At 37.6% G+C, this 576,716-nt stretch overlaps 4 protein-coding genes across 17 annotated transcripts in view; 2 read left to right on the forward strand and 2 right to left on the reverse strand.

The window, feature by feature from the left end:
* Window positions 1–14,095: 14,095 nt before the first annotated feature.
* ZNF277 (zinc finger protein 277) lies at window positions 14,096–66,928 on the reverse strand. Of its 3 annotated transcripts, none has more exons than XM_061467705.1 (12): window positions 66,871–66,928; window positions 45,009–45,207; window positions 41,159–41,247; window positions 39,103–39,185; window positions 29,662–29,753; window positions 28,209–28,319; window positions 25,085–25,217; window positions 18,182–18,249; window positions 16,924–17,020; window positions 16,353–16,395; window positions 15,469–15,643; window positions 14,096–14,439 (listed from the first exon to the last, which is right to left on the reverse strand). In XM_061467705.1, the coding sequence occupies exons 1-12, from the start codon at window positions 66,911–66,913 to the stop codon at window positions 14,247–14,249; spliced, it is 1,326 nt and encodes a 441-aa protein (XP_061323689.1). In that variant the 5' UTR covers window positions 66,914–66,928; the 3' UTR covers window positions 14,096–14,246. The 3 variants fall into 3 exon arrangements, with proteins under 3 accessions (XP_061323689.1, XP_061323688.1, XP_061323690.1); XM_061467704.1 differs by lacking the exon at window positions 66,871–66,928 and adding an exon at window positions 66,361–66,486; XM_061467706.1 differs by lacking the exon at window positions 66,871–66,928 and adding an exon at window positions 47,464–47,650.
* Window positions 66,929–67,203: 275 nt separating this feature from the next.
* Window positions 67,204–309,259, forward strand: DOCK4 (dedicator of cytokinesis 4). 2 transcript variants are annotated; one of them, XM_061467701.1, is made up of 53 exons: window positions 67,204–67,330; window positions 155,801–155,884; window positions 156,434–156,474; window positions 158,826–158,881; window positions 160,788–160,884; window positions 163,367–163,515; window positions 164,850–164,934; window positions 166,972–167,123; window positions 189,731–189,812; window positions 190,436–190,496; window positions 192,392–192,524; window positions 194,064–194,152; window positions 205,362–205,487; window positions 220,527–220,651; window positions 222,348–222,510; window positions 224,020–224,126; window positions 224,810–224,966; window positions 230,748–230,845; window positions 230,951–231,034; window positions 231,132–231,232; window positions 231,940–232,021; window positions 233,039–233,209; window positions 234,591–234,783; window positions 240,686–240,813; window positions 242,977–243,111; window positions 245,727–245,825; window positions 252,723–252,817; window positions 262,173–262,248; window positions 263,826–263,926; window positions 264,558–264,616; window positions 266,612–266,760; window positions 268,311–268,396; window positions 273,062–273,088; window positions 273,256–273,351; window positions 274,906–274,966; window positions 278,434–278,527; window positions 282,266–282,414; window positions 283,599–283,685; window positions 285,348–285,452; window positions 287,276–287,417; window positions 288,009–288,175; window positions 289,438–289,524; window positions 291,130–291,306; window positions 294,012–294,095; window positions 295,861–295,980; window positions 296,319–296,440; window positions 296,708–296,828; window positions 297,342–297,423; window positions 297,642–297,751; window positions 300,835–300,907; window positions 303,388–303,501; window positions 304,447–304,508; window positions 307,395–309,259. In XM_061467701.1, exons 1-53 carry the CDS (start codon window positions 67,294–67,296, stop codon window positions 307,818–307,820), a joined length of 5,907 nt encoding a protein of 1,968 aa, XP_061323685.1. In that variant the 5' UTR covers window positions 67,204–67,293; the 3' UTR covers window positions 307,821–309,259. The 2 variants fall into 2 exon arrangements, with proteins under 2 accessions (XP_061323685.1, XP_061323684.1); XM_061467700.1 differs by lacking the exons at window positions 67,204–67,330; window positions 155,801–155,884; window positions 156,434–156,474; ... (1 more) ...; window positions 160,788–160,884; window positions 273,062–273,088 and adding an exon at window positions 298,861–299,028 and having other exon boundaries at window positions 163,372–163,515.
* Window positions 309,260–339,972: 30,713 nt separating this feature from the next.
* IMMP2L (inner mitochondrial membrane peptidase subunit 2) overlaps window positions 339,973–576,716 on the forward strand; it is a 628,424-nt gene continuing 391,680 nt past the window's right edge. For 2 of the 9 annotated variants that reach the window (XM_061467720.1, XM_061467716.1), the window contains exons 1-3: window positions 346,500–346,647; window positions 348,656–348,793; window positions 353,905–354,008. In XM_061467720.1, the coding sequence (XP_061323704.1) occupies window positions 348,659–348,793; window positions 353,905–354,008 (239 nt within the window). In that variant the 5' untranslated portion in view covers window positions 346,500–346,647; window positions 348,656–348,658. Of the gene's footprint in view, window positions 339,995–340,323; window positions 340,398–346,496; window positions 346,648–348,655; window positions 348,794–353,904; window positions 354,009–395,090; window positions 395,116–440,776; window positions 440,919–470,747; window positions 470,805–513,670; window positions 513,735–576,716 lie in introns of those variants that run through there. The other 7 variants (XM_061467722.1, XM_061467723.1, XM_061467724.1 and 4 more) reach the window with 7 other exon arrangements.
* LRRN3 (leucine rich repeat neuronal 3) lies at window positions 524,728–558,493 on the reverse strand. 3 transcript variants are annotated; one of them, XM_061467696.1, is made up of 3 exons: window positions 557,906–558,493; window positions 530,411–530,594; window positions 524,728–528,447 (listed from the first exon to the last, which is right to left on the reverse strand). In XM_061467696.1, the coding sequence occupies exon 3, from the start codon at window positions 528,096–528,098 to the stop codon at window positions 525,972–525,974; it is 2,127 nt and encodes a 708-aa protein (XP_061323680.1). In that variant the 5' UTR covers window positions 528,099–528,447; window positions 530,411–530,594; window positions 557,906–558,493; the 3' UTR covers window positions 524,728–525,971. The 3 variants fall into 3 exon arrangements, with proteins under 3 accessions (XP_061323680.1, XP_061323683.1, XP_061323682.1); XM_061467699.1 differs by lacking the exon at window positions 530,411–530,594; XM_061467698.1 differs by lacking the exons at window positions 530,411–530,594; window positions 557,906–558,493 and adding an exon at window positions 529,070–529,670.

The raw sequence follows: 576,716 nt of genomic DNA on the forward strand, positions 1-576,716 counted from the left end.
AAGCTTCTGAGGCTTCAATACACTGCCTTTCTAATGAAAAGGCACAAATATCATGAGAAATTTTCAATCCCCTTATTTTAAGAGGCCTTGTCAGTGTTAGGCAGAACAGCAAATGCAGCTGCTTGGCCTTGTATGCTCTTCTTAGATTGCATGACCTGCATTAAATTGCATTATGCTTAAGTTAAGTTGGAGAGAGACTGTCTGATGTGTGTCCTCACAAAATGAGATGAGTGGTTCATGAGGCTGTTGCAGGAAAAAGAGCTACCAGCAGATAATAATCCATGTGCTTTACTGATCTAAGTAAAACCACAAATATTTGTTAAAAGCATTTTCAACCCCCCAGATAAACTGCTTTCTTTTAAGAAAATATTTTGGATTAGGTCAGAAAGGCAAGAATTTATTTCCAGGAAATTAGTTGTAAAATAGAAAAATACTTGCCACTATAAGGACCTTGCCGGATGGCACAAGCTTTATATGCCTCCCCTCAGTAAGCCTGTACTTGTGATGAACACCTACATGCTTTCTTTCTCTGCACTCCATGCCTGAAGAAACCACTGGGGTAAGGGTAGCTCAAATTCCATGCCTTACCTTTCAGATGTTGGCCAATTACTGAAAACCAGTGAATGTGCACAGTGATTAAGGCTCTGAAGTTAATCTCCTGCAGGCTTGGTGATGCCTGCAGACCAACTGTCAGATGGTGCAAACTTTCAGCTTCTGAATGCAATTGAATTCCCTTTGAGCAAACAAGCAAAAGATACAATCAATAATGCAAAGAAAATAATGAATAAAAGACCATCAGGTGTATCAATGATTCAAAATCACTTGAGATCTTCTTTAATATTACTGGACTGACCTGCTTGAGGAATCATATGAGTTCAGTGACCCGGACTGGCATCTCTATGAGAAGATGAAGCACTGCACAGCTAGGTAGAGTCCTATAGCCCTTTCTGTCCTTTCAGGTCAGCCATCTATGTATTGTAGTCTATACATAACTTTTATATAACAGAACATATCTTTTCATAAAGCCTGCTAACTCCTACTAACCAGAAAGTGGGACATTTAGTTCCTTCCTTTCTTCTGGAAGTCCTGAATCTGTGGTTTCCAGCAAGGCGCTCCAGGTTTGCTTCCAAAGTGACCAAGAAAAGCAGATTTTCATCCTGCGTGACCCTGCATGTACCACAGGTTTCTGAAGGGTCCATGCCTCATGAAAAACTAGGGTTGAATATTTCTGCTCTGTAAAATTCCAGGAAGTTGCCAAACTTCAGTCTACTTCAGTGATGGTGGCTTTGCCTATTTCAGGTAGAACATTGTTTTTGCTTCCCCAGAGGACACAAACTGATTTTATTCTCTCTGAAGATCAGTGAAAGGGAATTTGTGAGCTTAAATTATTCAACATTTTGAGAAAGCAGGCAGCTATTTGTAGTTTATCCACCGACTCCAGCATATTAAGTGGAAAATTTTAGAAGCCTTCCACATCTGTTTTTTTCATAGGAGGTTCGTAGGATGCTGTGTGGAAGCAGCAGCTACATTTCTTACAGTGTGTTAAATGACAGTAATGGATGCAGAGCCTAATGCAGTCAGCTTTCTAAAGGTAAGACAGTTTGCAACCTGTCACCAGTGACAAAGCCAATTTGAAATAGGAACAGAAACTGTACTGTAGAAAAGGACAGGAGAGACCTCTGCAGTTTGTTAATCAAATACTGTGGCACTTGCAAGATTTGAGGAAGTTAAACAGTGCTGACACAAAAGATCTACCTTGAGACCCAGATTGTGGCTTCTTATCATACTGTAGTAATGTAGTGCTGTAACTGAGCTAATGCTAAAGCAAGTCAGCTCTGGTCACTGCTTGGTGCTGCAGCTTCTCCATGCAAATATACCCTTCTTCCACTCAGGACCAATGTGTAGTGGCTGCTGGTGTCTTTACGAGTCACTCAGACACTGTGTAGCAGCTGTTAGGTTTCTGCCTTTGCCATATAATACAGAGCCCCGAGTTGCTACCTGTGTTCCCTGTCTAGTCCATAGAGACAAGCATCCTAAAATAAAGCCCAAACCAGTCAGCATAGAAATCAGAGAGCCACAGAAAAGGATGAAGAAGTTTGCATTCAAATGCCCTCTGCTTGCTAGCACGTAGTTGCCTGAATGAAGGCTTCAGAAGTTTCATCTAGGTAATATATGGATCCAACAGTCTCCCCTGGAGGTTGTTTTCATCTGGTTTAAATTATTGAAAAGAGTTCACTGCTTTCTTTTATGCTGTGAGTGGAATTGCCATGCAAGACCCTAGCTAGCACAGGCACGCAGGGAGTGGGGATCTGGTCCACCTAAAACAGTTTCAAGCATCTTCTACATGGGCAGCCTCATCTTAAACATTTTTAAGCCTCATGGAAGTCTTAACACAGAAGAGAACGGCCAGTGCAAGGATGTGGCACCAAAATGGGCACAGGTCTGCAGCCCCATGCTGAGGGCAGTCAGCCCGGAGGGGCAATCCCTGCTCCAGAGAATAGCGAAAATCCCCAGACAAGCAGTCACTGAGGGGAAAGACATTCCTGTTAACTGGGACCATTCTGCTTACCTCAGTTTTAAAGCACCCAAATCCTTACTTGGATTTAGGCATGAAATTCAGAAATTTCACTGACCATTAAACTGTGCACAAGTATGAAATTCCGTATCAGCAGGCTATGGGCAAAGGAAATTCCTGTGGTTTTAGCTGGTGTATTAGCTACTGCCCTCAAGGGGAAAGAGGGATTAAAGAAATCAGGGTTTGACAGTGAACCATCTGCCTTCAACCCCTTATGTGACCTGCCACAAAGTGAAAAGGGTGAATATAAGGAATGTACTCTTAGAAGAAGAAATCTGGAGGGTTTCTCACTCTTCTGTCTCTCTTTGGACAACGGGGAGGACTAACCTTCCACTGCTACAGGGATAGGAGAACTTCGGACAGGGCAAGTTGCCATGAGATGAAAGGGCAGTCGGCTGCAGACTAGCTGGAGACAGGAGAAGTGGTGTCACCCAGTGCTGGAGAAGGGAGGGGAGAAAATGAAGAGGTGTCTTTCCCTTCCTTGCCGTCTTTGCAAGCACTCACATGGCTCTTGGTCACAAAAACAAGTGCTGCTCACTAGAAAAATACATTATTGCGTGACTTGACTTACTGCAGTTCCTGGTCGCAGCAGTCAGCAACAGGAGTGAGTACATTTGGTGACTGAATCCATGTTACTCCTGGCAACTCCCATTGAAATCAGGGGAAAACAAGGTCCCTCAAAACCATACAGGAGGTTTGAGATGTCAGGACTCATGGGAGGATTGGAACAGAAGGTGTCATTGTTTAAACCCGGTCAAGTAACTTGTTCACTCCCAGTGAGTGGTGCCAAGCTGACAACAATCGAGATCCGTGTCCCTCCCCCCCGCACCGGGGCTCTCCCCTTCCCCGCTCCTGGAGGAACGGGGAGGAGGATCGAGAGAGTGCAACTCCTACGGGTTGAGACAAGAACAGTCCAGCAACAAATCACCACCGCTACTATCAGCTAAAACAATGATAAGGGAAAATAACAAGGGAAGAGAATACGATACCACCGGCCAAGAAAGCGAGTTCCACCTGGAAGCCCCTGTCCTTCCGGGTAACTCCCATTTACCCCCCACCCCGGGCATGACGTGCTGTGGTATGGAATACCTCCCCGGCTAGCCCGGGTCAGGCGCCCCGTCTCTGCTTCCTCACAGCTTCCCCTCCTCTCTGGCAGAGCATGAGCCTCACAGAGTCCTTGGTCAGGGTAAACATCACTTAGCAACAACTGAAAACATCGGCTTCACCAACACTGTTCTCAGGCTGGAAGTCAAAACACAGCACTGCACCAGCTAGCACAAAGGAAAAAACATGACTGCTACTGCTGAACCCAGGACAGAAGGAAAATCCCTAGGAAGGATTTATTAGGGCGGTGTAGTTTACCTCTGCTCTTCTGTCTATTCCCCAGTATTCAAGTGCAAGCAAGTTACCCCTAATTTATGAATATGCCATTGAATAAGTTCTGTGTGCTAACTATTCTTAATGTCTCCCATTCCTGGAAAATGATGCTTAATTTCAGAAAATAAATTTAAAAATGGGTGTTTTTTTCCAGGTTTTTGCAAGATTTCTGATTATTCTGGGGAAAAAAGTATGCATTTTTTGGCATGCCTTTGACATTTCTGGAAATCCTGCATCCTGAGCTGTACTACCATTACATGGCTTCTCCCTTTTTTAAATTTCAGCTTACAGACTCTTAGCCTCCTATTTTTCACATAAGACAAAAATAAATAATAATTAAATAAGTAATAGAACGAAAGGAGCTAAAGCTAAAGGGTATTTTAATTCAGTCACTGAAAATGAGATTTATTGGCCCCCTTTTTAAGCAGATGGCTGCCTTATCACCATGTGTCTCAGCTAAGACCATTTCAGTTGCTATCTAAATTCAGAGGTGCAAGGAGTTAAACATGCTACAAAACAGAACAGCAAGCAGTGAACGCTCTAAACACGTGGACAAAAAGATCAAATCCTATGGATACGCCCTTCTCACAGGCAGACATTAAACCCCTCTAAATAAAAGGATGAAATACTAATTGGTTCTTTGAAATAAGAAAAAATCCAGATTTCCTTTACTATCTTGCAGCCACCCGATCATTAATTCACAGCCTGCAAAACAGATGACACCAGTCATCTGTTCATGGTTTGCTCAAGTATTGTTGTGTCCAATAGATTAGTAGATACTTTATCACTGATTTATCAAATCCCCCTTGCAAGATCCCATAAGTACTGATTTTTGCATGAATCATCTCGTGTACATACAGAAAACATGATCTTGCCTTTTACTTCATGACTAGAGCACACCAAGAGCATTTAACAGGTTTTGCTAGCTTCCCCTGCCCCTGCAAAGCCCTTAGTCTGCATAGGAGCATCCTGCACATGTACTAAGCTCTCAGAAATCATTAGCTCCTTGGAGCAATGTTTAGTCTAGCTTCCAGATGATATACTGATACCTCATTCAGTTATGTGGCTTCATCTGCAACTGCCACTTCCACTTAGATGACAGTTTGATGCTCTGGTTTTCTCAGCCCTACTTTTGTCTTTTGTGGTTTAACCCCAGCCAAAAACTAAGAAGTACCACGCAGCTGCTCACGCACTCACCCTGCCTCAGTGGGATGGGGACGAGAACTGGGAAAAGATAAAACTCACGGGTTGAGATAAGAACAGTTCAATAATTGACATAAAATTAACAATAATAACAATAATAATAATAGAAAAGGAGAAAGAGAGGAATAAGCCCCAAGAAAGACAAGGGATGCACCTATGGTATAGAATGCCCCTCTGGTTAGTTCAGGTCATCTGCCCTGGCTATGCTCCCTTCCCAGCTTCTTGTGTCCCTCCTCACTGACAGAGCATCTTTGATTAGGGTAAGCACTAGTCAGCAACAACTAAAACATCGGTGTATTATTAACATTTTTCTCATACCAAATCCAAAACACAGCACTGCACCAGCTACTAGGAAGAAAAGTAATTATATCCCAGCCAAAGCCAGGACATTGGCCCCTGCTGCCCTGGTGTTTTGAGCTTAATATTTTTATTCTGATAGAAAATGTCTTGTCATCTTTCTTGATTTTTTTCCTTCCAGCCATTGCTGTCACTCTGGAAGTCAGTGCAAGTTCCTACTTCATGTTCCAGGAAAGTCTCCCATCCCTCCTGTGATTTCTCCACAACTTATTATCCAATTTTCTCATTTTAGTCTTATTTTTAAGGTAATACTTGAGGCATAATTTTTAAAGATTCTTTTCTTTCGGCCCCAAAGCCCTTTATTTCTTTTCAGGTCAGGTTTCAGCTGCTGCTACAGTCTTATTGGACTTTGTCATCCTGTGGGAAAACCAGAGTCTGAGCTTACTCTGCAGATGACTCCTCTGAGCCCACAAGGTGGCCAGGGGTAACAGGAGGGATGGTGGCAGAGGAAATGAGGAATAAAGAAGTAGGAACAAGAGAGGGCAGAGTCTACAACTGTCCTATTTTTAATCAGCACAAAGCCCAAAAGAATCTAGTGGATAAACACTGTTGAACATAGAATCATAGAAAATAGTTAGGGTTGGAAAGGACCTTAAGATCATCTAGTTCCAACCCTCCTGCCATGGGCAGGGATGCCTCACATGTTACGGAATTCTTTTTTTCAGATGGAAACAAAACTAAACATCAGAAAATCCTTGCTTGGCAGGATGCTGACATTCATTTTATATGTGAGGGTGGTGTCCCTGGCCATAGCAGGGGGGTTGGAAGCAGATGATCTTTAAAGTCCCTTCCAACACAAACCATTCTATGATTCTACGACTGGAATCCTATCTAACTGATTTCAAACCAGTTTCACAACTTTCCCAGTGGCATCAACGTGTGCCAGGAAGCAGCAGAAACTCCATCTCCTTGATCTTTAAAGGTCACTGGGGACAGTCCAGCATCAATGGCAAAGTAGTCCATGCCGTTACATTGCAGCATAGATCCCAGCATCCTGCAGCAGGCTGGAGGTGCTGCTCTCACGTCCCTCTCTGTGACACTCAGAGTGTGAATGGTCATTGAGAGCACTCTGGGACTGCTGCAGATGTAAGCAGGAATTGGGTAAAAATCTCCAAAAGATTATTTTTCCAGCCCAAATATAACAGGAGTCATACAGAGAATGTCCAGGGTTCTTTAATGAAAGATTCTCTCATGGATCCCCATTGCTTTTGTGTGCAAAAAGGAGAAAAGAATTAAGACACTAAGATTTTTCTTTTTAATCCTTTATGTCTACAGAAACAGTATCGGCACTACTGAGTGATCAGTTCCTTTACAGACTGCTTCCTCACTGTAGCCTGTTTGCCTGAGTGGCTCGATGCAAGTTAGAAAACTCAGACCTCTGCTTAAGATGAGAACATGAACAAAGGTAGTATTGCAGTAACTTTTGAGAAGAGAGTCTCATCCAAGTGTCAGCTGTAATAGACAAAAAAAGTCCTGTACTACTCAGAAACTTTCCTGTGCTGAAGCAAAGGCAAAGTACATGCAGTAGCACAAGCTTGAAGAGCATACTGAGAAATCTCATCTACCTCACATATATATACTCTCTGAGGAAAATATTAAACCTGCACTTGAAAAGTTCATAGAGAGTTAGGATTTTAAATAGAGATCATTTACAAAGCAAAGAACAGTTAAATGAATTAAAGGATTCATAATACTTTGCCTTTTTTTTAATTTTATTTTTTTTAATCTCAGCAAACTCATGGGTTTATAGCTTTTAAAGCTAGAGGAGACCAGCATGAACATCTTCTCCAATCTGTGTGGACCATGGCTACTCAACATTATGCAGCAATTTTTTGTCTTACAGAAAGCTGGTCTTCCTTAGTATGAAACTGAACGCTTGGAAGTTCTATAATATGACAGCAGAGAATCTTTTACATTATATTCATTCTCTACTTAAAAACCCTCAAGTGATGGCAAATCAGATCTCTTCGGAAAATCTTAACCCTTATTTTTAGAAGATGTCATTTTCAAAATATTCAACTTTTGGTTTCTTATGGGAATGTGCCCCCAAAATTAAGTTTCTTCTTGAACGAGGAACTATTTTAACCATGATCTAGTCACCTTTTAAACTAAATATTCCAAATATGAAAACCTGACTAATGCAGATAAGCTGCACGCATACATTGGAACCCTATATTATATGTGCCTTTTTTTTTCCCTGCCCCTGCTAGTTGTGATCACAAAATCACAGTCTTGCTGTTTAGGAAACTGAGGCACTGGGAAATAATAGTATTTGTCAAAGGATGCATGGTAAGTCACTATCTGTAAAAATACAGTCAGCCAGCATTGTCGCACATTCGTGACTGTACTTCCCAAATGCTAAGCTCCATCCTTGCTTATTTGCTCTTCATTTCAGCTAGATTCAAACAAAAAATATCAGGCAGCTTATTAAAATAGGTCAAATATTTGTGAAGATTCACAGCAGTATTTCTGTAAATGGTGTGAAGACAGATATGCATCAGAAAGTAAAAAATCGAGCACAATACAATTGGAAGTTTAAAGATAAAACCACCTGAAGGTTAAAGCAGTGCTCAGCTCTGCAAAGCTGTGGCAGGCAGTTTACAAAGGCAGACTCCCTAATGAGCAATCAGCAATTCCTGCATTATTTATTTCTGTATTGTTCTGGTATTTCCAGTCTCCTAACACTGAGTGAAGCTGTGGCTAGAGGTAATGCAAACAGTCTGCCTGTAATTATTCTAAGGGATTTCACTACATTCACGTGTGATGTGATGTGGCAAAAAAATTCATTGCGTGCCCCCGTCAGAGTTTGAAATTCTGAAGCATTTGTTTATACTGAAGAATCACATTTGCAGCTTACCAATGCTCAGGTGCTCAGCAATAATACTGGAGAGCTGCCACTGGCACTTCCCAGACACACTCTTCCTGGTGCTTAAAAGGAAGAGCAGGGGTTTCTGGAATGTATCAGATTTATCTGAGTAATGACACCAGTGGAGATACTCATGAAAGAAGCACTGCAGAAGTGGTGAGAGTCTGACTGCATGTGGGCATGCTGGAACACTAACTGCAGATAAAGAACAGTATGTTTTCCTTCCTGTGATGCAATAAGGCTCCTCATACTCCTTGTGCTTTCTTTGCAGTATAGTCAGATATGCAATATAAATACCAACCACGAGCCTGTAGATTTGGAAATAATAATTAGCAATGGCTAATATCTGGCTTAGGTTTTACACCTAGCAGCAGCCTTTCTAGTCTGAATTCACACCTAAGTCCCTGTGGTGTTCTGGTTTACTGGTTTATGCCAGTACTGAAAGGTATGAGCTGTCAGAGGAAGGGACACATATCGTTGGGGTCTTCTCAGTCCTAGTTTCAAGAAGAGCCACAGACTCTTTCCTTTGTAAAGGCGCGCCAAGGTGATATGTGCTATGTGAAGTGATATCTAATGTTTTCTTCTGTGGTGAGTTGGTACAAAGACTAACAATTTATGTCAACAGCAAGGTTAAATTAGTCACCATAGCTCTTTATTTTTTTGATGTCGTTGGCATTGTAATAGCGCCTGCTGGTCTCAACCTGGTTAAGCCATGCATGCTAAATGCTGCAAATAAAATTTGAAAAGATAGTTCTTGATGCAAAATCCTTGTAAGCAAAAAAAAATTTGCATTAAAGATACACATGAAAAACCTGAGATGTGGTTAAAAGGCAGGAGCAGGATAGCCAAGGTTTAGGCACATTTCTCAGTGAGATCTACAGACTTCTACTACCATCTTTTTCATACATATTCAGTTTCAGGAGGGACTTCCAAGACAAAAATAGGTACACAACAACAGCTGACAGGCAGGAAGAACAAAATCAACACAACCTATCTGCAGAACTTGTCCAGATTCTTGACTACTGTTTAATGTGTATCTACTCAACAGCAGATCATAATTGAGATTCCTTGAGTCATGGAAGTACCTTTATAAATAATGTTTTGTGGATAGTTTTGCTATTTTTTAGTGGTTTCTATGCTTAGATCCAGGATTCTAATTAAACCTGTGACCCTATGTGCAAAAAGGTAACCAACTGTCGTCCTTCCCCAAAGCTGTTGAGAGAACAGAGCTGCAGAGACTAAATGACTAGTTTTAGACATTTCCAATATAGCTACCAAAGCTAGTTCTCCTTTCCAGAAAGCAAATCATTTGATACTTGTTGATATCTACCTTCAGATTAAATGAATTCCATAATAGTAGGGTAGAATTCGGCTCTAAATTAATACAACTAAATTTAGGAGTCCAGATGTAGGGGAACACACATGACCTAGGTACCACAGTTTCCATTATAGTTAATGCAGCCTAAAAGAAGTATTAATCTACCAGCCAGTGGTGCTGGATTTAGCTGCTTTGACTTAAATACGCCTCAGTGCCATCTGAGATGCTCAGCATTATCTGAAATGCTCATATGCAGTTAACAGAACTGACAAAAGACCTCTGACAGACCAGCATCCTTCAGAAGCAGCTAGAGACCATGGTGTTTTCAAGCATCTCAGATAACATTAGTTGTCTATGGGCAAGAAACTGAATAAAGTTTTAAGTGTTTACTTTAGGGTAAGCTGAGTGACTCTGAGTTCCATAGACTACATTCATTGATTATAACGGAAGCTTAGACATTAGGTTCATATGTAACTTACACATAGGCAGCTTCTCAGTCTCAGGATGGTAAACCAGATGGAGAGAACTGTGTTCCAAGGAACATTTGCAGAAGGAAAATACTTCTATCTAAATTTATGCAAAGACAAGTGATGTATTTTTAGTTGTAAAAATCCTAAATTCCTATGGAAAGAGTGAATTTATCAGGGATGTAAAATACCACATGTGAGTTCAACTAAGGGGTTACGTGGTAATTTCTAAAATAGTTATTTTATCTGTACTTCATGAGCAAGAGTCTGGAAAAACCTGTAAAATCAGATTCAAGAACCAACTAAAAAATTCACTGGTGGAAGAAGTCAAATTAAGCAAGGCTTAATTTGTAAGAGAAAAATTCCAACAGGAAAAAAAACCCCAAACACCGGCAAGAACAGCACATTCGGGGCTCATGGAGACCAGGAATGAATTTTACATAACTAGGTTCTTCACACAACCACTGCTGCCTGTAGTGTTTCTTCAGCAGCTGACTTACATGGAAGTAGTAATTCATTCTAGGCTTACAAATTACCTGTGCCATGGGACAGTTGTTATCTAACCAAATTTGATGAGGGCATGATTTGACCATGGATGCTTCAGTTGCTCTATTGTAACTAAGGCCCCGAAAGCATCATGACTTAACAAAAAAATGCTGGAGACAACAAAGTAGTTTTCTTGTTGCCTCTATAAAATACAGTTTTTCTCCAGGGATATTTGATTCTTTTTTGCCTCTGTGTAAGTAAAATGCTAATAATATAAGATCATTTAATACAGCACCAAGTCACAGAGCTGTGAAATTTGCTGCTGTTCAATGGCCATGGATGGTAGATGTTACCAAGGCCTCTTGTCCAATGCTTGCTCTGATAATCTTGGAAGAAAGGAGCTGTACTTCTGTTCACAGTTCAGTTGCTTGTGTCAAATTTAGGTCAACCACTCTGTAAGATGGGAGAAATAGAGACATACTGTTTCAAACACCTCACTCACTAGTGGACATCTAACCGGAATTCAGATGCAGTGATGGGACTGAGAGATGACAATAGCAGAGAGAATTTTCAGAGACTTACTTGGGTGTTTTGCACATCAGTTACTATTTAGCCAGAGAGAGCAGCCACTTCTCCCACAGCATGCCAGACAGATCTAACACAGAAACTGAAAAGAGTGTCTTAAATGGAAGTCAAGGGCCATTAAGTCGTTAAATCAGATTAAGTCTGCACAGAAGTGTCAGAATAAATTGTGTGTGGAGGCATATCAAAGATATAATTAAGGTATTTGTTAAAAAGGGCAGGAGGAATTATGGTCACCAGGACACAAGCCTCTTTCCTTCTTTTACCCAGGTCCTTCTAAACAAGGGGACACTTCTAAGTGACCTTATACACACTCATTTTAGATAAACCAAAGTGAGTGTGCATAAGGAGTCAAGATCTAGGCTAAGAGGAAATATTATGGCAAGAAATGCGCATTAGACTGAAACTGGTGTAGCTTTTTTTTATACCAATTAGCATCACTCATTCTCCTGATCTGGCTCTCTTAAGAGCATTTGCAAACACCAGCTCTGCCCATTCTGTGACTTACAGCAAAAGTATTTGTGTTGTAATGCTTCAAAAAATGCTCTTAGAAGAACATATTTGCTTATGTAATAGCTGAGCCTATACAGAATGCAGTCAAAACTGTGCCCCCTACTTGTGACCAAAAGGTAGCTTCAGTTTTAAAACAGGCATTGATGTTGGCTTTGCTTTAGATAGAGGACAAGAATGCCTAGGAAAAGTTGTGGCCACTATACAAGCACATAAGTATGCTTCAGCAAAATGCTGAATAAAAGCATCATTGTGCTAAATAAAGATGCTCAATTTTTACTCTAGAAATTGTACTCAACTCCCTCTGCAAACCTTTGCTGCCTGCTGTTCATATTTGAAGTAACAAGGTCACCCTAATCCGACTCCACATGTTTTTGGTATTTTCAGAGAACAGTTATACACTGCTGAGAAACTTTTTCTAAGTAGCTTTTTCTCTTTACTCAATAAAGGCAACCAATCCATGTCATTTATACAGTTTCTCTTAAGGTATCTCTTAATGGTACACTGATAAATTGCTATTTCAAATTTCTGTTAGAACCAGGCACAGCAGTCATGCCGTGTTGGTGGGTTCTTTCAGGTATTTTTCTTGTTTTCATTTTGTAGGGATTTAAGTGACTCAGCATCACATTCCTCATGATTAGGAAATGTTTCATAATTTCACTTTACTGTATATCAATAACATTTTATCTTTCCCTTAATATGCCCTTCTGAGATGGGCTTGCAGTAAAACACATTCATGTGCTGCTGATGTAGCCATAGTTCTCTTACTGATTTTTTCCATTGCTCAACACACTTATTAACTTAAACCCCATCAACTTTTACTCCCATCTCAGCTAAAAATCTGACCGAAAAGCAGAGACTGGAATCAATTTCTAATTTAGGAAGAAAATAAGTGCTTGAAAAGAAAATCGCTTCAGAGGGAAGAAAAATTCAACAGCAACGGTTGTTGAAATTGAGGAATTTACAAATGCAACCACAGTGTATTTAAGATGGTCAGACATCCTAGTTCAAAAATATTGGGGTTGTTCCTCCTCCATTTTTGTACCAGTTTAACCCAAGGAAATGCAGACATATGACTACACCCGCCCCATTCTTTTGTCTATTCTCAGCACCTGGTGAACCACTCCTACCCCATTTCCTCTTGACAAGTCAGATATTGCTGCTGTCTCTGTTTCACTGTGCAGTTAAGTAGCTGATGTGTCTTCCTCAGCACATTCCCAGCATCCTGTTCTCACTTCTCTCTAGAGCACCTTGGCCCAGGAGAAAATAAGACAGGAGTTTTGATAGTGGTGATGGGTAATGCCAAGAGAAAGAAACTGATACAAATATACTGCAGGGTGAATTAGGCTGGATATGGAGGCTTGGCAGAACACCAGTAAAGATTTGAACTTTAGCCCTTGCTCCCAGAGACTGCTATATAATTCTCAATCTCCATATAATGACAAATAACAACTCTTATTGACAGCAGTCTATTTCAGGTAAAGAGGGGTGTGCAAAGGCAAAGCTATGGCTTTGAATCTTCTCAGGCAGGGAAGGACACTGAGCCGAGAGTCCCATACTTTGAGCAAGTGCTCTGACACCAACCTAAAGAAGACAGACTTGCTTGCCAGTTTTGAAATGGATTATATGTATTATGGAAAGCCAAACCTGAACTCTGGAACTACTTCTTCAGACATCAAAGAAGAAAGAGGAAGGAATACCTGATTTGGATCATCCTAGCGAGACCTATGCTCTGAGCTGCTTTGCCCTATGAAAACTGAAGTGCTTTTTGGACATGCTGAAGATCCCCTTTTACCTTGGAAAACGTAAAGCTCAACATTACAGGAAATAACTTTACTGGACAGTTGAACTGAGATTTTGAGAATTTAACTTGGATGCATGTATCTGCAATCTTCTAAGTCATTATTTTGCATCTCAGTTCATGCCCATACAAGCAGTCTAGTTTAAATTCTTTCGATCTTTGATGAAACCAACTTTGAAATTGTTCTTACGCTTTTTTAGGCTTTGGACTGGCAGCTTTCCATGCATTCAGATCCCCATGGGCCAAGCAGAGCTCTACTGATGTTTCTGTGCCAGTTTTCAGAACAGGCACCATTTATATTAGATATTGATGATGAATAATATACATCTACAGATCAATTTTCACTTTGAAGAAGGTCTAAGATTAAAATAGCAAAATTTGCTTTATGTAACAGCTCAAGACTCCAATTCTCATTTATTCAGGAGAAAAAAAAAATGAAAAAAGAAAATCCTGTTTAAAAGTAATACTAAAAGTATTTGGAGAGCTAGGCAGAAAATCCAGCATTTTACTTTAAAATAAAGCTATATTGTTAAGGAATATAAACCAAAACCACTTACACTTAAATTTTATTTAGCATTCACTTTCGTATAATATTTGCCCAGCAATAACATCTATGAGTTAAACCATTTCAATATTAGTGAAAGAATGTGTTTTTTTTTATCTTGCAGAAGAAACACTCAAAAGTCAGCTGCTGTAATTCTAGGTCAGAATTTCTTCTGACTCTTGTTCTCTTTATACAGGAGCTGGTTTAAAACACTGCTCTGTTTGAGAGCTTTTAGACTGGATATATCTTCGCTTACAACAGGGATATCTTCACTTTGACCCTCAGTTATCAGATCTTCACTGTCAGAGAGCGTACACAGGAGTGTATCATTTTCATAGGTAGGAAAATAATACCTAAAAGAAACAAGGCATAATTACTAGACAGCCACATATTTTGTTCCAAAGAGGCTGAGCATATCTTATGAGATTACATTTTAATAATGGAAAAATGAGAAAGTCTGCCTGGAATGACAGTAAATAGTGCATCCAAAAAATCCAACTGGCATGTACACCTTAGAAGAGCTGTACAGAAGAGCTGGCAACAAACAAGTCTTTCCCCCTGTTTCTTCACCTGTACATTGTCACAACTGAGGCTGCAGGTCCAGATTTGTCCCACAACAAATGCTGTAGTGAGCTATTTGAGTTAGAACACTCCCTACCTAACTCCCTTGAGTTAGAACACTTCTACCACCTATGGTATCATCCCCCAGACCTATTCAGCCTATTTACAATCTGAACCAGTGTTGTTACACTCTATTTGCTATGGAGGAAACTAAGGGCAAACTTGTTTTGATGCCTAAAATGAGGTAGACATAATGCATATATCTACATTAGACAAGCAAAAGAAGTGGTTCTAGAACCATATGCCTACAGCGTATCTTTACTAACAATGGGATATGTGTCAGATGCCCATCCAGGCATGAGCTGCACGTGTTTAGAGAGCCAATGGCTGAAAGAACTAAAACATGCCTACAAGAGAGACAGTTGAAATGTCGCTATGGTGCACAGGCTCAGCCTTTGCTCCACCAGGAGAGAACATGTTCTGTGTGTACCATGTATGCTTTTCACCATGTACTGCACAACTGCAAATACAGGCAAAACATAATTCTGCCTTCTCTAGCACACTGACCTGACAGTGCAGACACAGCTTACGGTGACAGTGCATCCTAGGTGCAACTACAAGAGCAGTATCTCATGTTCATTTTAGCTTCAGACTGTACAGAGATTTCTAATTCTGAGTATTCTGAGATCACTTATTATTTTAGCTAGGCCGGTAGAGCTCAGAGCACTACTGCACTGGCAAAACCCAGAACTTTCAACTTATTGTTTTACAGGTATTATCAAGTAACAGCATAAATGCTGGAAGAAAATGCTTGCTCTTACTGTGGTTGATCCCATGTAGACCTGGCTGGCAGGAATGTAATGTGTTTGGTTTCCTCCATATGACTTATCAATCCTCCTTTAGACTGGAATTTCTCCTGGCAGTTGTAGCAACGACAATGATGGATTTCTCTCCTGATGAAGTTCAGTAGCTTTACTTGCTGATAAAAGTTCAGACCTGGAAAAGACAGCAAAGAAGCACTTGGGAAACACAAGATTTAATTTACGAATGCTTTCCTGGATTCAGCATAGAGATTGATAAGAGATTATCACCCTTACAGCACTGGCAGAATGCTGTAACTTAGCAAATCAACTGAACAACTGCTTTTTCCCAGCTATAGAGGAAATAGCCCTTCTTTTAATGTAAAAATTGTAAATACTTTGCTTCCTCTCGGTCCAAGTAAGTCTCTCTGCTTAGTCATCAGCAGAAAGCAAACACTGGCTGAACAAAGCCTAGAGCACAGCCTTCCCACTTGCAATCAAGTACCAACAGGCATAACAAGAATATCAATAACAATAATAATAACAGCAATAATAATAACAACATCAATAATAATGATAATGATTGTAATAATAGTAATAATAATAATTCCAGTACTCCAGCAGCCAGATTAGGGACTCACAGAGCGGGTATTTGTAAAAGATACTCTGCAAAAGAATGCAATGGTTCTAAAGAAAATAGCAGACATCCTTGGTACTAACAACAGTTCCAGAAAAATAAAGTGTTCTTGGCTTCCTTTCGTAAGCTGGGAGAAACAGCTTCCATAACGGAAAAGTTAAATGTCCGAACAAAAATCAAGTTGATATAGTTGTTTTCCACTGCTCTTATGATGTGGTTTTCTTCACACTAGTGGCAAATGCTGACAACTACAGCACCTCTTACTCACCATGCTCTGACTTTATTTTAGGAAAGTCAAATCCATGTGATTTCTGAAACGAAAAAAAAGGAAATAAAAAAAATCTTATTTCCACTACTTCTACTATTTCAAGTTAAAAACAGCACAACATTTCATAGACTGACACAGACATATGCATATAGATGTGCAAACCCTACTACATGAAACAAACACCCTCCCTCCCAGTTTTGCGTCATCAGGAGCTTTTATATTCTGTTAGACCACAACACTCTCATTAAATAGTTAATTAAAACTGAAATGCAGATGCTAACCATTAAGTGCATTAAATCATCAAACCACTACAGTACTAAAGATGCTCTTTACTCTTTATTGCCTGTACCAGTCTGTACACTCACAAGTAACGGCTAGTCATAGTCTCAGTGTAAAACTTGACTCATCTGTCTATTTTACAGAACTGATGCTGGAGATGCATGCAGTACTTTAGCTCTGCACTAAAGAAGGCATTCCAATGCAGCAGCTGATTGGATCTTAACAAAGATGCTACAATCCTACTCTTTATTTCCAAAGTGATGAAAGAACTGTTACTTAAAACAAGTCTTACCTGCATGTGAAGATACAGTTTTTCCGTGGTGTCCGCTTGTTGTTCACAGAACAGGCAAACAGCACACACAGGATGCTCTTCCCAGTCAGACCAGTCCCTTATGATTCAGAGCCAAAAAGATTCATTTAATTGTGGAAAAGAGACGTTTTGTGAAAGGGCACTTCAGATTCTGCTCTCACAGCAATATTTATTTCTCTAGAAATAAATCCAGAGAAACTGAATACTTTAAAGAGGTGGAAGAGACAGTGTGGATTTATACCTGAATACAAGAGTAACCGAGCAGTTACTGTTGGCTAATTCCTCTGCGGACAGGCAGTAAGTCTTACTTGAATTTGCCTGCACGCAAACAGGATCTTAACTTCAGTTTCTCTCCAGTTTGGCAAGTCATCAAATATTGCATTCTGTGTTTATAAGGTCTTTTAAATTCTTTTATACCTTTCTAATCTTTCAATACACCAGCCAAAGACATAATCATCAGACAGACTTCATTTGAAGTGTTACTTACTTATCAAATATTATTATTCCTGAGGCACTCATTTATGCTACACTTAGACATGCAAACAGAGAATATTTTGCCAACACATTCGTTTAAAACCCCAGCGCTACTGAGGGATAGAAATATTCTGAGGGATAGAAATATTACTGTAAACAAGTATAATCAAGTAAAATTAAGCTCAAGTAACAGGCAGAACCAGGAAGGTAATGGACCCCAATACCCACAAATTACTTCCTGCCTATTCAATTCTCTATGGCCAAGGAAGCCACCTTTGCAGTGATCTGAGGGCCTGGACCACAGAAGAATGCAGAGGAGAGGTAGATGTCACCTGCAGTCAGTTTTGCTGGGAAGTTTCCTTTGAAATCCTGCTTTAATTTCTAGTTGTTACCTTTTTATCAGACTTTTTAATGTAACTTCTTTCTCATGCTGATATTTTTGATGTTTACTCTTGATTTTTAAATTTGAGCAAAACTCGGGTTTTTTGGTACGAGAGTAAAAAATAACTCATTTTACCTACATCATTGCAAACACAAACAGCTCCTGTTTGAGCTCTGTGCAAATGAAAAATAAGCTTCTGGTTGAAGTACAAATTTACAGCCCTCACTGTGGAGAACTGTCTTTAATGAGAACATTTTGGAGTTGATTTGGTTGGTTTAAATGAATTTTAACTGTGTACTAACTGTGCACAGCATTTCCCCTGTAACTACTTTTAACGATAATGGCCTTGCAAGTCTTTATAATTGGCATACAAGTAACTCTTACTCTTCTAGGTTATCTAGTAGCTCCCGGTCATCCTCCGACTGCACTTCCTCCCAGGACTTTCCAAATTCCTGGGGAGAAAACAGAAAAGAAAGAGAAAAAACATTTCCTGTTTCACATCATCCTTTTATATATCAATGGAAAAATCTTAGAAATCACAGTCAACATCTTATTTTGGATCACTTTGGTACTTCTGTGAGTTAAAGGTAGTCGTATGACATTGCTTTAGCAATGATTTTTAAAGTAATGATTTGCTTTGTCTTTTAATGAAGCATTTCCCACCCTATATCTCAGAAGATGATGATTTGGCACAGAGTTCTCAAGAAAACCATCCACGCTCTGTGTAAAACTGAAGTGTTGCAACACTACCAAGATGTTCACAAGGTGGGTACATTATCACCGTCTCGAGTTTGCCATCACAATTCTTCTATCCAGTCTGCCTACCCTGCACTTTATGCAGCATATGCTGCTTAAATAATGCAGCTGTAACACCTGAGACTTCAGTTGGCATAGCTACACCAGTCAGAGCTCGTACCTTGTACGAGGTTATGTTAGTGAAAACACATGGTGTAAACTTAGCTAGAGTACCCCAGAAAGGCAGCATAGGGCATAGATCCAGTGCATAGCTCTCTGAGCTAGGCTCCAGTTTCTCTTCCATCCTCTTCTCAGACGTGAATGTAAGCACACCTATTCATGGTGTTCTGTTTTTCCTTTTACTTTTTGTGTTGTTTATTTATATCTGAAAGACCTTCAGCACAAAGTACATCCCAATACATTTGTGCAGCATTCAGCACAATGACAAGCACTCTCAGCATGGCTGCAATATAAATAACAGGCAATAAAACGCTGAAGTGCCCTACTGAAATACCAGCAGTGATCTTTATCTACTGTTTTCCTTTTGCTCTGATTCTTCCTCCCTTTAAAGTAAACCTGAGCAAACTAACCTGTAATCAAAATAGTGTTTTTGAAATCATGCTTTTGACTGCTGTGAAGGATTCACAAAGATCACAGTTGACAATCTCATACTCAAAAAAAGGCAGCTAATAAGCTCATACATTCATTTATCTCATTCAAATATTCTCTCTAATAAATATATTTAATAACATCCTTAGGAACAAGTATTATTATTGCCTTCATGGTTGGTTCGCAAAAGAATGAAAAGATATCCATCATTTAACAGTTAATGAGAATTTGCAATGCTGTTAGTGTCTATCAGGTAAGCGATAAACAAATGTCTCTAGACAGCTCTAAACATGTCATCATATATTACAGAATGAAAACTCAATAATTAATTCAGTGATGCTACATGGCTGTGTGCAAACTTGCTGAGTTACAGGGGAGACTCATTAATGTCACCATCACTGTGAGATAACATGAAGCCATTAACACCTCTCACCAAGTTCTCAGGGCCCCACTCTAGTTTCTTATGGCTGCTAATGTTAACAACTTAATGAGTGGATACTCTCTTACAACCACGCAAAATGAAGACGAATGCTCACAATTTTTCCTTGTACTAGCTTGAAGTATATATGCATAAAAGAGTATGTTCAAAACAGCAGCCGATGTTAAACTTCACCTTTCAATTACAGGTGAAAGGGAAAAATCACACAAAAGCTTGATTGTTGTTGCGGTTTCTTTATGAAGTTTCTGTGAAGAAGGCAGAGAAGGTCTCTGTTTCCCTCACCTATTTATATTCAGAGGAGGAAAAAAAAGGAGGAAAAGGGAAAAAGCTAACCAGGTCTTGTATCACTGGAAAATTGCACAGTGCATGGGTAACTGGGGACATTGTGATGAAAGTGCCAAGAGACTGAAGCTGAAGCAATTGGGTGAGCAAGAGTTCTTCAGAACATTCTTAAAGCTCTTCCAGTTGTTTTGATTTTTTTTGGTAACATACACCTTTTCAGCTCCACAGCTTGATGGGCATCTGGGACCAAGGGTGCCTTTGTTATGTATTCAACTTGCCTTGCTCTTTCATCTGAGATGCAAGAGCTCCCAGCAACCATCTCTAGAGATTCTCAAGAAATTCTTAACAAAACAAGAGAAAAAATAGACTTGACATAGTTTATAGTTCAAACAGTAGAAAAAACATAATTAAAAAAGCTACAGGCCTTGCTATATATCCAAGTGAACCCAAATGTGTACGGTTTGATTATTTTCTCTTCCAAAATGAAGTCAAAATGCATAGAGATGAATTGCCTCACTGACAATTTACCTTCTCGAGTGCAATTCTAAAGGCTCTACATGAAGACAGTCCGCGTGCTTTACTGAGGAAAGATACCCCAACTTGAGAAGAAGTGCTGAGACAGGAGAAACTAGAAAAGCAGCTGGTATCTCAAGCAGTTTTCCCAAAAGAACAGTTATAGAACTACCTGAAAACAGAGCTCCAGGCCCGTGGAGCTCAGAAACTCCAAACAGATGCTGCTTTCCCCTGCAAATTTCCTTCTGCCCTTCTTCTCACCTGCCTTACTGCGATCATCTGGGTTGTTTTATATTGCTGCAGAACTCAAGATGCTTAAGCACATAGAAGAGGTTATACCAACATTAGTTAATAAGCATTGGATGAATTTCAATATGAAGCATTCCCCCACTTGTGGGATTGTAAGTTTTGAACTATCACCAACTGATGAAGGGTTTCCCTTTACTGTTTTGCAAAATATACACTGTGTAATTCAAATAGACTAAATATACCTAGTAACCCTCATAACAAAACATTCTTCCACTGGCCCCCTCAGGTAATGATGAATTTGGGTTTGGAAATAAGGAAAAACATTTTTTACCTTTGAGGAAAACAGAAGGCTTTATGAAACAAGTTTTCTAGTAGGTAATAGGTACCATTTTTCAGCTGTCTAGCTTAGTCATAAGCACATTCATTATCGTGATGTTACATTACTACAGATACATGCCATTTGTCAATTTGAAAATAAACATCTGTGCTTCTTACAGAGCATACGTTATCCTTAAATTGCTGCTGCTAACAATCAGGTGAACACAGAAGGGAAGGCCCTCTCAGTCTTGGTCCATCTCAGTTCCTGGGGCTGGGAATAAGAGAGTTTTAATACTGCCTTCTGTTCTTTCACGGCCTCCAGCAGGCACCGCAGAGTACAGAGTTCTTCCCTCTCTTTTTTTTACTTGGCCCTTTGGGCAACTCCTGGGGCCACAGCCTAGCACAGGCACAGAAACAAGAAAATTAGGCTGGAGGAGTTTTTTGAGAAAAGAAAAATAAGGTAACCTACATGTATATCTTGGAAGCATCGTTGCTCAGTTCTTCACCCTCTACTATCAGTTGGTCTTTTTCAATTTATACTTCAAACCTTCCTGAATAGGATTGGCATCATCTTCCATACTTACACAATACTGACAAAAGACCTCCAAATCCACTGGGAAGTCTGCACTGCCTTTCAACTCATTTGCATAATCACAAACCTCCCAGTCTAATTCAATGTAACTACCCAATAATAAACTTTTGATACTTGCTTATGAAAGAAATCTCATGCACGACTAAGAAGCTGCCACTGCTACTGAAGATAGGTGTAATTTACCTTAACGCTAACATGTAAATATGTCAATTAAATGGGGGTAGACAAATCAAAGCAGCTTGTACACCATGACAGAAGTCATAGAAAGCCTCAGAATACCAGAATATCTGCAAAGGAATTTGCACTGTATTACTCATTGCTATGCCAAGTTGGAAATTTAGGGGAAGGAATCACCAACAAATAGACATAAAATGTAATTTATATGAAAACAGATTCTCACAACCGCATTAAAATGACATGTGAAGGCAAAAGCATAATGGAGAGCAAGGAAGAAGGCAGGCAAACCTACTGTTCTAAATGAAATCAATGGGAGCTCTGCCATCAGTTTAAAAACACAAGTAAGAACTGGCCAGAAGATCATGAGGCAATTCAGCAGACGTTCTCAGGACATCTGAACAAAAAGCCCCTAAAATGTCTCAGTACAAAAGCCACAAATTAAAGGAAACTGCTAGTTCCAGCTTAATAAGATTATTTGATGCAGTGTTTGGTAAAGACAATATGTAATGGAAAATCATAAGAAAAGGACAATTATGTCTTTAAGATAGCTGTAATAAACAACTGTCCATTTAAGCAGCTTAATAGCTTAAAATTCAGTTGCTGACAGAAAAGTTTTATGGTGCACATCCTAAAAATAAAGTGGGTAAGACTGTGATAATACTGATGTTTATCACTAGAGGCCTACTTAGTGTTATAGTCTCTTTATGAAACCAAACTTGATCAAACTGGCATATAGTAAGATCTTTGTTACATTCTCAAACTTCAGGTTTTTTTTTTTTTTTTGTGAAAATATATAAAAATAGATAAATTGTATGCCTACATCTTTAGGTCAAGGTGAATTCAGTAGTAAAACGTGAAACAGTCCATCTATTATGTCTGATAAGATATGTAATCCGTGGCTGTGAAATTGAGCCTGGACATTTAGAGCAATGTGAAGCACAGATCTTAAAGACTCATTGAGAAGTCAGTAAAGCTTGACAGTACACGTTAGAAAAAATGATCCTTTAGTAAGTTGTAAGTTGCTGGGGGAGAGGAATTAAAATCACTACACCCTTAATATAGACGCAGCTTGGAAAAGCCCCATCCTATTACATCAATATACCCTACTGTAGACTACATATGTGTAGTAGAGAATAATGTTATTTCTCCTTACACATAAAGGCCAATCTACTGAACCCCCAGTGGACAAATTAAAGTTCTTCCTTTTAATCTTTTTCTGCTTTGTGCAAAAATAAAGGGTTTACCAAAGGCTATTTGGAAAGCAACACTTTCTACTACACAGGGACTGTCCTAAAAAGGTTTCATGTTAGTGAAAAATTTAATCTCATACAAAAAGTGTGCAAATACACATTGAACAGCAAACTATTTTGTGTTTAAGATAAAGTTTTTAGTCTGTTTTTAATCCTTTAATAATAAAGGATCCTTTTTTTTTTTTTAAAGAAGAAATGTCAGCATTCTGAAATGGATACAGTTTGAAAGATCAGAAAGACTGAGTATAAACAGTTCACTGAGCAGAACGTACTGAGAGACAACTGAAAATGTGTAGAAAGAAAACAAGTCTGTAGCAGAGCATATAGAGCCAGAAAAAGAACTGTGATCATTCAAAGCATGTCCCAGAAGAGGCACTGGCATCACACTACAAACCTTGCACATGAAGGCCCCCAACCACTTCTGAACATCTTGGTTGTTTGATATATTTTAGTTGAATTATATTTATCATCCTCTGTCTGCAATAGCATGGACCTGAAAAATACATCTCTAAGTGATGCCACTAAGTTATCAATATGCGAATTGATTTAGGCTGGCATAAGGAGTTAGTCTGAAGTCCTGTCTGGAATACCAGCAATAACTAAAGAGGAACAAGTGACTTGAACACTGTCCTGTGATTGCCCATACTGTTTAATAGTTTGCACGTTCCGTAGCCATGCCAGCAGCACTATCCAGACAATGCTTGGATGTGGTTCAGGAAGCATATAGGCTGTATATCATTCTCAACAGATATGGACAAGGCCACCAGTTTTGGAGCAACTGGAAAGAGTGGGAAAAGAGGTAAAGTATATGAATATTAGTCTTGCTGTTATATTTAGTTTGGCATATTCTGCTTATTAACATGACACAGGCACTGTGTCTGCACTGATGTTATGACCTCCCTGTATCATAATGGTTGTCTGTGCTTCCAGGCAGTCATTTAGCTCAATTTCCTCATCACAGCTGGGACAAATTAAAATCCCAACAATGAATGCAAGTCAGAGACAGAGGGTAATTTAAAAAGGATGTCAAGTTCTGAAAACTGCAGGATTACCTGCAGGACTAGCAGAGAAGAATAAAACTAATAAAATCACTTAAAACAATTACAACATTAAACTCAAGTCTGTTAACTTGCAAGGGAGAAGTGAATGCCCAGTTCTGTCAAGGAGCTGAGAACATGTACCCTCCAGAACTTCACAACCTTTTCCACACCATGCAGCAAGTATAGGTCAGTTTTTAAAGCAGCAATATTTAAATATCTAGAAAAGAAAATACAGGCCTTAGATCATTGATATTTTGAAGGAAAGCATAAAGGATCACAGAGAAAATTCACTCCATCTTGGGTAAAAAGGACTTGGTAGAGCATTAAACATACAACATTTTGTTGTTAGTATTGAGTAAAACCCAGGTAGAGAAATTAAAGGAAAAGAGTAGGTAGAACAGTCAAGGATATCTACTTATAACTTGGATATTAACACACATAGAAGGCACAAAGACTATTTCAGGTGAAATACAGTTACTTCTGGGACAAAATGTAGCAGCTTTTGAAGCAGTTCCTATATTCATAAGTCAAAGACAGCATGTGAAAATCTTTTACGCACACACACACACACTCTCAAAGGTCTGAGATAGAGAAATATTAATACCTAGCAACACACACCTACCTGGAGGCTAAAAATGAACACTTACTTTTCCTTTCATCTATGTATCTTTCATTTTCCTCCTCTTTCCATTTAATTTATACTCTGAAGAGCACTTTCAGCTTAAGCCTTGTAGAAAACAAGCTCAAAGCCAACAGCATTCAAGGCAGACCTCCATTTACTGCATTATCTCATTTTCCCTTCTGGTTTTTAAAGCAGAAGCTGAGCACTAATGACATGATGATTAGCGTCTCTTCAAGCTACATTCTTGTATCTCTCAAAATCAATTCTCAACAACAAATGTTTACTATTCCTTAGATTAACAATTATCCAGAATATCATACCATAAAAAAGCACATTTCTTAAGAGTCCTTCACTTGATTTTTGACCTTTGTACTAATTGCAGGTTTGGAATTACTTACTTCTAATAAGATATTGTCTGTATCTCTGTAGTCAATTTACTAATCATTCATAGAACCACTTACCAAGTAATTAATAATGTAAAATTTGTCATATTCTTTGTTTTTGGCATTGATTCTGCGATGCTGCTTCTTTCTCATGTGATCTTTAAGTGTGTTTTTGTCTCTGAAGACTTTTTCACAGTATAAACACTGCAAACTGAGATAAAAGGGTTGAGGTCCACACCGTAAAATAAAACCAGAACAAGATAATAATCTTAGATCACAGGAGAGTCAAACAAACACATGGATGACAAAAATAACATAAAATAAATAAATAGGTAATATAAAAGTTTACTGTTTGCCCCACATGCAAAGTGAGAGAAAAGTCTGATCACCCAAAATTGTCCTACCAGCACACAGGAGGGACACTGACTGGTCAACATGTAAAACTCTTAACTCAGCATGCACTTATACTGGCATCCAACCCATCAGTAGCTGTGTATTTATAATTCAGAGTGAAAAAAACCAAACTCTGAACGTGCTACGTAGCTTTAAAACCAATTTAAATCAGCTGAATAGGAAGTTTGATATTTCTAAGTCAATGGAGAGACTAAATGAAAGTTTGCCAGGGTGAGCAATGGGTTTTGAAAGCCTGAGAAATTGAATTTAGTAAATAAATTCTTTCATACGCGCACACATGTGTATATTTTAAAAATAATATCTATGTAGATACATGAATTATTAAATATATATACACAGTACTTGAGAATTTGAAAACCTTCATTAATGAATGACAATTTTACCACATTCAGGTCTTCCAGAGCAATTCAAACAAAACACAAGTGTATGCGCTGTTTTAAATTCTCGGTTACAGTACTGTAAAATAATTGTTCTCTCCACTGCAGTATCAACTAACACCTGCACGCTGAGCCTGTAAAGGATTAAGTCAAATCTCCAGGCTCAGAGAGTGGTCTATAAGGACAGAAATCTGCACTTCAGCCTAAGTGGGTGAATCTCCCTGAAATAGATGATGGTCATTTTTTTTTCCTGGCAGAGACATAGCAGAGCCCTGAGCTTACAGGAACATCATTGTTTAACGGATGCAGGTCTTGATTCTCCAGCTAGCCAAGATGGTAAAACATTTTTCTTATAAGCAATGGCTTACATGTCCTACCATGATGGAGACAGGTTCTTGGGCCATTTGAAAAATTATCTCCATGGAGGGATTGGGAAAACCCCTAGAAAATCATTTCTCATGAAATAAAAACTACGTAACTGTGGCATTTTATCCTTGTATTGGAGATACTGGCAGCAGGAAAAACAATGGGATGGGAGGGTAAACAACAGCACTCTAAGACACAAAACCCATGGATTTTTTTAAAAGAGCAGTGTCTCTGAATTAAAATTATTATTTTTTTCTTCCCTTTACTGACAGATGAAAGCTTTATTGTACAGTCAGAAGGAATTTTAACAGTGCCCGGGTCAGGTCTTTCTGTGATTTCCCCAGGGTTTAAGATACAGGTGGTGAAGAACACAATTATTTTCTTACTCAAGCATTTACCCCCACAAAACCCATTAATATTGTGCCTAGAAGGTCTGTACCTACACCCTCATACTCCTTCAGTAAAGGTGTATTCAGATTCCTCTCAGCTCTTGTGTGTGGAGCAGCAATTCAGGATTCTCAGTATGTTTTTGTCTTTCAAGAACTTCTGTAACATTTACACGCTTAAGGAAGTTTTGAGTTCTCCCTGTGCTTTGTTGGTAACCGTAGGTCCTATGGCAGAATGCGTTTTATATATAAAATTTATATATAGTTTAGATTTATATATATATATTAGATTTTATATGTTATATATCTAAAATCTATACATTTTAGTATCTGCTTTGCTCCACCTGATAACAGTAAAATGTTTGCTCTATTTGTGAAAGGCATCCCTGGAAGAATACTTAATGCTTTTCCTCAGCATATACAATGTAGTCATGCTATTTGCCTGAAACAAGATTTTTTCTCCTCTTAATAATTATTTTCAGGCACTGTTTTACTAGCACGGCTATGAAGTCCATTCTTAACAGTAGGAGAAGTGGCCTTTCAGTGCTTTGGAAGTAATTATTTAAGCATGTGTATTAATTACAGAGAGGATCTGCTTTGAGAAACCTCCTAAACAAAAGCCTAGGTCCTACTGATACATAGTAAAGCTGCATGCTAACTCACTGCATTGGGCAACACCAATGGTGAAACACATTCTTAATAAATCTTCATTTCTGGATAAAGCTAACATGTATCTATTGCAACTGCACATCATTCTTTGTCAAGCCAAAGACTAAAATTGAGAGTCCTGTTGCCTTTTCCTTCCTTTGAATCTTTTATTTTATTTTCTTCCTCCGTACCCTGAGATGTACAAATGAATGGATCCTAAACTGACTTGGAAGGCTGTTTAATCTGATTTCCACATCCTAATTTTCACAGATCCAAGTTTTCTGTGGCTTTCATAACTAAGCCTAAGATTTAGGCAAATTTCTTGTACAGTCTTTGGTTACAGACTGTATTAAAATCTACTAAACTTGTTAAAGCCAGTTTGACTTTTAAAGAAGTAAATTTTCAGCTAGGGCTCAGTTTGTATTTGTGGCATACTTCTTATTGTCCCATTTACGAAATCTATAAAGAGTACTTAGATACTTGCAAAGGAAACTCGAAGTAAAGAGTTTCTTGTTCTTTGCTACCTAAGCTTTTCTCCCAAATGCCCTTTCTAACTTCTTCGGTCATCTCAGGTTTATGTGTTTCTAAGGAAGCATGTACACTGGCTTTCTCCTGCTCTGGGATGTACTCTGCGAGCAGTAAAGAAGGGAAGGAGAAAACATCCCATGTTATTGATATATAGAGTTGAACAAATATAACAACTTTGTATTCAGTGATTAAAGAAATGTTTAGCAAAAAGATTGTGATAAGAAGAACATTAACAACTATGAGTAAAAGGGATGTGCTATTACTGATGTCAATGCAATGCATAACAACTGAAGCTTTGTGCTTTCAAAGAATTAAAAGAAAGCCTTCTAAAGAGCACTCACAACAAACTTATGTTCTCTGTTTCTTCTTAACTAATTATGAATGTTACATTAAATTTAACCCAACTTATTTCCAAGGTAAAAAAAAATATGACCTAAGTCCATTAACACCCCCTCAAAAAAACCTAAATAAAACACTACTTACTTGTCGAGCTTCCCCTGTAATACAGCCAAAAACTCATAACAATTCACAATGTTATCTGGCAGCCCAATGTTAAAAGCATGCTCTCTTGCCATATGATTGAGAAGGACAGATCTACAAAAGACATAACAAAAAGTCGTATTATTCAATTAGTGACTCAAAATACACAAATTGCTCTAAAAATGCATAAAAGCCAACATTAACTAAACAATAATAATGTTGCTGCCACTGCTAAAAAAAAAGAAATCAACTTCATTAAAATAAGTTTTCAATCTCAGCTTTGCTCAACATTCAGTAACATTTCACCGCTTAATCTATGCGCATAAATAGTACCTTTTAAATGAAAATTACAATATAGTTTATTTTGACCCTCACTGTTAACAAAGGTCATTTATTAACTTGAATAAGCAAATCACATGATTCAACCAACTATCTTAAGAAACATTCTAAAAAGCCATTTTGTTTTCTCTGTGCTAGTTAGCAGAGTGGAAATTCTTGTATGTGATATGCTTTTACATCAGCATTGCTTCACACAGCACTAGCAATGCAAACAGCACTCACAAGTACACGCGAACAAACATCATGGATGTTCAAATAAGGTATCTTCCTAATAGAGATATACTGGTTAATTCTTTATGTGTCCAACATCTCTTTATGCCTCAGCTTCTGCTTTTGAGGACTCAATAAATACCCAACTGTTGACACTGCTAAGCCTTGCTTTTACCACAGTCCAGGTGTGATTTTCAAATGACCTGTCAGACACAATAAGCAGAGGATGAAGTTCCAGGTCTGAATAATGTGAACTTCACTACAACAGTCAGTGAAAAGGATTGGATGCTCACACCACATTGGGATAACCTGTGAGGACATGACCCTGGGTCCTTCTACCTTTCCAGAGTACCACAGCTAGCCAGGCAAACACACATTCAAAGAAAAGACTCAGCCTTTCCAGCTGAAACTGATTTACTTGTACAAAGAAAGTTTCTTTGGAATAAGCACTTGAATGGAATTCAGGCTTGCATTTGACTGATGCTGCAAAGCACTCCATTCTCTAGTTTTCCACTCTAATTTTCTAATTTGATACTTGAATTCACACTGGTTTGGTGAGGTTTAAATATGAAAATATGTAACTAGATAGAAACATTTTGTAATAGCCATACTGGCTTAGGTAGCTCTCCTTGCCACTATAACAACTGCTGAAAAACCGTCTATCTTTAAAATGGTGCAGTTCCCAACGCCATCTTGCTGGGTAGTATAAAGAGTTGTACTGGAATAAATAAAAAATTAAGAAGTAGGTTGGGGTCTATTTAAAATGGCATTGCAGTTGAAAGAAACACTTACACTATACCCTTAATTCTAACATTAGGCACTAACTGGTCCAATGCCATCTAAACCACAAACAAAGATGCTGAGCACATACGAAAAAAATCAAAAGCAAACAGGTAAACAAACCAACCTGTTTCCTGTGAATTCTTGATCGCAGAACATACACATACTATGAAAGCTTGTGTCATCTCTCTCACGCTGTTGCTGTTCTAGAATTTCTTTCTATGAAAAGAATTAGATACAGTCATTCAGAAAAAATAAGAATCATTCCATAACATAAACTTATTTTACCTCTTTATCTGTACTGGTAACAATGAACTGATAAAATTAGAATGGGCTGCTGACAGAAACCAGATATTAGTATTTTATAAGGGTGGGTTCTCACAAAAATGGCAGTTTTTGAAAGGCAGTACGTGCTCCACTCAAGTGCTAGAAAAGTTCTCCTAATATCTTACAAGATGCATGGAAAAAAACACAATCCTCATTGAGATTTTATGCATTAAATAATTCTGTATGCAACATGTCAGTTTATTGTTTCTACTTACGGTTCAGATTTATCTTCAGTATCAGTGAGCAAATTATTGGGCAACCACACAGCACCTAATACAATGACAAACTAATTGCAGGCGATCTAGATAATACAGGACCGAGGATGAGCCCTGGCAGTTTCTGCAAGAAGCTGTGCAACATCCTGAACTCAGAATAAGCTGATTGCCTTTACCACTGGTCCTGCTAAATGTGGAGCAACAGGCCAGGCAGCTTTACAACACTTGACACAATTTTCCTACCAACAAAAACATGCAGCAGATGATTTTCTCTGGTGCTGTAACAGCAGCAGTGTAGTTATACTGTGGAATTACTATATACTTCAGATGGAAAGGCCATAATCATCTGGGACATGGGACAATCGCTGTTTGGATTAAACCAGCATATTTTCAGCCCAGTAGTACGCTACCCTGTACTTGTGTTTTAAGTACTAATAATTAGTAAAGGATTTATTTCCTATGCAATGTAGAGATGCTACCACCAGCTCTCTGACATTTGGAATCCTGACTGAATATCTTAGGAGATTTTCTGAATCTCTTTATCTCCTTAGAGCCTGCAACAGTGGAGCTTTGTTTCTCACCTACCTCTTTAGTAACTCTTTTGTGTGGATTAAGACCCAAATTTGCCCATAGTCTACAGCTAAATTCAGCTATGCCTGTTGGATAAGCTCCATAGAAGGCAGAAAAGAAAGCAAAGAAAAAAGAAAGCAAATAACCCCCTTTCTCAAAAGAACAAGGCTTGAGCAATTGTCATTACAGGTCCTGCAGCATGGATGGGCTGGTGTGGGTCAACCACACCACATCCTGCTGCCCCCGGCTCAGAGATGGCAGGAGGCTGATATCGGGCAAATAAGTGTTCTGTGTGTTTCTCCTAAACCAGAGCAGCGCACTATATAGAGAGGGGCAGTGTGATGAACAGGATGCCTGCTGGAGAGTGCGGGAGCATGCCCACCTGAGCTACATTTGGCCTAGGGCCAGTGGCTGCTGTGGGGGATGAGCATACTGTGCCATAGCCTGTTTTAGGGCCTCATATTCACCCCCACAATTTGCAAACTGTAGCTGTTGCACATCAGATAAGAGTCTGTTACCCTGAAAATGCAGATCCCTGGGCTTTTTTGGATGTTTTTGTACTACAATGTATATATTTGAGGTTAGAGTCATGCTCAGCAGTGCCTACCTACTCAAATTTTAGGTCATATCCACTCATGTCCTGCTGCATTATGCAAAATGTCAACTAACAGAAATATAAATTCCTATTTTTCAGGGCTGATTCTCGAGGGAGATAAATGGAGCATAACACATTTTGTGAGAGCCCTTCAGCAGAGGCACAATTAAGCAAGGGTATATGTCTGCTCCACATGGGCAGTGAACGTCCCACAGCACGCCAGTATGAGCTGGTACTCATAGCTGTAACCTCTCTCCACTCAGCATGTCTGACCTTGTTTGGTTAACCTTGAATGTGAAAGCATCTGTGTGTAGTTTATACACTTTGTAAAACACACTAGAGACTGCCTGAAAGAAAATCAAAATATTTCAATTCCAACATTAAGATAGCAAGGGTTTAACACCCATCCTCCCATTAGAGATATTCCGATGAAGCTTCCTAATTGTACTCTACTAGGAGGGAAAAATCCCCCATGTTCTGCACTATCTGGCTTCCTAACCCCAGATTCTCGCCTCATACAAATTGCTTACTGGAGCCCTGGTGAGCTGCTGCTCCCAGTTATGCCTGAAGGGGAAGCGCACTGTATCCTCCACACTGAAGGTGCTCCTGCTACCCTCCTCTTTCACCCTTCCCATTTCCCTCCCACCAGCAAGCTCAACAGCTGGTAAACTCTGACTAACCCAGCATCGTTGTTCTACCAATTTACTCATCAGAGATTAAAAAATATTTTCCAAGGTGGACACTCCCTTTATTGAATGTTGGCATCATTCATTGCTGGAGGGAACTTCTGAAGCCAGAAAGCAAATCTGGTACTCACATAGGTGAGAAGTTAGAAGCACTGGTTCAAGTAAAGTACAACAAAAGCCAGAGAGCTGCTCTTGTCCCTACAGACATTCCAACCCTTCACTTCACTGCCGAGACTCTGATGGGAGAAGAGCAATTACAATAATTTGCATAAAACTTGAGGTTTTTCTGAGTGAAGACTTTCAGGTGGTAATAAAAGCTTAAACTGAAGCTATGAGGCAGGAGATGAGTAATTTACTTTAATACCTGCACCAGTTACCAACTCCTTTTAACTTTTAGGGATGTTAGCAATAATTTGTGGCTATAATAAGACAAAAATACCCAAAATATTTCAGCCATGACGATTTTCCAAACCTTTTTAGGACACTGTGTTGTATCAAAGTATCAGAGAAGGACAGGACAAAGTCATTTGAGGAAAAAAGCACATATGTTATTTTTCTTTTGAAATGAATAAAAGAATTAAGCATAGACAGGAAAGCTAATCCAAAACACTAAAAAAAGTGTTTATATATACCAGGATGATCATCTTTAAATATACCAGCACACTAAATTACTAATACAGAAGAAATCTGATCATTGGTACGACAGTTTGTAACCCGGAGTGTAGAAAAATGCCCTGCACATTCACAGGGCACAGTTTGAGGCTGTGAGGAATTCAGATTTTCTCCTAGAACGTGGTAATTTAAAACGTGTCTGTAAAAAAAATGTGCCTGTTCCTCTCCTGGGAAGCAGTATTTTGGAAGAAATTACCCAGAAGTGCTCACACAGTATGCATCAGCAAGAATTCACACCAAAAATTAGTAAAGATGAAAAATGCATACTTGCAGCTAGTAAGCACTTTTCCCTAAACAATTACTTTGTCTCCGGTTTGCAGCTCAAAAGACATTCAAGAAATACAAAAGATCCTCAAAAGGCAAGACTAAAACTCCACTGAGTGACAAAAGCTATGGACTCAGAACAATAGGCTTTATGGCACATGAGACTTTTCTGATACTGTAATTCCTGTCACCCTTCCCTCCAACAGACACTGTATCCCAGGTGCTAAATTAGCTTTCTTTATTGCTGTCACTGTTGGTTTTTTTTTTGTCATACACTCCTTCCTTTACTAACAGGGACCTCATAAATAATTTACGTAGCCATTTAAATGCATGGCTTGGACCACTGACACAGAGCAACCATTCACAACCTGTACTCAGCACAAGTTTTGCTGAGTACAAGTTTGATTATACTCAGCAACTGGAAGAAAGAATTAGTGGTCACTGTTTTGCCTGCTTTTTTCCATCTACATCAGTTGGCCTGACAAAAAAAAACCAACAATTCTTTCTCCTCTCTCTTTTATAATCACAGCACTTCTGAGAGATAAGAAATTTAGGCAGAGAGTACTTCTCTAGCTTTAAGATAGAGGCAGATTGCACTCTGCACTTTGGGACAAGATCAGGCAGTGACTGCAGTGAGACCCGAACTTCTCATTTCTCAGTCCACAGACCTGATTGTGCAGTGGAGGATGAATTCTGCAGTTCAGTCTGTAAAACAGAGCTAACAACAGTATGTGTCTTCTTTGTATGATGTTCAGGACTAAAAAATAAAAATAAAAATAAACTACTGCCATAAGGCAAAGTCTGAAGTTCCTATTCCAAAACCACGTAATCTCAAATTATTGTGTTTCAGTAGTGGCTTGAGCGGGACAAGAGCATTTTGTAGTTTGGGGTTCTTGCTGGCATCTGTCTTGCCAGTTCTGGTCCTTTGCTCTCATCTTCTCTAGGCAAGAGACTAGAAAGACAGTAGTTATACAAATGATCACTTAAGGTAAGTTCCAATGAAAGCTTTTATAAATGGTGCTATATGCTCTGGGGAGGTGGTTTGTCTAAAGATGTTCCTTTGAAGAGGAGACTTCACAAGTGTTACAGTGTGAAGGACTCAAACATCTGAGCATTCAGTCACACTGCTATGAAGAGTGCAGGATCACAGGCCATATTCCTTCTGTAATGATAATGGACTAATTCATACTACTGAAATCAGAGTGTCTGCCTGGGAAACGAGGTACTACCAGAAATAGCAATGTTATGTTGGTGTGAATTTTGATCTAAATATCATAAGATAGAGACTTTACAATAGGAATATGTGTTTTATCAAGGTCTCCTACGTGATCTCTTAAGCACAGTGTGTATCTTTAGCTGTAGTTTCTTCCAATTTAAATAAGAGCCCCATTTCCCTGCTGAGTGCTCACAGAAACCAGCTATTGCTGTAGGCAAAGGAAGCAGGTGAAACATTCTGGTTTAAAAACAAAACAAAAAGATCATGCTGACAGATCACAACAAGAAGCTGTTTATACCCTTTACTGGCAATAAAACAAACCAGCACACTACACTGAGACAAACAGTAGGATTGGTAACACCTGAGATCCACTACAGTCTCTAAAAGCTTGCCAAGCACATTATTTGACAATTATATACACTGTTAGGATAAACCAGCTTTGGAGTAAGTTACATTTGGTTTTGTGTGTACAGTTGCCTCAAAGATTGATTGATGAGCTTGAGACTGTGCTTGTAGCTGCTAAATAGGAAAAATATTTATAAAGAGCCAGGATATCAGAAACTTCAAGTCTTTGTAAAGGCCTGCAATCATATCAGTAACTTGTCTCCTAACTTCTATATTCAGCTTCTCACCTTACTGATCATTACATACAGCTCTCCCACTTCAAACAGTACTCTCTCGCCTCTTGAGTACAGAAAAAAAACCCACAACTTCCAATTCTGTAACCATTATAATTTCCTCTCTGATGTTATCTCAAGAAGAATGCCTTTTCCTTAACATCATCAGAGATGCCTGTTGCAAAAGCACTTCATGAAAGAAACTTAGCTGTAAGGTGTATGGAAATACAAGGAATTTCTGGGGATAGGACATTTGGTCTGGAGAACACTCAACCCTTTTTAATCCAGCTGTCACACCATCCAATGTACTTGCATTTGCTGACTATTTTGTGCACTTTCTCTCTCACCCAGTGATTATGAAAATTCATACATAGTTCAGGAATGTCATAAAAAGCCCCACTGGCTAGGCAAGCAAGACCAGCATGTCAAAGGCTAGTCTCTACGGAATGAAGGATGATGCCATTAGAGACCTACTTTTGGAACAAAGAAGAGAGGAAAGCAATGGGGCAGTGACCTACTGTCATTCAAGAGATGGTTTTGAGCCTATCTGGTGATGAAGCTAAAAGTACCCCACTTCACCTGGTACATGCCGATTGCCAAAGTGGGCATTCCTGACTTCTATGAGAACAAGAATGAAGCAGAAAAAGGAACAGGTAGTCTTCCTGAATCTTTTTGGTTGAGTTCAAATCACAGACGTAGATCAACATGTTCTGGAGAGGAATACATAGCTATGGAAACAAAATAGGGAGCATTTAAGAATATCGTCATATGGCTAGGGAAAAAAAGGCTACCCCTGACAAAGATGAGAAAGCGTAGCTCAGGACATCAGCTTGTCAGTTAAGTGAGGACACTTTAAACTAGGTTTGAAGAGAAAGTAACAGAAACCCCAGAGAAAAATAAGATTTGTAGCGTAGTGGGAAAACAAGAAGTTGGGAAGAAAATGGTGGCGGTGGTGGGGAAACTGTGTAAGAACCTTGTCTCAGATTAAGCTTGTGACAAACTGGGGATCACACAAACAGCTCATCCTGGAAAGCTTGTATAGCTGTGTCCGTCTGAGTTTTGGTGAAGACTTCTCTTCAGGGTCTATTTACTGGGAAGAAGAACAGCCTCATCACTCAGAACTACCAGTCACATCACAAGAGAACAGCTGTAAACATAACAGCAAGACAAGGTCAGTGCTGTGGCAGGGAGTGCGTATTTAAATCTTAAAGATAAGACCAAGTGACACTGCCCCCCTGGTATCTTGAGTTTTGCCACAAGGACTTCCTTTCCTGGTACTGCTTCACATCTGCGAGTACTTTGTCCAGACTGTGTTTTTCCAAAAGACCGTATCTTTTTTTGTGTTACATGGCCTTGTCAGCTATTTCAGCAAGCTGTGCTCTCTAACCTAGTTCAGGCTCATTCCTTGGCCTCCCTCAATACATCACAGTCACCGTAATGTCTCTGCACGACATCCACCTTGGCTAGCTCCCCTGCTGCAATACAGCCTGAAATATTCCTGAACCGGAGTTTCAAAATGGCAAATGAGATGTTCCAGCTAGCACATTTTAAAAACATTTGTCCTTGTTTGGACTTGCTGTTGGAGACAGCAGTTAGGATCCAAAGGCTGCAGAAAAATCACCAAGAATTGTACAGTTCTGGTCTTTGTTCTGTGCAACTCACATGAGCCCATTTGCCAGCTCAGTCTTAATTGCTGGACTTGTCCAGAGGCAAAAGACTTTGCAAAGCAAAATAACTATTTAACTTGCAAGTCAACACTCAATTTGCAGCAAAAGGAAATGAAAAAATAAACAGACATCACTGCTGTAACTAAAGCAGTGACTCCATTAGCCCAAACTACAGCTGCAGCTCGATTTCACAAAATCCTGCTGTAAAAACTGGACACAATTCTGATATTTAAACCGGTGTTGATACCAAAGGCTATTTCACACCATCATAAGAATGCTAACTTGATTTACTCTGTAAATTAACTTTTCTAATTTAATTACTCTGTAAAAGACGCAGAACTTGCTTTGGGGTAAACCCTGTACTCTTTCCTGAATTTGAGAAAACGTCTATGTGCAGAGATGAGACAGCTTACCTGCCAACAGACTCCACACTCCCCTGACACTGGCAGTGGATTGAAGGCCCAGTTGGAACAGGGCTACACAGCACAAACCACCACAAAACCAGAAACAAATGCCCTTTAAATAAAGAAAAAGTACAGTCCAATATGCAGCAGCCAGGAGTTACTGTTACAACAGATAGTTCTATGAAAACATTAGCTACAGGCTCAAGCAGGACCCTCTTTCCCTCCTTAAAGCCAAAACCAACATGATATATGCTTGGGAAACAAACACCATTCTGACACTGCCTGCCCACATGCAATATTCAAGATGTCTTTCAGAACCTCAAAGGGATGATGGGAAACTGGAAAAGGTACAGAGAAGTGCCATAATGATGCACAGTGAGGAACCATCAAATAGACAGCACCCACAACCTCAAATCACTGAATCATTGAGGCTACAAAGGATCTCTTGGGAGCAACTAGTCCAATCCCAAGCACGGTCACCTTCAGCTGTTTACCGTGTCCAGCTGTGTTTTGAGTATCGCCACAGATGAAGAGTCTACAACATCTCTGGAGAACTTGTTCTATTGTTAATCTAGGTTACCCTGCTCTTGCAGGAGGGTTGGACTAGATGATCTTTTGAGGTCCTTTCCAACCCTTAGGATTCTGTGATTCTGTAATCACCCTCATAGTAAATAAGTTTTCTTGCTTTCAAGGGAATTTCCTGATTTTTAATTCCTGTCCATTGCTTCTTGTCCTGTTGGTGGGCACTGTAAGAAGAATCTGATTCCCTCTTCTTCATTCCCATCAAGCATTTATACACACTGATAGGATTCCCCTTGAGCCTTGTCTTTCGGGATAAGAAAGTGAACTAGACAAACCTTTTTTTTACTAATCCAAGATGACTTCTCCTACAATGGAAGAGAAGCACGTTAGGCATGAGTGCATCAGCTGTTTTTTCTGAGTCCATGTCAATCCAATGGACCTATGCAGGAAAGATTTCAGCAGAGGCAACTCCATGGGAAATCCTCAGCAGCAGGAACTACCACAGTTCTCCTTTGCTGGAGCTAGGATACCATGGAGGGCTGTGTAAAACCTGGGCATATTCCACTGGTTCTGGGAATTCGGCAGTCATGTACTGCAAGCTGTAGAACATGGATAGTTGAACTACAGGATAGTTGAACTACAACAGGATAGTTGAACTAAATGGATTTTATCTGCCAATTTCAATTTACCTGGGGACTAGAATTTGTTTGTTGTAAGCACCTCCTTCATTGTGAACGCTTATGATCTAAGGTGTCTTTAGTTGCATACTGTAGTACATACAGACTTGTAATAGAAATATACTAGAAGAAACAGCATAACAAAGGGTTAGAAGGCCTGTGTTGACAATTCCCAGGACAGAGCTGCCAGCAGTAAACTGAGGAAGATATTTATGCAAAGACCATAACGCCTGCACTCTAATACCTCACAGTGCAGATGACTTGCCAGCAGAAGACCTCGCCTGAGGAGCCTGGTAACAAGGCTGCCATGTATCACATAACACTCATTTTTAAATTAGCCCAACAGCAAAACCACACTACGGATGCATATATCAAATGAGAGAACAACAAAAAATCCTCAGTGGTCAGCAACCTGGACTAAGACTCATGGCAGCTGAAGTCAGCAAGAGTTTAACATGAAGGACCACACAGTTAGAGCTGACAGCTACTAAAAGATACGAGAGGTCTGTCCAAAGTACAAGGTTGCCACCACCAAGCAGGAAGAACAAGAGCAGTTCATGAGGTCTCAACAGCTGGCATTTCTCGTCCTTTGCATCTCATAGAAACAATCCTGGTCAGACTTCCTCCAGTCATACAATGTGGTGCTTTTGAGCACGCGAGTGTGAATTAAGGACATCTGGGTAACATAGTGTGAATGCACAAACACAACTTGCTTGAAGATTCTGTAAGTAAGTAGCACCTTCTCTTTCCACAGTATCACACACTGAGTTTTATTTTGCTAATTTCCCTGCATTTATATTATTACACAAAAGACAGTGTGCCAGTGCATTGCAGATGCTTGCAAGAAGAAAAATGTTCAGCACACTCAGCCTTTTTCAGTGCTCTGGGCTTATTCTCCACTTGTGCGGAACATTGACTTACAATCTTTAAATTTATTCCAAGGAAAAATCTATAAACAAGGAGTTTGTGTATGTTTGTGCAGCAGCTAGGGAAATGAGCTTTAAAAAAATATATAAAACTCAGGATTTTGCAGTTTAGCAAAAAAGATGTTTTCACTTTAAAATGCCCACTAAGTTACCATATATTCCACTATGCAACTGGTCACCTCAGAAAATGAAACAATAGTAATTTCTTACCAGTCTCTTCTGCTGAAGCTGTTCTCTAAGTAATCTGTCTTCTGGTAAAACATCACACAGGAGAAAATAATTATCCTGTTCTTCTGTTAAGAGATTAGGAAGTGTGGGTAAGGGATGAGAATTTGAGCTGCTTTGAATATTTCAGGCACACAATTTGCCAAACCTTTGGAATGTGTTAAGAATGTGAGACTGTGGTTTTTAATCTCTAAAAGTCATAATTTAATGAAACATGTTCAAATATTTGTATATACATAGTTATAAGACCTTTACATCATTTATATTGCAGTACAAAGACAGAAGTCTTGCATAGATCTTTTCTAGTACCAGCTTTATTCTTATGATGGTTCTTCTGGAGACATTAAGCAATTTTAATTATTTACATTGGTTACAGTATAAAGTCAGCATGAAAGAAACGTGAAATCACCTTTAGTTTTACCTTGTACGTGGGATTTTTAGTTATATTCCCAAAGTTATTGTCAGTTTTCAGTAGTTACCATTTGGTATACCCTCTCTCCTTACCCTAACTGATCATGTTACCATGATCACTTTTGCTATCTTGTTTTACCATCTGCATCACAACTGCTTAGTAATACACATTGAGACGTGCCTAACTTACATTTCTACTTCGGTTTTACCCACATTTCATGTTAAGTAACTTTTTACTATTTACGTTCATATACAATTTAATAATAAATCTTATTCAAATAAATTACTTTAAAATTACTCAGTATGTAGGAATATGTAAATGCACTTAATATTTTGCATTTCAAAGTTACTCTTTGTTAATCAAAGGGTTATGTGGTTGGTGAACCGAAGTGTCCATTAGTACATCTTTTACAATTTAAACTTGCCAGATTTCAGCCTTTCCCATCTTTTCTTCCCGTCTTTTGCCTGTGTGATGACAAAACCCCTGATTTCTGAGCTATCAAATTTGAAGGAGCTAGACATTAAAATTAATAAATTTATTATAAATAATAATTTAATAATTTAATTTTTTAATAAGAAATTAATAAATTAATAAACAGATAACAAAGTATTGTAATTTTCCTCTGACAGGGCTATCAATAGTTTATAATTCTGGCAAACTTGGGCATTCAGGCACTTGGTCTGCAATTTTCAAACTGAGTGGTAAGGCAAAACCATAAATACGTAAGAGAAAAACAACTATGGTCTTTGGAGTAACTTTCATGCTTTCTAGGGCTTTTTTTCTAAACCTTAGTTTGTATAATAATAACAACAACAACAACATTTTGTACCCAGTTTTCACCTTCCACCCATCTCTGACACTGGCTGCATGCACTTATACCTCTCTTTCAGCTCTCCATGGAGAAGCAGCAAAGCCCTAATGTTCTCTTATCTGCTTTTAAGCAAATTATATTTTTCTGTTAGAAAAGGGGGACCAAAGAAATGTTATCAGCTACTTCTGAGAAATAGTCACTTCACACAGTCCTTAGGATGGAATGTCCCACTGTGCCAATGCACCAGAATGGTGAAGTATGGTCTTTGGTCTTGTGCTGGAACCCCAAAAATGGCAGTCTTTGTATCCCTGCTGTGGAGGTATTGTCTTCTAATACTCTTGGAACAGTAAGCTCTATGGCAGGGGAGAGGAAAGGTGACTTGTGGCCCTGATGTCCAGGAAGAGTTAGCAGAATCAGTGGGCGTGGTGGACAGGGTGAAGTCAGAAAGTCCCAGAAAACCAGGAATATTTCTCCACATTTCTGGAAGGATTGTCACCAATTACTGATGCAGCAGGTACCAAAGCTTCCCCAGCCATGATATAAGCCATACTGATTATAGGTCTTGATTTGCAACTGGCCTAGTTTGGCAGCTCATTTAAGCATGTACCGAGTTCATCCTCACTCAACACAGTGCTGAAACACGTGTTGCAATCCTTGGAAAAGACAAGTTTAAATATGTGGTTAAGAGTTAAATATTAGTCCTGTGGTCTTCTGACCTAGTGTCAGATTTCCTCACACTTGGCTGATCAAAGCAGCAGTATATGCCAAAAATTATCACATGATCTGGCGAACAGAGAGTAAGTGAGCAGCAGACTTACCTAACGGAGCTTCCGAATTTGTTCTTACTATGCTACAAAAATCTGTGATGGGCTGTTCTGCAAACCTCTTCTTCCAGTACAAGATGTATCTTTGACAACAAGGGAGAGATGATTAGTGAAAAAGGAAACATCAAAAAAAGTTTAATAAAGAGCTGATCACCTCTTGTTTTTTCCATCCTCTAAATTCTTCAGTTTAATGTTTTTAATGCCTGTCTCTGTTTTTAATTTCTTTATTTTTCACAAGCATTAAATTCATTCAGCTTCATTAAAACTGGGTTTAACTATCCTGCCACAGTGAAGAACTCAATAAGCCGGATTTGCATTAAGCTTCACATAAATACTGCGGCCTATTCCCATCTTCAGACAGAAGCTGGCACTCGGATGCATGCTTACTGAAAAGTTATAAAATAGAGTACTCTCAAATTCAAAAAATATTATGCTTTGTGTTCTGCAACATGCAAGCAGGAACCTGAAGCTCAGTAAAAATATCAGCTTGTCAGAAGTGAGGTTCTGGCAGGTCCCCTGTGGAGTTACAATGAAAGTTGTAGCTTAGCAGACAACTACATAGACAGAAAAATAAAGTCTCCAAACACCTGGGAATGGGATAGCAGACAGATAAGGAAAGCCCTAAACACACCTTGACGGTTTAATCCATCAACTATAGTTGTTTAAAAACATTATTAGAATCATAGACTCATAGAATACTTAGGCTTGGAAAGGACCTTAAGATCATCTAGTTCCAACCCCCCTGCCATGGGCAGGGACACCTCACACTAAACCGTATCACCCGAGGCTTTGTCCAACCTGGCCTTGAACACTGCCAGGGATGGAGCATTCACAACATCCCTGGGCAACCCATTCGAGTGCCTCACCACGCTAACAGGAAAGAATTTCCTCCTTAGATCCAATCTAAACTTCCCCTGTTTAAGTTTGAACCCGTTACCCCTTGTCCTATCACTACAGTCCCTAATGCAGAGTCCCTCCCCAGCATCCCTATAGGCCCCCTTCAGATACTGGAAGGCTGCTACGAGGTCTCCACACAGCCTTCTCTTCTCCAGGCTGAACAGCCCCAACTTTCTCAGCCTATCTTCATACAGGAGGTGCTCCAGTCCCCTGACCATCCTCATGGCCCTCCTCTGGACTTGTTCCAACAGTTCCATGTCCTTCTTATGTTGAGGACACCAGAACTGCACACAATACTCCAGGTGAGGTCTCACAAGAGCAGAGTAGAGGGGCAGGATCACCTCCTTCGACCTCCTGGTCACCCTCCTTTTAATGCAGCTCAGGCTATGGCTGCTTTCTGGGCTGCAAGCGCACACTGCTGGCTCATGTTCATTTTCTCATCAATGATATTGTGCTATCATTGTCTGTATTACAGAAGCAGCAACAGACCAGACCCCAACTGAGCTACGAAGCTACTGTCTAACCCAGAAGAAATCATCACCTTAAATTATATGATGAAGGGGACCAAGCAATCCTTATGCTAAATACTCAGAATCTTACCATTAAGGAAAAAAAATCTGAAAATGCTTAAGTGCATGCTTATATTTATACCTATGACTCATGTGCATGATATAAATCATGGGAGAGTCATTAAGGTAAAGGCTAACTACTCAGCAACAACTTGCTATTGACATGCCATCAAATTAGTCAAAGAATCAGAAAAAAATCAGATATTGTTATTATGAAGTGTAAATAGTGTAGCTTTTAATACTTGTGCAATCTAAAAGTTGACTGGCCACAGCCATCACAACCCATGGTGGTTCACGTTACCTCTGTTTACCGCCTAAATGTATAAGGACTTCAATTGCAGCACCTAAGGAAGCAGAATGTGTTTCTTTCTACTAACTCTGACGTGGAGAGGATTAACCTCTGTGCAGCAGACTGCTAAGGAGAGTGAAGCCAGCATGCATCGCTGAAGCTCATTCAGAGGCATCATTAGATGTCAGTGAGAGGTGAGTGTTTTGTTGTCCCTCTGACTACTCCACTGCTCATAATGCACAATGTCTTGCTGCTACTCAGAACAGAAACTCTCAGAGTAAGTCATCCTTGAGCTTTTAGGACATAAATGTGCAAATGAAGTGATTTCAAGGTGTCATTAGTCTGTTCTCTGCACTGAAAAAAAATGTTCAGACAGATCCACTTAACCATAACCATCTGTGCCATGAAGCTGACTGTTAAGGGATTTCATATCTTAACCTGAATAATCAACGATCAAATAAAGGCAATGCCTTGTTGCACTTTCAGGAACAGAGAATGAGTGATCAGTGTCCATGAGTGACACTGATTATGTCCATGTCCAGTCATGCAGCTGAAGCTTATTACCCTTATCTCTTCTTCTTGACTTCATTCCAACCAATCTTTATTCTTGTTTTCCATTAGCACTGCTCTTGTCTGCATTCTCCACTTCTTGTAGTTCTGTCACAAAAGGTATTCCTAAGACTGACTGCAATTCATTGCTAAATTTAAAAAAAATTACATTTTTATAGTTGCTTCCCTGTATTTTCCACACTTCTGTTTAACGCCTCAGATTAAGGTTTTGGTGTTTTTTTTTTTTTGTGCATATTATTAGACTATTTTACTGATATTCAGTGTTGCAAATAAGAGAAGGCACACTGAAGAGTAACAACGCCATCATTTCACATCCTGGGGCCACTTTCTAAAAGATTTGGCTACTTTCCCATTGCATCAGCAGCAAAGAGAATCCAAATGGGCATTTTTTTGAAAAGGTGATTTTAAAATACATTTCTATTAACGCAGAATAATCCCCCAAGCACACTTAAACTGGTGGTCCATGACTGAACAGCTCCAATCCCTTTATTTCTCTGAATAAACTAGCGTTAAAGCACCCTGCATTCTTGTTCTGCCTGCTTTCAGCATAAAACCGAACAAGTATCAGTTTTCAATTTTAAACAATGTTAAGCTCACACATCTGAATAGGGATTTATATGGCTTATGTTTCCCTTCCTAAATTTCATCCTAGTATTTATTTTTTTTTGCATCTTGATAGACACAAATTACTGTCTTTGGCTGAGTAACTAATAGCAGAACACCTACCATAAAACTCCCTTTAGCTGAGAAATTATCCAGCTAACATTTAAACACTGTGACAGACCTATCTATAAACTGGCAGCTACCATCTAGCCTACTGCTGGGCCTATACATTGCTGTGTGTGAAAGCAAAATGTCAAGCAAGTGCCTCGTCTCTGAAATTACAAGCCAGCTGGGGCCATGCCAGCTCCTGGAGGAAGCAAGCCAAACGTGACCCTGCTGAGATGATCAATGACACAGCTGTAGAAGGAGTCGCAGTTGTATGTAGATTGCAGTACTGCAAAGTGTAGTTAAGGATTAAATGTGATTTCTATGGGGAAATGTTGGCATCCTTAAAATATGGTAAATGAATTTCATTCCAGAATGTAACAGATCCTGTATTGAGCAACTTCTGCGTACAATACACTTTAGGACACTGTAAGTGGAGAAACCGAGTCTTATCCTGTGCGAATAAATCCCCAAATTAGGAGTTGATTCTCTTGAATGTGCTTTGTGAAATAAACAGCTTCCTAGTTTGTATGCAACTTGTTGATTATTGATGAGACCTGAGAAGTCCCTAGGATATGTCCTACAAGCATTGTCCTGTATTTGAATATCAAGTCCTAGCAACATGCAGGGGCTGGGGAATATGAGGGGATGAGAAAACAACCTTTTAATCCAGCAACAAAAAGATCATAAAAAGAGTAATAAAAATCCTCCCATGAGACCCCTCTGTTATTTTAAAAAGACGATCTCCAGTTTTCTGAAGCTTTCTACAGTATCCGCAGCACACGCTCCTTTCAAACAATATAACCCTTACCTTCTAAAATCCGCTACCAGTTTCACATCTGCTATGACGAGCTTGTGTTCAATAATCATGTGCTTCAGGAGCTGATTTTGCTCTGCTAAGAGATAGCATTCTTTGCAGAAAATACAAGGCACGTAGGGAGAACTTTCTACAGCATCAAAGCCACCTGGACTTTCTGGCAGAGACAAAGGCTCCAAAATACACTCTGTATCTAAAACAAATAAAAAGAATAATTAAGTGTGACTAAGCGAATAAATCTACATCACTTGCAGTACTTTTAGGCAGTGCACATAAAACTGGTTTTGTTGGCTCCCCATTTTATTGCATGGATCACTCCAGCAACGAGGTGCTTGGAAGTGAGTTAACTCCATTATCTCCAAGAAGGATGGTGTGAGGTTAGCACAGGGTAGTTCTCGAGTATTTGCTCCAGCTGAAACTCCCCGCTGACACCAAGCCAAACAGACACAAGTGCTCTCTGGTTATTACTAATGAAAGTTTTATGATAAGAAACCTATTTTTCTTCCTTTCGTTACCTAGAGTACCTGATGATATGAATGAAGCTACTCTCTTTGACACATTCCTCACGCTATCAGGAAGGCTTTAGGCTCTATAGCACAAACTGAAACACTTCCTAACTGTACAGATGTTGAACAGGCGCCTGCCATGCCCCATGTGGAAAGGTCATTGGCCTGTGTTTGTGTTATACTGTGCCAGACACAGGTTGCTCAAATGACAGCACACAGAAGTGAGTCATCAGCTTCTGTTCGTCAGGTTCACTGCTGTTTGTGGTTCAACAAGTGGGTGGATTGCACAGTACTGCAGTAGTACTGCAAACAAACACACTGACCCAGGGTATACTTGTGTCCCTATAAACAACATAAACAATAGCAGTGTAAATTCTTAAGTTCTTCCACTGGTATAAATTAGTGTAACTCATTAAGAAATATTGTGACACCAACAGATTTCAAGAGCTGTCCCCATTAGCCTAACCAAATTCCAGTTGTCCAGAAATAAACCATGGTGTTCGCTTTCCAAACAAATCCTATCTCAGTCTTTGTTATGGGTTTATTTTGGAAGCAAATACCAATTTCATTATGAACCCTTGATTTCAGCTACATCAATTTTGGATAGCAAAAGGAGAGTAAAAGCAAACGGAAAAAAACTCCCCAACAGTTCTTGCATTCTGAGGATGAAAACTGAAAAGAAAACACCATGGCTCTCCCTGATTCTTGTGTTATGAAGTTAATTTCTGCAGCAGGACAACAAACCCTATGTCTCTGGACTCCTGCAGCAACATGAACACCCCTGTAGAAAAATGAAATTTCACATTTGTTTGGGGCTCAAGGGACCTTTTAAGGTCATCTGGTCCAATCCACTTGCTGAAGCAGGGCCATGTAGAGCTGGTGGCCCAGGACCGTGTCCAGATGGCTTCTGAGTATTTCCAAGGATGGAGGCTCCACAACCTTCCTGGGCAGCCTCTGCCAGTGCTCAGTCACCCTCACAATAAAAGAGCAATGCCTGATGTGCAGAGGGAACCTCCTCAGTTTCAGCTTCTGAAGACATCCAAAGAATTAAGAAAAAGGCCTTCTCCCAAATCATATTTTGTCATGCAGGAATGTACGGCTAAAGGAAGTTTAATTAACAATATTTACCAGATAGAAGAATCAATATATGACAACTTTTACCCTACAAAATACACATATATGCATTATGCAGTGGCAAGCACATGAAATCTGGTAATCTGGTAACTTGTCCACATGAAAAATTTGAAAACTAATCTTTAAATTTACATCTATTTAGCTTTCTTTCCCAGGAAAATAAGCTAATGCAGGAGTTCTCCCCCCCACCCTCCCAAGACACTGAAATAACAAAAGAAGGGCCAGAGCTTCACAGATGGACCTGGGAAGCTCCTAAAAGTTCTGTGACAAATTTCCATTCAGATAAAGGAAGAGAGGTATGGAAAGGAGCACGAGGCTCTGCCACCCACCATAGAGGCTGTTCACCAGTGGCTGGCCAGCCAGTGTGGACATGCAGCGCTCCACAGCAGCCACAGCTGCCTGATGAAGGTGCTCCAGCGACCAAGGGTAAGCTAGAGCTACTGTCCCACAGGTGGGAAAAAGTACAAAGCCATAGGAAATACAACTTCGTTGGTTCCACACTGCTCCTGGAACAACGTATATGCCCTGCACAACCTTTGAGGGTTGTATTTATGACATTTGAAAACATTACACTTCCTGGAAAGGCAATGATTTGGCTGAAGTCAGGTTACACAGCCTTCAGTCTCTCCCATAAAATTATCTGAGAAGAGATGGCAGCACACAGAAATGGCATTACCTGGAGCTATACAACTGCTGTTGACAGCCTAACATTTTTCTCTCATAATTTTACCCTCATTTCAGCCCATTCCTTTCCCCAAGACATTTCTTTATTAAACTGGCATTGTAAAAAGGGTTCAATTTTTTCCTACCTTAAGAACAGCAGCTGCTACACTAAGTGCTAGAACAATCCTCCTGATAGGGTCTGCTCTCCCAAACAAAACTGATGTTACCTGCAAGAGCCTAGGTCTGTGCATTTACAGTCAGTATTAGTTTGTAGCCTGAAGAACCATTAAAACATGGTTTCTGAGAAAAGTAGAGCAACTTGATTCCCTTTGCAATTGCTGACTCTCTCTGGTGCTAAGAGAACTAAGACATGCTGTCAGCCAGTTCAGCTGTGCCCAGTAAGCAGCTACACTGCTTTTTGTTCATTTTTGGTTCAGGTATCTTGCAATGACCTATTTAAACATTTAGAAGTCCAAATAAACAATGTCGATCTGTCTCAACAAACCAACTTTCAAAAGACAGGTGCGTACGGCAGGAACTGCTACTCAATATAGACAAATAGCTGATAAGAGTTATTTACCATGAGTATTGGGAATAGTAACTGTTTGGGCTGGAAAACCAGAGCTGTTAATCTTCAGCTGTAGTGATGACTTGCTGAAAGGAATAAACTGGGGTGAAGATTCTTTTTGCTGCCCAGAGTATCTAATACTAAAAGACAATAACTTAGACTACTAGACTTGTGTGGCAACTGCAGAAGCTTATGCAATTTATTTCAAAGGCACTTAAAGGAGGAGGTGAGGGGAAAATAAAAATCCATGAAAATATCTGTGCACTCATCTGCCACAAAAAATACTCACTGAAAAGGGAATAAATGCACAGAGCTGAACAAAGACACACAGCCTTTAAGCATAGCACTTAATGGACTAACACATAACAGAAACATCAAAAATAGTACAAATAAAGCAAAGCATACTACTGAAATCTCTGCAAAACCAAGTAATTTTGATTCTATTTTTTTTTTTTAAAGCAGAGTGGCCATGGGTACTGAAGAAAAGCTGTTAACTAAGGCACAGCTAAGGGCTACTAGGGAAATAAAACACTCAAATCGAGTTCTTGTGCTCCACCAGGACTCCCGCATGCAGAGACACATGAAAATGAGGGAGAAGTAGCAAGTGTTTCTCTTAGAATTTACTGCCACAAGAATGACTTCATAGGGTCAGATTAAACATCTCTGTAGTGCAAATGCCTTGGCTGAGGATAGCAAGAAGCAATTATCTAGAGAAGTGCATATAAATAGAGAAAACAATAGGGAATAATAGCATAGGGAATAGGGAAAAATAGAATAGTCTTCCAGAAATACAAATGTGGAGAGTTTAATTCACAGGCTCTATGAGTACCTCAGTTTAACAACATTTTATGGCTTTTATCTTTTTTCTTTCCCCTCCATGGATTTGCTTCTGTACTGTTTGAATTTGTTGGTCTTTCAACACCTACAAAACCTGCAGCAACATTTTATGTTCTCCTAATGGTTCTTCATTCCTTGGCCTGGTGGAACTCTTGGCTAGTTCTACTCTACCCTTCTTCATGTGCTGGTGTGAGGAGTGGTTTGAAAATGCTTGAAAGTTGAAGAAAATGGATTTTAAATCAGCACAGTTTTTCCTCAGTCTCTTCTCTTATACTCCTAGCATTTTGCTTGCTTTTATGATTATTGAATTAACCACTGAAGTATCTTCAGTGATTTCAAAGTCTCAGAGAAGTTGTGAATCAGGTGTTAATGTACAAGACACTGGACATACTCTTCATGTTCACTCCCATGTGTGTTACTTTGCATTTGTTAACATTAAATAGCACTTTTTTTTTGTCCAGTTCACTCAAGAGCTTGGAGGAGAAATTACATTCACAGAAAAATTTATCACCTAACACCCTTCCTATTTGTGTCTGTGAACAGCACGGGACCTAGCTCCCTATGAGAACAGAGCTCTACAAAATCTATGCATTAAGTTTCTGCCAAATCATCCTGTTACCACTGTCATCACTGAGTTTTCCTTCTCTGCCTAATGGAAAAACAGCAGGACTGTTACACAAACAGATATCCCAAAGTCTTCACAGAAAGTCCACCGAACCCAGGAACTAAGAAAATCCCTATCATCTCATTCACAGTGTTGACAGTCACCATGTTGTTCAGCCTTTAACAGGAGAGATAAATTTGTGGTCTTCTGCAGCTAATTCAGAGCTAAAGAATGTAGATTAGTAGAAAGAGAAGACTAAAGGAATATATTATTTGAAAACAAAGGCTAAGAAGTATGCCCACTTCTTTAGGGGAAAAGAAAATGAATGCTTTGAAGACATTTAAGATTATATAGAAAACTATCTGGGTTAGACAAATTACTTTCAAAACTAGAATAAGCACTACTTCTTGTTATACGCACCCACAGGATACCTACTGCAATGGAATCCTGATCTGAGCACAGAAACTCTAAACACCTTTACAACAGTGATAAAAGAAAATTAAAATAATGCCTGTTACAGAGATTATAAGGCTTTATTTTAAGTGATGCTATAATATAGACCGGTTAATCTTCACAACTAACAAAGCAACAGGCCCAAAATGGATTCCTTTTCCTTACTGAAACATTTTTCATTTCAAATACAATTGCTTTCAACTCAAAACTAATGTTAGTTTGCACATTAAGTAAATGTTACACCCACAAAGTCATAATGCAGACTACCGTAGTAGAGGCAATGTACTCTACCTGCACAATGACACATGCAATTATCACAAAGCAATATGCCATGTAATTTTATGGCCAATATAATAGACGCAAGTATCAGAAATAAAAGGAAAGAAAAATTCAGCATTTGAAGGTGAGTTGTGAAAGGCAAAGTCCTTAGAGATGGTCTAGCCTGAGTTACAGCTTGCTGCCACCAAGTAAAGGGGTGTTTTGTCAGCCTGTCTTTCTCCACCTTATCCTACCACTCCTAACCATCTGCTATTGCCCTTCTGCTTGTGCTGGCTCCTCTGCTTGCCAAATCCTTTGCTGAGTCAATTCAACTCTTTAACTAGACAGAACTACTCCTTTCTTTTTGCTCCACAATGTTGAAAACTCCCACAGAAGAGTCCAAGAGCCCAAGTGCAAGAGCAAACTAAGGAGTGCATGGCAAGAAGCAGCAAGATGAAACAGGACCTTCTTCTCATCTCAGCTTCCTCCTCTCTTCTCAGCTTAACAGCCTTAGTTGTTTCATGGGTTTTTTTACCGTAAGTATGCTTTATAAAGCGTGCAAGGTTCCTTAAAAAGCACTGCACACAAAGGAAAACACTGAGATTTCATCACTGTCCTTCCTAAACAAGGACAACCAGCACTGGCTTCAGGTTGCAAAAACTACTGTTGTACATACAGACGTGCAATGCACTAAATGCATAAGAGCTGTGTGCTCAATTTGTCTTGGTTGCACATCTGAACTATGTGCTCTGAGTAGATCTGGGGACAAGCTGAACACTGCTGCAGAAATTACATTCTCTAGCCAGAAAGTAGACATACTGGGGTTCAGATCAATGAAACAACTTCACTGTTACAACACCTCATTCACATGGCTTGGCCCTGGGGTGCAACCTGCAGCTGTGACTTGAGTGCATGAGCTCAGGGAGAGGAAAACCCCTCCAGTAGGCAATCAGCAAGCTAAGGGAGGAACTCCCTAAATCCATCCACAGGGTATGCTGAGGGGAGGGCACTTGTATCCTTTTTGAAGCTTTGCCACCAGACAAAAAAGAATGAAAGTCATGAGACCAGGAGGAAAGGAGGTAAGCTCAAAGACAATGGCGTTTAACTAGGGAAGAAACTTAACTAATTTTAAAGAGATCAAGCATTTTGTTATCAGATGAAGAATACTCTGAAAATTCAAGACTGCACATAATCTGAGAAATTAAACGATGGAAGAGCAATTAGTAGGAATTGGCTTAAGACACATATTTACAGGTTTCATGTAAGTTTTTGCAGTTTACTGCAAAATAACAAGACTTTAGGTTGAGGAGTGTGTTATGTAAATATAGACATGCAGAGTACATATTTATAAGCCTGCTGTTGTAACACAAGGATAATGAAACAAAATAAGAACATCTGTTGGAATGTTAAGTGCCTTTCTAATTAAATACAATAGCTGAATGAATCAATTCATTACCAACAAGTCTGGTTTATTATCTCATTAATACAGCTGGTTAATATTACGAGGAAATTAGCACAGGAACTTGAAATGATCCTAAACCAAAAATGAATGCAACAAAGATATACAGGCAAATAAAGGAGCCCAAACAATGAGTAAAAGACTGAGGTTTTCAGACATGTAAAGAACAAAGGGGAGAAACAAGAACAGGAAAACAAAAGACACCTAGCAAACCTGGCACTCCACACTAGCAGCACAACAGATGTAGGAAACAGAAAGCCTGAGCACCCTCCCCCCAAGCTCACACTGATTACATGGCAAAACCATTTAGTTACGAAAATGACCAAACCCCCAGATATGATACATGAGGGAACCAAGCTGGATTCCTATAGCTAATTCTGCACAAAGCAGTGCTGTGTTTAAAACTCATAGGAAAATGAGTGGTTTGAAAGCTTTGTCTAGCACTGAAGCTGTTTTAAGATATAATGAAAAAGAACATTGAGAAGCACTGGCTTGACACTTGAAATACACATGACAGCTTCCCTGTTTTGCAGCCTTGGCACTGCAGCATCTATTTGTTGGCACAGCAGCATCCCCTAATTTGTGGTCATATTCTTGGAAGAGATTTTATACTCATTGCAGGATTTTTCCTTTGTTTTCTAGAGTATAAAAGATAGATGACTAATGACTTGCCAAATAAACAGTATTCAAAACTAAAACTCAGAATAATGGAAATGAACCACCCTGTCATCATCCTCACTAATGCTACATGAAAACATGTTCCTTAGCTAAAGAAGAACCAATGTACATAACCATTTCCCACCTCTGTATATGAAAGCGCTCAAGTACTTCTATTAAGCTGAATTGAGTCTGAGCTCATAAGGAATTATTTAGATATTACTTCTGCTTGTTAACACACTACGAATGATACTTAGTTAAAATGTCCACTTGCTCTAGGAGACAGCACATCCTGTAGCTTTCCCCAAGATCAGTCTGTCTCAACCCTGCCTGGGTTTTCATTGAATGCAAATGAGCACTTCAAAAGAGTACTTAATCCTACAGCTAAACCTTGTCAGTTTTACAGAAACTGCACATATTCTGCAGCATCCGCTGTCTGGGAGTATGAGAATTTTACTCCAGCCAAATGACAGCTTTAAGAAAAGCTGTGAGTTACCAAATCCTAGTATCTCAGCAGAGTTTCTTTAGAGCAGGTGTCTGCTGGGAGCTGGAACTAACAGAAATACAACTGTGCTTAATAGCCATATTTAACAGGGCTGCTCTGTCGGGGAGCTTAGGATGTTGCAGTTTCATCAGCATGAACAAGTGTTGCTATGGGTACCAGAGCACAGGCATCAGAATACAAGTGAATAGAGGGAGTGTGAAAGTGATTAATAAAAATGTGAAGTGTTGGAATTTTAATAAAACAAAACCAATTTGCTTGCCAATAAGATCATGTTTAAATAATAGACTACATTACTTCCCAGTTCACGTGCCACTGCTCGTTATCTTCCTGCGTGAGCCCAGACAAACCCCTACATCAATAAAAATAAAGACCAGAGCAAACCCACTGTTCTCCCACTGAGAAGGATGCACATGTACACACACACTAATTAAAGTGACCCTAATAAACATTCATAACAACATTTAAGTGTTGATGTTAATATGCAATTTATAAATATTTAACACACTACAGACAAGTCCTGTGCAAGCTCAAAGCCACGTAATACCTCATTCCTGGGTAAATGGTATGGACTTACATTAGTGTAACTAAATACAGGGTTTGATATCTTGGTCGCAAACATGAAATGATACTTATCTACTACAGAATGAATTTTTGAATAATTTTACTGCACTACTTAGAGCTACTCTGATTTCTTATAACTGTTGTGACAGAAAATTAGTACTATTTCTTGTCTACAGAACATCTAAAAAATGAAAAGGTAGTATTGCAGGAGCATCTGTGTCATACTCAAAATACAAAGTCAATTCCTACTTTTAGCCGAACTAGGGAAACATATCTTACCCTAAGTACTAAATGAATCTATGTTGATTCATTTTTCCCCACCTTCCCTGTTCAAAAGTTGGAATTAAAAATGCACAGCAACATTAATTCCTATGAGTGACAACCCATGTGATCATTAGGAGCAGAACTTCCACTTTACTGTTTCATTAAACAATGAAGGCTGTAGTCTGGACTCCACTTAACAGCGGTATTTTCTTTCCTTTAGCAATGTCTTGAAAATACCTCCCAAGTCCTAACACATCCACTCACACCTACTTTTGCCAGTTAATAAATTCTTACCAATTCCTTTGGGGTGCCTTAAGATTTGCTCATGTTGCTTCCCTCAGCTATGGGTGCTGCTCTGGGCTCGCAGGACAGCTCATGTCTATTCCATAGAAGTGGCACTGTGACTGGTAAGCAGTTTTTCATTGCTACCATGGTCAAAACATGTTCTTGAGTTTCAGCACACCAGTCTTCCACACCTGTGGCTATACCTTTCTAACCCCACTCTGCCCACTCCTCCACAATGCCCTTAGCAGAGCCTTCCTCTTCTGAATACCTTCAGCACTCAGCTCTCCTCATGAGTGTGACAGGGGAATCAGACACCAAGCTCAGTTTAATTCCTTAAGCAATTTTCCATAAAACTTAATTCTTAATTACTTCCACCCCTCCCTCTGCTCCCTGCCCACTACCCAACCCCCCTGCAGTAGACACATTGCACACAGGAGTTACATCACCAGCCATCTCCCTCTCAACTTTCTCCCCATAAGAACACTTGTTTACCTTTGTCACACAGCCTCCCCAAAGCTTTTCCTTTCCTGAATTTTAGCTTTGGATGCAGTTTTTCCTGCAACTGCTGTGGTTAGTTCTACAAACATTTACTTGTACAAACACTTCATACTTACATGAAAAATCTTATTCAGTTCAGAGAGCTATTCGACTTCTTATTCACCCCAATGTATTTTCAAGATGAGAACTGTAGATCATGAATACAAGGAGGCTGTCTTAAAGAACATCTATAAAGAACTGCACTGGTCTACACTTTCCTTTTTTAATAGAAAAGCAATAAAGCAAATCAAGATGACTCTGAAGGGGTACTCACTGTTTTTCCCTGACGTTTTGTCTGTACTTAACGTTTAATTTTAAAAACTGAAATTTATGAGTCACTTAGGCTTGTATGAATTATTATACTGATCTCCAGATAATAGGGCACTTCAATAAAAAAGATATTTTTAAAGTAAACAATACTGACCTTTTCTTGTTTAGTGGGGTAAGATGACATGATAGACATGGAGAGCTGAGATCCACATTATGTACTAAAAACAGGGACTAAAGGAGCAGTGGCTAAAACTTACACTGTTATCTGGAAAGATCAACAAGGTAATTATGTCGCCTGAAAGAAGAGGTAGAAAATACCCAACACAATAAGTTGAAATGGAAGGACAAAAGTGATTACCTTGGTTCTTTCTTTGTACTTATCACCCAAATCTAGTAAAAAAATAGTACCTTTTTCCTGTTTGCCTTACTATTTAATACAAAGGCATATCAAAGGCATCATAATAATGCATAAACAACCAACTGAGGTATAAAGACTGAGTTTCTGCTATTTTCAGATGAAAACGAAATTCCTCCCCCTCCCCCCCCCAAAAAAAAAAAAGTAGTATAAATTCGTGCCAAGCTGGTAAGACTGACATGCAAAAACTTTTACACATACGCACTGGAAGATGCCACAAGTAAAGACGTGTACGTCAATTCAGTACCTGCCTATGTTGTTACCACTGCCACTGTTCTGCTGGCTCCTCTGCAAACATTAGTAAGCTAGAAATAGGCACATCTTAGCTCCATTTACTGTGACCTTAGCTCTTCCACAAAGAATGGATCTTAACGACGTGTTTAATAAGGATAGAATACTTTTAGTTACAATATATCTTTGCGGTGCCTTTAACAACTACTGTACTAAGCCTAGCAACTTTTATGCCGGCATTACAGTTAATTAGTTTACTTCTTGTTAGCATTATTTAGCAGAGATCAATAATTCTTTATTACAAGGATTTTTCTTATCTTTTCTCTCCTCACCTGTCCTTTTCCTCTAATAGGATTCAATTTCCAAGCACGTTTATCCTCTTGATGTTAAAAGGATTGCCTAGTCGTTTTTTTTTAAATGATTGCTTTACATTCTGTAGCTAAAGGAAAGGCTGTGTGATTTGCCTTTAAAACCTTAAAGGCCTGCTTTAGCCATTCTTAAGAGACACCTCCATGTCATTATGATAGGAATTTTTACCATGTTCCTGACTAAAACGTTGTGTCCCAGGGTTTATAACTCTTTTCCACTGGTAAACTCTCCTTGAAAAAGGCAACCATTTGAGAAAAACAACTAAAAATAGCGGACATTGTAATTTTAAATGTCACCTTTTTTTTTTTTCCAGACTTGTATAAATTAGAACTAACCTCAGAGTGCATCCTGATGTATTTTGGTTTTATACTGAAAGAACAGGTATTCTGACCAAGCTTCCTGATACTCAGAAAGCCTCCAAGACTGAATTGTTTAACTGAATTTTATACTTAATGAAGAATCGGCAGAAGGAAGAGGCCCTGTGGTGTCAGCAGCTCTGTGGTCTGTTGCTGCTTTCTCAGTGAACTGGTGCTTTTCCAGATGGAGAGTAGCAAAATAAGTTGTTTCTACTTTCAGAATCAAACCTCCATAAACTGGTATTCAAACTAGAAAAACAATGGCTGAAAAGGAAAGTTCATTTTAGCGTGCAGTGATGTGGATCAACTTAGTTCAGCCTAATTGATATCTTAGTTCAGGAAAACAAAGCATTGACTGTATTTCAAATAATCCACTATTTATAGTATTTATAAATAGATTTTTGAAAATTAGTTTCAGAGGAAAGCATTTTCAAGTCAGAGCTTAAACACTAACGTCTTAAGAGATCAAAGGCACATCTCACAGCAGGCTTTTTCTATGAGCATATTCTGACTTTGTACCAGAGCTTAAAATAAATATTTTTGTGATACTGGACTTAATTTCTCTTGTCCTTCAAACTTCATTAAACATATAACACAAATCTTGACTTTCTAAGTATAATATTCACTTACTAACTCATACTGCTAACGTAGCTCATGAACATGGATGGTAAAATAATTGAAGTTAACTTCCTCAAGAAACAGAATTAGAATGTTAGAATTAGTGGTACAGGTTGTTTATGTTTTTCAAGCAACATTTTGCTAACTGTATAAATACATGCAGACTCCTGAACATTAAATTAGTACAGTAACAACACAGGCTGCATGTTTTCATCCCATACAAGACAAAATCAAATTAAAACCTCAAGCAGGATGTTTTCGGTTACATACCAGTCTTCAGAGAAAAAGCTCTGTCTCATTTATTCATGCATTACTGAGTCATAATAAAATTCAGTGCTGGCATACTGGTCAAGACAAATGATAGAAAAATGCTGCGATGACAGCACTATCACTTATTACTGCATGCATTTGTTTCACTGCCATTCCGGTTTTCATATTCTGAGTCTTGTGTACTCCCACTGTAGAACTGCCAGGGCCGACCTGGGGCACACGCTACATATGGACTTGGGCAGTGGTCCTGCATCTCAGGATGCTGTGTCATGCTTCCCTGTGCTACCCACCAGCCCTGTCCCTCTTCTTGCATCTCAGCACATCTCTGACCCACACAGGAGTCCTGCCACCACCAATCATCCTCCAGCTGCTTTGCACATTGGCTGGGTTCAGAGAGCAGTTTTGGTGCACGAGAACCAGATTCTTCCAGAGTTCAGATACTTACAAAACACATCCAAACCCTTAGGAGAGACATCTGAGTCTAAAACAAGGGGCACTGCTTCAGACAGCTTTGAAACACCTGCACATTCAAGCTGTTTGGTGTGGGAAGACTGACTACATGTAATCCAAAGCAAAAATGTCAAACCACATACTATACAGTTGCAGGGACTGTGGCACCAATTGTCTTTACCTACTGTGCCTTACTACATATTCATATGGACAGAGCCATGCCATACCATACCAGCCTGTGAAGTTGAAACAGATGGCATATCCAGTTATAAAGCTTCTATACCAGAGGGATAAAAAGGATGGTTTTAATCTGCTGCCACTACACAGTGCAAGAAGCAGAAGTAGCTACTCCTTGGGGGTGGAGCTACAGATGACAAATGGGAGGATGACATCTCAATGAGCAGGAATCACGTAGAAGCAGCTGGGTCATTTCACACTGGTCACTGTCTGTCAGTCATAAAAATCAGAGAAAAATATACAGAATTGGAAAAAAAAAACATCGGAAATAGTGAAAACACAAGTTAAAAAAAAAAAATAAAGAGGAAAGTTGAAGAAACCCAGTTGAAATAAATCACTAAGAACAGACAGGTCTGTCTGGGAGTTTTGGACCACTGAAGCCACTGCCGAAAGAAATATCTACAACAATTTCTCATTTATAGGTGTACTATAGCAAGAATTAGGAGAGAGTAGCAAACAAGCAGTGAATATGGAATTACCAGCTGGGAAACCAGGCCTTGATATCAATGATCAGACATCAGACTTACAACTGTATTATTCCCTATAGTGCCAACATATTAAAAGTTGACACTTAGTATTGTACACTGATGATCTAAAATCCTTTATAATCAGAGAACAAACTCAAGCGAAACACAACAGCCTTTTCATTTACTTCATAATTACAACTTGACTGCTGTAAAATGTAGCATCTTTTGAAAAATCAATAAAGACTCCAGCTGAGCACTCCTGGTTCCATACCATAACCAAAGTTTCAAACACGGTACTATTTCTGTACGAAATAATTTGAGCACTTCACATTTGTACATCAAAAAATGTTATTTCTTGTACTACAGGGCACAAATCTACTGCTCTTTGAAGTGGGGCTGGAACAGAGCAGCTCCCTAACATAAACCTGTACTGCATAAACATCCACACACATTACATTTGTACCCTTCTATCTGGCATATTCTTACTGAGGAAAACTGCTCGTGCACCCCCAACTTACCTAAGCCTACTGCTTAGCAGTTTGGCTTCATTTAAAAATTTGCACATAATATCACAAGCTAAGCAGTAGTTTCAGTTTTGATATATGGCTTTAATGGTACTGACCAATTCATCATTTAATTCAACAATTATCAGGTCACTGGACCTTATTTTTTCTGGGTGACTGAAGACAACTACTGTGCAAAGAACCTGCATGCACACATATGCATGCCCCTGACTCCAGTGGGACACCAGTCAGGATGATGTGCCCAGCGTTTCACAAGCACAAGTTTTGTGGTTTAAAGTTGCACAAACCTTACCCCATTTCTTCTCTCCCAGGTCTTCAATGCCATGGTCTTTCCTACATTGTGCGGGGCTTTTATTGATGCAATATTTAAAGCCATTCTGAAAGCTGCATAGAAAGACATTCAAACGCTTTCAGGCTTTTCTCCTGGCTTCAGCCCACTGGGAGCTCATGGATAAGGATGTGAAGCAGAAGCCTCAGGGAGAGTCTGGGAGCAGTTGTAGTTTTAGGATGCAGATGCTCACACAAGGATGAAGAGTTCTAGCAGAATTTGCAAGATAGGACCTGATGGAAAGAAGCCCACAGGGCTGGGAAGGGTTATGAAAGCTGTTTGGACAGACAAGAATTTCACCTATACTGAAGTTAAAATACTTAACACTTTTAATTTCATTGTATTTCAGCCCTTTTTCCCCTTTCCCTGTTCACTTTTATTATAACAAGACCCTGTCTTAAACCCTGCATCCCTTCGAGTCTCAAAGGGAGAAGCCTGTCATCTATTTATAGGACACGCACACCTTGCGGCAGGCATCACTGGCAACAAGGATTTACAACTTCCACAAAACCAGTACTCCCCTGTAAAAAGAAAATAAAACAGTGAACAAGGTGTTTCAATAGGTGTAACAAACTATCCTGGCGTCTGTGTTACACTTTGAACATTTAAAACACTAGTAATACCTCCCTAGTCCACACCTCTACCTCTAAACAAAGCAGGTCTACATCTATTATTTATTCAGGTAATTCTTACCCGCTTCGAATAAGATTCAGGCATTTCTTAATACTGAGACAGTTTAAAGGTCTTCATCAATCTGTGGACTGATGAGCCACCAACCACTGTTGCTCTACTACAGGTAACAGAAGGCCTGAGCAGAGATTTCAAACAACTTAAAGGCTTTAACATGCAAACAAGTTATCATGTTTAAGCTGTGTACATGCTCACCAGGGCATGTGAAGCAGCTTACTTCTCAAAGAGCTCGAGATAGTATATAGAACAGCTGACGCTTGATGGTTTGTTCATGTATCAAAGCCTTTACCTGCTACTGAGTGGGAGAGAATTGGCTTAGATTACTGGAATTAAGATTACTGGAATTAAATACAGCTGTATGTCCACTAGTAGGCAGTTAAAGACATTAGATCTAACAAGGATAAAGGCCATCCATCTTTGCTTTTATAAGCTACCAAAGTTTTCTAAATTCAGAGAAAACTAAATAACAAGCCTTTATTATTAAAAAAAAAACCAAAAGTAATAATAATAATAAAGTAAGAGCCTTTACTTTTATTATTTTGGAGAATATAATATATCCTACACGTTGTGCTAACGGGAATTACATACTCATGCCAAGGTGTGGGGATGCCCCTTTGTCTTCAGATCAAATACACTGCACATATGTAACACAATTATTTGTCAGACTATGGAAGGATCGCAGGCAGATCAGATCTATATTACCAAGCAATACAATATATTACATATTAATCCATAACTACCATGCAGTTACTCAATTTCACTTGCATATTGTATATTCACTTGTATATTCCCCCATTATAATTTTTTAAAGAAATGTGCTATGAAGGCTAAAAGCACTAAAATCTTGGTGTAACAGTTTGTCATGGTTTAAGCCCAGCCAGCAACCCAGAACCACAGAGCTGCTTGCTCACTTCCCCTTCTTTTTCCCCCCAACTCCCGGAGGGATGGAGAGGAGAATAGAAAGAATATAACTCCCACGCATTGAGATAAGAACAGTCCAGCAACTAAGGTATAACGCAAACCACTGCTGCTACCACCAATAATAATAATGATAAGGGAAGTAACAAGGGAAGAGAATACAACCGCTCACCACCCACTGATTGATACCCACCCCGACCCAAGCAGTGATCTAGCCCTTCTTGGTTACTGCCCCCAGTTTAAATATTGGGTATGACATGCTGTGGTATGGAATACCTCTTTGGCTAGTTTGGGTCAGGTATCCTGTCTTTGCTTCCTCCAGGCTTCCCCATCTCCCTGGCAGAGCATGAGACTCACAAAGTCCTTGGTCAGCGTAAATGTTACTGAGCAGCAACTAAAACCATGGGTGTTATCAGCACTGTTCCCAGGCTGAAAATAAAAAAAACAGGACTGCACCAGCTACTAAGGACAAAAATGACTGCTACTGCTAAACCCAGGACACAGTTACATTAAAAGATTTTGTCTTTTCAAACACAGAAACACATAAAAGGTGATTTTACCAATAACTTAGTAATTCCCAGTCCTCCACAAGATCCATATGCTTAATTAGATAACTGCTTAAAGTGACTATGAGATTGTATTTTTAATTAAAAATCGCAACAAATGCTCTTAAAACATTTTAAAATAATACTGTTTTAGGAGACTCATTCTTGTAATCATACTAAAATAATTGTGTCACACTTACAGAATTAATTAGTGAACCTGCCCTCCAGGTGCAATTGCTAGTTGTTTAGTTCACAATGATTAACCTGTGGCAAACCAAGATCCTTTTTAGAGCTTATAATGCCTGCTGGTAGAGGGAATCCACTCTCCAAAAATCTCTGGTATGGTAGAAGCTCAGATCTTGAAATCCTCCACTGAACACCTACATTTAACCCAACACACAGAACACCAGTTGTACGCTGGATGCACTGTGGGGAGAGAACTACGGATACAACCATGCGTATGAACATTTGGAACTGGCCAGGGTTTTAAAGAAAGGGTACTGAGTAGGATACCAGCCTCAAACCATCTAACAGAAACTAGCAGATAGAGGTAGGCTGACAGAGGCCGATGTCTGAAGAACTCTGATGAATGAACAAAGAAGTTGCAGCTGTATGCTTGGGGCAATGGCTGCTCTATCACCTTGCTGGGGTTTTCACCTATGGCATCATCAGACAGCCACTCCCTGTTCATAGCCACACACGCTGTATGAAGATGCAGGAGATAGCCCACAGCAACCTGCTCACTCAGGGCTCATCTGAATAGGAGGTGTAGTGTAAGGGTGCATGGGGTGGGAGGGCATCTGGTTCATTGTTTGGTTAAGGACTATTCAGTATATATATATATATTAAAAAAGTAACAAGGGAAGTGGTAGATAACACATAAGCAAACATTAATGAGCAGGTGATAACAGAGACAGTAACTCATCTTTGGTCAGTACAGGAACTAATGCCATTAAAGGAACTACTGAGGCACAGCCTTACACAGGTTCAACCTCAACACTGGCACTGATAAGAAAGGGGAAATGTGATTATCACATGTATTATCATATATTTGGGGCTGTTTGTGGAACTGCGTGAAACTTGCTATGGTATATCAGAAGGGGCTTGCGGAATTATATTTATCTTTTGGGAAATTTAGAGGAGGGGCCTCCTGACGATATTATTGCAGTGACAGCTTCCTTCATGTTTGCTGCTACAAGCTATGTTAGAGGGTGTGGTGGTACAGAACACCTGAGATAAAGCTCATGCTGCACCATTGTAGCCCTGCTGAAGAAGCAGTTCAAGGGTTGTCCTGTCAGTGATATGGTGAAAGGGAATGATACACAGGTATTAAGAGGTGGAAAAGCATTAAAGAAAGAAAATAATAAAAAAAAACCACAAACCACCTCCAACAGAATAAGTATGGAGAAGAGGCGAAAACAGGATCCAGAAGCAGCCTGTGGATAGCAGCTCTTGAGAAACATGGCAACAGAACAGGAGAGGTGGGACCAAAGGAAGAGCTGTAGAGAGCAGAGGCTGGTGGTTCTTGAGGGAAAGGGACAGGACAAAGGGAATACCTGAGCTGGGTGAGAGGGAGAGCAGGAGCAGGAGGGGCTGAAGTAATGTTGGGAGTAACTAGCTGAGGAATTATCAGAGCATCAGAGGGAACTTCTAAGAGGCAGATGACAGGTAAGGAACAGAGACAAGAAATGAAAAGCAGGCTCCAAGCACATGAGAGGACAGTGTGAAAAGCTGGAAGAGCCATGAAGAACAGAAGAGAAAAGCCAGATCAAGCCCTTTTTTTTGCTGATTCACAAGCAAATGGGGCAAATCACAAAGAAGTCTATGAAGACAGTTAACTGGAAGCTAAAATGCCCACCAAATCCTCAGGCTGGCAGAGGCTGGAGCTGCAGAGGGGATACCCTGAGGGCACAGTGATGAGACAGCAAGCCCACCTTCTGGCAGCCAAAACCAAACAGGGCAGAAAGGGTGCTAAGATACACAGGAAAATGACTGGGCCCCAGTCTCAGGTTTAGCTAAAATGAGGAACTACTGGGCATGACATGAGAAACAGCTGAACTTAACAGAGTGAGAAGCATAAAAACCTTGCCAAGGGCACAATGAGGAAGGGCTGGGTTTCAGGTATTTGGGAGGGGCAGTATGTAAGAGGCAGCTGGGCTTCAAAAAGGCCGGGGGGGGGGGTGGTGGTATGGTGTTGGGTCCTCTGGGGGAGTGAAATCTTGCAAGACACACAGGACTGAGGTATCACTGATACTGTGTGAGGCTGAGATGGCTCAGGTGAGAGCACTGGAAATACCAGGTTTGGTTATGCATCAGGTAGCAAACATCAAGCTGGAACAGTCAGTGAGTAGGAGATCCTCACCTGGAAAGACTCAGTATCTGACCCAGTGGCTGGACAGGGGGCCCAAGGTTCAGGCATGGATGTTAAACAGACTTGGAACCCATGCTGGTATTCAAGCGGCCTGAGAACATGCTTGTGAATCTGAAGAGGATTACATCCTTTGACTTGGACAGAGAAACCTCTCAGGTCTGAGAGGACATGGGAATGACTTTCAACAACAAGGAAAGAGGAACCCCTGGATCCCAGAGTCCACTGAGTTGAGTGGCTCTCACAACACCCTCAGCAGAGAGAACTTAAGAGCTGGGCTAAAGATGCAATGCTTATAGTATCAGGAACAAAACAACTTTCACTAAAATGTCTTCTAGGTAGCAATGAAAAAAGGTAGACTTATGCAAGACCAGTCAAACTTTAGTTTTCCACAGTAAACTGAATTCCCTTAAAAATGGGACACGAGGGAGATGTGGAAGGAATAAGAACAACATGCTGTGCTCTGGCATGGTACACTCCAGCAGCATGGTATTAAAAAGCATTTGAGCACATAAAGACCCGGAGTAGGAAATCGTAACTGCCAGACTGCAGATGAAACTATGAAAGACACACTTCCAGAAGAAACCTCATTTTAAAACACACTGGCAGATGCTGTAAGAAATGTTGATAAGTAGCATAATTAAACTGAACAAATTGTACTGTGGGCAGTGATATGTTTATTAAAAGCCACTTGGTGAAGGGTGCTGGAGGGAACTAACTAGAAAGTAACACAGTCCTGGACTAGAATACAAAAGCACAGGCTTTCCTGCTTTTTCCTTTCTAATAAATAGAAAACAGCAAGACAGGAAAAAACGCTATGCTATTTTCTGATATCCAGTCTCCAAAGAAGTGACATACCTTCTCAGCGGCACATGCAAGTACAAGATGCTGCCAGAGTGACTACTTTTGTAGAATTGAAACCTCTGAAAGAGTAAAGATTTTGCTCAGAGACAGGGAAATGGTAAATATCAGGGTGAGGTATTTCTTTGCCCACAGACAATGCGATTTATGGTATAAGATCTGTGTACTCTAAGCAACTGGGTGCTAAATTAATAATTTTGAAAAGGCTATTTCAGAGATTGGGTATTCTTTGTTCAAGGGAAGAAGAAGGACAGGCTCCGTGCCTAATACAAACATGCTGAAGTCAGTCACCGTTAACATGACAGACAGCAGCTAAAAGGTGGTGGCACAGTTTCAAGACTCCCAGCCAGCGCGTTGGCAGTCTTGTCTTATGGAGACAGGGATAGCCTGGTACATGGATGTCTACAGGCTGAGGTGGAAGTGAGTTTAGCCTGGCACCTATTATTTTGATTTTCAGTAGTGACTTTTACACATTTTGTCACCCTAGAGACTCTAAAGGATCTGTCAGAGGATGCTGTCCTGGGTTCAGCAGTAGTAGTCATTTTTCGCCTTCTTAGTAGCTGGTGCAGTGCTGTGTTTTTGACTTTCAGCCTGGGAACAGCGCTGATGACACTGATGTTTTTAGTTGCTGCTCAGTAGTGTTTACTCTGACCAAGGACTTTGTGAGTCTCATGCTCTGCCAGGGAGGAGGGGAAGCCTGGAGGAAGCAGAGACAGAACACCTGACCCGAACTAGCCAAAGAGGTATTCCATACCACAGCACGTCATACCCAGTATATAAACTGGGGCAGTAACCCAGAAGGGCTAGATCATTGCTTGGGTCGGGCTGGGTGGTGAGCGGTTGTATTCTCTTCCCTTGTCACTTCCCTTACCATTATTATTATTGGTGGCAGCAGCAGTGATTTGTGTTATACCTTAGTTACTGGACTGTTCTTATCTCAATGGCTGGGAGTTATATTCTTTCTATTCTCCTCCCCATCCCTCTGGAGCGGGGTGAGGGAAGGGGGGGAGTGAAAGAGAGACTGCATGGTTCTGATTTATGGCCGTGTTTAAACCAGAACAGATGAAAAGTGAGTTTGGGAGCAAAGTTCACCAGTCCTTTCAATGAGTGCTTGAGCTCATTGATAGGAAAACTGCCCAAGCCTCTGAATTCCAATGAAAAAAACTTTTTTTAGTACTTGTGCTAGTGTCTGTAATAGAGTGACCTGGAAAACCCTCAGGGTAACCTCAGCATCTCTCATACTCCACAGACCTATATACTGTTTCACACAGACTTGCACAGACTGAAGTGCACGTCCTTTACAACAGCTGAGCGGCACAGCTTTGCTGCTGGGTGTAGTTACACCAGTGTGGAAGCACTCTAGACAGGTCTGCCTTTTTCAGGTAGGAGATGCTCATGTCAAAACACTGCAACACATAACTAAAGTAAATGTATTGCTTTAACTACTAGAATAAAGTGATATTATTTTTATGAACAGAAGCAAGGTAGTACTATAGAAACAACAAAAAGGTCACTTAAAGGATCACTTACTACCAAAGTTTGACAGCTAGAAGGATAAACACAGAGTAAGTGCACTCTAACTCTAGGTTTGAAACTGCTTCTTTGCATATGACTTCTTTCCATTGTGCCCTTCGCACTATCAGTGACTTAAAAAGTCAACATACTTTGACAGTAGAGGCTAAAAGCCAACTGAACTGAAAAAACCCAAACCCTCCTTTCTTAAATGTAAAAACATTAAAGTATTTTTATGTTCAGCTGAAACTGAGTCATCCCACAAAATTTCTGGTTACCAGTTCAGAGTAATGACTTGATTGTAGAACACTTTCTTAAAACCAGACTTGCTCATCTTAGAGACAACCTATGCCTGGTGAGGCCTGCATAGCATCATCCTATCACTGTGTTTTCCCACTTCTTTCCATCTCTGTCTTCCCACAGTTGTAACCAGAGCTCTTGCTCTTGCCTCTTGTTTCTCTCATGTGCCCGTGTTTCTCTCATGAGGATCAGTTCAGCCTGAGGATTTCTTGCAGTCCACCTATGGTGAGCTCGCCCTAAGCTGCTTCTAGAAGGGCACAGACACACAGACCTCTCAACGAGGATGGAAACCTTGCTGCGCTTGCTGCTTACGATGCCTGACTTACTCCCGGCTGTCACCCCCATAGTCCATTTGTGCTCCTCACTGTACACCACTTGCTTTTCTCCATCTTTGTGCATGTGTGTGCCGAGGCATGGATTTCTGTACAAGTCAAAAAGTCACCCAAACTACCATCCAGTGTCCCACTTCCCTCGCACACTGCCGCACTGCCGACACCTGCTCCCTCTTCAGCACGACTTGCCGTTGAAACCTGTCCCCACAGCTTCATGCGCCCAGGCTTTGCTAAGAGAAGGAATAGCTCCCGCAGGACCATGAGAACAACTTGTAACGGCCACGTAGGTGGGGACGGGGATGTCCCTGGCTCCCCCCACTCCGACGGGTCATCGGCGGGGCCCGCACCTCATCACGCGGGGCCTGGACGGCTCCCGGCTGTATCACAAGTGTCCGCCGCACCCCACTCCCGGTTCCCCGCCGCGTCGACCCCGTCCCACCGCCCGAGCCGGGGCCGCAGAGCCACCGGGAGGAGGGGAGCGGGGAGTCCCGGCCGCGCACTCACCTCCCCGCCCCAGGGTCCGTCCGGCCCCGCAGGACGCAGCCATGCTGCTGCCGCTCCCCCCGCCCCGGCGTGGGACGGCCTCCGGGAGCAGAGCTCCGCCCTGCCCCGCCCGGCAGAAAGCGCGGGGCCAGCCGGGGCTCGTAGTCTCTCCCCGGCCGCGGGGGACGAGGGGCGCGGCCGCGCCGAGGCGCTACGTTCTCCGGCGTGCAGCGGGACCGGGCTTATAAGTGGCTGGCGGCGAGCGTGCCTCAGCTAGTTAGTCCGCCAGCCAGCCGGGGCGAGCAATGCTTTCGCCGCCGGGGCCGGGCAGCTGCGGCTAAAGCGGCAGCGGAGGCAGCGGGCGCGCTCCCGGCACCGCCGCTCCCAGCGTAGGGGCTTCTGCCGCCGCCGCCGCCGCCGGGCGGGCGGGAGGCTGCCGCAAGCATGTGGATACCCACGGAGCACGAGAAGTACGGCGTGGGTGAGTGCGGGCAGCGAGCGGGGCAGCGCGGGGGACGGCGGTGCCGGCAGGGAGCGCATCCCGTGGAGGAGCGGGCTCCCGCACCTCCCGCCCGAGCGGAGGCAGCGTCCCGCCCGTGCCAGCGGTGTCGGAAGTCCCGGCGGGACGGCAGGGGAGCGGCCCTTTGCACAGCAGAGCCACAAAGAGCGGCCGCTGCCCGCGGATGGGGCTGGTCCCAGTGCCCCAGCTCTGAGGCGGGCGCTGCGTGGAAAGGCTGGTGTTCCAAGGGGAACAAAGCAGCCTTGGCAGATACCGCTGCCGGCGGGGAACCGGTCACCGTCGGTGGCAGCGGCAGCCGGGGGTGAAGCGGGAGCGGGGCCACGGGCATTGTTCGCGTGTAGAGGGTTTGTCGCTGCTTCAGTGGAAACGGGACAAAGTGTCGCTTGTGGGAGCCGCGCTTCCTTGCCTATTTGTTGAACTCTGCGGAGCTGAGAAGCTCCAAGCTTTGACTTACGGAGTGGTAGGAGAGAGTCACTGTGATTTTGATTTATTAACTGTTTTGACACCGCCGATGAAAATCGTCAGCGCTCGGTGAGCGGCGGTGGCTCGTCCCGGACAATAGCCCTCTCTTAACACAAACGCAGCTGAACTGTTACACAGACCTGCTAGCGTAGTAAGCGGCTTTCTCTGCGTTGACGTCGCATTTGAACGCGGCGTGGTGTCTGTCGCGGAAAAAGCCGGAGGAGCCGGAGCCCTCCTTTGTGTTGGGTGTGTGTGTTGGGGTGTGCGTGTGTCAGCGCTGGAGCAGTGCCGCCCCGTCCCATTTGGAGTTGAGCCCAGGTGTTGCTGTCCCCCGAACGTTAAATTACACAGATCATCAGTGGGATTTATTTTCCTGATTTATTTGCCAGGCCACAGCTGGGTTACGAGATATTGATTAGTCCTGCCACCCGCCTTCCTTTGCTAGGGTGGGCAGAGGCTCAAAAAATCACTCTGAGACTCCCTGGAATGGCATGCTTGGATAGTTACAGCCAAATATTTCACGCTGCAGCCCACCTATCAGTCTATTTGTTGTTTCTTTTTTATGTTTGTTACTATAATTTATTATTATTATTGAGCGTAGTATGCTGTTTGACAATTGAAGCATTTTTCTGCCTAATTTATGAGCTAAAAATCACTATGAAGCGTTTTTTTCTAACACTGAAAACGAGCAGCCAAACGCTGTTCCCCTTATGTGACTAACTCCCCCCGGTCACTAAACAATTAAGTGATATTCCTTAAATAAGATTTTCTATGTTCAGTAAATCCTCTCGGGTACTTGCACATGGCTCACTGTCCAGCTCTTACTCACTTACCAAGGCTGTTGTCACTGAAACATCATGCCTGCTAAAGAGATACAGTTACAATTTCTCAATAGTGAGCTTTGACTCAATCAGAAAATGCAGCTCACTACAAAGATCCTCTTTATTTGTGTAAATATAATATAGTCACAAGAAGATGCTTATTCTTACTTAAATTCATTCCGTGGTTTTCTGTGATTTGGCTTCTAAAAGGCTATTCAAGTTAGTAACAAAAAAACCCCACTGTTTAATTTGGGTCCTCTGTACCCCTTTCGGTGGGGGTGACTGCTTTGTTTTATGACCATTGCAAAAGGTTGAAATACTGACCTAATGTAATCTAATTTTTCACTAGGACTGTACTTTATGCTGTATGCTCCCTAACCTGTATGAGACCTGTCTGCAAAATCTTCACACCCAATTATTGTATAAGCTATTGTGCTCTAGAGCAGTGATAGGGGAGGCAAGGAGAAAGAGTTGTATATTGCTGTATAGCTCTTTAAAATTCATGTAGAATGAATTTCACAGATCAAACTTGCATTTAGCACCACAGACCTGCTTATATATGTATTTTTTTTTTAATGATGGGATTATTGTGTTTCCAAATAGTTTTATTTTTTAATACTAATGTATTTATCTACCCTGGTAAAATGGATACGTTATAAAACCCCTTTGAGACTCCTGATTAGTTGTACCAAGCATATGTATCCTTTGTATAAAGAGCGCAGGGCTTGCATCAACATCAGACCTCATCTGCATTTTCAATCTGAATTTTGCAGCACATGCTGTGTGCTGCACATTTCTACTGTGACATGCCAAAATGGATGAATAACCAGGCAACAGCCACCTGGTTGCACTGAAGGGTTGCTGGTAACCGGGTGGCTGTTGCTCACTTGCACAGCCTGACTGATACCCTCTTTGAGGAGTAGTTATTATGAATAACAAGCTTCTCTTCAAATTTTTAAACTTCTTCCTGCTAGCCAGTGATGATATTTGATTGCTTTTTTGCTGAGCAGGTTGCTTTACCCTGAGTTCATTTACTACTAGACAGACATACTGCCAGTTCATTTCCTAGTAGGTATGCATCCTACTTGTGATGAAGAACATTATTATGCTTTATATGGGACACCCTTTGTACTGCAGTTATGTGTTCTTATTTCTAAGGCTATAGGTTTTGTCAGTTGTATGTTATCCCTCAGGATGCTAAAGGTGAAATACCCATCAGAGTATTTCTGGTTCTGATAAAGTTCGCTTAGTCTGGGTTTTGATACATCTATTTCCAGAACAGAAGGTTAAGCTTCTGTATTTCACTTTGAAATACCGTATGTTTTGAATCGCACCTTTAGCTGTTGTGTCAAACTAGTGATGGAATTGCACAAAGTGGTCAGTTATATGGAGTGTTTAGCACAAAGTATGCTGATGTAGGGGTAAGGAAGGTAAGATATTTCTTTTTGCTGTTAATAGTATCTTAATATGGTAGACTTCAAATGGAATAGGCTTACATAAATGCTGTGTGCTTTGCTGTGTGAATTCAGAACCTAACAGAACAACATTGTTTAGAACAATAACCAAACCCTTTGTTCAGATGAGTCATTTAAGACTGCATATCTGTGGACACTCTGCAGGTGGCAAATAGGTAAGTGTAGATTTCAAAGGTTGGTGCAAACTGCAAGCTTGTAGCTGTAATAAATAAATAAATCACAGGACTACATAAATATCTCCTAGCTATTGTTTGGAGTTAAGATACAAGTTCTGTTTGATAGTCTGTATACACAGGATCAGTTTTTCTTATTGTCCCACCAGATCTGCATGCTGCTGTATCATTTGATTTCTTTGATTTACCTGAATCTGTAAGAATGAGGTTAACACTTTTTGGAATGTAGGTGGCTCTTCTACTGAGCACAAAGCTTCTCAGTGTTTCTTGGGAAGGCTTTTTTTTTTTTTTTTTTTGTTTTACTAGGATGGAAAGATTAAGAAGAATAATTAAAAACAGTTGCTGAATGCATCATCTAATTTATAAGCAGAACGGTATTGCAGATCCTGAAGTTGTTCTGTACAGTGAAACATACCAGTTTAACTCGGACAAGTTTAAATACTGCTTGGTATTTTCAGTGTGGTGAAGCCATAAATATGCCTTCCCAAGGGGGTGTGTGAAGTGTAGCCATCTCGTACAGCACATGACTTTGTGTGGTAAGCTGAAGTTTACAGGAGGAAAAAGATGGGGGTGAATTTGCTGATCACAGGAGCAGAATTGATTTGCACATAGACAAAAGCCAAATCAATTGCTTTGTGCCCTGCTCTGAGTTGCAGCCAGACTAGTCTTGCTAGCAGTCCTGTTGAAAAATAGCTGAGACATCTTTACCTTCATTTTGCAATCACTATTTTGACTGCAAGTTAACTTTGCTGTGAATGTGCTTAGTTGGTTTAGCTCAACAGCATCTCTGTTGATAACATGCTAGTCTTCTAATACCATGTCTTTTGTTTAGCACAAATGCTTTACCAGCCTCTCTTGCGTTCGTCTCCAAATGAAGAGTTCAATCTTAATTACTCTGTTCTCCTGTGTTCATCTTCCCCTACACTTCTATGTGGAATACAGTTTGTATTTCTGTCTTGGACTAATGTAGCCTCTAATAATGAGCTATATTGAAAACTTCTGTCAAGCTGCCTAAATATCTGTTTAGGGGTGAGGCAAGGCCAAACATAGTGAACTTGTGGGCTCTTATGGGTAAAGAACAGTTGGAAGATGATCTTAGTTTTACTGTTACAGCTCATAACTCTGTGGGGCTGTGAGGTACCATGGGGCACTGAGGGTGAGGTTGGCAGGGAACCAGTGTTCCCTTCACTGGAGCCGTGGGAGCCCATTCTTATTTTATGGAAATACTCCCTGATTCTTTGTTATCTCAGATAGCAAAGACCCACACATTTTCTGTAGGAAGATGTTTGACACGTGATGCATTGTCATGAAGGCTTTTACGTAAGTTTAGGATGTCAGATAAGGATTGTATTTTCCATTGTCTTTGATATAAGCAGTGACTCTCAGTATCTTTCAAAAATGGAATGATCTCAACTTGCAGGTTTTGGACAGCGCCCCCCCCCCCCAGCCATCCCCAAACATTGACTATATTCTATTGGAGTGCAGAATAAGAAGGCTGAGGTGGTGGAATTGCCTTAAAATCAGACTAAAAGAAGGCTTTTGTGGTTTTTTTTTGTTTTTTTTTCCATTTTATTCTAACAGGTGCCTCCCAAAACCAGTCTTTAGTATGGATGTGGTGTTTTGAATGCCTGTCCTCTTCTAGAGGACAGCCCAGAGCTGGTTGGCTCATTAACACCTTTTTACATAGGGCCCTTCAGAGATCTCAACTTTCCTATTCACTACATATCTGGAGATACTGGGGAATATTTGTTAAGGCTGATGTTATTTCAGTTAGCTGTACACTGATGACACTGGTGTTGTTCCTCTGTCACTGATTGAGGGCTTTTGCTACCATTCTCAGTATTGGACTTGTGTGGCTACTAGCTGGGTCAGGTTTAGTCAAAAGATGATGGAAAAATGGTGAGTTAAGTAACAAAAGAAAAAGCATTCTCCCTTTCAGCAGTGAGACCACATCCTCACCTTCACTCCTTATGTTATCTAGAATGGGCTAATATAATCCTTGATTGCTTCTGGGAGTTCAGAGAGCATGTGATGGAGTCACTGACTTCTCTGTCAAGGAAGCTATAATTGGTTCTTTTACTCCTACCACAGAGAGATCAGCAGCTTTTTGCACTGCTGCAAGAGTGTCTGTCTTTGACTCATCTCTTTGCTTCCCTAACTGGCACCACAGAAAGGAAACTTCAGAATAAAATAGGGTTTCACATTTTCAGCCTGGTCCAAGGTGAACGTGTTCCAGAGTTTCCACTTCATTTCTGAGTGTAATTCACCATGTAGGTTTTGGTCTATAAAGCTCTCCATAATTTGAGTCTTGGGATTAGAGAAAATCCTGAGGAGAGCACTTTGACTGCTTGGATCGTTTGTGACACTTGAATGTATTCAGCAGCTGAGACAAGACACTTTCAGCAGAGTTTGCACCCCTGGGAGATGTGCTGCTTCATTTCTTTAGTTTTGAGAGACTGATGGCTGCGTGTGGGTGGTTTTTTGGTGTTCTGTTTGCTTTCCTACTGGATTTGTATTTGATTCTGTGGAGGTACGGGGAACAAACTAGGTAATCCTTCAAAGTCCTTTCAAGCCTGTCTTTGTGGTTCTGCACACAAGGGTTGAAATATGGAGGTTTTGCTTCACTTTCAATCTGAAATTTCTTTTGTTACTGTGGTGGTTTTTTATTTTTATTTTTTCCCATATAGCAATACATTGTCAAGGAATCTTTTTTTGTTTTGCTTTTCCTCATTTTCTTGCTATGTGTCCTTTTGTGAGAAGCTGACACAATGCCTTTGAGGTGACCACTGTCTCCTTCCCAATGATTCGAGAGCCAGGAGACTAACCTGGAAGATGTCCCTTTTTATTTAATAGTTACATGAGTTTAATTTGTTGAAAAGGTCTCAAACATTATGTAATAAAAAGGATTGATTTTGTTTTGGGAGATGATCAATAGAAACATAGTTAAAATATGTTTAGAAAGAGTTTTGAGAAATTTAATCTGTATTACTTTTTCAAAGCCAAGTCAGCCCTCTCTGTCAGTTCTGAAGGATGTTTGCAAGCATGTTCTTTAAAATGCTGTTAATAAAGCATCTGCAACTTTTGTAGTCAGTGCTGAGCAACCTTACTACTAGAAGTGTTTAGCACGAGTAGTTTTCCTCTTGACTATATCATTATGTGCTTATGAAGACTTGCCATGGCTGTCTCCTTTTCCTTGTATGAAATAGCTGCAGTTATTTCGTCCTTGTAGATGATGCTGTTATCTTTGACCAATTAATCTATGTTCAAAACTGCACAGGAAAGCTTTATTAGGTAAAGCAGGGGAATCTTTTAGTGTGTGCTTTAGGCAATGTCTGCTTGTCATTCCTTGTGTGATGTTCCTTTTGCAGTAGCGGCACATTGACTCATTTTCGGTTGGGAACTGCTAATCAATCCTTCAGATCCTTTTCCGGAATACTGTTGTCTAGACAGTCATTCTCCCATCCTGTATTTGTCAGCTGATTATTTCTGCTTGTGTCCTTAGTGAATGGCACTTCTCTTCCATACTATTTCTACTGTTTGTCAGCTGTGCTGTTTCCCAGATTTCCTTTCTCTCATCATTGTCTTGGAAGTGCCTTGTCTCACAGCTTTGTGTGAGATGCAATTTAGGAACTGTACTTGCAAAAGGAAGCGGTGCTTGTTTGGAGAGGCAATGTATGATGAACAACTAAAGACACGTGAATGACACAATGATTTGTCATTAGTTTTCCTCTGCATTTCAAGGAATGCATGTTTTTGTTCTTTATGATGACAAGAGACTGAAGTGATATCAGATTCCTGTTTCTCTTCATAATGCATGTTTGTAGTTATTCAGAATGCATGCTTCCAGTTAAATAATCTGTAAATGATGTAACTTGTCCACTTTGCTTTCCTGGGCACCTGAAATAGTTTGAAAATAATGCTGATCTAACTTCCAGATGCTCAAGGCTGCATAGGAGAGCTGCAAGCAATGCAGCTCTGAAAGTCCCCTGTGCTGTAGGGACAAAGAAAGAAGCTTGGATTTCACAATCTTTCGCATTGTGCTTGCTGGTTTTTGTTGTATTGAGTAGGAATATAGGACAAAATCAAATCAGTTTTGCAGGATAAAAAAACCAAACAAAACCCAGAGTCTTATGGGATGAGGCACAAAAGTGCTTATGTTCTCTTGAAGGAGAGATACTGTAAGGGGGGAAAAAGTATACTGATGCTGACTGCAGCTTTTTTTTTTCCAGTTAAGGAATCAAGTCTTTTTTTTCCAGATTCACATGTGCTTATTTATCTACTTTGTTAGTAGCAACAGCTGAAATTATTACAACTGAAAGTGGGTAAAGTCTGTTTACTCAAGTCTCTAGTACATAGTTTTATTTTGATAGTTTGTGTAGAAAAGTGCAAATAGTAGATGAGGTAATAAACCCCCAAATGGGGTTGTTGGCATAAGTCACAGTGAGGTGTTTGAGGAATAACTTCAATTGATTTCAGTTTTGCTTTCTGTGTTACTGGATTTCAAGTGTGTGGATGTCCTTTCAGGGCTCGGGAAGCAGGTAGTGGCTGGTCTTAAGCAATTCGGAGCTGAATGATGAGCTGCTTCAGTTTTTTTTTCTGCAGCAGAGAATAAATGGTGTGCCCTCTCAAATCCATTGCTTGGGATTTCTTGATTTGATTTTTATTGTTTGCACTGAAGTTATGATTTCTGAGTTTTAGAAATGCAAAATGAGTTCTGGACTATAAAGGTGTCTACTGACAATTTTTCATGAGTAATTTGCATTGAGTGTATGGGAGTCTGAGTATGCTGTGAATAAGAGGTGAGCACCAGCTGCACAGTAGGGACTCTTCAGTAACAGAAGTTACTGATTTCTGTTTAGTTATTTTTAAAACAAAGCATTTGCTTTTACTGTCATAAGTCATTGACCACATAGGATAATGTTTAGTCTTTGGAAACTCTTTGTAATTGCAGGTTGCAGTGCAAAAGGCAAATGATTAGTCAATGAAGCCTTAACTTTCTCCAGAGTAGTGTAGTGAGTGAAGCATGTATAAGATGCTGGAGGGGTCGGAACCAGCACTTCTGATGCTTTGTTTTGTGATATAAGTTAAAAGCAAGTTAGCTGCAGAAGTTATTTTTTCATTACTTATTGTCCTGTACAAACAGTAGTGGGTAACAGCTTGATTCTTTATCAAGCTGTTGATGTCGTAGGCATCTGATATGAGATTTATTTAAAGTAACATTCATGCTTTTACAGATAATGACACTTATAAAATGCAGAATACTATTTTTCTGAGGAAAAGCTCTGTATAAAGGTGGCTATTTGATTTTTAAGTGAACTCTCTTATTTTTGGTGGAGGGAAAAAGTAACGTTGGTAAACTTAAATGAACAACTATGAGGCATACTCTGAAACGAAGTGGTATGGAAATGGGCTGTAAATATTTCTTTTATGGTTGTGATAGTTTTTATATAGAATAAAGTTGGCTAGTATTTTGTACCTTGAAGTCAGATACCCCTTTCCTAGGCCGCATAGTTCCCTTCTTAACATCTGTACTGAATTTGTTAATATAGTGAGGATGGAGAGCTTGACTTGCACTTTCTACCTTTGCATGAGATTCAGAATTGCTCCTTCTGGTGTTCACACTGTCTCCCATCTTGCTATGATAAAGAATAAATCTGAGCATGTATTTTTGAGACTATTTAGTGGACAACAGCTGGCAGAGTTGCTGTGTTATTCATGGTTAATAGTGGAAACTTCTTAAACATTCTTTACTTATCTGTCTCTTCCCTATTCCTCTACCTCCCCCCCCTTCCTGCCCCCAGCTTCCTTCCTTTTTTTTGGTCTCTAAAACTTCAGACAAAAAAGAGGAAATCCTAAGGTGGAAAACAGAAGATCCCTGTACTTCTGTTTCAGTGTAAGAGAGCACGTGTCTGTTTTGCGCAGAGCTCATTACTGGAGCTGCACTTCTTCCTCTACCCGCCCATATCAGAAAGAGCAGCTAACTATAACTCAACCCAAAATCATTATTTCACAATATCCTTTCTTCCACTTGGAATAACAAGACCTGAAAGCTAAAATTCTCACTGGTTCAGATGTAGTTCTGAGTACTCAGCTGTGTTGAACAAATGGGCTTATTCCTGTTGCTTGCCAGGTTAAACAGGTAAAGTAAAGGTAGGGATATCTGCCTGCATGTATTTTGCCATTATCTTTGTCTTAGGAAAATATATCAGTGGTAATAGTAAGCATCTAAAGCAACAGATTCTCCAGTTGCTTACCTAACTAGAAAGGTTCAATAGCTTCAACTATTTGCTGCCTTTTTTTTGCCAATCAGATTAGAAGACAAAACTTGTCTGTCTTTTCTGCATGCAAGTTAGTTTTTTTGTAATTTAATACCTAGACTTTGACCAATATCTTTCCACCGATTCATTGAAAAGGGTGTAGTACAAGATGCTGAAATAAGTAAAATATCAGTATAATATATATTTTTCCAGGAAAATGTGTGCTCTTGCATTTGAGGCAACTGTTGGTTTTGGAGTTTAATCCCCTTTGAATAAGGGGAAACAGGTTCTGGCTTAAACAGGGGAAGCTGAGATTAGATGTGAGGAAGAAGTTGTTAACTGTGAGGGTGATGAGCCACTAGAACAGATTGCCCAGGGAGGTTGTGAATGCTCCATCCCTAGCAGTGTCCAAGGCCAGGTTGGACAGAGCCTTGGGCAACATGTGAGGTGTCCACCCCCCATGGCAGGGGGGTTGGAACTGGATGATCTTAAGGTCCTTTCCAGCCAAAACCATTCTATGGTTTTATGAATATGGTATTTGGAGATGTAGCATGGTAAACAACATTCAGAGAAATCTGAAGTAATGGACTCCAACTTCAGAGACAAGGTTATATGGAAATCACTTATTCTATAGTAGTCATCTGCATAGTTTTTTTTTTTTTGAGCTGTCAGTGGTTGCTTCTGGAAAACATTATTGGCTTAGGTTTTATTTTATTTTTTTAGTATAAACAGTAGCTTTATCTCAACCTGAGTACATTTGTAATATACTTCAAGAAGAAGTATTTAGACCTTGTTCTATTGATGAAAAGCCTGCCTTCCTGGCAGCATGAGAGATGAGGGGTGTCAGCCTTGCTGCTGCTACCTGTCTTTTGTTCAGCATTTGAGCACAGCCACTGCTTTTGTATCTTCAAGCTTGAGTATGGTCATGCTCATTTACATCCATGTAATTGCCTGGGAAGCCTTTAAGACTGAAAATTGTTGGGTTTTAATGTATTTACATGCAAAGCAAAGTGTTTCTTTGACTTCTGCAAGGACTCGGTTCTACTGAATAGACTGGGTTTTGAATCGCAGTGCCTGTAAAAAAGTGTATTTCATAGGTACATTAAATAACACCAGTTTAAAGATGGCAGAGATAAATCACAGAGGTTAGTTGTTGTATTAAACACTCATGAATTATGTGGTTCTCTTTTTTTAATCATAAAAATGTAGCCCAATGAACAGAAAAAGTGCAACTGGAACAGCAGAGAAATCAAGTAAGTTTCTGTTATGATCTTACAAGGATCTGCTTGAAGTTATATTTATAAATACTGCCTTGAGCTCTCTTTGAGAGTTAACAGCATCATAATTGAGGAGTAGATGTGGTTGTGCAGCTGACAGATCTGTGGTCTTTACCAGTGTGTTTTGCCTCTTTTTGTGAGTTCCTCAGCAAAATAATGGCCAAGTAGAAAGGGACTGGACTGAGGGGGGATGTTCCCTTTTAGAAGAAATGGAGGTCTAGAATAAACTTAATTAGCTGATAAGTGCTGAATGCACTCTTTTAAGCTATCGAGTTAGAATCCTTTGGTTAATCTATAAAGTGGATTTTTTGTCTGCAGAACTGTCATAACTTTGTTTTTTTAGTGACATCTAAAAATGCCATTTATGTTTTTACATACCTTATGCAAAACCTCAAAAGCCCTCTGCAGACTACAAATAGCAGGTTTTATGTAAAAATATGGGGTTTGTGTAGGATAGAAATATGCACAGCAACAGTACCATATGCTAAAGTAATTCAGGAAACTCAAAATAGCATATTGTCTCTTCAGTGTGTGTGTGTGTGTGTAAACTTTGGCAGGGAGACTGTAATTGTCTGGGGACCAACATGACTGTGGCCAGGCCAGCTCTGATGCTCACCCAGCCCTGGCCATGTGCTTCCCCCTGCTTGCTTGTAACAGCTTCTGTGATGCGCAGTTGAGCTGATCTGGCTGGAAACTAATCGCTTCTTTTTGGCAGGGAGGGATTTCTACTGGATCAGCACCTCTAGCTGGGCTTTGCTTGTCTGCCAAAGCCTGTGTGCCAGCATGGGGGAGGCGAGGGAAAGCGCAGCTGGGAGCACAAAAGACAGCAGGACCCCAGCACTCTCCATGTGCCTTGCTCAAAGTGCACTGTAGCATACTGGTGCTTCCTTGTGCTTTTCTGGCGCTGTCAAGCAGTGGGGTTTCTCCACTTTGAGCAGCACCTGGCTGCAGGGTGAGCTCACTGAGTATGTTTCTGAAGGCACTGGCTACCCTGGCTAGTGAGGAGTGACTGGCTTGGTGTTGTGCAGTTGCTGGCCCTGGTGCGGATTAAGCTGCCTTCTTCAAATACCGCATCAGATAAGGTGTAACAGACAGCTATAGCCTGATGAGAAATGTAGTTGGCCTGTCAAGAGTATATGACTGCCCTTATGGGGCAGCAATAAATAATGATCTGAACTATGTGGTTTAATTGTGTATCTTCTCGTCTAGCTCTCTTTGATCTGGATTCACAAGTGTGCCCTTTTTAGCTCTAGGAAGTGTTTTACAAACTTTAGGTTACTCCCTACTTGCTAGTGCTGTTCTGACACAGTCTTAATTTGCTTAGAATAGCATGGCAAGTATGGTCTTTCCCATTCTAGAGGCTGCTCAGTAAGCAATTGCTTGTCCTTGCTATCTCAAACTTTATTTTCATATGCAACAAGTGGAACTGTCCAAGCTTGTATTTTGGACCTTAAGTTGGAATTGATTCTTGCCTGCTCTCAGGAGGCTGCTGAAGTAGTTTTAAGTGTCACAAGATTAGAAACTAAAAATAAAGGTGCAGTTTGAGTTTCATGGAAGCAAAACTTGTCTAATTTTGCCATGAAGCAAAACTTGGAAAAAGACAGAACAATGACAAAACTGAGAACTGGTAAATGTACAGCAGGAGTTCAGTGGGATGTAAGTAACAGCTAAAGTAAAATGAGCATAGATGTAATGCTTCTAACATCCTTTTGAAGCTTGCATTTCACTGCTGCATCCAGAACTTAAACAGGTCAATGTGAGTCCTTTCAATGTAGTAATATGGGAAAGAAAAAGCGAAGTTCTGCCTGATATAATAAAAATACATGTTTTATAATGGTTATGTTTAATAATGAAGTTGATCTGAGGCTATTGAAGTTCCCATAATAATGGGAACTCCTGCTTATCATAAAATGATGGCTCTTGAGCATTTCCATTGTATTTTCAGCTGGGATAGTTCTGGGGACAGTTTTGAAGAAAAAGCCTTGGCATTTGTTCCTTCCAACTATCTGTTGGTCTTATCCCATTTTCTCTTTTGCTGTGGATACCTCTGTGATGGCCTTCCTGGAAATTCTGTGGAGTGCCGGGGCATCCTGCACTGTCACGAATGCGTTCACTGCTTCTGGCTGTTGTCCCTGTCCCCAGGTCCTCTGTCTGACTTCTGTTTGTCATTTTATTAGGCCCAGAAACTGGGATTCAAGCTTTGAAAAAGCAGTCTTATGTTAATTATGCAATATTTATCTTGTTCTAAAACACATAACAAGCATTTTCAGCACAGGAGGATTTGTTTGATTTGCCTGTGATCTATGGAGATACCAGACTTTTCAATGTCTGTTAAATGTGAAACAGCATCCTTACAACTTCTCTGGTATGGTAGCTGTAAAGCTAGGGGATCACATACATAATGCCTCCCATATGATGAGTATTTTCTTCCATGTTTTCACCCTTTTTAATTAGAGTAGTTGTGAACTGACTTCTACTGTGTTCAAAGCATTTCTTGATCTTTTTAAAACACACACCCCCTGAGAGTGTGTGGTGGGTGTAGAGAATGATGTACAGAAATGTATGAGAATAGGAACTGGAATGCGATGTGTAACCTGTGTATGTTTTTTTTTCAAAGTTTCTTCAAGTTGGCTCGTGACACACTTCAATTAGAGTGTGTTTTCAACCAGTTTTCACACAAGTTTTTTATTCTGTGTGTCCCTGCTGTTCAGCCCTACCACAATTAACTGAGAGGTGAAGGAGAGAAAAAAGAGCTGTCGTATGTCTGGTAATCATTAGGCTGGCTCAGATCCAGGTTTCTGTTTATGAAGAGTTCCATAGCATGATCTTACAATATGGATCTTGTCAGAAAATGTCAATATTTACTTTTTTCCCCCTTTAAGTCTTGAATCTTTGAAGTACCTTTACAACTGAAGGGGCAGATACTTGTTATCAGATATTAGCATTAGCGTTGCTTTTTGCAAAGCTAGATAACCGTTAGCCTTCACATCTGTGTACATGCTACATGGTCTTGTGTGGTGTGGTGGGTTTTTTTGTTTTTTTATTTTTACATATCTACAATATTGATTTGCAAAGGGAAGTGTTTTTTGGGTGTTGTGTAGTGGATGTCTAAACAATTTAATGATAAAATGTATAAGTGGTTTGGAAGAGAATAGCTTGGTGTCTTCAGATCTATATTTAATAGGAAAGCTGATTGGGCAGGTCTGGCTTTTGTTCTTTCTTAGTTTTAAAGGTTGGATACTGGGTAATTGCATCTTGTGCTTGCTTTTCTGCCTCTGCAGAGGACTTGAGCTCCAGAAATGCATCAATATGTAGTTCAGCCATAAAGTTCTTTGACTTTTTCCCAGTATTAGTTATTACATACTAGCTAAAAAGCAATTTATGTTCTGTATGGATGTTGACTTAACGAATGTGTGAAGGCATTCCTGCAGCCTGTGGTATGTCATGCAGGCTGCAGGGAGGTGAGAGGAATGCTGCGGCTTCAGATGTCGCACTGAAACACTGACACTAGTAGTGTAAAATGTTGCCGTACATAAGCACTATGGCATACCTGATTTAAATACCTCAGATTCTCCAAGCTTAGAGGTGGAGCAGTATTTCATATAATTTGCTTTGTAATCTCATACCAAGCTCTCTTCAAGTCAGCATTATACACTTGTGCATGTGTGGGTGAATAGCACTTGGCAGGCTCTCCTGGCACTTGGCTCTTCCAATATCTCCTACAATAATGACTTAGAACCAGAACTTCTACCCTTCCCCCTACTTAAATTGCCCATGTGCTTCTCCCAGATAACACCATCCTTTTGGTACTTTCTGTACAACATTAGTTTCAGGCTAAATTAGTTTAATTTTCTGATAATATGAAAAAGAAATTGATCTGTACAGTTGTGTAGAGAGGTACACAAATATTTCCCAGTTGTTTTGTGGTTTCTTATAAGCTGCTTTTACCTATAAACTTCTTTCTTTGTTACTCTTGCAAAGGTGAATTGGTATAACTCAAGTAAGTGAACCAAAACCACTTGTTAAGTATGTATTTTTACTTGTGAATTTTGGAGGGGCTTATTTGTATGTGAAAATATGGGAGCTTTCACATTGCAGCATCTTCAGTTGAAAATGAAGAGATCTGGACATGTGCTTGGAAATCAGACTTAGAGGGTGGTCAGTACAGAATTTGGGATGATACTGGATGAGGGATTATAGAGTTTAAGATAAGGGACAGGCAGGGCAGAGGTCATGTGGTTTTATCAGGTCATGAAGTGGGACTTGCAGAAGGGTTTGCTAGTGAGCTGACAGAAGGAAAAGCTGGTAATGCATGGAGAGTGGAGAGCAAGGAGGAGTAGTGACTAGTGAAAGGCACAGAAATAAATCAAGGCATGAGAAGCTTGCTTTATGCTGCACTGATGGCCTCTTTGTGGCATCTGCTGCCTGTCTAGTCAGGAAGTTGTAATTGAGGTTTGCCTCAAAACTTGTGAAGACTTGGGAGAGCATCTCTTCTGGGCAGCTGTTTCTGGACAATGTGCTGTCAGGGTTTACAGTTTAGCAAGGATATCTAATCATAGAATCATAGAATAGTTAGGGCTGTAAAGGACCTTAAGATCATCAAGTTCCACCCCCCCTGCCATGGGCAGGGACACCTCCCACTAAACCATGTCACCCAAGGCTCTGTCCAACCTGGCCTTGAACACCACCAGGGATGGAGCATTCACAACCTCCTTGGGTAACCCATTGCAGTGCCTCACCAACCTGACAGGAAAGAATTTCTTCCTTATAATGCTGCTTGTGCTACAGACTGGATCTTGCTAAAGCACGCTTCAGAAACAAGACCATGTCAAAAATTTTGAATGCTTGATTTAGCTTGAATTCTCATAGCTTTACTGTGTGGTTTGGGCTTAGGACCTCAGATTTGAGGTTTCTGTAATCAGTTGTATTTATCTTAGTTTGTAGGTCATGGGGGTTTAGTTTGCTAGGTAACAACTGAGAGTTTCTTGAATGCTGCTAATGAGCTTTGGGCTAATCTAAAGTCCTTGTCTTGTGGTGCTAAGTAAGGGCATGCTGCTTTCTGAATGAGCTGTTCCTGAACATATAGTTTCTCACTTCCAGAAGGCTGCGTGAAAAGTTCTGGCTCAATATTTAATTGTGACCAAAGAAGAGTGCTTGACTTGAAAGCTGATGGGGTAATGATTTTCCTTTATTATGGGCTCTAGATACGGAGGTTCTTGTGCATTATCTAGGAATGGACAGTATTTAGCTGCATCTTGGACTCAGTCACTTGTGACCTACAGAGGCAGCGGCTGATGTTGAAAGATATGGATGCTACAGGTCTTATCTGTAAGATGTTGTCATTAATGCTGCTTCACCAGGGTAGTGGATTCTGTCAGTGTCCTGTTGCCTAAGAGAAGCACGTTTGAATTTCATATGTAAGTGAACTTTCAAATAACAGATCCAATCTTGATTAAATGACATGTTTGCTTGGCTTTAAAAGAAATGCTTTGTTCGCTGTATAATACATTAGCATTCCATGTATTGTCTGTGCCACCTCATTTCACCTCAGCGAGACTAGTACAACTTTGGTACAACTTATGTACCAAGAAGCATCATTTGTTAAAAAAAAAGAACATGTATTTGTTCAGAAGCGTAGAAAGTGATGAATGAGTGTGGTTTTGTTGAACTAAGGTTGATTGTGCACTGCAGGACTTTCTTTGAGGCATAGAGAGCCTTCTGGGACTGTTGTCAGGCACTTTTATTTAGAAAACAGGATGAGTGTGTGAATACATATGTACTAGTACTGCTAAAAATACTGCCAGAAAGAGAGTGGAGAATGATAGGAGTTGAACCTGGATTACCATGAACTGTGTGCAGCAGAAGTATGACAAATGCATATAATACCTGTGCTATGGCCTTTTCATTGATGAATAACAATGGATAGCATTAAAATGTTTTAAATGCTCTTCTACTGTTCACTTCTGTATTCTTACATATGCATTTGTTTTTGTATCGCAAATGATTTAAGTTTTCAAGTAATATAGCTGTGTGTGTTGTGGGAGACACTGGTGACCTTACAAAAGACCAAATTCAGGCCATTTGGCTACTGTCCAAGTGCTCTGCCAGCTTAGCTACTTGACCACCTGCTTCTGTTTTTCCATTCCCTTTGCAAATGTAGGTTTTATTCATTTTCTGGCATCTCAATACTGTGTTTCATAAAAGAAATTAAATCTTGAGGGTTAGGTCTATGCTGTAGACTTCTCAGTGTCCTTTGTGATTCTTGTAGTCATTTGAATTTTCATTAACTATTTAAACACAGGCTTGTTGGAAAAGATAATGGCTTCTGCACTTCCACACTTGCTTTCCTCGGCCAGCCTCATACACTTCAGATGGTGAGGCACAATGGCAGCTGTGTAGTTCTGCTCAGCCACTGTAGTTTTCCTGCTCTGCATAAGCTTGGTGATTATCCCCAGTGGGAAATGTACAGGTAGCACTGGCATGCTATTGGGGTATGATGGTATTCCTTAAACTGTCAAAATATGCAGCTTAAGTTCTTTCTCTTCTCATATGTTTTCAACGTGAAAACTGAGGAAAAAGAAAATGTGGATCGTAAATCTGACTTGGAGATGTAACAGCAAATGCTTTTGAGTATAAATCCCTTAACAGCCTAATGTGGTTAGAGTGCTGAATGGGGAAGCCTGCAGTAATGAGTTACATTCTCACATCAACTACTGATCGGCTCACTGACTGGGTCAAAACTGCATGATCTCAGTGCCTGGTTTGTAAAGCAGCATGCTGAAAAGCAGCCTGTCGCTGCTGACTGAGAGCCTGTGAACTTGTATCCTCTGACATAGCTGAGATAGTTCAGGAGTTACGTCTGCAGTAGTTGATGAGAGCTAAAGGAAAAAGGATTGGCTGTTCTGTGACTTCTAGCTGTGTTAAATGATGCTATTGGTTTCTAAAGGTTCTGTCCCATTTTTGTCAACAGATACAACCATGATGCTGTGATTTGGGTGCACATGGATATTAAAGCACTAAATTAAAACTGGAAAAATTTTGAATTATTTCTGCTATCAATACAAATGCCAATGGATTGTTTTTATCTTGTACATTTAAAATGTGTTAATCATGTGGACAAAAGAAGTTGCGTCTCTCCTGCTTGTTTCTGCTGCATCTGAAGACTGCCTTAGAATAATCCATACCTAGCTGAAGCACACTGAATGCAGGAGGTCATGGCACACTTGCAGCTCATCCTAGAAGTATCCATGTTGCAGTGGGTGCTCCTAGCATCAGTTCTGTGGAGCCATGTTGCATCTCTGCAAACGCACAGTGGTACCATGCTGCTCAGCATGTATCTGTACCTGTCACTGCCATCCAGATACACAAGTGTTGCTTAGTGTAACTGCCCATTATCTCATGGTGAAAGAGGGTCTTGGCTTTTAGCACCTGTTTTTGGACCACCTGTGTGTGCATTTGGTGTTCTCACAGGCTTGGTCTCACCTGGCTAAGTAAGACAGAATAGGGAGGTACTGCAGAAGCTGTGCAGATGGTTGAAGAATGTGCACTTTTATTTTGGTGATTGTTTCTATTGTATTCTGAAACATGTGTAAGAAATAGCATCTTTCAAAAGGTGTCTTGATGACTTGGACTGTCTTCTGCTGGTTGTTTGGCCAGGAGTAGAAAGTAGGCTGAGCAGGCACTGGCTATGGTGTTGATCTAAATATAGTCAGCAATGCACATACTTGCAACATTGGCTGGGTGAGTGTGATGTTGTTAGCTGGCCATTGCTTGTTAGACAGATTAGTGACTTGGCAGTGCTGAAGCGGGAACTTTGGCCTGTGAAGCACAGTCTGTTCAGAGGGTTGAACGTTTACATGTTCCAGTGTTTGTAAAAGTATCTGTTGTGTTAGGATGATGGGATCTGGCATCAGGACGTGGTTGTGCAGACTGCACTGAGATGTGCATGAGGTCCATGTAGGTATGGGGTTCAGAATTTTGCTGGATTGCCGCTATACTGTCTGGAGGTCCCAAGGTTTCTTTCTGACATCCTAGAGGGTTGTTATGAGGCTCCCAGTGAAAGGTGAGATGGTGTAAGTTGTTAAGAAACTTAGCTTCCTCTATGCTATCATGCTATAGAGGCTTCAGTAGAAACATTAAGAATTCTTTAAGAATAGCTTACTGGTTTGATAATTTATTTAACAGAAGTGGAATACTTGAGCTCCCACTCTTAAGGTTTCTACAGTAAATATTTATGTTCTTTTCTGATTTTCATCTGTTGGGTACCAAAGATGTGCTTTAGAGGCAGCATTCCTTCACTCATCTTTCTTTTCCTCCTCTGCTTTGTAGAAGAATCTACCATGGGAAAAGCCCCCAACACAAGAGGATAAATCTCTCTTAAAGAACTCATACAAAAAAGCACCACCAAAGAAATCTCCCCAAAACCACCCACAAAAGGTCCCTGACACAAAAATGCAGCATTCCAACTTCTACCAATTTGTGCCTAGTATCCTGCTTTCAGGATATGAAATAATGAAATGAAACGGTGCACATGGAAACAATTTTCATTGTAAAGCTGGTACTTGTGAGCATTCAGAGTTAGGTGGGTGGAAAAGAAAGTTTGGCTTGGTGTCATCAGGGGAAGATTTCTGGTGGTGTCCTGTTTATAAAGTTTCTACTTCCCAAGTAGCAAAATACTGTATATTATGAAGATCAGTTATGAAAACATTACCTCTTTGGACCATTTTCTGTTAGTCTTCTGTGTAAATCACATGCTGTCAGCTGCTTTTTAGTGTCAAATGGAGATTATTTTTTGTTCACAATGGTGTACAGACTGTCACCAAGTAGTAGATTGCTATGTGCCAGCAATGTGCCACTTCAAGGTTTTGTCATAGTAATATCTGGCTTATGATATCAAATAACAGCTTTTCTTGATACAATCTAAAGAGAGACTTGTTAGAGCACCCAGGCTGTCCAGAGATTTACTTGCCTTTTTGACTGGCTGTGTACTCGGCATATCTGGGCTTGGACAGATTTTGACATGTGTCTGCTAGGAAGAGTTTAAAAAGGCATCAAGAAGAAAATTAGTATTTTGTTTCCAATTTGTAATTAGTCAACATAAAGTCCAGTTGTGTCATTTGTTATTTTTGTGGCTAAAACTTAAGCCTTTATTTCTCAAAATATATGCAGAAAAACTGGAAATCCTATGACGTAATACATAGTTTTGTCTCATTTTCTCTTAACCTTTTCAGTCTTAGGCATTTGGAGAAGAGATGCTGTCAATGTCAAAAGCAGTTAGGCGTAATAACAGCTAGGTTGAGAACCGACCATTTGTTTGCCCTACCTTGTTAGGATATTGAAAGAAGAAACAGCATCAATATTTTGCTATTCTCCAGAGACTGGCACTGGAGAAAGACTTGTTGTGGCTTAAAGGTTTGACAGTTGACTTTGTTATGCCACATTAAACATGATGTGAATGTGCCATATGTGAACTATTGATAATTTTTTGTGTAGTCTGGGGAGAGTGGTCTTGGCTCTTGAGCTGATGTGCCCAGTAGTCTTAAGTGCATGAATAAATCATCGCTGCATTAGTTTCAATCGCATTGACAAATTGTATGTGGTGTGCAAGGCTTACAGTTTCTTTTGGGGGTTATATTGGATTTGCCTTTTAAGGTTTTGCTAGTGGGGGAATTACGGGGTGGCTCCTGTGAGAAGCTGCTGGAAGCTTCACTTGTGTTCAGTGGAGCCAAGGCAGCCAGCTCTGAGACCCATCTCCGGCTGAGGCTGAGCCTATTTGTGATGGTGGTAACTCCTCTGGGATAACATAGTTAAATGCAGCTGGAAGGGGGAGTAAGAATCTGTGAGAGAACCAGCCCTGCAGACACACAAGTCAGTGCAGAAGAAGGGGAGGATGTGCTCTGGGCACCAGAGCAGAGATTCCCCTGCAGCCCATGGTGCAGCCCATGGTGAGGCAGCTGTGCCCCTGCAGCCCATGGAGGTCCATGGTGGAGCAGATCTCCACCTGCAGCACATGGAGGACCACACACTGGAGCAGGGGGATGCCCGAAGGAGGCCTTGACCCCGAGGGAAGCCTGTGCTGGAGCAGGGTCCTGGCATGGGCTGTGGCCCCATGGAGAGGGGAGCCTGTGCTGGAGCAGGTCTGCTGCAGGACTGGGAACTCCATGGGGACCCCCACTGGATCAGTCTGTTCCTGAAGGGCTGCACCAATGGAAGGGACCCATGCTGGAGAGTTCATGAAAAACTGCAGACTGTGGGAAGGACTCACACTTGGAGAAGTTCATGGGGGACTGTCTGCTATGGGAGGCACCCCATGCTGGAGCAGGGGAAGAGTGTGAGGAGTCCTCCCCTGGGGTGAAAGGAGCAGAGACAACCTGTGATGAACTGACCACAGCCCCCATTCCCCATCCTCCTGTGCTGCATGTGGGGAGGAGGCAGAGAAACTTGGGAGTGAAGTGAAGCCTGGGAAGAAGTGTGTGTGTGGGAAGGTTTCTTTTAAGATTTGTTTTCATTTCTTGTTACCCTTCTCTGATTTGATTGGTAATAATTAAACAAATTTCTCAAAGCCAAGTCTGTTTTGCCCATAATGGTAGCTGGTGAGTGACTCTCCATGTCCTTATCTTGAACCATAAGACTTTCATTACATGTTCTCTGTCCTGTCTGGCTGAAGAGGGCAGTGATAGAGCAGTTTTTGTGGTCATCTTGTGTCCAGCCAGGGTTAGGCCATCACAGTAGGGAATGGAGGCTGAAGGGAGGTATCTGAAAGCACTAGCTACGAGAAAAGGGAAATAGCGCTGTCAAATTTCTTTTTGGTTATTAATTAAGCAGTTTTTTAATGGCTGGAACCAGAAAGGCCTTGTTATCAGAAGCAGACTTAATGACAGACAGGTCTGATGTACATAAACAAAACCAAACTCTGATTATCCGTTCCTGTTAACTAGATTAGAAGCTTGACAGGCGTTGGGAGAGGAGGAAGCAGAAGGGAAGGGGAAATGGACAAGGTACAACTGGTGTTTCTTCAAAGAGATCCAGTTCTGCTGAGGTATTTCTGAAATGCTTTTATTTTTGATTGTTTTCTGCTTGATATGAGGATTTTGGTAGTATCTGTAATGCAGGATTGGGATTAACATTTCAGCAAGACCAGAGTATTTTTTTCTGAGAACAATACTTTGATTTATTTCTACATTTGCAAGAGTAAGTCTAGGAAGCTTTACTTTTTTGGCTGTAGCACATATTTTCTGTAGAAACAGCTGCTTTTATAAGATTGATATAAAATTAATCTTAGATTTGCCTTATTTGCTTTAGGCATTATTTTTTATATTGATCGTCTTTCCTCATGTTTATTAGTATCACCACTATCCTGTGTTCCCAATAGTACAGTGATTCTGTGTTCTTCAGTGTTCTTCTTTGTATGGGCAACCTGTTAACTCTCCCAATTTACTTGAAAACTAGATGTTTTCTTGTGATGATAGGGAACATAAAAGCCCTGCTGGTTTTTGGCAACACTCGACAATTACTTCTTATACTTGACAGTTCTGATGGTGATGTATCAAATAAAAGGAGACCTTGAAGTCCACCATGATTGAAGTTCAGGTGTTTGCCCTCCATTGAAACTTCCCCATAGGCTACATCCATGGCTTGTTTAATGCCGCACAAAGTTTGGAGATACAATGTGTTAGCAGACTAGAAGAAAAAAGTGGTGGAATAACCTCAACTTGGTAAGATGAAGCCAGAGAGCAGGTGCTTAGGAGTGGGAGCTTGGAACTGTCAAAGGAAGTATTTGGGAGAGGAGACCTTGGGGGTGATAGAAGAAGGATTTGTGAAGAAGGGGTACAGGAGAACTCTGCTTTTGGCTGTTGTCAATGTCTGTTTAAGCCTGTGAATGTGGGATGATAAATGAATTGGGACCACCAGTTGCTGTCTATGGCTTAGCCACAGCCTCTCTATTAGCTGTCTCAAAGTACTGGGCAGTGGAGAGGGGATGTTACTTCTTCTTTTCACAGGGAGAAGTAGCATCCATTCTCTCCAGCTGCCACTACCAGGTTGAGAATGCAGGTGCTTTGCTTTGTTCTCTGGGCAGGCACTTTCTGTATTGCTGATGTCCTAGGCTGCTATTGCCCTTTGCAGCCTAAGGTGAGCAGGTGTGCTCAGCCCTTCTATAACCTCTTCCTCAGTTAATCCCCACCTAATGTCCTTGTTTCCAGCTCTCCAAGTTTTTGTGTGCCTTGCAGCAGGTTACTGCAGAGACAGTGAAGAGAAGTCAGCAGGGTTGGTTTGGGGAAGTCAAAGCTTGGAGCTGTGAAAGTGGAAGCATCTTGGGCAGGAGCTGCAGGAGGGGAAGTGAAAACAGACTGGTGATTAAGAGGCAGATGTCTGTCCAGGACTCCTTGTGCTAACTTGTTTGGGCTGGTTTTTTGTTCACTTGCCCTCAGCACTGGTGTGTGTACAAGAGCTCACGTGTGCCTGTCTTCCCTCAGGTCCATCTCAGTACCAGCTTGGAAGGGGATGGAAAGCAGTTGCAAAGTCAGCTCTTCCTAATACTTGCTTGTATCAAGAAAAGCATTTGAAACAGGTTTTGATTCAATGAGTGTGGGGACGGCTTCAGATTCTTAACTCAAATATAGCATGTTCATGTAATAGAGCCTAGATTTCATGGAAGACATCACTAGCACTGTCTTAAAAACTGTCATCAGATATATTTCATGTCTAGCATACTTGAGTCCTGAGGACTTTAGGTTCTACCCTAGCAGAAACAATGGTCTCTATTGTGGTCTAGAGATGTCCACCCTCATCCATACCCAACGTGTATACCTTTAGCTGACAACATGTTTTTATAGAATCACAGAATGGCTTGGGTTGGAATCATCTAATTCCAACCTCCTTGCCATGGGCAGGGACACCTCACACTAAATCATGTTGCCCAAGGTTCTGTCCAACCTGGCCTTGAACACTGCCTGGGGTGGAGCATTCACACCTTCCTTGGGCAACCCATTCCAGTGCCCCACCACCCTTACAGTAAAGAACTTCCTCCTTATATCCAATCTAAACTTCCCCTGTTTAAGTTTTAACCTGTTACCCCTTGTCCTATCGCTACCGTCCCTAACAAAGAGTCCCTCCCCAGCATCCCTATAGGCCCCCTTCAGATACTGGAAGGCTGCTATGAGGTCTCCATGCAGCCTTCTCTTCTCCAGGCTGAACAGCCCCAACTTGCTTAACCTTCATATGGGAGGTGCTTCAGCCCCCTGATCATTCCTGTGGCCCTGTGGTCTCACAAGAACAAAGTAGAGGGGCAGGATCACCTGCCTGGACCTGCTGGTCACGCTCCTTCTGATGCAGCCCTGGATATGGTTTGTGTCATGCCGTGTAGGTGTTGGAAGATTGTTCTACTGGTGTAGGTGGAAATTTAGTAGGTTAGTGCAGTGGCCAAGCCTCATAGGAGTCTGGCACTTAAGGGATCAAGGCTTACCATGGGCCATCTCACTCTGGTAAGAAGTGGTTGCCTTTCCATGTTTCGTATAATGCAAAACACTGTTACAATATTCAGCTAGTCGAAATGAGTTTGGTAGTGGACATACTGGAGTGAAGTTTGTTCTTAATTGACGATTTTTGAATCTGAAGTAATATGAGTGAAGGTACTTGACCTAAAACTTGGAAAAAGAATTTGGGCTTATTGTAAACCCCATCAGATGCTACTTTATTTAAAAAAAAACAAAGCGAAACAGCACAACAAAAAAAACCCCTTCACATTTATTTCTAATAATGCATAGAAATAAGTGTATGCTAAAAACTGGATCTTTTGTAAAAAGTTTACTCGTGTTACTTCAAGTAGATGTAGTATTTTAATAAGTCATTTTGATAGGGTTATAATTTATGATTGGCAGCTTCTCTGGTAATTAGCAAACCATTTCTTTCTGCATAAATTGCTTTTCTGATATTAATGAATGTAACATTAATTGAAACCACTTTAACTTATAAAAGTAGGCTTGTGAAAAGAAATAATTACAGAGAGTGGCCAAGGCTCAGGAAAATACTGTGGCTTCTCAGTTAATTTTAATGACTGCTTCTGAAACTCCTGGAAAAGAGCTTTGAGATTTGTTTTTAAAATGAAACTGTGCCTGCATTTCTCTACACACAGAATAAACTGCTATGTGCAAGTTCTCAAAACCAGTTGTAGTGATTTTTTTTTTTTTGTTCCAATGGGTCTAGCATTTCTTGCTGTGTCAGTGTACAGATAGTACTGTCATTTCTCTTGTACTGGACTCGTTTGTGCCTATAATGATTCAAGTGATTGACAAAATAAAGTGGAGTCTTTGTATTTTAGAAAGAGGAACTCTGGTAGAGATTGGCTCTGTTAGGGAATTTCCTTGTTTGGGTTTATTAATCTGTGCCACTATTTCTGTAAGATATGAGGGAGCCTTTATCTTATGGAGGAATAAATGTCAGTCTCTGTGTTTCTGGTTTTGGCATTTTGTTTTTATACGTTCTTTGCAGAGAACAACTGTTCTCTTAGAGCAGACAGTGCTTAATGTAATGATCCACAACTCCTCATGATGCATGTAAGCTGTCCTGAATTTTTGGGCTACTCTAAAGAAAAGTGGTATACTTTCTTTTCTAGAACTTGTGTTTAACATAACCACTTATCCCAACAAATATATAGGATAACCTTTAAAGAAATATTACTACTTGTACTGTCTATTTTTTCCCCCCCATCACTTTCCGCTAAGAAGCGCGTGCATAAGTTAGACTTCAGTGGACTCTTAGTTTTCTTTCCTTTACTACAGGCCATATAAAGTTTTATGTTTAGTGACTGTTGATAAGCATTACATTATGTAAGGCTGTTAAAACATGCACTTACAGCGCCTTGCCTGCCAGCATCTTCTTTTTTCTGCAAGTTTTCATTTGAGTCCCTTCATCATCTTTGTGACCTTTTTCTGGACTGGACTCTTTCCAGTATGCCCATGTGTCTTTCACTGGGGAGCCCATAAATGGACATAGTTCTGTGTTCCAGCTGGGACACAGACCTTCCCAGTGCTGAGTAGGGAAGGATCAACACCCTCAACCTGCTGGCAATTATTTGTCTAGTGCAGCCCAGGATAACAGTCTTACAGGGAGACAGCATCAAAGGCCTTACTGAAGTTCAGATAGACACTACCTACCGCTCTGCCTTTGTTTGCCAGGCCAGTTATTTCACTGTACAAGTGTATTGTGTAGGTATGTGTTTGTACAGATGTATGGTTGTTACTTGTACTTCTTGAAATGCTGCTCTGACCAGGTTTGCTTCAGAGTCTGTGCTATTTAGACCATATGTATCTTCCTAGGCTGCCACACTTGAAGGCTCTGAACTCTTCTGTTTAAGAAAAATGACTAATGATATGCTAATTGAAAATAAATATATCTTATTAATTGTGGAATGCCTTAATGATATATTTCAAGCTGAACTTTTAAGCTTTGGAACTTCTCTGGAGAGACTTTATAGAAGCCTTCAAGTACCTGAAGGAGGCCTACAAGAAATAGGAGAGAACAAATAATATGCTGTTAATACAGTAAAGAAGCTCTGCTTTGTAGTATCAAATGCAGAAGGGAACAATGATTTTTCCATAACAATGATTTCTTTAGTTTTTTTCATGTTGCAGGGGAGGGATTATCTCTCTTTGTCCTTACCATAACATCTTCAGTAGATGCTGCAGCCCAGGCATCATGGTGCAGAAGATTCAATGGGACAGTTGCTTTCTTCAGTTCTATTTTAGCTGATTATTTGCTCTCAGGAATGCCCTGACCAAGTTGCTCCTTCTGGTGTCCTTGTATCTGTGCTGGCTGATGGGTGAAGAGGAGCATGATTTCTAAATATTCACTCCCAGGGCTCCTAAAGGACAGGTTGGAGGAAAAGACATGGGCAGTGTCCTGTTGGACATCATCGTAGCTGAAACAGAGGCCCAGGAAGGAAGAGGATTGGTGTGCATGTATCCAAGTGTTTGTTCAATATTTAACAGTCAGGTTTTGGAATAGTTTAAAACACTTCCCCTTTACAAAAAGAAAATGCTTGTACGGGACTGATTTTGGGGAGATACAGTTCTGGTGCTCCTGATAACAGTAGACCAAGTACAGAATCAGATAATGATTAATATTTAAACCTCAAAGTTTTAATCACAGGCTTGTTTGAATATTTGGGGCAAAAACTCTAGTTACCAAATAAATTTCTTTAGGGGTTAAATATATTGTAAGGGCTTCAGCTGTGGGATTTGCATTGTTAATTTATGTCCTGTAATTACTTCTGATTGTGGTCAGCTGCACATTTCTTACAATATACTTTTAGCCATAGTAATTATGTAATAATATACAGCATCTGGGGTGGTAATAAAGAAACTGTGTTCTATTTCTTTCTGTTCTTCACTTTTATTTTGCCATGCAGCAAATCGCCAAACCTGATTGTAGGCTCATTTGTTAATACTAGGAAGAAAATTATTTTCTTCCATTTGTGAAATATTTGAAGGCACTTCAGACAAGCAGTATGTAGTGTATGTATATTTTCCTACTTCAAAATAATTAAATATCTATTTCTATTAAAGTTCAGAGAAGAATAATAAACTCTTGTATATTTTTTGTGCAAGAGGGAGTTTGAGTTGTGTGATATCATTGTTGATAAAGTGTAAATAACATGTAGAACAAAGCCTTGAAATGTAATTTTGTATTGAAGTAGCTGTGCTTGCTAAGCAATCAAAATAATAAACAGTGTTTGGTACCTGTTAATTCTGTTTTTTTTTTCCATTTTTACAATATAGAAGTAAAAAATTTATCCTGGTATTAGGTTTAACTGTATGTGCTAATATCCATGGTATGCTCTTGTTGCTTTTGTAATAGCAGGAAACAACAAGCTTCCAAGAAAAAAAATGTGATAGCGTATTAGCTGATTATCATAATTAATCAAAAAGTAAAGTAGATTTGGTAAAATACATTGTGTTCTTAAGATCAGTTGTAATTCTTTGCAGATGGACTGCTAAGGTGAAGGCTGTCTCTGTTTTATTAGAGTATAAGATACTTGGGCATAATGGAAGGAGTGAAAAAGAGTGAATAACTTTCAGTACAGACCTGCTTTAAATAAACTTCAGTTGCTCCTGTGTAAGGTTTTAACTTCACTTTTGCTCAGAAGAACTTGAATCATTTTGCTCAGAACAGGAGATTTCTTGTGATGCCATAGAGCCTGGCTCACAGGGAGGAGCTGTCATCTGTCAGAAGTACTTACAGAGAGTGCAGATCACTGCATAAAATAATCCATATTAATGTTTACCTAGGGAGTCTATAATATGAAATGATTGCCATGAGTAGACCCCAGCTGTATGTTAATAACAAGAAGTCATTGTATTTACATGGTAATTGTTTGGGTTTTCTTCCTAAAGACATATTTTGAAGTAGCAGAGTTAATTGGGGTCAACCTCTTGGCTGCTCTATACAGGCACTCTTGCATTAACTCGGGCTTCTCCTATAGTAAACCTATCCTTGATGATAAAAATTTATGGCCCTAATGCTTTCCATTTTTTAAAAGGATTAAGCACAGACACTGATGCTTCTCTGCATAGAGCTGGGGATTTTCTTTCTTATTCAAAGCTGTTTGATCAGTGTTTGATGGGATTCTTAATGTGACTGCTTACATCACAGGTAAAACCCATTTAAATTTTTTAGCTAAACATACTCTGCCTGACCTAGTCACAGTCTTCACTGCCAATGTCTAATCTTGTTTTTTTTGTGTGGTACTCTTAAATGTGAGGAAGATGTAGATAATTTTCTCACAGTACAGTAGATTTTTCTTCTGTTTTTTTTTCCTGAGTCCTCCACAAGAAGTGGAGTTGGGCCTCTAAACTTGATCTAACAGTGTCTGTGATTTGACTGAAAGACAGATCTATATCTCTGCTCATGGTGGATGAAGGCTGAGCAATACTTGCTTTCCTTGGTTCCCCTAAGGCAAAATGCCTCTTCCAGCAGAAGGCTTGTTGAGGGCTGTTGATGAAGTCCAGTTAGCAGTGACCAAATATTTATTCACATTGAAACAAACACTTTTTATGCTGATTATGAAATCAGGCACTTGTCTGAAGAAACCAGGGAGGGAGAGGAGAATAGTTCATGGCTATTGTGTAATGTGCTATTAAATGTTCAAAAATTTCACTAGATAAAAGTATCGGCATGTGCAGGTCAAAGATGTACCTCCGCTGTCTAAGCTGGTGTCTGCTAGGAAAAGCAGAATGAAATAAAGGATGGAATAAGATACTGTTTTAAATGCTATGTAATGTCAGGTGATGATACATAAACTGTCTAGCAAGCTTCCCCTGGTTTTTATTATACCTGGCTTTATTCTTTGAACAGAGGGATTCTTGAGTCATGGTTGTGTAGTACCTTGGAAAAAAAGTCAAAGGTTTTGACTGAACTTAAATAGACTGATACTTGGATTATGTATGTCTGAAAAAAAGCAGCAATAATGAAGTGATAAGAATGGTAAAGGAACCCTTACAATTATATTTACCTTTAGTTGATTGCATTGGATCTCTTGTCTTCTTTGTAACATCAGACAGTGCCCAGTGGTGATAGTGAGTTGAGCATGGATATGAAGGGAAATATTACCCCTTGGTGATTTTGAAGAATTGCTGTGGCAGATGTTGTTCTTGGGAGGAAGATATTTTTAGGTTTCAGTGGTTTCTAGGACATTAAGTAAGAATGAAGAAAACACTGACTCTTTTGCCATGTCATAATCCAGAGAAAAACACTATCAAGAACAGAAGAAAATACTAGAAGGAAAGACTTAAAATACCTGATATTATTCCCGCTATATGAATTGGGATACATATTTTCAAAAGCTGCAAAACCTAAAGAAAATGAAAGTGACTTAGCAGACAAGAGCTCTTAAAAAATAACACATCTCATCCACTGCTTATTTTTTTTACTTTGTTTCTATACTACTTTCCTGGATGAAACTTCACTCTATTTCCTTTTCATTAAGCTTAAGTTGAAGCTCAATATTTTTCAAATGTATACATCATTAAGCAGCCACTTAGCATACAACGATGTTAAATTAGGTTTACTTTTGCAATTGCACACTCTGCATGCAAAGAAAAGCAAAAATCAAAGGCTATAAACAGAAGCAGAAAGTTTAGGTGGAGTATGTAAAGCTTGTTGTCATCTCAAATACACAGGTATTTTACTTTTTCCTAGGTCAGGGAAAGGAAAAAACCAAGAAAGACACACAAAGAAAAAAAACTACAACAAAATAACTGCGTTTTAAAGTTGGAACTATTATTCCAGGAAGGGAATTGCTAAATGCTTTTAATTGTTGATAACAATTCACAGAAGTTGGGCAGTTAAATATCCCAAATCTATGCAATTACTATGGATGCTCCTTTACATTTCCTGGAGGAATTGAGCTTGTTTCTGCCTTTTCTGAGCTGGGACCAAGCTTGGTAGGAAGTGTGTTGGCCACTCAAGTCTTGATTTAATGTACAGCGTAAGAAAGTAATCATAAAAAGGCTTTGATGTAGGAACAAATCACCTGGAGAAACATACTACTAAGGACAAGTGTATGTAGGACTTCAGGGTATTGGAGATGAAGCAGACCATTTCATAGAAGGGCCTGTTTTTATTGATTAGAAAGGAAGTCTGACTTAGTGGTGGTGAGACAGACTTCATTCCATATGTCTTAGGAAAAGTATAAAATGCCAAAATGCAGCCTACAGTCATACAAGTGACATCCTGCTGTGCCTTTCTTGGCATGTTTTAGCAGTAACATGTCCACGCTGCTCCTGTGTTTTACGGGGCAAGGTGGAATAGGCCAGATGTGGAGCTGGTGGGATAGTAGTGTGTGAACTGCTTTCAGTTGTGCTTCCTCCTGTGATTTAAGGTTTAGGAGCCCTACTGTCCTCCTGAGTGAGCCTTAATTCCAGTACCTGTATGCAGAGTTAGCAAAATGTTCTAAATAAAAGTACACTTAAAGAACTTTCTCTCTCCTGCAAACAAACTAGAGAATTTCGGGTCCCCCAAACAACGGTAGCCAGCTGTTTTGGAGACCTTATTGTTCTAATTCCCTACCAGCTGCATGGAGTCCCTGTGGCAAGCTGAGCAAATTCAAACTCTGAATTCTGCAATAATAAGAGACATTCTCCATGACATTTCTGAAGATGCCATATTCTCTGAATGATTAGGTGACCTGGGAGCTATAGGGCTCTTTATACTGTAGAAATGAGAGAACTAGTATCCATGAGGATGAAACTTCTTGAGTGAAAAGAGACTTTTCTCTTTACTTTCTCTGCAGTTTTTCCTGAGTGTCTGTTTTTGAATCCAGCTCTTCTAGTGTGCCTTATTTTTCATGACATTGAGCCATGTTCAGTGTTTTAAAAACAAACATGAAAAACCTCATTGCAAGGTGACAAAGACCAAGCCAGGCAATAAAAATGTAGGGTATGAACTCTCTGGAATAGATAGCTGGTATTATTCATGGTGTGTGGGAGATAGGAAATGAGAAACTGGCTTATGAATTCTGATAGGATGGATAACTGTGACAACAGTGGCTAATACACACTGGACTGCAGTATAATGTGTGGTAAAATGTTTTCTGGGGATTTACTTCAAATTTTGCCAGTGAACACTGACTTATGCCACTTCAAATATGTAATGCTGGATTTTATGAAAGTAACTGCTTAATACTTAGTGTAATGTGTACTGAATTAATCTTGGCACATAACTTTCCCAAAGTAGTTTTTTAGCAGTGTTTTTGCTCAGTTGAGTTGTTTTCAATTGTTGTTCAGTTTACTGTTGATACAAGGAGCTTATCTTGACCATTTGCAACAATCCCTTCCTATTAACACCCTGCAGGTAAGTAAAGCAGGAAAGCAGAAAGTTAATAGGATCTCTGATCAGTTTTAAATTTTTGGTAAGAACTCCTTTGTGTGCTGTTCCTGGCCTAAGGGTTTTGCTATTGGAATAGCATTAAGTTGCTTTAAATCGACCAAAAAGGGGAAAGATGAACCAGTGTTTTATGTTAGAGTGCTTCACTTCTATATGTAAACAAGTAGGAAACACTAAATTGTGTCTATAACATTAAGAGTACAAGGCTGAACGCTTAGGAGTGACTTGTACAACTCTGTTCATTCTGTGGTTCTTAGCTTTCCTGAAGGTTTGAAAGATTTTATTAAACTACATTGCAAGTTGGGTTGCATACCTACATATTGGATTTAATGTATGTTTTCTGAATGAAGATAAATGTAATGCCAGTTACTGGTTTTGGTTGTGGTACCTAGCCACCCTAGCCATAATCTCAGTATAATAGTCTGTAATAAGATGTTTATTATAACTTTCTTTCACAATAGCCACAATTCTCTACCTTGTGAGCTGACAAGAAACAGAAATTGAAAACTTGAGGTAGGATACATATGTGACAAAGATCTGCATTACTGATGATACTATTAATGACTGTAAATGGGGCTGGGGAAAAAAGGACATGGGACTCTTGGAACAAGTTCAGAGGAGGGCCATGATGATGATCAGCGGACTGCAGCACCCCCTGTATGAAGACAGGCTGAGGAAGTTGGGGCTGTTCAGCCTGGAGAAGAGAAGGCTGCGTGGAGACCTCATAGCAGCCCCCCAGTATCTGAAGGGGGCCTAGGGATGCTGGGGAGGGACTCTTCATTAGGGACTGTAGTGATAGGACAAGGGGCAACGGGTTCAAACTTAAACAGGGGAAGTTTAGATTGAATATAAGGAGGAAATTCTTTCCTGTTAGGGTGGTGAGGCACTGGAATGGGTTGCCCAGGGAAGTTGTGAATGCTCCATCCCTGGCAGTGTTCAAGGCCAGGTTGGACGAAGCCTTGGGTGATATGGTTTAGTGTGAGGTGTCCCTGCCTATGGCAGGGGGTTTGGAACTTGATGATCTTAAGGTCCTTTCCAACCCTAACTATTCTATGATTCTGTTTCAGCCACCCTTAAAAGCAAATGAGCTTTCTCGTTTTTTTTGTACACAACAAAATTGTTAAATGGCCAATTACCTCTTACTGATGGATCATGTGGCTTTTCTGGTAAGAATACGGAAACAACATTTTTAATTGGAGGAGTGATTAATTTCCAAGAGGCCAGGATCTGTTTCAGTGGGAGGTGTGAAAACAGCTCCTTGGGAACCACAGAACCTGCCAATGGAGAAGGGCTTTTCTCCATGACAGGGTAGTGGAGATCACGTAAAGCCAATGGGTTTCTGCCCTTTCAAAATAGCTCATATTTAAAATATTGGCTTCTAATAGTGTTGTGTAACCTTGCAAATACCCATTTTTTTTTTCTGGTAGTTTTACTAAGCATTAGCCTTCTCTTTCTTGTGATTAGACACAGTAATTGCTGTATAAACAGGAATTTGTTACCAGTTTTAATTTAGCCTTTCGGTTGCATTGTCTACTTAACAATTTCAAGAAAAATGTTGAATAGCTGTTCCTGACCCACTTCCTCTGTGTTGCTCATTATATTGCATATTTCTGCCACGTTGCCTCTTCAGGGACTTTATTATTCAGGGGTAGCAACTCCTTCTGTTATCTCTTCATTAAGATGTACTTCTACTGCGCTAATCTAAAATTTGCTTTGGTAAAATTAAGAAGCTGTGGTCCTCATATAGCATGTCCTCAAAGAGAACTTTTGGGGTTTTTCCAACCTTTTCTGTTATTTGTAAGAAAGCTTTTGGAAGGAGCTATTTTCCCCAGGGAAATTTTCTCTTCTGCCTTTTTCATAGTTCACTGACAAAACACGCTGCTGAGATGGAGTACCTTGCTGTAGGTGGATTTTCTTACTTCCAGATACTTTAACACTGTTTTTTTTTGCCCTCTGGCAAGATAAAGATTTTTCCAGGACAGAGGAATGAGCTTTCCTGTATTTAGATACTAAATTACATGTGTGCAATTGTCCTGCTGCCCTCAAGGGAAGATCAGTCATACATAAAAAATGTCAGCATGCTCACAGTTTTCCTTATTTCATGAGTTTACTGCAGTAGATGGGTTAAGAAAGCATAAAGGTTTTCTTCTGCTCCTTCAAGCAGCTGTTCACAATTAGGAAAAGGGGCATTTAGAAATTGCCTGGGGCCAGTCCAGTGTTGAATTTAGTGGTTCATCCAGAGCAACTATTTGCTATGGTATTTCAACTGCTATTCAGTTCTCCAGACCAACTATTTTTTGACAGTGGCTGCCTGACTGGCTGTGTGACTATCGGGTTGGTTGCAAACCTGCTTTTTCTTTTCCTGCAGATGGGTTGGCATGTATCAATCTTAGTCAGTCCCTGACTCACTCTAACTTAAGGCACCATTTCAGTGGATGTTTGTTTGGCATCTCAAATTTGCATGACTTAGTTGCCTTCTGTTACTTCTTTGTGGTAGAGAATAGTTACTTTTTGCCACACGTAACTTACTGGGGGCTTGTTCCAGCTTTACTGGAAGAGAGAAGCTTTGAGAAGCATGGCATTTCTGTTGGCTCTTGTGTAAATTCATTGTTCAGGATGAGTATTACTTATGTTTGTAGGATTAGGCGTGGATAGAGATAGGAAAAAAGGACTTCCCCGTATGTTTTACACAGATACTGAGCTGATCATGTGGGTAACCTTTGCCTGATCATAGATTGGACCTGCTATTCTCTCACCTTAAATTTTTGAGAAGGTATGTATGAGATAGTGTAATTTTTAACTTAATTGGGTTAAGTTTAAACAATGGAATTTATATATACAAGCAAGCTTCTTGCTTTCCAAAAAGCAAATGGGTATTATTTCCATATTCAGAAAATTCTCAGAAGAGAAGGAAGAAGGTACCTAGTGTATCTTAGTTTAACTTCTTACTTATATTCTGGCTGGCTAAAAAAGAAATGCCCAAGAAAATAGACAAAGTATTACAGTATTTCTAGAGTGCCTTACAGGAAACCATGGGGAAGCTATTCATGGGGAAACAACTCCTAGAAAACCATCAGGTAATTTTATATTCCCAAAGTCTGGGGTCAAGAAGAACATTAAGTTATTCAAAACGCCTACCTGGAAGGGGGTTTCTGAGATGGCAATATGTATGTAAGTAAAGGAACTATAGACACTGCACTACTTAGAAGTCAGCAGAATGTGAGACAGTTCAGTAGAACAAAGGCAGGGGGTCCACAAGATCTGTGTACCACAGAGGCGCAGCAGTGACTGCTGCATGTCTGCCTGTGCTAACCATTAGCTACCTGTTTTGGGCTCCTCTAGCCTACAGTTACAGCCATAGCTATAGAGAAAGGCAGGCATACCATAGGTTCCTTGTGACCTTCCTTTCTGCTGATGCTACACTTGTGTGAATGTACGGAAAACACATCTGGAAGCAGGTATTTGGGGCTGCTTTTGCAACACAGTAGTTGCAAGCTCTAGAAGAAGAGTATCTTGAACACAGAAATTGTTAGTGGCCTCTGAATAGCAGTCATGGTCTTTGTACCATAGAGGGGCCTGTATGTTAATATGTTTAGTAAGTAGTCTTGCTCTCCTGTGCTTGTGGTGATTGATAAAGGTGAGCAGCTTGCTTTGGTAGGAGAGAGGTGGGCCTAATGGAAACCTATCACAGTGAGATGGCAAAGCGATATAAGTTACTTGCCCTGTAATCATGATGGGGTGCTAAGAAATGGGATGTTGTGCAAAGATCTACTTTGAATTTGGGTGAAATATGAATTTCATGCTGTAGAGAATGTAGTACGTGGCTGTCATTTCAATATAGTTCCATAAGAGAATAGAGGAGAAGTTGGGGATACAGCTCAATCCCCATCTGTAACGAGCTTCTCTAATGGTTGTGAAATATTTCTTCTCTCTTCCTACTCCCTCACAGGGAGGGATACTGACAGTGCTGGCTTCTCTTTTTCTGTCATGCCATGTTTTGATACTAGAAAAATATTTTTAGAAACCAATTTTCTCTTGCATTCTTTGTGAATGTAGCCTGTCCCTTTTGGAACCTGTAACTGTATTTATATGCACTGGAGTCCTTTGTATTTTAAGGAGCTGTGGAAAATAACCTTAGAAGGGCGGAGCATGTGGGGAGGAGTAGGAAACAAATGGGTAGTATTGGTTTGTTGTTTTTATGGTCTTATTTTTAATTTTATTACTGTCTTAACTTTGTTTCTCTGTAGAAAGCAGCCTCTGAAATCTGAAAAAGCTAAAGCTGTTGGGACAGAACTCATTCTATCACTGCCAGGGTTGCTTTTCGCAATAAGGCTTCCATGAATATACAAATTCAGAATTGCTGTGCATATGAGAAAGAAACAAGGCACGATATAAAGAGAATGTACATGAGCACAAAGGCACTCAGCTTACTTAGAGCCAGTCTGCAGCTTGAGACAGTGGTTGGAGACTGAAGAAAATCTCTGTAAAATTGCAGGTACTCCTTCCTTCCATGCGGAGTCAGCCTGGAAGCTCAGGAAATAAAGTTGTTCATGTTCATTATGCCTGTGATACATCTCTCCATTTCCCTTAATGTTAATTTTCTCACTCAATACGGAGTTTCTGTTAACAGAATGGTCCTAGTATATATCAAACAAATGGTAGTGAGACATAAGATAGAGAATGTCTGTGCCCTTGCTGTCTGTGTAGAATGTACCAATCTCATTTGTCAAACAGGTTTGTTTTATTCTGTGTTTTCTGAGGTAGCTGGTGATGATCTGTGTGTTTGAGTGTCAGTGGCCTTTGGTGATGTGCCAGTTGCTGAACAGTCAGAAATGCGTGCAGTTCAAAGCAGCTCTGGACACTGTGCAAGCACAAACACTGACACAATCTGAGAAATCTGGTTGGATGTTCTCTGACATACTTGGTTTCAGTCACTGAAACAGAATTTTATTCTTGGGTACTGATTGCATCTCAAATATTTTAGAAGTTACGGTCCTTCTGCACCAAACCATTTCTGCAAATTCAGCAATGGGGGAAAGGCTGAACTAATTATTGGCAAATGCAAATTGAGTTATCTCTAATGTGGCTAACTGGAGACATGAGAGTTGGAGATTGACTGCTACTGGTAAACCCAGGACACCATGCTAATAAAAATTGCTCTTGAGCAGAATTAAGAAGTTTGATTTGAATAATTGATGAGGTAAAGACAGAACTTTGGCTTGAATCCAAGTATTTCTTGCAACACTCCAACTAAATCAAAATGCGAAGGAAATCAAATGCAAAATGTACTTCATCCAGTGTGGGAAGAGAACTGAATAAAGGCTTTGGAAAGGATAAAAGAAATCACAGGCTGCTGGTGTTCTTAGTTATTTACAACCACCAAAGTACTGAATAACAGCTATGAGGAGATTCTACATTCTTTTTTTTCCAAAGAAATGTCAGTAATTATCAGGTGTGCTCTAGAAATCAAGAGAAGACTTATTAAGGCTGACCAACACCAGAAAGGCTTTCCTTGCCTTAAGGTGTCATTTGCAAAAGAAAATAAGATACAGGTCCCACACTACTGCACACTTGATGTAACTATAATTAAGTGGAAGATATTCTAAACAGAACCTGTTGTGGCTGAAAAGAGGGAAGAAAAGAGCAACCATGCAACAATGTTTCCTATGCTGAATGCTTATTGCAATTGACTGTTGTTCGAAGGTTTTCACTGTGCTCATAGAATCTTGATTAGAAATAGACTGTGGGATCTCATGCTGATGTGCTTTGTTCTTTGGCAGCTTGGGGGGATTGTGTGTGTCAGGAACATGCATCTGCAAAGCTACTTCTAAAAGGTTAAGGAACTGCTTTAATACATTGTTTTGAATCCATTTCTGGATTTGTATAGTCACTCAAGCTGTTATTACACCTAAATAGTTGTTTTGGAAATGCAAACAGCCATTGGCAGAAAACCCCTACTTTGTTGTAAATGTGAACTAAATGTTGTTACAAGCTTGATACATGATGTCCAAAAGTGCTTCCTCCATTTTCTGTCACATTATTGACATTATGAAAAAATTACATACCTCTTAAAAAATTTGTTTGCTATTAAATAAATCTGTTAAATTGAAGGTTGAGAGATCTTCCTATTCCTGCTGTCCTGATAGATTAAGGAATAAAATATTAGGAATGCATTGGAAGGAAACTTGGCTTGAAAGCAGAAATTTAATAAATGAAGGTAACACTGTGGGCACACACTTCTGCAAATTCCACACATTATGTAGGCATCAGTTGGTTTCCCTTCTGCAGTTTGGCTTTTCTAACTACAGCAGCATTCTGCACAAGCATTTTCTGTGGCTTGATGTGTGTATGTACACATACCTGTAAGTTTTCTAGTATGTCCTCCCTGTTTCTTTTGTCTTTGGGAATATGGTTGTCTCATGCATCCACAAGCGCAAGGGGTGCTCGCAGGAAAATGCTGGCCAGATTACAGCAGGGCAAAAGCCAGAAAGCAGTTGGTGTAAAGGATTACTTAGACATTAAAAATGGTAATTAGAGAGTGAAATGGGTCTCTGACTAGACTTGGGTTTGTGTGAGATAAAAGATTTGGTTCTTATCATGAAGTTTTGTACCAGTCTGAGCTAAAACGAGCCAGGTGAATATTTAGCCATGGCTAGCTTGCCTAATATAATTTGCTCAACATAATTTATGTAATTGAGAAGGAATTAAAGAAAAGCTACATTTGAAGTAAGTGGCTCCTCCAAGTATATTAGGCATACATATAAGATCTATAAAAAGTTAAATGGTAAGTTCTTGCAGCCATTTACATGAAGTAAAAATGTAGCCTCTGACTGATGAATGTTTTCTATCATATTACTTAAAAAGTAGATGTCTGTTACAATTCACAGTTGCTGTTCTTTATTCTCTGCCCTGGGAAGTTATTAACAAAATCTTAGTTTTCTGTGTACATAGCACATGGAATATGTATATGCACATGTACATCGCACAACCACATGGCTGAGGTAGGGCATACAAAGGGATTATGATTTCAGGAAAGCTGGTACTAAGGACAGTTGTATATTGGTGTGGTGGGTTGACCTAGGCTGGCTGCCAGATGCTCCCGTAACTGCTCTCTCGTTCCCCTTCCCTCAGCCGGATAGGGGGAGAAAGATGTAAAAACTAGTGGATGAAGTTAGAAACAGAGATCACTCAGGAATTACTGTCACAAGCCAAACAGGCTTGATTTGGAGTGGGATGGTGAGAAACAAAGACAACCTGAACCACCTCCTGCCAGCCATCCCTCTTTTGCTCAGGTTCAATGTCATTCCTTCATTCCCAACTCCTCTACCTGCCCAAGCAGCACAGGGGAACAGGGGGGCTGGGGGGTTATGGTCAGTCGGTAACAGCTGCTCTATGCTCCTCCCATCTTATTATACTTTTTCTCTGCTCGAGTGTGGGGCCCCCAAGGTAGAGTCATAGAATCATAGAATAGTTAGGGTTGGAAAGGACCTTAACATCACCTAGTTACAACCCCTTACCATGGGCAGGGACACCTCACGCTAAACTGTTTCACCCAAGGTTTTGTCCAACCTGGCCTTGAACACTGCCAGGGATGGAGCATTCACAACTTCCCTGGGCAACCCATTCCAGTGCCTCACCACCCGAACAGGAAAGAATTTCCTCCTTGTATCCAATCTAAACTTCCCCTGTTTAAGTTTGAACCCGTTACCCCTTGTCCTATCACTACAGTCCCTAATGAAGGGTCCCTCCCCAGCATCCCTATAGGCCCCCTTCAGATACTGGAGGGCTGCTATGAGGTCTCCACACAGCCTTCTCTTCTCCAGGCTGAACAGCCCCAACTTTCTCAGCCTGTCTTCATACAGGAGGTGCTCCAGTCTCCTGATCATCCTTGTGGCCCTTCTCTGGACTTGTTCTAACAGTTCCATGTCCTTTTTATGCTGAGGACACCAGAACTGCACACAATACTCCAGGTGAGGTCTCACGACAGCAGAGTAGAGGGGCAGGATCACCTGCCTTCGACCTGCTGGTCACGCTCCTTTTGGTGCAGCCCAGGATACGGTTGGCTTTCTGGGCTGTGAGTGCACACTGAAGTCAGATCATGTTCATTTATTCATCGACCAATAGCCTCCCAGGTCTTTCTTAGCAAGGCTGCTCTGAATCTCTTCTTTGCCCAACCTGTAGCTGTGCCTGGGATTGCTCTGACGCAGGTGTAGGACCTTGCACTTGGCATGGTTAAACTGCATGAGGTTGGCATCAGCCCACCTCACAAGCGTGTCGAGGTCCCTTTTGCAAGAACTATTTCTCCAGGTTCCTACAGTTCATAGCTGAGTTTTCCCCCAGCTGCTGAAATCTCTGCACATTTCTAGACAGAAATCTGACAGGCATTCCAAGTACTAGGGAAGGTCTCCCCTCCCAAGGGCTTAGCCCAGTAAGCACACTCTAACAAGTTATAATTCTACTAACGAGACTGAAAGTGTACACGAAGCATGTACAGCTTCCTGGCTCTGCCAAAGAAAGGATATTCCAGTTTTATTCTTAAATATGACTAACAAGAAGCATAAAAATCTTGGTATTCAGATCAAGATCTAGGACTTTTTTCAGCTGCTTCTGCAAAAGACATGCTCAGCAGAGCTGCTCAAGGTGAAACATTCACTCACAAATAGGGGCTCACAGGCCTTTTTCCACAGAAAATCTGGCCCTCAATTAGTACCATTTGTGATCAGCCAAATTTAATGACTCCTAGACAAGCTACAAAATCCAAATTATTTTGGGTGAAGAGCACAGAATTTAACAGGTTTTTAAACTGGGGGCAGAGGACAGGTGAATTCCTTCTCTTGGCATTTGAAATCTTACTTTTCACTAGAGAGAGAGATACTCATATAACTGCAGCTAATGTGGGAAGGGCTGGGTAAGGGTTTAGAGATGCTTACATCTCTATGAGATCAAGTGTATAGTCATAAACATGTCACACTTGCTAAAGGTCTTTCTAAAACTATTAAATCAAGTTAAGCTAGTTTTTTCATAAAGTTAAAAAAACTAGATGAAGAACACTAAGCACATAGTTTTAAATCCACATACATACTGACAGGCTCAATACTTGGATTTCGCTATCCCTTAATCCAGAGTTGACTGGTCTGCCCAAAGAGGTCTCCTGTAAAGCCTCAACAGGAAATCTATGATGTAGGATTTGTCAAATAGCATTTAAACGGACTAATGATAGTCTCTTCGTCTGGACTTTTCCAAGTAATTTGACAGCAGCATTCAGAGCAGCTCACACACATACTTGCACTGGGTGTCCATGACAAGGCATTGGCAATGGGGGCTGCCAACCAGCCCACTGCAGGGCACAGCTGAACCCCTCCGCCAAGGTGATGCCTCAGGGAAACAGATCAAAGAAGGGGCAAAATGCCTGACAGAAGAGGAGGGAGCAAAAGGAAGTGAGAAACAGCCCTGTGGCCAGGCAGGTCGGAAAGGAAAGAGCCCCTGCAGTCTGTGGTGCAGCCCGCGGTGAAGCAGCTGCGCCCCTGCAGCACATGGAGGGCACCACACCATGCAACAGGACACGGCCTGAAGCAAGCTGCTACCATGGAAAGCCTATGCAGAAGCAGGTTTTCTGCAGTCTGTGGGAAGGACCCACACTGGAACAGTTCTCAAAGGACTGCTGGCTTCACTAAGGGGAAATCCTGCCTGACCAATTTGGTGGCCTATAATGGGGCAGCAAGAACTGATGGACAGGGGTAGAGCAGTTGACGTCATTTACTTGGACTTGTGCAAAGCGTTCAGCACCGTCCCGCACAAGATCCTTGTCTCTAACTTGGAGAGACATCAATTTGATGGATGGACCACTCAGTGGATAAAGAACTGGCTGGATGGCCGCACACAAAGAGTTGTGGTCAATGGCTCAATGTCCGGCTGGAGACCAGTAACGAGTGGTGTCCCTCAGGGATCTGTGTTAGGACCTGTCTTGTTCAACATCTGTCGGTGACATGGACAGTGGGATTGAGTGTGCCCTCAGCAAGTTTGTCATTGACACCAAGCTGTGTGGTTCGGTTGATATGCTGGAGGGAAGGAATGCCATCCAGAGGGACCTTGACACACTTGTGAGGTGAGCTGATGCCAACCTCATGAAGTTTAACCATGCCAAGTGCAAGGTCCTACACCTGCGTCAGAGCAATCCCAGGCACAGCTACAGGTTGGGCAAAGAAGAGATTCAGAGCAGCCCTGAGGAGAAGGATTTGGGGGGCTATTGGTCGATGAATAAATGAACATGAGCCGGCCTCAGTGTGCGCTCACAGCCCAGAAAGCCAACCGTATCCTGGGCTGCATCAAAAGGAGCGTGACCAGCAGGTCGAAGGAGGTGATCCTGCCCCTCTACTCTGCTCTTGTGAGACCTCACCTGGAGTATTGTGTGCAGTTCTGGTGTCCTCAGCATAAAAAGGACATGGAACTGTTGGAACAAGCCCAGAGAAGGGCCCCAAGGATGATCAGGGGACTGGAGCACCTCCCGTATGAAGACAGGCTGAGAAAGTTGGGGCTGTTCAGCCTGGAGAAGAGAAGGCTGTGTGGAGACCTCCTAGCAGCCTTCCAGTATCTGAAGGGGGCCTATAGGGATGCTGGGGAGGGACTCTTCATTAGGGACTGTAGTGATAGGACAAGGGGTAACGGGTTCAAACTTAAACAGGGGAAGTTTAGATTGGATCTAAGGAGGAAATTCTTTCCTTTTAGGGTGGTGAGGCACTGGAATGGGTTGCCCAGGGATGTTGTGAATGCTCCATCCCTGGCAGTCTTCAAGGCCAGGTTGCATGAAGCCTTGGGTGATATGGTTTAGTGTGAGGTGTCCCTGCCCATGGTAAGGGGTTGGAACTAGATGATCTTAAGGTCCTTTCCAAGCCTAAGTATTCTATGATTCTGTGATTCTATAAAAACCATGAAGGGGTCTTGTAGACTTCATCTCTGTATTTAGAAACCTGATCAAATGCATGGCTTATAGATACAATGAAAGCTGAGTGAGAAACATTAAAATATGTTCTATAACACTAAATGCCTGGTCAAAAATAGAAGAATTTTGAAACAGCTTGTGTGGGACAAACCTGATGCGTTTCCTTTAAAACCTGATTTCCTTAGCAGAAGCTTATGGTGAGACAGTGAGTGTATGAGCCAGTTTACTTGATGGACCGTAAAGAGCAATTTGTTTTTATTCTATTTAATCGGGTAGATGCCTGTATACAGGAGGGGAATTCTGTGCCCCATGTTTCTTGAAAGCATTCAGTGTTCAAACTCTTATGCAGAGCTCTTTCTGGTTTGACAAAACTATGCTATGAAGCATGAATATTTTGTTGTTGCTGTTGTTCTTTTTGAACTAGAACATAGATTTGTGGTAGGTATATTAAAATGGGGGGTCCTACAAAGAAGATTGCGTAACTGCACCTGTTTAAATTTGTCTGATTTAGCTGTCCAGCAGTCTGGGTACATGGTGTCCTTTCCCCTTCTTTAAAATACTGTGAGACTTGGTGGATGTGATAGTTTTAAATGCTCTAGAGTGCTTTGTATACTCTGGAAAATATCTCAAAAAAATGGTTACTATTTATTGTTCCTCCATAAATAATTGGAGTTGTGGAAGAAACAGAAATTTATGGTGAAAAACTCACTTTATTTTCCTTAAAGATGATTCTCTCTGTGCTTTCAGGAATCCAGACAGTTGGTTCTTTGTGGTTAACTGTTGAGCTGCTTATGTATGTGCTATGTTATCATCAATAACTGCTTATGCTTGTGGTTTTATTGTTACATGGTAGTACATTCCTGAAGTAGTCTGTTGTAATGGAAGAGGGAAAGTTTTATTGGAGAAATAATTCCCGCTAGTTGCCTGAATGTGTATCTATTACTTATATTCTCATTATTTGCATAATCGTCTTCTTGCTTTGCTGATATATAAATCCGGAGCAGATGTTGAGGTGTGCTTAAACTGATACAGAGTAATGGAATACAATTCTGCCTGGGCTCTTTGGACTCCCCTTCCTTTATATATTCATGTCTACAGCTGATAGGAAAAGCTTGAAAAAGGAAGTTCTTACAGTTTTAACATATTGGATATGAAAAATTGAACTGTATTACGTTTCTCTTTCTAGCTGAATCTTCCAGTATAAACCTTGGATATGTTTTAATGCAGACATGCATTTTCTCAATGCCAGATGAAGTTATTGACAGCATTTGTAAATAATGGTAAAAAAATCCACCCCAAACCCAATTTGTTAATACGTTAGTCTGCTCTTTAAGCTTGATTTCTCAGGCAGATAGTGTGTTGTAGCCTGTGGCTACGTGAAGATTTCTGCTCTGCAGCTCATAAGAGCAAGGAGGGTGCTGAGCAGCAGTAATTGTCAGACATTGAGGACAGGCTGTGAAATGGCTTGGGCTAATTAGTTGTGACTTCTGCTGAAAGATGACACCTTCAGCAGGCTAACCCTGTGTCTTGCATTGAAATAGTATTGTTCCCCCTTAAGTAAAGGCTCAGCTGGGATTAGACCGTCGTGAGACAGGTTAGTTTTACCCTACTGATGATGCGTTGTTGCAGTAGTGATCCTGCTCAGTACGAGAGGACCTGCAGGTTCAGACCTCTGGTGCGTGCGCTTGGCTGAGGAGCCACTGGCGCGAGGCTACCATCCGCGGGCTTATGACTGAACACCTCTAAGAACCCGCCTAGATGCTTGTTGTGCTGTTGTGTCATCGGTCGCTTGTGATTGACCCAGGAGTTGACATTCTTGTTCAGAATGCGTGGGTAAAGGTCTTCCCGAATCTTTGTTAACGAAGACAGGCCTTCCTCAGCCTGGGCTGATGGAGCTCGCCTAGCCTTGTATGGTTTTCCATAGAAGAGAAGGACACTCTTACAGAACCTACGACCTGTGGACTTAGCTGTCACTGTCCTAGCTAACTAGGCCGTGGCAGTTAAACCTCAGGTGTAAAGGGTGGGGCCAGTTCTGCGCAAGCTGTGCCTCACCTAAAAATCCACTGTGCAGGCTGGAAGGGCTCACTCCCACTTGTCTGTAATGGACAGGCGAGGGTCTAAACGGTAGGTGACAAGGTGCATGGGAAGCTGCAGATCCAGCGTTGCATGTGGGTGGGCCAGCGCATGGGTAGCTCGAGTTAGTTCAGGAGATGACAGTCCTGGTCGGACACTTCCCGATTGCCTAAGCACCCTTTTTTCCAACTGGATTTGCATATCTCACATGCCCTTGGTCATCGTGCTTGTAGTAAGCGTGGTTAAAGCCCTTCCCAAATCTTCGCTCGCGAAGCTAAGCCATCAATCAAAGTCTCCGGACTGGAAAATATTTGTGTAGCTATTTGTTTTAACTGGAGTAAAATATGTATAGCCCAAAGAAGGGGAGAACCTAGGGAATGCTAGGAACATAGTACAGGAGCACTTCAGTGACAGCAATAGTTGCCTTCTTTTTAGCAAGATTTATTGATCCCTGCTAAATATAAGTCATGCAGTACCTGAAATGACTCTAGAACCAAACAAGCATTGTTGCAGGGCTCAGGTTCTACATGGGTGTAGCAAGTGTACAGGGCCAGTAGGGATCTGGCGCAGTGCTCTGGTGAATAAACCTTACCAGAGGTAAGCTTGTGCTAGGGGGATGCAGCACAAAGCAGTCTTGAAACATGTGTGCCTTTGAGTTTACAAGCCTTGGCTATGCTTGGGTAGAACATGAGAGCTAGGGGATTCTGCAGCATGTAATCCGCAGTGGTTATAATTCAAGGATTATGGTTTTAATACACCTGAGGTGGTTCTTCATAAAACTAGCTCAGCTCTATAGCCAAAGTGGGTAGTAAATTTTCCCAGATCCATGCAGGTACTGGAAATCATACAGCTGTACAACCAGGCCTGCAATCATTCTTGGCTGTGCATCTCTTGCCATTATTGCTTTGTAATTGAACAACTTATCATGGGCGCATGGAAGCTGACTGTGTTTGTGAAGAAGCTCTCAAGCCTTTTTATCAGCTTTCTCCCAAAATTTAAGAAGAAAAAGTTGAAATCATAAATGTATCAGCTTGCTGTTCACTTCTACACAACGGATCCTAAATCGCTCAGCCTCATTTTTTTCTGATTTGCTTACTAATGTTTTTCTTTTAAAAGAACTGCTCAAGCTTGTGTTTAAATTCAAAGATCATTAGAATTCTGTTCTGTAATTTCTGGAAATGGCTGGTCTGCCACAGAAACCTGTTAGAGCTTCCCATTATGCCCATGGAACTTAAGCTACAATTTAGAACAGGAAATTTGTGTGCTAAATTCAGAGCAAAAGAAAAAAACAAAACTTTAAATCTTGTGTGCTGCCATTCTCTGTGATTTGTATTATGGTGGGTTTAACTGCTACCAGTAGTGTGTCTTGTGCCTCATTAGTTCTTATAAAACGTTGTCACATGCAGTTTTCGAGGTACATCTAGTAGGACTATTTGTGTACTGAAATGCATGTAGATGTTCAATTGTAATTAAAATGCTTCCATTTCAGGCAAAATTTGAAACCAGCTCAATATAAAAAATAACTTTTGGTGTCTCATGAGAGCAGAGTAGAGGGGGAGAATAGCCTCACTTGATCTGCTGGTCCTACTTCTCTTGATGCAGCCCAGCATATGGTTAGCTTTCTGTGCTGCCAGCGCACACTGCTAGATCGTGTTGAGCTTTTTATCAGTCAACACCCCCAAGTCCTTTTTTAATTGTTTTTTTTTTATTATTAAGGGGGGATGTATAATGGAAGAATGCAGCTGAAACATCAGTGATTAGACACCCATCCCAGTAAAGAGCTAAGGCAGTAAGTTTAAATTGGATCATTTTTTGTTGTTTTTTTTTTTTCTTTTCCATGCCTCTTGTCTCTGCATTGTCCCATCTCACTCACAAAAAGTTGTTTGCTTCCCAAAGTATTTTGTTCTGTAGGCTATGAAAAGCACTGATGTTTTGAAAATCAATTCTGCTTCCCTATAGGCTTGATTGTATTCCATCAGATCTCAACATCTAAGGATGTCTGCTTTTTATTGTTAGTTATGCAAGTTGTGGATTGTACCCCTGTCCTTTCATCCCTAATTGCAGCTTTTAGAGACATTGATTCAGCACAATGCTAAAATACTACTTGTCCGCTCAAGGGTTCTGCTGAATTTTGACATGGAATGGGAACCACAGATGTGAGTGAATGGGGAGAAAAGCAGCAGTTCCTACCTTTGAAACATAGGTAGATGACAGGCAAAACTACTGGTCTGTGGTTCTGTTTTATCTTTCTTGCAAAAAAGCCTTTTTGGTGAGGGGTGGTTGTAGCGTGGATTCAAGCGCACGTGACAGAGCTGTAGTAGATGTGGTCAGGTTTTTTTCACTTAGCAGCTCCTCCTTGTTTTGACGGTACACTTCTGACACTAAAAAAGTCTGAAAAGAGACTTGTAAGAAGCTTCTTGATTGCAATCTGCCTCTGTAAAGCCACATCTTCCATAATAGTCAATTTTTGGAAAACTAGTCTTCAGTTACTGTTCTAAGTCTAAGTAAACAGGCTTTTCCATTTCTTTCTAAGACAAATTACAGTTTCATCAATATGTATTTGCATATTTTCCCTTTCCCAATTATGTGAGAACTAGAGGACTAGCTTCTGTCATTGTCAGTTCTTTGTTAAAAATGAATAAGCAGTTGATGTAGTATCTTGGATGTAATTCCAACATTTTTATGGTAACACTTGTGCTACTGTCTTGTTGGCAGTAAAATATGTGGCTGTATTGCCATTATTTATATATTGGGGAAAGAAGTACAAAAATACCATGTAAAGTATGTAATTCTTATATGAATTAGCCTTATTTTCCATGATTGCAGCTGTAGCTGGGGTTTTTGTCCTGTGTGTGAGGATGCGGATAAAAACAAATCTTGCAGCATATTATAAACCACTATGGAATGTTTTGAGAAAGTCGTCTAGATCTCATTTGCTTGTGGAATGGTTCTAGTCTGTGGTCTCTACTGCAAACTTCACTACTGTGAAGATGAATCAGAAAATAGTAAAGTGTGCATCATCTACAAGGAGCACTAAAAACATCACTTGTGTGCTATAACTATATTTCACATGCTGCTGATGCAAAAATCCTGTTGAATTTGGTGTTAGTTACAGTTAGTATACTTGCTGTAGTAATTTGTTTTCTTTCTGAGAAAAGCAAAGGCAATATCACCTTCATTAGCTGAGTATGTAGCATGTGCTTCATGTTCATATAACTGATGTTAAATTAGTTCAGTATTTCCCTAGGTAAATGGGAACTGAAGATTTGATTTTTTTCTTTTTTATGACATTTTTTAATATTCAAATTTTACTTGACATAGCTTGGAAAATTTTGAAGATTCAAAGGTTTCTGTAAAAAAAAACTAGATATTAAAATCTCTGAATATTTGGCATACAGCACATTCAGGTTATGTTTTTTAGTCCATAGGAAATTCTAGCAAGTCTGGCAGCACAAACCATATTGAAGGATCTAGGTTAAACTGGTTGTGGGAGGAAGAAATGCATTGTTCTGTTTACATCCCTGACTAGATGGCTTGATTGATGTCTTACCCTTTCCTAGAATTGTATAGGGCTTATGAAATAGTTTTACTGCTTTAATTCACTTTTGGGGAGCTTTAGTAACTAACAAAAAAATTGAAATAGCTTCAAAACCCACTGCTATAGGTTAGTGTTTTTTCTGATTATGCTTCTTATGTGCAGAAGACTTCTGAGCCACCATTGCAATCACTTATTTTGAGATCTGGCCATGAAAGTTTAAATTGCCAAGTTGTAAATTTGTGATAAAATTGCCTTTAGTTATCTCTTTGAAAGCATATGATAGCTTAATTTTACAAATCTGTACTCTTGTGAGAGGTTATAGGAAAAAGGTTTTTGGTGTACTGGTCCCTCATTCCTGTTAATGCTGATGTATAAATGTCTCAATGTTGCATGCGTTTATCAGGTGAATGGTGATTAAATGGGGCTAGTATTTGTTGTACAAAAGATGTTGATTGTTATATGTTGTCACAACTTATTTGAAATTAAAACAATTATTAAACAGTGGAGGTTCAGGTTAGATATAAGGATGAAGTCCTTCACTGTGAGGGTGGTGAGGCACAGGAACAGGTTGCCAAATGAAGTGGTAAATGCTCCATCCCTGCCAGTGTTCAAGGCCAAGTTGGATAGAGCCTTGGGCAACATGGTCTGGTATGAGGTGTCCCTGCCTGTGGCAAGGGCATTGCAACCAGATGATCTTAATGTTCTTTCCAACCCTAACTATTCTATGATTCTATCATCATTGTTTATAGGGTGTTGATCTGCCAGGAGAGGACAGGTTTCTGAGTTATCACAAGAAAGATTCCAGAGAAATTCCGTTTTTTCACTTCAGCAGTTTTGAAGTTTATTATTGAATGCTTTTAATACCTACCCACACCTTTGCTTGAAATTCTTTTGAATTGTATCAGCAATTTTCAGTGTTGCTCTCTGTAGCTCTTCAGCTATTCAACGCCTGCAGATGTTAATAAAAATGAGAATTGAGACTATTGTTTCCTCTCCAGTATTTTCAACTTCAGTTATATCAGTTTAAGAAAAAATGATCAGTTCTTAAATAACATCAGAGTGTATTTTGTGATAACACTTTGTTCAAAGCACTCTTTAAAAATGTGCTTGTTTTTTATGCCTACCAGTCTGTATTAATGTCTTAAGTTCTCTGTGTTCCCCTTCATAGTTTTGGTCTGCCCTGGCCCTTTAATGTATTCATCTTCTGAGTTGTCCCTTTCTGTTGCACCCCTAGAAATCCTTCAGGTTCAGTTCTCATGAAGTATGCAGAATTTGCTCTTTCTTCTTCATCTCCCTGCCCATCCCAGCCTTATGAATTCCATCAATACTTGATACACCACTTCCAGATTTGTAAACTGAATAAGGTGCTTCCAATTTTAGTACAAATTGAACTTGGTAAAATTACAATTGAGTGGTGGAACTTCAAAATTGCTAGTGGCTACATTTGTGTTGTAGAGATTTTGCATGGATGGGTAGCTTCAAGTCAGCTTCACTGGATATGATGAACAACCCGAGTAAAGGCTCATTTAAGTTTTCCTGGTGGTCAGCAACAAGTAAACTGTGTTTAGCTGGGATTAGAAGGATTGAACTGTCCTGAGGATCTATCAAAACATCTTTAAATACTAGACAAAACCTTTGTTTGAAACTGAATTTCATAACTCTGATCAGGCTGCCTTAAGCACAGCAAGCACACATGCAATTTAAGCAGCTCATGGGAGAGAATGGAATCTATTCATGCTCAAACATCATCAAAATTTTGAAGATCTAATTGCATCTAAGGATGCTGGGGAGGGACTCTTCATTAGGGACTGTAGTGACAGGACAAGGGGTAACGGGTTCAAACTTAAACAGGGGAAGTTTAGATTGGATATAAAGAGGAAGTTCTTTACTGTAAGGGTGGTGAGGCACTGGAATGGGCTGCCCAAGGAAGGTGTGAATGCTCCATCCCTGGCAGTGTTGAAGACCAGGTTGGACAGAGCCTTGGGCGACATGGTTTAGTGTGAGGTGTCCCTGCCCACGGCAGGGGGGTTGGAACTAGATGATCTTAAGGTCCTTTCCAACCCTAACTATTCTGTGATTCTATGACCTGCCTGTAACTCTTTTCCCCTGCTTTGAAGACCATTCTGACTGATTCAACATGCTAATTTTTATTTTTTTTGGTGTGTAGATGTAAAGGAAAAAAAAATGCAGATATGGGAGAAGGGTATTTCCTGCTAATCAAAATACAGTAGTAAAAATAATTCTATTGCATTGCTTGAATTAGTCTTTAAAAAAACTACTTTAATTAAGCTGGTACCCCCAGACTTCTTTAAAGGCTTTCATGTGAATTTTGCTTGCTTCTGTACTTATGAGTTTAATTTCAAAGCCCAGTATTACTCTGATTTTTTTTTTTTTCTTTAATTATCTGTTGCAAAGGCAGATACATCCCTGAGCTATGCAGGTGCAGTAGGTTAGCTAGCATGTGATGCTGTACTTGCTTCTTAGCTGTCAGAGCAGCACAATGTTTTTCAGTCTTTGCCAGTTCCTCTCAGTCTTACCAAGAAAATGTTTTGCTTCTTGCTTACTTCTGTTCTTTCTCATCTCATTCCTAGAGGAGAAATGTTGCTCTGTTCTATGTCTCTGAGCTAGACCGGATGTAGCAGAACTGATGAGCTTGGATCCCTGTGTCCAACCAGCAAGACCTCTCTTAGTGGTTAGTAGTCACTAATCTCAAAGACAGTATAGCTAGGTATAATAGTCTGCTGATTTGGTCAGAGACTAAGACTGGGATGATGTTATATAAAGATCGTGCTTGCAGCCTTGGAAGATCTGTTGCACAAGAGAGTGTTACAGATTATTACAGTTCAGGTTTGTAGCATAGCATATGCACACTTCTCAAGACTATGGTACAGTCTGGGGAGGAGGCTGCTTCTGGTGTTATGTTTCAGTGTACCAATGTTTGTCATGGATATGCTTGTATGCTATCCTAAATTTTATTTCAAATTCTTGTGGATATCTGAGCATGTTCTAACATAAGTCATCAATTGAACAGGTATGGGAATGCACGCCCATCTCTCCCAGACTGAAACATGACGTGAAAGTACTTCTGCCTCTGGTCTGCTGTGATGAGAAGCAAGTCAGTTCTGGTTTACTCTTCAGCACATGGCTACAGCCATATTCAGACACTTGGTGCTTGTATTTGGCTGGCTAATGAGGCAATAATGAGACATACTGTTATGTGTTTACTACGGATGGATCCTTTTTCAGGAGAACCTTAAGGTTTGGGGGATTTCTTTGATTCACTTTCTGTATTTTTTTTTTTTAACATCAATAAATACTTGTGTAAATCCAATTTCATATCATTGAATTAATTGCAAATATTTGCAAAATAAATGGTTTTATTTTTACATTAGGCTTGTAAAATGGGGCCTGTGTTCTGTTTCTTCTGCAGAAAAGAAAAACTAGCTTCAAAAGAGAGAACTCCACAGTTACAGCTTTCAATCTCCATCTTTCATATTTACTGTGACATTTGAACAGACATTGCTGCTGCTGTGTTTTAGAAGTCTCTGGTGTTTTAAAGTTTAGAATTAGAAGTTACTCTTATGTTAAATAAATTTCTTTTGTGCATCCCAGACTAATTAAGAATCCATTAACATGATGTGCTTTGCCACTTTTTATTGGTCATGGGCCTAGAGGTGTAGAATAAAATCCTTGAAATTTATTTCACCTTCTAACTAGAGTGCTTAGGGACTAATCACTTCTGAAGTAATATTCCAATAATAGTAGTTCAGAATTGAGAGATTGGGTGTGCACACGTCAATATATTGCAATGTATGTAAGCTGCAAGTTCTGCATTGATGTGTTTACTTCTACTTTGATCCTCCTTTGTTCACTGTGTGTATGTATACTCATACAAAATCTTTCTCATACTGGTGTGACTTTCACTTGTTTTGCTTGGAGTTAAATATCTGGAAGCAAAACTTTCCTGATGTTTTTAGTCCTCCCTCAATTTTTTAAGAGGGGAATATAATGTGGTATAGCCCTTCACATGTCCAGTGGAAAATATCCATAACTATCACCTAATTACCATACTCTGCAATATAATTTAAAATATGCCTGTAACATAACCAATAAGAGTAAATGGAAATATGGTAGAAGGTGTGTTTGCTGCCCTTCCTACTGTGTTATTAAAATAACGCTCAGCATTCCTGTCCTTAGTATAGCTGGTAGAGAGCCCTGAGCCTTATGAGGCTTTTCAGTCAGTATGGATGGTATCCTATTTTTAGATTACTTTCCATAAAGTGATCTACAACTTTTCTTTGCCTGAGGTATAAATGTTTAATAATTTGGTATTTCTCACTTGAGTTATTAAATTAATAGTATCATTTGTGGGCAGAAGATGGATAATGGACTGAAAGGTTCCTGGACTTTTAGGGTAAATGCAGGAGGTAATCAGGATGCCTTTGTTCCCCAACCAGTCTGATCATGGTCAGTGGGGAAAAAGAAGATGCTCCATTGTCCCTGGGGTACCTCAAATCGTCCCTGAGGTTACACAGTGAGGTGCTGTGGGAACCTTGTCCTGTGAATTAGAAAGCCTCCTCCTTGAGCAAGCTCTCTCCCTCTCTCCCAGGACTTGGTGGTACTTTTACATTTGCCTGATATTTGACGCTCCAAATCACTTTTTTGTCAACTGAGCCAGACTTCTACATGTGGAGGAGAAAAACTGAAAAGGAGGCTTGTGATAACCGTGTGGCCTGTAACTGGTCTCTAATATTAACCGGGCTTCATCGTAGGATATGCTTTGGAAGTCCGAAGTAGTGCGCAGCATTTCTTCAGAAACTGGTGGATGCTGTTGGGAGTACTCGGTGTCCTTTCTGTTATCCTCACAAGGATAACCTTTTTGTTATCCATGTGAGGTCTTGTTTTTACTTGATAAAAACAACACAACAAACCACACTCACCAAAGATTCCTTAACTGCACTGCCTTCATTTTCCTCCCCCATCCGTTTGTTTGTATCGTATTTGCTACCTCTCCTGTTTTGCACGCATTTACTCTCTGGCTCTGTGGATTGTGTCCTGTTCTGCTTCCCAGCAGAGCTTTTAATTTTATAGGATACTATCTGGATCTGTTCTTGCTGTGGAATCCTCTGGAGACAAAAAGCAATAAGAGCAGGATCATCAACCTCCTGTTTGAAATGGGAGTGAAGGGCTTTTCCCTCCCATTACCTGGGTCCTTTCTGGAAGGAGAGGAGGAAAATAAGAAAAGGAGATTGTTGCCATGACCACAGCTGCTACCACTGCTGTCACGATCATTTAATTGCTGCAGCCACTCTCAATTCCAGCACATGGGAGTAATTAACACTGATGAGAGAAGATCAAAGATCTGAAGTGTGTACCCTGCTTTACATATCTCCATGCAGAACAGATAAATCAAAATGAGATTTTAGCAGCTCGCTGCTTGCTCTTGGCTTAGTTCTAGGAATGGGAAACTTTGGTGCTTTTTGTTTCAAACATGACTTGAAAGCATCACATACTGTAATACCATAGAAGTAAATTATTAATGTAAACTAAGCTCTCTGATGCTTGTAAAGCATCCCTCACAAAACTGCACTCTTTACAAGGCCACCAAAGAAACACTAATCCTACAGTCAATTACTTCCATGAACTGTTGAATTATATCAAAGGTCCAATTGGAAGCCATCATTGCCCACTAGTCCAGTGCTAACATATCAGTCTTTCCATTAATTGCATAATGACTCTTAATTTAACCTGCAACAGATAAGTGGTACGGAATAATTATCATAGAATGGTTTTGGGTTGGAAGCGACCTTAAAGCTTGTCTAGTTCCAGGCCTCCTGCAATGGGCAGAGACACCTCACACTAGACCTGGTTGCTCAGTTGAACACTGTCAGGGATGGGGCAGCCACAGCTTCTTTGGGCAACCTGTGCCAGTGCCTCACCACCCTTACAGGGAAAAATTTCTTCCTGATATTAAATCTAAAATGTATTCTCCAGATGCATACCTATGCTTTTGAAAGTATCAGTAGCAATCCACTCAAAACTTACTGCTACAAAAAACATGCAAAAACATTTAAAAATTGCCATTATAACAATTTCTGCTAATGTGTTTAGTTTGCTGTATAAATATTGGTCTTCTGCTGTTTGGTTATATAGTAATTATAAATTTTAATGATAAACTTTTAAAACTTCTCAAGATTTTCAAGATTGACCTGAGAATTTTGAATGCTGCTTTGAAACTTTCCAAGGAAGACCTAAATATTTAAAGCCTGATAGATCAGCACCTAGTGAAATTCAGAAGTATCTTTAGATGTCCCATTCTTTGTTAAAAATCTTCAAGTATAATGTAAGGTAAGATACAGAAATAAGCAGCTGGAGCAGCCTGTAGATTGTCAAAAGTTTTTTGACTGATAAACTACTATCATCTTAATTTTTCACTGTCTAGCGAAGTTCTTTTTTGTGATTCTGATTTGGGAACACCACTATTTGTGGTCCTCTGTTCCATCACTGGTATGCAGTCAACAGTTTGTGAATGACAGAGATGGTTAATATGTGTGAGAGATGGTTAATATGTGTGTGTTTGCTCCATAGGCCCTGCTTATAAATTGTACTCAAATACTTCTGTTAAATTCTTACTTGAAAATAGACTGCCATCTTAGTTTTACTCTTGATGTATCAAATCCCTTAAATTATTTAATATATACTGTGAATTGTGCAACATGAATCACAAAACACTTCTTGGGATGGGGCAGCCACAGCTCATCTGGGCAACCTGTACCAATGCGTCAACACCTTCGCAGGGAAGAATTTCTTCCTGGTATTAAATCTAAAATTAAGTCCTTTATGCCTGCAGAGAGTGATGTAAACAGGTGACTACTATTGGTTTGTTTGTGAGCAAAATTGTATTTCAGTTGTAGTGAAATTTGAAGACTGATTGAAGACGGTGCAGTAACTTTGTCGCAACCTGCAGGTAACGCTGTAGGTGCTCGGTATTGCCAGTACCTCATGGTGCGTCACACTTCATCAGCATTCCAGGAGTCTACAACTTTCTACTACAGTAAAAACTTTTCTGCTCATACAAGCATATTTCTAGATTTTAAAATAAATAATTTCTTTGTTTGTGTCTGAAATCTATTTATGTTAATGATGTATTAAATAATACATGCATTTTGTGCAACCTGGTCTTTCCCATTGGCATTATGTGTTACTGCTATGGGTTAAGAGGATGCTTAAAAATGCTTTTCAAATATTCTCATAAAATGATAGTAGTGTCAGCCATAGTGTTAAAAATATTATTTTTATATAAGTAATTCCTTTAAAATATGGAATTTTGGCTTGGCAATTATGTACTGAAGGCAGGCGAAGACCATTTTATGTGCCAGGCAGTCTCCCTGAAAGGGCCTGGTTGTTTGGCTGACAGCTGAGCTAACCTAATTCAGCTGGAAAGTGGGACAGAGTTCAGTTGTGCAGATTGTTTCTTGCACTGAGTTATTGACTGCATTTGCTGCCTCTTCCCTGAGAAATTTCACATTCAGCAAAATCAGATCTATGTGCAGTGTTCAAGGCTCATTTATCAAATTGGAAAGGTACCTTAGGTCTCAAAGATTTGCTTAATACTTTGAGAAATTGTTAGCCTTTTATTCCAGTACTAGATTTCCCATACTCATTTTGATTTCCACTCTTCGACTGCAGGAAATTATCTAATGTGTACTAGAAAGAATGCTATTTGCTTTTCACTGTTTTCAAAATTAGAAGCATAGACACACAGCAATATGGGTTGCAGTTTTTAAATCATGTCCTCTGATCCCTCAGTTGAATGCTTCTCATTTTTTTTAATATGAACTAAAGATATTCATATTTTGATTTTACTGACCAATGCATTTTTTTTTTTTTACAATGCTATGTCAAAATATCTGTTTATTGTTTTCATAAGTATTGTGCAAGTCTCTATCCACTTCTGTTTGCTGAATATTGAAATAATACAGGCCCTGATGTTAGGCTTGTCTGTCAGAGGAAAGCTCCTGGGGAATGCAAAGATCTTACTTAATCTGCATACATTTAATGGCTGAAACACAGAATTTTTTAGCGACACGCACACTCCCCTAAGCATTGATAGAAACTGTGTTACTAATGTTTTAATGTCATGGGGATAGAAAGAGACTGTTCAGAGAAACACTGATTTATTTTTCTTTGATTTACCACTAAGGGCATTTTTTTTTGGTAGACTTTATGTTTCTTCTGAGGGAAAACCTTTTCCATCAAGTGTGTCCCCATGAGGCAGTAGAGGCAAGTGCTTTTTTAGTTTGGGATGGGTAGACTAGATAGCCCCAAAATAAATGTCTTTATACTACAAATGTGTTTTGCTTGTGGTGCTTGTTCAGACAGGACCAAGAGGAACAGAAGTGCTTTTATGACTTTCGGTATTGGTGTTAACATTAGCAGTTAAAGATGCAGTTTCCACGCAGCTAAATGCTCTAACAGCACACAGAAATATATAACTGCAGTAAGTAATCTCTTTCCTCTCCTACACTCTTGTCTTTCTTTTTTATTTCTGTTCTATGAGATAATGTCTGGGAATGTAAGACTTGCAATATTGTGAAACAATCATAATTGAGGCATTGGCGTTTACTGCACTAGAAAAATGAAATAAAAATGATTTGTTGCATAGATATTAATGTTAGCTATGGGAACCCTCTCCACAGAAGTGCCTCTAAGGCGGGTGGCCATTAATAATACTGAGCCTTGTGATGATTTGGAGAAGGCCTTCTCTCTGCCTGCCTGGGGAGACAGCACGAGGATTAAAGCATAAGTGCCAAATGTTTCATAGCTTTTCTCCTCCAGATTTTATGCAAATTCCATAATGGATCAGTTTGCATATTCACAGGTAGTTTGCATATCTTGTTTAAACCATGTAGTTTTGTTCTGAAGGCTAATCTTTGTAAATTAAGTTTATTGTTTCAATGTAAGACAGGGATGGAACAAGTCTCTTATTCTGCTCATGCCTCACCTTGATCCCAAGGGCACAGGTACTTTTTTGTGCAAGTTAACAGTTTGGTTTTTGTTGTCTGCTTTATTTTTTACAGTTCTGCTAAGCACTAGAGACTGCAGGGGGTTTGTGCTGTGGCAGTCAGCTCTGAAATCCATTTGCTCAGGAGGTTCCACCAAGCACCCAACTGGTGTAAACACTGTTACTCACAACAAATTGCTATGTGTAGGCTTGCAGTAAATGTTCAGTTGAAAGAAGTGACATTACAGCACTAAAAATGCAGGTTAAAGTTAAGGCTCACCTTTCCCATCAAATGGGTTAAGGCAGTATCTGCTGCAGGTCTGGAGCTTGTGGGCTGACGTGTATCTTTGATTTATGGTGAAGAACAGTCTGATGAAAACTCTGCACAGCCATGAAAGTTTTGATGTGCAGATAATGAAAGCCATGGAGTTAAAGATATGGAGAAAGTTTAAGCAGGATTAGCTGAGCTATGTTGATTCTGCCTGAGCTTTTTTGGGATTTGTTATGAAATATGTCTGTAAGTCCTACTTTATTTTGTCACCTAGCTTCTTCTTTCATGCATCTGAGGGCTCCTGAGCTATTTGTTATTTCAATTTCTCATCCTATTTGTCTTCCTGTAATTGATTATAACTAGTGTTACCAGCCAAGACTCCTGAGTCTCATAAAATGGTGGCCTCTAGAATCATCTCTTGCTTTGGATGGACTGTACTGAATCAATATTGGATAGAGCTGTTGTAGTAGAAAATGCTGCATGAGCTGCCACTTTTATCAGCCCTTGCTCAAGATACATAGTGTGAGAGAAAGCTGGGGAGAGAAAATTTCAGCTGAGGGGTTGTGGAGATCGCTGGAAGATGGCTGGCAACATAAAGCAAGGTATCTAATGTACTACAAAGAACAAAACTGATGAGACTTTTGGACTAAACAGCACAGTTGTTTCCAATGGGATATATGCAATCAGTCGTCCTTGGAAAGTGCTGTTGACTCTGGTATCTTAACTAGACTGAATAAAACAGTGATGTGTACTGCAGGATGTAATTGTGCACTGGTAGAGGAATTCACTAATGACACAATAGATAGCTTTTATTTATAACTATTGTTCACTTAAAATGCAGATCTAGAATGTAAATTTTTCATGGAGGAATACTTTGGGTAGAAGAGAAAGCAAGACTTGTTTTTTTTTTCCTCTTGACTGCTGGGTTGTGTATCAGCTCAGTCTTTGTAGAACTGTCAGTAGGGATCTCAGAATGTACATTTCTTTGTATGGTATCAAAAAAGTTCAGCTCCTTGGTGTCTATGGGAAACATCTTGTTACTATCCTGTGATTTATTTTTTTTTCTTGTTCACATATTTTCATAGGTTCAACTTGTTGATTGTGTGATAGGGGCAGGGTGGTTTTGGGGTGTGCATTTTTTTTCTTTTTTGTTATTGTTATGTTTGTGAGTTTTATTTGAAAAGGGAGTTTAACTTTGAAGGAAACTTACTCCTTAATGAATCTATTTTTGTCAGTCTCCTAGTGAATGGGTTTGTTGCTCTCAAATTTCCAGACACAGCCCATTGCCACAATGATACAAATATTTACATGTATCTGATAAAAGCAAAAGCAAAGGATCTTCTGCCTTCCACTCATCCTATATGTTTGATATTTTGGTTCTGTTGATGGGGTTTAAGGGATAGGCATTCTTTTCATGCATTTTCTCACATTCTTCCCTTAAGGTAATAAGTGCAGTCTCTCCTTTTGTTATTTTTAAGTTTTAGTCTTGCAGGTGAGAGAGTGCACTTCTAAATATAATGCAATGAGGTGAAAGGGTGAAAAGTGCTTCTGTTTGACTGTCATGCAAAGCTGAAATCTGGAGTCCAGGTGTCTGGTTGTCTGGTTTTAGCTCTGTTGCATTCTACTTGTTGGAGTTTGTTGTTCAGTCTTCTACTTTTAATGCAGCAGTGATGTAATCCATCTCCCTGGCTTTTTTTTTGGGGGGGGGGGGGGGGCTATTTTTCCACAATAAAGCTGTGTTTCATGCTTGTTTTGCACTAATGCAGGGCACACCCACAGTTTCTAGAAACTTACTTCAACTTACCTTTACTTTTAAATACAACTTTTCCTGAGACGCTCATTATTTGCTTTTTACCTGCTGTGCTTGAGATGACAAATATTGCTGTTATCATTTATTCTTTCATTGTAATTATGGTTTTTTTAATTATGTCTTCCTGATTTGATTTGTATAATTTATATCTGGTTTTTATTGCAGTATGTGCAGAAATGTGCAAATCCAAATAGCTTGTATTTTATCTTGAACTTTTTTTCTCCGCAGAACGCATTTCTACCATTCATATGTTAATTTTATTTGGGGTGGGGTGTGGGTGTTGTGGGCATATTTTATGATTTCCTAGGTAGCCTTCAGTAGTTAGTCTGCTGTTATATACTTGTCATTTTGGATATCAATACTGCCACCAACAGTAGGGTCTACAACCGAGGTAGATGTACTTGTGCAAGATGTGGGAGTGCTGTTAATTCTAGTGGTTCGTCAGAAATCCCCCTTTCTGTGAGAGCACAGGACTCGGGTAAATGGCTTTCTTCTAAAGAACACAAGAGCTTCAGGCTTTATTTAGAGAAGTCTGTCTTCTTTTAAATAGTTGTGTTCACTGTAGTCTCATCTGAGCCGGGTACAAAATGTACGATTACATAGCTCTTAAAGGAAACAGAATTTCATGAGAATACTGAATAATATTTTTCTTCCACCTTTTGAAGATCAAATAGATTATTCTTAATGTTGCTTCTGAACATGACAAGAGGCAGGAGGACTTGTAAACGTAGTAAAAAGGCTCTTCAGAATTTACTTGATAGCTTGTGTTGGGTTTTCTTTTATACTTTCTTTTCAAGCATGGCTCAGAACTGTAGTTACAATCTCAGTTTGAGAACTCGGAATAAATCACAGCATAATCAGTGTGGAAGGGACCTCATAAAGCCTCTAGTCCAACTTTCTGTTTGAATCAACGTCAGTTGTGAGATGGGACTGCGTTACCCAGTGCTTTATCCAGTTGGTAGCCTCGAAAACTTAGAGTTAGGGAGACTGCACAATCTTCTGAACAACCTTTTGGACTGCTGGACTGCCTCATGGTGACAAAGTTTTTCCTTATATTCACTCAGAAGCCAAATATAAAAAGTCTAGCTTTTAAAAGGAGGAGAAATCATGTTTCCTACCTTAATTCTTCTCATTTGTAGCCTTTCCCCTCTTTTCTTTAGCCTTTAGCCTCCTTTTTAACTTCAGCTCTACTACCTCTCCTACTGTCACTATTGTGATGCATCCCTCACCTTTGAATGTCCCACAACTACTTCTCCTTAAATTTTTTAAAGATGATGGCAAAAGTAAGTGCAAAAGGAAACTAAGGCAAAGAATACTTTATGTAGCATTATATTTATAAACTTATTGCATCCTTGACACTGAAAGCCTGGTACAGATGGTAAGGAAAGGAATACACTATGGTTATTATGCAGTTTTCCTTTTCTGTTTAAGGATAGCATAATATGTGTTAAAAGTGTATTTGAAAGTATTATGCTACTAGAAGCTATGGTGTTTTTTCCCAGAAATGTTAAATTATGGTATTCTACAAACCATTCCAATTTTTCAGTTTTGGTAGGCTATAGTTTTGGTAAGTTAAGTTCTGGTTGAAACGTATTTCTTTTTCTTGTAATATCCCAGAGCTGAAGCTCAGTTTACACCTATTATGAAATAAATAACAAATATATTGCTTTTTGTTAGAGTAATAGTTGTAAAATTAGGAATCAGTCTAATGAAAAATACCAAAGCATGCAGAAGGAGGTTTCAAAAGATGATTATGTGGAATTACTCAGATATTGAAAGGTTAAGTTCTCCCTTGAAAGACTTGAAAAAAGCGACCATGGATTTTATGTCTAAAGTCAAATGAATTTAAAAAAAGATTGTATGGTATAAAGACAAGGTTCCTCAGGATGTTAAGTTGATAAGTTGACATCTCAAGGGAACACTGCTACACTCAGTGTTAGTATGTGCTTTCATCCATGATGTAGTGGAAGGCTGGGGAAATAAGGTGATATGGCCCAACTTGTACTAGCCAGTTATACTAAGAAAAACCCCAATTTACTCATATACTTTTCTGACTTACAGGTTCCTCGTTTGGAGGCTGGGAGAATGATACTAGCTGATTTTGGTAGTTTAGCGACAGCATATCCTATTCAAAAGAGGAATTTAAAGCAAACAGGATTCTTCAGCTGTTTTGAAAGGAAATAGGAAAAATGTGGGAAATATATCAATTGAAATGGTGATTTGCCTTCAGATAAAGTAGTGTTCAGTTCTACTCTCACAGCTAAAATTGAAGCAGGCTAGATTAGTGATTCTAATCTGCCCTGGGTCAGAAATCAAGTTAAAATGGTTGCTTACAGATTTATTAGTGGGACAATATGAAATGATAGAGAAGCCAAGAACTTACTTGAAACTAAAAGGCAGTTTCATTACCCAACTGTGTAGATAGTGCTTTAGATAAGATGCTTGCTGGTCATGTTGTCTAACCTGAAAATCTGCAGATTATCAAGCAATCTAAACAAAAACATTGAAACCAGTTTGTGCAATCTCCTTCACCTTCAGCGAGGTGATAACTTGGATTCCTTGTAACAAGTGGTTTGATAAATTAAAAAGGTTTTAAAAGACTTTCATAACAACTCAGTTCCCAGGTGATTTAGTATAGTTTAATACACCAGGGAAACCTTTGTACCTGGTTTTGTAAAAGGCAAATGTAAAAAGTAACCTGCGGTCCTCCTTAGTGTAGTAAATTATGAATAAGCTTGCTATATGAATATAAATTTTCCTTTTCTACTTTATTCTTTCCTACGAATCTGCCACCATAAATAGTTACTTTCAAGCTTTTTATCCTGAGCAAAGGTCATTTCTAGGAATGAATGTGCTTTTCTTGATAAGATGTGACCTACAGAAAGTGAATGAGAGCTCCAGGCCTTGTCTTGGGTAATAATATTTAATACAGATTAAAATATTTCTTCCTGAACATGTATAACTTACTAAAATTGGAGTAACCAGACATTTTTCTTGTTCTCTGGAATATGCAAATGAAACACAGTGTGGCAGAAAAATTTAGTTACATAAGTCATCTAACTTGGAATCGAAACTTATATTTTCTGGCTGAGGAAAAGGGAACGAGGAAGTTTATGCATCTAGAATGCTGTGCATGTACCTTTTCCAAGAACACAAACTGAAAAATAATGCAGTGCAGGAAACCAATGGATGGTTGACAAAAGCTTTCTTATGAAGAACAGAATGGGAAATTAAATTTTGCTGGTTTTCTGTATGGAGAGAATCATAGAATAGTTAGGATTGGGAAGGACCTTAAGATCAGCATGCAAATGCTCGTTATCATCAACTGGAAACTGTATAATATTTCTTAGTAATACCTAATTTTGGTGCATTTGGGTGTCTTGCTTACCCATTAGAAGTGAGAACCCCTCAAACTTTTCCTTGATATAAAGGCAGTTTTGGAAGTGACTTGAAAAATTTTGAATTTTAACTTTCACCTGAGCTGAGCAACTTTGCAGTGGAGAACGAGGCAGGTATCTTCAGCTGTATTGATGTTTAGCGTATGAAATACATATATTGGTCCTCTTCTCACAATTTTCACACCAAAATACATTCTCAGAACATTACAGGATTAGAAGTGCATATAGAAGAGAACAAGGTTCAACAGACTTAAGAAATAAGAGGTAGTGAAGTTTAGAATAGGGAAAATTTGCCATCAGAAAGCCAGAGTGGTAAGTGGAAAACATGTATGCAACCCTGTCATTACCAACAGAAGACATACTTTATAAAATACTAGATCATAGAGGTGTTGTCAAGCTGTTTTAAAAAGAAATCTCTTGTTCTAGGCCAGTACTTATATGTGTGAGCTGCAGATAAACATTTGCTGCTCTGTATTTCTGGTTTTGTAACAGTGTTCTGTGTGTGCAGTAATTTCTGAGGCTTGAGTTAATATGCTTATCCTCACTGCTGCTTTGCAGAAGCCTTTAATAAATTTTAAGAAGTGAAGAAAGTCCCTTTGTACTTCCTTGTACTTTTGGGTTTGAATAGGCAATATCTGCTTTTGTTCCTTTGTTAATTGTTAATATTAATTGCACTTCCTTCTCTTCCACTTTGTGAACTTTGCTTTGCACCTCCCAGTTTTTATTTCTTGACTGTTGAAAGAATGTTCAATGGTGTGTTTGATAGGTGTTTGTACTAGGTGTTTGTGTAGGTCTTGCTATAATGGAGATGTATACCATGTATAATGAACTGTGTGGTTTACAGAATACATCATAGTTGCCTATTTTTAAGCAACTGTGATGCTTCTTAGTGGCTCTTAGTGGTGTTCTCTTGCCAGAATTCAAATTTCTGTCTGTTTTCCCAGGGAAGTTGGGGGATTTTGAGACTTGAGAAGAATGATACAGTTCAGGTTTCTATCCCTGTTTGATTTCATGGTCCATAGTGAAGGAACTTTGTGTTTCATTAAAAAGGTAGCTATTAAGTGAGGAATTCCTCATTTCTTTAGTCCCAGGAGTATTAAATGTATTATTACCTCAATGACTACACCTTAGTTTATAAGTAACTAGAGAGTGTGTAAGGTATTTGAAGTAGGAACTTGCCATGAATACCCTGGTCAATTTAGCAAGGAAGAATTCAAAGGAAATTTTCAAGTTGCATTTTATGAGAGCTTTGCTTCTGCAACAGGTGGGCATCAGTGGCTGCAATGCCAAGTGTGCGAGAGCCAGTGGATAATGCAGTTGGGCCTTTTAGACAGAATGGCCCCATGTACTGTATTCAGGCTCACATCTTCAAGCATAAGGGTGAAGAGATGTGTATCTGCATTCTTATATTTAATGCCTACTCTTCATATGTCACGAAATACAAAATATGTAGTTGTTGTGGTTTAGACCCAGCTGGTAACTCAGCACCAAGCAGCCACTTGCTCACTCCAGTCCCAACTCCCCTGATGTGGTATGGGGAAGAGAATCAAAAGAATGTAAATCCTACAGGCTGAGATAAGAACAGTCCAATAACTAAAGTCCAGTATGCTACTGCTACTACTACTACTTGTAATAATGATAAGGGAAATAACAGGGGGAGGGAGTATAAAAACCAAAAAGGGAAAGGCAAAAAAAACAATGAACACAAGCGATGCACAATACGATTGCTCACCACCCACTGACTGATACCCATCACTGACCTGAGCAGCAATTGATCCCTAGCAGGTGACTCCCCCCAAGTTTATATACTGGGCATGACGTGCTGTGGTATGGAATACCCCTTTGGCTTATTAGGTCAGTGACTAGCCAGTGCTTTCTCCTGGCTTCTTGTGCCCCTCCTCACTGGCAGAGCATGAGAGACTGAGAAGTCCTTGGTCAGGATAAGCATTACTTAGCAACAACTAAAACATTGGTGTGTTATCAGCATTGTTCTCTGACTAAGGCCAAAACACAGCACTGCACCAGCTACAAGGAAGAAAATTAACTCTATCCCAGCTGAAACCAGGACAGTAATTTACTTGCATTTCTGTGAGGAGGTATGTTACAATTTAACTGCAGCTGGCACCTAAGCACCGCGTAGCCACTTCCTCACTCACCCCTGTGAGACTGGGAAGAGAATTGGAAGAGTAAAAGTGAGAAGACTCGTGGGTTGAGATAAAGACAGTTTAATAGGTAAAGCAAAAGCTGCACGTGCAAACAAAGCAAAACAAGGAATTCATTAACTGTTTCCCATGGTCAGGAAGGTGTTCAGCCTTCTCAAGGACAGCAGGGCTCCATGACACATATTGATTACTTGGGAGGACAAACGCCATCATGCTAAACTTCCCTCTTCCCTTTTTTCCCCCAGCTTTATATTCTGAGCATGACTCCATATGGTGTGGAATCACCCTTTGGTCAGTTGGGGTCAGCTGTCCCATCTGTGTCCCCTTCCAACCTCTTGTGCATCCCAGCCTACTCGCTGGTAGGGTGAGGAGCAGAAAAGGCCTTGACTGTGTAAGCGCTGCTCAGCAGTAACTGAAACTTCCCTGTGTCTGCAGAGTTGGAAGATTGGTCCTGTGTGTGGTATCAAATTTACATGGAGAGACCAGCAAATATGCCCAAACTGGAAATTACGAAACAAAATCACTTGTTTTGCCTAGATAGCTCATGTTTACATCTCTTACTTTAAATCAGTTGGCAAACTCCCAGAGTGTTTGAGGTTTGTTTAAAAGTAATGCAGCTGGGTGGAAAATTGTAACCATAGACATGATGTATGTGCAAGGGGCAACTGTTATAGCAAAAAAACCACCCAACAAATTTGCAAACTAATTTTAAAATATTAAGTGCTCGATTAATTTTCTACTTTCAGTAGTCTGATCTCACGTAGGCCGTTTTGACTGGGGACATGAGTTTGACCAGTAGCGACCATCCCTTTTGTTTGAGCCAGGTATAGTAACTAAACGTGATGCTTTTTTGCAGGTCCGTAAGATGAGTGAAAAAAAAAGAAAAAACAGAAAAGTGATTTTTAGAGGCACGTTTTTGACGAGCTGTCCAAACACTGGATTTCTGAATAAGCAAACACTTTGAGCTCCATTTAAATGAATTATCAGCCCCTCCTGAGATTGATTCACATCCCTTGTTTTCCATCCTGAATTTTTAAAGCTGTTGAGCTATATTTTTGTAATCAAAACCAGCCTCTCTGTCAACTCCTGTACTATGTGTTTTTTGCTTCCTACTGGTGTCTTCTAGACATTAGAACCATTTCTCTGGGCTTGTGTTAACTGAAAGCTTTTTGCAGTAATAAATACCTTTGCAGACACTACTTGATGTTTGACCCTTAAAATGAAGAAGTTAATTACTTTGTAATTGCTAGTTTGGATGTTGCTGGAATGTTTATTCTGAGCTACAGATACTTAAAATTTACTCTGGCATGTCTAGCCTGATCCCTAGGGTAAATTGCAATTTCTTAGTCTGGAAAAAAACAGTTTGGGATCGAATAGCTGACTTTGACAGCTATATTTATGGCAACATAATTGGTTCAGTCATCTTTAGTTTAAAACATAGTGTAACATGACAAACTTATTTAATACGTACATAGAAAAACGTATGGGGGAGATAACTGAAGAAACATATTGTCATAGAATCATATCATCACAGAATGGTTCGGATTGGAAGGGACCTTAAAGTATATCAAGTTCCAACCCCCTGCTGTGGGCATGGACACCTTCCACTAGACCAGGTTGCTGGGCTTGGACACTGCCAGAGATGAGGCAGCTACAACTTCTCTGGGCAACCTGTGCCAGTGTCTCACCATGCTCATAGTGAGGATTTTTTTCCTAATGTCTAATCTGTATATTCCCTCTTTCAGTTTGAAACCACTGCCATCCTTTGGGACTGACATGCTAATGCAAATCTGAGATGTTGGTTGCTGGTTTGCTTTTTGTTTTGTTATTTTTTTCTTTGTATTTTTTCCTCCATTTATCCTTGAGCAATGTTAACAGTCAGTTATACAACGGTTACCTTGGCTGTCTTTCTGGAGCACTTTATTTGCCTTGGGTTTGTAATTGCCTGTTCTGAAGGTGGCAAAGTCCGACCAGAAGTGTTAGAGTAGGACAGAGGAGTCAGCTGCTGAGAATTAGAGCAGGAGGTTTATCCTGTTGCGCTCAGGTAATCAAAGTCGAGCTTTGTCCATGTCGGGGCTGTAGCCATTGATGTGCTAAAAGCCCAGTACTTCACATAAGTTAACAAGCACTTCCCTGCTAATGAGAAGAGAATCTCTGCTACAATCTTTCAAGTTGAATAATTAAAGTCCATGCTTATTACAGGATCTCTGTGATTGTCTAAGTTTTCCTCCACAATAACGCTGACATTACAGCTGTGGTTGGGAAAGAGTCTGGGGAAATATTACACCTCGTGGTCAGCTTGAGCAAATCCCCGGAGGCAGACAGGATGGGTTGTTCTGCCACGGAGGTCAGTGCGCTGAAAGAGCTCGTTTCCTCTCTCTCTTCCTTTGTGGGATTTGTGCCCTTAGCAACACCCACTGGCAGCTGTGATATTGCAGTTCCACTGTTGCCCAGCCCTCTGCAGTTCTCGGCATACTGCCCTAGAATACTGCCCTAGATCTGTTTCAGAGGATTTAATTTTCCCCTTCCAGCTTGTCAGAACCCCCCTCGGGATGTTAAATGGGTTGGTAGTTGCAGTGTGATGAATTGGCTGCTAATTAGTTTTTCTAGAAACGTTACTTCTTACCTTTTAAATTTTTTTTTACTACGCTGCACTTCTGACACTTTTCTTTATCTGACACATCAGAATGTTAATTAATCTTCTTTCATCTGTTTGTGCACATACAGATCCTGTAGGCTACTGTGGTGTTTCCTATGAAATTTTGCCTTTGTACAACTGTAAGCTAGCCAGTTCACTGACTCTCAGCAGCTGCAAACATTTGTGATGTTCCTGCATCACCAGGGTTTTGTTTATTGCAGTGCTTTTGTTGTGATAAATCACAACAGTGGGGCTTTCATGCACACTAATTAGTATGAAGTCGCTGCATACTGCAGTTCTGAACTGTCAAATATGAAATGCTGACTGTCCTTTTTTTGGCCTGTGCCTAAATAAGAGACATAAATCATGCTCTAAAAATAGGAAAGACTGCTGATGGAGAGTCAGAAAGGGCATTCACCTTTGAAATGGTCAATGTAATCCAGAAATTACTGCAATCTGCTACTTGTTTAATGGTTTACATGGATTGACTCTTCTGGATTTAGTGATCTTCTCTGAGGAAAAATGACCACATCATAAAAAAGCCCCATTAATACTCTCTGATGCCCTTGGAAGAAAGAAGTCTGACAAGCCAACAGCCAAATGCTTTTTTTCAGTATCTTCAAATACAGCCACCTATCTTTTAAGATTTAAAGTTCTTTTATGTCAGCAGTTAACCTTCTCTCTGGATAAATATCAAAATCCTGCTGTGATAGAGCTGCTAGGCTTGTGAGTGTTACTGGGTGTCACTTCAGTATGATGGCATGCCTTAAGAGTTTCTTAAGTTATGGTACACTCATCTTGTGTTTCAGCTGTACTTGCCTCATGAGGACTATCTGTATACTGTCCTTTTGTGACAGTGGGGTCCTGAGCCATCTCTGTTTTGGCAGGACCACTTGTGATCCCAGAAGTCTGCCCTGAAAAGATGCTATTCTGACCTTATTGGCACTCTTTACAGTTACTTGTCCTGGTAAATGTTACATGGAAAGGATATTACAAATATTTAAGAATATGTATGTTTCCAAAAAGATTCCTCCACCTAGCTGCTCTATTCCTCATGGTTTAAAAGTTTCTACACTCCTCCCTGCCTCAGTTCCTAACTTCTCTGATGCTTGCTTTCTTTTATTTACATTCAAGCCTTTGAAAGGCTTATTCTTACATTTCCCTTCACATTGCATCGACTTTGAATTGTTGGCACAATCCCTTTGTCCTCCTCCTAGGAGTTCCCTGGCATAGGAATAAGCTCCCATCTTTCTCCTGCAGAACCTCTCTGTGACTTCTTCAGGTACCTTAATTCTTCTGCCTCCTTTGGCGGCTTCTTCCAAACCTCTCTGCCTCCACCCATCTGAAACCACGATTTGCAAGAATCTGCATTAATAATTGAAAAAAAAAATATTCTGTCTTGGAGTTTTCTGCCTTTACAACAAACTTGGTCTGGTTTGTGCAGATGAAAGTCATTAAAGTTTAATGATCCTTGGTTCCCATTCTCTGCCCAAAGACCAGTTGGCCAGCACACAGCACCAACTTCTTTGTAATGGAAAAATCACTTGTAATATAACCTGGGCATGGATAGACAGATACTCTTAACTGTTGCACCTGATTTACTGAATATTAAGTCTCATTAAACAGCATTAGGAAGTTCTGTTTTGCCACCTTAAGGAAGGTTTGGGTATGGAGGATTACAGCTACCTTGAGTGCAAAGCAGACATCTTAAAACATGATTGTATATTGACGATAAAGGTGAGTCTAGAACTGTGTTTTTAAAATGTAGAGAATAAAACACAAATGTTAAGATGCACAGTTTCACCTAGTCACTGCGTTATATCTGGTGTAATTTTCCCTACCATAGCTGTTGTTGGGTTGTTTTTTTTTTTTTTATCAAAGCCCTGCTAGTGTACATTACTTATGTCTGAAAATGTTTTTTTTAAAGGGGTATAAAGAAATGAAAGAAAAAAAACCCCAAACCTGCTTGGCAGAAGTTACCTAGATTATTTCCTGGGTACAAAAATTGTCTATCAGAATACACCTTTTAGAATTAAGAACATGATTTGGGAGCTGCTTACAAGAGTTTTACTTATAATGAAGAACTTCAAGTGTTGGCCTTCCCTTGGACAAAACTGTTTTGAAGCTGTAATATTCTAAGTGTCCCACGTTAACTTACTGAATATAGGCAAGAGACAAATTTCACTTAATTAACATGTGAAGTGTTAAGAATATTAAGTACTGAGAGTCATGATTCCAGTTTGTAATGTGAGGAAGCCAGACACTTTGTGGGCTTTTGTCATTCTTGGGTAATTTTTCTTTCTTTTTACCAATAAACATAATCTTCAGTATATGCTGAACATTAAGATAAATGTGATTACCTAAATTTTACCTACAAATATTGCTCACAAAGAAATAACTGTTGTATTTTCTTTTTATCTTTCACAAGTACATAATTTAATTGCAATTTCTTCTGAAATCTGTTCTCAAATACTTCTGTGCAAAAGATTAATTTTTCCATTAAGCCTGAGTTCTGAGAATATAATTAAAAAAAAAAATAAGTATATGTGTATTTTTAAATAGGGTTTCTATATAATGTATAGGGTCTCTTTACTGTCTTCTAACCATAGCATTTAAGATAACACTAAGCAGATGTAAATCACTACTTAATTAAAAGTAAATACTGAAAGAATTTTAGATCAATTAGAAGTGCTCTAAAAGCACATGGTTAGTTATTAATACTTATTTTTAAAGGTGGGTACATAAATATTCCTCTGCTTGCAAAGACAGTGTATCCCTTTGTAGTTGAGAAGTATCAACTTTGCAAGGAAGGTGATTTGCATACTATTACCCCTTCGTCTTTGCTTTCTGTCAAATTTTAAGCTTGCTGTGACCTACTTTAGAGTCTTATGATGAGATTAAGAATTCTAGTGAATTCTGTGTGGTAGGCTACAATAGTTTTAGCACTTGTGTTTACCTTTTTTGTTTTACTGGGAATAATACATAGTTTCTTATTGTAAGACTTCAATTAAGTCCTTGATTAATTTTACTTTTCTCATTCTTTTATTTTATTTGTGATTATGTGGTTGGGTTTTTTGTTTGTTGGTTGGGTTTTTATTATTATAATGATGATGATTGCTATTGGTAATATTCTGATGATGTAAGAGAATACTGGCTTGTTTTCATGGTTTTAAGTTTCTAAGTTATATTAGGCAAAATATTGCAGCTGCAGGTTCACACCAGCTGTTCTGGCAGCCAGCTTTATGTTAGGAATCCCAGAGCAAACCCAATTGGAAACACTTGTCCTGCATCAAAATTTTCTAAGTCATTGCCAGAGTATCCTTTTTGTCATCACAACTATGGCAAAATCTGGTGGTGTCTTTGCTTTGCTTTAGTTATACTAGAAATATGAGAAAACCAAACCCCGTATATATGAACCATAGGTATTTGTGGCTGTATGACAGAACGTATGTCTTGTAGAGATGCTAAAGTGACTCTGAAAGACTTCTTTTGGGTACCAGAATTAAGATTAGATGCCTTTGTGTGGTGAGTAAACATGAGTTAATTAGATTGCTGAGTATATAATATATGAGCATAATATATGATATATGGCTATAGTGTAGTGGCATTTGTACCTCTACTTCAATCTACTTCACTGAAAATCATAGAGTCATGGAATGGTTTGGGTTGGAAGGGACCTTAAAGATCATCTGGTTACAACTCTCCTGCAATGAGCAGGGAAAGCTCCACTAGACCAGGTTCCTCAAAGCCCTGTCCAACTTGGCCTTGAACACTGCCAGGGATGGGGCAGCCACAATTTCTTTGGGCAACCTGTGCCAGTGCCTTAGCATGCTCATAGTGAGGAATTTTTTCCTAATGTCTAATCTATATATTCCCTCTTTCAGTTTGAAACCACTGCCATCCTTTGGGACTGACATGCTAATGCAAATCTGTGAGATGTTGGTTGCTGGTTTGCTTTTTGTTTTGTTATTTTTTCTTTGTATTTTTTCCTCCATTTATCCTTGAACAATGTTAACAGTCAGTTATACAACAGTTACCTTGGCTGTCTTTCTGGAGCACTTTATTTGCCTTGGGTTTGTAATTGCCTGTTCTGAAGGTGGCAAAGTCCGACCAGAAGTGTTAGAGTAGGACAGAGGAGTCAGCTTCTCTCAGCTTAAAGCCAGCACATAGATCCCATGGTTTAATTTATGAATAATCCATAGTTTTGAAAAACATAAATGATCAGTTCCTGTGATAATTTTGTGTATGTGTAATAATTTCATAGTTTTAAAAAATGGAATTAAGTGTGAAGTTCTAAATTGCAAAATACATGCTTCCAAAGATGGAAAGAGCCTTTTTAATAAGGGATGAATCAAAACTGGACAGCATCTTTCTCATTCATTACTACCCTACATTCAGGAGATATGAGATAAAATACATCTATCTGAGTTGCCCCAGTTTTTGCTCTTTTCTACTTTTGTTAGCTTTTGTGCTTCTAAGGCTTTCTTTTTTTTTTTCTTTTTCAGTGATTTTGGAATAAATTAAATATACTTTAAGAAGTATTAAAGGGAGAAAAACCTACTATAAAACATAAAAGCCAGAGCACCATTGTTCTGCCTAATATTGATGAAACCAGGCGAACCCTGAGTATCTTATGTAAATCCCTGGTCCTGGTGGAGTATGTTCATTGTTCAAAAGCCTACCTGGGCAAAGCAAATTGCAAGGTTGAATCATGAAGATGATACTTTTGTCTTGATTCAGCCTGTGCTTTCCCTACATGACAGTAATTCCATAAATCAGTTCAGTATTTGTAGTGGAGACCAATCTCTACACTTTCAGGCCCTTTCTGTGTCTTGGGAACTATTGTGCTTCTTTTACAAAGACACAAAGATCTCTTCAGTTTACCTTTTAATTCTAATTTGTGCATCACTGTTTGATCACTCCTTTTACTTCTTGTTGCTTGCTTATGTTCCAGTGTTGGTTGTTGTTTCAGTCCTTAAAAAGAAAAAAAGTTGGGGAAGGAATTGAAACACTGAAATGATAGGGCAGATGAAAATAAACACAACTTATTTCATAATCAGTACCCCAACAGTTTTCAGAAGAGGTGAAGTGATGGTAGGGGTATTTGCAAGTAAAATTCACAGTTTGTCTCTTCTCATGTCTAATCCAGTTGAAATATAAAAGCTGTGAATTCCACAAAATGTACTTGAGCAAAAATGTTCTCATTCAGCTCATTTGACATCTTTGGGGACCAAAAGCATGAAATGGTCTAATTTCTGTACATGTTAGAAAACAAGTATGAAAGTCATAACATTTCACTGATTTTGCTCATATGTAATTTCCTTTCTGTGACACTTCAGTGGTTTGCATGCAAGCCTTCAAGGATTAGGTAGGATTACGTTGGTCACATAATGGTATGTCTTTCTGTCACAACAAGTAACCAAATCACCAATGAGTGTAATCATCATATCCATTAACTTTGCTGCTGGCTGGAGCTAATGAATTTCAGTGCAAGCCCAGCAGTGATTGTTGGTTGAACTTTCAGGTAATCCTAGTGAAGTAGAAAAAAACAGTCCTTTTAATTGGGATGGTAATTTTAGAGTTAATAAACTACAGATTTTTATAAGTGAGTTGAATATACTACATTGAAATTGCTTAAGAAAGAAGCAGTGTTGCAAACCTTGGTGTGCCTCTTACTTTTCCTCCCCAAGTTTAACCATATATTGGTTTGCAAATACTTTCCCACTCCTTAAAATGCCATTTTTCTTTGATTTGGTCCCTTCAGTTCACACTGAGGAATAATAAGCCCATTGCAGGCTAGATGTGTTATTGATTATTTGCACACCTATAATAGATTTAGTGAGTAGGATTATGATAGGGATCAAAAGCTGCTGCTGAATCAAACCCAAAACAGTGTTTATTCAGGTACAGTGCTCCCAGTGATTCTATAGTTGAGTTGGGATCTAGACTACTTAAATTCAGAGGTCTCAAGAAAATGTTTTTTTTTTTTTTTTTTGAGAGAGGGGAAGGGAATGATGTGGAAGTACTAAATCACACAGTTATTTTCAAAGCAATATATGTCTAAGGAAAGTTATTGTTGTTTTTAAAGTATGTTTGTGCTTGGCCATCTTCAGAGTCAGCATTTGGCTTGGCTGTCAGCAGCTGATTTTTTTTTTTCAGTGGTTTTGAAAATCTTTCATTTAAACCCAGAAAATGGTAGACGTGCCACTAGATGTTCATCTTACTCAACTTATCGGTCCTAAGGGCTTGTTCTGCTCAATTTAAAAAACATCCTTGCAGTCTCCTGATCATCTTAATTGACTAATTTTCAACACCTGTATATAGCTACTTAAGCTGAATTTCATACCAGAAACTGCTTGGTGTATAGGAACTGAACAGCTGCCAAGCTGGATCAAGCCACAGATCTGTCTTACCAGTCCATTAACTGGGGAAGTGTGTAAGAATGAAGGAAAGTCTAGATTCAACCATAGTTTTGGAAATAATGCACCCTTCCAAAGCCAAAGGGTGCATTATTTCCATCCTCGTATGTCTGTAACCCCTTCTTAAAAGTCCTATTTTTTTCACCTTCACAGATGTCTGTGATGTTGTAACTTAATTTGTGCCTTTGTGAAAATAGTTTGGTTCCTTTCGAACCTGCTGCCAAATCAATCATTTCTTGATGTTATTATGCTTTGAGAAGAAGGGGATAATAATTCCATGTTCATTTTCCCATGTCAGTTGTGATTTGCCCAGCTCTAATATCTTGTCAGTCAACTGTCTTTTCCAAACAGTTTTGGAAATGCAGTGGATGATGATGCATGCCCCCATGAGCCTTCTTGTCTTTCTCTAACCAGAAACTGTTCTAGTTCTCCTTGTTCCATTTATTCCAAAAACGTGGAAGAGAATTTTGTGCCAGTGGGGATTTGGTCATGGCATGATGGATTTGGATTTGGTAGTGGCAGAACTTCTGAGTACTGCAGCAATTGGTTTTATACATGCTTTTGAGCTTTGAACGTACCACACATTGGTTTTCATGTGCCACTTGCCCACAAGCTGACTCTGATGAAGTTTTGCTTATACCTTAACCATAGGGTTTTTTTTTGCTTGTTTATTGTCATAGTGACAGCTACAGCTGTTACCTGAAGCACTGATCTTTGAGATAGGGTGTAGGATAGGGTAGAGGTGGTCCTCTTGATGCAGATACAAATGCTCACTTACCTGCTTGGTGTACCTTGCTCCTGCTTCTGCAGAGTAATGTTACTGCCAGACTCTGAAAGAATATTTTTCTGAGGTTAGATTGGTGGTAACTATGGTTTCTTTAGTTGCTATTTTGTCTGATGCACTCCTGAGCACTGTCATTGCTGTTGGGCAATACTGCTTTCTTCCTGCAGCACTGTAGAGTCATGACTGTCTGTGAAAGAAGAAAACTGTGTATGGTGATAAATGATTTTATCAACTTTTATTTAAGGTATAAATTGCTTTCTGGGATGTTAGTGTTCATAGCAGAGTGGAAAACCTCATATGGACAATCTCCAGGGTAATTTGTAACAATCTGCCTTTAATTTCTCAGTGGACAGTTCAATGTTGTGCTGCAGGGCACTGCAGGACACTGACGGGATACTTTAGGGTGCAGTCACAGATTTAGTTATTGTTTTGTTTTTTATAATTGACAATGGTAAGGTCTGGGTGATTTATTCCTGCCAATTAGTTTCTGAATTAATAATGTACTTTCAAAGGATGGGCCAACAAAAAGCAGGAAGTCCAATGTATTTGGAACAAATTTCTGAAGACAGATGTTAAAAATAAATTTTTAAGCTCTGTGCAATGAAAAAAAATCCATTCATGCTCCACTACCTGACCAAATAATTTGTTTAACCACATGCATAACAATCAAAGGTGTCATCACTATAGTTTATTACTTTATAAATGTTAATTTGCATGAGCATTACATACTGACAGAGTCTGTTCTTGCAAGGGGTCTTCTGCTCAAGTTTCATATTCTTGTTTCAGAAGGGCCTTTCAGGCATAGGAGGAAAATATTACTTTGCCCTCTCCTTACTGCGGATGCTGAATAAATCCCATGAGGGCTTTGTTATTCTATCATGATCCCGGGGACGATATTAAGTGTAGGGGGAGAGGGGTGGGAAGAACAAACCCAACAGTATGTAAGAAATGAATGATTTTAAATTAGTGTAATAATTATGTCAGCTGCGTGTGATGTGATGATCTTCTTGATGAATCACAGCACTGTGGCCAAGTCTAGCCCTGGCGTTGCTGTTTGTTTTGCTGTCCCTCCCTGGGAGTGGTCCCTTCTAGGGCAGCAGTCTCCTGGGAGGAGTCTGCTCTTCTTTACTGCAGGTTTTGCCTTGACTTTCATTTCCCTTCATTCCCTGCTTTATCCATGCCCCTTTCAAGTGAAGTTCGACAGCTTCTTTCCTTTAAAGTCTGTGAGGTTTGTGGCTTGGCTCAGTCCAAAACAAGTACATAATGTAGCTTAATGATATGGACAGTGGCCAAGTGGATAAGACTGCAAATCTGATTTGAGTTAGCTTATTACAGCTTTGTTCCTAACCTGCTGACAGAGACAGGGCTGACACAAGTCTTTTTCCTTGTCTCTGCTCTTTTCTCTTATTTACAAAATAGGTTTTTAAGGGTTTCAGGATCCTTTAGGTTCTTTCATCTGGAGAATGGTGGGAAAACTCCTTAATACTAAGAAAACTACCGGCTGTGTCTGGTTTGCCTGGGACTGCCAGCTGCTTGTCAAGTCCTTGACTAGTTTCACTCAGGAAGTAATTCATGGTGCAGGATAATAACTTGTGTCTCCCAGCACTAATTTCTTGGAAGTACATCTCTGGTTTCTATATTTTCCTGGACCTGGGGTATCCCAAATGTATTCCTAGTTTTCTGTGCCAGATGTAGAAGAGGAGGTAAGGAGAGAACTTTTACAATAGCAGTTATTTTCAGAGACTCTCCCAAGGTGTTAAAAACCAAAAGAAACATCAAGTGCTTGTACATAAAATGGTAAATGTTCAGATGTAGCAATGAATTGTAATATAAACATTTGAAGAGGACTGTTTGCTCATACACTTCCTTCCTCCCATCATATCAAACTGAACAATCAGTCAGCAATCTTCATTATCCTAATTGGTTGCATATACTTCTCAGATATATTTTTCTCATACTTTTGTGCACTTTCATAAAGAGCTGCCAGCTGAACCGAAACCCTCTTCACCCTTGATTTTGGAGTAACAAGCAGTGTTCTTAAGCAAGCATGAGCAGAATGTGAAGGTTCTGATTTTTCAAGAGAATCCTACAGTTGCACTTCTGAAAGTGCGCTGTAATACCACAAAAATACTGATGAAAGTATGCATCCATGTAGGTTTTCTTTACTTTTCAGAGCTTTGATTAGGAAAAAAAGCGTATGCACTTGTTACATTTCTGTTTGGTCACCCATTTGAAGATACATGTGGGATTACATTAAATATCACTGAAGGTCTGTCCCTCAGGGCTCAGTATTAGGGCCAGTGTTGTTTAATATCTTCATTGATATTATTATTATTCATTGATGATCTGGATGAGGGGATTGAGTGCACCCTCAGTAAATTTGCAGATGACACCAGGTTGGCTGGGAGTGTTGATCTGGTAAAGGATAGAAGGCTCTGCAGAGGGATCTGGACAGGCTGGATCAATGGGCTATGGCCAATGGCATGAGGTTCAACAAGGAAAAGTGCCGTGTCCTGCACTTGGGCCACAACAACCCCATGCAATGCTACAGGCCTGGGGAAGGCTGGCTGGAAAGCTGGTCTGTGGAAAAGGACCCGGGGGTGCTGATTGACAGCTGAACATGAGTCAGCTTGTGCCCAGGCAGTCAAGAAGGCCAATGGCATCCTGGCTTGTATCAGAGATAGTGTGAGCAAGGGCAGTGATCATCCCCCTGTACTGGCACTGGCGAGGCCTACACCTTGAATCCTGTTTTCAGTTCTGGGCCCCTCACTACAAGAAAGACATTGAGGTGCTGGAGTGGGGCCAGAACAGGGCAACAAAGCTGGTGAAGGGTCTGGAGCACAGGTCTGATGAGGAACAGCCGAGGGACCTGGGGTTGTTTAGCCTGGAGAAGAGAAGGCTGAGAAGAGACCTAATTGCCTTCTACAGCTACCTGAAAGGAGGTTGTAGTGAGATGGGGATCAGGCTCTTCTCCCAAGTAACAAGGGATAGAACAAGAGGTAACAGCCTCAAGCTGCACCAGGAGAGGTTTGGATTGAGTATTAGGAAAAGTTTCTTCACCGAGAGGGTGATCAGGCACTGGAACAGACTGCCCAGGAAGGTGGTGGAGTTGCCATCCCTGGATGGTATAGGTGAAGCCCTCAGTGATACGGTTTAGTGATGGACTTGGGAATCCTGTGGTAAAGGTTGGACTTGATGATCTTAAAGGTCTTTTCTAACCTAGCTGATTCCAAGATTCTAACCTTATAGATGTTATGAATTAATGGTAAAACTCTGCAGGGCTATATACACTGAATTCTGCTGTTTCACCTATTGAAATCAGGCTGAAAAGCTCAGTGGTTATTTCCAATCATTAAATCTAATAAACCATCTTAAAGCCAGAGTGGGATATTTAAACTTGCATTCAGCAGTCTCTGGGGATTTTCATAGGAGAATGCAATTTTGCTTTATTAGTCCTGATAGAGGTATTCCAATGTACTTGAAATTCATCTCAATTACACCAGATCAAGAAAGCTCTGCCTTATTTAAGTTAAAAATGCATGTGCCAGGGTACTTATGAGTGATTTGTAATCACTGTCTTCCTTAGTTGCACTTAATTCCACACCTTGCCAAAGGATTTCTGATGCTCAGTTGGCTGACCTGTAGGACAGGCTACAGAAGCTCATCATTAAAGTTTATTTTTAACATTAGCTAAATTGCACAGTTTGCTTATTGCATAAGTTGGTAGGATTTTTGTTTCATTACTAAAGAACTGTCTGCTGACAAAAATGATATTCCAGTAATTTTTCATGCACAGCAAAAATTCACATTTCATAAGTGTACATTGTAAGTAGCAATGTGGTTAAGGCTCATAGCTTACAAAAGCATTTCTTGAGTTATAAAATGCTAGAGAAAACATTGCAGTTAGGTTAAAGTCAAGTAAACAGAACTCTTAGTGGTAAAATGAAAATACATTTATAATGAAATGGTTGAATGTCAGAAAATACAGATTACCAAAAGGCTAATAATGCTCATCTGAAATTCAGTGATGTCAGACAAGCTGAGAAGTAGTGGCATTGCAAATTACAGATTTGTTGATTTTTGTGTGTTTGAGTTCCACTGTTTTTCCAGTGATGTTTTTTTTATTGTCTTCCATCAGTGATAGGTCAAGTGCAGTGTTAAACTCTGCTCTTCCAGAGGAAATAGCAGAAAATTGGTCAGTGTTTCATTTATAAGGTCATTTGATGGACCTGTCTGTTAGAAAAAAATTGCCGTGGAACATGGGTGCTTTGTCTCTTTTGTATTAGTGAAGAAAACTTATTCTCTTTCTTGGCGTCCTTGAATGCTATTTATTACTTTAATGGGAGTAAACAGTGAAATATTAAGGGGAAATTGGTTAGTTTGCTAAACTCTTTGTTAGCAAACACGTGAAGTTTCTCAGCTACTTTTCTGTCGTCTGACTGTTCCCCTTGGGTGGCTCTGATAGCTGGTGAAGAGTGATGGTGCAGCTTGCACAGGCATCTTGTTTTCTTTGCAGTTCACAAGGTTACAGCTTTGCTGAGCTTAGATTTGCATGATGTTACTTGCAGTTTGCTAAAGGGTGTGAAATTATGCCCCTCCAAGTTCAGAGCAGCATGTTGTGTTATAATGCTTGTGGGGAGGAAAGAGGGGAATTAGGAAATGTGTGGTCATTAGACTTTGTATCAAGCCCAGTGTTCTCACATGAAGTTATCATGAAATTGTAAGAATGTACTTATCTATCCAAGGCTTACTTTAAAGTAATCATCTTCCTATTATTCTGAACAAAACTTAAGTGTTTTCTGGGAGATTCTCCTGTGTCTATAATTATGTGAGGCATTTAATTTTCCCATTCAGTTTCTGCTTCCTAAGGTTTGTAGGAGTACAACAAGTAGCCAGCAAATCTTCCAGCATATGGATCTGAATTTGAAATCATATAGAACTTTGTGTCTCTTAAATTCAACTTTTGGTGAGTACCACATCATGCTTCAATGAGGCCCAAAATGCACTGAAGAGTTGTCATGAGATCTGGTACCTGTGATCACAGGGCTTTGTTGGCTTTGATGGACCTCAGATGATGCACTTGTGCTGGGAATACATTAACCTCCCTTCTTTACCTCACCTTGCTTACAGGAAGTTACAAACCCCCCTGATGGTTTATTTGATTTTAATCAGAAACTTTAGTTCCTCAAAGGCTATGAACAAAGCATGAAGACTTTTTTCAAGTTAAAGTTAAATAGCAATAACTCCTTTCCTTGATCATGCTATTAAAAATTAAGGCAATTACTTAACAAAGTTTGAAAATGCCTGGAACTTTGGAAATACTTAAGTCTTAATAAAAGTCACAGTGAGTAACACAGTTATTTTTAATTGAAAAAGGTTGTTCTCAAAGATAATGTCATTTTAGCATAATCTACTTTCTTCTACTTACTCCTTTCTATTAGCTGGATTTTTAAGCTGTTACTGTTTCCAAGTAATGAAGGGAAATGACACATAATCCACACTTACTGTTCAGGGTGGCAGTTTTAGTGTGTTGATACTGCTTCTGTAGCTTTACATTAGAGAATTGAAATGAGACCAGCTGGTTGAACTGCATGTAGACTAGTTTCCTTTATTACAGTTAGATTGAATGCATGAAATCTATACCTGATTGTACTGCATCCACCTCACCTTCTGTTATGATGCCTCTGACAGGTTGTAACATTAGCATTTCTTCTGTCTAAAGGAGACCCCTGAGAAAATTCTTAGGGAGGAGCTGTATTGTCTATTCACAGACGTTAAGGTGTACAAGAGTTTCTAGACTTGTAAGGACCTGTTTGTTTTCTTTTCATTTTACTGTTAAATTCCTGGTGCCAGAACTAATGCAACTCAAGAAAAATGTCCCTTGTAGGGACAAGATGTAGACACAAGAAGATGCAGCACGTGTTCAAGAAATGCAAAAGGCTTAACTAGCTATTCTTTTTTTTAGCTTTTTAAGTAGCTTTTTGTCTTTATAGAAGAAGGAAAATAATGAATGAAACCTCATACTTGCAAGTGCAGAGACCCTTGTGGTACATGCTGAATTACTCCAGTCCTGGTGTTCTAGATTGGCAGCAAATAGGTGCCTTCATTTGTTACTTTTAGTGCTATTTTTCTAAGATTTAGTGCCTAATAGCTAGGATATACAAAGGAAAGAGTTAGCAAAAATGCAAGTACTGGGGAAACCAGTCGTTATCAAAGAGGTGGTAAGGTTCCTGCCTGTAGCTGAGATGCAGGATGAGGAGAGCCTGACACTTACTCAGACAGTCACACTAAACTGATTAGGTGTGTTAGAATCATCCTAGGGGTTTTGGCAGCATTGTAATTCAAATGTTGAGACCAGCACAGGAGGGAATACTGTCTGCTGCAGCTCTCTGTCCTTTGTGTATTTCAGCTTTTGAGTTTGCCTTATCTGTATAGATAGCTGCTGCTGTTAGCACTAGGAATTCCAGACGGTTTTGTTTTGTTTTTTTCAGGCAAGTGAAGAACAGTTGCATATAAGTATTCTACCTTATATGGTATTTTCAAAGCTTGGACATTGATAGAAACCTTGAAATATTTTCATGCATAGCTATTCAATGGATGTTCTTATTAGGAAAATTCCATGGAACAGCTCGTGTTTTAAGAACAATTGGCTGCTGCACATGAGCAGCACTTAAGGTGTTCAAAAGCCACAGGTGGCTCAAGAGTCCTGGACTGTCATCCAGGTCATGACTGAGCTATCACAGAATTGCACAGTCATAGAACCAAGTAGGTTATAAAAGACCTTTAAGATCATCAAGTCCAACCATGTTTTTTATCCTTTTAATTGTGGTGTATATATACAGACAAGAGAACTCACATTCTTTCATTCCAATATAATTTGAGTGTTATCTTCAGTAATCTGTAAGACATTTAAGGATTACTTCTATTATTGAAACTAACATTCATATATATATATATATATGTATATGTATATATATGGTGTTTATTGAAAGGAGATTAGATTGATTCCCCACCGTGTTCTCTGCTTTTCTGTCACTGTTAGCTTGGTTTTGGTTTGCAGCAAGCCTCTTAGGGTATCTGTAGGCAGCACAATGCATTACTGAGCAGATGCCTGAATTAACTCGTGTATTAGAAGCATGAGCTTCTAATAGCTGTGCTACTGTGCCACTCCATCCAGATCAATTCATATGCAGGCAAAGCTCAGTGCATGTCATGGCCTTTTACAGTAAGCTTTGGCCATTCTGCATTAACAAAGCTGTATGCCTCTGTGTTTTTGTGTTTTTAAACATTCTGCCTATTTAAAAATCTAAAAAGGTTCTTCAGCTTCATTTGAGAAGAAAAAGCTTCTTCCTGGAAAAGATACGCTAAGGTGCAGAGAGGGTGATAAAAATCTACTTATTCAAACTTCCCTACAAGAACACAGGGACATGAAAATAAATTTTAAGTGGCACTATAAAAAAAAGGAAGACTTTTCTGCCATGCAGCATACTTAGACTTACTGTGAGTTTGTGGACACTGACATTATGATGCATGTAAAGTCTAGTTAGACAAATTCAAAGAATTAAAATCCATCAATGGTTGTTGAACACAGAAATACCATGTCTGGCTCAGGAGATTCCTATGCCACAAAATACTGAGAGCTGTATCACTGGATGCTTGCATTGCTTGCCAGTGGTCAGTAGCTTCAGACATGAGTTTACAGACAGTATCCTGAGAAGAGTTCTTGGGCTGATTTTTTTATTTTGCATTTTAATGCCTGTCTTGCTGATGTGCTGTCTCTAACGCTGCATTTTCTGCCGCTGCTTACAGTGCCCGATGTCTGTTTTATTTACAATCCATAAGTACATATAAAAAGATAGCTTTTTGCATTTCTGGAATAAAGACCACTGAATCAGAGCCTTCCTCAAAGGTGATGCACACAGTCATCAGCTAAAAAAAAGTGTAAGAACAAGCTCAATTTTCCATCCATAAAGGAAAAATGCAACAGTAAATGATTGTTTTAACTGGTATAATAACTATATAATTTTAGAAGTTCTCTGATTTAATTTATTACAGATTTTGTAATTATTTTTCAACTGTTCAATAGATAAAAGAACCCCTTTGTCCTAGTTTTGGCTGGAATACCTTTTTATTAATTCTGCTTCCCATCCCACTGGGAAGGTGAGAGTGAGAGAGTGGTACTTAGTTGCCAGTTGGGGTTAAACCGTAACACCCTTGAAATGGTTGTGCCCAAGAATCTCAATCTGGTGGAAGAACAGCAGTTTAAGGCCAGAATAAAAACTTGGAAAATTGCTTTTTCCACCAAGAGAACGTAATTTCAATCATAGTAGATAATATCTGGAATCAATAATAGCTTCTGGTCATCTGTTAGTAGAAAAGGAGCAACAATATCTGCCTCATCAGTTCTTATGTGCAGATCTCTGGTTATTTCAGGCAAAAAAGTTTTAAGAATATAAGCCAAAGCAAAACATCGAAGTGGGCCACCCACCCTGTTATCAGCTAATCAATTCCTTTTCTATCAGAGTGTCTTGCTTCCGTCAGAACCAGTCCCTCTGATGCAGTGTTCCGATCCTTCAAATCTGTTATTTTCCAGTGTGTTTTTGCCACGTTTCTGTGTGGTTTATAGGCTACACCTGATAGTTGGAGCATTATGACTTAGAGCACTGAACTGGACTCTATTTTTCACTCCAGCATTTAGCATGCACAATATGTCCAAGTAGTTATTAAAGTAAAATAATTTTTCTACCCCATATCCTTCCTTCACCTTTTTCTTCAGTTGAAGGACTGGTTTTTGTTAGGTGAAACCTGAGTCTGCTATTGTGGTACAAATACTCGTTTTTGAGGTAGTGGTAGTTGCTGTAGATGTTGCTTTTACTGCTATTGATTCACTTATATGGGGGAAGGTTTGGTGTGTGTGTGTGTGTGTGTATCCTGCTGTTCAGCCAGGAACTGCAGTGTACTGTGTGTCTCCTTTTGTAGTGTTGAGCTTAATTGTGACGGGGGGCATCTTCAGCACTGTACCATATTGCACCCTTTGTGGGGAGACATTTTCATCTTGGAAACAATGAGTCAAGCCAGCCATGAAACCAGCATGTTCTTGGTGGGTCTCAAGTGCATCTTTATAATGTTAACTCATATGTAAGATTTGAGTGCACTAGTTGCAAGTAGAAAAAGAATCTTCTTTTATTTTTAAGAACAGCAGTGTTCTAGATGAGCAGAAGGCGAGTTCCTGCATGCAAAAAAACTTAGGCTTTAATTGAGACCTTGGGCTTGGATTGATCTTTTTATACACCAGGTCTGATATGAACGTAAATGGTCTGATATGAACGTAAATATTGGAAACCTCTTTCCAATTATTCATGCATGTGCTTGTAGTGAAAACCTTTGTGGAACCCACAGAATGGATGTCTTGTGTGGTCCTGTGCCAAATTCTTGACTGAACTGACTGTTCTATTGAAGTGTAGAAGACAAATATTAAGAAAATATTAGAGCATTTGATGAATTTTAGCAGTTAATCACAGCCAGGTGACTTAACTGGTTACTTCATAAAGGTTCTTCTCTTTCAGATTCCCTCCATAGTTCTCACAGAAACAGGTTGTTTCATAACTTGTGGTTCATAGCACCTACCCTAAAAATGTTAAGCTTGGCATGAAACCTAAAACTGTTTTAATATTGCAATCACTGTAGTTCTTGCTGTATGATTTACGTTTTTGTGTCCTGCATTGTGGTCTTGCTTTCTTACCCTCTCAGTAGCCTTTGGCAGCAAGAAAATTTAATAATGCCAGCCAACTGCTGTATTTGATCTCAGTTTTTAAAACACTCCTGAGAAAATATCCTCCTACAAACTTTTATTGTGGAGTTCCACGTTTCTCCCACGTCTGAGAGGTGATTGAAGAGAGCATCAATCACTGTGCCTGCGCTTGAAGCACAAACAGGACATTTATATGACCTTCAGGTACTACAATGACAAAAAATTGTATCTAGATGCAGGTGCTTTTGATATTTGGCTTCCTGGGGACATGCATATTGGTCTGCAAAGACTGCAGATATTGGCAGGTGAACCACATTCAGTGTATCTTTTCTTCTGTCCGTCTGCCCTTTCTAAGGTCTCTGCTTGCAACAGTAAGTTGCGTTGGAAATGAGATAAGGGGATAACCACATCAACTACTGTTGCTGTAAGAGTGAAAATGGTGCATATTTGATGCACATGGCTTGGTGAATGCTATGTATATAAAAAAAAGTCCAGTTCTGTGAGTATGATAAATGTGTACTGCTCTGAAGTTAGGTTGAGAACACCTTAAGCCATGGTTGCTGCAGAGTGATTAATTGTATACTTACTACTACTAGGAGAAAGAATTAAGGAACATCTACAAAGTGCTACAGAACAACGTGGCCATCTGAAGCAAGGGCAAGAGGTTTAGGACATCAAATTGATATCATGGCTTGCTTAAGAGCCCAGCATCCTAGTTAAGCTGCTGAGCCCTGGAATCTTCTCTGGTGGAGTGGTAACTGCCTTCTTCTGTGACTTCATCATTATTCTGCCTTTAGTCTACTTATGTATATAGAGCACAGATAAACTAAGAAGGCTTGAGTAGCCACCTTCTGCCTCAGTCCCAGTTGTGTAACATGACTTGATTAGTAGAAAGTTAGCCAGGTAAACATTTGTGTGATAAGTTTATCTGTGGATTTTTGTGCTTTGCTCTAAACTCTGCTACTCTGCAGTCCACAATCTTTAGAGTGGCATTGCTAAAGACTATGGGCTACCTGTTTTGAGCCTGACCTCACTGCAAGACCTCTGCAGGAATCCAGCCTGAGTTTTGTGAGTCACTCTGGTAAATGTGCTTGTCTCAGTGATGCAGGTATTGCCCTCATTTCTTTCTTTCTTTTCCTGGTACTCTGCAGGCTACCCTTCTAGAAGATATTTCAAGGTATAATTTTTTTTCTTCTATACATAAGCTAAAATGAGTTCCAGCTATTTTCTACATTGTGCCAGGTTTCAATCTTTTTTTGTCCTAAAAGTTTTTCTTTGAAACTTTTATTAAAAAAAAAAAAAAAAAAAGATCTCTAACAGATCTAGTTAACTAAGTAATAAAAATTGAATGTCACAGCAAAGTCAGATCAAAACAATGTGACAGGTTACATTGGCTCTTAAAGAAAAAATTACTGTCATTATTTTTGTCTCATGGAGTTTAAAAATAAAACATCTCAGAAGTGTATGCTTACAAATGTAGTAACACACAAGGGTTTGGTTTGGTTTTGCATGCTGCTTCTGGTAATTCCTTAATTTTATTTCAATGCCTGTAGGTGCTGTTTTGCTGGGCTTCGTAGTTCAGTTGTGAATCTTGCAAGCAAGAAAGGTGGCCAGAATGGCTCTTCATCATTCCAGTGCCACAGAGGAATTTAGATATAGTTTTTGGGTCCTTGTATAAGAATTAATTGAAAAATTTTCATTTTTCAACTTTCAGACTAATTTTTTTGATGTATAAATACTGTCTTGAAGCTAACCCTCTTTAAAAATGGTATACTTGATCATAGTGGGGGAATGAAAGTAGCTGTTCTTATTTCATAGCTCTTATTTCATAATGCTTATCTCAGGGTATTCTAATTCTGTGTAAGTACCTTGTTGATTTGGAGTAACACCAAAATGAATATAGGTTTATTCAATACACATGAGGCAGGGAGGTGGGGGAAGCTCAGTACTACAAATACTGGTCACACATAGCATACTCTTGAGGACTAACCAGATACATAATCTCACAGGCTTTATTCAAAAGCATAAATACAGGCCATGGGTAAGGCACAGTGATGATTGAATTCAGTGAGTTTTGAGGCCTTCAGATTCAGAATAAAGATTTGGCAAAAATGCTTTTCATATATTTTATGCATGCCCTCCTGTAGTATAAATCGTATTCTGTTTGCTTACTCCTAGAATCTGGAACTTTCTGGCAAAGTTTCACAAATGAATTTTCAGTTTTCGTGGGTGCTGACAGCTAATCTTTCCTCCTGCCTTTGATGAATAATGTGACAAACACAGGCAGTGGGTGACAGGTTATATTATGTTTGAGCTGACAGCAGGCAAAAGCCATCAAAATGGATTGTTGTGACACAAAATCTTGCAGGTGCTTTGATGGAAGAACAGTTACTTTGTAAACGTATCTGTACCCATGGGGTTTCCTTTCGGCTTTTACATGTGAAGATTTGTTCTTACACCTCCTAGTTGGTGTGTTTTTACATTGCTGTGAGATTTGGGTTTTCCTGTCTGGATGAGTAGATATCATGGCTGGAGCAATACCAGGCACAGATGCAGGTTGGGCAGAGAAGAGATTCAGAGCAGTCCTGCTGAGAAGGACTTGGGGGTGTTGGTCGATGAGAAAATGAACATGAGCCGGGTTCAGTGTGTTCCCACAGCCCAGAAAGCCAACCGTATCCTGGGCTGCATCAAAAGGAGTGTGACCAGCAGGTCCAGGCAGGTGATCCTGCCCCTCTACTCTGCTCTTGTGAGACCTCACTTAGAGTATTGTGTACAGTTCTGGTGTCCTCAATGTAAGAAGGACATGGAGCTGTTGGAACAAGTCCAGAGGAGGGCCATGATGATGACCAGGGGGCTGGAGAACCTCCCGTATGAAGACAGGCTGAGAAAGTTGAGGCTGTTCAGCCTGGAGAAGAGAAGGCTGCGTGGAGACCTCATAGCAGCCTTCCAGTATCTGAAGGGAGCCAACGAGGATGCCAGAGAGGGACACTTTATCAGAGACTGTAGCCATAGGTCAAGGGGTAATGGGTTCAAACTTAAACAGGAGAAGTTCAGGTTAGATATGAGGGTGGTGGAGGCACTGGAACAGGTTGCGCAAAGATGTGATAAATACTTCATCCCTGGCGGTGTTCAAGTCCAGGTTGCACAAAGCCTTGGGTGACATGGTCTAGTGTTAGGCATCACTGCCCATGACAGGGGGCTGGGACTAGATGATCTTAAGGTCCTTTCCAGCCCAAACCATTCTGTGATTATTTGATAGCAGCAAGACTGCTGTTAGGCCACTAATTAACAGCCGTGTTGATATTTGAACTCCGTTTCTAAAACACTTTATGAAGGCCATTTTTGTCTTCAACTTCTAAATTAAGCTCCAAAAGAATATTACAGTACAGAGAATTAAAATCAGTATTGCTGTCTCGTGGCCTGAATTAGGCAATATTTTAATTCAGAATTTCAGATACGGTAAGCATAGGATTGAATAGCTGAATTGCTATTTAGCATGTTAGTGGATTTTTAGTGTTTGCAGGAATAAGTATTTTGAGTCTTTTGCATATTATGTTTGATTCTGAGTGAACTTTTTAGCACCAGCAATATGAGTTAAATTTTTACTGTAAGTATTTGGGAACATCGGTGTCCTGGCAGACATTCTGCTTCTGAGGCATGTTTTATCTCCAGCAAGGGAAGCCCGTTTCTGTTACTCTTGTCCCAGCCTGAGCTCATGACCTCCCCTTCACTGGCTTCAAGGAGGCTGCAGGGGAGACAGCATGCGCACAAAACATATTTTAGTGAACAGCATGCTTTAGTGGTCTCCACTCCCTAGCAATTTCCCTTCACTTGGAATTATGGGGAGTGTTGGGTCTATAGCATCCATTAAGCAAATGTGAAATAAGGTTTTCCTTTTGTGGCATGTGTGTGGTATAGATGGAAACAAAAACGTTATCACTTTCAGCTTGCAAAATTCTGAGGTCTCGTATGTGTTAATGTGAGCATTTGGAATAAAGCAGTTTCTGTCCTTCAGGGTAGTTATGGCCTGTCTAATAGAGTTCCACAGTACAAATTTTCCATTCATGTATAGTAGGTCTCTAAGTGTTTGAAGGTTTTTTCCAAGTCCTGTATTTTAAATTTTCCGCTCATAGAAGTGGCTTAGCCTCTGGTTCTTTCTACAGCTTATGAAATTTTAGGACGCCTGTTTGTTCTTAAAGGGAAGCACTTAACTTCCCCTGTTAGTATACTGTTTTTGTTAGCAAGAGGAATATTTGTATTTTAATGTTGTAACTAATTGAAACTTATTATCTTTTTCAGTAATAGCTGGTTTTCGAGGGACAGTCCCACATGGCCTATCACTGGAGATTGGAGACACTGTTCAAATATTAGAGAAATGTGATGGTGAGTTCACCAGGTTGGAATTTCAATGATAACAAAGTTTCATATAGTGTTGATTTGAACTCCATTACCATTCATTTTCTTCAAGTAGCACATTTTTGAAGTGAATAAACGTTCTCTTCAGCCTCTGTGTTGAGGCAGAGAATAGAATCATAGAATGGCTTGGGTTGGAAGGGACCTTTAAGATCATCTGGTTCCAACATGCCTGCCATGGGCAGGGACTAATGTGAGTAGAATGCTAATATGATTTTAGCAGATGTTCATTATCCAGTGTAAGAGAAATAAAGTTGCTTATTTTTCATAATCTGCCTCCTTAATACATTACCTAAGGGACACACAGTTAAAGAGTAATATCTGAAATTGTGTGAATTGTCCTCTGAATGGGAGCTGGTTTAAGCAAAATATTTTTCATTTTATGAAAAACCTTTTAAATTAGTTCAGTCTGTTAGCATCATGTAGTTATCATATCTGTCCAAAAGGGAAAGATGAAATCTGGTTTACATATGGAAAAGACTTACATAGTTTACAAAACAAAATGTTCTTTCTTCACAGGATGGTACAGAGGATTTGCCTTAAAAAACCCCAATGTTAAGGTAAAGGTCAATTACAGTTTTACATTCTTTGGCAACAGCGTTTATTTACTTTTTAAAAGTTTGTAGTCTCCATGTCAGTTTATTATATTTACTCTAGAGGAAAAGTAGAGCTTAGTGTTAAGTATTATTGATAGTGCTTTAATTAGATTTTGACATGGATTACACTTCTGAAATGCTCCTATGTGTTAGAATGAGGCTCTGCTGAATTTCCTTTCATTTCCGATTTTTAGATTGCGAACTCAGAGGAAGATAAGTTGAAGGGAAAAGACTACTGAGAATACAAATTGTAAATGCTGCTGAAAAAGTTGACTAGACTCTGCCTATTTTTCTTGATGTTATGAATTAATTTAGAGCAGTCAGTGAATGCAGCTAATTCATAGGAGCCACGTGCAGACTATCAATCGAATATAAGCTGTGTATTGTCATATAAAATGCATGGTTCATTTTATTTTTCTTTGATGTGTAGTCTTTAATTTCCACAGTAGTATAGCTGATAGTACTCTAAACCAGACTTCACTGATTTTTTTTTCTGCATTCAGACATGAAATACTAGGAAATTCATATTTCAGCATTTGTTCATGTTTAATGTCTAAGCTTTATGTATCTTATTTGTCTTTCTGTTTTCTTAATCTATCCTGTCAACTTGCCTTTGTGACTGTAAAGATTGTGGTTTTTACATGGGAAATCATTTTAAGATTTCCTCTTTTTTTTTTTTTTCAGCAACACAGCACTAGAGTTTTTAGTCTTATTAAAGCCATTCTGTTCCTTCTTTAACCTCCATTGTAAGCTTCGCTATTTTTTCCCCTCTATTCATTTCCAAGCCTCTTCAGCTGCAGAATAGGGCACAGATACATTAATTTCAAAAGTTTCTAGGCGCTCTTATCATAAGTCATTGACCATTTGTGTCTAGGCGTGCAGTGTCTGCTCACATAAATTCCCTTTGCTTTATATAGAAGGTCAATGTGAATAAATAAATTTAGCCAGAGTCCAATGTGATGTTTACTACTTTGACTTCATTGATATATATTGCAATTTGATTTATAAGACATGAGCAGTTAGGATTTTGTTATTGCTTCTTCTATGTCTTTTGTTGCAATTCTTAACACATGCTTGCTGTCAGTCTTGCTTTGTGGTCTGTCAAATGTGTTGATAGAAGTTATGAACAGGTTTTCTAAACATGACTTGATGTGTGAAGAAATGAGATATGTATTTTCTGCTTTCCTAGTGTGAATGCAAACAGCTTTCTGAATGGGATTTTTGAAGGCAGTCTCTTTGAAAGTAAAATAGTAAGAGCACCTTGTAACTCCACTTGTTATTGGTATTGCTCTGTCAAGATTCTTCCCTTGTTATTCTGCCAGCTTTGACACTCAAAGAAACATTCCGTGGCAGCTGGTCCGCAGTAAGCATGCATATGCAGCCATCCTGTTTTCTGGCACGCTGTTACAAGTGCAAGGCTGTACATCTTACTGTCCTTGGGAGATGCTCTCCAGAACTACTTTACATTACAGACAAGTGGGAGCAATTGCCTCTCCATAGTAGATGCGTTTTGGTCAAGGCTCTAATGTCTGTGTTAAAAGAAAATGGGTCACCATCATCACAAAGGAAAGCTGTACGCAGCTGTGCTTATTGTAAAGAGAACCTATATACGTATTCCCTTGCTGCATTATGTAACAAGCTGTAGCATGTTACGTTCTCAGCCAGAAGCTTGAAGTTGAGTTTCTTCATTTTGTATATTGTTCTGATTTATGCAGGTTACTGTGCTGTAAGAGCTGCAGAACTGGGGCAGGATTGCTGCTTGTTCAAAAGAAGAGTGGAGGGAGCTTAAGTAACTAGAAAAGGTTCTTTGGTAGGGATCTACCATAGCTTTCCTGTGCGCTGCAGAGCATAATAACCACCAAATAAAACTTTATTTTTATTGAACTTTGTAATTTTTTGCTTCATTTTGAAATCATTATCTGAAGATATTATTTTTAGGATGTTTTTGTTTAGATATTACCCCCCCCCCCCGCCCAGTTCATCCGTTTCTTATCAGGGTTGGAATAATTAATAAGAGTACCCAGCATAAGTGAGCTCTTAAGCAGTCTTCTACATGTTCTACACCTGTTTATCTTCTAATTTTCTGAAGTGTTGAAGGATTTAAACTCTACTGAATATGGCATTTTAGTTTCCATTAGATCTATGCTGACTATGTATCTCACTCTCTTTTGCAAGTTTTTTGGTAATTATTTGGAGGACTTTAAATTCAGCATGCATTTGCATATTAAATAGTACTAAATGGTACTCAACTCATGTAAGGGGAGAGGGGTTTTTTTGTTTTTCTGTTTTTTTACATAAATTGTTTTATTTTTCAGGGCATATTTCCATCCAATTACATTCACTTGAAAAACGCCTGTGTTAAGAACAAAGGGTAAGTGAAGTGTTCTGATTCAAATATTTAAACGTGCTCAGTTACTTGAACAAAAAGTCTTTTGCTTATAAGGTAATGATTTTGTTATTTAATATCTTAACTTCAGCTTACTGCCACAGGACTTAAAATGTTTGTCCTTAGCTAACCTGATACTCCTCCATGATTATAAGGTTGGAGCAAGGTATTTTGAAAAGACCTGGAGCACAGTTGGGACTATCAGCCTGTATTGTCTAAAGGACAGAGAAAACAATTACATGTTTTCACTTCCTGTTGGTAAGTTTTGCTTGAAAAAGGTTAAACCATGACAACAGTATTGCCTCGATTAGAAAAAGTCATTCTGTCCAGAAGCTGGCTATTAACCTGCTGTTTAAGACTGGTTGTTTTCTTAGAGGATAGCAGCTGTTCCATGGCACACAGATACAGTAAGATAGCATTAAAGTTCAAGGGCCGAAGATTTCACTAGCACTGTAATTGGAGATATTTTTTCCTTCATTTCTTTCCTTCAGGTGATGGAGAGACAGTAGTTATTTTTGACAACAACTGATCTCTTTTCATTTCTGGAGGAGTTAATAAGAAACCAGAACAATTTGCTAAAATTAGTTTAAAATTTTTTAGAACTCAAATGTTCTGACTAAAAGAAACACTGGTTTTTGGCTTAGATTTTTTTTTTTTTTAAGATGTAACGCTTGCCGTGAGAGTATTGCTTTTTTTTTCTTTTAATTTCTCAGTGATCTTAGTTCGACACAGTTTTTTCTGAAGTTTTACTTAATTTGGGAGTATTCACATTGTATTATTTATTTAGATTTATTCATTGAGAACTGATATATAACAGTTTGAAACCTATTTAGGTAAAGACATTTCTCATCATAATAGTTGGATGCCTAAACATCAGCTGTAGGTGAGCTTTACTTTGGGAGCATGAATGAATGAGAAGAAGGTCCATTATTCATAATGAGCAAAAATAATCATGAAAACTGGAATCATGTTAAAAATAAAAGGGCTTATCCTCTTACTGTTAAACACACTGTTGTCTGCTATGGAGTTCAAGCCACATGTGGTTTGTCATGCACTAGGGTAGCTTCTCCTTTGAAAGTGGTTGTAGATACAACTGAAGGTTCAGTGAAATAAAATTGTTGTAAAACATCACAATAAAACAAAACATAAAGATGGATAAATATTTGGTAGCAGACACCACAATGGTACTTGCAGGGAGTTCAGCCTTTGTTGCCTCTCTTTTCTTCCTTGTGTATATTTCCCCTTCAGGCCATGTGCATTGTGGACAGGGGCTCTCACCTTGTTATCCTAACTTGGTTAGAGAGAAATGATATAATGAAAAAAGTAATCCAGTCCTGAATTCAAACCTTTCAAATGTAGTGTGTGTGAGAACAAAGCGGCAGTGGTGACCGTATGTAAGATGATGGTGTGGTGGAGAGTTTGGTCTTGACCAAGCCAACACATTCTTTTTCTTGGTCAGGATCTAATAAGCAAGGACTCGCACTGTACTAGTTTACTTTTGAGATTTTATGCCCTCTTTCGGTTGAAAAAACAGCATTTTCTGTCTTATTTCTATAAACAGAGCAGTCACTGGTTTGGAGTCTAAACTAAAGTGGCAAAATCCCTTCAGAAACTGTGGGATTACTCTGCTGTGAAAGTATTTGACATGCTTATCATGTAGAAAAAATCCCACCTTGACTTTTCTAGGACTAAGACTTTCTGTGGGGATTAAATTATTTTCACCCAAGAGTTTTCCATGGGGATTAAATGAAATACACTAATGAAGTGTCACAGTCTGATGGATCACCCATGTAGGCTGTTAGACATCACATTTGGCAGGGCAGAAGTCTTTATATTAGTAACAGGATTTGTAATACTTGCGTAATGTCATGTGTTCTTCTGAATGTTACAGACAATTTGAAATGGTTATTCCAACAGAAGATTCTGTTATTACAGAAATGACATCAACTCTTAGAGACTGGGGAACGATGTGGAAACAACTCTATGTGGCAAGTACCCTGAATAATATTACTTTGATTTAATACCAACTGTTGTTTAGATGATCTAGTTTAGTTAGTTGAGTCCTCATTGTCGAGGGAGACTGAGGGGTTGTTGACCCGGGAGTCATGGACAATGCAGAGACGATCAATGTGATCAAGCGATTGCCAAATTTATTACAAAGCCTTAACTCCTTATATACTATTTCTTACATGCATTTACAGTGATTTGGCATATTATAATTGGATACATGGCTTGAAGACCCTTAGTGACTAATATATAATTGGTTAAGCACAGGTGTGAGAACTTGACCTTGAAAGCTTGCCAACAGTCCACAGTTCTCATAACTTGGTGAATTCCAGCTTCTTATCTTGCTTGCTTAAGCTTCTTCGGGCCTCTCATGGCCTTGCTGTATCTTTCAGGATTATTTAGAGTTTATGTACTAATTATGCATTCTCCCGTGAGAGCACTGTCTCCACAAGGGGCGATTCTTGATTAGCAAATGGATACAAGCTCCCTAGGCTGCTTTTCACTGCCATGTCGCCCATGAACACACTGCAGTCTGCCATCCTTAGGAGAGGTTTCAGACCAGTGACTTATTTCTTCACTGTAAGAAATCCTACCATTTCCTTTGCTTAATTGGCTACCACCATAATTTTTTGTGTACTTACAAAACATGGAAAGAAACACGTTAAATCTTTCTCTTTATTCTGACTGAAATTCAGTCTTTGCTGACTGTTCTGCATCTTTTAAATTTAATTTTTTTTTCTACATCATAATCTAAAACATAACAATTGCTATAATTTCCTTTTTCTGTGCCTACTTCTACTTCCTCTGTTAACTGAGCTGTTTTTTTGTTTGGTTTATTTTTTTTTTACTGACTGTAAAGTTGTCTTTAAAGGTCTAACTAAAATATCTTAGTTTTAAATTGTGATTTGCATCATGATTGTCTACTGTTTTTAACATTTGACCTTCTAATCTACTACATTACAACGAAGCCATGGTTTGGACTTGGCAGCATGCGCACACATAAAATGTAATCAAAACCTGTTCATTTGGTTCTACATATTCTCCAACCCCTCATCTTAATTCATTGCTGAGCTGGTAATTATGGCTTAAATTGTGAGAAGGTTAGACACCTGATGGAAACTCTGAAACCATACTTTAGCCTGTGCCTCTGTAACATTCCTCTAAAGTCTTTTTTTTGTCTTTTGCTTCTAATTCAAAGGTGATTTGTATGACCTTCTTTTCCCTTTTTCCTTACAAAGTTCATATATTCCTATTGTTTTTACTGAAGTTGTTTCTTTTTTCGGCATTTTTTCCTCACTACTATTGTTATTGTATGATCAAAATACGCTGGCTTTTTTTTTTTTTTTCCAGAAAGAAAGCCAAGACACAGTAAATTAATACTCATTTTAGCGAGCTTATGAAGTGAATGAATGTGAAATAAAAAGAGCAGATTTATCAAGCAGCAGTTTGTGAGAGCCCTTGGAGTATAAAAATTATTGACAGACAGTAATGGTGCTTTTAAGTGAATTCAGCTTTTAATAGCAATTATGCACCAGAAGAAGCTGAATTTTGTTTTAATGCCATTTGTTCATAGGAAGAAGGAAAAGGGAAATGGGCTTAGTATTTTTTGTCTAGAATTAGCAGAACAAATCTGAATAAGAATGTTTTTTCAACTTTTTGTGATGTATCACTTAAATGGAGGTTGCAATAATTTCCTCAAGCTAAAGTTTCTTAGAAAAGCTGTATGAGGTAAAGCTACTTAGAATTGGTGAAGGATGAGTTAAAAGAATTTCTGTTTGGGAAGAAACTGTTATGGGAAATTGTTTATCCCCCTAACTGTTATATACTTAGAGTAGCAGGATGTGGTTTAAAAAGCAGTCGTATTCACATAATTACTCCTACTTCACAGTTAGATGAAGAACTGTCTGGACAAGATTCTGGCTATATATACTATTTATTATGGTTAATAGTGTGTACTATTAGATGCATACAATAAAAAGTTAAAAAGAACATTAACACCCTGTGTTTCAGAGTTTGAACGCTAGGAACTATTGCCTTTTCATCTCCACATGTGTTTGAGTTCAACTAATCTTGAATTACGTGAGCACATGTTCAGTTTGGATGAGACAGCAGCACAGAATGAACACACTCTTGGAATAAAAAAGTGCTACAGAATGAAACTTTTTTGTTGCATTTTTTGTCATACCTATCTCATAAATTAGACTGTTAACATGAGGCATAAGGTCTTGGTATGAAATTTTGCAATGAGTGTGGTGCAAAGACAGGGTCTGAGGTAAGCTCTGAAACAATTCTACATGCACAAACACATGCATGCAGGTGAAATGGTCACAGTATGATGGGGAGAAAGAAGTCCAAGTAGGTGTATTAGTAGTGAGCTTTCTTAATTTCTCCTCCATATCTGTGTTCATTAGGATTGTCAGCTTATACAGGTAATGTGAAGGCAATTATATTTTTATCTCACAGAGGAATGAGGGGGATCTCTTTCACCGACTGTGGCATATAATGAATGAAATCCTAGACCTGCGGAGGCAGGTCCTCGTTGGCCATCTCACCCATGACCGAATGAAGGATGTCAAGCGACATATCACTGCTCGTCTGGACTGGGGCAATGAGTGAGTAAATATAGTAATAAATGAAAATAGTGTAATCTAATTATAATGCCACAGCTTTAGGCTCATTGTAGAATGTTGAAATAATGAGCAAGTTTCTGAGAGGTGTTACTTTGCTGGTATTTTTTAATGGACTTTCTCCTTCATTGTTTTTCTGCCCACTGTGTTTTAACAGAAAACTGACTTGCCAGCTTATTTTGCCTTTTTTCGTCAAGTTATTTTACATAGCAGTGGTACTGTCTACAAGAGAATTGCATTGGAATATCTACAGGATCCTTTTCCATTTTTTTTTTAAAACACACCTGGCCAGATTCCAGTGTGATGCAGTCTGCATAACTCTTGTTGTCTTAGCTGAAATCATATTGGCTGTCATTGCTTCCTAATTGGGCATCTCTAACATGTATCTTGCTACTATGATCTACATCTTTCTTTTATTGGAATGTGAATAAGAGCTAAGGCAAATTGTATTATCTTATTTAAAAAAAAAAAGGCAAGAAAAAGGTTAAAATGACTTTTGGCATTTAGGAGCTGTTTCCAAAGTCTTTTCCTTAGCCTATATTTGTTTTTTTTTTTTTTTTCAGTTAAACTCTGACTAAATGCTGCACTATTCAGTAATAGAATGAACTGAATTTCAGGGGTTTCTGCAACTACTGCTACCTGAAAGTCTAAATACCTAACACTGGGGAAGAGCTGTGGTTAACTGCTGCTTAGAATTTTGTGCCAACAGAATGGAATTGTGATGGTTTTGGAAGTGCTCAGTTCCTATTCTTTAAAAACATATTTTTGAAAAACATTCAATCTCTCATGTTTTTCTAAATTCCACAACTGCCACGTGTGTGTTCTTAATCTTTATTGCTTGCTGCTCTGCTGAAAATAAGTATTATTGCTAATGATTCAAGTCCATTTCATTATTGTGTTCATGGGGTACAGCCAGGCAGCTTTGATGTCATCCAGTCTGAATTAAAAATAAGTTAATGTTTTGGATTTTCTTTCTACCTTCTTTTCTGCTGTTGTCATTCAAATTGACAATACTAGTGCAATTCACATTGTGCAACGTCCACAGTAGTACAAAGGACAATATCCATTATACATTGTCCACAGTATGAAACATTTAAAAATTCTGGAAAAACATATTCTACTAATGTTACAAAGTGAAGAAAGTGGAGGAATCATCTGTGAATGGTGAATAGCCAAAACACCCAAACCCAGCTGTAGAGTGCCAATTAATGTATATATTATTTGTTGGAATGTTTCTGTTAAATGTAAGTAGAAGAAACAGGTTAATTTGTTTCCTTTATATGTAGAAACTACTTACTGTTATTCCATTTCTCAAACAGACAACTGGGACTCGACTTAGTTCCAAGAAAAGAGTATGCTATGGTGGATCCTGAAGAGATCAGCATTACGGAGCTTTACAGGCTGGTATGTGATTGTAGTACTCAGTACATTTGCTATGAAATTTCATGCTTCTCTTTTGGTGGCAGCTTTCTTCTACTTACTCAAAAGTACTTTTTTTAAATCAAATAAACTGGTATTTCATAGTGCAATGAGTTTTACTATGAGGAGAGAAGTTAACTTTTGAACAGTTATGTCATATCTGTATCTGTATGAGGTGCTTTGGTTTTATAGAAGGGCAGTGAAGCTATTGAAGGTCCTGGAACGCAAGTCTCATGAGGCATGGCTGAGGGAGCTGGGGTTGTTTAGTCTGGAGAAAAGAAGGCTTAGGGTGGACCTTATCGCTTTCTATGACTACCTGAAAGGAAGCTGTAGTGAGGTGTGGGTTGGTCTCTTCTCCCAAGTTACAAGCAATAAGAGAAGCGGAAATGGCCTCATGTTGTGCCAGGGGAGGTTTAGGTTGGAAATCAGGAAAAATTTCTTCACTGAAAGGATGCTCAGGCATTGGAACAGGCTGGCCAGGGAAGTGGTAAAATCACTGTCCCTGGAAGTGTTAAAAAAAAAAAAAAAAATTGGATAATGCCCTTAGTGACATCGTTTAATGTTGGACTTGGTCCTGTGGTAAAGGTTGGACTTTTCCAACCTAGCTGATTCCATGATACCAATTCTGTATGTACACACATGCTTATTTTATGTTATTTGTTAAAAGTTTTGTGTTCTGAGTTATCATTAAAATTATGATTGTTAACGTGAATTTAATCATCAATAAAAGCTTATGAGACTCTTTTTCATTAGAGTTTTATTTTGCCCATGAGTCCTGTTAGATAAGACTTATGGAAATATAATCTTATGGTAGAAGTATTGTCACAATTAATCATACTGGGCTATTGGTCTTTTCTAATATATTAATGTAAATAGCAGTTAAACTGCATAGAAAGATCTCCTTTGGGTATAAAAGCCCATCTTCATTTACTAAAACCAGCACTGATATTTCTTATTCTGATTTAATCTCCAGTGAGGTCTAAGAAAACTTACCAATTCATTTATGTGGGCTTTGGCTCTTGTTTAAGTGCTGCAGCTGTTCTGAGCCTTACTTGCTTCAGGCTAACTAAATTTTATTTGTACCTTTTATATTTAAATATAGAATAAAGCAAAAAATATAATGCTGTAATTTTGTATGGAGCTGAAATTATATTCTTTATAATTTTTAACTACTTGTGTTGATAACTTATCATGTCAAGCCTGACAGTAATTTCTTAATGCTAGAATCAGTATATCTCTGAGCAGTTTCAAAGCCATATGTAATCGTATGGAATCCTGTTGAAGCACTAGATGAAATACAGTGAGGAACCATTAATCATAAGAAGAAACATAGAGAAGAAGAATAACTGAGGAAACCAGTAATGGAACTCATGGAGTGCACTTTCAAAAATAAAGAGGGGGGGGGAAGCCCATGATAACCTCAGTTTGAAGATAAGTAGCTTAGAAACAGTGCTGTTCAAAATTATTTTTAGTACAGTGTAAGAAAGAAATAGTTCAATTTAATATTGTCATACTCTTAATGGGTGATTAAAATAGTGAAAGTATAAACTGTGATGTCAAAACAAGATAATTTAGGAGCTTCAATATAGCAGTCTGCCAAGGACTGATTTTTTTTTTTTTTTTTTTTCAAATTTAAAATACTGGTGTTTAGTCTTCTGCAGAAGTATTTTTTGTGTGTTTGGATACTAGAATATCAGATCATGAACTATTTAAACCAGCTGTGAAATACTGTCTTGATAAAGCACAAAGCTTTAAAGTGGCTTAGCATTTTCAGAGAAAAAAGGTAAACTACTACAGGTTACTGATTTTCTCTTAGAGATAATGATGATGCAGTGCAACACCGGGAAAGTCACTTCCTTGTGTTCTCCTTCTCAGATACAAAAAACAAACAAACAATAAAGTAAAAGTATTACAAGTCAATACTGATTAAGAAAGTAGTTCAGTATTACAGTTTTTATGTCTTTTTGTTTTGAGATTTTGACTGTTAATTCAAACTGGCTGCTGTGTTTGGGGTACTTTTAGATGGAACATCGTCATCGAAAAAAAGACACACCAGTGCAAGCTAGCAGCCACCATCTCTTTGTTCAAATGAAGAGTCTGATGTGCTCCAATCTGGGAGAGGAACTGGAAGTAATCTTCTCACTCTTTGACAGTAAAGAAAATCGGCCCATCAGGTACCACATGATTTTTCACTGGAATACTGATTTTTACATAAGTTTTGTCATTATACAGTGTCTGTTTTGATCCAGGTAATAGAATTCACTTTTAGAAGAAAGCAGAAGATAATTTTTTCCTTCATTTTAAAATTCAGTTTCAAATTTTAATAGTTTGCAGTATCATTTTAGGTTTAAATAATGTATATGTATCTGTCTTTTTTACCAGTTCCCGTTTTCAGTTGGTTTTGGTTGTCTGGGAACATATATATATATGTATGCACACAGAGTGAATGTTAGTTCTGTGACCTAAAGGTCATTTTTCAGTACCTCTATTTTCCTCTCTCCTAATCAGTGCACATTCAAAACATAGAACTATTTCTTGCTCTGTAATATTTATGAGATTAATTCTCCTAGGTACAGGAGATTGGAGGGCTGCCCTTAGTCAGTGAATTAAGAGTCTTTTTATGAAAGGAGCTTATACTTCAATGAGGAGGTCCCCCTCTTCAGTGAAACAATCAAACCCAATTTCACATCCACTTAGGGTTGGATTGACCTCTTTTTTTCAGCTGGGAGCTGATCCCGGAACCATTCGTTTTCTGTTTGTCCTGGAGCTTAAATTCTGTGAGAGCCCTGATAACCTTTGAATTTTTAAATATTCAGTAGGTATTTCTATTTCCAGCTTATTTCTGGCCAAGAGAGAGAACAGGGGAGTGAACAGTAGCAGAACCACTATGAACTTAATAAATATGAACACAGGAGAAGAGCAGAGTTAGCTCAAGACCCTATTAAATACTGTTTGAGGAATATGCCAGGAAGATTGGACTATTAAATGCAATGCAATGATGATGGGTGTGGTGGGTTGACCCTGTCTGGCCACCAAAGCCACTGTATCACTCCTGTCCTCAGCTGGACAGAAAAGAGGAAATGTAACAAAAGGCTCATATGTCAAGATAAGGGCAGGGAGAGATCACTCAGTAATTACTGTCATTGGCAAAATAGACTTGATTTGGGAGAAAATTAATTTAATTTATTACCAATCAAATCAGAGTAGGATAATGAGAAATAAAAACAAATCTTAAAAGCACCTTCCCTCCACTTCCCAGGCTTAACTTTACTCACGGTTTTCTCTGCCTCCTCCCCTGAGTAGCACAAGGTGATGGGAAATAGGGGTCATGGTCAGTTCATCAAACGTTGTCTCTGCTGCTCCTTTCTCCTTAAGAGAAGACTCCTCACACTCTTCCCCTTCTCTCACATATTCTCACTCCTCTCTTCTGACTGCTGCTGTGCAGATTCCCCCCGCCTCTGTTATCCCAGAGGCACTACCCCATCACTGATAGACTTAGTCCATTTTGGAGCTGGCTGCATTGGCTCTGTGGGACACGTGGGAAGCTTCTGGCAGCTTCTCACAGAATCCACCCTGTAGCCCTCCTGCTACCAAAACCTTTCCATGTAAAGTCAATGCAATGGGAGATCACCTTCTGGTCAGAAGGCTCCCATTCATAATTTGCTGCTGGCTGGCCACTGTATTCTTCTCTGCTCTCTTCACAATAGAAGGAACATGTTTTGGAAGCAGCAAACATTATCTGATTAAGACTGGTCACTAGAGAAATGAAAGACTAGACTTCAACAAAAATAAACCACTTTAGGTAAGACAGCTCACAAGTACATGAACAGAAATATCAGCTTCTTCCTTCAGCCTGTTAATATGCCAAAAGCTGTTACTCAAAAAGTGTGCAAAGCCATGACTTGTCATCTTACAGCAGTACAGATTTGGGGAACTGTGTAGAATTTGGGCTGAGTTTGACAAAATTGTGTTTGTGCTTTGTAGTTGGCCAAGATATCTAACCAGTGCTTTGAAGATTATATTGAATAAAATGATTTTTATTGTTAATGAGATTATATATGTGCAACTATTGCTACGGTGTTAGCTGCTAAATACTGACACTTCATTCTGGCCTGTACTTTGGACGTTAGTCCCTAAATTGCAGTTTCCTGTCTTTACTGAGACTTCAGTGTGCATCAGGGCACATCTTTTGTGTTTACTCCAGTAAATGCCACAGCAAGCGGTGGATTTAGGAGAGAGCATCATTGACAGAAAACAATTTGGGTGTTATGGAATGCTGAAAACAAGTTTATGACAGTAGCGGTGGTATGAAAGCAAATGGGTTGGATTTCATGTTCACATGAAAGCACAAATTCTAGAGCTGTTTGTCACATGCTTGCTATGATCCATCCTGTAGTTATTGATTCCTGACTCCAGTGTACGTTTGCAGCTGTTTTACTATATGTGAACTTCCTCATCCTGTTACTGTCAAACCTTGAAGAAGTGTGTTGCCATGAATCCAAACTGTCTTCTAGGGCATGGGGGGACTGAGATGAACTCTGTGAAGGTGGTTAAGAACTATCTGCAAAACTGACATACATACACGCCCAAAACAGTAGAACCACAACAAAAAACCCTCCCAAGAAATAAATGGATATCTTTCAACATGTTGAAAAAGCTGAAACCAAAAGAATTTTCATAAAAGCAAATTAGATGCACTGTATATCAGTATCACAGAATGAACATTGGAATGCAGAGGTGTCCAAGCTGGATATTTATATGGTCTTTCTGGGCTAGACCTGGAAGTGTTATCAGGTTATCACAGAGTTAAAGTAAAGTTAGCTGGTCTTGGTGCACAACAGTAAGCTATGAGGAATTTTTATTCAGTACAAATAGGTGGGATGGTTCAGAGGTCTTTACGCCCTGGCAGATGCACACGTGAAATGAAAAGCCTCCCTCAGAAAGATGGTGTATGAGAAGAGACAGCGTCTGTGCTCCCCACCCATTGCAGTTCACACCCTGCAATGATACCAAAGCCTGCTGTCAATAATAGAGTTCTGGAGCCTGGATATACACTGTTTTACTCATTTCTGATGAAAGTGCAGGTCAAAAGCTGTAAGTGGCAACACCTTAAGTTCTGTCTCAACCTAACTGTCTCAGTTGTCCATTGGTTTCCTAAGTCATTGTCTTGTGGTCCAGTAGAAAAATGCAATGAAAAGAATAGATGAAACTTGCAAATAGCAGAAATAAGAATAGATGAAACTTGCAAATAGCAGAAATAAATTTAAGGAACTATACATGATAATTTCTTTACTGAAACAGGAAATTGGGTTAAGAATAGCAGTATATGAATACACATGACTTAAAATGTATTTCTTCAAATCGATACTTATGGTATTAGAATTTTTGGGGTTTTGTTTCTTTGAACTTTGTTGCTTTTTACCTCAAGTTTCAGTTTGCCAAGCACTATTTTTGTACCAAGCTTTTCTCAGGTGGGTAATCCTGCTTCTTTTAATGAGACCATTTGAATGCATAATGTTAAGTACAAGCTCACAGGTGACTTTGTGTGGATTCTAATATAATAGTCGTTGTCCAGCTGATATAAATTGACATAAAGCAAGTGATCTCCATAGCCTCTTAAATAAAGAGTTCATTTGGAGAGAGTGATAATAGCAGAATTGAGATTTTAATAATGGAACTTCAAATATTTTTCTTCAGACTAACTTAGCTTCTTATCAGGTGGACCTGCATATGTGAGATTTCTCTATATATCTTGTTTCATTTTTTTGTAACCTGAGGTTTATGCAATTGAAATAGCAGCTTTAAAAGGTTATTGAAGGACTAGAAGCAACATTATTGGATTATTTTTTTTAGATTGGTTATATATCTTTTTCCACAGCTTTTTTTTTTTAATTGCCTGTTTCATACACTCAGCTGTTTGAACAGAAATATTTGTTCAAGTGTCATGGTTAAACTGAATTGAATTGTAGGTACTGGATGGGGCAAGTATCTACAAAAAGGAGTAGTAAAGCTTTAGGAAGTTTGAATATAGCAACTTCATTTCTAGTCCAGCTCCAGGCTAGTGCAAGAAAAAGTAGCCTGTGGGTAGGATGCTCTAAGTCAAATCAGTCAACAACATTCAGAAAGAAATATAGCATTTTTGAGCTCACAGCTCACCTGGCTTCTTCGTGGTACTGCCCTGCAAGGAATGATAGCATGTGAATGATATTTTGTGACATTTTTCTGAGATTATTTTTAATGTGTTAGTATAAATCTCTCTTTCGTTCAACTTTGAGTATTTATACAACAGTGATAAAAGGACATAATTTTTACTGACGTGCATAAATGAATTTGATTTTGTGAGAGTGACTTGGCAAATTTGCAGGTATTGATTTTTCTGTTCAGCTGTAGTGTTAAATAGTTTGTAAGGGTTTGATTGTTCTCTTCCTTTATTTTGAAAATATCTGAGTTATTAAGAATGTGGGTAGCATGTTACCATGTGGAAAAGTCTGTGCTTTGGAAAAAACAAGGGAAAAAGAAAGTTCTTGGTAACCTAGGGAAGGTTATAGTTTAACAGCTGAGCTTTATATTAAAGTGCAAGAACAAGGTTGTCCTTAGGCCACTGTAGAGTTGAAGTTTTCTCAGGCAACATTAAGAACTGATCAGACTCAGAATGCAGGCATTGAACAATGAAAGGTAGCCAAACTTTGTGTTGTTGTTGCTATAGTTATATATTCTCTCTGAAAAAACCATGCCATAGCAACTGAGACAAACCAAGCAGAAAAAGAAAGCACAGTGTGATACCAGTTCTTGCATTCGACTTAGTTGGGACTACAGTTGTGTCTAACAAAAAAGTATAACACCATTACATGCTAAGAACAGATTAAAAGAATATAGAAGTTTAAGGTACAAAGAAATCTAGATATCAGATTGAAGACTATGATCCTGAATGCCAGCACACAGCTTGTCTATAATCCTTGTGACCCATGTGTTTTGTAACAGTAACTAATTCATTAAGTATTCTCAGCAGGGCTAGATTCCAACATGATGCTATATTAGCCACTGTTTGTAAAGACAACCAGGGGAGAGAAAGAAGAATAGTAATAATTGTAATTTCCTTTACACTTTATACAATCTTAATGTTGATTGCTGTAGCTTAAAAACAGTCCAGACCCCTGGCAGATAGGAAACAAAAATGTAAATATTCAAAGCCAGAGAAAAAAAACTGAGCATGGGTCTTTGTTTTCTTAAAGAAAACTCCAACTTATTAATATAAATCTGTTCTTACTACACTCTTGTTCCTCTTTATGTAAATAAATAAGAAAGAAAACCTGGTCATCACATGCTTTGTATTGAAATTTAGCATTTGGCATTTGCTCTTCTTTGTCAGCTTTTGTTTCTCTGATTAGTTGTGCTTCATTAGAAAAGAATTGGTCCTGAAAGAACATGCAAGTATGTCTTCAAGGTGGAGGCAACACGCTGTCAGGCTCTGGAATCTGAATAGGTGGAGGTATCTTTCTGTAGTCACAAGTAAGATGCTAAGATTAAGACACAGGCCAATGCTTTGCATTTTCTTTTTCATTTTTTTATTTTAGAAGGTTGATGAATAACTGGATTTTAGGATTGGATCCAGCTCCAAAGGCATGTAAACTTAAGATCTTTGTGTGAATTGCATGTCTAGGTTCCTGTTGCAATCTGCGAGAGACTTAGTTACAGTCAGTGAAACCAGGAAAGCAATTCAGCTGATGAAATGTCTGCGTCCTCTTTAGGGCACATTGAATAGCTCTTTAGAATCCATAGACTCTATTGACTGAAGAGCTGCTTAGCTTCCTCTGAAGTAATTTTGAGCTGTATCTATCCTATTTCTTTTTTTGTTTTCTGTTTTGTTATATTAGGTCTCAATAAAGTTCAAGCCTTCAAGTTCAGAAAGAGTTGGTGTTGAATTCATGAAGGATACAGATATTCAATATTAGTTGTCTGGCTTCTTGACATTAGCCCCTCAGAGTGGAATCCTTAAGGTGAAGCACTCTGAATTTGCTTTTAAAATATTTGTGAAGGATTTAGAGTAGATGGATCAAAAATAAGTGATAGAGGTAGGTAGAAATTTGCAGTTGTTGCTTCAGTAAAACAAAGCATGGTCTCTGTGTCTCTTGTTATTATGTTGTGGTAGGCAATGCACGTGTTCAAGGAATATTTTTCTAAATTAACATACAAATTGATGCTGTCATATATGACCTACCAGTGCATTTCTAGGATAGTACCTTTTAAAATAAGTAAGAGATGGAAATTAGAGCCATTAAACCATTATTGTAGTTTTGATAATGTGTCTTAGTATGCCTTTAGTGATTTGAATAAAAGAAAAATTAGGTAAATTTATAACTACATTATTCTCAATTAAATATTTTTTCATCTTAAAAGCATGGATAAATGCTCATCATTTTCCCAGTGTGTACTAAGAATTAGATAATAATATGTTTTTCCGGTGAGATGGGAGGAACTGTGATGTTGAAATGCATTAGTGATTTGCCCAGAGAAGAAATCTTATGTCAGATAATGACAGAAAAATCAGTGTAATGCTTGGGGTTCTTTTTGACCTTCAGACTTCCTAACTAAAGATTTCTCTACATGGGTAGCAGCTGCGATTCATCACTTGCACCTTAGTGTGATCAGCACCTACTTGGGGCAGCAGGGTTTTTTGCTGTCAAGTCTAGTAAGCTAGAGATAAATGTTTTGTATCACTTTGCCATTTGTTTATTACAGTATGGGACTGTACTTTTCTCCAGGTTTTTGTTGTTGTTGCTAGAAATTGCTATTAAAAATAACTGTTCCTTATTGTCTTGGCATCCACAATAACATCAGTTCTGTTGTATTCAGGTAGGTATAAAAATAAAATGCAGGTTTATGGACGACTTTATCATTATTAATAAACAACAATAATAAATATTACTTTGCAGACTGTTTCTATATTTATATAATTGTTTAATGTGTGTCTTCACACTTCAAAAGGCTTTTTTTGGACGTGAATATTCTACTTCCCGTATAGAAGCAGGAAAACTGTCAGTATTTAAGTCAAGTATTTAAATCTGAGTGATGACATGCTTATGCACTTGATGCATTAAGACTATGGTTGCAAGTCATTCAGTTTCTACTTAATTGGTGCATACTAATTTCACTTGACTATGTATGCGTATGTATATCTCCATATTTTCTAGCTAAACTAGCTATTAGGAATAATTTCTTCTATCACTTAGATTAACAATAAACAGCTGTAGTCAGCCCTTGATAATTACTAGATTTTCCCCTGCTATGTTGTTGTATCTTGTTCCATTTCCTTCCCTTCTTTCTGCTTTGCAGTTTCCTGTCTTAAAATGGTAACAGCCCCTGATTAGGATAGAGTGAGTTTGTGAATGATACAGCTTTAACATGGTACAGCCATAGTTCTTTGGTTTGTGTGCTCTTACATTTTCTAAACTTACATTCTTCTTTTGTTAAGGTCACAAGCTCTGTTTGTGTATTTTCCAGTTTCTTTGTCTTTAAGACTGTAAAAAGCTATCTTGAGGACACTTTCCTTTGTAGAACTGATTGCAATATTAGAATCTTAAGGCAAAATTCTTAGCATACACAACTGTAATGTCACTGTATTTGGAAAGTGGGAGAGGTCCATGATCACATCTGCTCTTGAGATTTTTCTTTCAGTTCAGTCCTATTTTCCTGGCTGTTGCTGAGCTTTTACTTAGAGTTGCACTACAATTTAACCTCAAATACTATCTAGATGTATTGAGAGTCCAGATGATAGTGTTGTTAAGAAATGCTTTTATAAAATCTGCTCTTTGAATCTGGCATGTTCAACAAATGTTTGACAAAAGCAAAATCAGAAGGACTTATCAATTTAGTACTGAGTTTTGAAGGACTGTTTTTATATCAACTAATTTTGTTATAAGTAGATGAAGAATTGGAAAGTCTAAGACTTCTGTCTACTTCAGCAAGTAGTGCCAGCCAGTAGGAGTGGATCTGTAAGGCAACAGTTCATACGAAGCCCAGTGATGAGGCTTTCAGCAACCTGATCTAGTGAAAAGTATCTCTGTCCATGGCAGGGGAATGGACAATCTTTAAGCACCCTTCCAACCTGAACCATTTTATGATTCTATGATAAATATATGTAAATGTTTTCAGTGTTTTACTTTGGACTAACTCTGTTGTGGTGTGTGCTGAGTGTCAAAAGCATATGTTCCAGTTTAGTTTTCTTCAGAAGTCCAGTTCACTATCTTAAACTGTTCTGGGTTGTGAATCAAAGTGTGGAGGCAGTCAGATTTTCTTCAAAACCAAACAAGTGATTCAAACTAACCTGGTCATGTAGATTGTAAAATAGTGTATGTGAGATGGGTATTATAGGATCATAGTTAGAACAGGAGAAATTCTTGTAAAACATAAAGTAACTCAGCTGCACTTATGTAATATTTTACTTTGGGAGATAATGGATTTTTTAGCCATTACAACTACATAACAATAACAGTTTCCAAGTTAAAAGGGATTACAGACATCTGAATGAAATTGATTGAATATGAGATGCAATTACATAAAAATAACTAACTGTAAAGGAGACTAAAGTGTAAACATTAGTATAAAGTGTAAGTGTAAAGTGTAAACTAAGCGTTTTAGGTAAAGAACACATTGTTAGAGCTCCAGAGGAAGACTGAAAATGTGTGTTTTCAACTTTTCATCAGAATGCAGTGATACTGCTATATCATTCTGTTGCAATGTGAGGTCATTTATGAGATTTGTGAAGTTTTTGAGTTTTTTCTAAGAAATTATTAGTAACTTCTGTTCTGTAATGTTGGAATATGAAGATGCTTAGATTCCCAGCATTTAGGGTACTGAAGAGTATGGTGATGATTGTTTGTTGCTTCTGTTACCAGCACAAAAGTTAACGGCATGAACTTCTCTTCCTGCAGTTAGATCACGCTTACAGAGCCAGTAGTACATACTTCAATATATTACAGTTATTAGTTTTGTAGTGGCAGATCTTTATAGAAATAAAAGACATCTGATGATAGTACGTGCTTTTCTCTCACATATACTCATTTACCCAATTCAACAGTTTGTGGCAGCAGTGATGATCTTAGTGTAGCCAGGGGGCCCATTTATACTGGAGCTCTAAACACCAATCCTTTAATCAAAACTATATTGATTTTTCTTTTTTTTTTTTTTTTTTTAATCAGATCGTGGAAAGATCCCACTTATCAGCTTTTAACAGAATCAGTTTAATGAGTTACAAGGGACAAAGAAACATCTTAGCTGTTTTCCAGACAGTGTGCATTATTCACTGAGACTCCAGTAACTTTATTTCTTGCCGCAAGAATATTCTGCTTTCATAAAAAAAACAAAACAAGAAACCAAAACCCCAAAGGAAATATTTACCAGGTGACCCTGTTCAAAAAATCTAGTATCCCAATGTCCTCTGAAATGCCTACCTTTCCAGTGTAGATACAGTAAGACTGTTTATATCTGTAGCATATTGCTATGCAGAGACCTTACCTGTTGTTTTTTTTAAAGTACTAGCAACACTGGGCAGTGTACTCTGAAAAGGGGAATGTATGGTAATAAGCCATAAGAAATGCTGCTTGCATTTCTTCAATTCAGTCTGCAGACCCTGTTCTTGGCATTGATGAGCATGCATAAGAATGCTGCATCGTCTCCTGCCGAGTCCCAGTTGCTTTGCTGACCTTCACATTTCTTGTAGTTTGCTTTCTGAGATGTCAGCATAGTGCTGTAGAAATTCTTTTTCTTTAACCTGCAATGTGTTCTTGTGTAGCAGTGTCTCTTTACACCATTTTCTTCATGTTTTAATTTTTTCTAGTAGCAATGCTATTAATAGGACAATTTCAAGGCAGCACTTCAGAAAGATGGAGTGCAGTAAGATTTTCTTTTATTGATACACACTTTGTGTCTGTGTCAATATGATATGAATGTATTATCAGAAATGACTGAAGCCTCTGGCCCCATCTGTGTGAGGAGCAGAGATAGGTTGGCGTGCTAATCCTTTTCCTATCACCTTGAACAACCTTGTTTTTAACTGTCGTGTTGCCCTCAAATAAGTACAGATTCTTAAGCAGCACAAAGAGGAATAGACTGTTTATCCAAGGCCAACAGAAGCAAACTGCATTTTCTATTCTTTTGATTATATGCTTAAAGATTGTGTAAATTCCAGACCATGTCAAAGACTAAGATTACCTTTCCTTTGCTTTACTCTCAACCTCACCTTTATAGTGACATTCATACACATCATCAATCTTTTTATGACTTTCTTCTTTCTGTTGTGCTATTACTTTAAATCAATTAAATCGCCTGCCCAAATCTGAAATCCACCTTTTATTGATCAAAATATTTTATACTTTGTGTTCTAAGTTTTCCTTTCTTTCTTAAAAAAAGCCCTACAAAATAAAAAACAAAGTCCCAAAAAAAGCAAAACCACCCCCCCCCAAAAGCCCCCAAAACACTACAAAGCCCCCAGAACATCAGTTTTTCTCCCTTTAAGAAAAAGAACACTCCATTTCCACCTTATTCTATGAAAATCTTAAAGGATCCTGGTACAGTAAGAGAGTGTTTAAGGGCATTTTTGTGAAGTCCATCAGCATCTTCAAACCCGAGATCTGCTCTGTTTTAGTACAGCTCATTGAATCCAACTTTTAATCATCTCTGTAACTAAAGTTTGCACAACTGACTACTGTTAATTTTTAATAGTCAAAACAACAGCAGGGAAGGACTTGGATACCTCTTGAGTCAAGCTGATAGTGTATTTCCATTTCCCACAAGGCTTACTACTGAGAACCCAAGATGTCTGTCTTCAAAGATGTCCCTGTGGCCTCTCTTGAGTAGGAGCTCAAAGGTTCAATATTACTTTAAGCTTTTAAGTGGGTTGCACTTGAGTTTCAATATCTAGTTCAGTTAGGATCAGTGCTCCAGACATCAGCACTCCAAATGCAGGAGACTTGCATAGGTAAATTCTTTGTTACTTCTAAACAGTGTTGAACACTAGACTACAAAGGAGGTGGAGAATATATTTGTGAAGCTGTAGGTTGTGTACTCAGTGCAAGTTATTGAAAAAGTATGGGAGAAGAGTCCTGTATGACTAATCATCCTCTGGCTAATTAAGAATATGTCACATGTTGTGAGGGACAGTTTATTAATTACAGTCATTTGGAACTTCAGGGCAAGTAAAGACAACTGTTAATGTGTTGAAGCTTGACCGTTATTAACTTACAGAGGTGGAAGATGGAGATAAATGTGTAAAGAGCAAAAAATTAAATTAATTTCTACAAAGACCCAAATGACCCAGCTTGATTACCTGTGCTGCCTTTATGTGGTATTTTCATGCAATGAGAAAATCACAGTTGATGTTTAAAGCAAACTCCTGAAGTCGTCTGATCTAAGACCCCTAGAGTTGCTAGGACAATGTCTAGAAGGTTTTTAAGTATCTCCAAGGATGCAGACTCCACAGCCTCCCTGGACAACCTGTGCCTTCAGCAAAGAAGTTGTTTCCTGATGCTCAGAGGGAACCTCCTATGTTTCAGTTTGTGCCCATTGCCTCTTGTCTTGTCACTGCGCATCACTGAAAAGAGCCTGCTTCTGTCCTTTCTGCACCCTCCCTTCAGCAATTTATATATATTAATAAGATCTCCTCTAAGTTTTCTCCAGGATAACGGTCCCAGCTCTCTCAGCTTTTCCCTCCAGTCCATTAATCATCTTCCTGGCCCTTCTTGGATTCTCTCCAATATGTCCATGTCTCTCTTGTACTGGGCAGCCCATAACGGTACTCAGTACTCCAGGTAAGGGCACTTTAAAATCAGATTTGGAAATAATTGTAGATGGTGCAATGTATTTCAAATGTAAAAGCTGGAGAGAGAGGTAGAAAGAATTTTATATATGTGCATAGGTGCATGCATATTAGTTGATACTCAAATTTTCTGCTCCTGTATGTACAGTAGCTGATTGTTCGATGTTTCAGTTTTGTGTTTCTGAATGTCATGGAATTCAGAGGCTTTATTAATAAATACTCCTGGTTAAAGAGAGGGTTATCTATGAGAATTAATATCACTGTGGGCAAGTAAGTGTGTGTTTTTTTTCTAGTTGTTTAAGGATATTTTACCTGTATCTCAGGCTAGGTTACCTGATCCCAATAGCACAGAATTTCTGTGGAGGAGTGAATACTCACTAGAGGGGCAGAGATCAGACTGGACCTTGTGTTAGTTTTTCTGCAACAGAATTTTTGTAAAGAAAAGGCGTAGTACAAAGAAGTGTGCTCATTACAGTTCCATAGCACATGCCGCATACAGTCTAGGTGCTTCTTATAATTTTTAATCTATCATTAGGTGATAGGCTACTCTGCCTTTTCCCCTTAAAATACTATCTTGTAATGTGTATAACCTTTACTTCATTAATACTGTTCCTTGGAAATTATTATTCTGATACCTCCTCATTATCTATGGATGCTTTTTGTGTTGAAGTAGTTTGGGATCCTGAGAAGGCATGGAGTTGAGCTAAAGGAGCTAGCAGGGTTTCTGATAGAGCAACCTGTGGGAACCAGCAGCAGTAAAGTAGATCAGGGCTACTTTTCCTTCATAGTATTTCCACAAAACATAATCTGCACTTTTACGGGACCACAGCATAGGGTATCTCAGTGTTATTTTCAATTTCCTGTGCAACATGCACAAAAGTGTTTCCTCTTGCAAAGTACTAAAAGTGCGCTACAGTGAATTATATGAAATCAATGCATATATATACGTTATAGATGCAGGGGAGATGAAACATCTTGGTTTCCCTGGCTAGCAGATTCCTTTAAGACTCCTCCATTGTAGTTTAGTCACTTATTACCCTGTTAGGTGTCTCCTCAGAAACAAGCTAAACCAAAAGCAGCCTGATTTTATTTACTTCGTGCTCATTGAGGAGATAATCCTGATTTTAGCAGGATGGTTGAAACACCTAGAAGGAAACATAAAGGTCACCTGGGCAAGAGAACAGGCACAGGTTTATTAACAGTCTTTATGTATTTGGAATAAAAATACCTCTTTAGATAGGTGATTTGGTATATGTATTTATGAATGTGGTTGCCAATTAAAAAAAAATAAATTATAGAATCATAGAATAGTTAGGGTTGGAAAGGACCTTAAGATCATCAAGTTCCAGCCCCCTGCCGTGGGCATGGACACCTTACGCTAAATCATATCATGCAAGGCCTCGTCCAACTTGGCCTTGAACACTGCCAGGGATGGAGCATTCACAACATCCCTGGGCAACCTGTTCCAGTGCCTCACCACCCTAACAGGAAAGAATTTCCTCCTTGTATCCAATCTAAACTTCCCCTGTTTAAGTTTGAACCCCTTACCCCTTGTCCTATCACTACAGTCCCTAATGAAGAGTCCCTCCCCAGCATCCCTATAGGCCCCCTTCAGATACTGGAAGGCTGCTATGAGGTCTCCACACAGCCTTCTCTTCTCTAGGCTGAACAGCCCCAACTTTCTCAGCCTGTCTTCATACGGGAGGTGCTCCAGTCCCCTGATCATCCTTGTGGCCCTTCTCTGGACTTGTTCCAACAGTTCCATGTCCTTTTTCTGTTGAGGACACCAGAACTGCACACAATACTCCAGGTGAGGTCTCACAAGAGCAGAGTAGAGGGGCAGGACCTGCTGGTCATGCTTCTTTTGATGCAGCCCAGGATACGGTTTGCTTTCTGGGCTGCGAGTGCACACTGAAGCTGGCTCATGTTCATTTTCTCATCGACCCATAGCCCCCCAAGTCCTTCTCAGCAGGGCTGCTCTGAATCTCTTCTTTGCCCAACCTGTAGCTGTGCCTGGGATTGCTCTGACGCAGGTGTAGGACCTTGCACTTGTCATGGTTAAACTTCATGAGGTTGGCATCAGCCCACCTCACAAGTGTGTCAAGGTCCCTCTGGATGGCATTCCTTTCCTCCAGCCTGTCAACCGAACCACACAGCTTGGTGTCATTGGCAAACTTGCTGAGGGCACACTCAATCCCACTGTCCATATCAGCGACAAAGATGTTAAACAAGACTGGTCCCAACACTGATCCCTGAGGGATGCCACTCATTACTGGTCTCCAGCTGGACATTAAGCCATTGACCACAACTCTTTGTGTGCGGCCATCCAGCCAGTTCTTTATCCACCCAATGGCCCATCCATCAAATTGATGTCGCTCCAATTTAGAGACAAGGATGTTGTGTGGGACAGTGTCGAACGCTTTTGTCCAGGTAGATGACATCAACTGCTCTACCCCTGTCCATCACTTCTGTAGCCCCATCATAGAAGGCCACCAAATTGGTCAGGCAGGATTTCCCCTTAGTGAAGCCATGCTGGCTGTCACCAAGCACCTTGTTGATTTTCATGTGCCTTAGCATGCCATCCAGGAGAATCTGCTCCAAGATTTTGCCAGGCACAGAGGTGAGACTGACTGGTCTGTAATTCCCTGGGTCATCCATGTTCCCCTTCTTGAAAATGGGGGTTATATTTCCCTTTTTCCAGTCATTGGGAACTTCACCTGACTGCCATGATTTCTCAAATATGATGACCAGCAGCTTAGCAACTTCATTCACCAGCTCCTTCAGGACCCGTGGATGGATCTCATCAGGACCCATGGACTTGTGCACATTCAGATTTTTAAGATGGTCTCGAACCAGTTCCTGCCCTACAGTGGGCGCAATGTCTTCATTCTCACAGTCCCTGGGTCTGCCTTCCAAGACTTGGGTGGTTTGGTCAGAGCCTTTGCCAGTGAAGACCAAGGCAAAGAAGTCATTCAGAACCTCAGTCTTCTCCAAATCCTGTGTAGCCAGTTCTCCTGAGAGCTTCCTGAGGGGCCCTACGTTTTCCCTCGTCTGTTTTTTATTTGCTACATACCTGTAGAATCCCCTCCTGTTATCTTTATTACCTCTAGCTAAGTTTAATTCTAACTGGGCCTTATCTTTCCTAACCTGGTCCCTAGCTTCCCAGACAACATCCCTGAACTCTTCCCATGCTTCCTGTCCTTGCTTCCACTTATTATAAGCCTTTATCCTTTATATTGAGATACATACATTCAATATATAAGGCTTAATTATTTTGTTATTGCCTTTGTTTAAGACAAGTGGTAGATTGCCCTTGTGAACAAAAATGTATTTGGTGTGATTTTAACTGGAGGTAAATACCGGGTTATAAAAAGCAGTTTAAAAGAGAAGCCTGAAGCTCCAGGAACTTCAAAAGCACACTTTCAGAAAATGTGTCTAATTTTTTCCTGTGATTCATTGTGAGAAAAAAAAATTCCTACATGCAGGAGTATAGTCAGGACATACATAATCAGCCTTTTCTTGGCAGGAGCAGCGAAGTAGTAAAAATCATAGGGCTTGTTCTCTGCTTGGATCCTGGATGAGAAAAAAATCAGGAGTAGGTATAGTCAGAGGAGATTAGCTAAAAAGTTGTTTCTTGGTCCCAGTCAGACTGGAAATGTGAAGGATGTGCCTCAAGTGAGTAATACCTTTTGCTTGAGAATACTGACTTGTCCTGCTTACTGCGCTGTTCCTGCACATCAGAGGAGACCACTAAAGCACTGCCCCAGTCAGTGTGCCCTATTAATTACATTGTAATTTGTTGTTTTACAAAGCAAACCAGCTCCAAAAGTAGAGTAAAAGATACACTCACTGTAACTAATAGCTTGACTCATAAAGTACTCAACATACAGTAATCAAATGTTGGAACTGGAGCCTCTTTAGGTACCCCATGAGCATTCAGGCTGCTTACCTTACGGTGTGAGGAATTGGTTTGTTGGTTTTTTTCCCTCTTTTCCTGAATGTGGCTTTGACATGAAAACTGTTCTGGATTTAGAAACTCTTTACAGGAGCATAATGTGAACAACGAGATCTATATGCTCTCTCCTTTGTATGTATTAGCATTTATTTGTTTATATAGCTTTCAGATAACAATAGCAAAAATATATTTTATTTATCCCTCACAATAATTTTAAGTAGCTCAGTTTTACATATTCATTAACAGCAACGGTATAAGCAGCCATGATTTATGTAGTGGGAAGAATGTGCATGAAAAGAATGTTTGACACAGCTGCACCTCTCTGACAAATGTTTTGGCCTTGTGGTAGTTTCTGTACTAGTAAATGTCTTTTCTACAGATTTATATCGCTCTTCAATGCCAGATGACTAGAAGGGTTTATCCAGCTTTAAAAGGTTCTAGATTCTTTAATAATACTCCTTTTTGTGCTGGTTTTGGCTGGGACAGTGTTAATTTTCTTCATAGCTGCTAGTAGGGGGCTATGGTTTTGATTTATGCTGAAATCAGTGTTGATAACACAGGGATGTTTTAATTACTGCTGAGCAGTGCTTTCACAGTGTCAAGGCCTTTTCTGCCTCTCACACCACCCCACCAGCAAGCAGGCTGGGGATGTGCAAGTTGGGAGGGGACACAGCCAGGACAGCTGACCTCAACTGGCCAAAGGGATGTTCTGTGTCTCATGACATTATGCTCAGCATATAAAGCTGGGGGAAGAAGGAAAGGGAGCTGCTCAGGGTGATAGCATTTCTCTCCCCAAGTAACCGATATGTGCGATGGAGCCCTGCTGTCCTGGAGATGGCTGAACACCTGCCTGCTGATTGGAAGTGGTGAATTAATTCCTTGTTTTGCTTTGCTTGTATGCACAGCTTTTACTTTACCTGTTAAGCTGTGTTTATCTCAATGAATGAGTTTTCTCATTTTTGCTTTTCTGATTCTCTCACCCATCCACTGGGCTTAGTTGCCAGCTGGGGTTAAACCACATTTTTACAACTCATTTATTTAACCTGAATTTGTGTAATGCTGTGTAGTTTGCTGTTATCAATGAAAATTTTTTGATAAATTGCTCTTGCAATTCAAGAATGGTTAGTATTTAAGGATAATAACATTTTACTTCAGGGTAAGTATTCCAAGTATTTTTTGAGGAGTTGGCATTTTAGCAAGTCTGTTTGCTTTGGCCTGACTGCCTAGACTTTCCTATTCAGCAGCTGTACAGGAGCTGCTGCATGTGACTTTGCAGCAAAATAACTACATTTGTGGATAAGTAAAATGAGGTGGATATGGTAGGAATAAGTTTCTTTTAAAAAGCACAAGCATAGGCTAGCAAGAAAGCGCTTTTGAAAGGGTTTGGGTTTATATTTTATGGGGAGACAGAGCCTAGTTTTAATCATATCTGTCATATGCTGTCAAATCAACAAGTACAGAGGGGTTGTTGCCAGATGTGTTAGAAATCAGTTGTATTTCATGATGTATCCATATTCAGTGAAACAAATATACCTAGCTATCTACTTTCTCAAGTATCTTCTGCCTGTGATGGTTGGAGTAAGGGTGCTAGCTAATTTAGATCTTTGATCTGATCTTGTGTAGATAGATGCTTTTTTAAAGCAGACAGACCAGCCAAAGCAAGAGGAACCTGTGGTATTGATCAGGTCATCTGCATTAACAAATAACTTTGTTATTGTTCGTATTGTAAATATTGAAAAGTAATAGGAGAAATAATTGGTTTTGATTCCAGTGATGAAAGCACTGCAAGAGGTGACGTGTCTTGCAGCTGGTGGAGCTTACACAATTAGTTACATTCAGAGAAGAATGCAGTGTTAGAATAGTGGTATGTGCACCAACCATGATGTGTTTGTGACAGACTTAGGTAGTGAAGAGGTATATTCACCACCAGTAGGTTTACCGATCGTCTTGCTGGCAGCACGTTGCGGTCACATTGGCTACCAGCAAAAGACATGTTAGTGTCAGCACAAAAAACTAGCCTTGCTGTTTGTAAATCCCCAGATGGTGATGAGTTTGTAGGAGCCCAGGTGCTGTTGGAAGGAGGGGAATTTTCTTAAATGCTGTTGTTTCTCTTCACTTTTACCAATAACTCCTATTCTCTTCAAGTTTAATTTCCATCTTTGGGAAAAGATACAGCAAATCTGCTTGTATCCATGCTGTTACCTCAGTCAGTGACTAGGATAACAATCAAGACTGTAATTCAGCTTAAAGGATCTGTAGGTCTGTGCACTGATAATTCTGCGCTGCAAAATGTTTATCCTTGGTGGCAGACTTAGCCCACTATTAGTGAGAGCTTCTGGTCTATGTTGTTTCTTTAGTTGCATATACCTGCTGATAGATTCCAGTATACTGTCTTTTAAAGCTCTATTGTCTTCCCTTGGCTCACAAAAAATGATGTAAGATTAGCACTTCCTAACTCTTCAGGAAATGTGATGCCACCTTTCTCTTAATATAAAGGTGCAAATATCTAAAATAATAGAGTGCCATAAAAATGAGTTTCTTCAAGGCTGTCGTCAATTAATAGGTAGGAAATGAGAGCAGGAGCTTGATGTAGCTGCATGCATCTGTTTTAGTTCACCTCCCTCCCATCTCTCTGTCTGCTTTCCCCTTTTTATTAACTGTACAGCTAACAGAGGGGAATTTGGCTTCTCAGCATAAAACTAGCATTTGAAAATAGTGTTCTTCTTCTCCCTTCATGTTGTCAGCTTGAAGATAATTGCTACATCATTATAAAATTGTCTTGTTTCATTTATTTTTGTTAGTGTTAATGCTTTGATCTTTGATCTGATCTGATTGGCTGACATTTTTATAGTACTCATTCTGCCTTTTCTCTCCCCCTTTACTCATTGCACTTATCTTACAGTTAGAAATTTGGATATGGTTTTCATAAGAGCATAGCAGAGATAAAATACAGGTACTGACTTACTGTGAAACAGCTTGTACTGCTAAGACATATTGGCACATGTATCAGTTATCCTCTGATGACAAAGATACTTTCAAGGCTTTATTATCTTCACTTCACTAACTTATGACATGTTGTACCACATTTCTCTGCATTTCACCGAGTATGAGGATAACATTTTGCATCTGATCTTGGGGTTATGAAGTCAATGAGCCTTTAGCTGTGAATGAAGTCAAACCAGATTCAAGTTCTTAATGAATGTCCATTAATGGTATTCTGGTATGTGATAAATTTGATCTGATGAATTATGTGGCAGTATTCTCTTGTTATCTCTCCTATTTGCTTTAGAAATCACTGTAATGTATATTTAAGTAGAGAGTATTTGTAAAGATGTCTGAAGATGAAGCTGTACGGAGAACTGTGACTATTTAATGACATAGCTTTACCACATGAATTTGCCATGTGGTATAAATCTGGCTGGTTCATTTTTTCTGATAGTGTGTTTATAAATCATGGAACAAGCAATCTGTCTTAGACTGGGAAGATGTGACTGGTAACATTTTCTTGCTAATAGTAAGGAAATAGGGGGGTCACTTATGAAAATAGAACAGACTGTGGCTGCATTTCTTTTAAGTGGAACACATTGTTACTTCACTAATACATGGGATGTTACAGTACAAAAATCCCTTGTTGACCTTCTTAAATTAATCTCTCCAGCATTAGTTATTTCCTTATTTTCAGTGGGAAGACAGCAGAGTTTAAGTGTGTACAGCATGTTTAAGTGGTAAGATTGGTGCTCACAAAAAATTCATTGCAGTCTAAACTAGAATAAAATCTTCTAAATACAAAAGGAATGTATTTCTGCTTTGGGGTATTGCTGTGTGTGTTTGCCATATATGCATGTGTGTAACTGCTGAAAAAACTGCTGTGCAGTAAGATACTAGAGCTAGATTTAACCCTCTGGAGTTTTTGCTGCTGTTTGAAGCCAAGCTTTCATATCCTGGGAATTCTGTCTATTTTGTTATAGGAAAGCTGTTTACTTTCCTCAACTGTTTTCTAACCTGTTTGCCTGTATAGAAATCCACAGAAATGGTGTATAAATGCACATGCTCTGTGTACTTAGATAAAACATTGCCATTTTTTTCTCATAATCTCAAAAGTCTGACTGCTTGCATTTGCTCCCTGGTAATGTTGATACGTTCAGTGGTATTGTGATATGTTTCAAGAAAAAAAAAATCGAAACACTGAACAAGTGTTAAGATTTTTGCCTTTTGTGTTTGTTGTATTCAGACCCATCACCACTGGGTCCTATGCTCCAGTCAAACAAAATTTCAAATTCAAATGAGGATATTAGATCTGCATAACCATTACATGTGCACATGTGCAATCAGTGCATTTCTTTGTGGCATGACAAAAGTCCTTGGCTTTTAATTGTGTTGTGAATAATAATCTTATGATCTGTGAGTATAAGCAGAGCTTGAAAAAATTCATATCATAGTGGATAGTGAGTAGGAGTCTTTCAAAAGACGTGCCTTTGTTTCTTCAGAATGTAATCTTCAATAAATGTATAATATGCTCCTAGTCAAATTCGGTATTTGCCAGTTCATAGGTAAACTGTGAAGATACATTATTCACAGCAGGACAGTTTCTTGTTGAATGGCATTTTATTTTGAACCCACAGGTCTAGTGATTGCTTTAAAGACAAAAAAGGTAGTGAGTACACATGTATTACTCTTAAGTAGTTCTACAGACTGAAGATATGATGGTGAAATGCAGAATAACCTTGTATTAGGCAAACTTCTATTTGGCATGCCAGTGCACTGCAGGCTTCAGTGCACAGAAGCTATATTGTTACTGCTAGAACAAATACTTTGTTCTTTTTATTCAGTTTTGCACAATTCCCGACATAATGGAGTCCTAAACCTTCAGCTACTTTGGTAATATAAATATTAGTTCTTGCTCAATGTACAATAAATTTGTGACACCTATAAACAAAAGCTCTCCAATTTTTACTGTATTTTCCAAGACTTCAAATGAGCTAAATCTAAATGAAAGGGAAGAATTATTTTGAAAACCATTTTTGCATCAACATCAAAATACCAGCTTGTTTCTCTGTAAAAATATACTCGCACAAACAGTCTTTAAAACCCAATTTTAAAGTTTCCATGGAGACCTAAGCTGCAGAAGTTGGCTGTGTCATAAAACACAGTTTCTGAGAAAGTACCATTTCATGCACTTTGAGGTATTTGAGTTCAGCTCTACTGTTCTTAGGTTCTGCCTTTTATGCTGTCTGATCAAAAAGCTACATAGCTGAGGATCGCACAAATGTTTTCAAATAACCACAGTGAAAAAGTATAAGTGTTTGTAGGTTCAGCCTGGATACCTGGCACGTAAAAAAAAAAAATTAAGCATTCCTCATGTGTAGCTCTTAAGAAACGTGCTCTGAACTGAACTGAAGTGAGGCAGCAAAAGGCCTCACACTGTGCATGAGCTCTGAGAGGCCAGGCTGGGGGAGTGGGGCTTGTTCAGCCTGGAGAAGCAGCAGTTTTGAGGGTAGCTAAGTTACCTGTGTGTACCTACAAGATCAATAACATCAATGGTGCATGGTGGGGTAATGAGAGATAACATATGTAAATCGAAATAGGAGAAGGTCCATCTGGATATAAAGAAGAAATTGAGGACAGTTAGACACTAGAATGTTTTTTTCCAAGAGTGGCTGTGTGGTCTCTGTAACTGAAGGTTTTCAAGATCCAACTGGCTAAAGCTCTGAGCAAGCTAATCTGACCTTATAGCTGACCCTGCGCTGAGCAGGAGGTTGAACTCTGAGGCCTTCTGAGGTCCCTTTCAATGTGAATGACTGATTTCATAAATGATCGATGCAGATTTTCTACAAGGCAAATGTTGGTGTAATGAAGATTTAATTAGTCTCTGTTGACTTGGATCTTATCCAACATATTCCTAGTGATTTTCCAACTGCATTTTAAAAAGCTGTGGACGATACAGAACAGTGGTAAACCATGTTTAGCCTCTGGTATAAGCAGAAGAGGTGGATACAGCTGAGAAAAACCTAGTTACACTTTGAAGTTTTGCTTCTCATTTGAACATCACAGGGCATCCAGGCTCAAATGTCTGGCCACTGAAGGGGTGAAGAGAAACATATATAATGACACTTCTGGCTTCTTTGCTTTTCCCATTTTCCAAATCTTTGACTGCAGAAATATGACTATTACATTTCCTATGAGGCTGTATCTTGGAGAAAATTATCCAAAGCATGGAAAGTTTGCTTTATTTTTGTTTTGGGGTTGGCTTGTTTTTTGTTTTTGTTTGTTTGTTTTTTTCATGAACTTCCCATGCATGTATTGCCAAGTTTGCTCAGAGGTTATTCATAATGGACCTACTATCAAACAGGAATGTTTCAAAAAGTCATTTCTCTTTCAGTGGGGTATTATGCCCTCTTCTATCCTGAAATAAGAAATCTCTGTATCTCCCTTATAGCAATATTAGTACTTACCTCATTTAACACTCCACAGTAGATTGCAAAACAGAATTCTGAAAATGAAATTTGCCCTAATGGAGCTTCCAGAAATTTTACAAGACTGCTAATGTCAGTGCACTCTGGTGGTATATTTTGATAGGATTAAGTAGGAAAAATGTCCCTTAGGATTATCTTCCCATCTATGAAAAAGAATGTTGGTTGAATACAAGCATGGCAATGTTGACATTTTTTAGCAAGAATCGGTACCAACATACTGCACATCTAATTTCGGTCCTAGGATAAATGGATTATATTGCTTGTGTTTCTCTGTGTACTAGGATATACAATATCATTCTTCCAAATGACAAGCATTATTCTATTTTATATTAAGCTTTTAGTAATTTTGGTAGGTGATTAAGTAAATCACCACCCTTCACTAGTCTTTCCCTATTTTTATTGATAAGGCTGAAACTTTTAAAAAGGAAAAGTTTCATTCTTTTATATCTTGAGGAAGGTTGCATCTGGTATTAAGATCCAAATGAGATGTACTTTGCAGAAGTGTTGTTCAACAGATCTGTCATAATTTTTTTCTTACAGTGAAAGGTTTTTTTTAAGACTGAATAGAAATGGTTTGCCAAAATGTCCAGAAAAGCCTGAAAGGCACTGTTCTCTCTTTGTGGTAAGTTCTTCCTATTCTCAATCTTTGTAGTATTGAAAATAGAAGCTGAATTAAATTGCTATTCTCTGTGGGATTCAGAACTGCTCCCTGAGCTTGTACAGTGTAATGAACATCATCTGTAAACACTGGTTGAAATATATTGCTGACCTCTCAACTTGAATGTTTTCTGGCAATAGGTGGACACTCATCTAAACTTCAATGTGGGTGTACATACCAGTCCTTCCTGTAAGAAGGACCAGTTAGTTTTCTTCCATGTGCTTTTTTTACACTTTTTTCTTAGAATGTGCACCACTCTCACTTTCACGTTCTTACTTTCTTTACTGAATCTTACTTGGAATTGTACAAATGTATTGCTGCTGTTCAAGATATGCAGTAAGTTTTCTGTATCCTCCCACTGATTTTGCTGCATTACAGCATATTCTAGCCCATGACATTTTAAGACAGTTGGTTTGTATGCATGACCGCCAATTTAAAGTGTTAAAGGGATGATTTCTTAATGCTGTATAAATGAACTTGCTGTTCGTTTATCACTTTCACTGGCAGTAAAAGCAGTGTGTAAAGATCTCTTTAAATGTCACATTTTAATCATGATTCAGAAATAATGAGGTTCTGATCTTGCGCAGGATTTGGGTAGCAGTGAACTCAGGAAGGACATTTATATCACTGTGCACATTATCCGAATAGGTAGGTATAATTGTGAGTAGAAATCTTAATTTTTTTAGTCATGACAATAAATAAAGAAAAACTGTGTAGGATCATCTCTGGGATTTGTTAGATTAGTAAGGCCTTTAAATATTTTCTTGGGGGAAAAAAAACCACCTGTTTTTTGATAGAAAAAATGATTTTGATTACTCAGCATTTTTTTGTGTGTTATTTTTCAAGTGTAATGATAACTGAGGTTAGATGCAGGATATTTCGATACTGTCACATAACAAAATGAAAGTATCAAATATGAACTGTGTTAAGATGATGGAGTTGTCACTGGGGATCCCATTCTTGTTCCAAAAAGAGTAATTTCAAGCATCCTTTGTTCACAGAAAAACTTGCCTGGAAATTTAATGTACTTAATTAGTGATGCATATCTGAAATTGTTCAGATTAATTTTGTCTTCTACTTAACCCCTTTAAAAATCAGGAGAGAGAAAGTCTCAGTAATTTTAATCCCTGATGCTACAGACAGATATCCAGTCTTCTAGAACAAAGCAAAAGAGGAGTGTACATTTGTGTTAGGTGTTTATTTTAAGAAGTTATCCTCTGGGCTGTACTGATGTGAAACAGTAATCTTAGTGTCTGCTTCTGACCTCTTAGCTATACTGTTTTCTTTGAAACTGTCTCTAGTTGCATCAGTGCAGTACTAAGTATAACTTTTCTTCCTTTTTAAAAGATATTCTGGTTTGAAATATAGTTGCTTTAATTTGTGCTGAGTTCAGAAAAAACTTGTTATAAAGTAAACACTATTTTATGGCTTTGAGGAATAATTTTTCCTGGCATTTTCATGCTGTTTTAGTGTTTCGACAGAATATCAAAATACCATGTTTTGGTTTTATTGGCAAGGATTCGGAAAAGGTATAATAAACTCTGATGTAAGTATATTTGGTAAAGATAAATGCTCTAAAGAAGAATAAGGTCTGGAATTTTTCCTATTGTGTAGTTTTCATATATATTCTCAGTCAAGTTTATAAATGAACCGCTGAAATATTAAGAATTTAAAATAAGATTTGTATGCTGCATGGTGTGAAAATTAACAATTACTCTTCTAGATGCTATGATGCAGAGGAATATTTGGAGTAGGCATTGCCCTGCAGCGACTGCAACCACAGGCTTTTCTTGTCAGAAATTAAGACTTGTTGGGAAAGATACATAGCTGCCTGTGCACAATTGAATAAAATGCTTAGAAAGAGCAGTTTCAAATGCCAGGAACACAATGAGAAGATTGATCCATTATATTTAAATCAAATAGAAAAGGCTAGGAAAAATATTTTGTTTGAAATCTCTTTTCCTTGGCTGCCTTCTTTCTTTCCTTATCATAAATTGCTCTTCTGCCCTTTGTCATCTTTCCTCCCTGTGTTCCATCTCTACTTCATTTTTCTGCAGCTGGTCGATTATCCCCTTGCTAGCCAGTTGCCTCTTTGGAAGCAGCACTTGATTATTAAATTGTAATGGCTCCATCACAACACCTGTCATGTAAATCATGGTTACCAGCAAACACAGTAAAACAATTCTTATTGAACAGCAAATTTTGAACACTCAGTCATGTCTGAACTCTAAATTAGATTTGATGATGTCATGAGTGTGCTATTACTGGCTATCAGAAATGTGTTTGTTGAGTGGAGGTCATGCGAGTGTGAGCAGTACCTCTGATCTGAGACCTTTCAAGATCATCACATATTTAGTGGACTTCTCGTACCAGTTGCTATCCTAACATAGTATAAAGACAGACTGGCTTTGCAATGAGTACTCTTGACATCATCTACTCAGGCCTTTCACCATACTAAGCTGGATTGCTGTCAGTGTCGCTTTTGTGTTTTTAAGAGAGACAATTACATGCATTATGCATCAAATATATATTTTGTTTGGCAGGACGAATGGGAGCTGGAGAAAAGAAAAATGCCTGCAACGTACAATATAGGCGGCCCTTTGGCTGTGCAGTCCTCAGTATTGCAGATTTGCTGGCAGGAGATTCAAAGGATGACCTCATCTTAAAAGTATACATGTAATGAATGCTTTTTTCTTTATTTTTGTAAGTAACTTAAAGTCAGTTTGCATCAGAAGCAATGGTGTTAAATGTGGTGCAAATAAATAGCTGTAGCTCCTTCTCTGTTCCAAAAAGGTATAGTGGCTAATTTGTGGGGCTTTTTTGGTCACAGTTTGGACATTTTGGTTAGTTCTACAGATGTACCCTTTATCTTTAATATTATCCCACTTTATAAATACATCCTTTTAGATCCCTGTGTATGTTTCAGCATTTTTCACATCCCTGTAAGCGTTTCTGGAGCTCTCTTTTTATAGCAATAAGAAGTGCTTTTAGGACTTTTTAAAATTCCTTGTGCTGCCTAGGCAGCCAGTGGAGGTACTTTATAACTACACAAGAAAGTAGGCAGAGTATCTTTTTGTGAAATGAAGCAATTATATCATGGGAATAACAAAGGTGTAGAAAGCAGTGAGTGCTGGAGAGTGAAAAATCAAAAACAGATTTTAAAATGAATAGCTGATAGTAATTGGAAAAAAGTTCTATTTGTCTGGTTGTAGCAACACAGTGCCTGTAATTTCCTGCTGATCTTCGACATCATAGAAGGAACCATTTTGTAGAGGGATCTATTCTAAGCATGTAGAACTGGGGCACATATTGTCATGCACATGAGGAAGTTCTGCCCCTCCCAGTGTTAACACTCAAACCTTGAAGGCACAATTCTTTCAGGTAGCCTTTCTTCTCTCCTCTGTATACCTCTGTGCTGAATTAGAGCTGCTGGAATCAAGAGCTGCAGAAAAGTAATTTAGTGTGACAATGTACATGTGGGCAGGCTCTTTTGTAGACTCCCAGGACATTAAAGTAAAATAAGTGCTTGTTATTGGTTAACAAATAGTTAGATTTTTCTGCCTATGATATTATTCATTTCTTTTCTAGTTTTTTTTTTTTTTGCAATCTTGGCTGTTTGTTTTAAACTGACAAAAACAATGGAAGAAGAAATGCTTGATGCTAAGACCAACTCTAGTCTAACCTATGAAAAATGATCATTAGAACATGGTCAGTTTTTCCTTATGGAAAAGCAGTTATTTTCTACATGTATACTGAAATGCCGTTTGCTCTTTCAGTGATTACCTCCTGAAGATCACATCCTGTTTTAAGTAACTTTGAAGCATACAACACAGATTTTTCTGTCTGCTAAGACCAGCTCTGAGTCCTGTGTCTCCTCCTGAGTGTCACAGGATAGATTTCTGTGTGGTTTAGAGATGAAGGTTAGATCTATACAGATGATGAAGTTGGTCATGGCTGACTTCCTGAGCATAATTGCTCATATCTTTCTCTCACCCTTTGCGATATGAAGCAGATATTTCTAGGGTGCCTTTGTCAAGCACAAATGGTAAGAGCACTCTCTTTCTATTGAGACAGGCAGTTTCATGGGGCTTTATTAGCTCCTATTGTGTTACTAGTTTTATGAACAAAAGAGGCTTTGTTTAGAGATAGGTTGTGAAGCTGGTTTGAAAAACTTGTGTTCCTATTTCAGAGTTAAGAAAGTTATCATTTTTCTAGGTGCAACACAGAGAGTGACTGGTATCAGATCCATGAAAATATCATTAAAAAGCTGAACGCACGTTACAACTTGACAGGCTCCAATGCAGGTGAGTAAGTTGACGTATTTCTGTTGGCACCCATACGATTTTCTTAGTTTGCAATGGAAGTGGCTCTATTTTAGAAGGACTTGTCTATGAATTAAATATTTTCTCACATAGAGAAAAATACCCAGAGGAAAATATATGATGCTGCCATTTGGGTGTATGTTTAAGAAGGAAATAAGTGACTTTTTTTCAAGTAACTATGTCATATAAACTTTTATTCTGTGCTGAGGAGCTACTGTTTGCTGTGGAGATCTGTTCACATGCAGGACTGATCGATTTGTTGATCCATGTAGCTTGACATTTCCGCTTCACATTTTCATCAAGAATATAAAATTTGCCATTGATGTTGTACGTTAAACTTCAGAAGAAAATGAACTGGGAGCTACCTGTGCAATCTCTGCATTCCTACTGGTAGCTCTGCATTCCAGCTGATCAAGATGCAGAGTTGATATTTAAGAATTTAACCAATAGTCCTCCAAAGTCAGCCATATGTTACTGTAACTGCCATCAAAATAAATTCAAGTGTGAGACTTAATAAATGGGAGACAACTGACCTTTGTTATCGTAAGCTGAAGTTTGACCCATAGAAGATGCTGAATTTGCTTTTTTTTTTCTTTCCTTTTTTTTTGTGGTACCCATTTGCTAACTTCTGAATGCTCTCATCCAGGAATGCAGTTAAACTTGAAATGAAACCTGAAATGGAAGCTTATGAGTCTTTCTGTCTTGTATTAAAATATGGTTTTGTCCCGGTGAAATGTTAGCTAGTTGAAATATCGCTATGGAAAAATCTCATATGAACTCATTTTCCAGATTGTACTGCAATTGTAATCCCTTCCATGTAATAGACTTCATGCTTCTTTAATTTGTTTTCAAGCGTAATGATTATCTTGAAAATGTATGTTCAACAGTCTTTAGTGGATAACCAGGAAACACATAAATGCTCAGGCTATTTATCAAGACTGAAGTTATTTATTGAACCCTTTCTAATCCTGTCATTTTCTTATATAGAATCTAACCACATTTATACATATATTTAAGGTTTAGAGTATCATGCATCTTACTGGACAATAAATATAAAATCATGTAGTGAAAATACAAAAGCACATTACTAAGTATCATGTTCTGCTTCATAAATCTGTCAACCTTATTTATGAAGAGCAACTTATTCTTGGTTATTCTGACTGTCCATGCAATACCTGCTTACTCTGTGATACATCCATCACTTATCCTATTTCATTCTCATGAAATGAGAGTTCACCATTAAATTCCCAGTGGTCCTAGGAGACATTGGATAAATTTGAATACTCTTTAATTATGTGAATATTCGACATGAAAGACGTGGGACATGAGTTTTTTTTTCCAGGTTACAGGGAACTGGTAACTAAAGCTAGCAAACTGAACATCAGTTACCTTTTAGAGCTGTCTAGGGGAGGGAGGCAAAGAGACAAGAGCAGCACAGAATTCCAATAGTGCATGTGAAGGTTGGAGAGGGAAGGAGGAAGTGAGCAGTAAAGTCAGTTGGAGAACTGAGCATCTAAAAGATGAGCTATGAAAGGTTATTTACATTGCACACGTGACATGTGTTCTTCTGTGACTACTTGCAGCCTGAAAAAAATGTTTAAGTGTTTACGAGGCTTTAGCAATGCGTTCAGATACTTCTGCTGACACCTCATGGAAAATATTGTTGTTACACTACTTTTTATTTTCCCTTTGCTGTCTTTTCCTGTAATAGTATTGGAATGCTCATTCTGAAGCCTCATTAGCCTTGTCTGCCCCCTTATAGTTGTTAAAAAATGAGAAAATCTTGCCTTATAGGAGACATGGGTATTTTCTCTCTCTTGGGAAACATTGCTGGTGTGAGCCAAATGTAGGAAAACTTGAATTTTCAGTTTATATTGCACTTGCCCTTTTCAAATCACCTTAAAAAGACACGATAAAGAAAACACAGTAAACACACAATAGCAAAGATGCTTCAAACTATTGTCTGTCCTCTAGGCTCATTTCCTCTTCACATTCTGTCCTGTACAGTTTCTTTCAGCTCAGGAGATTTTCACACAGTCTTTAGTTTCCAAAAATTCCTATCTTCCACTGCTGAAATAGTTTATCAGATAATTCAAAATATTCCTCAGAAAAAAACAATTCTCTCAGTTTTCTGGGGAAATCTAAGAAGGAGCTCCGAATGTACTTTCAGCATGTGAAATACATATTGACAGACAATAGCATTTGTATGAAGCTTTCAAACTTCCAGTTCCACAAAAAGTACTTTATCTACTTCAACTCATGACAGCTCTTAAGTACAGAATCATCTTGAATCTTATTCTCAGCTTGTGTCTAAAAAATATCAAATCAAGGTGAATTGATAACGCAGCCCTCAAAGGATCAGGGGACAGTTGTTCATCCCCTTTCCTGTTAGTGGAATGAGGAATGAGAGGACTCAGTCTCATGGATAATTTAGCACCCTTTGCTGGACTGGAAACTGGAATGTGTTTTCTGAATGAATTTCCAGCCTAGAGGCTGGAGTAGCAGGTAGTGGATCAAATTACCATGTACTACTAGTCTTTGCAGCTTGTGTCAGGTATTAGCTTATTGGAAACACCACATGTTCTAGTGTAGGAGATCAAAATGTAAATGCAAAAGCCAAATTGTATAGCCTTTCCTGCATTTAGTAGCCCTGTTATTTCTTACATCGAGTTTGTCGTATTTGTAGAATAAATAGGACTAATATCTGCAGTGGAGCTGGCTATAAAAACTATTTTTCCTATAATATTTTTTCTTAGAATTAGAAGCCATTTACTTCATTTTAAAATGAAAAAAGATCTGTGGAAAAAATATTATTCCTGCATAGAGATCACATCTAATTACATCAGTCTTACATGGAAAATAACACATTTCTATTTCTGTATCTGTAGGAACAGAGAACAGTGAAATGCATACTACAGATAGAGAAAACAGTTACTGGCTTCTCTCAAACCATGTAAAATCATCCTTTATCCCATTATGGTATATTTTAGAGTGAAGCCTAGCCAAAGTTATTGCTTTTACATCAAAACTTGGGCTGCTGTCAAATGTCAAAATCTCTTTGTAGGGTTTGCAATGTGGGTCATAGTTGCAGATCTTATTCTTTGTATGTGACTGTGAAACTACTCTGGACCTTTCTTGGGACTACAGTAAACTGCTTTGTAAACTGTGATTGATCATAAAATAGCTGCTTCATTTGCCCACAGAATTACTGTGTCATGAACCGGTTGATATTTAAAATGGTTTGAAGTGCATTTTAGTGAGAGGAGCAAGAGAACAAAGCCAAATGTGGTCATCATTAAACATGGTTCTATAAAAAAATAAATAAAGAAAATTGTGAATGCTACTCCATTTGTACATACTTATGCAGCATCATGGATTACTTCTGATTTTTAGTAAGATTTTATCATGTGCAACTTTATATTCTATTCTTGCTTATAGCACTACTTCTTTTCTTCCCCCCCGCCATTCTTTAGACTTTCAAAAGTTGAAATGTATTTTTTTTATTTAGTACATGATAATGAAAGGACTATCAACTAATTGGTGCTGTGCTTTAAGTGTTCTGATTGTAGCAGTCCTTTGGGCTCTGAAGGTAGAGGGTTCTTGTCCATAAAAATTACTTACTTATGACTGTGAACAAGTTACATCGTTAAACAGTGATGGTTCTTACTGTAATCCCTACTTAAACACTAACAGCATCTTCCAAGTAATTGAGACATGCCAGATGGGAAGCAAAATATGCATTCCCTGCTGGGAACAGCTATAGTTGTTAGCCACAAAAAGGAGATGCAGGCTCACAGTGGAGAACTGACTGGAGTGGTAGTAGCAGAAAATGAGGAGGAATCGGAGCAGGATTGGTAATGTGTTCTCAATAGAGAAGATAGAGCAGAATGAAGTACCTAAATATTAGGTTACTCCTGAGCGTATGATTAATCACAGAGAAATTTTCTGATGGTTGTCTTTTCTCAGCAGGGATCACAGATGTCACTGCTGCTCTGAAATGTGTTTTGCGTATACATGACTAACATTTAAACAGCAAGTGCATTTGTTTAATTACTCAAGTTCTATGACAATTTATTAATCTGTCAGTTTGAATCTTTGTCACATTTTGTGACGAGATTTTGTGACAATGTGTATTCCATTTTGATGTGTTTAAGAATTAGTTGTCACTGAAGGCTGCAATTTGAAATACATTTAAAATAAGAATAGTGCTCGTATGTGCTTCACTAAGTTAACAATAAACTAAGGCATTTCTTTTTGTTCTCAACAAATGCTAAAGCTGAAAGATTAAGTATGTAAAGATTTCGCACATAAATTGTTCAAGATCATTTGGCCCCAAATGACAACTTTGACATATAAAAAAGCCGGTTTTAGAGCAGATTTTTAGACAATGATTTGTAGAACTTGTAGTAAAAAGTACTTACTTAAGTACTTTTTACAGGCTGGGAGATATTGTTTCCCAATCTTATATATAGCCATTTTCTCAAATTCAGGAGTAACCAAATATCTAAAATTTGTAGCTTAATCTAGCAGGTAATATTAATTATGGTAGTTTTGTGAAAAGATACTAATCCTTAAAGGTGGCAGACTTTTATAGACCAATCAGATGTAATTTTTTGCATTTTTACAGTGGTACAAGCTTGTATTGTTGTTGTGAAAGTTCTGACTGTATCATAAGTTCAAGGTAGATTTTTGATGTACTGATCTGTCCTTCATATAGCGTGACTTATAGACTGTGCTGGAGATGACAGCTTTAATAAAATTAAATTCATACCGTCATATTGGCTATTGCTAAAAGACTTGGTTTTAGCAAGGAATTACAAATGTGCAGTTATGATACTGTTGGGGACATTTTATATCCAGTAGAAACTATGACTTGCTGTTCATCCCAGTATTGTGATTATAGAATTATGGAATCATTTAGGTTGGAAAAGACTTTTAAGATCATTGAATTCAACCATTAACCTAGCACTACCAAGTCCACCCCTAAACCATGTCCCATCTACACATCTTTTAAATACCTCCAGGGATGGTGAGTCAACCATTTCCCTGGGTAGCCTGTTCCAATGCTTGACAACACTTTCAGTGACAAAATTTTTGCTAATATCCAATCTAAACACCACCACCAGTTCAACCTGAGGCCTTTTTCTCTCCTTTAGCTTGTTACTTGGGAGAAGAGACCAACACCCCTCTCACTACAACCTCCTTCCAAGTAGTTGTAGAGAATGATAAGGTCCCCCTGAGCCTTCTCTGCTCCAGGCTAAACAACCCCAGTTACCTCAGCTGTTCCTCATCAGTCTTGTTTTCCAGACCCTTCACCAGCTTTGTTGCCCTTCTCTGGACCTGCTCCAGCATCTCAGTAGTGAGGGGCCCAGAATCGAACACAGCATTCGAGGTGTGGCCTCACCAGTGCCGAGTATGGAGGGCATGGTCACCTCCCTACCCCTGCTCCCCTTACGATTTCTGCATGTGATTGAAACGGTATCCAATTTCACCCTGGAATTTGCTGGCTAAGGGTACAGAATGATGATAGCTGACTCATATTTCCATCTTGAGTTGGTTTATGTCTTAGTCAGGTTTTTATAAGCCTTTTCCAAAAATTCATTGTGCTTGTTACTATTAAATAGTGTTGACTTCCTTTAGTTTATCTACTGAAAGAATAGAAAGTTGTAAGACTACTTAAAATGGTAAATTGTAGAACATATATGCATGATATTAGCTCCTTCAAGAGTTTTATTTACAAATTCATCACAAATGTTATCTGGGGCTTTGTTTTGTTGGGCATTTATTTTTTACCACTTTCTTTAGGTCCCAGTTAAACTGTTTCTGTACTTGAAATAACACATAATTGGAATGGAAGTACCTAAATTTCAAGTACTATGGTACGAAGGCTGTTTGCATGGCAGAGCTCCTCTTCATAAAGGAGAAAATAGTGGGGTTTTCCCTGAAAACTTTTGTCTGTTATTTGCACTAGAAGCAATATAAAACATGTAAGAATGTAAAATTGTGTATTTTGTGCACTGCCTAATATTCTAGTTAACAAAACAATGTGCAAAAATGTAATTTAAAAAAAATTAGCAAGATGATTGGAAGGGGGCTTTAGGGATGCTGGGGATGGATTATTCATTAAGGACTGTGGTGACAGGACAAGGGGTAACGGGTTAAACAGGGGAAGTTTAGATTGCATATGGGGAGGAAGTTCTTTACTGTAAGGGTGGTGAGGCACTGGAATGAGTTGCCCAGGGAAATTGTGAATGCTCCATCCCTGGCAGTGTTCAAGTCCAGGTTGGACAAAGCCTTGGGTGATATGGTTTAGTGTGAGGTGTCCCTGCCCATGACAGGGGGGTTGGAACTAGATGATCTTAAGGTCCTTTCCAGCCCTGACTATTCTATGATTCTATGATTTATCTTTCCAATATAACAATGTAGAGTGGAAATGGGTATTGACATGCTGTGAGTATTGCTAATAGAAAAGGGCATTGGTGGGTTTTTACTAAGGTAAGAATTGGAGAAATTATTTCTGAAGGTCTTTATAGTCTGTATAAGGAGGTTAGGCTAGATGCTTGTTTGTCATTCAGCCTTCTGGTCCTTTAACCTTCATCTTACAGTGATTCTGTCAAGAAGTACTTAAGGCTTTACCATCTCCCCTGTAAAGAAATTCCAAGCCAAGTTACTCATGATAATAATGCTTTTAAGTGTTTATCTTCCATGTGAAGAAAAAAACCCTGACTTTCCACACTTGAGGGCATTTTTGGTAAAAGCTTTAGGTACAAGAGCTTATTTAATTCATGAGCTCCAAGAAAATTGTCAACATTTTGAAAAGGCTATTTTTCTTGCATTCTCTTTTACTAAGCTAAAAAGCAGTATTTAAAGCTGAGGAAAAGACAAATAATTTGGAGTTTCATTTGATAATTGAAAGTAATCAAAACAAAGACTTTAACAAAGGCTGTTGAGAATTGAATCTGCCTCTCCTGTTTAAAAAAAAAAAACAAAACAACACTTTTTTTCCTAGGCTGTAATTTGTGGGATTTACTACACAGATTTTGCTGTGGCCAAATTGCGTAAGATTTACACAGTTATTTTACCCAGATCGCATTAAATCAATAAATCATTTGTTTCCCAAATCCAATGTGGAAATCTACTGATTTTATCTCTGCACTAGTAATTTGGCCACTTTAAATACTACCAGGAATGGGACCACATGTATGTTTTCAGAGTAGTTTTAACACCCTTAGGCAGCTTTATTTGGACAGATGCCGTATTTTATTACCTTTCTTAAAATACAAACAGTGCTGAATAGCATTCTGTCTGAGGGTTTTTTTCTATCAGCTTCCTGAGCAGCTGCTAGGCATTTTCTTCTTAATATGATCTAGGATTCTCTGCTGCCAGTAGATAGAAGCTGAATGTAAATGTTTTCCCTCCCCCCCCCCCCCCCCCCCCCCGAAGCTCAGATGCAAATAAGTGGTCTGTAAGCATAATAAACAGTTGCCTTTTGCCATAACTAAATGCAGAAATCAGTAATGCAGTTTAAAAGCTGTTTTAAAGTGAAATGACAGATCTAACAAAAATCTGGAGTGCTTATTCAGCCCAGTTGTCAATTTTCTGTTTTATTTTTCACCTGAATGATAAAAATAATCTGTGGTGAACTATGGTGTGAGTTAATTGTGAGGAATTTCATGTGCTTGCAAAAGAAATAAAAGCAGATCTGTTTGCAGTGCCACACAGAGTTTTGTGGTAATATTTTCAGAACTGGAGTAAATGAAGAATAATATTTAACACAAGAGGGTTTAATTACCACTAGGAAAGTAATTGAAATTTTTCTGAGAGGACAAAGCTACGCTATGTTCCTAACTAAATAAAATGTCAGTCCTTTAGAGACTGGATAATCTTTTTCATGTTATGTTTTAGCTCCTAATATTCTGGAAATCAATAATCTGTAGTTTTGAATTTTCGGGTAGATTCCAGGTCTCATAAATGGTGTAGCGATCATATCAGCCACAGCCAGATGCAGTGTATGGTGGCATACTGTAGTTTTCTGCTTTGCTTTGTCTGTGCACAGCTGTTCCATCAGATGCTCTAATTTTTTCTACAGCTGATAATTTTATTGTGTAGTGCATGAAATGAGATGAGAAGGAACTGATGTTGACATACATCATCAGAGTGGCATAAATTAAACTAAAGGGTATTACCTTTGTTATATGACAGAAAAGTTATCCGTGTTTCCACAGGAGAAATGTTAATGAATTTGCTTTCTATTTCTGTATGCAAAAAGAATATCTCTGCAATCTTTTTCCTGGATTCTTTTTCATTGAGTGTCATATTCATATCTCCTACATTGATATTGGGTCCTTAATGCAGGGGAGCCTAAATTTCCTTGCAAAATTAGTGGAGATATGAGAGAGCAATCAGAACTCTTAACTGGGGATCATCTTCTTTTCATCAATTATATAAAGTCCGTACCCTTGTGCCTTCAGTGTTTTTACCAGATGTATCAGATCTGCTTTCCTTCTTGTCAATTCTCTTTTCATAGGCAGCTGGACCCTGAGCAGCAAGACCATTAACTTGCAGCCTTGGTTTTCAGAGATTGTTCAGACTTCCTTCCCTGGGCATCTTTGCTCTGTTTCTATTCTGGTTTATTTTCACTCTTTCCTGTCATACTGGGTTATTTGCACTGTATAACATTCTTAAATGTCTTTGCTATCTTCAGTCCAGTGTTCTTCATTATTCTGAAGAGCTGGGGGATGAATTCCAAAGATGTATTTAAACTACAGGTAAAATGACTAAGCCATGTTTTAAGTGTGTTCAGTGAGAGATTTTCTTGATGCGTTTGGATATAAAAAGATAACTCTTCACTCTCTAACAATGAATGCTGTGAAATACAGAGAGCTAATACCTTTCTTGCCTTGCATGATCAAGTATTTCAGATCCTTGACAGGCAGCTTATTTCTCCAGTTAGAACTGTTTTGACATTTTTTTTGTTGACATTTATCTCATTTTTGAGCTAATTTAAGTTCTTCAAGGAAATCTGCGAAATTTCTACACAACAAGAACTGTAGTACAAATTGAATTTGAGGTCTTCAACTTTTATGTATAAAACACAGTAACTTTGCTCAACACCAGGTGGTGTACAATATCTGATTAATGCTGTTGTGATTGATGTAATTTGGAGCAATGGCAAATGCTTTTCAGGTTTCCAAGGAAACAGTGCACTAGGGGCATATGGGGTATGAATTTACATACATATGTATGTATAATGATTTCTTAAAATATAAGAGAAACAAGATTGGAATTGGGCTAAATATCCATATGTATAAGTGAACTATACCCAGCCTAGCTGTTCCCATCCACAATGAAAAACTTTTCACCTGCTCTAACAGAGTCTGAATTTTGTCCATATGATTTCTTACCAACCTCCTGTACTCTCAGCTGGCCACATCACTGGTATGGTTTGTTTTGTCTTCTCATCTCCACTAAAAATAATTGCAATTAATTCCTAAAATTTGCTTACATGGTAACCACAGAACAAGTTCCTACTACTAAAATAATTAATGTACATGCCATTAAATACAGTTCTTAAAATAGAATAGACTTCACAGTGTTTTTCCTTGTAAGATTTGTTTGTGTACTCAGTTCAAGATGTGTAGGTGAGCTGTTTTTCATAGGAGAATGAAAGTCTTGTCAGAGTATCACATTCTCTGGAATTGCTAAATAATAAAATATTGGTGGAGGTAAGAGGAAAAAGATAAAAGTTGTCATGTAGAATAGAATAGAATCATAGAATAGAATAGTTAGGGTTGGAAAGGACCTTAAGATCATCAAGTTCCAACCCCCCTGCCACGGGCAGGGACACCTCACACTAAACCATATCACCCAAGGCCTCGTCCAACCTGGTCTTGAAAAAGTAATTAGATCCCTGATCTCTTTAGGGCAGTAGCCTGGACTGACAGCATTTAGTACAGATTTTTCATGCTTTGATTTAAAAACCATCAAACTTCAGGTAAATTTATTCAGTTAAATAGTAACATGATTGTAGGGGGAATTTCTTCCAAAGCTGAAAGGACTGATGACCTTGTTATTCAGTCTGCATGTTGTTTGTGTAAACTTAATCTAAAGTTAGTTTTGAGTCCTCCAAGTTGCTTGTTTATTTCCAGTTGTTCAGTGTATATGAAGAGTTTGCTCTTGTTTTCTCCTTGATCTGTATGTTGGCACATGCTATGCTGCAGTAATGTTGAAGGTTAGGATAGACTAATCTGTACAAGCTGTATCATCCTGGCACTTGCCTTATTTAAATAATCAAAAGGCATGTATTTTGTTTTTGTTAATCTCAATTAAGTATACTGTTTGCAATTTATTTGCGTACTGCAGATATAATTGATTAAGTTATTCTTCCTTGGTTCTAGAGGGATAAATATTGGAAAATTGTTATATGGTCACCCTTGCATTTTGTATGTCTTCTTGCAAACACAGGAAAGAGCATAATTGATTAAATCTGGTGAATATTGAAAAAAAGGTTGTATTTTCAGTCATTATGGTCATTATGAAATTACTGTGCTGAAGTAAAACATATTTTATTATGCTATATTGGTTTATTAAAGTTTGTTTCTTCAGATTTTGGGTTAATAAACTGTATAACTTTGTATCAGGTTAAGCGATGCATTGTAATGAGACTTACAAATTTCTCCCATAGATAGGGACATTCCGTTTCCACTTTTTCTTGTGTACCAATGAAGACAGCATTGTGTCGAAGGAAGTGAAAAATTGAAATGGCAGCAAATATTGATGATTGATGTTTCTCGGAATTGACTTTTTTTTCTAATTATTTTTCCAATTAAAGCCTCAACCCATCCTTGATTATATTGACATAATTTTGATCCCGTGTGTTATCATAGTACAGTTATATATCAGTAATAATTTGCTAATGTTTTTAATGGGTATTTGTTTTTATGGTTTTTTTGTTTGTTTGTTTTATGGTTACTAATCTTTATTGATTTCTGGTGGTTGCTACCCTTCCCAAATGCATAAAAAAATTGAGGTGGGTTGGCTTGGTATTTTTGAACTTCCACTGAACTTTTTGAGTTCTCAGGAATGTCTATGTAATGTATGAAAATGCAAATGTATGTAATTTTTAAGTAGTAGTTACGACTATAGTCTGTCTTAATGTCTTATTTTTTCTCATTTTTCTTTTCTTTTTCAGGTCTGGCAGTTTCTCTTCAATTACTTCATGGAGACATAGAACAAATTAGGAGAGAGTATACATCCAGGTTTACCCATGGAGTATCCATAACAAGGAAACTAGGTTTTTCCAATATTATAATGCCTGGTAAGTTAAAAACAAAACAAAACAAACCAGTAAGCAGAAAAAGAAAGAACTAATGAGAAATTATTTCATTTTCAGCTTCTTTCCAAATTAATACTGTAGAATAAAACTTCTTATCTCTTTGAAGACTTTTATGTTAGGGTTTTTTTCAGATAGAAGAAAACTGGGTCCCAGTGGCCCTATTGCATTATACATTATATAGTTACAATGTTACATTGTATAGTTACTAGTATATAGTTACTATAGTAACTATACAATGTATAGTTACTATGGCATACCGCCATAGCAGCCTCTTTTGAGAGATGGAGCCCCACTTTATAAGCGAGGATGACTGAATGCAAGACTGCTGTTCTCTACTCAGAGAAAGAGAGAACCAGCAGAACAGTCTGTTCATAAGAGCTGGTAGCTCACAGAATTTCACCGACACTGTACAGCTTCTGGTTTCATGAAGTTTGTGGGTCAAATACTGGAAATTAAGATATTGAAAATAGATAATAATAGGGATGTAGAGACTTTTTGCTTATATTCTATGACAAAATATTTGAATACTTAAACAGATGCTAGGGAAAGAAAGATTGTGTCAGTATGAATGTGAAGAAGCAAATACAGAAAGAAGATTACAGAATTATCTATAGTTTCATCCCTGAAATTAAATTTCTCAAAACTTTAATGGGATGCTGGAAATTATAAGGGAAATGTCTCTTTAAAGGAAAAGCATATTTGCAAGCAGACTAATTTGGCATGATTATGGTGTTGTGTTGATGCTGAGAAATGTTGCAGGGAGGAGCTCACATCTTACTTTCAGCTGAGTCCACACACAATGCCTTGACTCTCACAAATGTAAATCATCCTCATGACTTGCAGATTTTTAACAGACACTACCTTCTTCTTATAAAGATCTGTCTTTTCATTCGTGTGTACCTAAATCAGAAATAAACTAAGGCTCTGAGGCAACAATAAATAAGCTTCAATACTTCATTAATCAAGGAAGTATAAATAGGTATTTAAAACTCATTACTGAGACTCAGCTTTATTTATGGGCATGGATTTCTCTTGAACTTCTTCCTGAAACTTGACAACTGAGAATTCACTCTTGTGTTTTTACTGCCAATTAAACATCTGTCCTTCTGCATCTTGTTCAGTATTACTAATCACTTAAAACATGCACAGAACTCAACCAAACAGTTTTAGAATTATTTTGAAAATACTCTGCCGGTGTAACTGCAATATTTAGAACAAGAAAATGTGTGAGTCACATGCCACTTCATTTGAACTTAGATTATGTATGTTTGTTTAATGGAAGCATTCAATTGAAATCTTATGGCTTATTAGCTAGGGTTTATTTGTTGTATTACTGTTGGACATGTAATTTGAATCAAATGAGTACTGTAGACGATATGGTTTGTAACAGTGGAAGCAGTTTTACTGAGCACGCTATAACTCTCATTAAGAAACCTTTTTGCATTTATTTTTGATTTAGTGACCTTCTGGTCTATTTATCAAATTTTCTAAGGTCTGTAAATAACTCTTGTATCCCTTCACTTTCCAGTTGTGAAATAATGTGATGTCATAAACTGCAGAAAACATGTTATAGCAGAGTATTGTATAGCAGCTACTGGAGGAATTTCTCAACTTGGTTTCAAAGAATTGTGCAGGCTCAGTTTGTCCAATTTTTCTTTTTTATTAAAAAAAAAAATATAGGTTTTGATGTGCTGCTTTCTCAGTCCAAAGGTATGCTCACCTCAGCTTGGCAAAATGGACAGTGTTTTTATTCTCTGTTTATTTATTCTGCATTTACTGACATGGAAGATATTTTTCCTAAAGAGAAATAATCATTTCACTCTTGCAATGATGAGTTTCAAGGACTAACCAGAGCAGTATGCCCTAGGCACTGAAATGCCTGCAGGAACGTAGCTTTTGAAATGCCTTTTTCTTCTAAAGCTCCCCTTTAATTTTGTTTCTCTTCTAGTGTCTTTTCAGAGATAAATTAGAGAACTTCATCTTTTGCCACTGGAAATGGTCATTAATTAGGTCTTATTTTATATTTTTGTTGAAAGTAAGTTTGTAGCTATGGCTAATTAGCACTTAGTTTAAGGTTCTGAACCAGACTGTATTGAATTATTCATTAATACTTCATGCTGCTAAACTACAGTATCTCTTTTGTAAGTCACTTATTTTAAGTTTCTCTCCTATTCTGGTTTATTTAAACTCTCTATGACCTCCATTTTTCATCATATATTTTCTCTTTGGACATTTTGTCATTAAAAAAAAAAAGTAACTAGAATCAGCATACATGCCAAACCAGAATTTTGTTGACAATAATAATGCATGGTTTTATAGAGCAATGCTTTTTATGTCACTGGAGCTTGACAGGGTGAAGCCACAGAATGCTGTTTCCAGGACCCATAGAATGTTTCAATGAACTCCAAGTGTTTTAGGAAATGAAGTAGATAGCTAGGAAAAAAACATACATAACTCAAAAAGACTGTGAAATAGGTAACTATTTTAGCTGTTTTATTTTTTAAGGGCAAACTCTATGCGACAACTAGTAAACTTCCTTCCATCATCCTAGTTTGGCAGTCTGCAGATGCACAAGCCAGTGGTCTCAGGAGGCTTTGTAAACCAGTGAAGGATAACTGTGCTTACCCCCTGGGTTTCTGTATTCACCATTCCTGAAAGGACAGACAATCACATCACTACTTAGTACATAAAATTTAGCATTTAATATTTACAAACATACTAGACTTTTTGGGCAGTACTTTAAGTTTGATTAATGTACATTATAGGTGATGAAATGTAAAAGCCCTTTTCTATTTTTCTATATGTACTTTTACCAGCTTTTTTTCTGTTTTATGTAGTGCATTCTCACAGAATCTGTTTCCAAATTTCAAAGCCAAAATCCACTCAATGTGAGATTCTAGTACATAAAGTAATCTCAGTACATAAAGCAGTTCAGTTAGGCCTGATCTTTACTCCAGAGAACTTCATCTATGAACATACTCTATGCACCTTTGTCTATAATATCAAAGAAAATTCTTATTTAAAACAGCTATAGATGCGACTTTAAAAGGCTGTGTATCTTATAGAAGACAGCAGGTAGCCTCCAAATGTCTTAGTCCATAAATGTACTTAAGTGCATAAACAGTTGGCCTGTTGGCTGATATTGGAACAGATTGTCATAGATGGATATTAATTAGCTATGGACACCCATTTTCAGCTCATGATCTGAAATAGTGGCATTACCACTGCTGAGATCTGACAACCACTTGCTTTGAATTTAAATCAGGGTTTATATTTCTTCCTGTCCATCCAAATTATTAAACTCTTTTGATATTAGAAAAGGTTAAAGAATTGATGAGTCATTGTTTTCCTTGTACATTATCTTAAAAGGTGTATAATGCTGATAACTATGGCTAGAGCTGGTCAGTCCTGACTGCAAAGTTCTTGGTTTGTAATCCTTTACTCTGAATTTTTTGGTCCTCTTCTAATCCTGTGATGTAATTTTGCAAATAACATAGCTAAAGACTACATGAAGCTGCAGTATTCATTTCCGTAACAGAATTGTCATACTTTCAGATGTATTTGTCAAACAATACAAGTCTCATTTTGTTTCTCAGTGTTCTGTTTGGTTTCCTTAAAAGTTTCTGCTCATTCAGCAGATAGAATGAGCTGCCCAGGATGTTGCAGTGCTTCTAAGTTTCCTACACTAAGCTTTCATATGCTTAATTTAGGAAACATTACTTAGGCTTTTTTACCATCACATCTGGTTGCTTTGCATTTGTCAGCTTTTAATTTCATTGGATGTCCTTTATCTGTCCAGTTAAATCTCCTCAGAATCCTGTCTTTGAAAGCTACTGAATATACTCATTACTCTTTCATCTGGTTTATTAAAAGGTCTTCTATTCTTTTCATGTGCAAGCACACACTCTCCAGTCCTTCTTGCTTTCTATCTTCAGAAGCTTTTAGAATGAAACCAAAACTAGAATTTTTGTCTTTTTATACAAATGATCTCACAAAATGCTACCCTCATCATACCATGCATTTTTCAATGATGTTATTTTGACTAGAAGCATATTCCCTCTTTCAAAGCTTAGAATAAGAGTCTGGAGAGCAAAAATATAATGAAAGCTATGGAATCTGTTCTCTTCATCATGGTGTCTCTGTCAGTGGGCTTGGATATAGTGAGGAACTGTTTATTCTAGGAAAAGAAATTTATGTCTGACACACTTGTTTGAATTTTTCCAGTCTTCTCTATCCTGCATGGAGTACAAACAGCCTAAATTTAACACCTGCCATTGTTTACTGTTCTGATTTCCAAGAATCCAGATACATGTATTTTTCATTACTGAAAGTGATATTGCCTGGATATATTACTTACGCAAAATATTCTTAAGCAATACTGTGTAGAAAAGACACCCTGAATTTTGACCTTTCACAAAATTGTAGTACTCTGTAGGGAACAGCCTCTGCCTTCCAAATCCTATTTTAATACTTTTTTAAAACTTTGATCCTATCTACCTAAGGAATTATCATTTCCACAAGTCACTGGTGAAAAGAAAGGTGACTACATGACTACATACTTGGTAGGACAAGTGCAAGGAACTTCTAGGTTGTTCTTCTTCCCATCTCCTCTGTTTTGTTTTCTTGGTTCGTTAGGATCAGAAAGAAAAGAGAGAACTGTGGAAAGACAGAATTTAATTGGACTTCCCTTGATTTAAAGTCTCTTGACATGGAGGATGGGGAAAAGGGACTTCTTTAGTTTATAGGATTTGGAAGAGTAAGCTGGCTTTCTTTTGAGCATTGTATAAGTAGCAATGATGCATGGGAAGTGTATACAAGGATAGTTATGGCTTCCATTAACCAGGTAAGGAGCACTCGCAAACTAACATGAATGCTTTAGCTCTGTAAAAATAGATGAGCTTTCAAAATTCTGTTGGAAATACTTTATGTTGTAGCTGTACAAACTCAGCAGGTCAAAGTCTTCTGTTAAAAAAACCCTTGTGTTTTATACTCCACTTGTTCAAAGCAACTTGTTTTACATTTCATTGTTAAAAGAAAGAAAAAAACAGATCACAGAGCAATTGAGTCTTATGTGGTAAATCTACAATCCATTTGAAAGCTGAAGGAATTACAGTTTGAGAATCCCTTATAAAGGGTATTTCATTTTCTTTTCTGATGAGCGTTTCTTAGGGCTTGTTGAGAATTTCTATAATAAAGCTAAAAATGCAGATAATGTTCTATTGAAAAAGGACAGAAGGGTAACAGAGGAAAGGAATCTGTTTATTCATCTTTGCCTTTGGTTTAAATGCCAAAGCTTACTTAATCCAATAGAAAAAGGCAGTAGTGTTACCAAAGTTACCAGTGCTCCCAGAATTCTAACACTTGCTGAGTGGCTTCAATGTTTCTCTGGAAACAAGAATATATGTTACATATAAAAACTAGCTAGCAGTATATAAATAATAGAAGTAATTATGATAATGGGATTTTACTTCCTGTAGTGATTAAATTCTTTGTGAAATGCAGTGTGCCCGTATCTTCCTGAGCTGATCTCCTTAAGGATGACCTTCTCTCAAATAACATCCTTCTATACTGTGATTTTCATGAAATATGCCAGATTGCTTATCTTGACTTTTTTTAATTGATTTTTTTAATTTTTTTTTTTTAATTAAATCCAATTCTGAATCTTATGTAAGAAATCGGGAAGGCAAGAGACTGATGTGGCTGAGTAAAGACATCCTTCTCTCTAAATTGGAGAGATGTGGGTTTGATGGATGGACTATTCAGTGGATAATTTATTGGTAGGATGATCACATTCAGAGAGTAGTGGTCAGCAGCTGAGTGTCAATGGCCAGATAGAGATCAGTGCCAAGTGGGGCACTGACCCCTCGTGGGGGGTCTGTACTAGGACCAGTGCTGCTTAATATCTTTTTCAGTATCATAAACAGTAGGATTGAGTGCACCCTCAGCAGATTTGCAGATGACAGCAAGATGAGTGGCGTGGTTGTGACAAGCCTGAGGAAACTAATTTGTAATTTCCTCCCCTTTTAATAGGGCCTGTGTCGATGTGTAATGGTTTTAAACTAAAAGAGGGGAGATTTAGATTAGATTTAGAAATTCTTAACTGTGGGGGTGGTGAGAAACTGGAGCAGATTGCCCAGAGAAATTGTGGATGCTCCATCCCTGGAAACACACAGAGTCAGGCTGGACAGGCCTCTGAGGAACCTGATCTAGTGGAAGGTCCTCTCCTCATTTCAGGGGGTTGGACTAAATGACCTTTAAAGGTCCTTTCCAACCCAAACCAGTCTGTGATTTTATGAAATCACAGTTCAACTCTCAGAGAGGCATTAGCAAGAGTTTAGTATTGCTATAGTATCCCAGGACTTAATCTCTTACCCTTCTGCCCCCTAGGGTATATACTAATAAATACATATATTTGTAAAATTATTTACAAACTCCAACTTGTGAGTACTTCAAATGTGATCTGCTTGTAGTGTAACTTGTTGAAATTCAGGCTACATGCAGGTGGTCAGTGCTGCATCACCCAGACATAGGGCCACCTACTTTTGAATTGAGTTCTTCTGTTTTGTTCCCTGTGTTTCTGTATAAGTTCTTCTTATCACAACTTCAGCTGTGCCAGTTCAAAGTTTACTCAGCTAAAAAGGGAGTGGAAGATTTCCTTTTATCTTTCAGTTTTGCTTGTTATTGTCATTATGTCAGTGTGGATAGTAAGATCATAGAACATCCTAGCTGCTAAAAGGCATAATATGGATTGACTTGAAGGGTAGGAGGTGAGGTAGACTAAGGGTCCCTAGCCCTCTCCACATTTAAAATCACATTCTGCATGATTTTTTGAGGTCATCCTACTGACAATAGCTACACAGGTCTTGTCCCTTTCTACAAAATAATCTAAGGAGTTTTTCTCTAAAACATTTTTCATCCACAAGTTTTACATCCTGGATAATAACATTTTGTCTGTGCTACATTGAGAGATATTCAGTCCCTACAACTGAAATTGTTTTAAGAGCTGTTCAAGTCATGTTTAGGGTATAAAACAAAGCAACGCGTTAGCTGGTATTTTACAGAGATGTAAATGAACAGGAGCTTTCTCTAAACAAAATAGTGTTTTCTGCTCCTTTTCAATTCATGCTTCTAAAGGACCTATAATTCCAAGCAAAGCTTTCAAAAAAGCAATTCCTAACAAAAGCTCCTAGTGAGTTCTGTGTAATTATTTTTCAATTAGTGGCTGCTGCCAGGACAGTTTAGATTTGCACGCTGAAAGCTATAACTATATGAGATGCTATCTTATTCAAGTGCAATCACACTATGTTTTGTTATACTAAATAATCAAATTGGAATTTATTTCACTAGAAAGCTTTTTGAGGATAGCTGGCAAACTAAACACTTTTCATTCTAACAAAGACAGCTACCTTTGATCTTTGACAGCTATCTTCAGTTTGAAAACCTGTTCCATATTAATATGCTACAAGAAATTCTGCAGTTCTAAATGTGTTTGGAATATGAGAAAAGTCTTGTTATAATATCTCTGTTGCAATTGTAACACAGTTTTCTTTCTGTAAGTTTAAAAGCAGTTTTGTGATGAAAGGATCATTACTTTGATGCTTAGGTTAGGTACAAAAGTTCCTAGAAAAAATAAAACAGCAACCAACATATATTCATACAAATGTTCTCCCGATGCTTGTCCTTTTCTGACCTTCTTCTGTCGAGTGATTACCTGTGTTGTTCCTGTAATTTGAGCTTCAGTGGGAACATTCAAGCCTCTGTGGGCTGGAGGCAGCTTGCATGTAGGTCCCATAGCTGGGGTGTGCAATGTGAGCAACAGTAGACTAGTTCTTGTAGGCAGGTCCTGAGTAGTGGTGATGCAGCATCCTACCTGTGAAAGAAAGGGAGCAAGCAGAGCCATCCCATAATGAAACCCCTCAGTAAAGATGACAGGACCCCTCCTGTCGTCTCCAAACTGCAAAATACTCCTGCCTCTTTTTTCTTTACCCGTTATTTAAAATGTGTGTTTTATAGTTGGCAGGTTCGGGAAGGCTGACCTCCATTAGCTAAGTGTGTCCTCCAGCAGTCTGTCTTCTGGCTGTTTTTCAACATTAATTGACTTTTCCTCAGACATTTTATAATTGCCTCTTTCACGTAATTGAGGCTCATCAGGTCTCTGTGCTGTGCTCTTGTTCAGCCCTTGGACAATTCATTGCTAGTTGGATTGACGTGATGAAGCTTCTTTGGTTTCTTCTTAGGTCAGAAACCTTGAGCTGTCATGTGCCTGATTAGCACCTACATTGGGGGCAAGAAGAGTTTGGAGTTTTTCCCCTCTAGGTCTACAAATAGGGCTTTCATGATTTGTTTGCCAGGTCACAGCTGAAACGTATTGGCAAGACCTGAAGAAGAGGCAGGTTCATATGCTAGTGCTGTGCTTGTACACATTTTGGTTTAGCAACCCAGACATTTTAGGTCAGCACCTTTTTTCATATTCAGTTAAATTCAGATACCAGAGTAAATATCCCTGCAGAATGTGCACAGGAAAGTTAAGGCTGTATAATCATTCATATCACTGCAGCTTTACGGTTTTTGTTGATTTCTGTGGAACTTCAATTTCCATATAGCTTTAGACCTCACTTCACAGTAGAAGCTCTTGTAGGACTGTTTCAGTCTGCAGCTTTTAATATTTAAAAATCTTGTTTTGATTATCCAGATAGGTGAAATAGTGCCAAAGTGTTGCAGTTAATGGGTCATTTCTTTAATTAGGGCAGAATATATTGATACCCTTTTTTAACACATTGCATTATTTTCTGAAGTAAGAACAAACAGCTTCCCTAGATATGCACTCTGTGATCCTCACAGTTCTTCTGTTTTTCCAAGAGGGAGTTTATTACTCCCTACTCCAACACCAACCTTTTTTTTCTACTTTGTTGTTTGTCATCTCACATCCAATGTGCAACAACCTTCTGCCTTACTTATGCTTGGCTGTAATGTGTTAACCTCATTTTTTATTGGGATAGTGGCTAGAAAGAAGCTTTGCCAAGATAAGCAGTTTTCTAAGCGGTGAAATTTAGACAACACAGAAATGCAACACATGGCTTCTTTAATTTGCCTTTTTCCAGCCTCTGTTGACTCAACTCATAACCCACATGTCTAGAAGTGTCCTTCACTTCTAAGGAGATCCAGGTGGTTTAGCTCCACCAAATATCTTTAATGATCTTAGTGTGTATTGTTCACCATTCTGTAATCTTTTCTTACCTAGAAAACTGTATGTCAATCCTAGACAAAGCTGACTTAGGGGTTTGACCCTATCTTGGTTAATACTGTTACTAACTGGATATCGATACCCACATATTCATTGCACAGTCTGGAAGCCCTGGTGAATTCAGAAAGCTGAAAGAAAACTAGCACAACAGGAGCTGGGGGATGGAAGTGCTCCATAAGAGCAGGGGAAAATGAGCTGCCCTTTCTTTTGAAAGAAATGCTTTCAAGTGTTCTTGATCTTTGGTACCACACAACTTCATTGTAGGTAGAAGATTGTCAACTTAGTTGAGCATCATTTTCAATGTCGTTTTCAGTTGCTTATTCCTTTACCAAACTTCATGCTGAAAATAACCATGGGATGTTTTCAGTGAAGCAGACTTAGAGAAGGGGACATTGTATTTATCAATATGGAAATAAGATGGAATAAGTATGTTGCTTTTTTTGTTATGTTTAGTATCATCATGTCTGATTGAGATTCCGTTCTATAAGCATGTTTTCAACCAGTAATTAAAATCTGATGTACTGTACCATTTAAGATGTGCCTCTCTTTTTTTGTGTAAATTCCCCATATTTGGTCAAGTATAAGACTGTGTGAAAATCTCAATACACATACCTGGGAGAGATTTGAGTCATGCAAATACTATGGTATCTGAAGATACTGTTTATACTCACCAAAGCCTACCTCTGAACTCAGATATTCAGTAGGACTTTGCCTTTCAGTACTACTTATGGCTGTAACTGTCTCTCTTAGAACATGATGTAATCTGTCAGTATTACCTGTCTGATATACTGGTTAAGGCAAAGAGCCCATAGAAAAATGGTACATGTTCTTGTAATCAAATGTGTAATTACAGTTGCCATAATTTAAAAAGATCTGTTAAAGGAATATAGATAAATTGAGAAATTTTCTGATGTCTGAATACATTGTAGAGAAAGTTGGAATTGTTTAGATTGGAACAGGCAACACAAAAAAATGTCCTTAGTCTTACACAACCTCAATTTTTGTTGAGAGAATTTCTGTTAAGGAACATTGAAGCAATGGCATTTCTACACTGAGGAAATAAAAGTGATTAAGAGATCTCCAGAGCAATATATTTAGATTGGAATAATTTTTTAAATTTTGATCCAAATATTTTTTTATTTTAATTTTCTCTCCTTTTTCCTTTCCAGAGTGAAAGTTTACTTTTCAAACCCATTTTCTTTTTTCACTGTCAGCTCTTTTCTGATAAGGCTTTGTGCTTGACTTTTACAACCTCATTGACTTCCTGATTTTATGAGCTTTTACTTACAAATGTTCATACAAATATTGTGCTAAAGGTTTGTCAGAAGCACAGTTTTAAGTTCTTAACATTCCTGTACATGTATCTGTCCTGCGAACAGGCAGGGTACTCAAAAAGTGATCCCAAGCTAGCTGTATAATGTGCACAGTTTATTAAACAAGCACACTAAGGCAAACAAGCACACTAAGGTGAATCAGGTATATATATATATATGTGTATGTATAGCACAGAGGAAAATTAGCAAATCATTACTGCATAGAGAGAACAGAGATTAAGAATTACATCACCAATCACCACCTAATCATCATCCATGCCCACACTTCAAGCTGAGAAGCCTCGTTGCAGCCGATGCCAGGAATTTGGAATTTGGAAAATTCCTAGGCAGTGCATCACCCATAGGTGGGGCTTCAGATCTGGCCACAAGAGGGTCCTGCTTTTATACCCTTAGAAAAACAATTGGCTTTGTGCCAGATATGTAATTGTTCACTCTTGGGGTGCAGTTTCTCTTGGTATCACTGTTGTCCATGCTGAAGCATTGGCCAGGTGCCCTGGTGTGGCCAGGTATGAAGGTCATAGACACCTGCACCCTTAAGTTTTCCTGCCTTTTTCCGACAAATAGTCACATTGAATAAATACATATACTTTATAGAACACATTTTGACAAAACCATACTCTCTTATGTCTCTCAGTCATGAGCAGGAATCCATTGTTGTACCTGAAATGTGAAAGTTCAATATAGTTGGCTTTCTTATTATTTTCATTGGGAATAGTAATCTTTTCTAAACCAAAAGTGAAATATGTGTGCGTACAAATCCAGACAGAAGGCCATATTTAAACTAAAACCTACATACTTGTAAAGACTATAAAATGTCAGATGTGCCACATTGAGGAAAGGAAGCTGCTGTTATATCTTCAAGGTACAGGCTACCCTTGATATGTAGCCCATAGTTTACATTATTTTTGATGAATTTTCCTGTCTATTTCTGTCCTCTCCCTTCTGCTTTTGTACTCATTTCCATATGAAACATTGTTATTCTTCATACAGCATGAGAGGTTCAGTTTTCTCTTGGATTTAATTTGCCTTGCATGATAATGGAGAAAATCTGTCATTATCTTTCAATAACGTGACCAACATGTCTTAATTTTCTCTGGGACATTGAAAATGGAGTAGAGATTCCTGAATAGATGTAGATCAGGTCAAAATTCATCTGAACTGTCCTTTCATGACAAATTATTACAAACTCTGCCAAAGTTCTGTACGAGGAGAACAGGACAGTATTTGTGACAGTACATCCTCCTCCTGTATTTTTTTTTTTTGCCTGTGATTTTTCTGTCAACTAGGTGGGTGAAAGTCAATGGGGTTGGATTTTTTAAAAAAACTTAAGATGCAGACACCATTTTTGAAAGCCTGCCTAACTTTTGTGAAGTGCTGATTACTTCTTTTAGAAATACTTTCTTATTTTTGCTTAGAAATGTAGAATTGATTGGGTTGGAAGGGACCTTTAAAGATAATTTTGATCTTTAAAAATTATTATTCCTGCTCCCACCAAGGGCAGAGACATCTTTCACTGCATCAGGTTTCTCAAAGCCATGTCCAGTTTGGCCTTGGACATTTGCAATAATAGGGTATCCACAACTCCTCTGAGCATCCTGTTCCACGGTCATTTTCATTTGCACTTAAATCCTGTACAGTTTGCCCTTTTTAAAAAGAGAAAACTTGAGTTTTGCTGAGTTTTATCTGGGGTAGGTCATAAAATTTGTGGTGAACATGGTTGTTTGGTTATGTTTCTGTGAAGACACCATGGAAAATTGAAATAATTCCTTGCTGATAAATGTAAATAATGAGAGAATGTAGCACAAATGCAAGTAGAAATCAAGTTAATCTTTCAGGAGATAAATGCTGCAACTACAGATTATTGGCTAAAATTAGTTATATAACAAAGCTTCTCTTTTTGATTACTATATGTTGGCGTTTTTTTCTGAATGTCAGACTCTTGAAAGTGACAGACTGCCAGCACTAACTAGAACCTATCCTTGTATAAGCATATGCTAAGAAAGGACCTAATATATTGCATGCTCTTTAGTAAGTGTACTGTACTAGTTTCTAAAACATTTATAAAGTAGTATTACTGCAATGTGTAAATAATCAGAATCTAGTAGTTCTTAGGGTAGTTGAAGGGTGACTTGAATAAACACCAGAGCTGATTCAGACCAAGGGCCTATCTAGCCAAGTGTTGTAAACAGTCACCTAAGGAAGAGTAAGAACTGTGCATGCATATGTGCATGTATGGTAAATATACCTGATATTCTTCCAGCCTCCAGCTATTTTCAACTCAGGGGATTTCCTGAGCTGCTTCTGATCCTCTGTTTCATATCCTTTAGTGGATTTTTCCTTCCACAACTTCTCCATTCTTCACCTGAACCTTTATACATTTCTCATATTCACAACATCCTTTTGAAAGGTTTTGTGTTTGGATTTTGGTTTAGGGTTGCTTCTGCAGGTTTTTCTGTTTGGTTTGGTTGTTTTTGTTTTGTTTTGTTTATAAGGCTTACAGTCCATTACCTGAATAACCACTACCTTTCCACCTTTTGCTCATTTTGAACCTGGCTCCTACCAGGAACCAGGGCTTAATTCAATGATTGCACACACTTAATAATTCAGCTCTTTCATTCTTGGCTTCACACAAAACTCTTAAGCGAATACCATCTGGTGCTGGTATGTGTTTGTGTTTATTCTGTCTAACTTTATTCTAACCTCAATCCATAGCTGTTTCAGAAGGTAAATAATAATAATAGCAAATTTCCACACACCCCCCTTATTTTGTGGGCATGGTTTTTGAGGACTTGATAATATAGCACTTTCCTCTATTACCTTTTTTTTATTTTATTTTTTTTCCATTTGTCAGTGGTTTAGGTTGTGCTTTGGAGGAATCATTTAATTATTTTGCATACAGTGATGGAATAATATTATAAAAATGTTAGAAGAATTAGCAAGGTCATTGTTTCTGGTACTTCAAAATCACTCGTGAGTGATTATGCAGTAAAATAAAAGCAAGAAATGTGAAATATGAGAGTATGCTGCAAAGTTCAAGCAGGTCAAATTCTGCTTGTACATTAAAAGAAAGCTGGAAATTGAAGATGAACTAATTATTTATTAATTAAATATCTTGTAATTAATTTTACCCGCATTAGAAGTATCCATCTCATGTTTGACTTCTAAATGATACTCCTATAAATACATGAAACTGTCATACTTGCACTCTTTTCACCTAGTGCTCAGTGAAAATCTGCTTTACTGAAAAAGGATATTCCCATTATGCTAAAATTGCATTGCACTAGATAAAAGCATACATTCTCAATTTCTTTTTCTACCAAATCTAGACATTAGAATTTTAGAAGGTACTTCTAATTATGACACTGTGCTGTGTTTTTTTATTTCACAAGGAAAATCCAGTTGTTTCCATGTACTTCTGGTAATGTTTGTCCAGAGCTAGATTAGTTTACACTTCTTAGAAAAACAAATACCATTATCAGACAGAGCAAAGGCTTCACTATCATGCCACTCCAGTCAGTACCAGTACTGCTTCTCCCCTGTTCTGTCCCCTCTGCAACTCCCAACCAATCTTTCTTCCTTTCATCAACTATAAACTTTGCGATTTGTGTCAAATTAAACTAAAATAAAATTACCAGCTTTTGGATCTCATCCAAAAGTTCTTGTTGCGGTCTTGACAGAAAACTTAACATGTTCCTGTATGAACGTGCAAAGAATTTCATTTTAAATACGCTAGCAGTATTCAGTAACTTGTACATTCTCTGTAGGACTTATGTAATGCCTGTATTGGATTTGTAGTTTGAATGTGTTAATGAAGGTTTTAATTTATCAGAGGCCTTTCCAACATGCTAAAAATATGCTAACATTTTTGCTGGTAAACTTTGGAACATCCTGATAATGTAAAGTATGTTGGGATCTTTTAGATCAGAAAGATAAATTTGAACACTAGCAGTCTGGGAAGCCTGCCCTTCTAATGGAAAGAGCACCAACCTCTTGTTTTTTGCTTCTTCAGATAATAAAATTTCTTCTGAGATTCACTGTAAAAAGTTGAAATCAGTTCTTCAAGGAGACATCAAACAGAGAAATGTAATGATTACAAATGAAAGCAAACACATTAATAATGCCTTAGATTAAAAGAGGCATTTACGTAAGGTGAAGCTAGACCAGCTTTAGTATAGCTAGAGATAATCACTGTAAAGACCAAAAAGAGCTAACAGGTGAATAAAAGCCCCTAGAATTTGTTTATTATGGCTTTGTTGTTGGTTTTCTTGGTTTATGAAATCCATTGTTATTATTTAAAATCCATAAATACTGATAAATCATGGGTATGATACTATCCTTTGTTTGGAAGAGAAGATGAAAGTCTACTAAAGTACTAAAAGCAAAAATTAAGTAAATTGAACTGACTTCTGTAAACTTTGTGTTTTGGTTTGTGGTTTTTTATAGGTGAAATGAGGAATGATTTATATATCACTGTAGAAAGAGGAGAGTTTGAGAAAGGAGGGAAAAGCGTGGCAAGAAATGTGGAAGTGACAATGCATGTAGTGGACAGCAGTGGTCAAATTTTAAAGGTATCTTTGTTATATGTTTTTCCTTGGTGTAGTCCATTTTGATACACTTTTTTAGATGTAAATCATCTTTTGTGGCATTGTTGAAGAATACAGAATTGCTTTGAAGAAGTCATGTTTATCTTTTGCTGTCTTTAGATATTCAAAGTATATCCACTTTTCATGAAAGTTTTATAAAATGCATGTTTGTTTTATTTCTGTGATCAATTACATGATTTATCTGTGATCAGATAAAATGTAATTGCCAGCAAAATAATTAATGATTCCATAAGAGGCCTGAAAATGTTGAAGAAAGATTAAGCTTTGGTGAATTTCTTATTTCATAATAATTCCTCTCATGAGGCACTGGAATGGGTTGCCCAGGGAGGTTGTGAATGCTCCATCCCTGGCAGTGTTCAAGACCAGATTGGACGTGGCCTTGGGTGATATGATTTAGCGTAAGGTGTCCCTGCCCATGGCAGGGGGGTTGGAACTTGATGATCTTAAGGTCCTTTCCAACCCTAACTATTCTATGATTCTATGATACACAGAACATGTTTTGATAACTTTCATTTTTTTGTCTGATTTTAATAAATCAGAGATCCTTGATGTAAAAATCGCCACCATGTATCCATAAAACAATAAATTAATGTTCCTTCTTTTCTTCAGTTTTGATTGCATGCTGCTTGTGATAGTTTACAAACAGGCACTGTTTCATATTTTAACTATTGACAAATAACTCTTTCTCAGATTTTTTTCTGAACCAAAAGATTTCTGTTCACCTTTCACCTTTTCCATACATAGTTAATATAATTTTTCCCTTTTTATTTGAAAGTACTGTTTTCACATGTTCTGCATGATTTTGAGGGCTGTTGAGTGACAAGTTAAAGAAAGGCTGACACAAATAGTCCTAGTGCAAATTGTGTGTGTCTGTATATGTGAAGAGAGATTGCATGTATAAATGCATGGCATGCAATGTATGTATATTTTTATATATACATAAATAAACAGAAGTGTGTGTATATGTATCTTCTATATTCATATATATATATATTTACATTTTTAAAAAGGCTATTAAGGTGCAAAGGTGATGTCTTATGATTGCTGAGGAGAAAAGCTACAGCTTAGCTTTCCCTCAGGGATTTAAATAATACATATCCCCAAGTCAGGATTTAGACAAATCCATTTGCCTGTTGTGCTAATGTGCTGTGGAAAGACCATCATGGGTGTTGCAAAGGCAATCAACAGTTTGCATCTTTCTAATCAGAGAGTCCAGATTTCTTTACTGTTTCATGCTGGGACATATCGCTGATTGCAGCAGGGTTACGGGCTTATTTCAAATGACTACAGACCTTGAGACTGGGCGGTTCTTGTCTCAGTTACATTCTTGTTTGTTGCTTGGGCATAACACTGGATAGACTGTGCTGTGTCATGGGACTTCACATTTTTTGCTCAAGCCTTCTTGATTACCTAGTTCCCCCTATATAACACTTTGATTCTCATCAGTGTGGATGGTTCTTGGCATTTTTTTCTAATCAGTAAATACTAACAAAGTGCTACTATTTTTATGGGTTTAAAGATAGTGAGCATTGAACTACACATATGGCATTTATGATAGGAATGTAAATATTAAATAGTCTTCATTAGAAGAGAGCCTTGATGACATCTTACCAGTGAACGATTCTATCTTTAAATCTTTAATCATTTTTTTCTTCATTAGGATTTTATCTCATTTGGCTCTGGAGAGCCACCAGCCAGTGAATACCATTCCTTTGTGCTTTATCATAACAATGGTCCCAGATGGTCTGAGCTGCTGAAACTTCCTATTCCTGTGGATAAATTCAGAGGAGCACATATCCGCTGTGAATTCCGGCACTGTTCCAGTAAGTGCTGTTCATGACTTCTGCTAGTCCTCTCTCTTACAGCTGCAGTCAGCACATGAGTTTCCATAATACCTCAAGAAAAGGACAGCTGCATGAACTTTCTCTGAAACGCTTTCATGACAGCTTCTCAGGATTGCAGCTCTACTTGGAACTCAGTGCTTTGGGAAAGCTTAAATACTGGGAGAAACCAGTCTAGTTTATTAAATAGAAATAGACAACATTGCAGCTGCAAATATAAACAGAATTTCAGGTAAACTCAAAATGCATATTTAGAATTTGCCTGGTGATTTATCTAAAATTATAGCTGTCCCTTAGTAGATGTTTAGCAGTCCAACCAATGGGAAATGTACATAGGTACATCATGGTCAATCAACATTACTTTTTTATTGTGGGGCTTTTTTCCCCACTTATTCTCTAAATATTCTGAACAATTTTAGAGTTGATTTTGAGGTAAAAATTGAGGTCTGGGTCCTTGTTCTGCATACCAGGGCATGCAAGACAGGTTTCATAGCTATGGTGCTGACTGCTCACAGACTTGTGATAAAATTGCAGTTCTTTTAAACAGATGCCGTTGTTTGACTCTTTTTGGTGATGTAGATATAGCAAGATTTGGTTATTTAGATTGCCATTGTGGAAAGTGGTGCACACAGTAAGTGATAGTATATTTGGATTTTGGATGCTTAAACTTCAAAATATAAGGAACAAATAGGAAGAAATTTGCATTGATTTCTTCTTTTTGAGTTTTAAGGTTTTTATAAGCTATGAAGTAATAAAGGAAAAACATCAGTGGTGTGTTTCAGACAGATTCTTTGCTCAATCTTTCCTATGCAGCACAAGTTGGATATTTTTGTTATCATTACCTGCACCCCAACTATGTTAAACCCTGTCTCAAAAGTCATACATATACACATTTCATTAAAAAATGGTTAATTTTCACAAGTGTTAGCATCTGCACTCACTGGCTTCAGTAAAATCTGTGCCATCTCAGTGTTCTGCAGTCTGCTTTGTATTTAGGTGATAAACGAACTTTGGAATTTAGGCATCTAAGTTTGAAAATGGTATCTGCTGTCAAACATTCAACAAGGAACAGCGACATCTTCAGTCATATCTATAGAGGCAAATGCTTTATTTGAAAATAGAAGTGCAGTGTAGCCTGAGCTGACCTAAAATGGAGACCAGAGGGTAGAATGTGTCACCTGAAAAAAATCCTTTTATTTTCATATTCATTTGGATTTTCTGGAATTATGTATATTTTCTAAAACTGTATATTTGGTGGCTTCCTTTATTTGTTGTTACTAAGTACCAAACCATTACAGAATACTGCTTTTTGATTAACATGAGATAAATAAACCATTACAGGAGATAATGTGTAAATCTGAAAAGAAATGTAAGATAATATTAGACTGTCTAGCTGCAAATAGCTTCCAGAATTCTTTTTTATGTTGTATCATATCTGTTTATTTTGTCAAAAATGTATATTAAGTGCTGCTATTTACACATGCATTTCAGCAAAAGAAAAGGGTGAGAAGAAGTTGTTTGGCTTTTCTTTCATGCCCCTGATGCAGGAAAATGGGAGGACTCTGCCAGATGGCACCCATGAACTCATTGTACACAAGGTAATTTGAATTAGTAATGGTTAGCTGTAATGAGTCCTCTGGAACATACTTTATATGCCCGGAAACATTAGGTTGAGAAAGTCTGTATTCATTAACAAAGGAGTGATAATCTCTTCACCATTAAAATGTCAGTTGCTGATTGTTTCATATTAAGATTTTTGTTACAAACTGCAATTGAATCTAGGTATACTTTTCAGTGCCCTGGTTTTACTATGTCTTACTATTATATTAAATTCTATTTTTAATGGATTTGACAAAGACAAGTTGAATTAAAACACACAAAGTGAAGCCCATGATATCCTCTTACAGAATTGCTAAAGTTGGCAAATCAAGCAAGCTTATTTATGCAGATCTAATCAATGTTATAATTGTTTCGAGATGCTTCAGTTTAGTGGAATTTTTGTTTCCACATTTAGCAGTTATTGCTGTTCAGAGGATTTCATATGCTTCCAGCCAAATTTTAGATTTTTAACACCAAGGTTTGTAGCTATTCATTTAACATAACCTCTGCAAATTTGTTGATTTCAATTTCAGATATGAAACTATTACCCAAAACCAAAGTTGCAACAGGCATAGTGAAAATTCTTGGTTTTGGCAGAGAAAGAATAATAATTCATATAAATTAGGGATTTAGTCCTTTGTTTTTATGCAGTACAGTTATTTTAGCTGCTTCATTTTCACAGTGTGAAGAAAACACGAACCTTCAGGATTCTGGTCGCTACCTCAAACTCCCCTTTTCAAAGGGAATTTTCCTAGGAAACAACAGCCAAGCAATAAAAACCACTAAAGAGTCCTTCTGGATTACGTCCTTTCTCTGCTCCACTAAACTCACGCAAAATGGTAGGATATGTTGATTATTTAAAACATGATGAATTCAAATGAGTGTTATAGCTAGCCTTTTATGTTCCAAGTAAGCATGGATCTACTCAAAAATAGCTTATGTTCTATCCATTATATAAACTGGTTTTCTTCATAATTTTTTTTTCCAGATGGAAACCAATGCAGCATGATAAACCAATGATTTTGAGTAGCTCAAGTATGCTTTTTAGATTAACATGATATTGAAATCAAATGCAACACTCTTGGAATCAACTATCAAAATGCAGCTGCTTTACAAAACCTCCTAATCTGTTTGTTGCCGAGTTTTAATGTAATACTGTAGGTTTTAGGCTGTGGCAGTTTGGTTTTAGGCACAAATTGCTTTTTTGTTGTATCGCTTCTCTTCCTTTAAGCCAACAAACATTTACTACTACTTAAAACAATCACTGGATATAAGCAGTAGCAGATAGAAATACATGTGTTTGCATGCTTTGCCATTGCTATGTATAAAATTCTGAAGATTTTTGTTTGTTTGCCATATTAACTACAGTTTGTAACTGAAACAGCATTCCACAAATTTCTAAATATTTTGTATTTGCTTAGTAATGTGACCATTCTTTGGTATACACACAGTTCTGTATTTGTTTTTTTCTAAGCTGTTTATCACAGTTTTAAATCTGGCTTTGCTCTTTCTTGTGTGTGAATGATTGTGTCTTTACCTTTCTTATATGTATGATGAAAAAATTGCTGATTGCTTGCAGATTGATTATAGGTGTTTAACAACAACTAAAGCAGCTTTTAAAATTGAAATAATCATCTTAATTTTCACTATTTAGTAGCAAGTGTCCCAAATAGAATTATATGCAAATAGTAAGTGGTCTGTTTCATTGTGCACACATCCATTCTGTATTCTCATAGCAATTAGTTTCAAAGTAATAAAAGTTAGCCAATAAAACATTTTCCTAAAAGTTGCTAATAGGCAATCAGAGACTAAATTTGCTTCAGTTGAAGGCCTGGATTTAAGAAATCACATGAATCTACCTATAGTTACACATGCATGAATATGCTGCCTGGAACTTAAATGTTTCACTGATAAATAGTTGCACTGTTGTCTGGGGTTATAATACTTATTTATGTTCACAGTACAGGAGTTATTTTGTAGTTAATGTAAATAGATGTGTGACAAGGGGCATAAAAGTTCCTTTTTTTTAAAAACCATATTCTAAGTAAGAGGGTGTAGAATATCTGAATAATATTGATCGCCTTTTCAGCTCTGAAAGAGTTAACAATTATTTCAGCAGTACTTCAGAGGGTGGAAATATTTTCAGTAGACAGGCTCATATTTTCTCCAAGGATCTTTCTGGGGAATTTCATCTTGGTGAGTTTCCAAATCCCCATTCTTTTAAACAAAAATTTGCCAGAAAAACTATTGCATGCTCAGAAAATAGAGCAAAGCATGTGGATATTTGGTCATGTGAGCATTACTTCAGTTATCCCTGAGAGAATGTAGCATATTTATAAAAAAATACAGGATTAAAAAGATCTGTGTATTTCTTTTCTAGTAACCATTTGTATTGGCAGTTTTGAAAATTGCTAACTACTTTTAAATCTGTTTTTATGTTTGGAGATTTTTCTGAAGCTCTCAGATCTGCCTGTGTCTGCAAACAACATGTCCAGCCTGAAAACTATTTGAAAATTATGCTATTGATCTGGCCATGGTGTGGGGGAGGATCCCAAACCCAGACTTGTAGAGGGTGTGACTGAGTTAGGCCACAGCTTTACTAGCTTACTGGGGAACCTTACCCAGCTGTCATTCTCTCATTGATTATCCCCACATGCCATCAGCTCTCATGCATATTCAAATCATGGGGACTGGGGAAAGGAGGCTGCCTCCCAGTTGTTGGGATCTACAATTTCTTTAACTTCAGTATGTTGGAGGGGGTTTTAGCATTATTTCCAAACAATTTTCAGAAACCTTCTAACCAGGGGAGACTGTGTTCATCAACATATCTCATAAGAACATGTCCTTATCGAATCTGTCCGCTAGTTAGCTTTTCCTTAGCTTGACTCTTCATCCTGGATAGCTAATCAGTTGATATTGGCAAAAAAGTATCCCAGCTTTTATATATTATGTTCTTAGCTGAGTAGTTATATTTCATTATCCTAAAGAAAACCCAAAAAAGCAAGAGAGTAGACAGTGATTTTTCTACTGAGTAGTTATCAATACAGTTATACTTAGTTTTTGACATATAGGAGGAATTTCTGCTTGACAGAGACTCAGGATCCATCCAGCAAGTCAGAATATTTTAGCAAGTTGGCATCTACTCGCTTCTCAGCATTGATCAGCACATCACCAGTAAGCAGCTGTTGATCAGCAGAGCAACATGTTATAGAGCATGTCTATTGCAAGGCAGAGGTGTTAATCCATCTATCTGCATTTGACGAAAAGCCAAACTGGTGATTAATGAAATAAAAGTAGCAGGGGGCAGCTTTCCAGAGTGACCTCAGTTTGGAGGGAGTGTTGGAAATCACAGAAGAGGCCTATTGGAAGGGAAATACAGACTGCCAGTTCTGGAATTCAGCTTTTTCCTTTTGATGTGCAGTAGTGCTACACCAGGCCAATTTTGATGGCTCAGGATTTATAGGAGAGAGATGGAAAGATCAACCCAAACCACTTCCTTACACACATGATTCTAAACCTTTTATTAAACTTAGCACTTTGGATTTAAATTAAACGTGAGAAGGGAAGTGCTTTGTTTGATAGGAATGGTAGGCCATGTGTAGCCTGTTTTAAATGTACAGATCTGATCAGGATTAAGAGAAGGCATTGGAAATGTTTTTTTTCTTCAGAAAAAATTATCAGCAGCATTGACTTTTTCCCATTTCCAAAACTATGTTTTCTTGCTGGGCCTATTTTGGGGGGCAATTTTATATTCTCATTTCTCTTACCACATGACACATTGCTATCCCTTCCCCTTGTGATTCACATGTCAGATTTTCTATTCATGTCATTTCTGTTTGGGCTATTCACTACTGTTATATCGGCCATGTCTTTCCGCCTTAAAGTTTCCCTTGAAATAAGTGCTTTGAAGTCAGTGTCTTACCTTTGCGCTCTCCTTCTTTTTTAATCCCCCAACAAATACCTAGTGTTGTGTGTCAACTGTCTTCCACCCAATTGCTCCAGCAAACCTGTAAAGAAGAGATTTGCCTGCTATGAACTGACAGCTTCAGCTGGTCTTGCTACTCCTCAACTTAAGTTGAGGCTTAAACAGAATAGGATGCATGCGGTGTGGAAGGCCATTTAATTATCCAAAAGACAAATGCAGTTCACTGGATTTGTAATGCTTGTTTCTTGAAAATTCCTGACATAAGGAATAATTAGACCTATAACTTGTCCTTGATTTTGGGGATGTGTCTCTGACACACAGATGGAATCCTTCAGCACTCTTAGTGCAATTCTAGAATTTCTTTTAAGCCAAACCATTCCATACTAGCACAGCGCAGAGCAAAGCAAATAAGAAACATATAAATGCATAAAACCAATTTGTACCTACCAAAATCAATAAAGACAGCAAAATATTAATGGAATAGCATGTAGGGTGTTTGCTATTAACACTTCTGGCAAGATTTGTACACAGGTGGAGATGTATTTAATGTTATTAAATACAGAAATATTGCTTCATTTCTTGTTGAGAGATAGGAGCTTTCCTGGAACAAACTGGGAAAGAAATGACACAAAGATGGGTATGGCTCAAATGGTACTTGAGTATGAAATCAGTCTGTGAAAGAAAGTTCCCATATAGTTGCTGAACCAAGAGGAAAACTTTCTGTTAGCTTCTTAGTTTGGTAAGTACTGAGCACATTTCAGAAGAACTAGGTCCTTCTAAGACAATGTTGGATGGTGATCAACTAGACAGTAGTTCAGCTTAAACTAATGGAAGGGTTGGATGGTGGTTAAGGTTTTCTGCTTCCAACAGACAGGCTTTAAGAAATCCTGAAAAGCTGAGTAGTGAAATGTGGAAGTAGTAAACTTGCATGTGGTGCAGCTTTGGGATTTGTTTAATTCAGTGGTTCAAGATTACATGGAACTTCTACTCAATACAACTTGACAGGAGGGCTGCAGACCTGAGTGGGTGAGTCACAGCCAGAAAATGTGAGGTGTAAACAGAGAACCTGCAGCAGAAGAGAGAAAAATTGTGGCAACCTGTTAGAGTTCAGCAAGGGTCAGGATCAAGTGAAAACTGCTGAAAAGCCAAGCCAAGTTTGCAGCACTCTCTTTTAGGATTTTGAATGGTATAGGGCATGAAATTCCTAATCTCATAGCAAAGTGGTATTTTAGTACATCTCGGAAGCTGAAAGCAACAATATATGACTGAAGAGTGACAAATACAGTATTTAGATTTAAGACAGCTGCAAGAATGGATAGGTTAACTGAGCCATCACCCTCCGATGAATTTTATGCAAGTATTTACAAGAAATCATGGATGAAAAAGTGGACATGTAGCTACATAGGATGTGCTGTAAGATGAGTTTATCACAGGCATATCATGCGAGAATAAATTTCTTGATCTTTCATTTCAAAGGCTTTCTTTATTATTATTCAGAGGAAACATAGCAGATCTAAACCATCTGGACTTCAATAACATGCCACATGGAAAATTGAAAAGATAGAAATTTGAATAAGAATTTTTAAACTGGTGTAAATATAGGCTAAACCAGAACTAGCAGGTTGCACTGTAGTGGAAGGAATTTCCCTCCTGAGTGGAAGGAAAATACTACCAGAGCTGAAGAATTAGGCTTGGGATTGATCTCTTTTTAAAGGGGTGGAAGGGATGGGGATGGGATTTACTTCTGTAAAACTTGAGACACTAGAGAGCCTGTTAATGAAAGTCGCTGCTAATATGTAGTTGAAAGAGCTTATCAGTTGAGAACCACAAAATCAAAATATGATACAGGCAAAGTAAAGTCACTTAGATTTAAAGAATTAATAAGAGTAGAAATTAGATCAAATCTAATGGTACAATGGGCAGGGTCATACCCTAATAGAGACTCTTGGGGATTCTGCTGTAGCCAGGGAGCTGAACAGTATTAAACAGGAGAAAGACCTATTTGTGTCACCAACATGATGTTTCTAGAAAAAAGCTCCCAGATTCCAGAACATGTGTCAGGTGTTTACAGCAGACATTCAAGCTTGGTATTGTTATAGGAAACACTCATGTAATCTTGTCTGTAATGTAGTTACCATTACCAAGAAAGCTAAGGGCAAATGAATTAAAACTGGAGGAGGTGCAAAGACACTCCCATACGTTTTAGCTCAGAAGAGTTTATTTTCCAGAAGAGATTGTATTGCTTGTTAATAAAGCAGGATCTTAGAGACATTGTGTTTGTTCTCTGTGAAGACATAGGAAGATGAGTATTTTAAATATATTCAAACTAGCAGTTAGGAGACTATTTCTGGCTGTCAGAGGACAGGTAGGGAAGACATCCTCTTTGATGGGATGAGAGACAGCAAAATAATTTCTTAAAATGGTAGCTGACAAATATCTGAACAAGATTGTATGAGACAGTTGCTACAGGATACTGATTTTACTGACCGAGAGCCATGTTCTTATGTTTCTATTGGTGGAGCAATTACAGAATGGAATGAAATTCTGTTGTTGGGCCGATCATATTATAGCAAATCTTGAGATGTTTTCTTTTGGTTTAATGATGCCAAGTTTTGCTGAGTAGACTGTAATAGTAGAATTTAAAATCTGAACTGCTGCTTTGCTTCCAACTTCAATTTGCATTTTGCTTTTGCAGGAGATATGCTTGATCTTCTGAAATGGAGAACGCACCCAGACAAAATTGCAGGTTGCCTCTCAAAATTAAAAGAAATTGATGGTTCAGAAATAGTGAAGGTATATATGTTTCTATCCTTTTAGATAATACGAGGGAAATAATTTATTTGCATGTCACAAAAGTACCTATTTATTAACAAACTCTCTCTTCCTCTCTCTAATCAGTTTCTTCAAGATACACTAGACACTTTATTTGGGATTTTAGATGAAAACTCTCAAAAATATGGATCAAAAGTATTTGATTGTTTGGTAAGTTTCATTTTGTGATGATGGTTAGCACTATTTAAGAACTAAGTAAAAAAAAGAAAAAAAGAGCTTTTTTTTTTCCTTTTTTGTTCACATTTAGGTTCACATAATAAATTTGCTGCAGGACAGCAAGTTTCACCACTTTAAGCCAGTAATGGACACTTACATTGAAAGTCATTTTGCAGGAGCACTTGCTTACAGGTGAAGTCTGTACTTTTTCTATCTAATTTGAATACTGACACTTATGGGTAAGCTAAGCAGAATCAACAATTAGGTTAAATTAAACAGTATCATTACAAATAAAATGCAGTGCTTGTATGAGTGCCTAGATTTATGCCATTAAAAAGAGTAAAAATAAGTTACTAGAAAGATTACTTGCTAAAGCTTTAACATTGGCTTAATTTTTAAATCTTTTACTTCAGTAGATTTCTTTAATTACTTTGAAAAACATAGGAGCCTTAGCACCATCCAGATGCAACTTGTTCACCATCTGTGTAGAGCACTGCAATAATAGGCATCACTTACTTTGCTGTACTCTCTGTATTTATCGCTACCTTAGACATCCATTTAAACCAATGCAGTTTAATGAAAACAGTGCATGGAATACAGCTACAGTTACTCCATGCTGGCAGGGGGTCTTCTGGCTTAACTGAGCTTGTGTATCCCTGTCAAAATTATTCTATTGCATATATAATACTGGTTCTCTGGTTTGTCAGAGGTCTTCCAGGTGGCTGTCAGCAGATGGAAAACTAAGTGTAATATTGATTCTGTAGTGATTAGTGAAATCTAGTCATATGTTTTTTATTTTGTCAGTGTTTCTCATATGACAGCTATTGGTTTGCATTTAATGTGCAAAGTTGACCCTTCTCCCACTCTGTGTTATAATACTTTTTGATGCGCTATTCTAGAGATCTTATAAAAGTACTAAAATGGCATATTGATCGAGTCACTGAAGTGGAGCTGCACGAGCACATACAGGAAGTACTAAAGGTAATAGAAATTGATGAAAGCAATTATATATATGAATTATATATTCATACAATACCAACAGTTTTAACTTAGTAAATGAAACAGAGTATGGAATGGTGGTAGTAATTCTAGGAAGCTGCAGACTTTTTCAGTGCAATAGTTTATTCATCATTCTCTTTTGTCACTAAATTGATCAATGGAGCTTACTACCACTTGACTCTGGAGCGCTTATGTTCCTTACTGAATGAGTAGAAGTTAGGTCTAAGAAATCAAATATAGATTGAATTGGTGGTATAAACTATCTGTTGCATAACAGAACCTAAATGATAGTCATGCATGCTGGCTAAATGGTTCAACCCTGACATTGGGGAATTCTACTGAAAATGGTGGGTGTGATTGCTCTTGTCCCATTTTGTACCATGAACAGAGCACAGTGTGGAGTCAGGCTGAGTTGTACAACACAATAATCCCATTTGGGACAGGTGCTACAGTCTGGGAAAAGCTGTCAGTGTTACTCTTCTGTGCCTTTCTATGCTGCTGTTATCTCAGGTGTCTTGCTGATAAGAAAGAACTGTATTTTTATTTATGTTCCAAAATTTAAGCTTTTTTTGTTTTTTATTACCTGGTTAACAGTTTATAGGAAAACAACTTTGAACAAGCAGAGGAATTTCAAGAGCAGCTGAAAAGTTTGAGCCTATTTCTTATATTGGTCTTGTATGCTTATGCAATAAGTGTTTCTGTAGCCAAAGACATGCAAAGGATGGGGGATGGGAGGCAGTGCTGAGATTTTGCAGTTTTTCATTAAAAATACAATTGTTCCCTGGGTTGTAGAGGTTCTGAAAGACAAGGCAAAAACATTTCTGATTATGCGCTTTTTGGAATGTTGTTAGTGTTTCATTAGAAAGATTTGACAATATTAAATAGCGTGGTGTCTTGTTTCAGACCCTTGCTGTTTGAATGATACAATCATCACATGTGTTCTATTTGAAGATGAGCTGGTTCATTTTTATGAATTATCTCTGATTTTGACATTTGTAGGCACAGGAATACATCTTTAAATATATAGTTCAGTCGCGAAGGTTGTTCTCTATTGCCACTGGTGGACAAAATGAGGAGGAATTTCGCTGCTGTATTCAAGAGCTTCTCATGTCAGTACGCTTCTTCCTTTCCCAAGAGAGTAAAGGAGCTAGTGCTTTATCCCAACTACAAGTAAGTTTTCGAGCGTGCCCTGCTTATTGCCATTTTCCATGTCCCACATAGAAAATGTACACGTGTCCTTACCTGTATTCCCAGGAATGAAAACGGTTTGGTTTTGTTTTGTTTTGTTTTTTTTTCCAGGGCAAAATGGCACTTTTAGCTTATCCTCATACCTTTTCTCCTATTGTGTGAAATTTTCATAACAACAGCTGCTGGTTGGTGTATATCTATGGCATATATAGATATATGGTGTATATATATATATATATATAGGTATAGCTAATCTTAAATCTAATATTTAATTTGAATTATAATAACTATATTGCTTAATATAAATAAAGTCATTTCTCTGTTTGGGGCATTTTAAGTTTAGTTTAACCACATTGAAACTGAAGGATTTGAGCCATAAAAACTAACAGTGTTCATGCTTTACAAAAAACTTGTAAGTCTTGATGAACTACATGTTTTAATACTTAGCTGGTATCTTTATTTCTGTGATTTACCTACTTCTGCAGCTCACAGACATGCCATCCTCCTCCCCTGTTTCTGTAACCAAAGACCTGTTAAGAAATTAATTTCTTAAGCTCTGTAGAAAATTTTTCTTCCAAGAAAATTGCAAAGAACAGAGAACAGAGTAGAGAAGTGATTCTTCCATCCCAAGTCATGTAAGCAGGTGGAGTGAAAAGATAATAGCAAAATTATATAAACAATAACATTTGGAATTCTTCAGTATTTTTAACCTTCTATGTCATCTGTTTTGACACCAGTGTGAAGAAGGGCTGAGGTGTGAGCATTTCTTAATCAGCAGGATTTGGAGAGGAAGAAGAGAATGTCAGTTCTAGCTTCTGTTCTCTGGCATTGCCCTCCTTTCATTTGTTTCCATACTCAGCAATGAATTTCTAACCCTATTTTAGGGTTGTTGACGTGAACCAATACTGCCAGTGCATTCTCATTCGAAAATGAAAATGTTCATTATTTGAAAAATTGAAAATATAGAGGCCATTATATTACCTGTTTTACAACAAAGCAAACCAAAGCAACTCCACTGAACTCCACTTGTTCTCGTATCAGCTAGCTTCTGTTATCCTTTTAAAAATTTCCTCTCCCACATAAATATTTTTCAATTATAAATATTTTTGTTTGAAGTTGAACTTCTACTTTCAGTTTGTCCTGGGAGAACTGAATAGTCATTAGATAATGCTTAAAGGCAAATGGTCACAAGGGTTAAGCCCATTAATGAACGTGAGAATACTTCTTCTGAAAACATGACCATTTTTAAAGCTACCGACCATGAATCATTCTACAGTTTCTTAAATTTCTGTAATTATTTAAATGCTTAAATGTCAAAACTACACTTCAGTATCTGACTGTCCATTTTTGCCCTTTCCTCTAGGCTGTGTTTCTGAGCTCCTTCCCATCAGTGTACTCTGAACTTTTGAAGCTTTTTGATGTAAGAGAAGTGGCAAATTTGGTTCACGACGCTCTGGGCAGCTTGCCAACAGTCATGCATGGGGATGAGTCCCTTCAAGCTGTTAAACTGCAGAGTATTGGGAAAACTGTGGAGAGTCATCTGTACACTAACCCAGGTAAGGTTACCCTGGGCTGCCTGCAGATAAGGAAGTCAACCTGTGTGCTTATTACATGGGCCAGCAGGTGCTGAAGGGAATAGTATCGCTGAAAGCAGTGCTTCCTGAGGAACAATTCTTCAAGTACAGCTCTATACAAGCTGTTCATTTAGAAGAATACAGTTGGTTACATTTAGTAGTTTGGTTTTTAGAGACAAAGACTCTTGAAATAAAGCTTTGTTTTGGTCTACTGCTGGCAATATGTCTGTGAAGGAAGTTTTCCTAATACTTTTATGTAATTGCAAAAGAAAAAGCTTTACTAGGTCTTTGGGTCTTGTTTCTTTCTGTTCTCCTTTGGGGGCAAACAGATTGTCACTTATTCGTGAAGTCTTATTTGTGTAACTCTTGCTAGCTCAGCACTTTCATGCATTTCTTAATGTAGCATAAAAAGGCTACACATATTCAAGTTATACTTAGTGCACAGTGTATAACAGCATAGTTATTTGCTATGTGGAAGAAAAGCAGCTGTATGGTGGTGAGCCTGACATTCTTTTTTTCTATTCTATGTGAAACCCATAGAAGTGACCAGATGTTAAATTTGAGATGAACTAATTTAGAAATAAAAGAATTAATATAAAGGAGTTATAAAGAATTATAGTGTTAGTTTACTCAAAAAAAGCCTTCTGGAGAGGTGTTTGGGTATTGGCTGATGGAGTTCGGTAGAAACAGCAACTTTTACCATCTAAGATAAACACATTAAAATGATGAAGGATCTGCAAAAACCACAGGGATACGCATAAATGTTTTGAGATGCTGCAAAATAAAGGAAGCGATTTTAGAACATTATTTTTTTTAAAAATGCTTCCAGTGATTGTAGTTTTAAAGTATGCGCTCTAAGAAATGGGTAAGAAGTATTGGATCCTGGCTTCTTTGCTTCATTCTAGTGAAAAGGGCTCACCTTTTCCCTTCTGAGCCTCCATGGCAGTCCCTTCCAGAATAGTTAGCTCCCTACAGCTGACTGATCAGGTCTTTGATACTCTGGGTAGACAATGACATATATATTCATGGAGCAATCATAAGGACACTCTAAGTTACATTTTTCCTTTTTGAAACTACTTAGGGAGCAGGTAACATAATTTCCATTTTTCCTCCCCTTGTCTTGGTTATCTCAGCCTAACTGGAAGATACAAATTAATAAATGTAATTAAAGAGAGTTATTTAATGCCAAATAAGGGGTTACTGGGGACTTCCTTGGAATTGTAAATCTACTTTCAGCTGTATGCCAATATTTTTTGTTTGCTTCCTTTTCTGAAAGTGTTGTTTTGTTTTTTTTTTATTCAAATCCAGTTTCATTATTAAGAACTCATGAACTGGTTTGGCTATGAATGCAATGAAAATTACATATTAATTTTTTTGTAGAGGGTGTGTTACACACAAATAAAATATATATTTGTTAGACCCCAGGAAAACTGGTGTGAAAGACATCCAGCAGTGATATAAGCTTCCAGTGTCCCTAATAGGAAGCTCAAGCAAACATTTGTACAGTATGATCTCAGTCATCTTTATGTTGAAGGGTCTTGTGGTGATCAGCATCTTGGTCTATTTGCCCTTCATGTTTTCTCTATTTAAAATACAAAATTTTAAGTAGACTTTCCTTGAGTCAATCCCTAGAAAGAAGTCCTTTTAAAATCATCTTGGGGAAATAAATATTGCACTAGACTCTTAACGTGCAGAGTAAACCGAACATCCTAATGTGAAGTTAAGGCTTGCTGCTGTGAAAATAATTGATTTCTGTCTCCCAAGTGAGGATGATGAATGCTGTAAACTGTGCTGCTAGCTAACTAGATGGAACACAGGAAAATAACTAGTTATCCAAACGTCTAATAATGAGGAGGGCGCTTCTTAGATAACATTTTCTGTTACCTGTTTTTGTATATTCTGTTTAGCATGGAAGTTTCACATACTTTCTTTTGCAAGGGCCTGAACAGCTAACATATTAGTTCCCACTGCTGCAGAAATCATCTGACACTAAAGCTATGCTTTGACTAAAACTGGGAGCTACATTTGGCATATTGTTGAAATCAAACATCAGGGGTTGATTTAAGGTGCCCAAGCACAGACGTTCAGTGCAATTTCAGATGTATTCAATGCATCTGGTCTCTGCCTGCCTCTCTAGAGAATGCAGGTTATATACTGTATTTACTGATCATGTGTGAGTAGGATGTCTGAAATGGCTCTGTATTGGTGCTTTGGTATAGCTTACTTAGAAGCCTTTTCCAGTGATTTTAAACTTCAGCTCTTCCTATAAGGTAACAACTAGAGAGATGTTAAAAGGTGACAATAGAAGTTACCTGCCTAGCTCCTGTGAAAAGTTAGTGGGTCTAAAGGCCTTACTTTACTTTACTTCTGTTTTTTCCTATTTACTTCTGCGTCTTTGCAATGCACATAAAATGTAGTGAGGGTCTAGGTTTCTTCCTCCAAAGAGGAAGAATTTTCTTGGAATCGCCACTGGTCAAATATCTCACAAGGATAATGCTGTCTATTTGTTTAAAATGTTCAATTACACTGATTTTTTTTTTTTTTCCAAGCAGACTGAAGTTTTGACTCAGATATAGTAATTTAAAAGAATATTTCATATTTCTGAAATTAATCTTTAAAATAGACTAGAATAAGTTAAGTTTTGTATGTCTGTGCAGGTGCTTTGCGACTAACTGAAAAGTAAGTGGGAAAGTTGTGCTGTGAGTTAAATATTTAATGTTAATGTAGCTTGCATTGCAAAGTCACAGAGATTGCCCAGAGTAATCTCTAACTATGCCAAGCATGTACTTGAAAAGCTCAATGTCATGATTTTTTTTCCTCTCTTTTAGTATAATATTTGTAAAGGGCAAGTATTAGCATTTTAAACAGTCAGCTAATTTGGCTTCCTGCACAGAAGAATAACTGGGACAATGAGTGATGGCTAAGAGTTCTGATTATTACACCATTCCTTGTGCTCATTAATTTTCCTATACAGAATGGCTGACTTTGCAGCTGGCAATTTTTAAGAAAAAGAGTAACCTGAGACAAATGTTGTATGCTACATTCTCCAGACTTTCTCACATAGCCCTCTCTTTGAGAGACTGAGAGTGCTTTGTTAGATAGGTGCATTGCAAATATGAAGCTAAGTTCTGACAGGCAAAGGGATATGAGACAATTAAAACCAAACATTGCCCATAACAAATATGCCAGCTCTCCTCGTCGTCAATACCATTACATCTCTTCACCTGAACAGGTCAAGACAGAGATGTGTTTAGATGATGGGCTTATAAGGAATATATCTGAAGCTGTGTAATATGTGGTGGTTAATTCAGTACCTGGCACTGTTCCCCCCCCATGTATATTTGAAAGGCATTGTAAGATGCTTTTTGCTAATCTGTTTGGTCTTGGTGAAACACAGTTCCTGATCATTTTTGCAAAAACGGAATACTTGAGACAGTTGAATGAGGATGCTGTTTTGCCTGAGATGCTTCAGGCCATGCTTAATGTAACTGTTGGCTATTTGTAAGACAAGTGTTGCTACACATAGATTCTCTGTTCTTCAAAATGGAGTACATAATGCTGTGCTTACATATGAGCAGCACACAGAGTAGTGGGCTCTTCAGAAAAGGTACCATATCCTGAGTGTGCTCATCAGGAAGCTGCTTAGACTTATCCAAGAAGGAACGCCTTGGCAGAGTGCTGTTCCTGTTTTCTCCTCACCTTCTGAACTGAGGGACTTGAATTGTAGCTTCAAGAGAGGTCCTGCTGTCCTCAGAGGATCTATGGCCCAAAGGATAACACTTAGACTAGTAATGGTGTGAAAGAACTACTAGATCTGCTCTGTGACAGATGTGGAGTTAAGTAGTGTTTTGACCATTTGCCTGGGAATGAAAGACCAGGTTCAGTGCTCTGTCAGCTTGGATTCAGCTTTCCATCATGTGCTGGACAGGAGAGTACCCTAACCACAGAGCCACAGGTTGGTTTACACAATGACCCCTTCCTCTCTCCTCTTGAAGATGGGTTACCCGATAGTCAACAATTTGATGTGTGTAAGGTGTAATGGAAAACAAGGAAAAGTCACCATCCCCTGTAGTCCAGACGCAAGGTTTTTTTTTTATAGGAATGGAGAGTCCTGCTTTTCACTTCAGCAGAAGCCATTAGCTCTGTTTTTTTAATCTATCAGTAATCAATAAGCTGATTTAGCAGTGAGGATCAGAAGCTGTCACAGGTCTGCACATTAGCCAGCTTTCTGCCTGCTTTCTCTTTGACCCTGTAGATCTTGTTGGTGGCAGCTGTGTACTCTTTGACATCTCAGAGTACCTGAGGCAACACTTTGCTGAGCTTCTGGTTTTTAGACAAAAGAAAAATGCCTTGTTGGTTTGGTTGAAATGCTTCTGCACAACTGCAATGCTAGAGGCAGATAACAAACTCAGGCCAGTCCTGATGAAAACCTACTGAGACACTTGCAGAAGTAAGCAGTTACTGGATAGAGGCTCTTTGTTTCCCAGTTTTGGGTTTCAGTGCCACTAGTTTTGGATTCCTTGATCATGTTTTGATTACTGCCATACAGTCTTTGTTTATATTTTTCTTCCATAGGAAGACATAGTGAGCACCTGAATAAATAATAAGCATGAAATACCTGTTTAAAAAGAGCAGGTGAGCTTTTTTAAAAAACAAGAATATACTTAAATAGTGTGTACAGATGAACTCTGATTTGTCTTGTTAAAGGTAACTAGACAGTGAAAAGAAGGGAATAATGAGAAAACCAAGATTAGTGCTATAATTCAGTGAGTGACAGAAGCATTCATCAAATAAAATCTCAGAATAAATCTATCTTTTTCTCCCTTGTGGAAAAAATAGAGGAAATATTTTTGGGGGGAAGTGTTTCTAGAAAGGCTAATCCACAAACAATGCCTGGTTGGAAAAATTATTTTAAAGGAGTATTTTCCCAGCTAGATAAGCTACATTTTTCAGGAAAGAATTACATTAATGAACAAAGGAACTGAGTAGATGAATATATTTAGATAATGTAGCGTATAATCATCATTAAAATGTTAATAGAGGAAATGATTCAAGTACATTTCTATGAGAACTTAATTTCTCAATTAGAGAAAAGATCTAAAAACAACAACAAAATGGAAACAGATAACACCCATTCAATTTATCAAGTTGTAAATAGGTGTGTGTTGTCACAAATGTAATTATTAGGCTTTTTCCATTTAAGGCTGTCTTTAATTAGAAAAAGAAGCAAGAAAAAGTAGCATGTTAATGAAGTTCTTGCATAATTTTGAGACAATTCAGAACTGAAAATAGCACCAAAGAGCTGTGTTTAGAAAATGAATTAGAGGAAAGGCAAATCAATTCATGTAGATACCAGTAGTCTAAATTGCTCATACTTAGTAGGAGTGAGGAATATGGTAAAGTGAAAATCCTGAATGAAATCTGACAGTACTGCTTGTCTGAAAAGTAGAACTCATTAGAATAATTTCAAGATGAACCTTGTTGTGACCTTGGCTTGCAAAGAGATCCTGTCACATGGCAGGGAACATTAGAACATAATTTCACATTATTTTGAATACAAGGATCCCTGTGCCAAAGTTTTTGCATGACAGTTCAATAAATCGTTAGAATTTTCTGTTAGATATAGTATATTCCACACAGTGGTTTTTTTCTCCAATCACGACATACTGATTTTCAGCATATTTTTATTCTTCAAGTCTTTGCTTTAGACTATTATGATTATGCAGTAAAAGCTTCTGCTTATGAAAAAATGTTGGTTAAAGCAAGTGAAAGCTTCTGCTTATAAAAAATACTGGTTTAGACTGAAAACACTTTTTTTTGTATGCATTAAAATTAAATGATTCTATGAGAAGCTTGTACTCATAAAATTTTTCATTTTTTCCAGATTCTCGATACATTCTTCTTCCAGTAGTTTTGCATCATCTCCACATGCATTTACAAGAGCAGAAGGACCTTATAATGTGTGCACGTATCCTTAGCAACATATTTTGCCTCATCAAGAAGAACAGCTCAGTGAGTAAACACTATGTCACTTCCACAAGGTGTTGAACTTCTTTATGTGTCTCAGTGACATTTAATGACACGAACTGGGCTGTGATAAGGAGTATTTTGAAGAGTCCACTGAGTAATGATTCTGCATAAACATGTCATTTTGATTTCTCATGAGCCTTTTCTTCCATGCAAGGATATTTTAATTGTAGGGCGTAGTGTTCTGCCAAGCTTTGACTCTTTTTGAGTGTTGTGTTGGATAGAAAATGTCCAGTTTCTCTTGGAGGCATTTTCAGTTGTGGGCTGATTAGTCATAGAGGACACAGGGATGATATAGGTAAATAGATTGATCTCAGTATTGCAAGGGGAATTGCACTTGGTTGTTAGCTGATAAACTTTGTGGCCAGTTTCTGATGTTTGCATTTGCAAATTGATCTGTGAAAGCTGCATATGAGAACTAGCTTAAATAGGTGTATTTCAAATATGAAGATGATGATAAGTTCTGACAGGCAAAGGGATATAACACAATTAAAACTGAACACTGCCCATAGTTAGTGCAGTACATGCATATCAAGGCCAGAACACATGACACTGTAATGCATTAGTGACAACTGTTTTATGTGTTTCTTCGTTTCATGCCGCTGTCAGCAATTAAAGTTGATCCATCAATGATTTGATATGGAAGTGGCTTGCCCCTTTGGCACTATAACAGCTTTTTCATTGCAGCTGCTCCTGGATTTGTGTTAGAGCTTATCACAAGATAAAGTACTAAATGATAAAGCATAGCTGTGGGTTTGGGTTGGGAGAAAGGCTTACATGTCTGGTCTTAATGTCAGGAGATCTTTCATTTGGAGTCGCCAAACCAGATGTGTGCACAATGAATGGACGTCTACATAAAATTCTCTTTAATGTTCAAGATATGCAGCTACTGGTTTTAGTAATCTTGCAGACATGAGAGTATTAACAACTTGGTGACTTTGATATGATTTTTGTGGATCAGTTCCATCAATTCATTGCTTCATTCCAAGGTAGTCAAGATAATTTAAAGATTAAGGGAACAAGTGAATTGACAGTCAGGCAGCTTTGAAAACTAAGGTCATCAGCCATTCTAATAGTTTGTGCATAAGTCCTCATGTTTCAGTTCCTAAATACATTGTATACTGTCTGCCTTCCTAAGTAGCAAAGTTAACAATTGTTTGGTACTAGATGGAGTAACAGAGAAGACGGCCGTGACACTAGACTTCTCTTGAGTCCAAACAGGAATCTGGAGTTTTGTTACAAACAATATGTTTTGGGTGTGTAGGAAGCTAAATAAATAAATAAATAAATCACTCCTACACCGCGATGTCAGCAAAGTTGAATGATCTGTTTTAGTTTGGTTGTGTGTATTTGATTATCAAGTGTTTCTTTCTGCAAAGAAATGTCAGCTTAAATCATGGATAAAATCGCTCAGATTAAGGTGGTGTCTTGCTGCAGTGGAGACAGAAAACATTGTGAAGCAGAGAAAATGTATTTCCATCTGAATTAAAAAGGAAAAGTAACTAAGCTTGACTTCATCAAGTGCTTTCGTGTGTGTAATTAAGGTATTCGTGGTCTCTTTTAGTGGTGAATACTTTGGTTGTTTTGTATTGATGTGGAGTACAAGCAGTTGTAGGCTTATATAAATGACTAATTTGTTTGTGCTACTCAGCTGATGGGAAGCAATGTAGCTGGTCTTTACTGCTGAAACAGGTCTTGAAGGTTGATCACCATCTGCTTGTTTCTGGTGATAGTTTTGAAGTGTGAAAACAGAATTCTACTTTTTGAATTTAAGCCTCTCTTGGTAATTTCCCCAGAAAATATATGGGCGTTACCTATAAAAATCTCACCCAAAATTTCTCCTATATTATTTCCTACTTTCTTCTAAACATTAATTGAAAATAGAACTATGCTAATTTGATGAAAGCTTACATAGTCAAAGTCCATCCCATAACTGTCCTCTATACTTCAGTTCAATGTAATTAACTGAAAACTGTTAGAGAAAAAAACAGTAGAATTAAGCAGTATTTTAATTAGAGAATAGTCCTTGTTTCTTGAATGTAACATTTGTAGTAGAACTATAATTTTTTTCTAAAATGACATCAAAGGAAAAATTACTGTGGTCATCTTTCTATTCTAAAATCTTAAACGTTTTATTTACTATTTAAGGAAAAATCTGTCCTGGAAGAAATTGATGTGATAGTAAACAGCTTGCTAGATATTCTGTTAAGGACCATACTAGAGATCACCAGCCGACCACAACCATCAGGCTCTGCTATGCGCCTCCAGTTTCAAGATGTGACTGTAAGTTTCTTAAAATGAAATATCTCACAGTTGTCACTGCTTGCACTACTAGATTTGTAACAATGTTGTTGTTTCATTGCAATTAACAATGTTAAGATTTTGTTTAGGAAACAGAAAATTGCACCTTTTTTATTTTCAGTGGAATCAGTAATATTTTTTTAATTAAATTTACTTCTAAATTGTGACTATAAAAAAAAGAACCCAAAAGACAGGTTTTTTTTTTTGAGACTGTTTCAGGTCAGGAATTATTTCATTATATTTCTTTTGCTGACAAAATTAACAGTTTTCTGAAACTGCTTAAGTTTGAATTCCTGAAAACACAAGAGTATTGGTCAATAATATTTTACTTCTAAAAATGCATGCATTTTTACATGATGAAACAGCTCCAAAATGCCTGCAGCATCCGTGATGCTAACTTGGACAAATCCAAATTTATTAATTGAAAGGCATTTTGTTGTTCTCAGGGCTGAGCATTTGAGCTTCATTTCTAGCACATGAGCATGGAGGATGCCTTTAGAAGATTAACAAATGATATTTTGGTCAACCTGCTATAACATCTCATGGGAATTAGAAGGTTGAGGTGGCATTTACAGAAATCCTATGATGAGCATCGATCAAACAATATGAGGTTTTATTTTGCTTTGTTCTCAGAAAGGTGCAAAGTTTGCTTTTGAAGGGCAAATCGGTTCTAATATGGCATGGGCTATGACCCCAGTATAAGCTGAGGGCGTAAGATTTTCTGCACTATGCTGTGTGATTTACATCTTATTGTATGTTTAATTAATTAATTAATTACCCATTTTTTTACACTGTAACAGTTTTAGTTAATGAATATACGGTTGCTTTTCAAATGAGAATTTCCTGAGATCAAACATTTCATAAGCATTTAATAGCTGTGGAAGAAGCTATGGGGTTGTTTTTTGTTTGCTTGTTTTATTTTATCCCACCGAGAACAAATCATATGAAGTGTTTTATGGAGCTAACCAAGCTCTTTAGTAAGATAACACCATGCTTTAATCACTGTGATTCAGCAGGGCTATACATCTAAGAATTGGGTGTTTTTTCTTTAAATTACAATTACAATTGTATGCTTTGTGGCATATCAGGCTATCACAAGAAAATCTAAACTGAAGTAAGTTTTGCAGTATTAGATTGTTAGTGTAGCAAATCTCTGAGCTTACTGGTTTCTTCTAAGATATCCACTTGCTTGCAGATTACGTTTTCCTAAAACACCATGACAGCCTAATTCATTCACACCACCAAAAAATTAGTCTCTGGAAGTGCTTTCAAGTTCCAAAATTTCCTTTTTATGCATCAGAAAAGCCATGTTATTGTCACCACAGGCTCTCAAAGAATACTTAATGTGGAAGTGACTCAAAGCACAGCATAAGGCAATTATATACATTTATGTAGAAACATCATGCACTATGAGCTTATGGAAACACACAGAGCCAGATTCTTGGAACTATTTGTAGAGCAAGTATGATAAAGTACTCAATATGAGTACAGCAGTAGAGTCTGTTCCAGTATGTTACCATTATTTCAATCTGCATGTATCACAAATTACTCTTTGTGAGATGTATCATGGCAGCACACTGGATAAAATTCCATCATACTTTTCCATCAGATATAGTCTTCCTCATCAAAGTAGTCCCAAACTCGTTTCACTGTGATCTGAAGCCCACATGTTGCTGGTTTTCTGCACAAAGCAGCAACATAAACCAGCAGCATAAAATCAGGCAGCATCAGGCCGTACGCTGCCATGACTGCACCATTTCTTTCATCTCAAGTAGTTTTGGTACCTTGGTACCATTTCACTCTGCAGTGAGGAATAGATGATAACCTACAAAATGGATGTGATGCTTTAAACTGAGTGCAAGGAAGACATGGCTTTTGGGTGTCAGTGTTACAGATGTTGCACTAAGAACCAGTGAATTTAATGCAATGGTGAAAGTGAAACTTCTGCTTCAGGTTGTCAGTGATTTAGACCTTTGGATTTCCTTAAGAAAAATGCATTTGCGTGTAAAGAGCTATCAGAAAACAATCAAATTAAAATTAATCTTTATTGATTTCAGATCTCGGAAGTTCAGTTTCTCAGAACCTAAATGAATTGCAATTGAATTAATGAGTTTTCTTTTTGACAAATATTGGGGTTTGTGATGAAAAAAATGCTTTCAAATGTTCGCAGCTGACTCCATTATCCTTTTCCCTAAAGCAAATCAAGAACATTCTTCCCAGAATTGTTGCAAAATTATTTTTGTTTATATTTGTTTCAAAACTGGGTTGACTAAGAGGTTGTGATTTTAGCAGTCTAAATAAGCTGTTTAAAAACAGATAAAAGGGAAACAAATCACAAATCAAAATTTTTCTGGTTTAGCCCTTCTGGAACTCTTTCAAATATTTTGCTAAGCAAGTAAACTGCATTTGGTGAAAAATCATTCTTTATATGGGAAGGAAGTTTATAATTAAACTCATGTATTTTCACAAAATGTGGAGCCTATTTGTAGATTAATTTCCTTGCATTTGTTAATTATTTTTAAGTGCTTATAATATGACAGTTTAAGCTCAGGCACAGAAGTCATCATAATATTTCTATTTTTGTCTTATCTGAATAGGGGGAATTTGTCTCCTGTTTGTTATCACTCTTGCGACAGATGACTGATAGACATTACCAACAGCTTCTTGATAGCTTCAACACAAAGGAAGATCTGAGGGTAAGTAACAATTGTTTTTCCACCTCTTCAGGTCTCTTTTTATTTCTCTTTAATTTATCTCCCTTTAAGAGATGCTCCAGTGCTTTGATGAAACACTTCAGTATTTAAATGCAATCTGTTTTTCAGATTATCAAACTTCTTCATGGGCTTTCTTGTATACTCAGGTCCAGTCTTACAGTGGGGTGAGGATTCTGTTGCTTCTGCAATGACAGGAGATAAGAACAGGGATGGAGGGGGGGCTATATATTTGCTTTAAAGCTGTAAACTCAACCTCCAAGCCTGTTCTAAGGATGGTATCAATCTAAGATTACACAGTTCTGCTTGATTCTTCTTGTCAGGCAGTTGGGCTTTTTGTCTGGTTTATTATACTTGTTTGTTTATTCATTCTTTGAATTATATATGGCAATGGCAAACATGCAGTTTGAGAAATGCATATTTAACTAACTCTCAATTTTTCTTAGCTGTGCAGTGAGTGTGTTGGAAGGAGGACCTGTCAGACTTGTAACGTCTGTCTGGCCTGTTTGATCATGAAAGAGAGTAGCTGCAGAACGTTTCAGGGCAGCTTCGACCAATTTCATTGATGCAGTTACCGGGTTCATGGTGATACAGCATTTTTAATTCTGTTTTGGAGGAGGGGGGTGTTTTGTTTTTTTTTTTTTAATAAGTTATTATTTTCTGCATAAAGATATCAACAAGACTTCCACTCTGGTAGACCCTGCGAAACCTACCTAGTACCAGATTTGATCTATACAAGAGATCTTGAGGAATCACTTATGCCCATATTCAGCCAGTGAACCTAGATGGGAGAGTAATTAGTCGCACTAGTATCACACTAGCTTCCTAGTGTGATGGTATAGTTTTAGATGTTACTCTTAAATTACCATTTGATAAACTGAAATACTGCCCCGAAAAGTCTATCATGGTGCAGTTTCAGATTTCCTTAAGATTCCTGATAGCTGTTTAAAGCTGTTTTGAAGAGAGCTTACCATTTGTGAGTGCCTTTTCTTTGTAGTGAGATCGTTATATTGAACTTGAAGGATAGGAAATGGTGCTAAGAAGTTGTCATGGTTTAAGAGTGCTATGTCAAGTTACATAGGGTGGATGACTTTTATACTAGTATTACAGCATCTGTTTTCACGTAGCATAGTTGCTGTCCTTAGGCATTTTTTTAGTGTATGTTGTGGAGCCTAGGCATTTTTTCTGAAAATATTTTCCCTTTTGTCTGAGTTCTGAGCAAGTCTATATTTCTAGATTCCTAGATTTTTATATTTCCTAGAGGTTTCAAGCTTTATTTCCATTTGATGTATCTATGAAATACAGTGTTGAATTTATTTCAACTTACTTGATGCTAGAACATGAAAACTCTGTAGAATTAGTGCTTGAATGGTGTTTGATTTGGTACATTTATATTCCCCCCACGCACATATCCTCCTATTATACAGACACATATGGAAAGCAGCTGTAGCCAGTGTCACCAGCTATCAAAACAGAGGTCTTAAGAATTCAAGTCCAGAATTTGTTTCCATTCAGATCTCCTCAAATCAGCACCAGTGATTCAGTGGCAGGAGGTCAGTCATCATTAATGCAGCATTGCTTCTCTTCTGAGTCTTAAATAATATATTGGAAATATCAAATACCATACAAATGTGTGTAACTGAGAGCAAGAGGAAAGGATAAGAGCTAGTATGTGAGGCTGATACTGCTGTTAATCATGAGATGATTGCGTATGACTTAGGTTATCTGAATTATCTCACAACTTACCTCTCTATTTTTCTGATTGTTTGCTAAGTGTGGCACTTTGTTGGTATTTTATACTGCTTTAAGAGAATGCTTCTTAAGAAGTGACATCAGTGAAGATTCAGGAGGTCAGAAGCACCTGTGATAAAACTTTTTTTCATCTCAGAGGCTTTTAGAGGCTGAGCTAGTAGCCATAGTTGATCTTGTGACTAGTACGTACCTTTGGGATTTAAGCTTCAGTGGTAACTACCATCAACTTGCTGTATTTTTTAATCCTCTTTTTGCCCCCTGGTCAGTGATGTCAAAGTGGACTGCATCTTCTCTAAGCCGCATACAAGTTACAAATCTGATACAGTCTTTGCAAGGGACTTATCAGTGTGTAATCCAGGCTTCTGAATTGCTGTCTGCTGTGCTTTTTTGCTTTGACTACCTGTTTATGATTAACCATCTCTATGAACAATTAGGCACTGATATTACAAGGTGTTTTTAATTTCTTCCAGGCTCATTCTCAAGGTTACTGTCAAGTGCATACTTGAATGCATGTTTGCACAGCATTTCTTACACAGTTAAAAAAATACCCCTCCCCAAACTGCTTCTCCAAACAAAAATTCCCTCATGCAAGCGCTTGTAAAAATGGAATGGAGGCTGCCATTTGTTCTATCCAAATATATCTGAAGTTCTTAATTAAAAAAAAAAAAAACTATACCAAAATTATTAAAGGCTGTTTCCAGCTTGTTAATCACAGTATAACGAAATGGAGACTTTGAAGGAATGACATTTTCGTACAACATGCATCTGAGTGATGCTTTAAACAAGTGGTTGTTTATGGAAATATTTTATTTTGTAAATATATTTAGTTTAAGTAATTGACATGGTGACTGTTTTTATTTTAGTCACTTCTTTGAGAGAGTCAGATTTTTTCCACACAAAGCAGAAGATAGAAGAAGCATTTTATGTTTGAAAATATGCAAGTGAAGAAATGACAGAAAATTAATGGCTGAGTGGTAGCAGCAGAGACAATAAATACTTCACTCACTTTTAGAAACATTGAATTTAATGAGGCAGTAATTTTAAATGCTTCTTTTTATCTTTCAATATTATTTTAAAGATACCTCCTTTTGCTTACCACAAAATACCATTATCTTCTAGTAAATATATTTTGCAGCAATCTATAGAAGAGAGGTGCCTTTGCAGGCAGATATTTGCTACCACAAAAAAGTTTGGATATAATTTATGACAAAAGGTAATGGTGGAAGTTATAAATAGGAGAAGTGGGAACGTGACTGAGAAAAAGAGTATATGTTAGCACAGTGCAGCTTTGAGCACCGCAAGGTGTTTTTTGTTAATATGTGTCAGGTTTTTAAGTAATAGTTTAAAAGAAAAAGATATATACCTGCAGAAGGCCTAGTTTTTATCCATTGGCAGTGTACCCTACATGAAGTGGAGAAATAGATATACAGGAGAGATCTGATGAAGAAAAAGCTAACAATTCATAGGTATAAATATAAACTTTACTAGGTTTTTGATCCCTCTCATCCAGCCAAAGGAGCCTGGCGGGTGCCAAACTCTATCACCAAGTGCTATTTATTCCACTGTTCTCTAATGACCCCTTGGACATAGGCTATGCAAGGTTTGTAAAGCATGGGGAATGTCTCTGGGGGAAAAGCCCAATTCTGGCCACCACCCTTCCGCTGTTATGCAGAGTCATCTGCTCATGCATGGGACTTCAGAAAGGATGAGTGCTGGGGCAGAGGGGTATCACTGAAACAAATATTTGAGTGGCTTCCTATGTAGATTGACAAAGCAGTGAAGGAAAGAAGATCTGGAAAAGAAGCTGGCCACAGGATAGATGAGTTGTCTGGGCAGAAACAGCCCAACGGCAAACCATCTTCTTTCTTGTGGGCACCTTGGTACTCTGCAAAAAAGCTCTAGGATGCTCTAGAAAGACTTGATACCACTACTTACTAAGTCTGCAGTATGATCCAAAGCAATGGATGATCAAGCAGTGAGCTTCAAAGTGGACTATTGACCCAAACTAAAACGATGTACAGGCATACTGAGATTCAGTGAAAAGTCTGACCTGCTTTACAGAGGATTTTACATGCATAGAGGAAAATGTGAAGGAAATTGCAAGGCAATTTTTGGTTAAACGAAGTCTTTCAGAAGGTCAAGTTTCTCTCTTAATCACAGTTTGATAATTTCATCAAGCAAATATTGCTGCCAAAGGAAACCGAACTGTGATACTGTGATATTAAGTGATGTAAGATAATACTAGAATCTATGTACACTAGGTAGGAATATTAAGGGATGGTATTTAGACTACGTAAAAGGACAAAATTACTCCCTTGCTGTCTCCTAAGATAGAAGGCATATGAGACATTAATTATATCTGTACTCAACCAACCAAATGTTAGTTCACATATAGTGCGGGCAAAAATGTTTTTTAAATGTTAAAATCTGTTACTAAATCATTATGATGTGTTCATCAGAGCAGATACAACTATGAAAGACAATAGGTTAGTGCAAAAGAAACGGTTCAAAATACAGTTACAAAATTGATCTTCCATGAATGGTGCTTCATGGTAATGTTTTGTGATATTTGGATCATGAAACAAAAATGAGTGATTGCATCATACAAAATGCCAGGTACTAGAATGATAACCAAAGTATTTTATGGAATTGGTACTTGGAGGTGGGTCCCTTGAGAGTGAACACTGATGCTGAATGTCAATGAGCGGTTCTGACACATTCAGGATGCCATTACATTAATGTCAAAGTATCAGACTAGTCAACTGGCATTCTACCCTTTGATTATTTTAATGCTTCTAATAGAATCCTAGGGAAATGTATCATCAAATATAGAGAAACTAAATAATGAAAAATAAAATTTAGCTACAGATTAATTCTGTTAATAGAAGTTTAACAGTTGTATCTTGAAAATCTGACAATTGACTAGTTTTTCCAAAGTTTTTTACTAATTACCTGTTTCAGTTATATTTCAGCTTTGAATTATACTGCATATTGTTTGGTTTTAATATGTACTGTAGCAGAGATCTGCAGTCTTACTTGGGCTTTCAAATTCACATTTTATATCTAACATTGCTTGTTACTAAATTGACGCAATTTTCTGTTTTATTTTTCTGTTAAAATTAGAAATAATTAGCCTGGTGTTAATGATTCAGAATGATTCAGTGCCTACATTTGCTTTGGTTTGAAGTTTGCATGGTACTCTGGTTTTAGCCAAGATACCTAAAGAAATTAAGTAACGTATGATTTTTGCCCAGGGAGGTTGTAAATGCTCCATCCCTGGCAGTGTTCAAGACCAGGTTGGATGAGGCCTTGTGTGATATGGTTTAGTGTGAGGTGTCCCTGCCCATGGCAGGGGAGCTGGAACTAGATGATCTTAAGGTCCTTTCCAACCCTAACTATTCTATGATTCTCTCTGACATTGTTTTCTTACTGACTTTTGAAGCAGCTGAATGCTTCAGATTTCAGCAGGCTGAATGCCTGAATTTCAGCAGGCTTTGGCAGTGGCTCATGGGTCTCAAAGGAACTAAGTTTAAACCTCATGAAGCCCTTGGCTTTTAAGTCCTCAGATCATTACTTGGGTTCCCAACAGCACCCATCTGGGCTCTTCAGTTCAGCAGCCGGTCAGTTCCCTAACAGCATCAACGTGTATTGTGTCTGGACAACAGGTGGGATAAAAATGGGATATGGGAGAATTTGGGACATTATTGTGAGGCAACCTGCAGCAGCATTCAGGGCATTGCCGTGTTGCTGGGAGTATGGCACAGAGCTGCAGGGATTACAGCACAGGGAAGAGAAATAACCCCTAAAGGAAAGAAGAGAAGGCAGAAGTGTTAAAATGTAAGTACAAGGTGCAAAGCTATAGGAAAGCAATCTGGCATAAATGAGTTGCTTGTAGAGCTACTTGTTCGTCTGTGAAGCTGGTCATCTGCATTCAAACACTGTGTTATCTGCAATGAGTATCGTTTATACTCTTTAATACAGATAATTTTTGGCATCTTGCTCAGAAAACAGGTTGTCTCTTTTATGTAATCTTCTCTGGTGGGTGGGTGCAGGGATCTCAGCTGCCTTTCCCAGTGCCTGTATTCGTCCCCCTTTACAGTGATTCTCTAATGAAAGACATCTGTTGTGCAATGCCAGTCATCTACACATTGATAAATGCAGTTGAGAATATATTTTGGTGTTCAAAATTATTTGATATCCTTTGTTTGTATCTTCATCACATCAGTGTTTCCGGCTAACTCTCTACAAGTGTTGTGGCCAGAATCAATAGAAAACATTTCAAGGTCAGGTACCACACTGCTTCTGCTAGGCATGTTATGTCACTCGCCTCATGTTCTTCATGATGTCAAAAGCTCTGTTTCGTTTACTAAAAAAAATACTGGCTGCTCTATATGCAATCAGGATGGGACATTAGAAGTATTACCTTTGTTGGTAATTTTATTTGTGTAAAGAAAATCTGAAAAATTATGCATGGAGAGTAATAGTTCAGTTGTTTATTAGCAAGTTGAATGAAATAGGACATGATAATGCTAAAAGCTCTTAAGCAGTGATTTCTACGTTCAAAATAGCCCACATGTGTTCACTATTTTTACAGATTCAGCAAATGAGGCAGAATTGTTAAGTGACCTCCGTACACCCAGCCAGCTGCAATAACAGTTCAGGGGCCGGGGCATCACTTTTTGAATTCTCTGGGCTTTGCAAATCCAATGATAAAATTGTCCTTATGCTCCCTCTCTTTCCAGCAAATAATGTCACTTCCAAAATAATTTTTGAAAGTGATGAAAACCTGGCATGATTAAGGAGATACTCAAACCCTGCAGTGTTTGCAAAGTGCTTTTTTGATTTGCAAATTGTTCTTGGGATCACATTTGTGGAAGTGTATGGGTGGAAACCAAATGCATCTTTGACATTTCTCTTATGTGTTGCTGTCAATCAAATGGCTAATTAAATTTTTTTCCTCCTTTTAATAAAAAATAATTAAATCACTATTTGAAGCTTTCTTCTGGATCAAAAACTAATCAGAGGTTTATGTCGAAAATAAATGCATTTTTGCCTCTGATTAAAGTATTTTTAAAGCTCACTGCTCTTTTTAAAGCAGCAAAGACATATGACTTCTTCTTTTCTTCCAAGGATTTCCTGCTGCAGATTTTCACTGTATTTCGGATACTAATACGACCAGAGATGTTTCCAAAAGACTGGACAGTGATGCGTTTGGTTGCAAACAAGTAAGGCTTTTTTTTAATGTTAATAAAAAATATGAGTAGTATGTGAATATCATGGTCTAAATAAAGTTATATGATGTATGTAATAAAAAATTAAAATATCTTTTATAATGCTGGCTGCAGTTTCTCATTTTTGAATTCAAGATTTAAAATCTCTGGACTTACTTTACATGACAAATTCATAATATAATCTGTACCCCTTTCTATTCTGTGTTTCAGTAAGCACATATAACTGGAAACTCAAACGCTTTTACAGAATGAAGATGCTATGCATCAACAGCTTTGTTTTCCAAGTAGCAAATGACAAGTCTCAACAGAACTCCATTTCAAATCTGTTGAAATGCTGAGTTAGTAAAGATCTGTTTGCTCCCAAGAAGAAATTATCTCCTGTGATATCGTTAACAATGTTGTGTGTTTGTCAATTTAGTACTTGTCAGAATAATCACAAATTAAAAATCACAAATCAGGAAGTGAAGTACAGCACAGGCAACAGTAACACAGGGCTCTAAGCGCTGCCTGGTGACACTTTGAGAGGTAACCTCTCAACTATTCTTTCTTTGCTCAGGCCTTATTTTTAGAGAAGCAGTTTCCCAGCATTTCTGAGAAGTCATTGGAATGGGTCTGAAACTGTTGAATTTTATTTCACCTGTGTCATCAGCTCTCCTTTTTTTTAGGCTTAGCTTTAGATCAGATTAGCCAGCTGAGCAGTCAACACAGTTGTACAAATACCAATGTCGGCAGAGGAGGGGGAATTGTGTTGGGCAGACCTAAGAATTCAGAATTTAGGATTGACATAAACTTTCATGGTACATATTGCAGTGCCTGAAGGAAATTGTTTTTTCTTCTGTGTTGTGCCTGCTGGCTCCAAGGAATTTAAATTTATGGTGCTGTACAGAATACTAGTAAAAAGATTACTGTTACAGTTAGATTTGGCAAAATTGTGTTCATGATAGTTATTTGTTATGTGTGTGTGTGGATATGAAAGCATCATAATAATTGTTCAAACTTTGTCATTTTTAATACCTCAGTGTTGCTAATCTTGCTAAGTTTGAATTCTAGAAAAAAATTATTGTTAATAATCAAAAAAATACATATGATCTTCATATGATTTTTTGTTCTGTGTATGATATTAAAGAAGATATGGTTGATACTGCATCTGGTAATCATGCTGAAGAAATAAATTGAGAAACACAGGAAGGAGGACAAAAACATTGGACCTTTGAGACTAAATATATACTCTATGAAATTGTTATATATTCCAGAAACAGCTGGCTTAGCAGATGGCTTCGCAACAGCTGACATGTACAAAATTAAGATTTAGGAACAACCTTGGCATGTTTTTTTCAGTCTGGTTGTCGTCAAGATTATGGTACTGAGTTCTGCAAAAGAATATTTGCTTCCAGCAGTATTTTAGTTATCTTCACACATCTCCTTTTATTAATCTATGTCATGTTGTTTCTGACCATCTAGGAGCTGACTCTATGTCCAGTTCTGTCAGGCAAAAAACCAGGCAGAAGCTGGCAATAACTGCTATGGGAATTGGCCATGGCAATAGGCAATAGGCTAATCAGATCGGCTGACTGAACCCGATAACACACAATTGCATAAGCAGTACTGCCAACAAATGGGATATAAATACATCATTACCAATTCAGTGTTCAATAACTGCTTTACTAGGCATTCCTTCCTTTGTGGAGGAAATGCTGGTTTTCTGTGAAACAGGGTCTTGGCCAGGTGTACTTTAAAGTGTGGAGTGAACTGAAAACTCATCGGTCCTATGTTATATACCCGTGGCTTAGTTTCTGTGCCTTTATGAGGCAGCAGGAAGGAAAATCCCCTTCTCTCCTCAGCTACAGAGGACTAGTTTTTCCAGAGCTGTTTCTAAACAGGAGCTCCTTTCTTTAACTTGTGACCTCTACTGCCATTGGAGTGACTGCCTTCTTTCCCTTCCTCAAGGTGTTCAAAAGCACATAGCCACAAAGTAGTAGCTTTGTTAGAATTGTTCCAGCCCAAAATCTGGAAGTGTAAAAAGAAGAGCCTAGAGACAGGATGAGAAATTAGGGCACTGCTTGCACCACAGACGGAAGTGGCTGTGAGCTATTCTTCCTGAGCTTCACTTGATGAGCCAGAGCTTTTCCAACGATCTGAGACTCTTCAGGTTTGAAGGCAAAACTTCTTCAACACCATTCTCCATTCATGTCTAAAAGGAAAAACTAGAAGCTCTAGCCCATCTTTTTAAGAGTATAATTGAGTAATCCATTAACAGACTAGACATTTTTAAGATTTGTCTGAACATGATGCTGGGACATGTAGTCAAGGTCGTGCATTGCTTAGAAAGGTTGGACCTTTCTAAGGTCCCTTCCAACCTGGTATTCTATGATCTTTTCTAACTCCTGCTTCCCAGGAATAAAATGACAGTCATGTTTCCTGTGTCAGATGGCCGCCTTCTTGCTGTCTGGGCTTCGACCCAAGAAGCAGTAGCTTATAAGGCAAGTGTGTGTCTTGGAATCTTCAACCATCACTGCAGTCACATCACCAGTAGCAGTCTTTTCTCTTCCCTGTCCCTAGAGTGAAATAAAAATTCAAACTGTCTAGTATTTACAGTATGTAGTCTGGGGAAGAAATGAGTCCCTAGTAAGGTCAGGTAATAAGCTTTTCCTGAGGTGGGAAAAATATTTTTTTGTCTTATTTATATATGCAGAACTTCAATTACTTTGAAAGATTTTTAGTTCTTAAAATGCCATAATTCTTTCAAAATATTTATTTATAGAAATATTGCTGCCCCCTGGCTTCTGGATTTTTTTCTTTCTTGTTGCAATGTTTTCAGTAAGCATGTAATATCTGATATTTGGATGCTGTCTCTGATTAAAAAAACCAGAGAAGATACTGTGAGGTCAAGAATACAAATCTGTAACCATCCAGAAACTAACATACTTCACGATGCCACATGTGTGATCTGTAGTTCTGAATGTTGGGTGCCCAAATGAAACTTATATTATTATAAAACTACCAACCGTCTTCCACAGTTTGAGACATACAGTAACATTTTAAAAGGCATACTTAGCACTAAAGAGAGAAATGGATCTTTTTTGAATTGTGTTCTGTGATGGAAGTAGAAGAATATGCAAAAAGATTCCTTAATGTTTATTAGCTTCTAGCAGTGGAGTAATGAAGAGAAAGTCACTCTGTTTAAAACTGCAGAACCTTGTAATAGCTGAAGTGAGCTAATCAGCAAAGCAAAATAATTATTTACAGTTATCTAATACTTCTAACATGGTTGTTACTACTGAGTGACAAAAAATATATTTTTCTATATCCTATGGAAAATATGATTTTAATTTATTTTCTTTCATTATAGGCATAGACTTACTTTCTACATCCAGTAGCCATTAGGCTGGTTTGCTGGCCCTCTAAGCAAAGCTTATATTTGTAACATCAAATAAGCACCACATAATGTAGAGAGATGCCTGAATCAGTTGCCTTGTGCTAAAGAGGAATCCAAAATTCTATAATAAAAGATGCCAGACTAAAACTGAAGCTTCTGGATATCACCTTCATAATGTCTCTCAACAGGAAATCACTGTGAAGTGGTCACTTACTTAAGTTGCCCTAAGGTTAGGAAAAGAACCACTTATCTAATGCTTGACTGCCATCTTTTGAGGGCATTTAACAGACTGACCTAAACTCCAGTTATATCATGTTTCGTTAACAATTGAGGTGGCTGTTGGAGATCTGAGTAAGTTTCTATTACTTGCTGGGCAAAGGTTTGATATTTATAACAGACTTCAGCTATGTACTGTGGAACAGTGAACTAATTTTCCACTGCTTTCAATATGCAAGAAACATTTTTTTTTCAGAACTCTGTATGACTATAACTAAGTATATCCTAACTGCATTTTGTTGAATGTTAGAAATGCTAGATCATTCAATTCTCAATTTGAATTTTATAAGCATACAAAATGGGTGTATGGATGTATGAATTTATTTATAGTAAAATAATTGGTCGTAAAGGAAGATTTGCTGTGGTTTTTATACTAAAATTCCAAATGTATCTACTGAGAGCTCAATATAGCGACTTTCAACAGAGAGCCCTTTTGGTTATCTGATGACCAAAAGACATTATAATTATTTCTTAAAAAGCAACTCAAACAGAATGCACAGTGAAGGAAGACATCAAATTAGCATTAGTTTCATTATGACTCCTTTGAAGAATCCTGTTAGCTCCCATGGTGTGGGAGTCTGAGACTCCTACAATGAACAAAAATTCTTGCTTTTATGTAATACACAGTGTTGCTAATGTTCTTGTTTTTATGTAATACAAAATGTTGCTAACAACTGAACCTGACCTTCAGTCTGTCACAAAAAGCATATCTATACATAGGTATGCATGTATGAATAAGTTTATGTATATAGAACAATAGATATATGTACAAGAGGCTAATAAAGGGTGGAAGCAAGGACAGATGGCCTGGGAAGAATACAGGGATGTTGTCCAGGAAGGTAGGGACCACGTTAGGTAAAGGCCAGTTAAAATTAAACTTGGCTAGGGATGTGAAAGATAGCAGGAAGGGATTCTATAGGTACATTTAAAATAAAAGACAGACTAGGGACAACGTGGGCCCTCTCCAGAAGCTATCATGAGAACTGGCTACCCTGGATTTGGAGAAGGCTGAGATTCTGAATAACTTCTTTGACTCAGTCTTCACTGGCAAAAGCTCTGACCACCCCGCCAAAGTCTTGGAAAGCAGATGTAGGGACTGTGAGAATGAAGACCTTGGGCCCACTGTAGGAGAGGATCTGGTTTGAGACCATCTGAAGAACCAGAATGTACACAAGTCCATGGGTCCTGATGAAATCTATCCACGGGTCCTGAAGGAGCTAAGCCACTGTCCATCACATTTGAAAGATCATGGCAGTCAGGTGAAGTTCCCAAAGACTGGAAAAAGGGAAATATAACCCCCATTTTCAAGAAGGGGAAAATGGATGACCCAGGGAATTACAGACCAGTCAGTCTCACCTCTATGCCTGGCAAAATCTTGGAGCAGATTCTGCTGGAAGGCATGCTAAGGCACATGAAAATCAACAAGGTGCTTGGTGACAGCCAGCATGGCTTCACTAAGGGGAAATCCTACCTCACCAATTTGGTGGCCTTCTATGATGGGGCTACAGAACTGATGGACAGGGGTAGAGCAGTTGATGTCATCTACCTGGACTTGTGCAAAGCGTTTGACACTGTCCCACACAACATCCTTGTCTCTAAACTGGAGAGACATCAATTTGATGGATGGACCACTCGGTGGATAAAGAACTGGCTGGATGGCCACACACAAATAGTTCTGGTCAATGGCTCAATGTTCAGCTGGAGACCAGTAACGAGTGGTGTCCCTCAGGGATCAGTGTTGGGACCATGTCAGTGACATGGACAGTGGGATTGAGTGTGCCCTCAGCAAGTTTGCCATTAACACCAAGCTGTGTGGTTCGGTTGACAGGCTGGAGGGAAGGAATGCCATCCAGAGGGACCTTGACACACTTGTGAGGTGGGCTGATGCCAACCTCATGAAGTTTAACCATGACAAGTACAAGGTCCTACACCTGGGTCAGAGCAATCCCAGGCACAGCTACAGGCTGGGCAGACAAGAGATTCAGAGCAGCCCTGCGGAGAAGGATTTGTGGGGGTGTTGGTCGATGAGTAAATGAACATGAGCCGGCTTCAGTGTGCACTTGCAGCCCAGAAAGCCAACCGTATCCTGGCTGCATCAAAAGGAGCGTGACCAGCAGGTCGAAGGCAGGTGATCCTGCCCCTTTACTCTGCTCTCATGAAACCTCACCTGGAGTACTGTGTGCAGTTCTGGTGTCCTCAGCATAAAAAGGACATGGAACTGTTGGAACAAGTCCAGAGGAGGGCCACAAGGATGATCAGGGGACTGGAGCACCTCCTGTATGAAGACAGGCTGAGGAAGTTGGGGCTGTTCAGCCTGGAGAAGAGAAAGCTGCATGGAGACCTCATAGCAGCCTTCCAGTATCTGGAAAGGGTGTGTAAGTATGCTGGAGAGGGACTCTTCATTAGGGACTGTAGTGATGGGACAAGGATAATAGGTTAAAACTTAACAGGGGAAGTTTAGATTGGATATAAGGAAGAAATTCTTTACTGTGATGGTGGTGAGGCACTGGAATGGGTTGCCCAGGGAGGTTGTGAATGCTCCATCCCTGGCAGTGTTCAAGGCCAGGTTGGACAGAGCCTTGGCTGAGATGGTTTGGTGTGAGGTGTCCCTGCCCATGGCAGGGGAGTTGGAACTAGGTGATGTTAAGGTCCTTTCCAACCCTAACCATTCTCTGATGCTATGATATATATGACTCTAGGTGCATTTCATTTATGAAATATTAAAGAAACTCTTTTTCTGTTCAAACATATGTTTGCTAAGCAAGATTTCACTCTGCAGAGGTTGAAATGAGAATGTTACATATTTGTCTCCTATCAGAATGGAAAAAGAAAGCTTTCAGTTTCTACCATTGGCTGCCCAGACAAAAACCAGGTTGCCAGAGTGCAGGCTAGGCAGCAGACCAATTGTGGAGCTGCTGTTGTGGAGTTGTGGAGCCTGGGAGCAGCTTTAGACTGTTCAAACAGATTATTGCAGAAAACTTTGCTCTAAAAATCTGGTGAAAAAGCCACTCTGCAAACAAGGGCCTTGGGTTAGCAATCTGTGTATGAGCCCCCATAGTAACTGAAAGAAGAGGGTTTTCTCCTGTAATAGAGTTAGTAGTTCTGAACAAATTTGTGGCAGGTGGTAAGAGGAGTGAAAGCAAGTGTTATCACAAACTCAGTGTTTTCTAGTTTGATACTCAAATGGATTTCAAATAAGTGTTGTTGTTTTGAAATTGTTGGCTGGGAAGCAGTTTGGAATGTGAGTACTGTACCAAATCAGACAGCTGTCCATCTGTCCTCTGGCTGCTGTCTCTGCTTCATGTATTTTTACTTTTGTTGGGTTTTTTTGGTTTGTTGTTTTTTTTAATAGAACCTACATTGCTTGTGGGAAAAGTGGAAAGAGAACTGCTAATCTTAGCCATGCTTTCTATCCACCTGATTTTAGTACATTGTAGGTTCAGAATAATAGGTTGTGGGTCAAAACCAATGGTTTCATCTTTCTATCTTCAGTCTTATGTTTTGAGGTTTTTTTATCTACAACATACACACTCTCACTGCAGACCCATCTGTAGTGATTATCAACTAATCCATGTCATATCTTTGGCTTACCAGATAAATCAAACCTGAGCTATGTTGCCTATAGCAAGAAATACCATTGCAATTATTCTGTTATCTCAGGAATATTCTAGAAAATATATTCTAAAACTTGCATTTTAAGTTTTATACTCTAATCACCTTCTCATAAGAACTGAAGCAGATATTTCTCTTCATTTTCATCTGCTGTGGAAGGAATGTGGCAAGAAAGGGATTGTCTCCGACTTAAACAGAACTATGTAATGTAAACTTACGGTTGCAGTATGGTTGCAGTTCTTAAGATCCTATGGAATTTTCTCTTGCATACAAATCTTCATGGATTTTTTACTTTGGATTTAGGTTGAAATTTTACATAGCAAGAGTTCTGACTATCTGACCTTTTCTATCAGAACATCTTCCTGAAATACTGTTTCCATTTTGCGAAACATATGGGCTGTAAATTAAGTCATGCACAATAACAAGAATGACGGGACTCTCTTCTTATCCATGTCTTGATTTTTAGCTTTGCTTATATTGCAGTTTGTTAACATTTTACTTTGTCTTCCTTGCTGCAACAGGGAGTGCTGTACATACACTGTAACTCCCTGTTGGTGGAAAAGTAGACTAGACCATACAGATGAATGCTAAACATGAGACACTGCTTGGATAGGAAAGCTACAGTGTAATTGTTGTGAAAATTATTATTTGAGCAATGGAACTAGGAATGAATGACACTTGAGTCTCAGGTAGTGTTCTAGAAACAGTCTCAGACTTGGCTGTTACAGGTGTTCAGACACATCAAACCAGAAGGTAAAGTTTGGCATGGACATTTATTTTAAAAGTAAAGAGATGGAAGCAAACATTTCAACTAGTAATACGCTAAATAATACACAGCCATTTTGTATTTATAAACCTGAAATCTGCCAAACATGCTGGGAGAATAATAGAGTTTATCTCCTAGGTGGGTTGGTTAACATTTAAGTCTTCAGTGTTGTGAAGATGAAACGTATTACATATCTTTAAGATATATATATAATGGCAGTTATTAAATACAAAACATTTTGTCTCAAATGAAAAATGGTAAAAAAAATGAAATTCAAAGTATGGAGGGGTTAAGAAATTTAGCACTGTAACAGCATACAGGTCAAGAGCCATGCTCAAAGAAATATTAGATGTATCAATAGTAGATAGACGGTAATGATATGAAATGTATAGAAATAAGCTTTTCCTCAGAAGATCTTTATACAGTTGATTGTTGTAAAATACGTGAGTGTAACAGCAAAAAAATCATGCTATATTTGTCTGGTTTTCTCCCCTGTAAGCTTTCAAAAATAATTTTTGGTTTAACTAAATCTGCTGATAGTCACGAGTGCACTAAGCAGAGGTTAGCTTGGGGGTTGAATCACTGACATGAGTTGTATTTGAATAATCTTTAAGGATGTTCTGTTCCAGTAGATTACCAAACTTGGTTGATACAATGAAAAGGCTGTCAATGACCTCTGATGACAACCACTGTAAAAGGTTTGGGGTTGTATATATTTATCTAAGGTAGATTAATATAATTGAGGCAGGTGTCAATGTAGTGCAAGGCATGACCGTTTGTAGCGCACAGAATAGAGATCTTTAGAAGCAGGTCTTTCTTGCAGTTTTGCATTTATCTGTTGTCATTAAAAAGGCTCTTTGTCCATGGGGCTGTCAATATTGTCAATATTGGAATTATTAGATATTTTATATTTATAATCTATATGCACATCCTTTCAGTGCCAGGAAAGCTGAAAGTAAATTGCCCAACTTTATATACCAGTGCTAGCACGACAAAATGCGTATTAAATCTCTTATCAGCAATATTTGCAGCACAAAATTAATGATTTTCCTTCTTGAGCAATTATATTCTATACGGAATATGTTTTCAGCACATGTTCTTGCATCACACACATTTCTTTGTTTTTTTCCTTAATCTGCATGTTTTCTGTCAATAGGTGCTGTTAGTAGTCAGATATTTGTATACATTTAAAATGTAGTATTTAATGCCACATTACATGCTACATCTATTTCTTCATTGGAAAATTGTCTGGCTCTGAGTATTAAATATGAATCTTTACTTAATGAAAACTCTTGTCTTTTTCATTCTTTTCTTCCCAGTGTGATCATTACTACAGTATTGTACCTTTCGGATGCCCTTCGTAAAAACTTCTTAAATGAAAACTTTGATTACAAGGTAAAGTAAATGTGTTCAACATGAGATAGTTGAAGTAGCTCCTACATCATCATGTGGGTTGATGGTTTATTATTAAACTTAGCTCCAGCATCTAAACAGCTACAACTTATCCTAAATCAGGAATTTCAAGTGGTCAGAGATTATTTTTTTTCTAAATGCAGGACTGACTTAAAAGTCTTAAAAAAAGCTATGGGTTGTTTTGGTTTTTTTTTTCCCCAATTTCTTTTTATTTTTCATTTTGTTATTTCAGGTTCTTTGTTAGACTACTTATTCAGGATTTTTGCATAGCCATTTTTTGGATTGTGGAAACTAATTTTCTTATTTATTATTACAGATTTGTCACAGAAAGGAAAATTATTCCATTTTTATTCAATGCAGATTTATAAAAAATATAGATTTGCATTTCTGTAATTTCTCTCAAGACCAATTAACATGCTGCATAATTAAAATTAGAACATTATGACACTGCATGGTGAATGTAGTTAAAGATGTTAGAGTACCTCATATAGTGAGAAACGGCACCTATGATAAACTGTGAGATACAGAATGATGCATCTAGGATTCAGATGAGAAGACCTAGGAATACATCTTAAAAGACCCATTCCCATGGAAACACGAATGAATATTCTGCCCAACAAAAAGACATTAGCCTAATTGCTTCTTCATAAAAAGTGCAGAGCTTCCTTCCTAGAGAAGATAGCAAGCTCCTGTTGACTTCCAGCAGAGCTGTGGATGCCTCTATGAAAATCGAGACTCCTGTTGGAGAAATTGCCAGGAATGCAGATTTATCTACTTGTCATAACTGAACATGAGGAAGCCTATCCTTTATGAAGTTCCAGAAGTTCAGGGGCTAAAACTGATATAAGAATTGCTTGTAGACAAGGTGTCTTATGTCCTTAAATTTGCTATCCTGCAAATAGGGCTTCCCATACACTTCTTTCTCCCTCCTACCATGAAGCATCTATATTGAGTTAAAATAATTAATATTAAATGATCTTTAAATTTCTCTTAAATCTTCTAAGTAGAAGATTCAACATCTGATTCATTAAGCATGTGCACAAAACATCTGTATATTTGCACTGTGTTAACAAAATCTGCCTTCGGTTTTGCCCAGTGAAGCCTGCAGTGAGACTTGCAAAGAATATTATAAAGTAGGACAGGCTGAAGAATGACAATTCTGTTATGTGATGACTTCTGAGGAGTCAGATTGTTTTGGGTTGTTTTTGTTTGTTTTGGATTTAAAGGCATAACTTTTTGTACTCTTGTCTTTAAAAATGCCCAAAATGTTTCAATGGTTTTAAGGTTTTCTGATTTGGAGGGATGAAAAAAATTATCTGGAACTCTCAAACTGTTACATTTAAGAGATGTAGAATATGTAAAACAGATGTATTTCTGATAAATATTGCGGGGTTGGTGAAAAATATATTTCAATGCAAGGTAATTTAGTCAAAAACAGTTGAGTAACTCGTTAGTTGAGACTGAAACAAATGATATGATTTGAAAATGTGCATCTTGAGTGGTGATAAAAAGATAGTACTGAGAAAATGAAATAACCAAATGCCATGTGCTTATTGTAGATATGGGATTCCTACTTTTTTCTTGCTGTCATTTTTATAAACCAGTTATGTCTGCAACTGGAGATGTTCACACCTTCCAAGAAGAAAAAGGTTTTAGAAAAGTAAGTACTGCTGTCAGCTTCTAGAAATCTGTACTAGATTAAACAATTTCCAAAATGTAAGACGTAAGAGGTTGCAAAAAGGCCTACCGAAAATATAACAATAACAGCATTTCCACTGTCTACGAGGGGAGTTGGTTCTGGCCCTTTGTATAGGTCTTCAGAGCTGATAGCCTTTGTAGATGTGTCCAAATTGGTTCAGATACTGGTACAAAAATATCGATAGGGTAGCAGTGGTAACACTAATTTCCAATTCTTGCATAAGTTGATTCACACTGGCTCAGGTGTTTCTGCCAAGCACAGCACTGTTGTCTGTATGAGTTAATTGTATTTCTTTAAGCTAGAGCAAAGCTATTTGTTTTCATATTACTGCAAAAAAAAAGATTTTGCTTCACAGCTGTTACTGATGTATAGCATTGAGAAAGAACCAATACTTTTGACAATATTGCAAACAAGCTTGGGTTTAGGAATCTGGTTTTAGCTTGGTACCATGGAAGGAGCAAAAACTTGGAAGAAATCATCACTTGCAGAGTCGTTTGGAACCTCAAATGAGACATTTCATTTAACAATGTCACGGAACGATATATGAACTTGATTTTCTTAAATGATCTTTCACTGGTTTAATACATTGCAGATACGGTGACATGCGGGTAACAATGGGATGTGAAATCTTCAGCATGTGGCAAAATTTAGGTAAGTAATTAAACACATCATCATAAGCTCGTAAAATGCAAACCAGTTATTACTTCTTATCTGTTAAATACACTTGCCAGTGATAGAGTTGATAACTACATTCACATGAAGTCTTGATTAAGGTTAGGAAAACCCTAGGCATCTGTAGCTCCCTTCTTTATAGCAAAACTCAGCTTTCTGAGCCTTGATACAAACCTTTCTGAACCTTGATCTGATCTATCCCTATTTCTTCAGAGAGAACTGAAAGAATGCCATCAGAGAAAATTAAAAAAGAAATTACTGCTCTTGCTGGGCAGAATTATTATGCCTGGAAATATACTTATGTTCACAATTTTAGATCTGTTGCCAGACAGTTTAAGGAACAGACATATATCTTAATTCTGAAGCTCTCTTGAGATACTGGATTTGCATCAAATCTTCCCCTGAGTCCTAGTTGCACTGAAATATAAAGGCATAAGCAAATCAGTGACTGATGTATAAATGACACATTGGACAACATGAGAAAAACACATGCTTGGATATAAAGTTATGAACATTTTTATATTTATAAGCAATAACCATGCAAACTGTTTGAAAGTATGAACATCAGAGAAATGCAGTTAAAAGTTGTTTGCATAGAAAAATAAAAGCTGAGGAGAAGATTTGGACAATACATTTGTCATCTTTGTATTTCAATTCAATCAATAGTTCACTTCATTAAAGGGCTCATTAAAGATATAAATACCGTTGGTGGTTAATGAGATACTGTCATCTCAATTCCATCCTTTCCCCAGCAAGATATGTAGTTGTAAAAAACTGATCTTTCTGATCAGCTTGTACTAGAAAGAGAAATGTTCAAAATAAGAAATACTTGCTTATTAATAGCTTGTTAACATTTGTTGTGTGGCACATTTTACTTGTTTACAGTATTTAGTATTGCTTACTCACTCTTAAGGCATCCCTCTCAATTATTTGGGTACATGATAGGTATTTCTAAACTGGTATAGCAAGGACTCACTCCTGCATGCTAGGATAAGACAGTAATGTGCATCATCTCCCCACTCATGTTGTTTTCTGCTGAATGGAAACCTGGTATACAGGCAAGGAGGGAATCATGATGCCTTTAGAAGAGAAGAGTTTTGTGGGGTACAATATGGAGTTCATCGGGTAATGTGTTCAATTATAAACTGGATTCAGGATATTTCATATAATTGGTATTACACTAGTCAGTATTTTAAGTTGTAAGCCTTAATCCTTGTACAGTCACCTTGCTTTCATATGGATATGCATCCCAGGATGTTTCCAGCAAAGGGAGTTCTGGTTTTCCTTTGTGCAGAGATACCAGAGTATCAAGCAAGGGTGACTGCCCACTGGCATATCCAGAGGTACACTGGACTTAAATTGGAAAGCTTGGAAAGTCAGTGCACTAACTACAGAAGTTAGTTTTCTGCTAAGTAGAATATGGTCAGTTAATAGAAGATGTTTTAGCACTGATTTTAAAGCAGGTTGTTTTGAGAACAGCTGAGTCACATCTTCTGTTTCCTGCAGTAAAAACAGGTATTTCCATTTCTGTACTCGCAAAACTAAAGATAGGTAAAAATCAAAATACATAACTCTTTTTGATGAGCAAAGGATATCAGATTGTTAACTCTTTTGTAAACACAAGAATGGAGAGCTTAGAAACCAACCCATGCCTGTGAAAAATAAGTGAAATGCCCAAAGAGTGCTTTGTCTCTCTTTGTTCTCCTTCTGGAAGACTAACTTGGGATACAGGTAACCGTCACTCCTGAAATCAGTATTATATAATAAAATCTGACAAGTTATGTCGGCCTTGTCTTGTATAGTCTGCAGCTTTTCACTTTTTTGGTCTTAAGAAGTAGCCCATGCTGTGATAGGTGTGAGATAAATCAACATTTAGTGTGCTGTCTTTTAAAATTCTTCAGATAGTATTTGGATCGCTTGATGGCTCGCAGGACACCCAATTCCCATTCAAGTTCATGTTCATTTTCATTTTAGGGGAACACAAGCTTCACTTTATTCCAGCATTGATTGGCCCCTTCCTGGAAGTGACCTTGATCCCTCAGCCAGACTTGAGGAATGTAATGATTCCCATTTTCCACGACATGATGGACTGGGAGCAAAGGCGAAGTGGCAACTTTAAACAGGTACTGTATGTGAAGCTGTTTATAAAACAGGACTGAAATTCAAGCAGTTCAGAGAGGACTGGTCCTGACCATTGGTGGCGGAGGGTGGAGAAGGTACCTGTTGGAGAGGGATCACCGTGGTTTTTCCTTTTTACTCTCTGCTGGGGTAGTAGGATTCTCCAATTAATGGTATCACGTTAGTAATGTAAGATGAGGGATAAAATCTGTGGTCTGCTGAAGTGAATAAGCAAGACTTGAGTTATCTTCAAACAAGGCTGATTTCATTGTGGTGGTTTTTCATCTCTGCTTTATAGCAGTACAGACTACTGGTTAGGCAGGATTCAACTAACTTCCCTTCTGGCTAGTATGAAAAAAGATAAGATGGTCTTTCTGAGGAACATCCTTCTGTAAGGAGCCAAGTATTCATGTTGCTCAGACACCTTCTTAACGGGCTAGGAAGGAACAACCAAGTGTGTGCCATCTGCTTCTGCAGCTCCCACTCAGTTCTTTCAGACTGCCTCAAACCATTACTTAGTACCCTCCTCCCTGCTGCTTCAAATGAAGGAAAGCAGAAGTATCTGAATTACTCCTAGGCAATCATAATGCTTAGGGTGGGAGCTGTGACTGAGACACAAAACAAACTATTAAGAACAGAAGAGTGCATGTGATGTAAGGAGGTAGCTTTCCACTATCAATATATAAGGTTATAGTTAAAAATCACTATAGAACTGTTAACAAGGAGTGAGAAGGAAAAAATCCACTTGTTCAGCATCTCTGTGTTTTCAGCTTCGGTTTAAATGGAAATTGTAATAGATTTATTCTCTAATAAAATATCCTGACAACAGCTTGCTTTCTTTTCTAGATTTGTGGTTGCTAATATATTACTGCTAAAAAGGAGGCTTGAAATATTAAGGCAGTGTAGCCTAACCTCTATATTTTTCATAATCAGTACACTTAAAAACATGTTGAGGGAGTCATTAGCTACCAGCTATGTACTATAAGTTTCTTTGATAGTTAATATGTAAGTCCAGCAAATTGGATTTCTAACCAAATTCACTGTCAGGTAAGAAAGGTTGGGAAGGTAAGCCTGAGCCCTCAAGTGTGCTGAACAGCACAGACATTTCTAAGAATTATTTTATAAAGGGTGGTGTGCAGGTCAGAAAAGATGATATTTTTATTGAAGTCTAAGAAAATGCCTTGTGCTTACAGCCCTGCAGTGAGAATTCAGGCAATTTATTTGGGCTGTGTGCTTTTTGTCTGACTCCATAAATAGATAGCTGCCTTAGCAGCAGCAAACGCTACTCAGCCTGTAGTTTTAAAGTCACGTTGCCCAATTTAAATTAGCTCCCTCCCTCAAAAAAAAAAAAAAAAAAAAATACCCACCACCAAAAAAAGAAAACCCCACAAACCTGGGGAATGGCAACAGCTTCAAAGAGATGAAGTGACTTATCGTCAGATTTACATGATGGAGGAGTAATTTTAAGACAGGCATTTAGCAAAGTCACTTACATAAAAACAAATCTCTCATCAAAAGCAAAAGAAGCTGTTTACACCACACTTATATGTTGCAGGTGGAAGCAAAACTGATTGACAAACTGGACAGCCTAATGTCGGAAGGTAAAGGTGACGAAACATACCGAGAGCTCTTCAACAGTATGTGAGTAATATGTTTATCTTACGCTAATTCCTTGAGTTTGGTTGCTTGTGTGAGATGCTAATGTCATTGTAGAGAAGTAATGCTTAAAACAGTTGTGAATCTTGTTCTTTTTTTTTTCTTTTTCTGAAAATCTGAGGACTAAAACATTTTATGTTGGTTTATGGCATCTGTAAAGCCTGTCTGTACTTCTTGCATACTGCTATAATTGGGAAAGACTTAAATCTGTTTTATCACAGAACATTCTCTTTTTCTACCTACTAATTTTAAAATCAGAAAAGCCAAAAATGTTTCATAGTTGCATAGGGGGTGCAGGTAGATCTCAAATGGAGCATTTTGCAAACAAGGCATGAGAATTCAGCAAAAAGGTGTTTAATAAGTAATTTTCTATTTCCAGAAACTTGTACTCATCTGTGTAATGTCACTTGTTGATTTCTTGACTAATGTAAACAATTTTATTTATTCTGATACAATTGTTTCTTATAATTTTCTTTTATAAATTACTTCTTAAGCTTTTGGTATATTTTAATAAATGATATAGGACTGAGATCTAATAGAAAAAGCTAATAATAAGGTTGCTCTTAAGTTATCCTATTGACTGAAATAAATGAATGTCACAGAGCACAGGTACAAAATAACTAACTGAGCTCTGTCTCTGCTGTTCCTCAGAACTCAGTTTTACCCAAGTGGAAGATTCCACTTATTTTTGGTGTGTTTAGTATGAGATGAGTTGTTCCTCTTCAGGATTCCTAGCTGTATATTCTTCAGTAGTATTAAACACATGATCTTTTTCTTATATGGCTTCTTAACTACTCCTTCTTCCTTAAGTATTACTTTTAGCTCTCTTGTCTTTGCTTAAATAACAACATTCAGATCTCAGTGTCTGTGAATAGCAAATGTATAATAATCTGTAACTGTATTGAGGTGAAAAAAAGAGAGCTTCTAAATGTTTATCATTTGCAGAAGGAAAAACGTGTAGAGAGATTAGGCAGAATATTACAGAAATGGATGAATAATGTCAAACAGCACAGTATGCTAAAGCAAAACTTGTAATTATTCATGTTATTTTTCATAATCTGAGTAAAGATAATAAAAGGCAAGATGAGTTCAATATTTTAATAAAACAGTATTTTAACCTCAAAATTAAGTCATTAAGAGAAAAGCTCTAATTATAAAATGAAGTCTAAATGCATTCTCCTATGCAAAATACATCAGAATGTCTGTCACTGAAATAACTTAAAATTCTATAAGGAAGCATAATGGTATGAAATACAGTTCCGATTTTCTTTTGTGGTTTTGAGTTAGATTTAAACTGGGGGGGTGTTAAACAAGATACAGTGGAAAATGGTGAGAGCCTTTTAGAAATCTAAATGCTGAAGACATAATCATAGTAATTTAAATTGCAAAATGTCTCACAGCATCAGTAAACTTGTTGTTTCTGTTCTGGTACAACAGAAGTTAAAACTAAACTCTGGGAAATTTCAGAGTAACTGCTCAAGTTCACTTCCAGCTTAAGAAAAATTAGTATTTATCACTAGTTTTATATCTGATTTTGATTTGACTTCGCACGTTAACACCTCTCAGGAGGAAAGCTTGAAGAAGATATTACTCTAAAATGGAGGATAGCATAGTGTTCTAGGATATATGAAGGAAAATTATTAAAATGAGATGGACAGTCTAGGGAGCTGAGTGCAAGGGACAGGGTCAGATTTCTTTTACTTTCTGCCATGGATAATTTAAAATGAGCAATATTAGAGCATCTTTAGATAGTAACAGTGACAGAGATGTGGTATCTACCCAAGGACTGTGAATCAGTAATATAATTTTACAGCAAACAGTGGTTTTGTAGTCTGTAATGAAACAATATTACCTGATCTTTCTGAAGATTTGGCGTGGTTGGTTTTGATAGGTACAGTTGAGAGCCAAGGGGATGCACACTTCTGCTTTGGAGCCAGTCTAGTAACTGCAGTGGGTGTGACACTTTCAGGTTTTGTCATGCTTTTTGTTTATTTTGTCTGAATCAAAAAATGAATTTAAATCTCTTAACTCCCACATTAACTGCTTTTTTTTTTTCTAGAGACAATCTGTTTTCAAGGACAAATTATAAGCATCTCTGGACATACCTAAAATATTATGTGCTTAGAATTTACTGCTTATAATAGAATTATCTTTATCTAAATGAAAAGACGTAGTGAAAGTAGGGAGAAGATGACTGCTGTTTGTTTTGAATCAATGTCTTTCTAGGGACTTGGATGTGACAACTCAGTGATTAGCTCCTAATGTCATTTGAAGAGCTGCAAAGCATGGAGTAGTGAACATTTTGCTATCATGAAAAACTAGATGTTGTAATTGGCACCCAGTGTAATCATGGTATGAAAGGTGTCCTGATCTACATTTACACTCTAAGACTGCAGTTGAATTCCTAAGTTAATTAGCACAGGTAAAAAAAATGATTTCACTTTATTAAACAGTTGGTGGTTAGATACAGAGATATACTCCATTAGCTTCTAAATCCGACGGATGCTACCCATTTATTACTTCTGTAGCTGTGTTCCAGTTTGGCCTAACACAATCCATTTCAGGCTTGCAGGTTAGGTAGCCACGTTATCGAAGCATAAAACCTGTGCTAGTGAAGGGGGCCTGAAGATGAGGCTTCTCTTGGGGGAAATTGGAACTGATATTCAAGCTGAGCAGGCATTTAATATCAAGCTATGCAAATTTGTGGGTGATTTCTGTAGCCATGAAGCTACCACATGAAAAGTGATGACTGCTACCTCTCCCATGTCTTCAGTCTTCTTAATTTCTTCCCTCAATTGCATGGCTGAATTCAGCACTGCCCAGTCCATTAGACTCTGTCTAGACTGGTTCCTTTTGAATATTTTTGTGGGGTTTGAGTACTATATCTTTGTTATAACCATGTTATAACTATGAGGAAGTTGAGGGATATATTTGAGTAACTCAGTCTGAGTGTTTGCTCTGTGCATTGTGATGAAAGATGTATGGCAGAGGGGGGAGGCACGCATCACAAGGCAAGTCACAAAATTGTTCAACTGACGACATTGATGTCAGTTTGAATAAGTACTTTGAATGTATCTACACAACCCATTTGTAGAGCTTGTATGCTTATAATGAATATGCCAGTACATTTATAAAGAACGTGCATTAGTCAAATATAGATGAAACCCATCTGGTTTAAAAAACATGTCAGACTTCTGCTGTTTTTCTACAACAGGTAATTATTTTGATGAATTTAGGTTGAAATGTTTCTGTTTAACACAGGGTTGAAAAGCAGTAGAAAGGAAAAATCGGTGCAGTAATCACTGCTTAATAATGTAACAGGCTCTACTCTTACTTCTTCTTAGATACAAAAACTTGTATTGAAAGGAACATAAAGGTCTAAAAGTTAATTAAGTTAGCCTGTGTATTCTGCATGGAAAGCAGAGATGCCAGATTAGTGCTTTATCCTCTGGTTAGGCACGGCCTTGCCATCTGTCTATGCTAGCAATTGACAGGTAGCCAGTCTCTGAATGTGAGGGAAATACTCTGATTGCCTCCTAAAGAGAAGTGAGTCTAAGATCGATATAAGGGTGCAAATGAAGATCAATGCTTCCTATTGCTTCCTGCAGAACACAGCTTCATTTAGGTTGAATTAGTTTGGAGAACTGCATTTGTGACATCCGCCTGTACGTAAGGAGCTGAACAGAGCTGGAGTGTATAGCTAGTGCAGTTGGCATGTAGGAGTTATTGGGCACTGTTATATGTTTGGTAAAATTTGGATGTAGGAGTTTTATGGGACTGAACATGCTCAGTATAGATGAAGGTCAGTGGAGCTGACAGCTTGCCCACTGCAGACAGAAGGTTTGTAGATGCTATTAACGACTCTTTAAAAAGCTCTAAGCATATGGATGTGGCAATTTTCAGACACATCTAAGTAAACCATACCTGAGTTCATTTTCAAGGAGACTGCTAAAATATCTCTATGGGCATGTCAGTCATCTGAAGTCCTGCCCCAAAGCATAAAAGTAACACAGCTCTGTAGATAAATATTTCTTTGTTCATCCTCAGAGAGGAAACGTGGGAAAATCATGGCCAAGTGATTACTATTTAATAAACTTAAGCAGTGAAATTCAAAGGCCTTTGACGGAAAGAAATATGAAGTGTAATTTTATTGATGGCTCCACTTAGAACATCGTTTTGAAATCTTTTCACTTCACTGTGTAATCAGCATTTCCATTAGTGTAAGAACTCAACACAACGGTTTTTAATAAAGAATCTTATGACAATTTAAGCTAATGGAATTTCTAATATGCATGACAGTATGTTCTCAGAAGGAAAAAATAAGCGAAGAGGGGAAATAATTTTACTAAAATCCCTTCTTTTTGCATACTGAAGAGGAGAGGAGAAGAAAGGAGGGAAGAAAAATCTTTGTTAAAAAAATTGAGGTCTCATTGAGAAGGCATATTGACTTGATAAATATTCTTTTCTAGGTACATCTTTATAGTCCCCATTTTCTGATGTATCAGCATAAAATTAAGATATATATTTTATGGGAGAGTTCTGTTAATTCCTTGGGATATTAATATATTCTGAAAATTAGGTGTTTGATATATTTTAACCTGATGCAGCTAATATAAAAATCATTTGTTTTGTCAATGCTTCCTGGACTAGAATTCCACTTTTTGGTCCTTATCCTAGGTAAGACAATGTTTGCAAATTGTGCTTCTTGGGAGGGTGTTTGTAAAAGAAAATCTAACTATCGAAGATGTTGCTAAGGTATTAAGGTACTGGTAAAAACAGAGTGGTTGTCATAGTGACAGTTAAAAATAAGCAGTGAAATTGTTCTGGCTTCTCTTTTTTTCCAGTTTACTGAAGAAAATTGAGCGGGAAACATGGAGGGAAAGTGGCGTTTCGTTAATTGCCACTGTGACTCGCCTCATGGAGAGGCTACTGGATTACAGGTGAGGGATTATCATGGTTTATAAATAGGGTTGCCATCTTTGAAGTATTAGAAGGCAAATATGGTGACCTTGTGGGAACAGCGACTACACATGGACACATCAACTGTATGTGCTCAGGATCTCGGGCAGCAGCTGCTTAGTCAAGAGGTAAATTAGACAAGCAGGCTGAAAATTAATGAAGTAGCCTTCCCGTAGTATGAAAATCCAGTGACGTGCACAAGTTTTCTGTCAAGGAATATAGGAGTTTTGCCAGTAGGTTAGTGACTCAGGTCTGTCTGAAGGCACAGAGCTCAATGCTAATCACCTGACAATTTTTTTACACAGTATGTAAAATTCTTATCACTATGTCAATCATGCTTAGTTGCAGTGTCAGCCAGCATAGCAAGTATGTATACAAAGGATATCTGGGTGAGGAGCTCACATCTGACTGTACCACATGAACAAAGAAGAGGGAAATGAGAGACACATACTCTCTTTCAGGAGTAGGAGACTAAAAGGGATTTTCTGAATTGGTTGTGAAGTCAATGAAGAAACTTCAGTTTTTAGTGTAGTCCTCCTTACCACCATCAGTTGTAGCATGTCCTAGAGCTTAGGTGTTAGCTTGTTTGCCCTGATTCCATAGGGACACATGGTGAGACCTAGTACTCCACTTGCTGTTGTCACTGGCAGTTTGAAAAGAAAGCTATTTCATCAACAAAGAAACCTAGACAGTGCTAGAAACCTGACAGTGCTATTCCCCTTCAGAGAACTGGGAAACCCTTCAGGGAGTTGCGTTAAAACCCCCAGGGCTCTCAATCTTTAGAAACAATTGTTTATACTGTAGTTATGAAAGTATTGGGGGATAATGGTTTAGCTCATGTATGCAAGAATGTGTTAAAGTTACATTTCTTCTAGTGACTGCATGGTGATGTCTGCCTGTTGTTTGTTTTACTCCAGCATGGTTATATACTCTCTTACTCTGTGTGATAATCAAGCTCTGCATGTTTGAGAGGAAGAATTAATGCTGAAATTCCATAAACGCTTTAGGTGTACACTGTCTCTGAAGAAAGCAAACTCATCCCTACTCATTCCTCATTCACATCGCTCCCTTGTGCTAACAGAAGCGTTTGTGCTGCACTGTGGTAGTCTGACTGATATGAGCTAAAAATACCTCAGCAAAAGATGCTGCCTAACCTCTGTCTTTCCCTGAGGTTTGTTCGGGCAGCAGTGCAGGATTGGGAATGAGTGCCTGAGAGCAGGCGGGGAGCAGGACTGCCTCTTCTGGCAGTCATGCTGGCTTCTGCTGGCATGATTTCAGCCCAAGGTATGAAGAAACCAAATAATCTCCAGCTGTCACCCAGCGAATCAATGACAGAGCCAGAAAAGAAACATTGACTTCCTTGATGATTGAGTTATTCCATGTCCTAGAAAAGGAGGCATTAAATCCCTTACACACCTGGGTCAGCTGTTCATCCAAATGCATCATGTCCATCAGCTTGCTGAACCAAATATGGAGTGTGCTTCACTAAGAGGATAAAAGTGATTCCTTTTGACTTTCATTACTTTCTGTTTTAGGGACTGCATGAAAATGGGAGAAGTGGACGGCAAAAAGATTGGCTGCACTGTTAGCCTTTTGGTTTGTATAAAACTTTCATTTCAGTTGAACATTTTCTAACGTACAGTCACACATTCGAATAGGACATACCTTGCTTCTTGATGCAGTTTGAGTGGAAGTTGACAAAATAATACTAATTTTAAGATCACTGAAATTGATACAGTGGGGAGTTAGTTTTCAGTGGCATATTACAATTGGGCTTTAAGTGATCTCTAATACTGCTTTATTCAGTTTTCCCTCTCTTCCTACCAGATAAATTTCACCAAAGTGTTATTTCCCAAGTTTAATCAGTCTCTAAATTCATAGAAATATGCCTTTCCTCCTCCAAACTCAAGAAAACGTACATGATTTCTACTGGTTTCTTTCTCCTCTTGTCATGTTATCATCATTACAACAAACCAACAGTGCAAATTCATAGTATGAAAAAAGATTAAAATTTTGTTTACAAGATGAATTTTGGTTTCAGGCTAGTTTCCACTGACAAATCTGTTGACTTTCGTTAACCTTGGAAAGTTTCCATTTTTATGGTGAATGTTTTGGAAAGTTATATTTTTAGCCAGGGGTAAAAACAGAATAAGCTGACTTGCAATTCTGCATTTTTGACGTCAGTGAAACAATTTGGTGTCACTTCTAAGTAGCAGTTATACATAAGAGAATAAAGGATTTCTTCAGTAGGAAAATGGTGCTCTAGAAATAGGGATGATGTTTACTACATAGCCATAGAGCAGCTGGCTTTCTGTCAAAATATCTGGCATGATCTGAATTCTGTAAAACACCTGGATTATTTTTATCCTATCCCCAAGGAGCTTTTAAACTACTGTTAGCAAATCATCCAAAATTTGCACAAAAATGAAATGCAAATATTTTAAAACCTCAAATGATCATAATACTTTTTAATTGGATTTTCATTGACTTGTAGAAGCTAAAGAAGGTTTCATATACTAATTATTTTCAGACAAATTTTAATACTATTTGCATGCCAGAGCAACATGCGAATTTTAGCGAATGCTAATTTTTTGAGAAGAAAATCTCAATTGCAGAAAGAGCACACAAATTTTAAGACATTTGCTCGCACATATGATGAACTGGTTGTCATCTCAAAAGATGTTTCATGCAACGAGTAATTAGGAGAATGTATGATGTTAAAATCATTTGAAGTCCAGAGAAGGAAGCAATATTTCATTTTTCACCACTACTTTGAATGTATTCTGACTTCCAAAGATAAGAGGACACGTTGGCATGAAAAGAGAATTTTTACATTGTTTTGCCATAGATGTATATGCATTTCTTCCAGAAAATAGAATTGTTCAAGTTAACCAAGTTAACAAATTAACTGGAATTGTGCTACATTATGAAATATGCAGAAGGGGTATGCACCAGCAACAATACCTTAGATGAAAGGAAAAGGTAGGAACTTTTTCCTACTCTCCCCACTCTCTGGATCATCTGAGGTAATTTCACATTAGTAATCCTTGTTTGGAAAAGCTTGTTTAAGAGATATCTAATGGAGTTAGTTCCTTATGTATAAGAATCACCTAACTCCAATTTGAAAGTTGAATTCCTAATGAAAGAACTTGGCCATCACAAAGCTGTGCAAAAGCATTGAAAGTGTATTGAATAACTTTTGGTAACTCACTGAGGAGTTTTTCTCAGGCAACTCTGGGCCTCATTGGGGTTTGATATTTCATGGATATTTCAGGTCATATTAATTTAAAACTGTGTCTTTTTAGAAAGAGGATGTTTCCTGTGATACCCTATGATGGTATACGACAGCATGTCATTGAAGTAGAACATGTCCACATTGCCTGTGTTCAAGTTGTTTTTTTCTGGGGAAAGCGAAGTCTAAATTACCGAAGTCTACCTTTCACATCATGTCCCCTTTTGAAGACTACATCTGTTCTATTTCATGTCTTGAAATAGTTGAAAAATCACATGACACCTTTGTTAGCACTATACATTTCCTCAGCTGTGACTTGGTTGCCTTGCTGTGGTCTGCCTTACAGACCAGCTGGACACTGGCAGAGCTTCAGAGAAGATTTCTGTAGTTTAGACTTGTGTCAAGCGCTGAAGCCTTTAGTGCTTAGGGGTAAGAGCCAAGAAGTCTAGTACTGCAGTTCAATGCCGTATTTTGTCTGAATATTTATTGCTGCAATTCTGTATTGTAGATTATGCCTTTTTTTCAGACAAGTAAATATGAACATACAAACAGATATTTTCTCTTCTAAAGAGAAATATCTGTTCCTGATCTACACCTTGTGAGAGGAAAAGAGAAGTCTTAGAAAGGCAGATGGTGGCCTAAGGGCTGCACGTCATTACAGAGCTATTGTTGTACAGTCATTTTTTCAAGTCAGTTAAAAAAATTACTTTCTCTATAAATTTTGTATTTGTATGTTTTCATAATGTTCCTCCCAACTTTCTCTTTGATAACTCAGTTTAGAAAACAGTGGCACAGAATAAGAATACTGTAAAACAGGGGGGAATGCTGGCCACTTGCTTAGAGTTCAAAATAGCAAGTGATTGAAATAATAGAAATTCTTAATTGCTCATGAGGACTAGTGCTAGATTCTTCTATCCTATAAATTTTCATTAAACAAAGGAGATTATCCTGAACATTAAGTATGGCTAGCACAGGGATTGCATGTCCATAGTGAGTATGGCAATACTTGTGAACAGTGCTACAGGGTTGTGCTCCTCTCCCTGTAACTTTTCCATAGTTTGTTTTAGGGCTTGTAGATAAATAATGCATGTTTTGAACTAAGAGTTTTGATGTTACATTCTATATTTTATTCATGTAACAACAAATAGCAGTTATACATTCAGAAATCTTTACCCACTGCTAGAAATATTTCCTGGCTATCACTTTAGAGCGCAACATTATGTATTTAAATTATGCAATGCAATATTTATCCATCAGTTACCAGTTCTCAGCATCAGTTAGGACTGAAGAAATCATGGTTTTCATTTGGGATTATGTTGTTTACAGTACTGAATAGTTCTTCATAAAGCCACCAAAGTCCTTCTGGAATTTTGCTATGACAGAAGGAAGAGCAGACATAGTAGATAGTAGATTTTTTTTTTTTTTAATATGAATACCAAAGTCAGAGGGCTGTTGATGTTTTAAAATCAACATACAGCTTTGCAAGATGTTAAATGGCCTAAGTAAAGATGTATGGCTGTAGTTTTTGAACGGATTAGTATTTGTTAAGAAAGAACAGTCAGATTTCAGCTCTGTCAGGTATCAGGTTCTTCCTCTTACGTTCTATCAGAATTTAAATAAAAAGCCATTCAAAAGCATGTTGACTTATCTCCTGAAAATTTAATGTTATGTTTACTATTTCTTACTGTATTACTGCAGTTGTGTAATGACTTTGTACATGTGAAACCTTCAAATCTATGCATGTATTTCTGAAGTGTTAAGTTTGAAGTCTTTTGTTTGCAACCATTATCATATATTTACTATGTCATTACAAAATTCGATTTTATTACAGAATTTTTACAAGACTGAACTGAACAAGGAAGAGATGTATATTCGCTATATTCATAAACTCTATGACCTACATCTGAAAGCACAAAACTTCACAGGTAATTGTGTACAAACTAGAAAAAGATATTTAGGACTGGTCTATCCTTCACAGTCTTTTACAAACCCGTAAGCTGTATGTATCCTCAGTCTGAACATACCAACCCAGGCAAAAAGCTGAGTATCCTTACCCAATTAAATCTCTCTCAAAATACGGCTTTTTTTCAGCCCCAGAACTACTATTTGCTGTGCCATGTTGAATGTAAATGACTACTATTGACATGCACTAGCAATGAATGTGTGATACGGTCATTCTTCACCCAAGAGGAATAAAGTTTAGAGGAAGTTTTTGTGAGTCCATTTGGTAGTATCTGAGTATATATAAATTTTGTAATGCTGCTGGTTAGCTTTTTGGTGTGCTGTTTCGACACAGCTCTGTTTCAGCACCTCACTTTTAGGTTAAAAAAGGAAAGAAAGAAAGACCATTTCTTTCTGAAATCACTTACTAATGATGAAAGAGACACTAAAACGTGTAACAAATATAGTTCTTTGCTGACTTCTTTCTGAATCTTCATGTACCACATTTGCAGTATTATTGTCCAGGATTTCTCAATGCAAATTTAGTGCCAGGTCAGGCCATTATCTTTTAAATTAGGAAATAAGAATTTATTGTGCTTGGTTGTTGTTTATGCAACATAATGAGCAGTTCATTTGCACTATATGCCATCAATAAATGCTGGAGAATATAAAATCTCTATCTCTTTAAATTAAATAGTCTTTGGTTGTCAAAATATTTCACTGATGTTATAATACCTCCACCTTTTCTCCAGGGTTTGCAATTGCAGCTGCATATGTTTAGATTCTCTCCAGAATTTTTTCCTTCTTAAAAGCGGATTTGTTGGCTGGGGGGTCACTAGTAAACTGGCTACAGGTGCTTACTGCCACAGCAAATTTCCTTATGCTTTTTACTATCTATAGAAAAGATCCTTCCTTGAATTTTCTGCAGTCTGTTTGCAGTCCATGGGTTTAAAGTGTAAACTAGATAATAGGATATATTGAGATGATACTTTAATTTCCTCATGTGACCTGGCAGTAGTGAGTCACAAGAGAATTTAGATTATCAAACAATATCTTTGCCACAGCTGGCTTTTGTGCCAAACTGTTAATTTCCTGATTTTACATAACAAATCTTAGTAACTCTTTAAGCAATGTTGAGTTCCCTTTACACATTGGCTGATTAGCATGTGTTGAATTTATCTTCAGCAGTGAAATGAACTGGATTTTTTTTTTAAACTCTTTTGCCATCTGTTCTTATTTAAACAGTATTTTGCTCAAAAATGATTTCACAGACTTTGTTGTATTTCCTGTGTATTTATTATTAAAATATGTGATTTTTGCATTCTTTACTGTGGTAGATTCCACTACTTTTGATTTTTGTTTGGGTTTCTTTTGCCATGAGAGATTTAAGGAAGGATTGTCTCACACCCATGACAATGTGATATTGACGGTCTTTCCACTAGAAAACAGACTTAGGCAGTCCATCGGTTGCCTTATTAATCTGTGACAACACACAGACCTTTTGTAGATCATCTGATCTAATGTACATGGGAGTAGGCAAAGAAGTTCAGTGCTTCAGCAGCATTCCTGCATGATTCACCATTGAGTTTACTGACTTCATAGTTTCATTCTAGGGATGAAGCCAGCTAGCCCTTAAAACAGTTTTTCCTTCCTTTCATAGTATGATTTACAGGCTGTTTCTAGTAATCCTCTGTTAAAAAAAAATGAACCAAAACAAAACAAACTCAAAACAGAACAAAAAAAAAAATCCTTTATAACACAAAACATCCTTTCAAATCTTTCTTTACACTGCATTCAGTTACACCTACAAATATAACTATCTTGAGGCTGTAGCACATAAATGCACTGTTCCTTTTTGTGTCCCCTCAATCACCAGAGAAATGTAATGAGATTGTCTTTGTATCTATCCATCTTAGAAATGTTTAGGTTTTTTGAACCTTTCCTGTATAAATTTACTTTTCTACAATGTGAGTCAACCCTGTTTATCCCTTTTTGCTGTTTTCCTGCACAGCCAATTGATACAGACGTCTCTCAGAGGTACCCGTATGTTGTTTGCTGTGCTGGCCACTTCCAGACCTAGGATGCTGGGTAGAGGGACCCATGTACATGTGATCCCTCAGGTCCCTCAGGCCTTTCATCCAGTATGGCCATTCTTATTTTAGAAACTTTCTTTATACATTTATGATAACTGTAAAAAAACCAAACAAAACAACCCTATTTGTGTGGCAGACAAAATTTGTTAAAACAAAGGACTTGTATGAAAAGTTAAAAAGGAAGGCTCATAGTGAGTTATCTTGACATGTACTTATGCTTTACTATCTTTTGCTTATGATTTTGAATGAGTTCATTTTTTACATTGGTGCGTAAAAATGCTGCATATTTTGAATACCAAACTGTAGCTTGAAACTGTAACAGAGGTTGTTACTAGTGAAGCAGCCTGAAAGCTATGTGATGCCAGAATTAAGATTGTCTGCAACTTCAGCCAGTCTCCCTTGCAGCATCATTTTACACCATACTTAGCATTCTTAAACACTGGCATTCAAAGCACTCTCTCCAACAAGTATCTGCTGCAGTGATGGTTTTTCATCGACAGGTTCTTAAGCTGGACAGATAAGAGGATTACTACTGTTAGAAAAATCTCTAGAGAGCTTGGTTTAAGGTGCCTGTGTTGTGAGAAATCTTATGGCAGAGGCAGACGTAGGATATGGTTGTCTTAGGCAAATTTACCTTAGCAAAAAAGTACTTTAGTACTTCATGGTTATTTTTTGCCTTATGTACAACCTGTAAAACCCACAATAAAATAAGTCCAGTAGGCAACTTCTTTCTCCAGTGCGGTACATCTCTAGAACATGGCCCATCTTTGTACTGACTCACTCATGCAAAGTGGTCTTGTGAGTGCAAAAACAGACTGTGACACTAACTTGGAAAACAATAATGCATATGCACAGTTAGCCAAACTGAATTGTCATAACCAGTATTAATTCTGGTGTTTCATAGTTGGCCAAAATTTGACTTTGCAATAGATTCACTTAATATTAGTTTCAGTGTATTATTTCTGAGGAATTCTTTAAATTAAAATAAAAATCATAGTATTTTTTTATATTCCCAGATAATTTCTACCAACTATGACCTAAAGATTATTCCACAGTTTTCTGACCAGAGAGCAACAATAGGTTTGATTTGTTTCAAACCTAAAAAATAACTAAAATAAAGAAATGTGTCTGTGTGCCCTTCTAAATTACTTGTTAAGGCTCAGCTATGAGCGATTTATTTCTCTCTGGAGTCTATTAAGGACACATCTGCCTCACCACTTCCCTCCCAGCCTTGTTCTCTTTTGGGCTGAGTCCACAGACCTATCTATCTTCTTTCCTCTGTCTCTACTGATGTTCTCATCCTCTGGTCCTTGTTCCCTCAGTCACCAGAGCCATAGGGCTAATCAGAATTTTTTTTCTTAGTTTCCCTGTCCCCTTTGTATTGTCAGACTCCAGGGAAACTGTCCCAGTGACTCCACTTTAAATAGTGTGTGAAAATTGTAAGCTGAATTTATTATAGCTGTAGATAGTAACTGTCCAAAACCAGCACTACTGTCTTACACTTGAAGTAAATCAGTTACCTATTAAAAAGGTGCATCTCATCAAAAACATTCACATTTCTGTGTTCTTTGTTTGCCTGTTTTATTTGGTTGGTGTTTCATAAGTACCATGCTATAATTTGTCTTGTAGAGGCTGCCTACACACTCCTGCTGTACGATGAGCTGTTGGAGTGGTCTGATCGGCCACTGCGAGAATTTCTCACCTACCCCATGCAAACAGAGTGGCAACGTAAAGAGTGTCTCCATCTGACCATCATTCAGAACTTTGATAGGGGAAAGGTAAAATAGTCCTGTTTTACCGAGGGGATCTGAAAAGAATAGTTTATTCATTTTAGGGCATTACTGCCAGGGTTGCAGTCTTTTTGCATATAGAGGGGAAGTGTTTGTCATTGCTGATTACGCAGTTACTTAGAGACACAGTAGGTTTCTCCTGATCTTTTGTTTGTATCCTAGAAATCCTACACATACATCTGAGAATAATTTGCATTTGTGTAGTAATTTGCTTTGTAACTGTCAGAGTACTTTATGAAATATAGTATAATTTCGCCCCGTTTTAAAGGTGGGGAAAATGAAAGAAGAAAAGAAAGCTGATGAAATTCATTTAGTGACCAAGTGAGCAAAAACAAACATATAAGTACTATTTTTACACCTTCCAAATTCTATTGTATCTTTTAGAATAGCAGTTGCAGAATCCCTAAAATGGAACAGGGTTTAGGGATCACAGTTCATTGTCATTATTGAGAATGCTTATTCTGAATTAAGCAAGGGCATTTACCCTGTAGTCTAAATTTTATATGCATTTTGTGTGATGATTTGTCTTGCTGATAAACAAGCAATCATTTGTCTTGCAAATAAGCAAGCATTGCAATTTTGTATAGATGGTATAATATCTATCTATCTATATATATGTTATATATTCCAATCTACAAAAATTGAGGATGTATTAAGAATACAGTTTTAAAATCTAAAAATCATACTGTTGAATGAACCTCAGATCCAGTATCAAAAAAGATGTCTATCACTCTTGTAATGATTTTTATTTTATGATAGTCATAGAATCATAGAATAGTTAGAGTTGGAAAGGACCTTAAGGTCATCTAGTTCCAACTCCCCTGCCATGGGCAGTGACACCTCACACTAAACCATCTCACCCAAGGCTCTGTCCAACCTGGCCTTGAACACCACCAGGGATGAAGCATTCACAACCTCCCTGGGCAACCCATTCCAGTGCCTCACTAGTCCTGTGAGAATAACTTATTAAGTAGGTCTCTAAATATATTCTTGATTCTTCAAAGAATTCATCAGTATTACTCAGCAGCTCTCAGTATGTCTAGTGAACAATACGTCCAGGTATTTTCACTTACTGGAAGTATGAGTTACTACAGAAAGAGCAGACTACTAATAAATCATGAATTGCCAAACACTTGCTTTGAAATTACTGAACATCTTCTACTTGCTTGCAGTGTTGGGAAAATGGCATTATCTTATGCAGGAAAATTGCAGAACAGTACGAGAGCTACTATGACTACAGAAACCTCAGCAAGATGAGGGTAATGTACTTGAGTACTTTCCATGAATCAGATCTCCAAGAGCTTTGGAATTTGGGTTATAAAATATTACTTAGAAAATTAAATTTGCCATGGAATTGTGCTTACATTTGTTTTGCAAACCTTTGGTTTTTAGCTTTTGTCTTTTTTCTGAAATAAGGATTATAAAAAAGGAGTATGAGCTTTTTTAATTAAATGGGAAAATAGGTTATCTTGTAATGTTTGTACCTGTACAGCACCCCTTTTATGCACATGATTATGAAGGAAAAATATATTACAGATTCTCTTCCAGTGGTTTACTATGGTTTATCCAGGGAATGCTCTCCATGCATTTCTTCACTAGGAACAGCAATGTATCTGTGCAGTCTTAATTGCAAGGGAAAAGCTTGCAACAAGCAGCATACACCTTTGCAAATATATATTTTTTTTTTAACTGCTTAAAAATATGGTCTGCTTAATATCATATAGCCAAGACGAATCTTCCCTGGCACAGTCTTCCTGCTTTCTCTTCCATTTTTCTTAGAGCACTAAGCATTGTTTCTTTCTTTCTGATACTGTATTTTAAAGATTATTCACTCTTTGCCTTTCTTGTTTGCTTCTGATGGATTGAACTTTATATTACAGCTTCCTTTTTAAATTTTCTCTATGTGTGGGACTGACTGAAGTATACTTAATCCAGAGCTGCTTAACAGCATCACGCAAAAGTCTCAACACAGAATCATGTAGCAGTATCCTTGTGATCTGCTTGTTCCATATCAATCTAGATATCCCAGTGGCAGAATCCTAGAAGCAAAAGCAGACTATCATCATGTGAATAAAATAATTAGTTAACGCATGTTTCATTAATTGTAGTTTATGTGGTTTGTGTTTGAATTGTGAAATATCATTCTACTATATCTGTGCCACCTATGTTAATCCAAAAATGGAGGTATGGGGATTTCTCATAGAAATATAACTTGGCAGCTATTGATATATACACATTAAATAGCTGCCCGCATTACCTAAAATCGGTCTAATATTGTTGGTTAGGTTTTTTCCCACAGTATTAAAAACTTAAGAACAGAGAACGCTTTTCTGTAATATCATTAGAAAAAAAGAGGACTTTGACATTAAAATCACTTTTTGTCAGTGTTTTGAGTGAAATAAATGCAAGATGTATTGATCAAAAATTATGTTAATTGCTATTGTGAGATTTTTAAAGGAACCCACATTTGGTGCTTAAATCGTTGGAATTTGGTTTGATTTGGACACAACTCTTTTGAATATGGAAAATGGACTTTGCTGACTAAACTGACCCCATAACTGCCATGTGCTTGAATGATTATTTGATCCCTGGGTAATATGTTTCAAACTGCATTTCTATTACTTCCATTTTTCTTTAAAGATCTATGCAGGTTGTCATTAATCTAATATTTTACCCCTTTAACATAGGAACTCTATATTTAAAAGCAGGGTTTTTTAATTATTGAGAATGTTCAGGTTGCTAGTAAGTGTAATTATTTAATCTGATGCATACATAGACTTCTGGATGTCCTTCTTGCTGCTCAGAGATGCACTGGGGTACCCCAGAACAGTGTAATGAAAGCCCCTCCCTTTAGCAATAGCTTAAGTTAAAAATATGTTTTCAAAAAAGACTTAATTGCATTTCTTATCAATCTCACCCAGATGATGGAAGCATCTTTGTATGATAAAATAATGGATCAACAGCGTTTGGAGCCTGAATTTTTCAGAGTTGGATTCTATGGGAAAAAGTTCCCATTCTTCTTGAGAGTAAGTCAATTGAAAATGAACAGAACGGAGTAATTCTGGAATTCATGCTGTCATTCATAATCACTTTTTCTATGTAAGAATTTGATCATACCATATACAAGTTCTTATCCTGTGAGAAAGAGGGAATTCTTTGTGGCAATTAATAAAATAACCTCATGTTTTCAGAGTTAAGAAAAGGTCCTGTGTAATGGAATAACTAATGCTAGGCTTCCAGAATCCCACATAAGCTTAATTACCATGTTTATGTTGTAAACCATGCACCTATACTATCCCATTGACCAACATCTTTCCATGGTAGTTTGTTCCCTTTAACCTGTTCGGTTTCTGCTGGCAGCTATTCAGGAAGTGCTCTCAGAAGAGGTATCCCTTAGCAGTGGGACAGTCACTAATTTAGCATTTAAGTATTTACATTACAAAGTTCCATTTTGATTGAAATTACTTAGAAATTCAACATGCTGAGTTTCATTAATTATCAATGTACTAAAGCTGACAAGATACATTAAGTTATTCTTGAACATTAGTCTTGGATCCTGAAGTGCCCTTGAAAATGTTAGTTGTCTTTATACTGTTCCCCTCTTCCACAGTCTGCAGTGGTTTAGCTGCACTGACTGTCACATTGGAAAGATAACAGAATCCAGCCTGTTCATGGAGCTGCTGCAACCATAATCCAAGCTCCTTTTCCTATGGTAATACAAATAAGTGATGGAGAAACCTCCTCTGTGTGGTGGAGGCCTAAAAAGTCTGATTTTTCTTTGACTTTGTGGTGGGGGAAATGACAAATTCCAAATGGTAGATATAGCATGAAAATCCTCTCTTCAAAAGTGGTACACAAAAGCAGTCTGATAGGCATGTAGTTTTTGATATTACCTAGTAGTTGTTTGAATAGAACATCTTTATAAACCAATTTAAAAATGTTAATTGGAAAGGATTTAATGCTTAGATTACTAAACATCAGCTGAGGAAGTAAAACTACTGGAGGAAGTTGCATGATAGTGCAGTACTTTGACATCTGTAGGTCTTTCACTGCTTATGCATCTGCCCAGGAAGTATTTATGCCTTTTCCAAATTAAATGTACATAGCACAGAGTTATGCTCACAGCACCAACAAGGGATACCTCAAAACTTTGTATGTTTAAGTTTTTTCTGGCAAAGCATTTTCTAATCTGACTGTCTTTGCTAGAGAATAAAGAAAGAATAAAGCTTCAGAATAAAGCTTTCACATTTTAACTTGTAGTTGCACAGTAATGCTATTGCAGCTGATTTCTTTTAGCAATTCCCATGAAAAGTCCAGGCTGTCAGAATTCAGTGCTTTATGTCTCTGTTATTGACATAAGGACAACTCTTTCTATCTAAACCTGCTTCAAGAGGAATAAACGAGTAATGACTTTTTAAAATTTTCTAATATAGATTTAAAAATGAAATTCATTTACCACTGTTTTTAGAAAAATGGTTAAGATATTTCCTTATTTTGAACATGTGTGCAAGCAGAAAAAGTGCTGTCCACAGCTCCAGTGTTGTATCTGTATTTTTGTTGCATAGTTGCAAGAAAATAATGGTGCAGCTTCATAGTGGGCATTTTTATTAAAGCTTTAAGTGTAACCATTCCAGACTTTGTAATAAAACATACCTTTTATGGTAGAATTTCCTTCTTCTAAGTAACCTCTTTTATTCTTGCCTTTTGTTTCTTCTACTTTCCTTCTTAAAATGATGTAAAAATTGCACAGGATGTCTATATTGAAGAGTGTGTGTTTGGATCTATCTAATGATACCCAATTATTTTCACGTAACTTGCTCTTGTGTTTTGTTTTTTTTCTTCTGCTCAGAATAAGGAATTTGTTTGCCGAGGACATGACTATGAAAGGCTGGAGGCCTTCCAGCAGCGAATGTTGAATGAGTTCCCACATGCCATTGCTATGCAACATGCTAATCAGCCAGATGAGACCATTTTTCAGGCAGAAGCACAGTGTATCCACATAATCACAAACCTATACGCTGCAGTTACATATTTCATGCTTTTAAAAAATGTAGGTACACGTATAGCCAATTCCAATCACAATGTACCTCCACTGAAATAAATGGTAACTGAGAATTCCCATGCAATTTGTCCCAGTCACTATTATGTTTGGAAGTTTTTTTGTATAATTTTTGGTTTTATTTAAAAATTTCTTTACATGTTATTAAAATTCTTACTTTAGCCAGAAATACTTGTAGAGCTATCACCACTGTGATAATGGTATATCAGCTCAAGTTAGAGTAATTCACATTCATATAGTACAACATGTCACCATTTCATGGCATATTGTGTGTAAGAATATATTTAATTAAACCCTTTACTCCATGTACTATTCTATAACTATTTCAAAAATAAATAGGAAGTTTCAACAAAACAGCAGAAAGATATCCCAAATCATCAAAAAATATCCTAGGTTGCTTTCCCAAGCCATTAATAGTCATGATACACACTTTTAAAAGGCTTTTTCTTCTGTCATGCTTCAGGAGTCAGTATGCTTTGCTAATTTGAATGACATGGGGATAGCCTTGACTCTTTATATACAGATTTGCAGATTTATGCTGTGACACCAATTCCAGAAAACCAGGAAGTCCTGCAGAGAGATGGTATTCCCAACAACATCAAGAGCTTTTACAAAGTAAATCACATCTGGAGATTCCGATACGACAGGCCATTTCACAAAGGGACCAAGGACAAGGAAAATGAATTCAAGGTAAGGTACCATGCGTTCCAGTACCAAGCTACTGGACCTTTGGATTTCTTTGTAACATCAACGATAGTTGTGTTATTCAACCCTGTGTGGTATAACAAATTCTCTAGAGGAGATAATAGCTCAGGTTTGACTATTTCACTTCTCATTTTTATTAAAATAATGTGAAAAACATATGGTAGATTAGAAGGTCTTGTTGTATATGGAAATAGGATAGAAAAATTACCCATTTGTTTTTCCATCAGTGGTATATAGAAGGCAGAACTGGAGACAGCAGAGTAGCCTCCAGAGAAATTTATAAGGCAAATGGGAAAACACTGTTAAGTAGATAATCTGGGGTATGAGAGGATTGCCGAAAGCTTTCTCTAAAACAAGGGAGAGGCAATTTTGATGAACTGCAACATAATGTTCTGTTCCTATTAAGACAAAAAAACTACCTATGAACTTGGAGATTATCCCAGAGAAGAACAGTAGTTCCTCCTGTAATATGTAAAGGACTTCTGTTCCTCCTAATAAAAATGTCACACTGAAAATTGATCTTACATTCTTCTGGTGTAATTTTATTTCTGACCCAACAGAAACACATTCTGGTGCAGAATATAGTCTAGTACTCAGACGCGGAGAGAGAATTATCCTGTAATAATTTTGTTACAAAGTTAGAGGAAAGAACTGTGAGGATAATAAATCAGCTAAATTAAGTCATTGTTGTCCTCTAATAAAAGCTTAGGGTTTAATTTTAATTGTACAGCTTATATTTTGTGTAAGCACTATCCTGTATGTTGATTTGTCATTTTACAAACCTCTTGCATAAAGTGTTTAACAGTAGTACATTCGAGTACCCCATCAGCTGTGCATTGAAGAATCTCTAGTAGGACTTCATAGAGGAGAGCTGGTCACTTTGTGATCTGTAAGTTGTTCTGCTCCTGAGCTCTTCCTCTTCTCATATGCTACCTCAGAGAGAAAATATTAAAATGCTAATTTAGTTGTGAGTGACCTTTGGACATTAGAGGGCCACATATAACATAGAATAATACCATGTTTAAGAGCAAAGAATCAGCAGAAATTTCTGCTTAGTAGTAGAAAGTAAGGAGAAAAGCGAATGTCATAGGCTTCTGGGACAGACATTTCAGTAGAAAATTGGACGTTAATACTTTTTGTTTAATGTATACTATTATTTAAATGAAGGTATTCATAATGAAAAGTGGGAATGATTAAGCAAAACATAGAGGCAAATTATGGAAATAAACTGATTTTGTATATTGTAGAGTCTATGGGTGGAGAGAACCACACTGATCTTGGTGCAGAGTTTACCTGGAATATCTCGTTGGTTTGAAGTGGAAAAACGTGAAGTAGTGAGTATAAGATCGTTGGCAATACATATTATGGATTGGTTTACTTCCTTAATCATGCTATTTGATGAACTACTTTAAGATTTGTTACCCATATCTCATTTCTTTGAGCAAAATTTCTAGCTGGCTACAGCAAAATTATTTACGAAGTATTTTGAGTTGTCTGGTTTCTCTTATCTTGAAAACTATTATTAAGAAGTGCACTTACGATTCATTTAAACAGCTGAGGAAAAAAGCTGAGAACAGTAATGGGCAAAGGCAACTCCTAATGTCAAAAAACTTACTTTCTTAAAACTCAGCCTGATGTAACATCTAATACTTAGAATATCTATAGCTTAACATATCTTTCCATATTCTTAAAAAGTAAACACTTTCCAAGTTCCTGTACCATAATAAATGCCATGTTCCTGCCTAGAACTCTGTTGAAGTCTCCAGTTCTCAGCATGGGAAGGGAAGCACGCCTACGCAGAACCTGTAGGAACAGGGTCTTATGTAGCAATCTGTTAACCACACATTGTAATTCCTTCTTTCTTGTTATTATATTTCTTAGAAAATCCCCAAATACATTTCAAATGTATTTGAAGGAGTGCATCTCCTATAACAATCTCTAAATAATTGGTCATTGGTTGAGTAGAGGAGTATAACGGCTGTAACTATTTTCCTTCCTGTCAAAGCCAGTCTTAAAATAGTCCCATTAAATATAGGGATGCAATTGTACCACTGTTTTTCTCTACAACTATTGTGTTTTTCTTTTAAAATAGGAACTAAATGCGATTTGTTCACCATCCTGGTAATCTCCTGTAGAAAATCAAAAATGAAATTTAATTATAATAAGAAAAAGCATGTAACATGGGGAATTTTGTTAGTTGACTTCTACTAAGCCCTTCCTAGGTTAATATGACCCTCAATATAAAGATCCTCATCTTACTATCTTGTTACCATTATAGTCATAATTTCTGAAAGTTAACCATGATAATTTTTCTTGGGCATGTACTAAATCATTAATTAGATTTGTGCTTGCATAATTTGGTAAATTATAGCAACTGCAGGCCTGTACTCTGCTGGTTGCAGTTGAATGCTACCCGTGAGAAAAGCACACTGCACTCAAGGGCTGCCTTTGACTATAATTTGATTGTCATGTTAGATCAAAGCTTGCATTCAAACTCCTCATCCATAACGTCTTGTTGACTTCACCTTGGGTGGGGAAGCTAGCTCACCCATCCTTGAGTTCTGCTCTGTGCCCTTAACCATGGTGAAGCTCTCCCTGACCTCAAGTCTGATTTAGGTGAAGTTACTAAGGACAGTTTAGCCCTGAATTCCAAGAGTTCCACCACAGGCTGAAGTGTTTTGCTGAGTAATCTCTCAAGGTCAGATAATGAATCTGCAGGAGAGGGACAGTTTTTTATTTTGATCCTTGATTACATTGTAAAATTAATTCTTTTTATGCCCAGAGAGTATAGCCTAGCTGAGAAGAAATTTTTCTGCCCTGATACTCTAGAACAGAGAATAAGATTGTTTCCTTTCAAGAAATCAAAAATTACCTTTAATATATTTCACCTTTCAACTGAAGATTAAGTGTGTTTGCCATGTTCCTCACTCCCCTTTCAGGTGGAAATGAGTCCCCTTGAGAATGCTATTGAAGTCCTAGAAAATAAGAACCAGCAGCTGAGAACATTGATTAGTCAATGTCAAACTCGACAGATGCAAAATATTAACCCTCTCACAATGTGTCTAAATGGGGTCATTGATGCAGCAGTTAATGGTGGAGTTGCTAGATACCAGGAGGTAAGCAATTTATTTTCTGTTTATTAAAAAAATCTATCATAAGACAGTTTCTAACTTTTTTTTTCCTCCGTACAGATATAGCTCCTCTGTATGAGTTCAGGACAGAAACTATTTTATCAATAATAATTTTAGTTATTATTGTTCTCTAAGTTTTTAAGGAAAGCTATTTTCAGAAAAATCTAGTAATATTACATATAATTAAGAAATGTCTAGCACTGTTTTTTTTCCCAGAAGTTATTCCTCATCATTATAATCTTGGACCCACCTTAGGAGAACCTTAAATGTTTGGGATGCTGTATTTCTGCAAAGTTCTGTGCAGTTTTGAAACCTCAGTTAAAAGAAAGAAAAGATTTTGCAGCCCAGGTTGATCTTCGTCTTTCCCCTAGTCTTATAAAATACTTGAGTCTGCTGGTTGTTCGTTTTCCATTGAAAATGAAAAGTTCAATAATATTCTGAACACTTCTCTCAAAGACTGCAAGATTTGGTGTTCGCTCAACAGTGTCAAATTGGATAAAGCTGCATCTAGATTAAACTAAATTAAACAAGAAATTGAGTCCACTATGGCATTAAAATCTGTCATCAAAACTGCAGTTTTATGAAAATTGTGAGACTAAAGCAGAGCAGTACCATATTTGATGTTTACCAGCTGCCTTTAAACAACAACACAACTGTTTAGCATAGTAAAGCACCATAAAGGGAGTCCCTTGAGAAATACAGTTGTGTCAGAACTGTCTGGTTTGAATTAGCAGTGCCAGAGCTAGCTCAGTGTCTTTGCCTAGCTTTCTGTTCTTCATGAGCATATCAAAGGTTCTTGTTTGCTGCTTTGTTAGCATTGTTCTTAGCTGCAATTCTTGATCTCCTAAACAGTCTTCATGTTTCAATTCCCTCCTGTTCCCTCCCTCTTGCTATATATCTAAAATAGGGCTTTTCAACAATTGTGTTGTAAAAATATAATTGTGAGATTTTTTTGGGGTATTTTTTTCTGTTTCACCCCCATTCTCTTTACATGTCCTTTTTTTCAGTGTTTATGTATCTTCCTGCTGTTTTGCTATGTCTTATCTTCTACCTTCTTTTCCTCTCCTCTGTAAATGTTTTTCTCTGCCTGTTTCACTTGCTTTTGCCTTCTGCCCTATATAAAGCTCAAAACTCAGTCAGTCTTGAGGCAAGCATGACCATGTCTTTACAGATATCTTCCTTTCCTTCAGGCAACTTCCAAACTTTTACAAGTGTTAATACCCAGCAGATAATGTCCTTTGGCCTGCTGCTGCCTTCTTGATTCTTCCTGATGGGATAAAAAGTGGCTATCTCTAATTTTTCAGCACTTTGGCTAATATCGCAGGTGCTAAAGCTACACTTTTCACTGGTTTCAATACAGGAACAGATTCCAGAAAATCTACAAAAGTAATAGCTATTATGCAGCACCTTCATTCATGTGTGCTAAGTGACTGTAGACTGAAACACTGATTTTAATTTTTCTGTATGATGCTAGGAAAGCATGAAGAGTATGTTTTGTGCCCTCTAACGCCTCTCAAACTGTGCTTTGTACTCTCACTTACATTTCTTTTAGCTCCTTTACATGTGCTAGAAGAGTAGAAGCACTTTTATAATGAATTATTGGAAACCACTTGTCCCAAGAATGTTCTTGGATTTAGTCAAATTCTGATTTATTTTTTTTTCTTTCTAAAGAGCTGGTTATTTTGTTTGAAGTTAGATTATTACATCTTTGACTCATATTACAGTTCTGTATAAGTCTTAGCCCAAAACCACTGGAACACCACCTGCCTGATACTGAAAGAATATTAAGCTTGTAGCTGAGGGGAAAAAAACCCATCAGCTGGCACAAGTTTGGGATTTGGGATTTTAGCAAGTATCAGAGGGCTCCTTTTAACAACTTAAACATGAATTCTTATAATCTATTCATCTGTACTGAAAGAGCCATGTGAGATAAATCTTCATTACAGGACCAGGATTCATTTTCTAGGTAGGCCTCAGCACTTCCTTGTTATGGGTTGTCACCGCATGAAATTTTGGAACTGAATCAGAAAAGGGGTACACTTATTTCTAGCTTCACTGCTCCCATATTTGCAAATAATTTTGTGTACCAAGATTTTAGCAGCTAAAGTTGGATGGAGAGCCTTGTAAAAAGCATATGAGGGAAATGTAAAGACAGGTGAAAAAAGAAAAACACAGCACAGAGCAGCCTCTATTATCCTCTTAACTCTATGGATAGGGAACCATGAGTGTGTATAGGTGTGCCTACAGACACTTCTTGTGACAAATGCATTTTTGAGAAGGTCTAGAAATCTCTCAAATGAGCAGCTGTGCATTTTCTCTACAGAGCAGTGTCGAGAACTGTTGTAAACTCAATATAATCCCCTTGGAGGGTAGGACGTTTGCCATGTAAAGAAAGATGGGGAACGCTATGTTCAGGCAATTGCTGGTGGGTAAAATGACTTTGGGGTACCTAGCTGGTATAATTTGAGCACTGGAGGTGGGTTGGAAAGTCATGTAAGCTCACGAACACACTTGGATGTTGATCATATGCTCTGAAGTGAAATGTGTGGCTTTTTGACATCAATGACAAGAACTGTGAGTTCTTGAAAACTTTTTTTTTTCCTGAAGATATAACCTAGAAACTTGTTTAAAAACCCTAAGTGCTGTGGTTTTACTCATATTAAGTTACTTTGTGGTTTTATTCTGCTTAGGCGTTCTTTGTCAAAGAATACATCTTGAACCATCCGGAGGATGGAGAGAAGATCACACGCTTGAGAGAACTAATGCTTGAGCAGGTAAAGTGGGGCAAAGACTGAGTAAGTGGCCTACTCAGCTGTTCTAGCTGAAAGTGTCCCAAAATAAAATACAACGTTTCAGAGGTTAATGATTGGCCAGAGGTCTCCAGTATCTTCTGAATTAGATTCCAAGCAGACAGTAACTTCCTATACAAGCAGGTTTCTGGGTCGTGTTAATATTTTTTTTCCCTAGTTCCTTTCATCGTCTTAATCACTTCGTTCTAAATTAAAGGTTGAACGAGGGGGAAATTTTTGTCTTGTCATGTTCATATGCACAACATATCTTATCACTACTACAGAATAAACATTATGTCACTGAAACATTTGATGGCTTCAGCAAATATTTGTATGATGTATTTTACCAATACTACAGAACAAATATTTTTACTTCAAGGTTTAGCATAAGAGCAAACTAACATGGAAAATGTTATTACACCAAGTGATTAAACAGGTGAGTGTTCCGTGTATTACATGGTTTTGGATTATTTCTTCATATATTTATAAGAAAATGACCTACCAGCCTCAAATATGAGGTGTGTCCATTTGGAAATGCACAAAAAAATTGCTTTGATCAAGTGCTCTTAGTATTTCAGCTTTCATGTTGGCGTTTTTTAACTGACATTTACCTGTCTTTGTTCTATGCAACATGTTGAAATTTCAAACTTTATTGCTAGCTTGGAATAAAGAGGTCAGAGGATTGGAATTTGGCAAAATGGAGATTGCCTTTTTTGTTAGCGTTGCGCTAATGTTTGGTCAGATCAGCTGAAGCGCAGATCCTCAGACAGTATAAATCAGAATAGGTTCACTGAGCTCGCTTTAATTTCATTTAGATAATATATAGTAATTTATGTTGCAGTTTTGGTTTTTCAAACTGCAGTTAATCTCAGTATCCATTACAATTTAAAACTGGAGTGAATAACTTGCTATGATAAAACGTGATAGCAGTTAAACCCTGTCTGGCACATACAGATGGTTTAACAGAAAACGCGGAGCATTCAGAAGGGCTGTGTGCGCAGAGGGATGGATGTGCTGCAGGCCTGACCTTGGGTCAGTGATGTTGTACAGCCCTGTGCCAGCTCACAGCCTGCCTGAAAACGTCAGCCAGTAGCTCTCATCCAAAGATATTACAGCATAGTGTAGCTATTTTGTTTTTCAATTTGAGTAACTGATGTGTCATGTAACCAAGTGACTATTTTAAATGCCTGTGACCAAATTCAAGCCGGGTTGGTTTTAGCAATGTTATTCTGAAACCTCTTATGCTTGCGTCAAGAATATACGTAAAGCCACCACTTTCAGAGGTGTCTGGGGAGTTGGAATAGGATAGGGAACCATGGACATCATTGAAAATATATTAGGAGGTCTCTGGTGGGTGTGGCCATTGCTATTGTTTCCTACTTTTTATAACTGTTCTTGTAGAAAATGGCTTTTATTTAGAATTTAGACCTGCTCCTTTGTAAAACTGCCATTTAGCCAGCATTTCACTGAGTTATTGATAATGGGTTTTATATCAGAGTTCAATTTGCAGAGGCCAGATCTTTGGGAAAGTTTGAATAGTAAAATGGGAAGAGGCATAAATCCTCTTGTGTATTGATTGGTTGGTCTTAGGCCTTGTTTGTTTACAGGTCTGCCAGGGATTTAGATAGATGCTTTTAATACAACATGCATTTTGTTGGTTTTTTTTGATCAGTATCTTAATTGATGAGCAAAGCTTAAACAAAATGTATCTAAAATATTCTTCCTCTCTTTCCTTCTGTCTTTTCTGCAGGCCCAGATTCTAGAATTTGGCTTGGCAGTGCACGAGAAGGTGGTGCCACAGGACATGAGGCCGTTGCACAAAAAGCTGGTGGATCAGTTTTTTGTGATGAAGTCAAGTTTGGGAATACAGGTAGATGAGCAGGTGCATTGATAAACCAGGAGACAGTTTTGCCGCAGTAAGGGGTGTTTATTTTTCCTGAGCAACAAATAGTGACATCTTTTGGTTGTTTGCCCACATTACATCTAGCATTCTTATAGTACCATAAAGGAGAGAGAAAGATAACAAACTTTCCCTACAGTTCCAAGAACAATAGTCACATTCTACTAATGGGAATATATCATCAGCAAAAAGTTAAAATATTTTTCTTAGTAATGATGAAGCTGATCCAAATGCAGCTATGACTAGTCAAATGACTATACATATCTTAATGGTATTATGTTCATGGTAATCTTTTTACAAATTGCCAGGAATTTTCTGCCTGTGTACAAGCTAGCCCAGTTCACTTCCCAAATGGAAGTCCTCGCGTATGCCGAAATTCCATACCTGTTTCTATGAGCCCTGATGGTGCCAGGGTAATACCACGACGCAGGTAAGTTAAAATCCTAGAAACGGATAGATTTTGTTACTCACGGAAGATGACCCGTAAAAGGCTTCTATTGTGTGCATGCTTCCTTGCATGGTCTGCATGAAGTATCTTCAGTCATGAATAGCTGATATATATACTCTCTCCTTCCCCCTCCCCCCCCCAATAAATCCAAATTAAACTGTAGAGATTAAAAATATCTGCTGTTTTCACATTAAAAATATGATTGACAACTACTGTTAACCATTTTGTATTTCATTACTCTTACAATAGTCCCTTGAGTTACCCAGCTGTCAATAGGTATTCGTCCTCATCACTCTCATCCCAAGCTTCTGCTGAAGTCAGCAATATCACTGGGCAGTCGGAAAGCTCTGATGAAGTATTTAACATGCAGGTACACGTTTTTGTTAAACTTCAAACTGAACCGAATCTTTCTTGCGAGGTTATTTACTAAATTAATGCTTGTTATTTTGTTCAGAAATCTCAAAGTTAATGCTGATACTTCTTTATAAAAAAGTCTTTTGATGGGCTGTTAACATCTTTAATTTACAAAGAACATTTTTTATATGTTTCTTCTTCTTTAACTTGGATTTTTTCCTGAAAGTAAAAAGCAGCAATGCACTATTATGCAAAGTCATCTGACCTTACATAGACTTTTCTGTCTAGTTGACACAGTTGTGATGTAAATATTTTAATATATTAGTTACACTTCCATTTATTTGATATTTTACTACATCTTTGTAAGTTACATTAATGCTCTTTATACTGGTTTGCTATTTTGAAATACTGAGAAACTAGTCTAACAAATTACAAGTTTTTTGTTCTAGTGAAAAGTATATTACAATTTTCTGTTTTCCAAACCAGTAAATGTAATGTGATATAACAGCAGCATCTCTTGTATACGTAGCCTAGTCCGTCTACCTCAAGTCTGAGTTCTGCTCATTCTGCTTCTCCTAATGTGACCAGTTCGGCTCCATCCAGTGCCAGAGGTCAGTGCTTATCTCCTGTGGTAAACCATGTTAAATGATTCTTGATACGTTACACAGCTGAATATCTGCATGCTGTCACTGGTCAGATGTCAAAATTTAGCCAGTTGTTTGAGGAATATGAATTACTGGAGACAGAGTATTTCTTTGTCATTAACATAGACTTGAAACGTTTGAGTTTCACTGAACGAATTTAATCACTTGACATATTTTTATTCTAGCCTCTCCTCTTTTGTCTGACAAACATAAGCATTCCCGAGAAAATTCTTGCCTGTCTCCCAGAGAAAGGCCCTGCAGTGCCATCTACCCTGTTCCTTTGGAAACGTCACAGGTAGGAAGCTTGTGGGAAGTCCTCGCAGATTCAGTGCCTGCTCACTGCTGTTAATTTTCAAGCTGGTTTTCTTTTGTTGTTGTTGTTTTTATAAGAAAATACTCTAAAATATTTTACACGAAGGAGATGTGATCAAGTACCATGTGTTCTATTCACATTTCTGCTTGCTATGACTAGGTTTAGATCTGGTTGTTTATAGTTGCTCACTGCAGTGAGAGAGATGCAAAGACTTGGCGATGACACAGCCTGCTTGTGTGAAATTGCAGTGTTTGTTCAGTCTAGGGAAGAAGAAGGAAAAACTTATCACAGCAGTTGTCCCTGTTGACCTCCCCTTTATTTCTTCTGAAATAGCTAATCTTAGCCACTCAGAGATAATAACCCACCAATGTGGCAATTCCCATTTTTCAGTGTAGTTTCAGAAAAGATAGACTTTTTGTTACTCCAGAGAGAAGAATGAGTTGAGTTCTTACATTAAAATTACTGTTACATAGGTCTGTATGAAATTCATATCTTTTGACTTACCTGAAATGCAAAATGAGCGTGGTGAGCTGGCCAACTTTGAATTTTTTTTCATCTTTTCTTCTTAATGGACCTACTTTCCTAAAGTGCTTTCCTTTAACACAGTTGCTGTTTAATCCCAGCCATCACACAATGCACCTCTTGCTGAAGCTGAGAAAGACAAGAACATAAGTACAGTGTGAAAGGCCCTGCTCTCAACACTGGCATTTCCACCTTAAGTTTTACCTCTGATTAAAAAAAAAAAAACCAAAAAAAAAACCAAAAACAGCTTGGCAGTCCAGCATCTTTTCGTTTAGAAATAATTTGTTGGTTTCTCATTAGTTGTATTCTTGTCCCTTGCTTCTTCGGTTATTGACTTAGCTCTTGATTTAATTTTTTCCTCTTTTCATTGAAGTCCTCATGCTGTTACCTGAGGGCTTAAGAAGTAATACCAAAGCTTAGCCAGACTTAAGGGCATTTCTTGGGAACTACTTGCTGATGTATCTGCTGGGCACTTTCTCAGCTTCCAACATACAGGAAAGAGCAGATGTTCTTTAAAGTGGTTTTACAGTTCGGTGCAAAGAAAAAAATTATCCCATTTTTGCTCTCAGACTGCAAACTCTTGCTTTGCCAAATGGAATGCGACTTCTGTCCCACACTGTACCCGTGATTCGATAAGGGAGGCTGAGGAGCTCGTAGGCCCAGTCTCTGCTCTCTCTGAGACTCGCCCAGCAGGAAAATCTCCCAATCTGTCTCTACCCTCAGTGTCCCAAGACAGGGTAAGTAGAAAAACTGACTTGCTTGTGCAGTGAAGTATGTCTCAAAGGTCTGACAGTTTCTTTCTGCCCTCGTAACCATAAATGAGGATGTATCTTTCTGGGGAAGGTGCAATTTCTTTCTCTGATGCTCTGTCTCTATCCTGAGCAGTAAAAATGGGCTGATGAGAAACAAGATTCTGATTCTCTGCCTTCTGATTAAGAAGGGAAAAGAAATCCTCAGGACGATAGCAAGGAGATACCTGCAACTCTCATTAGAATCTAAATGCCAAAACTATTCCTTATCGTTTCTATTTTTATCCTAATGCCAGGTAATTTCAACAGTCCTTGCTGGAGCTTCACACTAAGTTAATGAGGAAGGGACCACCCATTTATGAACATACTTGTTATAGCTTAATGAATGCAATATTCACAATAGTTTTTCAACCGGGAAAGATGAGATACAGAGGCAACTTCCTGCATTTCAAGTCCAAGTCAAGTCTTTTCAGGCCATAGCTACTTCATTTAAGGAAGTTTGATGGACTTATGAAAACAAGGCCACAGCAGTACTGCATCTGCTTCCCTCATTGAAATTGATGCTCAAGCTTATCTGTGTTCAACTGTTTTCAGTTAACATCCATTTGTGCTTGCTTTTTGATCTCTGGCTGAGTGACTGTAGAGTGTCTCTCTTACTCCTCCCATACTCTGAAGAGGAATGCCTGCTATCATTGACTTGTCAACAAGCGTCCTCAGTTTTTTGCACTTTCTAATGGAGCTTTTTGGGTTTCACATTTTTGGGGGGTTTTTTTGTGCATCATTAAACATCCTGTGATTGCTCTTGTTCTTCCATATGGGTTTACATTTAATTATTTTAGTATGTCTTCATTTCTCTGTATTTCATTCAGCCTTGTCTCTTTATCTCCTTCAGTTTCAGTTGCTTTTTCAGGCTTTGCTCTTTACCTTCATTACAGAAAATGGACTTCAACACTTGCCCACCAGATCCTAGTGCACTGCAGACTCACTAGGCAGTGAATATTCAATCCAGACCAGGCAGGAACATATGATGACATTTTCTGTCACGTTAGAGTATACGTGTAGTTGCGCCACCTCAGTTTAATGGTAACTTCAGGAAAACAGCTGTTACCTGTTCCAGTATGACTTTAGCACAGCATAGATAGACAAACTTAGTGTAGCTCAGTCTAATAAAGCATTTCCTCTATGTGATGTTTAAAGTCAAGTTAAATTGGCCAAATGTTTGTTCATCACTTTGTAACAGAGCTGCAAGATGTTAGATCAATGGCGATTACTTTGTGGCTGGGTCTGCCGTCTTGTTGGAACCACAGTGTAGTACCTCGCTGACTCAGCATGGTCTTCTAACATTGCAAGATTTAGGAATAGGATTTGATTTGCATCTCATGGCTTCTCTGACCTTGCTTTAAGGAAAAAAGATTGGGTTGGAGGAAGTAAAGTTCTGATTCTGCAATGAAGTTAAACAAGTGCATGGATAGATTTGCAATAATAATCTGCCAAGATACCACTTGAGGAACGAGCCTTATTTTGTTTTTTAGGGAGCTGGAAACTGTCAGAAATTAGTACATAATAATTCTCTCTCTGATTCCAGTGTGTTCAGAAAACTAGTCTACTCCCTATTTTATGCTCATATTTTTATTAAACTATTTACATACTTAGGTGATGTTTACCACCACCTCCTGACCTGTGTTAGGTCAGTAATTATCTTGTGGGGATAATAGCACTAAGATATTTGTTTTCATAAAGGCTACTGAAATACAACAGCAGCTATGCATAAACCACGCTGTTCTCAATTTACAGAGAATACTATTTAATCATATTGGAGATGGTGCTTTGCCACGAAGTGATTCCAATCTGCCTGGCCCTGACAAAGGTGAGTGGAAATGCTGTACCATACCAATCTTGGAAGCAATGAAAATGTAATTAATCTGCCATATTCCTGTGGAATGCTAATTTTTTTGAATGCATACTGTTATCTTCAAGTTTTAAAACATTCTAATTTAACTGAAATTATGCTAACGCTTTGAAGTTTCAAAACACTTTGCCAGAAAGGAGGGAATATAGTGTTTGTTTGAACTGAGTGTTGCACTCACAGGGGCCCAGAAGTTGGCAGGAAGGGGTGATGGAGCAGCAAGTTGCAGCAGGCTGCATGAGAACCGTTCTTTCTGCTTCTCAAGAGAGACGTGGGGTGATGAACTCTGGAGATTAACTTCTGGAGACTGGGGCAGAGAGAAGCCAACGAGATGGGTATAGTCCCAGAGTTTGGCATCTGCTTGTCCTCTTTACCAAATACAAATCACTGTGCTTTTGGTTACACTTTGGAAAAGAAATTATCAATTTGTGGTTTGTTGGGGTTTGGGTTTCTTATTAATTAGAGTAAATGAGAAACCTATGAATTTCCATAGACAAAATACTGCCTTTCATAATTCTGCACATGGGGAAATTCAATATTGTTGGCACAGTTATTGTGCCATGATTTCACTGTGCATTCCACATGCATAATATGCTCTATCATTTCATTATGTGCTGCCCTTTGTGGTGCCCTGAATGAAGGATACAGTGAACAGATGTATTGAAAAGAGATATGTTAAGAATCCACTGTAAAAACTGACCAGGAATCAGATTTTCATCAATAGGAGCTGATTTTTATAAGTATTTTTGTGTCCCAGTTTTTATGAAAGCTGAAGTGTGGAATTCTTCACAGGGCTGAAAAAACATGAAATAATTCAACATGGAAATGGCAAAACTTTTCCACTGGCCTATGCAGCCAAGTAAATTACAGAATTATTAAAATCAAATATTCTCTCCTGGAGACTTTAGCAGTCCAAAGAACTGACTGCTTGGATGACTTATAAGAAAAATTTGACTTGTCAAGAGACCCAGGCACTTGAAGTACCTACATCTGGTGCCAAGTCATTTTTAGTATGAGGGCAAAACCATACTGCTAGGTGACAGCCTACTATAAAAAAGCAAACAATGTATTGCATGTTTTGGCAATAAAACAGCAAAATGATCCTCCAGAAAGCGGATCATTCTGTGCACTGTTCTTAGGATCAACTAATGTGCAATTATACTGTAACAATGTTGTTACAGATACGAAATATCTGTAACAAATATTTGTGCTGTACTTTTTGCATTAATTTGGTATATACTCGTATAATGGGAATGCAGCCCTTCTGAGAGCCCTTGATGTTCCTGTAATAGCAATAATTGGTACCGTCAGTATAGCAACAAAACTTTGCCTTTTTGCTTTATCTTTATAAATGAGCACAGCGTTCTTGCATGTGGTTTTCTACTCAGAACTATGAAATAAGCAAACAAGAAGGAAACTGTCATGGCAAGACAAGAGGTTTGAGATTTTGAAGGTGGGAGAGGTTTGGTGATTTTTTTTTTCTGGGGAAAAGGGAGATTTGAAGCAGTGTTCTCCCACTGTTTTACAGGACATATAAGAAAAATTGTGGGATTTAAGTTAGCTTTTGTTCTGTCCATGTTAAATGCTCTCTTTCTATCTGAGTTCTTTCCAGTATTGGTGGCTCCTTGATAACGTAAGATAATCCAGTTACGGAAGCTGTTTCAGACCTTATAGGATCATACAGTTAAAGTATTTGTGTTACGTTTACCAGTTCCATGACAACAGCCAATTTTACATGTGTCACGGTGGTAGTCAATTTACATGATCAAGTAGAGATCCTTGACCATGGACACAAACAGCGTATATAGATTTACTCAGTCCACAATAATGTCCTTTTTTTTTTTTTTCCACCGGACACTTTCATTTCTTCCAATTTTTACTCGCTTCATTTTGTGCCCTTCTTTAAATTATGAATTTGTAGCCTATGCAGGCAACAAAAGACTGTTTGCATGGAAAGCTTTCTGAGGGAGGTCGATTGGAATTTGGCAATTTCCTTTCTCTAGTCCCTTCTGTATATGAAATGAGTTAATGGAAACAGTTTATGTATAGTCTGCTCCCCTCTGTCTAGAAACCTCTAAGAAACCTTTAAGTAGGAGTCTGGTGCAAAGATAAGCTGATTATATTAACAGGCTTCAAGCTTATCTCCCTTTGTGGCTGGTTTTGCAGTGCACCAGAGTGCTCTCTCAGCTGCTATTCTTGCTGATGGTCCCAACTGCTATACAATCATAAACTGACCTGAGGGCCAGATGCATACATCAGGCAACCAGAAGATTGACAGGCATTATTTAAGAGCTTTTCGAATGCTGATGTGATCATAAAAGCTTTTCAGGCATGCTTGTTGTTTAATGTTTTCACTCTGTGTAGTTTTACCTTCCTGGATAAAGGCCAGTCAGAGATATGGATGTGTTGATGCATACGCTAGCTTTTTCATTCTCTTCCAGCTGTGAACAGCACACCCAGCAGCTGGAGCCTGGACAGTGGGAAGGAAGCCAGAAACACATCAGAAAGTGGAAAGCTTATATCTCCTCCTGTACCACCAAGACCTGCACAGACTGGTGAGTTAATGGACATTTCAGGCTAAGCTCCAGTAAAAAAATTATTTACTTGGGGGCTTAGATTCTTTCCACTCTGATTAATATTTAACTTCTTGGACAGGTTAATTTATTATTTGATTACTTACATAGAAGGCTGTAGTACTGCCTCTACAGGTATTTTCATCTCATTAATGTTCTCTGTAATATTCTGTTTCTAATAATCTGCCCCTTCACTAAATGACTGAGTAGCTTCAGACAGCTCATGCTACTACTAGGGAGGATGATCAAATTTAATCTTTTGGTCTTAAGATAATTGGAGGTTAGCAGTCAGAAATGATCATTAATCACAAAGAATCTTACTGGACAGAAAAAGCACTCATGGAAGTACATGAGTTCTGTTACAATAACCAATTTGCCTTTCAAAAGATTAATTTTCATTTAAAGGAAAGGCTGCTTAAGTGATACTATAAATTTAATCATTCTCAAGACAGTGAAAATGCTTTTTTGAGTTTTAGACTTATGCCTCAAAGGATGTCCAGTCATGTTTACAGTATATTTACAGCTAAATATTTTATAAAGGTACGTTATGTATTGTCTTTTTGCTTATTTGACATGCAAATACTTAATATATTTCTTAAAAGAAGAACAAAAACAGGAGGCGAAGAGTTGTTAAACTGACTTACTTTGAATTCTCTTATCGTTTGATAGGATATAAACCAATTTAGTGACACAAAATTTGCCAGAAAAGATGGATGCAGAAATCTCTTATACTTAATTAGTTGTACCGTGACATAATCCTGACAACAAAGACACAAAATCTCTAAAACCATTTGCAGCCATCAGGCAAATACCTGGAGGGAACCAGATCTAATGTTTGTGTATCAAATGATTTCCTACCCACTTAAAAAGATTTCTTAGTGAAAATTGTAATTCCAAAAGTGCACTGAAATCTTTCTGACTTTGCAGCATCACCAGCAAGACACATAGCCTCCGTTTCCCCTTCTCCTGCTGGCAGATCACCAATGAAGGTACCGTCTTACTGCAGTGAATTGCCTTTGTGGGACAGGTTTTATGTGTTGGAGTACATAATATAATCCCAAATAATGTATATTAAATATGTGCATTTTTGTTTTATTATTATATGCCTATACAAAAAACATTTACATGAGTAAGCAGGCATACATATCTCCTGAAGAGGAGGAAAGTGACACCCCAAAATGTCTCTTTTTCCCCTCGAGGTCCCTAATCACAAGTCCTCAGTCATTCTCCTGTTTGCCATCCCGTGAGTCTGTAACATTTCCGCTTGTGACTGCACAGTGGTTGAGGTTCAACACAGAGCAATTACACTGGCCACCAGTGCCCCATAGTCCTGCTATCATAGTATAGCTGCTGAAGAGAGCACTAATCCAAGGGTTCACATTAACTGCTTGCTAGGAAGCTCTTCAGAACATTAGGGGCTTTGGGGCCTCCAGCATAAGAACATGGACCTGTTGGAGCAAGGCTAGAGAAGGGCCACAAAGATGATTGGAGGGATGGAGCACCTCTCCCAGAGGTGCTCTGGGAGGCTCTTAGAGAGTTGGCCTTATTCAGCCTGAAGAAGAGAAGGCTCCAGGGAGACCTTACAGCAGCCTTCCAGTGCCTAAAGGGGAGCTACAAGAAATCTGGGGAGGGGTTTTTTCAATGCCATGTAATGATGGGACAAGACGTAATGGCTTTAAACTGAAAGAAGACAGATTAGATATAAGGAAGAATTTTTTTACTGTGAGGGTGGTGAGACACCTCAACAGGTTGCCTGAGAAGCTGTGGCTGCCCCACCCCTAGTAGTGTTCAATGTCAGGTTGGATGGGGCTTTGAGCAACCTGGTCTAGTGGAAGGTGTCCCTGCCCATGGCAGGGGAGTTGGAACTGAATGAGCTTTGAGGTCTTTTCCAACCCACACCATTCTATGATTACATCTTGTGCAAAAGGTGAGTAACTTTTTCTTTTTTCCTGGATGGACTCAGTACTGATGATTCTTAGGGATGTTTGAAGATTGTCCTAACATTTTCTTCCGAAGGCTCACACAGAATTGAAGCATTTTGCAGTCAGTCTGGATTACCACCTGGGAGAGGAATACTGGCCCACAATACTTCTGAGAGATCCTGGATCTCACTTCGAGCATCCATGAATTTCCAGGCTGTTTGGTGTCTAGACTGTTACTAGTGGTACAAGCAGTCTGAAGTGCTGTCAGGAACCATGTGCTTACCCCAGCTCCTAGATTGAACGAGGCAGGGTTTGCACATATTTGCTCTTGTTCTGAATGACAAAAGCAAAGGTCCTAAATCTTATCCATGGTTACTTAATCCAAGTGTCAAGAGTTCTTGGAACTTGAACCAATTACATCCTTTATTTGAAAACTTTGACCCCGTTCATGTGTGGCGTAGGAGCGCAGCTGCAGCCCCCTCATATGCAGAGGAATGAAACCTGAAACAAGTAGTTAAACAGACTCGCAAGGTCTGAAATGTCTTCAACATGTATTGAGCTTCAAATAAAACTTGCTTTGCTTTTCCCTAGCCATATGCAGGGCTCAGTTTTTAGCCTTTGTTCCAACTGTTATGTGCTGCCAGAAAAGGCCATCTTAGTACAAAACCCACTGATGTAAATGAAGATTTTTTTTCCATTGCTTTCAGTACATGGTGGATCCAGTCCTAGACGGATAACTAAAGTTATCTCAACAGCATAAAGTCAGTTCAGCCAGCTCTATACACCCCTTCTCACTCCTTCTCCTCTCCTCCCCACCTTTTGTTGCATGGCTCACACTTTCACCTGAAGCTGAGTGGCTGAGTGCCAACTAGTCTAACAAGAATTGAGTGAGAAATTTGTCTTTAATGTGATTTCTCCATCCCTTCTATATCCTGTGCTTGAGGCTGTTAACTCTAGATTGTTGCGGATGGCCCCAGTCAAAATTGGATAAGTTGCAAAAACTTTATAGTTGCCAAGTATGGTCTAAGCTTTTACAGTTTTCAGTTGAAGCTCCTTCACTAGAATGGAACTGCTCAATGATTTTGGGTAGGGCTTTACTACCCCTGCCTTTTACTCTTTGTCAGTACTGTTGTTGTCACTCGGGTCCTCTGCTCTCTGTCCCCCACCGTTCCCCCAGACCTGTGAGGCTGTTGGTGCAGCCATTTGCAACCGTTGCCCTGCATTGGACCCCATTTTGTGCAAGTGTCATGGTGTGCTCAAGCAACACCTGGGAGATGGGGGAAAGGAAGGGTGGAACAGCTGTAGTTCAAAATGCCATCTGCAGCAGCAGCAGTGCTTCATCTTCTGCCTTCCTGCTGCTGCACCTGGATGGGCTGGTGCCCAGCTTGGCATCTGCACTGCACTTCACATCTAACACTGGTATAATGATACACTCGTAAATGATGTCACGATGTAAATGTACTTTTCATTGCATGATGGTGCACTAAAACTGGGGGGAAAAGCTTTGAAAATGAATTTGGAACTTAATAGACTGAAGTAGGCACAGTGGCTGAGATGCATGTCCTGTGCTTTGACATTAGGGGGCAGGACACCACTAGGTATGCCAGGCGCGGGGTTCAGCATTTCACTGCAAGCTAGGAAAATCGAGTGTTCATTTTAAAGGCTTCCAGATTTTTCCGAGGTATTTTGATAGTAAGATAACATTTAAGCACAGCTTTTTAGTCTCACTTAAATGAATTACTGGTGTGAGCACTGATTAAGGGGTACCTGGGCACCTGGAAATGAGCTTTTTATTGCTTTCTCACTGGATCTTAATCACAGGGACGCAAAATGTATGTTTATCAAGCCCCAGAATCCATGTGCTGTATCTCTGTACGTTTCTGATCTGAGCACAGAAACGCTCTCCCTTGTTTACTCCAGGTAAAATATTCTTCTGCCCTTTCTTTCGAGCAGGGGTCTGTGCAGTCGTTCACACCATCTCCAGTGGAGTATCATTCCTCGGGGCTCATATCCAACTCCCCAGTGCTGTCGGGGAGTTACAGCAGCGGCATCTCTTCGCTGAGCCGATGTAGCACATCAGAGACATCAGGCTTTGAAAGCCAAGGCAGCGAACCAGCAGTGACTGTCTCAAGCTACAGCGTCCCTGAAGAGCCTGTGAGAAAAGAAAGTAAAACCCCGCCACCTTACAGCGTGTATGAGCGGACTCTGAAGCGCCCTGTTCCTCTACCTCACAGCCTCTCCATTCCACCCGCCACAGACCCCCCGGCACTGCCACCCAAGCCGCAGCTGGTCCGGACAAACAACCTGGAAAACAGCAGCAGGAGGACTGAGCAGGTTCCCCGGCCCAGGCCTCTGCCCCGAAAAGTCTCTCAGCTATGAGAAGCCACTTTTGTATTTACTTGCAACCAACCCTTTCCCATTTAAGAAATAATATTTTTTAAAGATGGTAAAATGCATTTAGTTAGGCACTTTAATATTTCGCCCACCTTTTGTTTGAGTAATTTTGAAATGCTTATTAATATTGTGTTGCACATTTGAAATGAAATTACTAATTTAGGTTGCCAGCTATTATAAGAAGCATGAAGGAGAGGATTTTTTTCTTTTTTAATTTGGTGGTGAATACTGATAAGTGCTTTTATTTGTACTTTATTTTTATTTAAAGAATTAAATCTAAAACTCTACAACTCTCATCTGAGTTAGCCAAATGCTTCTTACAAAATGCAGAATATACTGACTGAACCTATACTACTAGAGATAAATGCACACTTTCTAACAAAGTAGTCTGTAGATTAGGATGTTTCTGCAAGTAGACTGAAAGTTGTTTCTCTTACCCAATGAACAGGTTGGTCATTTCAAATGTCTATAGAAATATGGAGATATAATGCAAGTTATACTGCAGAGAACTGTTGTAAGAATGCGGTTTGGAATTTCTGAAACACGCACTTGGCTTATGTTCTTTTTAAGATGGAAAAATACCTGCATTTCATTCAGTGTACAGCACCATTCTGGTGAATCCTAATGAGGTTTGGTGCCATTAGTGTATTATTGTACCTGACGTATCCTTTTCTTTTTGAGGTGCAATTTACTTTTATTCTTCCAGTTAACGTTTTGATGTTGTTTTGTTTTGTTTTTTTTTTAAACTAGCAGTTTGCTAGTGGAGGCTCTCTGCTTTTTTTTGAAAGTTCACCCTAAAATGCAGTCTGTGTATGGAACAGGTACAAATGAATTGTTCATTTAACTTGCATACAAGAATCATTACTGACTAGTAACAAAGCAATACTTTAAGCAAACAGATTTTCAGAAATAGAAATATTGATCAATAAATTTCAAAAGCTAATTGCAAAAGTCATTAATAATTCTGTAAAAGCCTAGGAAGGATTCTGAACAGCTCTTTGGATGTGTGTGTATGGATGGAGCCAGGGTTTGGATTTACTTTTTAGCTTGAGTTCATCACCATCTTTATTGTAGGAGAATGGTGTTTGGCCTTAGGTTGTATTTTAGCGACTGGCTTCTGAAGAGCTCTGGAAAGTTAATGCCAAGCCGTAGGAATGTGGAAGGGAAAAAAAAAAAAAAGCATCTTCTGTATGTATTTTTTGTATCCTCTTTCTTTACTGACTGTTTAAATGTGCTTGGGATCAGATGTGTGAACTGCATTTTAAATCATGCTGTTAAAACTATTCTCCCTCTTTTGTTGGGAAGCTCATGTTGATTTTAGCTGTGTTTGATTTGTTGATAGTTTAACTGGAAGAAAGTGACCACTTTTTATATTCTCTCAATTAAACCTTCAGCAGTTACAAGCTGCTGATGGTAGTTATAGAGGTTTTCTATAATAAATGTTCAAGTATTTTTGTACATAATTGGTAAATTTTAATAAGGAGTGTACCATTATGTGAAAAAGAAGCAAACAGTTGTGTATGCAGTAAGATTGTTATAATTATGCCAAATACTTTATGTATGGAAAAAGAATATTTGTAAATATGTGCTTTTAACAATAATTCTGCCATATTGACTTTACAATTTTGAATGTCAGAAAAAATTAATATATGTTAAAATATTTATGTTTTAGTGAAAGTATTCATAACTTGGAAAGGAACATACACATTTTAGCTTTGTATCTTTCTGATTTCAAAATCTGAAATTCTTTGAACTAGCTCTTGCTTTCTACTATAACATTTTTGTGTCTGTAACCACATCATAAAAGGTGTAGAAAGCTCTGTATTTATGCTGATGTAAAGAAGTAATGCCTGAGATTTAAATAAGGTGTCACAAGTAAGATAACAAAGCTGCTTTGATTTTTTTTTTTTTTCACCCATGTAGTTTAATAGGTTTTGTTGACTAGTGCTTGAGCACAGTATGAATCAGTGTTATTTGCTCCTGAAGCCATCTTCTTTTCTTTCAGGCAGTGAGCAGAGTTGATGACTTTATCATTTGCGTGCATTACTGAAGTCAGCTTTGCAGCAAAATGTTTCACAAAGTGAAAAAAATGGTTGCTGCATAATGTTAATATGGAATAAAAGGACTTGGTTAGTCTTTACAGGACAACTTGTTTTATACAGAATGAGAGATTACAATTCAGTTTGTCACAGAATTAAAGTTCTGACTCCTTGTCTTGCTAAATCCAGTTTTCTTTCTGTTAAAAATCTCCAGGTGGATCTAGTTTTCTCCCTGTTTGGATCCATAATTGCTTTGTGAGACAATGTGGGAAGTATTGACCTGCTCTTCTGAACAAGTGAAGAATGTAAAATTTATTAGGAGAGTTCACTGTAAATTAACCTGCATGAGCGCTCTGTTTTTATAACCATGACATCAGGAATACTCTGAATGGTAGCAGGTGGTGTAAAATTGACAGAGTACTCTAAAAACCAAGCTGACACATTTTCTGCTTAGCCAGTTTTGACAAATTGATTCTGTAGATCAGCTTTTCAACCTGATTACCTATAAAAAAATGTAGTATGAAATTTTGTTTTGTACGTTGCAGCACCCAGCGCTTGAAAACCTAAACACCTAATGTAAATAAAGTTCTTGTTTGAATTTTATGTATTATAAATGTAGTTTTATCACTTTCTGGATGACAGTGAGTAATTCAGAAGCTCGTATAGGAGGACCTATGAGAACAAATTGCTGTTACTACTCAATAGCTTGAATGTTAGGCAACATAGGCATATGTGAGTTGATCTTGTATTCAAATGCTGCATTGGAGATGGTGGTACCTCTGGGATGCCACAGAAGCAGCTACTAACTGGGCTGGCTGGCTCTGAAATGGTAGAATTTAGGCTAGTTCTCATGATGGGCTAATACCTTCGTTGTGTGAGTGAACTCAATTATTATGATGTCTCAAGTCAGATCATAGCTGAAAGCCTGTGTCCTGAAAGATGCACAGAGCTAAAGTTACCCCTTGCTAGTAAAGATTTTATGGCAGTGCATATGTAGCCCTGTCCACCTGGAACAGGGTGTAGCTGTACGTAAACCTTCCTTTCTGTATGAAAGCAAGACCTTTCCTTCCTGCCTAACCACTCTTGTTCACAGACTGTCCAACAGTGCCTGCAAAAAGCACAGTGACTGAGCAAAAAGATACCAGTTGGCAGGAGTCAATGCCTTGAGGTATAAATGGTGAAAACCATCTTGTTTTGAGTGCAGTCGTGGTCAGCGAGGCATGTGGCAGCATTGTATCAGTAACCCCAGCTGCTGACAGGCACAGCTCTTTGCTCCAGAGCTCTGCTAGTAGCTCAGTTTTCCTACAGCACCAATGATCCAGGTGGACCCTTGATAGCTGCTTGCTGGAGGGCAAAGCCCCATCTGCTGGGACAGTGTGAAAGAATAGTCAGCACCGGAGCCCGTGCAATTCTGACCATGAGTCAGATTCTGTAGGAGAAAGACCTTTCCGTATTAATTGAATTTGTCTTTATCTTTTCCTTGTCATTTTAATTCAGCTTTTGACATATATTTCATATAATAAACTAGGATGATTAGTTACTCTGGATAACATTAGCGAAAGCATCTTGTGATTAAATGTCTACAGTATGCGAGCCTCAGGAACATGAAAGGTTTGGAGCTGCATACCTCATGTGTGCAGTAAGCAGCAGGGTGGTGTGACTGACTCTTCCTGGGTGGTAAATTAAGGCTGCTGAAGAAAGAACAATAAATATATTTTTAAGATTGGATTGCTCAGTAAGGAACTCGGTGTGCTTGTAATGACAGGCTGATGGCTTTGCAGGCTTCAGTGGGGACAGAGCCTGTGACACGAGCCTCCCAGGCATGGCTGGGCAGGCATACCCAGGTCAGAACTTGTGTTAAGGATACAGTTCATGGCTCCTCTGTAATTGGTTCATGCTAGGTTTGTATTTATTTCAGGAAGACTGGTTTAGAAGAAGAGAAAAGAAAGAGAACAGTTAGGAGACAAAAGGGGGGGGGGGGATGCAAATAAAACTTGGGCAAAGCCCTTGATGGCTGGGTAATTAATCCAAGTGTGTTTTCATGTTTCACCTTTTCAGCCAGGAAAAATAGCAGTGGGAGAAATGAGATGTTAGCTAAAACTGAAGCATCAAATGTATTTCGTATGCTTTTGTAGAATTATTGTAGCTTAAATGCTGGTTGAGCTGAAGGGCAGCTGGAAGTCCTGATGAAATATGGGGGGGGAGTGGGGGGAAACGGGGTGTGGTATTATTTGGCAAAGGCTTTGGGGTGGGTTTTTTTTCCTCTTTTGCTGTGGCTTACAGAGGACAGGGAAGTCACTGCATGACTTGCAAGAGCAAGGACTTTCTAAATCACAAAGCCCTGAAAAATACTAAAATCTTTCCCTGGGTTTGCTAAACAATTCTTTCCTTACCCAGCGGTGCAGAATTCATGGACTATTTTCAATTAACATCTCAGTATTTTAGAAAGAAAATCCATGTAAAAATTTCATAGGAAATAGCTGCTCTGATAGCTTATAAGCTGCTGAGATTTCAGTTATGTATTTAAATGGTTTACATCATTGATTTACTATTGGTACCAGATCCACCAGCATATTTCAATTTGTTCCATTTCCTGAGAAATTATTTTGCAGAGGGATTTTCTGCATTACATTCTTGCTTATTTGTGACAGACTGCTATCGCTGCTGGTTTTCCTTGGCCTCACTGGATTCCCTTGAAGTGTTTCCTCTTGCTTTTCAAAAGAAAGGCCACCAGTGAAGAGCTGCTTCAACTTTTTCCAGGGGGAATATTTCAGAAGCGCAGCCCAAAAGGGATGCAGCACAGGCATGCATCCGCTCCCATGGGGAGGATCACAAGAGCTTTCAGAGCAAAAACTGTGGGGGAACTTTACCTGTGAAGCATCTCTAAGAGCCTGTGTTCACAGACATGTCGGTAGCTCCAGGACAGGGACTAAGCTAATTAAGCTGATTTACTAAAACCAGTAGGTGGCTGTAGGTAACGTCCTGCAGGGACTGAGTTTTGCTAAAGGTTGAAACTCAGTTCCAAAACACCCTGTAAATGGAAATCCTTTGCCTTGTTTCCTGACCTTTTAGCAGAAAAATAATGCCAGTAGATACACTGGGTGGGGGTTGAGGGTTGCTGAGCATGGGATAAGGGGAGACAAACTGCTCCAGTACGGGGAGCAAATAAATACTGAATCTACACTTGAAACCTTAGATGACTTCAGAGACCATTGCTCTGGATCTCCAGATAAGCTGCTATTCAAGGGATGTAACATGTGCAATGATTTGTGCTCGTACTCAGAATATGCTCTGATAGAGGGAAACCAAATAACTCTGAAGGCAGCTGCCTGCACGCCTTGAGCTGTGGTGCCAGTCTCGCTTTTGCCATCCACTCCAAGAGGTGGGTGTGCTGCAGGAATGCCGTCTGGAGCAGTGTGATGCGGCCTGAGCACTGTGCTGGTTTGGAGATGCTAACAGCCTCTGTGAACATGGTGCTGCAGTAAAGGCAAGGGTGTGATACAACACCCAGTAAAATTAATCCAAAGGTTCATATCAATATTGTTAGAAATTGGCATGTGCCCAAGAGGAGCTGGGTGGACAAAGCTGGTACCTAATGAATTCAGTCCCACCCGAAGAAAATAAAACAGCCTAACAGTGACCACAATAGGCTTTTACCATGAACAACACACATCAATAAACTCAGCTATTTTGTTTCAGGTGGTACATTGGACAGAGCAGCGTCACTGTGCTGCACCCTCCTCAGGCCATTAAGTGCAGCAGAGAAAGACTCTGCACACTGGACAGAAGCTTTCTATGTTATCAAGGAGAGTTTTCCTGCATCTGCAGTCCCCTCTCCAAGTTCTTTCTCAGAACTGAAGCACATCCTGTCAATACCCCTAAAGCTATAATTCAGTGGAGTTTTTATAGCTGTAAAACCTGAGGTGCATAACAATCAGCAAGCAGAATCAAAGGAAGTTGTAACCTGATTCTTCAAATTTCCAGGCAGGGTCTGTAGGGCAGCAAGCAGAAAAAGAGAGAAAATTGGTTTTCAGGTCATAAAGATCTATTTTGACTTCTGAAATATTTGCTACTTTTTGAGAAGTGCTGGATTTTTACCACATACTTTACTGGGCTTTTCCCCTCTGTGTGAGACAATGCTGTCTAGTGGTTTTCTCTGGTAGTTATGTAGGTTTCTATTACGTTGTACCTAGAGAAGATGTTTCTTGGTTTTGTTTTCCCCCAGTCCTGTGCAGAGACAGGGTAGAAAAGAAGAAAGAAGACAGAAAAAGTCAGTGCTATATAATCTCTTAGCTCAGAGGTGGTTATGTTCAGAGAAGTTCTCTAGCCTAGCCCTTGATCCCAAACCTTCAAAGAGTAAAGATCAGTTCTAAATTGTGTATTTACTACTTGTTTGAATACAGATTAAGAAAAGCTTCCTAATCCTAGAAAAGAATTAACAGTGCTCCAGCGAGCATATTGCACTTATGAGTGAAGCAAAGCACAGAAGCACCTCCAACACTTGCTGTTAACACCCCAAAGGTATCTGAATGGGAAAGGATAGCCACTGAGAGACAGAGGTACACGCATTGTTCTTCAAGAGATGTATTTACTTCCTACTGCTCTTTCCCCACGTCAAAATCTGCCTGGCTGAACGCACAAAGAATTATTTCACAGAATCACAGGATGGTTGAGGCTGACATTAACCTCTGGAGGGCATCTGGTCCACACCCCCCCCCCCCCCGCTCAAGCGGGGCCACCTAGAGCCAGTTGCCAGGACCATGTCCAGATGGTTTTTGAGTACCTCCAAGGATGGAGACTCCACAGCCTCCTTGGTCAACCTCTCCCAGTGGTCAGTCAACCTCCCGGTCTTGATCAGAGGGAACATCCTGTGTTTGTTTGTGTCCATTGCCTCTGGTCCTGCCAGTGTGTAGCACTGAAAAGAGCTTGGTTCTGTACTTGTTGCACCCTCCCTTCCGATATTTATATACATTGATGAGATCCCTCCTGAGCCTACTTTTCTCCAGGATGAACAGTCCCAGGTATCAGCCTTTCATGACAGGAGAGATACCCTTAATCATCTTCATGGCCCTTCACTGAACATTCTCCAGTACGTCTATGTCTGTTGTACTGATTTCTCCATGAAGTGTCTTGTAATCACAGCATGGATTAGCCAGAAAAAAATGCCACCTTAGTTACAGTTTCCTATTTCAGAGGGAATCCCACAGCATATCTAACTGTGCTGGCTATACCCATTGATCTTACTGGAGACTACATGTTGGAGAGAGCAACCGGAATCAAGAGAACGATTCAATACAAATTATGCTTCTTGTTCATTTTATACAAATCCTTAACCCCTTATATACTATTTCTTACATGCACTTACAGTGATTTGGCATATTATGATTGGATACATGTCCTGAAGACCCTTAGTGACTAACATATAATTGGTTAAACACAGGTGTGAGAACTTGACCTCGAAAGCTTGCCAACAGTGCACAGCTCTTATCTTGCTTGCTTAAGCTTCTTCGGGCCTCTCATGGTCTTGCTGTATCTTTCAGGATTATTCAGATTTTACGTACCAATTATGCATTCTCCTGTGAGAACACTGTCTCCACAACTACACATCTTCCCTGGATGAGGGCAGAGGAGTTATCAGGGAGACTGAGCTGATGTGGGGAAAGCAGGGCTTCCAGAGACAGTTCAATGGACCTGCATTATCAGCTTCCTGCCCAGCTCCAGCAGAGCAGCAGGGGTGCTCAGAGGAGCTCCACAGCCTGGACACTCCCTGCTGGCCCTTCAGCCCATGCACATAGTCAAAAAATGGGCAACCTCCATCTTGCTGTGGAAAGTGCTTCTGCACGCACCTTGGATGTGGGGAGGTATGGACACAGATGTGCACCACAGCACACTGCCCTCCCTTCTGGTGTCCTTACTGCTGCAGCAGTGATGTATCTGTGGTATGCTGAGTATCACAAGTAGCTGCCATGGTACTGTACACAGTTGTCTTACCTGCAATGAGCCGCAGCACTGTAAAGAACACAGGAACAGTTGAAATGTCAAATTGTAAACCAAAATTGCTGTTTATCATTCTCACCAACCCTATACTTACTGGGAAACCGGATTTTGTGCATTCTCAGTGAGCCTTTTCTGGTTCAGTGCTATTTTTATTGAAGACATCACCAGCCCATCTTGCAAGTGAAGCTTTCAGCAGTTGTGCTAGATGAAACCAGGCACAGCTTGAATGACAGGTCTTCAATACTGCACTGGCTCATTAGTGAGATCTGTATTCCGCACTGAGCCGAAGCAACGCGAGTAACCTGGGAGACTCCGAGCAGGCACTAAACAGCAGAAGCAGCATCAGCAATGACAGCAGATGGCAGGGTCAGCTCATTAACTGCATTTCTCTAATGGAAGACTTCCCATTTATTGTCAGGTAACAATACAAAAAATCATCTGTCAGAAATTCCACCTGGTTGTAATTGATCATCATTAATAAACTGTTCCAGAACAGGCTGACAAAATCTCAGCTATGATCACGTAACTCAAAGTAATTAGCAAACAACAACTGCTGAAGCGAGTTGCTTTGGTTGGCTGATGAAAGGAACCAAAGCTGTGCCTCATGTAGCAGAATGGAAAGCTGTTTTGGGAAGGTTTGCTGGGCTGCCAAAACATCTGGTTTGCTGTCTTTCTCTGATAATGTGTGTGTTGTGGAAAACAGGATTGTAACACTTTTTTCTAGAAACACAAATGATATATAAATGAATAAATACTACAGCTAGAGTAACCTGAATTTGCTGTGAAAACCACAGGTTTCTCTGATTTCTACTTTGGTGTCTAAAGAAGAAGACAATAGACAGGAGTGTTCTTCCCAAAATAAAGAAGAGACTTTGTTTAAACCATGTTATGAATTTATTGCTGACATGATGTTGATGAATTTCAAACAACAAATTAACATCTTATGCACTTATCAGGGCAATCCCAAGCACAAATACAGGCTAAGTGGAGAATGGATTGAGAGCAACCCTGAGGAGAAGGACTTGGGAATGTTGTTTGACGAAAAAGTTCAACATGACTCAGAAATGTGTGCTTTCAGCCCAGAAAGCCAATGGTATCCTGGGCTGCATCAAAAGGAGCATGACAAGCAGGTTGAAGGAGGTGATCCTGCTCCTCTACTCTGCTCTTGTAAGACCACATCTGCAATACTGCGTCCAGCTCTGGGGTCCCCAACATAAGAAGGACATGGAGCTGTTGGAGCAAGTCCAGAGTAGGGCCACGAGGATGATGAGAGGTTGGAGCATCTCTGACAGGAAGACAGGCTGCAAGAGTTGGGCTTGTTCAGCCTGGAGAAGATAAGGCTCCAGGAAGACCCTGGAGCAGCTTCCAGTATCGAAATGGGAGCTACAAAAAATCTGGAGAAGGACTTTTTTACAAGGGCAAGTAGTGACAGGACAGGGGGTAACAGCTTTAAACTGATAGAGAGTAGATTTAGATAGAAGGAAGAAATTTTTTTCCTTTGAGGTTGGTGAGGCACTTGAACAGCTTGCTCAGAGAAGTTGTGGCTGCCCCATCCTTGGAAGTGTTCAAGGCCAGTTTGGATGGGGCTTTGAGCAACTGGTCTAGTGGTAGGTTGCCCTGCCATGTCAGGGGGTTGGAACTGGATGAGCTTTCCGGTCCCTTCCAATCCAAACCAGTCTGTGATTCACACTGGATTTGAGGAAAAATTTATTCACAGTGAGGGTGGTAAAACACTGGAAGAAGTTGTCCAGAGAGGTGGTGGATGCACCATCCCCAGAGACATTGAAGGACAGACTGGATGTGGTTCTGGGCAACCTCATCTAGTTGAGTTTGAGGGACCAGTTTAAAACTGGTGCTAAAAGTGAAATGTATGCAAGTGCTTTCAGTGAGGCAGGATCTTACAGGCAACAAAGCATCATGCCATGCTGTCCTTGGACAACATACTTAGCAGCACTAAAAGTAGATTAATTAATAATGACAGAGAATGACAGGGTTTTGATCTTACTTCTGAATCTTCTGTCTGGCTGTGATGCAGTCATCAGCACCTTGTGAAATGGTATTGTTACAGTTGGATTTATTTTTATCTGGAGCAGACAAACTACTGTGGCTCCTTCTCAGGTCTTTTGTAGGTGTCTTAGTCTGTGTGCCCTGCCTGAAAAGTGACATAATGACAAGGTCATACAGCAGCAGTGGAAAAATGAGTGATATGCTTTACTTGCTTTGCCTGCGTTTAAGTGCCTATTTAATGATGCTTCTGCACAGCATAGTCAGAATAGCTCAATGAGAGCTATCCTTAAGTATTCTTTCCAGTGGGAAATCAGGGCATAGTAGAGCCAGAAAATAAATAACAGAATAAACAACAGATCAGGAAAACTGAAATACTGATTCCACAGAGGTGGCTGGTCCTGGGTTATCAGTTTATTAAGCTGTATACATTGCATGAGTTCTCAGCACCCACAGAAAAACGTTGCAGGTAATATTCAGGTCAAAAAGATGTGGAGTTCTTCAAAAGGGACACATTTTTGCACAAACAGGGGAAGGGACTCTAGTTTCTGATTTTTTTTTTTCTTAATGGGTTTGGAATAAATACCAGAGTCAGGTGGTGGATAATGAAGGTGTTAAAAGGATGGGTCAAAGAATAGTTTTATTGTTTTAATGACCTTATAAAATTAAGCAAAAGCAGTGTTCCAGTGCTTGTATTCCTACTTTTTGCATTGGTTTGTCTCTTCACACTAAAGACAGTTTTAAATTCAGTGGTTTATTAAGAGGTAAGAGGTTTTTTGTTATGCATCATGCAATTGGGAATAGCTACTTCTGTCTCTGCAGAACAGGAATTTCTCATACAATTGGGACAAAAATACTTGAACTTCAAGACTGATTCACTACAATATTTTTGCTTTTAGGAAGGTTGCAACCTACATCATTTTCTCTAAATTCTTTCCTTTAAGATCATTGTGTCTAATAGGAGCATGAAAAATGTATATATGATCTGGTACACACTCAGGGTGAAAGTGGAACTCTTTAAACCATTTACAATCAGAGTGTTCAAGGGCAATCATCTTCAACAGATTAATCTTGAAATGCTCTGGCGTGGTGGAGAATTGAAGCATAAAATTACAGTTACTACGCAGTTGTGTTTAGTTTCTGCAGTGTGTTTTGAAATCGAGTGATGTTATACATTAGAATGGCAAAAAATCTTTTTGATATACAGGATGCAATTATTAAAAATGAAAAATAAAAGCATTCATATTCTTTCTAAGCTGTCAGAAATAAATGATAGCAATGTGGCATGTTACAATCTCCATATATTTTCTGTCCTTAGACAAAACCTGCTAATTGTAAAACCTGAAGTAAATTGAGACATCTCAAAGCACAGTGTACTAAATCCTCCAGATTCAATAATTACCAATGAAGTATCACATACCACATCACTGGAAAAACATGGTTTATGCCCTAAATCATTACAAGAGTAACTTTTTCAAAACAAAATTTTGGATTAAAGTGTCATTCAGATGATGTTCCACAGACTCCAGAGTGTTTATTCCCAATTTGTAAGAGCCAAATAAATAATGAAAATAGTTCCCCCCTTACCTCTCCAGTCCTGGATTCAGAAAACTATTTGCTTTCCCATGCAGATTTCACATCAAACTAAGTATGAAGGGATAAAAAAAAACAATGACAAACAAATATCGCCCCCAACTTCAAACCCATCTACACTGATCCCCAAACACAGAGAAAAAACATTTTAGCATTATTACCTTTAATTTATAGTTTGTCCTCACACACGTGCAGAATTTCCCTGGCAGAGATGATGGCTTATTCCTAGTAAGTCCCCTAATCAAAGTGGGAATCAGTGCACAAGGTTTTGCAGTGCACTGCAAGCACAAGCACAAGCTTTTGCAGTGCTCCCCAGCACACACAGGAATTTTAATCTGATATTTGATTTTAGTTCATGCTATAACACCTGTGCATCCTATGGAAGAGTGCTTTATATAACTGATACCAAACAAGTGGAGGAGTTCTTGCCTCACTTTTCAAGCAAGACATATGAAACAGTTTTGCCACCATTACACTAACTGCACAAAATATTTATGATATTTCAACAAATCTGGATTCACAGGAGATATGTTATTTGATGGTTTTCCAGGCATTTGGCTTGCTCAGTGTTTGCCAATTAGTTTAACTAACTTGCAACAGATGCATTATTCTTTATTAAGAATAAACATTTACTGCATGTTAAAAGCTTTGAGGTTCACATTTAATGTTTCAGAGGTTGTTTTTCTTCCCCTTATTCTTAAATCCTGGGTCTCAGGCACCTGGGAAAAAAATGAATTCTTAATGCAAACTACGTGGTTTTTTTTTTTAAGAGAACTAGTTCCTGCTTTGGCTTAGTTACAAACCTGCAGTCATCCAGTTCTGATTTAAAAAAATAAAAAAAGTGGTTTAAGAAGCAGTTTCAGTGGCGTTACTTTAGATTTACAGCAGTGTAATTCTGAATGGAACAGTCTAACCTGGAATGAGCCACTGAGTTTAACTGAGTAGGTACAACACATTGAATGCAAGACATTCAAAGGAATATACATATCCAGCTGACACCTGGTGTATGCAGTCATCCAAAGTCTTCAACTATGAGAGCCAAAAGGACAAGGCCTGACCTCACAGAATCTTCGTTGATGATACTTAAAAGACCGTATGAACTCTTCGCATTTAGCATTCCCTAGATTTGCAAACTGCAATGAGCATGGCATGCCTCTAGCACAACTGTGCTGAGTAGCTAAGCATGTAGCTCACATGCAAGTCTGCAGTGATCAACTTGATAGCTCCCGTGGCCTTCCTCCTAGAAAAGAAGACACCAACAAAATATGACCAGAAGAGGCAGCACTTCCACTTCCACCTTCGCCCCATGGTTAAAGCACACAACAGGTATGTGGCTGATCTATATGTAGTTTCCAGGTAAATCTTGGACCATTGTGGAGACTACCACAATGTGCTTGTGCAGACCATATCATAACTTGGGGCAAACCTGCAGTATAGGGCTAGGCCCTTCCCAAACTGTATGTTAAATATTGTGTAAAATTATGTTAATGTTAGTATGCATGTGTCCATGTTATATGTCATATACTTTAATTGTGGTGAATATTAGTTGGCAAGCCTAGGACCCTGATTCCCAAATTAAACCCAGATGAATGTCAAACACACCAGAATGAAGAGGTGCTTTTGTTATTTCTTGTCCCGTGTCTTGTTCAATACTTAGCTGTACATGTGGTGTGCTAGTTGCTCTCCATTGGAAAACAGTCTGCAGCGCTCTGTCATCTACACCTTCCACAGCACAGGAAAATGCTCTCCTTATTAGGCTGTCTGCCCAGGGCAAGGCTCTCCCGATAAAGCTCTCCCAGTATGCGTGACATAATTAGCAATTTGCTGCATTGTCCAACACAGCGTGACTCCGTTCATGCCTTTCTGGGGAGGGCAGGAAGCCACGATTACCTGCCTGCCTCCAGGCTGCCTGGCTAATTACATTTGTCATTTAGTAAGTGAAGCAGACTCAGAGAGCAGCTCTCACAACTTGTTTATTAGCTCCCTGCATAAACAGTTTGGTAAGACATTGAATGTATCACCAGCAGGACCAAAGAGCTCACGGCTCTTTAAAATAGCTAATGTAGCTGCCTGTCCTCAGAGGAGGATTTGGAACGGTTCTTGGGACTCTTTCACCTGAGTACACTGAGGGACACCAGCCTTAGCAATGGTAGTGTTCCAACCTTAGCTGTCCTGCAGTTTTATTGACTAAGGATTCCAGGTAGCTTCAAGTAGCTGCCCTGATGACTGGCTGCCCCTGAGTGCTTTCTTCAGGACAGTGCATTCCTAGGAGTTGGGAAGGAGATGGAGAAAGGCAGAAATATAAAGGCCAGGTATTTATAGCTGGCACTAGCCCTAGGTACATAAATACAGAGTGTATTACAACATGTTTCCCTGCAAAGACTGTATACATTCTTTTATTGACCAGTTTGCAGAAGAATTCTCCTTGCACTAACTGAACCTATTTTCACATAATTTTCTAAAATATGTCTATCAGTGGACAATGTATTGTCTGATCTTGAAGTTCCGTATTATTTTCTGCTAAGCTTTAAAAGTTTCATTGTCTACAAACTTTCCTAAAAGTCTGAGAAGAGCTTTGAGAGAGAAAATGAGCCCTGTAAGCTTATGTGTGAACATACTAATATAAGCAAATAAAAACAATGACTTTTTTAAGTGAATGCTATCATTGAGGGTTTTTATTTTAATAAGAGACCCAAAAACTTGCAGTGTAATGCCTTCATTTGTATATGCAGATGTGTAACTGAAGTCTGGAGAAAGATTTAGAATGATTTCTCTTGATTTCCCTAATTTCTACCATTACATTTCATATTATTAGCTCCTAACTAAGCTGTTTGTTTTGAGATTCAACTTCAGTGGCTCATGCAGGAATATAAGGATTAGTGTGAAAAAAATGAGTTTAGGAAATGTTTGAAAATGATCAAGAATTCAATGGAAAAGAAACCCTTTCCCAGTACTGAAAGGAAAATCTTGCATGTCTTAAGTAAGTGGTTTCAAGGTCAAGTGATGGGAACTAAAATACAGTGTGGTAATAGATGGCTGCATTAGATTTGACTAATTCTGTGCCCTTGGAAACTACAGTATGTATTACTGGTGAGTTTAAGAAAGAATGCAGCTCAGCACATAGATGTGACAAGCAGCCAGAGAGTGAAAAGTCTAAACTCCATCATGTCTCCTCTGCCTGTTACTGCCCTCTAGCACAGGTAGGGTTTGCACAGAGTACTCCTGTCCAGAGTACACAACCCATGCAGAATGGATGGACAAGGGTGTGGTGGGTGGACAAAAGTGGTCAGACAGGTGAATGGCCATCTAATTTACACCCAGAAATTTTACTTTAGTGTGTGTGTGTGGACATGTGAAGAAACTGAGGGAGCAGACAGCAAGAAGAGACTAAAACCCACTCAGCCATGTAACTACTATTATCTATCTCAGGTATCCCCATCTAAAGTCACTAGCCTTCAGGATGAGTGTTTCACAAAAATGGCCCCTAAGGGCTCAAAATTTCTTTCCAGAGAACATATGATGTGACTCAGAGGTATGAGTTTAAGCTATAAAGTTGGGAATTGCCTCCTACAAAGTACCAAGCCTGAATTTTACAGGAGCAGGTGGTTCAATGCCTAAACTGTATGCTGACCTGATCAGGTTTTGGGAATGACTCATTTTGTCTATGGCCCTTGAGGTCTAGCAGGGAATTTTAGAAGAGGCACTGAGCAGTCTGAATGAGGTAGGAGCTGTAGAAATTGCAGGAGTAAGTCACCATTTTCTTTTACATCTCAGCAACAGCAGCTAGTGTCTCTTTCGTACATGGATCCAGACAACACATTTGGTCTGGGATGTATGGATCAGTCCTAGGAACTCCTGAGCTCCTGAAATTGAAGCCAAAAGGTAAGCAGGAAACTGGGATCAAGCTCTTCTGCCTACCAACAGGCTCCACTAACTACATGGTGCTTGTACACTAAATGCTGCTATTTTAAAACAAGTAGATATATCTAGAGGGTTTGAGACTCTTGATCCCTTGGGGTATATGTAAGTCATGGTCTGATAATTTATATCAGATTTAAAAGTCTGTTCTGTTCAGTGCCTTGATTTAAGTATGTGCAGCTGCATGCTTGCAGGAAGGCAGGATTTCACAAAGAACTTGCAGGTCAAATGAGGAATTATCCACAAGGTTATACAACAGCTGAGCAGTAGGGTTTGGACCATAACTCTGGATTTAAGTGTCTCAATTCCACATCTGATGCCTTAGTTCTTTATTGGCTCTAATTTCATGTGTTTGGAAGGGATTTTTCCCATGGGAGGTTTAGAAATGCAGCTCTGAAAGAGTGCAGCTAGCTGTTCTTTGAAGATTTTGGATTCAGAAGGTGCTGATGGAATTCAAAAAACATTTTAACTCAGCCCAGGCTGTACAATTAGAAGTAAAAATTGATTCAGTAAACAAGATGTGCTCGGAACACAGTGACCTGGCAACCTATAATAAGGCCCCCAAAATACACGCTAAATAGAGCCAGAGATGCCAATTGCTCTAAACAGTGACACCCACTGTTCTGTACCACCATGCCACATACTTGTTTTAAATCTATTAATAAATAATGTATTACATTTTCTAAGTTAACAGTAATTGGAAATAATAAATGATCGAAGTAGCATAAGTAAAGAAAACCTTTAAAGAATGATTTGGTGGTGCCACTGCCAGTGCCACGCTGCTGACTAGGAACTAATTATAACGGCTCCTCCAGCCTGGTGTTTGCTCCCAGGAAGGTTTTGATTAACCAGCATTGTGCTGTTGTGGCTGCCCATGGTTGGCAGTGCTGCTGCTCGTGCAGCAGACAATGGTATCACATATGCCGCTGCCGACTGAGGTGGGGAGGGGATGAATTGAGAAAAAAGAGAAACTGCTGCCATCCTCTTGGAAGTGCTGCGCTCAGGGTGTGTGTCCGTTCAATAATTGCATAGGAGCTCAGTCGCAGCAGGATTTTGTAATTACAGAGCTTAATTGTTCCTGCCTATTATAAGTGGCTCTTTGTTTTTGCCGTTGGTCTTTCATAGTCACCCACATGCTCTATTATATTTCTGCTCGCTTGTCCCCCGCTTGTTCCCCTACCAATTCCTCCACATTCCTATTTGTCATTTCAATGCACTTTGCCATGCACGCCTCGGTTTAATTTTCTCATGCTTCTGCTGTTCAGTGTTTCTGTCTCAGTAGTTCTCAGCCTCCTCCCCTACTTCCATTTCAGCTCCCACTCTCTCACTGAAAACCACTCAGGCTGATTTTACTTAATGTAGTATAATTAAGGGTAGGGCATTTCAGAGGGAAAAATGTCACTTTCGTAGATCAGAATGGAAAATGACAGGACGGTATCAAATCTTGGAAACACACTTTAAGATCCTGATGATAAGTCTATCTATGTCCATTCACTTGGGGTTTTTGTGAGGTTTCGGGGTTGTTTTTTTTTAAATTGTTATGGGCCGTTTTTGTGTTTGCTTGACCATCCTGAGGGCCAGAATCACCTACAAATTTGTCTTTTAAAAAGCTGCAGAGAGAGAAAACTAGCATCTGGGGGAAAGATCTGGTTTTGGCTTGCTCAATAAAATTACTTAAAATATTTTGTAACTAGTTATATACACACAATGTAAATTATAAAACTATTAGCTTTTTTTGATAGTGGCTGCCCCTCCAGCACATCTAGCACATCCTTGGGGCCAGTTTCCTGTCCTCCTGACGCTGATTAGCTCTTGAAGCAACTCATGTGGCACTGTGAATGGCAGCTGCAAAGGAAAGGCCAGAAACCTGGAAGTACTCAGCTTTGCAGGGCACCTCCTTACTCTGCAGTTGGCTGGATCAACCTGCAGGGCTCCCTGGATCTGCTTGAATCTGCTAATACAGCTCCTACATGTCTGTGCAACCTGACTTGGGCTGCTGTGTTCTGTTATCCTTGGCTTATCATGCATGGCATCAATCTTCATTAACTTTGGCATAAGCAATGTGCATGATGCCTCACATTTAACTACATGGTGGTCCTATGCCCAGTCCACTCTAACTGCTAAGCTATAAGGCAGGTAACTCAGAGTTCCACCTGACCCTGTCAGGAAGCTTACTCCTTCCTCTCTATACAGATGTCACATATGAAGCTTCCAGCCTCACAAAGGTCTTTGTCCAGATCTGGCATCTGCATGAGGAAGACACTGCTTGGATAACTCAGGATGTTCACAGATGAACTGGCAACCTGTTCTGCATTAAAGGATAGGAAATAAAGGATGCCTGCGCCTTTCACTTGTGGTGATGGCAGAGGCACTCCAGCTTTGCAGATGAGGTTTTCCAAGCAGCTTTTGATAATGAAATAACCTAATATATATTTGTCACATTAATGTTTGCTGGTGGTGGTGATAGTGGAGTGTGATAAGAACTCCCTCATTTTCCAGGTGACGAAAACAGAGAGGAAAAGGAGGACATTCAGGCTTTGGGCACTGAAGATATCAACAGTGAATTTGGCCTTGAAACTTCTGGCATGGCTGCATGTTGGTGGACTGCCTCTTAGCCAAATCATATCACTGCCAGTGGCCAAGCTCTCCACAGAACACGAGGCTGTCTTCCTCTGAGAGCAGCTGCATCCTCAGATTCCCTGGCTGATGGAGGAGGAGATTTGCACTCCCCAGATGATCTGCTCTGGGTGTTGACACTGGAGCTATCAGAGAGAGCAGATGCAGAGAACTGGTACATCTATTCTCAGTTTGAGTGGTGGCTGGGATGGTCTTTCCAATGTATTTCCAGATGGGGTAACAGATGGCTTTGACGCACTTAGTCCAGAACGGAAATCAAACATACTCCTTGTTTCCAGCCTTATGTTAATACCTTCACCAAACTTAATGGGCTAACTAGAACAGCAGCAACATAATGTGGCCTTCAGCACTGCTCTAGCAACCTTTGACCTTACAAACACACCACATGCACTCAGCAACTGCCTGCCATGACTCTTCATGCAACCAGAGCACACAAGATATAACAGCTTTGTCCTGTGCTTTCCCCTCAGGATCATCTACACCAAAGGATGCCAGCAGCTTGCTCAGGCCTGTCCCCTACCTCCACATCCCAATACACAAGACTCATAACTCTTCCTGCTGTTTGAGTTGCTGTCCTTTGTGATTTACATGAGTTCTACTCCATAACAGAAGGAGGTCAACAGTTTCATGCAACAGCTATTCATGTTGCTCATCAAATAGTTCAGGCTGGACCAAATAGTCACTGGACCTGACTCTCCCAGAATAGCCTTGACACATACAGCACAGGGTTCAGCTCTTGCAATATTCAGATTCCCTGCACAGACACCTTAATTTAGAAGGAAAGCCTCTTGAGACAAGAACTTTGCTGGTCTCATCTGCAAGAAGCATCTGCAATAACCTTTTCAGTAGCCATTTCCCCAGTCAAAGGCAACCCTTCTGGCAGCATTCAGTGAGGGTTGTGAAGTGGAAAACCTGTGCGTGAAGTGACCTACAAATAACATTCTGCATAAGGAAGGTACACACAGTTCCCTTTTTAATTTTCTTATCATTGTAGAGAGGGCTTTTTCAGTCTGTGACAGCACATTTTATAGAAGTTGGAGGTCAATGGCTCAAGTCTGAACCCTAGGCCAAGAATTTTAATGCAATTAAACCCAGCAATTCTTCAGCATGCATATTTTTATGGTCATATGTTGTTGATATAGATTTAGCCCACATTATGGCTCGTTTTCCTCCAAATATTTTGCAGCTGTCCATGCTCCATGGAAGAGTTTTAGACACATGCAGTCCAGGAACTTGAAATTTCACGTCAAGCAAGAGTCTGTGTGTCAGGAATGCGTGCTCATTCTTAACCTGTGTTTGCACCGGTGAACAGGAGGTATCTATCTGTAAATATTATGTAGCTTGTGGCTCTGAAGACTTTAGCTTGTTGCTAAATCCTATTGCAATATGTATCTTTTCTCTAGAAAAAAGTAAGCAGGAGGTTCTTGGTCCTATTATTCCCTTTCCCATTAGCAAAACCTGAAAAAGAGTACTGCCTGTATCACATCCCTTATGAAGACATATCCCTAGATATGAAGACATGTCATTGCAGGTATCTTCTGCAATGACATCTGTTCAACTTGTAACAAGCTGATAAGCTCGCATGAGATAAAAAGCATCTTTAAGTCACATGCACAGAAAAGATGGAAGAATTCAGGGCATACAGTAAAATCTAGCCTTGGAGTCAGGAGAGATGCATGGGAAAGAGCTGGGATATAAACAGTTAGCAGCCGTTGAGCAACTTTAGAGGCTTAGTACATGGACAGCTATTCTTTCCTTTGTACTAGCTACTACTCATAGTATCAGCTCTCTGTTCCATCGTTTTTTTATCATCATTGCTGCAGTTTGAGTACTGGAAAGACTGAACAGACATGGCAGTGTACATGTTAATGTGAACCTACAGAGCAGTTCACCTCCCTGAGGATGGGTGAACAGGACCACGTGATATAGTTCAGTCTGATGCTTTCTGCCAACAGTATCTTAGGATGAAGGTAAAGTACATAGGTGCAAAGTGTGAGGGGCTGTTTTCAGTCAGAACAGAAAGGAAAAACTCCAGCTCCTGACTGTTCCTGTTGTTACGGCAACAGAGGGAGATGTCTGCTCTGAGAGGAAAGGGTCGAGAAATTTGCCTGATCTACTGAAGACAGGCAGGAGGGAGAAAGCAAGGAAATTAGTTCCAGGAGAGATGTGGCAGCTGTCATAGACCTAGGAAGGAGGGAGGAGAAGGCAACTCTGTCTGGGTACATGCATATTGTGTCACATCCACCTCTTCCCTTGAGAAGACACGTTCCTGCAGCACAGAGCTATGAATGCGGCAATCTGCACTCTGGACCAGTTACTGCTGTGTGTGGTAAAGAAAGCGCCTTCTTACCCCATGAGGTAAACATTAGAGCAAGCTGATACAAAGCAAACGGGTACTCTGAAACTGTGGCTGTGTGACCTCTCAGCAGGAATGAACTGCCCACAGTGATCAGCAAGACTCGAGTGCTGATTACAACAGTCATTACTGCCCCCTCAGTAAATGCAGGGAAAGAACATGTGCTCTGCCTACCCTGCTAAACTGGCAGGGCATGCTGTGTCATCTTGACTGTGGAGATCTTTTTTGCCATAAACTAGTTAGTTAGCTTACATGAATGTTACAGAAACTACAGAAACTTTTTTTTAAGCAGCTGCACTGCATATCTATATGAACCTAGAATGGCCACCTTCCAGGCAGCAGGTCTGTACCTATGCCTTTCCTTCACTCACGCAGGTGCCAGCTTCTGCCATCAGTCATGAAGCCACTCTGCTATGAAAGGCTACAAGGAGGATCTTGGGTCTTGATGTAAAGGGAGCTGGGCACAACAAAGAGGGAGCCATTTTAAAGGGCAACGGATGGCATGGAGGCTAGATTTCAGACCTGAGCATGCTGCATCCTTGATGTAGTGTGGACATGGGCAGTTGGGCAGTACACTGGGAGTGTACCGCGTGAACACAAACAGCACTCAATCCTGCAGTCCTTTTAGCAGGGCTGCAGGTGGGGATGCAGTGGGTCATCCTTAGCTGGATGCCAGATGCTCTCCATGCTGCTCTCCCATTTCCCAGCTATAGTGATGGTGCTGATATAGCCAGTGGAAACTGGTATTCTTCTGAGGTACAATATAGGAAACATACAACAGGAAGGGCTTGTGTGGCTTTTGGGTTTTTGTTTTGTTTGAGTTTTGTGTATCATTTTTGTTTGCTTGTTTACTGCGAATTGAATGTTAATTGGAAGTTATTTGACGAATGATGACAGTAAAATTAATACAGACTTAACCGCAAAATAAATGATAGCAGTCTCTTCTGGGAGGCATCAGCACTATGGGTTAAGAAGGACTCATGGCACTCTAATTTCCTATATCAGGTCAGCTGTCCTGACTCACAAGGACCAGCAGAACCTTCATGGCAAAGTATGCATGGGGGTGACCTGAAGACAAACTGTATACAGTGTTGCAAACCGTGTTGCTCTACTAACCCACAGAGAACAACTCTCACTAGGAGAACTAGAACCAGTAAAAGCAAGTAAAAGATGGACTTATCAGTGCTAAGCTACTCATTATGCTTGCTGGAAACAATGCTAAAATGAAGGTGGCTACAAACACTCAAGGGTAGGCACTCAATGATGGCCTTTTTAAGACCTCAGTGACAAAGTTCTCTTAAGACATCTTCCTCCCTACTGCTTGGTTGAAGAGTGGGTTGCCCCACACAATTATTATTCTCTCTGGTTAAAATTGAACAGAAAGTTTCTTAAGTGTCCTGATCTTCAAAACCAGCATATTGTTAAGCAACCTGAGAGTGGTCAGCTATACTGCTACACTTCAGATAAAACCAGACATTTCTTTACCTGGTTATTTGAGATAGTGACAGGAGTGCTCATAGAATCATAGAATACCAGATTGGAAGGGACCTCAAGGATCATCTGGTCCAACCTTTGTTGGCAAAGCATGATCTAGGCTGTATATCTCAACACCCTGTCCAGCTGAATCTTAAAAGTGTCCAGTGCTGGGGAATCCACCACTTCCCTGGGGAGATTACTCCAACGGCTGCTTTTACTCATTGTGAAAATTGTTCCTTTTGTGTCCAGTCAGAATTTCCCCAGTAGTAATTTGTACCTTTTATCCCTCATCTTCTCCATGTGAGTCTTTGTAAAAGGGAGTCTCCGCCTTCTTTGTAGCCACCCTTTAAATATGGAAACATGGTGATAAAGTCTCCTTGTGCCTTCTTTTCTCAAGACTGAACAGACCCAGCTCTCTCAGCCTTTCCTCACAAAGCAGGCTTCCAATCCTTGGATCATCTTTGTGGTTCTTCTCTGGACCATCTTCAGCCTGTCCACATCTTTTTTTCTCCTTTTTTTTTTCTGGTCTACATTCATATTGTAGCACTTACGTTTTTGATTAAGGTTTCCCTGGACACAAATTTTTATTGGAATTTGAGGAATTGCAAATGGCTTCACAAATAACTTCTTAATCTGATGAAACCAGCAAGGAATAATACAAAGGGTAAAAAAGCCTCAACATCCTGCTCTCATCAGAGTATTATGGGAAACATGTAAATAAAGAAAACAAATCAGTGCCCTGTGCACACTTCATCAACTGCCTAACAACTAGTAACCAGTTAATTACACACCTTTAAAATGCATGTACAAGAGAAATGATTCAGAAACAAGCCTATAATGAGAAAGGACAGCGCAGAAATACTGACTCCACTCAGGGAAATTTAACCCTTTACATTTGACAGTGCAGAAAGAATGTACTGTGTCATATCAAAGTAACAGTTGCTTTATGCTGAGCATTTAATGACCACTAATCTACCATAATCACTCTACATTTGCTTATTGCTACTAACCTTCATAACCTTTACTCTTCACTTAAGAGGAAGGTAAGGATTTATACATTACATATAAGAACCGAATGCTAAGTTAGTTACCCTTGATTAAATATACCGAAGACGATTAAGTGATAAGTAATATTAGGGTGAGTTACTTTCACATTTCCAATTATTTAGGACCCATGCAGCCCAATAGCTCAGTAAATACAGCATTGCTATGGTTAGCAGCAGAACATGAGCTTCATTCCAACTTTGAAAATCCTTAGAACTTATCAGGCTTTGCAGAGCTTGCTTTAGTATGCCTGCAACTCTGGTTTACTTTGTTTATCTGTAACCATTTTCTCATGATCAGGTGGTAATTGTCTCATATGCTGATCTCTCTGGAGGCCAGTGAAAGGACATGAGGAAATGGAATGAGGCTGCATCAGGGGAAGTTCAGACTGGGCATTAGGAAAAGGTTCTTCACAGAGAGGGTGGTCAGTCACTGGAACTGGCTAGCCACGGAAGTGGTCACACCAAATCTCCCAGAGTTCACGGGGCACCTGGACGATGCTCTTAGTCATATGGTTTATCTTTAGGCAGTCCTGTAAGGAGCAGGAAATTGAACTTGATGATCCTTATGGGTCCCTTTCAACTGGAGGCATTGATTCTACCATTCTGCATTTTACTTTGGTGTAATTTTATATAATTATGTGACACAACCATTATATGTAGTAATGAGTGGTTAATAAGCAGTTACTTGTTAGAATGTAATGTTTACACCCTTACCATAATAAATGCAATGCAGGGGATTACAGTCATGAAATGACAGGAGTGGAGGGAGGCTTAAGATGACACTGGAAATTTCAGGGCTGTAAACAAATGAGCTAAAAATACACAGACGTGGGAGTAAGTCGGGGAAAGCCAGTTTTAGGGGTTATAAGGAGAACAAATAACTCCCACCACACTGAATCAAATCACCTTAGCACCTGTGGAGGCAACAGAAGGGTGAGCACAACACTGGAGATAGAGAGGTGGATGTTAGGAAGCTTTTATAAGAATTTTACCTTTTTTTTTAACTCTTATTTGAGAATTTCTTCATGTAAGAGTGCTGTTTTATTTTCCTATAATTATTAGATTTGAATTGATTAATTCTTTCATTGGCCTGTCAAGATTCTACCTATGCTGACAACATACTTTTGACTTTGCAAATCATGTTTGCTTCCTTTTTTCCTACAACAAGAATTTGAGGGTAATAATGGCTCCTTGAGGAAAGCTTGCACAATTAAGTTGACTATTGTAACTAATTTTTGTGTTTTCTGCCCTTCAAAGACTATGCCAGTTTCACTGACTACTGACAGGATTTCAGGAATAACTTGTGTTTTGATTCTTCTCTTTTTCACTGATTGTGGTGCTTCACTACAGAGTTTCATACCCTGCTGCCTGCCTGACCAGCTGGAAGCAAAATGTACTTTATTCTGAGCAGGCTGTGTTTCAGTATGTATGAGCCATAATGTAAACAATATGTGATGGTCAAAAGCGTATCAGCACCAAGCAACAGAAATGTCTGTCCAAAAATCTTTAAACATTAACTTCTGTAATCAATCAAACCAGATGGTTTTCAATCTGTGTAAATGAAGAGCACTGAACCATGGGTAAGTGCACAGGTACTAACATCAGTCAGGGAGTTTTGGCCCATACTTCCACCAGTATTTGGTACCAGCCTTTGGCTGGGTCCCTGGGAGCCCTGGCACAGGCATGGTGGGATGATTCTTCTCCCATGGTGAGCAACCTGTATGTTTCTACAACTGAGGGAGTCATCAAGATGCAGAGTAGAAACTGAGGACTAACAGGAATTTCCAAAATGTGATTTATCTGATTTCTTCACAACATCCACCTGTGAATGAGATTAATCCTGTCCGGGAAGGGTCCAATATCACGTCCTTCATATACAGGAAATTTAGACAAATAGTTCATATATAGATAGCTATGTTATATATACAAGGGTAGGTAACTCCCACTGAAGATAAACTTCCATTTGGAAAAGACCACAAAAATGAGTGTGCAATCCTTTATTACAAGCCATTATCAGAGCCCAGAAGCTAGCAGGTTTTAGGTGCCTAGTCATGTAATAAAATGGAGATGAATAGTAACAATGAAGATGCACAACTGCTCTTTTCCCAGTACAATAGCAAGTTTAAGATTTATTGCCCTCTTTTGTTCCTCACTATTCATCACTGCCCTTGGGCCACACATCCTTCAGGTCACAGCTGGATGATATGGAGTGTTTATCTGCAATCTCCATTTAAGCAATCAGGCTTCTCAATCTTCTGCCTCCAGAGCTCATGCCCCTTTTTCATAGCACCTTTACTGTGCGCTCAGGCTCCAGCCCAATATTCTCCTCCCAAAAAACACACCTCTTCAGAAGAGTACACTCAATACCCCTCAAACATTTATTCTTTTATTCTTATTCATTCTTTTATTACCTGGAGGAAGAGAAAACAGGCCTGAAATACCCTACAGATAGTTGCATTCACAAACATATGGTACTTGATTTTAACTCAAAGCAGGTACTGCTTGTCTCCATAGATTTTCCCACACTCTTAAAATTTGAAATTAAATTAAGCTAGGGAAAACTAAATTAAATGTGGGTTTTAGCATAGAGTTTGCTGCAGTCTGCAGTCTTTCAAATGGATATTGTGGTACAAGAGTTTCATGGATTGCCAAGAACGCTTTAATGGTACTCTCAACTGAAAAGCCATTGAAGAGGTGGATGAAAAGGGCATGCTTTATTTCAGCCACTGGTGCATCAAAGCATGGAAGCAGCAAATACTTTCAGTAGCTATCTGTTAGAGTTGAAAGCAAAATAAACTATTCTTTGCTTCTAGGTAGCAATACAGTTGCAACAAGAATACTTATAAGAAATAAAAAAAAGAAATATAAAACGGTGCAAACATTGGTAATGCATCATTTGCAGCTGGTAACTTCAGTATCCGCTTCAGTTAAATATCACTTTACCTACAAATAAACAAAGAGTAAGAATGGGCATTTCCTGCTAGCTGTTTAGCACATGCATAATTTCAAAATGAAGCTGCTGATAAGGCATCATTCAATTTTGAGAGGTTTATGGCAAAAATATTTAACCAGAGAAGACTTTCAGCAGGACATATTTCATATTGTCAGCTTTGAATGCACGGAAACACTGGGGCATGTTCCCGTAGAACGCCTCTCTAATGTTACAGTTGCAAGTATAGCACCATGTTTTGCAGCAGTACTTTTGAACATTTTGTGATGATTTCCCATTTAAAACTTTTACATTATAGGTGATGAAAGTCAAGATTGTAGATACCAGAGGCTCAGTATTGCATTTCTGTGCAATTGTTCTGCTGACAGGCAGGGTACACAAGGAAATGACCACAGGCTAGCTGTATAACATGCACAGTTTGTTAAACAAGCACATTAAAGTGATTAGGCACACTAAAGCAAACAAGCACACTAAGGGGATTGGCTGTATATCTATAAATACATAATAAATAAGTACAATAAAGAAAATCAGAAATATATATATAAATACAAAGGAAAATCAGCAGTGCATCAAATCATTACTGCATACAGATAACAGGGATTAAGAAGAAATATATCACCAATTATCACCTAATCATTATCCAGACCCACACTTCAGGCTGGGAAGCCCTGCTGCAGTCAATGACAGGAGACTCAGTTAATTGGGAATATTTCTATGCTGTGCGTCCTCCCATAGGTGAGGCTTTGGATTCAGCTATAGGAGGGTCCTGCTTTTACACTCTTAGAAAACCAACTGGCTTCATGCCAGATCTGTAATTGTTCACTCTTGGGGTCATGCAGTTTCTCTTGATATCACTGCTGTCTGCGCCAAGAGCATTGGCCAGGTGCCCTGGTGTGGCCAAGTATGAAGGTCATAGAACAGCTGCACCCTTTTGTTTTCCTGCCTCTTCCACAAACAGTCACAATGAACATAAACACAGTGAACACATATACTCTACCAAACACACCTTTACGAAAAGCATTCTTTGTTATGTCTGCCATGAGAGGGAATCAACTCTCAGCTAGGTTCCCATCCATTACAGCAATGCCCTGAAAAGCTTATTGTAGAATTTTAGGGTGAGCACAGGACTCAAATATGTTACAGAGATAATGCACTAAATAAAGGGTAATTGACAACAAAATCAAGAATTATTTGATTGTTTAAGGTGGTGCTTATTTAAGAATGTGTTGAGAGAAAACAAAAAATGAAGCAGGCAAGCAATCAGTGGTTTACAGTAGGTAGCAATATCTTAGTATCACAGTCATTTCAGCAGAATTACACTAAAGCTAATTCTGTTTTTTTTTTTTTGTGCAAATGTCTTAAGCATTAAAAGGTGTAAGTATTGCTGAACGGTTCAGATTTGACAAGAGGCTGGACATCTGGACATGTGTTTGGAATAGAGTGTAACATGAAATTTTATAGATTATGTACACATAAATCAAGAGCCTTGCACTAAAAAATGGTCTTAAGAGTATGTCTTCCAACTCAGTCCATTAATAGGTAGGCACTCTATGGTATTGTCTTCTGAGTGTATTCCCATCTCAAAAACTGTGCAAAAATAGTGTACCTCCTCTGTAAAAGGATGTAGTCAGCATACAGATAACTATGCATTCATACTTTCATAGATGAGCTTCGAAGTTAATTTCAATTTACTTGACTTTATATTTGAACTGAAAAATAACATTCTAATAGTAAGTTACAAATAATTGACAGCAGAGTCAGGCAGAGGTGTCACATTGTTTCTCAGAGTTCCCTGACTAGTAGAAGTATTTCCCATTATGTAGGTAGGCCAGAGGAATATTCTATATGAATAACAACCTTTAGTGTATTTCTCTGCCCTGAATCACACAGTATCACAGTATGCTAGAGATTGGAAGGGACCTCGAAAGATCATCTAGTCCAATCCCCCTGCTGGAGCAGGAACACCTAGATAATGTTACACAGGAATGTGTCCAGGCGGGTTTTGAATGTCTCCAGGGAAGGAGACTCCACAACCTCCCTGGGCAGCCTGTTCCAGTGTTCCGTCACCCTCACTGAGAAGAAGTTTCTTCTCAAGTTTAAGTGGAACCTCTTGTGTTCCAGTTTGTACCCATTACCCCTTGTCCTAGCATTGTTTGCCACTGAGTAGAGCCTGGCTCCATCCTCATGACACTCCCCCTTTATATATTTATAGACACTAATAAGGTCCCCCCTCAGTCTCCTCTTCTCCAAACTATAGAGACCCAGCTCCCTCAGTCTTTCCTCATAAGGGAGATGCTCCACTCCCTTAATCATCTTCGTTGCCCTGCGCTGGACTCTCTCCAGCAGCTCCCTGTCCTTCTTGAACTGAGGGGCCCAGAACTGGACACAATATTCCAGATGCGGTCTCACCAGGGCAGAGTAGAGGGGAAGGAGGACCTCTCTTGACCTACTAACCACCCCCCTTCTAATACACCCCAGGATGCCATTGGCCTTCTTAGCCACAAGGGCACAGTGTTGGCTCATGGTCATCCTGTCGTCCACTAGGACCCCCAGGTCCCTCTCCCCTACACTGCTCTCTAACAGGTCGTTCCCCAACCTATACTGGAACCTGGGGTTGTTCCTGCCCAGATGCAGGACTCTACACTTTCCCTTGTTATATTTCATCAAGTTACTCCCTGCCCAACTCTCCAGCCTGTCCAGGACTCGCTGGATAGCAGCACAGCCTTCTGGCGTGTCAGCCACTCCTCCCAGCTTAGTGTCATCAGCAAACTTGCTGATAGTGCACTCAATTCCCTCATCTAAATCATTGATGAATACAGTAAATAATACCGGTCCCAGTACTGACCCTTGAGGCACTCCACTAGTTACAGGCCTCCAACTAGACTCAGCCCCATAGACCATAACTCTCTGGCTTCTCTCCTTCAGCCAGTTCGCAGTCCACTTCACTACCTGATCATCCAGTCCACACTTCCTCATTTTAGCCGTGAGGATGCTGTGGGAGACTGTGTCAAATGCTTTGCTGAAGTCAAGGTAGACCACATCCACCGCTCTGCCATCATCCATCCACCGTGTTATTTCCCCATAAAAGGCTAAGAGATTGGTCAAACATGATTTCCCCCTGGTGAAGCCATGTTGACTGCCCCTCATAACCTTCTTATCCTTGATATGCCTTAAGATGGTACCAAGGATAAGGTGTTCCATCACTTTCCCAGGGATGGAGGTGAGGCTGACCGGTCTATAGTTACCCAGGTCCTCCTTCTTGCCCTTTTTGAAGACTGGAGTGACATTTGCTTTCCTCCAGTCCTCAGGCACCTCTCCCGTTTCCCAAGACTTGGTAAAGATGATGGAGAGTGGTCTAGCAATGACTTCCGCCAGTTCCCTCAGCACCCGCGGGTGCATCCCATCTGGACCCATGGATTTATGGATGTCCAGATTGCTCAACTGATCTCTAACCCATTCCTCATCGACTAAGGCAAACCGCTCCGTCGACCTGACTTCATCTAAGGTCTCAGGGGTGCAGGGCTCTTCAGGACTGCCTGCAGCAGAGTAGACAGAGACAAAGAAGGCATTCAGTAACTCTGCCATCTCTGTATCTTCTGTCACCAGGGCACCCATCCCGTTCATCAGTGGGCCTACATTGCCTCTGGTGTTAGTTTTGTCTGCCATGTATTTGAAAAAGCTCTTTTTGCTGTCCTTGACCCTTCTTGCCAGGTTTAATTCTAAGGATGCCTTAGTCCTCCTAGCTGCCTTCCTACATCCTCTAGCAGCAGCCTTATATTCCTCCCAAGTGGCCAGCCCCTCCTTCCATGACCTGTAAACTCTCTTCTTCCACCTGAGCATACCCAGCAATTCCCTATTTAGCCACGCAGGTCTCTTGGCCCTCTTCCTTGACTTCCTACGTGTCGGGACGCTCCGATCTTGAGCACGGAAAAAGCAGTCCTTGAATGTCAACCAACTATCTTGGGCCCCTTTACCTTCAAGCAGCCTTGCCCATGGGATTTCCCCTAGCAATTGCTTGAAAAGGCCAAAGTTTGCCCTGCTAAAGTCCAGGGTTGCAATTCTACTTGGTATTCTACTAGTCCTACCACACAAGATCCTGAACTCCACCATCTCGTGGTCGCTGCAACCAAGGCAGCCCTCAACCCTTACTGCTTCAACCAGATCCTCCTTGTTAGTGAGGATGAGATCCAGCAGCGCTCCTCTCCTGGTCGGCTCATCCACCATTTGCAGGAGGAAGTTATCATCCATACACTGGAGGAACCTCCTGGACTGCGGCTGGGTTGCTGAGTGGTCCTTCCAGCAAACATCAGGGAAGTTAAAATCCCCCACGACAACCACGGCCTGTGACTGTGAGGCCGCTCTCAGCTGCCTGTAGAAGGCCTCGTCAATATCCTCACCCTGATCCGGTGGTCTGTAACAGACACCTACAACAGTATCGCCCCTGCCAGCCTGCCCCTTAATTCTCACCCACAGATTCTCAACTCGCTCGTCATCTGTCCCTGGACAGAACTCAGTGCATTGTAGTTCCTCCCTCACATAAAGAGCAACCCCACCACCCCGCCTGGCTGGCCTGTCTTTCCTGAAAAGGACATAGCCCTCCATGACTATATTCCAGTCATGTGAGCTGTCCCACCACGTCTCTGTAATTGCCACCAGATCATAGTCTCCTGACTTAACACAGGTTTCCAACTCCTCCTGCTTATTTCCCATGCTGCGTGCATTGGTGTACAGGCATTTCAGGGAGCGAGCTGAGCACACCGATTTCACCCTAGGATTGTAGGAGGCCTCCCAGTCTTCATCAATTCTGGAGCGCTGCCCCACTGGGGCAAGCCCAGCTACAACCCCATCCCCCTTCGAATCTAGTTTAAAGCTCTCCAAATGAGCCCTGCTAATTCGTGTCCCAGCATCCTTTTGCCTCTGTGAGACAAACCTTTCTCACTTGTCATTGTCCAGACTGGTGCCCTATAAAACCAGCCGTTATCAAAGAATCCAAAGCCCTGCCTGTAGCACCAGTCTCGAAGCCAATTGTTCATGAACTGAATCTTCCCATTCCTTCCCACATCAGTGGAAGATGGAAGGAGAGAGGAGAAGATCACTTGAGCCCCAGACTCTTTCACCATCCACCCCAAGGCCCTGTAGTCTTTCTTCATCCCCCTCAGACTGCGGGAAGCAGCTTCCTCCCCACCTGTCTGGAAGACCAGCAGCGGGTAGTAGTCTGTCGGATGCACCAGGTTGGGGAGCGCCCTGGTGATATCCCTGATCCGGGCTCCAGGCAGACTACACACTTCCCTATGATGAGGGTCAAATGTGCCCATCAACTCTTGAAGGTACATGAACTATCTGAAAAACCTCCTGCTTCAGATTATACCAGCACCTGCACTTGTTACAGCAGCTGATACAAACAAACATTGTGACTGAAACCAAACCCCAGTGTATCCATCTGCACTGGACAAGAACAATCATGCTCCATTCACGAACACAGGACTCTTAAGTATCACACAGCCAGCTCCAATCTGCAGCAGCTGTGGTTTCCATCAGTCCGGATGAAATCTGGGATGCACTAGGATGACTAACTCATCAGCTAATAAAATCCTGCCTTTTCTGAGAGGATTACAGTATATCAAATTTACAGAACTGCCTTATACTGGCATATCATGCAAAAACTCCCAATATTACATATTAATACTCAAAACAGTTAATTTTTATCGAACTGCCAAAACATGTCTACAGCAGTGGCGACCTTGTATATCTGCATTTCTGTCACCACGGAAATCACGGCTGCTGCAACTCAACGGCCTCAGGCTTTGGGGCTCTCACACAACTGTAAATACAGACGCTTCAGAAAAGTCAGGCCTTTCTGCAAAAGGCTCTGACACAAGCCAACCCTGTTAGGCCACACCGCCTGCAGAGCGCCGCTCCGAGCGGTCCAGCACTAAGCTCTCGGTGCAACCCCTGCAGCCGGGAACCCGCACCACGCCGGGATCGCATCCGAACGGCCAATTGCAGTCTCCCCACCGGCGGCCCGGTCGGCTCAGCCCAGGCTGGTCCTGCCTCCTCCTCACGCCGCACCCGGCGCTGCCACCGCCGCTAACCCACGTGACCGAGGCACTGCTGGCCCGCCCCCCCGCCGGAGGGAGGAGAGGGTAAGCGGGACGGGGCGTCCGCGGGAGCGGGGTGGGTGAAGCGACGGAAGCCGGGCGGGCTCAGAGCGGAGAGCCGGGGAGGGGAGCTGCTGGCGCCGTGGTGGAAGAGGGAGGGGGACGGGCGTGAGGAGGGAGAGCGTGGGGGTGTGAGAAAGACACATGCCGCATGTGAGCGCGGCCGCCAGCCCGCGCCAGCCTCTCTGTTCCGCCTCTCTGTTCTGTTCCGCCTCTGTTCCGCCCCTGCCTCCGCCCGCCGGCGGCCGTTGGGCTGTTGGTGCCCCCCTGTGGAGGGTCCCGTGGGGCGAGGAGAGCCGAGGAGCGTGGCTTGTCTGCCGGTAAGGGGACCCGCGGAGCCGGGTCCCCAGCACCGCTGGGCGCAGCTCCGCCTCCCGCTCGGGACGAGGTGAGGCGGGGTGGCCGCAGGACCCGTCTCGGTGGGAGACAGTACTCGCAGCGGGGCTGGAGGAACCGCGGCGTACTGGCAGGAGCCCGGCGACAGCGGGCGCCTGCGGTGACAGCCCCGTGTCAATCCGCCGCCTCTCAGCCGTTGTTTTGGTTGGTGCAGGCTCCCTCCGTTGTCCTTCCCTCGCTTACATTACCGAGGTGTTAACTCGCCGGGGGAAGGGACTGGATTAAAAAATTGTGACAATGCTGGTAGTGTGAAGCGCTGTTCTCGTCTGTGTATTCTGACCGGTAGTGGTGATTAAGGGAGGAACTAGCGGCCACGCAGCAAGGTAGAGAAGTAAGGAAGCAGAACACTTGTGTAGGAGGAAACAGGGCTAGAAAGTGGGTTGTGGTTGTGCTCGTCAGTTCATTTGCGTTTTGTCTGCGACTGGAACTTCTCTGCAGTGTTATTGGTCCTGGACTGGAAGCAGTTCTTATTTGGCATTTTCCTGCTTTATTAAGCTTGCATCAGGTCTTGTATTTGTCCCGTGAGGACTACAGTTAATGACAGTTTTCTGGAGTGGCATTGCTGTTACCCTACACCGTGGTCATCTGAGAGATAAATTATTATTTTAGTTTATAATGATACAACTTATCTTGAAGTGGCTGCTTTTCTGTTTCTGGTACTTGTCTTTTTTCCTGTTCTTAGTTTAATGCCTCTCTGTGTAAGTATCACGATGCTTGAAGCTGAAGAGATTGAGCAGTTCCTAGACATGTCTGCGGTGTGCTTAATATTTTTAAGGAAAATTGATCTTTTTTTTGGAAATAATGAAAATCTTAGATAGAAAAACTGCAGCTGAACACCAAATAGGCCCTAACCTCATAATACCTTTTAATTAGTCAGTATTCCATTCTGATTATTTATTTACTTTAAATTGTATCATTGCTGTGCCTTTAAACTGGAATTAATTGAGTACATTGGAATACCACAAAAAGAGAGAGGTGACCTGGGAAAGTTGCTTTATGTCTCTCTAGATAATATTATTGTACCAGCACATTTTTATTTTCTCTTTCTCCTCGAATACCATATGTTACACATAGTTGTTAGTTGCTCAGCTAGGAAGAAAATAGGAATTGTCTTCCAAGCATAATCTATTGACAAATAAAAACTCTTGGAGGATTTCAGGTTAGATGAAATAATTTTTCAAGAAGACTTCAGAATTAAACTTGGCTTTTCCAATATTAAGCTTTGTAACTGAATCCACATGCACTTTGTAAAAAAAAAATAATGTTTTAAGCTGTTGTGACTGGGAGATTTCTAGGAGCCTTCCATTTCTTTTACTTTTAAAATTAAGGATTCTTCTGTTTAACTTGTATTTCATTACCGTAATAAATTTGCTCCTGGAATTGATGGGAGATAACTTTACACATGGTATAGTGGTATCCACATCCATGAGAATAATATTTGGACCATGCTGAATAACAATTTTAAGATTCAAATGGTTTCACAGTCACAGTTAGAATTTTCTGTTGAGATTCCTATAATTTGACTGTTGTGACACAGATTCCAGCTATTTCTGGAATACCTGGATCCTTATGCTTACATTTTAGTTGCTCTGTTTATTCTTAGGACATGAAAACTTGATATGGTAGTTAAAGTTGTTACAAATCCCAGACTCAAAATCAATATGGTGGTGAATGGTTTTCACAGTGGATGCCAGGTACGCTCTTAGAAAGTCCCACAGTGACCTCTAATGTTCAAGGATAAAAGCCGGGTTCTTGAAGTTATTTTTCATTTATTAAATACATTCTCTCTGTTATTTCTTTTGGAATTATTTATTCATGCCATAATAAATATTGTCAGTTATTATTCTGTCCTTATATACTCATTGCATACTTACATACTTGAAAGATTTGTAGTGAGGAAGCTTGTTTCTTGTATTCATTTCTTCTTGTATTAAGTTCATTTTCCATTGGGCTAAAAGAAACTTTCCTGTTCTGTAATTGACTCACTTGTCCTTAATTCAAATGCAGAAACTTCAAGAATAGTTTGTGTCTGTCAATATTCATGTTTTGAATTGAATGTGTTATGCTTGGACCACTTAATTGGATGATATATGAATACTTAATGTTCCATATTTTGATTAAAACTGAGTGTTTCCTCCCCTTCCCTTTTTCATTTGTTTTTTTTGTTTTTAGCCAAGTTTGATTCTGGGTAGCCACAATTAGCATGACAGTTCCATGGTACTTGAAATGACCCAAAGAGCTGACTAGATAAATGTGCAAATGAATGAAAAATCAAAGGTTACGCTATGATTTACTGTAAATATAATTTACAAATTTAGTGAGTTTGGAAGCAACACCTCATTTATGCAGTGAGCTCGAGACCAAAACATAACAGCAGCTGGTAGTTGTTTGTAAAGGGCACTTCAAATCAATTTATAAAATTAACTTGCTTTGCGTGCCCTGAATCTTTAAGCTGAAAGGCAACATAACTTTCAGTTGCAAGAAGCTAAATGTATTATGTTGTTCACTTAAGTGTGTTCCAAAATTGATGTAATTTGGTACTTTTCTTTATGTACAATATATATTGATGAGTAGTTTCTTTGAAGATACAGAAATATGCATAAAAAATTGCAGTATCTTTTATATTAGAACAGCTGGTACTCTGCCAGTCACCTGTGCGATAGTACTTGAAAACTTTGCATTACTTCTTCAGTTTAAGTGCTCTTATAGATTTATTATGTTATAGATTTATAACAATTACTAATTTTTTTTTTAATATAGAAATGTGGTTGTATTGCTGTTCCTTTTCTTCACTGCTTATGTGCATAAAATGGAATCTTGAATAACTTGTCAGAACCGAGGGGTGGCTGATGACTCTCCAGTGTGAAATAGTTGTTACTTTAATTTCTGAGGAAAACTTTCATCTACAGTTGCAGTTTCTTCAATTTTTGCTTTATGTTTGAAGAGCGAAGTGTTTTGTTTGGAAGTACAAGATTGTCCATGAGGGTAAAATTTGTGTCCTTGGGACACAAAATAAATTTGTAAGAATAAGCACTGTGAATTTCTTTCCAGTTGCAACCAACATGTGGACTCAGCCTTTGTACATGAGGCAGATCCCAGTGATGGGATGTAGTAATATTAGGGGGCAAAGTGACTGACCTCGAGAAACAGAACAGCAGAGCATTACAGAGCACACGGGTAGTTACTAAAACTGCTGATCAGGTTAGGATTTTCTGCTTCAATGATACAACAGTGGTTTCCGTGGTGCATGACATTTCCAAACTCACAACAGAGTAGTATTCCTTAATGGTGGTGTGTTGGTGGAAGAACACTGTGAGGAAAACCTGTGTGTAGTGTATAAATAGAATCATAGAATAATTAGGGTTGGAAAGGACCTTAAAATTATCTAGTTCCAACCCCCATGAATGGAATAGAAATATCACCACTATGGTGGAATAATACCAGGATGGAGTTGTCTTTATAGAAGGATAAATGAGAGCTCCTTCTGGAACTAGACAATATTATTAAATGAAAACTTAAATGGACTGATGTATTTTGATTACTCTGAACTGAAAACTATCATAGACCAATGTATTTCGGTCCTTCTGTTGCATTCATCGCCATCATAACTGCGCATCAGCTAGTACCTGGATAAATTTATATGACATAAATTAGCCTACTAAAAAGTCTGCATACTTGTGCCCTTACAAAAAACACTGTACTGTAAAAGTTCTTGAAATATACAACTAAGTGGGAAGTGAGGGTCAGGCTTTATGGCAGTAGTTCGCTCTGGCCTTGTCTCGTGAAAGATTGCAGAAGAGGCACGTGTTGAAAAGATCATATAGATTCTGATACTCAGCGGCATCTTCTTCATCACAATTGTTAGACGAGGTTTAACCTTGTCTTCAAGTTGCAGCAGTCTTAAAACAAAAGCTTTTGTGCTCAATTTTGTATTTCATAGGTTGCAGTGGAATTGGGCTCACTCATGTGGCTTGGTATTTTCTGTTATGCAAATCTTCCTTGTTTTCAAACCATATATTCCAGAATTCTAGTGTGATGTCATTGATTTATAAAACAATACATATTGCAATTGACAGAGAAGTTGGTTATTTCAATAAATTATGGAACTGTATATAGTGTAGTTAGTAATTTTTGAACTAGATCTAATGGGTCCTTTCAAACTAACATGGCAGTCTTGGCTGCATAGTTGTTTTGCATATAGGCTGTAATTCCCTCCTTCCTGTTCCCTTGCATGCCTTCACTAGAAGCACATCAGGGGCCATTTTATTTCCTTTGTGGATGGCTGCTAATGCCTTGTTTTTACAGCTATATTTCCTATCATGCTTCTATGGGTAATTTTTAAGTACCAAGATTTGCAAATATATTGTAACCTGGGGCTTTCTGAATGTTACTTGATGATTTTTCTGCAGGCTGTTTGATAAACAGTGTCTTCTAATGTGCAGGCAAGTGTAGGAAAAAATAAACATTTTATACATAGAGAGCTATCTAAATAGCATCTCTGCTCCATATGTTGTAGTACCCACGAGAGGCTCATTATAATCCCTGGACCTTTTGTGCACCAAATACTTCAGTCCAGATAATGCTGTGCTCCATCTGCCTTAATCTCTGAGCTGCACAATGTGAAATTCTTAATGCTTTGACCTGCTATATGCTAGCATTTTTGATCTTGGATTTTTCTTGTCTATGTTGCCATTTCAAGCAAGTTTTCAAGGTTGCTGCTTTGCAGTTTGTCAGTTCTACTTAATTATTCTGTTTTTTGATTTTTTTTATATGTTTGTTTGTTTTTTCTTAAACCAGGTGTAATTTACAAATGCTGAAACGTGTATGCATCTCCAAATTATTTTTCTATATTTTATGTGTTTGATTTTTTTGCACTTTAAAGTGTTGTGGTTTGTTGATCTTTTTCAAGGTGTTCCCTGCAGAGATCCAGAAATATGCGTTGGTGAAATTACTGTTTTTTTTTTTTTTGAGCAAAGTATCCTTCATTTGCTTCATTGACATGCGTTTAAACCTGCTGTCAGCATAAACCAGGCACTGCACTGGATTTCAAATTTTCACTCTGGAAACATGATGCTTTTAAAATCCATACTTATCTTGGAAGTCTTTTGAATTTTACATACCAGAGAGCTCCACACAGTATCATTAAATGCTGATAATTGGAGATCTCGGTTTTGGAAAGAATTTAAACCAACTGTTACTGATTTATTATTTGGATGAATTTACAATTTTACAATAGTGTATATGATGACTATCTTTTTATGTTTATATACAAGGAGCAGGCCTGCTCAGTTTGTGTCCTGTGGAAAAGCTGTCCTTTTTTTGTGGGAGGTGGGGAACCAGGAAGCTTTCAGAATGTAGTGTGTGACTGGAACTGAAGAATTTATCTTGGTATGGATGGAAAATAAAACCAGTGGTTTGATCAGTTGCCTAGTAGAGGGAGGAAGGTAAGAAAGAACAAAAATAAATCGGGGCATCTAGAGAAGTCACCACAACAGGAGTTGCTGTCTTTGGTGGCTTTACAAATTGATTGCTTGTAGGGGTGCTGCTGGTGTTTTTTCCCCTCATCTTTGGTAGGGGCCTTGTAATAAAAGGAGCCTTTATTGATAGGCCTTATGTGTCCAAACCCATAGAAGTAGGACCTGAACTCCCACCTTTCTTTACAGCTGCTTAATGTTCCTGGTTTTGCCTTGGCCAAGTGATGTACTGAGAATGTACTGTTTTGTCGTAACTGTTTTAACCTGGCTGCTAGATTCTGTGTCACTATTAATTAGCTTGTAGTTCCAGGAGCATATGGTTAGTCTCCTGTGGATTGTCTGACCAGTTACTTCAAGTACTAGGTTTATTTTTTTTTTTAGATACCAGCATGGGGCTCTTGCAAGAAGTTTATTACAAGATCTTTCAATGGATTTAGTAGGAGGAATGGGGTTAACATTCATGCTTCAATACTAGTGAAACATAGGTTTGACTATGGGGAATTTAAAGAGCTAGTAAATTCATCTGATTTCTTTAAAGTTTCAGAAATATTTCCTAAATCAGTCATATTGTGATACATCTGTCAGGCAGTGTCTTTCAGCTCAAAAAGTGACTGTAAGAGAACATGGTAGATACGCTTGTGGGCAAGATCTCAAAATTGTCTTTTCAGGCTGACATTGTTGTCAAAGTGGAGGATGTCTGAGATATGCCAGACCTCCTAGCAGAGTAGGATTCCAGCCAGAAAACTCTAGAGGCAACATTCAGAATCAGTAGGTTGAGAGAAAGGGTGTTGAGGTGTATGAAATTGTATAGTTTGTTAAACAGTAGAAAAACCCCTAAGTTTTAGGGGTTCTCTTTTTATGTGAAATCATTCTAAGGGTAGATCTGTGCTGACTGAGGCAATAGTTTCTTTCTGTGGATTGGTACCAATAACAAGTTTTTAAACGATAAGCTGAAAGTAAAGCATTTTAACATTTGTCTTGAACTGATGAGATTTTTGTTCTGTTCCACAACCTATTTCAAATTCTCTGTGAAAGCTGCTGACGCAAACTGAAAATGTTTCGTGAAATGTGCAGGAAGAAAATATAATCAAATTACAAGCGTTAAGTACACTTTTTAGTAGTTAAACTTGTGTTACGAGCAACAGTTATAGGGGATGGTGAAGCATTTCGACTTAACACCCCCCCAAAAAAAACCAAACAGACAACAAACCACCAAAACCAATCAACCAAAAAAACCTGAACAAAAAATTAAAACCTTGTCAAGGTGAATGTCAGAAGTAATAGTAAAGTTGTTCATGTCTTTTAGAAGACAGATCTTGTCATTGCAAGGCTATTAATACTTATAAAGAATTTTATTGAAGAATATGCTGATGGCTTACTTTGTAGAACTAAGTTTCCTCTCTTCAGCATAATGCTTTATGGAATTAAGAAGTCATATCTGTGACAGAAATACTGCTTTCAATACTGTTGCATCAGCGTGATATGAATTTGTATTTTGCATACAAATAGTTCATCACTTCCATATTGCTGAAAATGCAACAAAGAAAAAATATTATACTGTGAAATTTTAAATATTCTGTTTGTAAGAGGATTGAATGAATCTGCATGTACTTATGTTTTCCATTATTTTGTTTGAAAAATAGTGGTGTTCTTTAATCACACTGAAAGACTCAAAAGTTCAGGGCACAGTCTGTTTTCTCCTATTACTGTCTGTCAGAGTTAGGATGTGATAGAGAGAGCAGGGACTCCACAGGCTGATCTTGTATGTAGTCTACCAGGGATCATTAGGTGGAAACAACAGTTTAAATTGGATTTGCCGGTAGGTGAAGGGCAGCATTTCTTTTAATGAAATTGCGGTTACATAGTCTGTACCTTTGCAGCAGTACCTGGATATTCAGCTTGCTTTTCAGAGGTATAACTAATAAGATAAACAACTTGTGTTTCGGACTAGTTTGTAGATATTTTTCAAGGATATTCAGTGATTCAGGGCTAAATTAATAGATGGGAAATAGCATAAAAAAAATGGTGAGTTCGAGTGGAATAATCCAACTCATGTGTCCCGTGTGCCATTGCTTAGCTGCCCAGCTTCATGAAATGCTTTCAATTTTCTGATGGAGTAGTGAACAGGGAGTTCTGTGTGTCCCTATGATAGACATGACAATTTGAATTGGTTTTGGATATTTGCAGTTACCACAAGTGTGGAAATGATGTGTTTGTGCATTTTTATGCATGGTGATATTGAACAAGGAAATGGCGATATTTTGCAAATAGTCAGCCTTTCCTTACATAACACAATACATATTTGGGGGTCACTAATTACCAGTGTATGGAAATAAAATTATTTACAGGATTTTTGTTGTAAACGCCAACTGAATGCTCTGTAATTGGGTATTTCAATCTAATTGATTTTTAATCCCCCCAACACCTGAAATGCATAATTAGATTTTGTCTGGTTATATCAGTTCGCTTCTTGCTTAGTTAACTGTTACCATTGAGTCATTTTTATCAAGTACTTCTGCTAGTAAAGGATGACAAGAAATGGCTAAATTAGCTAAAGGGTAAATGAATGTCAAGTATCAAGGAAAGCTGATGAAGATTTCTGTTCTGTTCATTTTTGTGTGCAAATTCTACCCCCCCATCCGTGTATACTGGGAGAATGTAACAGTTAATATAATTAATTTATCTTAATTGCTCCTTGTTGGATTGCTACAACGTTGTGTTGTTACTCAAAATTTGTTTTATAACAAGTTTGGGTTTTTTCCCTTGTATTTTTCAGATTATGGCGCAGGCTCAAGGGCTGGGGAAGAGATACATTAAAGCCTTTTTTAAAGGTTTCTTTGTTGCTGTTCCCATAACGGTGACCTTCCTGGATAGAGTTGCCTGCGTAGCAAGGGTGGAAGGAGCGTCAATGCAGGTATTGCCAGAAATGGCTTTTGTCTGTCAGGAGATTAAAAAGAGAACATCTGCTGGTAATAGTAAAGCGGAATATCAGTCTTTTCCCTCCATTGTTATTAAATGACCACATTGTATTATGGAATAGTTTAATTTTGATTTTGTTAAACAAATACTTTCATGATATGAAAAGGTTTTGAGAAGAAAACTTGCCAAAATTTTCTCTCAGTAAAAGGAAAATATAGATATAAATATAAGTAGTGATAAAGATGTATATTTTTTGGTATCTTCCTAGTCCTTTAGCGGTCATCTAGTCTTTGGTTATTCTGAATGTTTGTAGAGTGCAAGAAAATAAATATAAATAGGCAGTGTAACATTTGAAGGATAAATACTCATGATAGTAAACAGCTACTTTGTTTCCTCTGTTATTTGGACTTGAAAAATATATATTGTGATGCAGTTAGCCAATTTTTATGTTGTTACTTTGCATCTTAGATCGTACGCACTGTGTATTGCTTGTGTCACCACTGATTAATTTATTTTGTTCCAATAGTGCAACATTCCAATTAGCAGAGACTAAGGATTTGATTCTTGGATGCCAAGTCCTCTTTCCTGATTATTTAAGTAAGCTCAGAACCTTAAAGAGAGGCTTCATGGCAGTCAAGACCAGCTGCTGGAGTTTGAATTGTGCAGCATTTACACAGACAAAACTTGCTAGAACATGGGGTTGGCTGATGTGTGTTTAATGCTGTAAAAAGCAAGTGGTACGGAAGAGGGAAGGCAAGGTGGCTTTGTGCTTTTTGTGACAGTTTGTAATCTGGTGTATAGCCTCTGTCAAGAAACCACAGCTGGTCTAGAAGGCAGCTCTCACCTCAACAGGGACAAAAGTCAAATCATTGTACTCCAGTAATGCTACAATCCAAGACCAGAAGTTAGTTGTAACATAAAATTGCCTTTGCCCTCTTCATCCATATTATTCTGAATATCATTGATGACCAATCAAAGGTAGGAGAATTTCAGGGTTTACAGTTGCAGAGCCAGAAATTCGCTCTAGAAAGGAGGAGAGGAGTGGGAAACTGGGCAAAATGGTTTCATTACTCTTTTTTTTTCGACTCCACAAGTCTGTTAAGCTCCTCTGGTCAAGACCAGAGTTTTAGATTTCCTTTGAAGTCTAAGTCTCAAGTGTTTGGGAGTCCCCTGGTATTATTCTGGGATGTTGCATTTGTACTCACTTGAAGAGCATATAGTTAAATGTTGTTTATCCATGAAATATTTGCAAAACACTACAGTTATTTGATCAGAGTTACTCAACCTGACAAAGAAGGATACACACTCTGTAGTGGCTAGGGAAAGCAATATGTAGTCACTGGGTGATAAAAATCTAAGCATTTTTTTTTTTTTTGACTAAACGTTCCTTCTGTTGATTGAAGTATGGCTAGCTTTGAAAGCTGACTTTTCTAACTTCACTGACATCTCAGTGTCTGTAAAATTCTCTCTCTGGTTTTATTTTGCACTGCAGCACTGAAATAGAAGTTAGTTTTAAACTTCTATGAATATGGATATTTTTCATACTACAAAAAGCCTCCTTCATAGTGCTTTTGATAAAATACTTACATCCTTGCCAAGATTTAGTAGACACCTAACTAAGTCTGACAGGGGCATAAGGAATATATCCCTCTCTTACAGAGTAGCTTGAAGGAGTACTGGTCATTACATTGCAATTCCATTTATTTACTCTGTTCTTTGGAGTGATCTACCTTGAACGTATCTGAAAGCTATGAGTATGAGGAAGAAGTTCAGTCAGCATGCAGTCATACATCCATTAATTGCGTGCTTCCAATGATATCTTATTGTCTCAATTTGAAGATATCATGATTCCCAAGAATTTGTTTGTAATAGACCTCTAAAATGTCTAGCTGCTTTGTGTACTCATCATTTTGGCTCCTGCTGAGCCTGAAATTAAAAGTTCTGACAAGAAGCAAGGAATAAATCTCTGTCATGCTCTCTCTCCTACTCTTGTTCTCTGTTGTGTGCTGTCTCACCCCCTTCACTTTCTCCTTTTGTTTTGGGCCAGCCTTACTGCTGCTTCATAGTTACTGATGATGATAATACTTTTTGACACCCTGGCAAGCACACTGAATAAAGCTTCTAATGAGAATACAAATTTTCTGATTTATTCCCAATCAATTAAGACAGACTTCATGCATTTCATTGTCTCTAGCTGATCTTGTGTTTCTACAGTGCCACCTGTCATAATTTTCACTTGTGCTGACTGTAACCTATAGGGAATAACAGTGAACTATTGCAGTTTATAATTTTAACAGCATTTAATTGTTTCATTGCCTTCCCCCCCCAAAATTACTGTTTTGTTATGTTGTTTTGGTTTGGTTTGTTTATTTTGTATTTTTTCATCCCTACGTGAGATGGCTTTGTTTCTTAGGATATGATAGATTATTGTGCTCATCTAGCATTTTGTTAGTAGTGTGTTTCAAGTGAGTTGTAATCTGGTTTTAACATTGAATGCAAATGACACAAATAACTGGTAGCATGATTTCTTAATTGGCTGTTGTGGATTTTTTGTAATTCCTCTTGTATTGCTGGATGTATACATTAAAATGTATGCCATATGGACATCTTGATATCCATTTATGTTTTTCTTTTCTATTGAGTTTCATTGCTTCTCTGGTATTGTGAACTCTTTTCACATAATGATATGGAAGAGGGAACCCCCCCAATGGATATATAAATCTGTAAGTTCATTAAATCAAATGGACTGTTTTCAAGTGTGATGGAAGATGACAGCATTAAGTGCAACTTTATATACAAGTTCTATTGCAAACAATTTAATGCCAAGGATTATAGCAAGTAGCCTGACTAGCGATCTCTGACGAAGCACACTTATTACAGCAGCAAACATTATCGAATGTTCTATTCCATTATGCATAATAGCAGTTGTAATTATTCTGTGGCAGTTTCTTCTAACTTTATTATTAGGATTACTGTACCTAAGCCTGTGTGCTCATGTGGATATTCTTTCTTCTCCCCAAGCTATAAGCAAATAAGTTGTGACCTTCTGGTATTCACTAGCAGCATAACAACTATCAAGTTAATCATTATTTATAGTAAAAGGGCATGCTTTTACCCTTCTACTTATGGAACCTCATGTCCTGTGAGGCTTCATCATATGGCTCAGGATCTCAATTTGCATGCTTTTAGTGTAAATTAGTTAGTAATTGTAAAGAGTGAATGCTTTGTGACTTTTACACCACAGTTCTAAATTAAGACCTGTGTGTCTCATTTGCATCAGGCTATTATGCCAAGAACTTGGGCAAACAAGTTATAATGTTTTGAGCTAGAAGGAAGAAGCAGCCCCTGTATTTTTTTCTTATACAAATACAGAGCCATTGTGAGCCTGTTGACTGCTTTTATGGAAGCTTTATTTTTTTTTTTTTTCCATACCGGAGACCTTACTACTGGTAAAAATGCCGTGGGGACTAAGTTATTTCTGAACATACGGCATTAAATACTTACAAATACATAAATTGTGATTCCACAACAAGATGTTACTTATATTAGAGAAAGACTTGTTGATGTAAAATGGAAGTTGTCGCATTCTAGTTTTCCTTACACTTCTACCAAAGTAATATTTTCTTCTGGGTATTTTGAATATGTCATGTTGTTTTGTAAGAAAGAAAAAAAAAAATCTCTAAATTGCCAGATTTCTCAGCAATATAATTCTGATACGTAATGAGTTGGAGGTCAACTCTGTAAATCAAAACCACATGAGCAATGTATTCTTAAAAATAACAAGCAATATGGCAATACATTTAGAGTGTTCTAAATTAAAAAGATTATGCAATATCTAGAAGTATTTAAACTCTAAAGCATTTCCTTTGTTTAAATACAGAAAACAGTATGAGTCAATGGGGTAATGCAACGAAGGCAATACTGTAACTACCTGGTGTATATTTCTGTAAGGTGAAATTGATACAGATTTAGTTGAGAGGGAATGTGTGTGGAACACTCATATAAATCTCTTCTAAGTATCAGCTGCAAAATACATTATCTTTTGGAAGAATAGATTTAGAATTTCCATTTCTTTTGATGACCTTTTTCTGCCCTTTAGGTACTCGAGCTGCTTTGAGTACCAAGCAGTTTGCTTTGTGAGAATATATCGTATGTGTGATTCTTGCTTTGTAAGATCAGCTTGTTTGTCTTGTACTTAGTATCATTGTTAGCTTCTGGTCCATATGCACCTGTGTTTGGTAAAATGAGTATGACTGCAAATTGTTTCTGAATTTGTGTGTAAATAATTTGTATGTAAAGATACTATCCTTTAGTGGGAGATGCTATGAAGGTGGAAAATAATTCTGGAAATCCTGATTAAAAATAATAATAAAATATTTGTTAATTAGCTTCCGGTTTTCATTTTTCTGGTTCCTGCAATGCATAGGCTGTAGTAAATAAAATAACAATGAGTGTTAATATATTTATAGCTTAGACTTGGACCATATTTCTGACTGCTAGAGGTGATTTGCTTTGAGCAGGCTTACTTGACTCGAAAGTTTCCTTTTTAGTCCATAACTAGCCTTGTTTGCTGTTTAACTAAACATATTATGTATCCTGTTACACGAGGCCTACATTTACTGGCAGTGTCAATATGTGCTGTAGGGTTTGTTTTTTCCCTTTGCAAAGGGTGCTGAGATTAGTATTGTTACAAGTATGTGTTTCACTTTTAGTTTGTTATGCTTGTATAAGCAGTAAGATGTGTGTGGAAAACTTGCTTTTTCTGGGAATTAGTGGTTTTGGTTTTCCTTTGGTTTTAATGTTAAATAATATACAGTAAAGGCAATCACTTCTTTTCATTAGGCTTGTCATAAGTATGTATCTTGCATAACTTAATTTGCATGCAGTAGTGCGCTGAAAGATATGAACTACAGTTCTAATAAATCAATGACATTTAACATGGCATTTAATAAAGAAATATATTTCCCAGAATACATGGTCCTTTTTTAGTAAGTGGGTACTTTTTTACTGATTTAATGGATTTCACCCGCTGATGGAATGAGAGGTAGGTGGAAGACTCATAGAGGAAATGTACATCTAAAGCATTTTTTTCCTCTCCTCTCTCAGCCTTCTTTGAATCCTGGGGGAAGACAAGCATCTGATGTAGTGCTCTTAAACCAGTGGAGCATTCGAAATTATGATGTACAACGTGGGGACATTGTGTCATTGGTGTAAGTGATTTTACATACCTTCCCATACATCCTTATACAAATGTTGAGCTATCAGTATTTAATATTTAATCTAGAATACTGTCCATATCCATATGAGTAAAGAACATGACATTTTAATGATGCATTATTGCTGTTCCTATAATCAGTTTTCAAAACTCAGATGTTCAAAGAATGCATTACCAAGTTTTCACTGGAAAGGAATGCAGTGTAAGATATTATGTGATACAGTATATATGTGTATCAAAACTGCCAAGAAAAAAGACCTGTGGGATAAAAAGAGAAAATAGATAAAACATTACGTGGCTTAATGGAGTATACTTCTAAAGTTGTTTGGCTGTGTGCGTATATTTGTGAGAAAAACAATGTTTCCGTAGTAATTAATACTTTTGTTTCCTTTTTCTTTTTTTTAATGGAGAAATCTGGGTACTGCACAAAATTTTAACTGAGATCACAAGACTTCAACTGTCTCCATGAAGGATAAATGTAACAAAAAAACCCCCAAACCCACGAAAATTTTACAATTATAATGGCGAGGTCTATGTATCAAGCCAAAAGGTGGCAGTGTTTCGCTGTTGAAGGTATTCGGAACTAAGGAAATTCCATTTCAGCCTTCATGTAATGTAGAAATGGAATGTCAAAGTGAGCATAACTGACACAATGATATAATACATACTAATACTACATGCTTGGATAGTTTTAAGCTTAAGGTTTTAGTTTTGTAAGTGAAATGCACAATATGTAGTTTATGACAGAACTGTCTTTGGAAGCTGTGTTATCTGGCTTTCTTTTTGTCATACATCACCTTTAATTGTCCCATTTTTTGTTGCCTACCTCTTCACTGTAGTAGTAATTCATATGACAGTTTTCACTACTAGCTCTTAAAGCAAACCTTCCCATGTAGTCTTCTTTTGTTAGAAACTTAAAATACACTTGATGGTCTGCCTTACTCTATGTCATATAAGAATTTCTGTAAGTGGTCCAGCAACAAATATAAATTTATTAATATTTGAACATCTAATATTGCAAATGGACTCCAATTGCAGGTTGCTTAATGATTGCTTGTAAAATTTAATTCAACCTGTGTGCATCCCTCTATCCAGGTCATGCTCTGTGATTGTTTAAAACAGTGAATGTAACTGGTTAGTAATTATTAGACTGAACAGAAGATGAGCATGTTGTCTGATCAGAAAACAGAATTAATAGTTTCAGTATACTTCTTGAAGGTTTGTGGTACCATCTGAGCCATCTGGATTGATTGCTTTCACTTTGCTGTATGTTTGGCATGATAAATAATATTTTAGATTCTGTGGTTTGTTTGTATGCTATGAAAATTTTGCCTGTTCGGATGGAGCTTAGGTACACCCACATGGAGGAAGTCCAGGATTTTCTTAATCTTTAGGGAAGTAAACTGAATAATTGGACTAGAGAAGTCAAAAAACACTTTAAGAACAATACAGAGGAAGTTAAACAATGTAAAACTAATCTAATAGTTCTGATACAAAAATATTGAAAGATATTTTGTACATCAGTAACAATTTTTAAGTTGTTAAATATTTCATGATACGGGTTTGTTACAAGCTTTTATTAAAAGTTTTTGATTTTGGTGTAAGGACTTGCAGGATACAGTGTCTGGATGTGATTTTGTACCCATGTGTGTTGTTTTAGGCTTAACTTTTGGCACAAGAGGCCTTTATTGTGTAAGCAGGTTATTTTTGTCTTTTTGATTATTTACGTATGACTTCTGTAATTCACCAGTGAGTAGACATCCTACATATATGCATGAATTTTACCCAGTGGTTCTCTGAGGATTTGGCTGATTCAGGCAAGGCGTGAATGGGGAGGGCCAGTCTTCTGTCAGCTGCTGCTTTTTCTGTTCCTATCAAATTCAGATGAGAAAGTGTTGGTGTGACTGAGATAGGCAGATGGATATGTAAACCTTCTTGTATATCCTATTTGGCTGTTTAACATTTATCTACTGTCTCATCTTTGCCAAGTCATAATAGAAAATAGCTATGAGGTTGCTGGGGGGCGATCTTCTGCTGAATAAGAGCTGAGGTCAAATGCTACTTCATAGCAGCTTGACCATGGCCATCTTCACACCGTTAGAAATACTGTGTCATTCTGAATGGATGCTGTTTCTATCAGTACTCTTAAAAGGGATTATTGAGATCCCAGCTGGCAAAGTCCAGTGTAAGTAGATGGCCAACAACCAAATCTTGGAGCAAAGAGCTGAGTTAGTCTTAGTGGCCCTGGATGCCCCAAGAGAGGATCAGTCAGCCTGTGATTATGCTTGTGATACTGCTTGCAGATCCAGAAGTTTTTCCCGTCATCCAATCTTGTTCTTGATGAACAGATATATATTTATTTGCTGACTTTGATTACAAATGAGCATCCTGTCCCCAAACGGTTGTTGGAGCTTTTGCTCCAATTAAATGAAGACTGCATGTTTATGGAGATGTGTCATGTGACTCTGTCATACCTGTCTCTGCATCTGATGTAGATGTAACTATGCATTACAACCACATCTGTGAAATTAGCTGATATTTTATTCTCAAAGGAGAGAATAAGTTGGTAGCAAGGAATGATTTGTTTATGTGCAATTTAGTGTTTTACAAATAGTTGAATTTTATCTCATCTTTTTAGAAGATGTGTTAACATTTTTCCTTTTAGTTTGAACTTGTTCCTTATTGATTACCTCCATTAAGAGAGTTCAGTGTTACATGTTAGAACTTTTGAACTCAAAATTTTAAGTTGATTCAAAATGAAGAAAAATTAGTATCCTTAATTCAATCACTTGCTTGAGTGCCTAATTAGGTACTGCTATATTACTGGTATTTAATAAATTAAAAATCAAACCAGGAATTTTTTTTCAGTAAATTAAATAATTTTCATTATTGTGTATTCTGAAATACTACCTCTGAGTCTACCTCTGAGTCACTTAAACAGGTGCAAAAAAAGAAGTGTTTTCTTGTTTTTTTGTTTCGTTTTGTTTTATTTATTTATTTATTTTATTTGGAAGTGCATTTATTTATCTTCAAAGAGAGAACATAAGTTATCACACATGAGGTCATCTTTAGAACATAAATGAATGCATTTTTTTGCCAGGCTGACCTTGATCTTTCAATAGATTTTGTGGTGAAATGGGCATTTTGTTTTGTAAGAGCTCTGCTGAGGTAATACCAACAGTTATGTGGAACTTTATCAGATATTGCAGAATGAGTTATGAGCAGGCTTCTCCCAGCTGGTTTTACTCTGTAAAGCTTGAGTGCCAACAGCATTGTAGCTGTAGCAGTACGCATCTCAGTGTGGGCTGTACAGCTCATGCAGGTCCTTGGGAATATATACTGCAAGTGGAGTTCCTGGTACTAATGCAGCTAGTGCTCTTCCACTGTGTACTAATGGACATTTTTGCCAATTTATCTGTATGTAATTTGGCTTTAACTGTGTACAAATGCAAGCGTTGTTATAAAAAGATATAGCCAAAGAGTGATTTATAGCTCTACAACTTATTTTGCTTGTCTCTGCTGAAAACCTTGTATTCTGAATGTAAAATTGTGTGCCCTCTTTTTATTACAAAATTCCTGTCTTAATGTAGAAGGCTATTGCAACATGTAGAAGACACAAAATCAGCGTATGTATGTAGAATGGGTATTTTATCAGTATGACAAAATTTAGTAAGCTTTTGAAATGAAAGCACAATAATATTAATTCAGGCATTTAAAATGGGGTTTTTATTTTTTTTGGATAAGTTTGAACGTTGGCTTGGTTTTAGTTGTAGGTTTCTAACAAAGGACTTAACAATGCAGTATAAATCGTAGTGTTAAATTTTTTGATTGATGAAATGGTCAAGACTGTAAATATTTATAGATACTAATTTTAGTCTTTGGAGGTTGTGTTACTTCTGTAATAGAGAGAACATCTTCTCCAAGGTGTGACTGAGAGTGGGAACCTACTTGCTGGGTAGGTTGCTACATGTTGATGTAGCATTTCTGATTTCACCATTTCTGATGTTGAATATATGCTTATGTGTTAGATAAAAATAGCTACACTAATTTAATCCAGAAAAAGACTGAGAACCAATGTTGTTTGTTCTGTACATTCAGGATAGTGACATGCTTCCAAAGTTTTGAACTACAATAGCTAAATGAAAATGGCCAGTATATTTAAAAACATGTTTTTAAAGGTCAGCTATAATAATAAGGAAGCAAATATTTTATATTTTGCCATTTTCTTGTGAGTCCTCAAATAGAAGCATAATAATTTTAATTAAAAATTTTTACATTGAAAGTCCCTTGACTTTTTTTCTTTAAAAAAATAAATAAATAAAAAAAAAGCATAATTCCTAGTGGCTTCTGTCAATCCTTCCTCTAACTGTAAAATTATCTTCAGGCCTTCTGGCAAATTCCCTTACTTGTGGTAACTGCTACGGATATTCATGTAAGGTTATGTGTGTTTGAGCTCTGAAAAGTCCAGTGGAAATCAGCATTCCGGAAGAAGAATCAAAGTATTGTGTGTAAGATTGCCTTTGTGGCTGTGTCCTCTACTGATATCTGTTCAGAAATGAGAACTGGAAAGTTAGTTGCTGTGATAATTTTACATGATGGTTCAACAAGTTTAAGCCAAATCACACAAATCTGAATAATTCAAATTTTAAAGGAATATGGTCCTGTTCAGTTGATGGAAACATAAAAGTTCTCAAATGGTGCAAAGTGAATGCATAATAGTCATAAAACAACATTAATTGGAATTTCATTACTAAGACTAGCCTAGTAAAATAAAAATCAGTAAGAAGATCCTTACTGAAGAAACTGACTCGAATTTGAATCAGTAGTTGTAATTATGAAAAGACTTTCTACTAAATTCTGATGGATGTAATGTTAAGTGATACTTAATGGTTCTTGCATTATTTTTAGGAAAGTTTCATTCTGACTAAAATACTGAACAAGCTTTTACGAATACCTCTGCTTGACCTTCTTAAGCTTTCCAATTTCTGTTCTATTTTTGTTTGTACTTAGGTCCCTGTACCAAGTCATCTGTCTTCTAGCAGGTAGGACACTGCAAAGGAGGTTGTGCTGACATAGAAGCTAAATAATCACTTTGCTTTCTGTGCCTCAGTGACCTCAGAAAATCTTTTATTATTCTCTTCTTTTAGCTGTGAAAAAAACCCTCATACTTTTCCTGATAAAAATTTTATATGTAGTTCTACTTTTCTTATCTGTGTTACAATCTATACTTGGAGTAGATATCATGCTTTATATGAGCGTGTTAATACTATTGGTCTTCTATTTATAAAGTAAGTAAAATCCATTTTCTAAAGAAAGATTTCAGATACTCTACACTATCCCCAGTTTTATTATGCAGTGTTCAGTATTAGCTTAAGCAGGCAGTTACTGTAATACTGTCGAAACTGAGCACTTGTGGAGGAAAGAAGTTGTATTTAAAGTTATGGTTATTTAATTCAAAGTCTGTGGATATAAGTAGAATGTTTACAAGATTTGATTGCAAGAATCATTGCTGGAGAGAGTCTGGATAGCATCTTTAGGCCAAAAAGTAACATATATGAATGTTAGGGTTTACAGATTCTTTAGTGGTCAGATTGCAATTTGGAGAGTTAAAAATAAAATCTCTTTTCTAAAAAGGTAATGATGTGGAAGTCAGATATTGTGGGCCATTTGTGAAAGAGGTATTAGTTGGGAAGACCACTACATTTTTGTAAGTGGTGCCCATGAGAACTTGATATTCTGGTTGATTTTGATTTTATTTGCCTTGCTATTGAATTAAGTACCTTGCTGTTGAATTGAGAAACAAATTGTTCCTTGGGGAATGTTAATTAGAGTATCTATTAGACTTCTACACTGCAAGTTTACTAAACCCTATTTCTTTGATTACTGACTTGAGCTGATCTGACAAAAGTGAACATTAAACTTATATTCATTGTGCTAGCATAAACCAGAATGTGGGCAGTTGATAATTAAGAAAGAAGAATTTGTCATTCTATCACAGCAGTGTATATCAGATAAAATTATTAAATCTGCATGAGGTACTTGACAAGATTTAAATGGATCTAGAACCTTGCTAGATCTACTGGATCTAGAACATCAGTAATTCTGGCTATAAAAGCAGATGTTGAGATTTAATAACAGGAGACCATTGTCTGAATAGTTTCGTTTTGTTTTTTTTTTTTTTTTAATTCTAGTTAGCTTTCCATGAATAAATGTATGGACATCAGTGCCGTTGTCAAATTCTGTTTAAAATGTGAATTCCTATTAGGAAATGATTTAATCCTAATGACTGTTAATAAGATAATTCCATCAGTTCTTATTTGAGGTTTTGCTCTCATAGTGGCTGAAGAGTACAACTTGGAAAAACTGCAAATCACTATCAACATGTCTTTTGCTGTCAGTTTTGGTTTGTTTTGTTGTTTTTTTTTCTGTTGTTTTTTTTTTTTCACTGCACATACATTTTGCTTTTCATTTAAAATGCAGCATAAATGATTTAATTTCAGGTAGTCGTGCAAGGAGCAGGGAGTTGGACTCGATGGTTGTTATGGGTCCCTTCCAACTTGAGATATTCTATGATTGAGAGACTTGACGAAAAATTAAGATTAGGTGTACAGTCTGTGATTTTTGGTTGAATAAGACTTTTACTGATATAAGTAGCATAACTTTCACTAAGACATATTCTAGTGAAAATGGAGGGAAGTTACCATCTTGCCAGCCTCAGTACCAGTTCAATGGCATCAAGATTAAAGCATTTCCATACAGGATGATTTACAGATCTGTACTCATTGTTCCAAGTATTTTGTTTCTTGGCCCATCTGTATTTACGTTGGAATAACTGTGAGTTATGTTGCAACTCAGCCAGATTAGGATGTGAATAAAGTTTCATCTGGATATATATGCATGATTCTTTGGAAAGCAAGGAAGATGGGAGAAGAACTGGTTCTGTTGTGATCTTTAAATTGTAAGATGATCGGATAGGGTGTTAGCAGCTAATTCATACATAAGGAGGACCTCTGTTTTGCTGACCGAGGACTGTTAACAATAGTTTTTAGTCTCAAAACTGATTTATTAATTCCATTCAATTACTTTAACCTTTTAGGCATATGAAGAAGAGAAGGGGGGGAATAGAACAAGGTTTGTTAGAACAAATAAAATAACCTTTAGGTGCTTCTAAAACAAGAGGGGAAAAAGGAGAAAAGATAACTGCATAGAATAAGTTTTTATACTGGTCTGATGATGGACAGTCACAGTATGTTGGGATCCTGGGCCTAAGAGGACAGCTGCTTGAAATGTCACAGAAATTACAGCCATGATTTGGTTGGCTGGAAGTCTGTCTCTGGTTCTGTAACTCTGCCTTACAGTGTCATGGTTGACTGCTGTGCGAATGTCATGTTGAGCAAAAGGAGCTAGAAACCTGCCTTGGTTTAGAAAAATGTCATTTTTACATTCTGAAATATTTATAATTTAGATGCTAGGAACTTGCTTTGCTTTCAGCAGGATCTGGTGATGTAAATGCTTGCTGTGATGTATATACAGAAAGGTAACCGTGTATTTTTCCTAAATATATTTTTTTTTCTTTAACCTTAAGAAAAGTTGACAGTTCTGATAGGGAAATATTTGATATATTTTTTTCAGTGCATTTCTAAGTGCTGAGAAGTAATTACAAGCTATTTATGGTTGTCATTTCTTGTAGCTACCTAGACCTAGGAAAGGTTTTACAAGTGAGTGAAATAGGCTGTACAAAGTCATAGGTATTCATATGGTTATCCTTGCACAAAAATATCAAGTGTACTTTTGAGTATGACAAGTATAAATGGACCATAATATTTGAATGTGTACTCAACCTGCTGAACAGATAGCTTGAAGCTTTAGAGGATTGTTAAACTGAAAGTATAGTTTGTTGAAAGTAATTTTTTCTTTTCAAGGCAAAGGACTTGAGAAAGCTGATGCACCCACTGTGATTCCTAAAGAAGGTAACATACCAAAGGTTCCACTGAACTGGTGACATGCTGAGTGCTGAATTGATGAAATACTAGATTCAGTTTAAGATAAGCTTCTCACAAGATTGAGATCTTACATTTCATGTTTCTTTACTTGAGTTGTGAATGATACACATTTTGGGTCTAAATGCTGTATCTACTTCTATTATGAAGAAGTTGTTCTATACTTAGAAAGGGAGTAGTGAAAAGTCTTTTTTGTAGAACAGCTCTGAAGATAAGCTCACCTTCTCCGTATGAAACCATTCTCTATCAAAGATGACCAGTTCTTTAACATCAAGGTTTGCATATTCCAATGTGAAGTTCTGCTACCTGCAGTAATATGAAAGCTTTAAAAGAAAAATTTATGTAGGATGTTGTAATGTGATTCAGGAATGTTTAAAGCCTAGAATGCAGAAATTTTTAAGCGATAAAGCTTGGTAATTTTATTAATTTTTTTATTTATTTTTTTTTTAAATCCTGGACGTAAGCTATTAAATAAATTAAATTGGTTCTGTAGCTTTTGAGTATGTAAAAGGATACCTAAATACATTTTGCCCTTTAGTACAGTTAGGCTGCTTTTATGTTGTGTACAATCTGGGAAGTACTGAACGTTTTATTATACTGATGTTTTATTATATGGGATATTTCATACTGTATGTTCTCGGACAAATTATAGTTTAAATAGTGCCACCGCTGACTTCATATCTTCTAGTAATAACTTCCCCAAAGCCAGTATAGTCTGTCGTATTATGAGCATCCATAAATATTAACTGCAGGATGTTACTTCTAGGAATCTTTCAATGAACTATACATATGCTGACAAAGTGAATTCTGCTTACCCATCAAAACTATTTATTTCCAATCTAATTGGTGAAGTTGGAAGAAAAGCCATGGGTCTTGACCTGTGCTGAGTATATTGTGACATGCATATTTTTGCATCTAATAAGTAGAGTCTTGGCCTTGTATTCTGGGTTGTGGTTTTTTGCGTTTTTTTTTTTTTTTTTTTTTTTGTTGTTGTTGTTGTTGTTTTTGGGTTGTTTTTTTTTTTCCTCCAGGCTGTTAGCAAAGACAAAAACAAGGGAATGGCAAATTATCAGGTTTAAAGTGATAATTAACCTTATCACTGTATTTTCTAGGGAAATGATATTAGGCTGTATTCATGAATGTAACACTATTTTTTTATGGGCAATCAGCTACAGCTGGAAAGTGCAACTGAACAAAATTTAGCTCTAAATACATGCATATATGTTGGTTGAGCTGAGAGGGCACCTTCCTGCTGTTGTCAACTGTCTTATCTGTTGATTAGCTGCAGAAAAGTGGAGTCAAATTCTTCTCAGAGGTGCACAGCAAAGTGACAAGAGACAGTGGTCACAATTTCAGCAGGGGACATTCTGACCATATACAAGTTAACAAAATGCAGAATTGGAATGGCTGATTCATTAGCTACATGGATTACGAAACCTTCATCCTTAGAGGTATTTAAAACTTGACTAGCAAAAGCCTGAGCACCCTGATCTGCGTTTGCCACCAGTACCAGTTTTGTACCATTTTTGGCCAGCACTTGAAGCAGATGACTCCCAGAGGTCCTTCCAACCTAAATTATTCTGTCTACATCAAATGGAATTTCAGTATTGGAACTTTTAAGATATGAGGTATTACAGCTATACACTTCCAAAGTTAGAAGTCAACATTACCAGTCAGTGTTTACAATATATATTTTAAATTTGTTTTATATCATGGAAGCAGAGTTTGTAAAACTCATTTTGTAGATGCAGTTGTAATATTTTTGTTATAGCATCTTCTAAAAGACCCAGTCATGCACTGTGAGCCTGTTGTGTTAATAGCTGAATGTACAGAGAATGGTAAGATTGCATTTGGGTTTTATAACTAAAATGCAAATTCTCTAAAGGAGGAAACAACAGGTAGATACAAGCAGATGTGTGGTGAAGCAATTGGTGAGGTGAGTGGCAGCCTGCATGCAGACAGCTGAACACTGGGTCATGTTTGACATAGTTTAGTAAAGGGGAACAGCTTTGCAAATGTGTGTGGAGAGCAGTTCCCAAGTGAGAAGAGGAGCCTGGAAAAGTACACAGGTAATTGTTTGCTCACTTGTTAAATTTTCAATTAAGTCTGACCAGATTCATTCATAAGGGACAGGGTCAACATTTTGACTGTAAATCAGAGAAATTCATCAAGACTAAAATATAAAGGACACCTAAAATGAAGGCCAAAAAAAAAAAAAAAAAAGATAGAAAACTGAAAGCACAGAGAAGGGTTACCTGTAAGTTTTAGTGTCATGCCTGAAATGTAATGACAATGTAGGAAGAATCTGTAAGAATCTTTTTCATTTATTTCATAAATTGAACTTCAATTTATTTGAACTTGACCTGTGTCCTCCACCAATATGGAGCAGAATGATCTAGCCTCTCAGCTCAGATTTTCTCTCATAGTGTAGCTGTCTTCATTTATGGCTGCCTTTATGAAGTATAAAAAAAGGAGCATATAAACAGAAATTTGGACTAGGGAAAAGGTAGAAGTAAAAAATTAGAATTACAGTTCACTTAAAGCCATCATCCATAGCATAATGCCATTTAGGGTTTTGGTAATTAATAGCATATGTCTTTAGGCAAAAAAGAGGTAGTTAGCATAGGTAGTTTTGTCTTATGTGTTATATGTTTGCTTTAAGGGTCAAATTAATGGCATTGTCAGAACAATAACTTTGATGTTTCAAGAACTAGGGCATCTGTAATGAGAGAAGTGTGGTCTTGCCATATAAAGGGAAGTATATTGTCAGTAAGCAAAAGATAATAGCATCCTGTACACCCAGAAGGCCTGCTATAATGCGTGTGTCTGCCTAAGATCCCCTTTGCCCTCAGAACAGTCTATTTTTAAACTGGTGCTGAGTTTGACCTTAGTAAAGTGATACTGTTGGAAGTTTTTTAAATGCCTGATCATGCACAGTGTGTTGGTCACAGACCTGTCGGACAGTGACAGGTTGGGGTTGTTGTTTTTTTTTTTTTATAGCAAATTTGAATTAGTTTGCACTTTCCTTGTGTTCAAAGGCTTTTCTGTTTAACATTAAAGGGTAAAACTTGATTACAAATTATATTCTGTGTGCTTAATTGAAAATGGCTTAGCTAAATCCGTGAGACAGGATTAGAGACTTGGCTTCATTGTTCTAAATAGCTTATGATGAGATGGTTTGAGATTTCTGTTTTAAATAGGAATACTTCCATATGAAATGCTAACTTTGTTGTTAACTACATTTTCCTCACTCTGAGCTGTGCGATTTCTTTGTGAAACTTGTGAAGAATAGACTGTTCTAGGTCAATATAACTGCTACTTCATAGGAACAGCAGGGTTGTGAATTGAGAATTGAACAAGGCTGTTGGTGTAGTTGATGTATATTGTAACACATTTAAAATACCTTGTAAACCCAGGAATTTTTAAGAGCAATAATCTTTCAGGAACCTCTTGTGACCTTCTATGATAATATTTGACCTTTATGTTATCCCAAGATATCCAGACTGTAATGTTGAATGCTGGGCTTCTTAAATAAGTTGACTTAAAACTTGCCACCCTTGCTACATGAAAACTAATGGTTTCGTGTGGACAGAAAGTGCAGTAGAACTGCAGTACTACCACTTGATTGAGAGAAGAAGCACCTCATTCCATATGTTTTAAAATTGACAGTGATGGGAAAGTGCAATGTTAGGATAAGTCTTCACTGGAATAATTTAATGATGTTGTAAAAATATGGAGGCTAATAGTAAGTTAAACTTGATTTAGCAAAACGAAGGACCCCTGAATGTCTGAACCCAAATTTAGGGGAAAAGACATGCATCTTAATATCTGAAACTTTGTATTCTTCTTGGTTTAATATGGGAAAATGCTGAGCATGTTCATGTAGAATATTTCCTCCTCTTTATTTCCCTTTTTGTCTGTCCTTTTTGAGGCATTATCTCAGTGGTTACCTTTGAGAGAGTTTTGAGTAGTTGGCCTTGCAATTGTTTTATTCTGGTCAGTTTTCATTTGTAATCCTGTGGCCATTCCTGATGTTGAAGAGATTACAGAGTATGTGCATACATAAAGAGGGCCGAGGTTTATCTGAGTCTTTATAGAGTGTAATAGTTTATTCTGTTTTGTGTTACCTCAAAACTGGAGGACTGGGGTCTGGGTCTTAGACCTGTGTCTCTCAATTTTTCTAAAATCTGGTACTATTTTTCCAGCTGTCTAATTCTAAATAGTTTCCACTTTTCTCCTTTGTAACACTTAAAAGGTTGTTTTTGTGTGTGTATGTGTTTGTTTTTAATGTATGTTTTAATCAGCTTTTACCTGTGGTAAGTGAACAGGTATAACATGTCTCTCTAGTCCATGTGTGAATGAAATGACACATTTGAAAATACTTAGAGCTTGCAAAGACTGTTGTGTTTAAGATTTCATTGGTATAACTATATGCAAGGCAACTCAGCAGGGTTTTTTAGTTCACAGGATTTGCTAATGCAGCAGCAGTTAATCGCCAAGGGAAATTTAAATTTGAAGGGACTCTTCACGTCCTGATTTACAAAAGCCCTCTTGGGCTATTCTAGAAATTCCTGCTAGCATCTGCATTTAGCTCTACTGTGTGACTTGTTTCAGCTCCTGTGTGCAGCTGTATACTGTTTGCTAAAGCTCATGAGGTATTACCTCTCAGCAACAAGTCCATTGTCTGGATGGTAGCAGCAGGGCTAGCAAATGCGTGTCAGCCCCTGGTATTCAGACAAGTTGTACGGAACATTTGGACTTATTAGCACAAACTACTTACACAAACTACACAAATTACTTCAGGCTAGACATATTATTTTTCTCTTTGTCTCATACATGCAGTTGAAATAATGAACAAATAAACCACATCAGTACTGCCTTTGTTAAGAGCTGCATCTACACGTAGAGAAAAGTTATCTCATGAAGAGCCCTTTCTTTTAAAAAAAGCACTTTTAACACAACAGGTTTATGATTCCTGTATTCATAGATTCCTGACAAATCTCCCATGTGTTTTCTAAGAGCAAAGATTTTGGAAATTGCCATGGAAGTTTTATCCAAGTACAAAAGGTGAACAAATGTAGACTAGCATTAATAGCTGTTATTCAAAACGATCTATCAAGAAATTAGCCATACTAGGAATTCATGAACTGGATTATTAATGGATGTAAATTGGTGAGATTATAATAATAATTAAAGTATCTATGGTATACATGCTGGGAAATAAGAGGTCTGCATAATATTTTAATAATGCTTATTATGTGTATGTAATATTTGTAGACTAACTTCAGATTACATAATCAATTTAGGAAATAGTAATTATGGGCACATAGAGTCCCATTTTGAAACACTAGCATGCAGCAGCAGAATGACTGCAGCATATTGCTCACACCAAAGTTCTAAAATGTGCATGTTCTTTATGAAAGTCAGTCATTTTCACCTTTCCCTGTGTGACTTGGAACAAACCCTATAGTTGGTGCTGCTGAGAACCCAGTCTGTGGAATCCCTGTTGTCATAATTCCTTAGAGAGTATGAGGTTCATATTGCCTGTGAGAAGAGAGATTGTAATCCCCGTCTTGCTCTTCCAGCCTACAGACCAGAAGATTACTCTCTACTTTTTCTCCTTAGGGTCCAAATCCAATATATGTTTTAAAACAGTTAAAAAATCAAAAGACTTAAAAAATACCAAAAGGAGAAAATGTAAAATGCATTTATTTTACAGTTTCTTAAAAAAAAGGATTAAAAAATGGCATTTACATTATTTCTGTTGATTTATAGAGGTGTTTATGGTCTACATTTTATAGAAAATTTTTATATCCTAGAATGACAGTGTTGTGTTTGAAAATAAAATCCCTGTTCATTAGATTGCATAGAGTGTACATGCAGCAGCTGAAGATCTGATGTAGAATGGTAAGCTTCTAGTCAGATATGGGGATTAATCAGCATCTTAATAATGAATAAGAAATATATGAGTTTTTTATTATTATTATTTAAAAAAACATAATCATTCTCACTTGTGTATTTACAGGCAAATGAGATCTTTTTCTGAAGTTGTTTTCTGTCTTTGGATTGTTATATTCAGGAGCATACTAATAAATTGAACTGAATTTATAGCGTTGCAACCAATGTGATTCTGAGATTTGTGGAGAGGGATGCTAAAGAAGCATATTTAAGTTTGTCTCCAGTTAATTTTTTTTTGTGTGCTTAGATTGCATCTGTATCCAGGGCCCTATGCAAGCCACAGATGGTGTGCTACTTGACAGTGAACTGCTTTTCAATCTGCCTCCATTTTAGTGTGTAAGTCTTACAATGTCACTCATGCCATTTTCAACCAGTCCTAATAAACACATATGGAAATATCCGAGAGAAAACAGGGAAGATGAGAACTGCTATGATGCTGGAAAATAGATATTGATTGACATTTTGTGAGATTGTTCTGTTTGTGTTGATCCTAGCTGTGTTTCAGTGGAATCTCTCTTTAGTAGCTATTCTAGAGAAGGAGTTGTTCATTTTATTGCTGTTTTGGTTTTGTTTTTGTTTATTTTATTATTGCAGACTTCAATAACTTCCTTAAATAAACAGTTTCCAATAATAGTTTCCTTTGTCAGTGCTTGCAACAGACTAGTTCATCTGTTAAAATTTGGGAAATAAGCAAAGATATTTCTTCTCTTCATAGTATCTTTTAACTTCGTTTTATTCATTTGAAGATTCTCTAATGAAGCCTTAAGGATGAAGCCTCTAGGCTATTATTTTATTCTTACTTATATTTTTGATTTTGGAGAAGAGCATCAATATTCAAGAAATTCTACAGATTTTTTTGTTGCCTCAAGGGAGGTTTCTGCATTAACTTAGTCCAATTATCTCTATTGTTTGAATAGTTGCCTATCATAAATCAAGCCTACTCACCAGAATTTCTCTCTAGTCAATGGAGAAAAATGAGCACTTCCAGAAATTAGTTTTTATCAATTATCCATAGACATTTAAAATATTTTAAATGATGGACCAAATAAAAGCCATGGATTTTAATTTAGATTAAAACATATTTCTGTATGAATTTTCCACTGCTGTCCCTAAACTAGGTGACCTGATAGTAATGAAATTATTTAAATCATAATACAATTTTGAGGATAGTTTACATGCCATTTACTTATGTCCAGAAAAAGTATTCTCCATGTTGTATCTTAAATTTCAGGGTGACATATCTTACTCTTCACTGTATATATCTTGGAGGCTCCTTTTGTGAGATTATAGTAGGAGACCAATAAGGGTCTTCAATGTTGCAGTCAAATTCTCATCCTGTTCTGATAAATCATCTATTAATCACTTACACTTGCAGGTAATGAAATAGTATTGGGGGTCTTCCTTACTGTTCTTGTATTTACATCAATATTTTCTTTTTTTCTCTTCCTTCCTCTCTCTGTTAAACCACAAAGAAGAAAAAAAGGCCATAATTTAATGAATGACCCCTTAGATCACAGATGCTGACAAAATGAAGCCTGAAAATTTTAAATTGGCTGGCTGCTGCTATCCTAACAGAGCCCATTAAGTCACACAAGAGAGCATAACTTATTATGTAGTGAAACTGTGACTTTTTCATGGTTTCTTTGTAAACATGACAAAATTTATGGATGGCATTAGTGATACTAAGTTGACAGAATTAAAACCACTGTTTATGGATACAGTTCAGTAACTTGATTTAATTAGATTCTTACCACATTGATCTAAGAGGATTTTCAAGCAGTATTTAATGACGAGGGTTTAAAAGACAATGCTGAAGTTCTCACAGTGTTGAATTCAAATGAATATTTTTATTTAAATACATACATATTTAACTAAATACATACATATTTAACGAAATACTTATTGTTTAGGCTCTTGCACTTTGAAACAGCGTACAGTGTTTGTGCAGGGGCTTTGGCCACTATACAATCCCAGACTTTGGCTAATAGTATACTGCATTAACACTGGGTGTATTAGTATAACAGATCGAGATTCAGCTCTTGTCAAAATAGACGCATTAGAAGTGGGACATCAGAGTCCAGGCTTCATTGACACAGTTGATTTATAATGGGAACTTCCGGCCTATAGTTCCTTTATTGATACCTACATCCAACATGGTATATGGAACAGTTTCAGAAGTGACTGAGGTTATTGCAAAAATCAATTTTCTCTGAGCCTGTCAGAGCAGATAATGGCTTTTAGTTTCTTCTTCTTTCCTGGTTTTAGCCTGTTCCTTTCCTTTCTCAGGCTACCAGCCCCTGTTAATAACCAACCTGCACTGTATTATAACTCTTTCCTATTTGATAAGCTGTACTGAAAATAACAGGCAATAATAATCTCTGAGATTTAATATAAATCTTTTGGACATTCAAATAGGGTAGGCTATTGGAAAATACAGTATAGACCTATGAAGTGAGCATAAGAAATGATAAACTGAACACCAATTGATGCAAGAAAGTTGAAAAAAACTTCATGAAATTACTGGTAAATTTATGCAGATGTCAGTGTTACGTAAGAGCTTGTGTTCCATTAAATATGGGAAATGGTTTTAAGGTCATTGGGTTGTATGCATCTTAAAAATACCTGACAGAGATTTTACATGAAAAAACATTACCAAGAAATAACATTCATCATGTAGAAAAAAGTTTGTGTTTCCTTTTATTCTGCATTAGAATGAGATTACAAAATTAAAGTCAAAATTCATAACACTTCTAAAACACAAAATAATTTTGATTCTTGTTAAGCGTGGAAGGTATAAAAGGAACAGTACCTTCAACTAGGAACAAGTACGTAAAAGCTGGCCAAGCTCCAGCTTATTGAAAGCCAAAGTAAATCCTGAAATTTAAGTCCTTTGGTGAGGGCTCTAGTAGAAGGGTAGCTGGGAGATCTTTTAAACCTCAGATGTATAAATCAAGTTTCTAGCACAGCAATTCACCAAATAAGATGGGCAGTCTAAAACTGGAATGTGGAGGCTCAAAGTGCAATGAAATCTAAGGCTACTTACTGGAAATCTCTTGACAAAGAAAACATTTATTCCCGCATGTTATCAAAACTGGCAAAAGCAGGTTGCAAGTGTCATGTGGTTTCCCCATCTGTGGTCAATTCCACTTGTAGTTCTGCAGCACTGACAGCTGTTGGATATGCTTTTTTCCATTAATATAATCTTTGAATCTGTCCAGCATATTTTTTAAAACTAAACGAATTCAGGGACAGCTGATTCATAAACTGCTAAATATTACCCCTCTCTACAATTTCTACAATTTCCCATGGCAACAAACTGAAAAAATTATCTTTTTTTTTTGTTTGTTTGTTTGTTTGTTTCTGTTGTTCCTCATGCAGGGAATATCACAAATCCATACATCTGAGTATTAGATTTCAAATTTGGATTTCAGATTTAGCTGAAAATTGTGCCGGTGTTGCATGTCTTGGTAGGATATGCAATCGTCTTTACGTAGGCTCCAGATTGGGATATGTGGGAGTCTGAGCACAGTCTTCAGGGGATCAGTTAGAATTGAAGAATTTCTCTAGATTCACTTTTCTCGAATATAAGAAATTGACGGTTATGTGAAGATCATGTATTTCTTGCTCAGATTTTGCCTTCATTTTCATAGATACTGCAGCAAAATAAGAAAACTCAAAGTTGATCTTCAGTTTCTGTACTTCATGTACTGTATGAAGTATCCATACACCAGACATTGAGTTCTGATGTTAACATTGTCTTCCATTATTGTTAACTCCAAGCTACATGGTTTGTATCTAGTATTAAATTTACGTCTTAGAACTATTTAGAAGTAGTTCTCAAAGAGAAAAATTAATGCCATGATAATTCTGCTTCATATCCATGATTACTTAGTGATGGTGCATCTGGGAAGATTGTCATTATGAAGTCTATGCAACATAAGAAAGCAGGACAAAGGTTTATGTACTTTCAAAGTTAAACTTCACTGTTGTATTATGGTGAGAAACATGCCTGTAACCAGCTGTATTCGTTTTCTGTAGGTTTGTTTGTTCGTTCATTTGTTTATTTTTACAGTGTTTTCAAATTTTATAGCAAAACTTGAAAGTATATTATGAATCCTGAAAAAAAAACCCAACAAAACCTTCTCCCAAATGGCAGAACAGCAAACTCAAAGAACTCCACTCCTGTGCTGCTGTTTTTAATTTTTCATACTAATGATTCATAATGTATCTAACAGTTTTATTTTTTATTTACAAAATCCTACTGTGTTACCTTTCTGCTGTGTGTTAAAAATAGTGGAAACAGCAATGGTTCAGGGAGAGAAGCCAAGTGTACTGATGAAAATAGCAGTGTTTAAACTTAAGTAAATCTGGTTCTGTACTTTGCATCAAACGATAGATTTCATTTTTACAGGTTCCGGTTTAAATTTACAGATTCGCAACCTGTCAGATATTTTCCTTTTGCTAAGGAAAGAATGCCATAGCAATATTGAAGGCTGCTCTGCAGTAGGGACAGAGTTTAGGAGTTTTGTTTTTTTTTTTTTTTTGTGTGTGTGTGTGTGTGTTTATTTTGGATTTTTTTTTAAACTAAATATACCAAACTCTAACCAACACTGGTGTGCTTAACTTGGTTGCTTTATATTTCAGTTATAAAAATAACCTAGCGAAGCTTCCTTCTATAAAAGGATTATTCTAAGGAACATTTGCTTTACAAAGAATAAAATACATTCTGTGTTACTAGACTTGACAGAAGACATGCAGTATTCTATCCTGTATTTACAATGAGGTGATGCTCTTTCTCTGTTACTAGAATTCAGAGTTTATTTTCTTAGAATGACATAAAAAGCTGTTCCTTAAGAGATTTCATCATACATTTTTAAAAAATATTTCCTTTTTACAGTGCTCTTCGTACTAAAATAAATAATAGAATCTCTGAGGCATGATGGAAGATATCCTGGAAGAGCTTCTACTGCAATGAAAATCTGGTGCAGTTTGAAGGGATTATACAGTAAAACAGGACTAATCTAAGAAAACAGAGTGATAATATTGCTGAATGTTTTCACTTTAAGGCATTTTACAGAATGCTGATGTAGCCAATAAAAGAGCACGTTCATCAAAACTCATAATTGAATTAAAAAAAACCCAACAAACCAGTTTAAGCACATGGTATTCAGATTTCACGTGAAGGTGAAGAAATCCCTTAGGACATTTAAAATTTATGAGGAGTCTTGTGATTTCATTCATTATGTTGGCAATATGCACAGCCTTTTATGAAAACGGATTGGACCAAAAAAGGTGAACAGACGTGGTTGTAATAGCTCTTCCCATAGTGTATGCTGAATTATGAGAGTTCCTTCTGGTTATACGTTACCCAGGAGGACTGGTTAATGTGATTGGTTATATAGATCTGCAAATTTTTAGCTGTGGGCTGGTATCCATATTGAGCCATAAATTTATTGTTGATGTATTGCTTTCCAGGCAGAACACTCATACTATGATAGAATTAAGGGAGAGGATTGATTTCCTGCTAAATAAGAACATTTTGTTTTAAAGTATAATAAATGAAACTGAAATTTCCATATGAAGCAGGTATGTGTTGTAAATATTGCATGTAGAGAAAGATACCCTTTAGAATTAAAGATTTACATATAGGTATAATACAAAATATACTTTCTGAATGAATACAAAATCTATAATCTTTTTAGCATTTGGCTTTTGGTTGACAGAAACATTTCTGCTAATGTCTTGGGCTGCTGTGGCTACACACATCTCTATTCTGACAATATGCCATACTATCAGAATATACTTTCAGCTCGTTTTTAGCTTGTATTAAGCACTGAGGTGAATATTGAATGAATTAGTGCTCACATGCTGTAAGTACCTTAACAAAAAAACTTTATAGGGAAAAAAAAAAAATAAAAAATGATTAGGTGGTGATTACTTATAAGCTCTGTACCAGCAAGGGTCGTCGTGAAATTTGGAAGGAGGCTGATTCACTAAGGTGCAGAGCAAAATCTTTTACAAAACGAAGCAATTTTTTTTTTCCTAATCAACAGTTAAGCTGCTAAGTAAGTCTGCTTAATTTCACTTCCACCCTGTGAAAATCAGCTGTTGTTCTAGCATTTTCATGATACTGATGTAATGCAGAAATGAGGAAAGAAGCTTCCTTTGCTGGCAGAATAAAGAAAACTTCACCGTGTTGTTTAGACTTAATTTTTATTTGGAATTACATCCTGGTTCAGAATTAAAACAACCTCAATCTCCCTTCCCCCTTCTTTTCCCCTTATTTCTCCCTTCTTTCCTCTGTGCAGTCTTTTTCTGTTTTTATTTTTGTCTCCTCTTTCTCTGTGTCGTTTTTGCAGTGAAGAATGTGCTGTGTAAAGTTTAAGGAACTTGGATCATTCCTTATCAGACAGAGATTTATCCTGGAAGATTTCAAGCCATGTTTTTCCTTTAGAACTGTTTACTATTAACTTTTTCAGTTGACATGAAATAATATGTATCCTTCTTGAGGATAAAGGAAACATTTTTCAGTAAATATTATTTCCCAGTTGAAGTCTGATTTTGTGTCAAAGCTGTATTGCTGTCTCAAAGAAACACCCCATCCATCTAGTTTTTTTCCATGTGATTTTTTCATTTAGTTTGTTACTGTATTTATGTATAGCTGAAATTGTATATTTACTCTGAAGCAAAGGAACCAGTTGCCATCTTGCAGTGTTTTAGCTGCTTAGTTAAAGCTAAATGCTCATAATTTTTCTAGGAAGTGCTAAAATATATGTGCCATAATTTGGATTTTCTGTTTTTTTTGGGAAAAATCTCCTTCATGATAGTTTTTAAGATTATTCAAGATACCTGGAGCAGCAGAACTCTATTAAACAGATTTTTAGGATTATAGCAGAAATAAATGTTTGTGAGTATAATGAATTTTCTGAAGATACTTAGTATCTTTAGGTCATAATAAGAAACATCTATCTTCTGAAGAATGGCATATTTTTTTACAGTTTACTGTAGGGAATGTAGTGTTTTACAGAAATTCAGAAGATGAGGTTTGTGCCCCACAGAAGTCACCAAAGACTTCTGTCTGGGTGATAGCCAGGCTAAAACTGCATAGATTTGAGAGTGTATGCTGAATACTTTAGATATTCAAATAACACAAAGCTGTCCAGTCTAACTGGGCACCATACACATACTCATCTGGTCCTCTTCAGACTTTTCTGCTGCTGTGCTGACATTTTAAGCTTTTCCAGAGCATTTTTCTTGCCACACCGTATAATTTGTTATATATATGACAGATGAGTTGGCTCTGGTCCATCAATCAGTGTTCAATGGGAAGATTTATAAAGGAGGACAGACACCATTATGCAGTGGCTCAAATATGTTTCTAAGCATGGTGTCTGGAGGGAGCCCACCTATTACATGTAGCTCCATTATTTCTTTCATCATGTGACACCTGTAGAAGATGACAGTGACGTGTTCACTACTGTTAAGTAACCAGATTTAAAATGTATCCAAGAATTTGAGCTTTGAGAAGGATGGAGGATTCAACTTCCATACTTTTACACTGAAAGGTTTGATGAACCTGGAAGAAATGTATTTCAGCTGGGAAACAGTTGCAAGTGTAGAAGTTCATAGTATCAAAGATCATATGCAGTAACTTTTTCATTTCTATGGGAAATCAACATATCAAATAAAAAAATAAATCCTCTCTGTTGGGAAAGAATATCCAAGTTGGTGAGATGTGAGGTGATGGTGGTCTTTTCCTATTTTTATGCCAATTAGTCTTCAGAACTGTCAAGGAGTTCTTAAATTTTGCATATTACCTTTTATTTGGCAGTATCCTTATTTCTTGAAATAAACCCTACATAATAATACACTACCGTGTAATTCAGAGAGTAAGCAAGAGTGGAAATTGCAATCACATTGCTGTTGATCCGAGTTGGTAGAATCAATGAGGGTTAAAAACCAGAGACCTTTAGAAATCAGCATGCTATTAAGTGGTTATGCACTGCTACTAGAATTGACATGTTAACATAAAGGTATTCTCTTCTGCTTAAGTCCAGAATATGTCTTCTGGTGGTATATAAATTTTTGGGGGATTTAATTTCTATCAGTAAAGCTTCTGCTGGAATGTCCACGTTTGGCAGCATGGCCAAAACTTCCTTTAGCCTGTAGCTTGTGTGCTGAAAAGCTCATTGTACATAATTAAACCTACTTAAGATCAACAAATTAGATACTCTCTCACTTTCCTGTGGGGTCCACTCACTAGGCTTTCTTGAAACGCCCATCAGAAGTTCAGAGAATTTGTACTAGCTCTCCTGCCTTATTTGTGGACATTTTACTCTGGAAACCAATCCACTGTTTTTCGTCTTCCCCACAATAACCTTTATATCTTGTAATCTAGGAAATCCACCTCCCTGTGATCCTGTCCAGGCAATCCATCCTTTTTTCCTTCTCCTAATCACTTATCTCAGTTTTCAGCAGGGGATTCCAGTTGTCTCCTTTTTCCTTGCTAGCATTTTGTTTCTGTGGGCAGATAAATAATTATGTCCCTGTCACTTGAAGTGCAGAAGGAACCTTCCTGCTGTTTCTACTAGTTCCTTTCCTAAAGCATTTTCCTTTCCTGACAGCCTTGTTCTTTGTATCCTGACAGGTCTTAGTGCTAGCTTGTGAGCCTGATCTGCCTGGTGTAGCTGCTGTAACACATTGCTCAGGCCTTTCTGTGCTCTCAATTTCCCAGAGCAAGGGCATGCCTCAGGCCAACCCCAGCCTAGGATTAATGAGGTGAACAGTGGAAGAACAAGTTGCAGTTCCTTGTCTTACTTGAATTCTGTACATTAGTTGAAAATCATTGCTGTCCTGGAAAAAAAAAAGAGAGATTCTTTTTTCTGGAGCTTCTCATACCTTTCAACTGATCTTCACACATTTCATCCCCATTTACCCTTCTCTTCTAGAGTTGGAAGTAGTAGCATAAGGCTACTTTTGAGAAAACCTATTTTAAAATAAAGGGTCACTAGAATCTTCATATATTAATACAGTTTTTACTTTTATATTTTTTCTGCACTGGTATTTACTAAACAAGATTTAAAGTTTTAGGACTATTAAAAGATTGTATTATCTCTGTTTATCACGACAGTAAACCCCCACCCCCCCAAAACCCCCCAAAGCAAACAACCAAAACCCAAACAAAAAGCTTTCTTAGTTCTGTTTTAGTCACCTTAGTTTGGAGTCAGAATACTTAACGTTAATTCTTTAATCTCTCAATTTTAGTTGTCTTCCGTATCAGTGCTTTTATCCTAGTTATGTTTTTAAAACATTTTCCAGAAATAGCATTTTCTTGAGATTGTCTAAATTCAGCTCTAAATTCACAAGGCTTTCTTTAATTTCTAAGTATGTGTTTCCAGATTGGATCTTGCCTGCATCACCTCTAAGCATGCATGCAGTGCTGTGTCTGCTGTTTTTTTTTTTTGCTTGCTAGATGTGATATTTTTTCTCCTTATTCTGAGTTGGCAGCTCTTGGCTGTGTCACCTTCAGTTGTACATTGTTTTGCAAAGACTATGTGTGGCTCTACATCCCATACGCTTCTTGTCTTATGCTGTTTCTAGCATTATTTCCTTTGTGAGAGTTCTAAGTTTTTTACTTTGTATTCTTCTTTTTTATTCTCTTCTGTAGCCAAATTAAGTATAGTTGGGGGGGGGTGGGGGGGTGGGGGGTGTGGGTTTATTTTATCATTTTTCCATTTGGGCATTATCTTTTTGTCCTGAGTGATTTTTTTGCAGTTTGCCATATCACATATCACTCTCTTCCAAGTGTGAAGTCATATCTTTTGTTAGTTCCTTGCCCCTTGCTCTCTACCCTGCAGCTTTGGATATCTGAACTGAATTAGTATCTGAGCTGTTATAATGAAATCTGCCAAGTGCCTTAATTATAAATCTGACTTATTAGTTTAAAATGAATAAAAGATTCTTCAAGGAATTATTTCACTTTTTGCAGTTTCATTTGCAATCTTTCAAAAGGGTCTCTTTTGGGGGCTTCAGTATTATTGCAGTTTCACTCCAGAGCTTGTGCTTTCCGTGTGTCTCTGGAAACTGCTTAAATTATCAGTAGGTACAGGTTCAGCAAAAATGAAAAAGCAGTGAAATTTGGTATATTTTTTTTTACCTTAAGGCAGATTCCAGCTTTTCCCATAAAGATGTCAGATACTTACCTGATCTTCTTCCTGTGATTCATCAACATATCACTAGTTTCACTAATTTTGTGTTGTTAGTGGCCTTTAGTTCCCACACTACAATTTTTCCCTCTTATTTTAGGAGTCTGACTTCCTTCCTTTTCTGATAATCATAAAGTAATCCAGTACCTAACTATAGAGTTCTGGACTTTAAACTTTGGAGCTTTGTGATCCAAACACCTGCTTAAAGCAGAGCCAATAGTATATCAGGTTGTGTAGAGACTTAACCATATAATTTGAGTATCTCTAGTAATGAAGGTCACATAGTCTTGTGTCAGTTCCAGTTTGGTGTTATGTAGCACCATGACGTATGTAAGGATTAAAAGAGCAAGTATTACTGAAGTTCAAGCCCCCTGTTTGAGAGTCTGTGGTATAGGGTGATCCCAATTTTCCCAGCTATTTGCTGAAGAAGGATTGGTACATATTTCTGAAGATGCCTATGTTGATGTGATTCTAGAGAAAGTGACAGTAATTGTGGTGAAGCTGTAGGTCTGTAGGTATGGCTGATAGAATGCAACACTCCGTGAATGAAACTGTCTGTATGGCCAGAACCTGGCCATTCTATAAAGAAAAAAAAACAAAAAACAACCCAAAATGTAGCTCATCTTTGGCAGGAAATAAATCCTTTTTGGCTTTTTTTTTTGTGTGTGTGTGTGTCTTACTATAGTGTTAGATTTTTTCTTTAATTTCCTTGTTATAGTGGCTGGTTTGCTGTATTTGAACTAATGTATTCAAATATTTTAATGTTAACTGTGAATCTAATTTTCAGACTCCCAGTCAGATGTTGTATACTTGACCGAACAAATATTGGTGTTGTGGAGAGATAATGGTGTAGGATGGCAAAGACTCCTTGATTTGAAAATATGCATATAGTCTGGAAAAAAGTGGAGAACAGTAATTGAGTGGGGAAGCTTTGAACTTATGTCCTTGAGGAAAAAAGTGTTGTCCAGTGATAAGTATGGACAGTTAATAAATGTTGTGTAGGAGCTGAAAATAATTCCTGTCCACATTTCAAATATTTTTAGTACTGTTTGGAGATGAGGACTATCCAGGAAGGATAGAAGGCAATTGCCTACAAACTGTTCTTCACTTTTTGAACTGTTTGCTACCTCAGGCCCTATGATAAAATAGGAAAGTTGACAATATGTACTGTATTATCTTTTCATGGAATAATGATAACTTCTTGGAGGTTGCTTCCAAAGGGACTTCATTTTACATAGACCAGATGTAAGCTGTTGTTTTCATAACAAAAAAATTGGTTCTTGCCTGTGTCATTTAAGTAAGAGTAGCTTTACAAGCAGGATTTTGAAAAATGTTGAAACCTTTTTCCTTAAGGTTTCAGTAGTGACTACTTTGCTACTGTCTTCATGCAACTAGAAAGTTTTGATTTTATTGTAAATGTTGAGTATATAGAATATTCCAAGATTTGAATGTATTATAATTGTATGAGTTCTCATGCTTGCTTAGAACATGCTCTACTTTCATATACATTTATACCTAAACCCTAATTTTGATAACTCCATCCCATTTTACCTCTCTATTATTGGTAAACCAAAATGACATGCACAGTCTAACCTGCTTCTTCATGAAACAGTGGGAATCACTTTAAAAAAGCTGTTTCTAAGATAACTTGTACTTACTACAGCAAATCCCAAGAAACAACAGGCAACTCTGTGCTTGGTTCATTTACAGAAGCCATTCAGTAAAGTGCTGCTGCTCTGACATTTCATTGAAATCTAAGACGAGGAAGAGGGAGTGCTGATATAATTAGATATTGAGCCTTTGTAGATGGGGCCTTCTGTCCCCAAAGACCTGATTACGGTTGCAAATTTTCTCTGTAGTGACTTGAAATGAGCTGTGCAAGCACATATGAGACCTACCATGCTATAGTTTCCACAAGATTTGCAAAATTTCCACAAGCTCTGAATGTCTCACCAGGTCAATAATGTAGTTGGATGAGCATATACTGCCTGGAATTTTTATTCCTTTTATATTTCCTGTTTTAAATATTAATCATGCTGCATGCAGATCCCTTTCGTATATTCAGTTTTTCCTTGTTCTTATATTACAGACATCTACTGTAAGATACTTACCAAGTTAGAGGAGGCAGTTCAAGAATATTTTTGCTTGCCTTTATAAAGCTTGGGCTCTCTAAATGAATTCTGAACTTCCCATGTTGCCTCCTGACAAATACTGTGCATAAGAAACTCGTATTATTGTAGGTCACTGAATTAATTTTTAAAATGCCAATTGACATGATTCCCTCAGGGAGTTGTAAGTTGCAGCCTTATATTAGGTTCCAGTACAAATGTGGAAATTCAGTGTTTTAGAAAGGAAAGCATTTGTAGTACAGAAACAGCTTAACATGAGTCAGGTGCATTTAAATTCTAATAGATGGAAATGGACAGAGTTTCTAGAGATTTTTCACTGTCGTCGCATATATAATTCTCAGGAGAAAATTGGTAAATTTGGTCCTTACTTCTGGTACCAAACTTCACAACTGTGGTTGATTGTTGTGTTTTGCATAACCAAAACTGGGAGTTAAATTTCTCCCAGTATATTTGACACAGCTTAGTTCAGTCCAGGCTCCTGCTAAATGCAGGAAGAGAAATAGCCAAAGATAAACTATCCAGAGCTATTTATGTGAGTGATTTTTGATTGGAAAGATCTATGGGATGATACTGGTATTTGTTATATCTTGTTGACATATGACATTTGGTCTTTTTCTGACAAATAGTCAAAAATAGAGCATTGTAGAGGAGAGGTGAGGCCCATAAGATATTTTTCACTTAATTATAACACTGTCCAGTAGAAATGCTGCACTAAATGGCTTGTCAGCATGTGCTCTGTATTCCTGGTGTGCTGAACTTTATAAAAATTGTAATTTTTACTTTGTAGAATTATGGAACATGATATTCAGTTTGTACATCTGAAAGCAGGGTTGCTCTCTTTGGCCCACCCTCCATTATAGACACCCTCTAACATCATCTTGTCTACTTGAAAATTAAAATTGTTTTGGGACCAATACAGTGTTACCAGAATTAACAAATCACTTACTGTGAAAATGCTGTGAGTTTCTACAAGCACAGTTGTATGCCAGCATATCGTTCTCGTCTTTTCTAAATCAAACTTTTTTTCCCTTGACATAGCAGAGTGATTGTGACCTTCTGAAACTTTGTGATGCTCTTGAGCCATGATTCCTGAATTTAGAATCCTAACTTTCATGACAGGAAATACACCAGGAAAGCAGATAAACTATTTAACTAGCTAGGATAAAACACTGGGTAATACATGATACAGGATAATTGTTTTGGCAGCAGGAAGGAAGACTTTGTACTACGTTGGGTCATTTTCTGTTCACATCTGTAATTTGTGTGATTGTGTCCTTGGATAAGTGGAGTTCTTTCTGGCATTCTTCAGTGAGAGGTTATGTTAATAATGCAACTTTCATTTTAATTTTACCTTTTTTTTGGGGTCAAAGTTCATTCATTTTTTTCCAGAATTTGGTTTCATAGCTTTTTTTTCTGCATGTGAAGCTTTTAATGGCACCATAGCATGACAAGATATAATAAACTCTGCTGAACTTTAAAAGCTGTTTTATATGTATTTTTGGTTACATGGTTAATGATGGGTTAAAAACTAACCCAGCTGAGGGAAGAAGAGGTTAGAGGGGAATGCTTTCTTTGTATTATTCAGACTCAGAGTAAATTTGCATGAAAATTTTATCAGCATTCTTGGTGCTGTGACTTCTCTGAATGAATTCCCTACAGATGCAAATTTTTGGACTGACTTCTTTATCTTTCTTCTTTTGAGATACTAGCCTAAAAGGATGGATCTGCCTTTTATGTCTAGAGAATGATGCCTTGAGACTTGCCACTATTTCAAAGCCTGTCCAGCTGTTGAAAGTAAAGAGCAGTTCTGCAGACAGCTTTGACTTGTACTGGGGGTGAAGTCAAGGCCAAAGAATCTGGGGGAGCAGCCACTTCTTTGACCAACCTTTTTTCTATAGTTAGTGGAAATTGCTCAGAACGCTTCATACTCTGAGCGTAAGCCTGCTGATGTATAAGAAACCTAAAAGAGTTGGACATTTTGTTAGGGAATGTATTTATCTCTCTAAATCTTCACTAATCTGGAAAATGGATCATGGGATCACATCCTTGTTCATAGGGTTGGAAGGGACCCAGGAAGTCCAACCTCCTACTGAAAGCAGGGCCAGCTATGATGTCAGGCCAGGTTCTGCTGGGCTTTATTCAGTTAGGTCTTACAGACTTCTGAAGGTAGGCTGTAAAATCTCTTTTGGCAGCCTCTTCCACTACTTGCCTGTCCTCGCTGCATAAAAGTTTCTCGTTACATCAAGTCTGAACCTTCTTCAGCTTATGCCTGTTGTCTTTTGTCTACTTGCAATGTAGCAGTGTGAAGAGCCTGGCTGAGTCTTCTTGGTAAGCTTGTGCATAGTGCATTGTGCATAGTGGCCCACTTGGGGTGCTCTCTTCTCCAGGCTGAGCAAGTTCATTCCCTTATCTTCTCCTTACAGGGCTAGTACACCAGCCCCTGACCAGTTTGCTGGCCCTCTGCTGAACATACTTCACTTTATCAATCTCTTTTGTTTTTCTGGGAGCTCAAAACTGGAGACAGAATTTTTAGATCCCCTGTCTGTGAGTGTATCAACTGACCCCCACAATTTAGTCATCTGCAAAAGTTGATGATGATGATGTACTCTGTCACCTCCAGGTCACTGATTAAGAAGTTGAACAGGATGGGATAGATACCTGCAGTACTTCATTTGTTACTGGCCCCTAGTCAGAGTACCAGCCATTTTTCTTTTCAGTCTGTTTGATTTTCCACCCATCCAGACTTCAGCATCCTCATACAAATATAAGAATATTGAAAGAGACAGTGCTTCTTGTGAGAAAAATTGCATAATCATTATTGACTTTCATGTTCTTATTCAGAGTTAGAAAACTTTAAGTTAATACTATTATAGTATGACTTGCAGGTATAATACAGCAGTTTAATATATTCTGCAGTGCAGTGCAATTAAAATAGGTCTCCTGTGTGGATGATGTTACAAGTCATTAACCTAAACACAGTAAAGTCAAATAGAGGATAAGCATTGCTTTGACTTGGAGATACTTGTGTTTGTTTGTTTTTTTTTCCCTTCATAGATCTTTGCTTAGATTTCCAAGTCTTAAAAGATTTTTAAGACTCATGTTTTCAGGACTGGATTCCTGCAGATGACCTGGCAAAATGCCAAACTGAGAAAATGTTTGTTTGAAATGAAGTTTAGATCAATAAAGAGGACTTGAAAGGCTGGGAACCGGTGTGTACAGTAATAATATGGTTACTGTCATTTGTTTTTCTAAATTGAGAACAGTGGTCTCTTCTCCTTGAAAGCCAGTAATGATTGCTGCTCTTAATGTGAGTAGAACACTGGACTCCTTATATAAGGAATGAATTAGTTGCTTGGGGTTTTTTAAAGTACATAGGGAACATGGAAATGACTGCATTAGGATGTATGCTTGTATGATTGTTAGAAGTTTTATTGTTGTATTTTTGGTTTGTGGGTTTGGTTATTTTCTGTCTTCTGTAAGCCCCTTCAGATGGAACTACTGTAGGAGGCAATATGATTTCATGGCTTGATTGGTTCGGTTCTTTTTGGAGAAAATGATGAGGACTACATTAGGAGAAGGCGTAGAATTCATCTCATATAATGTGAAATCTGAAGGCTGACATTTTCAGCTCTAAGCATGATCAGCAAAACCTAGGAAAAATATCATTTGGCTTGATGTATTACCTACTGCGTCACAAAAAAAAATCTTGTTTGCCAATGTAAGTGAAAAGGACTGTTACTTCAAGGCAGTGGTACATCGGGTAGCTCTTGCAATGTTGCATAGCACCTGGGGTTCTCAGGATAAGGAATGTTAGTGGAAGTATTGGAAAATTAATTTGTATTATGAAAAAAAAAAAAAAAAGAAGCATTGTTTTCTTTCTTTAGGTCCCAGCATCATGAGGATGACATGGGGCTCTTCTCTGTTTCAGTAAATAACAGAAATTGCAAGTTCATATGTTTTGCCTCCTGTTTTGTTACAGGAGTGACACCAGAAGGGGAAAATGACTGTCTGCTCTGGGCAAGAAAATCCAAATGGAAAAACTAAATTGTTTTAGAGTGTAGTTAGCATGCATTAACACGGGCCTAGAAGAAAACCTGAGGATTTGGGTCTTGATCTAACTTTTGATTGTGTATGTCATATAGCTTTGAGAAATGTTGTGCCACTTCCAAATACAGTTTATAACTAATAGTTGTTCTTTTTTTTTTTTTTTAAGGCTTTTTCTGTATGTGTGTACTATTCATCAGAAAAGGAAATCTGACATATTCAGTCCTCTGCACTGTGTTCAGCTCTATCTTTTTGAGCCTGAGACATCTTCAAGGAACTCAGTTTTTGTCATACTACTCCACTCAGCTTTTTTCACCCAACAGCAAGAAAAAGTAACATGTGTGATATGTATGTTACATATGTATATATTTATGATACATATATATGAAAAAACTACTGGTGGTGTCATAATATTATGAAATGCTATAAAATTGTCAATGCATTCCCTGTGTCCAATGGAGCTCATGCAACCAACTCCAAGACACACCTGCTGCTGCAGGGGAACTGCAGCTTGTGGAAAGGGCTTATGTTAGAGAAGTTCTTGGAGGACTATCTCTCACACTGGGACCCCACGCTGGAGCAGGGGAAGAGTGTGAGGAGTCCTCCCCTGAAGAGGAAAGAGTAGCAGAAATGTGTGATGGACTGACCACAACCAACTGTTGATGATGGTAGGGAGGAGGAAGAGAAAATTCAGGAGTGAAGTTGAGCCCAGGAAGAACAGAGGGGTGGGAAAAAGGTGTTTTTAAGATTTGGTTTTAGTTCACATTATCCTACCCTGATTCGATTGGTGATAAATTAAACTTATTTCCCCCAGCTGAGTCTGTTTTGCCCATGGCAGCAACAGGTGAGTGATCTCTCCCTGTCCTTATCTCAACCCATGAGCCTTTTGTTTATTTCCTCTCCCCTGTCCAGCTGAGGAGGTGAGTGATAGAGTGGCATCTGCTGTCCAGCCATAGTCAACCCATGACAGGTGTCTTGTGACTAAGGGGTCTCATTGATACAAAATTTCAGCCTTTTTTTTTTTTACAAATACCATACCTGACAGATTGGATTTCTCAATTTCTCAACAGCTGGTTGCTTCCTCAGACTTAATAGCATTTGCCTGAAAGTCTAGTTTTCCATATTTCAAAATACCACGTCTATCCCTTTTCTACTAGTTATGTTGTTTGGTTATAGGAGTAACTTACTGTTCCCGTATTACTAATGCATGAAATACATGGAAATCTGAAGTCTCTGTTCATCTGTAAAATAGAACCAAATCAAGGTGATGATACTTGAAAACAAGTTTAGGACTGATATGGTATAGTAATCAATATTCCAGATCTAGTATGTGTGCTCTGTGAACCTGACCTGCTTGTAATTTTCATTGAAATCTTAAAAACAAGTACATAGCCAGATTCTGTCCAGTGGCTGAATTACATATGCGTGAAATTACTGAATGGAATACCTACCTTTTAGATACTGGAAGGCTGCTGCAAGGTCTCCCTGGAGTCTTCTTTTTTCCAGGCTGAACAAGCCCAACTCTCTCAGCCTGTCTTTGTGGGAGAGGTGCTCCAGCCATCTGATCATATTCATGGCCCTCCTCTGGACTTGCTCAGGCAGGTCCATGTCCCTCTTGTATTGGGGGTCCCAGAGCTGATCACAGCACTCCAGGTGAGGTCTCAAAAGAGTGAAGTAGAGAGGGAGAATCACCTCCCTTGACCTAGTCACGATCCTTTTGATGCAGCCCAGGGTACTGGCTACAAGCATACGTTCTGGGGTCATAGAATCATAGAATAGTTAGGGTTGGAAAGGACCTTAAGATCATCAAGTTCCAACCCCCCTTCCATGGGCAGGGTCATGTTGAGCTTCTTCTCAGCAAGCACTCCCAAGTCCTTCTCCTCAGGGCTGCTCTCAATCCAGTCTCCTCCCAGCCTGTAGTTGTGCTTGCGGTTGCCCTGACCCAGGTGCAGGACCTTGCACTTGGCCTTCATGAAGGTTCATGCACATTGGCACATGCACATTGAGTAGAAGCTCACAAAAATACCTAGGTTGACACATGGTCGTTCCTGAGCTGCAAAAACACATCAAAAACAAGGGACTAACCTGCATAACAATTTAAGGCAGTCTTACATAGTTACTCTCCTTATGGCATATTTGTAAAGGATAGTATTTAAGAAATAGGTGGCTATTACCCTGTTGGTAGAATTGTGAAATATCTCCTATTTTTATTTTGCTATAACAGCAAAATGAGTATTTAAACTCAGTCTCTAACTCAGTTGTGAGAAAAGGTATTGAATTTTTTTTTGATGACGTGAGTCAGTAACATTTCATTTGCAATATGAATAGAAAACATCCAAAGTATTTCAATTTTCTATCTCAAGTGAAAGAGCAGTTATAAAAACACCCTGCAGAAAAGGAACAAAAGCATGTTTGTTTTTTGTAGCATTCTAGTTGCCTTTGTCACTTCTTTCTGGAATTTTATTTATGTCCCTGTTAAATTCTACCGGTAACTGCAAATTAATTTTAATTCCGTTGTTTTTTGTCAAGCAAGTTTTTTTCATATCACCATGATTTAAATGGAAGTGTTAGCATAATGCATATTCTTTTTTAAGTAAAGGGAGTTAAGTATGTAAATTCCATTTTTGTTCAAGTGTTGGGAAGTTAGAATGTTTCTTGGGGAAAGAATACTAAAATGTGAGGCTAGGTAAGCATTAAGATAATCACACTGTTGATAATAAGGCAAGAATTAAATGCCACACAAAAAAACGTCAAGACTTTCCTTGAAATTAAGCATATGTTAGTCAGGCAGCTGATGATGAATCTTAGTGCTGACATGACCAAATATTATGACATGTTTCAATAGAAGGATGTGCTTTCTCTATGCTTTCCTCAAACGAACATGTCATGTAAATACACTTTAATGTTTGTCATGTAATAAATTTCAAAATATTTCATTATATGAACAATGAGCCTTTTCATAGTTTACAGTAATTTTAATTAGCATTCTACATGAAGAGCCAATTTGGGGTGCATTCTCAGAAGCTTTTAATATGCTTTGTCTGCTCTGTCCAATTCTTTGTTGTTTATACATTTTAGCCTGAAATTACTATTTGTGATTTGTTATGATAGCAGAATGTTAGTCTGTGGGTATAGAATGTGTTCAGAGTCTGCATTTTTATCAGTATGTTCCCTTACATCACTTAGATACCTTGAGTTCTGCTTGAAGAATGGAGTGCTGGACTTGCAGAGCTGCATTGGTACCTGCCTTCGTACGTCTGAGCAGATAGGGTTTTGCAGGGTGGCTGTTTCATGTTTTCTAGGTACAGCATTTCCTCTGTGTGTTAGACACTTGGAGCTGCACCCCTCGGCCGCAGGTCCAAAATTTATTCCCATCCTATTTATGAAACGGAAGAGTGGATACAGAGGTGCATTCTACATGACGAAAAAGCAGCTTGCCAGAACTCACTCTCCCCTCTTCCCCTCTCCATTCAGCCATGATCAAGTATCCTCATCCCTGATATGGCATGTATAACCACAGCTTAGTTTTTTGAGGAGACTGCTAAGTTGAGAGAGATGAGAAAATGACTGCAGAGTAGAATAATGCAAGACAAGGAAGATAAAACAAGTCATGTGTGTTGGATGGGCTTTGAGCAACCTGGTCTAGTGGAAGGTGTCTCTGTCCATGGCAGAGGGGTTGGAACTGGATGATCTTTAAAGTACCTTCCAACTAAAACCATGCTATGATTCTATGATATTGTTGTGATGGGAATCAGCAAAAAACTCAAGTTGGAAAACACCAGCATGAAAAGATATGCAAACCTGAGAGCAGAAACAGAGTCAGGAAGAGATGTCAAATCAGTGCCATTAAGGAACATTTCCAGATAGCAGTAAAGGATGGCCCTTTCGAACTTGAATGATAGAAGTTAAGGGGAAAAGGCTCTCCGTGTCTTGCCTGGGTGTTGATAATACTGATTCTTAGTCACCTTGTGAAATTGTAGGTATATTTTGTGTGTGTTAGCCAATAAATAGTTTTAAATATCCTACTTATTGTTAAGTGTTGTATTTTAATGATATTTTAAATTTTATTCTGTTTGCAGTGACTTTTTGCCCACAGCTGATGGTAGCTGAACAAAGTGATGCAAAGAAAGAGGGATGCAAATCTTGTTTAAGAGTTAAAATACATTTTTATTCAAAGTCCAAAGCTCTTTTTTTTTTCTGGCCAGTGTGGTATGTTACTTGACTGGGGATGTTATGTTCATACAAACTAAAAAAAATATTCTGCTGGAGTTTTGAAAATATAATAAATTAAAATTGTATCATTTGACATACTTATTTTTCCCCCAGTGGTAATTTTCTGTCCATTATTGTGTAATGTACATTGTACTAGTTCAGTTTCCATATTGAAAATTGCTTTAGTAGTCATTTCTTAAGCAATAGTATAAATTAAAGTGAAATTGAGCCATAATATTACTGCACTATCAAAGTAATGTGATCATAGTCTTCCTACAGTGGGGGATGGACATAAATCTGTCAGTAGCAAAACCTGAAAAATACAAATACAAATCCACACCATTGCACTGATGATCTTTGGGCTTTCAACCAGCTAGCCTGAATATATCGAATTTACTTTTGCTGTAGCAGTGAAGAACTCAATTCCATAATTTTTCACATAAGTGTCATAAAAATCAGATTTAGGATGTCATTGTGCTGATTTAGGAAGAATTGACATATTATTTACATCAAAGTTGAAAAAAAAAATGTGTGAAGGTAAAATACAGGTGAAGTAATGGAGAAGATAATTCTGAATTACAAAAAGTCATCTGGACATGGTCCTGGGCAACAGGCTATAGGTGGCCTTGCTTGAGCAAGGGGTTTGAACCAGAATTCTTGATGTAAACAGTAAATTGGACAAAGTACTGCCAGGAATAATTCAAGTGTTACTGATTTCATCTCAGTGCAAGAAGGCTTGACTGGGCCATCTCCCTCTTTTCAAGACCTAATGTTCTTTGATCTCAACTTGTTTCCTTGTTCTTCCATCTAAAATAACTGCATCATAAGATCAAAACTGATTTTTGACAGTAGAGATTTAAGTCCTGCTCTTTTTAACAATAGTAGTTCCTGTTAATTAACCTGGAGAGTTGAAACAGAGCACAAGTGCATTTTGATGCTGGTTGGTAGGTTTCTGTTATTGCTTAATATAGGGGGCAAAGTGAATCCTTGTTGTCAGATTTCATGGTTAAAATTATTTTCCAATAGAATACATGAAGATGTCATCTGAAATTCTTTGCTTTTAGAAATAATTTTTAAACCACTGCTTGCTTGGAGCAGTGTAATAAAATGATGTGAAAAACAAGCTGTTTAGGCTGTATGGTGACTGCAGATGTACGAAACTGCTTGTATTCAATTCCATAACTGTGGAAAGCCTCAGTAAATCAGATAAATAGTATAAAAATTTTAAAACCAACTACATATATTGGCTGTGTCTCTGCTGCTTAATTGGCTGAGTATCTAACATTGGGTGTAAAGAATACATTTATATATTAATGCCAATCCTTGTTCAAATGTTTTACATGTCTTGATGCATCTTAATCTGAACTCTACCTACAGCTTTTGTCACTGTTATGGAAGAAGCTCTTTTAATATTTTATTTACTTCATCTTACATTATTCGTAAATCTAAGCTCTGTTAGTGCAGCTGCCAGAGGAAGAAGGAAAGTTTTTAATCTTCATTAATATTTGAGGTATAACTCCTAATGGTACCAAAGCAGGAATTGTAGAAATTCTGTGGCCACAGAAAGAACAAGCTGTTATAATTTGTACTGGGAAAAATTTGTATTTTCAGTATACATATTTTGATTAAGTTCTTAGTGGTATGGGTTCTTTTAGGCCTGCTTTATGAAAGTCAATTACCAAACAAGGTCAATAAATCCATTCTAGAATTTGTATACTTTAAAGCTACACTTATACTACTTTATAGGAAAAGAATAGGGAAACGGGAGAGGTGCCTGAGGACTGGAGGAAAGCAAATGTCACTCCAGTCTTCAAAAAGGGCAAGAAGGAGGACCCGGGTAACTATAGACCGGTCAGCCTCACCTCCATCCCTGGGAAAGTGATGGAACACCTTATCCTTGGTACCATCTTAAGGCATATCAAGGATAAGAAGGTTATGAGGGGCAGTCAACATGGCTTCACCAGGGGGAAATCATGTTTGACCAATCTCTTAGCCTTTTATGGGGAAATAACACGGTGGATGGATGATGGCAGAGCGGTGGATGTGGTCTACCTTGACTTCAGCAAAGCATTTGACACAGTCTCCCACAGCATCCTCACGGCTAAAATGAGGAAGTGTGGACTGGATGATCAGGTAGTGAAGTGGACTGCGAACTGGCTGAAGGAGAGAAGCCAGAGAGTTATAGTCTATGGGGCTGAGTCTAGTTGGAGGCCTGTAACTAGTGGAGTGCCTCAAGGGTCAGTACTGGGACCGGTATTATTTAATATATTCATCAATGATTTAGATGAGGGAATTGAGTGCACTATCAGCAAGTTTGCTGATGACACTAAGCTGGGAGGAGTGGCTGACACGCCAGAAGGCTGTGCTGCTATCCAGCGAGTCCTGGACAGGCTGGAGAGTTGGGCAGGGAGTAACTTGATGAAATATAACAAGGGAAAGTGTAGAGTCCTGCATTTGGGCAGGAACAACCCCAGGTTCCAGTATAGGTTGGGGAACGACCTGTTAGAGAGCAGTGTAGGGGAGAGGGACCTGGGGGTCCTAGTGGACGACAGGATGACCATGAGCCAACACTGTGCCCTTGTGGCCAAGAAGGCCAATGTCATCCTGGGGTGTATTAGAAGGGGGGTGGTTAGTAGGTCGAGAGAGGTCCTCCTTCCCCTCTACTCTGCCCTGGTGAGACTGCATCTGGAATATTGTGTCCAGTTCTGGGCCCCTCAGTTCAGGAAGGACAGGGAGCTGCTGGAGAGAGTCCAGCGCAGGGCAACGAAGATGATGAAGGGAGTGGAGCATCTCCCTTATGAGGAAAGACTGAGGGAGCTGGGTCTCTATAGTTTAGAGAAGGGGAGACTGAGGGGGGACCTTATTAGTGTCTATAAATATATAAAGGGGGAGTGTCACGAGGATGGAGCCAGGCTCTACTCAGTGGCAAACAATGATAGGACAAGGGGTAATGGGTACAAACTGGAACACAAGAGGTTCCACTTAAACTTGAGAAGAAACTTCTTCTCAGTGAGGGTGACGGAACACTGGAACAGGCTGCCCAGGGAGGTTGTGGAGTCTCCTTCCCTGGAGACATTCAAAACCCGCCTGGACACATTCCTGTGTAACGTTATCTAGGTGTTCCTGCTCCAGCAGGGGGATTGGACTAGATGATCTTTTGAGATCCCTTCCAATCTCTAACATACTGTGATACTGCGATACTGTGATATGAGGGATCTGAGAAAGGGCTCTGTATAAAAGAAATGATCTTAAACCGTTGTGTATGAACCAGTGGATTGAATTAGATGTTTGTACTGTCTTTCTGGAAATTGTATGCATGTTGGAAATGTTTCTAATTCATTTTTCTATGTTTCTAATGTCCCTCTAACTCCAACTATCTGTAGTTGTTTGTAAACAGCAGAATATAGACATTCGAAAATACAGTAGAGAAAGTGTGTCTCTGGAAAAAAAATGCGTAAAATGTTTAGAAGAGGCATGGAAAGTTAAACACGCAATACTTTGTCATCCTAATTTGAGGTGAGAAAAGCGAGCTTTTTGAAGACTTGATACAGTGTGTCACCAACACGGCTTGGGTGTTGAAATTAGCCTTTGTAGCTGCATTTTTGTTTTGAATTCCTTTCCAAAATATCTTACTTTCTTCTGAACTTTTATGTTCCAGGTAGGGGCACATATTCCTTAAAAAGAGAAGTTTTAATAAAAATTACAATACTGACTACACAGCAACAATTTTCTTTTGTTCCAGGCTTCTTTTGTTTTTCTTCTGTAATCCCAAATGTATTATTGCCAAGAATGTTCTGTCTTTTGATCACAGACTTTAGAGGAGGCAAGGAAAAGCAGTATTTATGAGTGCAGCAGGCATAACAGAGCTTAATTTTTTTACTGTCTTTTCATGCTATCTTTTCGTGATAAGTATCAGGTTTAAATAAAGCTTTTGTTGTTCTTGCTGTTTTTGTTTGGATGGATTAGTTTTTTTTCAAAAGGCCTGAATATACCTGTTATTTTTTTTATGTTAAGTACATTGGGTAAGGACAAAACTTCTAACATGTGAAAACACACACAGGTGGTTAATCCAGCACTGGAATCTGTGTTCCTTGCTTTGAATTCAGAATCAAAGGTCTGTCTTTACCAAGTGAGTTGTTTAAAATCACAAGGAAATTTACCGTGTTGTTTTTTGCTACCATCCCACTGCACTACCCAGACCTGGGGGATGATGTTTGTATACAGCTCTCAAAGCAAATTTGTTCCAGTACACATTGCTCTGTATTTCAGTTTCTTAGAACACTTTAATGTTTGCTGTGAACTGTACTTCTAGTTCTCATTTCAAGGAGATTATAAACTCTGAATGCGCGGAATAAATGCTAATAACCAGCAGGATTCTTTTGCATCTCAGCAATCATACTTGGCTGTGAACTTAGATTAGATATTAGGAAAAAGTTCTTCCCTATGAGGATGGTGATATACTGGCACAGGTTGTTCAGAGAAGCTGTGGCTGCCCCAGCCCTGGCAATGTTCAAGGCAAGGTTGGATGAGGCTTTAAGCAAGCCGGTCTCGTGGAAGGTGTCCCTGCCCATGGCAGGGGGTTTTAGAACTAGGTGATCTTTGAGGCTCCTTCCAACCCAAACTATTCTATGATTGTATGATATATAACTAATATGTCAATTAATGTATTGACTCAACTTTCTTATGATTGCATTCCAGGTCAGGTTTGTCATACGGAGTTTTGCCAGTTTAGCAGTACTGGGCCATGGTAGAATATAAGGTAGCTACAGGTGCTGTGCTGACCAACTGAGTCTGATTTCAATTCTGATGACAGCAACTACCATTTATATGCTTAGTCTGTGTCTTTCTGAGGAGTTAATGTAACTCTACTGTCAGAAATACTCTTTCTGTTGCTGTGTAATGGCTGATTTATATTTTATTTAAATGTATTTTATCTGTTTAATAAAACATACACACCTAGGCTTCCTTCATAATTAACTAGGCAAGCAGACACCCTGAGAGAGAATTTTATCCTGTTTTAAAAGATGTGTGATATAGATGGGATGAATTGCTCTCTTTTTGTGCTTGCCTGTCCCAATGAATTGGATGGAGGATCTGGGTGATTAGATTAGACAAACCTGTGCTTTAGATAGGTGAAGTTAATCATGATGCATTTGACATATAGGGTACCATACGAGAAGACATGCTTACAGTGAGCAACTGCAAGTTATTCTGAGGGATAATCATCACACCCTGTATAAGTTTTTGTAATAAAATACAATGCTATATACATAATATACAATAATAATTCACTTAGAAGAGTGAATTCTATTACCATTCACAAAATAGCTGTGAGCTGTATGTAGGCAGTTGTATGCAAATCCCACCAAGACAATCATATGTAAAATAGATTAGGCATTTCAGAAAATTTCACCAAAAAGTAAGAATAACATACTAACTTGAAGGGAGTTGTTAATTCATAAGAAGGAACGTTTGAATTACTGCTTTGTGGTGACGGAAAACAAGCACTCTCCTGGATCATAGCTTCTAGTTATTTCTAAACCAGCAACTCTAAGTAGGCTTGACTATTTGTAGGACTAATATTACTATGTAAAATGTAAGTAATTAAAACTACTGAGGCATTCTTAGAGGAAGAATAGAATAAAAAGTGTTTTAAGCCCTCATTTAATTTTTAAGTGTAGGGATGGGAGTTTTAAGGAGATCAGGTGAGCTCATGCTGGTTTACAGTGGTTTTAGTTAGTGTTGAAGACAAGAATTTGGTGTGGATGAATCACAGAAATAGTTGAATCTGTCAGTATTACTACAGTGCAACTTTTTAATTTTGTTTGATCAATTTTATTGTCTATTATATTTGCAAAAACTTGAGCTAAATACAGTTTACAAACAAGTTTAATACTATACAGTTTCTCTATTTCTGTGTTACTTTCTTAAGTGATTGTTTAGCCTGTTTTAAGTACTAGCTGATTGGGTTAACAGATTGACAAAAATGGCTTTCTGTTTCATAGTACACAGTCTGTGGTTGGTTTTATTGGTACATTGGTTTGGGTTTTGTACGGTGGGTGAGGTCTAGTCAATCTATAGAACCATACAGCAGAGAAATGAGGGAAAGGAGCAGTCAGGTAGTTTTTTTTCTTTCTGTATTTCAAGCTTATATTATCTTTTTGTGTATTGGCCGTCTCCTTCCCCTCCTGTTTTCCTCTTCTAGATATTTGATATTTTCCTTCCTTATGTAACAGCTGGGAAGGATCAAAGAATGAGAGAATGCATGCATTTCCATAGAAATTAATCCATTAATAATATCACAGCATTTAATAGTCCGTTGGTATCTGCAGACTTTATATTCCAATAAATTCAAATAATATAATAATAAATATGGGCATAATGAAGCAAGGCTGCGGGAGATTCATTGTGCTGATTGCTGGGTTTTATCAATATTTCTGGGTTCAGAAATCTGTATTTTGTGCAGAATTCTGCTTCTACTGCAATATTGATTGCTGTTGTGTGTTGGAATAGCTTAGTATCTTCATAGTGGCCTATAAGAAGATATGTTTCTGCCTCCCATGTTACTGCTGAGGGGTAAGACAGAGTGCTACACAAGGGATAGGAGAAGCAGATGGACAATAGAGATAAGAAGGTAAGAAGGCGAAATAAAAAGAGGGAAAAAAAAGGGTAGTGGATCTGTACGAGAATAGAATTGATACTGGAGGGAGAAGGCAAGAACTACAGTCCTCCCATAACACAGATTATTTCTGGGTGATAATTTGTAAGCCAAATGCAGACTTTTTATTAAGGTTTTCATAGCTTAGTCAAATGATCTCTAAGGTGTATGTAGAGAAATCTTGGTAATTAATACAGAAGGATATGCCTTGGCTTTATACAAAGGAATATTAAACAGGTGGGAGAAAAGTATACATGACTCTATCTAGATATTTTTGTATACATATACTTTTCAAAAACCTCCTGTGAATGAGGAGCACTGAAGTGGGCTAATAAAAGTTTATGCCCTGGAAATTGTTTACCCTTTATTCATCAGTCATATGACACCTCAGATTATTTCATAGAATAAACCAGTTTTTGTCTGCAGAATGTCCCACACTTTGAAAATATATGACACTAAATTTTCGCTAACACATCTAACACATCTATCCAGGTCCTGGAATTTGAGCAGATGAGACCTGTCAATGCCTTCAAAGTATTTTGCTTAGCATATTGTGTTTTTAAGTGTTCTACTGATATCTTTCTGTGTTGGTCCCACTGTGTGTATTTAGGGTTGGAAATCCTGTATGCTTTCACTGTTTTCTGCTTCATGTTTTCAGACAGTTTTCAGACCATCAGAAAGAGCAGAATACTGTGCAGGTGGTGTCCATTTTTAGGCTTTATTTAGAGCCATAAAGCTTGTCTAAGATTTTATGTCTAGAGGTATTTTTGCATTTTGTTTTCATGGTCTGTAATCTTAGTTCTTGGGTTTGAATTTTTCTGGCCTTCTCATTGACTCCCTCATTCCATGTGTTTTGTTGTCTGAGATCATATGTATTTCTCCAAGTCAGTTATTCATACAGTTAAAAAAAAAAAGCAAAACCCAAACAAAACCCTAACCAACTGTTTTGCGTAAGTGGCTAGTTTTCAAGGTGATGCTCTTAATTAATCCTGTGTCACCATCTGCGAGTAAGATCAGAGACATGAGCTGATTTTGTTTTTTCTTATCTCTTGTTATCCTCTGTTTAGATCCCAAAGGCTCACTAATCACAGTGGCTCATTTTTCAGTTACATGAAAACTATAGGAAGCAAAACCCCTTCTGTTTTAAATCTTAAGTATAAACATTTTAGATTACTTCAGCTTTCTTTGAGACTACTTCAATTATACCAAGGCAGTTATGCATCAATAGATGTTCTGCAGAGGAGCATACATGTTGCATGCTTCTGTCTATTCTACATTTTTATAAATAATTCTTACAATTCCATGCTTTAACTCAGATTTAGTTTCCCTCTAATCCTGATTACTAGCCCACTTTGCTATTCTTCTTCCCCACAGAAAATCCCTGCAGCTCACGGTCGAAATAAGTGTCTTTCACTCTTCTTTTGCCCATGGATTTCTGTTCATATTCCTTTTCTTTATTTCCATTGCCTTTTTAATAAAGGAGTTAGGAACTAACTTCAGGTAAATCACTTATATTTGCAAAAGTATTCAAGTAGCTAAGTCTTTATTTGGACTTACAGGTCCCAGTTTAGAACACGATGTGGCAGTTCTTTACTTCCTGACTGTCTCCCTTCAATCTTGTACATGTCCTTCTTTTATTTTTATATTAGGACTGGCTATTACGGTCTGTGAAATCCAGTAGTATCTGTAGTGTAGTCTGAAATGAGTAACTTGGTGGGAAAGGTGTTAACCTTCAAAGCGTACATAATAAAACAGTATTTTGTCGGATTGCTGAAAATTACAAGCATAGAAATCTTTCCAGTAGACTAAATAATTTACTTTAGAAATTAATACATATTATTTCCTTAAAGAGCTACTAATTTCCTGTACTTACAATTGTGTAACTTTAGCTTAGTTCACTAGAACAGTACTGTTGAATTCTTTTTAAAGCTACTGTGGTTTAAAATCGTCTTTTTCTTTTCCCTTTCACAATGTTTGAGAGGTATATCAGTGTTTCATGTGTGTGACATCAGAACTCCTGTTACACTGAATCTTTTCAGCCTTAAAATGGTGTTGGGCTGTCTGCATAGTCCATTTTAAAAGGTCTTGCCAGTTAAACCAGACATACTGGTTCAGTTTGTTTCATACAGAGTACTCCTTTCTGTGGATATTCACATTGATAACAGTAAATCATTGTTATCGGAATCCCTCTCCATCAGTTCTGTTCTTGCCCTTCTTAGAAAATCATTTATAATAGTGGTGGCTTCAGAGAGGAGTATCTGAGTTCTGCTGTCGGGGAACATAAGAGGTGGAAGGCTTTAAAGAAGGGGACTGTGCTCTTCTGCTGCACTCCTGGGAGACTACCAAACTCTCCTCCAAACTTGCTTCTCTGAAGTAATCTCAGCTGTACATGTCCAAGTATAAGGGAGGGTGCTGACTAGTTTTTCATACTATTATGAGCTTTGTTACTTAGAAAATACCTTCTATTTATCTGGGATTAAAATCACTACAATTAACAAACATCAGATCTCCTTTCCAAACTGCCCAGAGCCCAGCCACCTTTCCATTGTTGTTCAAGCCTTTATGTTGTATAATGCTGCTCCTATATGTTGATAAGAATCGTAGGAGAGACTAGTGCTGGGATATATGCAGTCTACTCTCTAAAGGTTTATATAAACTGCACACTTTAAAATACCAATTCCCTTTCCTTCCTTATTAGTTCAATAGTTTTGCTGTTGGCTTGCCTGTATAAGAGTTCTGTAAACATCTCATACCGATGTCTGCATCAATTTTGACCTGATCTTTCAGCTGATTAAACTTTTTATTGTCTTCTGTTAGCTTTGAGAAAAACTTCTCACAGCCTTCTTGGGAGTATACACAGCACTTTGGATATTGTCAATGTTAAATTTTCATATTTGTGCATAAGGATATTGGGTGAAAATACTAAAATAGTTAACACCGTTTCCTTAGTCTGAAAGTAAGACAGAACTCCTAGTTAGCAAAACAGTTTGCTTACTTGATTGTAAGAAGTGGAAATATGTATCAATAGAGCAAGATATTGTGGCGGATAATTTTAGAACATAAATTCTTCATGAGAAAGCAAGCGTGGGCTTTAGAGAAGTGATGCATGAGCTTTTTGAGCAGGATATATGGCAAAGATACCACAAGATATATTACAGTGTTTTTATACTTTCACTGGAAACATCATTTTAAAGTGGCGCACGTTTAAGGTGATAATTGAATTGAGGAATAAGGTGCAGGAATATAGGGGAGAAATGAAGGTGGTTTTTCAGAAGACCAATTATAACTATTTAGGCAAACTAGGATACAAAAATAGGGTCAAAGTGACCTAACTTCATTTAAAGCCTTCCTCAAATGTGTTGGGTTTATTTAACATAGTCACCTGTGTCACAATGAGACAAATGTCAGCTTCTATAATCGCATTGTTTTTTTTTCTTTATATTCTGGATATTGTTCTTGCAATATGGTTAATTGTATCTGCTGCTAAACTGAAATTATTATGCATGTTGCTTCAAGAACTGGTCTCCAGGCATCTCTGATTTCCATGCTGTGTTGATTAAATCGTTCAGAGGAACTCACTGAAGTAGCTGTTGTACTGTAACAGTGACAGTGACAATGGCAGTCAGGAGGACTAATATATATGGTTAGACAATTCAGACTTTTCTAGTGGTAGTCCATTTTGGACATCTTATGAAATGTCTACAATAACTTCAAAGTCCTCTAAGATTTTATCACAGTTACCACTGGTGTGAGTAGGAAATACAACTGCCAGATTTTGTTACTGCGCATTTTTTACCTTTAAAAAGTCTCTTCTCTGCTGGCAATCATTTGCAGCCTGGGTAAAACCTGGTATTGCTCAGTGGTTAAAGGTTAGAATTCTGTTAGGAGATTGATGGTGAAATATAAGTACCTACTTGCAGGTATCTGGGAAATTAGGTGTTTAAAGTCCTGTGATACGCAGCAGAGATCTAGCCAAGACCATCAGTAGAGACTAGAAAGCAGATGGATGCTTACATGTAAACACCTGAATTTGTCTTTCTGAACACATAACTGAAGTGTCTTAGTTTTTCTGTCAAAATAGGCCTGTGCCAAGTATCGTTTTTTTTTGTTGAAATGTCCTGTAGGTATGTAATTGCATTTGTGTTTGAGAGAGGACATTTAGCCTTCTACTCTTATTGCGATATTTTGAAGTAGCTAAATGAAATGTACTTTGACAGCTTTGTTTCAAGAGGGATTGAGTTTTCTATAGCACTTTCTGTTTATGCAGTTTTAATCCAACATGATCAGTCAACAACTTGAGAGCATCTGTGGTTCCTTAGTCAAACAATTTTCATTTATATCTACAGATCTCCACATCAACAAAAGGAATATTGCTTGAGAATGCAAATGTAACAACTTTTGAATTGTGTGGTTCTCTGGGACATGCTTCTAAAATTTGGTAATCTGACAGAATCTGTGTTCAAAACAGTGTTCCAGGGCTGACCACAATTTTAATTTGTATGGGCTAACTCCTAGTAAAAACTTCACTACTTTTGCTTGCTTTGATACTTCTACATAGTTTCAGTTTTCTCACTTTTCCTGTAAGGGATCCAAACTGTTTTTGAAAGTTACATTTTTACAACATCACTAAAGTCAGGTTCCTCGATTTGCATTGTCGCTAGTGTTTTCTTGTATACGAATTCATTTAATGTTTAGGGGTTTTGCTTTGGTTTGATTTGCGTTTTGTTTTCTGGTTTTGGTTTCGGTTTCTGGTTTTTATTTGTTTGTTTGTTTGGTTTGTTTTTTGACTTTTGTTTGTTTCCAAAACTACCTGTTACTTTTTTTTTTTTCCGTTAAAATATTCATACACTTAGCTTCAAACATTTTTATTCAGAATGAGTTTTTCTTTATATTACTGTATACCTGGTTTTCTGATATATAAATGAACAGTTTCCAGACTGGACTTCTAAGAACTGTAAGCATTTTTATGTAAGATGTGGTGAGTGAAGCAGAGACCACTATCACGTGATACACAGTTGTTATACATATGCAGTAGATCAGTTCTTTCCAGAAGTGTCAGCTGTGTTGCAAGTGCGGGAGCTCTGTACATAGATATAACACTACAGTTTCCCAAACAGTAAAGATTGCAGCTGCAAAAGGTATTCTTCTTGCTTGGCTTATTGCACACAGAATTACAAAAGGCTTTGAGTTGGAAGGGACCTTAAAGATCAACTATTTCCAACCCTATGCCATGGGCAGGGACATCTTTCCACTAGACCAGCTTCCTGAAAACCTTGTCCATCCTGACCTTAAACACTTCCAGGTATGGAGCATCCACAGCTTCTCTGGGCATCCTGTTCCAGTGCCTCACCACACTTACAATAAAGAAGCTACTCAAATCTACTCTCTCAGTTTAAAGCTATTACACCTTCTGTACTATCACATGCTCTTGTAAAACGTCCCTCTCCAGATTTCTTGTAACCTCCCTTTAGGTACTGGAAGGCTGTTCTAAGGTCTCCCTGGAGACTTATTTTCTCCTGAAGAAGCCCAACTCTCTCAGCCTGTCTTCACAGAGAAGAGCTTCATCTTCTGGTCATCTTCATGGTCCTTCTCTGGACTCACTCCAACAGGTCCACATCCTTACCTTGGGGCCCACTGCTGAACACAATATTCCAGTTGAGGTCACGTGAGAGTGCAGTAGAGGAGAGAATCACTTCCCTTGACTGGTCATGCTTCCATTGATCCAACCCAGGATGTGGTTAGCTTTCTGGGCTGCAAGCATACATTTCCGGGTCGCGTTAAGCTCCTTGTCAACCAACAACCCCAAGTCCTTCTCTTCAGGGCTACTCTCTCCATTCTCTGCCCAACCTGTAGTTGTGCTTGGGATTGCCCTGATCCAGGCTTAGGACCTTGCATTTGGCCCTGTTGGTCTTCATGAGGTTCACACAGGCCCACCTCTCAAGCCTGTCGCAATACCTCTAGATGGCATCCCTTCCCTCCAGAGTATCAACTGCAGCACACAGCCTGGTGTCCTTGCTCAGGGTGCATTTGATTCCATTGTCCATGTCACTGACAAAGATGTTAAACAGTGCTGGTCCCAGTACTTGACCCCTGAGAAACACCACTGTCACTGGTCTCCACTTGGACAGGTAACCACCCACTAAATCATGATGTACTGGATAACTGGTAGCCATTTTGAATGTTTTGCTCTGTTTATTTGGTTTTGTTCTTTTTTGTTGTTTTTTTTGTTTGTTTGTTTGTTGGTTGTTTTTTAAGAACATTTTAAACTGAATTCCACAATTTAAGTCTATGAGGAGCATTATAAAAGCTCTGTTACAGTTAGAATAGAGTGTGAAAGAAAGTGGTGAAGGCAAGGAGCTGCAGGGTGAGTACTTTCTTCATCTGACACAGTGCTGAATGATGTTAGTCTGTCCTTGAAACTGCAGAGCGAGTCTGCTGCATTTCAAAAGCACTAGACAGTTGGCACTTATGCATGTTTGCATACAGATGTGCATGTGTATGTAGGAGGTTCGATACTTTCTGAGAATATGGGTTTCCTGTGCACATACTGTGCAAAATTAGCACATGCATTTCTAACACAATAGGAAAAGATTTTAATTCTATAGTGATGTATTCTTTTCGGTTTGAATTTTAGGCCATAGCTCTGCTATGCATTGGTTACACATGACTACTGAGAAAAGGTTTTGGTTAGTTATCAAGTAGTTGATATTGGATTTCTTGCTTAAGATTTTTTGCTATTCATTGCAAGAAGGGCAATGGATTATCTTCCAGAAAATATTCCTTATTCTTTAGAAACCCTTTCCTCTTTGAGTGTCTATGATTTGCAGGATATTAAAAAACTAATAATAAAATAAGCTGTAAAAATACTCATTTTCCCCATATGATAACATAGAAATGAAAAGCACACTAACAAAATTCATAGAGAATCCTTAATGGTTTCTGTAAACTGTTCATTTCAGGGAAGTTGCAAATTCTATTTCTGATATTTTGAACTTTACTATCTTATGGATTTCTTCCAGCTGATGTATTTAATTTGCTCTTTTACCTTCAGTTTATAAGAACAATTTGATCCTTTGAAATGTATGTCTCCCACTGAAATGTCAAGATTTCTGCTCTCCGTGTAGGTTTTGCAAAATAATGTTATGAGGTGAAAAAAAAAAAAAAAGCGGGTATGAAAGAAGGGGCCAAGTATTTCATGCACTTCATCTCTCAAAAACCTTTTTTTGAGTATCCTATATGAAACTGTTGATCACAGAATCATAGAATCATAGAATAGTTAGGGTTGGAAAGGACCTTAAGATCACCTAGTTCCAACCCCCCCTGCGATGGGAAGGGACACCTCACACTAAAGTGTCTCACCCAAGGCTTCGTGAAACCTGGCCTTGAACACTGCCAGGGATGGAGCATTCACAACCTCCCTGGGCAACCCATTCCAGTGCCTCACCACCCGAACACAAAAGAATTTCCTCCTTATATCCAAACTAAACTTCCCCTGTTTAAGTTTTAACCCGTTACCCCTTGAAGAGTCCCTCCCCAGCATCCCTATAGGCCCTCTTCAGATACTGGAAGGCTGCTATGAGGTCTCCATGCAGCCTTCTCTTCTCCAGGCTGAACAGCCCCAACTTCCTCAGCCTGTCTTCATATGGGAGGTGCTCCAGTCCTCTGATCATCCTTGTGGCCCTCCTCTGGACTTGTTCCAACAGTTCCATGTCCTTTTTATGTTGAGGACACCAGAACTGTACACAATACTCTAAATCAGGTCTCATGACAGCAGAGTAGAGGGGCAGGATCACCTCCTTTGACCTGCTGGTCACATCCTTTTGATGCAGCCCAGGATACGGTTGGCTTTCTGGGCTGCGAGTGCACACTGCCGGCAGTGGTATGTGTAACAATACTGACTTAAACTTTCATTCCTTTTATTACCAAAGTTAGAGTAGACTATGTATCTTTATCAGCATACATATATTTGGAAGCCATATATAAAAACATTAGAACAAACAGTACTGAAATAAAAATAAGAATTTATTAAGATTCAAAATAGTTCAAAGTGATGAAACCATCTGCAGATATAAGCAAATAGAATTAATCTGAGATTTCTCACACTTTTTTTCTGAATGCCTGCTATTAATCACAGTCTGAGATTTGGGCCAGACATGGCACAGCTGCTTATATCTGCCTATAAGACACTTTTAACATAAAATATCTAAGTGTTTATACATTTAAAATACATATTGACATAAAATCAATCCTTGTAAAATGGCTGCTATGCAGAAATATGACAGCTTTGTAAGTTTCATTTATGGACATTCCTAATTCAGTGGAGTGATTTAAGGTTCTCTACATTTTATCTAGTGCTAGTGTGCTTACTTTATTCATCACAATAGCTCAAGGGTAAACTAAGAGAAAAGACATAATTCATCTTGCTGACAAACACTTGGTAGGACTCGACTATGCTAATTGATTTAAATTTTGCAATGCAAGTATGCAAGTGAGCCTCTGGTACCAAACAGTTTAAATCTCTCACAGTTAAGTTAATCTGAAAACATATTTTGAGAAAATTGGTTTAAACAGGAAAGTTGTTTTTTGTTTTCATGTTCTGCAATCCAAATGGAACTCATTTTGCTGTTCTAATGTTGCAGTCCAGCATGGTTAGAACTGTGTGAGTTAGGAAGTTTTTAATGGCACTTATGGTCATCACAGTTCAATATGATGACTGAATTTCACAGTCAGTTATGGATAGATATTTCTTATTGTTGATTACTAAGAAATGATGCTTCATGCTGTGTGCTGGAATGAAAATTTTAGTAATTTTGCGTGTTCTATCAAGATAATGTATGCTAAGCCTCAGAATTTAGTAATTTTCTAGTGTCTTTTTGCATTATTTTAACAAATGCATGACGTACTGTGTTTTCTATATAGCACATATATACCAGGTTTTGGATTTTCATTTCTGTTATTTGCTAGGTGGATATCTGTTATTTTACACCTTAGTTTAATGCAGAAAATTTGAAAATAAGTTTATTCAACTGCATATCATATTATGTTTAGGTTCTATATAAAATTCAGTTACTTTTTGAAGAAGAAGGCTAAATTATCTCTTCACTCTAGTCTGGCTTAACTGTACACATTAGCATAGTCTGCAGTAATAGTTCAAATGCGAAGACTAATGAGAGCATTATGCTTCCAGTCCTCTGTCTTTTAAACTTGTCATAGTGCAATTACAGAAAGGCATCAAAACTTAAGTAATTCTATTACTCTATATATTCTATTATTTCATAGAAGCACTATGTGAAGAAGGATCTCTCTTAAAGTAGTTAAGAATAAAACTCTTTATGCAGTAATAGTAATTACCTTCACGAGAATTTTCTAGTAGGTTAAATTGAGGGGGGGTTTCTCTTTCTTTTGTTGTTGTTGGGTTTGGTGTTTTTTTTTACTTTTTTTTTTCATTAATGCTGCTGAGTTATTAATTGCTTCTTTCTCAAAAACTGTATGGGGTGTCTGCAAAATAAATCAATAGCAAATGCAAAGAGCTAGCAGGAGCCTTAGGTAAACCTCAGAGGGCACAAGATGCTGTGTTGTGTTCTGCCATAGGGTAGGCTTAGTAGGAGGTTCTCCCAAGATAATGAACTGCTGCAAATTTGGGAGATTAATTTATACACATGGCTGAGAGAGAGCTCCAGGAACTGAGGATTTATTAAGGGCATCTGAGATTCATGAGAATGAATAAAAGTAGCTTTTCTTGAGAGAAGTGAAGTGGGCTATGCTGACCTGAAAAATATAGAGACAAGAAGCATACAAGAGCAGTAGGACAGCTGAGTGTTATAACCGGTTGCCCTGAGAGGTTGTGCAGTCTCTGTCCTTGAAAGTTCTCAGTAAAGCCCTGAACAACCTGACCTTTCTGACTGAGCCTACTTTTAACAGGGACCTCCATTTCAGGAGACAATAGGTCAGCTACTGAACTGCATCAGGAAATTACCCAAATCAGAAAATACGATAGAAATGTATGTAAGTAAACACACCTACAAAATGCAGTAAACACACCTACAAAAAGAATGCTTCTCACTAGCATCTACTCTTAGAGGTTATCCCTCTTATGTTTGTTAGAGTCAGCCTGATATATTTTTATATATTTTCAGTCCATCAAATTTATTTTATTTTATTTTTCCCATATGGTTAGCAATACTCTGTGATGTCCTGTAGTGGTTCTGTTTGGCCACAGTCCACACAGTTCTTTTCAGGGACCTGTACTGGATATTTCCTCCTTTTTTCATGTGTTTTAAAATTACAGTTATGAAGTTAGAACAATAAGGTTTGAATCAGGTAGCAATGAATATTCATTCAGCAATCCACTAGAAGTGCTTCCCAACTAAATGAAGTGTCTTGTACTCCTACCTAGACACTGAATCTAATTTTCTGCAGTCTGTAATGGCAAATGTGAAGGCAAAGTAACTTTGTTCCCTATAGATGGTTGTTTGGACTTCTCTGAATATGCTAAATACTAGTATATTCTTTCCTCATCAGGGAGGCCTCGGTGTGAATTTTGAATTATAGTTAAATAGAAATAAGGAGGCAAGTGTCCTCATTTTCAGTTTTAGGTCCCCACTGAAATCCTGCATTCTAGTTTACTTAATTGTATCAATACAATGACATTTCATAAACTCCTGTTGTGTATTTATGTTACAGCAGTCCTCATTGTTTAGGACATGGTGAAGTTTCTGAGTATTCTCTAGGTGAAGAAATGCTAATTAAGTTCAGATTTTAACATAGATGTTCTGAACTCAAATTTAATCACATCATTCTTGGAGGCCTAGAATACAGAGCAATATACCAGCAATGATACTGGCACACACTACTGGCTGTAGTCAGCCTTGCATGCTGCATTCACGTTAATCATACTTGCAAAGGCTTGGATCCATGCAAAAAGGTGATACAGAGAGTATTTTACAGATGTAGTAGGTGAGAGCATACAACAGTAATATGTGCAGATATGAAAGACATTTTTTGACATGAAGGAAGGAAAGCTGTCATGTCAACTTTCTTTTTATTGAAATGAAACTATTGCTAATGTACCTGAACATTATTTCATTGAGATGTGGTAGTCTAATCACATTCTGCTTAATATTAATAAATCAAATGGGATATACTGAGGAACTGTGTAACAGCTTAAAAGACATAAACCTGCAAAGTACAAAATGGTGTATAATGGATGTATGATACAGTTCTGACAAATATGAGGTAGAGTTGTCATTCTTCACTCACTAAGACTGTATAGCAAAAATTGTAATAAAATATGAATGAATCAAAGACAGCAAAAATATTGTTGACATAACTATGTATTAGACTTTAATATGCTTTTATTCTATGTGTATAGAAATCACGTGCTTTAATATTTGGATTTCATAAACCCATTTAACAAATAAGAATTTATAGGTTCTGTAAATGACATTTTTATCTGGAAGCCCAAAGCTGAAAAAGTTATTTTTATGATATTGGATGTACTTCTTAAGCCATGTATTTAGTAGTATGGCTTTGGAAAAAAAAAAAAAGGGTTTATAAATCCTAAACCATAACATTAAATTCCTTCACTAATTTTGATTTAGGTAAAAAAAAGCGAAAACTGGCATCACACTATTGTGAAAAACACATAAATACTACTTTAAGATGCATACAAAAACACACAAAACCCTCACTTCTGGTTATATCCCTGATTTTGCACACTGGAAAATGGCTGAGGGACTGCTTGAGCAGGATGTCAGAGAAGGCTAGATTAAACTCTGCTGTCTCTTGCCAGTAGCTCAAATTTGTTGAGTTGTGAACATTGCTCCAAGCCCAGAGATTCACTTATTTTCTTACAATACACAGTTTAACATCACTCTCTTCTCATCTATTCCTACTGAAAGACTTAATTTTCTTATTCCTGGACCTCTTAGCTATATTTATTTTTAAGACCATAAAGTGAATTTCGTGTAGCATTTAAAGTATCTTGTGGTTTTGTTTTTTTTTTTTTTCCCCCCTCTGGGGGAAATCACATTCTTAGAGTAGCAAACATATTTTATATTTTCCTTTATACATAACAAATGCTCTACAGTACATAATAGCAAGAGGCACTTAGTGTGTAATACTTGCTTCTTGGTATGCTTTTAGTCCATCGTAAATGTTAAATATAGCTAAAGATGCATGAATAATCATAGTCTTTTGCATTACTTTATATGTGTGTTGTCGCACACATTCTGTATTTTGCCGTATTAGTAAATATGCTTATTAGGAACCAATGTCCTGTAAATCCCAGGAGGCAAATGTAAACTTATCTGTAGCATAGGGTGTATTCAAACATCTGTTTATTGCAGAGCAGTGGACCACAGAATATGCTTCTGATGTCCAGATATAAAATGATCCTGTAGGCTGAAATGTGCTTCAATCTGGACTTGACTTTAAATGAAGTGCAACCAAAATACTTTAATAGTGGATCTCATCAGTGCTTTCTTTATATGCCTTTATACACAGATTATTTATGTTACAATTACTGTCAGCTGTGTGAAGGAGATGATTAAGTCCTGAGAGATCCTTAATTTTTGTATTAATTTTGATCACCTATTGAAAAATATAACTACTTCAGGCTTTATTTTCAGATGGAAAGTGCTAATTTTCTGCCAAGTTAATGCTAAATAAAGCTGTTAATTCTGACAACTAAAATTCTCTCTCATTACATAAAAGTTGCTGTTGTGAATGTACAAAACCCCCACTAGTAAATGGCTTTTCTTTTCCTTTGGCCGGTTGGTTGGCTTGAGACAGTGAAAGTATTCCATCTTCTAAAATCTAGGATAAAATCAATATGACATCAGTGTGATGAGACACCACCCTTGCTTTGTGTTTTCAGATTCAATGGAATTCTAGGAAAATAACATGTGGCTCTGAAATTCACTGAAATAAAAATAGTTGGAGGCTGGAAGAATAAGGGGTCAGGGGAGGGAAGCATGACATAGGCTTTTCCTGTCTTAAATGTTTTTGAAGGCAACTCTTTCTAGCCGCTGTCAGAGAAGGGATACAAAAATAGATGAGCTCTTTGATCAGGTTCACTATGTCTTTTTTTTTGTGTTTTGAAGTATTTGAGAGGAAAATGGTGTAAAATGGTTGTTTGGACAGTCATACCTTTCTCATTTGACTAGTTGCAGAAAAAGGTTTTATTTTCCTTTTGTGCATTTTAAACATGTTGGACTACTGATGAACTGAAACAGTTATGTTCTAGATTTGAAAAATTCTTATCTGATTTTGTGCTTTGGCAGTGTATCCTTGCACAACTTAGTGGTGGAACTGAGTTTCTACTTCTAAACAGGTATGGAGGAAAAAGAATAATCTGAGTTTTTGCTGCTATTTGGTATTTTGTTTCTCTCATTGTTGAAGAATGGTAGGGGGTTCAGTGGGGTATTCTTATTCTGGTGCATAATTCCTGTCATAGGAAATGCAACTGAACAGGTTCAGAAAATGTCTTGTGTTCACTTCCTGATTTGAAATGTACTGCTGATAGTCACTGGCATTCCTGGAGATAGGAATCAAACAGCTTTATGAGCATCACAAAGTAACTTTTGAGAGACTTGTTTTGTAAACTGGAAACGCTGATTGAGAGTAATGAAGTTCAGTCCATCTTATCTAAAGCTGTGTGGCATGGCAAGCCAGGAGAAAAGGGATCAACCAAACTTGCAAAGAACTGCAAAATTTGTTAAATATAATCTTGTATCTTAATCCTTTTTCTCTTTGCTGTGTTAAAAAATACAGAAGTGTGATTTTTTTTTTTGTAATCACAACCTGTTCTCTGTCATAGCCATTTGCCAGCACTGATGTGCCCTGGAATGGAAACCTCTAGCAGGATGTGAAATGCAGTTGGATTTACTAAAAGTTCCTCTAGTGAACAGGGTTGTTACCACCTGGGAATTCACACTTTCTGCAAGGAGGGATGGAGCAAAATGGTCCCCACAGAAAGACTGGATGAAGGACTGGGGCTGTGGGTTGCTTTGGAACTTTAACAGCTGCCAACTCAAAAGCAAACCCCAGGACTGACTAGGGATTAGGTTCCTTTCACTTATTCCAGTCACCCATCTGCCAAATTTCAGACTCCAATTTTAAATGAATTATAAAACCTGATATCTCTTGCTGAAGGCATGCCTTACCATTATAGGTTTAAAAATTAATAAGAGAGTTGGCCAGAGATATGCTAATTGGTATTTTAAAAGTACTTTTGTTAGTACAATGCAGAAGTAGTTCAGGACCTTGAAATTCAACCAGAAGGCTTTGTTTCAAGTTAAATTATTTCTTTGCAGACTGGACACTAGTTTACAATATCTGTATACCTCTCTGAAAGGAGTATACCCTACATGCTGTTTTAAAAGGTCAGATATAAAGAGACAGGAAGAAAAGAAAGATAAATATCATGAATGTGGATTCATGAGCCATTAGTCACGTTATCACTGACTGACAGAAGTAAAAAAAATATTTTAAACTAGAAATATTCTTCAATTTTTCTTCAATGCTTTTCAATTTAGTTTTGGTACATCTGTATTGTAGTCATGTTTATACTAACATTGAAAGTAACTACTGAGTTCTCATCATGCCTGCTGGTTCTTCTTACGTTGGTGACTGTATTCTGGTTTGTGTTTTGGCTTTTGTACTCTTTAGGAGCTGACCGTGATTGGGATCTTCTGTCTCTCCATCCTATCACACTTCTCTGAGTCCTTAGGATGTACGCACTATCTCTTAATAATATGCTGATACCTTGGATCTTTATTCTGTTAAAAAATAAATATATGTCCTGTTGCATTGGTATTCCACTGAGGCTAAGATATAAGCGCTAAACTCAAGATTAAGTGTTTGGTGGCCAACAGGTAGGATCAGGCACTAAATTCAGGAAATTATATGCAATGATCTTAGGTACTTCAGAAGTTACTGGCAAAAAATTTTTAACAAACAGGATTTACATGTAATACATACTATCAGACATGTCCAGTAATGCCACAATTCTTCATTTGCAGTACGCTTTATTTCCATCTGATGGTCTTTAGAATCCAGACAGCATGTGTCTTTGTTCTAAAGTCCAGTGAAAAATTGTGGTTGGATCCCAAGCATAAGTGGAGATGATCTTTTCTACAGTTATTTGGAAGCTGACCCTCAGCTTGAGGGTGTATGAGGCAACATCCTAGGAGTATTTCTTTCACAAATTGCCCATGTCTTTTTATTTGATACCATAGCCAAGGACAGAAGGATACTTCTGACTTTGATTTACCTTGTGGATAGAGCTTCTGTTCCTTGCTGGAATGAGTAAGAGCTTAATTTTAATCATTGGTTGCTTCCCTAGGTCTGTATTCTTCAAAGAAGGACTACTTTTTTGACCATTAAGATATTTTATGTGTTTCTTGTAATACCTAGAAGAATGTCCTAACTAAAATTCCAAGCCTGATTCTTATCTGAACAACTGTTGTTAGCATTGTGTGTTATTTGGAATTAATTACATCAGCCACTGTTTGAGTAATGAAATTCCCCAAATAAACAATCTCAAAATAAACTATAAATATGGCTACCTTGATATTTCTAGAGTTAGGTATTTGCTTCATATAATCAGTTGATTCACAATTAAGGATATGCATCAGTGAAGACAAGCATATAATGAAGATAAAGAATGGCTGGGAAGGCTTCCTGGTCTTAATATGAAAGAATTAATTCAATTAACACAAATATAGGAAGCTCTGGCAGTTATTAGAAGGCTTGGAAATCTAAACAGACTTTTGTGTACTGGTGTCCTGAAGAGGCCTGCAATTTTTTATGACATATTATAGATGCTTTCAGATTTTGTTTGGAAAGTTTGGATATAAAATTCAGTAGATCAGCTGCCATCAATCAAATATATTGATACATGTTTGAGGAAAATCTCTTTCCTTCAACTTCCAGGCACAAAAAGGCTTTGGAAAGAAAGGTCACTCCGTTGGTGGAATTGCATTCATAGAATTTAGCAAAATATGTCAGGGGAGGCTGTGAGAGAACATATAAGGGTTACTGAAACTGTGAGGTGTGGCTCACCAGTTCCAAAGGACTGCTTACATGTTGATCTGTGTACACTGCTGAGGCATAACTGGCGCTAATTCTTTTTGAATGAGAGATAGGAGAAGAAAAAACCCAAGAAACTAGGGACAGAGAGAGCTCTTGAAGCTATGGTGCCTGACACAATATCTGGAGAAACTATCTGGAATGAAACTGGAGAAATAGAGGCAGGATTTTCTCACTGGGTGATGGAGGAAGCAGCAAGTGATATAAGGTGATGATATGAGGTGACGGGATGATGTAAAGTGATTTGAAGTGGCCAGTGGTTATGCTGGCTTGTAGACTACTGTTATAAATTACCTAGAAATATATGCTGTTTGGATGATCCCTTTGCTTCCTAGGCATGCTCTTTCAAACCTTACTTATCATTACAAATATAATTTTTTTTTCTCAGATTCTTGTATTAATCTTTTGTCCTTTGGTGCCATTTTGGCCCATTGCTTTTTATTCTATTGCAATGGATGAAGAACTGTTTATTACCCTCCTGTTTACAGTACCTTTGTGTTTATTTGAAGACTAAGTCTTTACTTCAATTATCTTGTTATATTAATCAAACTCAACAAATTCTATACTTTTCCTGTAGATCACATTTATAGACCTGTGATTGTTCTTACTGCTGTTCTCAGCATTTCCAGATTCTCTGCAGTTTATCCATTTCTTCACAGAATTTTAGTGCCCAGACTAGGACACCTGAGAACTTTCTAGTGCTGAATAAACTGAAAAAAATTGCTGCATGCATTCTAGAATCATAGAATGGTTTAGTTTGAAAGGAACCATTAAGATCATTTAGTTCCAATCCCCCTGCCATGGGCAGCAATACCTTCCACTAGACCAGGTTGCTCGAAGCCTCCTCTAACCTGGCCTTGAATAGATTATGCATAATCTAAAAAGAGATTGTCCATTGCTATTGGTAACAGAAATATTTGTTTGTCATACTCAGGTTTGCTATTGATGGGAATCTTTTTTTTGCTAGTAACATACTACTTCTCAGAGTTTAAACAAGGGTGACACTTTCATTCTAATATGATGACATGATGTCTAACAAGAATGTTACAATGTAGTACGTTCTGGAGGGCATTTTTCAAGTCTCTCTTTGATTGTCACTCTTTTCCATGATTTCACGTGTTTATGCTTTTTTTTATGATGTCTGTCAGCTGTGTAAGCAAGTAGATCCCAGGGTCTTTTTGGTTTTCCCCAGTATGTCCCAAAATATCCATATTAAGGGATCAAACATACTTTTTAAAGCGCTGTCTCATGCTCACTTTGTAAAACTCTTTTGCCCCAAACACTTTGTTTTTCCTCTTGCAGATAGGAATAACATCTCTACTCAAATGGAAGGTGGCTATTCTAATCTCTGATTCTAGACACCCACTCATTTGTAAAAGAGAATTTATACTTTAACATTTGTGCAATAACTTTCTGAAGAAGAACTTGTAGATATTAAAGATCTTGAAAGTATGGTCTGAAAGAAACAAAGGCATAAACATATTTCTTACAACAGAAATAGTGTGTTTCCAGGCATAATTGGAGCACAAGATAAATCATTCTGTGTTATCTTATTTTCTGAGCCTTTTCAGAGCAATTTTGCCTCTGGCTGTCAGTATTCAGAATCAGAAGGTTTTCTTAGGTGATGTATTAGAGGCCTTACATTCAAATAATTAAAGATGGGATCCATCTTCAGTAGCGCTAGACATCTAGAAATAGTCATCTAGGCTCCTGTACTACTCAACAGAGAGGAAATAACCTCCTTCAGGGGTTAATTAATCACCCGGTAAGATAGCTAAGCAAAGCTGCATGAATCATTTCAAAGGTATTTCTTCTTTTATTTCACTGATGGAAGAGGGGATTTAAATCTCTGGCATAAACTATGTGTCAACTTCAGATGTTTAAGGTCGCTTGAGGTAAATCCCTGTGTGGTTTAGAAAATGCTGTTTACAAAACATCCATGAAGCCGGAGAAGCCAGTGTAACCATTTCTATTGTGATGAAATTTCTATTCATTTTTTCTTTTTTAAGAGCAATTATGGATTTGTATGTTTATAGTAATGTCACCTGCAAACAGGTTCTCTAAATACTTTTGTTTACCAAGAAGGAGAAAAATGACTGCTACTGCTGAACCCAGGACACATTAAAATGTAAACTTCTGAAGAATACGCCATGCTGTGTGTGTCAGCTTAAGGATATATACTTGTAGAATACTCTGATTGTGAGAGCTTTGAATATTTGTTCAGAAAGTTTATGCAGTCGTTACCATTATTATCTCCGGTTTTAAGTTCACATTTGCTGGTACTATTTTTCAGAAACTTTTTGTGGTGAAAAAGAAATGTGATAGATCCTAAATAAACTGTTCAAGTGTGCTTCTAAATCAAAACAGCAAGTAGGTGCATAAAAGAAAATTTCAGGTATTCAGTCAGGCTAATTTTGCATCCAGTACTTGCTCATTACAGAGAACTTCTTACATATAATGGAGAAGGAAAGAAATAGGAACTTGGACTCAAGCGAACTTCTGAGTAGGTGATACTTGTTTACTGCTGCTCCTGGCATGATGGTATCTTTTATCTTCCTCTGCTGCTTTGCTTGCCAGTAAGGGGTGATAATGAGGGCTGATTCTGTATACCCTGAAAGGTGTGAGGATAAAAGATTTCAAATAGAATCGGTACGTTAGTCCTTTTGTAAATGCACTTATGTGTATAATTAAATGGAAATCACAGAAAATGAAATAATTTATAGCTAAACATTTACTAGAGACTGGATGTGAATCAGTATGGTTTGGAGTTTTGTATCTGACCAGCACACCAAATCCTTCTTGTGATTCTTTCTAAAGTGACACCTGGGTTATAGTTTTCACTGGATTTGTGCTGCCTTATAAGCAGGACATAAAATAAATTATGCGCATCAAATTGTTAGAAAAAAAAAGTTATGTTTCTGTTGATTAAAACAGGCACTAAAAATGTAATGTGCCTTATTGCCACAGGAAATTAAGGAAACATGTAACTGCTGGCTCCCTTTGATAATGATCTCTGATTTCTATCTGTTTATAAAATGCATAAATGGATAATTTCTAAACTTCATTCTGCTGTCTGGTTGAGGTATAGCATACACTACCACCTGGGACACCTCGGAATCTGTCAGGCGGAATCAGTGGTTATATTTTTGCATACCATTCTTTTTCATTATGAAGAGTTCATCATGGATAATCTGTAAGTAAAGCAGGTTAAAAGGCATGTTAAAAGTTGTATATGAAAGTTCTGTGGGAATTTGTTGCAGTAATTTCTCTCCTGCTTAATGGTAAACAGTTACACACATCACTTCCCAAGCTATACATCTTGTTCTGGCCTTTCAGAATTATACAGAACCCACTCACAGAAACATGCATTCATTCTGTCCAAAATCCAACTGTGATTGATCCAAGAAGCAATATACTTCTAATTTATCTGCATTGATTCGAGACACAGGTCACAGATACATGCAACACTGCTTGTAGTTTCCACTGGGCTCTTTGCTTGGTGTTTTCAGGGGTGGGCTGGGGTGTTGGGAAGGCTTTGCCTTGTCCTTGAGTCCTTGGGTTTTGAATTACTTTTGAGACATGTAAATGCTTCAGCAATTCTCCAATTCTTGCTTCAGATAGGAGGCTCAGTCTGGGACTTTGACATGTCAGAAGAACTATGAGGTATTGCTTTCTGATTAATATTTTAGGTTAATAATCTGGTCAGGAGTGTAAGGCGTATAAATGTGCATTGTGATTAAATTCCATTTCAATAGAAAATTTCAGATACAATTTTTTAAAAAAGGCCAGGGGAGCATGTCAGTGAAAAAAAAATAAATAAAAAATTCCAGAATGTTCAAGTCTATATTCAGATCTTTCCAGGACTTAACTTAGATTCAGAGAATAATTGAAGCCTTATAATGTGCATTGAAATTATAATCTTTACATACCCTTTGCCAAGTGGAATTAAATATCTGATTTTTATATACAGTGTATGTGAAGGGCCAGGACTGAGATAAGGAATACTGGCACGGTAGGTAGGCAAGGATTTCAATTGGTCAGTAATGGCATAAACCTTTATCTCCTGGGAATTTGGGCATCTAGTCTAAACAGCAAGGTAGCATCTGTGCCCTCAGAATCCTAAAATTCAGCCTTAAACTTCTCATTTTTTAGAGAAAGGTCCACTTTCCAAGAATGGAAGAAGGATGGGTAAAGAGGGAGTAAAGTAGTTCTGCTTCCCCCTTTCACTAAAGGACCCCTGCCTTGTTGGGGCTGTGAATCAGGCTTTCTCTGAGCATGGTAGCATGCCATGACTATGGTGTCACAGGGTGTTCTAGGATAAAGGTTTCTTTTCCTCTTCAAGCTTTAGCAGCATAACTTAGACACAGAGAGAACTGTGGTGCCTGCAGGGCTTTGTGAACCTCAGAAATGCTTAAATGTTGGACTTGACTTAAAATCAGTGAGGTACCTTGTCTCCCATGTTACAACTTCAAATTCCTCCCCTGTGAGTACACAAGAAGATAGAGTTATGTATGTACAAATCACTGTAGTTTAAGAAATAAAAGAAAGTTGTGGGTTTTGGTTTTTTTTTTTTCCCCACACTGTTTCACTTTGGTGTTTTCAGAAGTAGTTAGTGTATTATCTTTAACTGAAAATTTTAGAACCCTAGCAGTCGAGCTAATTTTTCGGATCTGTATACTTTTGATGGATGTCTACCACTACAAATGCTATGTTTGAGTCAACTCACATGCGATCTCTTCTCTAAGCTAGTTGTATGTCAAAAGCTAAAGCTTGAAAAACTCTTAACAGATTTGTGCCAGATTGTTAGGTCACACAAATTGACCTGTTACTGCTGGAATTAATGGAGCTGTACTGATTCATACAAGCTGTAGACTTGGTTTATTGCTTCCAGGTATATTGAGGGTGATGTTAACTGTGTTCAGAAATGCTCACTTTCTCTTGTCCAGATTGTTGATGCAGGAGGTAGTGCTCTTTGAACTATATTCCTTAATATGAACTTCTTTTTTAATTTCTTGGATGTTCTCTTTAAATTAGAGTCAGAAAGGCACAGGTAAAATATCCAAAGCTATACACATTGTTGAGGTCTCTATTAACTTGAGAGGGTTAGGCTGCCTCTGATTAGAGAAAGACAGATCCTGTTGTCATCTATTCATGAAAACTAAGCCTCATGTAATAGGGTAGCTGCATTTCTAGATGATCTCGTTGCATCTTTCCTTTGAAAATCTGTGCGTCAACATTATCTTTCTTGTTAGAGCATTTCTACTGTATTTTTCTCTCTGTGTGTGTATTTTTCCCCTGTTGAATTTAAAAGATCATAGTGAGTTGTATTCCATTGAATCAGTATTTTTTGTTTCAAGGAACATTATTGAAGTACTGGAGTGTGGTGTGTGTCCTGAGTGGTTAGGTTTATCGGGATAATCTAGCAATTTAGGGAATATTAAAATTACATACCAAAATCTTGTGAAATCTTTGTTGAAGAAAATTAGTATGTGTTCTACCTTGGTCATAAAATAGCATTTTTTAATAGTTTGTTTTTAATACCCAAAGGCAATAATGCATATTATGCACTTAATGGCCTGTGAAGAATTCTGGAAGGCATAACAGCGAATTTGAAAACAATGACTTCAGATTTTTTTTTCCTTTATATATTAAATGAGCTTAAAAATCAATCCAATTTCTCCCCTTCAAACTTTAATTTGCTACAGCTTTCTGACATTAAGATTTTGAACAACATGCAAAGCATCAGCCTCAAGATAATCATTATGTCCAAAACATAGAAAGTAAAATGGGGTGACTAGTAATTGATGACTGAGATGTCTGAAATATCTAAAGCTGGTTTTTTTTATTAAATATTCTGGATAAAGCAATAACAGTTTATTGTGTCGTGTCCCTGCCCATGGCAGGGGGTTGGAACTAGATGGTCTTACAGTCCTTTCCAACCCTAACTATTCTATGATTTTAGAAGGTAGTCTAATATAAGAAGGCCTCTCAATTTCTCCACTGTGAATAATTTTCATTTTATTATTATATGGATAAAGCTACTTCATGTAGGTTTTGTGTATTTAAATCAAAACTTTGTAGCACTTCATGAAAACTGCAGTTTAGTAAGCTTGGTTTGTAATTGTTCTGTTCTTGTAAATGATCAAAACAAAATTATTAGCGTATAAGTAACTTTGTTTGCATGCATAATAAAATAAATACAATGTTAGTTTAATAGTTTGTGCAAAACTGCAACCAGTGTTAACAAGCTAATCTCAATAGTTTGTTACAATATTTGCAGTATATTTGGGTTAATGAAAGCAAGTATAGAACCAGTACAGATCACATTTCTAGAAAGCAGTTCTCCCTCTAACTGAATTACCATGTACAGATTAATTTTATACCTCTTACCATGTAATTTACATATGTATGTAAAATAGGCATGCACATGTAAATTATGCACATGTAAATTATACATAATAATTGCATAGATGGTAATATAATTTTTAGTATATTTACTGTACTTGATAAATGCTGTTTAACATCATTTTTATACTGTGGTACCTGTAAAGTTTTAGCATGTTAAAAATTAAATTTTCAAATGCATAAAAGGACACTGCTGGATTTCTTTATAGCATAAACTGCTGCTAAAACATTATTATGCTTAGTTTGAAAACATTCCAAATCTAATATTTAACTTACTACAAAAGTAATTGCTCTTGTTACTGCAGTATGTGGCCTGCATGCTCTTCCTTAAATTAAACTGCTAAATAATTATCCTATTTTTATATGCAGTATGGAAATATTTTTTCTGCTGTAGACAAAACATTGTAATCAGGCTTCTTGAAGCCCTATATGGTTTTGTTTTATTGATCTCCCTAGATATTAGCACTTAAAAGTCTTTATGCTAACAACAAATACTTTAATGCACTCATACCATTGTAATTATGATTTTCCAGGAATAAAAGCTTTACAGGTTTTGTAAGAAGGTGGTAATGTCCTAGACCAATTGCAATAGCTGTAAAATAAACCACCTTTTAAGCACGTGAATCCCTAAGTTTGAAGTAGCAGGAGAAGTCTTGGTGTGCAAGTGTGAGTTGTTATAAGTTTAACCTGTTTACTGACCTGCATCGTCTGAAAGAACAAATAGTGGATATCTGTGGAGCAGGTGTGGAGGAAGGAGAAAGGGTATTATTCAGAGAAGAGACAGTTGAACCATTAAATCTTTTCAGTCAGGGAGATTGAGATGAATCTGAAGCATTGTGGTAGGGGTGAGTGAGAATTTTAAAGCATAAGAATCCTTATGCTCCCTGTTATGTTATTTAGCATCCTTTGAAGCTTATGTTTTAGCTCTGGGAACCAGCTGGGTTTTCTGAGTCTCCCTCAGAGTCAGAACTGAGTGGTTTAGAAGACTCAGTGAAAGATTTGACGGATTTCTCTGGAGTGGTATGTTTATTTAGTTAAGGGTCTGGATTGCTGAGCTGGGTGTTCTGAGAGTATGATACACAGTGAATGTTAGTGGTATCTGAGGATTTACTGTATTTTATAGCTTTCTTGGGGTGTTTCAAGAAGCACCTGGTTTTATAATGATGGGTATGACAGTTTGCACATATTTTGCGTACATAGTTTGTAGGTTTTCTTTATTGATGTTGAGTGGCTAAGAAATTGATACTGCGGTAGTTGTATGTGAGATTGTTTGATGGAGAAGTGGTAGTTATTGAATGTTCTCATACAAATTTGAGGGAGTCTGTGAGGTAAGATTGTTATCTGTGTATTTTTTGTGCATAATTGCTACATTTAATGTCTCATTTGTGATTTGGCATACGGTGGATCAGTCAGTATGTATGGGTAGGTAAAGAAGTAGTTGTGGGTGAAAATGGAATCAATTTATATCTAGACAGGAAATCTGAGTTCTTGCTGAAGACGCTCTTGTTCGGTTGGCCAAGATGGTGTTGGTTTTACTTGTTTTTGGTTTTGTTTTTGTATGTGTGTAAGAAAACTAAACTGTTAAACAAGTGGAGGCTTGATGATGGTTTCTGTGAATTCTGCCGATTCTTCAGTTAGCTTTCTCTTGCACATAATACAAATGTGGTAGGATTTCCTTCATTGATATTTTTAAATAGGGTGGGACTGGGACTGACAGTACAGATTGTAGTTTTTCTAGGAGCTGGTAAGGATGGGGTTTGATGTCATTGTCAATAATGTGAAGCAGAATGAAGAGTCTGTGTCAGGACCTGGTAACAGGTGGGGTCAATTGATTGTTGCTGCAGTTTGTAACTATAATATCCCCTATATCTGTTGACTTCAGCAGAAGAATTAGTGATGAAATCATGAGCAAAACCAGCCACCACCACAACTTTCCTTCCTCTGAAGAAAATCTATAAAGTCCTTGTCTGTGCTTCTTAATTCATCAGACAAGAGCATAGGATGAGAGGGCTCAGATACGAAGATGGACTTGCCTACCTGAATGATTAGGTGTTCAGCTCTTCACTTTATGAGATACCAGCTGAGATGGAAAGAAACTGTGAGACACAGGCAAAATAAGTAATTCCTGGGATTGATTTTATTTTCTTTCTTCATCTCTTTACTTTCTGGGAACAATAATAACTTTTAAAGTGCATTGCAGACAATTATAGTGGAAACTTAACAAGTTGTGATACTTTAAATGAAAAATAAATACAGGTTGCCAAGAGCAAAATGGGTGGTGTCTACGGAATGAGTATTATAGCAGTGCTTGAGAAAGACGTTAAACATCCCTCTACCTAATAACTTTTTGCTGAAATAATTCCACTCTGCAGAGCCTGTATCTAGGCATCCCTGTTGGGTTGGTACTGGAAAGTTACTGGCGATGTAAGACAGACAGCCATGGCAGCAAAACTTCAGATGCCACTTTCCAGAGGTCTACCTGGAAAGCATCTTAGAGTCACAGCATCCATTACCCAACTTTATTGGTCCTCTGTAATGACTTTCAATATCCATACTCTTAATAACTTGGATTGGTATTGACTGTCGTCAAAAGTCTGAACAGTGCATGGGGGAGGTTTAACAGATTTTTATGTTTGAGGTATCTTTTTAGCTGAGTTTTGATTGAAACTCGGATGCATGTGTTTATTTCTTCTCTAATAGAAGGCCTTGTCATTTTTCAGTAGAAAAATACTTGTCTTTGCATATGCAGAACTAGGCTATGCTTGCAAAAATTCAGAGAACATAGCTTTACAAGACCCATGACAAATGGATCTTGAAAACTTCTGCACTGATCTATGCAATGATGCATGGAAATTTTCCAAGAGGGACTACAGTGGTATCAATATTCTTCTCGTCATTTGAAGAATGAAATCATTCCCCTTTGCTTTTCTGACCTATGAAATCTGTTATTCCATTTTGTGGATAGGAGGTAAGAACAGTTTAATATGAGACAGCAGAAAGGAAATGTTTCTCTGTAAGACTTGAGTGTAGGAAGAGGTAGCTGGTGAGTAGGTAGAGTGCTGCTGAGGGATGTGTGTCTCCTGACAATTTCTTGCTATATTTGGCAAAACTTAGGGTAGAAAATGATAGTTACAGACATGAAGAGAAGGTTTCAATCTCAGAAAAAATGGAGGAAAGGGTTCTATAAAAGTTACAGTTACTCAGGGAAACAGAGCAAAGTTACATATTACATTCATTTTAATGCCAGGGTCAAGTCAAAACAGAGACTTGTGGAATTACAGAATGGTTAGGGTTGGAAAAGACCTTAATATCATCTGCCATGGGCAGGAACACCTTGCACTAAACCATGTCACCCAAGGCTCTGTCCAGCCTGGCCTTGAACACTGCCAGGGATGAAGCATTTACCATTTCTTTGGGCAACCTGTTTCAGTGCCTCACCAACTTCAGAGTAAAGAACTTCTTTCTTATATCTAATATCTTATATCCATTTTGCCCTTCTTGAAAATGGGGTTATATTTCCCTTTTCCAGTCACTGGAAACTTGCCCTGACTGCCATGATTTTTCAAGTATGATGGACAGTGGCTTAGCAACTTCATTCGCTAGCTCCTTCAGGACCCATGGACGGATTTCATAAGGTCCCATGGACTTGTGCACATTCAGGTTCCTAAGATGATCTTGAACTTTATCCCCTCCTACTGTGATCCTAAGGTCTTCATTCTCACAGTCCCTGCATTTGTATTCCAAGACTTAAGAGGCATGGATAGAGCACTTGCCAGTGAAGGCTGAGACAAAGAAGTCTTTAAAAACCTCAGCCTCCAAATCCAGGGTAGCCAGTTCTCCTGTTTCCTTCCAGAAGGGGCCCTTTTATCCTAGTCTGTCTTTTTTTTTTTTAGGACATACCTATAGAAGCCCTTCCTGTTAGTCTTGACATCCCTAGCCAGACTATTTTAACTGGGCCTTAGCTTTCTGACCTGATCCCTAGCTTCCCAGACAATGTCCCATTATTCATCCCAGGCTGCATGTCCTCGCTTCCATCTTATATAAGCTTCTTTTTTCCCTCTAAGTCTTCTCAGCAGCTCCTTATCCATCCAAGGAGGTCTCCTGGCCCTCCTGCCCATTTCCTTCTAGTTGGAATGCAACACTTGAGCTTGGTGCAGGTGATCCTTGAATATCAACCAGCAGTCTTGGCCCCCCCTGCCCTCTAGCGTTATATCCCATGGAACATTACTAAGCAGGTTCCTGAAGAGGCCAAAGTCTCCTCCCTTGAAGTCCAGGGCAGTGAGCTTGCTGCACGCTCTTCTCACTGTCCTGAGGATCTTGAACTTGGCCATCTCATGGTCGCTACAGCCAAGGCTGCCCTGGAGTGTCACATTCCCAACCAACCCCTCCATGGCACCTCTCCTTGTTAGCTCCTCTATTGCTTGCAAGAGGAAGTTGTCTTCCACAGAATCGAGGAACCCCCTGGTTCGCTTGTGCTGGGCCGCACCGTCCCTCCAACAGACTTCTGTTGTGGTACTCACCTGCTCTTATAATTTACACCTAATTGCAGGTCTATGGACATATAATGGTTGTGTAATTTACATGTGTATTCAAGCTTAGGAAATACAGCATTTCTTTTAAGACTGCAGTATTTACCATGAAATAGGTAGCTTCCTAAATAGCAAGTAGGTGGAAATGTTTTAGGAAATAAAAAACAGAAGATGCTTTATTGATAAAATGTATTTTCATTTAGTAGGAAATCAGTGGAATTAAAGGGATGAAAATCCTATCTCCATGTAATTGATATAATAAATGAACTTTAGCCATTGCAGCTAACAAACACTCGTGTCTGTACACGCTCCTTTGTGTCACATCTGGACATGCTTCTTTGCCATCCAGACAAGCTAATTCAATTTCTGATTTATATGATAGTATCAATTCACAAAGTGTAATTACCTAGTAATCAATTATATGTAAAATGACAGAGGTATCAGAATTTCCTGCAAGAGGATACTGAAATCCTGATTGTGTGTGAGCATGTTCACTGCAAGGTGACATTGAATCAGAGTGACCTTAGAGCAGACAGGTGTTCTGCTAGTCAGCAGAGCTGCAGGGGATACTGACAGGAGGATTTGACAAGTGTGAAACATTCGCTGCTAGCTGAGAATATATTCCTCATCATGTTATGGTTAAACAAATCTGATACCAAATCCTCCCTTTCCTCACCCCCCCCCAAAACGCTGTTTCAAAGTGTTTCTCTACACTCAAAGGATAGATGGGACATAAACTCCTCTTTTGTTTAAGGATACAAGTCTCGATGGGAAAACGACTGATGTCTCAAGGGATGAAACTCCACCATAGACTCATCTTGATAAATGCTTCAGGGAGGCATAGTAATGAAACAGTCCTCTTGCTGAACAAAATAGCATATTTGCAAAATAATCAACCGAGTAGCATGTACCGCCAGCAAACAGGTCATGTTGGAACATTTAGAATCACAGTGGGAAACAAACACTTTACAATGCTGTCAGTAAGAAAAATATTTTTTTGATAATAGAAATAGTTTTAACCCTGAAATTTTCACGCTTCTAAAATGAGATCTTCATAATTGAGTAAATGTCTTGTGTTTTTAGTTTTATATCTTTTTCTAGAACTTGCTTTGTTTTCTTCAGAAAGTGAACATTTTATTTGCAGTGTTTGTTTCAGAAGCATTTTGATAGTGTCATGCTTTTTGGGTACTCCACTAGGATACTGGAGTATATTAAAGCCAAGCATTATGGAGAGCATTTACAATCTTTGTGTCCAGATGTTAGTTAAAGAAAGGTGTTGAATAGTAAAGAACGTTATAACTCCTTTTCATGCTGGCATTTTCCAAAACTCGATATTTTCACTTTAACCTTCAAGCTGGCCTATGTATTCATAAAGCTTTCTGTCCAAGACTAGGCACTTTTTAGACCGTGGTTTTTCTTAAACTGTGATGACTGACACAGGAAGTTCTGTGCCTCATAAAGCCTTTTACATTAGCAGGAAGATTTGCATTTGTTTCAACAAAATAATTATGAGCAATATTTGCTTTACTGAGAACTTCAAAACCTGCTTTTGTTCCCTCTTCCAATAATTTGTTTTCATTGCTGCCTAAAAATGTTTTAAAAGGAAATGTCTACATGTGGTTTTTTTTTTCTGAACTGTAGGTTTTATGTCTACTCACAGGCAAAATGTCTGGTTTATCTTATATATATTAAATTCCAAGCCATTAATGTACATTACTGCCATGCAAATATTATTTAATGCATAAAATACTTCTTAAGCAAAATTCAATAAATGCAGAATTCTCTGTGGAGTGGCAGTTGAAAAACTCATAAATTTAAATTACACAGTCACGTCAATGAATTCAAATTAATGAAACGGCGTCCCACACAAGCACTACAGTAATTTACATATTAATTTTGGCTAATGTTTTTTTATGGCTGTAACAGACTTGTACTAGTCATATTCAATAAAATACAACAGATTGTGAAACAACAAACAGTCAGCAGTTGGATATGATTTATCTGTTGTTCCATTGGATCCTCATTTTCCCAGGAAAATGCTCTGTCTACATTATTAATGTATGACAATTTTCTTGTATTCGTACCCTGAAGCGGAATATGTCTGTTAATTTTGTGTAACGGCTGTTTTCCTAACAAATGGTATTTATTTTTCATATTATGACAATGCCAATAAAAAGAAAGTAAAGCCAGCTTTGTGGCGTTGGACACCGATGTGAAACCCATTTCTGTGTGTACAAGATGTACTCATTTTAGGTTACAGAGACCTCAATACAATTTAAATTGATTTTGTATGTTTCTGTTTTATACCATAGTCCCTACTTTGATAGTGAATGTTTCTTTCTTTTTTTTTTTTTTTTGTGGGTGTTTTTTTTTTTTTATTTATTTTATGAGTCCTACAAATGTTGGTAAAGAGTATGCTGTAGCAGAATGTGATAGCAAGCTGCTTCCCTTCAGAAGATAGCCTGTGTCAGTGCAGTTGAATTAACCTCCTCCAGAACTCAGGTTTCATCAAAAGGCTTTCTTATATTAGTTGCTTTAACTTCCCCTCTGATTGATTGCTAGGGGAGATGAGAATACAGATTGAGTGGAGTAAATACTGGGTTTGGAAGTACTAGTACTGCACTAGCTAAGTGATGGTTAAGATCACATACAAGATCTCTAGAAAATCCCCAAAACTTCTAAGTTAAAAAACTAATACATGTTGTTAATGTAAATAGTACCCAGATATCAGGTAACTTTGAAATACCTATTTCTTCCTTTCCTGAATGGGAACATTAGCATTATGTGACTAGTCAAATACTTACTGACATGTAATCCTCCATCCTAGAAATGAAACGTCCTGCTCATATAGAGTTGTGAGCCTTTGCACGAGAAACATTTCATTAAATGTCAACTCTTGATAGGGTAAGTAGGGGTAGTGAGAATGTGTTTAGCATCAGTGTTTTCAGGGAAAAACCTACATTGTCTGTGTCTGTATATTTGTATACAAAATACCATGCTTGGTTATTTTTCTTTTCTTTCAATTCTGGCAATAAACTTCTCCCTCTGGATTCTCTGAAGACTTAATTTCTCATTTCTTTCTACTACACATCATTTGCATTATTCTGTGCTATACTCTGTAATTGACTTTAGAATGTCAAAAAAGAAATATTGGGTAATTTTCATGTCTAGGTTGAAATAGAAATAAATGAAAAGCTGAATGTTTTTGAAAGTTTTCAGGCAAGAGAGTAAATTAGACAAACTTCAGTGTGACTAATAATGCTGTAAAACTGATACAAAACAAAGTGCTTTAATGAAGTTGCTAAGTGTAATGCTTCAGGATATCTTTTGGAAACAAAGAGTATCTTCTGTCTACTCCAGCACCTACCTTTGCTAATAATTTACAGTTATTACTCATTCCTGGCTACCCAGAAGGCATGGTGTCAGCTTCACATAGTTGTTTACAGTGCTACTAGAGTGGGATGATTTTTAGCTGCTTGTTGTGTCTTTGACTAGATGTAATTGCTTACACTTCTAAACATTTTTAGCAATTTCCAAGCTGAACAAAATCTTGAGTGCCACATGTGTGTTAAGGTGAAAATCAGACAAATTTTAGGTAAGAAATTGTTTCAAAGTTAGGTTTTGTTATCTTTGTGCATAGATAGAATGAAACAATTGGGTGGCTTTTTAAACATTTTCTGACCTCTTTGATTTCATGATAATAAATTTCTGAGCTGGTTTTGTAGCTCATCCTCCACCCAGCCTTGTGCTTCATGGGTCTTTGGACCTGTCCTGTGACAGGTAAAATACATCTCTAAATACTGCTGCATCTCTCCAATACAGCATGTGTTCGTACAGCTATGATCCTTGGGTCTTAGAAACAGCTGCATTTTCTTGGGTTTGGAAATGGAGTATCAGAGGTTTGCTGAATCTAAAGACACTTTATGTGTTTCAGTGTATTTTTACCAGAGTGGAATGCTTTTAGAAGTATTTTCTGAATGCTCAGAATGAATTGCTGCCAAGAAAAGTGGCAATGGGAACAGAAAATGAAATCCTGTGACAATACACCTACAAATGCTTTTCTTTGAGCGTGCCCTTTTCACAGAGATGATAGATTTGAAATCTGGTGAGGGGCGTAGCATCCTAATGCAGCTATAATCTGATAATAGTATTTGAGTTATTGCAGACTTTGTCAAAATTTGTGGCTTTTTAAAGAAATATTATGTAGAGAATTATTTGAAATTATCTTGGAAATGGCTATAATGACTAGTAAGAGGAAGATAAAATTCAGGCTTCATACTTCTATTTTCTCTTTGTACTGCAAATAGCTTGCATTTTTACTTTTTTTTTATTATTACTATTTTTTTCTTCCCAAGCATGCTATCTTACTTTATCATTACTGTATTTTTTCATGTATGTATAGAACTGACCTTTTTCCAAAGTGACATTAACTAAGAGTACAGGACTGACTATGTTGGCTCAGACCAAGGTCTGCATAGCTTAGCATCTCCTTCCTGAAGTCTCACCTAGTCATTCTGTTGTGATTTTTCCATTATTATGAATATATTTCTTCTTGTATAAAAATTACATTATGTACTTCAATGGTGAGATATAAACTGTACCAAAATCTGTATTCACAACTGTAAAATGATTGACTTCTCCATGCTAGTTGATTCTATATCAGCTGTTTGGAAATGTCCCCTTTTTTCCCCAGATGACATCAGTATACATGAAGCTGTTCAAACAGATCAAATAAAATGGGCACAATTATTTATCTACAGAAGGATGCCTGAATTAATCAAACTTGATAAAAGTTTGTGCACATAGATGTTTCAAGTGTTTGGGGGGGGGAAGTTAAGGGCAAACTTAGGTAAAGCAGACTAGAAGAAAATAGTATTCACAAATGCTTTTGCTCATAAACAGAGCAAGTTCTGAAGGACATTATTTTTCCTACTGCATTAAGAGTAGATTTGGAGAAAAAGTTTTCAGTAATTTAGTGATACATTTATAAGCTTGTTCTCACCTTGGTCATGCAGTTCTTGTGCAATTCTCCATGTATTATGCAGATACCTAAAATTATTCTTGCAGGAAAGAGAGAATCATAGAAGAGTTAGGGTTGGAAAGGACCTTAAGATCACCTAGTTCCAACCCCCCTGCCATGGGCAGGGACAGCTCACACTAAACCATGGCACCCAAGGCTCTGTCCAACCTGGCCTTGAACACTGCCAAGGATGGAGCATTCACACTTCGCTGGGCAACCCATTCCAGTGCCTCACCACCCTTACAGTAAAGGACTTCTTCCTTATATCCCATCTAAATTTCCCTGTTTAAGTTTTAACCCGTTACCCCTTGTCCTGTCACTACAGGCCCTAATGAATACTCCCTCTCCAGCATCCTTATAGGCCCCCTTCAGATACTGGAAGGCTGGTATGAGATCTCCACGCAGCCTTCTCTTCTTCAGGCTGAACAGCCCCAACTTTCTCAGCCTTGTCTTCATACAGGAGGTGCTCCAGTCCCCTGATCATCCTCGTGGCCTCCTCTGGACTTGTTCCAACAATTCCATGTCCTTTTTATGTTGAGGACACCAGAACTGCACACAGTACTCCAGGTGAGTTCTCATGACAGCAGAGTAGAGGGGCAGGATCAGCTCCTTCGACCTGCTGGTCACGCTCCTTTTGATGTAGCCCAGGATACGGTTGGCTTTCTGGGCTGTGAGCGCACACTGCAGCCAGCTCATGTTCATTTTCTCATCAACCAACACCCCCAAGTCCTTCTCCACAGGGCTGCTCTGAATCTCTTCTCTGCCCAACCTGTAGCTGTGCCTGGGATTGCCCTGAGGCAGGTGTAGGACCTTGCACTTGTCATGGTTAAACTTCATGAGGTTGGCACCAGCCCACCTCACAAGCATGTCAAGATCCCTCTGGATGGCATTCCTTCCCTCCAGCATATCAACTGAACCACACAGCTTGGTGTCAATGGCAACCTTGCTGAGAGCACACTCAATCCCACTGTCCATGTCACCGATGAAGATGTTGAACAAGACTGGTCCCAACATTGATCCCTGAGGGACACCACTCGTTACTGGTCTCCAGCTGGACATTGAGCCATTGACCACAACTCTCTGCATGCAGCCATCCATCCAGTTCTTTATCCACTGAGTGGTCCATCCATCAAATTGATGTCGCTCCAATTTAGAGACAAGGATGTCATGTGGGACAGTGTCGAACGCTTTGCACAAGTCCAAGTAGATGACATCAACTGCTCTACCCCTGTCCATCAGTTCTGTAGCCCCATCATAGAAGGCCACCAAATTGGTCAGGCAGGATTTCCCCTTAGTGAAGCCATGCTGGCTGCCACCAAGCACCTTGCTGATTTTCATGTGCCTTAGCATGCCTTCCAGGAGAATCTGCTCGAAGATTTTGCCAGTCACAGAGGTGAGACTGACTGGTCTGTAATTCCCTGGGTCATCTGTTTTCCCCTTCTTGAAATTGGGGGTTATATTTCCCTTTTTCCAGTCGTCGGGAACTTCACCTGACTGCCTTGAGTGGCACAGCTTACACATATTAGCAATATCATGCATAGTAAATTAACATTAATTTAAAACATTTTACAGTATTATTATGTGGCTTCTGGTTAACTGGTGGAGAGAATTGCTAAGTGACATTGTTTCTAAAACTTTCTTTAGGAATATCATTTGAATTACTATGAAATGATGAAATGTGTTTGCTTATCTCGTAAACTATTAACTAAAGAATCTGTATTATTAAAGATCTTAAAAATCAGGGTTTTAGTTTGTATATGGAATAAAACAAGAATCTTACCATGAACTTTTTGAGAGACAATACAATATTAAAGGAAATCCTTTCTTTGATGTTTCCTCATTTTTGAGATAAAACAAATAATTCTTTTGAAATTATTTTTTAGTTGCCTCATACAATCTGCATAACCCATTCATTCCCATGTTCATTCAACCTGTGTTGTTGAATAGTGAAAGTCGGCAAGAAATGGGACCTTAGGGGGTTTGTAATGTTGGTGTTCCCTTGCATCTTGTTACCCAGAAATAGTTTTTTTTAAGGGATGTTTAGAAGTGTTTGAACCCAAACACCACACAACTGTGTGTCTAGTTGCTTTGATTATCAGTTATCCTGATCTTTATAAGAGATCTGAAGTTCTTATTTTCTTTAAAGTCTCAGGAAAAAAGAAAGTTTTAACCATTACAGGTGTTCCTGTCCTGTGCAAACAATTCAGAATACATATGCTAATATAAGATCATATTAGATGTACAGAATTGTCAGTAAACAGATCATGTGATTTTTATGCAAATGTATTGTTTTTAAACCTTTGATAGAGTTGTTTGTTTTTTTTTTTTAAATGAATGCGTTCTAGCATAAATGAGTTGCTAAGTATTCTGATAGGAATATTTTCTATTTGTTATTTACAAGTTTTAACTAATGGTTTCTTCTTTGTATGAATAAACTAAGCTTTTCAAAGTGGAGATGTACTTGAAAAAATTAAGTAGTGCTTACATCCTTCTGACAACTTAATGAGGTGGATTCACTGTCATTTTTGCTTTTTCCTAGAAAAAGACAGAGGGAAGCAGGAAGTGGGGGAAGAGGGGAAGGGGTGAAAGAAGAGAGAGAGAGTAGGGAGAGATTAGAAATCAAGTACACCCAAATGTTTCAAATTCTTGAAAGTTTACATATTTGTTTATTTTGGTTTTTTGTTTGTTTGTTTTGTTTTCAAATCTGTACTGTGTTTCACTGTGCATTGTACATAGTACCCCTTAAACAGTGTGTGTGTGTGTTCATTACAACTTTTGGAGGTCTATTCATTTATGCATTTCATTCAGCTGAGATGGTTTTATCTCTATGTCTCTTATGTTGTGGTTTGACATTTTAGAGTAGAATTTTTCTTTTCTTTCAATCCACCTTCAATCACTTGGCTTTATAACCTCTAGAATGTTTTCTCACAGAGATCCTTCTGTAGCATCATGGCTTGTTATTCTCCATGTTGTATACAAAGATCTTTCCCTTCACTTTATTGCATTTATGTCTGTGGAAAAGATAGAAGAGAGAAGGTAGAGTAATATCCTCTCCTCTCCTCTTATTCTTTTATAGAACCTGCAGGTAAGAGAGATAGAAATTTTGAGGAAGTAAAAACTAAATAAAAAAATACACTGTTTCTACAAGTTCTGTCTTGATCTATAATATGCATTCTGGAGTAGGTTTTGTATTAAACAATGAAAATGGGAAACAGTAACTTTTTTTATAATTCAGAAATCTGAACTAGGACAAATGGGTCCTGACATGATGATATGCGTAAGACTATGCAGTAATGCCCGTTTTTACAGAAAGTTCAAAGTCCGGATAGGGAGATCAGCAATAAGGTGGCACATTACTTAATGTTATTTTGTATGGATCAAGGAAGATGGAGAATTATTGGTATGGAAGTCAGCTCCTGCAAAGACTATTCTTTAGCCTGAGGCAAAATTGAGTTTGAAGCTTTAAAGTTGTATGTGTTTTCTGAAGTGGGCTTTTCTTTTTTATCTTTCCCCCTACCATTGCTCTGTTCTTTTTCATTCAGTAATTTACTACTAATCATGACAAAACTCTCAGAGGTGAAGGGAATTTACAAGAATGTAGTTAACACTTTTGGAATAGCAAATAATACCACATATCAAAAAAACCTGCAAAGTGCAAAAAAGTTTTCTGAGAAAATAACTTTTTAATAGGTTCAAATTATGTTCATTTATGTAATTCTACCTCAGGAGAGGAACCATACTTAATGCTCCATAACGGTTATAATCTGTTTATAAAGTAGTAGATAGATGTGTTTAAGATACTGACTGCTTTTTCTCTGAGGCTGTTGACTATTCAACCCTCACTTTTTTATTTAATAGAAGCTAATAATTCCCATTTCACCAAAAATGCAACATAGGAAAACTATGTTTTCTTGTTTTGGAAGAGTTGATACAATTTTGGGCCCTTTAAAGTCTATCAGTATTAATTTTATACATTGTTTTTCTGATGCTAACAGTTCTTCATCCTCTTAACAAATATTTTCAAATGAGTAATACAAGCACTGATGTGCAATTTTTATAGTAAAAAATAAACAGCTTCTAGATTTGGAACAAGACTTGATGTGTACCAGTGTTTACTATAAGCTTTATTGCTTGGAAGATAAAATATTTTAATTGAAGCATTTAAGTACAGGTTCCAGTGTACCATGTGAATTTGGAAGTTTTTTTTGTTTTATGTACAGCTGGCTAGGGAAACACATGACAAAACTTGAACTTCAGCACAACAGAGTGTTTGTGATCATAAGTTTAATTCTTACTTGGAAGTAATCTGCTGTCCCAGAGAGCAACAAAGCATTTTTGAAACAAAATGTACTCTCTGAAACTTCAATGTTAACGGTAAAAACCTTTTACAATTAAAATAGTAGCACCCTCTAGTGTGGTTTAGTTATACAGGATTAAATCCTTTATGTAAGTGTCAGTGTTTCAAGGGATGATAAATCCCTATAGTACAAAGAATTTTATACTAGCATAAATATGTTGAAATTAGAGGTTGTACTGTAGAGATTTGGCTCAGCTGTGAAATGGATTTATAAACACCTGGGGGGTAATCACATCTTAAACACATATAGCTATTTGCAAAGTTGGTCTGTGTCTCTGCTCTTCTGTAGATACTAAATACTTAGGAAAAAATATAATGATTGATTTAACTAATTTTAAAGTTAAGCAATTGCATCAAGATTTAATGCAAAATGAAACCATATTATGATAGAATTGAAATGCTTTTTGCTTTATTTACAGTGATTGTTTCTCATAAAAACTAATTTATTTTTTAAAAGGTTAAGGAAGGATGATGAATTGGCTTGCATTTTCTTGTGTCATTAAGCTGCTGCACTTTTTAACCAAGGAACATATGGACATTTATGAGAACTGATGGAAATCTGAAAGTAGTGGTGACAATTAGTGCTTCAATAAATGCTCATCCAACTGAATCCAGCAGGAAGGGCCATCCATTAAGAAGTATTTTGTGGTATTTAAAGCTTATTCAAAACCTTTTGAGGGAAAAATCTTCTGTTCTTGCAAAGTTTTAGATGATTGAATATATTGTTTTCCTACAGATGTGAGATGGTACTCCAACACTTTTTTGGCTTCTTTCCAGAAGCTAGTGGAGTTGATCAAATTAGTTATGCATGTCTTGTATGCCATCATGTTTATTTGTAAATTTTGTAATCCAAGTCTTCATTGTTTGAATAGAGTAACAATAAACAGCAGTTGTACTCCTGACATCTGACCCTCTTTTTTTCATCAGCGTTCTTCAGGACAATCTCTGCTCTACTTTACTCCTTCTTTGTGTCAAAGAAACTTAGGTCTGAAAGGGACTTTCATCTTTTCAACCTTTGCTTGCCTTTATAAGGGATTATATTTTGTCTTATGCTCTTCTGTGACCTAGAATCATAGAATCAACTAGGTTGGAAAAGACCTTTAAGATCATCAAGTCCAGCCTTTACCACGTGATTCCCAAGTCCATCACTAAATTGGTATCACTGAGGGCCTCATGTACACAGTTTTTGAAGACCTCCAGGGATGGTGATTTCACCACTGTCCTGGGCAGCCTGTTCCAGTGCCTGATCACCTTCTTGTTGAAGAAATTTTTTCTGTTATCTGTCCTAAACCTCTCCTGGTACAGCTTGAGGCTGTTTCCTCTCTTCCCATCGCATGTTACTTGGGAGAAGAGACTGACCTCCACCTCACTACAACCTCCTTTCAGGTAGTTGTAGAGAGTGATGAGGTCCCCCCTGAGCCTTCTCTTCTCCAGGTTAAACAACTCCAGTTTCCTCAGATGTTCCTCATCAGACTTGTGCTCCAGACCTTTCACCAGCTTTGTTGCCCTTTTCTGCTTCAACACCTCAATGTCTTTCTTGCAGTGAGGGGCCCAGAACTGAACACAGGATTCGAGGTGCAGACTCACCAGTGCCAGTACAGGGGGATGATCACTGCCCTGGCCGTACTGTCCACACTATCTCTGACACAGGCCAGGATGCTGTTGGCCTTCTTGGCTGCCTGGGCACAAGCTGGCTCATGTGCAGCCATCTGTCAAGCCAGCATGCCCAGGTCCTTTTCCACAGACCAGCTTTCCAGCCACTCTTCCCCAGGCCTGTAGCATTGCATGGGGTTGTTGTGGCCCACGTGCAGGACACGGCACTTTGCTTTGTTGAAAAACTCATGCCATTGGCCACAGCTCATTGATCCAGCCTGTCCAGATCCCCCTGCAGAGCCTTCCTGTCCTTTAGCAGATCAACACTCCCAGCCAATTCAGACCTCCACAAGCTCTGAATTCAATGTTGTGCTGGTGCCCAAAATGGTCACATTGTTTCTAGCAATAATTACATCACCCCATATATTTTTCTCCAGTAATTCTTGTTAAATTAAATTCATTGTAACTGTAGGAAGTTTTTATATTCTGGAGGCAAAGAATATGTAATCTGGGCACTCATAGCATGTAAGCTTAATCTTCCCCCCCCTCTTCAAGAGGTTAACTATTTTTTCTGTTCATTATATTTTCTTTAGAAGTATAATATTTATGATTTGGTTTGATTTTGTTTTTTTGTTTGTTTTTTGTTTAAGGAGGTGTTAATTTTGTAATTTTAGTATGTACTAAATTATTTGATGTGCATATATTAGATGTGTGTTGTATACAGTGAATATTATAACTAGGAAAAGATTTATTATATTTTCCTTTAATATTTCAGTGCTAAATTTAAGGAAACCTCACAAAGAACTCTGAAGTTACCTTTTAGTGTAATTTGTAACTAGAACTCCTGGAATCCAATGTAAAATTGCCAGTGCATCCATTTATAATTAGTTAACTCAAGCATTACGATCCCAATTGTATAATGCTGACTTGCTTTACAAACTGTATATTTAGATAAGAGTGAGAGACTTCTATGATGGATATCGGTGAGAAGAAACTACAACATGGGACGACCATATTTGACAGTAAAGTAAAAGCACTGATTTATATTGCCCAAGGAAGTTGTAAGTCTTCTGACTTTTGATCATAGAAATATTTTTAACCCTGAAATTTTCACACTTCTAAAATTAGATCGCCATAACTGAGTAAATGTTTTTTGTGCTTTTAGTAGGTGTTGTATATTTTGTAGAATTAGCTGTATTTCCTTCAGAAAGCAAACATTTCATTTCATTTCTTCAGAAACATTTTTATACTATCATCATGCTATCCCCAAGTTCTGGCAATGCATTAGAGACCTGAAGGCATCTGCCATGAATGCTGTAAGTAAAGATACACCTGCTTTGGTGCATAAGGATGAATTTGGAGACCTCTAAAAGTCCCTTATTCTCTCTGATTCTGTTTAAGAATTAGGCTTTCTATGGAATCATGTTCCCTAGTCCCTGTGAAAAAATTTGCAGAAATTAAGGATGAAGAATACTTTGTATCATTGAAGAACTTATATTGACTTTGTGAAGTTCTTTTATGAAGTTGTATTATAATATGATGTACAGTGTTTACAATGTTCTATTCTCATGCAAACTATGCAATTTTGTCTTTTTGTGAGATGATATTATATTAGTTAGGAGAAATATATTATTAGTTAGGAGAAATCAGAAGTAGTTTGTTCATTCACTTATTCTCCATGCCGATGATTCATAAGACTGTTTTCTTTTGTACAGTGGAAGTGATATCACGGGAGACTATTTCAAATTCTTTTTAATGTGTTCTTTAACAAATCCTTTGCATTTCTTTGCAGCTTAACATAAACTTTTCTGTTTCCTGCCTCTAGTGTTTAATTTTCTATAACGCTTGCTAGATTTCCATGTGTTGGAGTTGAGTTTGGGGAAAAGGAGTTTATAATGAAAATTTTGTTCTCAGAATTTAGATACATGAGTAATGAAATACTGAAACTTTTTAATGATTTTGTTTTTCCCTTTTTGTATGAAAAACAAATAAATTATTGAAGCAACTGACTGCTGAAACTTTACATTGCTTCCAATGAAGTGTACCCATCCAGAAGTGTACCTTTGAGCCCTTTTATAGCCTTTCACTTTTGGCCAAACAGGAAAAACTAAGCTAAAAGAACACTGGTTATGAAAGAGATGAAGACCGATTTTTCATTTTTACTGCTTTTTCTTTCTTGCCTTTTCTACTAGAATTTTATCTGCTATGTAGTGATTCTGCCAGGAGTTCTGGTGTTAAGAATTTGTAGAACTCCAGAATGCTCTGGGCAGTGTTCCTGCCAAAAACATAATTAGATTCTAGAAAAATATATCTTCAAATGGAAAGAGTGTAAATATAGAAAAGTTGATAATTGGATACTAAAAGGCATTAAATACGATTTACAGAATTTTTTATCTATAATCCATTGGCTTGTCTTTCTTTTCTAAATTTGGAAAAGTATTCTGTGGAATGCAAAATGACAGTCAAGAATTTAGAAAGAATTCTTCTTTCCTAGTATCTTTGTTGCTGATACATTTTAATGTGCAGTGATAACCTTCCCAGTCCTCATTTTATGTAAACCAAACAAAGCTCTTAGAATTAGCATGTAAGCTTAATAATGTGATGCATTTTCACACTTTCATTTTCCTGACTATCGTAGAAGTCTTAAATCCATGAACTGTTGTTAGCAGTACAGAAGCAACAGTCCAGTTTCTAATGCCAATCTCAAATTTATCTGAAGTCTGTAAAAACTATAAATAAAAGATGTCTTTATCAGCTCACAAATTAGAGACTGACTTTGATCACATTCTTGTTAAAAATACTAGGGAGAAAACTAACAGTGTGCATCTATATAATCACTAGAAATTGCTGCTTTTTCACTTCTTAAAAGGAAGCAATTGTAATTGTAGACTTTGCTGAAAGAGTTACTTTCCAGTTCTTGATTTGAGCTCAGTTATATCCAGATTTCTACCTCACAGCTAAATCTGCATTTATCCAACTGCTTTGTCACATGAGCTGTGGTGTTTTTTATTTTGTAGAAGACTGAAGAAGTAAAGGCAGTTTCTGTTACTGTCGTCCCACCACATTCAATAATTTGTTAAGCTTTCCTGCAAAACATTATTAAGTTTTAGTCTACATTTCTATAATAATACTGATATCATTATATGGTACCTGTTACCTGAAGTATGTTCATATAATAATTCAGATGGAAATATCAGAGATTGTCATCTTCACATATGCCAAATGACTTTTTATATGTAGCATGTGTTTTGCAGAGATGCTGAAATATAGAAATGGCCCTGCTAATCATGTAGATATCAAAGTAAGAAATGCCTTTGTAAAAGGGGAAACATCTTAAGCTGTCTTTGTGGTGTTTTGGTTAAAAAGGTTATAATTTACAGTAGCTGCTGCCCAAATTCATTAAAGTTGGTAGCAAAGAGCAATGCAGGTATGAAAATGCCTCAAGGTGGTGGACAGCCTTTTCCTTTGCTCCTTTTGATATCTGAAATACAACTTTATAATTTTGAGAATTATAATGAGTATCAAACTGGAATAGCTTCCACATGTTTACATCCTTCATCTCATATATAAAGCATGACACTTAATCTTGTCTGTTTCAAAACATCAGACCCTTTATGAAGGTTTAACTTCACCCTTTTCTGTTAGGTCAATATTTGAAGATTATTCAAAACCAGTACTGGCTGATTCCTTGTTTATTACTTTTATTGATGATTTTGTAATTGGTACCCTGTAATGCTAATAACTTTTGAAATAGGGAAGTGTTTTGATATTTATTAGGGACTGTAGTGATAGGACAAGGGGTAACGGAGAAGAGAAGGCTGCGTGGAGACCTCATAGCAGCCTTCCAGTATCTGAAGGGGGCCTATAAGGATGCTGGAGAGGGAGTATTCATTAGGGCCTGTAGTGATAGGACAAGGGGTAACGGGTTAAAACTTAAACAGGGGAAATTTAGATGGGATATAAGGAAGAAGTCCTTTACTGTAAGGGTGGTGAGGCACTGGAATGGGTTGCCCAGCGAAGTGTGAATGCTCCATCCTTGGCAGTGTTCAAGGCCGGGTTGGACAGAGCCTTGGGTGCCATGGTTTAGTGTGAGGTGTCCCTGCCCATTGCAGGGGGTTGGAACTATATGATCTTAAGGCCCTTTCCAACCCTAACTATTCTATGATTCTATGAGATAGAAAAATAGCCTATACTTTCATTTAGATCTTTCTTTTTCATTTAAAACACAAGTTAATAAAATAGCTGTGATCATTCCTAGTGAATTTCTGTGTCCTACACCCTAAAACCTTAAAGGCTACATATTTGTTCTGCAGTTGTTTTCATTTGTGAAATGAAATATTGTCTCTTAAATTCAGGAGCTAATAAGGAATTTTCTAGAATGGCTTGCCAAAGTTCTGGTCTTGCAATTTTATTTCTTCTTTCTTGGGGAGTTGATTGCAATAATGGAATTTTTCTTGAAAGATGATAATTTTTGTGCAGTTTAGCAACATAATTACACAGCATATTAGATACACAGCTTTACTTGTAATTAAAAATTGATAAGTCTACTTACTTGATCCCTGGTGAGAACTCCTTGTTCAACAAGTGCTACTTAAGAAATAACTTCTTTTGCTTATGCAATAATGTCTTTATTCTGTCGAAGAATAACTTCTAAATGGGTGCTGATATAACAGCTGATGTCACCATTTTCTCTCTGCAAAGGTCTTTGGTACCTGGTGAAATTAAGTTAGAATTAAAAGTATTAGAAATATGAGAATGGTAATGCACACTGGACCTGTTCATTGGGAAAGAGTATTAAAAACGGAGGCAAATTAGTGTTGCAAAAGCCATGGTATTCTGCCCTGCAAAATACAGGGAAATGAAGGAAGACAGCTTTCTGCTTTTCCTAACTTCATAACAGACTAAAGATTCATATTCATCCAATGCAAGGTTAAAGTACTAGGAAAAGGCTGCTGAACTAGGTCTAAGAGTAAAGGTAATCCACCACTTACCTGGGAGATTATTCCAATGGGTAATTGTTATTGTGAAAAATTTTCCACTTGTGTCCAGTTGGGAGTAACTTGTCCCATTACCCCTCTTCTTTTCCATGTCAATCCTTGTAAAAAGGGACTCTGCCTTCTTTGTAGCCAGCCTTTATATACTGGAACATGGTGATAAGATCTCCCCTGAGCCTTCTCAAGACTGAACAGACTCAGCTCTCTCAGCCTTTCCTGACGCAGCTGGCTTCCAGTCCTCGGATCATCTTTGTGGTCCTTCTCTGGACCCTCTCCAGCCTGTCCACATCTTTTTTTGCATAGCAGGGACCAAAACTGAACACAGTGTTCCACCTGTGGCTTGACAAGTGCTGAGGAGCATGGGATGATGACATCTTTATCTCTGCTGGTGATGCCCATGTTGATGTAATCCAGTGTCCTGTTGGCTTGCTTTACTGCGGCAGCACACTGTTCACTCATATTGAGCTTGCTGGCTCTCAGGACCTCAGGTCTCTTTCCACAGAGCTGCTCCCCAGCCATGTAGATCCCAGCCTGTGCTGCACTCCTGGATCATGTTTTCCAAGGTGCAAGACCTTGGACTTTTTGAACGTTGTAAGTTTCTTCTTAGCCCACTCTTTCAGCCTATCCAGATATTCCTGCAGGGTGGCTTTACTTTCCAAAGTGTCTACTTCCCCACTCAGTTTCGTATCATCAGCAAACTTTGTCAAGGTACACTTGATCCCATCTTCCAGATAACTTATGAAGATATTAGACTTCATTGGGCCCACTATCTATCCCTGGGGCACCCCACTTATGACAGGTTGACGGCTGGAAAAGAAGCTATTTACCACCCACATCTGGGCAGGGTCTGTCAGCTGCTTCCCCACCCAGCACACGGATCACTTGTCTGGACCATAATGCGTTAGTTTGTCTAGGAGGAGGGTTTGGGGAACTGTATCAAAAGCTTCAGAGAAGTCCAGCTAGACAAAGTCCACTGCTTACCCCACATCTACCAAGTAGGTTACTTTGTCATAGAAGGTGGTCAGGTTTGTCAAGTATGATTTGCCCTTGGTGAATCTATGCTATTTATTCCTAATCGTGCGCTTCATGTGACTTGTGATAGCCCCCAGGAAGATTTGCTCCATAACTTTCCTGGGGATTGAAGTAAGCTGATGTGTCTATAATTTCCTGGACCCTCCTTTAGGCCCTTCTTGTAGATGGGAGTGATGTTATACTTCTTCCAGTCTTGTGGGATATCCCTGATCCTCCACGACTTCTCAAAGATTACAGAGAGCAGCCTCGCAGCAACGGCAGCCAGCTTTTTTAACACCCTTTTTTACACGTTGTCAGATCCCATTAATATGTGGTGGTCAAGCTCCTGTACATACCAACTCTTCCTTCACCTGCGGTGGGCCTATGTTTGCATCAACCTGGATTTTTGTTCCAAAGGCCTGGGGTTCAGCAGTGCTAGTAAAGACAAAGGTGAAGAAAGAGTTGAGAACCTCTGCCTTTTCAGCACTGTTGGTGACTAATTCACCTCTCCGACTTAACAGTAGACCAGTATTTGACTTCTGTTTCTGCTTGTTGTTTATGTACCTGAAGAACTCTTTCTTGCAGTTCCTGACTTCTCTGGAAAATTTCAATTCAAGCTGAACTTTGGCTTTTCTAATTGCATCTCCGCACACCCTGGCAATGCCCTTGTATTTCTCAATGACCACTTTTGAGGAAGCCAAGGAATGTTTGTCACTGCTCTGGCTGGCTTGGCTTATTCCCCAGTTGGTTGCAGTGGTGTGAGTGCTGCCACTTTGGACCCTGCTTCCCAAGTCCTTCAGTTTAAAGCCTGCCTCACCAACTTGGTCAGCCTGCTGCCAAAGATTCCCTTGCCTTTTCTAGACAAGTGGATCCCATGCCTCCCTAACAGGCTACGGTAATCAAAGAATGTCCTGTTATCAGCAAAGCCAAAACCCTTACAACAGCCACAAATCCAGGAATTGATTGACATTATATATTTATTTCTGTCTGCACCCTTTCCTCTAACTGGTAAAATAGAAGAAAATATAACTTGGTCACCAATACTTTTTGCTTGCACACCCAGGGCTGTTTATTCATCATTTCTGCCAGATTCTTCCAGTGACGTTTGTGCGCACATGAAAGAGTGACAATGGATAGTAGTCTGTGCTCTTGACAAGTTTGGGCATGCTCTTGGCAGTATCTTGGACCTTAGCTTCTAGGAGGCCAGCAGATGGGTGCCTCTGTGCCCCTTGTCACCCACTATGAGTACTTGTCATTTCTTTTTTCAGTATCCACTGTGTGCTGGTACAGTTTCTCCTTGCAGACCTTGCTTGTGGATGTCTAAAGCCCTTAAAGCTTCCTATCTATTTTTGATTGTAATATTGGAGGGTGGTGGCTGAAGCAGAGTCCAGCTTTTGTAGGTCACCAGGGTCCAAGGTGCTCATCTACTGGTCTCCGCCACAGAAGCATGGTTCTGAAACCACTTGTCTCCTCTTATACTGCACAGCCCAGTAACTGTTTCCTGAAGCTTGGCAACCTGACACAACAGATCATCAGCCTGTGCACATCTTTTGCAGGTACTTACCTTTTCTCCATGAGGAAGGTCTGGGCACTCATTGCAATTTACCGTCTATACTGAAGTCTTCTTCCTTACCAGTTCCTTCTGGGTGGAACTGTCATATATCTTGGGGGCTTCCTCTGTAGGAACACTGGTTTTAACTCTGAGGTGAGTGTCCACCACTATGGCAGAGACCTAGAGCACTTCCCTGGGCTGTGGGCCTGCAAGCAGGGTGCACAGCCCTTCTCATGAACCCTTCTGTGCAAACTGCTGCTCCCTCAATCCTTGTTTGCATGCCCTGTTCACGGTGCTTCTGTTGACTTGCATCCCAGAGATCAGAGATCTTTTATGTTCTTGTTAGAACTGTGATGGAGAAAAACCACTACAAAATTATTTGCTTTTTTGATGGAAAGATGTTTCATTAATTATTCCCTCACCCTGGAAATTATTCATACTTCGTATATGAGGGGTCAGGAACAGATCTTTGTGGACAGAAACAGTCACAAAGCACTAGAATGCTTACCTCATGTAAAATGGGGGGGGGGGGGAACGGGATAAGGGCTGGTTATGAGTGTCATTTTACAGGGATTTCTAAGTATTCAGGCATCACAACTTTTTGGCAGCCTGATTTGCAGGTCTACACTGGTTGTAGGTCATCCACCAAAAGTACGGGAAGGATGGAAACAAATTGCTGGAAGGAAAAATATGAGAACAGAGAGCACGACGCACATTTCCCTTAACTCCATCGGTCATGCCCCAGCTATGTGAATGGTTTTTCACTTCTAAAAGGTAACAGTAAATTTGTTCCATCTTTATCAAATTACTTTCATCAGCTTAACTTTTCTCAAGCACAAGTGAGCACCATGTTACATAACCAAGGCGTTACTTGCTATGTGAGTGTTATGCTTGCTCTATATTCATAGACTGGGGATGAGAGTGTGTCCCAGAAAACTTGGCAGAAGAGATAGGAAAGATTATAAGACAAGTTGCCAAAAAACATATTTCTGGGTTGTTAGGGATTTTCTTTATTTTGATTCTTTATTAAAAAAAAAAAAAATCTGTTAACATTTTGCAACTTGTCATTTTAGAGCACATGAATAAAAATTTATATTTCTTGGTTAATTTATCTTAGTGCAACATTGAGTATGGTTTACCACTACTGCTTTTCAACCACTTATGAAAACAGGAGAAGAAACAAAGAACTTACTTAGCTGCACATATGTATGGCCAAATTAAATGTGTAACTACAAAATGAAGATACACAAAAAATTTTAGGAGGCAAAGACTTTATTCTCAAGAACAAGTTTATTTTTGGCAATATTAATATATAATATTTTAGGACCACATTGTTTTTAAAAATACAAGAATTACAGTTATGAAAAAGTGATACAGCTTTTAACAATGTGAAGTAAACTGTCTGGTAGTAGTAGTAATTACTTTGTTGTTACCTCCTTACAACAACAGGAAAAAGTGCAACACCATGACTTGTTCAGTTCAGGACTGAGTTTGCAAACATTATAATGCATATGGCCATATATGACAGAAGGCCTCTGATTAAAAAGGGAAATTACATTTAATCTTATAATTTCATTCACTTATTTTGCATAAACATAGGTCATGCTAAGAGTTTGGCAGTCCTAATTTGTTAATTTAATTATTACACTTCTGCAGTGCTTCTCAACAGTAGGCGATACTGAAATATTTCACCAAGCTAGAATGATTCTATTGATCTCAGAGGAGCTATTGTATTGTATAATTAATACCAGTGTAATCAAAGTAAGAGTTTCTTTTGTATGCCATTAGAGCCCATTCCTACTCTACATGCTATAAAGGGACATGAGAGCTTACAGATTTGAAACCAGATCTGTAGAACAGTTTTGTCAGGTTTTACTCATCTATTTGCTTGGTATTTCAGTTAAGCACCCGTAATAATGTTTTTTATAGTTAAGTACACCCTTTCCTGTGATAAATAAGGAACCTCGCAGGGATTCAGAATATATGAAATTACAAAATAATTACTTTAAAAATTGTTTTTTTCAACAGTAAATTATACTGAGTGGTGAAGTGCCATTGGTATATTGTATCTGAAAAATATATTGCCTCAGCCAATTTTAAGCTGATTTCGTTCTTTTTTTCTTCTGTGCCTTAAAAAATATTTCATACCAGTTTCTTTATTTCAGTTACACGTTCTCCATTTTGTTTCAAAGCTGATTTTTTAGTAAAAGCATGCAGCCCTCAACACTAGCTCTTTAGAGTGCCATCATTGTCTAGGCATTCATTCTCAAGGTTAGCATTTATTAGTCCTAATGTTCCATATCTTTCCTCCTTGTATATACCTTTTTCAGTCTACCTGCAAAGCATTTTTGTTTGTACTTTCAGATCCCTACTGTAAATTTTCTGATACACATAAATAATTTACTAAATTATCACCCGCAGTTATAAATTTTAAGTCCATTTGCACGTCTGAGTTTCCTCTCCTCTGAAAACTAGATTGTCAGTTACTTGAGGTGTTTTCTATCCTGTAAAACAACTAGTATGTTAGTAATTCTTAAGAAAGATAATTATTTCATACGTTTATGTGGTGAAGTGTTGAAAGATTTTCTACTTCCACCATGATTTATAAAATAGGCAACCAAGGGACCACTTTCAGTGTTTTTTTTATTATTTTTGGATTTTCAGTGTTTATTTAGAAAGGAAGCATTACTTACAAGCAATAGTCAGGAAACATTCAGATGTGTGCTTCTAATTTGTTGAGGTTTCCAAAACTAAGCTCTTCAAAATTGTGCTGCAAGTCTTGTTTTGGTCTTTTTTTTTTTTTCCCCTATCTGGAAAGAAAGACTTATAGACAGGGGTAGTGAGTAAAAAAAGGCAGGCTTTTGGGCACACAAGCCCATATCTTAAATGCAAGCAGCCCGGCTGTATGTTTTTATTAGTAATTCTCCCTCCAAAACCTGACTTATACATTTAAATGTTCTCAGCTATAACAGCACCATGACTTTTGACTTTACTGGCATTAAGTTGACCTAGAGAGTAAACCACATAAAAGCATGAGTGTGTATTATTATATTTATGAGATATTTTATTATATTTTATATATTTATGAGATTTATATTTATTTTCAGCTGTGAAAATTTGAAACTTTACCTAAAAGTACTAAATAATAAAGAATATATTAGCAATGAATAATATTACTCATGTAATATCCCTGGTAGGGCTACAGTCTTTGTCCTGGAGAGAGTTAAATTTACATTTCTATAGTTTACGAAGCATTGTTAAAAATACTCACCCTTTCCTTAATTCTAGAACTGCTAGATTCTGAAACTTCAGGTCTTCTCTGGAACTTTTTTCCCAGTTTTAAACTTACATACAGTATGTTAGCATTGTAGGAACAGACTAAATAGGAGAATTTTTTGCTATAAGCAGGCTTGAGTGGTAAGAAAGGCTGTGATAAGGAGAAAAGCTTATCTTAACAGGTATTCCAAGAAAACTCAAGCTGTTCTGTAGTAATGAAGCTGTCAATAGTATTACTTGTATTTACTGCTATGGTAGGTAGAAAAAAAGTATCAGAAAAAAAACTTTTAATCTGTTCTAAAATGAACTAGAAAGGAGATGAGGAAGTTTACACAAAAGATGTCCGTTACTTTCCCTTAGTATTTTTCCAGCTTTTCTGTTGAATAGCCTAGACAGAACCGAAGTTGTTAAGGGAGAAGCAAGGTTTCTCAAATGGATAGCCTCTGACAGAAGGAGAGTAAGCAGTAAGAATGTATGCTCAAGTTTTGTATTAGTAGCACAATGTAATTCAGCTCTTTGATAAGACTTGTGTTACTTAATGTGTTATTATTAGCCAAAAAATGGAGGATGAATGGAGAGGTAGAAAATGTTGCAGAAGATAAAACACCATTTCAGCAACTTAAATTGGGAAATACTCTAGCAAAGCTGACAGTGAGCTGAATGGCATGATTGCAAAAGAAATTCATCTGGATAACAGGAAAGGAAGTCATCCTAAATACTTATTAGAAATGTCTCTGAGCCCTAAAATTACAACCACTCAAACAAAATATGGTTGAAATCAGACTAACATCAGAAATGGGTGCTAGTACATAAAACTAGCTAGCTATGTAATTGTATTACATTGTATAGCCAAATTAATCTTGCTGCAGTTTTTCTTGTATGCTTCTGTGAGCTGATGTCCAATTTAAAAGAAACTAAAAATCCTGTGATGCTTGCTGATAGTGAACAATGAGGAATACTAGAAGAAATCAAGATGGGACTACTAGCACTGACAATGAATTAAAAAAAACAAACTTCTCATAAGAAAAAAGGGACTTTAGAAGGACTGGTATGAACTTACAGATGAAATGATAAATTATTTGAAATTTCGAGTGTGTTTACTTCACGTGGAGATCACTGTAACTGGATGCTATAACTTTGTAAAGATCATGAGATCTGTGATATTACGTAGTTTGGGATTAGGAAATACCTCCTTCAGCATAGTAGCCTGTTAGGTAGCACCGTTGCCTAGGAGCCAAACTCTGCTTTATTTTAGCTGAAGTGGCTTTGTGTACTTCATCTCAGTGCTCCAACCACCATTCTGGGGAGAAGCAGCCTTCATCTAACCTGAGAAATGTGCCAGTGGGTACTCAGTGCAAGATTCCTGCCTACAGAAGGAAGCACAAGCAGCTGCAGCTTTGTATTCGTAGGTTAACCAGGAGAATCAAAACTCATTGTTCTCTGAATGTTTCTGGATTTCAGCCAGTTATATGGATTAAGCCCACACATAGATTAATGGTGGTGCAGTAGCATCTTCTAGGTGCTGGATTTTGACTTCCTGTCTACAATAATAGTCTCTCACCCTCATGTCCCTCAGATGTTTGTCCAAGTAAAATTAACGCACTAATGGTTTCACCTGTCCTTGAAAAACTTACAGTGACGAAGACCCTATAAGCTCCAGAAGCAGTGTGGTCTGGTTTTAATTTTTGGGTGATTGTAATATGAAATGGTATCAGTAAAAGTAGGTGTATTTCAATTATTTCTCAGTGGAACAGTGGAAAGATTGAAATGCTCTCATTTCGTCACACCATCACAGCATTGGCCAACATGTTAATTTTCCTCTGAAATTTCTGAAACAAACCAAATGAAGTGCCTCTAATATGAGCAGTGGATATTCCTAATCTGAGATTTGATTACTCTTTTCCCTGTAAAAGGAAAGAACCTCACATCAATCAAATCTGCAAGCAAGAAAGTGCAATCTTTTCAAAAGATAACAAAATCTTTTAAAGATGTTGTGTGTACTTAGTATTACAGCTCTGGATTAATCTTAACATGCTCTATCCTGTACAGACACATCCTGAAAATGTAGGTCTGAAAAATAGTCTAGGAATGAAAGGTAAATGGTTAGAGAGGTAGGAAAACTCCCTTAATACAGAATGAAACTACTAGGGCAGTGCATTTTTGATAAGCAGGAACCTCTGAAGTGGTGGAAAGATTCAAGATATTTTGGAAAGGCATAAGCATCAGATTAGTGTGGGGAAAAAGAAGTCATCTGATCCAGAACCTGACATTTCAGCAAAACTGGTGGTATCTAAGATTAAAATAAACTGTAGTTTATTTTAATAAAATGGTAAAGAAAAAGACTCAGAATAGCAATGCTTTCATTAAGACACACATGAACAATACATTCTTTTAAAAGGTACCATAGTTGTCTAAACAAGTGGGCTGATCAGTTAAGCGAATCAACATGTTTGAAATAATAGGGAGATACAGTGATGTCTCTTTGTTTATTTTATTTTACAGACCGCAGTTAAATATTGAGGAGAGCAAAATAACCACTGAAATGAAACTAGTTGACTTTTCTCACAAGAAATAAAATAGAAATTATTGTGTATGAAAAGATTATGGAAAAATAGGAAGTACATGCAAATACAGGCCTATATTTTAATTACTGTCTTTTACGGTGTTGAAAGAACATTGAGTTATTCAGTAATAATAAACTAGTGTTAAGCTTTATGTAAGCAACAGCACAGAGGGATGAGACATCAACTTTGCCAGTGGCTTTTGCTGGTAACTGGTGACATAAAGCTAGTTTTTATACTTGGCAAACACAAATTCTGTTCCAAAAAGAATATGTAGAGTTGCAAAGACAATTTTCTATATGTTTGTCTCATCCTGATTTCCTGTCATCTCCCCTCCTTTTCCCCGCGTTATTATCTCATCTTCTGTTTTCAGCTCCCAGCAAGACCAGCTAGTGTTATTTTCTCTGACTTCCCTAGATACCTTTGGTAGAGCTATTGAAAGTACAGATGAGACGTTCTGCTCTGTTTCTGTTCTTGTGTTGAAGCTCTGCATCATATAACACCAGGCATGGGGAGCAACTGCAGGAAGAAGGTTGCATACTCGATAGCTCTGAAGCAGATCATACTAATTGCCTAACATGAGACACATAGTCTTTAGTGTAGGATTCACAGAAAATGTTGAATCAAGGACTAGCAGGATTAATTAGGAGAATGAGTCAAGCTGGTAAACATGCCCAGTTTTCCTGTGGGGGTAGATAAACTGTGCTGGCTCTATGAGGGGATTGGATATGCTCAGTATAAACAAGATGGTCATAGAATAAAGTAGGTGACCTCAACAGAGTACAACCAAAAAGTATTCTTCAAAGGTGTGTCAATTTGCAGAATTTAAATAGGTTTTGTGGGCTCAGAATACTCTATAACTTCGTAGAAATTTAATCTTTGTCCAGATTTGAAGATCCTGATTCTAAAGAAAGGGTCATTAGAATCTCTCAATGAAGTAAGAACTTCATAGTACTGGCAGTATAATATATACTGTCTCTACCTGGTTTCCAATAATAGTTGAACAATTTTAATTGGCAACTTAAAAAAATAAAAAAATCAGCTTTTAATAGATGCCCAGCATGGAAAATTCTAGTCTGAATAGCGGAGACTATAAAAGCTGGATTTTACAATTAAGCAATAGGTGTCACTGTACATGCTGTCTGTAATGATCCTTAGGAGAAAGTAAATTAGGTATCAAAGTGGGGAGGAAATATTTCAGATGACCTGCTTTTTGTTGAGGCTAATCAAACAAATTAAAACAATTTACAAGTTAATTACAGTCCCTTTGCAGCAGCAAATGGTATGGTATTAGAGTTTCAGATAACTTCTCTCAATGCTTTGGAGCAGGTTATTTAAAAGCGAGTGGCAAATCTAGATTGATAACCTCAGTTAATCACTTGTATGCTGCCTGCCAACCTTGCAGAGTAAAAAACCTGTCAACCACATGTACATGTGGACATAGTTTGGGATACAGTTCAAACAAATATTGGAATTGTTGTCTGTTTTATGGACTCAGGAGTGAAATACCTCCCCTGACAGGTGCTACACTGAATCAATTTCAGTTTAGCATTTCTGGAAACTACCACAGGATATTTAAAGCATCTTTAACTGAGAGTACTTCTTAGCAATCAGAATAATCTTTTTTTCTTTTCCTTTTCCCCCTTCTTCTCTATATTTCATTTGCAAAGAACAATAGAATTTACATTGTAAGCTCTCTGGGCAAAGACAGACCTGTCGTTGTAGAGGGCTTTGCACAGTGACCCTTCTAAGGCCTGGCCTTGATCACTATAATTATCCTTCTATTCATGCAATTTGACATTATGAGAAAAGCTATCACAAATAAGTCTATTTTAATTGCTTCTCTTAAAATATGATATTATAAATTGCATGTAATACTAATTGGCACTTGACCTTTATTTTGTTATATGGATTACTTTCTAAAACGGTTTGGAGTGAGTGCTACTTCTAGATAAAATATTTTGAGTCAGCCTCCTTCTAAATTGCATTTGAGTTTGCTGGCAAAATGGATGAAGGTAGATGATGTGGAAGTAGTTTTAATATGGACTTGTCTGTTGACCTGTTTTGAGGCCCCTGAAATAGGTATAGGCACAGTTTAGAAATGTGGCATGCGGCATTCATGTAATGAGCATGGGTTAGGCAGCTCTTTTCAGGACAGTACGGTACGTTAAAGACCTCCTGCATAGATGTCATCCTTTTTGGCATAGCTGTTTAGCTGTGCAATGAAATCTAAGACTTTTTTTTTTATTTTTTATTATTTTACAAGTATAATTTTAAAACCTGTTGATTGTAGTGTAGGCTATTACTGTTAATTGAGAAATAGGTGAATGTAAATTCAATGTTTGTGATTGCTTATTTTTCCACCTGGTGCTGATGCTATTTAAGCTGTACGGTATGTCCAAGTGCAATATTTTGACATGTCAGCGCTTTTTACCCTTTCTGAGCTGGTAACCATTAGGGTGAATTTTGTCTTGACATTCTGTCTGTTCATAATGGCAAATGTGCAATTTACTGTCAAAATGTGTTGTGGTGTTGGGTAAGAAACTCTTTTCCTGTTTACTAGATTTAACTGCCTCTTTTCCAAATTCAGGATGAAATGTGACGGTGGCAGGCGCTTCTTGTTCCTTCCCAAGTAACAATCAGAGTTCAAATCTTGTCTCTTTAGAAAAGATCTCAAGAAAAGCAATAACACATGCAAAGTACAATATTCTTTTTAGTACACATAATTTGCTTAGTTTACTGTGGCTTTTATCTTCTTCATTTGTGACTTGCTCATGTAATATATCTTGTCATAGTCCAAAAGTAAACTATTAAGTCAGAGGCTTCTTTTTCAGTTATAGTGTGTCTTGATTAGTAGAGTTATAAATAATATTATGTTTTCCAAAAGGAAATGATTTTCCTTACTATGCAAGATTAAGATTGGCCAGTTAAGCAGTCCAAAGTGACTGCTTGCCACTCATCTCCAGATTTTCTTGGTGAGCTACATAGTGTATTATTAATTGAATAATCCATTGCACGTTCGTGGGTGTGTAACCTCAAATTCATCTTTAACATTAAAAGCAGGATGAGCTATTGTATTCTGCCTTAAAATTAAGTGAAGCTGTCAACTGTAGTAGGTCTTCTGCCAAGTAGAGAAATCCTACTGTGTAAGTCATACATAGATCTGTACAGTATGTGGTGCCTTGGAAAGCATTTAAAATTGATCAAATCAACAATTACTAGTTGGTTAATATTATGTGTAGAATAATTTTATACCTTGTTGGTTCTGGCAGGACAAATATTTAAGTTACAAAAAAATTCAACATAATTGACATTAATTACACACCAAAATGAGGGGATCAAGGAAGTTAGTCAATGATTAAATATCCTTCTTGCTATCTGGTAATTCACTGATTAACAGAGGTTTGAAACAAAATGGCATGAGAGAAATAGGAAGAATAATGTTTGATTGATGCTTTTAATGCATACCTTTTCTGTACATTTTTATTGAAAACTTTTTATCACTTAATAAGGCCAAAATCCCAAACTGCGTTTTGAAAGACAGTTGTTGGAAGTACCTGTAATGCATAGGCAGAAAATATCATCACAGTAATAACAGAATCAAAAAAAATAAGTAAAAAACCCCAGTATTTAATATAGGCCATGATATGTGGAGAAATTTAACATCTGGGTTGGTGGGGGAAAAAGTCCTATAATGTATTTTAGGATTATTTTCTATTCTTAAAAATTGTTTCTACCCTTTTTGTCTCCAAATGAATTTTACTATGAAACCCTGATATCTGATCCTCTGACTGAAATGGTAGATTTCTGTATAAGAAAGTTTCCTAATTCTGTTAAAGTTATCTTCATCTTCTCATTCCTTTAATCTAGGAAAATAGTCCAAACAGTTTCTGATGATTAAATCCATTTTAGTATCTGTATTTCCTAAATGCCAGTTACTGTTTTTTGGTTTAATATGGTACCTAATAGAATAGTTTAATATGGCACCTTCTTGTTTACATCGTATTAAGCTTTTTATTCCATGTGTTTGCTGTGTTGCGTGAAACTGTGTTTTGGAGGAGCCATTTATTTACTTTGTACATCTTAAGATGCTTTTTCATAATTTTGAGTTTCAGGAAAAATTTCTTCACTGAAAGGGTGCTCAGGCATTGGAACAGGCTTCCCAGGGAAGTGGTGGAATCCCAGACTCTGGAAGTGTTTAAAAAACATGTTGATGAGGCCCTTAGTGACATGGTTTAGTGGTGAACTTGTCAGTCCGGGGGTAGAGGTTGGACTTGATGATCTTAAAGGTCTTTTCCAACCTATTTGATTCTATGATCCTGTGATTCTAAGAGGTGTTTGTTTGATTTTTTTGTGGTTTTTTTTTTTTTCTTTTTCTGGGGGGGAGGGATGGGACTCCCACACAATATGCACACCTCCTACATAGTTTTTTTAAGAGAACAGGTAAATTCTCTAGGTATCTGCTTTTGATTACCATTATATATTTTCGAAAATTACAAGCTGGACGTACTGTTTGAACTGTGGGTCACATAAGTTACTATTCTAAAGAGAAAGATAATGTACGCATGTGTTACAATTTAAGCATTATTTCTAATCATGATTTTGCGTGTAGATTTAGCCTTTTTGTATATACACATTCTATTTTAGAAAGTGGTGCTTGTCATGTTGTTGGTCTGTAGTTAGAAAATTAAGGTAGTACAGAAGCAATACCAAATATCAGAAATTTTAGTAAATACTGAGAGCTGTTTTTTCATTTAAAAACAGAATTCCTGTTGAGTTGTATTTGCATGATCTTTAAATTATATTGTCCTGCTTTCTAATTTGCACCTGCTTCTGTTCATCCATCTGGCTAAGTGGAGGTGCTAAAACCTATGGTTCTGCCAAATATAACCAACTTTTAACACACGCTTATGCCCATACACAGGTCTCTGTTTAGTCATAATTTTCTACCATATGTCTTGCTCTTCAATTAAAAATTGCTGCTTTTTTTGTTTTTAACAGATAATAGGCTAATAACTTTGATAACTGTTACATGAAGAATTAGCCATCTGTTACTGAGCTTTTTGGTTTCTGCTTATCTTTCAACATCTGTGTATTCAACAAATTATCTATTTCTTCCAATTTTTCATCTGTAATGGTAATTTTTATAACTTCAGAATACATATAATTAGAACTGAGCCAAAACTTTTCAGACAGATAAAATTCAGTTTCATGATGATTACAGAGTGCATTCTGGATAGATGGGAGAGCTAGGAAGGATAACTTAAGGATGCTTGGGTGGCAAGAAAAGCTGTAGCTTCTAAGGGGCTGGGAGGACAGGAGATGTCTTTTCTCTTGCTTCCTTTCTTCCCTGCTGTTCAAATCCCTTTGTCTTTCTCCATCATTTTTGCGTTGAGAATCCATGAAACTCCTTATGTTTATTTCAACTGTATCCATTAAGTATATCATTTTAATATTCCTTCCAAAGATTTAGCTTGGTCTTCTGGTCTCCTTCAGTGGGTGAGAAGAAGGACATGGAAACAGAAGTCAGTAGTGGCTCTGCCACTGTATGGAGACTTGGTCAGAATAGTGACTGAGCTAAGGGAGTACTATGGCTATCTTATTGACTTTAAGTGGGTATTTTCAAAAGAAGAAAGACTCCTAACGATGGTAATACCAGCTTAAATGTGACTGACTTTAAATGTATACAGAACTGCAACATTTCTGGCGATGAAGTGCTTCTTTCTGCCCCTAATTATGAATATTTTTTTACTTTAAACCTGAGTATACTTGGCATGCTTTTGAGAAGATCTGTTCATGAGATTAATGTGAACAGATGGTAAGGTGAGCATCACAGCAGCGCCTAAAATATGGTCCATGGCTTGAAGGTCTGTTTTGTTCCAGTAAAGGACAATTGCGATGCTGTACAAAATGCAATGGTATGCAGATTTCTTTAGAAAAGGAAAATCCTGATTTGTGCAGCTGCTTGAATTCAAATGGCTGCCGTAGAAATTAGTTTAATTTACATAACAATTTCATGGGCTAAAATATTAGCAGTCCTATAAATGACTGAAATGTCTGTTTGTTAATGAAGAACATTTATGCAGTTGTTACAAATGTTTGACATAAGGTTTATGCAGGAATACAGACTTTTTCAATATATTTGTGCTGTTTCTGTTATTCTAAGGAAAACATTCAATTGTCTCGGTCATTTTGTGTAATTGGTGATTGCAAAACAAAAACTCTTCCTATTACCATATGAATGCATTTGAAGTTGGGATTAGCATGCACTGAACTTGTTTTTCTGGTGGCCTTCAGTGAAGATTCTTGCTTAAAAGTACTCTAGAATTTGAGGTCTTAAATAGCAAATGTGATTGCAATTTTAAAAAGGGTGTTGGAGATGACCAGGATAAGTGCAGACCTGGCTAAATTAGTGAAAACCGAATAGGTAATAGAATTAATGAATGGATAAATAAAGTATGTTTTTGGAAGAGCAAACATGGCTGTTGTGAAAGCAAATCTTGCTTTTCAGATATATGGTGTTACTTTGGGAGAATTGGTTGTTATATGGATCCTGTTAATTAATACATTTGACTGGGATTCCTAAAAGATGTTCACTCTGATCTTTTACCAGAGGCTATAAAGATTGGAAGATTGTAAAAATCCATGGTTTTCATACATCTTGATGGCTGCCTGCAGTTTTAGGTACTGTATTTGAAAAGAATATAGTAAAACATGTAACAATGCTCATGTTGGGTTAAACCGTGGCCAAAAGCATATTGACATGAATTATGTTTCCCCCATTGTTGTGATTTAACCCCATATGGCAACTAACCACCATGCAGCTGCTCACTCCCCCGCTATCTCCTGGTGGGATGAGGAGGAAAGCTGGAAAAAGGTCAAACCCACTAGTTTGGAACAGTTTAATAATTGAAATAAGTTAAAATATGATGATGATGATGATGATGATGATGATGATGAAGAAGAAGAGAGAGAGGAATAAATAAAATCCAAGAAAGACAAGTGATGCTCAATACAATTGCTCACCACCCACCGATACCCAGCCCAACCCAATCAGCAATCAGTCCCTTCTGGGTAACTCCCTGCAGTTTATATACTGAGCATGACATACTGTAGCATGGAATACCTCTTTGGCTAGTTCAGGTCAGCTGTCCTGGCTGTGCTCCCTCCTGGCTTCTTGTGCCCCTTCTTACTGGCACAACAAGGGAAACTGGAAAGTCCTTGGTTTAGAGTAAGCACTGCTTAGCAATACCTAAAACATTGGCATGTTATTATTTTTATACTAAATCCAAAACACAGCACTGTACCAAGTACTGAGAAAAAAAAGTAACTCTGTCCCAGTCAAAACCGGGACACCTGTTCTTACAATTTTTCATAAGCATCTAGGGAATACTAGAAGCTGGAGATAGATATCTTTTTTATGCTAGTCAAGCTGTGTGAAGGGAGTGGGATCTGCAAGGAAATCTTCAGACTTATGCTGTTAGCAAACAGTACCAATTAGATGGTATAAAAGGAGTGAAAGCTTATTGTAAATGCCTACCACTGGTGTTTAGGAGAAATCTGTTGAAAGTTAAGGGAAAGTTTCAGGAGTAGGACAGTCTACAAAACTACAAGGACTACATGTTTTGCAAAGATTGTTACTTCTCTTGTGCCTAATGCAGTTGTATGTAAGACTCAAATATACATGGAACACTGAAATTATATGACATTTGACATGACATGACAATGGAACACTGTGGTAAGCACAGTCGTGATTTACATCTCCTGGCAAGGAGCTTCTTGGTCACCTTTTACTATAAAATTGGTTTCTGTCACATCATATCTAAATTATTCAGGACTTCACAGTCTTAGGCTGTAAATCATAATTTTTCAAAAAAAAGTTTACCAATGAACTAACATTCAGTAGAATTGCATCTTTTCAGAAAATTGTACTATATGTGAATATTTATTTGTGTAAGTTTACACCAAAACAGTAAGCGGTTCTGAAAAATGAAACATTTTGAAAATTAAACATTCAGATTCTTGTGTCAAAACAATTCAGCTAAATTTACTTTAATTTAGTGTAAATACAAGTCCAAATTAAACCCATCAGCCAATCTCCACTTTCCTGCACTCCCCAAATTACTCAGCCCTGCTAGATGTAATACATAAGCATTTTTGCTAATTTCTTCATTACGCTGTTTACTATTGAAATAAAAGAAATAACAAGTAGAAATGGTATTTCTAGTTGTGAATAGTCTGAGCTTGACATTGCTGTAGATTTTTAGCTGTTACTCAGCATGTGAGGCAATAAAAAGTTTCATTCTGAAGTTTTCCATCTTGCCACAATTTCAAATTAGAACCAGAATCACTTGATCTCTGATGGCTATGTTCCTGGATATATTCAGCATGTCAAAAATACATAGCAACACCTACAATATTTCACTGTATCAGATTTGATTCTGGGAGATAAGGAATGCATTCTGTCAATGGACTAATGACTAATTAGACAGTTCTATAAGTAAGTGAGCAAAGTAAAATTATATTTACACACTGACAAGGACTTTTAGAACATATGTTATTTTTTAGAAACTAAAATTTCAGTTTCTCATTAGGCACATAGCACTGTAGTCTAGAAATATTCATGATGTTTTTTCCATCCTGTTGAATTTTCCACAGCATGTGAAGCAACTAAATTATGAAGGAGTGTAAAGAAATTGAACTAGAGAATAGAACATCATGCATTGACTCATAGAATCTAAATTAAGTAGAGAAGATGAACCTAAAACGCATGACCAAATCATAATCAGCCATCACAACAGGTCATGAGCTATTGTTAAGATCAAGAGGCATCAGTTAACATAACATAAGACACTGTCTCTAGATTCTCTTGAAGGCCTTTTTGGTGTTAAGTTAGGAGAGAGATTGTTCTCCAGCAACAGCCTTTTATATATTTTGCTCACTGGACAGTTGCATTACTTAAGTAAAAGTGAGCTTTCACTGCTTTCTTAAAATATTGCCATCTCAGCAGTGCTGGGACCATAAGTTTACTTTTTAGAAGAAATTTAGGAGAACTGAACAGCCATGGGCAAGTCTCTGTTCCTTGGAAAACAAAGAAACAGTGTGATGTTCCTTGAAAACTTTTGCATCTACTGAGAGTTTCTGAAAGGTCTCTTGCACTTCTGGAAACAGAATCACAGGTAACCTACATTAGCTTCTCAGGAATGGATGGCAGCATGGAAGTGCTGGGTTTTTTCCGTGACTGCCAATGCATAAGTGGAAAGTCACAGTTTCCAATGCCAGCTTTATTTTGATGCCTGTGATTTACCAAGGGTTTGGGTAATGGATGCAATAGGGCCCACATCCTCTTTTTCTGTCTCATGATTTCCATTGTCATCTATCTGTAAACATGGTCGATTTTGGATGTACCTGGTTAACCTTGCTTTCCATCTAAATGAGTGTATAACCAACATCATTACAGTAAAATGATGTTTAATTTCAGTAAAATTTGAGAATGTGTCCCACACAACTTTTTCAGACAATGAAGCACTGGTTTTGCACAAGTGGTGCTGAGGGGGTGGTGGGGAAGAGGGGAGTAAGGGGTGGGGGAAGGGAGAAAAGGGAGGGGAAACAAACAAGGCTTTTCCTGGATTACAAGGGAGACAAGTTGAGACAGCTGTCAAACCTCACCTGCAACCCCAGCATACCTGGCACACTCACTCATGGTCTTTAATTGTCTTATTTTAAATCTGTGTATAACAGGAATTATCATTGTATAAGCAGCTAAGTTCTACCTAACATCTGGTTGGAAGAAACCCCCGAAGTTTTATGTAAAGATCAAAGGATAAGAGATGGGTAATAACCTGAGTTAAAGCTGCTGAAACTGTATCACCAAGAGTAAGTCATCACAGTCATTCTATTAGGATTACTTCTGCATGCAAGGATTATGCACATTCTATGTCTGTAGTGTTGAGCGTCTCAGTGGTAAAGCTGATCTTTCTTTCCATGGAATCTAAGGCTTGTCTCCAGGAAACTTCATGATAGGAACTTACTCAGGAAGAAAATAATATAGTCTGTTCCTTGTCACTTTATACTCAAGAAAGGTGTAATGTTAGAATTAATGTAGATAAATTAGGCTTGAAATACAGTGGCTTAAGTGTAGAAAGAAGCTATCAGATCATTTTCTCCATAGAACTTGGCTGAAATCAGTGTGGTTTGTTAACTATATTTGTCTTAGTATACAGATAATATATTTTTAAATACTAAGTGTCTGACCTTCCAGAAGGGATTTCTCAAAGCAGAGAAGTGAAAAATATCAAGGTCACTGTCTTTGTTCATGAGCTTCCTTGCAGAGTTTTCCTATGCAGTCAGAAATGGTTTTGACCTTACATAATGAGTTTTGTTGCTAACAGTTCATTTGGAGAAATATTTTTGATTCTTCTGAGAATTACTGGGATACTAAAAATCAAGCACATTTTTCCTAGTGTAATCTGATCAAAATAAACAGGAAGAATGTCAGGTCTATTTCTGATGCACCTCAAATTTAGACTATCAGCGCAAATGAGGAGCAATTTTGTCCCTTGGTTTTGTGGTTTTGGTGTATGAAACTAGATGTCAAACAGACAAAGCTGCAAATGATAGCAAATGCTTTACATATTGATGGGGAGAAGTTGATGTCTTTAATGTCTGTGAAGCTCTGATACTTTAAACAGTAATAGCTGTACTGCTTCTGTTAAGAATCAGCCAATAAAAGTGATTCTAGTTTTGTTACTAGCCCTTGGAAGAAATATTTGCTTTGAAACTGTTCTTTGAGTACAGTATTGTTGAAAAACTGTTAAGAAAACAAGAACTATGGTGTACCTGAACATCCTCATCCCTGGTTTTTAGGATTAGCAACGTAAGTGATTTGTTTCTGTTTGTTAATTACAAAATAACAACAATTCATTTGAAATGCTTGTTAGTCTGACAGTCCTGTGGGGGATAGTAGATAAAATTCTGTGTCCTGCAAAGGGATTAGGAAATGCTACCTTGGGAATTAAATAATTATTTTTGTGTATATGAGTCCAAAAGCAGCCTGTCCAAAAAACAAAATAGGCAAGAAATTTGGGAAGAAAAATAAAGCTATTGCTTTTGGCTATTAGCTCTGCTTATCAATTCAATGATTAAACTCATATGCGCATATATAAGGGTTTTAACATTTTGTGGAGAAAATACGATGTGAAGGACTGCTCCAACTAAAGGGCACCTATGTAGGAGAGAGTGACCTCATCTAAATTGCAAGGAAACCAAGTTGTTGAGACTTAATATCAAGAAGACTGCAAGGTAATATTTACATTGAGGAGCTGTAAGAAAGCTGTGAGGTACACAAGAGAATGTGGTTCAGGATGACATTCCTACAGTTGAAGATACTAGAATTATCCTAAGTGCAGTATAGCTCAGAGGATGGAACTAATTAAAAGGGAAATAAAACCACCTTTAAAGAGGGTGTCAAAAAAAGGCACCAAATCAGTAGTACACCAACCTCCATACAGATTCTGGTAACTGAAGAAATAATGAGCAGAAAATACTAGCCCTAGGTTAGTATGAGTTTTGGTGGAAGTTAATCTGTACACTGCTGTGGTATCAGAAACAAAAACAAAACCAGAGACAAGACAAAACAAGCTACACACTTACAGAGTGTAGAGGCAAATTGCCTAGTGACCAGCTCAGAGAATGGCATAGTGGAAATCTATCAGGAAATGGGGTTCTGTTATACAGAACTTAAAAAGCCTTTTGGGCATGTGAATTAGAGATTGTATCTGGGAGGACCTGGAAGCCTGGGATTCATCTGTCCAAATGGAGGTGTCTAAATCTAAGCTTATTGTTTCGACTTCTCTTACAGTCAGTAGAGAGAAATGGGCACCCCTAGGTGAGTAAACTGTCTCATTTTGAAACAGACATCTAAAATAACTTACACAAATTGAGTCCTAAAAGTGACCATTTTCTTTCTATTCACTGTAGAGCATGAGGGGACTAGCTGAGATAAAGACATCTCCAAAGAACATGACATGAAACCTGACTGAAAAGGCAGTGAAAGTAGGCGATGCAGATTTCAAAGTTTTTAAATTGTCAGAAGAAAAACAAAGAAAACAAGTAATGCAAATTGACAAGAAACACAATTGAATTTGGTTTGCTTTGCATGTCTTTTTTTTTCTGTGGGGATTTTTGGTATTGTTTTTTTTTTTGTTTGTTTGTTTACAAAGAGCCCTATGATCAATTGAAACATTTTTAAGAAACTGAGGTTTTAGAGATCTAGTCTTCAGTAGAATCCCAAAAGAACAAGCTTTTGTTGAACAAGATTGTGATTGTATTAAAATGGAATATTTCTGCGCAATTTGAAATGTGTGCTGCTTCGTCTGTATCAAAATAGATCGTTATAAACAATAACAAAATGGGTGAGTGTTCCAATAAAGGCACTGGGTTATTTAATTTGCATTATCATGCGTAGTGAGACACTGTGAAAAGTGTCAGTGTGTAATTTATACATGTCGTGAATCAGTCTGTTTTGCAGGATGTCATGCCTTTTTATTATTCTTTTACTGAAAAATAATTTAATAGTTATTGCAGCCAGCAAATGCCTTTTATTTTGTTTCTGTTCAATGAAAAATATGCACATTTCAGTGGAGATCATGTTCATGTAATCATGAACAGCTTTTCTAATAACTTCAGAATGAAAAGGTTTACGTTTCCACAAAGTTAGGTTCTGCATTTATTACCTGAAAAAACCCACCCCAAAACATAACCACTGAGAGCAGAGAAGTTAGCACTAATGAAAGAATACTGAAAACGTAGGTGGAAATGTGGGTAGCCATGTGGAGTTAGTCAATAAATTAGTGCAAAAGGGCTAAGGACTGTTATTCTATGGACTTGCCAACAAGACAGAATATAGTTTAGAATTAAAGACTGTAACCAATAATGATTTGAAGTTTGAAATTTTTGGAGGAATATTTGCCAATCTTACAATATTTTTTTTTTCTATTTAAAAGACTCTTGGTAATTTTGTTAGGCAATTTCTCATTCTAAGTCATGTAAGGCTTTGGTTTTTATTTTCAGAGTTCATAAGCTAATTGCAAACAAATTCCAAGAAAACACAAAGTATTACATGTATCGATAACTTATATTTTTTAATCTTTAAAATCAACTTTGTCTTACTGTTGTCTATGCATTTTTTGTTTTTTTCAGCAGTACATACTTACTTTACCCTTTGGAATAAGCTTTGTACGTGTAAGTACTAATAGGCTATCTTAATGACTTGTGAGAAAATAGAAAGGAAACATGTCTCAAAACTTTGCTGGAAGGATGAAGCTTCGTGTTATTGTTAACATTTTTTTCATTAATTATAAATAGTACCAAATGCTGATGATTCAGAGAATACAGAGGAAAATTAAATCAAGAAGATTATGCATTTTTTTCCTCAAGGCTGTGAAAGCAGTGACTAACTTTTCAGTGGTAGCACATCATCTCAGAGACTTGTTGAGATTTGCTAGCCAGAGATATTTCCTGCAGTTGTTCAACAGCTGTCAGACGTACTCCTAATCAGAGGCTTGCTTAATGCAGGATAATCTGTGTCTGCTCCATCTCCTTTTTATACTAGAGAACTTTTATCCCCTCCTGTGTTAAACAGACCAGGTTAATAGTATTCAGGTTGTCAGAGCAGCAGCAGCATTATGTACTGTCCTCAGCCAGGAGTGCTGGAAGGAATATATTTAGAGGTAATTCCTGAGTTTGTCAGAAGAGACATGATCGTAGCCATAGAGATGTTTTACTCATCACTTGGTGCTCTCCTCCTTCATTGATGCCCACTTTACAATGTGGGGCTACAGTTTTGGCCATAATGAAGCCATTTGCTTACACTATAACTGCTTTTGTCAGTTCTTGTACACAAGAAGAGCTGTCTAGGGAAGAGCTCTTTGGAGAAGAGGTAGTCTTAGGAAAGGCAGATGTACTGAATGATTTTAAACTTTCATGTTTGTAGATAATTGGAGCATATTTCTTTTACAAAAGTGTTGAAAAAATGCCTCTCAGATTATTTTTACTCTTCACTGAATGCAAGATACATCTTCTTATTTGAAGAATCCACAACCAATTTAGAAAACACCAGATGAGATTGGAACTCTTCATTGATACAGAACCAGCCAATTTCTAGAGGAACACAGTAAGTGATTTGCGTGGTTGCTACAAAATGTCAGTATGTTAGACTCATCAGTTATCTAATCAGTAAGTTATTGTGTATTCTGACAGTCCTCCATGAAGACAGATTTGTTTTACTTTGCATACAATAAGTTGTTTCTATAACTGTTGCTTCAAAGAATTTTGTCATCTGTGAAATGGCTTTACCATATTGGTTTTGCTGTGTATTTCTTTACTTAAGCTGTGTAGAAAAGGTGATTAGTAAGAGTAATTAAAACTGAATAAATATATATCAAGAAGAAAATCAAATGAGTAAGTCTTTTAAGTTGTGGTTTTCAAGTAGAATATTTTATATCCTGTAGTTGAGTGTTGTGAGCCTTTTAAATGCTGTAACCTGAAAAGACACTGATTCAACAGTATCCTGCTCAATGATGTCCTGCAGTACATTTTGCCTCTGTACATGCATTTGGTTCTGCGGTAATGAATACAAATATGAACTAAAGAGAGAAGATTTAGAATAAACATTTAAAAAAACCCACCCTTTGTTAAATATTATTTCATGTTAAAAAGATTTGTTACTGATCTGAAATAGCAATCCTACAAGAAAATGTAGCTTTCTAGTTAGAGAGAGGCAGGAGATTGAAATCTTGCAGCAAGTGTACTTGGTCATATCTGTGTAAATTATTCCAGATCTGTTAATTACCCCTGTGCTTTGAATATGAAGAAATACTAAAACCAGCTCTTTGTAGGGGCTAATGGTGGGTTGGTTTTCTTGTTTTTTTGCTGTGTTTTTTTTTTTAAAGCTGTGGTCTTCTGTGTGTTTTTAAGTTAGAGTATCTGAAAGATGTTGTGTACTTTAAATTTTTATTTAACAGAAATTTTGTCTGTGATACCCTTCACGTTCTTGTGTCGTATTATGTGAGCGTATGAGTGCTACAAAAACTAAAATGAATCTTGGAATCCAGAGACAGTTTATGGCTTGAGATAAAATCTCTTGGGAAGTACCTCAGTGAGGCACCAAGAATAAAATAAGTGCAAAGGACAGTGAATGAGGTGCATTATAAATGCCGCCAAAGAGCAAAGAATCCTGGTGAAGAGTGACAAGTGGATTGAAAGGCAGTTCTAGGTTAGATAAACATGGATAAAAAAAGAAGAATAGAGTGTCTGTAGAAGCAGGAAATAATTTAAGGAAATGTATGTTCCTGGGGAGGATACATTCAGAGCTCTGACAAAAGAGTATTTGGGAAGCCCTTATACTCTTCTAATGTAGACCTTGGGCAAAATGACAGTTACTAACAGAAGTAAAAATCCTCTTTCTTTGGAATTTTCATTACTTGAAAAATATATTTGATTGATGGTGGGAGAAGCAAATAATATATAACTTCTTAACAACAGAAAGAAAACATGCTAAATCAGTAATATTGTATCAGACTTTTTCAACGCCAAGCGTTACTTTCTAGTTTGTTCCTTAAATAGCTGCCAAGCTATATGCACCTCTCCCATACTTTCAGAAGCATTATTACTGGGTAAACTTACGCTGTCTGATAAAAAAAATATGTCAGTTAGTGACAGAAGCATATTTGTGTGTCTTGGCTTTTCCAAAAGCGAGTTGGTCTCAAACAATTTAACCATGATGATTAGTATAAAAAAATAAAAACTAAAATCCATCCTTAATTCAGAGGCAATGTAAGATGAAAAGAAGCCTTAGAAGGGGAAGAAAGAAGAAAAGGAAAATAGAAGAGGACATGTAGAAAGTCTGTTTTTACCAGATCTTCAAAGAAATGGCATTGTTAGGAGTCTCTTAACCATCTACATTTTCAACATTCACCAGGAGAGACAGAAGTTCTGATCCCTTTGAAATACATGCACTAATGATACAAAATATGTTAAAAAAAATAAATTCACATCTGTAATATTTTCTTGATAAAGTTAGAAGATAATGTATTTGGCTGGAATATAAGTGGGGAGATAGCAGGACCAAAAAATATAAAGTTGGGTAAAATGATTACCTGGCATTAATTGAAGTAAAATATTAAATCATACATTTTATAAAGAGTCTTCCTATTTTTCTCACATTATTAAGGCAGTATTTCTTTTTTTTTCCAATATTATAAATCATTTTCCTGGCTAACAGTCTTACATATTTCTGAATGAATATGTTGCTGCTTAGTGGAGATCATTACATTTGCATGTGAATTTTTAAGTCAGATAGTTACAGTTGTTGCAGGATGACAGTGCCATTCAGAATGGCTCTTCATTTTGTGCCATTGAGCTAGATGTTGTGTGTACAGTGAACACAAAGACACAAAATTCTTTTATTTACCTTTCTGAAACCAAAGGAGAAAACCTCCAAGAACTTGTTTCTCACCAAGTATGAACTCCTTTTTAGTTGTTTTTATTTTTTTTTAAATTAAGATTGCAGTAAATAGTCAAATAAAATTTAAGAGATTATCTTTATGTCTGAATATCTGTAGTTTTTTGATAGCATCAAATCCTGAAAGCCTCTAGCCCATCAACGAGAGTCTCAAACTCATGTTCAAAATTAGAAGTTACTCAGAAAAACACTGTCAGCTGCAAAAGAAATGAAGCTTCCCAACTTGAGCTTACAGACAGAAAGCTTCACAGAGCTTTATACAGAAACATATAAAGAATATATACAGAACTATCAAGCCTCATGCTCAGGACAGTATATGTCATTCAAATTTACACCTTTCCTTAAGTATTTACGATATATCCAAAATATTGCCAATTTATCACCCGTGTCTAATGCTCCTATGTTAATGGCTTGGTAACTGCATTATATTTGAGCTATGTTCATAGTTAATTTCTAATGTTTTTATTTTATTGTCAGTTCTTACTTAATAATGTTTCATTTCTTCTGTGTTCATGTAATTTATATACTGTAATTTGATTGTATGACAAGTCTAAGTTTCATTCTTTGACCAGAATCCTCCAGTGAGTCACACATTATTAAGTAGACATATATATTTAAAACAAAGGCAATTGAACACATCTGTGGCAAATATATTCCTCAGTTTAAACTATCCTGTCACATCTATTGATATTTTCCCTACAGCTAACATATATTACTTATCAGTCTATGGTGTGTGTAGGAAATCCCATTTCACACATTGCTTCTCACAATATTTCATAATCACACAGTCAAAAGAGTTTGCATAATTGGTGAAACAAGGAAGTATTAAAAACCATCTTTTGTAGTGTTACTTAAATTCATGGTCAGGCTCTTTGCTCCTTTACCTTTTCTGATGCCAGCTGCTCCATTTTGACTTATCTTTGTACTGTTTCAAATTTAGTGCTGTTAGTAATAATTTTATTTGAATTGTGTATAAAGCAGAACTTTGATAAGCATAACTATTGAAAATAAGATACTGGGGAGGTAGTTAAAAACATAGATACACATTTCTCATATCCAGCTCAATCTTGACAGTCCTGTGTCTCTTCTTTGGCTTATTTAATTCTGTGTTCTTTCCACACAGATTCCCACTTTCATTGTTGTATCATTAACAGAAGATTTCTTTTTTTTTTTTTCCCCAAAATTTCAGTTATAACTGTGTGTCATATAAAGTGTGGAGGTTCTCAGTTAAAAATACCATACATCTACTTCTGTTACATAACACATTTGAGAAGCTGAGAGAAGACTCTCCTTCACATTTTTGCTTTAATTCCCAGAGTAAAATGATTGATATAGGTTCTTCTTTTCATGTACAGCTTTTGGACAAGCAGAGTTTGATTACTGGGCTTTTTGTATATTCTTATTTGCAATTCATTCTGCATGACTCTTTAGCAGGTGCTGATTTATCCCATCATTTCAAATACAGATCCTCTAAATTGTCTAGTTCTCTGGTTTTGACCTTTTGTCTTTTGTCTATTTGATTGTTTGGAATAACTGTTGCCTCTTCTGCTTGGAAACATATTGGATTGCATTTTCAGTACTTTTTTTTTAAATTTAAGAAGTGTTTTTTCAGTACTTCTTTTGAAAAACAGATCTCATGTACACTGCTACTAGCCATTTTTGGTAATTTTTAAGACCTAGAATTTGAGAATTCATTTTAGGTGTGTCTAAAATCATAGCTTTGTTTTTAATTAGTGAACACTGACTGTTTTCTCTACCCCTCTTATGTGCACCTGTGATTTTTTTCTGGACGCGCTGATTACCATTTCTTAACAGTTTCGTGGTTTTCCTACTCTGTCTTCAAGACTGCAGCAGTGCCTCTCTTCTAATGTTGCCCAGCCTGTCACCAAGTATTGTGCTTTACTATTTGATGTGTGGTCATTTTTGGTGACTGGGGTAACGTTCATATTGGCTTTGGGGAGGAATGAAAACTCTCCCTGTGGATGATAAGGGTGAGAAAAGGAGCAGAAATTGACCAAGGCTGTAATGGGTGACTAAAATTCCTTTTCAGCTTTCAATATTCACTGAACATACTGAAAGTTTATTTTGAATAAAATTAAGCCAAGAGATATTGATTGATACATTAGCCTATGTTAGATGATTTCAGTGTTTTCACAGCACTTTTCTCCAGTGTAAAATGTGAGCTCTTTCAAACAGAGTGCTTTCAGATAGCATATATAATGAAATTTTAATAAGATTAATTAGAAAAGCACCTTCCCACAGAGGTGTCTGATGCCTGGGGCTACCCTGCTGCCTTGCTGTGGCAGTGGGAAGTTTGTGACCACCACTCCCAGTACCCCTGCTCATGGGAAGCTGCCAGCCTACACTGTGCCCTGACTTCTTTTTGCTTGTGGAAATTGAATCTTAGAGTGTGGTTTTTTGTATAAAACAAGAATTATGTTAGTTTCTTTAGTCTGACAAAAGCTTACATTTTAACCATGTAAAGTAAATTGGGAAACCGTAAAAAATAATGAGACAAAGTATGAGTTTGAAGCCAATGAGTATACATTAATAAACCTGAAATAAGTACTCACTCTACAGAGGAAAAATTTTAGATGTGATTCAGAGGCCTTCTGTTTTAGATCGTCTTCTGCTTAAAGGGAAAAAAAAAGCTTTATCAATCATTTCTGTAAGTGAGCCTGTAAATTGGTGTGTAAATGAAGTGTTGTATCTTGTTCTCTTGTTTTCTTTTATGCCCTGAACCAATCCTCTGCAAGGCAGATTCATTTGTTGTTTAGTTGAAATGGAATGACTGCAATTCCACAAACAAATTGGGCCTCAGTTAGGTGCACTTTGTCATAAATAATCTCTGTGGAGATTGGATTTCTCTCCTTGGTGATGTACTTCAGCTGTGCATTAAACTCACAGCTTCTTGAAGGCACCAAGTTATTGCTCAGCTGAGTGATCACTGAGCAGTATGCACCTGTCCTTGTTCTCCTGTGTTGTAGCCATCTCTATTTCCCTAAAGTATGTTCAGCAAAGTTTATGATAAAAGAACTACTAGTCCATTTTCTAGGATTTTTTTTTTTTCATCTTTTGTTCCAGTTTTTTCTTCTTCAGCTCCAAGATGCACAGCTCTTTTGGCACACATTTCTTCATGATCTGGGAAGAAAAGCCATTTCATAAATTGGTTATAGGGCATTTTCCGTGTTCAGGTCATCTAATGCTCATATTTCACATTCAGCAGTAGGCCACTTTGAAATTTAACAGCATGTCTGTATCACCAGCAGGAAATATCTTTTACATTTTCATTTATAAATTTTTGTTGTTTCTTTCACTTATAGAAGTTTGCTCTCAGTTTCAGTATACCCTTTTTCTTTTCTTTCTGGAAAGCAAACTGAAAATCCTTAGATCTGTGTCTAAGGTGGCTGGGGTGCCGGCAGTGTCGTAATGTAATCTCTGCCTTTTCCCAAGCTACCTTCTGCAGGTTGTGTAAGGGGTTGAGGAACATCTGCAAAAGTATGATAGTTGTGCTCTAGCCATTTCTGCACACGGACAGTCATGCTGAGCAGTCTGAATAATACTTTGTTTAGATGGGATTACATAACTATCCCAATGATAAAAATTGAGCTGCATAATTCCCACAATGTAGCAAGCTTTAAATCTTTACTTATAAATAGGGGATTGTTCGCGTTTCATAATGGCATGTTCATATATTAAATATCTTCGCATTTGATCTATTTATCATCTGAAAAATAACCATCCCAACGTATAGAAGGAGGGTGAAGGACAGTATATTGTCTAATTGTTATATAAAATTTTAAAATAACAGAATAACACAGCCATTTATTGATGAATGAGCTAATGTTTCATGCATAGAATGTATATGAAGCTCATTTAGAAAACTAGTCAGACACAGTTTCTCTCTCAAATTTGATCTGGTGCGTGATGTGCTGTTGAAGAGATGCAAGTGTGAGCTTTTAATTGACAATACCAAGCCTCTTCACTGCCGAATAGCATGTAGGAAAATAATAACCAAGGAAGCCATTAATATAAATCCAATTGATAGGCTGAGGATAAGTACCAGATGTAACAGGCGGAGTAGCAGCTGGACAGATGAAATGGTACTTTTCCCACATTATCCAATGATCACAGACATTACATATTGGCTGCACCTAATTTATAATACTGTATTTCAGTAGTTCAGAAGTAGTGAAATTCTGTCATTCATCATACGTGACTGTGTGAACATGGGTGCAGGAGTGGACAAATACCCTATCATTGCAAACACTATGAATGTATTGTAAATGAGCTAAAAAAAAAATGCAGTATATAAAATGTTCTTTCTTTCTTCTGCCATGTCGCACTTTGTATAGTTCAGGTTGTATTTCTGATATAAACCGCCTCACCAGAAGTGTCAGGTTGCACATGGGTGTAATTAGAGTTGAATGTAAATGCATATACATGTCAGAATGAATCAGCTGTCTGCTTTGTATGTGCTGAAGGTAGGTGTTAATAAAAGAGCAACTTGAAGGCAAAGAAGAGGTGGCCTTTGAACGAAGGAGCTTAACAAAAGGGATTTGAAGAATATGGGCAGGAATTCCTGATGGGCAGGAACTGGGCTCAGCAGAGCGGGTTAAACATGGTGTTTTCAGCAGTTTCAGGACAGTGTTATAAATTTAAATTTTGAAATGGCAGCAGAGAAGGACTCGCCAGACAGAGTCAAAAGCATGTGGTTTGACAACAGTGTTGTTGCACAAAAATTGCCAGTGAAGCTGAAAGGGATCAGTAAGAGAATAACTCAGGGCCAGAACAAGACCCTATTAATAGAAGCGCTGAGTCGTTGAATGGCAGTGCTTGCTGAAATGTGTGTGGAAACAAAATACTGGATACTAGAGAAAGATTTTGGATAACTGATGAGGGTAAAGAGAAGAAAGAACAAGGAAAAAAATATAGCACAGTCTTGAAAGATTTAAGAGAATAATAGTCGTGGTAGTGATGGAAAAAGGCAGAAAGAGTTTGAAAGTAAAGATGGGAGAATCATCAGTTCAAAGTGACAGTGGCATGGCTAAAAAGAGATATTAAGTGGGTATAGGGAATAAGTTGGCACAACAGGTGGCTTTTTGAGTCATCAGTAGATAGTTTTATAAGCTGTGTGAGTGGAGGAAAGTGTTCACAGTCACTACAAAGTGAGAAGAATGGGGGTTTAGGACCAAGCTCTGCTTTATCACCATCCTATCAGAAGAAAAATATTTTATGTAGCAGAGTACCAATAACTTTTCTATATTTATGCTTCCTTTAGTAAAGCTTGTGTCTTCTAGTGTGAAGCATGAGAGGAAACAGGTGGGATTTCTTTTATCTGAGGTTTGCACACAGTCCTATTTCTTCAGTGGCACTGTAAGAAATGTTGTAAATAAAGTTTCTTTCTTCCAAATTGAAGGAAGAATGCCTTTTAAAACTGGTCTTATTACCTGTTTGAATTGATCCAGAGCTCTACAAAATAGAAAATGATTGAATTATTCCTCCCTGAAAAGTGGACTTAAACTAATGATGGGTTCCAGACAGGGTGCTTTAATGTAATTGGCAAGCAGCCATCGTTATGCTCACAGCATGATGATAAATTTAAATGGGAAATACAGAATCAAGGTAAAGGATTTCAGAGGAATTGTGTAGTGGATTTTTCATGGGCTAACAAAATGCTCCACAGTACATATTATTAATTAGGTAAATACATTACATAGAGAAAAATCTGTCTATTATTGAGAAAAAAGTAGCTAGATGGTTTTAAAAAAATCCACTGAACTTTTTACAAGGTATTGCTGTGTTATTCATGTGGTACAAAAAAGAGTTTTTTTCCTGTTTCAGTTATACATGGCAGACATTATTTTAAGTTTATTAGTATTACTACCTTGCAAAACTGTTATATGTGGTTCTGACTAGCCATTCTGTTCATTAATAAGAAACCAGAAATTTGTTCTGTACATTATATACTTCCGTCTTCTTTACACAGCCTATGATTCCCATGGTGCTCACTGAAGGTAACAAAAATTACTTTGTGCTGAATATTGAATATACTAAATATCCATGATATTTAGTTATCAGACTTCTTTTCTTAGATGCATAATATTTAAATGTATTTTAATATACAGTAAAGGTCTCTGACTCTTCTGTGTGCTATGATGAGATGGGCAGAATGCTGTGCAGGATTAGGGCTTGAGGTCAGCAAGTTCTGAGAGCTGGTTTTCCTTTCTTAATGTCTTTATGAAGCTATATAGGGAGCTAATATTTTGCTTCAATTTCTTCATCTGTACAATATGGATAGTGAACAGCTGACTAAGAGCACTTTACTTTTCATAGGCTTTTAAGTCAATTGATGTGAAAAGCTTACTGTCTTTCCTCAGACAGGTTCATGTTATATTTTATATGGAATTCATGAGGTTAAAAAAGGACAGTAGTGTGCTCATTTCTCCTACTGTTATATGGGGCTTTGGTGTAGTTGCTGCTCTCTGTTATCATATGTCTCTCCTTTGGAAAGTATCTGAAAACAGATAAATAACTTATTTTCAGAAAAAAGACCTGGAATCACTTATTTCAGTTTCACTTATTTAATGAGTGAGAAGTTTGCCTTATGAGTCAAACCATAAGATATGTTATGTGATTTATTCACTGCAAATCTCTGAAAATCCTTTTATTCGTGCTTCTCATGGTAGGGGGTTTGTAACTAGATGATCTTAAGGTCTTTTCCAACCCAAACCATTCTATGATTCTGTAATTCTCATACCATCACTGTGACAATGTGATATTTTTCCCTCAAATTGCCTGGGTGTCTTGCAAGCATTTCCTGAAAGTTCTCAACCCGCTTGAGCAGAATCTTCAGCAATTACGCTTTACTTGTTCTAACAAGATTTCTTCCTCCATAGTAGACCAGGGTTACTCTGCCTGCATTCCTTTACCTCTGTCACATGAAACTAATGCAGTGTAAATATTGCCCTGTTAAGGACCAAGCTGTTCTTATCTAATGTCATTATTTTCCTGTACTGGTGTTATATCCGCTCTTTAGAATTATATTTTCCTTGTACCATGGAGTATAACTTGCATGTTGGATGGCCACCATAACTTTCTGCTATATAGTTCTCTGGCCATTTTAGATAGGGTAAATTGGATTTGTCAGCAGCCCTCATAGCACTGTGTTTTGTATTGTGGCTGGAAAGCTGTTGATAACACAGCAGTTATCAACAGTTATCAACCAGCTACTGATGGTCAGTGCTCAGCTCATCTGGGCTGTCTCTCCAGCACTGCCCCTTCGCCAATCGATCTTGGCAGGGGGGACACGGGCAGGACAGGTGACCAAACTGATCAAAGGGAAATCATATGTCTCCCATATCATATGTCTTCTGCTCAGCAATAAAAAGCTAAGAGAAAGGAGGAGGAGGTGAGGGGGCATTCATTATTTACAACATTTGCCTTCTGGAGCAACCAGTATGTGTACTGAAGCCCTGCTCCTGGGAAACGGTTTAAGTGGCTGGGCATTGCCTGCTGGTGGGAAGTAGAGAATATTTGTTCTATGCACAGCCTTTGATACAGTACCTTTATCTTGACTCATCGGGTTTTTTTTTCATCTTGTTTTTTCCTCCCAGTCCTGCTGAGGAAGGGAGTGACAGAGTGGCTTGGTAGGCACCTCGTGTCCAGTCAAGGTAGACCAGCCGTAGTCCTTTTTGTTGCCCAACATGGGGCATAAGGAATTTGTTATAAGTGGTAATGGGCAGGACATGGACTAAACAATGTTAGAGAGTGAAATGAACATGGGGAATTTCAGTTCTTGCAATTGTGGTGAAGGGATGAAGGGTGGATGATGTGTAAATTGTCCAATTTTGTTTGGGGTTCTGATGATGTTTTGATTTTGGTGTGAGAAAATCTTTTTTTGTTATTGTTAGTGGAATTCGTGAAGATTGTGTGATGAATGTGAATTTTAACGATGGATGTGAATGATAATTCTTAAATACACAATTTACAGAGGCGAGGAGTGGAATGCATTGGGTTTGCATGGCAAGGTTTTGGTAGTGGGGGTGTTTTCTGTGATAAGCTGCTAGAAGCTTCCCCTGTGTCTGATAGAGCCGATGCCAGCAGGCTCCAAGATAGACCCACTACAGGCTGAGGATGAACTCATCAGTGATGGTGGCAGTACCTCTGGGATAATGTAGTTAAGAAGGTGAAAAAACTGCAGTGGAACAGCAGCTGAAGAGAGGAGTGAGGACATGTAAGAGAAATGGATGTGCAGACACCGTTGGTGCAGCCCATGGTGAGGCATCTCTGCCCCTGCAGCCCATGGAGGTCCATGGTGGAGCAGATCTCCACCTGCAGCACATGGAGGACTGCACACCAGAGCAGGGGGATGCCCAAAGGAAACTCTGACCCTGTTGAAAGCCTGTGCTGGATGAGGCTTCTGGCAGAAGCTGTGGCCATGTGGAGAGAGGAACCCATGCTGGAGCAGGCTTCCTGCAGGACTTGTGACCCCATAGGGGACCCACACTGGATCAGTCTGTTCCTGAAAGGCTGCAAACATGGAAGGGGCCCACACTGGAGCAGTTCATGCAAAACTGCAGCCTGTGGGAAGGACTCACACAGGAGAAATCCATGACTGTCTGCTGTGGGAAGGACCCCAAGCTGGAGCAGGGGAAGAGTGTGAGGAGTCCTTCCCTGGGGAGAAAGGAGCAGAGACAACCTGTGGTGAACTGAACACAACCCCTGTTCCCTGTCCCCATGTGCTGCTTGGGGAAGGAGACAGAGAAAACTGGGAGTCAAGTTAAGCCCAGGAAGAAGGGAGGGTTAAGGGGAAGGTATTCTTAAGATTTGGGTTTTTTTTTTTATTTCTCATTATCCTACTCATATTTCGATTGGTAATAATTAAACTAATTTCCTCAAGTCGAATCTGTTTTGCCCATGACGGTAATGGGTGAGTGATCTCTCCATGTCTTTACCTCAACCCATGAGCTTTCTATTTTCTCTCCTCTGTTCAGCTGAGGAGGGAAGTGATAGAGCAGCTTTGGTGAGTACCTGTTGTCCAGCCAGGGTCAACCCACCACACCATATTTTCCTTATCCTCTCTGCTTTTCCCATCATTTTAGTTTTTTTATTTTCTCCCATGCTCTGATAGGGTGTTGAAATAAAAAGTAACTCCATAGATGAAAGCTTCCTATTGTGATTTTTTTTTAATGGAGATTCAATATTCTAATAATATTAGAGTATGAAGGTTAGAGACCTGTAATCGTTTAAGCAATAATGTTATTGTAATGGCTGGATTCTTCTTCTCAATGCCCCTGAGTTAAGAAGTATGGAAACAGTAGCAATAATTTTGTTGCTATCTCACACTGGATATGTGTTAGTGAATAGTCTTGCATTGACTTTAATAGTATTCCCATATTTATTTATTGGCATAAATGCATTCTTGAACTGTAACATAGTGTATTACAATATATTTTAGGCATGTTTATGTTGTATAAAAATGTTTTTTATGTAGTGATCTGCATTCTGTGTTTTAGTGAAAATTTGAACCTCACGGTTTTGAAATTGTTTACTATTCACAGTGGGGCCACAATTAGAGAAACCTCATCATCCATCTAATTTCATAAACCCAGTCAGTCCTGGACAGTTTCTACTGAGAAATTACCATTATGAAGCCTCCTCAATGCCCCAGTAACCAGTGCTCTCACTACACTGACATACTCGTCAGCTGAATGCCACCATCCGCACTGGAAGTTCTTCAGCTGTTTGGCCTTTTGGAGGCTACTGTGGTGCTTAACACATGCCTGTCCCAGCAGCTTGAGGATTGCACCCATAATATATTTATGTTAGGAACCTCTCTGTTCAGCTTTCTTGCTGAGGCTTCACATGTGGCTTCTTATCCCTGAGTTAGTGCTTATTTCGGCCCTCCATGGAGGACCTGTTTAGCTGACTTTTTTTTCAAATAGAACTCTTACAGTTTATCATGTGTGGCTTCTATTTCTAACAAAAAGTATTACATCATGTGAATGTCATGCATGCAAAACTCGTTGAATTCGTGTCTTTTAGTAACATTATTAAAGTCATTATTAAGCAGAAAATAACAGAAGAAAATATATTTTATGTTTTGGCTGGTAGTCACATGGAATTTTGAACTTATTTTTGTAATTCTTACAAACTTTAGGATTTAAACTGAAATAAGAGAAAGATGTCACGTACTGGAACAGCTATTGCAGAAGTAATATGTACCCAGATGCAAAGATAATTAAATGTCTACATCTTGAAGATTTTTTTTTCTCTTTATGAAGTATTATTTTGAAAGAATATAGCTTTTATCTTGAAATACCTTTAAGAGTTCCAATTCCAGAATTTTTTCTTGAGTTTTCATAGATTTTTTTCTTTTTTTATGTTTCCTTTTTGCCTGTTGCAAAATACGAGTCTAGAGTATACATTTCAAGATAGAAAAAACACAAGAAACTTCTTTCTTTTCCATGTTATCACTTTTAGTTTTGAAGAACAGGAGTGAACTCCTTTCTAGGCTTTACAAGTAGGTTGAGTCTTTTCTGGTGTGTGGGTGTTATTAGTATTTTTAACAGCCTCAGTAGTTACTAGAGAAGATGTTTTAATGCCATAGAACAGTGATTGCTTGTTAGACTCCTACAGTTACTATGAAGCAAGCTGTAAAACCGTCTGGATTACTTGTAAAAAATTGCAAGTGCACAGGCAGGGCTTAACATTTCTTTGTCTTCAGTCTTTCTGGTTGTGATAGAATTAACAGTCTGTTTTTTAATGTCTAAATTATGCCAGTGAAGCCTGTCATAGTAACGTAGTACAAGGCAACATTTTACTGGGAACATTCTCTAACATTTCAGTTTCTAAAACATTAATTTTTGCTGAGTATACTTTATGAAGTATATGTCTTTGGTCTTGCCATGCTGCTGATCAGTGTGTGAGGATATGCTGCTGCAAGTTTGCTATCTTCTGCTGTAACTTTATTGTCTTCAAGGCAATGCCATTTGGCCATTGTGTTCACTTTTAAAGTTCTTCCTCTTCTCCCTGAGTACCCACGTAAGGGTCAAATCCATTTGGCTTGATAATACATGGCATTATATTGCCTAAAGACAGAAGGAAATGTGCTTCAATGGCTATATAGGAAGCCTGGGATACATATGCATGTGAAGCATATAAAGTAGTTGGTGTGAATAATCCCCAAGTGGTTTCCAAAGGTCAGACCTTTAATATTACACCTTCAATTAAAGTAGTTCAGGTACATACCTATGGGTTGAAACAGCTGATAACACAACATACTATTGTTTTCAAAGATAAGGCATAGCATTTCATGGCTCTTTAAGTATTGAGAGAATCTACTGGTCCTTCATGGATATTTTCTATTGCAGTGCACACTAGGAGAAGCATAATTATGTACCTGAAGAGACAAAGGAGATGTATTTCTCAGATTTCCAAGATTCTGCTGGAAATTAGTTGCTGCTGATTTTTATCTCTCTCAAGGAGGTCCCAAATGATCCATCAGGACAATCCCTTGGGAGTGTCAGTGGTGGTTGTCATTGTTAACCTGTGTAATGCTGGTGATGCAAATAGCCCACAGCTTGTAGATAATCTCAGTGGGGCAAATAAGGAAGACCTTCACTTGAGGAGGTGTTTCTGGAAGCACATGCAGCCTTGGAAAAAAAAGCTGTCAATAAGTTTTGACTACCTTGACTAATAGCAGGGAGTGGATGATTCATATGGATTTAATGAAAAAGGAAAAAAATCACTGAGGTACAATGTCAGGCTTGTATGAAAATGGTAACATTAAAAATTCTTAAAGGAGGAGAACTGATAAAAATATTAAAAAAAAACCCTGCCAAGGTGTTTGTGTGTAGCAGAAGTGAAGTTATTGAGTTAAATATTTGTCCTCATTCATGGCTTGCGATGTGTATTATTGGCATTCTAGCTGAGTAAAGATACTGTTTTTAAAATTGCTGTGAGGCGTTGAAGAAAAACATTTCTAATTTGTTTTTCAAAGGCGAGTTACTTTTCGAATTCTGATATATGTGCATGTGTTGATGGAGGGATCACTGCTCAATTGTTTCTCTGAATTTAGGAAATGCTGTAAAGCATATAAGCCTTACAGGCACAGCTTCAATAGATCTGCATTTCTCTCAGGAGGAGTACATTTATTTTCACGAAATATTTCATGAAATTTGACAGGTTATGTGGATTGAATGTAAATGGATGTGCATATAAGCTGTTCTCTCTCTGATGGGTAATTAAAGCATAAGACAGAATACTGGAAATAAAAATTTATTATTAAAATAGAGAAGTGACAGGACATTGACAAATGTTTGCTTTTGGACATCTATTTCATTAAGAGATGAAACTATGGAGACCACAACTGTAAGAATGCTTGGTTTGCTTACATGTCTTAATGAAGTATCACCTGAATATAGTTAAAGTTAAGAAAAAAACAGACAAATAGCTGTAGATGATGGTATATGGTTTTGATCATTAGTTTGGTTTGACTAAACTTTTAGAATTGAATTCAATAGGATATGAATTATTTTTCTTTTTTTTTCTTTTTGTTTTTTCTTTTTTTCCGAACAATAATGCCTAGAACCTGGGCTCTTGAAACAAAAAGCATCTTATTATTGATTTTATTTTGTTATTCTATTTGAAAATCCAAAGTTAGAATGTGTCAACAACACATCCTGTTACATCCAAACTACTTCTTTTAAGATACTGTCAAACTAAAGCAAGAGAAGTCTTGTACTTTCAGGGAATAGATCCAGATCAGTTTTGCCGATGCTGTGGTAAATTGGTGAGGAAATGTTATCATTGATCTAATAATTTAAAATGCTTTGCACGTTTGTCCATCTTATTGCTCTAACTCAATATAGAAAGAATCGCATTTATATGCAAGAATCATATTTAATAAGTATCTCTTGCAGTTTTGGCCTGCTTTTCTTGCTTCTCAAATGAAATTTCTGTGCACCTGTTTATCAATGTTATAAAGACTTGATATAAATAATAATGAAAGAAGATTGGTTTCTATTAAGTAAAGAAGATATTTTCCTCTAAAAATAAAAAAGCTAGAAAACTGCATTACTTGATGGACTCCATATGTTCTTTCAGATTTCTTATTTAAGTGGTTGGATAGCGTAGGTTTAAATTAAGCATTCTGAAGTCAAATGATCTGTCTTCCAAGCAGTTCTTTTTTTCTGATAGACCTATTTTAGCTTGAGTTGTACTTTGCTTACAGTGAAGCATTCACCTTCCTTTATTTAGAATATATGTAATGCATAAAATTGTATTAGGCAGAAAATGCATTTATAGTAAAGATTTTTTTTTTAATATCAGCTGTATTCCAAGCTGTCCACAAATCACAGTTATGTCTCTTTCATTTATAAAGCTGTTACCTGTCAGCTAATAAAACTAGGATTATTTTTCTGTCTTCAGCGTTAAATTCCAGGAGGAGAGCAGATGAGACATAAATAGACATTATTTTTTGCTTATGGGCTTCCAAACCGGATAATACTGAGATTTTCAGAATCTATCTTCTGGACCAGTCTTTTCCTGGGGAGGGCCTTCTAATAGATAGAACAGCCAGTAAGAACAAAATCATTAACTTGTTTTGATTACCAGTATGTTGGAGTTGTGAGTTGTATCTGGTACCTTATATAGTATTTAAAACATGCTGTTAGCATTAAGAAACAAGAGTGGTAGCTATAGAAAAAGCAAATGAGGCAGTTTGGTTGCAAAAGAATGTGGATTTCAGACGTCTGAATTCTGGTAAAATTCTGGGAATGGGGAAGGAATACTTATTAGCAAGATCTTGGCTGAAAAATAAATAAGAAACAAATACAAGTATTTTCTGTGCAAAATTCTAATCTAATACAGTGAAGGTGATTTGCGAATGAGAAAATTTATGTCCTAATATATCTGTTGTTTAGGAAGATTTGCCTTGCTTTACTGACGACTTAGGAAGAAAGTATTTATCTTAGCCAAAGATAATTCTTACATTTAAATGACATTTAAATAAAAAACAATGATAGTGGATCTATTGATCAATCTTAAAACATAATATTTAAACGATTCTAACATTTACTGGTATCAATTCCAGGAGTTTTTAAAATGTATGAAAGAAGTACAAAGGTAGCATCATATTTAATATAGAAAAATGATCATGCTATGTCAAATTGTAGTTTCATAAAGATATTATTGGACATAGTCTTTAAAAATGTAAACTGACTATTAAAATACTTGTTTGGGTTCATTTGTAAGTGTTATTAATTTGAAACACATACCATCTGCATGTAAATCTGTGGTAACCCTTGTTACATACCTAAAACATTAAGCCTTCATCAAGTTAAATAAGACTATGTTAAACTCACCCTCTTAGGGTGTGTATACGTGAAGGTCACATGAAGGTTTGATTGCCACACCAATGGATAGATTTCTTTCACCTTTTCCTGAATCTGCTGAAAGTAGCCTATTAATAAAAACATGTTGGCACACGCTTTGTTATTGGCCAGCATCCCCAACTTGTACCGAGTCCTCAGCAGGCTTGCTGCTAATGTGTGTGCCTTTGCATTTTCAGTGTTGATACTCGCACTAGCTAGGTTGTGCTTTCCTGTGCTGCAGTCCAACATTCTTTTTTGCTGAGGAGTTACACCAGTAATTCTCAAAAATCACTAAGAGGCTTTTTCAGAAGTAGTTCTGCTGAAAGACTGGTATATTAAATAGAGGCAGATGTATACATGAAAATCTTAAAGGCTACTCATTAACAGTTAAGTTGCTCAGTCGTTTGAAAAGTGGCATTATTCCAGGTTTATGGGGAATAAGCAGGTGTAGACAGTGTAAATTACATAAATCAAACAGAAACACAAAGCCTTTTTTAAAAATATTTAATTTAAATTTAGAAGTTAGTTTATTTCTTTAAGCTTTAGAAAGTGTTGAGAGAAAAACAGACTTAAAATTACAGCATTTAGCATTCTGACATTTTCTGTTCATGCATGTTCTTAAGTGCATAAACACTCATTTTATTTTCTTGTAGAGTACATAAACTAAGGCATAGCCCCCAGTAGTTAGGCAATGAATGTTTAAAGCATTTATACATAAAGCTGCCTCAAAGGATGATTAGATGATTATAATGGTACTTACTTTAAGATAGCTAATTAAAAAAAAATCTATTGCTCCCAAGCTTAGTTTTTTGAGTAATGATAATGTATTAGCAACCTCCAAATTCATTAGACAGCTACAATTAAAAAAAACCCCAACCAGTAACAAAAAACCCAAACCCCTGAACTAAAATACAAAACAGAAACCAGAAAACCACAGAAAGGTAAGTATGAAATTCAGGATTTCCTCATGCTGAAGCTTTACTAAATTTCATTTTAATAATTTTCTTTTTTACATACATTTTTGCTCATAAGCAGCTAGTGAGTGCTTTATAAATAGCTCTCTGCTCTCGTGTCATACGTGAACTCCATAATGTTCTGATGTGTTGTATGGAAGTTACACCTGCGACTGCTCACCATTATTTTGGAGGTGGCATGTATCGACGCATCTGTTCCTATTGCCAGCTCCTGTTACAACTTGTGTAGTTGTGAATGCTGCTCTAATTTAAGTCTTTAACTTGCCAGTCTATTGCCACTTCAAGTGCTGCAAAAATAGTGGGATGCATGCACTTGTTGAAAATTGCTGTTTCTTTCTCTCATGTCCCTGTTATAAGAAAATGGAAAAAAAACTTTTTTATTAGTTTTTTAGAGCCAAAGTTTAATCTGTTTATAAAAATTTCTTCAGCTTATTATAAACACTTTACTGACATCATGTCAGTAAGATACACTGAAAAGAGCAAGGGGAAATATAAGTGTTCATGGGTTTTATACCAGGGTACCATACCTGAAAGCTTTGACAGCTTTGCCTTCCCTAAATTAATTAGCAGAATTTCAGATTTCCAATGGACAATTGTTTACTAGGATATGTCTGGTCATGCCAAAATTTCACTACTTATTGAATTTTTCTCACAATTTTAAAAACAGTTTGTGCAAAAATATTGTTCTTTTCCTGTTTACTCTTGTGACAAAGTCAGAGAACAAAACACGTTTTGTGATATTAGAGCACGTCTTTCTGTCTATTCCAAAACCAAACAAAACTAAACAAAATTAGATAATGCTTCAGGAGCAATATTTTTAAATTTCTGATCTTAATTATTTAAACCATGGTGAAAGAAAAAAGGAATAGGAAGGAAATTTATTTTTTTCTTCTTGAAATCAGTATTAGTTTCCTGGTTCATTTTATACAAATATAATATTCCATCTTTCCATTTTGGGATCTAAGAAGCTGATGGTAAAACTCTCACTGATGTCAGTAAGGGCCAGGATATTAAAATAGGGAAAATATATTAGAATGCCTTTTTTCCCAAGAAAATCTGAAGAGCAAGAGAAGCAGTGAAATCCAATGTATAACAGTATATATTGCTTAACTCAGTATGATCACTGATAACTATTTTGTAAAGCTTATATTCTTCTATGCTCAAAAATGTTAGCTGTATCAGCCTAGAAAAGTGATTAAATTTTCCTTTTTTCCTATGATATTCAGAATATTATTATCTATATTGGTGAAAAGAACTCCATAGCTTTATTAAAGCCTCCATATCTGCATTTGTATTTATAATGTTAGAAATGTAACATTGAAACCTGCAAGTTGTGAAGGATAAAAAGTCGTGTATAAATCGGGAAGCTAAATTACTCCTTCCAAGAGGCACTAAAACAGAAAAGCATTCATTGTAAAAGTAATAAAACCTTATGAGTCCCATTTCATTAAAACTACTAGCCAGTTTCCTGATAGAGCTGGATTACTTAGAGGATAAACCAGTGACATTTTATGCCTTGCAGTGGGGTTTATATCTAAGGTGAGGTCTCCTGAAATTAATATAGTCATTAATATGACTACCTGAACTAATCTATTGAATATTTTAACCCGTGGAGTGTCCGCAAACCTTGTCTGAGTATTAATGAAGGTATAGTGACAGACAAGGAAAGAAATAAAAGAGAGCGTAGTGGTGAGGAGAAGACTGCTCTAGATGGAATGGATAATTTGTACAAGCTGTGGTGCATCAAGACTTTATTCTTTGGTTTTGGCATTTATGAATGTAAAGCTTACAAAAAACCTATTCTTTTAAAGACTCTTGCTATCTATAAAGAGCAATATAGGAAAACAAATCTAAAGAAAACTAGGTGTGACAAATGCGCAGTAATTACCCAGAAACTGGGGGCTTGGACTATTAATTAGTCTATATTGAATTTCTTTGCTGTTCATTATGAAACTTAGCAGATAACTGGATATGTTCTACATACTGTTTTGGAATAAAATTGCTTTTCTTTCAATTTAACATGATGTAAACAAGCAAACATAAAACACAGAATTATCATTTAAAACCAATTAAACAATGGATTGAGTGATGTAAAGATTAATTTTCATTTGACCAAAGGTTGGAAAATTTGATCTAAAATCTGGTAAATTGTTGAGTCTATTATAGTTAATTAGTATAATACTCATTTTCTGTTGTCAGAAGATCTTAGAAACCCTCTTCCCTGTCTTTTAATGTATATAGAAACTTTACGTTGTTGTGGTATTAGCCTTCAGAATCTGTCTGTCTGTCAGCCCAGTTTGTGCAAGATGAGTGGTAGCAGTCATCAGATAAAATACAGTTCCGAAGTACATCAGATATTCCATAGGTAATAATGGGATTTCAGTTCCTCCTGTCTGTATCACTTAAAATCACAGTAAATAAGCTCAGACAGTCCCCCTAACAAAGGGACTTTTTATATGTACATCATATGAAGTGTAAAGAGTAAAACTTTGAATTATTTGCCCAAGTAAGTTTTTAAATCTTTTAACAGATGACAGATATTAAATACCAAGTTGTTTTAACAAGTACTGGCTAGAAAAATAGCCTTTTGCAGATAGAAGAAAATTTCTGATTAGGTCATTTCAGTACACGAGTAGTTGTGGTTCATTAAAGAGAAAAGGAAGATATATAAAACTTCTCAGCTGTATTGTTGAACTTAAAATTGGTGACTAAAGTGTAATCTCAGATTTTATTTCCTAATCTGTATCATTAGCTGCTTCAACATGAAAGTAGTGATTATATTCAGTGGTGTTATGTAAAATTCTCTATTTGCATTAGCTGATATTCCAAATTCGAGTCACTTCTTATCAGAGCACACAGCTTTGTGACTACAGCTAACTTCCTTTAATGAATTGAATATAACATTGTGAACATGCTGAAATATAGGTTATTAGGGGTTAAAACTTTTCGTTTATCTGATGTTATTTTTAATATAATTTCATGTAGATAGATGATTATTGTCATATAAGCCAGCACAGAAGGTCAAGAAAATGGGAAAGATAACCTTATCACAATTTTTGAAAGGTCCCACATACATGCGAAAAAATTTTTAGAGTATTTGTGAAGTGAGAAATTTGTGACGATGTTTTCAAGACACGCATGGTTATAGAAATGCTTCACTACAGAAGTACCCTTTTTGAAAGTTAATCAGCTTAAGGTGAATCAGATTGTACTCTCAAAATTCTGACCTTCTTGGCTTTTGGTTATACGCTGCTAAAGGCAGAAAGCCAGCATAATTTAAAGAGATGCTAGCAATTACATGTTAAAAAGAACAGTGCAGTGACTTATGGCTTAATATTTGATTTGTTCTCTTGAGGATCTAAAGGTTAAAACAGGTTGGCATGAAGTGTAATAGGAAGCTGAAAGCAGTGGATAAAATTTAAAAATCGTATTGAGCAGTTTGGGCTATGAAGTCTGGAATCAATTTTTGGCCAAGGAACTACAATAAAAAAAATAGTTAAAGGGCTATGTATAGTATCTACAGCTGTGAAAAAGAATGGGAGGAGGAATAATTTAGGTATTAAGAGATTTTAAAAAGAAGTATTGCATGATGTCAGGAATTCGATGCTCATCTCAGGGACAAGACTGCCTATGATAACGGTGGGAAAGTGTGATTCTCAGTATCTTGAGAGGCAGGATGCATATCCTTTCCTCCAAGCTGCTTTTCTAGTAATTTCTTGTCCATTACTTAGCCTGTTTTTCTGAATGCTCTAGAGAAAACACTGCGAGGTGCGTTGCTTTTTGTATGTCAAGGCACAGGGCCTGTGCTCTCTTATTTTAGCTGCACATCTTTCATGCCTTAGACAGGCAATGCCCATGAAGGAGTTCCTATCCGAATTCTGTCTTTTACACTGTACAACATTTCTTGCCTCCACTTCAGCCTTGTGCTGTCCAGTACTGAAAGCTGGCAATAAATATGTTCCAGCATGGTCTGTCAATATGCAGGAACTCTTCAGGAGAAGAAAGGGGAGCCAGTTAGGCGACAAGACTGAGATATCTTGTCTTGGCGGTCCAAGACTCTTCCTCTGCCCAAACACTTTGTTTACTGTGATAAGCAATGGTTCAGGAGATGATTGGATATTTGCAAACATTTTGGTATAGAATCTTGGATGTGCATCAGATGTGTAGAAGAAAGCACAAATATTTGTACAAATAAAATTTTTGTGCTGTGCTCTTTAACGAAAAGATTTATCACCTCTAGGCAATGAAAGAACTGTTTATGCATAAAAAATACATAGAGTACTCATAGCATACAGATTTGAGGTTATTTTCTGAAACCTAAGAGAAGTTTTTTTTAAAAACAAAAGATGTGATTTACATAAAAAGATAATAATTTCATATTAGAATTAATTTGCCTATCCTGTCTCATTCGAAGGTAATTTTATTTCTTTATTACAATAATTCAAAATGGTTATGTTTTTATATTTCTAACTGAATTTTTTTTGGAATTTCTCTTCTGCAAGAACTTTTATTCTTTCCTGTTTGAATGAAAACAAATAATGAAATGTTAGAAATGTCTTTTCAATAGAAATTCTTCTTTTCTAAAAAAAATTTATAGCAATTCTGAGATTGATCCTGAGCTATATTTTAGCTTTTATCATCATCTGTGCTATGGATCTATAGTTATGTTTTATGCTGGGGAAGCCACTTATACAGGCAGATGTTGAACAACAAAATGTGAGAAAGGATTGATGTCTTAGCTAGTATTTTAGAGCTGTTTTATTTATTCTAAAAACTGGAGGAGGAAGAGGACATATAGGAAAAATTGCATAGTTGTGTGGTAACTTACTCTGCTAGAGCTGGGCTCCAAATCAGCAGAATTAAAGAACTATTAGGGATATACAAGGAAAAGTCATGGAAACAGAACAGGATGAGTAGATTGTATGTTAAGTAGTGCCAAAACCTACAAGAAAAATATATGGCAACTCTGAGACTGACACCAAAGCTATGATGTTGGTCATCTGAATTGAAAGCCCTCGAAACCATTTTGTTATTTCAGGCTGTTAGAAGCATTTTAATAACAGTATGAGTGTCTGAGCAGCTTGTTTTGACTTTGGAGTAGTTTATGAACAATAACCGCAGTTCACAAAACTCTGGTGTGACAGGTAAATTACGTCCTTTTTTAGCAATTTCTATCATTAATAGAAATTATGGAAAATAACTATTACATTATTTGTCCTTTTAACTTGTAGGGCAGTTTTTTTCTGTTATGGAAGTATTTTCTTGTGAGCCTTTTTGATCATTGTAGTTCTCAGTCATTTCACATACTGGCATGATATTTATTCTATCTGCATGTTCAGTCTCTTATTTTATTTTTTGACATTGCTCTCTCTCTATTGGGATTCACATGGAGACATATTCTTAGATTTCCTTTGTGACTAAAAATTGTAATACTGCCTGTTCTAAACTATTTTCCCACATTATGCCCTTGTAGATTCAGTTTCACTTTGAAGATTCCTTGAGTATCTAAACCCTTCCTCTAGAGTTAGGAAGCTGAGCTGCACACATACTTTGTTCTAGTTATTCAGTGAACATGAAATATAGCTCACTATATATGTTTCATTTTTAGAGTCCGTATGTTTGCTGTGTATTTTTGAGTGGTATGTGTAGACTATTGTTGCCCCTTTGTTTAAGTTTCAGGTGGAATTAATGTTTGTTCTCCATCTGCATGATATCTTGTCTATAATTATAATCTTAATCATTATAGTAACTTTTTTATAATATCCTATTTGAATATAATAGAAATTTGGATGACTATATGTTTTCTTGTCATTCAGCATTGATCCATTAAATCAGATAGAGACATAATCCCTTCTGGGAAAATTATGCACAAAGATAAAATTTAATATAACCTGAAATTCATTCTTCCTGGCATAAGTGTTAGGTATCAAATAAATAAAAAATCTTTTCTCATTTATCTCAAGAAAATTTATCTGTAAAATGTATAGATCTATAAAATTCTCTTTATAAATTTTCTGGATCTCTATGTAAAGTACATCTCCATAAGCTGTGTAAGTCTATGAATTGTAGATCCACAAAATGTATAAAAATATAATCTTGAAATCTTAATGAAATGAGATTTGATAGAAAAAATCTGGCAAACTCCTGTGGTTCCCTGAAAAGGACAGAGCTTTGAATAGAATCTTTCTTGACCTTCTCTTTGTAGAGAGCTTCTGAAAAAGACCAAAAGGTTTTTAAACTCATAAATCCAGGTTACTGACAATGTTTTTATTTATTTATTTTTTAATAGAAGAATGCAACAGTCCTCTCCCTCCCCCAACCCCCAAGAATACAACCAAACAAAAACCAACAAAACCACACGGCTAGCTTAGGCAAAGCAAAATAAACAGGGTTTCAAAATTACTTTCCATGTACAGTGAGTCCTTGCAAGTAGTTCCTTCGTTCATCCCATGCTTGGTTTCAACCACTACATGGCTTTCTGGGGTGAAGAAAATTCTGAATCATCCCCTGTGATCTTCACTGATTTTCTTTCTCTTCTGATGGCTGGTCGCATGTGCCCTTCTCCCCTTGGCACTTCCTGCTCTGCCATCCCTCACTACCTTTTGGACTTTCTGCTCCTTGGTTCTCAGTTGGCCACTATGAAGGCACAATCTTCTCATGCCTCCAGATGGTTTTTGCCTGACTCACTCTGCTTGAAGGGACGAAATAGGCAAGAACACACAATAAAGTAGGTCTTGCTCATCACAGAAGCCAGAATTTGAATCAAAAGTAATCTCTGATCTATAAACTTTATATTATATACCTGTGAATGGAGGGAGATTAAAAATATATTGCTGTCAATGGTCCTTTTAAGACTGAAGTCCTGAAAAATTCATCCCAATATGGTTTTCGTGGAACACAAGAAATATAGTTCCATGGTCAACATTTGTATGTGTTAAATGGATGTACAGTTTAGTACAAAGTTGCTGATTCTACTGTCATTCTTTATTTTGACAAATTAGCAATAAATTAGTTGAAATAAATTCAGTGGGTAATTACAAGGAAAAAAAAAATATAAGCACAGACCTCATGAAAGCTGATATTTAGAAATGTCCACTAAATAAAACCTAATGAGTCATGTATATAACTTGAAATGTTGAAGTTAATCTACTATAGCGGTTTATATCTCTGCAAAATTTGGGTCGAGAAAAACAGCCTTTGATGTTTGAGTATAATTCTTTGAAACAATCTCAGAACAGATGAAGAGCACCAGCGCTTTTGGTGTCACAATATGTGGAACATTATTTACTGAATTTGTTACAAGGAGGAAAAAATAAGTCTGCTACTAGCAGAACGCCCCATTTATTTGTGCCATACCACTAACAATCAATGAAAACCCAACAAAACTAAAAAAGAAAGCATCACAAATGTTGCATTTTATGGGGTTCATGTTTATTTTTGTCAGACTCTGTTACTTTTATTTTTTGCCTGCAGTAAGTGGGTTTGAAGAAATAAGGAATTTTCTTGACAGAATGAAGACATAAACAGTATTTAAAACCAAAATAAACTCCCATCAATCTGCTCAAACTATAACATATGGCAGAATAACCACGTGTTTCTTCCCCTGGTGAATCTTGCCTCCAACAGACAGGATTTCAGGGACTGTCTGAGCCACAGGTTGCATTTTTATTGTTTTGTTTAATACCTCTGACCTAACTTAATATCCAGCCTTCATTAGCTCTGGCGGTCTCTTTTGTACCTCTTCAGACTTTCGGTCTGTAAAACATCCTGTGGCAATGAGCTTCTCATGGTAATAACAGTTGTACCACCTATGTTGACAGTAATTCAAAGTTGCTTTGAGATTGGAGTTTGTGGCAGACATGTCTAAATTAAATATGTTGAGACATTTTCCCTTGACTTTGCTGTGGTCTGGATCAGACCATTTTGAACTTTACTTATTTACTGGTTTAGTCAAACTTCTCTGCAGCAGAGTAGAAAAGCAATGAGAAAAACTCAGAAAATAGCTATGCTCTTTTTAGTGCGTGTTAGTGCAATTTTACTTGTCCTTAATGTTGAGCTAATTTCCTGTCTGGCAGGCAGTAGCAGTATTTCACTTTTTCATTAAAGACAGAGATAGGGGGAGAGAGAGAAGAAAAAGAAATGGAGGGAGACATAGTAGATGATGTAGATTACAATACTAATTGACACAGTGGTTTAACATGCCACTAGGATAGTGTACAAAGCCTTCTGCCTCTGAAAAACTGCATTTCAGCTACTGCTGTTTGGGAACATGAACAGTGCTGGAATTTACTTTTTTCTGAGTTATTTGATGGAATCAGATGAGAGGAAATAACATTTCAGTTATATGAACCACTCAGTGAAACTACCAAATATCAGTATGTGACTCCTTGCTGGTGATATTCCAGTCTAAAATTGGAAGCAGAAGATATTTTAGTCTTAGATGAAAATGGCTGTTGTCATGATGCCCCACATCCTAGCAAGTCACATTTATAGATCATTTACCTCAAATAAATTACCATCATGTCCATCATCACATTTTTGTTCTGTGAAGAGCTGTTAATGAGGTGCATTTCTTATTTTCAGTTATGTGTTTGCATAATGAATAATTCTGAAGTCATATTTTATTTAAGGATGAAAATCTCATGTACAGCCACAGTGATTTTTCACTTCTATGAAAGTGAAATGCACATTGGAAGTGCATTTTATTGTGTAAATAAGCATGGCAGCAGCCAAGTCCCTTTAACTGCTAGCTGCTGTCTTCCTTCACCTTTTCACTTGCTACTTTCTTTCACATGCTTCAGTTCACCACAGATGCTGACTGAGATCTTGCAGCACAGTAAGGCATCCGGAAGCTAACCTGGCCACCAAAGTGCCTTTGTAAGCTTTGCACGCTGAATTACTCAATGATGGGCCTGAAGGGCATCAAAGCCGTAAAAAGGGTAGGAAGGGCCTAGAACTAATCTCTAGCAAAGCTGGCTTTAAAGGGTATATTTGATACGTATTTGGTATGTTCTGCTTAGAAGTGCTGCCCAGATTACATTTTTGGGCTCATCCAGCAGGTAGTACTATTCAAAAAAGTATTTTTACCTGGCAGCGACTAGCACTGTGCCAAAAAGGACTTCATTCCTAAAGGATGTCCTGTTTGAAACAGTAACTGGTATTAAGAACTGTGGGAAACCCAAGGATTAATTTAGGTCACTAGAAGCAGAAATGCAGCTAAGAAAGGGCAATCTAAAGAATGCTTTTACCACAAGTCAGTGTTTGTTTTGTGGGAGAAGTGGGTCTTGTCTAAAAAAAATGCATGTCATTCCTGGGTATCTCTTCAAATTATGTAGAAACTTGCCAGTAACTGGGATGAAGAAATCACTTTGAACCCAGACTAAACTGCAAGATAGGAAGGTTGCTGTTTCATGTTTCTGTCACTAAATGCAGCGAATAATACCACAAGGTGTGCATTTTTGGCAGAATGAACTAATTTTCTTCCACTTAAAATTTGTGAAGTATTGGGGAATGACAGATCCCATACATGTCTTTGCCCAGGGGGCTGGCAGTTCAGAAGTGAAATAAATATGACGGACTTTCTACCAAAAGCTTGAGATCCTTCACAGGTTGGCGAAGCTGTCTTTGGCTGAAGTCCAGCACCTGGTTTGGAAACTTGCTCATGTGAGGTGCTGGTTAGTGACAATTGCCTCATGTTGTCAGCTGTTACCCAGAACTTTCATAGCATCTGTGTGGAAAATTTGATCTCCCCCACATCCCCTTCAATTTAAATAAATATTGTAAAAGATAAACCACAACTTGAAAGTGGAATGTATAAAATTTGTATGGGTTTTGTTTTATGCCAGGTTACTGTCATTACAGAGTTTGGTCAGATACCCATTCTGTTCTAAGTACCTAAGTATCTTGAATCCAGCCAGTTTTAGCTAATTAGTAATTTCTCCAAGTATGTTTCCTTCCATCAGGAAAACCATATGTTTGGGGACAGTTTTGTAGTCTTCAAAACTACGCATGTTCTCCAAGTGTTTCTGGATTCTGTGCTTGATCATTGAAGCATTTATATATTGTGGTGACTTTGCTGTTGTCAACCCCTTTTTGGCTAATAGTTACATAAGAGTAAATGAGGATGGTATTTGTGTGATGCTTCCTATTTTGCTTCCAGTTACAGGAAGTACAGATTTGAAAAGGTGAGTTATAGGTGATTGTTTTTATGTACTAATGGTGCCTATGGAGGGTCTCATTAACACTCACAGCACGGAAAATTCCTTCAGCTACCCTACAGAGGACTGGAAAACATGACTGCTGAGCAGGCTTTATTGTTTATGCTTCATTTTTCTAATTTATTCTCTAAAAGGGTATTTTTGCAGCCTTCATATGACAAATAGCATACCATGCAGGAAAAAAGAACTGGACAAAGGCAGCAGGAATGCTTCATTTATTTATCACACATTTTTATTCTTTTTTTTTCTTAGAAGTGGGCGTTTCATTTTAATTGTATTCTTGTGAATGTTTAATTTCTAAGCTGGTATTTGGTACCTTATTAGAGCGCAATGAGTGATAAAATGTCTTGTTGCAATATTTACACTTGGAAAACTGAATTATATATATAGAATATATTTATTTTATAGCAGTATCGCTTTTTCAGCTATAGCATGAATTATACATGTTCTCCTGAGGGTTTTCATCCAAAACTGATGCTACTACTTCTTATTGATATTTGAAGGTAATTTTGTAAATTTAAAATATCTTAATATAATTAAAAATATTCCATTTTAGAACAAGAAGGAAAAATATTTTTACACTCAAAAAAAGAGGAGTTCATGCCTTCTACCAGTAAAAAGCTGGCAATATCCTGCAGTAGAGTGGTTTAATATGTATATAGTAAAGGGCAAGGTGACCATATTCTTCATTACCTACCATAATGCTTTGGATTGCTATCTGCTATATAGTGTCTGCCCTTTTCTGTCTTGCAATTGCATTCCGTAATGTTTAGCTGGAAGAGCAAAATGGCTTTCTTGTGCTAGAAAGGATACTGTTTTTGCTCTATAAAATAGTCAGCAGTTGTGCAGCAATATTTGGACGCACATTACCCTGCAGGCATCAGTCTTCTGTGATCAACTCCCAGTGTATCCATTCATGAACTGGGAAGTTGTAGCTGGCGCTCAGCCTATAGCTTTCATGCCACTACAGCAGCCAGACTTTTTATTGAGGTTGCTGAAAGACACTACAGCATAACATAACACTGATTTCAGACATAATCTTAGGTTTCAGAAATATTTACTATTAGAATGTATTTGGATTTTTGGGGTAGGATTGTTTTTCTATTTTTTATTTTTTATTTTTTTTTGTGAGAGAAGAGAAGGGAGAGAAGGGAACAGACCATCAGGTGCTTGAAGATAGTCATATTCTCAAGAAAGCTGGAAAGTCTTGTGTTTACTTCCTTTAGCTTAAATCTGAGGTCTTAAACAAGATGGAGGAGTTTGATCCCTTTTGGGGCTCATTCACGAGTTTTCTTTTGTTTTGAAGTTTATATTTTCTGTTTCAAAGTCTAATGCCATCTGCATGAATAGTTCAGGATACTTGTGTTTCTCTCAAATGTGGCCTCTTTTCCTTCTTGTGAAATATACCATTTGTTTAATCAATTATTTTCCCTACATGTATTTAATAAGAAAAAAAAAAGTTATTTTTTAATATTTGCTGTGAAGACTGAGTATTCAATGTTCATGATTTTGCAGATATGTTGTTACTGGCTAAAAGTTACAGGTCCTTTGTTGATTCAGTGTGTGTGTATTTCTGTAAACAACTATGTATGTTTATACATTTAAACGTAATATTCTCACATCTGATTCTTGCTCTGATTTTTAAATATCATATTGTTTGGCTTTTAAAAATTACTCAATTTTAATACAAGTGAAAGTTTGGAAGCTATAAGTTGCCATCTGTTGTTGGTACCACAAAGAGGTATGTGAGGAAACTTTTGATCCCATATATTCCCTTTGCACAGACTCCTCATATTCCATCTTGTATGTCTTGAATATTTTAATGGAGAGAGAAAGATATCAGAAAAAGAAATGCCAGAATTTTGCAATTTTGTGGCTTGTGACTGTGATACAATAAAGATGAGTTCGTGGGCTTGATGTCCTGTGGGAAATGAAAACATCTCTCTGCATCTGTTCAAGAAAAGTACAAAACCAAAGGTTTTCTGTGCCCAGTCACAAATAGTCTCAGGCAGGTTTCTTAAGTCCTCTACTCCTCTTTGTTCTTACTAATTTACAGGTAGAAGCAGCCTGGGTGGATCATTATGCCTCTCATAAGGCCTTTTTTTTGGCATACAGTGACTAAAAGATCATGTTCCAAGGTCTCTAAAGCAGAAGAGACTAAGCAATATGTGATACTCATTTATCAGTACTTCCCAGGAGCATTTTAAATAGTCATTGCTTTAGGAAACAGCCATTTTGGTGCTTCTCATTTAGGGAAGACTTTTTTTTTTTTTTTTAATCAAAATTTTTGTGGGTAGAAAAAATTAGAAAGTAATTCTAAAGAAAAATTTTAATCCCCTCCAAAGGTATATGGTATATTTTATTGCAGAGAGGGGTTGATATTTTTTCCTGCTAGCCTATATTGGAATACACAAGGCAATGACTGTAGTTTATCCATTTATAACCTACAGTTTCTGATGTGGAACTAGCAAGCTTATAAAAGCCAAGGAAATACACACTAAAATGAAGGTAGGGTGCTGCCACCTAAAATACATTTATTTAATATATTTTCACTTGATTCTGCTGTTATTTTTACTTTATTGGTCTGAGGCAATTAAGCACCCTGTTACTTTGATTCTTGTGGAATTATGACTTTTTTTGTAATCTAGTCTACTGAATGTATTTCTATATCTATGGTAAATGCTGAGAATAGCATACATCAAAATGTTTTATTTCACTCAGTTCAAAGAAATGTTTACTGGTGTGAATTTAATGGATATTTTATAGATTTGTAATTATACAGTGATACAAAGTATCACTGAATAGGATATTAGCGAAGTGTAGATAATGTGTGTTCTAAAATTGCAATACTTTTCTTGCTTCATTAGTTTAGGTGTGCCACATCTTAGCACTACTCAGCAGTGTTGGAAAAATTGAATTTGCCCCCTTGAGAACAAAGATAAAATGTTATACTTTGCTTTCATCTAATGAAGAGTAAAATTTTGCTGAAGCAGAACAGCTGCTGTTCTCTGTCCTCCTTCCCCTACCCCTTAGCATGATGGTCTCTTCTCAGTGAACTCATTGCCCAGCCAGCTGTGCTTGCCTGTATCCCAGCCTCTGCAATTGTCAGATGTTTGTACACCATGCCTCTAAGCGATGCAGGGACATTGATTAAAATAGGTCATAAGAGGTGCTTCACTCTGTCCTTGTGACCACTGGGCAACTAAGTGCCTACTCACAGCATCTCTCTCCATGGGCTGTGGAATGACTAGAGGAAAGCAACTACACAAAGATGTGCCCCATAAACTGCCAGCCAGTTTCACTACTGTCAGCACCATGCTCTCCTTAGGGAGGATGAGGCTTTAGATCTTTTCTCCTTCTCTATATTTTGTTGACTTTACTAGCCTGACAGCCTGAGTAATGGCCACCTTTGATGATAGCTAAATATAACTCTGGTCAGACATATGTGAAAATGCAGCAGTTTAAGCATCCAATTCAAGTAATAAGTGCATGTTTTAGAAATCAGTGTCACTAAGTGGGGAAAAAAACCACTATACAGCTAGATTGATGATATGCATTGTAAATAGGTTGTGCGTGTTTGTTGCTGCATGATTGTCTGTTGTTTTGTATTAGTAATATAGGGAACAAAAACTATGAGTGATGAGCAAATTGCAGTTTGATGTTCAAGTAATACTGAGTCATCCAGATACTAAAGTTGGTATGAAATCTTTATATCAGTTTGCATTTTTTTCCAGTTATTTTTTCCTTCTGTTTTCTTAACCTTGTCAAGTTTTTTTGCTAACTCATATGTTCCTTTTTCCTGACTTTCCATAATGAGAGATTGCAGATGTATTTAAGTCCAAATGGATGGAAAAGATAATTACTTTGGAGGTAAAGACAGGAAAATAATTATTTTCAGCTCTGCTTTTCAAAAGCTGGTTCATCCTTGGTAGCTTGGCTTTTGGCGGGGGGGGGGGGGGGGGGATAGGGGTGTTGATTTTTTATTGATTTTTTTTTTTTTTTTTTTAAGTCTCTGGAAGAATTTCCTTGGCTGTATATAAAGAAAACCAAAAATTAATTGCCTCATTATAGTGTGGTGTTCTTAGCTTTGAAAATGTCCCCTTTGTGTTTCTTGAAATAGCTGCATTTCCAGGGCAGAAATACTAGTGTGCAGAAGGAGGGAGAAATTACTCCATGCTAATTCTGCTTTAGCTCATACCTATTTTACATCACAAGGCAGGAAGAGACTTCATAGCCTTCGTCTCTCCCTCTCAGATGATACCGTAACTATATCTAGATCTTTAAAGTCTACTTTCTTCATCAATCTTTATGTAGCAAATTTGGATGATAATTCAGATAGCAGATGCAAACAAACCAGTTCAAAATCATATGGATGCTGCTTTAATAAAAAAAAGTACAGAAAAGAAAAATTACAATAATTTGATGATAAGAAATCAATTTCTAAAAAGGATTTTAGGGAAGTTTAATGATGTGGTTTTTTTGGGCTGTGCATTGTCTTTAGCAGCTCTTTAACATACAGAGATTAAACATCTATGCATTGTAACTGGTTATGTGATTATTTAATTTTCTGTTTGTTAAGGGTCCATATAACTAGTAATAATGATACATAAATCAAAATCTGTTGTGCTGCTTCTGCCAGAGAATACTGTGTGCCCCAGACGTTTAAAATTCGCAAGAATACTTCTGGAGATCCATGAAATTAGCTTCCTGAAGGATACAGAAAGCCTTTTCCCACCCAAAAGTTGTTGGCATTTTTTTTTTAAGATTTTTTTTTCTTTCTTCCTTTTTTTTTTTTTCTTGGTTGGTTGGTTTTAATGGGAAGGATTTTTTTTTTTTTTTTAATTAAAGCTGAGATTCTTGTTTCATTATTTAGTTAAAATAAGTTGGCTTCCAAAATTAAATTATCAATGCTGTAAATGGTCAGAAATATTACCTGGGTTTTATATTCGCAAAGCACCTGTGCATTCTAGTTTTTGCTTATTATCCCAGTCTTGAAGCAAAATTCCAATTTGCTGAGTTCTAAACAAAAGCGGTTTCTTTCTAAGAAAGGCTGTGTTCTTCAGGGTAAAGGAACAGATACATGTGGTAGCCCAAGGGAACCAACACCTTAAAATGTTTATTCAGTTTATTAAAATTTATATAATTTCTTATTCTAAAAATGTGAAACACGTTGAAACTTTGCTTGCTCTTGGCTGAATAAACCTTGCTCCAATAACTCCACTTTAATTATGTCAATATTTTTCTTTGACATTTTTTCCTTGCAGATCTTTCAAAACCAGAAAGTTGTTCATGAGGAGGACTTAAACTGTATTTAGCAGGTTTGCTTCATGGTGTTTTGATATCTAGGATTTCCTTCTTGCGAAGAATGGCAGTTACTAGAAAAAATAATCAATGATCATCACTGAATATTTGCTGTTATCCCTTTTCCTTTCCTTTGCTAACAAGTAAATTCCTGCTACTATATATTTTTTAAGATATCATCTTTCTCTATTATATTAATATTAGTGATATTTAGATAGATGTCCTATTATCTGACCTCCCAGTTAGCCCAGACAGGTTAGAAAAAAAAAGTTGCAAGTATGATTGCCAAAACGTTTTTGAAAGACAGTAAGGAAATCTTAGGTTCCTTATCTTTTTCTGTCTGACTTAGCTAATTTTACTTGGTAAATTAATTATAAATCTAACAATATTGATGTATGGTAGGAAGGACTTTTTGGCTTTATCTTATCTGCCATGAAAGAACTGCTCAAGTTCATCTCAGATTTCTTCTTAACACACAGACCTACTTCACAACTGTTTTCTGCTTTTGGGAACCTGAGAGTATACACATTCCAAAAACTATCTTGGTTTATTAGGAAAGTTGCTTCAATAATTTTCTCCCTGGAAGTTGAGACATTTTAATATTAATAGGATGATAACTGAGCCAGGATGTAAATCATGAGAGGACTTGAAACAACCTGGAGACAGTAGTTTATTCTAGAGATCTTCACTTGTGTCTTTTGTTCTCAAGGTTACTTTAGACTAGAAGGCCTCATTTAAAAGAAAGTAAGTCTTTAGAAAAGCTCTTTACTGATGCAGAAGCGGAGTAGGCAGCTTTACCAAGTATGCTGCATCTCAAATACAAAATTATTTTTTTTCAGATGGTGGTTTCAGTTTTAAGTATTTGTCTTTAGTCAAATAGAGTAATGAGAATCATATTGGAGCACTGTTCAGAAAAGAGGGACTATTCATTAGGGACCGTAGTGACAGGACAAGGGGTAATGGATTCAAACCTAAACAGGGGAAGTTTAGATTGGATATAAGGAGGAAATTCTTTCCTGTTAGGGTGGTGAGGCACTGGAATGGGTTGCCCAGGGAGGTTGTGAATGCTCCATCCCTGGCAGTGTTCAAGGCCAGGTTGGATGAGGCCTTGGGTGATGTGGCTTAGTGTGAGGTGTCCCTGCCCATGGCAGGGGCGTTGGAACTTGATGATCTTAAGGTCCTTTCCAACCCTAACTATTCTATGATTCTATGATTCTATGATTCTAAGATAGTTTATATCACTGGTATTAAAACAAATTCAAATCTGCTAATTCCCTCAGTCACAGGGAAGGAATGTTGAATGATAGAGAGGTATCATGAGAAAAATTAATTCAGTATTTCTTATTTTAAGGTTATAGTGCCCTATAAAATAATACGAGAAGAGGTAAACTAATAAAAATACACTTAATTTGCTACCCTTAACTGTTACTCTGATTGTGGTCTTTCCTACTTCTACTAGAGAGACTTAAAGCACTAGCTTTAACATGTTTTCATAAAATTACATGCATGGTCAAGTATCATTATAAGGTTAGAAAATGTAGGCTTACACTGTTTTCTTCAAGTGCAAAATGTTAAGTAGTTATTTCTGACTTTATGAAGTAGTCTCTTTGATTGCACTTTTATAGATAGCACATACTGCAAATTTTCTCTTTACTGGTGACATCTGCACTCTAATTTTTGTCAGCAGATGTATTGCAGCATCTCACAAAATAGTATTAAAATATTTTTGTTATTCGTCTGTTCTAAGAAGAAAATTAAGGCATCAGTTTTAAATAGTTTTAAAAGCCCGAAATTTGTTTTGTTCTTTATTAATTATTTACTGATTTTTCATAGTTATATTTATTTCAGATTGAAAAATGAAAACAGAATACTGGAGTTTCTTTTTCCTGTCTATGAAGCTTTAATTTCATAGTCCCTTTTCCAATGCAAGGATTGGATTGCAAACACTAGGAGAATGATTTGAAACTCTGATTCCCTTGGAGTTTATTGAAAATGTAAAAACTATGGATCCTAATTGGTAGAGTGTCTGGTATCAATTGAAAAAAAAACCCAAATAGTTTTAATTTTTCCAGGACAATAATGTTCATGGCTACATGAATAATTTTCTTGTACCTTAAGTGAGACAAATTTCACTCTGACTGGACATATTCCTATTTTACTTTTTCTGTACCTAGAATTAGATCAGAATCAATTTTGTATTCTTTAATGCAGAAATACTTAGTGTGTTTAATAATTCTCTGATAAAAAAAAGAAACATTGAACTTTGTAATCTCAGCTCATATCTGTCTTCATATGAAGTTTCTGAATGCCCAGATTCCTAGAAAATTAGTTGGGTTCCTGCTGAGTGTAACCACAGAAAAAAATCTTAGTAAGTGGAGTAAGACTACACTGTCCAAATGATAGTAATTTTTCCTTCTGCATGCTTATAGAACCGCAGGTTTTTTAAGTCTTGAAAATTGATTTCTGATGAAGTCATGTCAAGCAGAATAAGCTTTCTTACTGTGCTGCCAATACCTACTACCAAAAGGCTAACCAGTTAATTTTTCTTATGATCCAAGGTTTGTGTGAAATCAGCTTTTTAAATACAAAAGTAAACCTGTATTTAAAAATACAAACATGGATTGGCTGTATTTGGAGGTTGAGGCCTGCTAGGACTCGGAAGAGTGAGGCTGGAGAATGTGAAGAATTGGACAGGTTGGGAAGAGAGATCCAGTTTTGAATTATTTTGGCATAGTAAGTGAAATGTTTCTGCCCTTTTTACTGATGCCTCGCCTAGAAGGCTATGAATGGTATCTAAGAGGAAACTATCTGTGTGTAGAACTTGGGCTACCTAACCAGGGAACTGCATATTCCTCTAGTATTAATTTTTCAGGATGAAATGCTCTCCCACTGAAGTTAGTGAAAATGTTGACCTAGTGGAAAGATTTTTCTTTTTACTTATTGTAAAAATCTGCTAAAGAAGACTGTGATCAAACCTGAGTGTAGCTTTGGTATTTTACTGCTTCTAGCTAGCTGCGTAGTTTCCAGCTGTGTCAGACTTTCTCAACCATGCAAGAATTAAATATACTGCTTGAATAGTGTAAGTGCATAGAGAGGATCCTGAATAAAATTACATGCTGTCCTCCTGTCAGTGGCAAAAAAAATGTCATCTTTTGTGGAACGCATGCCTCAGTCTTACGTAATTAACCCTGAATTTAGTGTGGTGAAACACACACTCCATGTATCATGTTTTTTACCTGGGTGAATCATTGCTTGCTGATCTGTTTCCCAGCATTAGGTTTGAATGGGTGGAACAAATGAGTAGGAGAAAGGTTGGTATCCAGAAATTAAGGCATATATTTCAAACTGTTAATTAAATTTTAAACATTCTGAAATATTTTTAGCACTTTACTTATGGTCTGCATTTTTGAATGTGTTTTTTTTTTCTTTATCCAAATAGTTTTAAAGGAACTGTATAAATTCTTGGACTTAGTAATCATTAATTACTACCTATTAAATTTTCTGTCAGTGATTCGGGTTTTCTGATTTTTTTGAACATCTGCTAAATAACAGAAGGCAAAGAACTATGGGTGATATGGATTTAACAGGACTTAGGAAATGAATTGATTCAATGTAAGACCTCAAGGTAAGATAAGAGTAGTAAATGCCTAGGAAAACCATAGAGTACCTTCTTTCTGAAGCCTTAGGAAAAAAAGAACCAAGCTCCTCACATACTGCAAATCTGTGAAGCCTAATATATGTGCACACTAAAAATGTCTGTGGTACACTGATAGAGTGTAGCTTTTAATGATGTAAAAGTTATACTTGCGTCTTTATGGACTGAAGTCTTTCAGTGATGCAGGACTGGAAATACATTATCATGTGATGCTCAGGCTTTGAGCACAGAAAACCAGGAACTCCTGTCAATATCTAATGGCTGCATTTTCTCTCTGCATCCGTTTGCTAGAAAATAAGGTACTTTTGGATATTCTCAATTAAGTTAGAAGTTTTGTAGCCTTTTATCTACACTGTCTCCTCACTGACAGTGCCACTCATTCTAACTTTATGTAGGCTAAAACGTACATGGTAACAGCTTTCAATTTCAGAAACAGTGATGGTGGCAACTCTTGTAAATTATCTTAAGGTTTTCAGGCCAAAAACATTCTTTAGGCAATGTAATTTTGTTCTGTCATTCCCCTCTCCCTTTGACTCCCCTCCCCTTTTTCTGCATTTTCACAAAATATAAATTATCCAACATGAGATCAGCTGTGATAGTAAATGGTTGCATTTTTTAATTAAAAACAAAATCTAAGCAGGAAAATGGTATTCTGTTGTCAGATCTCACCTCTATGCATATTGCATAGTATAATATAGTTTGTTATGATACTGAGTGGACTTCTGATGAACAGATTTAGTTACCAATATTCTGAAAAGAGAGCTTGAAATTCCACCATTATCTTTTGAGTCTGTGGCAGGCATTTTTTACCTGCGGGCTGCCTGCTCATGTGAAAGCAAGCGCATTTTACATTTAAAAGCACTTCAGTTTTTACTTGGATTAAGTTTCTGTTGCAGCTGGGAAAGTCAGGATAACCTCGAGGCTTAACGAATAAATATGTTTGCTATGTTTTCATTTTACTAAATATGGAAATTGGTGAACATAAAGCATCTTTTAAAAAATGAAACAAAGCACCAAATATGCCCCCAAATGAAACCCACCACAGATTTAAAACATGTAGAAAACATCATTTTTTAATAATCTCATTTGTGGTGAGATTCGAAATTTAGAAAACATGGCTACAAGTCTCCAACTTTTAACTCAGCTTAATCAATCTGATTTTCAGAGCTACATCTTTAAGTAACAGCACTTAGTCATGGACTTGTGCACTCATGTTCCCACATGGCCAGCATTTGTGAGATGAAGATTTTAATTTGGCCTGTTCTGAAGAGAAGCAAGATAAAATTTAACTGTTTAAACAGTAGCAAGTAGCGTGTATGTAGTGAAGTTTACTTTTTTGGTGGGCAGACCTAGTAGATAGGTTTGGGTTTTTTTTCTTTACCTGATTGTATTTAATGGAGGAAATACATAAAAATGCAATTAAGAGAGAGAGGTTGTTGTATTCTTTAGAACATGAAGAGCAATGTTAATGTAGTTCTTAACTTCCAACAAAAGCGTATGTGGTATAGGATTTTTTTTTGTAAGTTTGCGTTAATTTTTGTTGTAGCATCTTTATGGATTTTTTTTAAATGGTAGGGTCATTTATGTACTTTTGTAGTATAAACTGTTGCGTTTGGTTCAAATATTTTGAATGCATTTGTTTTGTTTTAATGTGTCTTCAGTCTTCCCATCTGTTTTATATATATATATATATATATATATATTACCTAATACTAGGTTGTGATTTGATTTAAAGTGTGTAGTAATTGTAAACTTCCATAAAGACCATTTCAGAAATATGAGGCACATGGTAAATTCATTACTTCTGATATTGATTAGGTGAGTGTGTTTGATTCTTTGTTGTTAGAAAGCTATTTTCCCTCTAAATTCTATTGATTTAGGCAGCATACACTAGACAATAGCAGTGTAATTCATTTACAGTTGCAGCACTCAAAGGCTCACATCTGTTATGCTTTATTAATGTATGTTTTACTTGTTATCCTTTTTGTCTACAGAAGGTATGGTTATTTCTTTACAAATGTCCAAATAGTATTCCTTCTTTTCAGGTTGTGTTCCAAAATGGGATTGCCTTTTTGAGGCAACTGAGTACTTTAGGTTCATATAGATTATCGAAAGTAATTTCTAAATTAGCACTATCTTGAAAAATGTATTACAACTAATGGTCTGAGTACAATATGCAGTGTCTATGCTAACATGAGTATGCTATCTCAACAACTGAGCTAGCCCATTTAGAATTATTTAGGCATCTCTGTGATGTGCTGACAGCAGAAAATCACTTGCAAAAATTCATGGTATGGGTTTTGTCTATGCATATTAAGTGCGTACAAGAAAAGTAGGCTGTGTATTTGCAGAAATGATTTAATTCCTTAGTTATTGGTATGATTTTCAATGAGGACATACTTCACAGATTTCTCAGGCTATTCAAGTTCTGACAGAATGGACTGCCTCATTACAACTTCTAACTCCTGTTCATGAATTCATGTTTATGAATTTTTAGGGTTTTTTTCTTGGTGCAGCAACAGTGGAGACAAGAATATCAATGAAAAAAGGAAGTATCTCTGTCAACTTAGAAAAAGTCATCAGGAAAACTCAGCCAAAAGCAAGATTTTTCTTTCTAACTAATGGATATTTCAGTACCTAAATACATGAATAAGAAAATGGCATCTGGTTCAGTTCAAGCTGGGTACCTGTTTGCTGTTTGCATATGACATTTCTAAGCTTCCACTGTGACTACGGAAAATCTACCCCATCTCCAGGCTTAAGAGCAAAGCCTTTATCATTCATTTAAACTATGAATTAACACAATCATGTTCCTGTATCTGCTCCCAGGGAGCAGCAAAAGTAGGGCAGGTCTGCAAGGGGAACTAGCCAAAGGGACCCTGTGGCCTCACAGAGAGACACAAACATGGGAGCAGAGCCGGGATCTGGTATTGGGGTCTATCAACAGCCACACACAGTAAGTAATGAGCAAGGGCCAGGGGCCATCACAGCAGTCCTGTCAGCAGCAAAAGCTGATGGGACCAGAGACAGGGCTGGAGACAGGGCTACAGTGGGAGTCCAAAGTCCATCCATATGAGAGGGTCAGGGACATCTCCCCCAGCATCACTGATCCCAGACTGAGGTGAAATGGGTCTCCTGGGCTGTGGGCAGGGTTGGGGGATGCCCTAGTTAAGGCAGGTGGGGACATTAAGGCTTCTGGTTGCCCTCAAGACCCAGATACTTCTCTCCAAAAAAATCCCTAACAGTCTGATGGTTGTGTTTGTTAAGCGCACCTTAAAAGACAAATGCCACGTTGCTTCATCACCATACATGTAAATCAAATTTCTTAACAGAATTCCAATAACACTAGCAAATGTCAGGTACCAGGCTTTGTCCTTCAGTTTAAAAATTTGCTAGTAGTTCTGAGGCTTGTAGCAACAAGGCTTTACTAGTGTTTATACCCAATCTTTGCCTCTCAAGTGCAAATTCTAATGCCAAGTTTTTAAGAGCAGTAGAAAAACATGAGGTTAGTACCAGCAGGCTTTTTGAAGCACTCAAGCTTTTATAAAAGGGGGTTGTTTAATGAGTCCTTCTTGCATATTTGTTTATGAACATAGATTAGATGGATTTAAGAATTTCCTTAAGTAGAATTAATGAGAGGTCATGAGTTACTTCTTCTAATCTTGCTTCAAAAAAAAGCCCAAATAATACAAGCAAGTTACTGTTTGTAAAACTGGAAGTGTAAGATACCATCTTGCCTATTCAAGGCCAAACATATACGCATCAGGGATCTTAAATAACAAAGATAGCTTTGTCTGCTGATGTTTTTCCTCAAGAATTGACAGGATAAGTAGACAAATCTTTCAAGATTATAGTAATGTTATAAAAATCAATTTCTTTGCTAGAAATTTTGTTGTACTTCTGGAGAAGTATATATATATTGTGTTAAGACTGAAAATATCATACAAGGACCAACAAATTAAGATTAACTGGGGCTTAATTGGGGAATATGTTGCCACTATTTTCTCTGCTGTTGATAGCCATGAGAAATCCCTGGCATTACTGTCATTGCTTAAATCTCTGCACCTTTGACAGTGATGATCTTTTAGCTTACGTATTTCAAATTTTTATATCCAAACCCATTTTCCCTGGACCTGGAAACATACAGTTTGGAGATTACTGGTGCGCTTCTACTACCATAAAAGTTAAAATGTGACTGATAATGAACAAAAATGGACAGAGAAATTTGGAGGATTAGCTGATATCATGAGTGTTTTGCTTTATGAATTTCTTTTGTGATGATACAGTTGCAATAATATATATTTTAACACATATTTTTCCCCTAAATGTATAAATTTCATAGAGGAAATGTTTTTATTTTGCTCTGCTTCACATTGTTTCTTCAGCTCAGAAGTGCTCCAATGTCAAGCTAGTAGCTAAAGATGCCTTATTTTATGCATGTCCAACCCTTACATTTTTCTTGTGAATCTGCCTTGATTTTTCAGTCTTGCATGTTGCATTTCCATCCTGTAAGAACAGTGACACTGAAATCTTCTTGGGTTTGGGACAATATTTATTTGTTTCTGAACTTGCTAATTGAAGTAGCGGTTCTTCCACATGGTAATGCAGAGTGGTCACATCAGCAGGACTGCCATTTGCTATTCTCAGGTAGTGTTCTGTGTCTGAATTAATACGAGCATCCCTCTGAAGAGTTTATGTGCTCAATTTCAAGATACTGATACATTACAGCAAAGAAACAAATCCTCAGTCTGAAATAACACATTCCGGAATCAGATAATCGCTGGCTAATTTTGTGTGACTAGGTCTGCTTTGATTTATTGTCATTATTATAATAAAGACAAGAAAGAAAACAGAATATATACTGCTTACTTAGAGTTAACTCCTCTGTTATATGTGCTCTTGAAATTAGTGTGCTAGAAGTCCATGGCATGGTAATCATACATTTTTAACATGGCTATGACTGTATTATTTCCAAACACTTAAGAGTATTAAAGCATTGCCGAAGTAGAGAATTATACCTAATAGTACATGGAAAAATAATATACATATTGATGACTTTTTTTTAGAAATACCCATTAATAAAAACTTAGTGTAGTATAAATAACTGTCAGATTTTTCAGAGAACTGAAAGAATACCAGTCCTAATAGTTGCAGTCAGGAAGAGTAGTTTCTCCTCAAATAATATGGTTTACCATGTAGTGACCTATAAAACTGGCTCCTATCCAACACCCCTGTTTTACAGTTGCTGCTGGACTGTTTGCCTAGCAACATACTTAATGAACCCCAGGGGATCTTAGACTGTCAGCCAAATGAGGAAGAGGAAGACCAACAGTTCAGGTAGACAAAAAAATGAAGAAGCAAAAGTGTCTGCTCTGACAAAATGCTGAAAAGGCGTGGGTTTTGCGCAGAAACAACTCCTTCCCACTTGTCCTTTCACTTTCTTTCTAGGTACGTTAAAAAAGATTTTACTATAAAGGCAAGGGGGTAAACTTCTGTTGACTTTATCACCTTAATGTCTAAATGTTATTTGTTTTTTTGTTTTTTTTTGGGGGGGGGTATTTTTTTTTTTTCGTTTTGTTTTGTATTTTGTGTTCTTTGGTTTTATTGTTTTGGTTTTTTTTTTTTCTTTTTATTCTCTCCCCCTCAAGTTTTTGTTTAATGAAGTTGTCTTGGGGAAAAAGAGCATTTGAAAGTAAAATGAGATGTAAAAAATGCCTGGCAGAAATAGTAGAATTTCTGATGATAATAGGGGTCTTTGATTTTGTTTGTTAGTCAAGAGAGCTGCTATCTAATGAAAGCTATCTTTGAGCTTGATGGCTATAAAAAAGGTAAAATGTCTTTCAACATTGTATGTGGTGTTTTAGGTAATGTAAATCAAACTATAAATCAAATCACAAATAAATTTGTTATATATGATGAGGTAATACTTTAAGATGGTTGAAATCTAAATTAAGTTTTAGTTAGTCTTTATTTTCTGACGTCCTAGATACAAATCTCAATTTGTTTTCTTCAAAAGATATGCTGTATTATTTTAAAAAAATTATTAAATGAGAATTTCTGCTGAGTTTCAAGTTATAGATAGTGGCAGACATTGCTTGGAGGTCATTAGCATTAGTTTTTTCTTCATAACATATATATTAATCAGTTAAAATGAAAATGCAATTTTATTTTTTTTTTATTGTGGCCTTTTGACTCTGCATTATAACACTGTAACAGAAGGTTCTTCATATTTCAAATTTTTAATTAAAAAAATTAAACTGTTTGAACTGTAGTTCAACAGTAAGCTGAGCTCAGGGACTGAAATGGTGTGATTTGTAGGATATTAGATGAGATTATGTCAGTAAGTTAATGTCGCTTTGAAAAGCTATTAGTACTGATCATCAAGCTCATTCTGTGCACAAACAACTCAGTACTACAGGGCAATATTATCTTGTATTCAGTGCTGCCAAAACATGCCTATACTACTCAGGTCTAAAAGTAGGCTGTTATGGAATCAAAAAGCAAACCTTCCGTCCCTCGTGTATTTCCACAGCGTTCTCACTGCAAGTTGGCATGACTGACCTCTTCAGTGCCTGCATATCCTTGTGAAGAAACAAAGGACAAATAATTGGGGAACATCAGCAGTTTTTCCAGATTAGTTATAGGTTACCTAGGCTATAGGTTTTTTTTCCAAATGCATCATAGAATCACTAAATCATAGTATGGTTTGGGCTGGAAAGAACTTTAAGACCATCTGGTTCCAACCACCTTGCCAAGCGCAGGGATGCCTCACACTAGACCAATGCTCTGTCCAGCCTGGCCTTGAACGCTGCCAGGGATGGAGCATTTATCACTTCTTTGGGCAACCCGTTCCATTTCCTCACCACCCTCACAATAAACAATTCCAGCACTAGTGTACACGGGGCAATATAAACGTGGAGGTTATGCCTTAGATTTAGCTTTTTTAATTCCATCCTGTCCACCCAAAAATTTCCTTCTTATTACTGGTTTGTCTTCACTCAAGAAGTGAAAGTGAAGCCCGTAATATTATATTGGCTTTTATGTTTTAATTACTACTACTTGTATTTTAATTACTATTACTACTATCTTAGTAGGGTTGTCTAATTAAAAAATATCCCTAGTGGAGCTGAATCTATTTATCTAAAATGGCTTTTTTTCTGGGAGGGAAACTTGCCCAGAGATATTAAAAAACATATAATAGAATCATAGAATCATTTAGGCTAGAAAAGCCCTTTAAGATCATCTAGTCCAACCATTAACCTAGAACTGCCAAGTCCACCACTAAACCATGTTCCAGAGTGTCACATCTACGCCTCTAGTTACCTCCAGGGATGCTGACTCAACCACTTCCCTGGGCAACCTGTTCCAATGCTTGACAATGCTTGGTGAAGAAATTTTAACTCAAATCCAGTCTAAATCTCCCCAGCACACCTTGAGGCTTTTTCCACCTGTTCCTTGTTACTTGGGAGAAAACACTGTCACCCATCTGAGAACTGAGAGATTTCACATGTACTAGCAAATTAATTGAATGAGGTAGCACCACAGAAGGCTGAGGAACTCCAGAAAACAGACAAAGTGAATAAGCAGTGTAATGCAAAAAAAATGTCACAGGCTCTATTAAAATTGCCTTATGACTGTTAATTTTTTGCTCAGATTCAGTGGCAGTAATTTTAAGATAAGACTGAAAAGATCAGAGAAATGAAAGAGTAAGATTGAGGGGTCCTTTTTTATTCTGGAGACTTAGAAAATTAATACCTTGTTCTAATGTTTGGACTGTTGAGGACTGGTAATAGCAAATTAATTGAATGAGGTAGCACCACGGAAGGCTGAGGAACTCCAGAAAACAGACAAGGTGAATAGGCAGTGTAATGGAATGTAAAATTCATTAGTAACAGATGAGCAGAAGTAGTAAGCTGAGTTACCCTAAGAGTTCCTAAGTGAATTCGTTACATTTACAGTTACCATAAAGTCAGGTAGAACAATGAATGCAAGAGTGGTTTTTTTTTAAGAAAAGAAGGTTTAAAAACTGCAACTATTTCATTTGGTCAGGAGGTGAAGAAAAAATTTCCCTGTTAAAAAATAATGATTGGTAGAAGGAAGGTAATTGAATTGCGCTGATTGCTGCTCCTGGAAATGTAAAAGCAAAGATATTTGCAAACAAAGAAATTCAAAAGCCGCAACATTATAAATACCACAGGGATTACACTTGTCTTTCTTATCACAGTATGTATACTTAATTCAGGAATGCAGGGCCCCACTGATACTGAGGAGAGTTACTTAGATATAAAATACTCTCCTTATTTGCTTATTCTTCCTGCCATCTTTTCCAGGACAAATTGCATCCAGTGCAGATATACTGGCAACTGTAAATAATGGGCCTTTAGCAGACATGTCATGCCTTTGTAGCTCCTTCTCAAAAGGAAGCTGCAGCTATCTGTACATAAACATACATAGAGAGAATGAGTAAAAATACATTTGATACAGCCAATGAGTAAAAATACATTTGGTACAGCCAATTATCAGAGGAAAGCAAAACTAACTTAAATGTATACTAGGTGGCAAATATGGGGGTGTTTTCTCAGTGCATCTGCTGTGTAATACATGTGCTATTTATTAGAATAAAGTTCTTAGCAGGTGTTTGAATTATCTTTTTTAACAAAGGGACTTAAAATAAAACATAAACTCTGCTTAGCAGGAAATTCCCGTTCATTTTCTTGTTGTACAAAAGGCAGTAATCTGTTTTCATAATAAAACTAGTGTCTGCAAAGTGATTCTTCAAGAAGGTAGTCATTTAAATTAATTAGGAATATAGTAAAGCTGCAGAGGGGTAATTTAGAAACATCCCAAAGAACAAACAAATATCATCCTTTTGTGTCATCTTGGCAATAACAGACACTGGGGTGTTTGCAACACTGTTGTCCTAAATTTCTGTCATTGTGTGTTACTGTATGAGAATACCAGAGAAAAGATTTAGGAAAAATTATAAAACTCTGCTGCGTTTGAACCTCGCTCTCTCCGAAATAAACTCTGTCTCTGGTTAAAGTTAATTTTAATTCTGAATTTAATTAAGCCTGAAAAAGTTTCATGAAATTACTTCTTTTATGGGTTTAATTTTTTAATGTGTCTGTGTAGTTTAGCTTGCATATTCACAGGTAAACCGATACCACTGAATTCTTACCCCTTTGCAGTTAAATAGTTTCCAAGGTCTAGTTCAATTTTCTTAGCATCCTTTTAGGTGGTATGGAAGGCACAGCTTTTCTGGAGCATTCCATTTTTGACTAGTAATTAAGGCAGTTAATTTTATAATTATTGTTCTTAACCATGTTGCTAACCTTTTCAAACTCTATAAACCAAATATCTGTTCTTTGATGTAATTATAGTTAACTTATAATATGGACATTTTGTCTTTCCTGCTTTTAGTCCTTCGCTGATACAGTAATTTTGTGTCATGTTATGACATCTAGGAAAAAAAAAGGTGTTTAGTGGTAGCTTAAATGACTGTAAATGTAAGAGCTACTATTTATTCAATTCTAATGTGATACCTGTGAAATAAGGAATTGAATATTTCCTAGAATGGTTCTTCAAGATGCATATAGTTCATAAAATGCTTTTATCCAAATATTTTTTCATGTGTGTGAAATACAGAATCTCCTGATTTTGATGAATGAGAAATATATTTTGCAATGCTTTCCATTTATAATACTGCATATGCATTTAGAAACTCAGAATCTTTTGAACACTTGGGTATCTCAGATTGAGTATATCTGAGATATATTCAGATTTCTGCCCTGAGCAGAAGCTGATAATGCAAATGATGCAACAACCACAGCTCTCTGGGTCTGTGTTTATAAGCACTTACATGCCTAAGCATATGCTAAATTTTATACTAGTGCCTAGCTTTAAAGGCAATGAGTGCAAGATTAGGAAATTGCAAGCAATTATATGAATTGACAGTGTAAGGGTAATCTAAATGCTGATTTTTGTTGGTTTTAAGGTAGGAATCAACCTTGTAATTTCTGCTATTTGTAGTAGTTGCTAGTTATAATTAACAATAACATATGCTACAGGACACATGCATCTATATTTTTTTATATTTGATAACTAGGCTAGAGATTATGAATAGCTCATTCTACTATGAAATTACTGGGAATCCTTTGTTTTTAAATGAAAGGAACAAAGTAAGGGTGCATGAGCTAACTAGGAAATAAAAATTGCGAGAATTGTTCAGTATAACATCTTGAAACAATTAGAAAAATGGGATTTCTAGTACACAAAATTTGAATAAGCAGTAGAAAATGTGAGTCTTTCTCTCCTTTTTCTAAATAGATACAGCATACATTTTTCTCTTGTTGTGCACAAGGGAAAAATATCCATGTACTTTATAAAGCAGTAGTTCATGCTGAATGGATATGAACAGTCATTCAGAGAACAATTGATTTTACAATATCGTAGAATGGGTTGGAAACTTGTGCATTCACAGCACTGTACAGTATTAAAATTTGTATATAAATTTCACATTAACGTGACTGTTTTAATAGGAAAATTTTTTATAAGTGAAACCAGACCATCTTAACTGCAGCAGGCTGGTTTTTTTTACCAGTATCTCCAAATCAATTAAAGTATGAAATCTCTATAAAGGTGAAGTAAGTAGAATAAAATGCTAAATTTTGCCTTACTGTGTTTAAATAAAGAACTACAAAAAATCTCTTAAGAGCTTTGATATTTCCTAGAGTAATGTGAAACATTTAGTCAGCACTTTTTGTAGATAATATTTTATCTATAATATCAAAGTCTGAAGATTCAGAGTACTAAAAAAAAAAGAAAGTCATAGAATCACAGAATTATAGAATAGTTTGGGTTGGGTGGGGCCTTTAATGGTCACCTAGTTACATCTACATCTTCAATGAGATCAGGCTGTTCAGGTCCCTGTCCTGCAAGACCTCAAATGTTTCCATGGGTGGGGCATCAACCACCTCCCTGTGCAACCTGTTCCAGTGTTTCACCACCCTCACTGTAAAAAATTTCTTCCTTATATCTAGTCTAAATCTACCCTCTTTTAGTTTAAAACCATTAGGCCTTGTTTTATTACAAAAGGCCGTACTAAACAGTTTGTCCCCACCTTTCTTACAAGTCCTCTTTAAGTACTGAAAGGATACAATAAGGTCTCCCCAGAGCCTTCTCTTCTCCAAGCGGAACAAGCCTAGCTTTCTCAGCCTGTCTTCATAGGAGAGGTGTTTCAGCTTTCTGGTCATTTTCACATGATCTCTAGATCCCTCTAGATTTCCTCTAGATCCACTCGGGCAGGTCCATGTCTTTTTTGTGCTGGGGCCCCACAGCTGGATGCAGTATTCCAGGTGGGGTCTCACCAGAACAGAGGGGCAGGATCACCTCCTTCAAGCTGCTGGTCATGCTTCTTTTGATGCCTCCCAGGATACAATTTGCTTTCTGGGCTGTAAGCGCACCTTGCTGGCTCACATCCAGCTTTTCAACCACCAGTAGCCCCAAACCCTTCTCTGCAGGACTGCTCTCAAAACAGGAAATGGTGTTTTGTTTGCTGTTGAGATTAATGTGAAATTTGATGTGGGAGTGTTGACCTGCTGGTGCAAACCTCTGCACAGGGATGTGGACAGGCTGGATCGATTTGGGAGACCGCCTGGGAATCCCGGGTGCTGTAGGCTTCCCAGTTTTCACAGACTCAAAGGCTTGTTGCTGCAGTACTTTGTCCAGTTCCCAGATCCCCGGAAAAACGAATTTGTGTTATTCACACAAAGAAAAAAAACATGACTGCTACTGCTGAACCCAGGACATTATCTCAGCTTACTACTTCTGCTCATCTGTTACTAATGAATTTTACATTCCATTACACTGCCTATTCACCTTGTCTGTTTTCTGGAGTTCCTCAGCCTTCCGTGGTGCTACCTCATTCAATTAATTTGCTATTACCAGTCCTCAACAGTCCAAACATTAGAACAAGGTATTAATTTTCTAAGTCTCCAGAATAAAAAAGGACCTCTCAATCTTACTCTTTCATTTCTCTGATCTTTTCAGTCTTATCTTAAAATTACTGCCACTGAATCTGAGCAAAAAATCAATAGTCATAAGGCAATTTTAATAGAGCCTGTGACATTTTTTTTGGGAATGCTTAACGTGTCATTTAGTTTTGAGGAAGTTTTACTGGAGAGATGAGTCTGGTATTTTTCTCAAATAATGTGAAAATTTGCATCTCCTCTATCTTTTCTGAAGATTAATATCTGCATTATTGTTTTTCATTTATAGTAATCTCATAATCTTCAAAGTTTCATAATGTTTTATTAATTTACCTGTATGCATTCATACAATTGATGCTGGAAACCTAGTTGCAGATTTGAAAGGCCAAATCTTGTTTTGTAGCTCCAGCTCCATCTATAGTTATTTAAAAAGCCCTATTTTTTTTACAAGGAAGAAAATGGATGTAGAGTATCACAATGAGAAAGGTTTCTGATGAACAAGGAATTACGACAGTAACATTAAGAAACAAGGAATTAGTACTCTGATCATAAAGTAAAGCCATCACTGTTGTTCTATGCTGTCACTACTCTGTACAGCAACTTATGATAAAAAATAAGGTGCAGTATGTCATATACCAGTATACATCCCTTTTATGGTATAGAACATATAAATGAGAAAAAAGCATCTGATGAAGGAAATAAATCATGTGTGAAATTCGTGTGAGAAAACAATCTACCTGCTTCCATAATGTATGTTATTGCTGAGTAGACTAACTAATTACAGAAGGAAAAGGTGACCTCAGTTTAGAGCTGGCATATTTTGATTAAGCCAAAATAAGAGGAGAGTCCTTTCTAGGTCCTATTAAATCTCAATTCTAATAGGTATTTTCTAGCTTAATTTCCTTCAAACTTTTCTTGAATCAGACATTTTATTATGTGCTTATCTATAGTTAATCCCAATATAAATATTTTAATTCAATTGCTAAAATGGATCTTGCCTGAATGGAAAAAGATGAATTTGTTCTTTTGATCTAGATTTACTGGAAATGGATCATGGAATACTTTTGATTGGTAGGGACCTGTGGAGACCTTTGTGCTCAAATGATTGCTAATTTTATAGTTTGATCAGGCTGCTCATGGTCCTCCTTAGTCAAACTCTGAAAAAAATTGTGAATTTATTGTAGCACGTGTCCTGGGTTCAGCTTAAACCATGACAACATGTCTTCATTGAATCCTTTATTCTAATTTTTAAATTCTTGGACTACCAGTCATAGGACTTCTCATAGCCCTATAGATGGTCTGTATCATACGAGTGCACAACTTTATATATATAATATATATTGTTCTGAAGTAAATTATTGTTGACACACTAAACTGTTAGTCACACTAAATTATTTTTATGTGCATAGGAAGAAGAGCCTCTCTCTTTCAAAGTACAGGAAAATTCAGAATTCAGCTTACATTTGTCCAAAGCGTAATGCTAGTTGCAAGTTTTTAGAGAAAGTAAAAAATTCTTCTTCTCTGTGATACTGAGAATATGAAAATATTACAAAGAATCATCTTGCTTAAAAAAAAAAAAACAGTTGTGGATTTGTTTATCTATTATTTAGGTCACCAAGTGGTGAAAACTAAATAGCATGTTCCTATTTCTGTAATAATATTTTTATGAGTTATCTGAATGAGGGGATCAAGTGCACCCTCAATAAGCCTGAGATGACACCAAGTTGGGCAGCAGTGTTGATCTGCTGGAGGGTAGGAACACTCTGCAGAGGGATCTGGACAGGCTGGATCAATGCGCCAAGGCCAATTTGAAGATGGTCAGCAAGGCTCAGTGTCAGGTTTTACACTTGGGTCACAACAACCCCATGCAATGCTCCAGGCTTGGGAAAGAGTGACTGGAAAACTACCCAGTGGAAAAGGACCACCAAAAGTTGGTTGATTGCTGGCTATGAACACGAGCAGCTTGTGCCCAGGTGCAGGTGATGCAGGCCAATGGCATCCTGGCCTGCATCACAAATAGGGAAGTAATTGTCCTTGTTGTACTCAGCACTTGTGAGGCCTCACCTTGAACCCTGTGTTCAGTTCTGGGCCCCTTACTACAAGAAAGACATTGAGATGCTGGAGTGTGTCCGAAGAAGGGCAACAAAGCTGGTGAAGTACTTAGAGGACAAGTGGCATGAAGAGTGGCTGAGGGAACTAAGGTTGTTTAGACTGGAGAAAAGGAGGCTCAGGGGAGGTGTTATCACTGTGAACAACTATCTGAAAGAAGACTGCAGTGAGGTGTGTGTCAGTCTCTTCTCCCAAGTAACAAGTGATAGGAAAAGAGGAAATGGCCTCAGGGTGTGCCAAGGGAGGTTTAGCTTGGAAATGATGAAAAATTTCTTCAGTGAGTGGTCTGTAGTTGAGTCACTATCCCAGGAGATATTTAAAAGACATAGATGTGGCACTTAGGGCATGGTTTAGTGGTGGACTTGGCAGTGCTGAGTTAATGGTTGGACTCGATGATCTTAAAAAGTCTTTTCCAACCTAAATGTGTCTATGATTCTGTGACTCCATGAAGGTATAGAACAAATCCATGCCCCAAAGAAATTAATTTTTTAAATAATTTGTAGTACAAGAGGAAAGATTTTCTGGATTAACAGTTTCATACTTTTTTTTTGGAAGGAGGAAGGCAATTTGATTTTTTTTTTTTCATGTTGATGGATTTATTCTAAAGTTTTTATATTCCAGGAAAAATGCATGCTATTTATAGCTAGTTACTTATGTCTTCATTGGAAAAAGAAGAAGGAAACATTCTTATATTCAGTTTTACAGTCTGTTGCGCTACATTTATGCAAAATCATGCCATTTAGGTATGTAGATGGAGCATCATAATGAAAATGTTATAATATGAGAAAAGATCTGTAAGAATTTCCTATGAATTTAGTTCAAAGATATAGACTCAGTATATTTGAAATAAAGTGTGGCCAGATATTGAAAAAGAATGGAAGTAACTCTGTGCAGTTACTGTATGAATACAGTTTTAAAATTTAGAACTTTAAGAGGCCTAACAACTTACCCAGACTATAGTATCTCTATAAGAGCTCTTTGATTTAGAAAGAAATAAGAGGATATTGTCAGTCGAAACTTTGGAGTCATTTCAGCTAAAGTATTTCTGCTTCTCTGAAGAGGTTACATTGCATGTATAATCTCTGGGGATATAGTTCCTTTGCAGAATTATTCAGGTTGGAAGAGAAGTCCTCTAGTTCAAACTCCTGCTCAGAACAGGGCTATGAATCAAATCATGATGCTTATGATTTTGTCCAGTTGGTTCCCAAAAACCCCCAAGAACGGAAATTATATAACTTCTCTGTGCAACTTGTTCTCAAGATTGTTTTCCTTATAATTAATTATTTTTTTCTATATCTAGTTAACTATAATTCCATTTGTAGCTCTAACTCATTTTTCTGCTCTGCATCTCAGTAATGTGCCTGACTGTTTTCTTAGTAGCAACCTCTTATGTACTGGAAGTGTGCTTCTCCCAGTCCTTGTTTCCAGGTTGAACAAGCCAAGCTGCCTCAGACTTTCTTCTTAGGGCAAGTGCTTAAGTCCCTAATGGCTTTGGAGCTAATCTCACTTGGTCTTGTATGGGGGTGTGTGTCGGGATCCAAAATTAGACACTGTATTACAGAGGTGGTCTATCAAGTGGTAAGTAAAAGGGGAATAATTGTTTTCCTCATTCTACTCACTACTCTTATGTTAATACAGCCTAGTATGCTGTTAGCCGACTGTTCTTATGACCCCCAGGCCTTTTTTAGCACAGTTGCTCCCCAGTGAGGCACTCCCAGGGTTGTACTCATTCAGGAGTTAGTCCATCTTAGATGCAGAGCTTTACATGTCTCTGCTAAATTTCATGACAGTCTGTTACACTAATTCTCCAGCCTTTCTAGATTGCTCTAAATGGCAGCCTTCTCTGTCCCCAAATATATCGACTGCATCCTCCAAATTACTGTTGTCAAACTGATAAGGATTTTATCTCCTCCTTCAGGTCAATGACAAAGATGCTAAACAGGTTAAATCTCAGAACAGAGCCCTGAGGAACACAGCCTGTGACTGGTCTCTAAACAATACAAGTCATTAACATTTACTCTTTGAGTGTGGAGTGTTGTCCAAACTACCATGAATATGCAATCTAGGTGTATGAATGTTGGGTCTTTCCAAGATAATTAAGGCTGGTGGGAGTAATATTAAGCTAATGTGCCTTTCTGTCAGACTAATAATGTTCAAATGCACTTAGACCCAAGCTAGTAAAAGCCCTGAAGCGCTTCATAGTGCTTTATGGACTGGCTGATTCAGATGTTTCCAAATTGCATTTGAAAGGCATCTTTAAGTGGAGATATATCCTCAGAGATTGAACACATCAGCTCTGTTTTCACATACAAATGCCTAATTGACTTATTCAGTCTCACTTATTTCCAAGATTTCGCTGAGTTTTCAGTGAGTCTGTTAACAGTTTTTAAATGTGCTTAAAAATTAATTTCTTTGAAAAAGTTTCTGTTACTGTAGTTTGTCTGTTTTGTATCAGTTTTTTGCATATAACTTAAATGCATTTACTTGTATAACTTAATATTAAATGGAATCATTATTGTCTTCCACATTTCCACTTCCTAATTTTAATGTTTTCTTTGTTCTCCCCTCTACTCCTGCTCTTCCTTTTTTTTTTGTTCTTCAAGTATTTATTCTGTGTGACAGTGATTGGCTTCTTTTTTTTAGTGGAATACACTTTCTTTGGATATGATTTAGAACAAAATTGAATAGATACCAGTGTCATTTATTGCCTTTAAATGATTTTTGACCTAATCCTTTAGAATTAATTATTTTTAAAGAATTTTGAGGCTTTTTAAAAGCAACAATAAAAATTGCTGTGGCTCTGGTAATATTTAGAAAAATTACAAACCTTAATTGGTTATTAGTGGCATTATGATTAGTGCTGTTAAGCAGCACCTGGACCTTGAGCTCTTGTCTTTAATTAGAGGCAGTAATGTTTTTCCCTCTGAGATTTCTTTATGAAAGTATTTGGCTTAATAACACAGGGTTATCAGCTTTCAACTGTCTTCTGGAAGAAACCTCCCAAATGGCACTACCTCTTGTATCTGCCTTTCTCATTTTAGTCAGAATTTCCAAGCATACTCTTCTTTATTTCTTAAGCAATTACTTCTTTTCACTTTCAAATATTTTTGTAACTTGGTCAATTATGGCTTATAAGGTATGGAAATTGTAGTTTTTTTTCCTAAGCATGATTCTGTACTCGTGATTTCAGAATACTCATAAAATTGGACTACTTACAGATTTTTTTTCTGTATTAATATTTTGGCCAAATCAAAGCACACACTCTTGCCATCCTTCTCCCCCATTCTTGTTAAATCTTGTCTTCATTTGAAACTTCTGTCTATGTATCTTTCGTAGTATCTTAGAGCTCATTTTCCATGGCTATTCCTTCATCTCTTTATCATCAGTTTTTCTCAGGTTTTGATAACACTGTCACTTCCTCTTGTTCAAAATTTGCTTCCAACTACTGACTAATTTCTTGCTACTTTTAATTCTTGTTTTGCCACGATAGGCTGTCTGACTTGGTGTCTTAACTAATTTCTTTTCAGCAGTCTTTCCTATACCTTTCCTCTATCCTAATTTTCTTCTTTACAGTCATTAAAACTACATGCAGCATCCTTTGTTCATTCAAAATATTTTTTCCAATGTTTATTCATTTGATGCTGTCATAAACTTGTCCTCTTTGGCCACATTTTTACAGCTCTGCTCTCTTCTGATTTGTTCTAAATTATTTCTATCATTCTATGTTACAAGCTGTTTTTTTCTGTTGATTTATCTACCACTGAGTGTCTACAGTTTCTGATTTTTCCTCACTTTTTTTTTGTAATACTTACGTGGTGTGCACTTGATTAGATTAAAGGTTCTAGCAAAAGGAATTCAGATTATTTTATACACATCCAGTGTGATAGAATATTAATTTGAGGAAGGGAAAAGAAGGGTTCTGTGCCACAATGATAAACAAAAGAACTGATGCTGATAGCGGGAGAATGATGTTGCATGACATGCAAAGACAGGGAGCTTTCACGTGTAAGATAATTAAAGCAAAAAAAATTTCCAAATGAAGGAGACAAAAGGAGGAGGAAGACAAGCTGAAGCCTAAGAAATCCCGTAGGAAGATAATTAGTAGTTAGAGATGAATAACAGGAGCTGGCACTTGCAAACTTTTTAGATCAGGAGGAGTAAGAAACCATGGTAAACCTATATGTTTGTGGTATCTTAAAGTAATTTAATATATATTGTATGGCATATTACTTTTGTTTGTAATTAAATAATATCTGAACATACAGAGCTTTCCTTTGGTGGTACTTAAAATTCTAGACTATCCAATATTTCTTTAATAGATACTGAATTATTTAGTCATGAAACAGATACTTTCCACAACGTATTCTACTCTAAGCATTTTAAATAAATAATATTGTTCTTCCCCATTTTGTCTTAATGAAAAATAAATGTATTGTGTTCAATTAAATGAATGATCTACATCACTTTTATACTGTCTTTAGTAGAACCAGGCATATGCAAATTTTTGAGGGCCATCAGTCAGAGATAGGTTTAGGTGGCCGGGCTTTTGATAATCTATGACATCCTTTGTAATGTCCAAAACACTTGAAGAGGTCAGAGTCTAGTATCTGTTAAATTCATTGGAAGTTATACATCTAAATGCTTTTGCTGTATGAGGAAGTACTAGTGGGCACTTATCTACCTCTTGATGTGGTAGGAAAAAAAACCACAAATCTTTAACAGTATATTTTTTTTTTCTTTTATTCTAAATTTTTAGTTAACCAGCCTCAGGAGGCTTTTCTCTTTTGTGTGTGTTCTTTGTGTAATGTGTTTATTGGTATATGCTTATAAATTCTAATATGCTTTTGAAAAGCCTGGATGAATAATAAGGTTATTCTCTGTTTTCTCTTTCTAATAATCTAAATATTACACAAGCTAGAAATAAGTTGAATTTGCTCTAGCTGTAGTGATCATCCTCCATTTTCTAAGACTAAGAGAGAGCAAGTGAGGTTTAACATATCATTCAAGAAAAGTTGGCTGTTGAGATAGGTGGAGGAAGAGGTTACAGAATTTTCAGGGTTGCAGCTTTCCTCTGTCTGCACTTGAAATTTGCGCTCAAATCCACAGAACAGTTCAGGGTTTTTTTCTGTTCTTAAAAATTCTAAAATAATAAAAAATAGCATAGAGAAGGATACTCTGGCAATATGCTTCATAGGAGACTGGGGAAAAGATGAAGCATTAATGAAGTAGAAACTAGCTAGTTAAAAAGGAGAGCTGCATGCCCACACTGGTATGATTCTGTGTAGGAGCAAACAGTGGATCAATGCTAAATGAATGGAAGAAAATGGAGGATGAGAGAGAGGCTGAATTTCCTGGAAGGAAGTGAAGGAAGTAATTTTGAATTGGACTCTAAAGAGCCTGAAGAGCTGCAGGGTGATTTGGACATGATAATGTAAATATATATATATAAATAGTGTGGCAGTGGACAGTGCTCTTCTGGACTTGTCAAATTAAGAGTGTGGAAGTCACAGGGATAGCTTGAGTACTGAAATCCTCTTACATGGCTCTAAAAGAAAAGAACTGAGATATTGCTGTGTATGTGTTATACAATTTAGGTGTAGATAGGTGGACTTGTGCAAGCAGGTATTTTAGGAAAGCATTGTTTTTTATTTTGGAATGCATTGTGTGGCACATAAACATTCAATAAGCACTTATTTTGCTAAAAATGATCGTGCTTTTCTCATCAATACCTGCAGAGCATTTATGAAATAAATTACATAAGACTTTAACATCTCATTTTATAGTACGCGTTAAGGTAAGATTAAATTAATCTAAGAGAGTATAATTGATAGTTTGGTTTAATTTAATCCTCTTATTACCTTATATGTAAAGAAAGACATAGCTAGTTTAATGGTGGTAGTTGATTTACTATACTGAGACTAACTTTTAATGGTTGGATTTTATTTTGCATAATTATTGGATACTTTGCACTTAATTTAAAAGAGGTAATTCTATCTCTCTTTGTAGTGCTTTTATCTTAAATGTTAGAATATTTAGAAATGGCTGATATTTATCATAAGGTTCTGTGTCTTATAAAATCATTCCACCATTATGTCAAAGCATTGTCTTCTAGCTGTCTTTAGTAGTCTTTAGACTGTAACCCAGTTTCTTTGGTGCTATCAAGTATTCAGTTGTATATTTTTAAGTTTAGCTGAAATTCATGATAGAGACCTATACAAAATGTTAACAGCACAGAGTACATCTTTGCTCAGAAAATAAGAATTTTTGACAAGATTTTGCCCTCAAATGTTATTCCCAACAGCCATCTCAAGGAATCTGACTTGTGCTCACATGCTAGATGACAAAGCTATAAACCCTTTGACCTGTAAAGTGTAGTATATGGATGCTAAAATGCTTTCTTTATAGCATCTAGGAATGGACTAGAAGAAATATGTGTAGATGAAAACAGTCATCACTGAATTTGATGTAGCTTTTTGATTCCCCAAAGCATTATGGCTATTTGGAGCACAGCGTGAAATTTTCATCAACATGAACAACAAACAATAGCTACGTAAGGGTAAGGCAGATGGAGTTGTTTTCCACTTTTCTAAACTTTAATGTTAAAAAGAACATCAGTTATTTTAGGATCAGGAATAGGCCATCTGCCCGAATTGCCTGCCCTTTCATCTTACTCCCGTATTATTTTCATCTGAATGCTGTTACATTTTTATGCTTTGTTTCCTTGAAAGATATTTTGTCTCATTAGCTGATTAACTTTACACCAGTTTTTTTTTTAAGAATTCCAGGTCTTTCTTTAACATTTATGTTTTGCTATTCAAATATTTTGCCTTTTGATGTTTGCTTGATAATTTTTTTATCATGCCAGTAAACATCTTTCCTTACTGACACTGTTGGAAATCATATGACAATCTGGCAGCAATAGCAGCAGGAAATAGGCAAAGGACCCACAGGGATCATGGAAGAGAGAGGAACAGAACATTTACATCATGGCAAAGAAAAGGACTTTGGGAAAAGAAGTCTAAAAATAATTGAAGCTGAGAAACAAAGAAATAAGCAAGTGAGAGATTTGTAAAAAGCATTTTTTAGCTGCCAGAAGAATTTCATTTGTGGTTTTCAGCTTTGTCTGAAGGGAGGAATGACTTAATAAAATATTCAGTTGCTTTGAAGGCACTTCAATGTAACTGCAGCTGTATCTCTCTGATAATACTGTAGTCAAGTAGGTAGACATACAATACCTTTATTTAAAGTTTTTCTTGAGTGCTCAAAATATTGAGTCTTTTAAACATGTGTCCCGATTGGCTTAACTTTATATCTTTTTGAAAACTGTTTTTGAAAACAGTGGCTATAGAAATGAAACACTACATAATGCAAACAGAGTAACATAACCATATTCAGTCTTGTACCATAGGGTCAATTTTCATTATTCATGCGTTCTACCGCATGCTTATGCTATTTGCAAATTATGCTTGTGCATTTTGTCTCAGAATACTAAAGTGCAGCTAATCATGGACAGAATTTAGTCTGATCCATTGTATTATTTTCACACTGCCCTATAATACAAACATTAAAGATTCAACTGCTTCAGAATTTTTACTGAACCTGAATAGTACAGTTCTCAGTTTCAAAGCACAGTTCTCCCTAGATGGGTTACGGTTGCGTACATTATCATTCCAATCATGAAAATCTGACCAACTTTCAGTAATAAATTCAAATTGAATTTATCTATATAAGCGCGTAATTGCACTTCTCTTGGTTATTATCCATCTTCTATAGTTGTCATATGGGTAAATGAAGTTTGGTTAATATTTGGTTTATTTTTTTATCCCGACAAACTTTAGCATCTAACTTAATTTTAGTTATCAGTGCGTATATTTTATGTTTACTAAAAGTTTAGATAATCTTTCTCTTGTTTTGGTAATCCTTTTCTTTTTCTGTTGTAGCTTAACATTTTCTCCAAGTATCTATTTAGCCTTTTCAAGAGAAGATAAGTTCCAATTATTTCCAATAGTATTAAACTGGAAGCTATCTAAATTGCACATCTGGTATGTCAACCAACTGCCCTACCAAAACAATTGGTTTGGAAGATCAACTGATCTTCCAGAAACATAGATTTTTCTTTTTCTCCTACGTAGCAATTTATTCTGCATCTTTCTACTGTTGCTCACGGAACCCAAAGGTGCTCTAGAAAGACCACTTTTATCTGTCGCTTCCCCAACAATTTTATTCAAGATGTCTTTCTGTAAGCAATATTGTGATGAAGTCTCATAATTTTCAGTAGGCAGCACCAATAATTTTTTACTCAGGATATGTTTCTAGTTATCTTGTTTCTTTCCCCTACAAAAACTGCATGCAATTGTTGATTGCAAGCATGTTTTCTCATCTTTAGCATGAGGTGAATTTCTAGACTTGGTTTGCTTCTAGTGATCTGTATTCAGTGGTTATCTTCTCTGTTCTGTTTGACTATACCCTTCAAAAAATGTCTTCTGCCATTTTCATATTGAACTTTTCATGCATACTGTACAGTTTCTGCAAGTAAAATTTCTTGTTTTGTCAGTGCCACACCTCCACTCTGGTTTTACTCTATTCAGTTCGTTAATAAGAATTATTTTCTTTCTTAAGTATGACAGAGTGGTACTTTTCAAATTTTTCTCTCTAAAATCTCAATTCTTCTTGTATTTTCTACTATGTGATCTTATTTTCTAGATTGTATAGGCATTTTTTTTTTCCTAAAATGTGTCTTCTGATCGTAATGAATAAAAGATTATTGTTGATCATTGTGTCTCTTCTATTACTGTCCAACACAAGATTGATGGAAGAATCTCCATTGCTTTTTCAAGTTATCTCGAGGCCACTGCTTCAGGTTAAACAAGCAAAATGAATTTTATTAGTGAATTTTGGAAATGGGGATTTCCTTTTAGGATGTAAATCCACATTTATTTTGTTATCTTTTATCTAAGTTTTTCAGATAATATTTGGGGTTATTGTTTCACATCAGTGTAGCTAACCCACAAACTTAAATGTGCTTATGTAAATTAGCATTTGACTGTATTAGCAAATGGAATACTGGAACTTGTTTTTGCAAATCTTTTACCAACAAGTAAATGTTTAGTCTTTTTGAGAATAGAAAACTACATTTCACTCTATTAGCTGGTAGGAAAAAGTAAGGTAACTGAATTAAAAAATTAAATTTAAAAGTGTTTTCAGTTTTATGTTTTGGCTATTGCCTAGCCAAACATTTCAAACACGTTTGCCTTTTTCATTAGTAGCATGTTTCTGAATTAGGTTTGCTATCAAATGCCAAAATAAAGGTAATCTATTTCTGAGCTACTATTTTTTGGTTTGAATAATCAGTAAGTATTGCTTTTCATGCATTGGATTCTTCAGAGAAAACTGTTAAATAAATGGAAACACAGGTGTTTAACAATACTTTTGTCTGTTTCTGGAGAAATTAAATATAGCTCATTGTCAGTTCCTACCTCCATTAAAAACAGCAAACATCCCAATTAATAAAGGACAGAAAAATTATAGCCCTATACCTTGTGTAAAAAAAACCCAACCTTCCTGTAAATGAAGAGATTATTAAACAGTATAATATACCATTATTAGGGAGTTCTTCCTGTACTTTTTTAACAGATCGTACTTTCCTGAAGAATTGTTGTTAGATATTTTTGCTGTTTGTCTGTGAAGAGATGTAAGTTAAATACGCAGTAAGCTATTAACTCTAAAAGGGGGATTTATTTCCTAAGGACCCTTGGGTTTATAGAGTAGCTTATCTGCAGAAGGAAGAGCTATCCATTTTTTACACACAGCTACACATGAATCTCACCACTCACCTGTAGTTTCCATAGGGATTTTAACATGAAGAATGTCTTCGGTCAAGGAATCATAGAATCACAGAATAGTTAGGGTTGGCAAGGACCTTAAGATCATCTAGTTCCAACCCCCTGGAATGGGCAGGGACACCTTGCACTAAATCATGGCACCCAAGGCTCTGCCCAGCCTGGCCTTGAACACTGCCAGCGATGGAGCATTCACAACTTCCCTGGGCAGCGCATTCCAGTGTCTCACCACCCTCACAGTAAAGAACTTCTTCCTTACATCTAACCTAAACTTCCCCTGTTTAAGTTTGAATCCATTACCCCTTGTCCTATCACTACAGTCCCTAATGAATAGTCTCTACCCAGCACCCTTGTAGGTCCTCTTTAGATACTGAAAAGCTGCTATGAGTTCTCCAGGCTGAACAGCCCCAACTTTCTCAGCCTATCTTCATAGGGGAGGTGCTCCAGTCCCCTGATCATCCCTGTGGCCCTCCTCTGTACTTGTTCCAACAGTTCCATGTCCTTCTTATGTTGAGGACACCAGAACTGTACACAGCACTCCAAGTTGAATTCTCACAAGAGCAGAGTAGAGGGGCAGGATCACTTCCCTTGATCTGCTGGTCATTCTTCTTTTGATGCAGCCCAGGATACGGTTGGCTTTCTGGGCTGCAAGTGCACACTACTGGCTCATTATCTCTAAAAATGAATCTTTTTAGAGGGTATTTTTTTGGCTGATATCATGAAGATGCTTCTGTGTAGGTATTAAAGATGCTATGCTTATATGGATAGTAGATGGTTCACAGTACTGCCATTGAAAGCTTTGCCATGTGTTCTACAAGATACTACTTTTCTATAGTAGATATAATAATGCAGTGCAGATATAATGAAATAAAGGTCTCAGACAGACTAACATGTTGCTAATATAACAGAAGTATTTCACACATGCACACAAATGTATATAACAAAAGGATCAAACAACCATTCATTAATCAACATACACCCTGAATTCTAATTTAAGTGTGTTTAAACAGCCTCACCTCCAACATGGTTTTTGCCCTTAAGATGTTCTTACAGTAACTAGATCAAAAAATATAACTGAACTTGCATTTCTGTTGAAAATACATAATATTTCAGTTCTAAATTATTTAAAACCTCTGTAGAATACTGAAGAATTGCAATGCTGTTGACATAAATTCACAAATGAATTTTATATTAACTCAATTGTGCTACTAAATATGTCATTTAAAAGTTTTAGTCTAAACCTGCAAGCATTTATTTCTGCAGATCCTTTGGTAAGAGTATTAACTCTTTGAAGGAATATACCTGTTCTCATTATTGCAGTTGTATTCCTCCTTTGTGCCCCATCAGTTAAGCACCCCTACCAAATCACAAATGTTTTATTCTATGAGTCACTAAAAAATCTGTGATCTTGTAACCTATTGCAAAGACATTCCTGACCCTGTTCTTACTGATATTTTCCTAGTATTTTTTTCATTTTCACTTTTGAGTGATAGCAGTGAAGGCATATTTTCACAAATAAAGAATATTACTCGATGGTTAGTTACAGAAGATGCATCTTGTTGGTATGCTGAAAACAAAAGCTTAGCATATTCTTTCAGAGATACTTTCAGAGAAAGAGAGGTATAAAGTTGTAAAATGGCTTAATCAAGGTCACTTGAGAGGAGGATTGCAAACCTACTTTAAGAAAATGCAATTATATTTACCTTTTTCATGATATAAAGGAAATTATTTGCATCTTAATGATTAGCAACAGGACAATCAATTTCTTTTAAAATGTAAGGCATATTTTCATTTGATATCATTATAAAGTATGAAACAATTCAGATATTTATAAGATTTATAAGATATATGTATTTAAGCTTTCAAAAGGTTAGTGTAGAATTCTTTTATATAAAAATGCATTCTATGAACAGAAACTTTAAATAAGATATTTAAATGAACTAAATAAAGCCTGTACTTATTCTGTGAGGGGGAAAATTCCTCTTATCAGTGTTCTCCCTTAGACTTGTATTCTTATGCTGTTTTATAACATTGCGCAGAGATATATTTGCCTGAAAAAAAAAAAAAAAGTTCTAAGTCCTAGGAGTTGTAAGTTCTAAATGTAGCTTTATTCCAAAGGTAAACCTAGAATCACAGAAAGGCTTGATTTGAAAGGGACCTTAAGGAATATCTGGTTGCCCTAGATGCAACCCCCGCTGCCACAGGCAGGGAAACCTTCTACTAGGCCAGGCTGCCCAAAGGCCCGTCCAACCTGCACTTGAACACTTAGCGTATCTGCTTATTGACGGGTCCCATTAGAGCCGCCTTTGCTCAAGTAACTGCTCATCCGGAGCTGTCCGTTGTCCTGAAACCCATCACGGCATTTTAGCGTTCCTGCGCTCCACTTCAGTGTGCCTTTATGTCCGATAGCGATTCATCAGGTTTGTAAACTTACTTCTTCAGTGAAATATATCAACTCTATGGATAGCCTAACTTTTAGTAGCTTAAAATTAGAATCAGGTTCTTTCTGCCTTTAGCAACTTCGGAAATTACTTTTGTGTAGTTTAAAAATCTTGGGATTTAACTAGAAAAAGGACGTCTATAACATGAAAACAAGTTACTCATTAGTAGTAGGCAAACTGAAATTATTTTCTGATGTTATAAGTGTTTATGCACTAATAATATTTTCAGAGTATGCAACAAACTATAAATAAGTTGAAAAGTTAATGTCTAAGTACAGGATGTAACTCTTCTGATCACATCTAAATACAAGAATGAATTATTTTTGTTTTATCAGCAAAAAATTTGTCAGCAATTCCACAGAAATGTTTACCTCAAACAAGTCTAGAAAGGTAAAATATATATTATTATGGAGTTTAAATAATGTTAAAGTCTACTAAAGAATTACAAGAAGTGTTTGTCACCGCTATTTTTACTTTGCAATTCAAGTTACCTAGGCATTCTATAAATATTTTCTTCCTTAAGCACAATGTCCAGTAATAATATTTTTTCTTCATTCTTCCTATTTTTTTTTCATACATACAAACTAAAATAACATAAAAAAAAATGCTATTGCTTTCTTTTCAGGAGGTACCATTTCTTTTCATCAGGTATTTCAATGGTCAGGTGTCTTTACTGGGTCTAGGAGCAGTCACTTTTACCATCCTAAGAGAATTTGGTTTCATTTGTAATCACCATCTGATCATCAGCTTCTTGTGCACATTCACTGCTTATGGGCAGCAGCAAGTATTCATTGTTCTCTTTTCATTTTGTTTCATTTAATTTCTACTAATAATGTTTCTGTCAGGCATGTATTGCTTGTTACATTGTTAAAACCTAGGAGGTTTATAAGCTAATCAGTTGTTTATGCTGAACAGATATGTGCAGGTCCAGAAAGGAAACCTTACTATCATTTAAACTGTTCCAGCTGAGTTCCCTGTATGACCAGCCTGAAGTTTAGACATTATTGGTAACTGAATAACCCTTTGACTGAAGACAAAATATTGGGTTTATGTTATCTGAGTCGAAACATTGCATTTAGTTTTCATGCTTCTGGGAAAATCCCAAAGCAGCTCAAAACTTGCTTTTATCAGTAGCTAACAATCTATTTCCCTATCAGTTTTATGTCTCCTTCCCGCCTGCCTTCTCTCTTCTTCCTCCCACAATAAGCACCATGTAAAATATGTGTGTTATTATTATGGGTAAGTACTTTATAAAAATATTTATTTTGTAGTTTATTGCAGTTATACAGCCTAAACCCAGCAAAAATATCCTGTGTGCTCAGACTGGTATTTAAACAGGATTATATGTAAGGAGATATTTTGTCAGACCCTAGAATGAGTTTGTTTATTGTCAGACAAGATCACCCAGAATGTTTTGTTCAGAAACAAACAAGCCAAAAACTATTTGGATTTTAATCAAAAAATGTATTTTCCTCATAAAAAAAATTCACATACTCACTGTGTCTACTCTACAGAATTTGTCCATTTCATTACACCATGTGTCAATCCTAGTATACCTGTTCACTTCAAAAACTCGTGGCTAGACTGTGTAATACAGCAGAGAAGGAGGTATTGCTCAGTTCCACTACTTTTATATAATAATAAAAAAAAATACAGAAAATGTTCTTGGCTACTTGCACTGTATTCCAGACTTCAATGTCCCATCAAATTTCTAGAAAATGAAGTTAATTGTATTTGGTTGGTAGAATACCTTTAGAAACCAGTTAGTTAAAATTCTTCTCTTATGCTGAGTGAGTACATATTCCCATTTGTCAGCAGCAGCAAAGTCCAGATGTCTAGTTCCTAAGTGAAAGAAATTATTTTTCTTGTTGCCTTTTTGTTCAGCACAAATGCAGTCATGTGCTTTTTATTTCAGGAATTAAGTGATATACTGACACATTTATGACATATTGGTTGGTACACCTATTACAGTTGCTTTTACTTCCATTGCTGTGCTTTTGTCTTTGCCCATGTCCCAAAGACTGATCAGTGGAGGATAAAGCTCATTGAGTGAAAAGGATTGTTTCTTCAGATAATTCTTTAGATAGCTGTGTCCAACACCATAGTTCATGCCACGTGACATGCAACTGTAGAGATACGTCACAGAGATGATTCCCAAAAGAGCTCCAAGGCAGGCAAAGAATCCTATTATGTTGTTCTTTTCATAGCCTTTCACTGCCAAGTCCAGTCCCTTTGTGGTTACGTTGACACATTGTTTCTTATTCTGTGAATAGATAGTGGGAATATCTATACAGATTTTGTATTCAGTTGATGGATTTAGATGTGTAAGATTATATACCTTTATGTCAGATGGTATTCGAGCACTCTGTGCAGCTCGAAAGTTTTCAGCTTTCGGAAAGGCTGTCCATCTAACACTGGATTTCAGAATTTTAGAACTTGCCTTCCATGAAACCAAAACAGAATTAGATTTTATGTCTTTTATTTTAATATTCAGAGATCCATTGCTGTCCTGAGGGAAAGAGCCATCCACTTTAATCATGACTGACTTTAGGTCTGCCCCAACTAAATTTGTTGCTATACATGTGTATAAGCCACTTTCTTTTTGTGTTACATCACTTATGTCCAATGTTCCTTCGGAATGAATGTAGTATTTGTTAGAAATAGTATTAGGCAAAAGTTTGTGTCCTGATGGTGTTATCCAGTAGATTTCAGGTTCTGGTTCTGCTGTTGCTCTGCAGTGTAAGGAAATATGGCTGCCAGTTTTCAAATCCAAAGTAGATGGAAAACTTTCAGGAGCTATCAGTGGGAGACAGATTTCCATCATTTCCCGGAAGTGTATCTGTCTCACATTCTGGCCTTGAAATTCAGGGGGGTCTACACAAAACAGGGACTCTGGCTCCATGAAGCGAATGTTTGTTTTATTCATGTTAATCCAGCGGATGACACAATCACATCTAATGGGATTGCTGTGTATACTAACTTCTTTAAGGTTAGGCAAGGATTCTATTGTACTGCGGTAAAGGGCGCTCAGTGCGTTGCTGTTAAGCATGAGAGATTCCAGCTTGGGCAGTCTGTAGAATGCATTTGGATGAATGTATGATAATCTGGGGTTATTGGTAGCTTCTATTTTTCTTAAATCTGGCAAATTATCAACAGCAAGACCATCTATAGAGATCAGTTCAGGCATGTTATTAATTCCTAACTCTTTTAGGTGCAGCATATTGCTAAAATCTCCTCGTCGTATTCTGTTAATGGGATTCTTATTTAGATCCAGAAATTTAAGTTTTGTGGCCTTTTGAAGAGCAATGTGGGGCACTCTAACAAATCTATTGTCATAAAAGGAGATGCTTTCTAAATTGTCAAGGCCAGCCAAAGCATTATCTGGTATTTCAGTGAGATTTATGCCTGCTAAAACTAGGCTGCGCAGATTGATAAGAGGCTTAAAATTCATATCTTCAATTCTGATTATTGGGTTTTCTCCAATCATGAGAATTTCAAGATTAGGAGTAGCTTCAAACCACTTCCTGTTGATCATTTGCAGACCATTTGAATTGAGATGAAGTCTAAGAAGATTATTGAGGCCTATGAAAGCTCCTGGTGCAATCACAGAAAGCAGATTATGATTAATATAAAGCTCTTGTAAATTGTGGAGTCCAGAGAGACATTCTTCAGGGAGTTCAGTAAGTTTGTTTTCTTCAAGGTACACTGAAAGCAACTGTGGTATCTTTCTAAGATTAATACTGGTCACTGAAGATAAATTGTTCTGAGATAAATCTAGACCAGTTAAATTCACTGGGAAGTCGACTGACTGTTCAATGTTTTCAATATTATTAGTCTGTAGAAGTAGAACTTGTGTGTCAGCAGGCAGTCTGGCTGGAAAATTAAAAAGGCCTAAATCATTACAATCCACTGTTGGAGCATCCATATACACAGACCTGGGGGTGAACCATGGTCTGATCTCGCATATACATGACTCTGGGCAGTCTGCTTTTTTTTCTACAGCTTGTACTAGTGCAGTGATAACTAGGCCAACTAGAAAATTAATTTTGAGTTGCATGTCCTTCATCTTAGCTCAAATGTTCAGAAAAGTAACACGTGTTAATATTCCACAGTTATGGGTTTGGAATTCAGTATGGCCTGGTCAGTTGATAAAGTGCACACTTGCATTTGTGAAATGATGATCGTGAAGGACTTTCTTCCTGAGGATAAGTGATAAATTTGTAACCAACTTGTCCAGTAGTAAGAGGCATTTTGTGGAAACGAAGGTCACTCTGTCCTTGATGACATGAAATTGATAAGCTTTGTGAAGATGAAGTATGTATAGATGGTCATAGGAGATTAAGCAATTCATTTATTTAGTAGTATTAACTTCAAATCCCATGATTGATTAGTGTTTGCAGGAATGACAGGGTGACCTAAAATAGAAGAGGAAATAATTAGTGTAAGAAACTATAAAGTTATAAATTAATTTAGACATCTTTTGCTCTCTAATGTTAATTATTGCAAGTAAGAAAAGAAAATTACTGTGGTGCCTAGAGTGTTGTAGTGGTGTCCAGATAGCATAAATGAAGTTAATATAGTAATATATCTTTAGACTTGTAGCTTGTCATACATCCAGTGGAGCATTGCTCTACAGAAAGAGGAAGATCCACAAAGTATAAGGCAAAATATGTCAGTGAAATTTTTCTACATATTTTATGGTGCTTTAAAATATTTTATTTTTTCTTTCAGTTATCACTAGAAGCAGACTGAGTTCTGTTGGCTTTGAAAATGTAAACACTGAGCAAAATCTTACAGAGCATGAACACAACTTTTGAACATAAGAAAGAACATAATATATGTATAATCAAAGGAAAAAGGAATGATGGGATTAACACGCCTTCCTAATGATCACACTGTTAGGCAAGCCTGTAAGATACTTATACAGAAATATGGAAAATTGATAATCCACAGGCTTTATAATTTTCTAATATTTTTGAGGCTGCTGTTTAGGAAGAAAACTTTTCTTTAAAGTGATAATTAGAAAGAAATATGTACCTCATAATAAATAGCTTGTCATCTTGGCAAATTCAGGCTAATTACTGGCTTGCTTGTTTTGGCTTCAGTAACTTCAATTGCAAGGAATAATAATAACAGAAAAGTGTCTTTAGAGTAAGAAGGAAAAAAATTACAGTAGCAATTGTTTCTTTGGTCTGTAGCTCTGCAAGAATCTGAAATTTGCTATGAAGTCTCAGATTTTCTTCATGTCCTAAATTATAGTAACGACTTGAAGCCTTAGCATCTTGAAGCATCAAATGCGTCTTCTCCAGATTTTTGTTATGTACTTGCTTGTTATGGGGAAAAAAATATTCTACTTTCAGTGTATATTTTGTTCCAAGTGATATAATCCAAACCCTTCATATATGAAGTAGTACACATTAACTGGCTACTTTACTTCAGAATATACACTTCACACGATTGTCCAGAAGACTTCATATGATACACATTTATACCCTTTCTCCCCTTGCCCTTAGTGTCAAAATACATAGTGACATTGTTCACAAACTGTAAGATCAAGGCGTCATTGACATTAATAAGTAACTTCTGAGGTGTTGCTAGTACAGATAAAATTACTAAAGTCAAGCGTCAAGGATATGGACTTTAGGTTTCCTTTTCAGGCCCAAGCACTGGGCATATTGACTGCCTAGGCATTCTGTATCAGCTCAGAGGAAAGGTGCTGGAGCATGTTGAGTGACATTAGGCCAATTTGAAATACATTTGTCAAGTCTTTGAGGCAGCTGTTTGTGTTATGTACATTTAAGGACATTTAATATTGTATTTTAACTTGTAAGTGTATATTGTATTTTGACTTGTAAGTGTATTAATAAAGTGAACAGACAATGTGTGAGATAAACATACAGAAAACATTCTGCTGTTTTAAGGATTAATAATATGTTTTTATGCAAATGGTCTACTGGAATGCAAAAAAACTGACTGAAATAGTGAAAATGTAATCTCTTCCTTTGTTCTGAGAAATTAGATAAACTTGAGGCTTGAAGAAAAATAAAGGTTTGACTTGTACAGTTAATGCCTATAACTTTTTCTTAATTTTGCCTCCAGGAGACAAGGTAATATACCTATATGGAGTACTGTCCTATTTACTAAAGATCTCAATGGAATTCATTCTGTGTCAAATGCACAAATGTAATTTACTATGTAGGGAGAAAATAAGATGGCAATGAAGGGAACTGAGTGAGTCATGTTCTTCATGCACTTGCTAAAGCACAAGCCCCATTGACTTTTGGAATTTTATTTGGATTTTGTATTAAAATGTATCTGCTAGCATGGCAAATACAAAATGTAAGTTTATAGTAATTGAAAGCTGATCAGAAATCTTACCTGAATAGTAAATTAATTGAGATTAAACAGACTGCTACTGCAGATATCTAATCTCATCATTCTGACCCCACTATGATTCTCATGGACTTCTGTTCAGTAGAGGTACCAGGAAAGTATTCTGGGGAAGCATAGCTACATAGCTGACCTGGTTTTCTGCTCCTCCTTTGACATTTGATATTGGCCACTGAAAGATAGGAAATGGACCAAAATGAACCTTTCGTGTGTGTCCCAGGCATCCTAGAGGCTGTAACAGTTGAAGCTTGTAAACTACTGCATTTTCATGTACACAGAGCCAACATGCTCCTGCATTTGAGTTTATACTCCTCCTTACTTTATACTGCAGCTTCTATGGGATTCACAAGCCAAAACCAAGGACACAAGTGGATATTTTCATGTCATATATATTGGAGTGGGCTTTCTGGCAAAACATTTTTGTATATAATAGTAATATTGTGTGACTCTGATATACAGTGTTGACAAAAAAAGTAAGGAAATATGGACTGCTGATGTTAAGTTTTCTGGTCGCATCTGAAGAGATCAAAAATCAGAATCAAGTTATGCAGTATGACTTTACATACACCAACTTGTTGATTACGTGTGTATCTGTGTGAATGTAATTAATTTCTTACCTTGAGATATGTACCTACAATTTCTGAGAAGTGAGCTGCAGCTTACTGTAATAAAATAAACCTCATGTAAATTGATATCTTGCAATCAATGCTATGAACTGTAATTGAAGTTCTATTTCCTTAAAGAGCATAGTCACAGAGATAAATGTATTGGAGAATAAACATTTAACTTTGTGATACTTTAAACTTTTGAAATACACTGATTCCTTTTCTTCATTAATGTATTGATAATAGTAAATCTATAATGATAGCCCTAAATAAAGATCAAAATTATATACTACTACTAACTGATTTTCAGAATTTTTATTAATGGGTTTCAGTGCTTTTAAAGATAAGTGTTTAATAACATCTGGAGTTTTAGTGAAATTTTGCTTTTCAAATGTCTTTTTGTTTTAAAGATAGTAGAAGGGCAAAGAGAACTGAAAGTTATTTGTCCTGTTCCTTTCAATAGTATTTGAAGTGTCTGAGATTTACATATACAGAGGTTTCTGTGCAAAGGTAGATAATTTCTTTAAAAAAAAAAAATGCAAATAATGCAATTACATCAACATCACCTGTTAAGCAAAAATATTGGTTTTATTTTACTGCTTTTGTTAGTAGGTTTTGATGATCTCTCAGGAGTTTTGATGCGATGCAAGTGATTCTAAAGACTTGTACCTACTAATAGAAGTTGTACCTTGTACCTACTAATAGAAAAGCCTGTAGAGATGAGGGTCAGGTGAAAATTATCCCCAGTAAGCTGAGCTGTGGTGAAAGTGTTTCCACATAAGCAGCAGCAAGAGCTATGCATTGCAGTTTTAGACTCTGATGAAGTTCTTTCCCCTGCTACATTTATAAATCTGTGCACTCTGATTGTACATGTAGTTCTTCATCTAAATAAAATGATATGGTTTTCTTCCTAATGTATCAATTAAACAGTCTGCATCTAAAAAGCTAGCAATGCTATTCAGTATTTTTATTACTGCTTTCCTTACCAGAACTTCTGTCCTAAAACTGTTTAAATCATGGACAGATGACTTCATTTCTTCTGGAAGTCCATCCCTATTGCAGTTCATACTTACTATCTTATTAAATATGGTATGCCTCTTGCTTTTAAGGTATTATCTCTTGCTGTTAGAAAAATGCAACCTGATGTGTGTGACTTTTTGCAGCCTAATTATCTCTTGTGTAGACAACGATTGCTATGTCTTAATTAGGTTTGTTTCATTCACTGCTATTGACAGTTGGAGCCTTAGTTTACAAGAGGGTATCACCATTATTTGAGCTGGAAAAGACATTCAGAGAGTGAATAAACTGAGCAATGTTTCTCATCACTGGAGCAACAGACAGTTAAGAACAAAGTCAGAGTGGGCAGAAAGGGAAAGAAACACGTCAGGTTTTGGCAATCTTTCTTTTCCACTTCATCAGTTAGAGAGACAGTGATAAAAACTAAAAATGCAGCAGCTACACTGCAATGTGCCCTGCTGGCAATAAGGCAAACAGTTCACTTCACAAGGACCAATTTAGAGGTGGCAAGCATTTTGAAAACACAGCTGTTCATACAAAGGTACCTTTCAAACGTATCAATTGAAAAAGCCACTTTTCACTTCTTGTCATTATAACCCTTTCACTAATTGAGTCTGGCCTACTGTCCTTGTGCCCATTTACTGTATCTTAATGAAATTTAATAGATATTAGAAGAATTATCAGCATGTGGAATTCATTAAGAACTTACTGTATTTCTATTTCTTTTCTCAAAAATTACATTATAGTATTTCGGAAAATATTGCAATGTAATAAATCATGAAGCTTCAAAAATGCAGTATTTATAATCGATGCAATGAAAACAAAGAAGTAAAATGGAAGCCAAAGGAGTATTTACATATGGTATGTGACAATTTATTACATGCACTATTTTAGAATAACTTTTTAATGGACTTAAATGGATATTTTGTAAAACCTCCTTTTAAAAATGGAAAAGATACAGCATTTGTTTCCTAACCTGTTTTAAACTGGATAACCATGACTGACCATGGAAAGGCAGGTAACTATGGGAACACCTGCATGTTGAAGTAAGGTGTTTATCAATCATAATCACAGTGCTCGATAGAAAAAGTATATAATTTTGTTGCTATTATTAATTTGGTGGCAGCAGCAGCATTGTGCATTGAAGCCAGAGGGTTGATAAGGAACACATTGTCTTGTGTGCTAACTTTCTTCAAAAGAAAACTCTGAGCTTTACTCTGTGGATCTTAAAATTTACATACAAGTAGAGGGACAACTGATGATTCAGGCAGGGTAAATAAAAAATAGAAGTCATAATCTCCAAATATCCTTGGGTTTATTTTTTAACTCTAACCATAGTCTAGTAGTTTTCTATCATTATCTGGGCTTGCTTTTCCAGGCTTCCATTTTAAATCTTATGTCTGTAAATCTCTCTCATGTGATTTTAACTTTTAATCACACACTTCCTAACCATTAAATATATCTGACCTTTTCATAAATGTCATAGCGAAAGAAGATGAAAAGTTGTTTGATGATACTTGGTAAAGGAATTATTTCAGTAACTACAGTTCCCTAATTTATTTTTTGGTTTTTAGTCCTAATATGAAGGGCACAAAATAATTTTTAGGTATTGTTTTTGAGTTTCAAAAGTATGTTTATATGACAAAAGGCTGAATTTCAATGGAGGCTGCACATTTTTTTACCGTTTGTGTTGTAGTCTGTCATTTTTGTTCTGACTTATAGTATGGCATTCCAAATCTTCTTGAAATATTTTTAATGTGTGGCAGTTAGACTATATCTCATAATTTTATATACTTGAATTAATTGTAAAAAAAATTTGAAAATAATCTGATTTCTTATTCCGTCTTCTTAAATGAGGTATTGAATATATAGTCCTGATATTGTTAATCTAAAAATTTAACTTATTGCTAGCATTACTTGTTCTGATTTTTTCTTAAATAATAACTCCACATATATGTTTTCTGGTCATCAGGGAAAAATATCAAGGATTAAGCGTTGAAAATAACCTTTCAAAGTACTTAGATCTTTGACATCCTTGTTATAGTTCTTAGCCTTAAGTTTCACTGTGTAAGTGATGTATTTATGGTTGCCATTATCAAGCAATTATGGCAAAAAAAAATATTGCTGTAACTTGGGAAAGTAATGTGATAGTTTAATTTAGATTTATTCTTACATGTTCAACTTCTTTTTGTCAGTTGTCATGTTCGTAGTGGAGAAGCACATATTGGCAGTTACCTAGGCACATAGTTGGCAAGAGAGCAGTCACGTTCTGGGTGTGGGTGCATGTACCCAGTTACCAGATGCTTCAAGCAGATGGTCAAAACTAGAGATGAGTGAGACCAGTTTTGGCTTGATATTCTAGAAAGCTACCATACCGATTCTGGGATTGTATAGTACATTTAACTAGTAAAAAAAAGCCTAGCCAAAATCCAGCAGAGCGATTGGCAAAAACCTATTTTTGTGTTTTTTTTTTTTTTTTTTTTTTTAATTTGTGGCTGATAAATGTAAATATTAAACGAGCCTAAAACACAGTAATAGTTCTGTTCAGGTAGTTGTAATAAAGACAGAGATAGTGGCTGTAGTTGGCACACACTATTTTCCTGCAAATTTAATAGTATATGCTTTTCTGATTTATGGTGGGAAAATGGTCACTGTAATAAAATTAGATAATGATAAACATCATAATCTTAGGAGTCACAATTTCTAGTCTATATTTTTTCAGCAGCAAAGTTATAGGCTTGGAAGACCTAAATTTAAATTGTCAGTCTTTAATGGCAGACTTCTAATGGTTCGTGAATTCACCTTGTAGTTGTTGGTATAATTGTGATTTGTTTTGGGAAATGCTCACATCAAGGTAAATGCAGTTATACAATTAAAAAAAAAGTAATTTTCAGTGTCCACTGTACTGATTATGAACTATAATAACCTAAAGATATGAAATGGCTTAATGAATGAAGTTATATTAGGAACATCCTGCTACAATCCCAGACAGTACTTGATGTATACTTATATTACGTGGAATGTGGCTTAAGATCCATGAAGGAGAAAAAAAATATTCTCATCATAATAGTAAGTAGAAATGCCTTACTTAAAAAAAAAAAAAAATTGATTTTTTGAGCTTCCAGGAGTGGATGTTTTTTGTGTCATGAATTTTCCTATTGAATTGAGCTTTAACATAATAATTGTGAATATATTGGGTGATTACTTTCATTCTGAGCCACCTGGGGAACCAGGTTCATGATGTATTGTTCAAAGGAGATGGATAAATTTTTTAAATCTTGCTGAGGCAATATAGAGAAATTGATTATGAAAAAACAATTTCAGGATGCAAAAACAGACAATGTGTAAACCAGAATATTATTTTAAAGATTCAGAAATAAAATTTCTGTTTTCTGCTGTGTTTTATGTCAGTTGGAGTGATTTATGCATACTCATAAATTACCAGCTCATAAAAATACTGTAATTTCTGATTGCAGAAAGTGTTTTGATTTGTATTTGGTATTAATTACAGTTTTTGCTCAGCTAAGCATCTCATTAATAACATTACATGTTGGGGAATTTTATATGGTTTACAAAAATAATTTTATTTTTGGACCCCAAATTACTGGTTTTTTGTACTTTTATGTACCCATTGGTCAGCTGTAATCCACACTGTAGGATTATCTTGGTTCATTTCTTATTTCCAAGAAGTGAATACATTAAAATGCTGATTTTCTCTTTATGATTTGCTTTTTAAAATAAGATCAGAAGATAAATACAAGATAAATAAATAGCAACACTTATAGTTAAGTTCAGTATCCCTTCTGCTGTGTGTTGCACTACAGCTAAATAATCATACAGTTCCTGGAACAGTAACTGAATTCTCTTTCAAGTGTTTTTCTTCTCCTTTGAAAATTGCAAATTTATTTAAACCATTGCACCCCTCCAGCATGTACAGATTCATAGCCAACTTCCTCACTCCTTTTTTCCACTGTGCAATCCTTCAAGTGTTTCCTATTATTTTAGAAGTATTTTTTTTTATTTCCTTGTCTAAAGTGAAAAATCACTCAATCTCTTAGATGATTGCACTCATTAGCATGTCACTGAACAGGATTATTTCAATTATGAAACTTACATGATATAGCCGCATCTTGATTTTGTACTTCTTTCTCTAGCATCTATCATCATTTTACATCACCTTTCAGCATTTTGGATTGCAAATCTGACAGCAGTGTTAAAATTAACATTCTGATCTTTCAGAGAATTTTGACCAGTATTCACTGTTCAAGTATTGATGTCAGTCAACCAGATTGTTATCACTGTACTCAAAGCTTGCACTAGATTTGCCTTGACGAACATAATTTCTCTTGCATTTTTTGGGGGGATTCCTACATATGATTCCAGACTATGGATACACATGTGCTGTAGGTACACATGTGAAGATGTGTAAGAACACTCCTCCCATTACAATAAGAATGTTAGGGATGCACAGATGTATTTATGCAATGAAATGCATCTTGCTATGGGAAAATGGCTCTTCAAACTGAACAAAAGATAAATTAGAATTAAGATGTTGAAAGATCCTATTACTGGTGATTATGGAATAGTAAGATGAACAGTTTGGTTCATCACTGGTGTTGAAGTAGGATAGAGGAAACATTTCAAATTGTCCTTCCAGTTTGTTCTTCCAAAGATGTATTAGCCATAATTTTGTAATAGTGATAATGCTGAGTCAAAGCAACCTGATTTTTATTAGAAGAGGATGCTCATTTTGAAGTCTGACTTCAGCCTTCCTGCTTTCAGACAATGGTATGGTTTTCTTTTCCAGTAGTAAACCAACACAAATAAGTAAAGAAAGACAGATATTTCAATAGTGTGACATTTCAATATTTTGAAATGACAAATTATGCTTTCAGGATCTAATAGTAATTTCTGCTTCAAAGTTGGAAGACCTCAGAGAGAACATCAGAAGTAAGGAGAAAGTGGCACTAGAATGCCTGTGAAACAGCAAATGTGAACCTAACATATGCCAAAATCCTTTAGTTTAATTTATCAGTTGCAGGTAAAAACTCATGATATGCTGTATATGGTTCTGGTCACACTCAGGTTCAGTAACATTAATTGGAATTAAGGCAAAATCAGCATGAGAACTAATGGAAAATGCATACTAATATACTAGGATGTATGGAAAATAACTAGGAGCGTGTGTAGTAAAAGGTAACAGGCAAACAAGGTGAAAGAGCAACACTTTGTGTCCTATGTAAACACTTGTGAAGCATTTGAAGAAAATATGATTTCTGCATACGTACCATAAGTTCTAGAGTACATCACATAATGTCATAGAAGGAAGTAAGTAAGTAGAAACAGAAAGAGATAATGTTGGTGGGAGTTGTGGGGTTTTTTATTTGTTTGCTGGTTTGGGGGTTTGGGTTTTTTTTTGTTTGTTTGATTTTTCTTTTTCTTTTTTTTTTTTTCTTGCAGTAGTGTGTAAGAGGTAGTACAGATACTTTGAAGGCAAATAGCCAATTCACTTGACAGTTTGCTGATGCAATACACAAGCCAGTAACAATAAAAATGCATTGAGGATTAATTTGGTTAACCACAATTTAAACAGGTGAATGAGTATAGTTAAGCTTTGGTGTGTGGCTTTTTCTGCCAGTCCTTATAAATGTGAACTGAATATACAGTTTAAGTTCCCTCACAGTATAATTATCCTTCCTTCAGGCAATAGTTGTCACCTTGTTCAATATTATAATGATGGAAATTATGAACCACCTGTCTGTCTCCTTGCAAATGACTGTGTCCTCTGTTAATGAGCATGGAAATGTCACCTTAAATTGCTTTAACATACCTAATACAAAAAAATCCTCCAAAGCATGGAATGCTTTTGATTTTGAAAATCCATACCAGTTGTTACATTTGTGTTAGTATGCTTTAAACTGTGCTTATCATGGTATCCTACTGTATGTAGGAAATGCAAATTTTAAAGTAAATCCAGGTTACACTTTAATCAGAACAGAGTGTAGAACAGTGTGAGCATTCTAACTCCTATATTTTCAAACACTGACCTATCAGCTTCAGTTTCCACTACTGGTTGTGGAGAACGATTATGATGTATTTCTGAATTTCCAAACCTGAATCTCCAGTGCCATCTCATAAATTTCAGTTGGTTAAATGCTGAGATGGTACTGGAATTAAATGAATAGGCAAAGCAACACATTGGAATGGCTGGGAACTTGAAAAGTCCTGGAAAAATTTCCCTGAAGGTGATAGAATCCTCTTTTCTGTCTCCTATTATTCATGAGAGATAATGTGAGCCACATCCAGGGAACATGAAGTAGCATTTGAAAGTTATGGAAGTAATGAATAAGACTTATAGCAGTTATGAGGTGAAATGCCTTTGTTTGGCAGTCCTTCAGGAGCAGGCTTTTAGGATGGATCAAGCAGTAGGGAATATACCCTAAAAGCCATAAATATTTTTGGCTTGAAAATCAGGTTTTAGCTTCATTATATTTCCCATGTTGCTGTTAAGTATTAGAATTGAATGATAAATGATAAGTTACAAATAATTCTGTTATTTAGTTGCTGCTTTCCCACAAATAATTATTCTTCAAGGGTGAACTTTTAAAACATTTTGAACAATTTTGAATAAAAACCTGACTTGAAAAAAAATACTGAAGAATTATTGAGATGAGTTCTCTTTACAATGAGGATGTCTAAATCTCTTTTAATGTCCTTGTGGTTTATAGAGTCATAGAGTCACAGTAAACTGATGGTAGTCTAACATTTTAATGAAAATGGAGAATCTACTGCAGATGGAGACATAGATATTTAGTTACAAAAACCTAGCCTTACCTTGAAAGAAATAAAAATGGAAGACTGCAATTACATATTGATGAAGATAATACAAAGCTTGGTATTCCTTTGAAAATTATCATTTAGTGATCTATGCTGGTCAAAAAAGATTTTGCAGCAGATTGAGCAGCTTGTTATTTGTAGCTTGGTCTATTACTAAACCCTGTTTGGTCAAGGAAATTCCTGCTTTGAAATGGATTATTTCTTTGTTGAGAATTAACAGATATTTGACTGTATCTGCAGCAGGATTGTGGATCCTTTTCCTTATCAGGATGATGATCAGGCTCTCCAGGATGATGATGTAGTAAAAAAGATGGTATCACAGATATTTTGGGTATAGACAATACTAACTTATTGTTTTCAGATCAAAGTGTTAACTATTAACTGATAAGCACTCATAGTTGTTTGTTTTTTTTTTTCATAGGCTGAATAATCTCATTTTAATACCTGCCAAACTGATAACCTAGGAAAAGTTAAGGTGAAGGATTCTTGATAGTTTTCATTTGTTCCTCCTTCTGGCCTTCCAAGCTATTTTCAGAGTTTTAATTCTTTTAGGAATTGCTGTAGGACCTATCCTGTGTTGCAGACAAGTAAGAATTTCATTCTGTTAAAGCAGATAGGCTCCTGTTGATGCTCCCAAGTACTTCTTCCCTATATATGGACTCAGTTTTTAGACCTATTAAGGAGAGAGTGGCAGCATTTCTATCCTCTGAAGTAGTTATAAAACTCAAAAGAACATTACAATCCACTAAATATTTTTGGTGAATGGGAAGGTTTTTTTATTTATTTTGCTTTACTGTATAGATTATATACACACTGACTCTTGAAATCTAATGAAAAGATAAACCTGCACATTCTACTGAAAAAAAAAATCTTTCTGCTTCATTTGCTTTATTGTGAAATAGCAAAATTTTCTAGCTGTTTTGAAGGTTTGACATGATTATCTATCATTAGTTTGGTAATTAGTTTATGCAGATTTTTTGGATCAGGCTCATTCCTATCTTTCTGCTTCTGAATCTATCATATTTTTATTACAGAAGTCACTCTCGAAGAATTTTCCACCATGGTTTTAATTGCTTTCTCTTTTAAAAAAATAAAAACAGCAAAGAAGCATGAAACAGAATTTGTTTCACTGGAAAAAAAATCTTTAATTTCAGAGGCTACATGGAGTAGTTTGATAGTTTGATGTTTAAAATGTTTCCATTCTGCTTGTTACAGAAAGAATTTTGCAGGGTTGGGTGGATTTTACAAATAGGTACCAGACAAATACAGGTAATTATTTGGCTCTATCAGGCTCCATACTTCTAAAACAACGGTTGCAGTACAGTCTTTATTAAATATAATTTTTATGTTAAAAATTATTACCATCATCTTTCAGTGACTTTTGTCTGATGTGACAATGTTAATGGAGACACTGACGCTGCAATACCACATCTGTTCTTCATAAAACAGACATTGTCAATATAGTTAAAAATGAAGTTGCAGGAAAGGAGGGTACAGACAGAGTATTCTGCAGTTTGAGGATTTCAAAATCCAGCTGAGGATAATTGTGGTCCCTTTTAATTTTGTAACTGGAAAATATTTGGAATACTTCTTGATTGGAAATCAGTTTAAGGTAGCTCCATCCGTATCTCCTAGCCTTGCATGTTTGGTCTGCTAGAGGCAGACAGGAAAGAGAAAAGTTTGGGGTTTTATCTTTTTTTGGGGGGGGTACTGTTCGTATTTTGTTATATTTTTGCTAACCATCTTTGAAAATTAGCTGAATTGGAAGTAAAACTGAATTGGTGTTAACATAATCCTAGTTCTGCTCTATTCTGAGAATTTCAACACTTCTTAGTGTTTTGTTCTTTAGGGTTTTGTTTTTTTTTTGTTTGGTTTGATTTTATTTTTTTCCTCAGGCTATCTGCCTAGTGGCTGTTTGGGGACCCATGTGAGAAGAATTAGACTACATGATGCTTTGTGTGCCCAAAATAGACAAGTGAAACCAGCAATTACCATGCCATCAGCCTGCCAAAAGAGCTCAGCTTTTGTCACACATAATCTGGAAGATCTCAAATTCTACCCTAAGCTCCATGTCTCATTGGGTTATGGATGTTTACTTCTTTCTGCATTATGCTGTCATATGTAATAGATTTCACCTACCACTTCCAGATTACAGAATTTAACTGCATGTTCTTTTTAATACTTTTCTTCTTTTTTTTTTTTTTGTGGGGGAAGGGCGCTTAACCACCTTGACTACATACAATAATTCGAGTTTAATTTTTGAGATAATGAGTTTACTGTTTACACTGAATAATATTTTTTCTTAGAGCTACTTTCTAAATGAATGACTCACTTTTCAGAAAATATTGCTTCTGAACTTTGTTGAATCCAAACCAGAATTTGCTTAGCAGCTGAACAATTTCAAGTAATAAGCCCAAAATTCATTTTGCACTGCTTTTTGTGTGAACACAGATTTATTCATAGAAAAAAAAAAATCAAAACAAAACTGAAAAGTTGGAAAAGGGTGCAAATACTTTTTTGAAATAGTATTGCAAAAGTATTTGCAAATACTTTTTTCATTTTTTCCCAGGTTTATCTTCCTGTGTTATAGACATAAGTTCTAAAAATACTTGAAATACTTCTACAAACGCTTGTAAACTAGTTCTAGAATTCTTATGTGCAAGGAACTTCAACAGAGTGATCCAGTGCAGAGTGGTGTTTTTCTTCTAAGAGATGCTTTTTATGCCACTTAAAAAAGGCTTTTAATTCCTAAGGGCTTGGTTGTGTCGGGTTAGGCATAGATTATAGAATAGTGTGGTGATGAGCTTTATTTTGTAAGATAACCACATGGACCTAGAGTGCCTCTGGAGCTTGGACTTGTACAGAGTCATGAAACACTTATCTGTTTAAGATAACCACATTGACCTAGAATGCCTTTGGCTGTGGAAATGGTGGATTTGAGGACAGGAACTTGAATATGGGGTTCTCAAATCTCATTTATTATATGAAAAGCAAAAAGCATCACAGGACACTGTTTCCATTTAAACAATATGATTTCTGACTGCTCTTTCTATTGACTGGCACAGATCTAGTCACAGTCAGGATAAGTTTGCATCAGTATGCTACTACTGTTAAAAAGGAAATTTTATTAAAACAAAACATACTATAATAAAGAAGCTACAGTTTAAGACACCAGATTGTGAAGTCTGATAAGTTCATCGATAAGTACTGCACAGAGAAATAAACTGGAAGTTCATTATATGCACCAAATTATTGCTCACTCTGAAACAACACGTCTATGGCCTTGACATTTAATCAGAGCAAGAGTGGCATTTATTGAATCCCATATTTAGTATGTCACCAATTAAAATTAGTTTTCTTAAGGCCAGTAAAATGCAAAAGCCTTGTTATTTTGGATTTTTGTTTTGTTATTTTATGTGCTTCTTCCTTCCCTTTAAGATATGTGTTTTGGGACTTTAACCATAGAGTTCATTTTAAAAAATGTCTTTCCCTCTCTTTGTCTCTTTATCTCATATATTTCATACAGTAGTTTTATCTGTTTATCTATACCAATACAAGACAAACCACAAAAAAAGTAAAAATAAAGAGCACAATTTCTAGGTAAATTTATTTATACCATTAATAAGCAGTATTGGTTTCTATTGAAAGTGCACTTGGAGCAGGTACTAAGTTTATGTAAGAACTTAATTAAATAACATATGGAAAGCTGGCGCTGACTTGATGGCTTGCACACAGATGGCTTGTACAGCGTGCAACCTCTGTGCTGCCAAGTGGCTTTGCAGATCTGTACCGAGCCTGCCTAAATGTAATAAACATTATAAATTCTCATTAATTTATGAAAGATTTGATACACTCCGATAACTCTGAATATTCCTTGGTAAAAATGAAAGACTGTCTAGGATTTTGACACTAGTTTTACTTGTTTAATAGGAACGTAGATTACAGTTTATTGGTATTTACATCCTTGGTAATTGTTTTGCATCTCACTATAAAGAACTAGGCTGAATACATGCATAACATATTAGAAATGCCATTAAGCAAATGATTCTGAATTAATGTTTTGCCTCTCTGTGCTGTGCAAAAGAAATTTTCCCCAATTAATTTCCAATTGATTACTCTATATTGTGCCCCAAGGGAATGCAAAAAAAAGTCTGTTTATATGTTCCCTGCTATTCTGTTTCTGTAGTTTGATTAAACTAAACATCAAAATAATAATTTATTTTATGTATTACTAAAGTTATATTTTTAAGAATCTAATCACATATGTGTGTTCCGAACCTGCATACCATTGAACCTCAATTTATTGTGTTTAACTATCTGTAATAATTTTTCGAAGTATATGTGCTTCCAGAGAATAATAAGGAAGTAAATATGAAATCAGTTTGTTAGTCCAAATCACAGGTATCTCTTTAGCCTTCATGACTGTCTGAGGTACTTTTAGCTTGAACTCTTCCCAAAGCCTAAATAAAAATCAGCTTCTATTAGTTTACCCTCCCAGTCCAAGAGGTTCCTATTCTACAAGATCTCTTCAAAACTTCTAACCTGTTAAGGGCTTCTACAAGTGCTGGTTTTCATGTGAATCTCATACTATAATTTGCACAGCCCAATTCCATTCTTTGTAACTTTTACAAAATCCCCATCCCTGGTAACTGCAGAAAAAAATCTGTCTGGGCTTGTTTTCTTCTGTTGAGCTGTTCTTCAGCTTTTTTATTCTTCACTAAGGTATCTGATGATGCAGAAGAAATCAGCAGATCCAAGTAAAATAGGTAGAGCAGCATTTCCTGGTTAGAGCTTGTGAAAATAGCTAGGGGGAAGAATATTCAAACATACATGGTTATTTAAATCCAAGGACTTTTAATTATTTTATTATTCTGTTTAAAGTACAAATTTAGAAATATTTTTATTACCTGAATGAGCTCAATCATGTATTTAGAAGGAGGAGTTAGGATTAAATCAAGTCTTTTCCTCTATTCTGTCAAAAAAAAATTTCATGTATAAACCAAAAAAAAATGCACTGGGAGATGGCAAAAAAGATTAAGATTACTCGCTTGACCATTAAACTATAAATTATGAGTCCTGGCTTGATGCCTGTACTGGCATCTTGGAAGAAGATGTGTCTCTAGGACCAAGGCTGTGGACCTCAAGTGCACAGAGAGGCCTCATTCCAGATTTCAAAAGCAAAAAGAGTTTTCCTTAAGGGGTGTTCATTGAGATCTAACTTCAATTTGCTCCCTTTTTAGCATGCTGGTGGTTTGTACTACTATTGCAAGACATCTGCTCATAAATTGTATAGGACCTAGGCATATAACAAAGAGTTCACTTCGTTTGGGGAGTAGGGCAGATAGTAAATGATTAACTGTGAAATGCTTTAATTCTTACTTTGGACTAAGCCTTAACCTTTGAACAGAGGATAGGAACTGGAAATCTACCTTCTGATTATGCTTTGAAAGATTATATTCCTACATCATTATAGAAACTTTGAAAGTTTTACTTGTTTGGCATATAAGTTTACAAGAACTGTAATAAAAAGAGAATGCAGAAAATTGCTGCCAGGTTGGACAGAGTATATATTTTTCTTTCTACAACTCTTAAACTGTGTTTTTAATTTGCACATAAGGTGATAAAGAAAATGAGACTGCAAAAAGATACATGTAAAATATACACAACTACTCTTTTGTTTAATATGCACTCTTAAAACATTGAGAAAATTCAGGTGCATGTTGTAACACATAGTTTCTAATTCTCTGTGGAGCTGAGAGATCCTGATAAAAGTGCACAATATTATTTTTTTATAGGGTTCTCTGTATCTCAGAAATAAACTGAGTAACGTGGCAGTTGCTAGGGTAACCATTTTTTGCATTTTGTAGAAAAAGTCCAAGAATAAAACACATGTAAATCGGCAGTGTGGAAATTAGTATCATATACAGTTTCATATTCTCAATTTGTTCCATACGGTTTTCCTCTATAATGTTTACATAACAATGAATTAGATCTGCTTCAGCTTTTACCTCAAATCTCCCATACACTTGTATTTTGCATGGCTAAGGAAGTCTTTTAAGCCTTCAGCTACTACGGTTAAATTGGTTTTTGCCCTGTCAAACTATATACATTTATTGTCAATAAGATATAGCTGCGATTGCTGTAAGTGCTTATCATGTTTGCCGGGTGTGATTACTGGGTAATGTAAGCAGAAATTAAATAAAATTTTTAACGTTGTCCTTTGCACTTAAATGTGACTTCCTGTAATTGCCGAAATTCCATTAAGCATCTATTTTGAATATGAGTGTATTTCTGAAAAGCCAGCAGCATTGGACACAAGTCCAATTTAGGGCCTGAACGGGAGCTCTTCTTAGGGCAAACGTTTTTGTGCTTGTTTTGGAAAAAGTTTGGTAATAAATTTTGCAGGCTGTTGCATAATAAGAAATGCACCCATGTTATAAGAGGAAATAATTTTATGAGCTATCATTAACATTTTAATTTGAATTACATTCAAATACTTAACCCCAGTGAATGGCAACAAGCAGATTTTGTCTAGTGAATATAAAGATTAGAGCTAAGAAATAGTCTGTAATACCATGCTGGTACTTGTAAAACTTCTTTGTACTTCATACTTCTGAGTTTAGCACATGCTCATGTTGGAATATTGATTTACAAAGTTGCTATAATACCAGTGATTAATATCAGCAATTCAGTTTATTTTTACAGAAACATTTTTCTTAAAAAAAAAAACAGATTATAGCTTTTACTTTAACAGAAATGCAAAGTGCCTGCACTAGATGGTTTCTAAAATGAGAAAAAGATTTTAAAGGCTTCCTGACTCTCCCTCTAAACTTAGTACTAAGTTAATCTCATGATAATGATTTTGTGCGTGTCCAGAACTTAGAACTGAAAAGGCTGTCCTATGTTATTCACTGATAACATTAGAACAAACGTTGGAATTTAGTTCTACAGCTTATTTCTTCCCTGATTTACACTCCATGGCTCCAGTGAAGTTGCATTTAGTTCATAACATGGTTCTAATTTTCATCCTTTGCACATTGTTGTCTTTTTTTCAAAGATTAGGACAAAAAAATAGTGTTAATCATCTGTAAAAGTGTATTCTGAATTTTAGGAGACTCTAATTGACCAGTTCAAGTTTCCTAAATTACTCTTGTAGAAGTAGTTCCTGAATGAACCTTGATATTGTAAGTATGAGAAACTCAGCACAAATAATGGCTTCAAACTGGCAAAATTTCTCATCAGAATCTCTCATGAGACTCTTTGCAGGTTTATATCATGTAAAAAGTGAAACAGTTTAAGTATGATCAGGATGATCAGGGGACTGGAGCACCTCCTGTATGAAGATGATAGGCTGAGAAGGTTTGGGCTGTTCAGCCTGGAGAAGAGAAGGCTGCGTGGTGACCTCATAGCAGCATTCTAGTATCTGAAGGGGGCTTATGGGGATGCTGGGAAGGGACTCTTCATTAGGGACAGTAGTGACAGGACAAGGGGTAACGGGTTAAAACTTAAACAGGGGAAGTTTAGATTGGATATAAGGAGGAAATTCTTTCCTGTTAGGGTGGTGAGGCACTGGAATAGGTTTCCCAGGGAGGTTGTGAATGCTCCATCCCTGGCAGTGTTCATGACCAGGGTGGATGAAGACTTGGGTGAGATGGTTTAGTGTGAGGTGTCCCTGCCCATGGCAGGCGGGTTGGAACTGGATGATCTTAAGCTCCTTTCCAACCCTAACTATTCCATGATTCTATGATTATATATTCAGTACATGAAGGAAAATACCACTCTAAGAATTGAAAGCCAAAGTTTAGAGCTTATTGTAAAGTGGTTATTATGCTAATTCTAATTTATGATTGCTAATGCTGTCTTTTCAAGATTGTTTATAAAACTGTAGTATATTCAGCCTCGGATCTGTGGAATACACTGAACACCTGGCTGCGCAGAAATACACAGATTACAAATTAAGATGGTAATGTTTCAGGGAATTGTTCTCTCCTACTAGAAAATAGTTGTTTTCTGTTATCTGAATAAATATAGTGTGTTATTTTAAAAAATTTAAACAAGATAGGAAGGCATTTAAACAATTTTTAGTATCCTGCTGGGATGTGGTCAAATTACCCTTCTCTTTGTAAGTAACAGCAAAGGAAATACTGCCTCCTGACTAAATGAAGTTTTATTTCCTTTATAGCTGCTAGCAGTCTGTCAGGCTGTCTACCTTCTCAAAATTTTCAACTCCATAACAGTGGCTCAGAGACTAAACTCACAGTATATAGCAAGGCAGATTGGACAGTGCCTTTCACCTCCAGTCACATCTTAATGCCTCTTATCCAGTGCAGTCATGCAAAGAAATCTAACTAGGATCCGTTGAGAACAGCAATGCTATAGATTGCCATCTAAGACAGTGTTAGTAAAGGAATGAGCCCCTCTACTGATAGGATCATAGCATCTTGGGATGGTCAGTTTGGAAGGGACCTCAGGAAGTTGCTAGTTAAACTTCCTGCTTGAAGCAAAGTCAGCTGTTATGTCAGACCAGCTTATGGAAGGTAAAATCAAGCTTTGGAGTTTCTTACTATTTGCTGTGTAGGATTTATAAACCTTGTCCTTTGATCATCCCATCTCACATATATCTTGCTTGGTTTTGGTCCATGTAGATTCAGTACTGTACTTTGATGTGCCAAGCAGAGTTTATTATTAAACAATATTAACACAAATTCTTTTTTTTTTTTAATGGAAGTGAACATTTTCCTCAGCCTCGAGTATTGATTATTCTTTACCACTCCTATTTAAATATCTGCATTTCAGTTAATGATAGATGACTTCCACAAAATTTACTCAGGCTTTTTGAAAGTTTGACTAACCTCTACATGAGAGATTAGCAGATTTATACCACAACTTTTATATGCTTACCGTTGAGTAGCTGTAGACATATAGTCTACGATCTCAACATAACTATTATAATTTCCCTGCCATATTTTTGTCAGGCATATATTAAGTGTGTTACATGACAATTTATTTATTTTTTTCTTTTTAATGTTTTCTATGTCTTTGTGCTGTTGCTAGGGCTGATATAAAGACATGCCAACACAAAGCTTTATTTGAAGAACTGACATATAAACCAAATTTTATCCCTTTTTGTGAACTTTTGGTAAACCACAGAGATTGTCAGAGCATTGATGAAGACTAACACTTGAAAACCAGAAAGTTTATGGGTTTTGCAACCCTTAAAAGAAGAAAAGGTATTTCAGTTTGGAACAGAAGGACAGGAGCTGTGTTGGCATAACTCAGTGTATGCCAACTCCAAGTACATGGCTCTTTACTTCATCTGAGATGACCGAAGACCCTAAATGTACTGGAGAATTTGAAAAGTGTATGGGTAGTTTATAATTTCAGCAAGTAATATTTGAAATTGTATGCAATTTTACTTTTCTATTCTAGCTAGAGTTTATGGTTAGGTGACAAGTACTGAAGAAAATATTTAAATGTCTAAAAAAGGCACCTGGATCTGGATTGCATTGAGAAGCCTCTAAAGGCAGTGGGATCACTTTTGCTGCTAATGACCAGAATAGGAATACATTTTTGATGTCCATTCTGTTTCGACAAAGCTTTTACTTTACTGTTTCATTTGTGAAGTATGAGGAGTATGTCAAGTAGCCATAGAATCATAGAATCATGGAATTATAGAAACATAGAATTAACTATGTTGAAAAAGACCTTTAGATCATCAAGTCCCGCCTTTACCCCAGGACTGCCAAGTCCGCCACTAAACCATGTCACTAAGGGCATCTACACATGAAAAAAAGTGTTTACTACAGACAAGTGAAATATAAATAGGAAGAAAAAGCTACAGTGAGGACCATGTGTTTATATTAAAAAAAAAAAAGCTTGAGTTATATTTCAAGGTAAGGCACAGATTAAGGGAACATATTAAAGAGGTTTACTTCTCCTGATCAAGAATGATGGTCTGCTATTCATTGTTTTTGAATATTATGGTCCTCACACAGGCAAACAAGAATGTGCAGTAGTTGCCAAATATTTGGCATCATTCTGCTTAATTAAATTCCATTTGAACAGAATGGAACACTAGGTTTGTTTCCAGTGTCTTTCTGAGTGTAGTACTTGAAAAACTACCTACCCAACTTTTCTAGGCAGTAAATACTGTGCTTTCAAGGGTTTGTAACTGGCTAGGTAGACTTCCTTTTATCAGAAATCTTGCTTTTCAGAAAGTTTTGGCTCTCCATCTGGTTGTTTTAGATAAAGAGGCAATCATAACATGTAACGTAACATATATAATAATTAGGATTCTTCAGAAAAAAAACTCTTAAGGAGATATTTCTGTCTTTTATTTCATGGCATGATTGGAAATGAAGAAACATGATGAATTTTGTATTTCTAGATAGAAAAATAAAAACATTAAAAAGCAAAGAGAAAAAGCATTTACAAATCCCTTCTGCATCTGTTGACATCAATGGCAATTTGGCCATTTACTACAAATGGAAGTAAAATTACACTCAAAGATGGCAATTCTAAGGACCATCTGTGAAAGGATTCTGGATTGTTCTATCTAGTATGGAAATTTTAATGGTAATAGTTTCGTTTGTTTGGTTTTAGTTGATAGTTCTCTTATAATTACTTTTATACAGAACTCTGTTAAAACAGTGTTAATGGGAAAGTGGAAACAAACACAATTAACAAAAATCAAGAAGAAATAAAAGATAACAATTTCACTTGAGGCTTCCGCAATAGTTTTGGTCTTGCTTTTTTTACTAAGGTAAATCACCAGCAACACACAGTATCACTAGCTCTACAAGTATGGGAGAGGGCAGTTTATGATTTAGTATCTGTGGCTAATGAGGCAAAATTATAGCTACTGCAAGTTGTAGTTAATCAAATTTTCTTTGATTTATATCTTAAAGTTGTTCTAATATAACTTTTGCATGTTTTTTGTGTAGTTAGCAGTAACAGAATGTGTGCTATAAAATGAAAGTATGCCTGTTACAGAATGAAAACTGGTATTTTGGTTTTATTATACTTTAAAATCATGGAAGCAGCAGTGTGAACAAAAATGCATTGGCTCTTCTGACTGCTGTTGAGACAGAGCAGAGGTGAGAATATAGTCCAAGTATACTAGGACTTCTTCTGAACCATGAGTTCTTGATAGCAGGTTTAGGTATGAAAATGTACTTTTTTACGGATAACACCATTGAAGAGGTAAGTACGTTGTATTAAAATTACTCTATGCACTAATATCTAAGGAGATTCTTATCTTCCTATCAGAATGAATATAGTGTTTGTATGCTGTGTGTCCAAAAATGCAAATTATTCTTGAGTCTGTGGATGTGAAAAATGTAGGACTATTGCTGCGCAGTTCCACAGATGACTGACTGTTCTTTCTGCCAAAGAAAGATAGAGTTCAGCAGCTCAGCTGCTGCTCTTGGAATTCAGGATACATTTCCTTATGTGTTTTTGGCATTTGGAGTTTAGAGTCTAACCCTAGAATAATTCACTGAATATCCTTTTTTTTCTCTTATTGCACAATAAAAATGAAATGACCAAAAACGTGTTTGTTTGACACAATATTGCTGACTAGATAATCTATATCAAAGCAAAATTCAGTAGAACATTTTACCTGAATTATCCATGCTGGGTGAAATTTCTGTTCAGACAAATATTTCTAAGTTTACAGATCTTTATATTTGCAATTACTTCATTTTTTCTTCTCTCACCTCATAAGGACATCTCTATATATACTGCTATAACAGTAATGAATCATTTAATTTCTCTCAAGTGCTGTAGAGTTTTGTATTTGGTTTTACCAGCAAGTAACTGGCCAAGCAAATTAAAATGAAATAAGTACTGAAATTACTATATTCTGAAAGAGTAATGAAACAGGTGCTGTACAGTCTTAGCTGCCTTTTTTGAAAGTAACACAGTGTGTCTTGTGTAAAAAGAACTATGTATTCAAAAAGATGTAATTCACTGAATATATCTATGATAAAATTGTGGTGTTCTGCTTAAAGGATAACCTAAGTAACTCTGTTTTGTTATAAACTGGTATTAAATGGGAGTTGAGTAGATAATGTCCCTCAAGCTATAGTGGTAATGAAGGACCACTCAACTGTAATTTTATTTTGCATACCAAAAGGCTTTTTTTATTTCTTTAGAATTTAATAAAAGAAAACATTATACTTTATAAATTCATGCTATTGTTTTTGAAACATACATTTGCAGTGGAGAGGGAGGTAGAATTTTTAAGGCACTCTCTAATTTCTGTATGGGACACATAAAAATGTGCAGTTTATGCAGTTTATATTTGGAGAGATATAAATTTGATGGATGGACCACTCAGTGGATAAAGAACTGGCTGGATGGCTGCACACAGAGTTGTGGTCAACAGCTCAATGTCCAACTGGACACCAGTAACGAGTGGTGTCCATCAGGGATCGGTGTTGGGACCGGTGTTGTTTAACATCTTCATCGCTGACATGGACAGTGGGATTGAGTGCGCCCTCAGCAAGTTTGCTGATGATACCAAGCTGTGTGGTTCGGTTGATACCCTGGAGGGAAGGAATGCCATCCAGAGGGACCTTGACACTGGTGGGCTGATGCCATCCTCGTGAAGTTCAACCAAGCCAAGTGCAAGGTCCTACACATGGGTCAGAGCAATCCCAGGCACAGCTACAGGTTGGGCAAAGAAGAGATTCAGAGCAGCCCTGCGGAGAAGGACTTGGGGGGCTATTGGTCGATGAATAAATGAACATGAGCTGGCTTCAGTGTATGCTCACAGCTCAGAAACCAGCCATATCCTGAGCTGCATCAAAAGGAGTGTGACCAGCAGGTCAAAGGAGGTGATCCTGCCCCTCTACGCTGCTCTCATGAGATCTCACCTGGAGTATTGTGTGCAGTTCTGGTGTCCTCAACATAAAAAGGACATGGAATTGTTGGAACAAGTCCAGAGGAGGGCCATGAGGATGATCAGAAGGCTGGAGCACCTCCCGTATGAAGACAGGCTGAGAAAGTTGGGGCTGTTCATCTGAAAAAGAGAAGGCTGCTTGGAGACCTCCTAGCAGCCTTCCAGTATCTGAAGGGGGCCTACAAGGTTGATGGGGAGGGACTCTTCATTAGGGACTGTAGTGACAGGACAGACTTAAACAGGGGAAGTTCAGGTTAGATCTAAGAAAGAATTTCTTTCCTCTTAGGGTGGTGAGGCACTGGAATGGGTTGCCCATGGAAGTTGTGAATGCTCCGTCCTTGGCGGTGTTCAAGGCCAGGCTGGACAGAGCCTTGGGTGCCGTGGTTTAGTGTGAGGTGTCCCTGCCCATGGCAGGGAGGTTGGAACTAGATGATCTTAAGGTCCTTTCCAACCCTATTTTATGATTCCACGATTGTATGTTGTGTAGTGGATTTGGAACTCTTGTTACACAGGGGAGAGGTTTTTATGGAAAGCTCAGCCCCCATATGAGCCTTGCCTGGAGCAGGCTCTCCTGCCTTTCTGCTTTTTCTTGAGTCTTTATACATGGAGCCAGCTGGTGTGGGGAGCTCAGCAGGTGATGATGCATTTGATGGAAACACTGTGAATTAGCTCAGTGTTAAGTGTCATCTACAAAAAATTGCTAAAACTTGACATAATCTCTAGGGAAAGCTGTTTTCCAGAATGGAGAGGAAGTTCAGGGTCTTGAGAGAACTTTCAAACAAGAATGAGCTTGGGGTTGAAGAAACTAATGTCACTAGTCCTTTGATTTACAGCTACCATGACACTTGCTGAGATCTTTGAGCAAATTCTCTGTTTACGCATAAAAATTATTCCTGCCAAGATGAACAATTTTATTAGGACTTTAGGTACAGAATAAATCACATAAATAGGATATAAATAGTGACACATATATATCTACTTTTTCAGCAGAGATGTGCCACTATTGTAAAGCAGGATTAGGAGACTTTATGTTTATTCTTATTCAGGGAACAAGTTAAAGATTTGCGCATATAAAGTGCCTCCCAAGTGAGGGATATCTTTCTCATGCTGTCAAATGAGGATGTCTTTTTGCTTTAGCACCATGATGACAAAGCTAACCAACTCAATTATCAGCTATCATTTCTCTGACCTCTCAAGACCCCACTGGAAAGGCCCTAGTAATGTCTGACCGTCACACTACTTTTCTAAATACTATCCAGAATGATGGTAGTTCTATGGTGATTTTAAAATTGACTCAGTGCACAACTTTGCTCTTTGTTATGTGTTCTATTACCTGATGTTTACTCTGGTTTATTATTCTGTAATTTATTCAACAAGTAATTTCTGAAATTGTCTGATCCCTAGACATAGAATTGTTTAAAAAAAAGTCCTTTTTATTTTTTTTTTTCTCATACTGGTAGCTGGATGTCTGGGGACTTTTTGGTACAGCTAAGATTAAGATTTTTACCTTTCTTATACCAAATGTTTTAGAGACTAAACTATTTCCTGGCAGAGTTGTTATTAGCATGACAAGAACCCTGTAGTTAAAAGACTCTTGGGGTAATACTAATAATCAGTAGATACTTAAAAAAATATTCCCTATAGCATTTAATTAATCTTTGCAGTGTTTACCTCTAAATACAGATGCTTATGCAGAAAAGGAAACTGCTAAATGGTTTCTTTTGTGCCAGTGTTCTCAAAAAGCATTTCAGAGTTTGACTGGGAGTTGAGAGCAGAAAAAGCAAAAATTCTTTTCTGCTCTAATTCAGAGGTCAGTAGAGTTAAGCTACCATTAAATTTGGGGCAGATATTTTAATGAATTCCAGAAATACAGATGAATAGACATAATGGGAATACAGATATCTTATTTCCTTTGAATTAGAGCATTGCTGCTTGTGGCCAAGCAGTTAAAGCAAATAGGCAAGCTGAAATAGATAAAATCTTTTGTGAAGAAGAAATATTTCTAAACAAAGAATAATTGTTTCAAAGATATGCTGTATAAATTTGTGTTTATGTAATTCAACTTTCCCTTCATTTTAATGACTTTGCATTTGTTTGTGCTGTGCAGAAAACCATTAAGGTTTGGGAATGCTGTGGGTAAGAGCATATCTGTAGTTTACTCTTCCAAGCAGTTTGCAAATTAAAGCTATGAAAGCATACTAGAAGTGAATGAGCATAATAAATATAATCCTATTTGTCAAATGATATTTTCTTTGGCTCATATGACTACAACATGTCTTTAAATACTGAGAGAAGAAAATGCGCACATATGATTATAGAATCCCAGGTTGGAAGGGACTTCCAGGATCATCTGGTCCAACCTTTCTTGGCAAAGCATGTCCTAGACCAGATGGCCCAGCATCCTGTCCAGCTGAATGGTTGACTATCTTTTTTTTTTTCTTTGCTATTATTTTTATTATGGTTGATTATTATACAGTATCATCTTACATTTATAAAGAACAGGGAGATCCTTTTGGCTGAGTGTAATTGGATCGAGCAAAGTTGTTAAAGTTGTTTGTATTTCATCCGCATAAAAATGCTGTTTCGCGCCTGGTGGCATACTCAGCTATTCCAAACAGAACACAAAGTAGAATAATCTTATTGACATCCATTGGATATTTCTCTGGTGCAGAGGAGTATAGCTCCATGTGCTGTGCTAATAAAACTTTATCAGTTCAGGTTAGCTGAGATTTATTGTGGAAACATTGATGACATCATTTGTAGATTTTGTGTATAACACTGAAGGTCATGCTGTTTGCTTATATGAAGTTTTTGGCACCAAGAATATTAAGGAAAATTCTGTATGAATGTCATTTCACAATAACAACATTTAACAGTTTGTGGACTGGTAAGTCAAATAAGTAAAAGACACTAATTATTTTTTTACAGTTACATTACAGTTGTAATGAGAAGTATTGATTTTTCTCGTAATACTAATGTGTCTAATGACCTTTCTAATGACATCTGTCACTACTATTTCTTTTCTAATTCTACTGGCATTTTCCCTTCTGTAAAGAAAAGGATTTTAATTGCTTGTGTTTTGTAAGGATGAAAATTAATATTCTTTTTTAGAGTAGTGTAAGGGCTTGAAGACTTCTGTTAAAAAGAAATAAAAATTTTAGAAGCTGTGCATTTTTTGATCTTCAGAAAGCTTTAGAATCTCTTTGTGGTTTTTTGGTCTTCAGAAAATAGTTCCTTGAGTTCTATGTGTGAGAAATTAGTTTTCCACTGTCATAGGGTTTGTGGACTTTAAAGTGGAAGAGTTTGCTAAGGTAGTTTATGATAATGTTTCTCAAGAGTTTTGTTTTTCTTCAGCTTTTAATGGTACTATCTGAAAGAAGGCTATGTGAATTAAGGAAAAGGTTGATGTACCATAACTCACTAAAAGCGGGTTTAATTGTTTCTCTATGGTGACTTTTCTTTCAGAAGTGAGATAGAGCTTGTTTTGAAAAGCTGTGTTTTCTACTGCATATCTTCTTCTATTGCTTTAGGAGCTCTAAAATGTGGCTATTAAACCTCAACCATTTAAAGTTAGAGTGGGTGTTGCCAAACAGCAAAGCTTTTGGTTTGCTTGTAGAATCTATTAATACAATAAAGATTAGGGGTAAGATTCAATGAAAATGGCTTCAACACTGCTAACTGGTTTGCTTTTACTTGCAAAAGTGGTTTTGTCTTCTACTGTCCGATGGACAAATGATCACAAGTGATTTGCAGGATGTATTTTCGTAAGCTGCTCACTCTTGATCAATTAACAAAGATTGTAGGTTATATTTTTTATCTGTGTCAGAGACAGCACTGTTGCCTGCTTGATCTGGTCTCATTCTGGTGCAAGAGAGGAATACTCACCCACTTCTGGGTACTCCAAACGGGCATGCTGTGATGTCATGCTCAGATGTACCACCCTGAAAGGCGGTACTTTGGGGTTGCCATAACAACATCAGCCAGTCATTGTCTGACACTACAACATTATTGCAGGAGCTTTGAGGTAGTATTAACCAAAATAAGATCACCATACATTTTGACTGCTTTGCTGGTGAAGAGTGTCTATGCTGTGTACTCAGATGATGCATATTTGATCTGAACATGTATGACTGGAATGACCACATTTTTCTGAAACTCTTTGGAATAACTGCATAATATTTTAAAGTACTGCATTAAAGTATATGTGGTAAAACCTGTTATAAAGTTACTAATAGTTGCTTAATTTTTACATTACAAATAAGTAAGGATAACGATTCAGAAAAGCTGAGCATGTGCCATGATATACAGAAAAAAGTTTCATCTGAGTAGTCCTTTGCATATAACATGAAGAGCTGAGAATCAGGTTTTCTCTCTTCTTATTGTACAGTACATTCTGCAAAAATCTAACGCAGTAGCTTGAGTTTCTTGTTTTAACAACTAAAATGCACATGCAATGTGTGTGAGAACAGGATATTTAATTAATTGAACAAGACGTTATGGTTCACATAGTAAAATAAGCCAGCTTGCTCAAAACGGATTTCATAGACAATCTGAATTAGGGGAAGCAAGCTTGCCAATAGCAGGAGCTAATGCTTCAATACCTTTCATTTTGTACTCTGAAAAGGGAACCTCTTCTTAAGCTCATTCATTTTCCAGAGGGAATAATGAATGCTGTGGTGTATTGTCAGAGCTACTTTATTGTCACCATTTACAAAGGTCACCTGAATTAATTGACTTCTTACCATACATATTGTTAAACTACCCATTGCCTGACATTTATGGAAAGGTGGCAGGCTTACAGCCATTGGCTATCTGTTGATGGTTGTTTCACAGTGTTTGTTTCCCAAAACACACTAATTCTAAAATTACAAGCAAATAATTGCTTTGCTGCAAAGGAACAGATCTCTAAGGGGTACAGGAGTGAGGGGGAGGAAGAAGAGTAGGGGAAATAATCTAAATACGGAGCTGTTTTTAGTATAGAAATAGTACTCTAAAAAGGAAACAAAAGCATGCAGGAAGATGCAGGTTGTATGTTTTCACTTTGAAGCATGCATTAGATGGCTAACATGTCTTTTCATGGTGTAAAGTAAAATTTCTCTCTCTGGCATTCTCTGATGCATGAATCACAGATCCATGCTGATGGACTTTACTGAATGTGTTTTCTTCTGAAGGGATACTGAGGTACTCTCATACTGCATGAAGGAAATGACATACACATGCATAAACACAAACACATTAGGCAAGAGTAGTGCTAGTATGGAATTTTTGGTTGCATAGATTGGTTAAATCGAAAATTACTGTCTTTTTTCTAGCACCCTACATTTACTGTCCCCTCCATCCCCCTATGTTGGTTTCATCTCTTTCTCAACAGCAGTGCTGGGCAAAAACTCCAACTAGACACATGAAAACAAAGACATGGAAAGCAAAGACAAACAGTTCTGAGCCTTCCTATACTAAAACAGGCAAAGCTTTTATAGTGATGGATTTGAACAGTCTCCTTAGATTAAAATATACTTTAGAGGCACCCTGCTGTGATCCTGTTAATTACCAGAGAAGATTAGAACTCTTCTGCTTAATGCGATCCTTTTTACCAAACGCGTCAGTTCGAGCTGCATCGGTAATCAGACATTCACACTGTCCCTTCTGACTGGAAAAGGGATGTTTTTAAGCAAAGTCATTTGCCACAATCCTTAAGATGTAGCCTGGCAGAAATTCAATAACTGTTTCTGATATGCTCATTCAGCCTTGCTGCTGAGTGGTCTTTAGGTCCTGACATAAACAGCATTCCCCTTAATCCTAGCACTGGAGAGAAGAAAGGAGGCTGTCCTGTATCTTGTTTTATTGGTTTCAAAACACAGAGCAACTGTGTAATTTAATTTTGCATCTGAAACATCAGGTGAAACGTTCTCTGTTTATAATTCTTTTATTCTTTGATGTTCTTTCAAGCTAAAAAATGCACAAATCTGGCACTCTTGCAAGAATATTCAGATTATCTCTAATTTGCATTTCCATTTAGAAAGTTAAATGTGAAAATAATAAAATAACTACAAAAAGAATAAAAGGGAAAGAGTTTACATGTTAAGATAAAAGACAGGATAAAATTGAAAATAAAGAACTTACCCTGTAATTGGAGTAGTTTCAGAGCTGGAGGAGTTCTTGCATATCAGTAATTTTGATTCCTTAGTTCAGGTAGCCACATACTTGTATTAAAGGCAGAGTCTGAATAAATATGCATACATGTGTGTGTGAGAGAGTCAGCGTGCATGCGTGTGTCTAACAGTATATAATACAAAGATGTATCTATTGATATCCTACACCATGAGAGACTCTCTGTGCTGCCAGCTGAGATCCCTTATGTTTGCCAGAGAGCTGTTGCTGCCTGGCTGGGCTGAGGCTTGCGATCCAGAGGAGAGAGAGAGGGGGGAGAGAAAGAGAGATGCTCGCTAGCTGTTCCTATTTCTCCTTGTTTCCATGGTGGTTAGCGGTGCATCGTTCACCCAGTCGATTGTCACACTGACATGGTGCTGCCTTCTCAGCGGTCATTAATAACTGAGCCCCTTCCACTCCCCAGAGAGGAGCCAATGCTTTGGCGTGCCCAGATGCCACGTAGTACACGCGGCTGCGCCAGCCTGGTTGGCCGTGGGAAGCTGTCTGTTACGTGACACTGCTGCTTTGGGTACGGATACACGAAACAAGCCTTTGCATGCTCCCAGATATCTCTTCCGATTTGTGGAAGTTACAGGGCATGCATTGTGTTTGTACAGAACAGTTCGGGAGGTTTTACCCCCCCCTTTTTTAAGGCTGCATAAGGATGTTATCTGTGCTCGCAACAACTTGTTAGAGATCACTGAAGTTCTGCAAAGGCTGCTGTAGTTCAGAGGATACTGAATGTTGAAACCATTCAGGAAAAATGTCTTGTGCTTCCTGCCCCCTGTTTTGGTGCATTTTTTTTCTCTTTTATTCTTAAGAAAGTTATTTTTCATACTACTCCTTTTCCAGATTTTATCAAATATTATTATTTTTTTTTATGTTTATCGGTAGAAAGTAAGAGTGATATTATATCTCCCAGACAAATAAAAATTTAGAATAAATTGAGGAAGGAACTTGGTCAAATAAAATCAGTTTATTTCAGTTTCTGTGTACTTGACTGCTTTATGGCCATCTAATCATATAAACAATAAGCTGCACAGATTTCCTTCTCCATTTCTTTCTTTTTTCTCCCTTTGTGCCATACTCTTTGCTGAAGAATAACCCCCCCGCATTTATCCTGTATCTGTGAACAAAAGGCATACAAAATATGAAGGTTTTAGAAACTGTAAAATAATCTATGATTTTTTTTTTTTTCTCAGTTCAAGGGAACTATACACTGAAATGCATCATCCCTTCTTCCAGATATGCAAAACAATAAATGAAATGGATGCACTTAGGAAAGGGTTTTTTTTAATCATATGTAATGTTTTATATAAAGGAATTTTCTTTGTAATATAAGATGAAGAATAGTGAAATACAAAGTATTGGTTCTCAACAGGTCAAAAGGAAGAAAATGTTAGATATCTTGCATGAATTCAGTACTCCAGCCCTGACTGAGGCAGGCCACCCTCTAGTGGATTAAAGTGAGATGTGGTTCTCACTTCACACTCATCTGCTTTGTTTGAAGAAAGGCTCACAGTCCTGGCTAATAACAGCATAAAAAAATTTCTGAAGATTAGCAAACAATGTAAATTAATGTAGTTTTTGCAACAGCAATAGCACCAGAATTCTATTATAAAATCGTTGTGATTTTATGCATACTGTATATAATTTCAATTCACTTTGAGACTGAGATTGTGGACTGCATTATTTTTGTTTTTTTCGTCTGTAAGAAAATGATTTTACACTTCATAAAATCACTTATTATGAAAAGCGAATTAAAGTAATGCAATTTGGATAAATTTCAGTTTGTTATAACTGCTTAGGGCAAGTCCTGCCTGACTCATTGATACTTATATTGTTGTGGCTGTAAAAAAGCATTTTTTTTTCTTTCTGCCTTAAATATATGAATGCTACATTTAAACTAAGTGCAGGGAACAATATTTAAATGTTTTAAAGTTGTCTGCTGTTCAGTTTTCATACAACTGAGTAGAACTACCTCAACCTGGTTGATTCTATGATTCTATATATAAAATAATGGCATTTAAGTGATGGATTGCAAATACATAAAATAGTCTAGGGTAGGAGGAAGGCCAAGTGCCCATGCATTTTCTGCCATTCTCTTATTATGGACATCACATATTTTTTTCTAATGTGAGTTAAGGAGATATAACAAAAACAGTTGGGGCAACCCATCTTTGGTTACCTTTCAGGTTTTCTTCCCTGGGGCTGGGACAGGGAACCATCAAGCCAGAAAGAAGATGTCACATCACCTTTCTGTAGCCTCAGGGCTCACTGGTAAAACCTTGTCTCTTCTTTGCCCCCAGCAGGCGGCTCTTGGAGCCTCTGCTGTTACTTAATATTCACCACCATGAGCTGCAAATAAAAACCATTTTAATTTCCTAAAGTGAACCTGTGAATCTTCCCTGCTGCACAACATAACAGCCCATGTCTGATGGGACAGTGTTTGGGATGTGTTTAAGGTGCACAACCCAAAGCCAGAAAAGTAAGACTTCTTGCCATACTGGCCCCCACAAGAATAATGGAAGTCCTTCCTGATCTCAACCATGTAGTTAGCCACACCTATCCCAAATGAATGATGTAAGTGTGTGCTACAGGTGTGGGACAGGGGTGAAAGAAAAATCCAAAAAGTCTGGACAAAATTCAAAATATGAAAATGTTCTGTTAAAGCCAACTAAATACTGCTATTTCTCTTATCTCGAGCAATGGTGAAAAAGAAGATCCGGGGAAAAGGGAATCAGCAGAGACTGCCATTACCCTACATGAAAGCATTCTTGTATTTTTCTCCTAACCTCATGTACTTACTGTCATTCAATCAATACCTGGCTTTCTGGTTAACATGAGAATCATGCAAAAACGTATTCAGTGATTTGACATGTGAAATTAAGATTACAGAAGTGGTTCATTTGGGTTGATTGGTATGGACTGTGTAATTAGAGGACTAAATAATTAAATCAGCTAAAGCATACTTGTAAAAAGAAACTGAGTTCTTATGTTAGACTATATATGCAATTAAAGTACCTCCTTGATAGGCATACATTTACATATTAGTTGAAATGTTATTATATCATAATAAAGTTCAGTTGTGAAATAATTGAATTTTTTAATTTAGCTAATGCTAAAGAATAATTTTTTTCAAACTATCTGCAGGAGAAAAATATCTTTTATAACCAATACAATTATGATGATTAAGGTTCATTAAGTTATTTTCCTGCTGATTTAACTATGATGCTTGGTGATTTTAAAATAGCAATGTAATCTATTCTACCAGAACTACATATATAGCTTATTAGATTACAGGATAGGAAAAAAATATCTCAGACTGGTGGAGTGATGGTGAAAGTAATGTAGGCTAACTCCAGGTATTTCTTTAGCGTACATTTTATCTGATTACTGAATACACATGGAAATAAACTAAGTAATTATTTGTTTGTAATGGACAATTAATGTGATGCACAAAAACCTAAGTTATTAAAATACAGTGATTCTGTGTCTGTATTTTTCTTAAAATCAGAAGAGGATTTCAAAACCTTTTCCTTTTTTCATTACATAGAAAGGTGGAGCATCCTTGGGCTTTAATACCTTGTAGGCTTGTGGTTCAGGAATTTAATGGTGACCATTTCTAGTGTTTTTAGACTCTGAGAACACAGCTGTGTTTAGAATGCAGCAAGTATAATTAAAAACTGCAATAAATACTATGCAGTTATAGTAAAAAAACCCACAGGTATTTGATTTAAATTCTAATATGACACACTTTATATCCTAAATTGACAATTTAAAAAAAATTCTTTTTTCCTTGCATCTTCATACAAATTATATCCAAGTGTAAAAGAGCCGACGCTTTTTGTATAGCTTTATCACTTCTGACTACATGTACCCCTATCTTGGTTTCTGAGGAACCATAACTACAAGGAAGAGGGCTGAGTGGTGACTCTTCTCACTTTCTTCTTGTAGCCTTTAGAGTGAAAAAGAGAGGAGCTGGTGTTTGACAGATTAATTCTCACCAGTTCTGCAAATCATACCCTTGGTGTAGCTTCAGTATGAGGTGTGGGGACATATTGCTTTCTGAATGAAGGTTCAGAACTGCTTAGATTCAAAGACATCTGTCTTGTGACATCATCAGTTATTGACTTATTAATTATAGGCAGTTGTTACTGCATGATTTGCCTGGAAGAGGGAAAAAAGTGCCATCACTTCATGTAATCCCATTCTGCCAGCATTTGCAGTACAGTGCAGTTAACCTGATGCTGTCATGTGCATTTTTAGATATTATGGCCACTAACTATTGACATTTTCCTAAAGGCTGTGCTTCTATGCAGACAAGGGCTAACTTTTATTAATGTGTCTGTCTCTGAAATTGAATTTTTATTTTCAGTTATAAGCAAAAGCTACATTTCTAGGCCTAGCTTTTCCCTTACTGAAGATAAGAGGCTTGCTGCCAACAAGGAGTTCAAGTGTCTAAATACAGTTGTACTTCATAATGAAAAGCATTATGCTCAGGGTACTTAACCTGCTACCAACTTTGTTTTACCAGATCTCAAAGTTAATGTTGATAGGATAGAGATAAAGCAGATGGAAACTCATCTAGGCCAGGAACCTGTAAAGAGTTTCATATAAGGGAAATTTCACGTCTACACAAAGCACCAGTTATTCATTAAAAGCTATGTAGGTAGTATGTCAAGTATGACTTGACAAAATCCGTAACTGCATAGTAAAAATTCGAGTACAGGCAAATTCAGTCATGTCTGATGGGGGTGAATAAAAGCAGTGGTGATGAGTCGATGCTTTTCTTGGTGATCAAGGGGATTTTGCATATTCCACCAAATTTGCCTATTCATGCAGAAACTGTTCTGTGAGACAAAAAGGACAAGATCCCAGACAAGAGCTATATTTTTTTCCTCATTATAGGTCCCAGAGCTATAGTCAGCCTTCCTCAGGAATCACCTGAGGTCTGAAAAATCTTAACGTGTTTTATACCTGATGGGTCCAACTCAGAGTGATACCTGAGTTCTTCTAATTTACATCCCTGGCTCTATTTTAATAGGTAAAAATCTCTGGCATACCAGCTGAAGGCTGGAAGTGAGTCACACATAGCAACCACAACCTCACTATGCCGCCTGGGAATCTTAATGAAGACAGAGTAGTGAAAAGCAGCTAGAGAATCCTTATGTGCAGCTGGATTAGGTAGATGAAATATGGGGAATGTTAGGTAGATGAAACATGGGATCTGTAAAGAGGTTTTCAAGCTCAGTGTACGTATTCCTTTTTAAAACTGATTTCATCTCAGTATGTTTATGTTTTACTTGTGGTGACATCTCAGTTTTTGTAACCCACAGTGATTGTATATAACTTATTGAGATCTTCTCAGTGGTAGATACTTAAGTCTGAGATGAATGTGTTGGTGTAAACTGCTTATTGCTCATAGTGCATAAGATATACTCAGTGCATGAGATACACCTTTTAGTGTATTGGCTTTTGAGCTAATCTGTATGTGAGGTTGATGAAGGAAATGGTGACAGTAATGATTTGAATATAAAGACTAGAATTTTCATCCTGCCTGTGACTTGTAATTCTTATGGGTGTTGGCAAATCTTGAACTTTCTGTCCTTATAGAAGACTCTCCTTTTCTTGCTCATACCTGTTTTTCTTTCTATAGAGAATTAACTGTTTGGGATTTTTTTTTATCTGAAACAGGTTTACCCCCTTTCTGTAACCATTGGGAAGTGTTGCAAATAGTCAGTGAAAAAAAACCTTCTCCCACTAAAAGATTTTTCAATTTGGTCACTTTCCCTAAATGCCACATGTATTTTTTTTTAAGTATATATGGCAAACCTCTGTGCATTTCTCAATAATTCAGGTCCTAAATTCAGACTTGATTTTCCTACCTTTTTTTTTTGATGAAACTAAAAAAACACTGTCTTCTTTTATATTTTATTGTGATTTAATGTTAAAATGGATGGGCAACAATAGCAATCCTATATAACTTTCTTTTCATAACTATTTGCACAAAAAGCTATATTGCAGATTTAGGAATCTGTACAACCAGAGTGACCTAACTAAATATTAGAGCTATAACTTCATTTTGGTTTTAGTTACTTTTACTCTAAGAGAAGTACTGGAGTAATTTCTCCAGGGCATCAGTAGAATGAAGTTATCTTGGTGGTGACAAAGAACAGCACGAATATGTTCATTGTGTGTTCAGAATATGGTTACCTAATGATAGTTTAAATGAAATGCATTAAACTGTTGGAGTGTAATGGGTACCAAATTAAAGTTTTCAGTATTTTAGTTCCACAATTTCTTTTATTTTTTCAACTTGAAGATCTAAAATATTAATGAAAAGATCACTGTAACATACAGCAACCTTATTGAATAAAAAACAGTTTAATTAGGATTGCAGTAAATGCATCCTATGTAATTTGCCAAAAACTATGGTTGCACATTAGGTATTTTTCTTTAAATGTAAAGTTATGTTTACATTAATAAGTTGGGGGTAGAAAGGATCATGTGCATAATGACTTACTGGAGGAGGGGCTGTTTCAGAAGCTTTCAGATATTTCCCATTACTAAGGAAACCACTTATTTTGTCTGTGCATGTTTTGAATAGATCTCTCATTTGAAGTCTGGTGCTCAGACACTAAGGATTGCATTACAGGACTGAGAAAGAGGCAAAGGAAACAAAAGAGACATAAACCCACTATATCTTTAAAGATTACGGTGTATGAGTACTGTATTACATGTTTATGAAAATGTGCACACCTGTTTATATTTGAGGGATGCATATATGTTCATTTTGATTGTTTTGTTCCTACTAAAACCAAGATGAAAGTGTTAATAACTAAAACAGGAGAAAGAGCTGTTATTTTGTCCTGCATTTTGCATGCCTGTATTCTAAAGGTATTTGAGGAAGCTAGTGTACCATTAGGTAAAAAACGTTAGTTCTGATTTTCATTTGCTGAGATGAAAAATGGTAATAGATTGAAGTTGAAGGAAGTGCCTATCCAATGATAATTGCTAAAACAGGGCTGCAATGATGGCTATGCATTCAACAGTTGGTCAAACCTTTGCTTGGAAAGTGAGTCTATTTTGGCAAAATTTCTTGGTTAAGCTTAAGACACGACTGCAAATGCACACCCAAACATGCTTATATTGTATTGGGCCAGCACATTTTCCCCACATGAATAGCATATGTATTCTGTGCTGGCCAAACACTTATATAACAATTGAATTAAAACCCTTTCTGTTAGCTGTTGCTTATGCTCCACTGATATGCTCAGAAACAAAAAGTTGCTTTAGAATGGCCAGATGAATCTGGTTTGACAGGATATGCTTTAAAGTATAAGTATTTAAATAACTTGGAACTGATTCCAAACTATTCATTAAAGGTCAGAATTGTTCACAAATAAGGCGGAAGAGTCAGAGATATGTAGAAAGGTAACTGATTGCCAGAGAGCTGTAGGGAAATTAAGTATGTGGCCAGTAAGTGTTCTTATTAAGCATGTTCAGTATATGAATGTTTATTAGTTTGTTTTTCTGTCAAACAGGGTAGAAAAGCAAAGACAAAGATGGAAATTCCCATTTTTAAGGCCTACAAACCCCACAAGTCTGTAGGGTCATGTAAAACCAAAGCCAGCACTACAGAAAGTTAACTTTGTTTGAAAATAGTAATACATTCTATATTTTGAGTGCGTGTTAATACCAATTTATTTTGTAATGAAGAGCCTTAAGTTGTCAGCAGTTGATGTCTGATATGTCTGATAATTATTTTTAATATATGTTGTGTAGCTCATGTGCTGTTTTGGGTTACAAGAGATTACTTTTAAAGCTAATACGTTTCAAAGGGATTTATGTGTATTTGTGTGCACAATTAGTGACCAGCCAGCCCTACACAGATTTTCTTCTTTAACTACTTGACTGTTAAATGAGAGGGAGAATGATGGCTGTGTAAAGCTGACATGTCCTTGGCTTGAATTAGCTGAATACTTTTGAGTGAAATAAAATAGATGTCTTTAGATTACATATGGATACCAGAATTCATATATCTCAGGTAAGAAATACCAATTTTTAATATTCCAGAGTATTTGTGTTGTTTCAGTCCTGTACTGGTTATGTTTGCTTTTTACTGTCTTATTGCGAGGATTCACAACATGTCTCAAGGTACACTAAAAGCTTTGCTATTCATTATCCTTCAATTTATGCTTCCAGCAAGAAATAAGATCTTCAGTTTTTGGTAATACTAGCAATTTTTTTCATGGTGTAAATAGTATGTTTCCGAAAGAGTGCATTCAGCCTCCAATTCCCATCAGTATTATCACAAAGGAGATGAAATCAATATTTTTTAATAAAATAACTGGGATAGGTACTCTCAGAAAAAGCTAACATCTGTTTTTGTACTAGAGGGTCAGTTTACCTGGTGAGGACCAGGTAAATACCCAAAGACAATTAAGTAGATACTCAGAGACAATGAAGAGTTAATAACTTGATCTATAATTCTAGTTACCACAGAAAAAGAACGAACATTTTTTAATAACTTAATTTAAATATTTGGATTAAAAATATAACATAAAATGCAGTGGATACTATAAATAATAGTTTAGTGCCAAATAAATTTTATAATGACATCACTGTGCAGAGGAAGCAAAAGACAGGGAGAATAGGAGGGAGGTTTTTCCCATGATAAGCAGCTCAGAGGAACATAGGAATATCATTCAGAAAGGCTGTTTGAACTTTGGTAATAGAAATGGGATTACACTCCACATAGTCTACAATGAAAGGTCATTTGGAGCCAATAACATGTAATTCAGATGTAAGTTGAGGGGTTATTACTTAGAAATAACTGGGGAGGAGAACATATCTGTATTACTGGTCGATCAAGAAGTATGAGCTGACATGTCACAGCATGGCACAGCTGTGAAAGAGTAATATTCATAAAATGCACCAGGAAAGTTATTCTACCAGCAAAAAGGAATTAGTAGCACTTTGGACATCTCATTTAGAATAATTCATTCAGTAGTGATTTTGTGCTAGAAAAAATTGAGAACTCAAACTGGAACAAAACCAATTAAATACTATTCAGATAACAGACGAGCCCACATCACAGAGAGAGATTTATAAAACCTTGCCTTGCACAGTGTAGGAGAGCTGGGGAGAAAATAAGATTCCTGCTGGCAAATACATCCTGCTGATACACAGTAAGGTAAAGCTAGTAGAGGAACAAAATATGCAAGTGGCTGTGGTTAAATTTAGGTCTGGAAATACAAAAAGTTTTTTGGTTGTTTTTTTTTTCCTTCACATTTGAGTCATCAGATCCTGTGACAAGTTTCTAGTGAAAGTAATTTGGATAAAAAAACAAAACCAAGGGAATACATTAAAAAAAAAACCCCTTCCTTAGAGATACTGATTGGTATACTTATAAAAGAGGTATATTTACAAATAGCTGACTTCATGCTGAAAGGAGAAGGAGCTAAGCTCAACATTTTGGGAAGGTCTTTTCAGTCCTTTTTTTCTCATCAAAGATAAACCCTACTTAGCAGATTTCTGTATAAATTGAGTCCTCATCTCTGTGTCCAAAATTCTGTCAAACTGTTTTTTGATACTCATATATTTGAGAACATGGGAAATTCTAACTCCCCAACTGGTGAGAATACTCATTTTTCAGTGGTAAAACAGCTTTCCTCAATATTTACCCTGGTAACTATAATAGAGCAAATGCACATTTAGTAATTACATTTACTTGCCTTTACAGAATAGTGGTTTACCTATTTCTGCATACTCATAGTTGAATGGCACTGCAAAAGGTTCAGAAAAGAAAAGGAAACTAATATCCACATTATAATGTTTGATTTCCATCTGTCTAGGTAGTTCTGGAAACCGTAATCCCCTTGATAATATTCACTAAAACAAATTGACATTTGAAGGCCTTAGATTTTACCCAAAGTTTTGTGCCTATCTGCAGCTTTGATCACTAAATAGAAACAGCACTCTGTAGTTTAGGTAATGTTTTCAGTATCTTCTGCTGCTTGGTTTTTTTGTGTTTTTTTTTTTTGGTGTGGTTTTCATTTTGTTTTGCTTTTTTTTGTTTTGCTTTGTTTTGTTTTTGTGGACTTTTTTGTTCATTTTGGTTTGGTTTTTTGTTTGTTACTGTGACAAAATAACTGTCCTGGGTTCAGCTGCAGCAGTTATTTTTCTCCTTCTTAGTAGCTGGTGCAGTGCTGTGTTTCAGCTTTAGTCTGAGAACAACGCTGATACCACACCAATGTTTTTAGTTGTTGCTAAGTAATGCTTACCCTGATTAAGGGTTTTTCAGTCTCATGCTCTGCCAGTGAGGAGGGACATGAGAATCCAGAAGCAGAGACAGGACACCTGACCCAAACTAGCCAAAGAGGTATTCCATACCACAGCATGTCAGTCCCAGTATATAAATTTAGGGGGAAGTCACCGGGAAGGGACTGATTGCTGCTCAGGTCAGGCTGGGTATTGGTCAGCAGGCAGTGGTGAGCAATTGTATTGCACATTACTTGGGTTTATTGTTTTCTTTTCCTTTTCCCCTTTTAGTTTTATATTCTCTCCCCTTGTTATTTCCCTTATCATTATTATTATAGGTGGTAGCAGTAGTGGTTTGTGTTATACCTTAGTTACTGGACTGTTCTTATCTCAACCCATGGGATTTACATTCTTTCAATTCTCCTCCCCATCCCACCCTGAGTGGCAGAAGGGGGAAGAAGAGGGAAAGTGAGCGAGCGGCTGCATGATTCTGAGTTACCAGCTGAGCTTAAACTACAACAATAATCTTAAATTCAGGTACAAAGAAGTCACAGAAATCCTTATATGCACAAAAACACACATAAGCCTCCCTATCTTATATGCAAAATCCAAATGCCCCCAGATTGCCCAATCTTTCTTTGTGTGATCTTTTAGCACTCCTAATTTTGCTGACATCCACTTTTTCTATGAGTAGCTGTAAGAAATAGTTGTAATAAATCCACTTTTTAGATGTATCTGTATTTCTTCCTTGGGCCTTAGGTTGGATTTCTCCTTAGCTAATAGGCCACCACTATGTTCAGCCATCTCCTGAAGTGGCTTTAATAGGCAGATACATTAACTCATTTCATATTTTTCTACAGAGAGATATTCATCAAGGTAACAAACTTGATGATGGAAGAGTGTATTTTTCTCATTACTGCTAATTTGAATGTTATGCCAAAATTGCTTTCAGGAACCAGAACACAGATAGTTATGGCCTTAATGAAATAGTAATAACATTCAAACTGGAAACCCAGCAAGTTAAAATGTGTGGGTTGAAGAGGGAGAAATCAAACTGCTGATTCATTCTCATATTTTCCTAACTGTACTCTCAGGCCGCATATTTTTATCATGGCTGCTTTTATGTCAAATGGAGAATATTGAACTGAACATAAAGGAGACTTAATATTGCCATTTACAAATGTGCCTCAAGAGTAACCTAAATGGTGAATAATTTGGTATGTCAGGCAGGAGCACTAACTTTTGACCAGGAGAGGAAATTCTAGTAATTCCATTAATTTCACTAACGCCTCCTGAGACCATCCTGGTCCTGGGTGTGAGTGCAGCTACTTTTGGAGAGAAGCCAAACTCTTCATTGCTGCCTACACTGCATTTCACAGCCTTTAATTGAATATTCTTAACTGAGCTAACTAAATTACCTTAGGTTTTGAGTCTCATTTTCCACCGATTCATCTTCCCTGGGCCCAGTCTTTCCTTCATCTTTGTGGCTGTGCAAAGAACATGCAATTGCCTTCTCTCACCTCACTCCTAATTTTGAAAAAAACACAGTTCTCCTCTCTGAAATCTTCTCTGCTGGCTGTTCAGGTCTTTGTCCTTGCTAGCTTCCCTCCAGAGCGATGGAGATTGCAGTCCTCTTCTTTCCCTTCAAGATGTGTTACCTGTCAGACATTTCCAAGGTTGTTAGAGGGAAGGCTGGCCCTCGCTGCTTATGTGGATCTATTCCTTCTTCTAGCTGTTTCAGAAGGACCCCTCTGAAGTTTGGTTTAGTTGGGCTCAACACATGGCCAAACTGACCCCAGAAAGCTGTCAGCCCAAGACCTGGTTCATAGGCTCTTTTATGTGCATTTCCCTTCTTTCCAATATAGAGTGTGCATTGGAGAGGTGGGAGGAACACTTATGGATGGGGTAAGTGCTGCCTGATCAACATCTGCCCCTCTCACTGCAATACTCCTGGAGTCAGATGCTGGAACTCCATTCATCAGTTTAAACTGGGAAGGTGAAATCATGGGTGCAGTCCATTTTTCTAATTTTTGGTGGAAGGGAGAGGCAAAAAGACATTCAGCAAGGCATTTATTTTATGGGTAGGTGCTTTGAAGCTTCTAAGGCTAATAAATTGAAAGGTCAATATTCTGGCTTGGATGAACTGCTGAGAGAAGCTTTTACTCGGCATAGACGAGTATGACTTCTCCTTGCCCACAGTCAGCACAACTGTACTCCGAAGTTTCGAGGGTATTGATGGCAAGAAATATCCAGTGTCTCTATGCAGATTTTCATAGTGCTCAGTCTTGAATAAATTTTGGCTCTATAAAGCTTGAAGATCTATGTTCATAATTTACTAAACCCCATTTAAATATTTATTTATAAATTAGGCTGACATCTTTAGTATATTTATGGTCAACACCTATTTCTATGTTTTAAATAAATACTCTGCAGATTGCAGGTTTTTTTTTTTTAAGTGAGTATAAAATTTTATGATCTTGGCTAAGGAGAAATACAATATGAATTATCATCCTTATTCTTTACAGGTTTTATGGTTCTTCTGAGTCAACCTAAATGACAAAGCCTTTTCAAAGCAAATCCAAATAGGTACAAATTGCACCTTTTTCTTCTTTACACACAAACCACTAAAAAGTTAAGATGCACCAATTAACTGGCTTCAACACAATAACAGGCAGGGTCCAAAAAGGGCCAGCATTTAAAACCAAGTGTCCCAACACTAGAGCTGTCTCATACACAGGTTTATAACTGTGAATTACTTTGCCTGTATTAGTTTGAGCATAAATGTGTCACAACCTTTAAATAGTATGATTAATAAACCCCTTCAGAAGAGCTCCAGTATTACAGAGCTCTATAATACATGGCAAATCTTTTTGTTCTGAGAATTGTGCCTCTATTATTTTACCTGTGTGTAAATCCTGTGAATATTAAAATCTTCTTAGGCTTTTTAAAGGGTTTAAAGACAGAGAGAAACTTCTTTTAAATAATGAAAGGCTATAGGTCTTTATTTTTGAAAGCATTCAATAGGCTTTATAAACACTTATCTCACTTTTAATACCACATAATTCTGCATTTCAGTAGTTCAGTGGGATAATGCGCTGGCTCTCTAAAGACCTTGTGGAAATGAAGCATTCAGCAACAGCAATGTCGGGCTTATTTGGTAGCTAATTTGCAGTAATTTATTGATAAGATCTCAAGGAAGCATGGATCATTCTCACTTTCAATGACAAATCATTCCTAACATACTTGGGAATGAGATGTTGTAATAAAATGTCTTACATTATGGGGTTCAGAATTAAGGTCTTATAATGAGAAATCTACTACTGGTTTCCTTGAAGCCATGAAAAATGTGAAATGGTGGCTTTCATGGTAGCAATTATTTTATGTGCCATGGTCACTTTTCCAAGGTCCTTTGTAAACTCTGTTATACACTTGGAAAGCAAATAATCCATAAACTAAAGTAAGTAATAGCAACATATGTAAGTGAAAACCTGGGTAAAGTGTTGGTTTCCTTGAGGAGAGTTTTGTGAATTACTGAATTCAGTGTGGTCGGGATTTCACATCTTAGTTTTAACAATATTTGAATAAAGATATTTCAGAAAGAGAGAACATGTTGAGCTCCAAAATGAGCATATAAATTCCCAAATTTTCCAGCTCTTTCATTCACTTACCAGATTATGAAAACAGCAGTTGATCTAATGGGCAAAAGAAGGCAATTATATTGTTTTACATGATGGATGATTATTTCTCTTGATTCTGAATCTTTTTATTTAAAAAAATGGCAGATTAAATCATAGAATCATAGAATACCATGTAGGAAGGGACCTCAAGGATCATCTGGTCCAACCTTTCCTGGCGAAGCATGACCTAGATTAGATGTTCCAGCACCCTCTCCAGCTGAAGTGTCCAGTCTTGGAGAATCCACTACTTCCCTGGTAAAGATTATTCCAATGGCTGCTTTTACTCATTGTGAAAATTCTTCTTCTTGTGTCCAACTGGAATCTCTCTGGGAGTAAGTGTATCTAGTACCCTTGTCTTTTCAGTGTGACTCCATGGAAAAAGGGAGTATCCATCTTCTTTATAGCCAGCCTTTAAATACTGGAACCTGGTGATAAGATCTCCCTTGAGTCTTCTTTACCCAGGGCTGAACAGACTCACTTCTCTCAGCCATTTCTCACATGGCAGGCTTCCCTGTCCTTGCAGCATCTTTGTGGTCTTTCCCTTTCAGCCTGTCCACATCATTTTTGTATAGCAGGTACCAAAACTGAATACAGTATTCCAGTTGCTTTAATACTTTCTTTTACTTTAGGATTTCTGTCCATCTGTAGTGCTGTTTGCATTGCTGGATAATAATGCTTTCAAATTTGTTTTGAAATATATTATAAAACAAAAGACACTATGCCATGAGTAGAGCACAAATATGCACAAAACCAAGTAGCTTAAGTATCAGGCTTATGACCATTACCATCAACTTGTTTATGTAATTAAAACCCATGTTTAGTTCATTTCATGTTTGTTTTCATCTTTTTTATGGCCTTCACTCTGTTTATATAACATATTTCCTCAAGCAATTACAGGTTTTTTCTTCTGTTTTGTGAATTTTCTTTCAAAATACAAAACTGCTTTTGAAAGAATTTATAGGTAAGTTCTAGCTGCCTTTACATTTCTAACCTTATTTTTATGTCAGAACACTGAGGTGCTATATTCAGTGTGTTGAAAAGGCTATTCTTCAGACTTGGAAGATTTATTGAAAAAGGGTGATTTGGGGTAACATTCTTCACCTGTCTGGTCACTTAAACCCTTCTGTAATTTTTAGTGCAGTGTAGAAAAATCTACACCACCTAGTGTAGACAGTTTTGAAACTGTCCTCATTTCACTTCTGTTTCTAATTGCAGTTCATTTCCTTTGCTTTAAATTTTGTAAAACCTAAAGTAAAAAAAGTAAAATTTTGTATTATATTATCCTATAACTGATTCTTATGTTTTCTGAATTATGAGATGACTTATGAAAGTAGTCTTTTTGTGTCTATTCTAGTTTATGTATTTTTCTTTAAGTAGATAATCTTTTTTTTTCCAAGTGTAAAGTTGCAGTAATTTATGATATAATAGTCCCTGTATATCGGATATGGTGATTTTTTATTTCTAATCCTAGAAGTGTCTTTTGGTAAACATGTCAATATATGACCAACAGCACTGGTGCCAGTACTATGGTTTTTATGCCTTAAAAATTGACTTTGTAGAAAGATTTAATTTATATTGAAACATTAGGTTGTGATAAAGTATTCTAAGGGGTAAGTTGCATACTAATGTCCAAATTATTTACAAAAAATGTAAAAAAGCTGGTAAAAAATGGCAAGATGGAGAAAGGCAGCAAAATTGCACAATATATTTTCTAGCTGATGTTGAGGTTTATTCCAGAATTCTTATTGTGTAACTTATCAAATTTCTTTAAAAAGAAAGTAAAGGTTGAGCTATGGCATAAGCTGAGAATGCTAATTGAGTAGGATACTTATAAAAGAGAACTTAATTTCTAAACAAGGAGCACATTCAGTGTAGACAACTTGGGATTTACAGAATCAAATGCTCAACGTTTGTCATTGTATTAGAGAACAGCCTTGTGCTTTTTTTTCCTGTAATAATGGACAAATAAATAGGGTAGCAAAACTTTTCATCTTTCTGGCCATACTTTGAGTTCACAACTAAGATGAGCAATGGCTGAGAATAGGTAAAGGAGGTGAGTAGTTAAAGAATGTGAAAGATGGCGTGTGCCGTGGCACATGAAGTTACCCTAGCTGAGAATTTTAGGTGGTTTTAATTGCCTTGGATATTCAGTTAAAATTTATGCATTGTCAGCACTTAAGGTCTGAAGCTTTGCTTGCTTGATCTCCTCCTTTTCAAGGCAAATAAAAATATTTTATTTATTTTCATAAGCAAGTAAATAACCACGAACAGAAAGCAGCTCAGAATAAAACAGAAAAGTTACAGTCCTTCACTTTAGTTTTAAATTAACAAAAATGCTGGAAATATTTCTAATTCAATGGAACAACAGCAACATTTTCATTAGCAAAGCTTCCCTTGATTGCTGGTTGCACAGATACTTGCAGCAGCAATTGTAGTGTGTATGCTCCACAAGGATAGAATGCTGTTATTAAATCTTAAATAAAAATATACCCTTTCAAGGATGTTAATTGGCTCAGAAGGAGGTAAATTTGTTAAATCTTAATCCTGGAATGTATTTCACAGATTAACAGCAATACTTTGTATGTAACAGAAGATCTGTCTAAGAGCAGAAAAAAGTGCATCTGCCAGGTTGACTAAACTATGTTTGCTATTTTTAGAAGTTCTGTTCCTTACCTTCCTCTTTATTACTGTTTTGTCCATTGTCTGCTCCTGTATTAGTAGTTGGCACATACTGTCTGTCCTTGTAATTTCTTTCAAATAAAGAAAATTTATGTGCAGGCTAAGAATATGTTTTGGTGCTTATAATACTTATTTTGAAAAGAAAAGTTAATGGTAACTACTCTGCGTTTATCAGTTTTGAAGAAGTGCTGATTGGAATGGAGTTTGCAAGGTGTACAAATTCTGGCCTTCAGGAAAACACTTCTTTTAAAAATATTATTTTCTATATGGCCAAAAGGTTAATTGTATCACAACCTGTTTCTGTTCTCAAGTCATATAATAACTGTGGGACATTTTCTCAGCTGCTACCCTGGAGATAGATAGCTCCTTTCAGAAGTCTCACTCTGCTGCAGTCTGTCCTCATTATAGTTTCATGACTTTTTAAAGCAGAAGCTTGTCTTTATACAAGTAAGTAATTAAATAATATATATTTGGACAGGACACCTCATTTAATGATACATTTCTATATCTGCAAGTGTGCCTGCACTCTAATATGACAAGTTAATGAACTCCTATTTCAATGCTGCAGGGTGGTGTACTGGTGTATTTCTTTTCTTTAGGGATTCTTCTGAAAAAAAAGGTATAATTTTTTCCAAACTTTTCTAATTGACCCACCAGGCAGTCAAAATTGCCATGAAGTCGCATTGTGATTTGAATTAGTGATTTAAGTCTTCCAAACAGTTAAATACCTTTCAAGCATTGAAACTAGCATACTCTTTTTAACACTGAGTAGCATTCCACTTGGTTTATAGCTAGCAACTCAAATACATTGCTTAGTTATTCATTAATACTACTAATGATTAGTTTGTATTAAAAGTCTATAGATAAAACGGCTGAAAAGGAGAAGACATGCAAAAGAAAAGAGCTGCATGGTTCTGTCTTCATGCCTTTCTCCTTGCTGAGCATTCCCGTCTCACAGCATATGTGCATACAATCACAGTGTGCTTCAGGCAGTTATTTGTTCTGAGGTGGGTGCAAGCAGTTCACAGAGGGGCTGAACAATGCCCAGATTAGGAGTGCATGGCTGGGAACAGGAAAGAGGAACAGTAATAGCATGGAAAGGGACAAGGAGGAAAAGATCTCGTCTTCTGAGAGCAATACTAGCTACTAGGAAGTAGTAGCAGAGGCTGAGCTACTGAGTATGAGACTTCGTGATCACTGGCATTATTGCTCTTACTAGTCTGGTACTGGCCTGTAAAGACCTTTGCGGAGTAACTTGCTGTCTGCAGTTTTTCCAATCTTCTACCACCAGCAGCTGCATTTGCCACCTGCTCCACGTGCTTTTCTCCTCCTCTCACCCTTTGTGCAGCCCTGTCAGCATGATGGTGTTTGGTACTGGCAACAAGTGAATGGTGGTCTACTTTTTTAGCATCCTGAAGCAGTACAATGAGGGTTAGATCCAAAAAGTCTAGAGCCAGGTCGACATAAAGGCTAATATCGAGGAGAAGATTGTGGCAGTTGGCTGTTAGACAGGCTGAGGCTTGTGAGGAACTACAGGGTAATGCCTTTGGAGCAGGCTGACCATGTCTACAGATTACATCTCTGTTGAAAGAAGCATATCCTCCTTTTCTGGGCTTGTTTTCTCCCTGATGTTGACTGTTGGCAGAATTGGTATGATAAACTGGATAGGGGAGCTGAGATCACTGAAAAAAAGCATATTTCCCTCTGCCCCCTTGGGTTAGTTTAATTCAGATCTGTGCTACTGCTGAAAGAAATTCTTAATGAACTGTGAATTAACTTGGAGGAAATAGTTCCCTGCATATAAAAATAAAGGCTGGGCAACTGGTTCATAGAAGATGGGAAAGTCAGATCAGGAATGTCAGGGAAGCAAGGGTAAGTGAAACAAAGTTACGTAGTACAAAGTCTAATTAGGAACTAATAAGACTTTTGTTACAAGCTGGGTGTTATAACTGAAAGTATCACAGGGAGATCTGGCTTTATTAGTCTCACTGACTAAAGCCAAAAATGTGACATGTCAATGAAAAAAGACAAGTGTAAAGATATATCAGGATGTATTGCAACATTTTTAGGAGTGAAAAGAAAATATTAAAGACAATATACATGGCACTAGCCGGAGCTCATCTAGAATTCTTTTTGTAGTTTTGGTCACTTATGATCAAAAA

Source organism: Pezoporus flaviventris, unplaced genomic scaffold (genome assembly GCF_033815535.1).
Source record: "Pezoporus flaviventris isolate CSIRO_AGI_PZ_B2104156 unplaced genomic scaffold, CSIRO_AGI_Pfla_v1 ptg000045l, whole genome shotgun sequence".
NCBI classification, from domain to species: Eukaryota; Metazoa; Chordata; class Aves; order Psittaciformes; family Psittacidae; genus Pezoporus; species Pezoporus flaviventris.

Bases quoted from the DNA above. Each gene is read 5' to 3' on its own strand.
- ZNF277 (XM_061467704.1), bottom strand. From the start codon at position 66,433: ATGCACAAAGATGGAGAAAAGCAAGTGGTGTACAGTGAGGAGCACAAA. The intron at 28,320-29,661 runs GTTGGTTTGTTT...TGTCTTTTGTAG, and splicing joins CAAGAATTCACAGGAAACAG to ATCTGTCCTTCTCAATCATA. The intron at 18,250-25,084 runs GTAAGTGGTTCT...TTTTCTCCCCAG, and splicing joins TTTACATTATTAATTACTTG to GAATTTGGAAAGTCCTGGGA.
- LRRN3 (XM_061467699.1), bottom strand. From the start codon at position 528,098: ATGAAGGACATGCAACTCAAAATTAATTTTCTAGTTGGCCTAGTTATC.
- DOCK4 (XM_061467701.1), top strand. From the start codon at position 67,294: ATGTGGATACCCACGGAGCACGAGAAGTACGGCGTGG. The intron at 189,813-190,435 runs GTAAGTTCTTCC...GATCTTGCGCAG, and splicing joins GGCACTGTTCTCTCTTTGTG to GATTTGGGTAGCAGTGAACT. The intron at 232,022-233,038 runs GTAATAGAAATT...TGACATTTGTAG, and splicing joins ACATACAGGAAGTACTAAAG to GCACAGGAATACATCTTTAA.